The sequence below is a fragment of the Brienomyrus brachyistius genome, chromosome 16, assembly GCF_023856365.1.
Source record: "Brienomyrus brachyistius isolate T26 chromosome 16, BBRACH_0.4, whole genome shotgun sequence".
Classification (NCBI taxonomy): Eukaryota; Metazoa; Chordata; class Actinopteri; order Osteoglossiformes; family Mormyridae; genus Brienomyrus; species Brienomyrus brachyistius.
The window spans coordinates 13,290,115-13,866,830 of NC_064548.1; the positions used below are offsets into that span (position 1 = coordinate 13,290,115).

Here is a 576,716-nt window from a genome sequence, read left to right on the forward strand (position 1 = left end):
AATGGAACGTGCTCTCTGTATAATGCTGGATGTTGGACCTGACAGGTAACCCACGGACCGCGGGGAAGCGGAAACGTGAAAGTCAATAAGCTGTGTTTTAAGCTGGCTGCAGCAAAACACAGTGCTGGGCTAATTTGCTTAAAGATGGAAGATTGGCCATGATTCAAGGGTGTAGGTCTGTGAATGGACGGTAGGGAAATGGGCTGATTTGGTCCCACTGCTGAAGCCAAACCTACACCCTTTGCCAGAATCGTCCAAATGCAGATCAGAATCATCTCATATCTCATTGCTCCCTCTTTCCCCAGCTCACAGCTGGCTCAGGGTAGACAGAAGAACCTTCACATCTATCATGTAGTTGGAGACTTTTCTTGTCCTCCGGCTGGGTTTAGGGTCAAGTCAGGGCAGACATCTCCCTGGATGCACCGCAAGGGGCACGTGTGTCTCGGAACATCGTGACCGCGCCTTAGACCCTGAACGTGACCGACACCCTGTGGGAGGTGGGGACAGCGGGGATGAGAATGTAGGACGGAGCCTATGGCGCGAGTGTTCATGGGACTTTCCCGGCCCCAGGACGGATCGGGCCCCGCTGGAGCCCAGATCAAAGTGCGCCTCAGGCAGCCGAGCCACTGCGGCCCCTAAATATTCAAATGCAGCTTCCTGGAAGGAGCAGGAGCCACAGAAAACCTTCACCATGGCAACAGAGCTGGAAGCCGAGAGGGAACCTGATCAATCCCAGAAGGTCACCGTCAGCCTTCCAAGATCGGCTTTTCTACTTCTCAAGGTTTTTGGATTTACTGTCATGCTGATGCAAGGATCCGTTGTCAGAATTTGTCACACGTTGTTGTTCTGAAAATATATCCTGAGGAATGGGAATAAACTAGGATGGACTGATAAAAATCTCAGGTGAAAGGGGTTTAAGACCAAAAGGATGCCGGCTTTTGTCTTGTGTAGTAAAAGCCTCTTTTCATGCCGTTGCAGTGATGGGAGAAACATGACTTTGAAGTCCACAGTTGGTAGAATTACTTTACAATGTGACTCAATGCCTGGTTTTACTCAATGGGGACTGAGTCAACCAGTGAGAAGCCGGATGATTCAATCAGTGATTGGCTGCGGCAGAATAATCCCGCCTCCGGCTGCCTTGTTATTCTGATCGTTGCTTCTTGCCGTAAGCCAATAGCATGTGTCGAATACTTTCAAACACCAGCAGTTCACATTTCTATATTTTTGAACGAAAAGAACCTTGAGATTATATGAATGATTAAGGTAGTTGTAGAATGATAAAATGGATGGAGGGATGGAGGTAAAGCTGTGTGTGTTTGGAGTTCCCCAGTTCCCCTGGCATTCCTAGGGTTTCCTCCCATGATTCAAAGACAGTTATTTAGCAGGTTAATGTGATAAAAAACAATTATTTTGACATTGTGGGGACTACTTTTTTGGTCACTGCAAGGATTAACCCAATTTTATAAAAATCTGTGACAGCGATAAAAAAAAAATAAAAAATTACAATTTCTTTAGCGATGTAACATTATGGTTAGGGCTGCGTAGGGGTTAAGGTTGTTGCTATTGGAATAAGGCCATAGAAATTAATAGAGAGACCCCCCAAAGATATGGAAAGCTAATCCGTGTGTGTGTGTGTGTTCAGCTGTGGTGACTGAGCACCCTATTCAGATACACCTCTGGCCCCGTAGGCCTACAAGCAGCTGGAACTTGGGTAGATGGTAATAAAGGCAACAGTTCCATGCAGTACAGATCAGTCTGTCATCAAATAAGCTAAATAATTTAAAAGAATTGTTTGGTTAATGAGCACTGTTGCCTCACGCCTGCCAGGTTGGGGGTTCGAATCTCGCCTCTGCTCTGTGTGTGGAGTTTGCATGTGCCCTTGGGTCCTACAGACTTCCTCATTCCATCAAAAGATGTGCAATTAATGGAAAAGTGGTTGGTGAAAATGGATGGATGAGTTATTTAAGCTAATTGTAAACTCAAAATTGCCTAGAGCTTATGACTGGGCGTGTGCCCTGTGATGGACTGACACCCCAGCCAGGGTCCAGCCTTAAGCCCTGTGTTTCCTGGGACATCAGCACCTCCCCCCAACCTTGACCAGAGTTTAGAGGTTGGATGGATGTCCTGCTGAGATGTTATCGCCTGATTTTAATACCTTCTTAAACAGTTGCTCTTTCAGGCCCCCTCTACATCAGCTGCTGGGCTCTTCTCTGTATTATTTACATGTCTTTGCGCCTCCTCCCCCTCTCCTCCTCAGCTCTGCCCCTCTGCCTCACTGCCCCTACATTCCTGCAGTGACACCTGCAGTGACAGTAGACACGCCCCCCCCCCCCCCTCCCCACCTCTGTGTATATTACTATGCATATCGCTATGTTAATATGATCCATCACCCCGGGCAAAAGCACAAAGCGAATGTGACACATCAGACCGCACACGTTTTCGTACCGGCACTATGGTGCGGGCCACCCAGGGTGTCCCAGGCTGTGTGTTTTTAATGACAGGCCGGGGGAAGATGGGGATCAGGACTCTGAGTCACTGGTGCCACATTAAGACACCATCAGGGGTGTGGAAAACCACCTATTCCAGGAGATCAATGAGTCCTCAGCGGCCTTGAAGAGAAGCCCGCGATAAATGATTAAATCATCATGCGGAATGTTTTTCAGTGGGATTCCCTTCTTTACGCGGTGGCGTTTCCTGTAATTACTCATCTCATCCCATCTCTGTATGTTTTCTCTTTGCATGTACGGGTCCAGATGCACCACCCCCCCTGACCCCCCCCAGTCACATCTCCATGGCAATTATCTTTAAACCCCATTTTGTCTGACAGTCGAGGGCAAACGACTGCAGGTAAACGCTTCTGGCAGCACAGTGTAGCACCACTGAGCTCATGCGAGGCACAGTCAAAGGGGAATGACATTATTAATAGTTCACATTCAGTCACTGACACTACGGAGCATATAGATTCTTAGGTATCTTCTCCGTATTGGTGCAGCTCTCGAGGAGAAGATGCCAACACATACACACATCCTCTCATTTTCAATTTTTATCTGCGGATAAAAAAGGGGGCTATAGGAAAATATTAATCTGCTTAAAAATTTTAAGTACATCCACCAAAGGATTTGGCTTTCTCTCTTTTTTTTTAATCTTACATATGCTCTGCAGAGTTCCTGGCAGAAAAACTGTACGTTTTCTTCATTTCATCCTTTCAACATCAAATGGCGGGCAGCAAAAATTGGATCAGACTTCAAAGGCGGCGATGTGCTCCAAGTCACTGAGTGACTTTCTATTCCACATATTGAATTCGAGCAGGATATCAAAGTGCTACCAAAGAACCTGAGGTCTTTACTTTTAAAAAAGGGGGGGGGGGTACTAACATCTGTAGAAAGGGACACGCAGAGACAAATCACCTCAGGGACCTGTGGGCATTTATCCTGGGCCGCAGATTTTCGGCTTTTTCATTGCCCCCATGCGGAGTGCCATCCCGTTGTCTGCGGAACCGCGGCTCGGGGCAACCGGGGGCTGTTCTCTCACGGTGCTTTACACACCAGCGTCTGTTCCCATTGTGACCTCAGAAAAGGTGGCCGGCTCGCGTGGAGTCAAGTTCTAAGCTGCATCAGTAGCCAGGATCTCCTCTCCGCAAGTTTCATTGGGAAACATTATCAGGAGGTCCTGAGTGACACAAGACACGAAACAGTCTAACATATAAAGTAAACTCCAGTTACATAAGGAAGACTCGATTTATATAAAGAAAACTCTAAATATGTAAAGAAAACTCCATTTATATAAGGAAGACTCAAGTTATATAAAGAAAACTCTAAATATGTAAAGAAAACTCCAGTTATATAAGGAAGACTCAAGTTATATAAAGAAGATTCCAGTAACAAATACAGACTGTTAAACTTTTTTGCAGAAAGACAGGAACAATAGTCATAAGCTGGGATGTCCTGCCATACAAAGGCAAAACACTGCAACTGCATATTTTATCAAAATGTTACGCTATGACAGATATGTTGGTCTCTGTTTTACCATATCAAAATATCTTACTTCAGCTGTGCTTGGATTTGTAGAAAACACTCATTTACCAACCTACATCACATTTGGGTGGATCGTCGACAAGCCTTTGACGCCCTATTTCTCAGGCTGTCAGCATAGTGACTGTTTTGCTTTCATAGGGCAGTATGTTGGAGCAGCATTATGGCTCTGGGACTAGCCTCTGTGGTTGTGATCAGAAGGTTGTTGGTTCAAAGCTCACTGAAATGCTCCAGGATTGCTGGATAAATGACTCACTCTCTTAAAGGAGAAACAGAAGAATTCAAATGAATTAGTGCAAATTACGCATTTAATTTTCCAGGGTGACCTCTACCTTGTTCCCTTCCTCCAGGCTCTCCAAATCCCTGTTTTGGATGACTGGATACAGAAGATGCACGGATGGAGTGTATTACATACGAAAAGTTTGCCTGTTTCTACATAAATTAAGGTACACAGACAGAAAGGATGACGAATCCAGAGTTCCCAGGCCTTCAGTTGACTCTCACAGGACTAAAGCTAATCTAAGTCAATACCGACCCCTGAGCCCTTCCAAATAATAACATAAAAACATAACAAGGAATTTTTCAAAGTCATCTTGTGTGTGGAAATCTGTTTTGCATTGTTGGTTTTCCAAATGGAATTATATTACCCAAGTCAGCAGAAGTAGCACTACATAAAATCATCTGTGTACTTCTGCCAACAGGAAGCCTCTTTGTTTTTCCATCAGATGTCCCAGTTTCTATATTTAATTTCAAAGTCCTGAAAGATGAGGAGAACAGATCTCCATGCCAAGAAATAGATTTTTACCATGGATCCAAAGGTAGGCTGCTTTCAAAGCTACAATCCTCCTTCTCAGATATACCCAGGAACCACGACACGATAACTTACTTGCATAGGAATGCATAGGAATGTGTGCCAACAGACTGGAGTGTGAGCAGTGTGTCACTGGGGCAGGACCTTTAGCCCCCACGTCACCATAAGGCCTCTGTTTCCAGCACACGTCAGTCAACAGTCTGGGGCTTGTAGCAGCGATCGGACAGTCACAGGAAAGTTTTAAATGTGTTTTATCTGAAATGACGTACAAGTGAGAAAGCACGACCAGGCAATCAGTTAACGGTTAAGGGTCTTGCTCAGTGTCTCACACCGCGATCTGTGATTGGGCAGTGGGGTGAATGACTGTCTAATACAGGGGTGCCCAAACAGTCGATCGCAATCGACCAGTCGATCTCGGAATAATTCTCAATCGATCGTGAAATGCGTTGCAACTTGCAAGCATCCATGCAATGGCATGTGCCCATTTTTCAGTGTGCAGCTAATCGTGTACTGTAAACATTTAGCACGTTAACATGTCAGAAGACCAAAAACGTATCATTTTCATTCAGAGTGGGAAGAGGATAATTTTTTTTGTTTATTCAAATTCAAAGTCCGTATGTCTTGTATGCAATGTGAGCGTGGCTTTACCGGAGAAGGGCGATTTGGAGCGGCATTTCAGAACGATGCACGAAAGCTACGAGACCGAGTTCCCTGCTAAAACAGCCACACGCAGCCGAAAAGTGCCAGAACTGAAAAGTCAGTCAGCAGCACAGCAGTCAGTTTTTACAAAGCTGCATCTTCCCAGTGCCAGCGGTTCCACTAAGGTAGAGAAAGACATTTATTTACACTTCTTCAATTTGGAGAATTACCTGGATTTGCTGTATGCATGTTAACTATGTAGAAAGGCAATAGCTGGAGTAAAAATAGAGTAAAAGAGTAATAGCTATGGCTCCCTATTTGAACGGGTAGATCTCGGCACACTGGCCACTTGAAAAACAGATCTTCAGTTAAAAAAGGTTGGGCATCCTTGGTCTAATATGACAACGTAGGGAAAATGTAAGAATAAGCCAACAATGGCAACCCCCACCCCCAAGAACACCAATCCTAGAATTTGGTTTATGTGGGTTATTAGTTTCAGTAACACACACACACACACACACACACACAACAATGATTTTCAGCAATTGTGCCAATTAACCATCATAGTCAAAATGTTTTCATGTGACACTTTCATTTTTATTAAACACGCACATTTTACAAAACTGAATGCATTTTTTTCAGAGATAAGTACTTCAGTTTATGACTACAACAATCTTCAACATTACAATTGTGCTTCTTTGTAGAATTTAAATTATTAGATTGTAAACAGTACTATTATTTTCCTAAATCCTTCTAAGCTTTGATAATACAATGACATAATTATATTAACTTCATTGTTTTTAAGAAATGGAAATGTTCAATGGAAAAGCAAATGGAAGCTGGGAAATTAACGCTATGAACCTGAAACAAATGTAAACATGGAATAGATGACTTATGCATTAAGCCACAAGAAAGCACATTAATGTGTGGCTGAGAGTAATAGGAGAGGCTGTCCACTCGCCCAGAGCTCTCTGTCTCTGCCTGGTAACGTTAGACACAGGGAGATGGAACGCGGCACCCTTTCACATGCTCTAATCTGACCGATCGTTACCGCTGTCCCCAGGCCCCACTGAGACGCGACCGACCGGGGGTCCTGTCTTCAAAGGCGAATTGCCCGCCTTGGAAGGTGCTTCCTGATCCAGATGTGTGGTGGATAAGACCCCGTGGGGGCTGGAAGAGGTGCGGGGATATGGGATACTTAACGAGAGGGGGACTCTCCAAGACAACAACACTGCTGCCCCCCCCAACTTCTGGCACGCACTATACCCTGTCTCCAGGAAAACATGCCTGTTAAACCTGCCCCCCCCCCCCCCACCCAAAATCCAGCAGTACTTACAAGGGATTTAATGGAGGTCAGGCTTCTGGAGAGGAGCCACTGACAACAATGCAAGGCCCCCAGCTCCACCCTACTACCCCCAAAAGCCCCCCCCCCCCACACACACTCATCCCAGCCCCCCCGGAGCGGCTCAGAGGAGGAGTAGGGGTATGGCCCATAAAGGTTAATGTGCCCACTTTGATCTCTCCGAAGGCACAACGGCTAAGAATTCATTTACATGGCAGATGAAAAGGTTGACAGTATAAAAAGGCATCTTGTTTCGGGTATGATAGTGCGCCGTAATGGGCTGGGAATGTGAGAGAGGAAGTGGTGGGGAGGGCAGAAGGACTGAGCCCCTCCGCTGCTTTTACTGGGATCGAGATGAAAGGGATGGAGGGGATCTCGATATGCACCATTCTCCTCAAACATGGAGACCAAATGCTGCCCCGACTTTCAAAAGCCCCTCTTCATGCATTATTAATTAATTATTAGTGTTTCATGGGAGGTTTATTGAGATCAAAAAGGCATTACATCAAACCTTATAGTCTACAGGCCTCAATGACTTTCCCTTTTTATACTGGTCACAAAAGAAAAAAAAAACTTAGGTCTTCTTGGAAAGAACCGACATTCCAGGATGTAAATCCACTCCTTAGATTTTTATTTTTATTATATACTATTTTCGTAGTGCTGTGTGGCGTTTCCTGAGAACAGCACCTTGCAGCCCGTTTACCTGATTGGATGGTAGGCTCTACCCTCCCTGCTTCTGATTGGTCAACCTTTCTGACGTGTGTGGTGTTTCCCTCCCCGTGGGCACCGGAGAGAGGGAGAGAGGGAGACGGTAAAAACTTGCAGTCGGTTGCAGGAACTCAACCAGCGGCATGCAAGCTGCACAGAGGCTGGTCTTATTAAAACCAGAGCAAAGCCAGATGACCACATCCATCTTCTTTAACACTAACTGCTGTCCCAGACTGACAGTCTCTCCATTGATCCCAGTGTCTTTGCTCACTGAGGCCTTGAAATTATGAACATACATGTACTCAGCATGGCATTCTTTTTACATTGTGCTACGTTCTCATTCTGGAATATTCTGCCTCGCCCTACACTACGCTTTCCAGCACAAGCTTCAGATCGAAATAACTTAGCAGGGCAGCTGATTGTTAAGCACAGATGGATGGACAGATGCTGGAATGGAGGTCTTGAGTGATATTCCACCACTGGATTCCACGTAGGTGGAATATAAGAGGCCAGCGAGGCCCAGCTGAGCGGGCGATGACGCTTAAAGGGTCACGCTTCTGGTAAATGGCCACTGTCAGCCTGAACAGCTGCGTGTTTCTCTGCACCAGGTGGTTGCAAGTTCGGAGCAGCAGCCAAAAATTCCCTCAGCCTCTTCTAAACAATAACAAATTAAAACAATAGGAATTCACCCCTAATAATATGAAGGGAAGCCCCTTTTCGAATATGAACATCTATCCTTATTGAGTAATAAAAATCCCAGCATTCAGGTTCATGATATTCATTTATGTGGTATATAAATGGCAAGAAACATTTATTTTTCTAGGCATAAGTTGTTGATCCACCAGTCCATCTATCTATCCATTTTCCAGCTATTTATCTAGTATGAAGTAATGGTGTATGACGTCACACAGGAAGGGAAACACCATGAATGGAAATCCAGTCCATTTAAGGCACTAAATAGTGGAGGGACTGTCAATTCATTTACAAGGTGCAAACTGTCTTATCTGATACTGAAAAATAACTAGCAACAACTGGTAGAGAAAAGGACTAAATGACAAACAGGGGGGGCTGAGAACCAGTTTGGGAAGCACTACTTCAGCCCTCCCAACATTTCACTCGTACTCAGCCCGGTAAACCGTACGTTATAAGCTGCCAACTACAGCAGGGAAAACTGAAGGAAAGAGAAACTAAATATGTCTCCCATACAAAGAATCCAAGCAAAAAATAGCAACCATAAAAGCAAATAACATCTAGAACAAACAACCATTAATGATTCCATCCCAAATTATATTTAATGACACTCCCAGGGCCCCCGAAGCACACGACTCAGTTTTGCTTTGATTTGATTTATCATCCTGGGAATCAAGAAAGTAGCCAATTTTGCTACCGATGAAGAGTACATATACAAAAACAGTACATACAATTATGAGTTTAATAACCTTAAAATAACATAATTGTTTTTTACTGTTACAATATATTTACTAAAATAATTTTTAAGATGCACAATAAATAACACAATTATGAATGTCAACCTGCCCTTTTCCTGAAAACACAAAAACGGAGTAAGCCATTCTGAGCACACCAGTCACGGTCATCACAATGAAAGCGAAGTATCGACAAGATACGTTGGGAGGCATCTAATGTTTAATTGAGTGTCACTGTCGTTGTCACTGTCCTCGAGAAGGACGGCCAGAGCGAATGAACAAGGAGAAGCAAAGTCATGAGAGCAAAAAAGGACAGAAAGGTCCGCTGTTAGTATAGCAGTTAAGGACATGTACTTACATCCGGTAGGTTGTCAGTTTGAGTCCCCCAAGGGGCTCTGGTCTGGTGCCTTTGGGCAGGATGCTGTACAGTTTCAATAATGCAAAATTGGCATCTCCTTTTCATATGAGCACAACTAACAGGAATCGTCCTCTACAACGTAAGTGGTGACGGCAAAAGTGACCAAGAGATTCTGTGCTCTTGACACCTGTATTTATCGTGTACAGTGTGGTACATCATGTTACAGTATGGCACACAATGAAAGGAACTCATATACTTACTGATGTGAGGGGAACCTAAATTCACCAGCAGATGTTCACCACAAAAACATTATGGTAATTGTGGCTCTGAGTTGGATACAGACATTCATAATCAGCAGTTTAGGAACATTTAGGCTTCCCAGTGAAGTACATTCTAACTGGATAGAGAGTACTAGATAAGACCAGGTCTGTCTGTGGAAATACATTCAACATACTATCTCATTTGAGACGACATCAGCTGAGTGTGTGTTCCACCAAAGCCAGGCAGAGACAGCTGCTGTAAAGTCTCCCTGCAGCATTTAAGTTAATCTTGCTAGGGAATTCAGGCTGGTCTGAAAAATAACTACAGGCAATAGGGCTATTTATCACTACAGATATGCAGCCAGACTCAATAGTAGAGAACACGCAGTTTAGTTTGTTATGATTGTTATAATATTGTACTTATTTATTTTACATAAATGCTTTTACAGTGTGCAAATAAGCATCTCTTAGATTCAGACACGCTGAATGACACGTATTCAGACATGCATTGCTTTAGAATGCAGATCTTCCAAATTGTGCTTGTATTTGCAGTCTTAATGATAGTTTGAAGACAAGTTCTGTTTTCCCTGCTGTACCAAAAAGGCACTGAACAGCGAACCCCAAGCTGAAGTTTGTACCGAACCGTGAATAATGTTACACTGCAAATAAGTACGGACTGGAAATACCTTTAATCTAAATACTATCCTGGGCATGTGATCACATAGCCTAGGCTAACATAACCAGAACAGCCATGCTGCATTTGGTGATAGCTAGTCCAGAGAGTCCAGAGAGTCCAGAGAGTCCAGAGAGCCCAGAGAGCCCAGAAAGGCCACATTGTTCCCCATCGGTGATTGGTGAATTGTTACTCTTCATTATAGTTGTTACTATTCATTATTGCACTCAGTTATCAATAAATAACCTGCAACCATATTGTATCTATATGAGTAAAACACTGTTGATGCAAAGTGCGGCAGTAGCACCAGAAAATAAAAATGACAGTCAGACCACAGCGGCATTCAGTGTTAAAGGGGGTGGGATGTGTGTGTGTGTGTGGGGGGGGGGGGGGGGGGGGGGGTGGTGGGGGTGCGGTAGGGATGGCAGGTGGAGTTCAACATGACAACAGCTCCGGGCTACATATGTAATCGGTATGTAACTGAACGAGTGGGTCACACACAAACGGTTGAGAAGCTATTGCCTGGATTATACTGAGTTCTGAGTTCCAAAGACTTGTGTGACGAGGTGTAAAGCCTCCATTGATTCATTTTTCACATACTGGCTGCTTTTCCAAAGTGTGACATGAGTTTCAGTCGCATTTCATCACAAAGCTAAACAAAACAAGTACATGTCACACCGACGTGACACAAAGCCACCGGATGGCATGGTGTCCGACTGGAAGCTTGTGCCGGCAGCAGTCGCCGTTATAATTATTGCTGTTTTCTAAATAAAATAAAAGTGCTTCACAGAATTCAGCTTTCAATTTTAGACTCCAGAAAAAGTCTGTGATATTCTTGTTTGTAATCTGACTATTGCTAGAATCGCAGAGGTACAGAGAGGCAGGGAAATTTAACATTAATCATCCAAAAAGTCTCTCTGTGATTTGGAAATGGCAGCTAAGGTGAGCGGCATGCAAGGCTAAGATAGACTGGAGATGTTTGACAGGTACTACGGCACTCGATAGACACGGATGTCCATAAAAGGAGCCATTTAAGGGCTCGTTGCATGTCGGCCTTGTAAAGCCGATGTAGACATTAACCCTAATGATACCCAACGCAGTACTGCGTCGGTGCTGTGTGGCTGGTTTTAGAAAAAATTGCTTTCCCTGATCACCAGTTTTAAGCTCAGTTCTAGGAGAAGTCTACTTAATTAGAACATTTGATACGATTTTAGAAACGATTATGATACATTTTGTCAGATATTTCTGCATATACTGCCTTGCTCTCACATGAAACACTCAGACACATACAGGTGAAAGTGGAGCTTGGCATCAAAGCGTAGGGTCACACATTTCTTCAGCACCCCTGGAGCAGTTTTTGGGGAGAAGGGCCATGCACAAGGGACCAACAGTAATACGATTAGTCTGCTGGCCACGGGATTCAAACCAGCAACCTTCTGGACACATGCCCCACAGGGATCACACAGTGGCCCCATGTGTCAATACTTAGCTATGCTCCAAAAAAAAAATCAATTGTCAAGGGTCCTTGAAATAAACAAATATGGTTTTCTACATGAAGCAATGTGTAAATTGGGTAGCATCTAGGTGCCAGGCAGACACCAGGACACCCCCCCCCCCCCCCCCCACACACACACAGGATGGTCACATCCAACCTGCTATGCTTCTTTCCCGCAGACGATGACGGACACCTCTGAGACGTCCCATCTACTCTCTGCCTTGTTTATCCTCCACTGTCAGGGATGCCTGCATCCTTCACACCCCCCCAGTGAGGTCTGCCAAACACAGGAGTTCTGCAGAGCAGATAAGGTCGCTTCCCAGCAGCAAAAAGGCTGCAAAACCTGCTACTACATCTCTCATGTTTAGTTATTCAAAGAACGGAATGGCAAAAAATGAAAAAAAAAAATGCTTGTGATAGCCTTAGAATTAAGTGCCTTTTATACTAATTCCTGCTGGCACCTGTTGTGCTTTGATGGTGAACACAAAGAGAAACCCTCCCCCGGCGTCAGACGTGCCTTTGATATGAAATTTTATACATTTTAATTAGTTAGCAGCCAGTCAGCTGCTGCACCACAGCACCTATGACATGATGTCCCATAACTTAGGTGCAATAATTGAAAGAAATACAGAAATGGAAATATTAATAATGTGCTGATATCACTGCCGTATGTTGTGCTAAAGAGATGACAGATTAAAACAACACGGCCCCAGTGCAATCATGTAATGACTGTTATCATCACGACTGTTAAAACCATGCTAATTGGTTGTAACTCTACAAGACAATGAGAATTTATTCAGTCCATCCATCCATCCATCCATCCATCCATCCATCCATCCATTTTCCATATCCACTTAGCTTATACAGCTGGCCGGGGTCCAGCACCTATCCCAAAGGCAATGGGTCCAAGGCAGTGAATAATCCATAAAAGTGGACCAAAGAGAAATTATTGTAAGAAATGACGAAGTACGAGTTCCTCAGTGTGACATGGTAAGTCAGGTTTACCAAGAAGGCTCTGAAAAGCATTTTTGGGAAGATCTACATTTATAGATATTATAACAATGATCGTTATCATTATTGTTGTTATAACAACAGTCGTTGTTTTTTCTAGCCCACGTTCTTCAGAAGGTTAGAAGCCCTTCCATGAGGTGGCCTCGTTTGCCATTTTTCAAGCGACAATGTTAACCTTCAGATGGCCTCTAATCGCAAGCCCTCTAGGTGAAGCAGCACTCAGAGAAACTGAGTTTCTATATAACCACCTTCATGCCCGGAAACCGGGAAACTCGCTTTCAGAATCGTCAAGGAAAAGTTGCCTTCCGGCGGCGTGACTAAACGAGCTCCTGCCCGTTTTCCGTGTGGTCCCTGTGCACCGGCTAATTAAATTCGAAAACATCTTAAAGCTGCGGCATAGAAAACATCAGGAATGCATCCTGCACCTTGACTGATCAAACGTAGACAATACTCCCCAAGGAGACAGACCCACATCCGAGGAATCTTGTGTTTTTGCCCTTCAGAGAACTGATTCTCAATCAGGGGTTCGTTTTCAAGTTCCTCGGCAGGGTTCATGTCCTGAGTCAGCGTCTGATGGTCGGCTGTGTATTCACATCTTTCTAAACATTTGCTACCTCTGAGGGTGCTGAAGAACATCTCCCATACCGCACCCTCCCCTAACATACATTCTCAGAGGCAGATGGTTCATGATCATCCTACACCAACTGTCCTTCTCCTAAAACTTTCTCAGCAACAAACAATCCCAACCTGAAGGGAACATGATGAAAACCAATTAGCATATTAGTCAGGGATGTGGAAAACATGTTGGGAACCTGATTAAAAAGAGATGGAAAAAAATCAAAGTGAATCCACATTTTTATCAGTAAAGTACAATCATGACTGCATGTTTAAATAGGGTACAATGACTATTGTACCTCATTGCCAGCTTAGGACTTCATGTATTCATTTTCATTGCCATTTTCAAACTAAGTTCTTCTCGTATTCAGAGCAGAACCTACGAGTTTTTGAAAGGAAGGCAACCTCGAGTAACATCAACATCCTGCACCTCACTGTAGTTAAGGGTCGTGTTTTTTGCAGGGTATATTCCACAGTTCTCTTCCAGGATGATGCGATATGTTGTTGGAGAGCTCGGCCAAGTGCCTGCCAGATGTGCATCGTCCCCAGACCCTTCCAGGTAGATGTTTCAGGGTGGGAGACGCATGACATCACTGGTGTTTTTCGCAGCATGGAGATGATGCTGCCTCCCCACCGTGCAAATTTGCTGGAGAGGATTGAAGAAGACCATGGAATTATAAGGGGTTTAGACAAGCAAGGAACCTTCAAAGTAGCTAATGTGAGAAGACTTCACGTCTTTAAAGAGAATGAAATTACTCCATATCTCGATGTTTTTAACTATGATGATATATATTTGGGGTTGTAATGATGGCTTTTGATGATGCAGTGATGGTTTACAAGCTGCTTCCTTCTGAGTGGTTTTCTCAGGGTTCTCTGCAAACGAGAAACAAATATATACGCTAAGGAACTTCACTAGCGGCTATGAAGCTAAACTTCAGGAAGGAGCTCCACCCAGCACTAGCTAGTCAGTAACGCGGGCAGACTTGTGTGACCAATTAGAGAAGAAATCATTTCGCAGGAGGGAAAGAAAAGTAGGGCGACGCTATTTCAGTTTTGTGGAGATTATCCAGATGCTCGAATTACTGATGTCACAAGAAGTGGCTAAGCGTGAGGAAACAGTTCTTCACATTGAAAAGGTATTTTACCATCCTCAACACCAGCATCTCCTACTACTTACAGATGAGCAGAACTTGACTATCATCAACTCCATTGCTTTGTATGTATATCATTTCCTTGCCCCCAAATATGTTTGCCATTTAAAGGGGTGGACTGATTCCTGTAAATGAGTTTCATAAAAATTCTATCTGCTTCTGCGTGGCAGTAGTGTAAGCAATAGGAAGTTATAGCAATGTTCTGTCTTATTTACGTCGCCAAAGTCCTGGGACAGTCCTCCTCAAAATCCGCCCATTCTGCGTAAAGTTTATGTTTGGATTTTAGCTAATTCTTGAGCAGCAGTTAGCAATGGGGATCCGTTCTGAGAAATGCATGGTTAGTTGAATTTGTTGTGTGAATATCAGAGAGCGCGAACCAGGGCAGACGCTAGACATCCCGGGGCCCCCTGCGCTGGGTACAAAGTGTGGGGCCCCCTGAATTTGTTATGGTATTCATGCCCCCCTCCGGCACCCTTGGTACTTACACAAACCTAGATGGTATAGCCGACTACACACCCAGGCTATATGGTATAGCCTATATAATGATGGAAATACAGATTAATGAATACATTAACCAGTAACATAGTTGTTTATTATCATTACCAATTATTGTGTACTGTACATAATTGCATGTACTATACTTTTATATGACAAGCAATAGGCTTGTTTATACCAGAATCACCGCAAACACATGAGTTATGCATTGTGCAATGACATTACAATGGCTATGATGAATTAATTCGTTCCCTTATTTTAGTTACATTGTGGTCACATTTTATTAGTTAGTGCCCACAATGTATTAGGATGTGGACATGGTTTACTACATATCCAGTCTGTAGCCTAGTGGATCACTTTCACTTAGGTCACTGGACATCTGCAGCTGCTGGTATGGACAGAGATTTTAGTTTTAAGGTTGGAATAGAGTGGCGACCCGACTGTTATTTCGTGCAGTATTCCAAAAAAAAAATGCTGTGTCCCATTTGGAATCAATACCAGGCACAATTCATCCTGTGTTTTCCATCTGACGCTCCCCCCCGCCGACAATTTTTATTGTGCGTCTCTCAGCATACTTTATTGTGAGGGAAGTTGCGTGCAAATTTCTCCAGATTGCCCCACATTGGAATGATCTTGGAATGATCACTCTTAATTCTCCTCACATTGCAGGGACTTGTTATTAGCGAAAGGCACTTAGTACGGAGCTCCTCACCTACGTAGAGTCAGGGTGCTTTACCAAACTAATTAGTTCCCTCGTTCTAGTTAAATTGTGGCCACATTTTATCAATTCATTCCCACGATATATTAAAATGTGACACATATACTTTTTACCATTATGTCATGAGGGTCCGTAGAGTAGATGCTAACTGCAAACTGTATGATTGAACATTTTATACCACATAGTCACAGATTTAGTTCTAAAATGTATTTCTAAAGCATTACAAATGATAACTGTTTACACATTTTTTTGCCATCTGGCTGCTGAAACACAACCTATCACCCTGAATTTTCCTTTTTTATTCCTCCGATGGTCATTATTATATGCGTGGTCTTATCATCTGAGTCGTCAAACACTATAAACACTTAATGTCAACAGTCTTGGCAGAAATGAGCAGAAACATTTAGGGTTATGTGGAAACGGGAATTCTACTCTATATAATGAGACTCTCCTTCCTAAACTGGGATTTGTCCTCAATAGCTTATTAAAGAGGACACAATATTAGCATTCTAATGGTCCTCCCTGCTCATGACTTCATCAAATTTAATGAAGCAATAAATTTTTCATAGTGAGTCTATACAGCAAAGTGCATATCTTAATATTTTATTTCATCAAGTTGGGACAGACAGAGGGACGTATGTCCAGTGTTCCGACATCGACTGATGTTCGCACAGATGGACGTTTTGAAGCTCATACTGACGCTCACTGCTGTTAGATACCGGCACCTTAATCTTTCTGCTCAAGGGTTTTGATGAAATAATGGCTCTCCTATAACTTATAGCTATAAGTCCTCTTTACAGAAGGCTGTTGTTAAGCATTTACAAAACTAAAAAGGGAGGATTTAAATAAGACCTAAAAATTACTGGCTTCCTGAGTTCTAAATATGTAACACTAATTATTCATAAGAAGTAGATCAAAATTAGTCATTTTTTTGTGTCTTGCAATAACATGTTCTCAGGACGGCCACTTGGATGTAATAATGCGTGCTCTTGGTCCCTGAAAAGCTCGATCTGAATGACCCAGATGCACTTCAAGTTCATCATCTCTTTCAAATCCATCAAAGTCTCTGCCTCTCCATTTGAGTCACCAAATAACTCTTTCATGTCATCCATCAATGCCCCCAGAACTTCAGGGTCATTTCAGATGAAAACTTCAACCTCTCCGACAACACTGGATCTGGTTCTGGCACCAGAATAATCCACAGGATGGGTCCCACGACAGCTGCACCTCTGACTCGTCACCCTCCAGAGATACTTTTCGCACCAACTTTGAGAGATGTTATTAAACCTCTTCTCTGTGCCCATGTCTCTTAGAGTTGATGTCCTTCACTATTTGAGTCTGATATCTAGAAGGTAAAAAAATGACCCTTGCCTATTATTTTCTTGTAATTTATTTTAGCAGATGCTTGTATCCAAAACAACATACATTTTTGAGAAGACAGGGTCAGACAATCCCTTGAGCAGTTGGGGGTTAAGGGCCCAACAGTGAAATCACTTTGCTGACCATGGGATTTAAACTGATGACCTTCTGGTCACAGACACAATGTCCCAACCTACTGAGCCACAGGCCACCCCATCAGTTACTGATATATATAAATTATCCTTTTGCAAGATGATTTACAAAATTATTTGACACATAACAAATGGGTACCAGGCAGTATTACTGTTGAGACCAAAATGCCTAATAACAGTGAATTAATTTGTAACACATGACCCTGTTTGCTGTCAGATTTTGTCTTTGTTAAAATTCCTGTGAATTTTATTGGTGGAACATCACTGTATCTCTGATAAAAACCGACATGCAATTCACTGCCAGGATTTGTTTATGCTAATAACTCTGATCAATTGGCTGTGTTTTTCAATTCTATATTGTACCTGAAACTGACTTACATATGAAGCGAACAAACAGCAAGTAGGGATTCAATTAAAATAGTGATATACTGGAAACTGCATATAGTGATCACATCTGTCTGTCTGAAATTGATCACTATAAGTGGATGATCATTATAACTGATTTTTTCATATCGTTTGTCTCACGCAGATACCCATCTAATGGACATTTGTATATTTATTACATTAATATAAGGTAATATAATGGACAGCCTCGCTGTTTACCAAATTTTATAGACTCACAATTTTGTACTCAATCAAAAATACAGGCCAGCTGTTTGAAATGCTTTTCAAATTACAGTGCCGTACAAATTAAATCACTGAACTGTATAACAAATACAGACGCTCCTCTACTCACGAATGAGATACTAGGATAAAATAGGATGCGGAGAGTATGCAAGATACGCTGCTGCACAGTGGGAGTAGCTGCCAGAAGTCGTACTACCCGGAATTCTCGCACCGGGAAAAAAAAATTGATGTTGCAGACAGGAAATGGGAACCCAATGAACACAATTTGGACTTCCAGTCCTCTTCATTCGTATGTCTGAAAGTTCGTAAGTTGAAAGTTCATAAGTAGTGGAGCATCTGTACACTATAATACAGTACTCAATATAAAATATAGCTTATTGTGGTTTTATCTTGTTGGCTCATTTTTGGCAGTTTATCATAAGCTTTGAGTCTATATTTGTCATTGAGAGAAAATGTCTTCCTTTTTCCCGTCATGTTCTCTGTGGACGGAGCATTATCCTCAGGTAACTAGCCAGAAGCAGATGGATTACCGCAAGGCAAAGTAGGACAATGAAAGTAATGTAAAAAAATTTATAAACTAAACTAGCGTAATTACATTTTTCTATGTGTTGTATAAATGTATAAAAACCCCAAAATGAACACTGTAAGTGGACTACTTAATTACTATAAGCAAATTATTTAAACAGTATTTCTACATTAATGATTCTGTCTCTCTGTAGGTGTTGTCCAACCAGGAGGAGGCCTCGGGGCAGACCCAGGATACGCTGCAAAGATTATATCTCTCAGCTGACCTGGGAACGCCTTGGTATTCCTCTGGGGGAGCTGGAGAAGGTGACTGGTGAGAGGGAGTTCTGAGTGTCCCTGCTTAGACTGCTGCCCCCCGACCCAACCCTGGATAAGTTGTGGAAAATGGATGGATGGACGGATGATAGATGAATGGATGATTCTGTCCCAAGCTTTTTGATCCAAATAAGCGCTTCATGACTATAACCTGATCACTACAAGCGGTTTCCACTGTCATGCTGTTATTAAATCCTGTTAAGCAAAGTAAATTTTTGGCAACATCAATATGGAAATGGGTGCTGTTAAATGGTGCTCGAGTCACAAGTACAATGGCTCTGGTTCTTATCTTCGGCAGGCATGTGGGATCCAACGAAATACCAAATTCCGTGGGAAAAAACTGGGTATGAAGTGTTCAGTATTAAGCTCTTTGATTATAAAGCACTGTTTCACAGCCCAGAACATTTCCCAGCGAACAGGGAATATTCCCAGAACCTTAGTCAGTGTTGTCTGAATGTCTTCTCAAAGTTAGCCCGGGAATGTTCTTACTTTAACGTTAATCAAACGGTATTTCCACATTTTACATTTTAATAAAGGTTCTGTCAATGTTAGCACCTGAACATCCCTTTAACGCAGTTAATGCTGAAAAATAGTCTTGCAATAAAAAATTGTTTTATGAAAGTACTATATGGGTACGCCGCTCTCAGCCTCAAACGTTTGACCTTAGCAGTGCAAAGCCACAGTGTTACCCACTGCCCTGCTACGCCCTTCATTCACATCTGCATTAGTCTTAATTGCAGTAGTAGTGGGATAATGTTCTGGATACATCATGTAAACTGGACATTTTGAATGTTTCCATACCTTAAATGCAACCCTTGGTAAATGTTCCAAAAACCAAAATGTGTTTATGGGGTTAATTTCTTATTAACTGCATCGCAATACTGACGGTGACTCCTTATTTGACAGGGACAGAATCGCCATTGGCTCATCTACTGAAGTGACACCTCACCTTTGAAGCCTGGGATGACATCAGTGGAAAACCTCTCCTGTGGGTTTGCCATTGATATAACTTGACACACAATTTAGCCCCATAGAAATTGTTGGCTATGAGAGCAGTTTGCCCATTAGCACCAATTTAAAGCATGACTATAAACACATTTTAAAGGGGAATAAATCACCCACAGCTCTGAGAATTAGTACCAGTCCCACCTCTCAGGCCAGGTTTACGGCAGTGAATTTTTACTTGGTCAATAAATTATGGGTGGAAGAGAATAACAATCATATCGAGATTTTTATGTGTATTATTTGTAAGTGAGGCATGTCTACGAAAAGGAATTCTCTTTAAACATACATAAGTCATGTCTCAAGTTATGAGGCATGATGACAGGTACTGTTGGACATGTGAGCGGTGGGAAGTCATGCCGGCTGACGTCTGCTGATGGTTTATATGACTGGAACAAAGAGCTGAGCCCTGCATGGCCCATCGACCCCCTGAAAAGAATCTGTTTCCCGGGACTGCAGCACCCGGCTGTAATCCGGCATCAAACTCGAAGGGCCCTGGATGAGGATTAAAGAGGCAACTTCAGGGCAGTCAGTTTTATGTTATTTCTTTTTGGTTGTGGGGGGGGCAGCTGGGTGCTGGCTGTGTGCTGCATACTGGGCAGTGTAAATAGCCTTTGTTTCAAAGTTCTTCGCAGATGACGCAGTGAGCCAGCTAGCACCATGCAGATACGATGCGATGGACTGGACAGTGGGGAGGGGGCCAGCGGAACACGCAAAGTGGCTGGAATGGCAGGTAGAAATGCGGGTGGGTGGACTTGTTCCCGACGACTGAACTATGGACATCCGGCAACAGAATTCTGTTGTGGGATGAGTTTGGACTTTGGGGCTCTGGGGGTCTTTGATTCTGCCATGCTAGGATTTTCCAAGAACTACAAGATACACAACATTCAGCTTTAAGAGGAAGAATCCGAGTAGAAAGGGGAGTAAGTCCATAGACTTGCACAGAAATTGTTTAATACTACATAAATTATTCCATGACTCTGTAGAATAGAACAGAATAGAATAGAATAACTTTATTATCATTGCACATATTCTTGCACAACAGAATTTGCAATGACTGCATCATCTAGCATTGTAATGTTTGTCCTGCAAGGAATATTTCACTGTTTGTTCAGGAGGAGTCACTTTGTATTGTACAGTACATGGCTGAGCTGACAGTGAAGCTTTACTTAACCTGTCTTCGAAAAAAAGGCAAGTGACCTAATCATGCTCTAAGTACTGTAACTGGTTACAAGTTTTAGCAAGCATTGCCAATAGTGGTATATAGGAAGAACTTCGAGAGGACTAGGAGTCCAGTTAATTTTTTAAATTAAAATTAATAAGGATAAGTATAGTTAGTGACAGTTGTGGGAACAAGAAAGAGAACCTCCAGGCAGGCAGAGAGCAGAAGGCTTTTAAATTAGCGCTTGGTTCATCTGTATTAAGTGAACACTGGGGTGTTCCAAAGGGCCAGTGTGGGGTCCCCAGCCTGAAGGAGGCTCGGGGCTCTGGGGGCAGATCCGCGGACATGAGCCGGCCCCTACACGCGCAGCAGTGAGCGCCTCTTCGCGTTTTCAGGCAAGCTGATCACAAGATGTCCAAATGTTTTCCCTGGCTGTATCTTCAGAGGCTAAACTGTGATTAATAGCACAGAAAGAAGCCTTTGAAGCCGGATTGGTGACATCAAAGTCCTAATCCATGGGTGGCAGGGTTTCCATAATGAGTGGGAAGCATTTTAACACATTTCAAAGAGCTTATGCCATGAATAAACAATGGACTGGCGCAGATGTGCCACACACCTTTACAAACATACGCACCCAGGGAGCCCTGCGGACACCCCCCAGTTTCCGATGGCGTTAAGGGACGGGACTGTCACCTGGGCTGAAGAATATGCCATTTTAATGGCCAAAGTTATGGAGTAATAAAGAGGAAAAGGATTACTCCTGGGCTGTCCTCATTTCCGTGCGGCTGGTTGCAAGGCTGGTCAGAGGGAGCGACGCCTCGCAAGACAGATCCGAGGCGTAGCTGGGAAATGAGTCAAGCATCTGCGGCAAATCAAGCAAGATGATCAGGAACACTTAACACCTTTTCCATCGATTCCCTTCCCCGTCGCATAAGTCGGAGGATTACCCCTCAGATATCAAAGCGTCAGTCGGCAGATTTTTGTTTCTTTTATTTCCAGCAGATTAATGAATCTGGGTCCAGGTTTGGCTCTGTACTGGCATACGGCTCCGGTTGAATTAATGCGCGGTCACTTCACAAACGCGGTGGAGACACATTCCATACAGCAGCCTTGCACACATGCCTGTGTCTTTGTGTGGGGGACGTTCGCTTTTATCGATTCTGATGATTTTACAGCTGAATCACATTTCACGATGTATTGTAGGGGACTGAGTACACATGCAAAAAATACACAAGCATACATCTCAAAGATTTCTCATTTTCTGTTTGCGGCACAACTGTCTCGTCTTCTTGTGATCGATCCATCCATCCATCCATCCATCCATCCATCCATCCATCCATCCAGCCATCTATTTTCTGAAACCACTGGTCCTATTCAGGGTTGCATGGAGTTCCGAGCCAATCCCAAAGGGTAAGAGCTCGCTTGTAATTAGAAAACTGATTTTGTCACTTGATATTAGAAAGCTAATATTATTCACTTATATATGGATTCCTTACGACCAGGCTATTATTTAATGTTGTTCATCTTGTCTTGGTTTTATTGCTCTTTTTGCACAACTGCCATCTGTTCTGCTGCTGTATATTGCATACGGTGTTTTGTTATCATACGTTGTTTAGTCTTGTTGTTTTTATTTGTTTTAAATTCTTGCCGAATCCCTCATACACGCAAATGTATTTGCCAAGAATAAAACTGATTCTGTAGTTGAAGGATGTTTGGGAAGACTTTGTGTCACAGTACCACTGTAGTCGTACTCTGTTTTACGTCATGTGAACATATGCAGAGATGTGGGGCCTCTCAGAGACAGAGAGACGGAGACAGAGGAAGACAGATCATGTGCAAGCAGGAAGGAAACGTTCTCAAGTGTCCATAAAATTTGTTTCATTTTTATTGCCTGCTGTGTTTGAGTTTGAAAAGAAGAAGGCAGGCTCTTGCAGTGCGGACATCACCATCCCACTGCGTTTCTCGTCTGTTGTTCACATATCTTCCTAAGAAGGGAAAACTACAGAGCGCCAGGAACTGCACGCAAAACGCCCCACACCCCACCAACCGTGACCCAAAGAAGTCCTAAGTCAGTGTTTCTCAACCCAGTCCTCAGGTTCTCCCAGAAAGACCACATTTTCGCTCCCTCCCAGGTCCCACCACACCCATTACTAGGTATTCAGTATTTTTGATTGGGTAGGAGCTGGGATGGAGCAAGAATGTGGACCGTCTGGGGTCCCCCGAGGACAAGATTGAGAAACACCGCCCTAAGTGATGGGAAAGAGCAGACTGTGCATTGTTTAGCTGTCAAGCCGATTTGGACAACCGAAGTGCGAAGCTGCATCACCCAAAGTGAACCTCTTTAAATCCAAATGACCAGTCCAGCATAACCAGTTTCACCAGCACCTTACTTTGGCTGCTGTGATTCTTCAGCTATTCAAATTCTGCCTGGAGACACTAAGCATATGGCACTGGACTCCAAGCTCCAGTTCAGTTCCCTCCCTGCCATTGCTGCTGCATCTTTGAACAATTTCTTTTACTGAAAACTTGGCCTCGCTGGATCAGGCCTGCTGGATGCCTGCCAGCATGCTTAGCTCTCCTCTTTTAGTACGGAGGGCCAGGCGCTGCTAATTAGGGCAAGGAATGTAAAATATTTTGTAAAGAGCTCTTTTACTATCCAATGGGCACTAATAAAAACGACTGAATTGTTAAGTCGCGCTTTGGTTTTGAAACAGCCCGTGGAAGACGGTTAATTAATGGCCGATGGGATCATCACAGTCGCAAGAGAAAATACTTTAATGGGATTGGTGCATGTGTCTTCCATAACCACATAAGGGATGCAATGAGTCTGGATTCTATCCTGGAAGCACTGGCCACAGGGTTGCAAACATCCAGGGTGCGGTACCAGCCAATCACAGGCATGCATTTCTGTGCGAACCACCCGCATATGCGCATCGTCCAGCATTAATAATGATGCAACTGGGGAAACCATGCAAGTGAGAGGAGGGACTCAGTAAATGAAGCAGGAAAGGGGTTCAAAACAGGAAGCCAGTCTAAACGGAACTAATATCAGCTTGTCAGCATTATCACACAGGTCACATGATGCATACAGCCTCATAAAAGGATGGCAGGCTCCTGTAGCTGATCCACATGCATTTACGGCAATTAAAGATTATAAATATTATTTTACGTAAATGTCGATAATAATTTCCTTACCACAGTTTTCTACAGATAGATAGCATTCTGAAATAATGAAAAAAAAAAAAATTGTGGCATGATGAAATTCCAGTCTTGGGCAAGGCCCCTAACTCCAACTGCTCAATAGAATGGCTGACCCTGCTGCCTAAATTGTATGTTGCTTTGTATAAACGTATCTGTCAAGGACATGCAGTCTTCATAGTCAGTACATGATTGTTGAGCAGCATGTGACTGTGGTGGTTAAGGTGACGTGGTCATGATCTGAACAGTCAGCAAAGTAAAGTCACGTTAACCTTCATAGTATGTGGCTTTGGATAAAAGCATCACCTTAATAAGATGTTGCATGATCTGACATATAAAATCATGGCTGAAATCACTTCTCTATAGGGTTTCCCTGTGTGCTACAACAGCGATATTGTTCATCTTGTTGTGGGTCACTGGGCCTGAGGTCAAATTCGCACGTCACTAATTCCTCCAAACACCAAACAAACACACAAATAAATAAATCTTTAGTGCATTATTTTAAAAACAGAAACACACCGAACGAGGGCTGACCTCTCTGAGCCCATATTACAAAAACAACACCAATAGGCACAAACACATCAACACCCACCCGAAACAAGCATTTAATAATTTACCGATTACCAGCTAAAAACAAATAATTCTTGCATTTCAAAAGAATAGTAACATTCTTAGGATCCCATTGAAATCAAGCCAATTATAGGGCCCAGCGCAAAACATCATGCAAAATTAAATAAAAACAAAAATAAAATACATCAGCCCTCATTAAAAAGTATAAAAAGTGAAAAAAAAACAAAAAAAAACTTTAAGAAGTTTCCATAAAAAAAATAAAATAAAAATGATTGATATTATTGTGATGGTACAATTTTTGACTGTGACACTTGGCATCCCCATGACTGGGGTGGGAGGGGGGGGGTGCTCACCATCTCACAGTCTCAGCATCTCCTTAAAGAGCAGCCCCCAAGCAAATGGGATTAGCATGGCCTGTAATCGCACTCTGCTTTCGCCCAGAGATGCGGCGGGTCCAGGGGCCGTAGCTTTAAATGTCGCCCGTTATTGTCTGTGCGGCTCCGTCACCAAACAGCCGTGGTGTAATTGGCTTTGGGCGGCTCGCTGCGGTCGCGCGTTATCATGGAAAGCTCTTCCAGTGCCTGGCGCAGCGGCGAAGGCCGGAGAATCCGGCCAACTGCTGACTCAAAGAGATTAGCGTTAGTCGGGGATGTGCTAAGCTGGGACCCACGGCATCTGTGAGAGATTCTGTTATGCACCTTGACAACAACAACAGCGACAACAACAAATGAAAAACCACTAAAATTCTGGAGCCACTGCAATTATACATCAGATCAAGAGGATACACGGGTTGTTTGCTTGTATTCTAACCTGATGGACTGTTTCTTGCATTGGATAAAGCTCAGCAATAACGTGTGGCAGTAGTTTGCCCACTATTCATACTGAAACAGTTGTCCGATAATCAGTTTTTTGCATGTATTTCGCATGAATGAAACTGCTTCAGTACAAACCACAGCGTTGGTTACGTGGTTGCTTTCTTTAGACCATAAAACATACTTTGCATGGGTCCACTTCCATGGCCTCATCCGGAATCAGATGTCTGAGGGAGGTTTTCTCCCAATAAGGGAGCCGGAATGGTTAATCTTGCTCTACCAGGCCAAATTACATCCCCTCCCCCTTGAAGTGAGTGTCCAAGCAGGCCGACAAGACCTGAGACGGAGAAATCTTTTCCCGTTATAAGTGAGGATGGGATGACCTTTGTCAAAGATGGAATCACATACTGGCATGGATTTCAGGGCGAGCAGCACGTGCTGCCTGAATGCAGATCACCTGAATCACTCTCCTGCCTGCTTCCCTTCTTCTAGCCTCTCAGATCGTCAAGAAGCACTGGCTTCTGATGTCACTGCGCTAAGCGAACCGGGCAGGGTGTGTGGACTGGGGCACGGGAAAGTACATTTCATGGCGGTTCCTCCTACTTCAGGGTTTAGGTGACCCATGTGGAGATGGAGATTGTATTACAGACTGGGAAATACAAAACTCATAATTACCATTTAGGTGAGAAATAATACTAGTTATATTCAATGTGGAGGAGCACAACTGGATGTGGGAGACAGTATGAATCCAGTCAGGTTTCCTGGGGACCAGAACTAACAGGACGTATCATTTTATACCTTGAGTCATGAATCAAGTCACCTGACTCACCCTGCCAATACAGCCACTCCCCCTCCCATCTCAGTCTGTGTGTGACACTTTTCAGGGGCAGGTTGGTTGTTTCCGGGGCCAGACTCAAAAAGATGCCTCACCTTTAGGTGTTTATTTAATATATCGTGCAGGCTTCCCACCAGGTGTACCCCTTAGATTTAGAAAAGGGTCATACAGTGAAACCCAAAATCATCATCACTAGGCAACCACGTGCTTTAGGATATCAACAAGATTTGGATTAACTAGCTCCCGCATTAACCAAGTGACTACAGTTAGGTGGTCAGTCAGATACCTGGTTGAAGGTGAGATGTTGTGAACACCAACTGCATTACATAAATGAAAATACAAAATAGCACACAATTGCAGCACTTAGAGGTTTATTACCAATAGGGGGGCAGAGGGGGTGAGTAAGAGAGCTGACAGAAGATGGAGAGCCGGCCTTCTCATTCCCCTTTGTGGGACCTGTTATACCTGTCGCATACATTGCAGAATGTGTGCTTTTCGTTTTCGCACATAGCTCTGCCGTCTTCAGCTCAGCTTTGCTGACCCCATCCTCCTCAGGTACCTTTCTGGACATGAATGACGGCAAACTCACACTGTTTTTCTGCCCCTCTAGGGTGCGTTACGCTTCGCTGATTTATCCTGTTGGGGTAACATCACTTTTCCCACCATGACCTACACTAAAATCAATGCGACAATGTTTACAAATGTTTACGAAAAGCACGGTCCTGATCCACGCAGCTCTAATTAGCCGAAATCGCGTAAGCCCCGTCCCCTGCGAGAAGTTCCTGCACAAATACTTACCCTTTTTGGCAGTTACCCCCCCATTCCTGTCTCCATCCATTGTCCTACATTCTGCCACCTGTTTTACTGGCGGGGGATTGTAGTAAGAACAACAGAGACTGATTAGTCCGGTTATGTGTGCCTGACATTTCAAAAGGTTAATAATATGGATGCTTTACAGAAAAATATTTAAACAGATGGACAATTGGAAAGAAGGTTAAAATACGTGAAGAACCTGGGAAAAATGGGAGGGTTGCCAAGTATGATTTAGTGTAGTGGCAGTTTGCGACCAACAGGAGACCCTATGCAAATATGTGGTTTGAGTGGTGGTAACCACTGTGGCTGACACCAGTGTACCAATACAGCCCACTCATGGGCATCAATGAGCCCAGTTACTCACAAGAAGAATCCATTAAAGTTACAGTCCAGGTCCAGAAAGCACAAATCCAGACCAAGGTTTTGTTTCAACCAACCAGCTGCATATAAAGAATCAACAACAACAACAACAACAAATTTATTTTTAAATAGCGCATTATCACAACATTACATTGTCTCAAAGCGCTTTACAGTATCCTCACCCAAAGCCCCCAGTGAGTAAGCCATAGGCGACAGTGGCAAGGAAAAACTCCCTAGAAGGAAGAAACCTTGAGAGGGACCAGACTCAAAGGGGGAGCCCATCCTCCAGGGGCCGGCAGGGATAGTCAAATAGAGAGAGGAGAGCAAGGAAGATGATAAGCCAATGCCGAAGCCGAGTCTTCTTCCAATTGCCAGGCAACCAGAGGTAAGGCAGCGGGTCATACATGGAAGATCAGAACGGCGAGCTGGATGCAGGGACATCACTGGTGGTGGCGACGTCACATGTGGCCAGGTGTGCTGGATATCTTGATAGATTGAGGTCTCCAGGCATCACCCCCCAGGAGGAGTAGGGGAAATAAAATGTACAATTAGGCATAGTAGAGGAGGCTATTGGCAGTGCTAAAAGCTAGGTGAGTACAATATGAAGTGCAATCTGCAAGCTCCGGCAGATATGGCTATGGCAGCATCAGTAGGAGGGAGAGGCAAGTGGGAATGCCGGCATGGGGAGTCCCTGAAATGTCAGCACTCCAGTTCCACAAGAGATTGCAAAGCTAGAGTGACAGCACTGACAATCCAGTTCATCCAAAGCCAATGGCACCGACCCCCACCCAGCTCTATACCTCACACTATAGGTCTGACTGGGAGTGAAGAGTTAGCTAGGGCTAGAACTAGTGTCCCTATACGCTAAACTAAACAGGTGTGTTTTTAGTCTGGACTTGAATATTGAGAGTGAACCTGAAACCCGCACATCCGGTGGAAGACCATTCCACAGCTGACGAGCTTTGTAGGAGAAAGCTCTGCAGCCTGCCGTAGCTCTTTCTACCCTAGGCACTAACAGATATCCCATGGCTTGAGAGCGAAGCAAGCGTGGAGGGTTGTATGTGGTCAGCAGTTCACTAAGGTGTTCTGGTGCAAGGCCATTTAGTGCTTTATAAGTTAATAGCAGTATTTTATAGTCAATCACAGTCACTCTCAACTGGTTGGTTGTAATGGATTACTTTTGTGAATAACTTCCGCAACACTGTAAATGAGAAGGATTTTTCCTGGTCAAAAAGCAAAATCAAATAGTAAAAAAAATTGCTAAAAAATAATAAAAAAATCAAAAGGAACCCAGTTATAAAACCAAAAAATTCAGTTCTACACACGAAATGAAAGCCAATCTTTCCTGTCTATCAGGAAAGTCCTTTGCAGAAAATGTCATAAGAAATTGTCGTATATATATATATATTGTTTTACAGTTATGCATAACATATCACCCTTCCAAATGAACTAATATATATTCTGTTTTACAGCAATAACATTGAAAAAAAAGTGTTGAAAAACAGTTATTACAAAATCACCGCTGAACACAGTTGTATACAGTGACACACTGGTCTGTGATTGGCCACAGAGGCGCAAAAGTTTATTGGTAGCATACAGGCCAGTGCAGTCAGACATGCATATCCAGTGCAGGCATCAGAATCCCCCCGTCAAGCTGAGCCAGACTCAGCCAACACAAACACGCTCATCTGATCTGGGAGGTCTTACAGCCCTGGAGGAATTCGTCTGCATAAATACGTCCTGTTTCCTCTGGTAAAATGGCAACATGTTGAACAATTTCTGCCCCTTAGTGGTTCAGTGATGAACATTTACTGCCTTTGCTGTGTGTGATTTCAGTTTTACTTTTCCAGTGACATTAAGACACCACAAGTACCAATTTGGGGCTTACTCTGTTGGCATGGCAACGGAAGATTGCAATCTACATTCGCGCAGACGTACACACCTTCCATAGTCATGAATGTTATATCTAGCCTGCTTCTCTGTGATGTAGTACAACTTCAAAAGTCATCTGAACAATGATCATGTCCTGTTTTCCTGAAAATATTTAACAGTCAAATTCATATCAAAGAATAACACCCGTAGGCTACCTAGCTATAAGCTCTCAGCACCGTCAACAATTTAACGATAATGACGTGGATAATACTCAGCTGCTTAAGAGTTTAAATCATGTTTAATTAGCTCAGGATCACACTGTGATTTTGAACAGACTGTAAACTCTCCCTGAGACACTTATGAATAAGAACTGCCTGAGTTTACGTTTATAAGACCGCCACCTAGTGACCAAAAGGACCCCGCGGGTGAAAAGGCAGGATAAACCACAGGGGATGATTACACTATTATCCCGCTTGGAGACAGCAGTCATTCCGCAAAGCAGCATATTCATAGCATTAAATCATTGTCATTCCCTAATACTGTACAATCCTTGATGTTTCATGGGTTAGACTGGCACTTATTCCATAATGGTGATTAGCGATCAGATACAGTCCGGCACACAGCCATGTAGTAAAATTAGGGGGTTTTCCTGCCGTTTTTCTGAAAGTGGTCAAAGCAGGAAAACATTCTGTTCTGTGAGGCGCTGTGTTTGGTGAGACTCATGATTCGTAGAGTTGGGAATCAGGAAAGATGGGACAGAAGAGGCTGACCGCCAGTGCTGCAAGCTCAGCAGGCAAGCGTGTGCCAGTCCAATAAAGGGAACGCTAATGTGAGCAATCTCACTGCCATTAATGGGCTGCATCTGCTCCACATGATGCTACTTCAGGCCCCATGGACACCATGGCAACAGTACCGTTTTATAGAACATTCTAACAAGCTCTAAAAATGGCAGCACATCCTCCACTGCGCTTAATACACTGTATTTTCCGGAATCAAAATCAAGGCAACCAGAAAATCAACTTAGTGCTCTGAGATTCAGTGGAGATGATGGTAAAATGCAAGGAGGCCTGATCAGGGCACCTATTTAGGGAGAGTTACATCTACAGGTTATGCATCAAGTCCTGAGGCAAACAATTTGGTGTTAAACTATCCATCCATCCATCCATCCATCCATCCATCCATCCGTCTGTACATACATCCATCTGTCTATCATTCTTCATTAGAAAAGCTTTGGACAGGCCAAAATAATTAATGATTTTAGAGCAATTTGCCATCAAGTGATAATGGCTTTGCTAATGAAGAGCTTTTCTTTTTGTAAAAATTATGTAAGAGGGGTTTTTGTTTCTGTAATAAAAAAAGGAGTTGTTCTTAATCTCTTCTGCACTTGGGATGCAATTACCATCAGTCTGGTAATGAGAACTTGCAGTGAGGAACCTAATTCCAGTAGTTTCATTCCTCATAGAGGAGGTCATCCCATCATGTGGAAGTACAGTGAAAGGTCATGACCACAGTGCAGATACTGATGAGTCTTTGGTCTGTTTGCGTACTTCAGATTCACTGCACTGGACTGCAGGCGGCACGTTCCACTTACCTTCTACGTCCTTAGAACCATAACAACATTCTCAGAACCATAGTAATATTCTCAGAACCATAGTAATATCCTCAGAACCATAATAACCAATATTCTCAGAACCATAACGATATTCCCTGAGCCAAAAAGAACCATAACAATATTCTTAGACTCACCACAGTGCTCTCAGAGCCATAACAATATCCTCAGTCCTGAAACAAATGTCCTCCATCAGAATGTTAATTTTCCTCTCCAGAAAGCACGTTTAGCAGCACCAGTGGGAAATTGCCTAAAGACACCATATAACAACACCAAAGACTGATGCTGAATAACTGCAAAGGTTTCTGCACACGTGTGTGCAAAAGACACTGCTGTAATGCGAGGGATTCCACGAAAGGCCATTCAGGTTGATACCTGACATTACATGTCAAAAGTGAATGTTTACACTGCGAGAAAATCGTGGAAGGTAAAACAGATTTTTTAAAAATGACGTGAAACACAGCAACACAAATCTGGAGTCAACAAAAATGCATGTATTTTTTAGAAAAGGGCTTGCTACAATTAACATTCTGTACTGTATATATCATGTCATGACCCCTTAGTTCAAGTTTTTAATTATGTCCTTGAGTGATTATATTATGCAAAAAATGTTCTTCCAGATTACTAACAGAACCACTTGCTAATTTATAATTAATTGCCATGTGCAAATAACCCAGCCTCGTCTTATCTTCTCTTCTTTCAAAAAAAGGAGAAAAACGCAACCAAGAGATTTTGAAAGTGCTGCATGTCACTGGAAATCAGCCCAGTCCTCGGCTGCCTGGCCATCCACTGCCTGCCCCAGAACGTCAGTGCTGAACTCTTGTCATCCTGAGTCAGCTCCACGTTCCTCTCCACGTTCCCGTGCTCCATGACGTTCGTGCCGTGCTTTGATGCGGCAGCTCAGGATAACACAAGCTATGGCAGGGTTTACATGTAGCAGGCACCATTGGTGAAGAATTACAGAGTAATCCCCTGGGTAAACAAAGAACTTTACCTCTTCCCACATCACCCTATAATTCTAATCTGAATGGGAAAATCATGATCTATATTTTGAAATTTGTTTTTCCTACTAATCCTATTAACAAAGGTAACGATTGTGCTTTTATTTTGTGGATTGCAGTTGGAGGTAGAGAAATGATTTTGTGTCTGGGGGAGGGGAGGTAGCAAACATACTGAGCCATAACTCATCCATCCAGTTAAGATACGAATCGATGATTATATTTTAGTATGTTTGGAACACTTGATACTCACATGTTCTTCCTTTAGCTCAGGGAATGTGACAGAACATCCAGAGGACCTCAAAGGGTGAAGAAACAATCGGAAATGTAACAGATGTTTGTTGTTAATAGAGGTGCAAGATAAACAGCATTTATTTATGATTCAAGGTAATATTCTGTTTATATTTGTGATTCACCACTATCAGTAACACTAGTGTTTAATGAAACACATAATCTAATCATTTTACTGCGTGTTTTTTACGAGATGACTAACATCAGTAATATACTATCAGGTTCTTGCTGTAGTTGAGATGACCAACAGAAAAATATCACAATGTTTCCAGGAGATAAAATGGAGATTTTTATTTTTTTTTGGGGGGGGGGGGGGGGGTGTATAGTAAATAAAATGGAGCTGGGAAATGAAAATAAAGGCCAATTTGTTCTGTTTCGGCAGAAGGGAAACTCAGGAAATGACGTCATGGTGTGTGGTCCAGGGGGGCTGAAGCAGAAGCCTGTATTGTATTACTGGGAATTAAAAAATCGGGGAACTACGGTGGCTCAGTGGGACATATTTTAGTCTCACTTGTCCCCCTGGATCTGTGTGTATGTGTGTCTGTGTGTGGATGTGTGTCTCAGTGTGTGTGTGTGTATTTTCCCCATGTTCCCATAGCTTTTCTCCAGACACTCGGACATCCTCCCTCAGACCAAACACACAGCTTAAAGCAGTGTTTCCCAGTCCGATCCTTGGTGACCGACAGATTGGGACTGGGAGCTCGGAGGGAGCAAAAACATGGACTGTCTGTGGGTCCCTGAAGACCGGATTGGGAATTTCTCTGTAAGGGACTGATATCCCATTCGCAGTGTCTCCTGAATCATGCCCTTTGCTTCCTGGGACGTGCTCCAGGCTCCCCATGATGCAGCAATTACAGAAAAAGGAGGAATAATTAAACAGGATTGACGCATAACTTCACCCCACAATGGGGAGTCTAACCAACCAATCTTTCAGGGCAAATTAAGCTGGTTTTGTTATTAGTCAGTCACTTTGGGTGGGGGGACCTATCCCAGGCTGCATAAGTCACAAGCCTGAGGTGCCAGCTGGACAGGATGACAGCGCATTGCAGGACAGGATGACAGCGCATTGCTGGACAGGATGACAGCGCATTGCAGGACAGGATGACAGCGCATTACAGAACAGGATGACAGCGCATTGCAGGACAGGATGACAGCGCATTACAGGACAGGATGACAGCGCATTGCAGGACAGGATGACAGCGCATTGCTGGACAGGATGACAGCGCATTGCAGGACAGGATGCCAGCGCATTGCTGGAGAGGATGACAGCGCATTGCTGGACAGGATGACAGCGCATTGCAGGACAGGATGACAGCACATTGCTGGACACTTACAGGCACATAACCTTATCTGCATGTCTTCAGTCTGCAAAATGAAACATGAACAAACATGATATGGGGAGAAACATTGATTATATTACAGAACAAAAATATATTATATGATTATATGATCAACAGCTTCAGTCATGCCAATGAAAATTATGGAGGGGGGGGGAGAGACCAAAAAGATTAATTTGTAAAAAATTCATCCGTCCATCCATCCATCCGTCTATCTACCTTTTTTTGTGCCAACTTATCCTATGCATAGTTGTGGGGGTCCAGAGTTTATCCTGGCAGCTATGGGTACAAGGTAGAGAATAAACCAGGACAGAACAACAGCCCATCGCTGGGTTTAAACATTCCCATGATAGGGTATAATTCCCCATGTTTTATCATTAAATATCTCTACACAAACTTTCTTCACAAACTTCTCCTTTGCTGATGCGTAGATTAATAATAATAATAACAGTAATAAAATCCGTATTTGATCATTTGATCTAGTAGTGGTGGTACTCCAGCAAGGGACTTTAGTCCATTTGGTTTATCCTACAGCATGCTTGAGGTTACAAAACCTACAGGTGTTGTCTCTCAGGTACAAGCTGTTTGTAATTATCCATACTGTAATCTGTTCTCTTTACAACTGCTTCAGCACAAGCATCACCGCCTCCTCTGCCCTCGGCACATCAGGCATCTTGTGAGGAAGAGAAACCCTGCCACCCGATGGCCAGTAGGGACATTACACAAAGCGAACTCCTGCTGGCTTTAAGGCAGGGGCGTCCAACTTCGGACCTTGGACCCAGTCCAATCTCAACTAGGCCGGAACAAGAAAATCTATGTGTAGTAGGCTAATAACACCTTAACATCATCGTTAGCCTTTGTTTTTTGTCATTTGTGTAATTTGTGTAAGAAGTAAGCAGTGTTTCCCCTAGGTTTATGGGGGGTGGCAGACGGACACCGACAGGATTCATGGTGTTCATGTGTTTCTTTTAATGACAGCAGTCAATATAACAACTGAACTAAACATCAGAACATTTCGGATACTCGCGGGAGAACGACTGTTGCCATTTTCACCACCCTGGGAGCGTCGATATTTTTGTCTGCTTTTCAGGTGGTTGACGTGACATATTTTCCGATGCACGCTCTCTGTCCGCCGGTAGGAACGCGCACACCTCTGTGTACGCGCACGAGTCTGTCGGTGGCACGAGGTTCCTCGCTGATTGGGGCGGAACTCCGCCATGCGCGATACAGAGAGCAAAGGAGAACTGTAAACGCGCGACCGTGTACAGACAAAAATGGCAAGCTGCTGTGTTAAAGAAGATACATAAAATGAGGCTATTTAGCTATTTAGTTTGTTAAATAAAAGGACAATGTATAGATCTGCTCTATAGGAAAGGTAACCTGACGCTATATAGAAAAGAAAGTTAAATAAAATTAACTTGACCTTCAAAGGGGGGGCGGGAGGTACCGTTGGGGGGGGGGGGGGGGGCAAAACACTGGTAAGGTACATTCTGAATAAACAGTTAGGTAAGTCTTATAGTGGCAAAGAATTTTATGTTCCTTCAGCACTGTAGTTCATCCCCCCCTGCCACCCCCTGTTAAAAGATTAGAGGGTTTTTTTTGTTTTTAAAATTGTAAAGCGGGACTTCGCAAATCAAAGTGCCTGTATTCTAAAATCATCTTGCGAGCCGGATTAGAACCTTTATCAATATTGTTTTTAATAAGTTCACGCAGGCTGCATGAAATGAGGCAGCAGGGCGTATCTGGCCCAAAGGTGCCATCTGACATCTGTGATCGAAGGTTATTGCAGTCTCCATGAGGAGAACCAAGGTTCCCCGTCACAGAGCCAAAGATCTTCAGAGGCACCGTTATCTGATTGGATGTGGTTTTGGGGCTCTCTGCTAGTCACTACTGAACCTGGGGGGGGGGGGGGGGGGGGGCGCTTCAAAACAATACTGGCTATAAATTTATAAACTTCATATTTCACCAGCCTGTCACTTATCTGTACAATGCAGATTTCTCTTCATATCTGTATAAGATGTAAAGAAAATATATACATATTTATACATTTGGTTAACAAGCTCAACAAATTGACCAAAATACTTGGCATTACATGGTGACATGTCTGGTTGGGGTTCAAACCCATAATCGTACTACATGGCCACGTGCCCATGGTTGACTGCCAAGGCTGTACATGTGTAAGCTGCACTGTCTGCAGAGATCAAGCTAGTTTTATCCTTATTCTGTATTCCAGTTCAACTCATTAATGCCATGCAGCAAACATGCTGTCATACTCAAATTGTCTAGCAATCATGGAGGGGCACACAGGACAAACTGAGCTTGTACGAACTCCCTCGTGGTCCCTATCAGGACTGGATATGGTGGATGGGACAAACAATATCCCCAACATCAGGTACGACATGGCGTAACTTCACCGGAATGGTGGGCAGCTCAACATTAACAGAAATAGAAGCAGATCACACTTCAACCTTCACAAAAAAAATGAAATGCAAGATAAAACCGCAAAGGTGCGTTGAACTAATAAACGTAAGCCCAACTGAGCGGCATTGCAGGTGCTGCGAATCACGCTGGAAGGTTTTACCCAAACAATTTATCGCGGGGACACCCCGGTGGGCAAAATTCATCGTGGCGGACCTCAAAGTCCAGAGCCGATCGATTTTTATCCCTGTACTTGCACCATTATATCTATACAAAGCGTGATTACTGCACAGTTTTTACAGAAGTAATTAAGTTAAGTAATAAAGTAAAATCCCCTTAAAACGGACTTCAAGGGACCTGGCAAAACAGTCCAAAGTTCGTTATATCCAGAATTTCTGTATGCCCAGAACACAACTACAGGACACTATAGATTATTATATTGTCCATGTAGTAATCCAACTTTACCTGAGGAGATGCGTGACTATTAATAATCCCGATTACGTATCTGCACTGGCACGCCACGAGCCAGGTTGCCGGAGCCTGCATGTCCGTTATAGCGAACAAAACTACTGCTAAAAACGTTTGTCCATTATAAGCGAAATTTCGTTATATGCAAGTCCGCTATAACGGGATTTTACTGTATCTGAATGTACACGTCTATATAAAAGCATGTTTTGGGACCCTCCGGCATCGTTTTTTTTACTAATTGCTAAAAAGATATCTTTCAAATGATACCCAAACCTAATGGAAAGCATAGGCATTCAACGAAGAAAGACACAGGGCACGTTTCTAACCACAGAGGACAAATAAGCAGCTCTGCCATAACAGCAACCATAAGAGAAGGCGGATATCCAGGAACGTCCTGACAAAAAACGGATTTTAACGACTGAATATGTGTCTTCTAAATACCGGCGAAAGCGTGATCTCTTCCCGAAACGTCGGCCCTCACCGGTAGCATATTCCCGCAATGGAAATTCATTAGTGTCAGAACATTAAGCAGAGGTCGCGGCTATTAACGCGGTCACGTGGCTCTGGATCCTAAACACCAGGGCCACTTTGTCACGAGGGATTGCAATCTGGTGGCGCAATTACGGGCACTGATGATGCATTATTATCATGAATGACGGCAGGCTGCCTCACGCCTGCCCGACAGCAGGAGCCAGAGGACCTGCTTCGATAACACTGTCTGCCCAGTATTTCGATTTTAACAGCACACTGTCCGTTCAGATAACACAGGACCAGTGTTCCGAGCACCACCCTCCAGTCAAACACTCACTGCTACTGAGCAAACCCATCATAAACCCTTATGCAGCATAATGTAATTTGCATACGTGCAAAACAAATCCTAACATGTACATTATCACAATTTCAACTGGGCACTTGGTGTAGTAAGAAGGTTAATCTCTTTTCATTATAAACATTTATTAATGTGTTAATTATTATGTTTAACATTCCCTGGTATACAGGCTAAGTTTCGCTGCGCTCAGAATTGAGATGCAGTATTTCCGTCGTTTAAATCAGTACTGCGCTGGGCGTTTTACAGGCTGTTCATCTACATTACTGTTTGCATCTCTCCATCCAGATTGATAAGTCGACTTAAATAGATACTTTACAATATCCTTTAACATAATTTTGCTTCTGGCAGAAAACTACATGCAGCAGAATAAGAACTTATAATACGTAGCACATAGGCTAAAAGGGGCAAAGGAACGCAGGGAAGTCTGCATTGTGGATTCTTGGTGATACCACACTGACACCAAGAAACGAAAACGCCACCCGTTGTAAAAGGATGATGCATAACACCGTAAAACAACGAATTATAATGCGCCAGGCAAGTCACGGAGGGAAAAAAATGAAAATAAGGTCACAGATAATGAATATTACATATTATGGATTTCATACTGCGACTGCGTTTAATTTATCACTGGCAGCCAGACAGGGCCCGGGAACTGACAAATGCACAGCAAAGACAAATAAATGAGTCAATTACTTCAGTGTTGGCTCTGCAGCTGTAAGCTCTGATGTGTTCATTATAAATAAAGAAATAATAAGCCCAGCCTTTCAATCTGGCCAAGCACTTATAATAGCTGAGGAAACAGGGCAAAACACAAAAATTATTACTCACGAACAGACCCAGCAGAAATAGATTTTTTCCCCCATTATTCTGCTTTTGCTGCTGCCGTTAGCATTCCGCGTAGCCGAGACGCTCTGAATGCCTGTTTGCGGAAAACGTTTTGTGTCCTTATTTGACCTTGTTGGCTACATTACTGGGTTTGACCAAATGATGGCTCGTAGACAAAAACGTCTTGCTTATATTTGCGTGTGCGTGAGGGTAATAATAATAACATTAACAATAATAATAATATAATAATAATGATGATGATGATTATGAGCCACAATGCTAACCATGACGGTGTTAATCAGTGACTCCGCGTTGCTTTCGCTACACATCCTGCCCCTGATCTCCACCCACCGGTACTCTTTCTTACTCAGAATCCAACAACATGAAACTCCTTTGACTTCCAGGGGCCAAAATGTTTCCGCGATCTCTCTCTCTAGTGCTGAGCCACAATGAGTCACTTCAATAGACTCAAAGCAAAAGTCTGTGGAAGAGGGGGGTTACGTCATGTGGTTCGCTGAGAGGGGAAGGAGCCCTGTGGATAATCCATGGTAATGGGGGCTGCTGACAGCCGTTTCATTTGCTTCCGCCCCGCATGCCTCTGTGAGTGGGCTCACTGGCTGCTCATGTTGCTGCGTCCAGGGACCTTAGCGAGTCTAAGAGCATAACAGTAAAGCATCATTCTCCTTGCATAGAGGTATAAATACTAATACAAATGAGTTAAATCAGAGGTTCCTTTTTGTTCAGAAATAAGTAATGAATATAAGTTGTATCCATCCATCCATCCATCCATCCATCCATAACTTCCTATCCAGTAGAGGGTAGCAGTGAGCCTGAATCCCACACAAACCACAGGTAACGAGATAAATCAGAGGGTCTAATTTAGTTTTCACTCATTTTCATTAATTCATTATAATGCCTAAAAGCAAAATTACCAAGTAATTATGTCCATAATCTGAATTACAAATTCAAACCAAACTTCTAAAACTGGCTTTAATTTTGACGGATCCAATCTTGGTAATTATTGCTACTTATGAACAATTTAAATGATTATTTCTTAATGTTTGTCCTGTAATATTACAATGTATAGAAAGCCATTCAGCAGCGCTGGAGCTCCCTGTCAGTAATATTACTCTATTTAAACCAGAAATATGTCAGATCATGCAGATCATACGTCTGAAGAAAACCTCATTGTGGCCACAGGGCCTCTTTCCATAATGATTATTCCTGGCAGCTTCTAGCATTAACCCTTAGAGGTGAGTGAGCAGTTTATGTTAATGGGCTTATTGAGCGTCTAACCCCAACCCTGTGGTCAATCTCCCAGGGGAGCGATAAGACTGAATGTTCACTGCGGATGGTGTTATGTAACAGAAAACAGAGATAAGAAACAAGCGAGCTGATTGGCTTGATGGGAAGCGTCAGGAGAAATCTACAAGAAAAACTTTGAATGACCTGAAATTGAACCAGCAGTACTTTTTAAAGGCATCTGAGGAGCTGGATAAATATCACAATGATTCGATGAAAAAGCACTCTACTGTTCATCAGTGCAGAGTTTTATTACTTGTAATATATAGCCACGTTGAAAATAATGATTTTTTTCTGCTGGATGCCTCGAAGAATGCTTGGTGTCGTACTTGCACATTTTTTAATATCATGTTAACTTTTTTTTTTATAATTCTGGCAGTTTAAACTGTATTTTATACTCATCAGCATTTTCCATTAGTGCCATCTGTCATCTACCATGCCTGCTTGTCCAGTATCAGGTCACGGTGACCTAGGAGTCCAGCCTGGGAGACATAAGGAACAGGGCAGGGGACACCCTGATTGGGATGCCAGTCTGTTACGGAGCACACAGTCCTGGCAGTGAGAATGGAACCCACAACCCTCTGTTGAGAGCAGTGGTGGTCCAAGCCCATATAGCACCCCAGACAAACTTTACCAATTCAGGGGAGAGGTCACCTGCAGTTTGTTGAGTCGGCGCCCCCTCAATAGAAACCCCCCCTGGGCAATTGCCCATCTTGCCCAAGCCAAGATCTGGCACCGGTTGTAAGACTATAGTACCACCTAGTACTGCAAAGCGATCTGCTTCATAGTCTGTTGCTCAATGGGTTAGGGTACCATGCTTGTGTTCAGGAGATCATTGGTTCAGATCCCAGTACTGGCAGAGTGATTTCAGTGTTAGATTCTTGAAAAAGACTCTTAACCCCCAACTGCTCTAAACATTGTCTGACTCTGCTTTCTCCCAAAAGTATGTCGCGAAATATTTATACAATTAAGTAATAAACAAAAAAAAAAATTTATCCATTCACTCAACTTCCAGCCACTTATCCTGGTCTGGGATGAAAGAGTACCTATGAATGTACTATTCAAATTATTTGACCGTGACAAATACACACATTTGACACCGGTGTAAACACCACATGTGTCTTTTCACAGCCAGGAGCCCCCATGCTGTAATGCTCCCCCTTCCAATCCAAGCGGCAGGTGCTGAAAGTGATGTGTGAACCTCAGGGTTTCAGGGGTAAAGTGAGTGATGGTGAAAGATCAGCATCATCTGCCAAAGGGAGGCCATGATGTCAGCAGGTAATTCTTCTGTGGACAGCAGTTTGAAGGGACAACGGGTCCTGAGGAAAGTGCTTCCACTGGTCGGGGTCAGATCACTGTGCATCTAGGCGGGAAGGCATGGAGCAGCCAAGCCGACAAGATCATACACCTCACATTTACGTAGCGGATGCTATCCAAAGCGATGCACTTTTTCTTGCGAGAAAGCAAGGTCCTGCAGTCCCTGGAGTAACTGGGGGGTCAAGGGCCTTTCTCGGGGGGGGGGGGGGGGGGGGGGCAACAATGAACCTACTCCCAATTAAATCAAATTTCCAGTGAACTAATCACATTGCAAACTAGTTCTAAAGTTGTATTTGTGGTTTGTAGTAAACAGATCATATATCTTTTCTCCTACAGAGTTTATATTGAAGTTTATTTGACATTTATTCAATAATTATATTTTATTTTTGTTTGTGATATATTACCTTTTTTCATTTTTGTTATGTAGTGTTCATCATGTCTACTTGGGTCTCTGTCTATCTGGGCAGTTGTAGCAGAAGTAATTTCCCTCTGAAATCAATCAATTTTTTTGCCTGATTCTGAAGGCCCGCGGATGCAAACCAGCAACCTTCTGATCACAGGCACGCCACCGCCAATAGTGCATGGTGTCTGTCAGGCTGTATGAATATGGACGATGACCAGGAGGTCGAAATCACTGACTGATGTATAATTGTCTCAAAAATTCTGAAGAATATTTATATGTTTCCTTGCGATCCCCGAGTCGGTCTCTAATGGATCATTTGTGATTCATTCAATACTGATGCCTGCTTTATTTAAAAAGTAGCAGAAATATGCATCATAATAAGCTGTCAGTGGCAAACGGTGGTAGCGGAAGGTGCAGAGCTCAAGGCTTTTGAATATCAACACTCAGCTGAGCTTTAAAGGGGCAGCCGGTCGTGAAATTCATTCAAAGACCTATGACAACATAGCCACTTAATTTGGCGTCCAGTCATCCCGGCTTTTGTCGGTGTTCTAATCCCGTGGACCTTGAAGGTGCGTGAGTGGGTGTGGGGGGGGGGGGGGGGGGGTGCAGCATAGCCAGGGGGCTGATAAAGGGCAGGGAAGCAGGAGTTGTGGAGATATGTGCCGAGCACTACCTTATTTTGTGCTCCATCTGCTGTAAATTCAGCTCATCCATCACTGAAGAGAAGCCTTGGTCCTTGTCCTCAGGGAGTTCATGCGAGTCACTGAGGGGGACCGTATCGCTCCTGCTGCAGACTTGCGACATATCCGTAGGCAGCCGTGCCCGCGGTGCAGTGACATGAGGGGACAAATGTACTGGCGCCCTCAAGTGTCAGTCCTTTGCTCTGTGAAGTTCCAGTTTGTTTCAAGATAAATGACTTGGCAAAGAGCAGGGAAAATTAGGCTACGTTCACACTGCAGGCCTCAATGCTCAATTCTGATTTTCTGCTCAGATCAGATTTTTTGTTCGCCTGTTCACATTGTTTAGTATGGGCAACATCAGATTTCAGTGTGAACGGTTCACTGTACTGAACTGGCCCACGTGCGACAAAACAACAAAAACGCAGTGACGCGCAAAAACAAAGACGCAGTGACACACAAAAACAAAGATGCAGTGATGCGCAAAAACAAAGATGCAGTGACGCGCAAAGACACAGTGACGCGCAAAAACAAAGACACAGTGACGCGCAAAAACAAAGATGCAGTGACGCGCAAAGACGCAGTGACGCGCAAAAACAAAGACGCAGTGACGCGCAAAAACAAAGATGCAGTGACGCGCAAAGACGCAGTGACGCGCAAAAACAAAGACGTCACTTTATTGATTCGAAAACCGCCCGGTTACGATATGAGCCTTCCGGTTTTGCCTGAACAGATTTATCTCCCCAAATACTTATTTAATCCAGCACCTCACTGACCCTCCACTGGCTAACTTCTGTGCTCTCCTCTATGTTTGGCACTCTGACAGAGATATATGGTGACTTCCGCCTGCGCAGGATTGTGACGGACGTCGATCGAGAGTGACGTAAAAGTCGCATGAAATCCGATTTCGCATTGCAAAAAAATCAGATCTGTATCCGATTTATGACCACATACTGAAGTGGCCTGAATCGGAATTGAAAAAATCGGATTCCTTGTGACTCGTCCTGTTCACATTGTCATGAAAAAAAAGAGATCTGACTCACATATAAGCAAAAAATCGGATTGGGGCCATATTTGTCCTGCAGTGTGAACGCAGCCTTAGAGTCTCCGTCCAGTGGCTGTATTTACCATCACACAAACCACACATTTGTGTGGCCCCCCCTGAGGCTTGGGGGCCCCCTGTTGGCCACAAACAGTGACGACACTATGGGGCGGGGGTAGGGTGCAGCAGACATTTTCAGTGGAACTCCAGAAACTACAAACCCATTTTACCACAATAACTATGTACCTGGAACCCTATCACTTGCCCTCTATGTTGGTGGAACGTAACTTGGGTTAAACTTGACAAATCCAGAACATTTCTGATAACTCTCGGAGATGTATGAAAGTGAACTCGGGCCAAGGACGAGCTCTCAAAGTGAAATAGGAGTGAAACAAGGAACTGGCAAGGAGAACCATTTTAGTACTGTGCCCTCCTTCAAAATCGAGGCAAACATTATGCGATGAAAGGGCCACAAGTTAGAGTGATTAATTGTCCTTGTTGACACAACACAGCAATGAAATCACAAGGCTGCCTCCCTAACCATTAGGCCACCACTGCCACAGCAATAAGAAATGATGCAAGAAAATGGCTAGAACCTCACTTAACAGGAGAACCTCCTACACTGCAGGGGTACGCATGGCAGACGGAACTGCTGACATTTATTCAATACTAATCGGCCACGTACGAAAGACTCAGAAGTTTCTTTATGGATGGCTTTACAGTTCCATGATTTAAATGATGGCGGGGGATCAGACATTATTGGACCGCTGCCGTGGGGTGAAATAGATGAAGAGCCAACACAGTCACCCAGTGCGGAGCTGATTCAGATGAACTTCCTGGAAAGCCAAGCAGGATACCGGCTATTTTATTCTGAGAAAGGAAGATGGATTTTCTTTTCCCCAGAAGGACACAGTTCATCTTTCTTCACAGTTTTTAGCTGCCTGATATTTCTGCTTATCCCAGGAATTCAGACCCTAAACCTGGAGCAACAAAACGCCCACGCTTCATTCATTTAAGTTTGTATATTAATTGTCCCGATTACTGAATCAAGTCTTTAATAGACCAATAATAGATCTGGCCATTTCAATTGTTTATCAGATCAGGGTCAATAGGATCCAGCATCTGTCCCTGGAAGTGTCATGTTAAAGAGATTTAGGGACTCCGGAGAGATTAGAGGGTTACACTGGCAAATCACTCAGAGCCGATACGCACTAAAACCCATTTATAACAATCGCTGCCTATTTATTTGTCTTTTTTCTCGTGCAATATTTTATCAGCAAAATTATTGCATTTTTTCCTCACAATACTGTACCTATTTTCATATTCACCCACTTCCCATCTCCATATACTTATTTTCATATAGAAATGCATGCATGCGACACTGTGTACAGCCTATTTTTGCTTTTTTATGAGGCTGTGGACTATGCGGCTCGCAGTTACGAGCATTATGTCCTCCGGCATGATATAAGTATTTAGATTCTAAAGTTCTCCTGAGCTGAATGTCTTTGCAGCTGGAAATGAGCAGGATCATGGGGAGAACATGCACACCCCACATGCACATATTTGGTCTTGTGGGCCGGAGGGTCAGTTCCGCTACCGGATGCACAGCCATGTTCCATAGATAGGCTCGGTCTTAGACGGCAAAGACTGTTCTGTCGAGAGACCCAAGGCGGCGAAAAGTAGGGAGCTGAAATTTCTGGGTATAATTACCTGAACGGACCAGCCAGGAGCTGCAGTGTTTACTTCATCCATCACAGGCGCCCGTAACTTTAAGAACAGCACAGTCTGCAGGCCGGCAGTGAACCCCGAACACCCAGGCCGCTGTTCTGCTCCACAGACTTTACATTATCTCAGGATTTTGTCTGGAGTGGCGGCTCTGAACAGGCCACTGATTCTGGAGACCACTCTCCTACCTAATGATTTCATTAGCCTTTTCGGGGCTCGCCGAGGTGTCATCTGCCTGTTCCGAGGAAGCCGTGCGCGTCCAGCCGGGCACAGAGCAGGCGTGGCTGGCTGATCCAGGTGGATAAACACTCCTCTGGATTTTGCCAATTACCCACGTTCCTTAGAGCACTTCTCCTCTGGCGTTACTCAAGGGTTTTAAACTTCAGGTGGCAGACCAGAGGACTCCCCTCCATAATCTCCTATCCGTTTGCCCCCCCCCTACAATGTACATTTAGAGTGACCACCTAATCCATATCAGGGGGGGTCACTATGAGCTACTTCAGGTTTCACAAACTACTTTAACACCAAAGAGCTCCACCACTAATTTTCCGGCTGTATCCCTTTGATACTCACTCCATTAGTAACGTCTATAATTCTACACACAAACGCATTATATTAAACATGCAAACCCGGACTCTGAACTTCACATGAAACTACATGTTTATGCACGTTTCTGAGATTCTGCTTACGCTGATGTTTGTTATACTTTACAGAGATGTTGAGGTAATTCCTGAGAAAGCCATGAAATAAAGTGTCGGATTTCTCAGCAAAGAAGGACGCTGTAACAGATCGATGGCCGCTGCTGAGCTCTCACCTCTTGGTCCTCACTTAACTTCTCCTCCCACTGCTGTGTAAGCCGTCACCAGACCTTTAGAAAGAATTACTTTAGGTGTGACCTTCAAGCTTCTTCTGACTGTCAGGTTTTGCCAAACTATGGATAGCTACCTTTAACACCCTGCACTGTATAACTGGCTAAAGGACGGATGCGTGTTAGATTAATATACCTACATTGATTTGTGGAAATGTGAGGGGGGGGGACTTTATGAGGTCCTAAATTATTTGCATCAAAGTTCTAGAAAAGTCACAAGAATGATTCAGGATAAAAGTTTCAGGCCATTTTTTTTTTTAAAGTCAGGTGTCACTCATGCAAATATTTGGCTCCAAAAACCAAGAGGGGGGGTCAAAAGGGGCTCTTTTTCTGCTGGGGCCGCCTCTTCCCCCACACTGAGTTGGCGTGGTGGGGCACCATCTGCACGGCTCAGCATGCGCTGCTTCTGCTCCGCACGCCCCCCCAGTCAGTGAGCCGGCCCTGTGGCCTGTGAGGAATCGGCACCACCGACCTGCCTACGGGCTTGCGGGCTGCTCCATCTGCCGACTGAGGTGTGGGGGGGGAAATGGTCCTTCAGAACCCAGCCAGAACACCCACAGCGGGTCAAACACTAGATCCACGGGGCTGATGGTCAGGACGTCTCTCTGTAAAGTCCCTCCCTCTGAAATGAGGCAAACTTGTGCCTCCATCCATTTTCCAAGTCTGCTTATTCAGTTCTGGGTCTTGGGGGGGTCGCATATCCCAGCCAACATAGGCGATAAAGCAAGATTTCCTGGATGGGATGGGTCAACTTAATGACCACAAAACCTAGAGGGTCACTAAGAAAATACACACTCATGCTGATTACTTCATCTGTTAAGTTATCAGATGCCTCATATGTTTCCAACACCCAGAGGACTGCATTGCCTCAACTTCACACTGGGGCAAAGGCTGAGTTTTTTGGTAGGAGAATATCGATGCAGTAAAAACTCCCTTCCCCATCTTAAGGACAGAACCGATACAGAAAGTGAAAATGAGTAGAAGAGCCTAAACAGAGTACATCAGATTAAAATAGTAATGGATCAGTTTTCCCCCAGGTAAGGCATGGTGGTCTCCCTCTGCGACCCTTATTTCTTTCACCCAAAGCCCTGGCAACTGAGCTATCACTCTATCTAGGGAAAGAATTAATTTCCACAGCAGAGAGGTGCATTTCCTCTGACAAAGTGTCAATACAAGGACAAATAAAGAAAGCCTGAGCTCTGTACTCTGTCCGCAACGTGCCATTAGACCCCAGCATCGATGGGCCGTGACAGGAAGTGCCCTATGTGACGTCTAGGGAGGCAGTAAAAATCGGCCAATCAGAAACCAGCTGGTAAAAGAGGGATAGGGGCATGGACCTGCCTGTCACGTGGGAGGCGGGAACAAGAGAAGCAAGGGGCCGAAAGAAGTGTGGCCGTGGTTGCCGTGCATGACATCACCGTCTCGCGCTGCTTCTGATTCTGATTGGCGCTATGAATCAAAGACGCATCCTCGGCGGTGTTCACACAGGGGAAAATATAATTACCTGACAGAGGTCACGGGGGCCATATCAGGAGAGCCCGAATCCTGCAGCACCCAATCAAACAGACACCTGGGTCACAGTCTGCCCAGAGGATTGGTTTATATAAATGAAACATCTGTATGAGGAGATGGTAGCAGGGTCGACGCTGCTGGAGCGTGTAGGGAACGTGTAGGGAATATGCCAGGTGACATCTGCCAGGTTCTCCTTGGATCAAGCAGCCTGGCACTGCAGGGATCCCTAGGCAGAGAGCAGCCTCCACCTCCGACAGCCGAAAGCTGCAGCAGATGGCCCAGGGTCCAAGTGCGAAATCTTACATTCCCAGAGACAGTCTGGCGACTTTTGTTACATCACAGCACATCTGAATTCTAACAGGAAAAGGCACTGTGGACAGTGACTGCGGTGATGAGACGGTGTCGCAGTGAGGGGTGCTCATGACACAGGGCTTATCCTGCGACTGTGTCAGATGTCCTTCTCTTTACAGTTTATGAACCAGGGCTAAAAAAGATCTATTCAGATCAAATGAAGAACATTCACTTAGCAGACACTTTAATCCAAAATGAGTTTAGGTTTAGGTTTAAACCCAGTTTAGGTTAAGGGCCTTTCCTCAAGGGCTCAACAGTGACATCAGTCTGTAGACTCTGGAAGCTGAACCTGGCACCATCCAATCACAACCACGGTGTGCCAACATGCTAAATCACACATCGGCCCCAAAAACAAACCACGAAACCGAAAAACAGCACGGACTGAGTCCTGCACCTGGGACCTGTTTCAGAAAGCAGGAATTCTTGCTTAGCCGGACAACTTGTTGGATTTAAGGTAGTCTGGGCTAAATGTAAGTCAATGAAAATTAAGTCCATTTAAAATGGGATATCTTAAAGTTAACCGGCTAAGTAGAGAATCCTGTTTTCTGAAACAGGGCCCTGCTCCATCAGTAATTTCCATTTCAAGTTCTCTTGAATATTCATAACATACAGCAGGAACTCACATGAAATTGAATAGATCCTGCAACTTCAATTGGCCTGAACCATGGTTGTTGTGAGGAGGACAGCAGCTGAACAATTTAAAATTCTGCCATGATGTAAAAGGCATCGTACTCTAACATCCATAAGGGTCTCCCCCCCCCCCTAGATTTGGTGACCCACTGATTGTCCCAGCTGACTTTGCACGTCAGGGCAAACTTTCAAGGTGGCCTATAATTTCCATGACACACTGGAACAGTCCTCTCCCAAGGCAGGACTATGGGTGACAGCTTAATCTCAATATGAATAGAGCTAATCGCAAATGCAAATTGCAATCAGAACGGTGAGATCTGGAGAAGGGGGGGGGGACAGCAGGGGGGGACAGAAGGAGGAAAAAAAAACAGAAAACTAGTTGTGATAATTGCACAACGGTGCAGCAGATAACAAAAGAGGTGGAAGGCGGATTTTTATCTAAGCTCTCCGGCGATCAGAAGCCCGAGTGAACAGCAATGAGGAGGAAAGGTTGACTCCTGATAAGACATCGCAGCATGGAAGCCAGGTGAACATCACCTATGCAGAAAAAAAGGAATAAACGATTTTCTGGATTTTATGCGTTTATCATTCAAAGATGCGGCTGAGGTCATTTTATCCGCATTAGAAGGGAATCTTGTTTTTAAGCTTTGAGGCAGAGATAATGGGATGCATCACATATATTCTAGGATACATACACAATAAGGGGCGTGACAAGCATGAATATACTCCTGTAATTACTATAATGCCTTCTGTTGACTTCTAATTTGACCTTACTAGGCACTGGGGTAAATTAGCATGTTTTATGAGCCGTTTGCAGCGTGATGATTGGTGGAGCCTCTGGTCTCCTGCCACTAGAGACACGTGTCCACAAGAATTTGGGATCTTCGTAGGGAAGATCAAGGGCCCTCATTTGAACACCATGTATGTAACCCATAACACGTTTATTACATACATTCATCGTCAGGTCTTCATACAGTCATGGCTGTGTCATTTAAAGGAATCTCCTGAAACAACATATTTTCACCTGTGAAATTTCACAAATTCAGGGACGGAATATAAATGCAATATGTATGAGACACTTCTTATAAAATCCTTTGTGGTTTTTCTCTCCCTCCAGAAAGAGGTGATCACCCCCAACCCCCAACAAGATTGTTTTCAAATGCTTTTCCGATACCATCAAAAGCAATTTTAAGCAATTCATTAAGAAGAGTGCGGCCAAACTGCAAGCTGACCTTGAATCTTGTATATGATTTCAGGCAATGAGGCAGCATGACCTTGAAAATTTACTTCAGGAGGCAGTTTGAAGTGAAACACAGAGGAAGGAAGATAATGTTGAAGGCCCAGAACTACTGAAAGCAGAGAACTTGGAACTGCTGAATTTTCCAAACTGAGAACTTCCGAAATCCTTAAATTCAGAAGTTCCCAAAGCCCAGAACTCGTCAAATCCCAGAATTCAGAACTGGCCAAAGTCCAAAACTCAGAATTATCCAAATCCCAGGACTCAAAACTGCCCAAAGCCTAGACTGTGCACGCACACCTCCCGCCCACGGTTTACATAAACAGCACTGACCTGGTTCATACTCCGTTTTAAAGGTCACAGCGATGCCCTAAACACCAAACAGCGTGTGCATCCAGAAGGCTGCATCTCCCCCCTGGTTAACAGCCCAGCGTTAAACACTGAGCCGCAGAGCGAACTCGACATTTCTCAATTCATGACAGCAAAAACTGCTGACCTCAGAATCCACCGGCAAAGCACTTTCTATCAATATGTTTCACCATAAACGAGAACTTGAAAGTTAACTAAAAGCTCCAAGATAAAGCGCAGAAAATATTACATAAGAGGAATGAGATCATTTACCAATTACCTTACAAACACACTCCACTGTCTGCTACCATTAATACAGCTGTACTGCACACAAACCAATTTCAGGCCAACAGTGACTTAAATAACAATAACGTGACATAAATTTGAAAACAGAAAGCCTAAGGAATAGCACAGGGTCTGGAACAGTAACTGTCCGCACATCGCTTTAAACTGGCAATAATGATTTGAGATTAAGTGGGGCAGCCCTTTATATCAGCGGGGGACCACTTCATAATTTCAAACAGAGGAAATTAATATGCCCAGGGCTGGTCAAGTCGTTTGCCAGACATCTATGCTTTAATAAGAAGAAAAGGACCAAGTGATGAACTATTAATTAGAAAAATATTAGACATAAATATATTATTCGGGATAAGGATCTGAGATGTTGGTTGCGTCAATAAAAAGTCTGAAATTATATATATTTATCGGAAAAAAAAAGATACGAAAATCACTCCGTATCGTGGGGCTAAGCAGAAACAAAAGGCATTCGCTGTCAGCAGCGTCCCATCTGTTACATGGGAGGCTCCTAAGAGGGCTGACAGGAAGGCGGCGAAGCACCGCAGGACTACGAAAATACTTCTGTCCGCAAACAGGCGATAAATTGCCGCCTTCAGCTATTCCGCCTCACGCAGCGAAAACAAATGGCCAGCCGTCACCATCACCATCGGCTCGACTCCTCCTTATGTTGTCAGGTAGAAGGTTCCCCTGTGACGTCATGGGGGCTGACCTCGCCGTCATGCGCAAAAACGGCGGACCCCAGCTTATAAAAGTGTCACGCGGGGAGCTGGTGTGACAGGGAGCTAATTTAGAATCGATGACCCCCCCTGTTATTACAGCTAGTGCAATTAGTGTCAGCGGTAGTGCTGTCAAGGAGCATGGTCGAGGGTGGCGTACTCCGGAGGGCAGCCCATTAGCCCCCCCATCGCCAGAAGTCCATTACGTGTTAAATATAAAAGGAGAAACAGCGCCCTCTGCTGCCATGAAGCGACCAGCGGAGATTGACGTCTCTTTCCGTGGCTGCCCATCGTCTGCGGCGTAGGAGGTGACGATTCGCTACAGGAGAGAGAGAAGAGGGCGGGAGGCGTTTTACAGCTGTGAAGGGGTGTTGAGGCTCGAATGATCGTGCCATTACTCACAGCTTGTTTGGGAAGCAGTGTAAGATCTCAGCAAAGCCGCTCTGGGCAGCGTCTGTGTGCTCAGTCGCTTTTTCCATCCTGATCATTACGTTTGTATTAGATGATATATTATATCAGTTATGGGGGTGTTGTGTCTCAGTGGATTGGTGTCTCTCAGTGGATTAGCATGTTGCACCTGTGATTGGAAGGTTGCTGGTTCAAATCCCAGCATCAGCAGAGTGATTTCACTGTTAGGCCCTTGAATAAGACCCTTGTCACTTCAGGTCTGACCCTGATTTTTCAATTGGATAAAAAAAAAGTCTGCCAGATAAAATAAAATGTAAGTGATCCTGGTATCATTCAGGCCTGTTGCATTTCAGGAAAGTCCTTGATAACTGTGCTACCACACATATCTCACAGAGGACACTGGATCTGTGAGACTGCAAGATGCAACAGATATGATCAGGGATGGGAGGGGGTGCACGATCCCACGACATCACGCACAACAGGCAGCAAATAGAGTGTTTTAGCTTATGCTCACCCAGGCTACATATTTCAGACACTCCGTGGGAGATGACAGCCATAATTCTGGCTGGATGAGTGGCACTGTCGTTCAGAATGAAGGCCTCTAATGGTCACATGCACGTCTGCTTGCAAATCACACACCAGTAATGGAGTGCCATGAATCAGCACCGCAGATAAAAATGGGGGGAGGACAGGCCTTCAGACGTATGATCCAGAGTCACTTCATTGTGTTTACAACCCTGTCGTATTTAGGGTTTATATCCTAAAGTATCTCACTGCTCCCCGTGTAGAAGAATAAAACGTCTCTTCATACTGTATCTCACGCTCTTCTCGTCCTCCTTGAAGTACTGAACGTTATCTGCTTGCCAGAGCTAGATCACATGCAGCAGTCAGCTTTGGGAAGTTAATTCAGTCCACGGGATGGTTGTTCTCACCCATTCTGAAAACCTAGTTACGAGCGGAGCCCCGTGTTACTGTCCGTGTCTGTTAGCGTAGCGGCTCACTCCCCTGCCAAGTGGAGATTACCCTCTAGTGGAAACAGAATTCCACTGACCTGGAAACAGCTTCCTTTATGAAGCCTGGCTCTGAGCTGATAGGAGAAGGAGACCTGCAGAGTGTTCGGACAGTGAGGCAGAAAGGGGACGGACATTAGTGGACACCTCTAACCTTCAAAGCCTCGTAAAAACGAATCTAAAACAGAACAAACTACAGCTGAAGAGTTAGAGAAAAAGGACAGTATTACACTTTATGTCCAGAACTTAGGGGATATTTCGTAAGATTGTTAACCTATGGAAATGAGGCACAGAACCATAAAATTTTTTATACTCATATGCATGAGTGAGTTATAGCTCCACGCATATAGCTACACACTTATTTTCTTGTGTATGTATAAGGAAGAATAAAAACACTACTTGCAATTTCAGGATCTTCATCAAATGGTTGCTCCATTTGATAGTTACTTGATATTAATTCAGTCTATCTTCAGACCTTTTTTGTAGCACAAAGACCTCGTTTCAAACTGACCTGCCGTTCAGTAATGACGCTGGACCGTAAACCCTGACAATACTTGAACATTTCAGGAACGCTGGGGTAATTATAATATTGTATTCTGTCATGCGATATACAGTCACATGCAAAAGTCTTAGGCAGTCAAAGAAAATGATGTTTAAATGATCTTCATGTTGGTGTAAAACTATGCTATTGTGCTATTGTGCCTGTCAGAGTGTGTTAGATTAGCCATCTCAAATTGTCCGCTAAAATCGCCCCAGTATTTGCAGCAACCATACAACACACCTATGTATTTTTTTAATGCAACCACTAGCACACATCATATAGCTAATTAATATCTTATGAACTTTTTTTAACTAATTAAATTAATTAATTAAGTGAGCTGGTAATGAAACTGAATAAATACAGAGAACGGCTGAGGTGCCCCTGAGGAGGCTTGGGAACTGAAGCGGTGTTCATCTCGCCATCCAACTAGATACCAGTGACGTTCTGGAGAACAGAAGAAGTTCTTATTCATCTTTATTGTTACTATTATTTGCACATGTTCTAATGCTAAAGTGTTTTTGTTATGTGCAAAAGTGCACTTATTAGATAAATAGCCTTAAATGTTTCTTTAGACTGCAGGGGTGGTTTGATGGTTAGGGAAGCGCACTTGTAATTGAGAGATTGCGGGTTTGAATCCCTAACCAGCGAGGCACCCTGAGCAAAATAATCCCCTCCCCCCCAAGCACTGCTCCCCGGGCACTGAATTAGCTGCCCCTTGTTGCATATGGGTTAAATGCAGAGAACACATTTTATTGTTGTGTGCTGTGGTGTGTCAACAATGACAACTGATGTCTAAATAAGACTTTTACATAGTACTGTATATTCATAATATACCAAGCTAAATTTAGCAACCGATGAATACAGTACAGAAAAAATAATAGGAGAGCGTTCAGAAACATATTCAAGTAAAAACAATATAACTGAGCTGGAATCAGTTCAATTTGTCATTATTTGTGTGTGGTTATATGTTGTAGTCATAGAGATAGACTGTTTATTCTGTGTGTGTGTGTGTGTGTGTGTGTGTGTGTGTATGTTGTGTTGTGTGGTGACCAAATGTTCCCCACAAAGAAATAAAAATCAGTTTTTTTATGTTGTAGGGACCATTTTTCAGGTCCCCACAAAGAATGCAATCTAAAAACTAAAAATGCCAAATGTCTCGCATTAAGTTTGGTTACTTATGGTGAAGGTTAGGGCTGGGTAGGGGTTAAGGTCGTCCTGTTGGGGTTAGAATTTTCCCCATAAAAATTAAAATCCCCATAAAGTCCCCACAAACATATAATTATAAACCTGTGTGTGTGTGTGTGTGTGTGTGTGTGTGTGTGTGTGCATATCCCAGGAGCTCGTGACAGGAATAATCTCAGGCAGACCTCCTGGGAATGATGTGGAGGGCGGTGCAATCAAAGACAGACAGGGGTACCGGGCTCTGGAGCACTGACATAACAAGACAGACACTCCTGCTCAGATGGGGGGTCCAGTGGCTACTGAAGTGATCATGGACCCCAAAACACAGAGCAGAATTCTGGGATAGCTGAGAGGGGCAATACAGCAGGCTGCTAGACAGGGACTGTTTCTATTGGTTACATTCACACTGAACTGTGGAAGAAAAACGTCAAAACATATACACCATCCATTTTATCTAAAGCCTTTACATTTATCATTGCTGCTGTTCTGCCTTCTGAGTTCTATATTATTACCATGACGACAACTGTGAGGCGTAGTGGGATCCCCAGGTACATAAATGTGAAATCTCACGGGCTTCTGGGAAACAGAACACTTGCTGCATCAGCACCAGCTGCTGTAAATTTTACTTTACAACCTAGTGCATTATTGGCAATTACCAACACAGATCCTTTTAGGGATCAAAAAGTACGTCAGTTAGTTTCAGTATCCATACTCTGCCACGACATGGTCACCTGGCTGGGCAGCTGAGCACCAGCATGTGACATCATGTGACATCATGTGACATCATGTGACATCATGACTTAGACTCCGCCCTGGAAAAAATGGACATAAAGCCACCCAGACAACTTTAGTGATCTAGTCATGAACTGAAAGAATTAGAATCAGCCCTATTGAGAAATTATACAGGCAGGAACAATGAAGCTTCTTGTGTTCCAGACAGGTGTTGTGTAAAAATAATTAGCTTTTACTACCGATAAATTGATAAAGGACCGTGATACAGGAGCTTGTATCGGGAAGCGTAGGAAAAAGGGCAGGGGGGGCCTCAATGTTATGCTGTTCCACGGCAGGGCACAAATGTAGCACTCTGAAATGTATTATTGAGATGTTTGTGCACTGTCTTTGTTAGCTAGAGCTCAAAAACTTGTAGTGTTATTTGATAGGCGTACTGTTCTCATGCACCCATTTTATGTCATCTTCCATTGTTTGAAGACGAATTCCAGTGCTCAAGAACAGAAGAAAAGAGGACAGTAAAACGCCCTAGATGTCATTTTTCCCTGCCCCAAAATATCAAGGACATGTTGGCTGCATCCTTGCCGAATGAGACCAATCCCATGATTCATTGCTCTCCAAGTTCATTCTCGGAAGGTGAGTTAGCAAGACCGGTCTCGTCAAGGCCACAAGTGCAATCTTTGTGTTCTTGGTATTGACAAACCATATGGCCTTTTTGTCAACCAGAATTTTAAATGTGTAGATGTGTCTCTAGGGGCCAGTAACACATGCCATATCGCTTCATAACCTAAGGTGCCGCCCATTGCTGCCAAAAGGGGCGTGACTGTGATTCTTGTCTATCATTGGGCCGCTCAGGTAGCATACCAAGGGCCACCACATGTACGTTCTCGCGTTTGTCAGGTGACCTTGGAGGGAGGGAAAACAAGCTTGGGTCCTAATTTGCATATTTACACATTTCGACTTGGGGTGTAGGTAAATATTACAGGCACTCATATAACAGAAGTGTAGGGAGGTTCTGCACAGGCTGACAACTGACACGCGAGACTGACACCTACAGGACAAGGGTGGCATGTCACTCTTCGGCACACTTGATAGATTTATAAATCGCCACTCAGCCAGACGGACGGGGTGTCACAACAGATCGATGTTCTTTTAGCATCATTTATTTGCTTTGCTGCACCATAATGTCCTTCTAAAATGACCCGCCCGTCAAAGAGGTAGGCTTTCTATTTTAAAAACAGATTGGATTTTAGTGGCAGCTCTCTCCAAAAAAAAATTAACCACTTCATCTCGGGCAAATAATTATAAGGGAATGTGATGGTAAAATATAAGACATACAACCCACAGGACTCAATATCAACTCGGAAATTACCCAAAGGTCTAGTTGGAGAGACACTGTCATTATGGCTACATTTTATTTCATACTAATAATCAAGGAGGCAGTGACTTGATATTAAGAAAATGGCTGGTGTAATGGCTCCATTTCTCGTAGTAATCTCTAAGACATTATCCTTCTTGCAGTGATCCAGGGCAGTCGCCCATGTGAAATTGCACACAGTTGTAAAGCACTATTTTTAAAGGCTGTGAAGCACTTCGTCTGTTTGTGTACACTGTGTACAACATCTGCAGTGTTTATCACAGAGAAAAGTCTCATGTTCCTCTATAACAGAATATTTACACCACTTGACAAGAAGTGTATTCTGTATCCTGGTTGGAAAATGACTAATTTGCAGTCTTATGTTGAGGAGTCAACACAATCCAGGATGAATATGCAGCCTCTCCCCTGGTTCCGATAATCCAATTGTAAAGCAAAAATATCGTAACACGGACTATCGCGACCCGGGAAGCGTCTGTATAGGTTTCAGTTTAAGTTCAAGTTCAAGTCCCAGAAAAAATGCCGGGCAAGGCTGAACCTCCAAGGAGCCTTTGGGATAGTGACCGGGTGAATCTCAATGCCAAGAATGCAAAGACCGTACTTGTGGTCTTGCAGACTTGCCTTACTTCTATGAACGACCCTGGGGACAAAGAAGGCACCAAATGTGGATTGTGCCAGATGTGTACTTGTGTAACCTGCTTGCTCTTTCATTATGCACGCCCAGCTGATTAGCCCAGCCGTAATTTTATCGTAGTACTTAATAAATGACACATAATCGAAATGTCCAGTCTAAATGACTAATTATTCCTGGGGTGATTAATTGTGATTTTTTTTTCACAAATAAAGTTTACACTTAAAATACTGGTATTTATTTCAACTCTGTATAAACGCTATAGGCAAGTATTAACCATTCCAGTTTAGCAGTCTCACGAGCCAAAAAAGTGAAAAACAGCGGAAAAATACTATCCGACGGAATCCGTTACTCCAGTTAAGGTAGTACAGTTATGGTTCGCCCCATCTTCCTCTGCCATCGCAACGGCACGCAGTGTATCATGGGATTGTTCTCATTTGGGAAGGATGCACCTGATGCATGCTTGACATGTGGGGCGGAGCAAAACCAACATCCTGCATTTAAGCCATCCTCTGATCTTGTGATCAGTATTGGAACTGGTCTTCGGCAATGGAAGATGATGTAAGACGGGTACATGAGAACGCAGGTATGCCCAAGTACGCATATTGAGGTTCAGTCAATGAATCTGGACTTACTGACAGCAGATCAGAACATATGAAGGGATTGAGGGTATCCACAGGTCCACTGTGTCCGTTGGGAGTAGCAGTGAAAACTGGAAGTTCAAAATATCTCTCTAGTCAGAGGTTTATCTCAGGTTTCAGGTGGTTGCATCAGCTCCAGAATTCAGTGGCATATGAATAACCAATTGCACGTATCCATGTGTAAACAATTCAGGCAGACCGGAGCTGTCATAAACTTTCAGATACCGTGCACGCCAGGCTTCGCGGTTGTATTCGAGCAGAAGTTTTATTCCACACAATTAACTGATGAATCTTTTTTTTTGATGAATAATTTCTGGTCAATTCACTTAAAACTACAACAGCGGAACTTCTAATTCACTCCATCTCCACTCCTTAAAATCGGTGATCAGGTTTCAGAACTGGGTGCAAGGTTAACAGGCGAGTTAGAAATGCATGTTTGTGTTTTCCATTTTCAAGTGGTTGAAATGTCAGGGTGGGCGACACATGATTGAGTTATACCACTGCGCTGGAAGGACAGTGCAGATTGTGGGTCTGTTATATTACATTGCCCTGTTTCTTTGGGCTTCTGTCTGACCAAAAATAAGTCCAGGAGTCCACTGAAGACCTTCTCATGTCACTGTAAGCATCGACAACATGGCCTTGTTTCCAGCACAAGCAGGAAGCACTGTGAAAGCAGGTGCCCGTCACCACATGGCAGATTAAACCTCATTTCTGCTCATTGGCCTGAGCACCAGAACCTCAGCAGTACTAATGCAGATATTTTCTGCTCATTAAAATCTCACTGTATTCATGGTAACCTCTGTTTGAGGATGTCTTTCGCAATCGGAACTCCATAGATGTTTCCTAGAAGAACGTCGTGGAGACATTTCTGCTGTGCTCTTAGGTCAGAGGTCATGTCTTTCTGAGTGGTAAGAGTGGCGGACGACTTTGGGGGTCACTGGTGAGGTTAGGGTTACCAACCCCTTGGAATTATGCCGGATTGTCTCCTAAAATGTGATCCAGCAGTTCGATTTAACAAATAGAATTTTGAATTGCCCCATTAATTAGAAAAAAAAACTTCAAGCATTCAGGGCCATTGATGGAAAAAAGCATGTGAACTTCTGGAATAATGGCCACTTGAAAAGAGGGTAATTGGAGTCTGGCATGCCGATCAATTGAGGTGTAAGTTTTACCGACCCTGCTGTGTGTGTGTGTGTGTGTGTGTGTGTATGTATATGTATATGTATATATTTGGTGCATTTGTATATATATATATTATAAAAACAAATGAAAAACATGTTACCTGCTTATCACAACTAAATTGTGTCGATGGACAGATGACTCAGGGTAGCATAAGGCTTGTGCCGGAATCAACATCAGACCATAATTTGCACCATCAGTCCCCATGCCAATAATGCATCCTGCAAGATGAACGAACATACAAAAAATAAATAAATAAAAAAACTCTATGATTCTTACTGTTTGGTAAAGCTGTGTGCAATCTGCACCCACCTTTCACAAGCTGCACCACCCACACAGACACAGAGCACTGCTCTCGTGTTGTCTTTCCTTCTGCTGTGGACAGAATAATGGGTGGTTGTAAAAACGGGGCAGGAGATGTGCGGGGTACAGCAAAGAGCTTCCTGACAGGTTGGGGGCAACGCAAGAAGAATCTCTTAAAGGGCCAGTGCAGGCAGATCGGGCATCATCACATGGCTCATCTGCAGTCAATTTTGTGCCATTAAGTGCTCAGCACAGTGCGCATGGCCAGGAATCTGTAACACAATGAAGAATAATGAGATTTGGAACAGAGCGTCAGTGTATCAAAGCGTGGCGTTCGGTGGGTTCAGTATTCTGCCGTTTACCTTCAGCTGGGGTTTGAGTTTGCAGCGTTACACGGGCCGGGCGTGTGCATACTTTCACGGATGGAATCACTAATTAATGCAAATGAAAACAGAAAGATGCGGTTATCTGTAGGCGAACGCCATCATTCTACTCTATCATTGTGTCATACCTCCCTTCATTGCATGAAGGTTTAGCACAAGAAGGAATATATTTCACAGAAAAGCTGAAATGAGGCATTTTCGCTGCATGTCTATAAACCCGGAGCTGCCTAATTCCTTAATTTGGGTTAGTGCAGAAATAATAATAATTACAGAGGCAAGAAATCTTGAGTCAATCATTCTTGTATATTGATAAGTACTCTGATTACTCTAAGTACTCTGATTACTGTGCATTCAATGGATTCTATTGCTAGGTGATATATTATTTCTTAGAAACACAGAGGTAGGAGATATTTTTCAGTCCTTCTGGATTATTATGGAGCGTTTGATTTTATAGTTTTTTTTTTTTTACCCCAAAGCACATGCGAATTAAATCTTGAAATAAAGAAACAGGACTGTCTTGTCAGACAAGCCTCCATTAAGGTGATGGGTGCAGTAGAATTCATGGCCTTTAATCAACACAGATAAGTATGATTTCACGTTAACGACCATAGCTTCTATATTATATTGACTGCACTGAGCAAAGAGGCCACGGTGGAGCAGAAGTGAACTCCTAGAGAAGATGAACATGCAGCTCCTGTAAACATAAAGGACACACAAATATCAATGTAAACCTACTGAGGATGACTTCTGCTGCAGCAAATGCAAGCAGGGAGAACTGGTGAGGTTGGAGATGTTGGTGATGATGATGATGATGATGATATATGAAGGTGCAATAACGTTGCTCTTGGAAGACCTACTGGGGAGTGGAACAGCAGATGAAGAGGATAGTCTCCTCCCTGAGGTCTGTATAAATGCTCTGAAGTGCCACCTCAACATTAAATAACATTTCAATTGAAGCAGAAGCAGGGAGGGTTTATGGAGGAGGGGGTGATAACTAATACTGAGGTTTCTCTGAGGATAGTTTCATATTGACACAACAAAACTGCCCACAGTGCATATTTCGGAAGTGGCAATGCTGGTGCTATATGGCTCCTTTGTAACACCGGGTGGTTTATGTAATGCAGTGGTGATGCAGTGTGGGCACTGGAGGTCAGGGCTGCTCATTTCGTAACCTCTGAATCCTAAAAAAAGATCATACTTCAACTACATGAAGTCTGAACTTCAGAAATTCTGCAAAGTTTTTAAAGGTTTGGGTATAACAGAAATTGTAGAATTTTACCACGGTAGATATGGGGTTCTGGAGACTGTGAAGGAGGGGAGCAATGAAGGTCATCGTCACAGGCCTTCTGTGGCTGAAGGTACCGCAGTGTAGGTACTAGTTTGTGACAGTATTAATAGTTTTATATTTTCTGCAAGAATTGTCTTACATCTTTTGTATTTTTGGGGTTAAACTTATTCATTGGTCCTTAAGAACCCAGATCGTTAAACACGGACCTATGTGTGGTTATTTGTCACCTCACAGTAGCACATTTACACTCAAAAAATGCACAGCAAGTGGTTTTGATGTGTCTGCCAGTGCCAGTTCTGAACAATGTGCTCTTGCCAAAACAGCTTAAATCTGCATTAAACATACAGACAGAGGCCATTATAGTCAGATTACAGCTGTGACTTCCTGTTTTTGGCTGGTGGGGGGGAGGTGGAGGGGCTGTTTTAAGCACCAAAGTGGCCTGAAACATTAGATGTCAGAAGGAAAATGAACACACTTACTGCAAAATGTTGTTAATAATAATAATAATAATAATAATAATAATAATAATAATAGGGGTGGCATGGTGATACAGTGGTTAGCACTGTTGCCTCACACCTCTGGGTCCCCACAGTTCAAAAACATGCTGAGGCTAATTGGAGTTGCTAAATTGCCCGTAGGTGTGCATGTGTGAGTGAATGGTGTGTGAGTGTGCCCTGCGATGGGCTGGCCCCCCCATCCTGGGTTGTTCCCTGCCTCGTGCCCATTGCTTCCGGGATAGGCTCCGGACCCCCCGCGACCCAGTAGGATAAGCGGTTTGGAAAATGGATGGATGGATAATAATAATAATAATAAAAGAAGAAAACTTCTCAAGAACTATTTTCAAGCCTCCATACACAGTGCACTGACATCCCATTTCCCTTTGGACCCTGTGCTGCTTCACATGCAAATATAATAAATAAATGTGTGACATTCACAACACAATATATATATATATATATATATATATATATATATACAGTATAACAATAATATATAGTTAATGGTGGCTTGCAAACCAATTTAAAAGTGTATGGAGCTACCTGTTGTACAGGAGTGTGAGCTGCGAAAGCCACACAAATCTGTCCATTCGAGCCAAGAATGACTGCTGTTCTAAAACTTCTCATTCAAAAGAACATTACAGCTGTCATGTATGGCACAAAAAGGGCATCTCATGCGTAATATACATCAGAGGGGCTATCTGGGTATTCTTGACCTTGTGGACACAATGTAGGTCACACTAACAGATACGGACAGCAGTGTCACAGTCCAGAACACTCAAGATGCGTTGGTTGCACAAGGCCACTGACTTGATCTAATGCAGCCCTTACTGAGATTCTTTTTCCAAAATAAAACATTTACCATTGATAAGAGCTGCATCGTAACAGACCATGTGTTCAGATACGATCCCACCGATTTGACTAATATCTCATGCGGGGTAAAAACGGCCGACATAAATGAAGTTGACGTGTAACAGATATAAAGCTGCAGCCTCCTCCTCTGTCTTGACGTTGCCTGCAACATATTCTGTATTTATGGTACAGAAATTCGAAGTCACTTTGTTTTTAAAGCCACGCTCTGCTCCATTAAGAATATGGGTCTTTTAATCCAGTACATTTTGAGCACAAAAAGTGCTTTTTGAAAAAGTGGGGAAAAAAACGGTTTCAAAATAGATGAGAAAACCCCAGAGGAAACATTTAGCTTCTTAATGGTGTGTTTGCCCACGGTTCAATTTTTATTCCAGAAGACCGCTAATGTCTCTTTAATAGCCCCACAATAAAGAGCTCACGCAAAATTTCCAGCGATTGAGGAAAGGACAAAAAATATGGATAATGATGATGGATGTTTTTTGTAAAACAACTTCCCAAAAGAGCAATAAATACCGGAGTTTGCCAGTTGTCATCTGGTTTAATTGTGATTAGATTAATGTGGCACAGAATTTGTAAAGCTTTATAAAATCTAGATCACGAATAAGCCAGGAAACTGAAAAGGTAACAGTTACGATCCAAATGCAAGCATGTCACTGCAGCTTCCAGACAGAGGAGGAGCCATGCGGGACTGCATGCGATGACAAGATGTGGTGATTGATCCTGCTTTTTCAAAAGCAAATGGCTAATGCTTTCAATCAAGTTAACTGTAAAATGAATTTGCATGGATCACTGCCAGGCAGTGAGGCCCTCCTCTCTTTCCACCACTGTCCTTGTTGGTGTTCCAGGATGTCCACAAAGCAGATCTTTGTCCTACAGCATGGGCTGCATTTCCACAGCCATACAGGGGTCGTATCAGTCTGTCTGATAGAGTGATAGAACCACAGCAACATGCAAACAGGTCATGTATGTCACTTTATCTTATCACTATCTAAACCTGAATCATGTACAAATCATCACTGCATAGTGTGGAACACAGGTGATTCTAGGACTTGACCCTTAGGGGGCCACAGTCCCCAGAAAAAATATAGTAAGCCACCCTCCCTTCCCCACATGATAACATTTCCGGGGGGGGGGGGGTTCCTGACTATTTAATTTAACAAGCAAGGGATATAAAATGTATACAAAAATACAGGACAAATCACTACCAGTTTTAGAACAATTATTTTTTAGGGTGACTGAGACCCCCTCCCCCCTCCCCCCTCCACCCCCAAAAAGGTAAAACCGCCTATGGTCTGGAACTGTAATGAACTGTGAGCTGTTTCTCATGGTGAATAGTGGTAAGAGGACCTGCTGCACTCTCTCCATCGTTACAGAGCCTGTTACAGCTGTGTGGCTGCCTCTTCTGTACAAAAAAAGCATTCAGAGCAAATGCTCTAAGTGCTGCTTTAACTGCACGTTGACCTTAAGTAATAAATTACTCACAGGGTGAAGCAGGAGTCTCCTTTACACGGCTCAACTCCTCCGTGCATCATTCACATTTAGCAGAAGATTATTTTTAACTCCTGATCTGCCCCGATCAATCAGAGCCTGCTGACGTGTCAGCCATGCCTAACCCATATAATGGCTTTCTTTGTTTGCTAATAAAATCCATTTTTGAGCTTGACCTTAATGATCAGTGGACTGGAAAGACACCATTTCCTCAGAATTGCTGCCTTGAACCAAATTGGCTTTATTTATAGGCTGAAATCATTCATATCAAATTTTTCAAAACAGTAACCTGTTGGATTCATACATACAATAATCTGTTCCTTTGCCCATGGCTGCGCAGTGTCACCACACGGTGGGCGTGCTACAGGAGCATGCCTGGTGTGGGACATGCACCCCCCCCCATTCCGACTAGTCTTGTGTGACTGCACACACCCCCACCGTCTTCTCCCACAATGATTGCCACAATTTCAGCCACTGCTCGACACAGCAAAATGCCCCCCCTGGAGAGTTCAGCTGCCGCTTGAAGAAAGATCAAGATACCAGCAACCATCCCCCCCCCCCCCCCTTGAAATCTCACCCTACACCCTCTCATCGCCACCTGCACTCAGCTCATGTGAATGTCGTTCCAAGGACGTGATGGGAAAGCGGGGCCCTATCCACGCTGCGTCGGTCCACCACGAAAGATTCAGAGAGAAAAAGGCCTTGGATGACACCCCCCCCCCCCCCCCAGGCAGCGCGGAGAGCAGATTCCTGCAGATAAGCACCAGTAGCTCTGGGCCGAAAACACTACGACTGGCGGTCAATTCCCAGACAAAAGGAACCACCTCTGACCCCCAAAGCCTTAAAAGATGACCGATTATCACAGTGGCCATTCAAACAGAACTGAGGCCTTTTAACCACATAAATAATCGACATGGTCAATCGCATAGAGAAAAAAACTGCGAAATGAACCCCCCCGAGCCCTGTGGACATATTTATTTCAGACCTATGCACAGCAACCCAGTGTTCCTCTGTGTAGATCCTGAACATTTTACTTATTTAAGCAGATGATTCCAAAGCAATACACATCAGCATGGTTGCATTTAAAAGGTTGCTGGTTCGAATCTGTGACCAGTAAGCTACCACTGAGGTAACCTGAGCAAGGTACTGCTCTCTCGGCACTAAACAACAGCTGTCCAGTGCTATGTCACATATGGGTTAAATTTGCATTTTCTTGTGGTGTGTCAACGATGACAATCATTTCACTTTACTTTTTTCACAAAGAAGGATCAAACAATGACTGTAGCAACGGAAGGTTAAGGGCCTCACCAGGGGCTCAAGGGCAAAATTATTCAGCTGATCATGGGATTTGAACCAACAACCATCCGATCAGAAGCACAGGTTCCAAACTTGCTGGGGCACACCCCAGGCCCAGCACCATGCATTTGCAGATGGACACCACAGGCTATTTGGCATGGCTCCCTAGGGTCTGTGGTGATGTTGCTCTAGCTCCCTGCTATTGACTTGCTTTGGCCCCTGCGGTTTCTAACAGCTGTATTTCAGCAGTGCTTTGAGCAGCCACTGGAAAGAGACAGTGAAGTGTTTCATGGGTTGATAAAGGTTCAGAGAGAATTTTCCCCCATACTACGCTGAAAAAAACTTATTAAAAGTACTTTTTATTACTAATTTTCTCAGCTTCGCCTGGTGGACAAAGTAGATCATTTGTTTTGTTAATTTTCTGCATCTCTGCTGCTATTGATTGTCCTCTGCTAAAAAAAGAGGTGCGTATGCACTGCAACCCCCCCCCCCCCCGCCCCCCCAGTGAGATTTGTAAGGGGAGGGATTCTGCACTCGGCGCTAAATGCTCTATCATTTGCCAGATGCAGCAATCATCTGTATCTATGGCAACAGTCCATTTTCTTTCTATTTGGCTCTGCACCATTTTTTAAAGAAGCAAAGCTGATTTTTTTTTTTGAGCGTAGGGGATGATGCATAGGGGGTGGGGTGGAGAGGGAGGGGTGAGAGCGGGTTTGGAGCTGAGGGCTGGATCACGGGGGACAGTGTGAGCGGAGGTGTTTGTACAGGACGTGTCGGTCATCTTCAAGTGACACCCCCGGGACGGATGCGCAATATCAGGCTGGAGAGGGACATGAAAAGGACCCCAGGCACCCCCATGATCTCCTTGACATTTTTCCAGGTGGGGGTGGTGAAAGGGGACAAGGTGACAAGGCTCCAGTTATAGATACCGACTCCATGCCATTCTGCTGTTTCATCTGCAGGTGGCCAGTACATTGGGGATCTCGCCTCTTCAGCACACATGCAGCAACGCCTGCTAAGACCCAAATAATCCACGTGCACCAGATCACTCTCTGCGCTGGGATCAGGAGTCCCAACACGTCTCAGTTTGTGAATCGGACTCATCACTCTACGGGAAACATTTTGCATCCTCGAACGAATATTGCCGCAAGAATCTGAATTTCAAATGACTCCTTCACATTTTCTTAGCGCAGCTGACATAATAAGATTAACGCCACATGGGTCTAGAAGATATTTCACCAATTCTCCAGCAACGGTGAATCAGAACAAATATGTTTAGTATAATCGCTGAATTAAATGGCTGAATGAATATTTCATCAAGAGATAAAAGTGGCAGAAAACCACAAATATCAGAAGTTGGCCATTTAGATATGGCTTACAATTTAAAGTCACAGAAAATGTCTTGGTTTCCCTCCGGTAAACTCTGCCTAAATAGGGACGGTCCTCCCCAAACAGCCACACTCACTGGCAGTTTTCGTTGTGGCCAGTTCTTCAGAGGAACCTCGTTCAGAGACACGGAGTTGGTGTGACCCAGAGACTATTCAACAAACAGCTTGTGAGGACAGTAAACAAAATGCCTGTAGGGATGCCCCGGTCATCTCTCCCCCCTCCCGTAACAAACAACAGACACAAGATGACTTCCTTCCTGTGTGTAAAAGTCCTCTGGTGACATCTGCTCACCTCCTGAGGGACACTGCGGAAGACAGAAGACCTCAGCAGTTCGGAGTGACTTCAGCTGATATTTTTAAATGACATACAGGACAACGTCAGCCATTTTTGGGCCAGTCTGTCCCTTAAATCTCATAAAAGCCTCATTAACCTACTTTTGCACAGTGTGACCTGAATTAAACGGTGTCACAATATCTCTCCACCAAACAGGCTGGATTAATGTTCAATAAAAATTGTGAAAATGATCATTTTCTTATTATATTGTTCAGTTGTAAATGGAATTCGTAAATCTACCCTGAAATATATACAGCGGTTATGCCACTAACAGTGCACATGTAGTGTTAACAATAAAAGATGGGACTGCATTGTGACCAGGTGTTTACTACATAAATGGCGAGAACATCCTGGTCCGCCTGCGTCCACTAACCTACCCATCTATCCCAACCAACCGTGGGCTAAAAAACTGTTTAAATGGCACCTTTCTAGCTTGTCTGGCTACCTTGCAAGGCTGGCATATGCAGAGGGCATCACTGCAGAGGCTATGAGAAAGATATGCCACAGACTGACTTCTATGCTGGTGCAACACTGCCCTCTAGAGGCAGAGCGCTGTAAAATCAGACGGTCCCAATTTTCAGGGCAAGAGCGTGTATCTGTCACAGGAGACAGTGACGTGTCAGAATAGAACAGGGAGCTCCGTCAGCAGCTGCTCACTCGGTAACTCTGGGTGACTTTGAAGGAAAAGTGAGCGTGAGATGATTGCTGGGTGGTGATGAGCACACAGGTGTGGAGAGGACTGGCTGACTCAGTGAGAAGCGGCTCTAGGTACACGAGCGTCACGCATCCTCCAAGTGGTGGGTCCAGGAAGGAGACAGCTCCGCCTTAAGGCCCCCCCACTGACTGATCAGTGGTTTTACCGCCCCCCCCCCCAGCCCCCACCAAAGGAGACAGCATGAATGCAGAATGTTCTCTTGCTTATTGCTTATTTCACAGCCCCCTTCCGAGTTCTTGAATCGTGATTGCTGCCTCATTGGTGGAGAGTTTGGAGGGATATTATACAACTGAATTGGAACCTGGGTGCCTTTTTTGGGGGGGGGGGGGGGGGGTCTCTCTCAAATCGCCCCTGGACGCAGGATCAGGTACTTCATACGTGGTCCAACCTCGGCGCTGAAGATGAAATCACGGCCAGGATTGAGGACTTCAGAACTTACCACACCTATGTTAAAAGGTTCCTGTGTCCTTGGAAGGAACTGGCTGCCCCCCCCCCCCCCCCCCAACAATGGTGCTGTCCACAGAGGTGCCTCCTCACCCCAATTGAGTTTGCTCTGCTACTATCGTAGCTATTAGTGCCTTCCGTGGCCTCCCTCACTGTCCGTGCCTCGCCCCAGAGATAGATGTGTGATGGCCGAGCTGACGAGTCCGCTACACTTTCCACCCCCCCTGGCTGCCAGCTGAACTCTATCAGCATTTCATACTTTTCCTCACTTCTTCCCCTTATTTTCCCTCATGAGGCAGGTTATCAAATTCCCCCCAGGCTGCGACGTCCGTTGCCACGTGTTCAAACGTTCCTGTGCAGATACAGCGAGGCGATTTTCCCCCAAGAACCACACTGTTCATCTCTGTGCATCACGATGCCGCCTGAAGGAAAATAGTTCAACCAGCTCTCCACCTATCTATCAGCTCGATGACATCGTGGCCTCTGGGAAATTGGTCTTCACTTCATCTGATCCCAGAACAGTTGGCCAAGCTTCACTGGGCTCCTCTCGCTTGAGGTGGTCTTTCCCCACAATCCTTTCATCCCCCATCGCTGCTGCGACCTCAGTGTCCCTCAGAAGACACTAATCCTCTGATATGACGCCTTATCATTGTATCGCCGCCATTTCTCATCTGCTCTGGGATTAATCACCAGAAGAGAGCAGCAGAGAAAACTCCACCTTTGTTATAAGACATTTGCTACTTTTAACTTCACTTCAAGGATAAGCAGCTCCACAAAGTGAAACATTTACGAAAGACATTCCAGAAATCAATACAGAAGAATGATAATCTATCCAACACTTAGCAGATAACATTGTAACTTTATCAATTAACAGTCGTATATGATTTGAATCGAAGAATGCCGTTTGTAAATATCTGTTCAGCATCTGAAAGTTTATTAAACACTTCTATCGTTACACCAAACACAAATGTCTGACACCATAAGTCTAGACACCTAAAATATATCCCTTCACTTTAGCTAAAGGGTGCAGTTTCAGATGCCAGGTCCACAGCAATGAAAGGTCCATCAATCATGTATAATGTCCTCTGCTTCCAGGGAGCCTCTCACCACATAATATACTAAAACAGCACTTGACCCATTTGTTCCCTTCATCTCACCTGACGGGACACGAACGGCCCGCCTGAGACTCCCCCTCCCGCTCCTTGCCGTCTCTAATCGACACATTTTGCAATTTGTGCTCTGAGCACTGGTCTGCTGCTCTCCAGTCTCACTCAAAGGCACCTCGTTACTCGCACCCTGGTGGGGCCCGGCGCGGCTCTTACTCACAATCTCCTCAGTCGACACTTTGAAGCTGGTTCGGTTCAGACAGGGAAAGACGGTCAGACGCAAATCTAGACATTCAGGCTTTCATGCACTGAGACACATTCTGTGGATCTGCTGATTGTTTACTGTAATGGTCCATCAACTCCGATACAACTTGAGGTAAAAGACAAAACATTTGGCTGTAATAATTTTTCTCTCGATAGTCTGTGAACGTTTGTGTGGGATTCGACAACACAAGGGCAAGCGTAATGGAAATAGAATACTTAGTAAAGTAGGGTGTGAACTGGAGACAAGATGAGGTGTAAGAGTAGGGGATGTGTGAGGTGCGTTCAAGAGGTCAAGCACCGATAGCACTGTGACTCAGCCAGTCTGTCCATTATGAAAGCAGGGGGACCGACAACGTTGGCGGGATCTGCCAGCGATGACGCCCAGCTGGCTCTAACTGAACTGATCTGTTTTTCAGAGATAAAAACAGTCAGTTAGGCTTTAAAGAACAGAGTAGATAAGAAGGAGGGAAAAGATTTCCGTGACCTTTTGGCAACCTTGTGAAGTGACTCTCGTCCTTCCTCTTGATTCAGTTTAATTAGTGCTGATTTCTGTTCCCTATGTGTGTGTGTGTGTGGGGGGGGGGGGGGGTCAGCTCTCTTAAAGGGCCAGGCCCCTATTTTTTTTCCAGATAATTAAAAACTTACTCTTTCTCTAGATGACTACCATATCTGTCAACATTTTCTGCCCACAAAAGTGGCAGCAGAAGTGTTAATGTTCCTAAGACTGACAACCTGAAAGGTTAACAGATCAGACACCAGACAGAAGGTGTCAACTTAAGGGCCCAGCTTTCTTCAATCAATTCTATTGGTGTTCCTATGGCGCAAATGCCGAGAAGCTAAAACCGACAGCGTTTTATTCAGGCACATGTGACACAGCAGTGCCATAAAGCTGTACCACTGTCAGGCTCTCGATATGACCACATAGGCTGCGATAAACCAATGACAGGCCAAAACGTTCTCTAGAATCTTATGCATCGTCTCCAGCATATTTCAGCACCACGGTTTTTGAGAAGAAATTTTTCTGGTCCTGCTTTCGTCTGAGTTGATTAAAATAACACGTTTCCTAAAATAAGACCAAAGGGGGGGCTGCCATTATCCCAAAGTTACAGGCTTGCCCCATAGGGCCGGGGAAGCAGAGGCTAATCCTCTCTCCTCCCAGGAGAAAAAGCAGTTTTGCATTGATAATGCGCCTGCGTCAGGCTCCATCTGCCTGCCGCTGATAAGAGAGCGGCGGCGACAGAGGAATTTTCCACTCCTCCGACAATTCAGACCCGCTCACCGCGTACAAGCAGCCCAACGAGAGCGTCAGAGACGCGGAATTCACACGGCAGGAGAGGGGCTATAGGGGGGCTGCAGGGAGGCATGCTGAGAGGCGATGACGAGGGACCCTTCGGAAAGCTGTCACGAGATACACGCTTCCGTGACGACGGCAAGCGGCCGCGATGTTGACGGAGCACCTCCCCCCCCCCCCCCCCCCCGACATGAGTTTGGGTCTTTAAAGACGTCAGAGTGACCAACCGAGGAGAAAAAAAAGACAACACAGAAACAAATAAAAGGCGGAACACAGAAAATCCATGCAAGGGGAGCTGATGGAGAGACGCAAGCAGACGTGGATGGAGAAGCACCTGCACCCTTTAGAGTGGCTCGTCTGGTGCTGAGGTGGCGTCGGCACCCAGGCGCGGGTTTGTTGTTCCTGGGGCCCCACTGCAAAATTCACTGCAGGGGCGCTCAACCTCCTCAAGTGTAGTAACTGCTTGTGACCAGCAGGGGGCTCCCAAACTTCAGGGGGCCCACGCAAACACCGCCGCTGTGAACCTGTGAAGAAGAAGAGTAATGCATGACCGTGGCCCATTTGGAGAATTCACACTCCAGTCAGTAAAATCACTGATCAGATGAATATGAATGCAGGAGAGCAGAAATATTATGCATATAATAAATACTAGAAATGCAGCGACCCTTAGAAAGGGGGGGTAGATATTGCAGATCCCCCGCAGATGGCACCACAGGGGCAGTAAGTGCACTGTCAGCACTGCAGCATTAAAGAATGATCACGACGTGGAGTCTGGTTAGGAAGAGGTGAGCGGCTTGTTGCGTGCTGTCAACGAAGGGGGGGCACAGTGCGACAACGACAGGTCTGTCAGTGCATATTGTCGCATTATTTAGCATATTGGTGGTGGGGGGGCGGGGGTGGCTGAGCCCCACCCCTAACACATACTGCTATTAGTGGAAAGGGGAACACATCCTTGGCCCACAGCATTTGGTTTATAATGATTCTCAGTAGAAGACCCAGAAACCCAGAAGTATGATCCAAAAATCTTAATTCATACAGTTCACAGACCACATGTCCATCATAGCAACGGATTTTGGAGCTGCTGATTCACGTTTAATTCTGAAGCCTGCATACCACCCATCCCCCAATAGCTCTATAGCCTGGAAATGACCCATTGTTCCATGAGCTAACCGAATCTTTATATTCGCCGAATCCGATCAACAACCATATACGAGAGCAGACACATTTCTACCTCGAATCACTTCTGAGCAAATTTATTCCCCAATGAAATTAATTTAAGAAAAAGACACTTGATGCGATTTTTAAGCAATATTTTAATACATCAAATAAATAGATTAATACTTTAATTTGTTAGTACATTATTTTCTGTGTCACCATGAAAAAAATCTATATGAGCAGACTATAAAAAATAAATATAAAACCTCCTTTAAGGAAGACGGAGAGGTCACAGGTCAGAGGGACCAAATGTGAGATAACGTCTGTGTGAGCAGCACCACCTGGTCCAGCAGGTCCTCCACCTCTTTGCGGAGCGCTGTCCCTACCTCAGCATCCCAGCCTCTGCCCGGGAAGCAAGTATTTGGACAACAGAGGTGGGTGTACAGATCCCTATCCCCCTCCCCTGGCACTAGAGGGGTAAAATCTGATATTAGCACAAACAGCCACATGTTCAGCCAAGCAATTAACTGCAAATAATGAGATTTTCTTCCAGTCGTACGTTCCCACCTCAGGATTGATGTGAGAGGCATTTTTCAATCAATAACCTGAAATCTGCCTCTTTGACAGATGGAATGATAATAATCCAACTTGTGACAGCACTTTGCGTCCTTCTGCAAAGCCAGACCAGTTTTATCGTATTAGCTGACGTCCTGCTGAAGTTTTCAAGGTCACCCTGAAGTCGTGAAATTAATTCTCGGTCAAGTTCAATTGGCAGAGAATGTTAGTGATCTTCAGCTATCACTGGAGGCTGTTATTCCCTGTGCTACAAAAGCACTGAGGAAACGGCAGTGAAAGGCTGACGTAAATGGTGTCGTCGGCGCGTGATATGAAACCCCCCCATCATTAAGACTGCAGGCACCATTAGCAGCACTAACAGTGGGAGACATAGAATGATCTGGAATGAAAGCTCAATCTTAGGGAATCTCTCTGCGTGTTCCGGGCGACCTCGGCTGACGCAGGCCGGGAAAAAGCTGAGAGGGATTAGCATGATGGCGGGACAGAAAAGGAACGAAGAAAAATCCAGTGAAGTCACATCTTATTCCTGGATTATGTAAATATACAGAGATAAGAAATGTAGCTTTAAGCAGATGGGCACAGTCACTTCAAACTGCAATCTTGGCATAACAGTGTTCAAGGCCGGATCACATTCAAGTTCCAGTTGAATTCCAGGTTTGGAAAACAGAGAAGTGTTTTTATGATGCTCGTTCGCCGTTATGTAACACGACCCAAAAAGAGAACGAACAACAGAGCATAAATAGAAAAGGACCTCTGAGATCAGGGAACCTGCAGGGGGAGCAGCGGTTGTGGCTGCATTCTGTCACGCTGTGACGACAAGCCCCAGGCTGCCAGAGTGGAGACTGATGCCCTCTGGCACCCAGGGGGGGGGGTGGGTCTCGTGAGGCGTGGGGGCCCGGTCAGCCATGGAGACACTGATTCCAACTGACTGCAGCAGGGGGGGGGAGAAAACAAAAAACAGGAAAAACAGGCCCTGTCTGTCCTGGGGGCAGCATTTGCAGTGTAACGGGGGCTTCACACCTCATCTGCCTTGTCACATGGTGTGGAATCACATGGTGGCACAGTGGACCAATCAGCAGCAATACCTGGGTACATGCTCACTAGCAAGGGCAGGGAGGGTGACGGATGGGTGAGGTAGCCCCCCCCCCCCCAACACGTCCGCTGGGCAGGTGTTTTTGCTCCCCCTGCCCGGCCTCCCGCCTCTGGCACCATGGGGCTGAAACATATTAGGTACACGGGAAGCCCTCAGCGAGAGAAATTAATATGCTAATGACTTATCAACAGCTCTAATTACAGCCTGGTGTGCTATTTGCATAAGGTGCAGGAGAACGGTGGCAGTGGCGGAAATATGCGGCATATTCAATCCCGAGCGGAGACTGTCCATGGAAGGCCTTCACTTCTCAGCAGCATGGAGGCCGATCATCAGTAGATCAAAAACCGACAGCTTAAATGAGCTCAATTTACCATAAGGACATTAGCAAACTTGCAGCATTGTACAACAAAAAGCATAAAGCATCCCCGAGAATAATTTGACTTTCTGACACACTCTTCATTGCATCCACCATCTTAACAAAATGTCCACGTTTTTCTGCCTCACGTTTTAAATTTTTTTTTATTTTTCACCAATCAGGAAAGTTCAATAAAACAGGAATTCTCTACTAGTCCAATGATCGAAAACAGTAAAACTTCGTAAACAAATGCAGTTTTACCTAAGAAACATCCCAGAATCCACAAACACACCATTACAATGACCTAATTTCCTCATGCCATGTATGAAAATTAGTCCAGGGAAAATGTAAATGATAAATTAGGCCATTAAACTGCACCGCCAGCCTGTCCATTATGGGGACCCAGTTAAGGCACTGGAGGTCTGCAGTGAATAACTGGTTTGGTTTAACAGACAGGGCCACGCAGTAGAGGAAACAGGCTCTGTCACTCTCCGTACTGGGACCCACACTGGCCACAGGCACTTAGTTTACATTTGGGTCACCAAGGTGACATTGAAACCAGCAGGAAAAATTGGGTGGGGGTGGGGGGGGGCAATCTCTATATAGAAAATCCCAAACAGAGGTGGGTTTACAGTCAACACATGTCCATTTATTTATATATAACCTCTGTATTATCTTGTGTTAATCAGGACATAGAAACACTTCAGGCCAGTAGCAAGATCAACTCATGAAGAGGAACCCTAATTTTACATCAAGGTTAAGTTTTTTGGCTATTATTGTCACAGGGTGCTTAAAAGCAGCACTGCTTCGGGAAATCTAAATCCTAGCTATACGGAAGTACGGTTTTTATCTGAAAATGGTGATGTGCGTCCAGATGTGCGGAGAGCAGCAGCCTCGCAGCTACGTCGACATGAGCGAGACAGCAGCTCCGGCAGACAGCAGCAGACAGGCTGACAGAACCGTCCGCAGCCCTGAAGCGGGACTGACAACAGCGGAGCAAAACTAACGCTCCGGAGGAGAAAGGCTGCCGTTTTCCGCTTATGAAAGTCACCACTCTCATGCATGATTTTAAAATTCATTTTCAAACAGAATACGACAAGCAATTTCACAATAGAACAATACAGACAACAGGAAATGTTTAATCTTCACACGAGGAGTAATTCATCCGTATTTGGAAAGAATCACAAAGAGAGACAACAACATAATGGTGAAATAAACACTAAAAACAGGCATTCCATAAATCGCAGTTGCATAACTTAACCGTGTCATATAATCAAAATCCAATTTTCTTATTTCTCACTCGGCTGTAAATTAACAAGAGATCAACAGGAACGTGGAAGAGCGGGGTTTACTGAGAGCCTTATTAAAAAGGACAGTTAGGGGTTGGGGGTCGTGGGGGGGAGGGGTGCTCAAATCCCGGGATGGAAAGAAAAACATCTCTCTGGCCGGGTTAATCACCGTGACCATCGTCAGCTGAGGGTGACCGAAAGTTTTCCCCGGGTTCAGCCATTTCCGCCGTCGTTGTAAAGCACTTAAACTGGGTGGCATTGAGAAAGGAGTACTGAGGACTGTAGCAGGGCAAAGCTGTCCTGAGCACCAGGTAAGTGAGCGATACGGTGCTGTGTGCAGGCTGGGGAAGCCTGCCATCACACAGACCTCACTATGGAATCGCCTCCCAGCATCATCAATATAAAACTTACCATCTTTAAACTTAAAATAAATGAATATTTAAATTACAATGGCAATTAAAAAGGTTAAAAAAATGAAACAGAAATCATTTGTGCAGATCAAAGGTTATTAAAAGTCTGTTAGCTGCACTGCATCCCGTAATGGCATCTTCTTATCCGAATTTATCTGTAATTTGCTTTTTATTTTCATGTTTATTTTTTTCTCTTTTTGTTCTGTGTTTTTCTTATGTGTTGAGCACTTTTAATGACCACAGTGTATGGAAGGCAATTATAAACTCGCTTTGCGTAGATTACGCACTTAAATATTATAGATACTTGAAAGGGCGTGTGAGGTCAGATGGGCCAATCAGAATGGATGTCGAGAGAACAGTGGACAAAACAGCCAATCAGATTTGTTTAGCCCAAGAACAGCCAATGGTGAAGAGTTTCAAAATGTGCTCTGCAGCAAGTGGTCACCGGCTTGTGAATGCTTATTTCCTGCACCGAGTAAGTGTGACGTCACCAAGGACAATCTGAGGACAGCATCCCTCCTCCTTCAGCTTTACTCTATATCCAAGCGCCTTCTGTGGAGAGACTGCAATGCTTTATATAACTTTCCATTTCTTTTAATACTCTTCCGATTTACCACAAAGTCCTCAGAGGTGATTGAGTCTTTCTGACAAACTCTCAGCTGTACATCGTCATGGAAACTGCAGTTCCAGGAATCAAGCTGTCCTCTGACACTCATTTCATGAGAACATCTTGACCACCATGACAGCACCCTGCTTTACTCCTTTACATGTGCAGTGTTGGGGGCATGGGTCCCCCTCACTCATAACACTGAAGGGTCAGTGAGTTGAGGTGGGTTAGGGTTAGATGGCAGCCAGTAAACATGGTAAACAGCCACTTCTCTGGGCCAGTAGCACCACAATAAGAGCTCTGGCAGAGAGATGTGAGACTGAGGGTAGGTTCTCTCATGCTTTGGGGCTCAGCAACGTTAAACCCCGCAAGTCCTAATAAACCAGCACCCTTACAAATGGGAAAATGCACAAGGACTCCCAGGGCGTGGAAAAGGGCTCCAGCAGAATCCATCTAACTGTCCTCCAGCGTACAGCCATTACAGAGTTATGGAGAGTCTGGTGTTTATCCCTGGGACACCATGGATGGGATGTCAATCCATCACTCACACGATAACACATTAAGGGCAATTCAGAGCCAGAAAGTCACCCGACTGCATGTCTTTGGACCACAGGAATGGAAAACCTGCACAATATAGACAGAACATACGAACTACATAAGGGGAGGAGGGGTAGGAGTTAAACCCACAACCCAGGAGATATGCTGAGCTGTCATTCTGCATCAGAATGCAACACAAAACAATCATTTTTATGGCAACAGCATTCCTGTCTAGGGCTGTGAAAAGCGTTTCAGTTCAGTTTGCTGCGGAAACCACGGCAACGACTCCGCTGTGATCGATGCGGAACTGGGAATTAATTACTTTTGTGAAATTTGTTTTAAATGTTAAAAAACTTGTTCAATTTTCGAGTAAATGTTGGGAAGAAATGTCAGCAGGCGTGGGGGCTGATTTATGGCTTAAGGTCACACACAGTCTCGGGGGAGGTCACCTCCTGTTCAGGGGCGACGGAAACCATCCTGGCAGGAAACTCACCGTACCCAGTCCTGCCCTGCGGCGCTAAGCGAAATGTACACCACCTGAACAGAGAGCGGCGTAGGAGGAAAGAAGAGGCTAACAGTAAAGCAAGCTTGTTTTGGTGAATATTACCTTATGCACTGGGTGTTATTGCTGGATGTGAATGGACAAAACAGCCAAAAAGGAACTTCAATAATCTAACAACTAGACGTCATAAAAATGCATATTAGACACACACCTATTTTAGTGACTACGGACTCCCCCGATTTAAAATCTACATGACTAACGGCGAGTCACACATACGACCAAGATTTTTTTTTTGTTCAAACGTATGTAAGTGCTACCCTATCTAGTTCCTGTACTTTATTTTTTGCTCTGTGATATCGTCCTTCTCAGAGAAAGGCTGTCTGTCAGTTGTCTGCATTAAATCGTTTCTTTCTATAAATAGGCAAAGTGGGATCATTAAAAAGCAGTTATCTTCCATTCAGCAGCGTTCCTCTGCAAATCCGTCCAGCTTTCTCCTCCACAGCCCACGAATTATGAATTTCTCATAACAGAACGAGACGCCGGTCCGTACACTGAGAATCAGATACGCCACTGAGACATATAATTACCCTTTTTAATGGGGCAGCACTTCATTTGAATAAGGTTCCCTGTACACAGAGACAAAAGGCAAGCTGGAGAGGCTTAAACTCAAATTATTCATTACCATGCAAATTCATGATAAAAAATTTGCCTACATTTGCTGGATTTACTTAGTATAAAGTACATGGCAATGACAGCTTGAACAGATTCCTAGCTTGTCCTTTAGAAAATTTAATGCATAAACGAATACGGATCATGTAGAAAGAAGCAAAAAATGCCAAGGAGATGAGAGAGCATGTATGTCAACAGTAACCCTAACATTATTATGTTATTAAGAATATTTATATTCTGTTATGCACCCTTACGTGATGCCCTGTACTGTCTGGGACAGGATTCAAGCCACTGCAACCCTGGTCAGGAAAAGAGTTTGGAGGATGGATGGATGGAAGAAAAAATGTATATCTGGAGAAAGCTAATCGGTAAAAACAAACATTTTCCTTCAGAATATCATTAGATTTAAACTCAGTTTAACTGAAGTTTGGCAGCAAAGTGCTAGAATCTATGTAACTGAAGCCGACTGACTGATTTCCATGAGTGGAACCCCAGATACAGAGAAGAGAGCATAATTCTCATAGAGCACCACACAGAAACACTTAGACATTTTTCATCCGCTAACCACGCCGTGTCAGGGCGGTCCCTGTGAGTCGACGCAGCTATTAACGGTGATATACGTTATGCCCCGAACCAGCGGCGCTGCTCCCGGAAGACGGTTCCCGACTAATTTTCACGCGTAACTGGACCGCCGGGATGAAGGGAGGGCAAAGGGTTGCGTCGCTGGGGTTTAAAGGATAAAAAACGAACGGCGGAAATTTTTCAGTTGTGCTTACAGCTCACTTCGGCTTAGGTCTGTTCTGGGGAGTTACAATCACTTTAGATCAGCTCTGTCCTGGTGAGGTACATGAATGTGGACGTGTGCCGGTTTTTTTCCTTGCATTTCCTTCGTAAGCTCCGTTCACCGTTGTGGACCAGAACTTTGATTGGTCAAGTTCAGTACCGCCTTACAAACCCACCTGGAGCTTCTGGAAAGCTCTACTGCTTTACGAGCTGTCAGTCGGACTATTGCCCAAAATAGGCTTGAAGAATGAAGCCAAGACGGCAGAGCTGTGACTCTGAACAAAATGGACTCCCTGCAACATTGTTTAGTGTTTTGGGTCACCGTTTGTTCAGCCAAAGGCTTTGTTCCTGTCCCCACTTTCAAAACAAGTCACAATGTACCAGGAGTACTGTAACAAGCAAATAAACAAGTGTCTGGAATACTTAACCGTTCTCCTGTGCAATTAGCACCATATGTAAACAGGTAACTGACAGATTTTCCTTAAGTGCCTGGGTTTACATTACAAGCTATTGTCCTAACAATCACCTTCTGGAAACCAAAACCAGCTCTGTTCATCGAGAATAGAGGGGCACAAAATGAGTTAGTTTACTATCTCAAATCTGATATATTCAGATATTCATGGAAATTTTCTAATTGTAATTACAGAATAAATAAATTGGTGTAACTATTGTGGTCCAATTCCTCTAAGTTTGGATGTCCTCTCTGCATTCATGCGGTTTTCCTCAAGATTTGACAGTTTCCTCCCACAGTCCGATACATGTGACTGGGTGAACTGGCATGTCTAAATTGCGTGTGAGTGTGTGTGAGCCCTGCTATTGACAGACGTGCTATGGACAGACGTGCTATGGACAGACATGCTAAGGATCGACGTGCTAAGGACAGACATGCTAAGGACAGATGTGCTATGCACAGACTATGGACATGCTATTTACAGCAGTCATTCTATCCAGGATGTCTCCTGCCTCATGTCAAGTTCACTGTGGCTCTGAGATGACAAAGCAGTTGTGGAAGATGGATGATTGATGCTATTACATCCTCATAAAAAAGATAAAATATATGCATTTGTACTGTTCACAGTCCATGACAGGTAAATAAAGCACTTTTGTCAAAAGGCATGTAGACCAGTTGCAATAATGCTTTGTCTTGCTCTGTTTCTATGTACCCTTCTAAATTACATCAAAATTCTACAGCAAACCTACCAAACATAAAAATCAGACCAAAATTGAGAAAGTGGGTTAAATCCAGACTAATAAAACAAAAAAAAACTAATAAAAACTTCTCAGTGAACCACACAAGTTAAGGAAGTCCAAATTTACAACCAACAAACGTGGTTATGAAATCATACAGAAGAAAAGATCAGCACTATGTTATATGACTTCATGAAAAAAATGTCTAAGTGATATCGACATCTGCCTTAGAGATTTAAAAATAAAAGAAGGGTTAGATTTCCTTATCGAACAAGAAGCGTGAAAAGGAGTGTCCTTTATAGGCTGAAGCCGAAAATACACAGACAAATGCAAAAATTCATATGGCAAATGTTCCTAATTTGAAGCTATTTCAGATAACAGTTTCAATAGTCATTATAATGGCTGTGATTTTAAAGCCTGCTGTTATACTACACTTCAATTATAGGATTACTAATAACATTTATGTAACTCAGAAACAAAAAATAATGATTGTAATGATTGTCAGGTTTCACTTGTCAGGTTTCACTTAGCAAAATATTTGACAGACGTAGTTTCTTCTCCTCCAGGTCAACTCACAATACAAATGTCGCAGAGTCCAGTCCAGAAAATCACCACCGTCCTTCAAATGAGACGCTTGAGTTAACCCGCCCATTCATCCCCATGGCAACAAAGCCGTGGGTGACAGAAACCAATAGGGCGAAGGGGGAGCGGCAGCTTTTACAGAGACCGTCATTTCAGTCTGTTAAGGACAGAATGTCTTGTGCCTTCTGGGGCGAGGCAATTACCCAGCATCCTTCACTTCCATTCATCTTACATACAACGGTTTTCCAGACTTACCATTGCTTTTGTACGTCAAAGAGAGAAAAAGGGCTGGGCATTCTGGGATACAGCTGTGTGAGACATTAACTACTATGTTTCTCTAAAACGTAACTGTCAGTTAGTTTGCGGTTCTTGGGCTGGAAGGTAGGAAGGTAGGAAGGAAGGAAGGAAGGCACTTTGGCCCTTTTGTTCTGTAAGCTCTACCCCCTCCTTCCCTCCCGTTCTGGAGCCTGCGGCATCCCCATGGTCTGACTGTGGATAAAGACCCGTGATACAACGACATAAACAAATGCTGACAGGAGCGCCACAGCTCAGCGCCTCCCGCTGACAGCTCCAGGGGAAATGGCATGAGCCCCCAAGATACGCGAGGCCCCCGTTTTTGCTCGCTGTCTCCTGCACGCTCGTCGCCGCAGCGAGCTCCCGTCCGGCAGGTGAGATGCCACCTTTCGTCCGTGGGTTAAGACGGCCCAGAAATAGGTCATCATTGGGTGCTTATAGTCTGCTCCATCTTCATTTGCGCCTACTGAAGGCTGGGAAACAGGAATGGGAGAGAAGGTGAGAGATGAGGACAAAACAGACGGCATTCCTCCTCCAGACCACATTCATCTTCATTTCAGATGCTGTCAGGAGGACCCTGCCTCTTGTTACCAGAATATAAAATTTCATTTCTCATATAGCCTAAACTCCGTGTTATAGAAATGATTAATGGCCAAGTTTAATGCACCTTTAAATGATATACCCTTCTGTATTTATTGTTTTGAGATAACCAAGTATTTTTTTCTCTCTTCGTTCCATCAGGTTACAATATAGTTCATGGGAGTTATTAGTCGGCTGACATTCAGAGGCAGATGACGCCAGGATTTCGCGCAGTTTTGATTGCGAAAACAGCTGCAATATCCAGTGCCATAGATCAAATATTTGACAGTTTTCCAGAGAAGTGGCCTCGGACACAGATGTAGCATTTAGCTAGGGCATTGTGGGTGTGAAATTACCCAGGCCCAGTGCTACTGGGATGTTAGTCACCCATGAAAAGAAAGAGCGAACCCACGCACTCGTCCATGTCCAAAGGTTGCTCCTTTTTAGTCTCTCTCATAGGTATTGTCCCTGTGTCATGTGACAGAGGCATCAGCGGTCAGGGACAAAGAAGCTGTGTGACTGTGGTGGGTGAGACCAATGTCGGGCTATCCTGGGAGCTCCTGGAAAACTCACACTGGGCCAGTGGACTTTTTGCCTGGTGTATCCAGGATCTTAGCGAGGATGGTGGGGAAGAATCATACTCAGGGCTTTTTGGGTCCCTCCTGGCTTCCTAGCAAGCAAGATCTCTGGCTTCTGCTTCCATGGTGTATAACAGCACCTCCTGCTGGACGACCTTCACAATTTAGGCTCCGCTTCTTGTAATCAAATGGACCTGCCTAATAGTGTCTTTGTTCTTATTATAGATGGCTATTCAAAATGCTTGTTGCCTTTTGGCACGTTGTTGTCTCGAGAGTATTCTGTGAATTTTCCATGCAGGTGTCACGTTCGATCACCGTCGTGCGCATCATATCCAGCCATGACGTAAACTCAGCCCACTGCATAACAATAACACCGGCATTAGGATCTCAGGACACACAGACGCATAGCCAAGCACGAGGAGTTATAGTGCAACTCCTGTGTTTCTGACAAAATGATTAAAATGGAGAAAAACTCAGGATAGCGGAAGGCATTACAAGCCAAAGGCAAAGGTTGACATTGTTCATGTATGTTCTTTCCACTGACCAAATGACAAAGAAATTGCAGCTTGCCTACAGGCTCTAGAACAAAAATCAGCTTTTAGAAGAAAACAGTTACATAACAAACGACTCCTGCTTCAACGGAATTACAAGGCTATTTCTTAAAGGGTCAGAGAAAATGGGGAAGGATAGAAAATAAACTGTGCTGATTACAGAAACCTTTAAACAAAACCGGTCAATCAAGTTGTATTTAGTGTGACAAATATGCACCAGCAAATTTGAAAACTAAAAAAAAATTATAAAATAAATAGAATTCAAATTAATACTTGACCTCTTCAGAGCAAATGATCAAGTTGTTGATAGATACAGTATTAATCCCAAAGGAAACTGCAATTGTAATTTTACACTTTTTTTTCTTTTTTTTTTTACTCAATTTTACGCTATAATCTTTTAGGACAACTACACACAGAAATGCAGCTGTAAACAGTTTATAAAGACTGTTTGATCCTGGAAGCAGGTAACCAGGGGTGATTGACCATGGTTTGCCAATCCCACAGTTGGGGTCACATGACTGAGCCCGAGCTTATATACACAGTACCGTCAGTACACTGTGTCATGCAATACGGTGGGGATGTTTGTCATTCGTGTTAGAAACCCAGATAAAAGTTTAGATAAAACAAACACCATACGTTTGAGATCATTTACGATACCTATGCTCTGAACCAGACTTGGGCAACTATTTGACTGAGTGTCAAACTTGAACTTCACCCTGTCGGAAGGGATGCCATTTTTTCATGATTAATTTCATCTTGTGAAAAGAACAATAATATACTTTATATATTTTACTATACATTTTTTTTTCAGAGAAAGATTTCTGTTCATATTCATAAATTCGAACATAAATCTTTACGTTTTTTATTTTAATGATGGTAAAAATGTGTCCCACGCGCTAGCCTTCTTTCCAGGTCTCCTCTAAAGACTTAAATATGTACGACGAAATACAGAGAAGGTAAAATTCTATGCCATACTGCAATAATGCGGAAGAGGGTACCGTAGATCACGCTGCAGTGAGTGTTGAGGCTTGGGGAGGGCGACTTGTACTCTGCCTGCTTCACCTTGCATGACCTCCAGAAGCTGTCAGCAGAGGAGCACATCGAGCCGAGCAGCGTCACCGATCAGCCCCCACCCCGGGCCATCTCAGGTCCCCATCTGCTGCCTGACGGACGGACCTTTGATTCCCAAAGTGAAGGAACGTTTTCCCTTCCTCATAGGGAACCGTAGGAAAATTCCCTCTTAGAGTATGGAAATGAAGCAAGATGTGCGGTAAAATCTCAAGAACAGGACCCAGTATGTGGGACACATTAACTACAAAAAAGCGTCATACTTCGTATTATTTCGTCATTGCTACTCGTTTCAGTCCGCTTGTCAGGGCTGCCAACTCTCACGCATCTGGCGTGACTCCCACGGCTTCGGACATTCACGCTCACGCAAGAAATCTTACGCCAAATCTATATTATTCCATTATAAACCTGAGATTTGCTACATCAAAAGCGCTGGAGTTGGGGTTTCAAACCCTACAGACCCTTTAATAATAATAACATGGTTGTATACATGTAAATGTGTGTGCAGACTTGTCTCGAATTGAAAATCTCAGCCCACCTAGCTGACCAAAGGTGGCAACATTGCCACTTATATTCAATGCATTTTGTCCAAATCGCATATGACTATAGGTTTTCAGTGACCGAAATACAGGCTCTCCCTCTTTCTATCAGCATGTGGAAATTCGTCAGTAAGCCATCAGGAACAGGCTTTTTAACACTTTTCATTGAAAACCCATTTGGAACCAAACAGGGTCTTTTAAACCCCTCTTCCTTCACATCCATCAGGGGTTTTGACGTCTCACTGATCTGCCGCAATATACTCAGCTTCAGACCAATTAAGTCTCGCTGTCAATTCACCGTCTGAATAAAAACTTGCCCATCAAAGCGGCGAATAACGGAAACCCCACAATGAGGCGGCTGAGTAACGTAGCCAGAGATTAAACATCTAATGATGAAAATAAGTGTCTGTTTTCTTGATACAAATGAAAAATGGCTGCTTTATTAATCTCTTAATTAAATCTTTTTGTCGGGAAGCCATTCGCCCCTTTAGTGATTAGCGGATAATGATAATGTAACATCTTGTCGACTTGACAAGAGATCAGTCATTCTCTAGCAGTATGAAAATACACGTCTGCAGAATCAGACTTCAAAGAAAACTGAAAAACAAGGACCTTCCTGCCACGTCGTTATGGACAATGATGATACCTTGAACGACAACATAATGAGGGCTTCTGGCTTCGCTGTCGATTACAAATTTCCGATACTGATGCACACAAATCTTTACGTGCAAACAACAATGATTCCTTGAGGCATAATGTCAATTAAAAATAGACGCATTTAAGCCTAAAAATAATTTTAATTAAAACAAGGCAATGCATAAAGATGGCAAGACATATTTGCCCTGAAGGTCCATCTTCTACTTAAATGAGGCAGTCTAACTGATTTTGGTGTTATTTTTATAGAAATATTAACCGATCGTTAATCTGTCTTGCCATCCAGAACAAACATTAACACATGCCTCCAGACTGTTGGTCTATAGGAGCAAACTTGACAGAGTTTGACAATAATGTAAGTTAACCACACGTCTACCATTTCAGCATACCTTTAAGTATAATAATAAATTATTGCTGGGAACGCAAAACAAATTGCTGCACGAAGAGATTGCTGCCCCCATTACTATGAAGCAGAATGTACGCTATGTTAAATTTGCATTGCATATTTTCTGCACAGTCATGCATGGGGCATATAGTGCAATGAAGACACGGTGGTTGTCACTGAGGCGCTGCAAGTTATAGAGGAAGAAGAGTCAGTCATTCATATTGAAAGCGGCAGCACCGGCAGCCCTGAGAATGAAGGTAAAATGGTTTACCAGGCCGCAAATCTCTGGTTTTAAGTTTTTCTCCAAAACCGCAGCTGAAAAATAAATGGGAAATACAAACACAGATAGAGTAACACTGAAAAGCAAAAACTAATATCCGTAAGGAAGGCAGCGTCCGCGTAGCTCAAGAACGTCCTCACATTACAATGCTTTGTGCAATTTTATACAAAATAAACTTTTTATCTTTTTTAATTGTTAATGAAAATATTCACAATTAATTACGCTTTAAATATAACAGTAACCACGTATTGTAATGTCCCTTGAGACAGTGAGACAATAAATGCTTGTAAACGGCTTACAATTCAAATAAATACATTTGGAATTGTATCCTGCAAATGAACATCATTTACACCACGTTGCAAATACAAATATTTCAGGAATTTGCGCCTCAAATTACAGCAAAACGTTTGGAGATTAAGAGTGCTACATCATGTAGACTTCCAAGGGCAGCGAGAATGAGCGGTGCTCAGAACAAGAATTGAACGACTATGCAGCGTTAAAAATTGCAGCGGTACTGTGGAGCAGTAGCACCATCTAATGACCCTAAAATGCAATTGAACGGATTATATGACGCTTATATGACAAAAAAAGCTAGCATATAGTTTTACCGGAGCCGGAAAAAGAAGACGAATTTTTGGGGCATAAGTCTCTGATGTCTGCAATTGTCCAATCACAGAATATCTAATAGTTACATTAAGTTTTGTTATTCCATTAGTTATCAAACACTGCTCTCCAAACTAGCGTGGAAGCTTACATGTTTTGCTGAGTACTGCACACTAGTAGGCCTGCCACATACAAAGCAGAGGCAGGACTCAAGTTCCAAGTATTACTGTCACATGTTCCTAATAACAGAGTGAAATTCTTATGCCACAGTTACAGGGTGAAGGACAGGTGCATTGGGCAGTGCAAGACAAGCAAATAGCCCTAGTGCAATGCAGGACCAGACATTGCAAGATAAAAGAGTGTAATATAAGATTGAGTAAGCAATAAGTGGATAATATTAATAAAGTGCATAACTTCAATATTAACAATGTGTAATATATAGTGACCTTATGGCCCGTGCAAAGAAACTGCCAACAGTCCACATAAAAGTACTGGGAGGCACCTCTTAATCATTGAATTCAGGTGTTTCATTCACACCCATTACCAGGGATCAGGCTAGGCCCCTTCTAGTGAAGGGAACTCTTAATGCTTCAGCAGACCAAGACATTGTGGACAATTTTATGCTTGCAACTTTGTGGAAACAGTTTGGGGAAGGAAGGCTCTTCTCTGTTCCAACATGGCTGTGCCCCAGTACACAGACACACTCCAAACTCTTGTGCAAAGCCTTCCCAGAAGAGTGGCAGCTGTTATAGCTGCAAAGCGGAGACCATAGTGATGCCTATGGATGTAGAATGGGATTTCATAAAAGTTCCTGTGGGTGTAATGGCCAGGTGTCCCAGTACTTCTGTCCATATAGGAATCTTTGAATTGATGTGCCATATAAATACTTATAAAACACGTAATTTTCCACTCAATCTGAACTTTTCAGTTACATAAAACCAATGAATATACTGCATTTCTGCAACCCAGTAGAACTTAGCAGTTAGCCAATGTGTCATTGCAGACTTGTCTTGAAACTTACATACTGGCATGGTGATTACAATACATGCACTTATCACACTCCCCTTCTTCTAAGAAGTTGGTTTCTGTGCAAAATAAACTGCAAAAAAACTGCTAAATAAACAAATTATACGTAGCGCTTCCATGTAACCTAATTATAGTAACATATGTCGTATTTATAGAATTGACTGAAATCCGTGTTTTTTGGGTTACGGACTATTGTTTCTGCCTAGGAACCATATATCTTATGCTTGTTTCCTATCGAACTATTTTCTTTGAGACATAACAATGAGTACATCCGTGCCGCTTTCACATGCTGTATAGTAGGGAACTGTACGTCGATTTGACTTTATTCAGTCTGTAAAAGACACTGCATTAATTAAGATAACTTCAGTCCCTTCGCAACTGCAGGTAATAGCGTTTGATTTTTATTTTAATTTCATTTTACCCTTAGCCAGAAATATGTGAAACTAACTACGTATACTGAGCGTTTAAATGACGGGTCTTGTATAATGGATCTTTTAGATTTGTAGTTTAAGAACGTGGTCTAGAAAGTTATATGCACATTTTTACATACAGTGGAACCTTGGAACTCAAACGCCTCTGAACACTACCAGTTCGGACATCTGTTCGGTCTGTCGAGAAAAATCTAACTGCAACTCGACCTACTGGGATGCTGATGCCTATGAATCGCTGTCAGTGTCCCTGTGTTCGGTGTGATTTTTTGGTGCTTTTTTCTACAGTATAGTTAGTGATGCAGTAATCATGACCCTTAAGAAAGTGAGCAGTGATAGCAATAAGCCAAAGAGGAAAGTAGCTAGAGTAACTGTAGACATTAAATAGGAAATTATAGCGAGACTTGAAGGTAATGCACGTGTGTCTGCTCTCTCTCACTGCGGAGTATGGGATTTTCATTTATTTAATGTTTATTGCTTTTGTAGGTGTGTTTTTCTTGTGTATTACCTTTATATTGATTGTCAGTGGTTCTTATCATTAGTCAGATAAGTAGATAAGTTTAAATAGGCATCATTTGGGAGTCTTCAGCGGATTAAATTCATTTACATTATTTCTTGTGATAAAATGCGACTTGGACCTCGACCAAATCGATACTCGACCAGCCTTCTGGAACGAATTAAGTGTCTTTCAAGGTACCATCGTGCATAAAGTTCGATTCGGAACACGAGTACCTTGCTAACTAGAAAAGCAAAATTACGTGTTTTTTCCAACAGAGAAAATCAGCGTGCGTGTATATACTTGAGAAATTTGCAGTATATTACAAACGATTCTGTTTTTTTTTTTTTTTTTTTTTTTTTTTTTTGCAGAGGAATCGACTATTACTGTTCATTTATTTGGTTAGTTGCTGGAAAAAAAAAACAATGAAACTGAAAGAACTAGAATCTTGCCTTCAGCATGTGGATGTTTTTGAGGACCCAAAGATACTTCTTGAACAGTACCCTACGAGTCCCCACATTGCAGGTGAGAGATTCATTAATTGCATCGTATTATACCCGCTCGTGAGCAAAAATATAATACAACCGGTCAACTGTCCCTGTTAAGACATATAATCGTTTGAATGTTTAAACCTATGGCTAAGGTAGTTTGTTCTACTTGGGAATTTTCAGCCCGTATGCTGTACACTATACACAACACGTTCGATGACATTGAGAACAAACTGGTAGCGGACCTGGGTTGCGGATGTGGTATCCTCAGCATAGGATCTGCAGTGCTAAATGCCGGGTACGTAGCATTTGGAAGCTAAAAAAAGAGTTTGCCTCTCTGATTTGGTTTAGATTAACTTTTTTCTTTTTTCCATTTACAGATTGTGTGTTGGATTTGATATTGACCAAGAGGCATTGGGAATATTTAAAAAGAATATGGAGGAATTCGAACTTACAAATATTGACATGGTTCAGTCTGACGTCTGCTCCTTAGAACTGGATTCTTACACCAAGAGATATGACACTGTTATCATGAACCCTCCTTTTGGTACTAAACACAACAAAGGTAAGCTAGCAAAGCTCGATCAGTGGCCTGTACTACGAAGCGGGGTTACTGGCTTATCGGGGTAACTTGTCAGATTTAAGGTACCACTGTTTAAATGGACTTAATATTCGTTCACTTACATTTTGCCCAGACTACCTTAAATCCGACAAGTTCCCCCAACAGGCCCCAGGTATGAAATTTGCATGCTCTCAGTGTCTTTGTGGGCTTAACTCCATACCCCCCCCAATCCAAAGAAAACATGCTACGGTTAACTTCAGGGATCAGCTCTGGAGCCCAATACCCCTACAAAGAACAAGCTGGCATAAAGAAAAATGAATGAATGAATGAAACTGGACAAGGTTAAACTAATTGCCATTTTCATCTACAAGGTATGGACATGCAGTTCCTGAAAACAGCACTAAATATGGCACAATCATCAGTGTACTCTCTTCACAAAACTTCCACACGAGAGGTATGTGGTCTGTAGAATCTTTAATGTCACCTTCCTCAAGCAATACAGTTGAGTAAAGAAATGAATTTTTATCGTTTAGCATGTGCAGAAGAAAGCAAATGACTGGAAAGTAAAGATGGAAGTAATCGCAGGTATGCAACGATGCTTTACCAACATTTCACTAGGTTCGTGTCATCTTTTTAAAAGTCCATTTTTGCCCTCTCTTTACAGAACTAAGATATGACTTGCCGGCATCGTACAAGTTTCACAAAAAGAAATCGGTAAGATTCTACGTCCTATAGATCAGGAAAATCTGGATTTAGGGTTGGTCACACGTAAAAAGGAGTTCTACAGAATCAGTTTTTTTTTTTAAAAGCATTTATACAAAAAAAGGAATCAATGGCACAATTTGAAAAGCAGCAACTACAGAAATATACCACTAATGTAATGGGTAGATTGCTTTAAGAAAAAAAAAATCTGCACCGGTAAGAGTCAATTAAGGGTGCAGACACACTCAGGCTTAACTCTGCACTTGTTCATGAGGTTTATGAATGTTATGTGCATGAAGTCTCCTTAGTGGCCATTCTGGACAGAAAAGAAACAAGCCTCTTTTATAATCCCCTTGAACTGCAGGTTGACATCGAAGTCGACTTTATACGATTCTGCGTAACGTAAAGCCATCACAGGAATGGACTCAAGACGCACTCCGTTCATCGGCATTTCGAATAAAGGCTGAGAGGGACTCTGGTTTCAGTTCTCCGAGCCGTTTTCCGTCTTCCCTTGTTTTGCGGCAGGTGCCTCTGCATCTCCCTCGTCAAGAGGCCTCTTCTTTGGGCTTTGAGGTGCAGCTAGAAGCATCAGAAACAATTAGCCATAAGGCACATCCAACCGTATGACAATGCATGAGAAATCAAGCTTGTTTTGTACGAAGTATTGAGTAAATAAAATACAGAAGAGGAAGGCAACTGAGCAGCATTACAGTGATGTAACATTCTTACCATCATCTTCATCACCACTGTCAAATTTAGTCTTCTTGCCCTGGTATTTCACTTGATCCCTTCCTCCCCTATCCCTTCTGCCTCCTCTTCCTCCTCTACCTCCAGATCTACGGCCACCTTTAATAAAAGGAAAGGTTAGCACAAGGCACCGCCATTTCTCATTTAGGTAGGCACACTGGCCAAACCAGGCACATACCTTTGCCCCTTCGCTTGTTGAGGGACTCCTGCTGGTCCTCCATGATCTTCTTTAGTGTCTCCTTCTCCACATCTCCCTCCAGCACTTCCCACGTTACGCTTTTGTTCTTTACTTCCAGTTTGCCCCCATGAGCTTCAGTGGCTTTTTCTAGTGCCTCTCTGGCATTTGATTTAAAAAGAATGGTACCCTGGGAAAAAAAAAAAGAGCACATGCAATCAAAACGACTGCTAGCAGACTTGTTATAGCATTAATGACCTAAGCAGCTGCTGTAATGAGTGAGCTGCCTCACTTTACATTTATGTGAAAAGCAGAATCTTACTTCCTTGGCTCCTCTAGTGAAGTCAATCCATTTGATCTGACCGTGCCCCGAAAACAACTCGTGAAAATCTTCCCTCGACGTCTGCTCCAGATCACCGGAGAACTTCAGCAAGCAGCCTGCCTGTTCATCTAAAGATTTCTGCAAAAGAACATGTACATTTGCTGCGCAAGATCTGCAAATGTTTTAATTTAAATCATGACGCATTCCTCAGCTTTGGAACAGCTGCATGCATTCCACCACATTAATGCTTTCAAGCAGACTCTTTTCTCCAAAGTTACGTACGAGTGAGGCAAATGGCACACTGCAAACATTCATGCTGTCAAAGCATCAACTAGTCACAAGTGCAGCTAGGCTGAGCTTCCTGTGAACGCCCAGGTACGAGTGTAAGCAGTATGGGAGCAGGAGCTACACAGCTTCTCACAAAAGCAAGAACCTAATGAGACTATTCAATGGCCAGAAGAGCAACATACCTATTTTTGTTCCTTGAATGTTATCAGGCTAGTACAGGAATTCCTGGAACTGATGGGTTTTGAGGAGTGTGAGGACCCCCCCCCCCTCTATCAACCATAGTTCCATGCATTTCCTTAGGAATCCATTATAAGCTTTCCTTTAAATCACACCCACACATAAATCACACAGCTTACCATCTCCTCCTCCTCTGCTTGCTTCTGTTTTTCTTCCTTCTCACTTTAATAAAAGAAACCCAAACAGCAATTACCAAAGAGCAGAACCAAACCAGGAAAACAGCATTAAATAACTGATCTGTTCTTGCCACTTCATGGCCTCTTCAGACCGATAGCGGCTTTAGCTAAGGCCAGGTGAGCCGAGGGAGACGGTGCTTACAGTTTGGCTTTAGCCTTCGCCTGTACTCTGTGTTGTTTTCTTTCCTCTGTCTTCTTTGCATAATAGTCATCCCTGAAAACACACACACCAGTAAACAAAAGCCACAGCACACATGAAGCAGGGTTGCAGGGCATCACAGCGAGATCGTATGGCACCTGCGCAATGATCACCAAGCCTTCCGATAGACGTAAACATGGCCTTTTCTGAACTATATGGACGTTCACTTACGGCGACAATATAAGCAGATTAGTAGCCTAAAAGATTGAGGCGTATTATGACGTCAAAAGTTAGTAATCTGTATAAATTCAGCGTATCCTTATGTTTAATGAACGTCTGATTTTAAACTGCAAAAAGTACCGCCACACCACCAATTTTTTTTTTTTTTTAAAACCTTGTCTATCCACAATATCTCCTCTTAAAAAATGTGTGAGCTGTCCCAGTCTTCACCACAACTTCAGTGCTTATTGCTTCCATGATTTAGCAAAACGGTAGCATGTGGCATGCTCTGCTAAGAATGTAATAAACATAAGGATATGCCGAATTTCTACAGAAAACTTTTGGGCATCGCAATACTCATTCAGCAGCCACACCACCTGCAGTTCAGTCTCAGTAATCCAGCTGAAGCTAAGTAGGTTTAGGCCTGGCCAGTAGGTCGATGGGAGACCAACAAGGAAAGCTGGGTTGCTCCTAGAAGAGGTGTTGGTGTGGCCAGCAGGTTAGCCCATCCTGTGGTCAGTGTGGATCCCCACACCCCAACGCAGTGATGAGGACACCGTTATAAAAATGGTGCCGTCCTTCGGATAAGACGTAAAACCGATGTCCTGCTTCTCTGAGGTCATAAAAGATCGCTGGGCATCTTTCCTAAGCGCAAGGGTGGTACCTCGATGACCCACTGTGGCCCTATCAAACCAGGCCTCCTAATCGTTCAATTCTCTCCTGTCCCTTCACCACAACAGCTACCGTGTGGGTGAGCGTACTGGCGCAGGATGGCTGCTGTTGCATCACCCAGGTGGGGGCTACAGAGTAGCGGTAGTTGAAGTGGCTCCCCATTGCTTCTGTAAAGTGCTTTGGGTGTTTGAAAAAGCACTTTATAAATGTAACTTTCATCTCACTCGTATTTTAGATGTACCGCTAAACTGTTCACCAAACTGTGGGTGTGAGAAAATGTCTATAGTACCAAAAAGCCAGCATCTGAACACATCTCACATGTCTGATCTAAGCCCTAGTGACTACCGTGCATGCACCATATAATCACCATTACATCAAAGTGATACTGGGCAGCCCAAACAAGGCGGCAAAAGAACTACATGTGCACGTACTTTAAGAGGACAATCATTTCGTTGTCTTTAAAATTCTTTACATCTGGACGAGCTGTAAACTGCTTGGCTGATTCTTCGGAGTCCAGAACCAGGAAAACTGAGCCCTGGAGAGAGAGAAGCATTTATGACTGATGTCATTCCAATCTGACAGTGGCGAGGGAAGTGGTTTCAGGATCTTACTTTAAACTGACGCTGTAAATTTCGTCGCATCTGTATATTTTCAATATTTCCTTTTCCGGCAAGCCATTCCTGGACTTCATCCAGGGTAGTTTTCAAAGGAAAGCCTTTCTGAAGGAAAGATAATGTTTCGTTATGAGTAATGAGACCAAACACTGCAGAAGGGTGAAAAGCGATTTCAATTCATACTCACAATGTAGACGGATTTGTGTTTCACAGCATCTCTGTATTCGTCGTTGACCTCTGGAAGAGGCTTGTCTGGGGACCTTCTGATCTTGGTCTTGTCCTCACTGATTTCCATGAGACCCGTCTTTGACTTCCTTAGGGACTCAAGTATTACACTGAAATCTGTGGTTAAACGGTTCAGCCTGCGAGAGACAAAAAGACAATTACAATCTGGCAGAACATTTCCAAAGCAGCCTGTACAGACAAATAATGATTATAATTATCATATAAATAATACATCACCTAAAAACTAAATCTTGTGTTTTAACGTTTCTGTATGTGCCTTTGCTAAATGTTGAATATCCTTTGTGATGTCCTCTTTTGTAACGTCAGATAAAAGCACCACCAAGGCGAATTCCTTGTATGGAAACATACTTGACTAATAAAAAGGATTCCGATTCTGCTATAAGCCCACAGGCCACTGGTGGCTCCTGGAGGCCAGTGTGGCAGTACGTGACCAAATAAAAAATACGCAAATTATCCTGAGCATGAGATTTATTGTTTTAAATCTAGACACAATACAACTTCCCCAATAATGTGCAACTATGTAGTTAAATGAAGTGAAGCATCATCAAGATTACTTCCGGCTAGCCAGGTTTTAAAAAGTAAATGGTGGCCCCCAACCCCCCTCCGCACTGGTAAGCGTGGCCCTCGTTCAGTGAAGAACACTGAGCTACACTGAAACTTTCAGGTGGCGCTACATCATTACACCAGTAGGTGGCAAAGAACCGCATCTCTCTGGTTCATAGATCTCCACGGTGAATGCAGTTTTTTTTTTAAAGTGCCTTAAGAGATCATTTTTATTTTCGTTGGTTTGGGTCAATCACGAGCTCACCAAATCAAATTCACGGTGGTGCTATTGTGACAGTTGGACTGTACATGCTAAGTTCTAGGGCATCTTTCAGCCCATTAGAGGAAGGGACAATTTGCTTACCTGTTGAACTTAATCATGGTTTCAAGTGGAACCCACCCATCATCAACTTGCAGCTGCTCTTTCAGGAACTTGTCTCTTGGAAGATTATGGTCGCCAAAGTAATACTTGGGAGAAAAGCAGGCATTTAATTTCCCACCTTACAGGACACTACAGTGAATTATTCTGACGGCTGTTATACCGGCATTTACCTCGATCTGTTCAGACACTTTCTTTTCAAGGGGGGTTAAAGCCTCGTTTTCAGCCATTTTGTAATCTAAAATGGGAGAAATTATACAACAAAAAAATCATTAACAAAACAGAATTCTAATAGTTTTCTTATACGTACTGCAAGTATAATGTGACAAAACGCGCTTTCGCCGAATCACACTGCTAACTAGCTGTGTTTAAATAATGAAGGAGCGCGTTTTCGGCTCCAGGCTCAGTAAATCCCGCTCTTGCCCTTTCCTATTAAATCTAATTCGCGTCGTTTAGCTCGTTTTAAATCACGTAACCGTGTGTTTTTTTCCGACCTGAACCTTCCATTCAAACGCACCCCAAGTTCAGCCGGAGCACATGAGGCTTCCGGGGACCCACGCTGTCTCTGCGATTAACAGCCTCCCTCTCAGAAAAGCACCCATGGGAACCATTGAGTCAGGCCCCAAATCAAATACAGACGTCGATGCGATGTCCTTCATGAGCAAACGAATACATTTATACCAAACGTTAGTTAACTGTGCATTAAAACGCGTTTACTTAAATACACCCCGCAGGCTCACAATAACCAAGTAACCCTTGGCCAAATAACAATACACTGAAATAATAGCATACACATGGTTCTTTAAATGTGTTTAAAACAGTACACGGTACGAAATTCGAGAAAATAAGGAGAATTAATCGTACTTGGTACCTGAGCACGGATCCAGAACCTCTTCTCGGTAAAACGATGTCAGTCACTGTCCCAGAATTCAGCGCGCTTATACGGAGCACGCCGTAGGCCAAAAAATTATAAACCGCGCCCCTCGTGGTCGTATTATAAACTGCAGCAGGAGGTGCCTATGAAGTCCTGTAGGGAAGACGAGATAATTAATATATCTAAATCTTCACGAACTGAGTGTGCATGCTGTTCACAGGGCTGTGACTATTCATTTAGGACTTTGAACTGCACTGCATGCATGACACAATGCTTGTTAGGAAAAGTTACCGGTGTTCTTATGCTGAGTTGCAGGAATGTAATATTTTGAAGATCCTTAAGAGTTTCCACAAATTGTACAGTTACAGTAACAAAGAAAAGATAGTACCTAGCACTGGGGACCCATATCGTGGAAGACCTGTCATGGTCTCATGCTCCAACAACATCAGCGCGCTGACTAACAAATCAAAACAGAGGCTGCACTTCCTGTGCACACTAAAGGAGATCAGCTTGGAATAGCGGCTATTAGTGTCCATTTACCATTGCTTTATCACGAGCTCACCTAACCTTAACCTATAACATCACCACCTGGTTTGGACATTTCTCTGCAACAGGCAAAACTGCTCTACAGTGAATCATCAAGAAAGTAGAGAAGATCACTGGCACATTTTTTCCTTCCCAACAGGACATCTACAACTCACATTGTTTTTGCAGAGCCACAAACATACTCAGTGACTCATCGCACCCTGGACACCATTTGTTTGAACTGTTGCCAACTAGGAGAAAGTACAGGGCAGTCAGAGCTCGCACTACCAGACTTAAGAACAGCCTTTACCCCAATGCAGTGACCAGGCTGAACCAGGCACTAAAAAGGGCTGCACTCCTCGCTTTGCACTACTATATACTTTACCTATCCATTTGCACTTTGCACATATTTATTGCTTTGTACGTATTGTTAAATATCATTAAAGATATTGGCTAGATCTCTAATTCAACGACAGTAGTTACCCTGTTAATATTCACACTTCCCATGCAGTGCCGGCAGTAGCCCATCTATTAAATGGGAATAACCGAAATGACCGAGCTGATTTAAGCTGCAAGAATATACCAATGCATCTGACAAGAAAAGGCAGGGATTGAAGCCACATTCTTAATGGACATACATTTCATGAATATACTTTCAAAAAGCATGAATACAATTTATTGGTAAAACAGAAAGGGGATACATTTTATATACTACTTTTAAATCTTATTGCTATGCAAAACTTACTAATTCTGGAACAGTTTGTCATTCACAATATACATCCTGGTTAAACAATATTAACATAATGGAAAACCCAAATCCAAGTTTAAACGCCATATAACAAAGGCACATGTAGAAATGATCAGGCCTGGAGCGAAATCTGCACCCACCACAAAGACTTCTTTGCGAATGAATAGTGTCCACAGTACAATGTTGTGACACAGTCTTGTCCACTAAGAATGGGCTAAGATCCTCTCCGGAACCACTGTTGCCAAGCAGCCTTTGGAGAAAATAATACTAATGATAATGACATTTCTTAAACGTTCTCCTTAAATGTATTGCATATTAACGTATTAGATAGCTTTTCATCAGCTCTCCTTTGCCTGGTGACACCAGTCTTCCCAATTAAGCTGTCTGGTTGACAATAAGTGTGGGCCTTGGGACACATGCAGAAACTGTCAGTCGATGGTAAAAGTTTGATTGTCTGGCATCTCTCTAAATGGACTGTTGAAGTTACATCTTTGCAGAGTATATAACATTGACACAGTTACAAGCTAATTTTTATCTTGCGTCATCAAGCATAAAATTGCTATGGTTAATGTTTTCTACCCAAATCTGCTAATGACAACGGCCGTGAGGAGCCAGCACAAAAAACGAACCGCAACAAGAAAGAACAATATATGTTTTAACAGTCTACAGTCTGAGACTTTAAATCAAATTCATACCCTTACCTGTCAAAGTAATAAGATAGTGTGGGGAACTACTGCACCAACAAACTAAAATGATCACTCACAGAAAATCTTTTTGAATGTTTACAAACCAATGCTGCAAAAATCAATGACACATAATCAACTGATTAAAATTTCTTAAATGACACAAAATAATGAGGCATTAAAAATACTTGCTGTAGCTGAATATGCCAGGTGACCTTAGTAACTTCATCCTACTATACAGTGCATAATTTATGGAAATATTTCCCTAATATACATGTACCACCATCACAGCCCCGAAATTAATCCTTTAGAATGATTCAAGTCTAACTACCCAACTTAAATTCTGCATTAAGGAATTCACAGTAAGGGCTGATACAAATTCACCTGTGGTACATAGGGTTTTATTGTAATACTCACCTTCACAATCTAAGGAATCTTATTTGTTTACACCGTAAAGCTTGAAATTCTCATTCACAGGAGGATCAGGGGGTAGGGGCCTACATGTGTAGCTGTAATACACTGGGGGGGGGGGTGCGCAGTCCAAAACAGGAGAGAGGCATATTTACACATCTTCTCTATATCATTTAGCATGTAAGATATGGAATATTTAGCAAGAATTCACAAATTCACTGACTTAGCAGATAGGGTTGACAGTTTCTTGGAGGAGAGGAGGGAAGCCATTTCAGTTTATTCTGTACACTCAGTTTGGGGCATTCATCTGCAACATCTCCTCATGCCAGGTACCCAACTTAAGAATTTACAGATAAAAAAAGTATCAGCGTACAATGAAAAAGGGAGACATCTAAATCAACCCAGCTGAAGCAAAACAAGTACTGACAAAAATCAGGTGAATTGACATTTCTTTCCAAAGAACAAGTAAAAATAGAATCATTCTGAGGTCATACAATCCAACATCATCACTGATTTATCCTCTTACAGTATTTTAACAAAAGGACCTTTAACAGGCAGATAAACACTCTTACCACTGGTGCGCATGGTAAGCGCCTATTGACTGTTTACTTTACCACTGACTTCAACAGCTCAGACGTATCTGAACCAGCATCAGAAATACACAGCCGATGCATCAAACTAATCTGGCATTAACATCATTGAAAATCTGTTGTAGGAAACAAAAAGAAGGTCCATTTAGCCATGTGTCGTTGACAGAAATCAATTCTTTTTTTACAGTTGTACACATTAAGGGGAGGGTTGTTGGAAGGAACGTGAGAGAAGAAAGCCATGGGAAACAGAACAGCAACTAAGATCCACTCTATAACAAATATTACCATGGAGGCAAGTCAGTCACTTTAAAGGGGCCACTTTGTACTCAAGTGACTGTTGTACAGCATTCACACTGGTCATCCCATGTTGGTAGAAGATGGAACTTCACTCAAATCAATACAAAAATAACTCCAATCTCAAGAGTCACACCCAAAAACAACAAAACCAGCTCCTAAAGTTTTAATAAAACTTCAGTATTATAAATATCCCAGACTGCCAATTCCTCCAACAGTCAACTGAAGTTATTTAAAAAGATCTCCAACCTGTCTGTAGCTGTATGAACCACTGTTTTTTTTTTTGTCCAGAAAGAAATGCTTCAAAGTGTCAGGAAAACTGCAAGCAACATTAATCGCTTTCATCTGAACTTGGGCTGGAATTGTACTTCTTTTTGTGATCGCTCTCTTTTTCCTGGCTCTTTGACTTCTGGTCTTGCTCCTCATCAGCCTTCTTCTTGTCCTCCTTAGCCTTGGGAGGCGGCTCCGTTTGTCGGCCGCCCTCTCTCTTCTTAGAGCTGGGGCTCTTACTCCCTGAGCTCCTTCGATCCTTGTTTCTGCCCCTCTTTGCTGCGTCACTCTCAGAGCTGCTGCTGCTCTCGCGGCTCCTCGACCGCTTCCTCCTGCGGGCCTCCTCACGCTCCCTACTCCTTGACTGACGAGAGGAGCCGTCTTTGTTTTGGCTGCGGTCCTTGTCAGCACTTCTGCTCCTGGAGCGCCTGCTCTTCCTGGAGTCCTTGCTGTTGGTCTGTTCAGGGCTCCTCTTTCGGTCACGGCTCCTGGATCTACCTCGCCTCCGGTCCTCTCTGTCTCTGTTGCGCTGGCGGTCTCGGCTCCTGCTGCGCTGCCGGTCCCGTCCCCTGTCCCGCTCTCTGTCACGGGACGACGCTCGTCTGCCCCTCTCCCTACTCCTGCTGCTGGACCTCTGGTGCCGCTCCTTGCTCCTAGACTTTGCCCTAAACTTCTCCCCATTCCTGCCTCTCCTCTCCTCCTTTTCCTTGCTGTCAGCCTCAGTTGCAGGCCTGGTCCCTTCTTTACTCTTCTCTTGTTCCTTTGCTCCCGGTTCCGCTGGTTTCTCCTTCCCTTTGGTGTCATTTCGCTCTTTGCTCTTTGATCTGCCCCTTCTCTCACCAGCTTTCCCTCGCTTGTGATCCCTCTCTCTGCTCCTTGACCTGCCACCCTTCTCCTTACTCTTACTCTGGCTTCGAGATCTGCCCTTCTTCTTGGCCTTGTGCTTGTTATGCTTATCATCCTTGTCGTCCTTGTCTGTGTTTTTTTGGGCCTCCTTGTCTTTGCTTCCAGACCTGTGTGAGTGACCCCTCTTCTCCTCCTTCTTCTCTTTGTTCCTTCCAGGACTATCTGAAGCATCGTGTTTGTTCTCCGAGGTCTTTCTCTCCCTCCCTCTTACTGGGGGCTTCACGGCTTCATTCTTGTTCTCCACCAAATCACTCCTTTGAAATAAATAAAATTAATGTATAAATTACAATTTTAATTAATTACATGACCACTAAACTCAAGATGACCCACCCCCCAAAAAAAACCTACATAAGACAAACGGGTGCTAATTATAAAAGAATTCAGGTTCAATCCCACACGAGGGATATCAGTTATAATCTTTAACAAAGAACTTCCTGAACCACTTTAGGATCCAGATACAGCATGAATAGAGTCTACACATGTCTGTGTGTCACTTAATCCCTATTGAACATGCCCTTTGTGCAGATAGAGTGTACTTAAGACTTTTCTGCAATGATAAACACAGCAACATGTAGAGGATGTGCGAGTGTCAAACACAACCCAGAGGACTCACTTGTCCCCCTTGATCCAGCGCTCTCCACTAGGTGCCCTCATTCTCTGGGCTCGTTGCATCTCCTGGCGCCAGTGCGGTGGGGTCTCGCTGCGCCGGAATCTGTCTCTCGACCTGGACCTGGAGCGCGAGGGTGTTCGGTAACGCTGAGGAGAGACGGAAAAAGCAAGGCGTGTCACAATTCATAGGACTTGTTTTCCTGATGTAGTCAATGAGCATCAGCTGTATGGTGAAATACTTACCCTCGGCCCCCTTCCTTTAATCTTCCTGCCAGATCTTGTTACCAGCATCCTCCGATACGACGATGGATGAGAATTTAGCAACAAGCTGAAAAAATGGCAAACACACTAAAATCACTTGCATACATATAGCACAATGACCACCACAAGTCTCAAGCCAAGAACATACCAAGGCGATTTTCAGTCGTTGGGCTGTCAGTGAGTCAGTGCATGCCTATTAGGCCGGTGTGTACAGAATGGTCGGACATGGTTGGTCCCTGTCAGCACTCTTTTGGCCAATTTAGCATGCTGAAGTTAGCCCGTGAAAACGAACTCTCTGATCGGACCGTGTTCCAAAGCAATGGTTGGCGCTAGTTTTTTTTTGCTGTCGACTCGGTGTGCAAACAGGTTTAGAATCACAAAACATACCTTTCCCTGGGTTTTTCCTTCCTTTTTTCCTTCACCTCATCCTCTTTCGGCTGCGGCAGGGGACTCCTCCGCATAAGGAACTTGTTTTCTGGGATAGGGGGAATCTCTTCAGGCCTCACAGTGGAGATGGGCTGGACCTCGGGCTTCTCCTCAGCGCTCTCCTCATTATTACTGCTGACATCACAAAGGACACTGAGGTCAGGCCAACTGCTGCTCACAGCACGCAGGGATGTACGACTCTCACTAAGCTTATGCTTCACTGCAAATCTCAGAGCCTCCACCAACCCTTTTGTTGGCTGTTTCTTTTCTTTCTTTTCCTTCTTCCTCTTCTTGGACTCTTTCTTGTGCTTCTTCTTCCGCTTCTTCGACTCCTTCTCGGAATCTCCTGACTCGGAGGAAGAATCCTCCGAGGACTCGGACTCACTCGAGCTGTCGCTGTCGCTAGAGGCGCTAGACTTCTGCCTCTTCTTCTCCTCTTTTTTCGCTGCGGAAATATTTCTGGTTTGATTTCCATGGCACCATAAGTAAAGAAACCGTGCATTCAAATTTTGGCTGAGTTCACCTAAAATTAGACCAACAGGCTCAAATAAAATACTCAAGTCTACTTTCAGTTAAACTGGAATAGCAGCAGGACACACAAACCTTTTGATTTGGGAATGAGTTCCCCGCAGTTCAGAACTTTCACTTCTGCATAAGGTCTGCTGCTGGCATCCGTCTTCTGACTTTCAATGGTCTTAATCACATCTTGACCTGCGATTACCTGACCGAAGACCACGTGGACACTAAAATATGAACATATGGAATATAAATTATTATACAACCTGCTGGGAAAAACGTTCAGCGTTACCAATACAAAAGTTGAATATCTGCAAGTCGCATTAAAAAAAAAAAAAAAAAAACATCTGAAACAACGTAATTATTCTCTGGAAAGTTAATAATGGTATTTATGCTACATCAATAAAATATGTAACATACAGTAACCTACCCATCTAGGTGCGGTGTGGGCTTTGTTGTTCTGATGACCATAATTCATTGTTGGGGAAAGGAATGAACACAAACAAAATAAAACAAAAAACAAAACACAAACTGCTATTACTTAAATCAGAATATGCAACTTTGTTTCATTCACAGTAAGAAAAGACAAACGTTTATACTGTTAAACACATACTTACATGAAGAACTGTGACCCATTGGTATCTTTGCCTCTGTTTGCCATAGACAAAAGATACTCCTTATTGTGTTTGACAGAAAAGCTTTCATCTACAGAAATAAAAATTCAGAAAGATTTATCCCCTGAAGCTGATGGTGCATCACTGTTCAAAACCAAACATTTTTCTTAAATCATCATTCCTACCTTCAAAGAATCCTCCGTAGATTGACTCCCCACCTCTACCATTGCCTGCGACGACAGCCCGAGCACGCCCAAATGATACAGAGCCAACAGCCAAATCCGCAAAAGACACACAGGTACATTGTACGCAAGATCCTACCTTCGCTGAAGTCTCCACCTTGAATCATAAAATCCTTCACGACTCTATGAAACACACATCCTTTATAATGCAGCGGTTTCTGTGTGCCCTTCCCCAATCCTTTTTCACCTAGAGAACACGTGAAGAGAGTTAAGAGCAACGAAATCTCTGCTAATCACACCCCCGTATGCAAAACATCCATCATCACATGCATAACTGAAGTATCAGCTTTTTAAAGTAAACTTTTAAGTAGACTTTCCCATTCAGATACAATCATATTGTCACTTAAATGAGCAGGAACAGTAAGACAGAGGTTTGAATCCAACAAAAACAAAGGGTATACAGAGAATTGATCATATCAAATAATGGTCAGCATATCTTTACACTATCTGCGAACACACCATGCACAATAGCATGAGCAAAGAATTTTATACATGTTTGGCAGTTACAACTGAAAACTCGATATAGTCGGTAGGTAGATCGGGACCTTGTTACCTGTGCAGAGGCAGCGGAAGTTCTCACACGTTTTAGGACACACGTCAGAGAAAAGTTCAACGATAACTCTTCCCACTGAAGAAAGACAGAGAGGCATGACAAGGTGACCTGCACATACGGATGAACGTGGGAGGGAAAAAAATGTACGTGATCGGCTCACCCAACACGTTGCTGATGCCGATGTCAAAAAAGCACCGAGGACGCTGCACCTTCACCCCCATGGTCTCCCTCGGTCGATTGCTCGCTGAAACACATCACAGCGAAAAAAAGCAATGCAGATGATAGCGTATCTACCGCGAACCAAACCCGAGTTATTCATTGATGGTTTCTGTAACTGTGCAGACGTATTACGATTAATCATGCATGTACGCATCCCGTAATTTCACAATAGCTAACGGCGTAGAACATCAGTGCAGCTTTTCAAAGAAGCAAATGAAATACACTTAATACTCAAACAGTCAAATCACCGCCTGGGACTAAAGCGATCAGGGAAACGGGACTAATCTGATCGGTTTTATAAAACCAAGCAGTTCTGTCACTAAAAAGGCATCCGAGAAAACATGGACATCAGCGAGTCGTTTGCAATATTACGCAGGTGATGGACAGATTCAACACCCCAGGTATAGCCACGCTCACCACCGGCCCTCGTTACCGGCTTGCTAACACGACATGCATGACTTCCAAGCAGAGGAAGATAGTAGAAACGTAATTTGAGTGCAAACTGGGTGCCCGGACGGTATAAAGCCGGATCCCTTATGTGGATTTTCAGATGAACAGCAGCCCAGTCGTTCGGTCTTTAGCCGGGCTCATTCAAACAAGTGTGTCACATCGATCGCGCCCTTCGCGGTCCGGCGGACAGAATGCGGGCGGCGCGCCGGGGGAACCGGTAACAAGGAGAAGCACACGGGCTCCCTATGAGAAAATCACCGCCTAAACACGATAGTTCAGCCACAGCATGGTCGTTAACGGTTTAACAGAGCGCTTGTCGCTGCTTCGTGTCTGGACTGTGGCCTGCATCTTAACCAGCTAGCTACCACATACAACCCAAAACGCTTCTTACACTGAGGGAGTTAAAAAAACCGCCATACCTATATATTTCAGCTGAGAAAACGCAGCAATACGTTACAATTACAACTGCGTGAAGACGGCTGTAAGGTTTACCTAAGCACGGCTTAAAACTCTCTACAAAAAAAACGAGGAAGACTACTAGGCTCTTCCCCCCTGAGTGTTTTCTAAAGATGGCGCTGTGAGGCGCGCTGGTGCATTTCGGGTAAAATCCGCCAGTCGACGCGCCCGTGCTCATCTTCCCGATCTCGCGGGCTCGTGCGCAGCTCGCCCCCTCTGGCGCGAGGGGACAGTTGCAGAAATGCAGTAGAATTATGGCAAATTTCGTTAATTTCTTTATTTTTATTATGTATATTTTACCAGTTTAAACAGAATATATTAAAACCACTGCAGATTGTTTATGTATATACATATACACAAATGTATGCACATTCATACACACACACGTACACAAACATGATACTGTAAGTCTGTTACAAAGTATATGAATACAGCATAATCCAGGAGTGATGCAATCTAAAACTCAAGTAAATTGTACTTTTTAATACAATCAATGCGTGTAACACAGTTTTTGCTTCTCGTACATTTTAAAGTTTTAATTGCGTTGTTAATTCGTTAAGCTTTAACTGTGCATGACATCCAGATATACTAACATGGTGTTTTATAGCTAGGTTGAATTCCGCTCTTCCTCTGAAGTTTGCAGCGAGTTTTATCGAATTTTATTCTAACAAACCGAGTTTCAGCTATCGAATTTTAAAGGTCGAATTCAGATTTATACTAAAATATTTCTTTAATAGTTTTCTATAATTGGGTTTCATCTGGAGTGTTTCCAACAATTTTGCAACGTAAGTTTGGGGTTTCCAGACATTTTTGAAAACTTTAATTGAAATGTTGTGGATTGTTGCGAGAACTTAAGCAAAATTTTCTAGACTGAAATACCTTTCGTCTCAGATGAACGCAATGCAGGCCTAGGTGAAACCGTAAACCTAACCCAATATATCACAATATGTTTCTTACCGTAATTTGTTCTTGGATGTAAATACTTGGCAGCTTTCACTCAGATTTTTATTTTCCTCAGTATATAACCACTAAGGAGTCTTCATCACAATGTATACTACAGTAAAAAAAATCAATCACAGGCACACAGGTAACAAATATTTATTGTATCCAAAAAGTACGCACATACCGATTATGTTAGATAATTAGCCGACAGTTGAAACCGGAATACAACGGAATAATTGCCCACAGTTAATTTGGATTATAGCTGGGGCATCCTGGCCACGTTCAGGCGCATGGACACGCAGGATGATCTGGAGGCGTAGCGCATTTCCTGCAGCATCCCACCCCACTCTTTCTTTTCTTCATCATACCTGGCGGAAGCACAACAGAAGCAGTAAGTTACAATTGTCCAGCGGATAAGGAGAAGTTTAATAACAACTGCAGGCAGGGGTGCTGAAAGGCAGGGGGAAGTTAGGACGATTCCAAGGGCCCCTGAGTGACAGGGAGCCTAGAAAATTAGGAAAATAGCTGGACTAAGGGGGCCCAATATGATATGCCTGCATGGGGCCCGGTCTGTAGCAAGGACATAACTTTGGGTTATTGGGTTATTGGCTGGTTTTGATCGTTTCAATTGTTGTAATTTCCACCCATGCTTTGTAGTATAAATAGTTGTAACCAAAATAAAGACTTCCAGTGTTTTTCAGTGATTTCTCTTTACCAGCAGAAGAATTATTATACAATGACAGGCCTGGAAAGATCTAGCATTGATAATTTTTTTAAAAAAAGGCCGTTAAGCTTACTGCCAGACGTCGGTGACTTCTGTGGGGGTGCACTCTTTGTTCTCGCCCTCAACCATGGTGAACCCCCCCACTGCATACAGACTCCCTGCGTTGCTCACTAGATTGACGGAGCTCCTTTCCTGTGGGAACTCTGTGAAGGTTTCCCATCTGAAATGGAACGAGCACACAGGACTCACATGAACAAATCTCACGAATTGGCTTACAACTTTATAAAAAAATAAGATTTATCGCTACTTATGTAACATCCTCCCATTCATTGTCAATTAAAAGGTAAACTGTGAACTTTTAAATCTTAGGGATTAAAATGCAGAATTTTCGTATCGTTTAATTCCAGCTATAGACACAACAGCAAATGATAACCGAATACATATGACAGAATCAGACATACTTGTTGGTTCCAAAGTCATAGATTTCGGATGAAGCTAAAAGACCTTCTTCATTGGCTCCTCCAGTAACTATGATTTTTCCTTTGTGCAAGACAGCTCCAAACATCGCTCTTGCCGTTTTCATACCAGCCACCTCACTCCATTCTGACTTCTTGTGGTTGTAAACGAACATCTTGTTGATGAATTTGCTGTGTCACAGATGATATTTATGATGTTTTTTGTCCATAGTTAAATCACACCTATTTGTGAACCTAAACATATTCAGATTAATAGTATATAGCTGTCATATAAAATGTACGGGTTTGCATGTGCAGTGAATGAGAAGACGGAGGTCACACCTATCTTCAGTCTGTCCTCCAATGCAGTATACCAGGTCATTGTAGGACACCACAGCGTGGCCAAAGATGCATAATGGCAACCTCTTGGATGCATGCCACTTCATTTTCCTGAGGGATTTACCAAAGACGGAAAAAGAAAATTTATCACCCTCTCAAAACCTCTCAGAAGCATAAGGCTTCACATCTGTGACCTCAGCCATACTCGATATCGTAACACATCACTGAGTCGAGAGCATCGTTGGTCTGGAGGTCTCTCCCGGCCACAGCGAAAAGGAGGGCTCCACACTCTCCTATGCCGAACAGACATCGGGGAGATGGCATTGCAGGAAGGGGAATCCATTCAGTACTCAGACTGTCCAACTGAAACAAAAACAGAACTTTCACATAACAGGTTCTTGCTTTGTGAGAAGCCGTGTAGCTCCTGCTCCAGTACTGCTTACACTCGTACCTGGGCGTTCATGGGCAGCTCAGCCTGGCTGACCTCATGCCCAGTGGACTCCTTGATGGCATGTATGTTTGCAATGTGCTATTGGCCTCAATTCTATGTCGCTTTTACAAAAGCACCTTCTGAATACGGAAACGTACATAATACAGATGATAAACATCTAATAACATGAAAGATGGCATCCAATATGGCAATGTTTTCCAACCCGGTCTTGGGGACCAGGAGGAAGCAAAAATGTAGAATATCTGGCAGGGAGCTGGGAGGGAGCAAAATCATGGACTGTCTGGGGGTCCCTGACAGTCCATGAATACTGCAGTAGGGGATTAAAAAGTAATTTTTGGCATAAATAATCATAGCAGATAACATTTCAAATGTCTATCCTGAGTTTAAGAATGATGTAATGATGATGCAATAGACAAAGATGGTGGATTACCTGGTAGAAGTAGCACTGCAGGGGAACATCCTTGTTCTCCTCATCCACAAACAGGCCCCCAATGACATAGAGCTGGTTGTTCTTGGTGGTGAAACTGACATGGTTGCGTGGTATCTGCTCCGCCATGCTGGCCAGGAAGCACTCATTCTCATTGGCGTCATACGCCACGGCGGCTGTGTCGTTGATCATCAGGATCAGGTCCCGGACGTACATGCCGACCCTGCGGACGTCATTCAGGTAGCCTGGCAGCTTGCTGTCCTGCTGTTCCCCTTCCCCATTCTCCGTCCCCTCCGCAGACTCTCCCTTTTTTTCATTCTCAGGAAGTTTCCCGGCAAAGGCATCTTTGATGACCTGGATTTTCTTCAAAAGTTCCGCGTCTGCCTTAATGATGTCATCCTTCTCCACTTTCTCGCTGAAATACTTTTCCGGCAGGAGTCGGAAGCGGATGTGTTCGAAGGCGTCGTTCAAGGTTTTGGCCCGTGTCTCCCTCTTGCTCCTCACCCACCTCATCAGCGCCTCGAACACCACCTCCTCTTTCTCAACGTTCAGAACATCTCCACCGATGATCGCAAAGAGCTCATGGGGCGCCAGCTGGAGGAATTCCTCGTCCTTAGCGACGATCTCGAAACGGTCTGCGATGTAGTCTCGGGCAGCCATCGCCAGTCGAGGGCAGCTGGTGACCAGGCCCAGTCTGAAGATGGCCAGACAGTTAGCCAGGGACAGCTTCCTCTGCAAGTAATTCACACATGCTGTGAACACAGAGGGAATCTGGAAGCGGCTTGCCACAGCAAAAATGTCCTGCACGTTGTCATCCGTGAGTTCCAACTCTGCTGAATAGAGGTAGTTAATAATTACGTCCATGATTGTTGGGTCCATGTCCTCAATAACTACTTCCTTGTTGCTCTCCAGTTCTTTGCCATCCTCCGTGAAGAAAAGGTCACGGAAATAGGGGCTGCAGGCAGCCATGATAACTCTGTGGCATGGTAAGCTGCGGTCTCCTATTTTAAGAGTACAATCCACCAGCCTGTTCTGGTGTAGTAGGTCCTTCAGGCCTTCCTGCAGGAGAGTGCTCTGGAACATGCGCAGATCTTCCTTCATGCTTTCTGGGTCCATTTTGCACGAAACGTGTCCTTTGCTATAAAGTCAAGGAGCGTTAGAGGCCAGAGGTCTTCTCAGCACACTGTTCCGGATGCGAAAGGCTGAGTAACATACGAAGCCTGGTGTGAAGCCCCTGCAATTTAATCCCATTTCTCTAAATTTAGACCCCCACCCCAGCCTATAGGAATTCAGACAAGCCAAATGGGAAAGCTGTCCCAACTCACGCAGCTGTCACAGACTGAAAGAAGCAACTGTAGGTCTTACTATGGAAGCTCAGCTTCAACACTACAACAACATTGGTGGCCTATGCAATCATACAGAGCATTTTCTCCTTTTGCACCATCTAGCAGCTAAGCTAACACAGCACAGTGACTTTAAAACCTTGAATTATGCCTGTGATGATATTGGATTTGGCCGTTTCCACCATTTTCACTGACTCGGTCGCATCGCTATAGCATCAAAATAGGACGCGCCAGATTTAAAGCAAACGGCAAAGCTAATATCCGAGAACTCTAAGCAGCAGTTAAGTGTTTGGCTAAAGGAATTACTGAGAAAGACAGGAAGTGCGTGTGCGAGCCTGAGGGTGGGTAAGAGAGCCATGTGTTAGTGAAACCATCATGCATCTTAAAATAGCAATGACAAATGAGGAACAATTTACCTCCCCCAGCCAAAAAACAATCGAAATAATCACCGTCTATCTTTACACTATTTACTAATATACACTCCTGGGCAAAAAATGGGCCAAACTCAAACTGCACATCATTAAGCCCCTCCCCATTTTTTGCCAGGGAGTGTGTATAATTTACACATCAGGTAAGTTGACCCTAATGTGCAATATCATTATTATTTAGGAAATAAGGTACAATAAGGACTGATATACATTCAACTTTATTTTTAGGCATCTGCGTAATTTTAGTTGATTCTTGAAGTTCATAAAATTAATTTTACAGAAAAAGTTCACTGAATAAGAGAAAGCTAAATATTTAATTCATTATTTGCCAGTGAGAGCAAATCTAATGATTGTGAACATGGTAACTGTTTTTCCTAAAACCAACAAACTTACATCTTCAGCCAACAAAGCCAATTTTTTATACCACTGCAGAGAATATTACTATCATTGCTGTTTGTGTAATAAACACTTTGTCCAAAGTGACATAAAAGTTGAGAGCACAGCCCGGCAGCACTATTGGAGCAGCTGGGCTGAAGTGCCTTTCTCAGAGCCCCAACTGTGATGGTAGTCCTTTTCTAGTCACGGGATTTGAATCCACAACCTTCCATATATGGGCATAGATGACTAACTCACAGAGGTACCAAGCACCGTCAGACTAAACATAGGGTGTCTAAGATGGGGCATGATAGGCTAGCCAATGATGAGCTTAGTTTTGCAATCAAATTAATTTTAGGCAGGTGTCTGGTTATAAACCAGGTAGCTGAAATTAAGCAGAAATCATTATTTTGTTTGATCAGAAAAGACACAAGTTCCTTGGCCAAAAACATATTTAAAGACCTTTATTGGAAGATTAATATTGTGGTTTTCAATACCACAACTAACTAATGACAAATGACTTACAAAATGACTCTGTATAATAAATGACTGTGTATAATTCATTAACATAGATAAAATAATTTATATTATGTATTATATTACAAACAAACATGGGATGATTCAAGGCATGACAATGCCAATCCTTTTTTTGCCTGAAATGTCTCCTGTTTCTATTAAACATGACACGAATTTTATCTAACTAATTAACTTATTACTTCCCAAAGACCTTGAAGTGTAAATCCCTCCTTCAGTTTCTCCACAGCTAAGCCAAGCTCTTCAGAAAAAACAGGCTCCCGGTCTTGTGGCTTTTGAACAAAATCCAGAAAGTGATTAATTTACTGTTAAATCCTTATAAACGAAGCCATGTGTGTCCAAGGACTCAAAAATGAAATAAAAACATTACCTTATCACCATCTGCTAAGTATGCCTAAGGAAAGGAAAATGCCACTATTAAAACAAGTGGGAATCTAATATTTTATTTTTATTAATTATGTTCAGAATGTTCAAATAATTCAATGGTATAAAACTGAGGTTGAAACAACTGTAGATTTCTATGTGTATAAATTTATTCTACTGCAGTTGCAAGTTAATGAGAAGTTTCCTATATAAGTAAATTGTCAATAATGCGAGATTCCCCAATTAATACCGTAATGTTGTGCGATAGAAAGATAGCATGAAGTACGTAACACGTGGCTCAAATAGTGCCTGAACAGTGCCCTCTTGTGGCTTACAAAATGACGATGACGCAACGCATACTCACCGTAAATGCATCCGTCTGCAGATCAGGCTCAATCTCTATATCATCTGGAGGCTGCTCCACAGTCAGTTCCTCCAGTGGCTGGGGCTGGTAGTGCAAAGGCAAAATAAAAAATGAAATTAAGCGGCGATGGGGGTTTCATTCCTGAAGATACAGCATCACCTGCAAACAGTCACACACCTTCTCCTCCATCTCATAGTGCACCCCAAAGATAGGGCATGCAGAGTAAACCTTGTGTAAGGAGTTGACCTCCTTCACTGTACTCTGCAGTTTCTCCACAGGGTCGATCTTGAAGCCCAGAACATACCCTCCTGTCTGGGAAAATAGCCACACATACACGTGATGCAACTATATAGCTGGCTTCCTTCCAGTCCTGTGAATTCTAGTGTTCAGCCTAGATTTTCAACATACCACATGGTATTTCTGGGCCATCAATGCATTGGTTCATGTACTTATGTCTCAGAACCCTGACTAGAGATTTCCGATTTAGTGTTGAAGAACCTTTTGTGTTATTTAAACTGATTATTCATATGATGGTGCCCTGCGATGGGCTGGCCCCCCATCCTGGGTTGCTCCCTGACTCGTGCCCATTGCTTCTGGGATAGGCTCCGGACCCCCCGCGACCCAGTAGGATAAGCGGTTTGGAAAATGGATGGATGGATGGATTCATATGATGAGAAAGACAAACAATCAAATTTACCTGCTGAGAGCTCTCTATCACTAATGCTAGTCCAAACTTTGAGTCTCTTATCTTGATGGAGCGCTTTGGGGATTAAAAAGGAACAAATTTGTCAAACAATGCATGTAGCGTATATATTGTTTGTTGTTCTGTGTAGTGGCATTATTCAGTTATAAAAGCTGACATCAAAACAGACAATTCAAGGATAGTAGTGGAGGTCAGTTAATTACACAAATGATATCAGATCACCTCAGTAAGGGTATTTTTACATTACTCAAAATGAGGGCTCATGGGAGTTTGACTTACACAACATTGTTCTGAGGACAAGAATAAATTATTGGCTCAGAGAGATAACCAACCAGATTGCAGAGCAGGTGTGTCCAAGCAATTAGAGGAGGAGGGACCGACCAATCAGATGTCTCGGTGTCACCTCCTCTAATTGCTTGGATCCACCTCCTCCACAATCTGATTGGTTATCTCTCTGAATCAACCATTCTTCTGCCCTCAGAACACATGTAAGTAAAACTCCCACGAGCAAAAGGATGGTGTTTCGAGAAGATCGTTCATACGTACTATCTGCAGATATGGGATACTGACGTTGAAGGTCTCATTCATGTTTGCGTGCCACACAATTCGCACGTTTGTGACAAAGAGCGTCCCCAAGTTACCCTACGAGAGACAAGCTTTAAAGCATTCCTGCTGAATCACCGCGATTCAAGCCGGGTAGCTTTACTGGCTATTAAAAATGGATGGATAGCGTGTGTTGGCTTAACATTCTCTGCCTTTAAGCCTCATCAAGGTTGACAGTATTTGGCAACACCAACCTGTCTTCCAAGAAACATCCTACAAGTTATTACTCTTTGAGAGACAAGATATAAACCCTTAAAATAAACCTTTTTTTCCCCCCAAACACCAGCTGTGGTAAGGACTTCCCAGCGGTCACACCAATGGTCAAGTGACCCCTATTCAATGAATCTGCAGGTTGCCTCAAAAGTCAAATGCATGCTTTCATGATCATTTAAGGTTTCTACAGAACTTTTAAAACCACACAGTTATAATGCACCCATTTGGAGGTGTGGGGCTCAGTGGGTTAGTACAGTGTATCTGTGATTGAAAAGTCCCTGGGTCGGGTAAGCTGAGTGATTTCACTGTAAGGCCCTTAACCCCCAACTGCTCCAAGGACTGTTTGCTAAATAATAATAATAAGAATTTAAAAAGTAAAATTTATCTATGATTGGTAAAGGAAAAAAGGATTTCACTAGTGGCTCATGCCTACTTTGTATCGCTCTTTTTGGCATCCTCTGCGAGAAAACAGACATACCTGGTCACTGGATAAATTCCACACCCCGTTAATTTGGTCACACATCTGTTCTTGTGGGAGGAGTTTCAGCTGCTTGTTCTGAATAAGAGCCCCTCTTAGTTTTAGCTCACGGTACATTTTAGTGGTCTCATAAGCCCTCAACAAACAAACAAACAAACAAAAAAAAAACGATAAATCACCCCTAAAGGAATGTGAACAGAATCTGTACAACTAAAATTAATTCATTTTTAATGAAATTTTTCATTTTAATGAAATAAATTAATTCAGTTTATTTCTGGCATGATCACCTCCCAGTTGTTCGACACTAAACAACAAGAAATATAAGCACACATTTAACAGAATACCTGTGAACTGCGATAACAGACGTGAACAGCCTTGGGCTTCCAGGAACAACGTTAGTGAAAATGAACTCAAATCTGGTATCATTGCATTTTGTCAGGATGTAAAGAGCTTCCGTGGTCCCTCTGAGTTTCTGAAATAAAGTATCCGATCTTATAGGCACAACGGACAGAAAAAAAATGTTAACGAAAAGACATGCTAATTGACAATTATTTTAGTCTGAAAAACATGTACTCACAGAGTTGGCAGTCCTTGTTGTGATGTTTATGACAGAATTGTATCCAACAGCTTAAAAATATCACAACAATGTTCATAATTTCACTTCAGACAATAGAATGAGTACAATGAAATATCCAATACGTCCAGCAGAGGGTAACCGTACTCCGCAAACCTTCTGGTCCAGGGCGCGTAATAGGCTGCTTGGAATGAGCAACACAAGAAACTGACGTATTCAAAACTGTACAAAACCAACTTACACAGGTTCACCCTCGGCGAAGTCAGGGAATGCCAGATAATTCGCAGATTGGTGACCAGCAGCCTACCTAGAAAGGATAACAGTAAAATATAGCCTATATAGGCCTAAGTACAATGATTAGTTATTGCATTATACACGAACCAAAAGTTTTGTGATATGTTTTTTCCCCCCGTTTATTTTTCTGTGCTAAAGATATTGTGGGTTAGTTAGCTTAACTGTTCGGTTCAAGTTCCAATCTTACTGTTGTGATTACTTAATCTAAAATACAAAGATACAAACATACAGACGTCGATTTAAAAAAATCATACATTCTATAGTTAGTAATATAGATAGAAGATTTTTTTTAGTATTTAAAGTTAAGTGATGACGGTCTTTGGTTCCATGTCCGCTATGTTATAGCTGTGTGTTACTGTTGTGCGTGCAGGTAATAAAGTAGCTAAGTAGGCTGTGATGGCCCGTTAGATCCGCGGAATGTGCAGAACGGCTCGCGCCTCCGCAGGTACCCCGGTCTCCGTTGTTCCCTTTGGTGTCCTCAATGTTATCCAGGCAGTCTATCAGGACTTCACCGGGTCTCGTTTTCATGCGCCTAAAAATCGAAATGGCAATGCAAACATCCAACACCCTGAACGTGTATTATACGCATGCATGCATGCATCACGGAAACAATGCCAACGGCATGACACCTGTTTTTACTGCCAACCGAACACAACGTAAAATCAACCAACATTTAGAACGATGCGCATACAGAAACAAGCTGACGCCTGGCAGTATGACATGAAAAGCAAAGCTTACTGTGCTGTGATGTCAAACCTAACATCCCTGTCTTCCCAAATAGTGTCCAGCACAGAAGGCATGATTATCCGCGAGCGTCAGCTCCTCGCCCGGTATGGGGATGCAGGTCTGCGTGTTTGTCTCTGGGTCACCGCGGTAACGTGCATGTTATGTAACACCGATGAAGAAATATAGGTGTAAGGTGAGGTAACCGTATCTACACTCACCCCCTGTTCAACCCTACGATGCCGTCCTCTGAGTGGGCACTAACTTAGCAAAGCTTCACCTCCGGCACCCACTTCGAGTATAAGATGTGAAATTAGGCGTGCCGGCGTTTGGGTTCGGCACTGGCTGTGGCTGTTGGTCAATAGGCGGCGCTAGCACCGGACCACTAGTGGGTTTAATTAATCAATTAACGACACATTACAAAAAGGTTGTCAGTATTCTTATTTATTAAAAAATTCAAACTATAAACATTATCACGTTTACAAATACAAAATTAACATTTGTTTTAGCATATTGCGTTCATTAAAAAATGGATAGAAAACACTTGTCGGAAAGATTATGAAGACATCAAATTTAGTGGTTAATCTGGTACCAAATGACGAACATGTGAAAGGCAATATCTACACCATTTTTTCACTACTTTGGCATATTAAAAATGTGCTTTTCAGACACATTTTAAAAAGCTTCATATCGATTCATAGCACAATTTGCTATACAATATTACCCTTATCAGGCAACAAAGAGTATTGAATATAAATAACTGCACGTTATCTTAACTGTGGCGTCTTGGATACAACACGGTCACACTGTTATATCTCATATAATCAAAATTGAACGGTAAACTAGAATGGAAATGCAATTCTCCTTGGAAAACAACAAGACTAATCTTGTGTTAAGCACAAAAATATTCAGCATGTAAAAAACTTGTAAATTACGTCAACTAAATCTGATTCAGGAGACGGTACGCAGGAGTCTGCCTGGCTCTTGTTTAATGATACAAAGAAAAAAATTTTAACTGAGCATATTTTATGCGTACACACCCTTAAACATGTGTCCATATAGTTGTATTATGTTTATACGTCAATTCGGTATTAAACTGAATTATCTGTTTTGCTATAACAGAAATGTAATTTTAGAGTAAATTGCGATAAACTGCATTCTTCTGAACGGATCTCCCTACTGTCAGCTATATCAGTAATTAGTGTAATTAACATGTTACTGTATAATTAGAATGTGACACACCTGAACTGTTGACCCTCAATTTAAGCCTTATCAAAAGTATGCTTAACATATTAAACATTTCTTCCATGAAAATATACCCTGAGAATTGCCTATTTTCTTGAAGGCAAATAAATCAATCTAGCAATTTGTTTGTCATACACAGATGTACAAATTAAAGAACACTTTAATTTAACGTGGCACGAATGTTCTACGAAGCGTCTTTTTTTCTTGTACAGCTCTTCGAGTAATACGCTAAATAATACATCTTGCGGTGCTGAAACAATGATGTGTCACGTCTTCTTTATTAATCGCTTCAGATCCAGAGATACGAAGAACGCTTCTTCCTCAACATTATTTTAACTTCCTGTTGAAACAACAACACAAAGTTGAAAGTGGAAAAAAAGGCATTAAGCCTTGTCAGGAAAATTAGCATCGTTTGCCAGCATCTCTCCGGGTCTCACCTGTTCTGAACTGTACACACGTGCTCTTGCACTCGGTTTCGGTGTCAAAGCGATTGCCGTTCCCGCCGCAGCCTCCGTACCAGAACTGAGCACAGGCATTAGCCTGCTTGTCGTAGTACCAGCTGATGACATATTCGCGGCAGGCACCCTGGTCTAGAGTCAGGCTGCAGCGGGGGTCTAGAGGGGCTGGTTCTGTTGGGAAAAATAGAATGTGAATCTGACGCATTTACCAACACTGATCAGTAAGCTGAATTAGCTGCCCCCTGCTATGTCACATGGTCACATATGGGTTAAATGCAGAGGACACATTTCGTTGTTGTGCACTGTGTGCTGTGATGTGTCAATAATGTCAATTGATCACTGAATAAAAAAAATAAATAAGCAATAAGGCTACACATCAACGCTCATCATTCATAATAATTATTGCCAATTGCATTAAAATATGTCATAATGCAATACTGCATATATGCAGCTTCTTGGTAGTAATCAGTAGTCTGAATGGACATGATTCTTTGACAATGATGAATAAATATGAATTCATCGGTAAGGTCCACAGAGGGTTTGGAGCTTATCCCAGGCAGAAGAGGGTACAAGGGAAGGGAACAGCCAGGCCAGGATGCCAGTCCATCGCAGGTCGGGGGTGGGGGGGGGTGGAGTTAGGATCATGAGTGATTGAATTGGTCTGAGGGCCTAACATGATGTGCTTTCATGAGGCCTAAAATATCTAGCGGTTCCCCTGGTCACACACATGATGTGGCATTTTAGATGTGTACGGATTGCAGGAGAAAACCTACAAACAAAAGTCATGCTGAGCTACTGACACCCTTAAAGGGTTTGACTGTAAACAGTGTTCACCTTGAGGACGGACTGGTGGTGGCGCAGGTCTGAACTGGATTGAGGTAGAGGATGAAGATGACGCTGATGATGAACCTTCACCGCTGGCCACTGAGGTTTTCCTGATGGGAATGCCAAGTGAAGGACGTTCTACTGGCGTATCCAACACAGTCACACCGCCGGCTCCCCTTGCTAACGTGTCTGTATCTGTTACCTTTCTCTCTTCAACCTGTATAAGAACATTTACTCAGTCAGATGCTTGGTGTGAAAAAAATGGTGTAACAATAAGACCCCATTTCACTTGACTTGACTTTATTTGCTTATCATCTTATTTCAAGACGATATGGGTCATTAAACATGATTTCATCTTTGAGCAGTATGTATATTATGGGCAGACCTGAACACTGGACAGGTTGGGTCTGACGGACGATGGATTGTCTCCCCTCTCATGGTTCTGGGTTAGTCCCCCTCCTTGGACTTGGTGCTTGAAGGGATTCGTATGTCCATTGTTCACATTTTTATTGCTCCCGTGGTGGTGGATGCCATAGCCATTGTTGCCAAAGCCATTGTTGCCATAGCCATTGTTACCGTAGCCATTGTTGCCGTAGCCATTGTTGCCATAGAGGCCGTTTCCATAGCCGTTCATGACACGGTTATAGACCAGAGCACCATTTTCATCCTCGCAGAACTGGCTGACAAGCTTTGACTCCAGAGCTGAGACAAAGGATTCATGAGAACAATTTGTTATTTTTAGTGACAGTCAAGCAAAAGCCTAACCCTACTACATATTCATACATCTTAGCTTTGCCTGGTTATTTAGATAAAGCAAAACCCGCAAACAAGTAATACAATATTGATGAGCTTGAATATCACCTGGCAGGGTGTTGAAGTCATCAATAAGGTACATGTGCTCGCTGTCGGGGTCGGAGGCGATCAGGTTGAGTTCTCGTAAGAATTCCGTCTGCGTGGGGTCGGTGCTGTTGACAATCCCCAGCGCGTACATCTCAATGTTGGCAGCGTGGGCTTCTCTCACAGCGATGTCCAGCTTGACTGGCTCCCGCTTGTCCGTCTGTCCATCTGTGATGACGATGGCCACCTTCCTGACGCCGGTGCGGGCGCTGTAGAAGGCTTCCTGCGTGGCCCTGCGGATGGCGGTGCCCGTGTACGTGCCCTCGCCCATGTAAGGCATCTTCCTGATGGCTTGTTTAACATCCTGCTTGGTCATGTAGCGAGCCAGGTTGAACTCCAGGTGAATGTCCAGGCTGTACAGCACCAGTCCGATCCGGGTGGCGTTGCGACCCACAGTGACGCGATCCACCAGGGCCGTGACGAAGTCTTTGACGATCTCGAAGTTCTCTGGTCCCACGCTCTCTGAGCTGTCGATGACGAATACCAGCTCCATTGGCCTCTCTTTGCATCTAATGCCACAACCTGGACACATTAAGGAAACCATGAATTCAGTTCCGTTTTAAGACAACTACATTCAGGTTACTGCGAATACTGTGAATACTTTTTCCATCGTGAATATCAAGAAAGAAAAAACTCACCGCAGATCTCTTTTATCATCTTAATGATGTCTTCTCTCTGTCAATAAATTTGGCAACAAGAATTAGACAGGATACTGGTGTGGTGCTTCATAAAGTAAATGCCGACTATGCCTGAACTTACCGTGAGCCCGGTCTCTCCTTTCACTCCAGGGTTTCCCTGAAATGAAAAGCTGTAGTTATTATTTTGTCTTTTATAAGTAACAAGGAAGGAGTAGAATATGTCAGCTCAGTGGAAATAATTCTATGCAACAATGCCATATTATGTAATAACTCAACAATAACAATAAACACATTTTCATTAGAAATATGTAGGTTAATTTTCAGGTTTCCCGAAAGCTTGTCTCACACTTAAGATCATTCGTTGATTAATGAGTGTTTCTCAAAACCCTTTGCAACTGAAGAAGTTTGTAACCGCATTCATGATCACTTGTTATTTTGTGTCATTCTTTATTTGAACTTTTGCCACAGAATCACACAATTTTTTTTGGGAAATGTAACAATAATGACGATAATACTAATCATAATGATGCTAATGATGATGATAATAATAACAATAATAATAATGTTAATGTTGCAATATACGATTATAATGTAGGCAATAAATTTGTTACATTTTGTCGAGTTATTACATAATGCGGTGACAATACACAATGTGTTGTTACAAACCTAAATAAAAAAGGGAGATTTATTCATAACCCCCATCCATTTTTACTCTATCAGTATAAATAAAATGGGTTGCCATTGTACATCATATGATTTTGAGCACAGTATGAATGGAAAAACAGCTTACTGGTGCACCAGGTACTCCAGGGTCTCCAAGATCACCTTTTACACCCTTTAGTCCTCTTTCTCCCTGCAAGCCACGGTCACCCTGCGGAGATCAGGCATAGGCTGGTGTAACGTACCGGGTCACTGTGTCGCTGTCCTCAGAGCCAAAAAGAACATGGAGGCAGCTGTAATATGTGGACACTGTCTGACCTTGACCCCTGGAAGTCCTTCTCCTGAAGGTCCCCTGGGTCCTGTCATACCCTGAGACCCCTGTTCACCCTGAAATTTTCAGGAAGATAAGAGGCTGAGTGCATCGGTTATCCAACGACACCACATCTGAAGATGACGTCTGTGTATAGGACAAGCCTAACCTACCTTGGGTCCCTGCAGACCCTCCCCTGGTGGTCCCAATGGTCCGGGAGATCCTTGCCTTCCCATAATACCCTGGAGCGGAAAGGCAGCATTTTTAATAGGGAAAGCAGTTACATTGTGTTTACACGCTAGAATTATGTAGTTCCTTATTCTGCCAGCAGACCTGGTTTGGTGTAGAGAGTTACCTTCATGCCAGATACTAAGAAGGTATTTACAACATACTATAGTCTGGATACAATAGGAGAAGGAGTTTGTCTTTATTATTATATATTATTTATTTATATATATATATAAGTATTTGTATTTAGACCTGTCAGGTTCTGCCAGCCCGCGACCCAGTAGGATAAGCGGTTTGGAAAATGGATGGATGGATGGAGGTTCTGCCAGTGAAAGTTGAAATCCATCATAGATGTCTTTTAGAATGAAAGGCTTATTCTGGCACATTCCTGGCATCACTGGATGGTTTAACTGCTCAGTGCGGAACACAGAATGCTAGTGGCTGTCATTACGGAGCCGAATGACGACTTTGAGGCTAACAGGCTGCCGGTGGGTGTGCTGCTGCCGCATGCGGGTGCCAGCCTACCGCCGGGCCTGGTAGCCCTTCTCCTGGGGGACCGGGTGGCCCTGGAGGGCCCCGGAAGCCAATGTCTCCCTGTGCAGGAGAAAAGACACAGAGATGTAATGACCAGATGGCCTCTGAAATAAATGCAATGATTCATTCCATCCTTCTTATAACTGTTTATGCTGATTCAAGGGGAGACGTGGAGACTATCCCAAGAAAGATGGGATGCCAGGTTGTCCCAGGGAACAGACACACACAGAGACAATTTAGGGATGCCGATTAGCCAAACTGCATGAGGACAGTGGCACAGCACAGCAATGACATGCAAACTCCACAAACACAGAGCAGGGACAGGATTAAAGCACATGACCCTGGAGGTGTGAGACGACTGGGCTACCCACTGAACCACAATACCTGCACATAAATACCAGATGATGAAAATTACAGATTTATAATATTATAATCGAATACAAACAGGTGGAACCAAAGATCTTAAAGAGCAGTTTTTGAATGTCCTGTATAGCTTCCTACCTTCGGACCTGGAAGTCCTATTCCTTCTGGTCCTTGCTCTCCTGTAAGACCTGGAAGGCCTGGTGAACCCTAAAAAAGGACAGTCTTTGTGATAGATCCCGTGATATGTGTCACATATTCAGTATACTTTATTTTTGGAGTGCCCAAACTAACACAGCTGTCCCAGAACACTGCATACATACAGGTATCCATCTGCTTATTATTATTAGTATTATTTCCAAACCTGGTCCTCGTAGACCCCAGATAGTCCATGATTTTACTCCCTCTCAGCTCCTACTGTTTGCTGCCACGCAGTTTTTCATTTCAAGGAGCAATTTGCCCTTTATTTCCTCCAGGTACTCCGGTTTCCCCCCACAGTCCAAAGACATGCTGAGGCTATTTGGAGTTGCTAAATTGCCCATAGGAGTGCATGTGTGAGTGAATGGTGTGTGAGTGTGCACTGCGATGGGCTGCCCCCCATCCTGGGTTGTTTCCTGTCCCGTGCCCATTTGCTTCCGGGATAGGCTTGCAATTTGACTTGCATCCGGTAGTCCCGGGCCCAATCGCAAGCGCGAATTAACAGATACCTGTATATATATATAAACACTCACAGTATGCTGTGCCGGAGTGAATCAGATATCCCATTGGCTGGACTAGTTTTGGGGAAAAATCTATGGGGAGGGAGTCAAAGGTCAACTGACTGACCAGTCCTCATGCTAACCATACAAGGTCAATCAGAGGGTTAGCTCCCAATATCAGCAGGTAAGTGGTTGGTGTTCAGCTGGGCCAATTCCGGTCCACTGTGATCGGCTGCTTTGGCCTACCTAGCTTGCCATCATGATATGGTAGGTATCACTGGTGAATATGGGAAAACTCTAATCATGAAACATATGTAAGAACCTATGGAGTCACGTCAGTAGTGTTACTCACTATGGGACCTGGGAAGCCTTCGCCTTTGGGCCCATATGGACCAGGTGGACCAGGACTCCCACGGTCGCCCTGGAAACACGCACAAGTCATTAGTAGGTAATGATGTCATAATTCAAAATCACTCTCGTCGCACTTTGAATCTCTGTTACCTTAGGACCAGGGAGTCCGTAGCCTGTCTCTCCTATCGGCCCAGTTGGGCCAGCTGGACCAGCGTCGCCCTTGGAGAGACACAGATGTCAGCATGGCGATGCTGTGGGGAAGGGTTGTAGTGAGAGCTTACAGGCAGGGCTCACCTTAGGTCCTGAAATGGCACGTCCTGGAGGCCCCGGCAAACCCAGTCTGCCCGGGACACCGGGCTCCCCCTAAAAAAGGCAAGTGATGTAATCGCTTGCAAGCATTCAACCAAGCGCACAGTTCAAGTAAACATATCTTTATCGGGGCTTCTCCATTCATTTCTATGGGAAAAACTATAATCTCAACAAAGACAACCCTAACCCTAACCCAGGCTTAACCTTAAGCATAACAAACCAAACAAAATACAAAACTTTTGGCTTTTTTAGTTTTTTGGTTGTATAAAATAAAATAAACATACAAGGTACTTTTTTTAAACATACTATGGGGAAATCTGGTCCCAGTAATGTAGTGATTACATAACTGCAAAAAAATGTGCCAAAAAACAACAGCTTCAAGTCAATTTCATTGCCTTCGCTCAAAGACGTGTGACTAATCATGGCTGAAAAGACATCCTACAGAGCTTTAGCTAAGACTTTAAACGGTAAAGATATACTTAAACAACATATTTATCCTCTGAAAAGCACAACTTCAACACGTTTTATTTACATATTAGGCCAGACAGAAAATAAAAGACAATGTAGTTAAAAAATGAGCTAATTATATTCAATTCCTGGTGGAAAAACTGAAACTACATTTAATACCATGAGTCTCCACTGACAGCCTTCACAATATGTACTAAAATAGAACAGCTCCTTCCTTTGATTCCCAAGAAAAATGTCACACACACACAGATTTTGTCAGTTTCTATGCTGCTTCTAACAGAACAGTCCTGAAAATCTTCTTAAAGGTCAGTTTCACCAGTCAGTGACATCACAGTGACATCACAGTGACATCACAGCCTTCACCTTAGCTCCCGAATGCCCGGAGATTCCTGGAGGTCCTGGCAATCCACGGACCCCTCTTTGGCCCTGGTCCCCCTGAGAGAGATTTGGAGCATAAGTCATCAGCATGGATGAATCCTGGAGGATGGAAGAGAAAACGTATCCCCCCTTACCTTCTCGCCCTGGATGCCAATCCCAGGACCCCCCTCGGGTCCCCGCAGCCCAGGTACACCTGGCTCTCCCTGCACAAGAGCAGGGAAGACAGTTAAACACACACTTAGATGAATACATACACCATACAGTGTCTCAGGCCCAGGAAATCCAATATAGGGAAAATAAACCACATAACCGAAGCCTAATGATTTTGAAAATAGAACCAATCACTTTATAATCCTATGACACACCTACCTTTTGTCCAGGGGCGCCGTCTTCTCCTGGAATACCTGGAACGCCAGCCAGACCTGTTGATCCCGGTTCTCCCTGCAAGCGCGATTATTTTCCTTTTATCTGATCCTGAATCTCTCAGGTCATTTCAGGATTAACATGGCCTTTTGATATTCAATTCATAAACAAAATGGTCACTTACTATGACTGAATTTTTGAAGACACAACAGTACAGTCATATTAAGTCTAAGTTGTGTCATGAGATGTTTTTGCAGGAGCGTTACCTTTGGTCCAGGTTCTCCTGCTCCTCTTTCCCCTGGGGAACCAGTTTCTCCTGGTAAACCCTGATCTCCCTACAGAAGAAAGCAATGCCAGAAAATATTATGAGAGTGGAGAATTGGAGGACAGTTGGAGGATCGTATGGTAATGAACATGCAAACTCCACACACAAACACACACACACACAGCAGTGGTGGAGTTCATGCCCTCAACCCTGGAAGTGTGAGACGGTCCCACCTGCACACAGTGTAATGTCTTTAAAGTGGGCAGGATGGTTTATGTAGGATATTCAAACCTTGGTTCCTGGGAAGCCCTCTCCTGGTGGTCCTCTGCCCCCTGGTGGCCCACGGGGACCTTCCACACCCTGTAGTAATGAGGCACCAAGTATTCATAATGAGAACCTGATCAAAGTGTGACTGAACACGACCCCCAACTGGAAGGTTGGTTCTTTCTGAAATAAACACTGAAATATTGAAACGAGGAGGAGGTCAGTCTACCTTCTCCCCCTGAATGCCCAACCCAGGAAGACCAGTTGGTCCTGGAAAACCTGGTGGCCCAAATTCTCCCTAATGGAAAGACAGAAAGTGAAGACTTAGATCTGTAAGAAAACATTTTTTTGTAAAAAAAAATGACAAGGAGTAAGAATAAGAACAATAATAATAAGAACATTCTTAAACAGTGCCTCCTAGTGGACAAGGCATGGAATGTAGATAAACATGCATGGTCATGCATCGCATAACGTTTTGGTTAATGGCGGACCGCATATAAACCGGTTGCCCCATAAGATTATACTTTAATGGTGCTGCAAAATTCCTACAGCCTGATTGTAGCCATCATAGCAAAACACATTATACTCATGTGTGGTAATGCTGGTGTAAACAAACCTACTGCACTGCCAGGCATATAAAAGTATAGCACATAGGACTATGTACAGTATATAATAATTGATAATGATAATAAACAACTTTGTTACTGGTTTATGTATTTACTATACTGTACTTTCATTGTTATTTAGGACATAGGCATGTAGTATGCCATCCATCCAGGTTTGTGAATGTACGCTCTATGATGTTCGCACAATGGCAGAATAACCTAATGTTATTCACGTTTCTCAGAATGCGACCTCATCACAAAGTGACGCATGACTGTACGTTGCAATGATCGATTAAAGTACATTTTTGAGGTTTAATGCATGGCACTCTTCAATGTAGATGTTATGAAATTTCATTCTGATGACGCCGATAGATCCTACGCTGCAGAAAAAAGGACTGATTGTACTACATCCGCATATATAATTTGGTGAGTCAGCATTTAGGACGAGCTAAGGCCTTGCTGCAGCTTCCCGGGTTCCCACCATGTAATAACCTTTCTGCCTATCCAGGCGGTTTATTGCTCAGAGGACACAATCGCTTGTAACAAAGACATGTCAAAGAAATGCATTCAGAGTTCACCCTCTCCCTCTTTGTGCCTTAGAGGTCAGCCTGTTCGCATGTGGTGCGTTTGCCAGCTGCTGCATTTACAACCCACCTTTTCTCCTTTGATTCCCATTCCAGACTGTCCTCTGGGTCCCTTTGGTCCCTCCACTCCCCGGTCACCCTGCGGTACAAGGGCCACCCTTCAATAAATCTGCTTGACAATGGACTAAGGAGTAACACTGACTACAATCGTGATGAAAAGCTGACAGTGTGATTTGCTTTTACAATACAGCATGGACTTGATGCAAAATATATGTATATACATGGTAATGATTTCCTTCCTCGCTCATACATTTCAAATTAGCCTAACTGCTACTTTACCATACATTAGGGAGAATGTATTTTCAGCTTGTCAGGAGGTAGCTGAAATCGGTCGATCATAAATGATCTGAATTGACAGGAAATGCATTGACCATATCATCCAGAAAGCATAACAGAGAATCAGCTTCCTGCAGAGGCTGAAGATGTTCAACCTTCTGCGGAGTGAAAGGCGCGGCTGTTCAGGCCCATCGCTGAGTCTATCATCACGTCATCATTGACAGTGTGGGATGGGTCTGCCATGACATGGGGGCAAAGCAGACTCCAGATTCCAGGGCATCGTCTGCCCAGAAGATCACTAGCTGTGATCCGCCCTCCCTCCAGGAGGATTACAACTCCAGGGCCAAGAAACGGGCAAGCAGGATCATTGCTGACCCCCCCCCCACCCTGCCCACTGCGCCTCCCGGACTCCCTCCCTTCTGGATTGAGGGTCTGTTCACCAGAACTTCAGGACACGGAAAAACATCTCATACCACTGAGCTATGGCTCACCTGACATCTATTTTTAACTATTAAATATTTAATGTTACTGCAAGCCTGATTGTTGTCTGTCAGATGTCTCATGTATTACCGTTCACCTAACTGTACTTTGTTGTTATATACTACAGCAAGAACCACGCCAAGACAAATTCCTTGCAAGTGTGAACATATATATACCTCATTCTTTACCTTATTTAAGCCAGAGCTCGGCAAAGCCGTGGAGTTACTCTGTGACATGACAGCCAAATGAACGAACTAGACAGCGGCCTCGAATCCGAGGCGGACAGTCACGACGGAACAATCCGCAGAGCAAGTCGCGGCGTGCATTGGAAACGCATGCTTCAGAAGGCGGACGTGCAGCGGTGAGAATAGTGCTTCGAGCAAATGGAGATATATTGGGACAGACTGGAAGTCTATCCTAGGCAGACGCAGCACACACTGGTATGAAAAACAGGCCAAAAGTGCAGCAAGGCAGAGAGACAAGACAAAGAGGTTCTCGCCTGCATCTGCCTCCTGTGAGATCAATGCAGAAGGTCAGTTTGGTCTGTAAGCCACTGATCTGTGCAGTCTAAGCAATGAACAGTTTCTCTAATAAAAAATGCATGTTTTGTTATGTTACCATGTAATTAAATAGCAGGGGAGATGCAGGGAAGACTGTCTGCCTAAAATAATATAATGTAATATAATGTAACCCAACGTAACACAATGTAACATATCATTACTAACTATTCATGTTACATTACAGTACGTTAGATAAAGTACTAGTATTCTTTCTGTCCCTCCCCCTTAAATTATTAAAAATTGTACAGGATTTTTTTGCATTATGTAAATCATTCCATAATTCTGTCCCTAACACTGTAATGTCTTCCCCGTCGTGACTGTTACACCGTTTGTACGGGAGGAACGTTACTTTGTTTCTCTGCATGCTGTACATGGCTGAGACAACAATAACTTGAATGAGATGACATGGCTTGCATGAGGCAACAATGAGAGAATCACAGAACAATAGATTATTTCATCAAACGTATGATAAGGCCTGTTGTGTTACTTGTGTCTGTACCATACCTTTGCTCCGGGGAGTCCCTCCCCTAGAGGTCCCTTTTCCCCTTGAATGCCCTGTGGCCCTTGAGGCCCCTGAAGAAAGTAATTTGAATCTCAGTAAATACCACCCATAAGACACAGGCATCAAGGTTCGTCCTATCACAGGTCATCAAGGCAACAGGTATGTGAGGGTTAATGCACGACAAGTCATGCATTATATGTTATTATACGGACGGCTGCAGGGGTAAAGATCTACCCGATGTGCAGCGGGGTGCATCAAGCCGCTTATACCTCCGTTATCGCATGTTTGATTGACGTGTTTCTACCTAAAAACATCGTTTTTGTTTTTTACAAGCCAAAAACGTGATTATTAGTACAAGTGCTTTCATCCGCCAATGATTAAGCATTTTGCTTCTGTTAATTTGAAACTGTGTTATCAGTCTGGACTTTTAAGTAACGTTAAAATTAAAGATTATAATTGATTTACTACTCTGGTTCACCTGGCTGGCTTAACGTGTTCAGTTCTATAAATTTAATTAACACCCTCCTGAACCAATCATATTCGAGAATTCAGCAGCATCAAGGTATGAGCTGTTTTAACTTACAGGTGGGCCGGGTTCACCCACTCCTGGGAGTCCCGGAGGCCCGGGCCGCCCCTGGTGTCCAACATCGCCCTGTAGGCGGCACATATAGATGCAGTGAGATGCAGCTGGTGACAACATGGCCCACAACAATATCACCAAATAATGAGAAATTCGGGTTACCTTTGACCCGGGAAGACCGATTCCCATTTCCCCTTGGATTCCAGGAAGGCCAACCGGGCCGCGTTCTCCCTAGAGAAGAACAAGAAGAACAACCTACCATGAAACTAATGTTCCTTAGACTGGGGGGTTCCAACCTTTTTGGGGAGTTGGATGGGGGGGAGGTACAGGTCATTAAACTTGTCCACCCAGTGCTCTGTGGCCTGGTGGAATACTGGCCGAAGACCAGTAAACTGGTCCGCGGACATCAAAATCCCTACTGAAGATCTTTCTCCCCGGTGCAGCTCTGATTCAGCCCTGCAATAGCCTTAAAAATCATTAGGGATAAGAGACTGTTAATGCTGCATGAAGACTGTATATATTGGGGCCTATGAAAGCCACATCAATTACTTGGTGATATAGGTACACAAAAAGACTCCTAAGACTTAACAAAACCCTGGCAGCATGTAATTATTCTGTACTGTTTGGAAATGCCCACAGCTCTTGGCAACCGCAGCATATGTTTTAAAGGTATTTATTTTTTTCTTTTATCTAGACCCTCCCTACATGTAATGCCATTTATATACGTTTTGGCTAGGAAAAGAAAATCTTGACACTCTTTTTGAATATAATTGCAGTTAAAACACACTAGTTCTTCTTTTCATACATTTTTCACTGGAAGGGAAAAAGTCCTGCCTAGACCTGTCCTTTAATAAGACAAATATAACAAAGATGAAAAATAAACATACATTGGTTAATCTGATGCTTTTGAATAAGGGTGTATTGAGAGGGTTAATGTCACATTAAATATGCTGCCTGTTGGTGAAAACCATGCTTTAATGTTTAAGTATGTGAACGATCCTGTATGTAAATTCCAAAGAAGAGATCCTGGCAATAGCCATGCAAGTGAACTGCAGTGAGTGTGTGCGTGTATGTGTGTGTATGTGTGTGCGGTGTGTGCATGTATGTGTATGCATGTGTATGTGAGTGTGTATGGTGTGTGCATGTGTGTGTGTGTGGTTGTGGTGTGTGTGTATGTGTGTGTGTGGTGTGTGCATGTATGTGTATGCATGTGTGTGTGAGTGTGTGTGGTGTGTGTGTGTGTGTGTGTGTAGTTGTGGTGTGTGCGTGTGTGTATGTGTGCATGTGTGTGTGTGGTGTGTGCATGTATGTGTATGCATGTGTGTGTGGTGTGTGTGTGTAGTTGTGGTGTGTGCGTGTGTATGTGTGTGGTGTGTGTGTGTGTGTATGTGTATGTGTGATGTGTGTGTGTATAGTTGTGGTGTGTGCGTGTGTGTATGTGTGTGTGTGTGGTGTGTATGTGTATGTGTGTGTGTGTGTGTGTATAGTTGTGGTGTGTGCGTGTGTGTATGTGTGTGTGTGGTGTGTATGTGTATGTGTGTGTGTGTGTGTTTGTGTGTCTGTGTGTGTACGTGGTGAGAACAGGTCTCCATTTGTCACACAAACACAACATTTACGTCTAAACCTGGAAAAGTCTAAATCTAAGTTATTGTACAATGATTCTAAAAAAAAGAAGTGCATTTTTAGTTTCCTATTCAGAAAAAAAATGTTTGCTCATGTTTTACTGGAGAAGTTAAATATTCAGGGAAAGTATTACAATTTCCACAGAATTATTTCAAGAGGTAATTTGTATCGGGTGCTTGTTAGCTGGGTCTGTGTCTGTTAAGGGAGGTTGGTACAATGTGAGCATCACAATATGTTCCAATCAAGGATAATTCTAAGATTTTTTGAGGTGCGGGTCATAACAGGGGCCATAATTCATACTGAGGGGGTTACCCTTATTATTAGCCAATGATATGTTTTGAATCAGTGAGAGACAGGGGAGGGGGCACCCCGGGGACCAATCAGCTGTCAGTGTCCTAGTGGCCTCGCCCCTGTACTTGCCCCAGTTAAAACATAATAGAGAAGGAGACAGAGGCCAAGCTGCTGCTTAAGTGTCCACCTGGGGTGTTCAGCAGAAGCTCACAGTAGCTCAGCGTCAGTCACCCAAACAGTGTGTCTACAGGAGAGATACTCGTGTGTCACTGGGGTTGGGTGGTATGTGCAGACACTCACTTTCATTCCCTGGGGGCCCTCCATTCCAAGGTCACCCGGTGGCCCCTGGACTCCCTGTGCAAAATCAACAGAAATACAAACTTACAGGGATGCAGACCTCTGCTACATGTACTTATTATGCAGGCACATGTCTGAAGTGAAATACAAGTGGGACTGAAGGGCAGAGTCAGCCGGAATCCCTGGAGCGATTGCGGTTCAAAGCCTTGGACCAGGGCTCAGCACTGATATGATTATGTTACAGACCAGAGGCTATGAACTCACAACCTTCTGAGCATGGACACAGATCATAAACCATTGAGCTGCACATAGTAATACCATTTTTCGGGCTATGACACAAACTTGTCAGTGGTCCTTACTGTTTCTGAGCACATACAGTTAGAAACATTCAGTATCTCGGATTCTACCACTGAGAAATGTCTAGTTAGCAGTTTCACTTTTTTGTACCCTTACCTGTAATCCTCTGGCTCCTCTTATTCCGACAGAACCTTCCGGGCCCTTTAGATAAACATAAATTTATATTCTTTCAAGCATTATATTATACACTTGATACCAAGCTAATTGGTAATCATCCCTTCAACAAATTCTTGTTTTCATCCATCCATCCATCCATTTTCTGAAACCGCTTGGCATAGATAAATTTGGAGTTCACTATTTACGTTACATCCACATTCATTCAGGTGGCTGGTGATTTTATTGTTTGCAAAGTGCCTTCAAGGCATTTCTATGACAGAAAATTCTAGAGACATCATACCTAAAAGGTTAACCAATATGGAGGTGGCTGTATGTAATACATTAAAAAAAAATAATGTAAGCAAACGTTTGAGAAAGTGAACATACCCTGTCTCCCTTAATTCCTGGAATCCCACATTCTCCTCTCTCACCCTTCAGGGGAAGCAGAGAGACAGGCTCAGTATCTTGTCTTTAAAACATGGTCGCATGTCACATTACAGCCAAACAAGAAGGGCACTGAGCCCAGGATCTTCTACCTTATCTCCTTTGTAGCCAGGTATACCCTGAAAAAGGAACAAAGATGCTGACTGTGAAATACGCAGAACTTCCACAAATCCACAAATATTGATTTGAATGGCAGCAGCTGACTGTAGTTACGAAGGTGTTGGTGTCTCGTCAGCGACCTCTGCGGTACTTACCGGTGACCCTTCTCGGCCCGGAAGTCCGCTCAATCCACTTTCTCCCTGTCAAGAAAAAAATATCAAACGTTCCATTCTACTTTCCTCCACCTACACTGTCTTACACTCCAAATCAGTCTTTAATTACTCATTTAACATAAATTTCATGGCATGTTTTGTTTGTCGATGACTTGGCCGTATGAAACCCCGAGGAATGTAGCGATATCAGCTATTTAGCGATTAGCGCAACAACACAGGCAGGCTCGACTGCCCATATATTACACCAGGGCATGAACTGTGCACACACACTAACATAAATTCACACACAAAAGAAGCACAGGGGACCGTTACAAAGGGAAGGACAAAAGAGTGGAGACCTTATGTCCTTTCGGACCCGGAGTGCCGTCGTCTCCCGGGCGACCCTTCTTTCCCTATGGGAACGAGAGCAGAGTTAGAGTGAGACAACGGACATTATGGGATTCAAATACCTTTCAGTCATTTGTGTCTAATCTGCCATGTTTGGAGTTTGAACACGACTAGGATGTTCCATTATGAGGAGGGCGGGGTTAGGTAGGTATCCAAGAACATCATGCATGAAGAGACCTGTCCCCCTAATCCAACATACCGATGGAGCTGGTCAGTCAGAAGACCAGGCAAAGGAGAACCAACAGTGCCCCTTCTCAGTGTGTCACGTAATGAGAACACCCTATAGCCCAGAAGGGGGGCAGAGGTCAGGAGGGAGGTGGGAAAGGTGTCGGGGGGTTATGGGGTGGTCAGCAGAGGTCAGGGCCTTCGAGGGCAAGCTGGAGCCTGATGGCGCAGCGAAAGGGCGCAACACCTGGGCAACACGCAGCAATGTTCCCTAAACAGATAATCCCCACTCTGCGTCCATTAAACTAATGAGAGCAATTATACCGGCCCCTAAATGCCGGACCTGGGAATGCCAGGAATCCCACCGCCGAGAAAAGACACCTGGATTGCAGGTTAAGCAGGTGTCTGTCAGAACAGACCTGGCAGCAGGAAATGAAGACGGCAGTAATGAGGCCGTCCCTTAAACAGGACACCCTGTTAGCGAGGCATAGAAGCACGGGCAGACCTGTAAAACGCATTTCTGCCATGCGGCACAGTTTGCAGAGAATCGCCCGCGTCAGACGCTTCGAACGCGAACTGCTTTCTTGGGGGTGTGATGTTCAGCCATTGTTAGTATATGCTAACGCTGAAGCCTGGAGTGCCAGCAGCACTGGGGCTGATTATAATCGCTCAGACCGCCCCATGATCCCCCAGCCCCAAGGCTACCCGCATAGCTGTAATTTATAGTGGGAACAAAGCCCTGATTTATTGAGTGCCGGTGAGCAGGCTGGAGAAGGAACACCCCGCCGCTGTTTCCAGGGGGGATTTCCAAAAAAGCGCGAGTAAAAGTGCACCCTCTCACGCAGATGGTTACCGCGGCAGCGGCAGCTAGAGCCCGGTACCCCTTAAACAAAAAATGTGAAGTGCTCTGCAGCCCGTATCTGTTTTAGCTTGCCAATAACAAATCGCTGCTGGAATGTGGTGCATCTTACAACCTGTGCCGGGGGCACCGGGGGGCAGCGGGGGGCAGCGGGGGAGGGAGGCGGGGAATCAGAGAGTCTCCAGAAAACCACACCACTATCCTGCCTTACACCAAACAATGAGTCACTTCTGCCCCTGCAGGTCATCTGCAGGTGTGCAGGCTTCACGGGGACAGGTCAATCTGCAGGTGTGCAGGCTTTACGGGGACAGGTCAATCTGCAGGTGTGCAGGCTTTACGGGGACAGGTCAATCTGCAGGTGTGCAGGCTTTACGGGGACAGGTCAATCTGCAGGTGTGCAGGCTTTACGGGGACAGGTCAATCTGCAGGTGTGCAGGCTTTACGGGGACAGGTCAATCTGCAGGTGTGCAGGCTTTACGGGGACAGGTCAATCTGCAGGTGTGCAGGCTTTACGGGGACTGGTCAATCTGCAGGTGTGCAGGCTTTACGGGGACAGGTCAATCTGCAGGTGTGCAGGCTTTACGGGGACAGGTCAATCTGCATAGGCTGCGTTGACTTTGCCGGAGAGAGTCAATTGACAATTCCACAATAGCTTGTGTGTGAATACTTACAGCTGGGCCGCTTGGTCCCCTTTCTCCCTTTTCACAGGAACATCTCTGGGCCAGAGGACACTTAAAGCACAGAAACAGAATGTCTACCATAGGCGTCCAAAGTCTCAATGTCATATGATGTCACGCAGGTGATGCTATTAGGCTAATGTGCATTGTAGGCAACATTGAATGGAGGACAACTAAATGAAAGTAGGGCTTACCCCTTCGTCAGCGACCTCTGCCTGCAAAATGGAGAAATGAAGAAACATTTTACTGTAAAAGCAAACTGTAAAACTGTTTCAGCTGAAAGTAGCCACTGAGTGAATAGTAATATCTATAAAGAATCAAGGAGTGAAATCAGAGCAGAGCTATTATAGATAATGATGACCGGTGGAGCAATGAGTGCATTGAGATGAAAGCGCAGATCAGCTATCAAAGCTTTGCGGTCCTCAGTCTTTATTTCCTGCCCTGGGTATGTGAGCCCGAGACATAAATCCAGCAGGCTATCTTGCTAGCTGAACTGCGATGGCCTCACATGTGGATCCTGCATAGTCCTCATGTGGTGTTTTAGCCTTAGGCTGTTCAGGAAATTTGTACATTTCCAAATAGAAAAAAGATAAGAAGGACGAATGGGAAGAACCGTAAGAAATTGTGCAACAAATAAATATCAAGGACACTAAATGTCACACCTCAAAGAGCAGCTGAAATCATAACAATCTCATTTCATTTGGTATTTCAATACTTAATTTTTGCAAACGAAATTTAAGACAGTTTCTTAACTCTTAAACTAGTAAAATATCTGGCTCATCTTCTAAACTTTGCAACCATACGTTTCTGTTTAAATAACAGAACATTTTTGCAAGGTTCTGATTAAACAGTTCTTATACTAAGAATCAGCGATTATGACATTTGATATACAGTTTTGGCTCAAACTCCAACCTGTCATTGGTAGCAGCTGAAGTATGACCTGTGGTGTGAGACAACGGTCTATGTCTACATAGGGGGTTTATCCAGATTTATGCTTTCAGGCTAAATCAGCGATTACTGCATTTGATAAACACATCTTGGCTCAATCTCTGCCCTGTCACTGGCAGCTGAGGTATGACCAGAGATGTAAGATGAATGACGATGACTATGCAAGAGCTGTTCATGTTTATGCTTAAAAGCTGAATTTATGCTCCTGAGCTCTACCCCTAAACTTCCTTTGTTCAATCTATGAATCAATAGAATATAAACAAGCAAAATCATTGGTATTTGTAATGCTGAAACACATCATGGATTTCAGGCAGTACACCGATGGTTCCCTTAAAAGGAGCTGAAGATGACTTCTAGCTAAATGCTTGTTTAAACTTGTGAAAAATGTAAAGGTATGAAGGACTCACAATTTCCTTGATGACCTTCTCCACGATGCCAGCATCCTGCAGGTTGTGGACGAAGCTGGTTGCCGGGGAGCTGGCCAGCAGGCGCAGCTTGGCAAGGTTAGTGGGCTCGTTGGCTGTGGGCGTGATGCCCACGGTGAATAGGCGTATGCCCTGGTTCTTGACGTCGGCGGTGGCCGAGAAAATGTCAGGGTTCCTGGGATGGGTCACGCCGTCCGTCATCAGCACAGCCACCCTGACTCCGCCCAGGTTCGACTCCTCCAGGTAGATCTGGGTCATGTTGGTGATGGCGTAGGTGGTGTAGGTACCGTGGCCAATGTAGGCGATGGGCATGATGTTGGCCTTGAAGTTCTCCGTGCCCCGCCACTGCTTGAAGGTCTGCTCGATGATCACATGACTGCTGTACTGTAGCAAGGACACCCTCCAGCTTAGGCTACGCCCAGTCTTGAGCCGGACGCCCGGAAGGCGGTCCACCACGTCCATGGCGAACCTCTTCTCCTGCTCATGGTAACCCTTGGCGTTCTCGGAGCTGTCCAGCAGGAAAGTCAGCTCCAGGCTGCAGTCTTCATCTAAAATGGCTGAAAGGATTGGGGTGGATCATGTGCAACGGAGGAACACGTCAGATTCACCAAACACAGGCAACAGAAGCCAATCTTTTCAAAGACTGTAAGATCTTAAACCTGACTGCTCAATCACCATAATTCATTCTTAAAGCTCATCTAAACATGGCTAAAAAATAAAAAAATATTAAATCACCTCTAAGCTCTTAAGTCTCATAATCACCTTAGCTGTTCCCTACCCTCATGTATAACAACCATCAGTCAGCAAATCACTAAGCCAAGCATGAGCGATAAGAGCATAGATCTCATAAACACCGTAAGAAAGCACTTAGGTGTCCACGGACATCTGGAAAACAGATAACATGAAAGACCGACGGACTGAGACACGTTTATTCACTTTAACCGGATTGCTTGTGTCTTAATAGTTACCATGTTTTACTTTTATAGCATCCACTTCAAAATTTATGATTGTTGGGTCTACAGCTTTGATGTTGCTTCGGGAAAGAAGCTCAAGTTGGAACCATCTTACCTTGTCCATCGTGCTTTTGTATGGTATTGCTGGTCAGTGGCCTGTTCTTAAATTTCCTTCCTGCTACTTTCTCCTCATAGAAGTCCTGAGCCCAGATGCTTTGAAGTCCTGTCAGCAAGAGGAGACAGACCAAAGAGGAGCCCATGGCTGCTCTTCCTACAGAGACAATGAGATAAGGTCTCAAGGCTTCTAATCCGACCCCTCAATCTATGCAGAAATGCCTGAATTGTCTTAGGAAGAATGGATAAGAGTTCAGTCACCATGAGGGTAGTGTTTCATCATGCCCCATATAAAAAAAAAAATGGCTAATAATACGTTTATGTGCACATTCGTATACAAGCAGCTGTTGACACATCTTATTCGCCAAATCAGCCCCAGGACGCATCACTTTGGATCAGATGTGAAGGACTCACCTCGGATAGCCCTCTGGAGTGTGCCAGGTATGGATCTCCTCAGGGTGAGTGCGAAGGGAAGGGTGCGTGGCAGGTAATGTGAGAGCAAAGAGGTGATGCGCTGTAGCTACCTGCCCACGTGTGCGCCGTCCATCCCCAGGCAGTGCGCCTCTCTGTGCACCCCACCGCTCCACCGGCCCCCTTTTAAAGAGAGGTGGGACCACCAAACCCCCCACCCCCGACACCTCGGACATGCCCACACTAAAAAAAATATATGTGTTAGATCTGTGATGAGTGGGGAGAGAGGGGTGGGAGGTGGCTGTGATTGTGATTCTGTTGTGAGATTTTGTCTGAAAACTGCGGAAAAGACTTCAGACGGTTTGTGAATTTCTGAGGAAGGTTATTCCTCGTGAGCACCGAACAAAAACAGACCCATAAAACCTACACTGTGGTGCCGATTTAATGAAGCAGGGAGGCTTTCTGCTCACTCTCTGCCCTCAGTGTCGTCAGCTGGCTTCTGCTGCGCCTCTTCTTTCCGAAGAAACGTTCGTCCGCGATGTGCCAGGGTTACTGTAGGAGTCACTGAGCAGGTTGATGTGAAGACAGGGCTTAGATTTTGGGACAACAAACCTTACTGATGCAAACGTAACATGTACTGCGATGCCTGTCTAAACAATTAAGCAATTGCTATACAAAGTAAAAAAATATATAATTAATGTAATGTATTCGTATTTACAGAGACGTGTTTTTTTAAATCAGATTCAGTGGGTTCCCCTGGCTGCCAGGAGAGGCATTCCAGCTCCCCATGGTTGAACGTCCTGTGTGCCAGACACCGGAGGGAAAAAAGAGCCTGGATTCCTGTTAAGACCCAGACGGATGTTGCCAAGCTTCATGGTCGTGTCAGCTCACGCTCGCTCATTGTCTGCCGGACAAATCCCTCGAGCCTCCCCGCACTGCTAAGCACGCTCCTCTTCGCTTAGCTCGTCGGGGCCTGTAAGGAGCCCCAGAAACAGATGCGCGGAAGTCACCGGCACATCTGGACTGAGCTCATGGGACTGAGGAGTGGGTGCTGAGGAACTCGAGGACACATACGAGTCTGCGGCACGGGAGGAGCCTGGTAATGTTCCCTCAACATGAAGTGACAGAAATGAATCTCCCATAATGCCATGCACCTTGGTCACTTCCTCTTCCAATATCTGCCTTCTCAGTGAAAGCTAAGAGCCGTTACAATAAGGACTAAACGGCCACCTAAACAGCTTCTTTCTGCAGGCTACCGTCCTCCTAAATTAGGACCCATGTGTAGCACACTGGCACCTACAGGACTGTTTCATATTTATTCATATTTCCAATATTCTTTTGCACACATCTCCAAGCTGTTTGCGCATGTTTGCTCTCACCAGTTTTTTAATCTGCATTTTTATAAAACATTTCGAACATCTTTATTTATATTCTAACTCTGTTTTCATGTTCCATGTATATCTGCCTTGTGTTTCTGTCCTGATTGTGTCATGGCACAGCATGCCTCAGGCAGAAAAATCCTTAAACAAAAAGGAATTATTAAGAAAACAAAACACAACAGGGAAGGCACAAAATAAAAGCCAAAAAGAACAGAATAACATCGCAAAAGAACAGAATAACTACACAGTAACATCAGACAGTGACTGACCAGAGAACAGAGCAGGTGCAGGCAATTAAATACAAACAAAACTAACGAGACAAAATGTAGAACAGGTGAGAATAAAAAACAAATTAACCACTCACAGAAAGCACAGGACAATGAGCAACAGGTGGAATCAAAAACACTAATTAACACTAACGTAACAGACACTAAAACTAGGAAACAAACCTCAAACTAAGAATACAATGCAAGGACAACTAAAGCAGAACCAGAACCAGAACCAGAACAGAACAAAACAGAACATAAGCAGGACAAACGTAGGACATTAAAACTAAGATCGAAAATAACAAATACTGGGGAACAAAAAACATGAGGCTGTTCTTTAGCTAGCCTCGACCCATGACCACAGCCTTAAAGACACACACTCAACCCATACAGCTATGCAGCATTCCAGGGAGTGTAGAAAACACAGTTGGGCTAAAAGACAGAGGGTGACAGGGAGAAAACAGGATGGACAGAGACACCTGCTGGCTAAACGGGGAAGAGACACCAAGGGCAGGGCTGGACGGTCACAATGTATTCCTTTAACTTTTTGTTCGTGGTGAATAAAATGATTGTGATTCTGTATGAATATGACAGTGTTCCTGGCGGAATTGTTTTCTAGTAGAAGGTGAACCAACAGACCATAGCCTATGACCTGAATGCTGGTATTTCGTGCACGGGGCCTCCTTGTCCTGTGTTGACTAGCTGAGGAACCGGGAAACCCGTCATCAGCTGTGCTCCAGGTGACGGGCTCACTTACCCAGAGCTCGTGGAGCTGTCTTACAAGAATGTCACCCTGACTTATGGCTCTGGGGTAAATGAGCATAAAGACCTCCCCCCCCCCCCCTTTTCAATGCCCAAAGGGGTTAGAAACAAACCTCGTGTACAAGCCGACTGATACACATTCCGGAAGTGGGAACGCCACAACTGGGCTTTCCTACAAAGTCCCACTGAGTGAGAATCCAGGTCTTGCCGATGGGGATGGGAATTGCTGCCTTTCTCCAACATTCTACGATAATTACAGCACAAAGAAACATACATTCACAGCAAACTCCTCAGCAGTTTAACAAATAAACCATTACTAAAACAGAATGTGGTTGCAAAGGCAATTTCTGCTTTAAATTTAAAGACGTAAAATATGACAAAACTTATTAAAGTGCACTATAATTTAACTAAAAACAGGGGTGTCAAACTTGGGGGGCTTCTGGCTTTGAGATCTTTGGAGACCTTTCATTTTTAGCTGAGATAATAGTAATAATACTTCTACTAAGAACAACATCAATAATAATAATAATAATAATAATGTTTTATTTATATAGCACATTTCTCACACTCAGTGATGTTTTACTGCTTTGCAATACATGCAATCAAACACGAAAAAACATGAGAAAATATAAAGCGATGTATGATTAACCCACTTGGTAAAACCCCATGGTAAAGTTTGCTGACAATGGGGTACGGGAGTGAACTGGCAGGGGGGGCATGCACTATTAGTAATATTTATTGCTGCTGATTAGGGGAATTACGTGACATTGTTTTTTACTCTCTGTGGGAAAACGATCAGTTAATCAGCAGGCCAAATTTAACAACAATTAAAAAACAGATTGAACCGGTACGAATATTGACACCGCTAATTAAAGAGTAAAATTAGACAAGGTTTCTGAATAGTCATTTTGTATTGGACTACAGGAACTTGAAGCTTATTACTATATATTTCATTAGATGTGATTAGAAAGAACATGGATCTATCTATCTATCTATCTATCTATCTATCTATCTATCTATCTATCTATCTATCTATCTATCTATCTATCTAACACTTAATAAAATGGTATTACTAATAAGCACTTTACCTAAAATCAAAATTTTCAGAAGTATCACCACAGTTACTGTACAAAACAAAGGTGACCACAAACGAATGTCAGAATGAATAGTTCAACACGTAGACTGAATAGGTGTAGTTGCTGGTTGTTTTTTGTTATGCGGCTGAGAATTTATACAACATAGTAAACCGTTGCCCCCCCCCAGCCCACCCCTACCTAAGTGGGGAGGGATCCCACCTGGATGTCGCTGTCTAGGACACACCTGCAAAGTCTGAGCCATGCTACTCCTGAAATTAGAAAACAATGGCTAGCAAAAGACCGGACCAGTTACAAAATGTACAGCTGAGACCCTCTGTGGCATCTGCTTCCTCTGTAAGGAAGTTTTTTAAGGTTAATTATGTGACTTTCTCAGGAATTTCCCCCAATATCTTTTATATACCCTGTTATTTTCCTGTTATTTTCCTGTCATTTCACTTTCTTTAGAATGACGTCTCATTTTTAGTAACAGTTGTTAGTCTTAGTTGTTTAAAGTTGCAAGGGGTTTTATTTGTGAGAGAACAAACAAAATGTAAAGCTGTGTTTCACTTTATTTTGTATTATCTAAATAAAGAGACCCGACTTCCAAAGAAATAGTTTCTGGCTCTTGTTTTTAAACATAATTTAACAATTTCATATTTATATTAATAAAGCATTAAGAACTTCCAACACATATGACTTCAGGATGAATAGAGATTGTTACTCAAATGCCAAATGATATTAGCCTCCTTCACATCTACACGTCGTTGCTACTCTCTACATGATGCTTAAAGGTTGTATCATTTACTGGCTGTGTGGTTTTTCTTTTTTTTATCTGGTGAAACCACAAATTATGAGTTTATAGGAGGCATTTTTCAAATAGCTAAATTCTGTGGAAAAATGTACATCATGCTTAATGACCCTCTGTGGCATTTCGAGCTTCTGGAGCCGTTATCAGCAGATCTGTTAGCTGCACGAAACACGTAAGCTCTGTGGTCTGCACTTGCTCTGCACCCCGTCTGTCATTATTATAATTGCATTCCTAGACTGAAAATGCCATCTATTCATTACGGACATGTCATTTTCCTTGACTGTTAACAGACCGAGGAATTTGTCAGAATTTTTATTGTACGAGTGCAAGTCGAAAATCAGAAACGTTAAAATCGTGTAATTACGATTGTTGATTTCAGTCATTACTGCATTCCTGGTCTTAGAATTCTGCATTCCTAAACAATCAGATCGTTTTCTCTTTTTTTCCCCAAATATGCAGCTTGATTTACATGCGTATCCATACAGGGTAAAAACTCGCTCCCCTACTTTGCTGTTATGACTTGTTATTGCAATCTGCAACACAATCAAGATGCACCCTTAAAGGTCAACCCTACCATACCAATTACAGTTGTACTGGTCAATGTTCCCCCTGAAGACAGCGTGTACCAACACGACGGAAACTGATCCTGACAAGTGTTTTAGCTCCATAAAAATTACATTTTAAGGGATTATAATTCACTAGTTGATTAATATTTGTGAGCTCTTAGTTTCAAAGGCAACGGTAAAGAGTTACAAGACTTTAGCTAATTCTTAACCTATAACCATCAGAGCAAACATCCTTTCAAGGACTGCTGAATGCTATCACATCACATAATACATAAAATGCTTGTTTGCATGTTGATCACAGGAGTCCAAATTTGATGTTTGTTGTCAATATGCTTATGTCATTATGTGGTACAAATTTACTTAACCTGACACTGGAACTTTTGCACTATTGCTAGAACAATATTTTTATGAATTAAATGTTTTATATTTAAATAAACAAACCATCCCTCTTCATGTAATTAGTGTCTTTATTTAGCGGTACAGTGCCCAGCGATGGGCTGGCCCCCCATCCTGGGTTATTCCCTGCCTCGTGCCCATTGCTTCCGGGATAGGCTCCGGACCCCCCGCGACCCAGTAGGATAAGCGGTTTGGAAAATGGATGGATGGATTTAGTGGTAAACAGAACACAGAGGGATCAGAATATGATATTCATAAAGAGACATTTTTAATGAGCGTGAATAAATTTAGATTCATCCGAAGATGAAAAGCTTGGAAAGGCAGCAATAGTTAAGCTGGAAAATCACATTCTCCAATGTTATTCTTGAATGACATAAATATAATAGGAATTTTCCAACTGATCTGCTCATGGCCACACCCAGTAAGACATCACTCTCATGAAAGCTGACACCTACCCAGAATGCAAAGCTGCCAAAGCCAGTATAATGCGCAGCATGTCCCCCAAACACAACCAACACAGGGTGATTTGTAAAAAGCCATGTAGTGTGATGCAGATAAGCGTGCTAGTCGTAAGTGTCAATGAAGGGCAGGCCGTAGATGCAGCAAACACCTATAGATCAGGCCCTGCCTGTGCACTCCCAGGTGTGCTCTGTAATAAACCTTCCCCTGACAGCTGGGGCTCTGACTGTGCTGGTGCACATATTTCAGCTACTTTAATTTCAGGATTCCGGAGCACTTTCACATGCAGCCCACTCCCCAAACCATAAAGCACTAGTGAAGATAATAATCAGCAGAGGTGCATGAATGAATGTCTGCTATCAAGCCACAGAGTATGTACCCCATTCACTCTACACTCTCACTTGCTTATCTATCTATCTATCTATCTATCTATCTATCTATCTATCTATCTATCTATCTATCTATCTATCTATCTATCTATCTCTATCTATCTATCTATCTATCTATCTATCTATCTATCTATCATCATCCATCCATCCTTCCATTTTCCATACCTGCTTGTTTTATGCAGGTGTAACAGGGCTGTATTTGATTCCACCTACCTGGAACCCCTAAGTGCAACATGCATTGTAGAGAGAGGACTGGCTGATACAATTGGTATACAATTGGGTAATATGTGGCAGGGTTTCGCCTGAATTTGTCTGATTTGGGACACGCCATATCAGCCTGTACAAGAGACAGAAATATTCTGTATAAATTATGATGAATATTGCGCTGCTGTTTCAGAATTAAAGACAGATTGGAGACTTGGATCATCCTTCGCACACAACACAAAGCAATTGCACGGGCAGTTGCTATTGTCCAAAATCTGCATTTCTACTCAAAGTTGTTATAACCCATTCTAGTGAAAAGCAGTTGTTGGGGGAAGAGTCTGATACTATACCTGTGATTTTGTGGCTTTCTCAGGAAAAAGACACACCAACCATATGAGTGAAATACTGCAGTGCCTTCCAGCGTGTACCCTAACTCTTTCATTTACTCACTATCCTACACTTCACATGTAAGCAATCCAGGCACCGAGAAGGCATTGCCTACAGGAATATACGACCAGTTTCCCAAGCCTAACAGAAGAATTTTTTTCTCAAATTACATTAATCCTGAAGGCAAGATTTGCACAGAAGGAAAACAGAGAACATTTCAAAGGAAGCCGGTGGGTATCATGCAGTGAAATATTTGATTACAATTAAACATTAGTGGTTTTTGTAAATATGCATTAAAACTGCCTTGTGCCCATAGCCACTGGGATAGGCTCCAGACCCCCTGCAATCCTGAATCGGATAAGCGGTTACAGAAAATGGATGGATGGATGGATGGGTGCATTAAAACCTTAACAAGTACATTTTTAGAAATGGCAGTTTCATTAACGCCTGAATGTTTACTGCTTTTCATGGGGTGTCAGCATTAGCCCACAACAAACCACAGGATGTGCTGCATTTCACTCTCACTCAGGTCCTAATTGCTTTATTGTACTGAATGGTTTGAGAGTCACCCCCCCCCTGCTCATATCCTGAAGGCTTTTCCTCCCTAAAGCACCAGAGCTGGACACCCCTGTTTCACACTGTTAAGTCACTGATTAAGGGTCTAGTCAAGACAATCAAGAGCCGCGGTTTTACATTTTTTCTCTAGTCATTTTAGTTGGACATGCAAATATTCTGTTAAAAAACTAAAAAGCTGTGTTTATAAACTTTGGTAACACACAAACCATTCCGTATCCGTGGAATCTAAATAGAACTATGCAACAAAAGATGCAATACCAGCTCTTTTCATCTTTTCACCAAAGAAACTGCTACACATGTTATCTCTGGTTATTCTGGTACAGCAGCACAAAGACATGAAATTAGGTGAATTCATTACTATATTGCCCATAGTGGGTGAGCCCTGTGATGGACAGGAATCTCAGTGGTTTTAGGGTTTTTTTCCTAACCCTCTGTGCCTGTGATCAGAAGGCTTTGGCAGAATAGTCATACGTCTGTGGGCCCTTATGCGAGGCCCTTAACCCCACGCTGTGGCCCCCACGCTGTGGCCCCCACGCTGTGGCCAAGCCTGCCCTCACCTACATATGTGTCACGAGCAGCAAGATGGGGTAGGCAAAAGGAGAATTTCCCTATGTGGGAATCACTAAAGTCTCAATATTATCATACTAATTCTGTTTAGTCATACTGACATACCACAACTGCCACAAAATTCCACCCTTAAAACACCACATTTACACCATATTCTAATATTACTTTCTTGTGCAGCCACTTGCTTCAAGTACTAAAATATGGCAAATAAACATAATAAGCAGTTCCTGTATTTCATTCAGGCATTTTAGTCACTAAATAAAAACTGACTGACTGGAGAAGTGATTGAGGATGGATGGACGGAAAAAATAAGTGGTACACTTTTGTGAGGAAATGCTGCCCCCTATGCAGCTTTCTTGGTGCTACGTCAGCTGCTGTTTGGTAGTTACCCATTCGTCCATCCTCACTGCTTATTCCGCGCAAGGTTGTGTGGGATCTTGGAGCCCAGCTCAGGCAGCATGCAAAGCGGGAAGTAACTGAGCAGATCATTCTTTCACAGCTGTCTATTCCCGGCCAATTCATTTTAAAAATCCAACATAACAAAACTATAATTTTAGCAATTAAAATATATTCTACTATCAGAATAAAAACTCACTTTATTGCTAGTATGAACATACGTGGTCCAGTGCGAAACATGAAATACATAATATAACAAGACATGAAGGGGAACACTTCATAGAACAAATCTGAATTACCTCTAACATAGATTATTTTTACATTATTTTTAAAGGTTCATAAAGATAACCTTTGTCTATTACAACAGTACCAAACATGAGTAGATTCAGGCTCGCAACTTCAAAACCCGGTACAAAACCCGCCCACAAACACCCCCACGTGGTACTAGAAGTCCGCGCATGCCCGATGGAGAAACGTGCGTGTTTACGTCTTGACGTTTACACGCAGGCATACGTCGCCAATTCGGAAAAGTTATAAATTGCTGAGAAGCTCCGTCCCCTTCCACCTTCAGCCATTTTAACCATGTTGGGAGCTGTGGGACGCTGCAGCGCGGGGGTTTTGCAGGCTTTTAAGCCTGTTGCCAGTCCACTGAAAGCCTTCAGTGGAGCCCCGGCAGCTCTTTATTCGCGTAAGTTGCGCAGTGGTATCTGCAGAGATGTCTTTATGGTGTTTATTCCCTTTTTAGAGCTTCTGGTTTGCTAGCTCGCTAAAATGGGAGAAATGTTGCCATGCCGGCCGGATGCGCTTTACTTGAAATTTTTCTTAGTGATTTTGAATTGGACACTTAAGTACACGCGTCCTGCTCATTTTTGTATATTATATTGTAGCTTTAAAACGTGATTGAACCCAATTCCCTTTTAAAAATACCGATGACCTTAGCCTTTGGGTCATTATAGGTTTCTCAGGAGCTAGCAGGCCAGTGCGTTAACTTAATACTGTCTGTAATGTGTGTCTCGTCTCTAGACTGGGTAACTGTCATTGCAGTTTTCGTAATATCACTTTGTGCATGTTACGGTTATTTATTACTGTGATAAGATATTTTCTTGTTTTGGGGTCGTGTCGAATGTACCGACTAACCTCCGGTTTGACATTGCACTGACTCGGAATCGTGCAGTGATATCGCATATTGCCGGTTGCAGTATTGTAGCAATGGCAACTTGAACTTCATGACAGTTTATCAGACTCCTTTATGACAATCGGAAGCCGTCATTTATTTTTTAATGTTAAAGGGGGAAAAAAACATCCCGACACAGCGAAGGAAGGCCATTCCATAAAAATCATGGTATCCACTACGGTGAATTAGTAGCTCTTTGTTGAATTGATGGGCTGTCTTCGTAATGTTTCGTGGTCAATGTTTTTATGATACTAATTAGCAATAATTATAAATGTGTAACCGTTATTTCTGCATGTTTCATACTTTGCAGGCAGGAACTATGCTGCTGCGGCTGCGCCAACAGCCAAAGCTGCCGCCGCCGCTGGCCGTATTGTGGCGGTCATCGGTGCCGTTGTCGATGTCCAGTTCGATGAGGGTCTTCCTCCTATTCTCAATGCGCTGGAAGTATCTGGTCGTGATACCAGGCTGGTGCTGGAGGTTGCACAGCATCTAGGTAAATGTCTCTTATACAGTGTATCCCAGTCGGTATTATATTTTATTAAAAGAATTTATAACGCATTAAAGTTTGGCTTGCCTTTTAGGGGAGAACACAGTGCGCACTATTGCCATGGATGGTACTGAAGGTCTCGTACGTGGACAGAAGGTTCTTGACACCGGGGCACCCATCAGAATCCCAGTGGGACCGGAGACCTTAGGCAGGATCATGAATGTCATTGGGGAGCCAATTGATGAGAGGGGGCCCATCACCACCAAGCAGTGAGTGAAGTAGCTTTCTTTGAATTTATCCACAGAAAGAAATGTGGTGTGCTTTTTTTTTTACCCAGTCAGGATAACTGGCTAAATTTTTGATTGGTTTATGAACCTGTCTTTGTTTTATCCTATGAGGGCACAAGGATTTATTTTGGACCAACTTTGCAGGAAAAATAGAGGTGGTCTGAGGTTACAGCGGTGTTGCTGTAAAAGCTTTGGGCCTTTCTTGCAGGACTGCTCCCATCCACGCAGAAGCCCCTGAATTCACAGACATGAGTGTGGAGCAGGAGATTCTGGTCACTGGCATTAAGGTGGTCGACCTGCTTGCTCCTTATGCCAAGGGTGGCAAGATTGGTATGTCAGGAGAAACTAGATGACATCATACCTTTAGTGACCTGATTTGCTGCAACTATCCTAGTCCAGTTAATACTGTTGTATTACTGTGTAAATGTATTACTTGTGTACAGTGTGTTACAATTTTGCATGCTCATACTTTGGCACTACTTATTTACTGCTGCTGTACCAGTATTCTTGTATCCTATATAATTATGTACATTTTGTTATTTCTGTACATTTTATTGCTGCTTTTGTTTGTATTTATGGTTACACCCTATACTTTTCGTCTTGTTCTAGACTTCCAGGGAAATTTGCTATTTTGTTCTCATTATCTTGTGTTTTGCAGAATGACAAGTCTTGTCTTAGATTATGCAGTCGCAGATCCTAATGCAGAATTAAATGTCTGGCTTAGGTCTCTTTGGTGGTGCTGGTGTGGGCAAGACTGTCCTTATCATGGAGCTGATCAACAATGTGGCCAAGGCCCACGGTGGCTACTCGGTGTTTGCTGGGGTTGGAGAGCGTACCCGCGAAGGAAATGACCTGTATCATGAAATGATCGAATCCGGTGTCATCAACCTGAAGGACACCACCTCAAAGGTAAATCTTAGGTCCTCAGTGTGACCTTTTGAGCCACTTGCGTTTTATGCTGTGTTGTAGAGACCAAGGTTATCTTGTTCTAGGTAGCATTGGTGTACGGGCAGATGAACGAGCCCCCCGGCGCCCGTGCCAGAGTTGCCCTGACTGGTCTTACTGTCGCCGAATACTTCCGTGATCAGGAGGGACAGGATGTGCTGCTCTTCATTGACAATATCTTCAGATTCACCCAGGCTGGATCAGAGGTCTGTGGATTAGCTTTCCTTAAGAGATGGTTCATTTCTGGAGATATCGCTAACTCTAGCAAATACTTGGAGATGCATGGACATAATCAGAGACCCTTCCAAAGAGTACTAGCATATCTTTCTACAGATATTCTAAAATGTTAATCTGTCGCAAAGTACATTAAGGTACAAAAGTTTCCTTTCTGGAATTAATTTTAATAGACCAAAATAAGTTAAATTCTGCAATAGCCCTCATTCCATAACGTTTCTGTCATTTAGGTATCTGCTCTGTTGGGTCGTATTCCTTCTGCTGTGGGTTATCAGCCCACTCTGGCCACTGATATGGGTACCATGCAGGAGAGGATCACGACCACCAAGAAGGGCTCCATCACTTCTGTTCAGGTGGGCAAGGCTGGCATCCCGGATGTAGCACTGCTTAACTCTGCAAGGCCATGCAAATTTTAATCTAGATATTTTCAAAATTCTTTTCCAGGCCATCTATGTGCCTGCTGACGATTTGACTGATCCTGCACCTGCCACCACCTTCGCCCACTTGGATGCCACAACTGTGCTGTCTCGTGCTATCGCTGAGCTGGGCATCTACCCTGCTGTTGACCCCCTTGACTCCACCTCCCGTATCATGGATCCAAACATAGTGGGAACTGAACACTATGATGTGGCCCGTGGTGTGCAGAAAATCCTGCAGGTATGTCCAATTTCTACATTTCCATTGACTTGGACCACTGCCGCTGTGTGGAATTTTAAATGATTGTTCCCAATTTTGGTTTCTTGCAGGACTACAAATCCCTCCAGGATATCATTGCTATTTTGGGTATGGATGAGTTGTCTGAAGAAGATAAGCTGACTGTTGCTCGTGCTCGCAAGATCCAGCGTTTCCTCTCTCAGCCTTTCCAAGTGGCTGAGGTCTTCACTGGCCATCTAGGCAAACTTGTGCCCCTCAAGGACACCATCAAAGGATTCAAGAGCATTCTGGGAGGTATGAACCTGTTAACTGATCCCTCTGTAAAGAACAGCTACTTGCATGAATTTTAGGCAGTGTTGGTTACTATATGATGTGTTTGCGCCGCTGAAAACCAATGTGTTTGACTTGTTACAGGTGAGTATGATGCCCTGCCTGAACAGGCGTTCTACATGGTTGGACCTATCGAAGAAGTCGTCCAGAAAGCCGAGAAACTCGCAGAAGAACATTCATAAGTCTCTCAAAGAATTGGGTCATGATGAAGCTGACTGTGGAGGAGCACTTTTGTGAAATGTAAAATTTAAGTATGATGTCCTGTCATCCTGAAAAGTTCTGATTTCATTTCCAGGAGAAAATGAAGCCATTAAAATCTGTCTTGTCGTAATAGTGTTTCTTCGTGGTCCATGACTTCTAATCTGATTTAAATCTTAGAAAAATATAAAAACATGATGTATTCTTGTTCTACCACCTCTGCAGAAACTATGGACACTTAACAAATGAAGGTTTATGTGAGCAGATCACAATGAACTTTATTCAGGCATATGGCACTGACATGCAACTACCTACTACATTGATTGGGGAATGTCAGTCTGGTATTAACCGATCATTTGACGTAGTTTAGCATTTAATTCTTTTTCCTTTGCGAGGAGCTCACTGCTGTGTTTTTTATAGGCGTCAAAATCCTAAAAAAAGAACAATTGGACATTGTTGAGCATTCGATTGTTGGAACAGCAGTGGCCCTTTACAACTGCCCCAAGAAACTGGGGCTGAACTTGGGATGGCGTGAAACCACTACTTCTGTCAACACACCTTCTTCATCTCGCTGCACGCTTGTTCGGATTGGTCAAGGGCTGCTTGAAGGTCTCTCACTTTCAAATCTGCATTCACAGCCTCCGCTTCTCTTTCAAACCTTCAAAGGAAACATTTTGATTACAAGTTTCCTCATTGCTGCAGTTCAAATGCCCATGAACTGGCTGCTTACCTCTGCTCTGCTGCTACTCTTGCCTGCTCTTCCTCTTGTCTCTCACCTTCCAGGAGCTTAATTTCTTCTTCTTTTTTCTGAAAGATGTTTCGATATTGACCTTAAATTGGTTTTAAATCAGTTTCATCTGCATAAAAGGAAATAATTCATTTGAAATGTGATAAAATGTGATTCTTTTTCATGCCTGTATTATTCTCCTCAGGGCTGACAGGTCCTGCAGCTCATCCTTCTTCGTTAAGACCTCCAGCTTCTCTTGCAGTTCAGTCGCTATCGTTGCATCCTTTTCTCTTGTGTGTCTGAGCTGTAGGTTCAGCTCTGAAGAATGAGTAGAAACAATGGGGTTATAATTCAGAAATTAAGATCAGAAGGGTTAGGAACAGCAGTTCGGTTAATGTGGCTGCATGACGCTCTATTAATGTCATCTTGTGTTTTTGTCTTGATAACGGCTTAAAATTGCAGCACTTTGTATGTCTTGAATACTCACCTGTGTACATGTCCACTGCGTCTTTGAGCTGCTTCTGGGTGCTGTGCAATTCATCTTGTAGGGAGGCTTCTTTAGATTTATGGAGACTCATGAGTTCTTTGAGTTTAGCCTGAAATCCAGTCGTTTTTTCCCTGTATAAATGAAAAAGGCTTGGTTATATCACCTTATAGTTAACAATTAGCATTTTGACAGTTCGTTGCTTTATTAAATTGTTTATGCTCACTGATACTCAGATTCTAGATGTTTGTGTTGCTCTGCTAGATCCTTCAATTCCTGGGTTAATTTTAGGATGATATCCTCTTTTTCTTTGACTTTTTCACTGTAACGGTTCTCGTTTTCTTCACGCAGTCTCTCGTTCTCCTCGGTCAGCTGCCCATTCTGCTTTTTATACTCGTCCTTGAAGTTAATTAACTCCTCGTGATTTGTTGCCAGATCCTTGAATCGCTGTTCCAGCTGTGAAGACCTCTCCTTCTCGTCTTCCAGCTCTTTTTGCACATCCTGACGCAGGTTCCCCAGCTCCTCGTTGATCCGCTCGAGAGCCTGGCACCGCAGAAGCATCTCATCCGCCCTGTGTTTCAGGATGCAAATCAAACCGGACTGCTCGTCTATTCTGGACCGCAGGACCTCCGTATCACTCACGTCGTCCTCGGACAGACTCCGGAGCTTTTCCAGTGCTACGTGAACATCATCCATGTCCTAAGCGACGGCAAACAAAAAAAGCAGCCATATCACAATACACAAAACAACTTTTAATGAGGAACCTCAGCCAGGAAGACTATTATCGCTGACAAAGCAATAGTTGCATTGGTTTAAAAGCACCATGCATAAATGCTTCGCTAACATTTCCAATCTTAGCAACTAGAAGAAAGTAAATGCGCTGCACATGTGGACCCTGGACTGCTTACTAGTGTCAAACCTGTCCAGTTGCATTACAATTATCGGAAAATCGTTTGCACGTCGACATTTTTCTGCTTTTTACAACCACGTCATGTTAAAGGTTTGTGTTTAAATGCGTTTGCCTGGAAATTTAAAATCTAACCCGCATTAGCGATCTCCAAGCTAGCCTGACTGTAGCTACATCGGGACATGCCAAACACACAATGCACTGCACCCAGACTGCAAACACCCGAAGCCCAGGGCGTGGATAACCAGGGCTATAAACTAGCAAAGCTCCCCAGTGTGTCACCTGCTTGGTGTCCGTGATCATCTTTTCGAGGTCCTTTGGGTTTTTGTGCGGTGATGCCATGCCTGAATCGCCCGTCAGTCTCCAGCTATAAGCAGCTTCAGAAAAACCATTGTTCTGCTTCGCTACGCCTCATTCGCAGTACAGTTTACCGATGGTGGGAATACAAAGTTTCAGCTGTTGCCAATAGCAACAGCCGTACGGAAGCCTCCTTGGGACAGGGTTAGTGGCCGCTCCAGTTGTTCGGCGTCATTCATCAAATTAATTAGTCCATACTTCTTCTGCTGGACTGAAACATCTCGATTTCGTTCCAGACCGTTGCAGTATTCTTACGTAATATAGCTGGTGCATTCTGAATATGTAGGACTGTTTACGAATAGGATTTGTGCTTTTATATATGTTTTATTTGTGTATGTTTTTAGCGGTCTGTTGTATTGCAGTGCTTCAGGTGCGTATACACAGTACAACGTAACGCTAACTTAGCAGTAACAAACGCAGCAACAACCACTGATAAGGCTTTTATTTATCAACAGCAAGGACAAACATGCTAAGTCTATGCATAGTTAGGCCATAAACATTTATTTAAATTTGATCATTCTTGCACCTGTTTTACAGACTTAAAATTGACCTTGACCTGACATAATCCTTCTGATAGAGCACAAATGATATAAAACATTAACTTTATATCCGTGCCTTTGTGGACAATCAACACAGCAGAATAATACATTTTCATATTCATTTTCTCTCTATATATAATAAACTTTTTTGCCACGGAAAAGTTGACTACCCCCTAATTTCAGATAATAGGATAATGGGAAAAAGATAATAAACAAATAAATAATATTCATCATAATCAGCATTACTATGCAGAAAGGGACAGGGAGCGCATCATTGCTGATTGTCAGGGTAACTGAGTTAGATATGCACAAATACGGGATTATGGGTTTGTAACATTCACCTGGTTTAGACAAGCCGTCCCGTCCTCTTTGGGTACGGGAAACAAAGCACAAACGATAAAGTCAGCCATGAAAGAGGGGAGGTAGGATATGGGGAGCCAGATAAGTCTGGCATCCCAGCCTGCGGCGTAACGGCTCCGGGGGTGTCGCGCCGTCAGGGCGTGCTGCATGCAGTGTGTCACTTTGGAGATGTCTTTACTACACAGGAGACTCATGGCAAAGCGTTGAGCTTTTATATCTGGGGACAAAGGGTAGCAGTATATGTGATGGCGCTCAAAAGACGTTCCATGCAAAAGTCCATTTGATCTCACATAACACGGAAATGCGATGTATCTCTAACACGTGAATTAATACGGTATATAATTTTTGAGGATTTGTCTATAGTCAGTCTTATAGGGTACATGAAAGGATATGCAAAATGACTCACTGATACTAAGCCATTCCATGCCCTGAGGTATTTTGTTTACCAATTTGAGTCTACATGTCACATTCATAGTACTGGAATTTCCTGTGACTATTAATTTTATTTTTATTTTTATTTTTTACAAAGTAGTGAGCAAATATTTGGTGATACTATTCGGAGATGACTCTTAAGAATCAGCTTCATTTCGAAATGTTGTGATATGAATTTCAAAAAAATATTCACATATCTAGTGGGGTTTATCTGACACCGGAATGACTCACAATTCTCCAAATACTTCTCCCCATAGGTTTCCTTGACGTCCATGGGAAGCTGCTCCCACAGTCTCCTCAGGTCAGCATCTATAAGGTTCACGTTTGTCACGGCTGTCTTGAAGAAGCCCGGCTCAATGACGCTGACTTTCACACCAAAGTGTCTCATGTCCCTTCTGAGTGCAGGAATGGACACATGAAAGTACCGGTTAGATGATACACCTTTCAGACGTGCTGCGTTTTAGCTAAAAGAGCAAGTCATTGCTATAACCCAGAAATCATCTCTGTGTCTGCAGGCACTTACAAAAGCCAAGAGGAACACACAAACTCCACACTCATAAAAGCAGGGTTTGAACCCCCAACCCTGTAAGTGCGAGGCGACAGGGCTATCCCTGGGTCATCGTACCATGTAACAAGTCTTGTTTGTAACGTTTTCAGCAATGAACATTATTACGTAGTGCAGGGTTCTCCAGTTCCCCTCCAGGAGGACCAGTCTGCAGACTTCCCTGCTTCAAACACACCTACTAAACCTGATAATTAGCTGGTGATCTGAATACAGTACGTTTGAAAAGGTAAATCTGCAAACTGTGTCGCAGGCTGGCTCTCCAGGACTGGGATTGGGGAGCCCTGATGTAGCGTAATGGTGGAAAAGTGTAATTGTGGGTATTTTCCATACCTCAGACTATCGGAGAATGACTCCACAGCCCACTTGGACACAGAGTAGCCACCCCCAGTCAGCACCAGCCTCCCCATCACACTGGAAACGTTGATGACTCTTCCCCGTGCCTTCTTCAGCAATGGGAGGAGCTTGAGAGTCAACTCAATTAGGCCAAATAGGTTGACATCTAGAACCTTCCTAAAATCCTCCACCTGCATCCACTCCGAGGGCCCAATTGGAATGGACCTGCCGGCGTTATTGACCAGACCCCACAGACCTGTGTGTGACAAAGTGTCAGACACAGGAATTCTATGTTCTATGTCAGAATGACACTGTGTTCATTTTTGACATCATTTTTTCTATTGTAATTAAATCATATGGTTATTTATATAATTCATCCATCCATTTTCCAAACCGCTTATCCTACTTAGTCGTGGGGGGTCCGGAGCCTATCCCGGAAGCAATGGGCATGAGGCAGGGAACAACCCAGGATGGGGGGCCAGCCCATCGCAGGGCACGCTCACACACCATTCACTCACACATGCACACCTATGGGCAATTTAGGAAGTTTGGACTGTGGGGGGGAAACCGGAATACCCGGAGGAAATCCCACGACGACATGGGGAGAGCATGCAAACTCCATTATTTTAAATATAATAGTAATACAAGTTATAAAAATACTTTAATAATTTTTTGTAATTATAATAGTATTTGACTTTGTTTTTTCAGCTACATCTAGAAATGTCCAACAGCATTTCATCCTTCGAAAGGTTTAATCTTCTTATCTGTGTTAATCTGCAGCCACCTTTAACCTCGTTAACACCTGAGGGACTGTTCCAATTGGTAAGCTGTTTAGAGATGCCTCATGGTAATTTGAAACTAACGACTGGAACCACTGCCCTGCAGGTTTGTCTGACTTACCACACTTCCCAGTTTCGTTGCGCACAAATCGCACTGCGCTGTCAATGCTTGCACTGTCCGCCACATTCAGCAGCACTGCCCTCACTCTCCACGAAGTCTCTGCCTTTAGATCCATGCATCCTTTCTCCGTCAGACAGGTCGCTATCACGTGGAAACCTTTTTGGTCCAGCTGATGGGCAAGCAAGTTCCCAAATCCGCTATCGCATCCCGTCACCAAGACAAATTTCTCATCGATACCGTCGACTTTCAATGAGTCTCTTATGTACCATGCAAGAGTGACGACTGCAAAAGAAGCCAGGATACATAACAACACAGGGTTTGACTGGATTGCCTGCAAAAGTAAAAGAGAAATGATGCTTACAGATCAAATTTCCGCTTTGACTGTTCTAGGATCAGCCTTGGATTGTCTGTTACTGCCTTGAAATGTTATCTGTCACTGACCCCACATTCTGTAGACCACCTGTGACTCACCTGAATAATACATTCTGGAATATATTCCACTTCATTTAACTGGATAATAGATAAAATAAATAAGAATTAAGTAAAGCGTGTAATTATACATTTATGTCTTTAATAGTAATATAACAAAAAGGTATAGAGATACCCAAAACGATATTAATGCTATTAGATATTTACTGTGGCACCTTCCTACTGTGGATTCCTGGATTTGCACTTTCTGACTGGGAACTATGACTACTAAGGAATGACTTACTTCTGAAGAGATTATATCTTCATCCATTAATCTTTAAAGGTCCGTGAAACGGAAAAGAAAAATCCTTTGTGATATAGTGATATAATCTTTTCTGTAGGAGAGCAAAAGTCTTTCTAATTTAATTCAAATTTGAAATGATCCTGAATGTTGCGTTCGCACAGGAAATGACACGTCTCTGTTCTCCGGCCCATGCAGTAATCCTGCTTTGTCTGTCACATTATGAGGATTATGCTAATATCTGATCAGTGCCACTGTACTTCCATTACATTATGTGCTATTGTACTTACGCTTTTATTATTGCACATATATCTTATATATTTACACATTTACTGAAGAACAACTTTCTGGTTATTAATCAATGATTAATAAATGAGACCACACACAAGACAGTCATGAATTAATGAAGTCAAAGCAGCTTTTAATGACACACTGTATGGCGTTAGGTGGGTGGAGCTACTGCCTCATCCCAGCCAATCCTCCCTTAACGAGTCTCGCCTGTGGCTCATCATGAGGAGAGAATTGGACTGCATGTAAGTGCCCCTCTCCCGCTAGGCATTCAGCCAGGGTGGGTCGCCCCCCGTCAAGTGGCACAGCAGGGGCAACCGCCAGGGATACATGTGGTGCTGGAGGGCTGGGGGGCAGAACAGGGACGCCCTCTGTGGCAGTAGGTGGCACACGGCAGGGTCTGGGGAAGCAGCAGGGACAGACTCTGGGCAGCAGGTGGTGCCAGAGGGTCAGACAGTGAAACAGAAGTGATCTGGGGGCCAGCAGGAAGCACCAGAGGGTCGGGAAGCACTGGGGAACAGCTTCTGGGGCACCGGGTGGTGTCGGAAGGCCAGGTGGTGCAGCAGGGACGGCCTCTGGGAAGCTGGTGGAGCTGATAGAGCAGGAAGAGAGGGAGGACACTCCAAGCACACAACGCCCTTGGGCTCCATCTACTCAAGCGGTTCACAGCAATAGCAGAGCTTTGGCCCCATGTGACTGCAGAGCTGGGGGCAAGTGCGTAACTTTGGCTGGAACATTGGGGGGGGGGGGGTGTGGTCTCCACCCATTACAGGAGAAACATGATTATTGGGGGGGGCTACAACCCCCAAATCCCCCCCTGTAATTTACACTCATGGCTGGGGGGCTTCTCTTCTGGCACCGGGCCGCACAGCAACTCAATCCATGCCTTTAAGTTAAGGGACGTGCCTCAAGTCCCTGCCTGCATCTGGGTCAGGCAGAGGAGGTCAAGCGGGTCGAAGAACCAGTGCGACGTCAGCTAGCTGCAGCACTATGCACTATGCAACAGTCCTCATAGTGGGACCCCTCTTCCTGGCGCTTCTCCACCCCAGGCATCAGTACCTTGTTATTCTTAGGTAGGAGTCAGACTTAAAACAAGCCGAAAACTGAAGCTGAAATGCAACCTCAACGCCAAACAGTCGACACCCGCAACCAGAACCAAGGCCCATCCCAAGTCCCATACAGTACCCGGCTGATTAGGTGGTCACATTCTCCACCAAAGTGGCTGCAGCTCAGGGACAGGGCTGGTCCACCCTAGGTGGAGTGTCTAGCAGGAACTTGGGAACGCTCACTCAAACACACGGAGCACAACTGGTGTTTATCTACATATTGAAGAAAGAAACCAAACCAGGTTTATAGTCCGTGTGGCAGAGTCAGATTCCTGTAACTTAGCAACACTCCAAACATGAACATCCAAATCTTATGTTTGCATATCCAGAGTAGGATATATAGGGTCCAAGAACTGACCATCTGAAGCAAAAAGAGAAAGACAAGGCCCAGCCTTAACAGAGAATGTGGCACTAAGTGTGTGAAAGAGTAAAGGCTGAGTGCATTTCGGCTCATATTACTGCCAAGCTCCGATTTGTGGCTCAGAAAGAGAAGTGAACAATCCCCACAGTGTTCTGTTAAAGACAGTAAGGAACTCTGCTCCATTCTACATTGTGTTCTGCCCCCATTCGCTCTGCTGCATACCTGTCCTATCTGCCTGAGATGCTACAAAGTATTTTCCAATAAATACACAACACACACACACACATATATATAATCACAGACTGCAGCATAGTCAGGATGCCATTTTATCCAGTTTTTAACTCTATCATTTTCTACGCCGGCTGGATCACGCCGCGTTCAGTGAACGTTTAAGATCTGCGACTGAGATGGAATCACTTTGCATTTCAAAGCCCTACTGAAGTAGTTTTATTTGTTCGAGGAATTACAAGGAAGTCTGTATCCTGTGATTAGATAGCATTTTGTTACTAGAATCTAATCCTGGAGAGCTATATCAGACAGATCCTGTATTAGGGGCTGTATTAAGCATGAGCAGCAATGAGTATCAAAGAAAAGAGACTCTTCCGAATATCAGTCTTGAGGGAGAATAAGGTTTGGGGATTTTATAATATGGGGTTTTTGTGTAAGATTAAAGAGGAAGATATTTATTAATATGGAAATGTGAAATGCAGTTATGTATTTATTTATGTAGGTTGATGTGTTGTGTACCCCAAATGCAGTGGAACAACACATTTATTTTCCATGCAGCTCTTCTTACAAGCACCTCACACGTCGAGCGTCTTAACTGCACAAAAAAAAAAAAAAAACCCTGCAATGTCACAGACTAAACCATTCTTCCACTCACAGGTAATTTCTTAAATTCCCCCCCCTTCCGCCATAGTACACAACACATCAACCTGCATAAATAAATATATAACTACATTTCACATTTTAATATTAATAAATATCTTCCTGTTTAATCTTACACAAAAACCCCATATTATAAAACCCAAAAACCCAGCACAAAAGATTCCCCACCCTCCCTTAAGCCGTGGTCTCTCCCGGAACCTTTAAATGGTGTCTGGACCCTAGGGAAATATTTGCCCAAACACCTTGGAGAGAACACAGGAAAGAAAGGTGAGTAACCACATCTTACAATCACTTCTTTGCACCCCCTTTAATTCCAGATCTTTCACCCCCACCCATCTGCATTAGTTGTCCTTACTGGTAAACCTTATTCTCCCTCAATCAAAACACTGCTTACAATACATATTGTTTTTCATTATTTATTAAACGAGAAAGAACAGAATTCTGAGCGAAGGAACTCAATTTAATAAGCATGAGCAGCAATTAGTGTCAAAGAACACTCCGTTCAAGTTAACTCTTCCGAGTATCAGGCTCTATATTTATTTACAGAGTCAAGTAAAAATCTGAATAGTCCAGTCATTAAGGCAGCTAGAAGCCAAACCACAGTAACCTATTAAGAGGAATGAAAATTAAACATCAGACAAACAAACACCTGGAGAAGCACAAGTATAACAACATTAAAACACTTACTATACTTTTAACATATTAAAATACACTAAACCAAAGTAAGACCCAAAGAACATCTGCTTAATATCACTTACTTGGACGAACTAAATTTTTATTTCTAATTCAGGCTTTGCAATGTTATTTCCCGATTATATGAGAGTCATAAAACTTTAAAAAACTACATAAAAATCTGAAACATCAATACTACTTTCAAATTAAAAGTTTAATTCATGTGATTAGCACACTCGGCAATGAATGTATGTATTATGTTAAGGTTCGCCTATGTTAGGTAGTGATAGATAAGTTCACCATAGCAATACGTTGTTCCCATACTAAGCAGAAATAGACTATATCACAGATTTTGCTGGTTTAGCTCCTTTTCTGACGAGCAGATAATCAGAGATAAAGGATGGCATGTAGGACAGAGGCAGCCACAGGAACTTGGAGTCCCAGCCGGCGGAGTAGCGGGTGCGCGGACACACAGCGCAGAGGGCGTGCTCCATGCAGGACACCACCTTCATCAGATCGTCATCTAGCATTTTTTCCAGAACCGGCTTTTGGCGGAACACTGCGGCACAGAGGCGATTCGGATCACTGCACTGATTTCTTTGAGGCTTTGAATTTGCGTACGAATCAGTCTAGAACTCTTTCTTAACCATGTTAAACAGCAATATTTAGCTTCTTAATGTCTTCTAAGCAGGAGTATCAGGAAACACATTGATTGAGGGTTGAAGGTATATCAGGATTAAACATAGGAACGTGTAACTATGTTTTTATACGCAATAAGCAAACATTGTTCTGAATTACAGAGAATTGTACAACTTCAGTCGATTCAATGGTAACACTTTATTTGAGGGGGCACAAATAACTTAGTAACTCAGTTACTACTCAGGTACAAATCATTAAATACAGTAACTGCATGAAATACATGAATCATTATGACTGATGAATGAACATGGGACTAGTACATTTAATAAATACATTTAGAGTTTGTACTAGTACATTATTTGGGCCACCACAAGTAATGTGTTGCCGACAAAACTTTAGTTGCAATTCAGGGATAATAATAAAAAAAACCTCTATGAACAAATCAGTTTTTTATGCAAATTACCTTTGTCAATGTAATCATTCCCATAATCCTCTCTGATTTCCTCAGGCAATTTGGCCCAAAGTTTTTCAAATTGCCTTTGAATAACATCACTGCTACTCATATTGGTTCTAAAAAACCCTGGTTCTATGCATATGACTTTGACTCCAAAATGAATCATCTCTCTCCTGGAAAATGAAGAAACGAGTTAGAAGAAGATAAGGTAAAGAAAACAAATACTTCCTTACGTTGTTTTTCTATGGTCTTACCTAATACTGTCATTGAAGGCCTCTACTCCAAATTTGGAAATGGAATACGGTCCACCCTGTAAACTAATCCGACCAAGCACACTGGCCACATTCACTATGCGCCCCCTCGCTTTCTTAATGAGGGGGAGCACGCTGAGGGTCACGGCGATCACTCCGTTCAAGTTAACGTCCAGCAGAGATTTGTAGTCTTCGATAGTCAGCCAGTCACAGGGTCCACAAGGCACGGACACCCCTGCATTGTTCACCAAACCCCACAAGCCTGCAGAAAACCCCACATTCACCAGTCAGGGTATTCCAGCTTCCACATGGTATCTCACGGAGAAGAGATGTTAATGTAGGGTGAGTATTGTTAATTTGGGACACTTCCTAAAAATTTGCTTTCTGGATTATTAAGTATTATTAACATATATTATCTGCAAAGTTTAACGGTATCATTTTGCCAGGAGTGCCATTTTAACAATACTCCCGCTACAAGTGAGAGTGGCTCGATTATGGCAAAAAACATTATCACGATTATTCTGACCAATATTGAGATCCTGATTATTTACCATAATCTTAACTGCAGAAACAATTTATTTATTGTATCTTAATAATGAAACATAAACACTTACACTGAAATTAAACTGAAACCAAAATAAAACTTTAAGAACATACGTTGAACAAATACATTTTTTAAATAAATAAATTATACTGAGATGAACTGTTCTGAGATTCAAAAATACTAAACTTGATTCCCCCCCCCCCCAACTATACATATTAGTCGACAGCACAGTCAAGTGATATAAAAAGTGCAACTTAAAGATTTTTAGCAAGAAAAACTAGTTTACATGATCTTTACTGCAGTGATAAACGATGGCAGAAGACAACATTTTCAGCTGTGCCGAAGACCATCTTTTAATATATTATGGCATCCTTTACATCGCGGTGTTTTTGGGAACTTGACGGATACGCGGTTGCATTATAGATGGTGTCCTTAACGGATAACTGCGTTGCAGTACGCGTTGATGAGCTTGCCTCACATTTCTGTTTTTGTTCACGTACTGTGTGATCATAGACCACTTTATAATTAAGCTTTAAGTGGTTAAGTAAACTGGTCGTGCTGCCTTGTGGTACAGACACAGCTTTGAAGCATATTCTGCAAATTATTTGTGTTGTTCTTGGTCCGATTCTTCGAAACCAAAATGATTCCAAATAACACATGTGCGTTTATCTCTTTTGTGAACGTGTTTTGACTGCCGTGCTCTAAGGAATTCGCCAACAGCCTTTAGGGAGGGACAAGGCGCACCGCTGAAAAACTAGTGCGACGATCAGGATTTATTACGCAAGATAAAGCAGGGGATCACTTCAATATGAGATACAAAGAATAAAGGGAAGCCATAATTAATTGTAATCGTGATTCAAATTTGATTAGTTGCACAGCTGTACCATATACGCTGGAAGGGGTGTGTAAAAACATCCAATAACACACCATCCTCTTACAGATTCCGCCAGCATCTCACCCTTAATGTTTGCGATGCAAACGGCACAATCACAGTTTAGCGGTAGCTCATCATAAGCTTAACTCCGTATATTTCAAAGTTAAATCCCTTAAATTTCATAGTTAATTTCTTAAGAAAATATAGTTTCAGTACTTGTGTAACCCATATCAATTCAAAATGCAATTTAGACTTTCACAAAAGGCCATTATAAAATTTAGATTGATAAATCATCAGCGTGGATGATCAGGGTAATGAAACGTTTTAATTAGGCTTGGGCGTATATGTTATCATGGTTATATAAAAGCATGCCATCACAATACGTACATGAACGCATATATGCCCGTTCAAACTCACCTTTTTCCCCAACTTTGGTTTTGATCAGTTCGGCCGCTTTAGTCACGCTATCAGTCTTGGTGACATCGAGGTGCACGGTGGTCAGTGTAGCTGAACAGTCTTTTTTTAGGTCCTCTTCGCCCTTTTCCGTTATGCAGGACGCGATCACACAGAAGCCGAGCGCGTCCAGGCGCCTGGCTAACAGTCTGCCGAAGCCGGAGTCGCAGCCCGTGATGTACACGTACTTCTCCCATTCATCTGACACTCTTTTCTTTTCCTTATACCAGCGATAGAGATAATAAAAGACCACCATCCCGAGCAGGAATTGATACATCTCTACAAAAAAGATTGGCATTAATAAAGAAAAGGTATGAATGTTAATAAAATTCGTTAATTTTCGATGCTGAAACGCGATGCTGCGGTGTGATAAACGCACACTCGCGAAAGACTCTGCATGCTATGCACCTACGTGATCTGGAAAAGCCAGAACTTCACATTAGTGATGTTATATTGCGGAATCACGTTAGATACACATGACAATTATGCTGTTACAATCGAGGCCTGCATGCTCACCTATTACTCACACTTTTAGCGATTCTTCAATCTCCCCAAAACTGCACTTCACGATAAACAGTAACTTACCTGTTCGCAGTCTGTCTGCTTTGGCATGAATAGATGAATGGGGTATTGATGACTTCCAACTTCCGGTTGTTGTTTTTTCCGGGACAGGACGTAACGAGCACAAAAAGTTTCAAACTAATAATCTTATTAAAATGTGGTCGTCTAATGATTTCTTGAGCACTCGTTGCGCCATAACAAGTATGTTGTTTATTTGCCTATTTTTAACTGGTAAGTAACGCCAGTCAGTAGCTTGCCGACACTGCAACCCATTTTAAAAGACAGAATACATGCAATCTGATATCAGGGAATCTGATGGGAAGCGGTTTTAAAGTGGGTAGTAGTTTACTGGTTTGCGTTACTGTAAGTTAAATAGTACGACGTGCATTTTTTTTTTCACACTACCCAGTCGACTGGTATTTTTTTTTGTATCCAGCCATCGTCAATATTACTCAGCTCAGGCGAGTGGGCGAGGTTAATTTCCAGCCCTATGTATGAGTAAAATAATTTTACATTTACTTCAAACAAAAAAAAAGGGTTGGATATTGAACAAAACATTAAGACAATTTTTAGTTTTGCATGAAGTACACATCTGCTAAATGATGTCTATCTCAACAGCACATACCTACCCTGCTTTACTTGTTTGATTTGACTCATATCAGCATCAGAGTAAACGAAAAAAACTCGATGATTGCAGATCCATATTAGTTATATTGTATTTGCATAACTATTTTGCATGCGTAGCAAATGACATTATTAGGGGAATTACAAGGCAAGCAGTATTGTTGGAGTGTGTGTGAGGGGGGTGTGGGGTCCTCCACAATGCTGGAGAGTGTGTGTGAGGGGCGTGGGGTCCTCCACAATACTGGAGAGTGTGTGTGAGGGGTGTGGGGTCCTCCACAATACTGGAGAGTGTGTGTGAGGGGTGTGTGGGGTCCTACACAATGCTGGAGAGTGTGTGTGAGGGGGGCGTGGGGTCCTACACAATGCTGGAGAGTGTGTGTGAGGGGGGCGTGGGGTCCTCCGCAATACTGGAGAGTGTGTGTGAGGGGTGTGGGGTCCTCCACAATGCTGGAGAGTGTGTGTGAGGGGCGTGGGGTCCTCCACAATACTGGAGAGTGTGTGTGAGGGGTGTGGGGTCCTCCACAATACTGGAGAGTGTGTGTGAGGGGTGTGTGGGGTCCTACACAATGCTGGAGAGTGTGTGTGAGGGGGGCGTGGGGTCCTCCGCAATACTGGAGAGTGTGTGTGAGGGGTGTGGGGTCCTCCACAATGCTGGAGAGTGTGTGTGAGGGGGGCGTGGGGTCCTCCACAATACTGGAGAGTGTGTGTGAGGGGTGTGGGGTCCTCCGCAATACTGGAGAGTGTGTGTGAGGGGGGCGTGGGGTCCTCCACAATACTGGAGAGTGTGTGTGAGGGGGGCGTGGGGTCCTCCGCAATGCTGGAGAGTGTGTGTGAGGGGGGCGTGGGGTCCTCCACAATGCTGGAGAGTGTGTGTGAGGGGGGTGTGGGGTCCTCCACAATGCTGGAGAGTGTGTGTGAGGGGGGTGTGGGGTCCTCCACAATGCTGGAGAGTGTGTGTGAGGGGGGTGTGGGGTCCTCCACAATGCTGGAGAGTGTGTGTGAGGGGGGTGTGGGGTCCTCCGCAATACTGGAGAGTGTGTGTGAGGGGTGTGGGGTCCTCCACAATGCTGGAGAGTGTGTGTGAGGGGGGGCGTGGGGTCCTCCACAATACTGGAGAGTGTGTGTGAGGGGGGGTGTGGGGTTTTCCACAATACTGGAGAGTGTGTGTGAGGGGTGTGGGGTCCTCCGCAATACTGGAGAGTGTGTGTGAGGGGGGCGTGGGGTCCTCCGCAATACTGGAGAGTGTGTGTGAGGGGGTGTGGGGTCCTCCACAATGCTGGAGAGTGTGTGTGAGGGGGGTGTGGGGTCCTCCGCAATACTGGAGAGTGTGTGTGAGGGGGGCGTGGGGTCCTCCACAATGCTGGAGAGTGTGTGTGAGGGGGGTGTGGGGTCCTCCACAATACTGGAGAGTGTGTGTGAGGGGGGTGTGGGGTCCTCCGCAATACTGGAGAGTGTGTGTGAGGGGGGGTGTGGGGTCCTCCGCAATACTGGAGAGTGTGTGTGAGGGGGGCGTGGGGTCCTCCACAATACTGGAGAGTGTGTGTGAGGGGGGTGTGGGGTCCTCCGCAATACTGGAGAGTGTGTGTGAGGGGGGTGTGGGGTCCTCCACAATACTGGAGAGTGTGTGTGAGGGGGGTGTGGGGTCCTCCACAATACTGGAGAGTGTGTGTGAGGGGGGCGTGGGGTCCTCCACAATGCTGGAGAGTGTGTGTGAGGGGGGTGTGGGGTCCTCCACAATACTGGAGAGTGTGTGTGAGGGGGGTGTGGGGTCCTCCACAATACTGGAGAGTGTGTGTGAGGGGGGTGTGGGGTCCTCCACAATGCTGGAGAGTGTGTGTGAGGGGGGTGTGGGGTCCTCCACAATACTGGAGAGTGTGTGTGAGGGGGGCGTGGGGTCCTCCACAATGCTGGAGAGTGTGTGTGAGGGGGGCGTGGGGTCCTCCACAATGCTGGAGAGTGTGTGTGAGGGGGGCGTGGGGTCCTCCGCAATACTGGAGAGTGTGTGTGAGGGGGGCGTGGGGTCCTCCGCAATACTGGAGAGTGTGTGTGAGGGGGGCGTGGGGTCCTCCACAATGCTGGAGAGTGTGTGTGAGGGGGGTGTGGGGTCCTCCACAATACTGGAGAGTGTGTGTGAGGGGGGGCGTGGGGTCCTCCGCAATACTGGAGAGTGTGTGTGAGGGGGGCGTGGGGTCCTCCACAATGCTGGAGAGTGTGTGTGAGGGGGGCGTGGGGTCCTCCACAATGCTGGAGAGTGTGTGTGAGGGGGGTGTGGGGTCCTCCACAATACTGGAGAGTGTGTGTGAGGGGGGCGTGGGGTCCTCCGCAATACTGGAGAGTGTGTGTGAGGGGTGTGGGGTCCTCCGCAATACTGGAGAGTGTGTGTGAGGGGGGCGTGGGGTCCTCCACAATACTGGAGAGTGTGTGTGAGGGGGGCGTGGGGTCCTCCACAATGCTGGAGAGTGTGTGTGAGGGGGGCGTGGGGTCCTCCACAATGCTGGAGAGTGTGTGTGAGGGGGGCGTGGGGTCCTCCACAATGCTGGAGAGTGTGTGTGAGGGGGGCGTGGGGTCCTCCACAATGCTGGAGAGTGTGTGTGAGGGGGGCGTGGGGTCCTCCGCAATACTGGAGAGTGTGTGTGAGGGGGGCGTGGGGTCCTCCGCAATACTGGAGAGTGTGTGTGAGGGGGGCGTGGGGTCCTCCACAATACTGGAGAGTGTGTGTGAGGGGTGTGGGGTCCTCCACAATACTGGAGAGTGTGTGTGAGGGGTGTGGGGTCCTCCACAATGCTGGAGAGTGTGTGTGAGGGGGGTGTGGGGTCCTCCACAATACTGGAGAGTGTGTGTGAGGGGGGTGTGGGGTCCTCCACAATGCTGGAGAGTGTGTGTGAGGGGGGTGTGGGGTCCTCCACAATGCTGGAGAGTGTGTGTGAGGGGGGTGTGGGGTCCTCCGCAATACTGGAGAGTGTGTGTGAGGGGGGCGTGGGGTCCTCCACAATGCTGGAGAGTGTGTGTGAGGGGGGCGTGGGGTCCTCCACAATACTGGAGAGTGTGTGTGAGGGGGGCGTGGGGTCCTCCACAATGCTGGAGAGTGTGTGTGAGGGGGGCGTGGGGTCCTCCACAATACTGGAGAGTGTGTGTGAGGGGGGCGTGGGGTCCTCCACAATGCTGGAGAGTGTGTGTGAGGGGGGCGTGGGGTCCTCCGCAATACTGGAGAGTGTGTGTGAGGGGGGCGTGGGGTCCTCCGCAATACTGGAGAGTGTGTGTGAGGGGGGCGTGGGGTCCTCCACAATACTGGAGAGTGTGTGTGAGGGGGGCGTGGGGTCCTCCGCAATACTGGAGAGTGTGTGTGAGGGGGGCGTGGGGTCCTCCACAATACTGGAGAGTGTGTGTGAGGGGTGTGGGGTCCTCCGCAATACTGGAGAGTGTGTGTGAGGGGGGCGTGGGGTCCTCCACAATACTGGAGAGTGTGTGTGAGGGGTGTGGGGTCCTCCACAATACTGGAGAGTGTGTGTGAGGGGTGTGGGGTCCTCCACAATGCTGGAGAGTGTGTGTGAGGGGGGCGTGGGGTCCTCCGCAATACTGGAGAGTGTGTGTGAGGGGTGTGGGGTCCTCCACAATACTGGAGAGTGTGTGTGAGGGGTGTGGGGTCCTCCACAATGCTGGAGAGTGTGTGTGAGGGGGGTGTGGGGTCCTCCACAATACTGGAGAGTGTGTGTGAGGGGTGTGGGGTCCTCCACAATGCTGGACAGTGTGTGTGAGAGGGGGTGTGGGGTCCTCCACAATACTGGAGAGTGTGTGTGAGGGGGTGTGGGGTCCTCCACAATGCTGGAGAGTGTGTGTGAGGGGGGCGTGGGGTCCTCCACAATACTGGAGAGTGTGTGAGGGGGGTGTGGGGTCCTCCACAATGCTGGAGAGTGTGTGTGAGGGGGGTGTGGGGTCCTCCACAATGCTGGAGAGTGTGTGTGAGGGGGGCGTGGGGTCCTCCACAATGCTGGAGAGTGTGTGTGAGGGGGGCGTGGAGTGGCAGTAGAGGCAGGGACGGATTATGGGTTGTGTGGGCCCCTGGGCAAAACGTTTGTGAGGGCCCCCCCCACCACCACCACCACCACCACCAGCACCACCACCACAACCACCACAATTCAAGGGCCCTTGGCAGCCAAACACCCTCCCTATAGGGTCAGGGGCCCTTGTAGGCAGATGATCAAAGAATGTAGGCCCTCTAAAATAGACAAACGAAAATACATTGTTGATAAGCGTTGCAAATTGTTTTGGGCTAGGGGCCCCACGGGCCCCCTGCACCCCAAGGGGCCCTGGGCAGCGGCCCCGCTGGCCCGGTCCGTATTCCGTCCCTGAGTTGAGGTCGTGTTTCTTTGTAACATTAGCGACGTCATGTAGCGCACTGCACCCAGTGATTCCAGAGAGTCCATTCAGATTGCAGTTAAGTTGTGTCCCCTTTTCTTTATATACTTCTTCCATCTTCTTTGGCTGTCAGTCACAAAACACTAAACTGTACAGTGATCACATTTTAAAAGTTTGGAAATTTCGATTGTTTTGCATTCCTCTGCCTGGCACTTTATTATTTTGTTTGCTTTTTTCTGCTTCCTGTAAGATCTCTTTTGGCCCATTTCCACAGTTAATAATTTGCGTAATTCTGCACTGGGAAGTATCGACAGTTTCTTGTAGTCCAAACAAAAAGCACTCAGACCAAACAGCGAGCATGCTCTATTTATAAACTATCCATTCTTAATCGGCGATGAATCTGGACAGAAAGTATCAGTCAGACAATGCAGCAAAATTCACACATGCTTAATAATTCATCTGTAGCATGCAATTCACTGCACATCCCTTTGGTGTACTACACTGGGCTCACAAAAAACAAAATGTAATCTGAAGTAGGGGTGGCATGGTGGTGCAGTGGTTAGTACTATTGCCTTACACCTCTGGGACCCGGGTTCGAGTCTCCGCCTGGGTCACATGTGTGTGGAGTTTGCATGTTCTCCCCATGTCGTCGTGGGGTTTCCTCCGGGTACTCCGGTTTCCCCCCACAGTCCAAAGACATGCTGAGGCTAATTGGCGTTGCTAAATTGCTCATAAGAGTGCATGTGTGAGTGAGTGGTGTGTGAGTGTGCCCTGCGATGGGCTGGCCCCCATCCTGGGTTGTTCCCTGCCTCGTGCCCATTGCTTCCGGGATAGGCTCCGGACCCCCCGCGACCCAGTAGGATAAGCGGTTTGGAAAATGGATGGATAATCTGAAGTACATAATATGTAAAATGAGTAATTAAGTTGTACATTTATTAAATATCTATACACTCATATACCTGCATGACTTTGGGAGGAATCCCACATAGCAGCGTTTAAGGTGATGCTGCTGATCAGCGAACCACCACACCTCCATAAATAAGAGCCTAATGTATCATAATTTATCAGAACATACTCAGAGATATAATTGCACACTCTGGCGAATTTAGGAACATCACTTCGCCCTAAGCCCCCTGGAACTCTGGTGCTGGTGAGAGATTGGGCGGTGGATGGATATTTTGGGACTATGGAAAGAAACCAGACTAGGGGCGAGAATTAATTGACGACGGGCTTAGCGGAATTGTGAGGAATTTAGAGTATAAATCTAATTTAACCAGTAGAGGTCGCTTTAACACATTATAATGTTGGTCAGTCTGCGCCAGATCGGCGTGAGTGGTTAAATAATGTCGCTGACACCAGACCCCTCAACTCCCCGTCTTACCACCCGCAATGTATGCAATCTTCTGTCATACTAAATGCCCTTGTTTACTAATAAGCCCCGGATATTACAAACGTAAGGTTTTCTTTCTAAAATATTAATCTAGTTCTGGAGCGCTATATCAGACAAATCCTGCATTAGGGGGAAGTGTGTGGCTCTGCTCTGCAACCATCAGCAGAAGGTCATCAGCTCAAATCCCAGTCGTATCACCACCCTGTGCCTGAGCAAGACCCTTATCTGCAGTGTCTCCAGGGAAAGGCTGACCCTGATTTGTGATCGCCATCAATATTTTAATTTTAACAAACGTTTCTTCATATATAATATATATGTTTGCATTCATGATGACTCCATTCCAGTGATGTGCACACTTTGAGGGGTGTGGTCAGTTGGTAGTATTTGCTGGCTGGGGGTGTCCCCCATGGTAAATTTTTGCCACCGTTGGTTATAGAAAAATGGCATTTAGAACATTGAGGGTGGGGGGAGGCACAGGTAGGTGCTGGTACTGGATCCAGATGGATGTTCTTATTTAAAACATAAGTCTTTGGGAAGATATGGCAACAATAAACTCTGAGTAATTAGAGAAAAAAATTTCAGTCATTTCACTGAAATAGTTAGGGCGGGGGGGGGGGGGGGGGGGGGCGTCGATATTGTGTCAAAACTGCTGTTTCTCCATTGCCTGCAGTATGTAGTGACACCTCCCAGTCTATTTGGACTGTAAGAGGCCCCCAGAGTAAGCAGAGAAAAACAAGGTAACGCCGGGGGGGGGGGGGGGGGGCAATAAAAGCAGAGCTCAATCAAAAGCACAGTATTAAGGCTATAACCTTACCCAACACGCCAGCACACTGCTTACAATACATATTGTTTTTCATTATTTATTAAACGAGAAAGAACAGAATTCTGAGCGAAGGAACTCAATTTAATAAGCATGAGCAGCAATGAGTGTCAAAGAACACTCCGTTCAAGTTAACTCTTCCGAGTATCAGGCTCTATATTTATTTACAGAGTCAAGTAAAAATCTGAATAGTCCAGTCATTAAGGCAGCTAGAAGCCAAACCACAGTAACCTATTAAGAGGAATGAAAATTAAACATCAGACAAACAAACACCTGGAGAAGCACAAGTATAACAACATTAAAACACTTACTATACTTTTAACATATAAAAATACACTAAACCAAAGTAAGACCCAAAGAATATCTGCTTAATATCACTTACTTGGACGAACTAAATTTTTATTTCTAATTCAGGCTTTGCAATGTTATTTCCCGATTATATGAGAGTCATAAAACTTTAAAAAACGACATAAAAATCTGAAACATCAATACTACTTTCAAATTAAAAGTTTAATTCATGTGATTAGCACACTCGGCAATGAATGTATGTATTATGTTAAGGTTCGCCTATGTTGGGTAGTGATAGATAAGTTCACCATAGCAATACGTTGTTCCCATACTAAGCAGAAATAGGTTATATCACAGATTTTGCTGGTTTAGCTCCTTTTCTGACGAGCAGATAATCAGTGACAAAGGATGGCATGTAGGACAGAGGCAGCCACAGGAACTTGGCGTCCCAGCCGGCGGAGTAGCGGGTGCGCGGACACACAGCGCAGAGGGCGTGCTCCATGCAGGACACCACCTTCATCAGATCGTCATCTGGCTTTTTTCCCAGAACCGGCTTTTGGCGGAACACTGCGGCACAGAGGCGATTCGGATCACTGCACTGATTTCTTTGAGACTTTGAATTTGCGTGCGAATCAGTCTAACTTTCTTAACCATGTTAAACAGCAATATTTAGCATTTTAAACAGCAATATTTAGCTTCTTAATTTCTTTTAAGCAGGAGTATCAGGAAACGCATTGATTGAGGGTTGAAGGTATATCAGGGTTAAACATAGGAACGTGTAACTATGTTTTTATACGCAATAAGCAAACATTGTTCTGAATTACAGAGAATTGTACAACTTCAGTCGATTCAATGGTAACACTTTATTTGAGGGGGCACAAGTAACTTAGTAACTCAGTTACTACTCAGGTACAAACCATTAAATACAGTAACTGCATGAAATACATGAACCATTATTACTGATGAATGAACATGGGATTAGTACATTTAATAAATACATTTAGAGTGTGTACTACTACATTATTTGGGCCCCCACAAGTAATGTGTTGCCGACAAAATGTTAGTTGCAATTCAGGGATAAATAATAAAGAAACCTCTATGAACAAATCAGTTTTTATATGCAAATTACCTTTGTCAATGTAATCATTCCCATAATCCTCTCTGATTTCCTCAGGCAATTTGGCCCAAAGTTTCTCAAATTGCCTTTGAATAACAATTCTAGTCATATTGGTTCTAAAATACCCAGGTTCTATGCATATGACTTTGACTCCAAAATGAATCATCTCTCTCCTGGAAAATGAAGAAACGAATTAGAAGAAGATAAGGTAAAGAAAACAAATACTTCCTTACGTTGTTTTTCTATGGTCTTACCTAATACTGTCATTGAAGGCCTCTACTCCAAATTTGGAAATGGAATACGGTCCACCCTGTAAACTAATCCGACCAAGCACACTGGCCACATTCACTATGCGCCCCCTCGCTTTCTTAATGAGGGGGAGCACGCTGAGGGTCACGGCGATCACTCCGTTCAAGTTAACGTCCAGCAGAGATTTGTAGTCTTCGATAGTCAGCCAGTCACAGGGTCCACAAGGCACGGACACCCCTGCATTGTTCACCAAACCCCACAAGCCTGCAGAAAACCCCACATTCACCAGTCAGGGTTTTCCAGCTTCCACATGGTATCTCACGGAGAAGAGATGTTAATGTAGGGTGAGTATTGTTAATTTGGGACACTTCCTAAAAATCTGCTTTCTGGAAAAATCATCTCAATAATAACAGAATCAGCTCAATGTCTTGAATTCCAACTTCATACCATTCAAGATACATTAATGCCCCTTGAACACTATAGGCTATATTGAAGACAAAAGTATTATTAACATATATTATCTGCAAAGCCCATTTTGCCAGGAGTGCCATTTTAACAATACTCACCCTAAACGAGAGCGGCTCGATTATGGCAAAAAACATTATCACGATTATTCTGACCAATATTGAGATCCTGATTATTTACCATAATCTTAACAGCAGAAACAATGTATTTATTGAATCTTAATAATAAAACGTAAACACTTACACTGAAATTAAACTGAAACCAAAATAAAACTTTAAGATTACATACGTTGAACAAATACATTTTTTAAATGAATAAATTATACTGAGATGAACTGTTCTGAGATTCAGAAACACTAAACTTGATTCCCCCCCCCCCCCCCCCCCCAACTATACATATTAGAGTCGACAGCTCAGTCAAGTGATATAAAAAGTGCAGCTTAAAGATTTTTAGCAAGAAAAAGAAGTTTACATGATCTTTACTGCAGTGATACGCGATGGCAGAAGACAACATTTTCAGCTGTGCCGAAGACCATCTTTTAATATATGATGACATCCGTTACATCGCGGTGTTTTTGGGAACTTGACGGATACGCGGTTGCATTATAGATGGTGTCCTTAACGGATAACTGCGTTGCAGTACGCGTTGATGAGCTTGCCTCACATTTCTCAGTTTTTGTTCACGTACTGTATGATCATAGACCACTTTATAATTAAGCTTTAAGTGGTTAAGTAAACTGGTCGTGCTGCCTTGTGGTACAACTTTGAAGCATATTCTGCAAATTATTTGTGTTGTTCTTGGTCCGATTCTTCGAAACCAAAATGATTCCAAATAACTCATGTGCGTTTACCTCTTGTGAACGCGTTTTGACTGCCGTGCTCTAAGGAATTCGCCAACAGCCTTTAGGGAGGGACAAGGCGCACCGCTGAAAACGTAGTGCGCCGATCAGGATTTATTACGCAAGATAAAGCAGGGGATCACTTCTATATGAGATACAAAGAATCAAGGGAAGCCATAATTGTAATCGTGATTCAAATTCGATTAGTTGCACAGCTGTACCCTATACGCTAGAAGGGGTGTGTAAAAACGTCCAATAACACACCATCCTCTTACAGATTCCGCCAGCATCTCATAACTCCGTATACTTCAAAGTTAAATCCCTTAAATTTCATAGTTAATTTCTTAAGAAAATATAGTTTCAGTACTTGTGTAACCCATATTAATTCAAAATGCAAATTAGACTTTCACAAAAGGCCATTATAAAATTTAGATTGATAAATCATCAGCGTGGATGATCAGGGTAATGAAACGTTTTAATTAGGCTTGGGCGTATATGTTATCATGGTTATATAAAAGCATGCCATCACAATACGTACATGAACGCATATATGCCCGTTCAAACTCACCTTTTTCCCCAACTTTGGTTTTGATCAGTTCGGCCGCTTTAGTCACGCTATCAGTCTTGGTGACATCGAGGTGCACGGTGGTCAGTGTAGCTGAACAGTCTTTTTTTAGGTCCTCTTCGCCCTTTTCCGTTAAGCAGGACGCGATCACACAGAAGCCGAGCGCGTCCAGGCGCCTGGCTAACAGTCTGCCGAAGCCGGAGTCGCAGCCCGTGATGTACACGTACTTCTCCCATTCCTCTGACACTCTTTTCTTTTCCCTATACCAGCGATAGAGATAATAAAAGACCACCATCCCAAGCAGGTATTGATACATCTCTACAAAAAAGACTGGCATTAATAAAGAAAAGGTATGAATGTAAATAAAATGCGTTAACTTCGATGCTGATACGCGACGCAGCGGTGTGATTTATAGCGAAAGACTCTGCATGCTATGCACCTACGTGATCTGGACAAGCCAGAACTTCACATTCGTGATGTTATGTTGCGAAATCACGTTAAATACAAATGACAATTATGCAGTTACAATCCAGGCCTGCATGCTCACCTATTACTCACACTTTTAGCGATTCTTCAATCTCCCCAAAACTGCACTTTACGATAAACAGTAACTCACCTATTCGCAGTCTGTCTGCTTTGGCGTGAATAGATGAATGGGGTATTGATGACTAACAACTTCCGGTTGTTGTTTTTTCCGGGACAGGGTGTAACGAGCACAAAAAGTTTCAAACTGTAACAAAATTAACTGTGGTTAATAATTTATTGAGCACTCGTTGCGCTATAACAAGTATGTTGTTTATTTGCCTATTTTTAACTGGTAAGTAACGCCAGTCAGTAGCTTGCCGACACTGCAACCCATTTTAAAAGACAGAATACATGCAATCTAATATCAGGGAATCTGATGGGAAGCGGTTTTAAAGTGGGTAGTAGTTGACTGGTTTGCGTTACTGTAAGTTAAATAGTACGACGTGCATTTTTTTTTCACACTACCCAGTCGACTGGTATTTTTTTTTTGTAACCAGGCATCGTCAATATTACTCAGCTCAGGCGAGTGGGCGAGGTTAATTTCCAGCCCTATGTATGAGTAAAATAATTTTACATTTACTTCAAACAAAAAAAAGTGTTGGATATTGAACAAAACATTAAGACAATTTTTAGTTTTGCATAACGTACACATCTGCTAAATGATGTCGATCTCAACAGCACATTCCTACCCTGCTTTGCTTGTTTGATTTGACTCGTATCAGCATCAGAGTAAATGAATAAAACTCGATGATTGCAGATCCATATTAGTTATATTGTATTTGCATAACTATTTTACATGGGTAGCACATTGCACTATGTGGAGAATTACAAGGTAAGACAAGGGTCCTCCACAATACTGGAGTGTGTGTGTGTGAGGGGGGTGTGGGGTCCTCCACAATACTGGAGTGTGTGTGAGGGGGGCGTGGGGTCCTCCACAATACTGGAGAGTGTGTGTGAGGGGGGTGTGGGGTCCTCCACAATACTGGAGAGTGTGTGTGAGGGGTGTGGGGTCCTACACAATGCTGGAGAGTGTGTGTGAGGGGTGTGGGGTCCTCCACAATGCTGGAGAGTGTGTGTGAGGGGGGTGTGGGGTCCTCCACAATGCTGGAGAGTGTGTGTGAGGGGTGTGGGGTCCTCCACAATGCTGGAGAGTGTGTGTGAGGGGGGTGTGGGGTCCTCCACAATGCTGGAGAGTGTGTGTGAGGGGTGTGGGGTCCTCCACAATGCTGGAGAGTGTGTGTGAGGGGGGTGTGGGGTCCTCCACAATGCTGGAGAGTGTGTGTGAGGGGGGCTTGGGATCCTCCACAATGCTGGTGGCTTTGCAGTAGGTGTCAGTGATAGAGGGCAGAGAGGCTCCAATGATATTCTCAGCTCTTCTCACTATCCGCTGTCGGGTCCTGCGATCTGATACGGGGCAGTTTCCATACCAGACAGTGATGCAGCTGCTCAGGTTGTTCTCGATAGTCCCTCTGTAGAAGGTGGTGAGAATGGGAGGTGAGAGGTGGGCTTTCCTGAGCTTTCGCAGAAAGTAGAGATGCTGCTGGGCTTTCCTGGTTATGGAGCTGGTGTTCAGGGAGCAAGAGAGTTTCTCCACCAGGTGAACACCAATGAACTTGCTGCTCTTGATGACCTCCACAGAGGATCCATTGATGTTCAGAGTCAGTAAGAGTCAGAGAGTTTTATTGTCAATTCCTTTACATGTACTAGCCATATAAAGATATCGAGATTACGTTTCCGACTGTCCCTTGCGTACATTAGATACAGGATGGGACGAACTATAAAGTGCACAGCAAATTCTAATGCTATTTCTAAACACTAAAAATACAGTGGACAGACAAGACAGGACAGACAAACAAGTGTCCAAGTACAGCACAACAGTACAAGTACAGCACAACAGTACAAGTACAGCACAACAGAAAACATGTATGTACAGTAAGCAGTGAGTAAACGGTAAACAGCATGTAAAGTGCATGGATTGTAGCAGTAAACAATATGTAGGTAGTAAACAGTATGTACTCAGTGAACAGCATGTAAAGTGCATGTGGATTGAACTTAAGAAAGACTTAAAGTCAGGAACTGGCAGCAATGAGTTTTCAGTGCAAAGTCAATAGCAGCATTGATAAATAAAAATAAAAATAGCAGCAGGTTGTGCCATTTCCATATATGAAGATAGTCTTTCTATTTTGTGAGTCAGAGGATACAGGGTCCGAATCGTTTACTCTGGGTCTGGAAAGAAGAGGAGTTCAACATCCTGACGGCTTGGTGGACAAAGCTGTTAGTGAGTCTGGTGGTACGGGAGCGGAGACTCCTGTACCTCCTTCTAGAGGGCAGGAGGTTGAACAGTCTGTGTGCAGGGTGACTGGCATCACTTGCGATTGTGGTTGCTTTCCGGAGCAGGCGAATGGTGTATATGTCTGTCAGGGAGGGGAGTGACGTGCCAATGACCTTCTCCGCTGTGTTCACTATGCGCTGTAGGGCCTTTCTGTTATAGTCAGTGCAGCTTCCGCCCCACACAGTGATACAGCTAGAGATGATGCTCTCAATGGTTCCTCTGTAGAATGTGGTCATGATGGGTGGTGGGGCTCCTGCTCGTTTGAGTTTCCGCAGAAAGTAGAGGCGCTGCTGAGCTTTCTTTGCCAGTGATGCAGTGTTGGTGGTCCAGGAGAGGTCCTCACAGATGTGCACCCCTAGGAATTTGGTGCTGCTCACTCTTTCCACAGCAGCACCCTCGGTGATCAGTGGCCGGTATTGGGTGTGGCCTCTCTGCAAGTTGATAACAATCTCCTTGGTCTTGCTGACATTCAGAAGGAGATTGTTGTTCTTGCACCACGTGGTCAGAAGATTGGCCTCTTCCCTGTAGTGAGTCTCGTCCCCCTTGGTGATGAGACCCACCAGGGTTGTGTCATCCGCAAACTTCACCAGATGATTGGAGCCGTAGGTTGGTGTGCAGTCGTGGGTCAATAAGGTGAAGAGCAGAGGACTGAGCACACATCCTTGTGGAACCCCGGTGCTCAGTGTGATGGTACTTGAGGTGTTATTTCCAACCCTTACTGCTTGTGGTCTCTGGCTTAGGAAGTCCAGCAGCCAGTTGCAGAGTGACCCTGTGAACCATTGAACCATCAATGTTGGTTGACGCAGCTTTGGGAAGTGTATCGCTTGCGACCTCGGTACGTCTCATACTTCAGTCAGGCCCAGCAGTTCTCAATGGGGGTTAAGTCTGGCAGGTCATAATTCAATCACCTTTTAAGCTTTTCTTAGCCAATATATGGAATACTTTGTTGCATGGGAAAGGACATTGGCCTGCATGAATATCATAACCTTTCGAATAACTGCTGCCTTCTTCGTGTACCACTGTTGTGAGAAGGCATATTCAGGAAATTGGCAGTAGATCTTGGGGTTAGTTTTTACATCATCTGCAGGTCAGAAAGGTCTTACAAGTTCATGACTGATAACTGTAGCCCACACCATCACTTCTCCACCACCTTGCCGGTGCCTGAAGGCGTCTATCCAGGCCCGTCCATCTGCTCCATCAAGAGTCATTCTCATCTCACCTGTCCACAAAACCTCGAGACGTGTCCATGCCCATTTGTGATGTTTTTGCTCGTGCGCCTTATTGAGTAGAGGCAGGGACGGATTATGGGTTGTGTAGGCCCCTGGGCAAAACGTTCGCGAGGGCGTGTTTCTTTGTAACCTTAGCGACGTCATGTAGCGCACTGTGCCCAGTGCTTCCAGAGAGTCCATTCAGATTGCAGTTAAGTTGTGTCCCCTTTTCTTTATATACTTCTTCCATCTTCTTTGGCTGTCGGTCACAAAACACTAAACTGTACAGTGATCACATTTTAAAAGTTTGGAAATTTCGATTGTTTTGCATCCCTCTGCCTGGCACTTTATTATTTTGTTTGCTTTTTTCTGCTTCCTGTAAGATCTCTCTTGGCCCATTTCCACAGTTAATAATTTGCGTAATTCTGCACTGGGAAGTATCGACAGTTTCTTGTAGTCCAAACAAAAAGCACTCAGACCAAACAGCGAGCATGCTCTATTTATAAACTATCCATTCTTAATCGGCGATGAATCTGGACAGAAAGTATCAGTCAGACAATGCAGCAAAATTCACACATGCTTAATAATTCATCTGTAGCATGCAATTCACTGCACATCCCTTTGGTGTACTACACTGGGCTCACAAAAAACAAAATGTAATCTGAAGTAGGGGTGGCATGGTGGTGCAGTGGTTAGTACTATTGCCTTACACCTCTGGGACCCGGGTTCGAGTCTCCGCCTGGGTCACATGTGTGTGGAGTTTGCATGTTCTCCCCATGTCGTCGTGGGGTTTCCTCCGGGTACTCCGGTTTCCCCCCACAGTCCAAAAACATGCTGAGGCTAATTGGCGTTGCTAAATTGCCCATAGGTGTGCATGTGTGAGTGAATGGTGTGTGAGTGTGTCCTGCGATGGGCTGGCCCCCCATCCTGGGTTGTTCCCTGCCTCGTGCCCATTGCTTCCGGGATAGGCTCCGGACCCCCCGCGACCCAGTAGGATAAGCGGTTTGGAAAATGGATGGATAATCTGAAGTACATAATATGTAAAATGAGTAATTAAGTTGTACATTTATTAAATATCTATACACTCATATACCTGCATGACTTTGGGAGGAATCCCACATAGCAGCGTTTAAGGTGATGCTGCTGATCAGCGAACCACCACACCTCCATAAATAAGAGCCTAATGTATCATAATTTATCAGAACATACTCAGAGATATAATTGCACACTCAGGCGAATTTAGGAACATCACTTCGCCCTAAGCCCCCTGGAACTCTGGTGCTGGTGAGAGATTGGGCGGTGGATGGATATTTTGGGACTATGGAAAGAAACTATGGGGCGAGAATTAATTGACGACGGGCTTAGCGGAATTGTGAGGAATTTAGAGTATAAATCTAATTTAACCAGTAGAGGTCGCTTTAACACATTATAATGTTGGTCAGTCTGCGCCAGATCGGCGTGAGTGGTTAAATAATGTCGCTGACACCAGACCCCTCAACTCCCCGTCTTACCACCCGCAGTGTATGCAATCTTTTGCAATCTTTTAAATGCCCTTGTTTACTAATAAGCCCCGGTTATTACAAAACGTAAGGTTTTGTTTCTAAAATATTACCTAACAAGGGAAAATAACAAAAAAACAGCTTTCTAAGATAACACGTCCACTAACACCATTTAACAGATCGTGTATGCATAAAGGTCACCTTCCTGATTAGAGGATTAGGTGGGGGACAGAGGCACAGCCTCCTGGGGCCCACTATGACGGGGGGACTACTGCAAAATTTACCCAGGGGGATCCCCGACTGCCCCCCACCCGCAACTCTAAATTGTGCAAGAAATTAAATGAAAGTTTGAAATGTTGCACCATCTCTAATTGCTCGTGTCGGCTTTGACTGTCTCTGCTGATTTACACCCCCCGCCCCGCCCACTAGGGTCATACGCAGCACTAACCTCCCAAAGGCAAAGTCCACCCACATTCCTGAAGAATACTGACCTGTCCATTCTTATTCATGGCGCAACTGTTCTTGCCTCCAAAACTGCCAGGAAAACTGGCCATCAGCTGCAACTCGCCCTTTCCTAGAATGTAACCATGGTTACCAGTACGAGCAGCTCATACTGCAGCTTTACGTTAATCACAGCATGCTACACGTATCTTCTGTCCTTGGACCCGTTTCTCTCTTCTGGACTATTCGAATCTCATTTCAGTACCTTCTAGAACCTTCTACATTAATGTTTCGATTCCCCCCCCCACCACCTCATCCCACCCCCTGGCAATATTTTCGTATTCCCCTGTCTGTCATTTGATAATCAAAAACCAATTTCGAATCTGTCTCTAACGTTAAAAACAGCAAAAGGCAGTGTGCCATTAGCCTTTTCAGCCCCATCAGACTGCTCTGTTCATCACAAGCTGCCTATTAAATAGCTCCTAACAGCTAACATCGCCCTTCCAAAGTTTGGCCATTCTTTACATCATCCAAAACTGACGCACTAAGTCCCAAACATATTTCAGAACTCAAACATTAATTACTATTTTCAAATGACATATAGACTCTAAGACCTTCTGTTAACATTACTGTTCAATTGTTTGATTTATCTTTCTGGTATGAAGTGTTCGAGAACTTTTGCTTTTACTGATAATGCAGTGCTCTGTCCTGGCTGGAAAACTCACACAGCAGTTCTTGAAACCCGACAAACGTATGAATCATATTGAATGAACGAATGAGGTTTATCTGCCATTTAAGTTCACACTTACTGTTTTGGCTACGTGCTTGCAGTGACATAACGAACAGTTCATTGTTTGTAAGATGACAAATAAAAACATCCAACAGTCCACATACAACATTAAGTATTAAATGTTATCAATAGTAAATAAATAACAATAGTAAGCTAATAAAGAACATGACAGTTCCAAACAATTATTTACCAGTTGACAAACTGATTGTTTATGTATTTAAATTTTTTGCTGTTGCTGTTGACCACAGTGATATTACTGGTCGTCACGCTGTGCTCATTAGATGTGGTAATTGTCCAGATGACTGGCAGCGGCACGAAGCTAGAGAAAGTTGCCCGAATGGTTCCAGTGTGTTACAGCTGCAGACGGACACAGACCTGAAGTAACCCTTATGATTTACCAGCTGTTAAATGTGAATTATATTAAACTAAAACAAATCTTAACCTCAGTCCTTGGAAAAAGTGCCAAAAACCTGTTTGTACTTAATATTAGTCACATAACCTTCAACCACAACAAAATGAATATACATTACATGTACATACAGAGCTATGCAAGTCTTCGGCAGTCAAAAGAAATGAATAAAGCTATTTATCTGGGTAGTAAGTGCATTTTTGCTCAGGACATAAACACAATATAGCATTACAACATATGCAATTTAAGAGTATGACAATAAAAACAAGTAAATTTCGGTTCTCCAAAAAGTTACTGATACAGTATCTGACAGAGAGTCTCGCAGATGTTCCAGCAAGATGAACACCGCTCCGGTTCCAAACCTCCTCAGGGACGCTCAGCCGTTCGGTGTAGTTATTCACCACCAGCTCACTTAATTGATTTCATTAGTTAAAAGTGTCAATGAGATATTAGCTATATGAGACGCGCTAGTGGTTACGACAAAATATCAATGCGTGTGTTGGATGGTTGCTGCTATTTCATCAAAGGTTTTGAAATGGAAATATTTGGCTGCCTAAAACTCGCACAGTACTGTATGTAGACAGATTATGAGACATGCAACGATGGTGACTGTTCCTTGAAAAGAAAGATGCAACAACTATGACTATACATTGAAAAGAAAGCAAAGTCAAACATATTTATGTCTTTACAAACATACTTGACAGAGTAGCTGTACTGCTTCCATTATGACATTTTTATTTCCACAAGCACTTATTACAAACCAAGAGTGTTGTGTGTTAGAATTTTGGAAACACTTGCACATACCTTCTTGGATTGTTTTCGGTATATTACCCTGAAGTCGTGCAGACCTTATGTAACAAGTTACATTCCATGTACAGAAAAATTTCTCCTCAATCCAAGTGAAACACTGAAGATAACATGAGGGCTTGTGTTCATTCCCCCCCAATTAATGACATAGCAGAGCTGGAAATTCGATATAAATTAACTTGATCAGCATGAACCTTAATTTTTGTGGTTAAACTGCTAGCTACCAGAATCATCCCAGACTTCTGCAGTTGCAGTTTTCCTCATGACTTGCTTTGCTTGTTTCTGCCCTCCGAGTGAGAAAGTTAGTCCCACCCAAATGACGAAAGCAGGGTGTGACATGCGCTGCCGCCATGCTCTGTGTGAAATGGAACTGAGGTCACATGTCTTCTAAGATCAAATCTGTGTTAGTTGGGGAACATCTGCGAGACTATGAAGTGCCACAGCTGTGTTTGTCCTACTAAGAGTTTCCTGTTATTAGGTTCTGCACAGTAGCAGCTCCAGGCTACTCGTGATACCATTCTGCCTAAGCAGTTCGAAGATCAATGGACGGATTCCTGAATGGAAGATACAGGAGAAAAGACAATTTCCAAACACCAGTATAATGCCATTATGACCATGAAGCTACTGTGGTGTCCTGAAAATTCTAGCATTTAGTGAAACAGAGGATCATTCTTCTCAAAAGCAAACAGAGGCCAGGCTTTTATTTTTTGAAGTTCTGCATTTATTACAAGTTACCAATAAATAAATCCTAAAGCAACCACATTCTGCTTTCCCAGTATATCACTTTACACTTGAAATCCATTTTCCTACAATTGCTCACACATAAAAAAAAAACAATATTCCCCATGTGTAAGTGTACCACTCTTTGCAGGAGCTGAAAACGGCGTGGTGCGGCGGCGAGAGCGAAGGGTTTCGCATCAGACGTTGCTGGTCCAAGGCAGAGCATTGCAGTTGTACCCTTAAGAGGTACAGAGTAGGCTCCGTTTGGTCAATTGCAGCCTTATGAACTGGATGCATGAAAAAAAAAAAAAACAAATATTCATCTTGCCACAGATACATGGAACTGAGAAATAACACATTGCAAGGAAAAGCAGAGCTTTCCAGGGGTACCATTTGGCGTCGGAATGCAAAGACATTGCCGCCCAAAGGAACGGACGTATCACAGCATTTTGTTCAAGACCTTTCTTCAATACAAAGCCACATTTTTTATTTGTACCTCCTCAAAACTTAAATTTGCGTGTCAAGCTAAGGAAACCAAGCAACCCACAATACTGACTCGTGCGGAATGCGCCGCTCGTACATGTAAACCGCGGGCGTATTTAAAAGTGAAGGCATTGTAGTTACTTCACTCAAACCTTTTGCTGGACATTGCATTTCTGTAAGTAACAGGATAAATCACAGACTCCATGGGGGGGGGGGGGGGGGGGGAACGTTAAGGCACCTGTATGTGCACCATTGAAAATGATCTGCTTTCAATGTTGACATCATATTATGGCTGCACAAATAATAATTAATAAAAAAATTTACGTAAAGATGAGGAGCAGCTGGAAATTTGAAGTTACCTTTTATTCTTAAAAGATATATAATGCCTTTGAGGGCTGTGTGGATATTTTAGTTGTAGATTTTGCTCATAGGCCTATAATCCCCACAACTTAAACCTAAAGTCGCCGTGACCCAAATACAACGTCTCTACACTGAAATTTTCATCATATCATTCAGATATTTGTCCCAGTGCTCCATCGCAGAAACTTAACTGCCGAGCACCGTACCTTTATTCACGGAGGTTTCTACGTTTCCCGTATGTGTGTCGACGACAATCTGAATTGCCTACATCCCACACGGCAACACCACCAAAAACAGCCTTAATCATGATCGCCTGTAACCTATGCATGCATTACTGCTGCATCTCAAACACTGGCAGTTTTCGGTAACTTTCAAAAACAATTTAATTATGAATTATCATTTAGCAGTTAATACTACTCTTATCATGTGGAAAAAAAGCCAGCCTAAATGTTTAACGATGTCAACTAAAGTCAATGAGACAATTTTATTTCTTAAGATGGCATTTCATGTCAGTTCCAGCTGGAAATGTTTGGTTAGTCCAGTTCATTGAATAAAACATGAACCAACTACAAGTGAAATTTGCATATACCCCCAATTACACCATGGCCAAACATTTGTACGCTGTTAAGTCGCCGACACGCACAATACAGGCACACATCATCTCGCTGGCATGGAGACGTATGTCGGAGGCATGTCAGAGAGCTGACATTACTGCCCGCGGACAGAACAGACATGATGGCAGGGCGATTAAAACGTGGATGAACAGCTCTGAAAGACGTCTGAAGCCAGCGACGACAGCAGCTGAATCACAACTTGGCAAATTAAACACTGATTACCTAATTCATTAAAAGGTAGCAAAAATCCCTTTGTCCACAACAGGTACACACACAAAAAAAAAAAAAAAAAGTACAAAGACTTGAACGTGGGGAAAAAAAAGTACTCCCTTTAAGATAAAACTACAAATACATGGCATGCTAAACAACAGAAGGTGAAATTTCCATTTACGTTCTTTCATTCATTCAATTTTTTTTTCCCATTTATGAAAAGAATGTTTTACCATTGTCAATACGGAATTGTCATTGACTGCCTTTTGCTGCAGATCTATATGAAAAGAAGTAAACCAATGGAATCAGTGTGGGGAAAAACCATAAATCCTATCAAGGACTTCCAGTATCAGACAGCCAATCAGATTCAGGTCTTACATACATGTATCTATAAATCGTGTCAGAGGCCGAAAAGTCCAGATCCGGCCTGGTCAGTGTTCGTCCCGACACGAGGGCCCCGACAGATAACCGTTGGTCCCGTTGGCCCCGCTGGTGCCGTTGGTGGCACTGTTATGGAGTTTTTGTGTCGGGGGGGGGCCTTCCTCCTCATCGGAGCTGGACTCTATGTCACTTCGGTCATCTTTGGACACCTGGGAAGACACGTTACAACAGTGAGAAGAGCGAAAGTCCACAACACTGGCATGGAGCTAGCAGGAAGGATGCTGATGATGCTGATGTGAGATCTTAATGGAGTTTTAACTGAAGAGAAAATTTCCAAAACTCACTCAGTCCTCATGTAACCCAATGAATTATAAAAATTTCTAAAATTCCACTCGGTCAAAAGAAATTCTCAAAAACATATTTCGGTGGACTGGATGAGTTTTAGAAATTCGCTGTTCAATTTGCATTCTGCTTTGGAAGACAAATGGAGTAACAATGGGAAATGATAGGTTTGCATGGAACCGCGTGCTACCAGCTACATGAATTTTACTTAAAGGTAGAAAACAAAATAAACCAATATCTGTGATGCCCCTAAAGTGTATATAAAAAGTGACACCCCTGTTAAAATGGCAGGTTTTTATGCTGTTAAAAATGAGATCAACGATAAATCATTTCATTCCCACCTTCAATGTGACCTGCAACCTGTAAAATTCCATTGAAAAACAAACAACCCAGTTAGGAGGAAGAATTAAAAAATATACCTACAACAAGCTGGCTGCATACGTCTGCACGCCTATAAACTAATACTTTGTTGAAGCACCTTTTGATTTAATTACAGCATTCAGACTTTTTGAGTACAAATCTGCCATCAATTAAAGTGACTGTGATTCACCCCAAATAAAGTTCAGCTGTCCTAGTAGGATGTTCCTGACATTCACTCAGTTGCGTCCTACAGCAAAAGTCATGGTTCTCAGAGAGCTTACAAAGCAACAAAAGGGATCTCATTGTTGAAAGGTATCAGTCAGGAGAAGGGAGCATTAGATATACCATGGAACACCATGAAGACAGTCGTCAAGAAGTGGAGAAAATATGGGACAGCAGTGATGTTACCGAGAACTGGACGTTCCTCCGAAACTGATGAAAAGACAAGACAAAACTGGTCAGGGAGGCTGCCAGGAGGCCTACAGCAACACTGGAGGAGCTGCTGGAATTTCTGGCAAGTACTGGTTGTGTACCTCGTGTGACAACAATCTCCCATGTTCTCCATATGTCTGTACTATGAGGTACGGTCGCAAGACTGAAGCCTTTTCTTACAAAGAAAAACATCCAAAAAAATTGCAAAAAATACACCAAAAGCATGTGGGAAAATGTGTTATGGTCTGATTAAACCAAGGTTGAATTTTTTGGCCACAATTCCAAAAGGTACGTTTGGCACAAAATCACTGCACATCAGCAAAAGACCACCACACCCAAGCATGGGGGGGCAGCTTCAGGCTTTGGGGTTGTTCTTCAGCTTGAACTGGGGCTTTAGTCAAGGTGGAAGGAATTATAGTAAATCTGCCTAGATCAAGCTGTCCTTGCAAACTGAGTGACCGTGCAAGAAGGAGACTAGTGAGAGACGCCACCAGGACACCTATCACTACTCTGAAGGAGTTACAAGCTTCAGCAGCTGAGATGGGAGAGACTCTGCATACAACAGTTGCCCCGGTTCTTCACCAGTCAAAGCTTTATGGGAGAGTGGCAATGAGAAAGTCACCGTTGAAGAAAACATATCAAATCTTGACTAGAGTTTGCCAAAATGCATGTTGGAGAGTCCATGGTCAAGTAGAAGAAAGTTCTTTGGTCTGATGATACCAAAATGGAGCATTTTGGCCATCAGACAAGACGCTATGTTTGGCGGACATAAAACACTGTACATCACCACAAACACACCATCCTCACTGTGAAGCATGGTGGTGGCAGCATCATGCTGCGGGGATGCTTCTCAGCAGAAGGTCCTGGAAGGCTTGTAAAGGTAGAAGGTAAATTGAATGCAGCAAAATAGAGGGAAATCCTGGAGGACAATTTGATTCCATTTGCAAGAGAACTACGGCTTGGTAGAAGATTTCTTTTCCAGCAAGACAATGATCTGAAGCATACAGCTAAAGCTACACAAAAATGGTTTGAAGACAACAAGGTGGATGTTCTGGAGTCAAAGCCCAGACCTCAATCCCACAGATAATTTGTGGCGGGACTTGAAAAGGGTTTTTCACACCCAATCCCCATGCAACCTGACAAAGCTTGAACAGTTTTGTAAGGAATAATGGAGTAAAAATTCCATATTAAAGCTCAGTTATGTCCAGATGTGCAAGCCTGATTGAGACCGATCCACACGGACACCGTGCTGTGATGGCAGTCAAAGGTGCATCTACTAAATACTGACTTGAAGCGGGTGAATATTTATGCCATCACTTATTTCATGTTACATATTTTTATTTAATTGTCATTATCTTGTAGAAATTAGTTTTCACTTTGACATTAAAGGAGGGTTTTTTGTATTTTTTTTTGTCAAAAAAGCAAAATTATGTTGATCATGATCGATTTATAAAAGCAATAAAAGGGAAAACATCCAAGGGGGTGAATACATTTTATAGGCACCGTAAATTAAAAGGTGATTCAACAAAGTGTTATGTGTGCAAGGTTATGCAACCAGCTTATTGTATGTTTTTTTTCTTCTCCCCCCTCCCAAAGAAATGTTTGTTTTTCAAGTGAAATGTACAGGTTATAGGTCACATTAAGGGTGGGGAAGTTTTTAAATGCTTTATCGTGGTCTCTCTTGCGTCACACAAACCTGGCATTTTAACAGGGGTGTGCACACTTTTTATTTTATCTACTGTATATGTGGGAGAAGAGAGAAAAAAAACAAATGTGAACAAATACTGGTGGGACAGAAACAGAAGTTTAACCCACATGAGTAAAAGCTGACAGCGGCATCTGGCATCATGATGACCAGGGGTTACATTTGACCCCCATGTCTCACCTCCCCACCCCACTTACATGCAAAGGGTTCCATTTTCCCGCCTTCGGAGGTTGCAAAAAGGAAGAGCAGGAAGAGGCAAGATGAGAAAGAAAAAAATATATACATATGTATATGGCAAGAAGGACCACAGACAGTGAAGTAAATAACCAACCCCCCCCCCCTCTGAAGAACCACTGTTTCTCAACTGGTGACCATTTTTTTGAGCGGCGAAGTGTGTGGCTAAAATATTTAGAAATTGTTTTCTGTTGGATTTTCTTTTTTTTGCGCATCAAGGCAAAGTGTTACTGTCACTCTACTACTGCTGCTATTACTACTGCACGGATTTTGTTACATGATCAAGGGAAAATGTGGCTCATGAGGCTAAACCATCTAAACCATCAAACATCTCTAGTCGTCCCCAGTGCTCACTTAAGAAACCAGCTTGATTGGAAAACTGCCGGTTCTAGGCCTGGAGTTGGAGGTGCGGTGAGAGAAGGCCGGTTCCCTCACCTTTCCCCTGGAGACGGCCCTGCAGGCGATCCTCACGATGAGGTAGGACCAGAATGAGTGCAGCACCAGCAGCAGGAACAGCAGCACATTGAAGACCCACCAGGATGGGAACGGGCCCACGATCTCCCAGCTTTCAAACAGTGTGCTGTTTAAAATCCTGCGTCACAAGAGGGAAGGAGACCGGGATCAACTAGGAAAACAAAGAATGGTATAAAGAGGCATTTAAGGTCACACAGAGATCTACTTTGTCAAAAAAAATGTTTCTTTACAAACTGACTTATCCATCCATTCAGCCATCAGCAATAAGTCTATTTCAGGAAGCAAGGGAAACACTTTAAGGCTAGTTACTCCATCCATCCATCCATCCATCCAGTGAGTCTATGACACACTTGATCCAGGAAATTTACAGGCACAAATTCCATGTTTCTGGACTATGGGACGAAACTCCATGCAAACTCCAACACATGCATAGCTGGATTCAGGAATCAAACCTACCACTTGTTGGTTGGTATAGCACACTACTATAAAGTGAGACTCCCCAACACTTCTCTCCATATAAAAAAGCCCCTTGACACAAAAACTCCCTGGATAATCGCAAATCGATAATGAAAATTAAAACATAGATCCAGAAAGGCAGTGAAGGTAACACTTCACAGGTCACTGGCTGTAACACTGGTAGTGGCTGGAAATTCCTCCGCAGTGAAATGCTCTTAGTTCCTCGTAGACGGTGCAGACATGTTAAACAATGCACAGGGCAGAAGTGAAACCAAACACAGGGCAGAGCAGTGGTGCCCCCTCCGTATCCAGCAAGCTGCCCCCATGGCCGCCTACAGCAGGGGCCATAATTCATAAAGAGGGCCAACCTTAGCCAATGATGAATGAATGTTCTGAATCTGTGTGTGAAGGGGAGGAAGCACTCTGGGGACCAATCAGCTTTCAGCTGAGGTCAATGCCCCATTGGCCCCACCCATTTAAACACCTCTGACTTACATGTCACCTACAATGTCTGTACCACTGCCTGCTACACCGCAGTGTTCATTCTCACAAACATGCATCATATATATTTGCACACATGATATGTTAAGGGCTCATTTGTAGCTACTCTCATCTCATCTGCTGAGAAAGTGTCAGGGAATCATTTTCAATTTACTCCCATTTAATAGCCCTTCAGTGTTTTTTGGTAATACTATAACATACTATCTGGTGGAAACGATATAAAATAAAATGGCTGACTGAAATAACTGAGCTTTAATTTAAATTCAACTCCTACATCCTCTTATCTGTTTCCAGGGGTGTAGGAACAGGGGGGGACATGTACTCCGCCATATTTAATTTTGATTCATTCATCCCACCCTATAAAAACACCTTTGTATTTAAATTAAGTTGTGCCCCCCCCCCCCCCTTCAATATCAAACTCTCTCCTACGCCATTGCCTGTTTGCTATTCATTACTTGCACACATAAGACTACAGCAAAATCTTCTGGTTCAGACAGCAATGTGCATCAAACTGCTAGCATTCCTTTAAACTCTGACTGAAATGCGAAGGCGTTAAAGTTCAGCAAGCGCGATGTGTCAGGCACGTTTTCGCACAAGCTGCCTGACAGCGGCATCTCTAGCAATTATTTAAAAACCTCCCGACCTCAAACGGTTCAGAGAGATACAAAGTAAAGCCTCCTGCTTTGTGATTCTATCACCAGAGAGAGTGAACGAGAGAGAGAGAAGAAAAATCTATTTCAGGACTAAAATAAGATTTTTTTTTTTTTTACATTATGCAAGAGTAGCGAGTCCTTAAGGGGAGGTCAGCACCATGGCAACCGGTTTACAGCAGTAGTGTGATGGTGGCTATTATGAAAAATATGAACCCAGGTGGAAGCAGAGTTTAGGCGTAAAGAACTGCAGATATCCTTAGAAATCTTACCATTTGACAATAAATGGATTGTATGACACTGCAGCTCCTGCCATCCCCGCGTTCAGACGATGGAGTTCAGGTCTGAACGCGACTTAACGCTACCATTTCATGACGCTCCTCTTAGCTACAGAACCACCGGCCCACCAGTCTCCAAAGGAGTCTGATAATCACATTCCTATAATCCAAACCCCATATTACCCCAGCTGTGCCATGACATCATCCCCGCTCAGAAGCGCACAAGCCGGAATTTAAGGAACAGAATCAGAGCGGTAGTAGGAACGTGGCGAGGAACACAAGGCCGCTCCCAGCAGCAGGAACCTGGAGCGGCTACCAGGAGCCCATCGGACACGAGAGGCTCCAGTATTCTCCTGCCTCTGACTCATAGCCTATTTTTACACGCCCCCCCCCTGCCAAACCCATCCCCTTTCCGGCGGCTACTCTGTACATTTGCCAGCACGACCAGCCTGTCAGAATTGGCCCCCGGAGGCTCCATGGCCCCAAACGTGGCTGACTGGACAGGTACGTCACTTTTCAGCGGCTCGGCTAACCAAAGCGCAGCCTGGCTACTTGCTGATGGGCCAGCAGGCTCGGTCTTGGGGAGCGTCCCCAAAGCGGCACTCCCGGCCGGGCCCCATGCCAAGCCTCTCTCCCTGGCCTCAGAGCCCAGCTCTGTCCTGGCGCTTGCTGCTGCACCGAAGTGCCAAAGCTGGACCCTCTGGTGCTTTGTAAGCAATTCTGATCACTGCTTGTCTGCAGTCTTGCAGCGAGGCTCAAAAAAAAAAAAAAAAAAAAAAAGCACAGGAACTGAAAAACAAACGAGGCTTCTGCAACCTGGACGCCTGCTTACATGAATATAGGAGCCCAAGATGACGACTCGTACCGTTACCACTCAGGCTGGTTTATCATCTTTCTCTCTGCTACGGCTCACATCTAACTTACCGACGTCCACTAGCCGCTATTAATCGCCTCTCGCAAACACCCAGGCTTTCTAAAACACTTTTTGCAAATGATACGGTTTAAATACGGATTAAATAAATAAAAACCACTGCTGTAGCTATGGTTACGATTACTGGGTGCTTTTCCACGACTGAAGGAAGTCGCTCATATAGCGAAATAAAAATAAACACGACTTTTCCACCTAAAACAGCAACGTATATAGAACAATTATACAAGTCCGATAGCAAGCAGATGTCAACGAGCTTCGACTGAGGGTGGAAATCGATTTTATCACTGTCAGATATATGAGACCACAAATGAAACAGAAATTCATACGATTAAAAGAAAAAAAAAAACTCTAGCGACAATCTGATGGAGACGGTGTGAAGACGGTGGGAATCTTGTAACAGACTTACCAAATAGGATAAACACCCAGCCTGGAACTGGTAAAGACCAGCGCAAACATGACGAAAATCACGTTGCACAGTCTCTGGCACTTCGCATAGTTGGCCATTTTAGCGGCCTGCAAAGAAATAAACACTACTACGTCATCGTAACGCATAAGTGAATATATCGAAAGCACGTAGGATAAAAACATGTAAATATTATTCATTATGAGCTGTTATTTTATAGAGGCTGCCAAATTTGTGCGCTTACTTGGTGCAAAATTTTGTGTATGTCTGAGTATCTGTGGCGGGGTCTTTCCGATTCGAGTTCCCTGTCAGACAGCTGGCAACCCTGTAAGCTACATTATGTATGTGTCGAGCACACGCCAGACTGTCTTTATTTTTAATAATTTTAATCTCTTTTTAATTTATTAATTAATTCAGTGACATCGTGGATGAACCTTCCAGAGAAATTAATCAAGAAAAGAGCATTATACTAGAAGGCCCGCAGGGGGTGTTGGGTCACACCCCCGCTCTCACCTCCATCAAGACGTCGGCTGCATCATGAAGGCACATGACCAGAGCCCCCACCCGAGCCATGTTGTTCACATAGGAGAAGGTGATGAGGGAGATGGTCACCAGGTGGTGCAGAAACATGATCAGGAAGTCCTGGGTACCAGAGGGGTGGGACAGTGACCAGGAGGCAGTGACAGGGCTGTTAAATTTAAATCGACATCTTATAGGACAGAGAACCCATCCCCCATTGTATATTTTGCTTTAGTACTTACAAAAACACTCACTTTTAAAGTTCTAACATCTTCAATTAATCAAAAAAGAATGTGGCATTGTTCATTTAAGGAAAATCTATGTTCAACATATCAGATTATTGTAAAATGTGCAAAAACGATTCATGCCACCAAGTAGTGAAAGTCCTGTATTATATTTAATATTATAAAAACAGCAAAACTGCAAGGAGCATGATGAATGCTGAGAGAGGATGCAGGGCTGCGAGGAAAGCTTCTGGGACAAACTGGCACTAACTGGGAGTTTGGGTCCTATCCCAGAGCCACCAGCAGAATCATACAACATCCTGTCAACCCCCACCACTATGCAACGCTGCTTAACCCCGGTCTGCATTACACACAGGGACACGTGCAGGTGCTGCATTGTTAGAGTAACAGCACTCCTGTGACCATTTTTTACATTATTCACTCACTTCATTTGACTCTGTTTATACCCTGGGGGGGCAACAATGAGACAGAGCTAATCCGGACCGGCATACGGCCCACGGCAGGATGGCACCCCACCCCCCCACTTTTCCGGGGGCTATTGACATCCGCTCGTTTTCCTGTGATCCCTCCCTAAGGTGGATTAGCGGATCTGCTATGTAATCCGTTCAAGCAGCCCTAATTGCCCGTTAAGACATATCATGAGCACCTAAGTTAGACGCTTCCCAAGGTAAATTCTGGAAAACACAGAATACATTCATGAGTCCTGCAGATACTAAGAAACAGCTCTGACAGACACTTTCTTCATTTGGGTCGTATGTCGCTTGTACAGGGAGGGATGAGACAAGAACACACACACACGCACACCACTAAGCTGGGGCATGTACAGGGGCGTGGCCTCAGGGGCACTGGCCCCACCTAAAAGTTGATTGGCCCCTGGACTGCCCCATCCTCTGTCACTCACCAATTCAAAACATATCATTGGCTAATAACAGAGTTGGCCCCTCAATGAATTACAGCTCTTCTTATGCCGCCCACCTTAAAAAAATTACTAGAATTGGTCCATGCCGCTGAAACTACAGCAACTTTAAACCTAGTGTGCATCAGGCTACACCAATACCCTAGAGGGCTCTGGGACACGGGTAGATTGTAGCAGTCGGCATACAGACAGCCGAGGGAGTGAGGCAGCAGAGGAGAAGGAAGAGGTGGTGTAAAACAGAACGGAAGGATGGCGAGAGAGCAGAGGACATACGGGACTCGAGCAGGGGATGAAGGAGCTCTCCTCAGTGCGTGGCTTTGTGCATGAAAAAACTGAAAGAAGAAGGGGAGAAAAAAACAGACAACATGCCGAAAGTCAACAAAGGTGATTAGGAGGGAAAAAAAGAGGGGAGAAAAAACATGGTGATATCTACTGAGAGCTGAGAAGTGAGTGATGGGGGAAGGATGAGTATGAAGAGAGCCGCTGTCGGAGGAGGACACAAAGGCTGCAGACCGCGAAGAGAAAAACGAAGCAGAGGAGGAGAATGGTAAAGTCTGGCATGACCTGTGGCTCCTGAAAGACCACACTGATCTGGGGTCAGCTCACATGATGCTTCAGTACGGGTCTGAAAACCCCGAAGAGATCGGGCCAGCAGACTGATAAAACTTGCAGCAAATGAAGATTTAAATAAGGCCTTTTATAATATTATACTACAAACACAAGATACTGGCCAAAGCTTTATATACTGTTGCATATTAAAATTCCTAGTGCATGTCCAGCTTTGTTTGTGGATTCGAATCATAAAATATAGATTTTAGACAGAAAAAACATTTTCTGTACTGTAATGTACGGAGATGCTTTTTTTACTGAGTATGTTTGACTTGCAAGGTGCTAATTTTCATGGATTCTGCTGACAGAGGAGTACGACTGTAAATTTACACCGCAGATACTTTCAAAGCAATGCAGGGTAGAAAAGAGAATAACTCCCACCCCCCAACCTTCAAACGTTACGAAACATTCGGGAAGCGTACGGTTTGATGTTGGGAGAGATGGGACTTCTATAAATCAATCTGAATGCCAGGAAGGGGGATGTGTGTGTGCCTGAGGGTGTGTATACGGGTGTGTGTGTGTCAGATATACATTACATTATAGTTAAGGTTAGGGCTGGGTAGGGGTTAAGGGTATCGTGATTTTGATTGGGATTAGGGTTTTGCCCATAGAAATGAATGGATGGTCCTCACAAATTTATGAGTACAGACCTGTGTGTGTGTGTATATACCTTCAATCCTAAGCAAGGAGGCTGTATGTGATACTTTACAAGCTTTCTTGAGCATGGAAGGCAGACAAGTTATTTCAGAGCCTGTATTCTACTCCAAATTGGGGATTTGACATGACTGGGTTCTGAACAGAAAATAATTCTGAAAGAGAAGTGAGATGACCATGCTAGGCGGGGAGGAGATCCGGGAATCGAGGACGCCGCGTCCTTGGAGGTTCGATGTCGAGAAGGGTGACATGTCAAGCGCTGATGAATGTGTGGTGTTTGTCCCTGACAGCGATACTATACCGAAAATATCTCATTAAACAGGAACGGATTGCATTTTGTTGGTTCAGGCCATGTCATTATCACTCTCTGCTGTTAATGTTTCACATTCGTGACAAAATGCTTCACACCGTTTCATCGGATGAAATATTTAAAAGCCGACGCTGGCACGAAGCTACGCTGCTCGGAACAGGAGCAGGGTGACGGTGAAAGTGCCCCCTCCTACTGAACATCGTTAATCAAAGCAATTTTCAGTATGACTTGGTGCATAACTAAACTATTTGTTGCAGTAACAAATCAGTTTTCTGCATTTTCCCTCCAAAATGCTTGCTAACCAATCACAGTGAGGTGCCACAGCCCGCCCACACCCCACCTTCCGATCCACTCCCCTCGACTCCTACCTTCCTCCTGATGTCCGTGAACTGGGAGAACAATAAGGAGAGGTAGAAGGACAGCTCCACTATGTAGTAGTAATGGATGTCCATGGTCAGTGGCTGTGGGGAGAGTGGACGGAGAGAGTGAGCAGAGGTGACTCAGGACTTTGACGGAGGTTGAGGTGGTTGTGACACCTTGGTGGACGGACGACCTGCTGGGCTGTCAGAGCGTGACGGCAGCTTCTACTCGAGGGGCAAAATAAACCCCCTGCAGAGTAGTAGTTAGAAATTGGGTCGCTGACGCAAATACTGCCCTGTATGCTTCATTTTCTCAAGGATTATGTACACAGAAGTACTGCTCTCCTCAGCCAGGGAGATTCCCGTTGCATTATTTAAGGCTAATATAACAGACATAGGCGAATTACTGTAACTGAAATATCCGTGCTTCTACTTTATCATACATATCATACATTATTTATACATTTTGATCTGGAAATGGTAGAATCCTTACCTGGTAAGGGTAGTTGTACCAACATTCTCTGGTGTTCCATTGCCAGGAGGTCTACATCATAAAGGTAGGGAGGGAGAGGAGGGAGATCACATGGACAGGAGTGGAAGCTCTTAGGATTTTCAGGATGCGATGAAACGAGTGCAAGAAGAACCCAGATGCAGCTATGTGCCGAAGAGACAGTTCAATGCACGGTGCCTAAAAGGCGAAGAGGTCCTTCTTCAGGCTCCCAATGGTGGGCTCACACAAATGTTAGTCTGCAGGCCTTTTAATGTAAAAGCTCCAGAGAGAGGAAGGCTGCAGGTAACGATGTGAGGAAACCTAAGCAAAACAATCCCCCAACCTAAATGCGTAGGTGATTAGCATAGTGATCTTGAGGTTTCTCCTACTTTGAAAGCTCATAAGAAATTCCAGGCCAAGCCTCCAATACAATTTAGGCCTACTGCCTGTATTCTGGGGGGGGGCAGGGGGGCTGTGCCAGCTGGTGTTGACCAAGAATAAATTATCCACCATTGCAAGAACAAACACCATGGTCCAGAAGCAACGCTCACACAGCGACGTCGACGTAACGTCATGCGGCTCACTGGTTAGAAGTAGCGTCAGATACGTGCTTGTAGCACACAGACACTAATTATCTGTTACGTTCCACCAAAATCCTATGATAAGCGGAATGGCAGCATGATTCTTTTGATTGTGATGGGAAAGACGTCAAACAGGCAGCTTAGGCGCGCATCTCAGCGGCAGAGTGGACAGCTTATCTGACAAGGTCGCGGGACGACAAGCCTCCGACACCCCTGGATAATGCCGAGCTGCCCCAGCCTCAGTAAGATTGTCCTTCACTTATTCTGCATCGCTCATACCGAGCAGCATAGGGAACAAGGCCTGTGAGCCAAACCACATGTCTTTGGAGTGCGGGATGGAACCAAAGACCCCACAAAGGGTCGAGGTAGGATGCGAACCAACACTGGAGGTACGAGGCACCGGTGCTACCAATTAACAACCATGTCACCCACTAATACTCCGTTGATTATTGTAAATACATTTTTTAAACTACAGATGCACCTCGATTTACCTTCCAGTAAACCTAAGTTGAAAATATAGTGTTTGATTTGAATTTGATATAGTGAATAAATAAGTACTGTAACTCGCTAAATACGAGATACGTGATTATTTGCTCGCCATTTGTGCATAAAACCAACATTCCAGGCACATTGGAATCCTTGTACGGAGTAAACACAACACGTATTTACAGAAAAAGATGGTAATATCTACACAAGGAAAGAAATTTAAATACAAGTATTAATGAAGAACAACTATGAAGGAACTTAAATACAATACGAGATGTAACACAAGGCTCTGTTTCAAGAGCTGTATAAACAGTTTTCTTACATACGTAGTATAGTTGGTTGTTTGTTTGTGTGTGTGTGTGCGCGAGATCGCTACAGAGACGGGAAGTGTGGCTGCATAGATGTTGCCGTCACCCAGCATCAGCAGAAGGCATCGTACAGCATACAATTAGCCCTGGGACAGATCAAAATTTGGAAACTACTGAACGTGCATCACCATCGCATCACCGCAGAGTCGAAGATATCGCAAGTCAAACCATCATTAAGCGAGAAGCAGCTGACAACTAATTCTAATTCTAACTTTGAGAGGATTTAAAAAAGGATTTTTGAGGGGACTGTCTGTTTATGTCTTTATTGGGTAGAACACCTTGGTCAGTGTAGGCTGTCAATGTGAGCAGATTCACTGATGAATAATAGATTAGGCTGCTCTTAGACAGATGAAGGTCTGGACTTTAAAGGTTCCAGCAAACACATTTATAGTCAGAGATCCATCAATTACAGCCCTCATCCAAATTTCCCCAAAATGTCATCTTTCATCTCAGGTTCTCACTACCATTTTTTTTAATGCACTCTTTTAGGTGACTCAACTCAGATGAGTATCTAGCTTCCTCTCCAATTGTTAGGGCCACAGATAACAGCATGTGGGGGGAAAAAAGAAAAATCTCCCAGACTTCTCTGAAATAATTTCTGCAAGCCGTTTAATTCGACGTCTAATCTGATCGCTTGAGAGGAGAAGCTTGGAGTTTTTCCAGCATCATCATCGGCACAAGATCTTCGAGTAATTTCATGTTCACATCAGAGATAACAACAATTTAAAAAAAAAAAAAAAAAAAAAAGCCCGACCCCTTACCTTCTTCAGGAAGCGCACTCCGTAGGTGAATATGTAGAGGTAAAATGTGAATCTCCACCTGCAAGAAGCAGAAATTGGGAGGTGGTGTCAGTCAGGGATATGTCTCGGTGAGATGAACCTGCATACGACTCACAGATGAAAGCAGGTCGAGCTGCCTGGCCCGGCCCCCCCTTCAGTGCTAGACAGATGAGGACACGGCGAAGGACGAACTTTCAGGCCACATTCTGTCTGCGCTCTGCCCAGACTCTCATTACAAATTCACAGCATCATTGAGAATACCTTGTGCTGCAAAGGCATGCAAGATAATTAAAATAGAGACACACGGGGAGGAGGGGGGGGGGGGAATTGTGGCTCAGTGGCCTAGGGGATCAGAAGGTCACCAGTTCAAATCCCATCCTCAGCAAAATACGCCACATTAACAGCTCAAACGCAAAACGTCCCTCTCACCTGTACATGTCTCAAAGGAGAGCAAGATGAGATACTGCATGTGAAAAAGGATTCGAATGCACTTGTAGAAATGGCAAATACAGCATCATTTCATGCTCTTTCCTTATTCTGAGTTTCAAGGCAATGAGAGAGAGAGAGCTGGACAACTTTCAGAAAGGAGCTTTGTGTAAATCTCATTTACTGCTCAGGGTTCTTTCTGCAGGAATGTCACTCCCAGCATGCACTGCACACGGCCCACACTCTCTGCTCCGTTTCCAAATTCTGGGGAGAGCATCTCCAATTCGACAAGCGACTCGGTGGACGGACGGGCTCCAGGGCTGAGACAAAACACCCATAAAAACAGATTAACGAGTCGCGCATCTGTTCTGCTGAAAGGTGGCAGATGGGTAGCCCTCTCCCGATCTAAATGGCCCGTCACAGGACAGACGCCCGCGAGCGACATGGAGCGCACTTCCTTGCCGCAGGTGACCACTTCATCCCTCATGCTTCCCCCCCAAGGCTAGAAGTGAAAGTGACAGTGGCCGTGCACGAGAGGCCCAGCCGTTACCTGAGCGCTGGGGAAAGGTTTCCGATTTCATTTTTCCGGCTATTGCTAAGTGACGGCCTTTATGCTTTTGGCTTCCTCAGCAGCCCTCTGCAGTCTCTCTCTTATTTCCCATAATATACCCATAACACTTCCACTTGTGGATCACAAATCTCAGGGGTGGGGGGACAAACAATCTAATCACAATAAAAAAAAAAAAAATTTTAATCACCAATTTGATTTAAACTGATAAAACTTCATTAATGAAAGACTGAATTACATCCATTTGTTATTTTTCCCCACAAGCAAAAATGTGATTTTTAGAAAAGGTAAACAATACTGGTTACTCTCAGAGCTGAGTGTTTTTAGATATCTAATGTTACATCATCAGCAGCATTAGCCAAATCTCAACATGCATCGCGATGGAAAAAAAAATGACAACCCCCCCTCCCCTCCCCTCCCCCCCCCCCCCCGTTCAGATGCGGTCTGCGGTCCAGCTTCATATTGAGCATCGGCCCCCCCTTCACTGTGCAGGAATATGGTGGCGTTACAGTAAGAGCTCGGCACAGGTTTCAGCCACAAGGACCCAGTCACACCAGGCCCCGGCTTACGTCACCCGGAATTCACAGCAGCCTGTTCTGCATTCATCGCCTCGTCGTGCAAACAAACTCTCGTATGCCCCCTTCCATTGGTTCCCTGCCTGCAAGGACGCCCGCAACCACCACAGGGGAGCACTAGGGGGCAGCCCTCACATCAAACTCACCCCTCTCTGTCTCCCTTCCCACACGTCAATAAACTGGCAATATCAATCTCAGGATACTTTAAGCTGCCTTACAGTAAACGTTTTAAGTTACTGCCTGGCCTTACAACTATTTATCAGAAGCTTTTATCCAAGGCTATGCAGAAAGCAGTGTCAGACAGTCCATGAAGCAACTGGATGTTCCTGAAGGGCCCGACGGTGAGATCACTCTGCTCGGCTAACCCTGGGATTTGAATTAGCAACCTTTCGATCACAGACACACTGTCCTAACCCGCAGTGGAAATTTTAATAGACACCCGCGTGTATTAAGTTCTGCAGCAGGAATTTTCAGCGTGTCATTTTCAGTGTTGCTATGAGGCCTCGAGAGACGACAGGCGTGGCCAACCAGTCTTGAGGCATGAAGGCCGGCCCTGACCCCCTGACCATCTCCAGGTCAAATGCCAGGAAGGGGAAAGTTCTGCCAGGCAAATAAACAAATATACAACATACACTGTGATGCAAAACAGTTAAAAATAGAAACAGGAAGTCACCTAAAGGAGGATCAACAGAACACTCTGGCATACAGCAAAAGCCAGAAATCTCAACCTTTTTTTAAAAAATTTTTTTTAAAAAGTGCCCTCTGAGATGTATCTAACAGCCCAAATGTCTTTAGATGAACCTCCAAATGGAAAACAGACCAAGAGCAAAATACCCCTGACACTGAACTGACATGCACACGTACTGGAACGTGGTAATGCTAAGCGAGAAAATCTCAATTCGGTATCCGTAAAACTTTGCATTAGTCTTTGTAGCTGAGAGTATGCGTGATAGGGACTGCAAGCCGGGCTAATGTGGGAAGAGGAAACACACACGAAACAAGAATATGAAAGAAAGACCTTATCACTGGCCATAAAAGGTCATAAATGATTCAGGGAAGCAGCATTTGAAGAAACACCTCTGCTCACGTCAGCTACAGCAGCCCCCCCCCCCCCCCCCCCCCAAGGCCTCCATAGGTATCAGGGGGTCCGTGAACTTGGATGGGACAAAACTGACCTCTCTATTTTCCACTAACCTCTAATTAAAATCTCAGCAAAGGGAGAAGTCGACTATAGGTTTCACCATGCAGCTAATTAGGTCCTTGACACCGAGGTTAATCTATAGAGCTCTGAACCAAGAATCGCCCTGGTCCCTCAAGGCTGGCGAGAAGCTGAACAGGAAGAAGCCTTCAAAGATCTATGGGTGGCACAAAGGTCTTACATGCTCTCGCAGAAGCGGGTCAGCGTACTGGGCTTCTCCTGGTTCCGCCGATGCCGGAACCAACGTTGGATGGTCCTCACATCCCAGTCTAGCTGCTTGGAGAGGCCTTCTAACCTCTTCTCGTCTGGGTGCTGAGCAAGAACGTGAGAGGTGAGCTTGTAACTGGGTACATCAGGAGGATTGTTTAAGGTGGCGGGCATTAGAGGGCTCATAATTCACACAGAGGGGACAACCTTATTAGCCAATGATATGTTTTGAATCTGTGAGTGACAGGGCAGGGGGTACTCCAGGGGCCAATCAGCTTTCAGCTGGGACCAGGGTCCCTGTGGCCCCGCCCCTGCATACACCCCCTGTAGTGACACAAGGGGCTGATGACGTGTCACCTGACCATGTGAGGGTCACACATCAGGTGGGACACAGACATCTCACCTTCCAACGTCATCAGCGAACGCGCAAATTCGCATACGTGAAAGTATGAAATTGTAAAGGCTGCGACCACACCCCCCGCATACACCCCTGGGGCCCATGTCACAGTTAGGGCCTGGGGGGCTACAACCGTAACCGACAGAGCCAGACAGCTGACTGCACTGCACTCCATCTCCAAATGCCCACGTTCAGGTAGCCGTTAATAATGCAGTGAAATCTGAAAAAGAATATTCAGCTGATGTATATCCTGAAAATGTCACACCTAAAAGTGCTGAACAGTTGAGCAGGATTAAGAAAACACCTCTTTGTCTGAATTACCTCAATGGCCTAAGTGATACTGATAGACGTACTTCCTCAGAAATGGGTAACTTTGCACATTTGATAGATCAGATAGAGATAGATCTCGAACGGCTACATCTTCTAATGCGGATAAAAACATTCAAAAGCACAATTTATGTCACTATTAAAATGCGACTACGTTTGTGAAGTGTAGCTCTGCCTCTTGCTAAGGAAATACGTCTTTGTGACACAATCGGGGCCATTACCTTCCCAGACAAGCTAACCCAGACGGTCTGCTGAGCCCTCGCGCATGAAAACCCAGGGACGTTTGTCAAGGAAACCTGCTTCTCCTTTGGGCTAAAAATATCCGTGGTGTTATCAGCACATGGAGCTGCAGATACAATCCAGCAGACCCTGGAAGCCGTCACACTCAGCCCTTAAAATGACCCGAGTCTCAGGCTTCGGGTTTCAATTAACAACGAGCAGCGGTAACTTGTCATACCTTTAGAACCTTAAAAGGATTCTTGTACCAAGGTACACATGTAGCTAACGTCCACCATTAAAACAAACATGCTTCCAGAAAAGTCCCCTCACCTTGGTAATAGAAGTAAAGACTTTCTCCAAAATAGCATTTGGCTGTGCTTTCTGGGGTCCGTTTGCTTGGATCTTCAAACCCAGGGCACATGGCCTTGCAATGAACCTGCAGGAAACAAACAAGCAAAAAAAGAAATACCTTAATTACTTACAACTTAAGGTATCCACACGTAAATGTACAATGTGTTACAGATCTCCAGTTAGGTGTATTATCCATCCATTTTCCAACCCGCTTATCCTATTCAGGGTCGTGGGGGGTCTGGAGCCTATAACGTGAGGCAGGGAACAACCCAGGATGGGGGGCCAGCCCATCGCAGGGCACACTCACACACCAGTCACTCACACATTCACACCTACGGGTAATTTAGCGACTCCAATTAGCCTCAGCAGGTTTTTTGACTGCGGGGCGAAACCGGAGTACCCGGAGGAAACCCCACGACGACATGGGGAGAACATGCAAACTCCACACACCCAGGCGGAGACTCGAACCCGGGTCCCAGAGGTGTGAGGCAACAGTGCTAACCACTGCACCTCCATGCCGCCCCCTAGGTATATTACAATTTACTCAAAGATGAAAGTCTCCATAAAAGCTCACAGAGCAGGGCAAAGGCGTCTCCATCCATTTAGGGGGAAACATGACTATTGGCGGGGTTGTATTACCAGGTTCTGTTTTATGGGGGGGGGGGGGGGGTTACAACCCCACCACACCTGTAATTTTTAACCATGCAGCAGGGGAGCTGGCCGGTGGACACAGATACTGGCCAATCAGCAAACACCCTTCGAGCCCAAAAACACCATACAGTAACTCCATCCAAATCCAACGACTGATGGGACTGAGAAAGCTACCCAAGTCTGCGGAATAAAACAAACCCATTATATAAACACTGCAGCAAGCTGAATAAAGCTGCTTCTCTGACAGCAAGTAATACTGAATACCATAGCATGTCGAGGGGTGTCTGGGTCTAGCGATTAGAACTCTGTGCCTGTGACTGGAAGGTTGCTGGTTCAAATCCCATGGCTGAGAGAGCGATTTCACCACTGCGCTCTAGAGCATTGCCTTAATCCCAATTGCTCCAGGGACACGTTCACCCTCCTCTCACACTAGTGTACTGCTTCAGATAAGAACGTGGTAAATACAATAGAATGCGACTCGCTTCCTCAGTCAAAGAGCAGGTGTTGAATCTTTTTAGAGGTTAATCTCCAGTTCCAGGGCCCCCTTTTGTCCACATGATTTTCCACTAATCAGTGGTTTTCTGTTAACTGGAGATAATTACTTAAAAATCCTTAAATTATGAGTGGAAATTGAACAAAGATGCACCCAACTGCTGGTGGACAACATGACTGTTTCAGCTGGATGCATCTGGTTCTGCATTTGTTCCAACTATGATGTTGGCTAATAACATCTGCGGAGGACACACTGTACCAAGTCATCGTAAAATTAATCACTTATTATTCAGAGTAATACATTAGCAAAAGACAACTAATTCATTTAATCTACAAGATTAAGCAATTAACACTTTGCGTAAACATGCAAAGATGATACTTACAACTTAAAAAAACACCTCTGTGTCAAAGCTTCAGATAAGCATTTAATTCAACAACAACAACTCATCCTCCTATAGGGCATCAGCGATCATAGAAGTTTATCTAGCAGATTGCAGAGGTGGAAATTTCAGGTCCAGAAAGTACAAATCCAGACCGTGATTTACTTTCAACCAACCAGTTGAGTATAAAGAGTCACAGAGTACTCAACTGGCTGGTAGAAACAAAATCCTGGTCTGGATTTGTACTGTCTGGACCTGAAACTTCCACCTCTGGCAGATTGAACTGAAGTGGGTGAAGCATGTCAGGTTCAGGAGCGTCAAAGGGGATCCCCAGGAATCAGAGACCCCCTGTGATCCTTTGCACTTGGGAATAAATCGAACGCTCTATGGCCATGACCGACAAATGACCAGGAACGGCCACGATGCCAGTTATTTAGAAGGGGAACGTAATGTTGGTAACACATGATAAATACAGACACATATCGTCCATTAACAAATTAGATTAAGTTCAAAGTCAATCTGGATATGAGCCTATATAATTTGCTATTGCTCTAAAAGCTGAGTGGCTGAGCCTTTCCAGCGACTTGGATGACCCTCCTCTGCTGGGACGCAGCCGTACACATAAGGGTTCCCTTTTCAAACTGATTGAATACTTTGCTGCCAGTTTTCCGCAGCCGAGCAGATTTCCTAGCGCACGCCGGACACGCCGGACACGCCGCACCCCAAGCACTGCGCAGACAGATACGACAGGCAGGCAGCTTCAATAACAGCATCTCTTCCAACCTGACATGGGCCAATACTTCCATTCGGTCCGTGTGTCCATTTCAGACATCTTCTCCGGGATTGTTTCACAGTCACAGTGAGCCTGTAGCCCAGGAAACGTCTGGGGGAGGACAGCAGTCCATCACAGGTCAAACACTCACATACTAATGGCGGTTAGGGATGCCGATAAACTTAAAGACGACCTCTGTGGTTTGGGGGGGGGGGCAAACTGGCATGCAAACCCAATACAACCAGAGAAGGACTCAAGCCCTCAATCTTGTGGGGTCATAATCCTATACACTGATCCTGGACGTTGGTTTTGGTTGCTACAGCACACAGTATTATAAGAAGGGTCAATTTGGACTTTGATCCCACCCAGGATGTACTGCTAGACCAAGGACCCTGTGCGTCCTGGTAGCCCAAGACCCCCTGCAAGATCCTGACCAGGGTAAGCAGTTACAAGATGGATGGATGGATGTAGCACGATCATATTTTGATTCAAATAAAATCAAAGACATCAAAAAACATGCATAATGACATTAATGACAAGAAATTAACAATTGCAATAACAAATAAGGGAAAAAATGTAAGTATACATTTTTAAGTTGGCATGAAACTTTTATACTATACAGTGGATGACGTCAGAGTCACCTTCGGTTAGCACCTTAAGTTTTATCAAATTTAGCTGCGCAAGTTCAAAAAGCATGAAAACTCCAGCGTTCCCTCCACACTCTGCCAAGCTGAGCTCACGAAGACGTAGCGGACACCGGTAGCGGGCACCAGCTCCGAGGCCGCAGACAGCCCCTCCCACTTACCACAGTATTACACCTGCTGCCCACCAACTTAGACCCATGCTTATTTATCTACTGCTTTTTAAAACTCAGATAGCAGATGCAAACTGGGGTGTCAAACAGCAAGAAGGCCCCATGGCCCTGGAGAGACCCGGATCCTGTCCATCGCCGTCTGGCATAGCTGGACTGATTAACAGCTTAGCACCATTCCTTACATCAAAACAAAATCAACTAAATATTCAATAAGTGCTTTTTTTCTGGTTTGGAGCATTAAGAACTTTAATTATCAGACATACAAAACAGTTCAATTACAGGTCTAGTCATAATATTTAGTTAATACGAGATTTGGATTAAAGTGATCAAAAACAAATGCATAAGCATCACCCTTTGCAGCTATATTTATATAACAAATTTCCAAGGGACACTTCAGTTGCACCCTTGAGAAGTATAACTGCTCTTTTTAAATTATTCAATGGTATAACTGATTACAAAGTTAATCTGGATGAAAGTGTCGGCAGGGAAACAGGAGAAAGACAGCTGTGTTCATCACCATGTTCCTTGAGTTTAGGCGTGCATCCTCTTAAGTAATGCAGTTATTATATAAGGAATTAATAACAAACCGTTAACACAAATGAACACCGTGAACAGGACCACATAATCGTGACTAATATAAACTTTTGTAGAGCTCAGTAATACCCCAAGAATTCATCATGAGTTCTCAGGCAGGGAATGTTGGATCAGATACATAATACATTCCGGCTCCTCGATGTCTTACAATCGCTATGATATGAGACATATTCAGACGCTGCAGCGGCAAAGAGATTTTAATTTACATAACTCTCTGAAAGTGAGCTTTTCCCTCAGAAAATGCAGCTCAAACATACTGTGCCATATCTAACTTGAAATTTTTACTGTTAGAAAATCAGAATGGAGGGAGCGCTGATCAGTCCTCAGGAACGGGGAGCGTAACAACGCCAAAGGCCGTCTTCCTACAGTTATATAACAGATCACAGGAATGAAAGGAAAGGTGCGTCGGTTTAGCTTGCAAGTGCCCCAGCTACACTAGCTACCAGAGAAAAGCCGACCATTCTCAGCAAAACTGCAACCTGTTTCTGGAAGCCTGCAGTTACGCTTCTCGGAAAGTAGCTTTCATAGAGGCATGACCCTAAATGAAAATAACGACAAAGGTAAAACAAGACTTTTTTTTTCTTTTAAATAAACTATTGATAGAAAACCAAAAACAACCACAGAAAGCAGGAAATAACAGACTCTTGTAAAACTGCAATGAAAACCGAAGTTGGACATATATTTGAAAATAAAAACAATTATTTGGCTTTTGAAAAGGTCGGAATGAAGTCATCTCCAGCCATTTCTATTTCTGAAAGCCCTTGAGAATTGACTTCATAATTAAATCGTGCCAGAAGCAACTGGAGAGCAACAGCTGCTGAGCGCAGGCGGACTGTAGTGACCGACAATGCCACATCACCAAGGTTTAGAATATACTTTGAAGAGAGGTTAAATATAAAGATGGGAATGCTCCATATTCATAGCTGTAATATGTATGGATATTTTGCACGTATAGGTTTGCAAAGGGTCCCACCACTTTTGGGGGAAAGAGCAAGTTTCATGTCTCATTAATGCCGGCGCACCTGCAAACAGATCCAGCATCGGAAGAGCTGGGAAACTAGATCGGTCCAGGCTGCTAGCTGATATGTTTTCATCTGAAACGCGGTTGTAAAATACTCTGGCCATTATTAGAAAAAGAAAAAATATCTGAGAGAGATTTTCAGGCCTAACACTGATTAACCACCCCAGTAACAATTGTGATGCATTAAGTCCTCAAAATGCAACGTACAGGTTCCAACGATGCAGAATCAGGAAGCTGCCAGCCTATCATCGGCTTTACTTTGAACCGAAAGAGGTGGAAAACTCATAATGTCACGTGTACTTTTAGCAGCATGATTTTCACGTCACTTAGAGTTATACATTTAAGATAACACTATAATTTGCGCGATTATTTTCGGTTATCAATGAGACCATGTTAATCTAGTTATTTAGCGGCCTGTTAGTCCTTACTTTAATGTTTCCTAACACTTACCAAAGTAATGGTACGATTACACTGACTGCAGATACACAGTCAAGAATAAAACAAACGGGATGCATTTGCAGATCGTTCGAATGGCTTTGCGACAGCACGATCAATGAAGCCTATTACAAAAAAGTTTCAAACGAAACCATAAAACACGAAAGCTGGCACGATTAACATCGCAACCCTTATATCTGCGACAGTGTTTATTTTAATGTGCAAGTCAAGGGGAACATGGAGATGCATCATGTATTAGAAAACAAAAAGAAGTGTACTGTGTAAAGCTACCCAGACGCTGAGGATGCCAGCGTTAACAAACGCTGAATTCCATTCAGAAGTACATCTTTACTTACATCTTTAGCAAATTATTATAATGAAAATCCTCTAAATGAAGTGCACAAAGAATCCCACACCGAAATGAAAACGCTCTCGCCTCCTAGCGACTAGTGCACCCCTATACTGGAAATAATGGGCTAGCTGGATCAATGGGATTGCACATAATTCCCCAAAACTATTAATAAACCGGGCACAGAAAACACCATATTTCTGCCGAATGATAGTAACAAGTTCTGCTTAAATGTGTCCGTTCCTCTGCGAGCGATCACATTGCCTAAATCGGTGGCGTTTTAATGTCATTGGTGGATCAGCAGTCCAATCTCAGACAGCACGTCACAGGTCTAGCTACTTCCATGCTTTTTTCCCCTACCGATCTCCACATTTTTACCCCCTCAGGTGAAACACAGTGCCGCAACACGCGATCGCAACAAGAAAGCAGCGGCTCAGAGCCACTGACCTCTCGAAAACCAGGCGTATCATGAAGATACCCAGTGCCAAGGGGAAAGCCAGATAGAGATCTTCGGCTTGCGGGAAGGTTGCTTCGTCTGTGTTTTTTAAGTCAGCCCAGGTTACATTATGTGGCAGCCAAAACCTCTCGTTCCAAAACCAAGCCAAGATCCCGGCCATGTCCCCTTGATTTCTCTCCCGCAACGGCAAGAATCGCCTGCGCCTTTGATGACGGATACCACGTTGCAATCGCTTCTGACGGATGATCTTTGCAGGTCCGTCTGTGTGATGGGATCAGCTTTTGCACCGCCCTTTGATTTTTTTTTCGCGTGTGTGCCTTTCTTGGGGAAGTAGAGTCTGCCATACGCCATCTACCCCTCCGCGAGTGATTGGTGCATCTAAACGTCACACACGCTTTGTGCCGCACACGCAGTAAAGGTGCACACACCACGAGGACGCACGCTAGGGTTCCCTTTGTCATACGTCCGCAAAGTAACACCCGACTTTCACTTAAACTTAATGTATTTACCCGAAATCAATTACCTTCTTTTTGCAATTTGCAACAAATTCAATACATTAAAAAATGAATCGCACATTATCACACTTTTTCATTATCGTAGTTTACAATTAGGACGGCATTTATATAAGCTACATATAATTCCAGTTACAGACTGTAAATGTGAAATAATTGGTTGGTCCATTGAGCTAATACACCATAAGCACAAAAATCTTCCATTACGTAGCTTAAAATACAGCTGCAGGTAAAAACGCAAGGTTTATAAGGATTAAACGCCCAAAATATTAATTTTCGTAATGCCAGTCCCTTCAAATCTATAAGCAAACAAGCCTTTAATTTGCTTAGGATTTTTATGCATTATTCATTTCAAAGTGCTAATTAACCCATCAAGTAAATTCTAAAACAGCTTAAACATTGTAAATGACAATTAATAAGAAAATATGAAACATAGTACGTATTTTACCGGGGTCCTTAAACTATAGACTAGACAGTAGTACACTAGCATGGATCTCATGCTGCCCTCTGTCCCATTTTAACGTGTAAAATGTAGTATGTACGCATAAAGTTAAGGTTTAACATAGATATATGTGATAGATATAGACGTCTTTATGTCATAACTTTATTACAGACAGACAGACAGACAGATAGATAGATAGATAGATAGATAGATAGATAGATAGATAGATAGATAGATTCTGAGTTCTGTGGCTGTATGTTGCTCTCTGCTGGTCAAAGTTGATAATTTCCTGCTATAGTCTATGAAATAGATCTATGTTTATACGAAATACATCACATACATTTTTCTTTTAAAACTCACATTTTGGATTTAAAAAAGAGTATTCAATTAAAAAAATGATGCTGAGCGCATTGAGAATGATTAAATAAAATGGTTTCTTTAACAAATATTAGGATTTATTAAAATTCCAATAGTGTTGACAGATTTAAAAGTAATGGAAAAACTAGTTCAAACTTTATTTTAATATAGAAGAATAAATTTTGATTTATTTAATCGCCTAATTCTGAAAATACTGTATTAAAACATGGGGTGGAAAGTTAGTTTTTCTCATATTCACATTACGTATTTTTTATAATTGTGCAAAAATAAATTGAAAGACCACATCTTTCAGCCTCGACAGGATTGTGTTTAAAGAACACATAATAATAAGAAATATTACATGAATAAAATAACGCACAATTGGTACTTTTTCGCGTGTATAAAAAAAATTTCAAATCGCACAAATTAAATGGAATGATAGGCTGTTTTACATGTCATGTGGTCTAAAACGTTTTAGTAAGAGAGTGCAATATTTGACAGAAATTGCGTGTCTTGTAGCCGTGCCCTGCTGTTTTGCGGATGTTTTCATCGCGGGCGGTAGTGATCCCTAACAGCCCCTGACACCACGCAGTCCGGGAGGTGAGAGGAAACTGTACAGACTGAGGTCGCTTAAGAAGCTGAGCGGCAGCATCATGGCGGAGCACATCGAGCCTCCGGTTCATACCCAGAGTCCGCAACCGGTGCCGGCGGCGACCTGGCCAATTACCCGAGAGTCCTATGAGCTGCAGGAGGTCATCGGTTAGTGTCAAACCGTCTGATCGCCGGTTGCGCCGTTTTTAATCGGTCCGACCGACGGTGATTATAGGGAAGCGGGGGCCTACCGGCTTTTTTTCCGATGCATGTCCTCTGTCATGTACAGCTTAGCAATGCGGATGTTTGCAATCGCAGTATTTCGCGTAGCTTCTGAGCTTATACCATGTTTCGGCGTACCATTCTATAAAAAGTGCTTGCATTCGTGTAGAAATGCGAAGGAATCAGATTGTCACTCGGGGAAAATATGTGTTTTTTTTTGGGGGGGGGGGGGGGTGAAACGAAAAAGGGGGATTTTTGCGAAATAATGTCACTTCAAAGGCAGGTGGAAGCTGCACGGGAGAAGAAAATTAATTTGCTGAAATTGTGATCGGCCCAGGGGGACCATGTCCGACTGGGCCACGAGGAGCCGGTACCTTTATGACGGTATACCGGTTTTGGGAGGCTGCTAATTCGCAGCACGGCGTCTGCGTAAACTGCCAGTTCACGGTGGAGTTCACAGACCCCCCTGTCATTACTGTATGATTCTTATTGCAGATTCTTGAAAATTATATCGCTTTCCACGTTCCGCGTCGCTATAATTAACTTAACGCCACAGTTAAAATAGCGATGATTTTTTAAATAACGGTCACTGTAACGCGCAACATTTTACATTTATTATGGAAAAGAGATATCGATGACACGAGAGGAGGAAAGAAAATTCTGCCATTATGTCATTTATAATATAGATCTTTTAAATCGGGTAGACCAGTTCACATCTTCCGTCCGTCGTCAGAATACCCTAATCTGTCACTAGCGCAGTAATATTGTCATGATTAGTGATGGCTGCAAGGAAGTGTCTGGCGGAAATGATGTATATGCTAACTGATTATGCCCACGGGTATTAAGCAATCTCGTAGGTCTTAGGCACTGTCACGGACAGGGACGTGGCTTTTGTGCTCTATGCTGTTATGTGTTCACTTGTTTCACAGTGTCCTCTTATGAAGTAGCCTTGCAGTGATGCTCATTACTTCCCCTGCTGGTGAACGCCCGCTTTGCACTTCTGTCAGTCGTACTGGCGCTGTTACGCGACGATCTTCACCAGCCTGCCCTTCCAAAAATGAAATGAAAATATGTTACGTAAACATATAATTTAAATATATGAATATAGTATATTTAGAACAAAACGTTCTGGCTACCTTAATGCATTTTCTATATAACTGTGCAGCTATGAAAAAATCATTCCCAGAGAGGTGTGAGGGATGTACATTGTAACTAGCCACGAAAATACGCCATATCGGCACTGATAAGGGTTAGCCGTCTTGTTTGTAGCAACGCACTAAGAATTCCATTATTTCACAGGTGTGTGAATATGTACTCCTGTACCCCAATACACTTTGTATAGGTCAGCTTCTGTTTCTACTGCTGCCACCATCTGTCTAAAATCTGTACGGTTTCTTTCACTGCGCAGAGACGCTACAGCCCCTCTGTAAGGAATCATGAAGTACCTGCATGTTAGCTGTTTGTGGGAGTTTTACTTAAACAAAAATGTTCTGCTAGCAGAATGAAAAATGATTGGTTCAGGGAGATAACCAATGAAATTGTAGGGGAGGTGGGTCCAAGCAACTACAGGAGGTGGGAGCACAACATCTGATTGGTTGGTCCCGGCTCAAGTTGTTTGGACCCACCTCCTCTACAATCTCATTGGTTAACTCTCTGAACCAGTCATTTTTCATTCTGCCCTCAGAACATATTTGTGTAAGTAAAACTCCCACAAGCATGTTAGCCAGAACCCAGGGTCCTCCACGTTGGTGTGATGGTGAATGATAGTGAGTGTTAGAATTAAAGTTGTCCGTGCTGCTGCCTGTTTTAAAACGCTGCTTGTTGGCTGTGGTTACAGGCAGTGGGGCCACAGCTGTTGTTCAGGCAGCTCTGTGCAAGCCCAGGCAGGAGCGAGTGGCCATAAAACGGATAAATCTGGAGAAGTGCCAGACCAGTATGGACGAGCTGCTGGTGAGCATCGTTCCCCAAGAGTCTGCTTGGCTTGCCTGTGCTAACCGGCGTCCCTGAGGTTCATTAACTCTAGTAACCTATCCGAAGAACCCACGTTCCCCTTGCAGAACCACAGTTTGCGTGGGAGATCCCACACGTTTCCTATTTAAATGAAGAAACAAGTGGGTTGTGTGAAATCCTCACCGTCTCACAACTGCCTGATATAAACCCAAGAAAATAATGACACCTATATTATTATTTGTATTAATAGCAAATTGCCTGGAACTAATAGTGTGAACAGTTGAAAAAAATGAAAAACTTAAAACAATCTTTGTCTCTTTAAACAGAAAGAGATTCAGGCAATGAGTCAGTGCAGCCACCCGAACGTGGTAACATATTACACTTCCTTTGTGGTAAAGGATGAACTTTGGCTGGTCATGAAGCTGTTAAGTGGAGGTAAGGTTTTTTTCTATTGTGGCTTCTTTCTGTGTTGGGAAGTTGGGCTCCATTTCTCTGTTCTCAAGCGAGTTACTGCAATAAAACATTTATGCACCATAGTAGTACTTTCTAGATGTGTGTCTGATGTTTATGGAGAGCTGATTTCATTTTAGCACGTTTTGTTGTTTAGCAGATGCTTTTTATCCATAGCAACTTACCATTGAGAATGTAGGATTAACCAGTCCCTAGAGCAACTAGGGTTAAGGGCCTTGCTGAAGGATCTAATGATGAAATCACTTAACCAGCCAATGGGATATGAACCGGCGACCTTCTGATCACAGCCAAAACTGCCTAACCTTCTCAACCATACACCATCCTGAGGGAAACAAGAAGTAATGGGTTTTCTTTGTTGTAGATTGGCATTCAGTCCTTGGTGTGTCTTACGCCTTTTCACACAGGGTCGATGCTGGACATGATAAAACACACGTTCAGCCGAGGGGAGCATAAGAACGGTGTTCTGGAAGAGTCCATCATAGCCACCATCTTGAAGGAGGTGCTGGAGGGCTTAGACTACCTGCACAGGAACGGACAGATCCACAGGTAAACCACACTTTGCCTTTCATCCTTTAACACTGCTTTCAAGGTCGATGCTTAATTTATTTTACTATAATTTACTATAAAAACTGAATTGGCCTGCTAACAGTTGCTCGCAGTGGCATATTTTTAGTGTAAGCAGAATAGTATGCTAACCATGACATTATATAAGCTTTATACCACATTGTTCTCACTCAATGAATAACACATGTACAGATTTTAAGCATACAGAAGTGTTAACTTTAATTCTTCGGTTCTCAGTTCTAAAAATGTATAACGTTATTATTACTATTAAGTTATTATGATGAAATGTAATTGAACAGGTGTCGCATTGAGCTGTATTATTTCCACGACTGATTAATATTCTATAATGAACTGTACAGTGTTTGACTGTACCTACTGTCTACCAGCTCTCTGCTGCTGTGAAGGGCATACAGTGCCAACCCCCCCCCCCCCCCATCCCCCCTCCACATACCCCCCTCCACCCACCCCCAAGGCTCTGTGCTGCTAACAATAGCCATCTAACTCAATGAGCAGCTACAATAGGAATCGATGACAGCACTCCAAAGTGGGCTGGAGACTCCGCATAACCTGTGTGTGTGTGTGTGTGTCTCATGAACATGCTCATAGGGACGTGAAAGCTGGGAACATTCTGCTGGGTGAAGATGGCTCCATCCAGATAGCAGGTAAGGAGGGGGGTGGGGAAGCCGTTTCACACTGTTCACGGTGGGGGCACTTGCCCTCTCTGTCCTGTGCTCTACGGCTGCTGCTGGCATCCGACCCCTGCCATTCCTCATCTTTACTCTAGGGGGCTCCAAATGCACTGAAATGCAGGTCAGCCATGGGTCAGTGTGAGGGCTGGTGTCACTTAACCAGTGTTTCCCTACCCTGTCCTCAGGGTCCATGTTTTTGCTACCAGGAGCTGTGAGGGAGCAGACTGTCTGGGGGTCCCTGAGGACCAGGTTGGGAAACGCTGCCCTGGGCAGTGGGATTTTATTTTAAATATTCTTGTAAATCCCAGTAACTTCCTGCAAAGCACTCCAAAAGGCATGCACATGGGCATTTTCCAAAAAGCTGTTTACGTCTGTCTCAAAATTTTCGTTTTCTCTAAACACGTCAGTTTTCTCATCCCTTTTATGAGGGCTTTCAGCAAGTGACGACTCACGGTACAGGCCCAGTGAACGCTGCTGTCAGACACACTTTACAGATGCTCTTAATGAACGTTTCTGCAAGCACATTGCTCACCCACTGCAAGGGGGTAGTGTGTGACTCAGCATGTTAGAACACTGTGCCTGTGATTGGAAGGTTGTTGGTTCAAATCCCTATTGTCAGCCGAGTAATTTCATCATTGGGACGCCACGATAGCTCCAGGGACTGACAGTCATTTGTATCCTGCTTTGGAGAAAAGTGTCTGCTGAACAAATAAATGATAATCATGCTATTTTCGGGTTTGTTTCCCTTATATTTATAGAACGGTTTTGTTTACTAATGCATCCTAACAACATTGTGACTGAGATTCCGTTTTTTTTCCCTAATCAAATGAAATAACAGAACATAATGTCATAAAGAGGTATAAAAACCTTTAAGGTCATAGCCAGAGGTTTTAAACATATTTACATGATAAATGTGCTGTATCTTAACCTCTCGTAGTTTATCATGCATAATATACACTGAATGAGTGGGATGCTTAAAACAAGGTGGCATAACTATTTGATTAAACTTGGCAATGTTAACAAGATCCAAAACAAACATGGAACATTTTGACTCTTTGTAGTCATTTGGGTGAAAGTAGAGTTTTGTACTGTAATATCTATATCGCCTTGCAGAATTATCCAGATTCACTAATATGGCATGCCTTTCTGAGAAGGTAAAATACTGAATATTTTAATCTTTAATTTTCTTGGCATTTACTGGGATGTAAATCAGAAAGGAATTGACACCATAATGATCAAGAGCCTGACGTTTGGTTCTTCTGGAGGCTGGAAGAGCTTCACGTCTTCATGATTAAGTCAGCCTCAGAGCATTCCGGAGCTTTCCTGGGCAGGTTTCTTCATGCTGTCTTGGGCTGCCATGAGTTTATTGACAGCAGTTTTCAAGCTGTTCCTCAGACACTCGCTAGGACCAGGGGGCAGAGCTTTGACTGAGCTGTTCAGTCTCGCTCGTAGACATATTTTAGCCATCCCATCGAGGTCTGCGCGTCGAAGTCTGTCCTTTTCCCTGCCAAATGTCCTGTTGTGGTACCAAGAACGGCAGATGCCACTGAGAACAATCACTCCCGAAGGTGCCACAAAATCCAAGGACGGAACACCTGGGCGATCCTGGGAAACATCGCCACAGGCCAAAGGTCTTTGTTCAGACGAGCCTGGTTGGGATCTTCTTGCTGTAATTTTCGGTTCCTCTGCTGCGAACGCTTTCTCAGATTTCGGAGTTAGTGCATTCCTAGCCACGGGCGGAGATGTCACTCGGAACAAGGTCCGCAAGACGTTTGTAGGGACGCCCTGCTGGATGGCGCCGGAGGTGATGGAGCAGGTGAGAACTCAACAGCGCCCCCCCCCCCCCCCTTTGAGAAGATACCGCCTGGTTCTGTGCCCCTGAAACCCCTGTTGGTGACCCTCTCAGGTGCGAGGCTACGACTTTAAGGCGGACATTTGGAGTTTTGGAATCACGGCTATTGAGCTGGCTACGGGCTCTGCGCCGTATCACAAGTACCCCCCCATGAAGGTGTGTGGGAGTGGAGCTGGGGGGTGGGGTCGGACGCAGCTGCTCCCCCTGTGCCTGTCTGCTCGTTTCATCTTTCTCCTATTTGCCCTCCAGGTCCTCATGCTGACATTACAGAATGACCCCCCCATGCTCGAGACAGGCGTGGAAGACAAGGACATGGTGAAAAAGTATGGCAAGTCCTTCAGGAAACTGATAGCTCTGTGCCTTCAGAAGGACCCCACTAAAAGGTTTGTGCCCCCGGCCCCCCCAAGACTGTTTGGCTAATGGGTTTCCTTTCATGGCCGAAAAGCGATGTGAGGCAGTTGCATGCATGAAAGCTAACAGCGGTAAGAGGCTGTGTAAGGGATGGTGTCAGGTTACATGCGAGTTCAGTCGCTTCACTTGTGAACGATAATATCCTTCCTGTTTTTTCTCTCACACACACACTTCATTCTGCATGCTGTAGTAGACATTTCACTTATATAGCAGATGCTTCTAGCTAAAGCAACATGCATTTTGAGATTTTGAGGAAAGAGTCCCTGAAGCCACTGGGGGTTAAGAACCTTGCTCTAGCACCCAATGATGAAATCACTCTGCTGATCCGGGGATTTGAGTCAGCAACCTTCCAGTCACAGACACAGGGTTCTAACGCAGAGCCTCACAGCACCCTGAACGTACCCCATTCTCATTCTGGTTCTTGGTGTTTCTCCTTGCACTGAGGCCAAACATCAGTCATTTGCTTTTTGGTCCTTTCCATCATTTTGGTTGAACCTGTCTGCAGTTCCATTCCGACTCTATCCTCACATCTCATCTGTAATCACACATACCTTCGAGTAGGTCATGCAGATGCAAGCTCTGAAAGAGACACTCCCATCATCTGACTGACTGTTTCTTCAAAATCTATCTAGTTAGTCTGTTGACTGGTGCTTTTAAGAGCAGCACCTTACAGTAATCATTTCGACAGCTCGCCCATTATTTTCACAGTATTCCCTTTCCAAAGTTAATCCGATCGCCTAAACTGCTCAAGTCAAGGCTCCGGGGGGTTCAGAGGACGCTTGCATAGATGCCAACTTCAGACCTGTCCTGACAACAATTCTTGAGGGGCTTCTGCCAGCACAATGCAGGAAGCTCTTTGTTGTCTTCTTGTTGATGCCCAGGGTCATATGAATCAGTGTATGGCAACTCAGTCGATTCTGTCAAAACTATCAACCCTTAGCCCCAGCCGTGGGTCTTATGGACTTTGATGGTTTTTGGCTTGATCTGGGCTTTGGAGAAGCCCGTAAAACCAGAAGAAAGCCATCGAGTACAGTCATCCATCATCTAACCTTCGACTGGAATATGTTTTCATTTCTCTACGTGTTTTTCTTTAGGCCTACAGCAGCCGAGCTCTTGAAGTGTAAATTTTTCCAGAAGGCTAAGGTATGCTTTGTTAATTTATTGATTGGTTTTTATTTGTCTTATTGCCGGTAGTGCTGAAGTACCGCGTGGAAAGTTTGGTTAAAAGTCTTGGTTGCCAATCGGGTACCGTTGATCGTTCCTGTGCCACCATCCTCACGCAGCCATTTCTCATTTCCCCTTTTGCAGAACAGAGAGTATCTGATCGAGAAACTGCTACAGAAAGCGCCGAACATCACCCAGAGGGCCAAGAGGGTAATGCTTCCTAACGAAATATTGCTTCCTAAGCCTTTTTGAGCGACCTGTGGCTAATCGTTTAGCGACTTTGGCTCCCGAGAGCTTAGTGTTCGGGGGTAGTGCTTAGCCTGCACATTTCCGGCCGCTCAGCATCCCTCACGGCCCTGTAGACCTCTCACAGGTGGAGAGGTAGCGGCAGCAGCTTACGCACCAGCTGCAGCAGAACTCAAGCATGACCTTTGTCGTTACGCCGATGCCGACAGCGGCTCGTCTCGTTGTGTGACATCTAGAACCTACACAAGATAAGGGACAGATTCAGCAGATGCTTCAGGAAAGCTGTAGCATGCTGTAGCTGTAGCATGTTGTAGCGGTAGCATGCTGGTTTTATTTGCATGATAACCCAGAACTGCTGGTCCAGAGTCTAATGTGCTCTGATGTGCTTGCAGCAGGCAAACCAAAGATGCATCCAAATCAAAAATATGACATTTCTGAGCTTGCTTGTACCCTCTTTCCAACATTTTTTTTAATAACCCCAAAGAATCAGTCCCAGAATTGAAATAATTATATATCTGCCAATTTGCCTTTGTCTTTCATAGCTATATAAGCACTTTTAATAATAATAATAAGGTGCTGTGTTTTTCAAGTCATTAAAGATATTCGGTAGCCAAATAGCATGATCTCACTTGTTCACTTTGTCAGGATTTGTCCGAGGCACGTCAAGCAGAATCATCACGTCAAGTATGAGCGATAACATTTGAGTTCTTGATGGTGTTTTGTGTCATTAATGATATTTTTTGAGATATTGTTGAGCTGCCATACATGAAGCCCGGGGTGTACGGATCCTGTCCCGTTATGTTTTGTCAGCATGCGGGCGGGATAGCGGGGCAGCTCAGAGTGACCTTCCTGATTCAGCACTACCTTGACCTTTAGAGATGGGAGTTAATCACGTTCCGGCTGGCGGAGGTTGACGTGATGGCTATTCGAAACGCAGAATTCAATCTGCAGCCTTTCACTCTGCAGATTCTCCAACTCTGGGGAGGGGGGGGGGGGGAGTTATATATCGTCAGTGTGACGTTGATTCATATGTGGAGCTTCCAGATGCCAAGCCTCCCCTCCGCCTTCTCCAATTCAGCTGTCACCTCTCTCCCTGTAGCCACCTTACTGAGGTCATACGGCTACATTCAGCTCCCCTGCCAAAGCCACCCTCCTGACTGATTTTAATGAAAGTGTCTCGCTGTGGCTGTATTCTCTGGAGTGGTGTGGGAGACAAGCGAACTATGATGCAGGAATGAAACATTGAGAGGGTTCATCTCGATCCTCTCTGACATTAGTCATGCGCCGACAGCGAGAACATGGCAGCTTGACTCTGTTAAACGTATGCATGTGATTTACAATCCGTAAAAAAGACTCTCAGGATTATCGGCCTTCTTCAGATACCTGTAGTAGACGTCATTTTCCATCTGGCCAGCAGAGGTCGCGATAGCTCCTGTATTGTGGTCCTATTAGAAATAGTTCTTTATTACGTCCACCAGAGTAAGTGATCAAAGATAATGATATTCCAAGTGGCATGAATGTGGGATGCTGTAGTGGCTCAACTTTTATGTGATTGAAAGGTAAGGGAAACGGCATAGATCAGGCAAATTATTTTTTGTGTTATTGAGTACAAGCTTCCGTTTTGATTATGCGGCGCATAGAGATAAAAGGTGCAAACCGAAGGCGCCGCGGTTTACAGGCTATTTTTTTTTTATCTTTATCGTATTTTGTTTTATTTTGTAGTCCGAGCCACTGATTGCCGAAACACGTCCTTATTAACATGTGCACGTGGAATTTCTGAATGGCTGATTATTGGATGGTGCAGAATAAAAAAAAAAATAAAAAAAAGACGTGAGAAAGACATCTCATCGGTTATGCCGCAGCCGATCCGTCCCCGTGGAATTAATGCATGAATATAATGCATGTTTTGTGGGAGATGATGGGGCTATTTTTGTCCATGAGTATGTGCACATGACCTAATTGCACTAAAAGTATCTGTGCAGACCATGTGTAATGAGAATCCACAGAGTGCCAACGGGACCGGGGGGCGATATACTCGATAGCTTGATTTGGGGGTGCATTTATGAATAAACAAATCATGGTATGTGCAAGTATTTTTAAGCAGCTTTTATTTCTAGTGTTACTATTCTTATATTATAGCCCCTTATCCTCAGGTGCGGAGGGTGCCGGGTTCGAGCGGGCACTTGCACAAGACGGAAGATGGCGACTGGGAGTGGAGCGACGACGAGCTGGACGAGCGCAGCGAGGAGGGCAAGGCGGCGGTGAACCAGGGCAGGGTGGGTCTGAAGAGCATGAGGTGGGGGTGGGTTGCGGCTTTGGGGGTGAGGTGAAGGAGAGAATCAGCCTTGAGCTGGGACACATGAGTACCCCTGACTTTCGATGATGTCGTCGTCAGACGCTTAGTCTTCGTTGTATCCTGATGACTGTAAAAAGGACGGAACATGTTTGCAATAGAGGGCAGAAGGACAGGAACGCACAGTCTCTTTATTTGGCCTGGGGAGAGGGGGTTGATAAGTCAGGTGACTTTTATCTGAAAACTGGTTTAAGAACAGAGGAACACAAATGGAAACCAGTTAGGGGCAAGTTTAAAGCAGGACAAAGCCGACATGCCTGCGCAGAGGCTGATGTGAATATGCACTGTACTGCAGTTCTTACATCATTATGAGTCAGTGCAGAATAAAAATTTAATGGAATGTTATTAAATTTCCTGATGAGGAATTCAGGCCTGCTCTCTGTGTTTCTTTGAGATTTTATGTGACTCTCAGTCTGTTGGGTATCATTCCGCAGGCCGAGCCTAACCGCTTTGTTTATTTGCCATTTCAGTCCCGGAGGCTCAGAGACGACAGAAAAGATGTAAGTGCTCCCTCTCTGTTAAACCGCTGATGCTGTAATGAATTTGGTCCATTCAGGAAAACTGCAGAAGCGAATGGCAGTCACGCGTCAGCAGTAGCTGTTGTGGGTAATTATTATTTGTAATTACGCATTGCGTTAGGGGTAATGGGTTTTTTTTTTGCACCAGTGTTTATACCTTCCGGGTAATTTGCATCTCGCCCGGATGGCTGTAGCAGAGTCGTGCCAGAGGCTTCGCTGGATGGAAATCCCCTGTTGGATTCTTCTAGAAGCCTTCTGACCTCGCATCGGAGTCTTTTTCACACCTGTCACTGGGCGTGAAGGAGGCTCGCCGGGGTCGATACGCGTCAATAAGGCAGTTAGCTCACAGAAGCTGTTTTTTTTTGCGGCCCCCGGCTTTGCAGGCGGACGAGGGCGGGGCTACTGTGTTGACGCGGATGCCCCTTCTGTGTCAGCTGAGCTGACGCGACGCCTTTCTCTCGGCTCTTTCAGGACGAGGTGAACGCCAACAATGTAGCGATGCAGGGACTTTCCATCCAGCATCCCCAGGTGAGACCATCGCAAGCCTTTTTTTTTGGGGGGGGGGGGGGGATGTTGTTCTAAGCTCTATTTTCTATGATGCTTTTAAAAGTACATTACTGTTATATAATTGGGGTCGTTATAAGTCACCGTAGCCCTGCAGTAACCATTTGCCTGCCCCTCCACTTCCCTGACTTGTGGGATCATCCCGCTAGACATAGACACCTTCGCGAAATACTGTCGGACCCCCCCATCCCTGAGAGACTTGCGACACGACATTCCAACTCATCGTAGCTGGAGGACAGAGAGATATTAAGCATCGGCATATATATTTCTTTTATGACGACTCCGCCGTTACGCACCATCCCGCTCTGTTCTTACCATTTAGTGCTTCTTCTATCATTTTTTGGGGGGGGGGGTGGTGGTAGCTGTTAGTTTTGTGGACAGCTTAATGGGTTTAATTCAACACTACCATAAGGAAGTTGCGTTTATAGTCATAAAAGGATCTAGAGATTCACCCTAAATAAAACCCTTGTGCCGATTTAACAGAGTATGTGATCAGATTAGCAATGGTGGCAGGACCTGAGCTGTCTTTTCTCTCCCTCCATCCCTCTTTCGTCAAGGTGCAGCCTTATGAGTGCCTGACGGACAAACAAGGCCAGGCATCCGTCAACATGGTCCTGCGCTTGAGGTAAGTCAGACCATCTGTGCTCCTTCTCTGCCACGATCGAGCGCCGATTCATTGACCGAACTCCGTGGTGCGGTCCTGGGTAAGGTAGCTGGGATGTGGGTGTGAATTGGGGGGGGGGGGTTCTTGGCCTGTTGCCCTGATTGATGGTGTCTGAGGGGTCCACACCGCCCCGGACACAGATCCGGCTGCTAAAACGCTGCCCAGTAATGCCACGGGACGTGAAACGGCAGCATCATCCATTAAACTTGCCATCATTTTTGAAGACATTAAGACCGCAGCCCTCGAAAGCACGTTACTCGACACATTATGGGTGTCATTAAAGGAATACACTATGCACTGTGTTCAGTGAGGATAGCCTGAGGAGAACTGTCCAGGTGATAAGAACGCACTAATGGACATTCCCCCGACCTGAAGGGGGCAGCATTCAGTCACACAGGGCATGTACGTCACTGTCAACTGTCTCTTGCAGTAGCCTAAGGATCCTGACAGACTGTATCTTTGCATTCTCTCACACACACACACACTAGCGTTCCAGCTGTCGTCTACCCTCATTTCCTCTACCTTAATTAAATTGATTTACCTCCAGAAGAAATTACAGAGCCTCGCTGCAGGTAGCAAGTAGAGAATGGCTCACAATAGGGTCTTAATTTTCATTAATGGTAAGAGTGTGTGAGAACGGCCACCCGTCGCACGATGCTGCACCTCTATAAAGCTAATTGTATGCTTAATTTGGGCGAGAGTGACATTCTGTGGCTTGCTCAGTCGCTGTGGAGAAAATCGCTGTGGAAGGTGTCTGGGTCCGGGCACAGGATTCCATGCCGGTTCTAATTGCATAGGATAGGAAGTGCATGCACATTCACCCTGAATTGGAGTTCTGCAACGCTGAGCTAGCGATTAATGGTCTCAGACTGCGTTTAAAACAGACCCTTCGTGCTCCCACATTTTCCCAAGTGGTTTAAACACACACACACACACACACACACACACACACACACACACACTGGAATGGGCTCTTGGCTTTCTTCCTTGGCATTTAATCAGGATGATTAAACAGAGTGTATAACCTTCCTCTGCTTCTGATTTGCATAGGGACTGATCTGTAAAACCGTTTCTTCTTTTACATTACAAGTGTCATAAACGATGGTAACCAGTGACTAAATAGTGGCGTGGCTTTCCTACTGAAAGTTTTTTTTTTAATAATTAATAATGCATTTTTTTAATAGCCATCAGCAGGGTGAGTCAGAAGGCTTAAATATTTATGTGCGTTCTGAGACCTAGAAACTTCTCTCCTGCTATTGGGGGAGTAGGGCATGTAACCCGAGGCTCATTTTCTGAGGGGGAGGGTGCAGTTGGCCTGGCCCCAGGCTATAAATGCCTTGGGGCTTGCAGAAATCGGTGGCGTCTCTGTTCATGAGGGGCCGCGGGTTCAGTTCGGGGTCAGCCCCGGCTCTGCAGGGAGGCCCCTGGCTGCCACATCTTGATCAGGCAGACGCGTGGAAGCAGGTGGCCGCAGTGTCGTCTCTGTGTCCTTCCAGGAGCATCTTAACACCCTGCTGTGACATCCTTAGAGGCATAAGGTCTGACACGGGGATTCTGAGTCATTATGGGGTCTCCACTGCAGTATCGCCAGTATGGACTCCCTGTCAAACGTTGCGTGTGCCTCATCGGCTTAGGCCTCTGTGTCTGACATTGGAAGGTTGCTGGTTCAGATCCTCTCCTTGGGAGAATTGTCACAAGTAGTGATGGCCGAATTACGCTTCATGAACCATTTGCTGTATTTTTAGCCCCACTAGATGGTGTTTTCTATTCAAAAAAGGGCTCAATACATGCGCCGATGCAAGCCAATAGCACCATCTAGTGGAGCTAGAAAATACAGCAAATGGTTCATGAAGCTTTATTTGGCTATCATTAGTCATAAGCCTACTGTTCCCTTAAAGAAGGTCCTTAATTTCCCCTCGAAAAGGTCCAGGGGCCCTCAAGAAATGGCCTAACCCTGTGTTTGGACTCCAAGCTTTGCTCTCGACTATGTATCTCTTGAAAGGAGAGCAAGATGGGATATGTGAAAAGGATCATTCCAGTGTGCTTGTGCAAGCAAAGCATCATTTCAGAATGATGAAAGTAAGCAGGAGCCAGAGAGCATAGGCAGTGATGTCAGGCATATAGAATTATTGGCTGTGTGAGTCAAATACCGGTCAAGCGTACAGTGACCCAGCAAGGTGTGAATTACACTCTATGAGTCGAAAGTCTGTGGAAAATATCATTCATCCATCCATACATTCATTCATTCGGGTATTAGTTATTTCATATTGTAAATGTTTGCAAACATGTTAAAAGATCTGTGTAAGACCAAGATGCCCCCTGCCCTGTCATGACCATCAGCATATTGTAGTCTGTTTGATGTAGACTGCATTGCATCATTTTTTCTCCACTGGCTTGATTTATAAATTCACTCAGCTCCTCCTACGCCTTTCTCTGTCCAGGTGGCCACTTTCATCTTTTTTGTTTTGGTGGTTATAGTGCGTGCAGCTGGGATGAGTAATGATCGATGAGTGATCGCTTTTACGCCGGGATGTGGAAATCCCAGGCCCTCGAAAACAACGCTCGATTGTGCTCACAGTGGCCCCAGGATGGAGAACACGTGAGCCTTAAAGGGTGAGGAGCTCAGCCTGAGCCAGGTCCAGATGTGGGGGTGTGGAGCCAGACCCCTGCCCTTCTGTCGCTCAGCCCGGCCCTCTTCCTGCTTCCTATTTCACCTTCACCTCGCACCAGCCGCTTTTAATTTAGCCAGATCTTTACCCTCACGGATGCCTGGTTTTATCTAAGGGAGCATTATCTCGTTTGGACGGTTGTTTATACACATTCTGATTTCGCACAGACATCTGATTCAGGGCAAAAAAATCCACGACCGCGCGTTTGTCTAGACTGTGGACAAATGGCGAGAAAACCGTTTCCTGTGCATGAAGACTGCTAATATTGACAGGGATGCAGATTTTCTAGCCATTTTTTTTTATTTTTGTGTCAATTTAGTGCATGTTTCTACTGTAAAAGTTACATTATGACAGTAAACACAGGAACACTGGTGCTGTTAAGATTTTTAATAGCAAATAACAAATAGACAAGAATAATAAAGATCTTAATACAATAAAGATCTTTAAATCCCTCCCCTTAAAATTACACCTTTGTCTGTAATCCAGACTTTCTCCATAAAGCAGGCATATTCAAATCACAATCCTTGAGGGCCGAGAACTGCTCATTTTCCAACCTTCCTTTACCTGTGAGCCAGGTGTGAAGCCTCTGGCCAATCAGAATCAGTGATTATGAAACTAATGACCTGAGAGAACTCAAAAGAAGGCCTGGATTTAGAATCGAGGGCCAGATTTGAAGAGCCTTGCCATAACGGGCATTGAGAAGTTGCAGAAGCCAAACCTAACTGGTTAACCATCTTCAATCACATGGTAATGTTGTATCCTTCCAGCCACAAAGCAGTAACCAGTGACAGTGACCTGGTCATTTTACTTCAGTCAAATGTAGTCGTTATCCGTTTAAAGTAGCACGTTTTTTGTGTGTATCCTTTTAAAGCACCCTCTTTGGTTTTGCAGATGACCCCCCCCCCCCCCCCACCTGGCACATACCTGATTAAACTCACAGAACTCCACTTTCACTAGTGCCGCAGAATCTGCCTCTTACGGCACGCCCAGCCTGGCTTGACTTAGAAAGCTGTTTATCCGGGCTTTAAGTTACACTGGAGAGTGTCTGAGTGTAATTTTTTTTTTTCATGAGCAAAAAAATTGTATTATTACAATATAAGAAATGGCTGTAGCTATTTCTGGTTAAGGAGCAGTTTATTGATAAGAACTGTATCTTATCAGGAGGCTACTTTTAAAAATGCTGCAATTCCCTGTTTGACAGGATAGAATTGGCTACTTGGTAAATTAAACGGAAATCAGATAAATATTCGGTATACCAATCCATGTTGAGATAAAAATACAATATACTTCTTAATCATTAAAAATAGAGCATATTCAGTAATAATTAAATGTACAGTGTGCTCATTAATCACGAGAATCAGTTATGAAATACAATCATTAATGTTGAGATTAGTCCATCTATCATCCAGAAGCGGGGGGGGGGGGGGGGGCAGGTGGCCATGGTACTGTAGGAGGCACAGAGCAGACCCTAAATGGGATGCCAGCCTGTCACCTGACACACACAGGCACCTATACAGGCACCTATACATAATAACACTCTATGGCAATTTAGAGACGGCGCCTCCTGCTGGTTAGCATGCTGCCGCTGTATTCAATAACATAGAGATAACTATAGGCTACTTCCTGAGTGACTGCATCATGCGCAGTCGCCTGGGAAAATCCCAGCTTCGGCGTGGAGCGTAGCTCTGGGGAACGGCGGCGCGCCAGTGATTAATGCCTCGGCTGGGGCCGTCAGTCGTAATCCTACACGCCTGGCTTCCCCATTACCGCGCCGCTGACATGTTTTCCTTCGGGCGTGACCTCCGGCACAGTCAGAGCATGCTAGCCGTGCCCCCAGGACAGGGAGTGCCCTCCTGGGAAGTCCCACTGAGCTCATGGGGACTCAGACCGGCTCACGGAAGAAGTTCATTGGCCTACAGAGAGCCCACTCCATCACTCACACGGGTGTCTTGCGATCTGCCCATCTGCACAAAATGGATTTCCTGAATTATCTGAGTCAGCAGTCTTTTTTTATTTATTTTTTTCTCCGCCTTGACGAGTAGCATACAGTATAAATTGCCAGTGTTACCTTTAAGGAGTTTATCCAATTACTCAGGCTTAGCACTTCACACGAATCTCCTGTAGGGTACAGCGGTGAGTCCCTTTCAGGGACCTGAACTAACTCACTGCCACAGATCTGCTTCTTTAAAAACTCACTCCTGTATTTGGGTTGTTGTTCTTCCTCTTCTGATTTGCCCTCGACGGAGTCAGACGCAGAGAAGTGTCACGTTATGTCTTATTACGGCTGCCCAAGTTCATTCCTTAAGTCTTACACGTTGCCCTTATCCTTTTCGGTTTTTTGAAACCCTTCTCCGTCCGGCAATCCACTTTCCTGTGGTTGCCCTCTGACGGATTTTCTAAGTGGCCACTGAAGACTGTTGGTGGAGCATTAAGCAGGGCTGGAGGACGGTGAATTTGCGGGCTGGAGCTCAGCCTCGGGGTGTGTGATTGCAGGGCTCTGACGGGCACTGGATCCACAGCCCCTGATTTCCCGGCTGGCCCGTGGTGCCGAGATCGCATCGGCCCTTGGCTTCCTGCTTGCGCTTTAGTAGCCCTCAGGGCCCCCAGAGTTACGCCGTTTATCCCCCATAAGAATTCGCCTGAGCTGCGAACTGACGTAATCCCCGCTAAGAAAGCTCACGTACATCGCAGTGGGAGCAGAACCTCCTCCGACTCAAACCCGTGTCTCAAACAGAGGCGCTCTGCCAGCCCCCATTCGCCGCCCCCAACCCCATTGACCCCATGTGTCTCTGCCAGGTTATTTACCCATGTCGGGAGTGAGGGAAGGGGTTGATTCAGTCCGCAACTCTCGTGGGATGCCTGGCGTATTCCCGGAGGTGTGTCACTATTCCATCAGGGCAGAGAGTGGGTCCAGGGAGCTGTAAAGTGTTTGTGCTTGATGAAAAGAAGCAAGACAGAAGTTTGGGCAGAGAAACACTTGGCAAAAGCACCAGCAATGATGGCTGAGAGATTCTGTTTTTATTGTCAAACAGTCACCTCCCCTATGCAATGAAAATCTCGGCACTGGTAAACGCGGATTAAACACAAATTACAAATCTCAAATACAATTTAAGGTGCTTACAGTAAGACAATATGATTACAAATTATAAGAATAAATCGGTAGACACGATGCAATGTAACATAGTAAAATGTAAATACAATGCAAATATTGCACAGGAGTGGACATTTTCTCGAATACAGATTAATTTCTGTGTGACATCTGTGCTTGTTTGCGGTAGCATTATGCCACACTGCCGGCATGGCTCTGCCGCATCATCCACAACTGTGACCCCTCCCCCTTGGCACCTCACTGGCATTCCGCCCATATCCAGCCTCCGTCTCTCTACTGGTCGACCAGCAGCTGCTGACTGTGACACCATGTCTGTGTCTTACAGTGTGCCAGCCCACTCAGACCTGCTTGGAGATCTGACTCTCTGATGGACTCCAACTATGATGAAAGTGTACGCCTTGCTTTTATTAAATTTACTCTTTTCAAGAGGTCTTGGGGTGACTTTTGGAAAGGCGCTATATTAAAATAAATTAACTGAGCCGTAGGGAGACTTTCTCACGTATTATCAGCCTGTATGTTTTCGTACTTTTGCGTATGCAAATGTGAGCGCTCATTGATGGCTCATTGATGACATTGGAAGGTGAGATGTCTGTATATCTGCTTATGTATGACCCTCACATGGCCAAGTGACACGTCACCAGCCCATTGTGTCACTACAGGGGCAGGGCTACAGGGACACTGGTCCCAGGTGAAAGCTGATTTGTCCCCGAGGGCCCCCTCGTATGTCACCCACTGCGATGGTGCTCCCTGTTCAAAAAAGGGGTCAATATGTGCCCCAAAGCAAACCAAGAGCACCATCTAGTGGGGTCAAAAAATACAGCAAATGGTTCATGAAATTTTATTTGGCCGTCACTGACTATAAGGTTGGTCTTTCACATGAATTATGCCTCTGCTTAGAATACCCACTGCGTCACTGACTACAGGGTGTAAATGCTCCTTCCTCCGTGATGGCCAATTGGCGATTTTGAAGCGGATGCTGGACGCCATTTCTCCCTGCCATTTTTGCATCTCCCAGAATCCTCTGTGTAGCATAGCACTGTGCTCGAGGGGTTTGACGCAGCTCCGAGGGACCTCACCACACTCGCTGGTACAAATTACCCCTATGCACCGTAGTCTGAATACACACAGTGAGGCAAACTCTGGCTATTCAGCCTGGGTAATGAATTACCTGTGTCTTGTTGCAGTCTAATCCTGCTCCCACTGCGTTTGCTGCCAGCAGTGGAGATGCTCCGATAGAAGCACTCCAAACACTTAGGAGAGAATAATGTCCTTATTGCTCGACTCTAACCTCATCAGCGGACGCGTCCCTGTGTGAAACGACGCTTGTTTTTGATGTTCAGCTCGCGGTGAGCTTGGATGGCCTGTGGTGAGGGAGGGGGGTGCAGTGACGGTGGTGGCGCACAGCAGTTATGGGCTTTTTCTACCCTCATCATAACACCCACATAAACACAGTAAACCTGGAGTCCTGTGGAGGGATTGCTGTCTATCATATATATGAGGCAGCTGAAAGGATGGGGGTGGGACCACAGGGACTTTGGGTCCAACTGAAAGCTGATTGGCCCCTGGAGTGCCCCTTCCCTGTCATTCACCGATTCAAAACGTAGCATTGGCTAATGGTATAGTTGGGCCCTCTTTATGAATTTCAGCCCCCAACCTTAAAAGAATCCTAGAATCTTGGGATAAATGTGGGAGACTCCCTTCTTTCCGCACAGTCAAGCAGGTGCCCGCAGCCCTGCCTGTTTAAAAGGTACATTCATTTGAAAACAAGGTCCTGGTCCTTACTCGACGTACTTACTTTGTCAGAGCCGTGACGACCAGCCTGAGGTATGTGCCATCTATAAATAACATTCATCTGTTATGTTCGACAGGCTGTATTTTACACCCCACACATAAAACAGCGGGCAACAGGCTGTGGGTGTTATTAATCAAAACTGCAGTATATCACCCTGAGCTGTTTGTCGCTTAACGCGCATCACTTCAACTTCTCCGCCGACGGGCTAAGTACATATGTAACATTTTCCTAACGTGCTACGGTTGTTATTCTCAAATCCTGGCTGGTTGCCTGCTTGCCCTCATAACCAGGATATCTGAACTTCACGGCTTTGTTGAGAAAGCTGAGTTTTAGGAAGACCAACCATCCATCTTATCTTGGTGATCTGGAGCTCATCCCGGCAGCGCAGGGCACCAGGTCGCGGTTCATCCTGAGCCAGGAAGCCCGTTTATTAACAATGTCTTTTTATTGTTTCGTTTGTCAGGAACTCCAGAAAGGAACTGAATGACATTCGATTCGAGTTCACCCCAGGCAGAGGTAAGACAGTGAAAACACGGAGGGTGTGTGTGTGCACGTGTGTGTGTGTGTGTGTGTGTGTGTGTGTGTGTGCGCGCGCTGCATGGTCCAGGTATGCATAACATTGTGGGGACCATTTTTTTAGTCCCCACAAGGGGAAATTCAATTTTATAAAAAACTGCAATTTTATAAATAACTGCGATAAAAACTAAAAATGCAAAAAATCTTGTATTTTTGTTTGGCTACCTGTGATTAAGGTTAGGGCTGGGGGGGGGGGCTTAAGGTTGTCATAGATGGGATTAGGGTTTTGTCCATAGAAAATAATGAACGGTCCCCTTAAAGATATTTGTGTGTGTGTGTGTGTGTGTGTCTACGAGTGCTAATCTCATGGCAGGGGTGAGTACATCCCGTCACCACGGAAACACAGCGTTGTTCCCCCTACCCTCCCATTTCCGTTACAGACACAGCGGACGGCGTCTCCCAGGAGCTGTACTCTGCTGGACTCGTCCAGGGCCACGATGTCGTCATAGGTAATGTCACCCTACCCCCGGCACCCCCCCCGCCCCCGAATCCCCCGATCTCTTTCCCGATCTTCACGGTTTGACGTGCTTCGGATCGATCCCAAAAGCGCACCGACGCCGGCTGACGGCAGAATCGTTGATCCCTCCAGTCATCGCGTGCCTCTCTGTCTGACCTTTCAGTCGCCGCTAACCTCCAGAAGATCGTGGACGACCCCGTTACCTACAAAGTGTTGACTTTTAAGTTGGTGAGTAGCCGTGTGTCGATTGTCACGCTCCTGATCCTCTAACTGTTTCTTTAAATAAGTCCCGGGTCGAGCATTATCCCTTATGCTTTCAGTAAGAATCTTCTGCAATGAAAGAATATCATTCTGGGGCTAAACATTTGTCACCTCACAAATTTCACTTGGCAGCACCTCAGCCAGCATTATAATTATATACATAGGCAAGGATGATAAATATAGATACACATATAGATAGATATAGACACACATAATATACGAAGTATTATACCAAAAAGGTGCATCTATCCATCCATTTTCTATACCTGCTTGTCCTTTGCAGAGATCAGTGACGTGTACAGTATTCGTGAAGCAGTACAGTTAAGCATGACTATGTCCTTCTTTGGAGTAGCTCTGTTATCTTCAGATGCATCTACACAACTATCTCACAGCAGGTCTGAGTCCTGGGAGCTTGTTAGAGGGCAGAGGTGTTGGTCTGATGAGGAAGCGCTTTGGTCCACTTCTCATCCTTAAAGCATGGCCGGTGATTTGCAGGAAACACAACTCACAGTGTTTAGGTCCCCACTTTGAAGGGAATCACTTATATCTGCCCAGCTACAGGGAACAAAAAATGGGAGTGGATTCAGGTCTGAGATTTCGCTGCATTTTGGTGTCAACATTATTTGCAGACGCACAGTTAGATGGGGAATAAGAGACTGGGATGACATCTGAAACTAACAATGCAAAATTCAATTCAGAAATCCCCATCAGATCTCCCTTGGCCAAAGCCAGCGACGATTGCATGACGGTGGCAGCAATCCAGGGGACCCACAATGCCCACAAAAACAAAACAGGAAGAATCAGGCGGCATACACAGGGGCAGACCGCAGAGGCACTGGCCCCAACCTAAAAGCCGATTGGCTGCCAGAATGGCCCCTCCCCTGTCACTCACCGATTCAATATATATCATTGGCTAATGATAAGGTTGGCCTCTGGTGTCACGTGACTGGCGCTGGCTGGACTGTCAGGGGACTCCCTGAAGCAACTTGGCCCCACCCCTGATGATGGAGAGATGAGGAGAAATGGAGAAGGCTGTCTCTGGGCACTGGTCCAGGCTGTCCGTCACCCCATCTCTCACAGTGGCGGGTTCAGAACCCCCCCCCCAGCACATGGACATGCTTGCCTGGCTGCCAAACCTAGGCCCCCACCCACTCCTCAATACGGGCCGTCTAGACCACCAGCGCTTGGGTGGGGGGGGGGGGGACCGACGTATTTTTCAGTGGCTGAGCACAAACAGCTATTTGAAGTGACACTGCGCCCCTCCAGGCAGGGCAGAGTTATCGACTTGCTTTCATAGCCCTCGCCCAGCACTCTTGAAGCCTGCCTATTTATTTCCCTGTAATATGTCCTCACTTAAGGCCAGTACAGCAGTATAATTAGTTCAGTTGTCATCCGCACTAAGCTTTCACCCTCCCAAATATAATAAAACCCCTATTTAATCTCGCTGGCTTTTTCGTCTTCCTCTGTCCTTTTAAAGTGGTGGAGGTTGTTGTTAGGTTTAAGATCAGTTTAAGCTCACCTCACCCTTTCCAGCCTCATGAAAATCCCCACCATCCCCCCCCCCCCCCCCGCATTATCCTGCTGCTCCAGTCCCTGATGCTCGTAAAAACACACACTATAGTCTTCCGAGCCTGTGAGTCCCCTCCCTCCCTGACACTCCCCTCTAGAGACTAGACACTGCAGGTTTGCATGCTGGGGGGCATCCATCACCCCCCCCATCCCCAAAATGCAATCTTCCGTGCATACAGCCAGCTGTTCTGCTCCCTACAGCCCGTTCATTCTCCTCCGTAAATACCAGCTTAATCTCCCCTGATTCCGCTAGCTCAGTGCCCCCCGTCATGCCCCGGAAGCAGCATTAGTCACCACTGTGTCTGAGGGGGAGTTAATTTTAGCTCACTCCTGTCACTCTGTCCCTCCACTGGTGGTCACTCTGTTGCGTTTTCTGAGGCCTGTAGCAGGAATTCCTGTCGTAACACCCCCCACCGGTGGGTCAGCAGTATCACCCAGGGTCTGTAATTCAATTTGCATGAAATGTTTTGTTTTTCCTTTAACAAAGTCAGTGTCATGCACTGAATAAAAGGAAAAGTAGCAAAATCGAAAGAAATATGTCACCTTTAATTAAATCCTTTCCTGTCTGTGAAAAGATCCCAAATTTCCACTGAAGTATCTTTATTATTATTACTTTGTAAATTTCCTTGTCTCTCTAAAGGTCTGATTACCACAATTAGAAAACAAGTGTGTAAATGTAAATCTGTGCGATGTTTAAATTTCCTTTGAGTCCATACTAAGCATGATTTTAATTGTCAAACTAACGTCTGCCCTTAAGCACACAGAAACCTCTAAAAAGGATCTGCATGCATTTTCTCATTCGACCAGGATTAACAGGCTATTTTTGTCAAGTTTTATATAAATAATTTTTTGCTGATTATATGACAATTTCGAGTAGGATTCCTCATGCTGTGATTTTCTTTTTTATTTTTCTCTTGACTTTGTTCCAAAAAGCGTTAGTGTGGGCGAAAGACCAAAAGGGACTGACTGAAGTTGGTAGTACTCGGGAGACGCCAAACTCCCCACGTTCACACACATGCTCTCTGTGTCACTGCCCCCCCCCCCCCCCCCCCACCCCCACCCCCAGGCCTCTGGCTGTGACGGCACAGAGATCCCGGACGAGGTGAAACTGGTGGGCTTCGCTCAGCTGAGTGTCAGCTGATGCCTTGGACTCCAACACCCTCCTCCCCACCCCCACCACCTTGCCCCCCGCCCTCACTTGCTCCAGGCAGGTGACGAGGAGGGGCAGCCTTCCAGCCCTCAGACTGAGCACAAGGAGGGATATGGAGAAGATGCACCTTTTCAGCCCAAAAACCCCTTCTGCGTTGTACCTCCGCCGATTGCCAGCAGAGCGGTCGCCATCCCCCTTGCCCCCCCCCCCTCACCAGCCTCCACCCTGCACTGTCACCCCCTTGCACCCCCCCCCCAAAAAAAAAACCAGGATCTGAAAGAGCAACCCTCCAAGGTTCTCAGGGGTTACTACTTATTTCAGCGAATTAGCGTAGAACTTTTAACACATTACCTCTGCTTACCATGTAGCACTCACTGTTATTTATTGAATTCCAGGCTGCCGTTCTTTGTTTTTGTTGCTTGTTTTTAAAATTTAAACTGAAACAAAAATCAGTCGCTTCTCAGACATGCGACTGACTGGTCAAAATTCCACACTGGGTCCGAAATGTACGATCCATTCTGTTCATGTTGACATATTCTATATTAGCCTTTCGCTCTGTTACAACTGTGATCACGAGTCAAGGAACCGTAATGGACGTAGAAGTCAAGGAATGAAGGGAGAGTGCAGATTTGTAGGCTGCTATTTCAGAAGTCAGTGTTAATGCTTCAAATGCTGAAGGTGCCTTGATTATTTTTAATGTGCCTAAGAATGTAGAATGCCTGCAGTGGATTTCGTAAATGCATTCGTTTCAGACCGCCACCGTGATGCCGCTGATGTCATTGCTTACGTCATTCAAAAGTAGTGTTTGCACCTCAGCAGCAACGAAATAAAATTGAAGCCTCTATTGCACTTTTTTTTGCGGACGGAGTATTTGCACCTGGCCAGTTTTTAGCCCTGGGACAGTCTGTGAATTTTAATTATTTTTACCTGTAGGCTTCGTCCTCACCAATATTACTCTGTTTTCGGTCACGTGGTCGCACATGTCACGCTGAAAGTCAGGGTCTGTGTTTCGCGTTTTGTCTTGTTTGCCGAAATAGCTACTTTGACCGAGAAATTAGCCCCAAAATGGATCATTATAAAGTCTCCGCAAATTAAACCCAATGACAACATTTGAACGGGACCCTTTTGCAAATACGCTGAAAAATTTCAGACGCAGCTGCTGTGTGATGTTAACGGATATAAACCCTTTTGTCGTGAGAGGTAAGCTACACTGTTTTCTATACATGGGACATGTATAGAGGCGTACTGTGTCCGCTAAGTAACCCATTCCATTTCTGTACGTGGCTAATCACAAATGTCTACAGAAGGGCAACAGATAATTGCTGTTAATAAACCTGTAAACAATGTGCCTGGTTATCGATTCGTTTTTTTTATTTTTTTTGTGAATTTGTTTGAATGTTTCCAGAGTTGCTTTTAATTGTCTGTCAGTGAACGTTTCCTTTTTCACTTTCTGTGCTGACACTGGTAACTCTGATCCTGCCCGGAAAATTCCTTTAGGAAAACATGGGTGTGTCTTAGTGGGGTACAGTGTGTTGTTAACCAGGACACTGTGCCTGTCATCAGAAGGTTGGTGGTTCAAATCCCCGTATTGGCAGTGCGAATTCACCTTTGAGCTCTTGCATAAGGTTAACTCCCGTTTCCCTCATGAACCATCTCCCCCTGCTTGCTCTCATGATTACTGTATACATCACTTCGAAAAAAAGTGAGCCATATATCAGCTAATGCTGCTTGGTCCTCAAATAATTTGACTCACATTCTCCTTAATACATTTACCTTGAACTGAAGAACACAGTGAATATTTTAGTGCAGAAATACCAGGGGGAAAAAAAAGATCTTTCTGAGATACCATGAACATGTTTCTATAGACCTGGAATGAGAAGTTGGCGGTGGGAGTTTCATGCATTTGATTGGCCGGGGAACTGAAGGAGTCAGTACAAAAGGTTTTGTCACCAAGAAGCTGCAGTGAAGGGCTCCTTTAGCCAAGCACTGGCAGAGGCAGATGGGGTCTGCCGGCATCCCCCCTCCCTCTCTGGGCTCCCAGAGCCGCCCTTTAGCTGAGCGCTTACAGAGGCGCATGGGGTCTGCCGGCATACCCTCCTGCCTGGGCTCCACCTTGTCTTAATCAGGCCTTGGTGACTGAATCCCACCCGATGCTGCCTTATCGTAACGGAGGTGTGTTGGCACCGATAACATGACTCGGAGGAAAGCCTCTTCATTTCATCTCCATTTTCCCTGCTCTTTTAAAATAAATCATCACGTCAAATGTAATTATGATCGATTATTTACTTGATTAGATCAATTAAATTCATAGCCCCCAAACAATTACTTTGTAACCAAATGAGTGATGATCCTTTAATCCAAGCTAATTTCAGTAGTAATTTAAGGTGCATAAATGAACCAAATGTAATTATGTTGACATATTTTAGTTTTATTTGCCCAAATGTGCTGGCAGCGATCTTTGTAAATGATCAGGAATTTGTAATGGTGCTTGAATATGACTGCTAATCGTTCCTTTTCCGTACAAGCTAGCGGTGAACCTGGATCACATGCTCCTTACTCATCCCCCATGCAGTTTACTGGAGCTGTGTTGCACATAATTTTTTTCAGGATAAGTTTGCTGTTCATTATTTATTACTAATTTATTACTAATTGGTGTTTTTTTTTAATCTGTTATTGCTTTCACTATTTTTTTATGGTGAAGGTGGGGCACCTTGCATTTCACTGCAAGTTATAGTGGAAGTGTACATCTTGCATGTGACAAATAAAACTCTATCACAGGAACTATAGTGCACAAGGTGGGGGGGTGGGATACCCCGGTCCATGACATGCTACGTTGAAAGGCAATTTAGAGACGTCACCTACCTGTATGATTTTGGACTGCGGGAGGAGACCAGATTACCTGGTTAAAACTTCTGCAAACTCCACCCAGACGGAGCCGGCTAGCAGGAATGAGTCCCACGGGCCTGCAGATGTGAGGCAATATCGTTGTGCGCTGAGCCAATGTGCCACCTTAAGAATGACTTCTATCATTATTTAATAAGAGCCCGGGAATGATTGCACACACTGAGATCCCACTGGGGCCAGGGATCAGAACCATTGTGCCAGGAAATCTGAAATGAATTAATCAGGAAATTGTAACCGCGTAGAGCAAACCAGCCCATGTTTTCGGTTGGTCCCACTCAAACCCAGTCACATGACTCGCGTGGTTTAAAAACACAGGTTATGCTTGTGAAACCGTGCATTTGGCTGCGTCTCACCTAGTCTCTCTTTAAGCCAGACTTTTTTACACAGTGTCACTTTTACAGCTTCAGGCTGAATCTGTGTAGATCCCCGAAGCCAAAGCTCAAAGCGGGGATCGGAGATGTTCCCTGTCTGTGTGTCAACCCTCCTGCATTTCACTCTGATTTTAAAAGCGAATCAGCGCCAACTGCGGCCTTTCTGACGACGAAGCTTTGACGTTCAGAGGTGGGATGCAGAGCGGCTGGTTCTGCTGATAAGCAGGCTGTCATAGAACTCCTTCACATTCGCACCTGCTCTAGCATGTGCAGATTCGGTATTGATCCAACACAATACTGTGTTGAGATGCCTTTTTTCCTCCTCCAAAACAAAATGCACGCTGATGCTGGTGCTGGAACACTTGATATGTCAACATTTCCTCTGATGTGCCAACAGATGCCAGCGCCACCAGCTTAGGAAAATGGAGGCTTGTCAGAGTAATTAGAGCCTCAATTATTTTGCAAGTCAAAACTACAGAATATGGAATAAAACAGTGCAATTGTGTTCGTGCCTTTAGGGAAGTGGTATTTTCTGGCTCTCCTTCAAACACACAGATGGGTGTGGAGTATGTTTTGTGCTTGAAGTGCAGGTTTGGCCCCTGTCTGGTGCCCATGGAGAAACTGGGGGCTAAAGTACTTGCCCAATGAGATTTGAACCAACAACCCTCTGAGCACAAGCACAGTATCCTAACCCACAGAACCACACACTACCCCCAAAACACATAATAAGTAGCCCAAAGTGAATGGGCTTCTGTTCTGAGACTGGTTCCTCCCAAGGTTTCTTCCGACTAGGGAGAAAATACGCTATACAAAATAAAATTGTATTTAAAAAAAAAATGAGCTGAAAGTATCATGAAAATCCATAAGCAGGTACATGGCAGAACCAGCCCTCAAAGCGGCATTTGAAGTCCACATACATTTATGTCTTGGTGTGACCTGCTCAGCAATGCAGAGAGCAAAGCACCCTAATCTTTAGAAGTTTATTGTGTTTGTGTAGTGAGGGAAACTTTGTGGCAAGTATAGAAAAGCTGGGGGGGGGGGAGTAAATTGATGGCTATACGACTGAGCTTAAGTGCTTATTGAATTAACTGTGCATTTGGTAGCCGCTGTTTTTGGTGGCCATGCTGACGATGATGGATGTGAAGCATCTATAGCACTGGTGTGTGCAAGATCAGATCAGATCTCAGCTGGATCCTCTACAGAGCCTCTGCTGGGGAAGTATTCCACCTCCTTTTGGGGGGAGGGGGGTGGTAATCCATACCGTAAGTTAGGGGTCTCCAACTCCAGTCCAGGAGACCCCCCAGCCCTGCACAGCTTAACTCTTTCCATGTTCCACCACACATGATTCAACTCAAGAAATGGGTGATAATTAGCAGAGAAGTAGAAGCAGGTGTGTAAAATGGGGGGAAACCCAACAATGTGCAGGACTGGGGCCCCCCCAGGACTGGAGCTGGCGACTCCTGTCCAAAGTTTTTCCATCTCATCTCGCATTGCGCTTTGGCTTGGGGGGTGACCAGAGTAAAGGGGATACAGACTTAACCATCTTCATCCATACATCCATGTATATAATGGTCTGGGTCATGTCATAAGGGTACCTGGAGTCCGTCCCAGAACAAGGCTGGGGTTCCCCCTAGATGGCACGTCAGTCCATCACAGGACACACATGCATATACAGGTATACACTATGCTACCCCCCCTCAAGCCCACATCAAAAAAAAGAAAAACTGTAACAGTTATATGTATCTCCCAAGCCAGGTTTCCAGAACTCTCAGGAACTATAGCAAGATATTAGAGATATTTAAGCATATTAATTATGCTGACCTGGCTCGGTGCGTATTGAGGGACTGGCTCCAACTTTATGAGGGATTCCAGAATTGGGAAGGCTGGTATTTTTTAATTGCCCGTGCTGGTGTGTGAAGTGTGTCTGCCTGCAATGGACCAGTATCCTGTCCAGGGTATCTCCTGCCTCATATCCCTTCCTGGACTCCAGGCTCCTTGTGACCAAGTACTGAGTAAGCACCATGGAAGATGGATGGGTGGATTACCACGTGCAGCATGGTTATATTGTTGAGTATGATTTATGGATGCGCATGTAGCTCAGTAATAGACTGGTGGCCCCTCCTTTATAAATCTACATATAACTTTGTAATAGACTGGTGGCCCCTCCTTTATAAATCTACATATAACTTTGTAATAGACTGGTGGCCCCTCCTTTATAAATCTACATATAACTTTGTAATAGGACTGGTGGCCCCTCCTTTATAAATCTACATATAACTTTGTAATAGACTGGTGGGGCCCCCTTTATAAAATCTACATATAACTTTGTAATAGACTGGTGGCCCCTCCTTTATAAATCTACATATAACTTTGTAATAGACTGGTGGGGGCCCCCTTTATAAACCTACATATAACTTTGTAATAGACTGGTGGGGGCCCCCTTTATAAATCTACATATAACTTTGTAATAGACTGGTGGCCCCTCCTTTATAAATCTACATATAACTTTGTAATAGACTGGTGGCCCCCTCCTTTATAAATCTACATATAACTTTGTAATAGACTGGTGGGGCCCCCTTTATAAATCTACATATAACTTTGTAATAGGACTGGTGGGGGCCCCCTTTATAAATCTACATATAACTTTGTAATAGACTGGTGGGGCCCCCCTTTATAAATCTACATATAACTTTGTAATAGACTGGTGGCCCCTCCTTTATAAATCTACATATAACTTTGTAATAGACTGGTGGCCCCTCCTTTATAAATCTACATATAACTTTGTAATAGACTGGTGGGGCCTCCCCTTTATAAATCTACATATAACTTTGTAATAGACTGGTGGGGCCCTCCCTTTTATAAAATCTACATATAACTTTGTAATAGACTGGTGGGGCCCCCACTTTGTGAAAATGTCCTCTACATTTTGAGGTTTATACTTTCTGAGGGACCCATATTCCACTGTGGGAACGAAGCACGAAAAATATGGAAAGATAAAATTGTCAAACATGGGCTGATCATGCCTCTGGTATCTCGGAGAGTCTCTGGGTGCAGGGTGGGCGACTGTGTGACAGAGCTAGGGGGTGGGGGGGGGGGGGGGGGTGCACAAAGACCCCACACAGGTTGACTGCCCGTTTGACATTATCACTAGGAAGGGAAGGTGCTGCAAGGCCGAAGGACTCATCGGCTTTAACACGTCGGTGTTTTGTACGGACATGAGGTTTAACCCTTATTTTACTCGACTTTTAAAGAAGATAATTTGATATACAAATGTGTGGGTTTTTATACACTGTTACTGATAATAATGTATCAGCATCTAAACATCCCTGTGCATATTTTATCCTCTTCTACCGATTAATGATGTAACAATAAATATAAATACATTTCTTATTAAAAATATATAAATAATCTATTACTGTATGTACCAGTGAATGCAGGAGCTTATATTTGTTGATCTGCTGATCATACACAAAGACTACAAAAAACAGGAATTAATTAATAGGTGTTCTGTTGGAAATAAAACTGCTTGGATGAGCTGACCGACCTTAATCCGAGAACTGGTGAGGGGAGATTTATTTTTACACTGAGACAGAAAAAAAACATGTAGAAAGGAACCGTGTGGGGGGGGTGTTAGGCGGGGACACGTGGGGTTAAAATAAATAATACAGATATCACAAAACATATGAAGGTTTCGGATACCAGAACTCATGCTTCACTAAAATTCCACGGCACGACGCGTGAGCCAATAGGCAGCGAGCTTTCCCGCGGGGGGCGGGGCCTGCCAGCCCGATGAGCGACCGCTGCAGATCACGCTGTCAGATGGCGAAGTAACGGGCCACTAAAGATGCGGGGCGGAGCAGCATGCCGCCCGAGGCACCTTAAGGAGAGAACCGCTTAATCAAAGACGAAGCGACGACGTATGAAAACGGCAGCGGTTACGGTGGAAGCGCCGCGCTCACGACTCGAAAAGCGCACATTAAAATCTGTCCGCGTTTCGTCCTGAAAGGTACCGCTACTAAGCCGTGGGCTATGGGCTTCTCCACGAATTTGTGCGAGACTTGTTACTCTGAGAATGTACGTTTGTCCGGGAGCAATGTAAATATAGACCCCCCCCCCCCCCCGGCCAAAAAAAAGCCCCCTCTGCGCCAGAGGTGATGTGCCTTGTCCACTTTATGAAACAACTACCGGGTCTATCGCTAACATGGACATACACAAAAGCGGAATTACTTTACAGAAGGGCAACTGCTACCATACCATGGTGTGGTTATGGGACAGAGTTTCTTTGTGGTTGAAAACAAGGTGTATCCTGTACAGATCCATTTATCTTCTAACCACTCCAACTGGTCAGCGTGACAAGGAGCCCTGGAGCCTAGGCCAGGCAGCACAGAGCAGAGGGGTGAGGTATACAACAGACAGGATGCCAGCCCATCACAGGACACACACACACACAGAGCAGAGGGGTGAGGTATACAACAGACAGGATGGCAGCCCATCACAGGACACACACACAGAGCAGAGGGGTGAGGTATACAACAGACAGGATGCCAGCCCATCACAGGACACACACACACACACAGAGCAGAGGGGTGAGGTATACAACAGACAGGATGCCAGCCCATCACAGGACACACACACACACACAGAGCAGAGGGGTGAGGTATACAACAGTCAGGATGCCAGCCCATCGCAGGACACACACACACACACAGAGCAGAGGGGTGAGGTATACAACAGACAGGATGCCAGCCCATCACAGGACACACACACACAGAGCAGAGGATTTAAACCCTCAGCCCTGGAGGTGTGAAGCAATATGCACTGACCTGTGCTGGTCATATTCTTTGCAGATATTATAAAAATTAAACGTATCCCATTGGAAGGCTCAGGATTATCTTCTTTCCAGGCCATTTATTACTGGCTCACAGTGTTGTTTACCACATCATCCATATAAATTCCAAAACTTGATGTATATTTTTAATGTAAAAAACAACATACTGTACATTACAACAGTCCATTTGAGGATAGTTTTCCTTTTTTAAATTAATGTTTACACATTAAAATATTACAACAGCTTTGAATACCAGAGAATTAGAAAAACACATGGTTGAACATATCTCACTCTATTCTAATGTCTCAATTAAGACCATCCTCTATCTGGCTCAAATTATACAAAATATATTTATTTTTTGCAATAATTTCTGAAGCGGTGACTGTGTACAGAATGATAGGTTACTATACACAATAATACATTCATTTGTGAATGTAAACAATTCCAGTTTACTCTATACAACGTAAAATTCCTTTTTTTGATATATACATATATATGTGGATATATAAACATATTTATGTATATATTACATAGACACAGCTTTGTACACAAAAGGTAGTACAAAGAGTAGGATCTGAAGCAAGAACAGAGAGTTCACTACCATTTACAGAAAAGTAAGAAAATAATTTGCATATTGAAAACAGTGCCTTATATCTAAAATGCAAATGATGCTTAATTTACAGGTTTCATATCTCTTCCCCAGAACACATTCACTCTATTGTTCCATCGACACAATTCATTGCCTCTACAGTGAATACATCAGGGCCTTTCATTTGAGTGAGTCACACACTGACAGCTTACAGATTTATAATTTCAGGACACGTACAGTAGGTCTGTAGGGGGTAGGGCCAGGTCGGCAGTGACGGACCACACAGGAAGTGAGCTTTTCAGGTACGTACGCTATTCAGGTTCCCACTCTGCTTTTACTGTGTTCTCTTTAACACAGAGTAATAAAGATCATCCTCATTACAATGTTACTAGAAGGCATGTACATAAACCCCAGTAACAAGCCTACACGAGTATAAAATCAATGAGCATGTGGGTGGCCATTGGTTTTTCCGTATTACTTGGCTAATCTGGCAATACATTAGCTGCTGTTTTATCGTATATGTATGGACTTGTGCCATATTCTGTTGGGAGTCTGCCTGTGCCTACAGCCTTAACATGGGCGTGTGTCCAGGATTCAGCTCCTCGTAGTGGTTGGTCGGCCGGCACCTCTGTGCAACACAATCAACACAAACCATAACCTGGTTGTGTGTTAATGCTCGATTGTACGTCATAGTTAAAATACGTGAGAACTCCACAAGCTTCACCGTGACCTCCAGTGCACTTCTGAATGGTTTAACTATACAACTAAATTAGAACAAAAGAAATCCACCTTCGACCCCTTCGGATATTGACAAATAAATAGAAAAAGAGGCAATAGTTTGCTTTTGTCCTGCCTGGAGCTGTTAACATCTGAGGTGCTTCTTGCTGGACATGTCGTTCCAGACCCTGTGCATTTCCTCGGGGGAGATCTGGTGCACTGTGACGACTCGGCGGTACCTACAGAGGCTGTAGGCCATCTTCCAGTGGTTGAAGCCGCTGTTCTGGAAGGGGTGGATGCCTAATTTGCGCAGACACAGCCCTACGTAGACGTCCTCAAGGTGCAGAAGACGCGTGTGGAGGGACGTCTTGTATATGAGCTCGGCCACGTCAGCCGAAAACACATAGCCAGTGCCCGAGCAGAAAGGAGGGTATTTGTTGTCGGGGTATAAGTCTCGGGGCATGTACCATTTGCTGCGCATATCCCGGATGGGCCCCCCGTTGATCACATATCCCGTGAAGTACCGTCTCCTGGGCTTAGTGGAAGGCTTCAGCAGCTTGTAGACCAGGTTGTCCATGTTGACAAAGATGTCGCTGTCCGTCTTCATAACATACTTGGCCTTGGGGCAGTAGGTGGCCACCCACCTCATGCCCATGAGGGTCTTAAGTGTGAGGTTGTGATAGGAGTCGATGAAGTCTTCCACCACGATGTCATGGAAGATCTGGCTCTCCTGCTCCACCATCTGGTTGAGGACAGCATCCGTGTTCTTGCCCAGCAGGAAGAGTGTGATGATTCGGATGTCGCTCAAGCCGCCTTCGTCCCCCCATGTTTCTCGGATGGCTTGCCGGGCGTCAAACTCCTTGTGCGTGGTGCTGATGAGGATGACGAGGAAGGGGGCTTCCGCCTCGCACTTCTTGGGTTCATTGATGATGAAGTCAAATGCGTGCGGGTTCAAGGGGCGCGTCCGGATGTTGGTGAATGTGATGTTGCTCTGTTTCGGGACCTTCCGAACGGGTATGGTCAGCTGCGTCACGTAGGAGGACGACGGCCGCGATATGCTCAGATACCAGAGAGCGCTTGCCCAGCAAACAACCGTCAGGATGTACAAGCAGGAGACCTTTGAAGGCATTATGCTGCATTTACGTGTGTTTCATGCACTCAGGTGTCTTTCTTTTCATTAGAGAGGATTTTTCCAGCAAGGCAGCATTGAGCTGCTCCCACGTCACCGTTGGCATTTATTGTTTATCACGGACAGCTCTATCAAAAAGTGATGCGTGCCATAGTTGAGAGTGGAGATTTTATTCTTCTTTAATATACTTTCTCAGTACATGACCGATCCGGAACCTTCACAAATCTCCGGCCTATCTTCCTCCTTCTTCTCCATTTAAATCTGCAAAACAAAGAAATGAAAGAACTGAACCGCTGAATGTCAGAAGCAACCACAGGCGAGGCTAGCAGCGCGTGCCAGAACTTCAGAAGGGCCGAAAAACACCGGCACCGAGCTACAGGAGTACAGAGGAAGTTTCATGAGTGCCTTACAGCTGCTTTAAATGTCTGAGTGAGTTACGCCCATTACATCAAAGTCGGCTTGAGTCACATGACATTTTGATGTCTCCAGCCCCGGAGCAACCCCCAAAAAAGCAGCCCGTCTGACGCATGGAGTTTCATTACAGCTGGCAATGCTATCCCAGTTAAGCCGCAGTCTCCGTGGCCCGACATTGAAGTCCTTGTCATTCCAGGGGAGTTTCAGGCGAGCGGGATAGCAAAGCACCACCTACCTGCTGCTCGGAAGGCAGCCGCCCAGGGAGGTGGGCCAGTTACGGATGGGGTTTTGGTTAGATGGCCCTAAATTTCCAGATACTCGATTAACGTGAACCTGAACGCTGTCAACTGCAAAGCGTCACATCTGAAAAGCCAAGTTGCAGGCCGGTTGAGGACGGAGAGGTGGAAACACTAAGTTGAACAGATCCCCAGATCATTCCAAACACACAGTATCACACCATCAATGGCACACATCCATCCATCCATCCATTATCCAAACCGCTTATCCTATTGGGTCGCGGGGGGTCCGGAGCCTATCCTGGAAGCAATGGGCACGAGGCAGGGAACAACCCAGGATGGGGGGCAGCCCATCGCAGGGCACACTCACACACCATTTACTCACACATGCACACCTATGGGCAATTTAGCGACTCCAATTAGCCTCAGCATGTCTTTGGACTGTGGGGGGAAACCGGAGTACCCGGAGGAAACCCCACGACGACATGGGGAGAACATGCAAACTCCGCACACATGTGACCCAGGCGGAGACTCGAACCCGGGTCCCAGAGGTGTGAGGCAACAGTGCCAACCACTGCACCACCATGCCGCCCCTTCAATGGCACACATTCATACTTAATTAATGAAAAACACCACACACAGCTGAAAACTGAGCGCGTTAATACACCTCGAAGAGATCCTCTGAATTCACTTCACCCAATCAACTCAATATGATGAATTATCACACTTTAACACTTTATCAGTTTACATGATTGTTTAGTCATAATCTAGGAATATTTGTTTTATAGATTGTCCCACCTTCAGTCTACAGATATTTTTAAGGCACTTTTAGTGTGAAGGTGAACTATGTAAATGTTCCCGTGGTCGTTCTGCCCCCATATAACCGTCCACGATGCAGCACTAGGATTGCACGTGTGACTTCTGCTGTTTATGGTTACAGTGAATGCGGAAATCTGCTGACATCAGAATTTGTATCATTTATATAACACCTACATACCCGACTGCATTTGATCGAACCTGTAAATTAACATTCTGCTATCTCCGTATTTTACTGTTGAGTAATAATCTCTAAAAGAGAGAAAAATGAAGGTGATTTACATTCTCCGTGGGCTGCGAGCCCTGGGCTTACAGTATTATGCACGGTATTTGTGACTCTCGTCGGGCCTCCTGCACGTTAACTTTAAAAATGAACCCGCAAGACGGAATGTTCTAACGCTTAGCTGGCACCTCACCATTAGAGTTCTCCCCTTTCACCTCACTGGCAAAGTACTCAGAAGGCGGCTATATTAAGTCATTTTCCGTGTTATTTCCCCCGTGTGCTGGAGGAGTCATCCGTCGTGGCCATGAGTACTGCGCGACCTTGCATAGGCCCTTCTAGTGATGCCGCTCGATGGTGACTTCCTGCTTGCTTTTTACTTTCGATTTTTACATTTTATTTATCTAGCGGATGTTTTTACCCAAAATAACGCACTTTTTTTTTTTAAATAAAGGAGGGTCACACAATCTCCCTGGAACCACTGGGGATTAAGACCCTTTGCTCGGGAGCCCGGCAGTGAAATCAGTCTGCTGATGCCGGGATTTGAACCAGTGACCTTCTAATCACAGGCACAGCATACTACCTTAATAAGCATCACCCTGCCCCCACACCCTGTCAACCCTCTTCCTTTGCATGTTACACCCACAACGGTGAGGTGGAGGTACGAGTCAACAGACATCTGCTTGCTCGATCCACCTTAGGATGCGATCCCCCACCCCTTGAACCAGCCGGGTCTCAATCCGCTGGTGAATTTCCCAGCACCTGCCGCTCTCTGCGGCTCAGAGGAACCCCAAGACTTGCAGGGGCCTCTCAGTGACAAGGTGATCTAGTAGTGGAAGCTACCGCTGCTGCTCAATAATGAGCCTCTCCCCGCCGTGGCACCTGCAGCATCCAGGGCCACGAGATGCCGCCACTATTACCCAGGCTGCGTAGCCTCATGGTGCCTCGATTCCCATCTCCGTACATCAGAAACAGCGCGGATTTTTGGGCGTGGACACTGAGCCAACGTCGCATGAACACCAAGGCCGGTGCAGCTACCAATTATGGGAGCAGGGTTTGCATGTCATCGTTGACATCTAGTTATTTTAATTAGATTTACTTTTTCTTTAATGGACAGCATATATTTGGAATAACTACCGTTTACCTCACATGCACAAAACAAGGCACGGAAAATTGCAGATGATTTAAGTTTAGATTGTTTTGTGATTGACTCAGTGTTTTGCTGTATTATTATATTTTTCCTGACTGATGCAGCAATCAAGCTTCCATCTGGTTCTTGCATTTACACTGGCCATTCGCACAGGGCCGACAGTGAGGCTTGGATGACCTGGACTCTGATTTCACCTCATCCAGGCTTGAGAGGGCTGAGCTTTTGCATGGGTTGGCATGAGTCTCCAGCAGTGACTGCCGCAGTGCAAAAGATCCACAGTTCACGTCAAGCAGTGACCCAACAATAGCGTGACCTTTGCGTGACCCTAGCATGATGCTATGAGGGGCAGGCATCCTATCCAGGAAGCATCCTTCTTTGCATGCTCAGTTTTTTGGGAAGAACTCCAGAATACCAATGCCTACAGAACAGAAAGATAAAGACAAAATGTACTAGATGGAGACTGCAATGTTTACATGGTACAGAGATGTAGAGAGCACTGGGCCGGGGGTGGGGGGGGGCAAATTTCAGAATAGAAGATGATTTTCTTGTAGTACAAGGTAACAATTATCTGAACGCTGGACTCCTGCTTCTTAGGAATAATGCTTCCCAGGATCAACCCTAGGCAAAGGCATGGACAGCATTCCAGACAGGTACACATCTGCAGCCAGACATTTCCCAGACATACCAGCGGAGCCAGGATCAGTCTCCTGTTGCCCCAGAAACGGAGGACGGCCCTCAGCATCACTAATCGCATCACTTATATTAATACATGAGCTCACTCGTCACCTGGCAGGGAGGGCAGGTAATTAAAAAAAAAAAAACCCTCAAATAAGACGAAAATCACAAGACCTCTCACTGAAGAGAAATAACAGCTAGCTCTCCGCGTTCGGTTGACTCAGAACATCTGAGTCCATGAAAGGACCTCCAAGAGACAGAGCAGATTTACAAGCTCCTGACACTAATGTATTCAGCCTTTATGAAATGCTGTCTTGGAAGGAGAGAGAGAAAAAAAAATCGACTCCAAGGGAAGGTTTACCTGTGTTTACCAATATGTGCAGAGGCTTGGAAATGCGTTAAGGTGCTTTCTGTGTCAACAGTGGGTACAGGGAGAAGAAAAACAGACAGCCAGTCTATGCTGGATTTCTGGGCCGAGGTTCCCCGATGGTGGAAGAAGATGCAGGAAACACCTCAAGACCCGTCTGTTCCAGGAATTCGTCTACCAGTCAGATGCCTGTGTTTCCCAAATGTTGTTAATTTTGCTCTTCTGGCCATTGAATAATCTTGTTAGGTTCCTGCTTTATTAGAAGCCGTGTAGCTCCTGCTCCCATACTGCTTACACTCGTACCTGAGCGTTCACAGGAAGCTCAGCCTAGCTGCACTGATGCCTAGTTGACTCCTTTACAGCATGCATGTTTGCAGTGTGTTATTCAGTTGCCTCAGTTGCACCTCTCTTTGGAAAAAAAGAGTCTGTGAAATATATAAAATAATACATATGTATATGGTAGTGGCATGGTAGTGCAGTGGTTAGCACTGTTGCCTCACACCTCTGGGACCGAGTCTCCGCCTGGGTCACATGTGTGTGGAGTTTGCATGTTCTCCCCATGTCGTCGTGGGGTTTCCTCCGGGTACTCCGGTTTCCCCCCACAGTCCAAAGACATACTGAGGCTAATTGGAGTTGCTACATTGCCCGTAGGAGTGCATGTGAGAGTGAATGGTGTGTGAGTGTGCCCTGCGATGGGCTGGCCCCCCATCCTGGGTTGTTCCCTGCCTTGCGTCCATTGCTTCCGGGATAGGCTCCGGACCCCCCCGCGACCCAGTGGGATAAGTGGTTTGGAAAATGGATGGATGGATATATATTGCTGGGAAGGAGTGCTGGATTGGATGAGGAATGTGTGTGAAGATACAAACACTCCCACTGTCACATGTGCGTTGTCGTTGTCGTCATGGTGATCTGCCAGCTTTCAGTAGGTAAACAGCAATCCTACAATCATGGGGAGCTACCAGTGAAACGGGGGGGGGGGCAAACAAAGAAAGCACCTTCAGGACAGCCCTGCGGGACGAGCAGGAGGCGAAGAGAGAGACCTATAAAGTTCAACAGCGGTTTCACTTCAGAATCGATCCACGCATCAAAACAAGAGCAGCAGAATGTAATGGAGACAAATTGAGAGGTACACAGGCTAATACTTTGACATTTTGCCATTGATATAAGTTTTTTTACAGAGTTATGATATTACACAGATGTCAGGTGCATGATTCAGGTCCAGAATGCCCATTAAGATCAGATTTACTATAGTCAAGTCATAAAAATCAATACTTCTGCATGGCAGCCTCACACCAGCGCTGACAGTACAGACGTATAAACAAAAATAAACAGCCGACAGGTGACAGACAGCATATAAAACTGTCTGCGGGTATTAAATTTATGGCGGGGTATTATCCAGCCTCACATGCAACCTTTTTAGGGCCAGTTATACATTATTTTCAGAGTTGTATTAATCTTAATATGTGTATTCATTTAGGAAAAAAAAAACTTTTTCAGAGCAAAAATGAGTGTCCTCAGGTGACCCCATTGATGGACATTCCGGGTGGTTCCAGGCTTTGCGCTCATCGCATTTCTCTGCCCGCAGGCTGGTCACCTGACTGCGAAGCTGGTCACATGACGGTGAGACTGGTCACATGACAGTTCGTTCATTGGAGTTTATTCACCTCGATCGGCGTAAGCGGCCGGATCTAAGACAGTGTCCCTCTCGGTAGGCCAGCGATTACTACGGTAGCTACGCCTGGAGTGAATACTTCAACCCTTGAGGGAAAATTTCGAAACCACATGGGCAAACAGACATACAGCTCCATGGCTGATAACTGTGCAAGGAGTAGCGTCCCAGATCGTTGAGGGACGCGATAGATCACTATGACTTATTTGCTCCTGGTGTAGTTTCTATAATTGACTCAAAGGAAGTCAGATTTTTCTGGCCACCATCCCCCCCCCCCCCCCCCCCACCCCTACCCTATAAATGTGGCGCTCTAGGGAGCGGCACTGCAGCAATGAATCTGCCGCGGAGCAGCCTGCTAATACCGGGATAACATATGATGTCTGTGGGGGGGGGGGATTGCCAGAGCTGCTACTGACATTTGTGGTGGGGGGGGGGGTGTTCCTGCATAGTGCAGCCCAACCCTGCAACTAATTAACACATCATTTCTTTAAACTGATGACCGTGCTTAATTGATTCCTGGTGCTTGCATCCCCATCAGTGGTTCCATAGACCAGATTTTCTGATCCCGGTCCTCGGGGATCCCCCAGACGGTCCACGTTTTCACTCCTGCCCAGCTCCCTGCCATACTGTATGTGGACTGTCTGGAGGTCCCCGGGGACTGGAGTGAGAAACACTGCCATTAATAATTACTGGCTGGTAGGGAGGTGATGTGAAGCACTTTTCCTGCATTCTGTTTGAACTCGGAATTTAGAATCTCCTAGCTGGAAATGTCAACTGGCACGCCCCCTGCAGTCAGAGTTCTGTCAGTCGGTTGAACCTCTGCAACCCTGACCACAGAATCCAAGATGGTTGCACCATTCATCTACAGAAGAAAATGATGCACTTATATACTGTGTATTAACACTTCTGTCTCATTAAATCTGCCGTACATACAGTACTTTCCAACAGCTATCTGTGGATACGTTGCTAGTGTTTCTTTTCGCAAAATACTGCGTAATGCAGTATCATCAACACATATTGCTAACAATGGATAATAATGACACTGGTGAGGACTGGTACTGCTAAATGGCTTTCCAACTTGTACTGCAACGCAGTGAACTGGTGACGCATCATTTCCAGCTCCGATTTCCGACCTCACGGGTAGATGGAATGCAGCATTTGTTGCTATGGAAGTGGGAAGCAGCGAGTGAGAAGGGGGTGAGAATCAGAGGTTGGGGTGTGGGGGTGTGGAGAGACTAAATCCTGTCGAATTCTAACATCCAGGCTGAATGGCTGTGAAAAGCTACCTGTGACTCACTTCAGCTCTCCTGCGGTGTAATTATGTTACGCAATTTTACACGCCACAGCACCTGTTCACTTCTCGGAAGCGTGACATCACTGTCACTGAGACCACCGTGATCTGATCTTCTGGTCATTTCCATAAAGACCAGCGCTGCTCCCCTATATCCCAAACTGAACGTTCTAGAAACTAGGAGCGGGTCCTACCTGAACCTCTAACTTGGAAACCTGGCTTTCAGTATTTCGGCGTGTCTGTTTTGTGGATAAGGAAAGCAATCACTTCTGGATCGAGATGTAGCTTTTAAATATGGGATATATAAATTTAGGAGTTTTATAGGGTACTTTGGGAACTAAAAGTACACAAGGATGGCTGTAAAGGGCAATATCAGTATTAGCTGATAAATCCCTGAAAGTAACGATAAGGGCTTAATGACAGATGATAAAATATACAGCAATCCTGGACAAGCCACCATCAGATTAATCTGCACTATATATCCGATGGAATGACCGGCTGGCTGCAGAGCACCGTTTGATTTATGGGGGCATCTGTGGAGGGAGACACCCACCACCCAGGCAGGACGCCAGCCCACTTCAGGGTCATTTCTGACATCCATCTCTCTGACAGAGAGTCCTGTTAGCTGCCACCTCTCACCATGACCAGGTTCAGCTGGATCAGGACACCAAAGTCAGCAAGGGCTCCTACCAGAAGGAGCCGGAAGACTGGTCACATTCATTCATTTAGCTGGTGCTTTTATTCAAAGCGACAAATGAGCAAGGATCAGAGAGCAGGGAGCAACTGGGGTTAAGGGCTTGACTCAAGAGCCTGAAGGTAACACTACTCTGCCAGCCATGGCATTTGACCCAACAACCTTCCGGTCGGGAGCACAGAGACCAAACCTGCTAAGCCATGCATTCAGACACTTTCAGCTGGGGTGGTCAGTGGTGGGTCACAGAAATCATTCCCTCACTGAAATCGTTCCGCTCCGTTGCTGCCAACATGTTACACTGGGCGTGTAACAAAAGGTATAACCAGTTTCACAGCCAGGAGCATCTTCAATACTTTTTCCATAACTGTTTATCCATAACAGGATCACGGATGGAGTTTATCCCAGGCAGCACGGAACACACGACAAAGGGCAGCTTGAATGGGGTTCCAGTCCATCACAAGACTTTAATATAGAGTCACACAATCTAGAGGTGAGGAATACAACAGAACATTAAGAAAAACCAGTGGAAATCATTGCAAAATCATTACAGTGAATATGACACATGATATTCCCATGGAAAAACACCTGATCCATGAGCAGTTTTCTGGGATTTTGACACAGGACACACTTATAAAGACGTCCCTGACGTGGCAATGTGAAATAAAATAACCTGCAAAAACAAAGGTCTAAAACAGCATAGGGATATAAAGTTACGCAGATAGATAGATAGCCTCTGTGCCTGTGATCGGAAGGTCACTGGTTTGAGCCCCGGCCTCAGCAGAATAGTCACATGTTCGTGGGCCCCTGAGCAAGGCCCTTAAGCCCTATGCTATCTGACCCTGTGCTCTGACCGCCCCCCCCCCCCCCAAGCTTACTCCCAACTGCCTGTGCAAAATGAGGTAGGCAAAAGAGAAATTTCCCAATGGGGATTAATAAAGTATCACTATTCTATTCTAGGCAGGCAGATAGTTAGCTTTTATTAATCCCTGGAGGTGAATTCAAGGAAATGAATGTGATGCAGGGATTTGCCTTGAAGTTATTAAAAGTTCAATTTCCGCAAATAAATCTGTCAGGATCGGCGCCTGTTGTTCTCCGTCCTACGTGTTCCTTTCCCATTGGACCAGCAGGTGTTGCCCGGCATCCTGCTTCCCCCATCCCTGTCTTGTTCCCATCAGCCCCAGTGTGTTTTCCCATTTCCCCGAGCCACTGCGTAGCTCTACAGGCTGAATGTGTGACTCTGAGGATGAACCGCTCAAGTCATGAGTTTGAGGCTGGCTGTACATCAGCTTCACCTTATGTTCCGTGTTTATTGGTTCTCCGTTCCCCTAGTGTCTGTTCTTTACCTGTTTCTGGTTTACCCTGCTTCTGCCGTGTTTTAGTGTGTCCTGCATATTCTTACGTCCGAGTCTTTCCTAGTGTTGCTACCCTAGTGTTTGCTATGTTTCCTAGTTTATGTGCTTGTGATGTTTTCCAGTTTTTGCGCTCATGAAGTATTACTGATCCCACCTGTCGCTCGTTGTCCTGCGCTTTCATCGATTGGTTGTTTTTGTTATGATTCTCACCTGTTCCTTGTTACCCTGTTTTCTGTGTGGTTTTCAGTACCTGCCCTCACTTTGTTCTTCAAGGAGTCATTGCTGATGTTACTGCATGTTGTTGTTCTGCTTGGATTTTCTAATTCTGTGTTGTCCAGTTTCCCTACTATTTTTATTTATGTTTCTTTTTACATGTTATTTCATCTATTTAGTTCTGACTTCACACGGTTCTTTTATTTTCTCGCCTTTTCTGTTAATTTGTGTCAATAAGCCCCTTGTTACCTGGAGCCTTCCGTGGGTCGTCCCTCTTTCCCCGCCTTCAGCATGCCCTGCTGTAAGTATTTACACAAAAAGCCTGCTTCGCGGCTTTTGAATTTCATTTGTATTAATAATTAGGGCATGTTAGGGAGGTTCAAATGCATCTTGTGCGTATACCAAATATCTGATGCTCATACTTCCTCGGGGCAGTTGTCTAAATCTAACATATAACTCATGGTTAAATGAGTTATAATCATTTTAGACGCGTCATAAAATGCATCCCTTAATGACCCATACTGTCTCTGTTTATGAACATACATATTTAATCATGTCATTATTAAAAACATCATTTGTGGCATCAATAATGCATACATTTTTATACACAGATGACTGCACACTTTGAGTAAAACATATTATGTGGGAGGTAGAAACAGATGCTTTCTGTATAATGTGTCTCGATACGTAAATCGTTTGTTTTGCTTTATGTAAATCTAGAAAACGGTCAAAGAGAAAGCGGTAAAGGCAGAGGTGAGGGGTGTGAGCGGTCTGTAAGTGCGCTGTTCTGTTCTGAGCCTCCCTCAAGACTCCTGTCCGGTCCGCCTGTCGTCCTGCATTTACATTCACGCATTGAAGCACATGACACTTTCCTTACCCCAACTGACACAGACACAGGGCTGAATCTCTTTTCAGAATTCCATCTCGAAGCCAGACTCGCCACAACGTGAGACTTTCTGTATCATACGACAACTAGATGGCCCAGCCACTTGGCAGTGCACATGCTTGCATAAGAGCAATGTCACAGCAGAACTGCAGCGTTAAAAGATGGACACAAGAGATGGGGACCGGAAATAGCAATACCCTATAAGCAAAGAGACTAGATTTTAGCTTCAGATTGTAAGGTTCCTTACGAGGGGGGAGTCACTTTTGTAGCAGGAACAGATCATCACCCTGGATGCTTCCATCTACAGGCAGCACTGTTCTCGGTGAGGCGGGGGAGCTGTCGAGCACGGAGGAGAAGGAGAGGTTTGATGCCAAGCATGCGCGTGGCGGGCGGCGGCAGTGAAACCCCAAAACCTCACCGCAGGTTATGCGGCAAACCTTGAAATGGGGAAAAATGACAGCTTGGCTGACGCACAAGACACCTTTACACGTCGTGTCCGAGTAACATGTCCGTCACTGTGGGACGCGGAGTGTTCGGAGCCCTGCTTTTAGTCGCTCGCCGGGCAGACAGGTGGCGTCCGCCGCGGCCATTTCTGCCGGTATTTTCCCCTTAATAAGCACGGACTATGTCTAGTTAAAACCAGATAGGGACACGGTGTCTAACCGGCTTTCTGAATAATGTATAAGAGCGGCTTAGCTATGGATTAAGTTTCCCTCTGCTGACTTACATTTAAAAGTCCTCGGTAATACTGGCTTGTCTTTCTCACCCACAGGAATGCTTGGGGAGAGAGGGGGGGGGGAGAGGCGGAACACCGTTACCTGCGGAAAAAATCAATGAACTTCCACGTTCAAAAGTCAGATTCCTTCCCCCATGTGTACAAAACTAATGGTGAAACATTACAGCCTGGGCTATGCTTGGCGTTTCGCGCTTTGTAACATGCCGCTGTGTTTACAGCATCGACACAACAGGGGGAGGGAGAAGAAATCATCCCAGCAGTCAAGCAAATGAAGTTATAGTGGGCTGAAGAGAAAGTTGTGATGGATTTTAGAATAACAAAAAAAAACAGGATATTGAGGAATACAGTGAGCTTCACCAGCCAGGCCATGAAGAGTCTTTTTCTCACTTTTGCGGAAGGCTGATTGCCATTTTATAAGCCCGGCTCAAATCCTCTGTCTAGTGTCACACCGTAAATACACTTTCTGAGGCGCCAAAATAGATTCTCATCCCTGTCGTGCAGCGCCTCAAAGTGCCTCCTAACTGTCACATTAATTCATTCTAGAGACATAATTCATCATGAAATTAAACATTGCAACAGCTGTGAAGCAGAAACTGATGATGGAAGGACAAAACACATTTTTCTAACCTCAGCAAATCCTTCGCTTTCCACTCTCTGATCTCCTCCATTTGTGCCGGCCTTAAATGGCAGCAGTTAGCCACGATGCCAGGGCAAGCCTGGCCCGCAAGGAGCAAATAGCCGGGCGGCCCCAAGTGAGGCGGCAGGCAAATCTCGATTCCCAGGAACCTTCCAGAAGGGTGACGTGCCACACACGGGTTCTGCGGCCATCCGTTCCGGGCTTATAGGCGCATCCAGCGCGGACCTTGGCGAGGCTGCGAAGGTCACGACCCCAGCAGCATCCGGATCGGGAAGCTGGCGACTCAGATGACCGTAGGTCCAATCCTGTTACTTGAGACTCACTCCGGCACAGATTTAAGATGGAGAAGCCTGCCAGGCACGCTCCACACATTTCTGCGAGAGGCCACGTTCGCTCAGATAAGGGCAGGCAGCTTAACAGGATGCTGTCTGGTGGAACAGTCCAGAATACTCCACCACACGCCTTCAAGCCAAATACGCAGAAAGAGCGCAAATGTGTTCCAGGACAGAACATTAAGGTCACTCGAGCAAATCCTGCATCATTTATTTCACTCTGGTTGGGAAACAAACGCTCGCCGGGTCCAGAGAGGCCGCGTCTGAGCGAGACGTGGCCGCCAGGCCAGGGGAGGTTACTGCCGCTAATTCGGCATAGCTGTCGAGTAAGTAATTAAACATGTCAGAACCAATAAGGGTCATTCCTCAAGGAGGGGAGGGAGAGACAGCAGAGGGGAGCAGGGCAGCAGCGGGGGCTGGAGGTCGGTGTGCACTACAGTCTGGCCAAACTCCTCACCGCCGCCAGCTCCTTAATGGCATGCTCCACCCACATTTCGTTTTCATTATGATAAAATTTAACCATTCATTATTATGATGCAGTTGTTTAAAATTGTACCTTGCTATTATGTCATTGGTTCCCAGTGTCAGTACTAGCTGCCCGCTGTTCCAAAAAAGTCACTCAAAGATGCTAAAAAGATTAATCTATTAGCCAGGGGTGTGGTCAATACCTCCACTCAGCATTTACTGTCTCCACCCCACTGTTTGATAGCTGGCCATTGGTGGGTCCCCCCAGGCCTTAATGCTATCCTCTCATGCTATCCCTTGGGTCCGGCAGTGAAATATGTTCTGTCACCAACACTGATATTTCCGTTTTACACACTGTTCTATTCTGTTCCGTTCTATACACTGTTCTATTCTGTTCCGTTCTACACACTGTTCTATTCTGTTCCGTTCTACACACTGTTCTATTCCACATCGCAAGAGAGCAAACTTGGTCTCATTAGCAAACACCTAGAGATTAATGACATGCAGAGAAAGAATGGATCATCTGGCCACCCAGTGGTTCAACCCCCCCCCCCCCCCCCAGCCTACAACTTTTACCGTCATCAGCCCCCTATCGACAGCCATTAACCACGGGAGCCCCCCAAGATCTCTAACACATTTTCAACACTGGTGCCAATCCAACGAACCCAAATACCTGCCCCAGGAGGGTGTCCGGGTTACGCCACTGACCCACGGTTCGATGACGTCACAGAAGCGCCCGTGTGCGCCAGTACGAGACTGTTCAGCTCTCTGTGGACGCAGATCTTGAAGCGCCACACGTTCCTGCACACTATGGTTCCGTGTAGTCAGTCCAACAAACACGGCAGCTTTTGACTCCAGAACTTTCTCTAATTACAGCATTGTGATGACAGATGGTTGGACCGAAAATGTAGAGAAGTCCGACGATTATTTATAAGAACAAATGAGCAGAAATATGCTTGTAATTACACACATTCATAGCAAATAAGCAACAAGGCTCCATGCTCACTTTGTCCAGTGTATAACTACACTCCTGCTGCGTGCTGTTATGCTGTGACTCTGAATACAAACATATTCAGTGTTACAACCAACGAAACATCTACAATTCAGGCAGAAAAATCAATAGAATTTCATCTGGAAAGATGAATATACATTATCTGTGGTTAATGAGTCCTACTAAACTGGACTGATGCATCCAGAGGCATCAGAACATTTTAATGTGCAGAAACGACTTGACCAACAATAATAAATCCGAAGCTCCTTCTTTAATGGCAAACTTACGTCAATCTCATTTAACTAAAAGGCTGAATAGAGATGGTAAGGTCTAATAATCTCTCAGACATAAATGTGCGACATTTATGTTACCGTGTCCCTCCCCCGTGGGGAGCCACTGAGTAACAGACCATTGAGACGAGTCTGAATCACAGTTCCCTCTTTCCACGGATCGACGGGTGCAGGATAAAGAAGAGCATCTCTGCAGGAGACAGGTGCTGCGACGTGCCATTGTTGCAAAGGTTACCATCCTGAGATCTACTGCAGGGCATTCAGAAACACAACAGAGTCGGAGGGCTTGTCAATACGCCTGCCTCATGGGAAATAATGATCGTTCTGGAACATTTTTCAATATCAATACCGGACTCCTCTTGAAATTTACGTCTAAACTTACTGGGGATTATGTTTTTCGGTCGGTTTTACTACATGCTCTCGTACACCAACTTTGAGTTGCTTAACACGTTAAAATGAGATTAAAGTTAATGAGTTAAACTTGGAGAAACCAAGTTTATGAGTCACAGCGTCAACATTGTCTTTGATGGTGCCACGTGCATTTGTCGTTCAGGTTTAGGAGAACATGCGCTGGTTGACATGCTCCCTAAATCATGATGCACAGCAAAGCCGTACTGAATTAGTATGTCAGACAAGGACACCTTGAAAATAATGCCCAGGTAATTCAGACAAGATCGTTTCTCTGGGCGTTATCTAGACACAAGTACATCTGCTAAGTACATCTACTGAGGAAGACCGAGGAATCATGTCTCGTTACGTTTTAATGACTTTAAAATGTTGCTACCCTCCATTCAGGTAAAGCTCCGCACAAACAGATAGTAAATCATAAGTAAGTCAGGTTATAAAGTTTTGAAACTTATACTGAGACAACCAGCCAGACATCGCTAGTAGGTTACACGGCAGTATTATATAAAACGCTGTATTGTATTTCCCCGGAAGACACTTTCCCAGCTTCTGTAAACTCTATGACCTTCCAAACTACCAGTTATATAATCTAGATGCACTCTAGAACATTCTGGTAATACGAACTGCATCCCTCCAATCAACAAAACTTACAGCCTAATTGATTTGCATAGGATCACGTGACCCAAGATCTAAACGTGCCCCTAAGATGACGTCCATGTTTACATGAATGAAGCTGTTTCTGCTTCCACACCAGAAAGATACCACCAGTTAAAATGACCGTAGAATAAATGAAATAAACAGACTGAACAAAGACCATAAACAGACATACGGAACCCTGATGGTCATAGGTGACATTTCCGGGATCATTTGTAATTGCCAGTTCCATGTCTATAGCGACTGCCCACCTCTTCACTCTTTACAGCAGGGGTCTCAAAGTACCGTCCCTCAAGACGGTTATATCCAGCCTGCAATGCATTATTATTTTTTTTTTAATCATTATTAAATTTGGCCAGCAGATCCATCGATCATTCTCCAGAGAAAATGAAAAACAATGTAATGTCATTCAGCTCATCAGGGGCGGTCGATAGATTTTGCCATCGCCCCCCCACAAAAAAGACAAAATTCTACTGCCAAGTGTTTAGTGAATCATACATGTCATTTTATTTCTCTTTCACTTAAAAAAAGCTTATGTAGCCCACATGAGTGGCGAGTTGCCTGGGCTTAATTGGAGTCCGAGACCCTAGTCCGTGATTGCTGGGACTCGGACCTGTGACAAGCGGTGCCAGGACACACGTTTCACTGTGGACTCCAGCGATGGTTCCACTGGTCAATAAATAAATCAAATTAAATCAAATCAATAAAACTGACCAACTCCTGCTAGCGATGCGGCCTCACAGACCCAAGACCTGGGCAGATCTGCTCAGAAATGAGGGTAATTTGCTCCCTCTCTGCCACATGCCCGGCAAATAGTAGGCCTGTCTGGGACTGACAGCTTTGAAAAGGAGCAGAAAATAGACCCTCCATCCCCCTACCATCAAGACCCCCGATCGTTAGCTCCCGAGACGCCACCGCCCAGCTGGAACTAAACCCATTATGCATATACTTTAATGAGAGAATCTCTTTCAAAGGCAGATTATCTGTGCTGGATATGAACGTCTGTGTTTCTAAGCTGCAAATTCCGAGCGGTTTTGTAGCTCTGGTTCTGTTCGCGATAGCTACCGACAAGCACCAGTCATGAAAGAATGATTTAAATAACCGGGAAAGCCGTTTAATTAAGAAGAGGAGAATTAAAAGAGCAAGAGACACACTTCATACACAGCGTTGCCAAATTTGGTCAGTTGGCTGGAGTGAGATTTTCAATTTGACAAGGGTCTGCATGCACATTTACATGTATGTAAGAGTTTTATTGCCTTGGAAAATCACCAAACCACCCTAAAGCTTTTGATGTAGCTAATTTTAGGTTTAAAATATGCCGTAAGATTTCTTAGCAGAATGTGAGAATTTGAAAGCGTGAATGTCACAAGCAGAAACACTGCTTAAACGAAAAAATGACATTAGAGAATAAGAATGGATTTGATCGGTTAATATTTAGTGTGGGGCGGCATGGTGGTGTGGTCGCCTCACACCTCTGGGACCTGGGTTCGAGTCTCCGCCTGGGTCACAGGTGTGTGGGGTTTGCATGTTCTCCCCATGTCGTCGTGGGGTTTCCTCCGGGTACTCCGGTTTCCCCCCACAGTCCAAAAACATGCTGAGGCTAATTGGACTTGCTAAATTGCCCATAGGTGTGCATGTGTGAATGAATGGTGTGTGAGTGTGCCCTGCGATGGGCTGGCCCCCCATCCTGGGTTGTTCCCTGCCTCGTGCCCATTGCTTCCAGGATAGGCTCTGGACCCCCCGCAACCCAGTAGGGTAAGAGGTTTGGAAAATGGATGGATGGATGGATGGAATATTTAGTGTCTGTGTTTATCCATGCAGAAAATGATCTGTTGTTATTGCAAGATTACATTACACTCCTTTGTTATAATGATCCGATCATGATGCATATATATGCTGCATTTACACTGGAAATTGGTCTTCCTTGAACCCCTTCCACCCTCACAACAGGCTCAATTCACCAGGATATGGACTCGGCAAGGTGTGGAGAGCTTTCCTTGGGCATGTTGGTCCATGCTGACATAAATACCTCCCAGAACGACATTCAGCAGGCTGGTTGTCTTTTGGGCGCCGGGGCTGTTCCAGAAAATCAAGAGATGCTGCCAAGTTTGCAGAAGCCAGCAGTGCTGCAGTTCCTGACACACTCAAAGTCCAACAGCTGCTTCCACACCCTGATCAAAGGCGCTCGAGTCTTTTCTCTTGCCCATTTTGCCTCGTGTAAACAATCCATGTCCGAATCGCATCAAGCATTGAAAACCACATTCTGTCTCCTCCCCTTCGTCTACATGGACTGAAATGGACTCAACAAGTGAAATCAATTCAGGATCATAACATTCTCCCAGATTCACCTGGACAGTATATTTCAGATGAGAGCAGGCATTGCTGACATTTCTTATATGAATTGGGTGAAATCCCCACAATCTGATAAGCGTGTGAGCCTTAAGGTATACTTCAGTCAATCTGTTAGACACATCTGTCTGTTTTCTCTTCACAGATGTGCAGTTTCCTTGTGCATAATTCAAGCGTGTTTACAGCAGTTGCCAGAAAAGGTGAAGACCGCAGCGAATTCCCAACTGCTGCAGATATTCCCTTTATCAGCGCCGCAGTTATATTGCGATTCTGCATCTGCTCGCCCCTAAAAAGTGGATGTACCGCAGCAAACGACCGAAACTTAATCTGGGCAAATATCACCCTCTCAGGAAGGCCATGTCTCGACAGAGAAATCGAAAGCCTTCCTCGGCAGAGCGGTCACCTTAGCCAGGGAGCTACGGCAGCAAAACAGTTTGCTAAGTCCATAGCCAGGCTTCCATCCATCACCGCCAGGGGAATAAGCTCTGTAGAGCTGTCTCACTCAAAATTATAAAAGCAGCTCGGCCAGCGTGTTCTTGGCTTCTTAAGGAGTTTTTACAAGCTGAAAACGATAATCTAGAACTCTGCACTCCTCCTTTGTAAGGGCCTCTCATTGTTTGTGAGAAGCCTGGATGTCTTCTGCCCACCTTCATCTCAATACAAAGAAACAATAATAAAAGATGAATGAACTTTATCCCACTAAGAGATCATGGATCTTGTCCAATGTTAGTCACTCCTGTGTAGTTACAAGTGGAAAGATACAGCAAAGGGCTGTAGAAGAACAAGCCATGAGTTGCTGGAGGCTTTGATCTCTCCCTGTCTGTTACACGCACACACACACACACACACACACACACATACACACACACACTACTGCATATGGGTGTGGCAGACGCTTCACAGAGGAGCAGACCAATCAGAGCGCAGAACCAGAACCTCTTCTGCCGTCATCTGATCTCAGCATAATCGTCCAGAAACACAAGAACAAGAAAGACAAAAAGACAAAATATGTCAACTGTCAGAGGTCTCTTTATCGCCACGGAAGACGTCCGGAGGAAGAATGTATCGATGTGTGTGAACTGGAGCTGATTATTCATCAGCGTCGTGTTTCCACGGATTCAGTCGGAAGGGGGCCGTCTTGACGGCACGTTCATAAATCAGACATAAGCGGAAACATGAACGGAACCTTAAACTAAGCATGTAAATACATGCTGATGCCTGCTTAGATATGTAAGGTGGCATATAAATGCACATCCATTTAACCAAATTGCATAAATGATCAAAGGAGGAGATTCAGGGGCTTGTGTAAGGGGAGGGCGGCTAAGGATCCCGAGAAGCTCGCGTGCCTTAGCAGTCATTAGAAAGCAGATAGTGCTGTTGATTCGCTTTTCTCCCAACCCCTATAGTGAAGCATTTTTTAGCCCTGTTCTTTAATAGATATAGACAGAGAAAGAGGACAGAAACCGATATTAATAAAAAAATTCCTCAGAATCCCCAGTGGAGTCACAGGACACTGACGCCTCAGTTTGGCATGAAGTGTTTCTGCTGCAAAAAAACCTTAGGGAGTCCCACATCACCCTGAGCCCTCCGCCACCATTAAATGGCAACTAACAAACTGTTATCGCTAATTTTTCACGTGTCGGTTATCAACACATAGTCATCCAATCAGATGCCAGCACACCATGCATAATCATGTGATTCCTCAGTCAATCACAGCATACCCTTACAGGTCAATTACATCTACCCAGGCGATTACTCTCTCACTTATGCAAAACCACATTTAATCGCACCCATCCCTTATCCTCTGTTTTACACGTAATAAATCAATTATTCTAAAGACCGAGTGCAGTTATTTAAACACCCTCAATAACCAATCAATAACTTCAATCACACTAATTAACTCAATCAATCAGTCAGTTAATTACATTAAATAACTTAACTGATGTAAACCGACTGTCCTATTCTACAGTATTAATTGCTCAAGAGTATAATTTAGTGGGTGCATAGTGGACTCAATACTGAACGTTATGGAAGGTAATGAAAGAGCTCAATCAGCCTTTCCTAAGATGCTGGTCGCTGTGGTACATCTACAGGTTAGCTTCTGCCATCTTTAATCTGGGAGTAACCAAGGTTACAGGAATCACTCTTGAGCGGGAAATGGACAGAAGGTACCTGATCAATAGTGAATTACCCACCACCTTAATTAGCAAACACCGTCTCCCGACGATCAATCAACGGAAAGTCAAGAAAGGGGCCGTAAATGAAACCTCACAGCCATTCTCTTGGCCTGTTTCCAGCTGTGAATTACTGGGAACGCAGCTCCTCATTCTAAGCTTATGGGAATCCTGCAATTGCTCTTTTTAACACATTGTTTGGAAAAGATATGAATCGCTAATGCTGTTTATTATTCATTACGGATGTTGTAATTATTATGCGCTATTATCATTATTATATAGACATTAAATAAAAGACAGTTGGGAAAACAGATACAAAAAAAGGGAAAAATAAAGGAATTAATACAAATCAGCCAGTGGAAAGCTGAAGGGTAAGTATGCAGCACAGAGCTGTCCAAGCGTCTGTCACGAAGGTTTCTATTCAGCTATACAGATGCATGTTTAAAGCTCTATGAAAGTCATGTTCAGTAACTGTCAAAAGGTGGTCCTTTTAGTAGACTTGGCATTATTTCATACGAGACTTTATGGCACAAACGCAGACATGGAATTAAAATGAAACTGCAGCAAATTACTCTGCTCTTCTGTACCTGGGTGAGTTTGATTTCATTCCCTAGGACACTTCAGTCATTATCTATTTATTTATAAATAATTATTTTCCTCATTTTCACCCAATTAATGCCATTGCATCTCTCTAATGCAACTCCTGTGTCACGTTGAGGGGGGGGGGGGGTAAAGACCGCCGCCCCCTTGCTTTCACACCTTGGACAGCAGCCTTAATTGCACAAGTAACATTCATGGAGAAAGCAATAGGAAAATAAGCTTTCATTCCCATTTGTACAAGACCAGGTACATTGGAATGCTTCATTTCGCATATCCCATCATGCTCTCCTTTGAGACTGAAACACACACACACACACACACACACACACACAGCTGAGAAATTGCATGATGGATCTATAGGTGCCATGTTGTCTCTGAGATACATGCTTGTGTTTCTTTCCAGTTTTTTGCAACAGCTAGCATCAGTCAGTTCCTGATTTTATTTTGGGGATATTATGAGAAAACAATCCAATGGACAGAACCATGATGCTTAGAAAAGTTAGAAGCTAATGAAAGGTGAAGGAGGAGGAAGACGACGAAAAACAAGCTAGATAGATTCAGCCATCAATGAACCTGTCACCAGGAATCCTGTAATTCTGAAATTTCCATAGTTACTATTTTCTTTCATCAGCAAGCTTAAAAATATGATATTGCACTGCGTCCTCATTAGTAATCTCACAAGAAATAGATGTTATCTGATCACGACCTCATCAAACATGCTGTTCTGCAGCAAAACTAAAAGTCATCTTCACAAGCAAATGGTTAGGAACCAGCTTACTTGCAGTAAGGTCGTACGAACTACTATACTGTAATCTTGTTCCTTATTAAGTACCATCAATCAGTGTAAAACTGTGGAATTTACTAAATCATATGATTAAGGATGCATAAGGAACTATGAATAATAACTATGATTTTATTTGCTTTAACCATCCATCCATCCATCCATTTTCCAAACCGCTTATCCTACTGGGTCGCGGGGGGTCCGGAGCCTATCCCGGAAACAATGGGCACGAGGCAGAGAACAACCCATTATGGGGGGCCAGCCCATCTTGCTTTAATCATGCACAGATTAAATTAATCACAGATTAAATTAACACACACACACGTCTTCATTTTTAGGTTATTTATTCTTTTTGCTTATATATAGTGACGGTTTATTTACATATATTATTGATTTCCTCCCACTTTTCTATGCAACATGTACAACTTTCTGCTGGTTTTGCAAGGATTATCCTTAACGGTTTTCCGCACAGCCTCCCGGCCTGTGACGTTCTGATTGGGTCGGCACATCACTGAGTTTTGCATAATCAGTTTGTAGCCAATAAAAGAGCTTTCATTTATTTTAATTGAATAGGCTTACATGAGTGGAACCCTAGGAAGATGGCTTTTTGTGAAAAAGGTAATGTAATGCACTGAGATTCTTCTCACCAGTACGAATTGGCCTTCCAGAACTGATGCAGGCACTTGCTTGCCCCTCACCTCTGAGCCTAAGAAAAGATTGCAGCGTTCCTGTCCGTCACCCCTGTGCTAACTACAAAATCTATCAGAAGTGGATAATTATATGAAAAGTACAGCAACACCCCGGTATCCGAGTCAAGCTGCGTCCAATCTGTGTGGTTCCCTGCATGAACATACAGTACATACCGGGACAGCTATTTTCCTTACATATTATGCGGAAAATTTAATTTTGCTCCATCTAAAACACCACAGTTTGTCTCCCCAAAATATCCCTTCACTGAAACATGCAGACTTCAGCATGATGAACACCACCTTTAAAGAACAATTACCTAAATACTAAATGGTAAATGAGGAAGGGAAGAATGTGGGAGATTGCAACATGGGGCAGTTGCATCATGGCTTATTCCTAATGAGCTACGGTGATGATGTCACTGCTGCACATGCTCAGTAATCCCCCCCATCCCCGGAAGAAGGCAGTGACATATGAGAATTCGTTTCTACCTGCAAAAAATACTTTTCAAGGTGAAAAAGTATTTTTTTAGTGATCATAGTTTTTGCTTGGCAATGGTCTAAATTGTGTGAAGCATTGTAAAGTCACATTATTTTAATCAGTGATTTCTTAGCTTCAAACAGGCATCGCTAGCGTGTGTCAAAGCTATTGTGTCAAGCTAGTATAGCAAGTTCTATGGTGCCTGTCAGTGTAAAGAACTGAAGGAAATGCAAAAAGTGCTGCAACTGTCCCTACTCTCCCCTAACAACATGGGCCTTTGTGTTTATTTACAATCATTTCCGCTGTATAATTAATTATGTTTATTATGTAATACTAATAGCAGTAGACCTTTAATAGTCACATTCATATAAAAAATAAGAAATTTGTATCAAAATTAGAAAAAAACGTACATACTCTGAGGAGCTGTCGCTGAAATGTTTTTTTTTTTATAAAAAAAATTCATAATCACATAATTTTTTATATGTCCTTGCCAAGATTAGGCTCAAGTAATCTTGACTTAGCCCCTGATCTTTTCACTAGCTAGAGATGTCCCTGACCTGGACGTCGTCGCTTGGATAACCAATATGAATATTAATATTTGTGGATAATGTAGGGGGAAAGTTATAAACTAGGATGTGGAATTCCCATGATGTATAGTAGCACAGTTCCTATAGCTTTAAATACTGCCAAGATAAACATTCTTCTTAGCTAGAAAACCAGAGAGCGTCTCTCCATCACGCAATCAAGTGTCAATCTCCGTCACTCAGAAATCATAATGGACAATTTCTTAAAACATTTACTACCACTCAAAAAATCCTTAAAAATGACCATTAATACAGCCCTATACTTTAAAGATTCACATAGACACGTTATTCCTCATTCATACACGAAAACCAAGATGTAAAAGGCCTATGGAATTTTATTAATATATATGTATATATTTCTTCAGCAATTAAACTTTTTTTTTCATTTGTTTATATGTCTGTACATTCCAGTCTGTTTTTATTTTCATTTTATTTGTTTAATTAATAAACAAACCCCTATGATGAAACTTTTATTTATGTAGTTATTATAGCTATTAAATAAAAACATAATATATTTTAGAGGATTACTGTACAAAATTAGCCTCAAATAATATCGGGAGACCATTTTTTTCACACTTACAGCATTAAGTATTTCATAGCTAACACTCTGAGAAATGTTTCATAACATCAGTACTACAGAGTCACACTGAACCTTAATGACCACGGAGCAAAAAAAATGTGTGGGGGGGGGGGGGCATTGTATTGTCTCAGCACAAATCTAATAGTTGTAATTTATTTCCGATAAGGGATGATTTATGATCAAATCAGATGCTGAAAGCCTTACCTGGAATGCCCCACACTGAAAAGTAGGCTGTAAGATTGGTTGGGAATGTAACGTTCTTTGTCTAAACTCTTTCTCCTGCACACCGTTGTGGACAATGGTATAGGAGCTGAGTAAAGGACATGGGCTCGGCACTGTGGGCAAGGGGTTTTAACGCTGGATCGCGTTTAACTAATGCAAAGAAAAAGCTATTTAGTTGATCGGTCCTACGGTCGGTGCATGCCTGTGAGAAAGATTTCAGACTGAGAAAACATGGGTGATTCATTCTGCATTCGCGTCAGGAATCAGCCGTAGTTTCCTGGACTTCCCGCAGTCATAATCGCTTTAATCTCCCTCTCGGAGAAGCCCGGGACTGTTCAGATGAGAGCTGAGAGCCGTTTTGAGAGCATCAGGCTGCCCCGTACCGAGGTCACACTGAGATACTGGATGGCAATGTTTATGGTGGCTCACATTTTGCTGGAGGATACCGGAGTCTTCTCCGCATATGCACTTTATGGAATACAAATTTAAGCAAGAGAAAAAATTGGGACGCAATTGTTTCCATTCAGAAATTAATCACGCTGATGAAAAGCGATTTCCTAAAAGGATCTGCAGGTGAACGAATTTTGCCTGCCTGTATCTAATGTGGGGTAATAGCAACACAGGGCACGTATACTATCCCCGAAGCAGACGGACTCTTTTTGTGTTGAATAAAAAGAAGAAATGCTTGTTCGCACCAAACAGGACCCTCTCGATGCTCCGCCGGTCTCACTGTTTCCCTGATTTCCCAAACCGCAAATGTTTTTCCGAGGACCGCACACCTCGGCTATTTTTCAGTCCTTTGACTTTTGTCTGGGGAACTAGTGATAAATTAATGTATTAGAGGGCTCTGCTTTTGAAATCCCTCATAAATATGATATGCACTTAAGCTGATTCAAAGCACAGGGCATTAAAAATCACATCGATCTGTACAAGATTTAACTCTCTCAGTTTCATAAGGTGGTTAATTGGTCAGTATTCTTATTTCTCTTTATTTCAGATTTCTTCCAGCTGGCAGAAATGCTGGTTGTATTAAATATTAGGCCTACTGGTTGTCGAAAAGTGGAAATGCACTCGCAGCAACCCGCGAATTCAATTAAAATATAATTGATTTACATCTGTAACATCTACCAGAGTGTGTGGAGCCATCAAGTGAGAAAATGTTTATTTTAAAGTGCTTGGGGGGGGGGGGGGGGGGGTGAAGGCTCCTGCATTAGACATGGGAATTACGGAAGCCATTATCCGAGATGTTAAAATGAACTGAAAGATGAACATAATCAAAGACAGCACATCACGAAACCCGGAGACCATAATCAGCACCGAATAGGACATCTTCAGCTTTTCCCAAAGGGAACTGTGACAGAAGAACTATTTAGATTGACATCATCTTCTTCTTTGATCGCTTACCCTTCACAAGAGATGCTGCGAAAAGCATCGACAAAAAACTGTTGGAGAAACACCTCCCAGTCTTCAAACACCTGGCCCAACCACTCCGAGATCTGAAGCCTGATCCACCACACTGTATGACATCTTATTATCATTCAGAAATCTGAAATGACACTTTAGATAACAATCAATTAAAGGCATTACACAAATTTGCACTGTCTCCAACCCCCAGCCCCGCAGGATATTTTAATGACCCATTTTAATGTTTTCACATGTATGAAACCGGGGGGTTAAGCTTGCTTGGGGTGCCGCATGGGCTCCGACCGACACTGATATTTATCACACCTGAATGTTACATATTGAAGTAATGATGGTAGGGGCGGACGCTGACTCATCAGCACACTGCAATTAGGACGTTACATAGTAGGATCTATGCGGGAAAAACAGCACAGCCCCCCCAGAGGAGACCCACTACACTGCAGAATGCTCAGGTTGGTCACTCGGATCTCACAGATGGGGTGTTATTTGTGTACCGAGCAAAGTACAGTAAGAGCGCATTCCGGACCACCGAACAGCTTTACGTCTCAGAGAAGGCAGTCACGCATTTATTAAAGGTATCCATTTTGGTATTCCGCAGGTATTCATTTTGGGATCTTGAAAAACCAATCGCTGATTCCAACTAGACAGAGAGCCTTCATTAAAGAAAGTTCATATTTATGAAGTCAACTGGAGGCCTTGAGTAAGACCTTGGTGCTGGGTAGCGAGGTTAATGTACTGTAATTCAGTTACATTACTAACCGGGCTGATGTGACTGTAGTTATCTTTTGTAAGCTTTCCTATCTCATAAGCAGACGGTTAGCTACTGACACAACAAATAACAACTACATAACAAGCTATGACCTCACAAGCATTTACTGCAGATAGGATATTCGGCCGGATAGTTTATTTAGCTATACAGTCTGTCAGCCTTAACTGACTTTCTCTATGCCCATCTTGCGTATAGATTCCAAGGCCTCATTTATATATAAGCTATGCGCGACCTTTCGCTTCATTAACGAAGCTGCAGATTCCTCCGCACTCTGTCGAAGACACCTGTTGGATGTAAACAGAAACACAAACATGCCTTTCCTGATCTTCACACTCCATTTTCCCAGATTTTTTTTTATTTATTTTTGTGTCTCTTGCACGAACAAATCACATTCATTTAGCTTCCTAAAAGTCAGTTTTTCTTAAACCCATTAAAGTAGCTTTCTCTCTCTTTTTTTTTCCATCGCTTGACAAAGCAGTCATTTATTCAGCTGAAAAAAGACCCACATTCCCTGCATCCAAACACGCAGTCAACTTTTTTAAAGCCCCCTTATGGTTTTTCAGCACATGGCAAATGGCAGAACGAACCAGAGACGTCTTTTTCCATGAGAAGCTGCAGTATCACTCTGCAGCACCCTTTAGGAGAGTTGACACTGTCAGGGGGGCTGGCTTGTGATGGGGGTGGGGGTGGCTTTGGAGTGCGTGGGAAGGCTGTTCTGATGGTGGTGGTGGGGGGTGTTTCTGGGGAGTATTTTGAGTCGAACTCCAGATAATTATTCTGCCACAAACCAGCTCACCACGCATTAATTCAAAGTGTAGGGCAGGCTGAAACACTGCTATTACTTAACTGCAATGTGTTTTCAAGCTTAAAATGAGAGAAGCAGCCATCTTCCAGTCCTTCAGATGGAGGACTAATGAGCTTCTCACCAGAAAACAGACATATGCTGCAAGCATAAATTTTAACTGATATGTTGAACCCTTACACATACAACGAAGGAAATTCTTCTTATCTGCAATGCAGGGTCTGCAATACCTAAAATACGGAAAGTACAACCATTACGCATTTACTGAGCACTTGTAAAACAGCACAGAATACTTCCACTCTTTAACCAGTTCACAAACACCATACTCCAGTGCACTGTACAAACAGCACACAATACAAGTGGTAAACTATGCTTTATAGTACACAAACACCATATTCCAGGGCACTACACAAACAGCAAACAATACAGGTGGTAAACTATGCTTTATACTGTAGTAAACTATGCTTTATACTGTAGTACACAAAGACCATATTCCATGGCACTACACAAACAGCATACATTACAGGTGGTAAACTATGCTATATAGTATGCAAATGCCATACTCCAGTGCAGTATAAAAACCACATACAAGTGTTAACCTATACCGCATAGTATGCAAATGCCATACTCCAGTGCAGTATAAAAACCACATACAAGTGTTAACCTATACTGTATAGTATGTTAATGCGATACTGCAGTGCACTATAAAAAACACATACAAGTGTTAACCTATACTGTATAGTATGCAAATGTCATACTCTAGTACAGTTTAAAATTTGTATACTATACAAACACCATACACCAGGGCACTATACAAATAACATCCAATACAAGTTTTACACTATACTATATGTAACTGTTGCAGCATGCGGACAGGTAACTGGAGCCTAACTGGGATTTTGTCAGACGCCTCATGCTTGGCTGTATGGATGATAAACCCAAGAACCCCGGACACTCCATAACAGACGTGCGTGGCTCTGTCTGACTGGCACGTAGATGCGCCCTCTGACTAAGAGTTGCTGTGGGGGGCAGAATGGGAGGGGGGATAATTAAGCCTCCATTATCCCCAGTTCCGAGGACACGTGCACTCTTAAGGGTTTACAAGATCTTTCAGTGCATGCTTTAAATCCACTGTCTTCATCAAGGCAAACAGCGGAGCGTGGCGGCGCTATGCTCCAGCTGCCGCAACCGTCCCTGCAGCGACAAGATCAGCCTTAATGACGGATCATTATGCGGGAGATCTCCCTGTCTCACTCTCGTTAGCTGCCAATTCGCAGCAGTACGTCTGTGCGGCCAACGAAAACCACTCTATTTTTGCTCAGGGGGAGCAGGAGGGGGAAATGTCCCAATGGGCCAAAGTCCTCCTGAGTGAAATGCTGCAGGAAGAGCTGATACGAGAGTCATATGAGGTTATAGGACAGGCTTGAAATCAGACGGCATTTAAACATGCCAGATAAATCATGCAATCAACAGTACACATCTTTAGAGTCTCACTAGACACATTTTACACCTCACCCACCAGCAGCTTGGTGGCGATGATAAACAGACGTCTTACAACCTTCAACGAATGGCTGTGTTATTGGAACAGACTGTAAATAGAGTACTACTCATTAGCAGATGCAGTAATACTCATTAACAGACACTTGGATTTTTTACTTTTCTTATTTCTATATATCTACATTTCTGTTAGACACTCCTACAATCCACAGGCAAAACAAGATCGCGGAATTCATCAAGGAACCCCTTCATCTAGGAGTCAAACTGATGTCTTATGGAAATGCTGCAAAATTTCATACTGAAAAATGGCCCTGATTAAAAACTGCAGTTGTCTGCAAATGCAGTTTATTTTCTGCAGTAAAACAGTGAACTCAGGCTGCACACTAAGCACAGGCAGCCAAAAAAACTGGTAATGTTACTGATTAATGGGCAATAAAACAAGGAAGAAATTTGCTTTGACGGATATTTCATGGCAAGTCGACAGATTTTTTTTCTGCATTTTAAATTGCGCCCGACCGCATGTGCAGCATACACTTTCTGTATTATAATGATCTTAAGCCACTTAATGCATTTTATAAACCCAAGAACTGTTGCAGTTCTTCTGCTCATTGTGTGTTTTCTCCATAACAAACTTCTACACTCAGCATAACTCAGTGGAATCATTGCATACTGAAAAATAAAAAGGTATGTTTTTAACCAATAGGGGGCACAATTTGTCCCATTTTTCTTAAACCCCCCCCTCCCCCCCCCGATATTCCTTCAGACTGAAAGTGGCAACTCCAGGCGACTGCCCCGTATTCCGTCTTCAATCAATCATAAGGCTAAAAAGGCTAATGGCTTCTTGGTTTTCACAGCTCAATTTTAGCCATCCTTCGTACGTAGTCAGAATAGTCACCTTGAGCTTACAAATTCAACATAAGTCATCAAATTAATGCAGCATGTGACCAGAAAGATGGGCCAACAAACTCCACTTCTGAATTCAAATTATAGTTGCAAAGCAGCATAAGTACATAGTAAATTCGATCAGATCCATATCTTCACTTATACAATCCATCAGCAAAGACCCCTCAGATACTTTATGAGCAATGGGATGAAGTATCAGACACTTCCATTCTTTTTGCTATCACTGCTACAGGTTTGGTGTGATCTGTCTCAAAATTTGACCTGTTTCAGATATTCACCAATGTAACATGTCTGCAAAGTTTGAAAAAGAAACATCAAATAGTATTTGAGTTATTGTGCAAAGGAGATAAGTCTGTGGTGGCGACAGCTGACTGGTCCCAAAATTATATGCAATCCTTGTCCAGGGAAGACAAATAATATGCCATATCTGTTTACTGAATTCACAGTCCAGAATCTACTGTAACTTCATACTTCATACTGCATCTGAATCCACTGCATAACAAAGAAAAACAAATTAACTGAAAAGGCTAAATCTATGTGCAGAAGGACCTTAAAGGACCTTTGTTTACAGTCACGCTTATTTTGTGAGTTTATGGGCCATTGCAGAGCTGTAATTTGCTTTAGAAAAAATTAATTGCACTCGGTGGGAATTCCATCTGTACTAAACTGTGTTATGGCAAAGAATAAAAATCCATGTTATAAAGTGTGTTCTAAAATCAATTTAATGATTATTTACCTACTTTTCAGTCCAAATATAAGTAGCTTATGATTTCATGCTATACGTTTTACACCAAGACACTCTACTGTAGATACAGTAAGTATGTGGCTCACAGATGTCACCACAGGCTGTTGAACTTTGCTCTCCAGATCAGTATTTTAACTTCTTTTTTGCCATGAAAAGCCAGAGCACATCACAGCATATCTCAATGTTAACAACTGTTACCCATTATTATCTATTAACGCATTAGCACAACATTCTCTATGTCGTGGATTTGCAAACAGTCTTAGCTAGAAAGCTTGGCTCCGGCATCTTTCTGAGGCAATTACACTTTTGGTATCACCGGCTACAGCAAAATCCCCTTGGAAACTGTATAGAAACAGATATAGATTGATTTTCAGGGTCAGGAATGCCCTTATGAGGTCTAGAACCTTCTAATTACTTGTTGGGTTTCTGAATCTCCCCAGTCAGCCTAGCCTCTTGTGTGTCTCCATGACATTAAGACATCTTCTCCACTGCAGTCCCAAGGAAGGAACCGGCAGCAACATGAAGGAAAATGATTAAATAAAAATGGTAATGTGATGTGAATCTCCGAGAGAATAGCCAAACATAACCAGATTATTCAGCAGTGTCTGAGGTGCCCTATCAGGAGCTGTTGTCCGTTCTCGGGATGTGAGAGGTTCCTCGCGTGCATCTCTTAGAGACAGGTCAGGTCTCGCTCCTTCCTGGCATGCCCTCGCCAAGACCACGGTAAAATAATAACAGACTTAATATGCCGATAACAGAATTTGCAGCCAGAGTAGCCAAAAATGGCTCCCAACCTGGCAGAAATGGCTCATCTGTGAACTATTTTCCTGCTCCTTTCTGTAGCATCTCATATTCATCTTGTACATTATTAATTCAGGGCTGGGCTGCAAATCAGATGAAAGACCTGTATGTGAAGTCTGTCACTCTGACCTCTGGATGGAATCACGTTCGTGCTTCCTGCTCAGCTATCAAGGGTGAAGACCCCCATAAGGCCTCCATTTCTCTAGGGCTGGGTTCTGGCCTGGTGCTCTTTAATTCACATTTTCAGGTTTTACAGAAGGCTTTATGGCTTTCCTCCTCTGAGACCAAATGTACAGTACAATGAAGCCTGATACTTTGAACCGCAGAATGGTTAATCCTGAAGTCTCTCTTGCCCATGGTTTTTCCATAACATTCTGTAAAATGTATAATATACGGAGACATCCAGGTGAAAATGAAGCTTAGCAACGCAAACTCCTTACCCTCAGACTACTGCATTTCATTTGCAGTTTCTCCTCCTCTTCCTCCTATCACATTCTTTTAGCTCCTCTACATCTTTCTCTTCCCATCATATTCATTCCCCTCCTCCTCTTCTTCACATTACCTTCATTCAGTTCTGGCACCTCCTCCTCTCCCTCATGTCACCTTCATTCAGCTCCCGTACCTCCTCCTCTTCCTCTCATCACCTTCATTCAGCTCCCGTACCTCCTCCTCTCCCTCACGTCACCTTCATTCAGCCGCTGCACCTCCTCCTCTTCCTCTCACCACCCTCATTTGAACTTCATCGGACCCTTCATCTCACACCCCCCGCCCACGCATACTAACCTACTTCAGCGCCTCCACGTTGCGCTGTCCTCATTCAGCTCCTGCTCCTTTAACTCCCCTCATTCAGGTCACACTCCCCCAGCAGACCTGTGTCAGACGGTAGCGTTCCGCTGTGAAGGCAGATGGAGTTGCACCCAGCATCAGTCGACTGCGTAAATACGCTAACCTTAATAAAGCAGTAAAACATGGAAGACCCATGCAGTTCTTTTTACAGTCAACATAGCCGCACTTAACTCTGCTCCAGTGAACACAAGTCAGCCTGGTAGCCTGTTACCTGACCCTGGATAACACAGTATTCCACCACCCCCCCACCCCCCGTCAAGTTTGACCACAGAAAACTCTGGTAATACAACACTTCAGTCTTCAATTTGCCTCTATATGTGGTTTATTCAAAACACCCCCCCCCCCCCCCCAAACAATAATGACAGGCAAGGGCTGTTTTTTTCTGTTTTTGATTGATAAGACCCCCTTCTGCAAACAGATGGCATTGCCAACTGTGCCACTGCAGCTATTGCAGGGCCTGGCATGTACCGAATCAGCTTCCGGGGACAGTGATGAGTTTTCCCCAGGGAAATGCAGGGCTGTGATGCTCGCATTAGTGATCTGAGTCTGTTGGGGTGGCCAGGGCATAAAGTGACACACTTATAGCTATGCTGGGGATAAGCAGGTGGAGTGTGAAAAAAAAAATCAGGTGTCAGGGAGGGGTTAGTTATTCTAAGAATTATAAATATAGCAGCGATTTCCTTCAGTTAATTAGCAGATTTGATGTTTCGGCTGACGGCTGTATCTAAAGCGGCATAGGATTTTATCCGTTAAAAACTGCAAATGAATCACCAGGTTATGTGACACCAGAACTATCTGGGATTGGAACAAACAACCCGGCGGGACCAAGCCTGCACCTTAGCCACCATACACCACATCATCTGCTTCTGTACTTTGCTTGATGAAACAGTTGCCATTCAGCTCTTGACGCTGCAAAGCAATGTCATCCTTGTACTGTGTCTATCTGCACTTTGTGTTAGATCCCTCAAAATATCAGTAACAGAAAAAGTAAAACGTCAATCTGGATTTGAAACCTTTCCACGACCATCAGCATCCCTTTCACTTCACACAGGTGTCATTTATGTGGAAATCTTTATTTTGGGAGTCAGTGCAGAGGGTTTGCAGTCCATTGACCACTTGCAGCATGCAGAGGAGAAATAGCTGTACTCCAGCCTGTCAGTTCAGTGGACAAGAGGCACAAGATGATAAATGCAGTCGATGTTGAAATGGGACACGTGATAAATATCGTGCCAGAACTCGAGCTTCGGAGACCATTTTCACTCTGATGGAGCATCAAAACAAACCCTGAGCATCGCTTCAGGACTGTGACACTGAGCAGAACCGGGTCTGAGGCAGCGAGATGCTAGAAATTGAGCCATCGACAGCATTTTCCTAGTTTCCCTCTTATTATCTCCACCTCCCCAGAAGTCCGCATGGGTTCGTCCCTCGGTTCTTGTCGTCCATAATGAACAACCGGCCCCCGAAGCTATGGTGTGGAACGCAGCTCAAGGTCGGACAGCGCAGGACAAATAGGGTCATGGAACAACCTTCGGCAGAGTTTCTGGTTGTTCGCAAACGCAGGCAAAGTCAAAATTAGCAAACGGGATGGCCTGCGTGGTGAAAGGAGTCCACAGCCCCAGACCTGGGTCAAGAAATGCGTGTTTGAGAGACCAGATGCTGATACAGGTGGCATCACAATACAATGAAAACCGCTATTTGACTATTGCGACTTTTTACTATTGATGGAATGCAGCCATTTTAATCTGTCTACTGCCTACACACAGACAAAGGTGTCTGCTGTAAAATACTTTGTTTGAAAGAAGATCTATGTAGGCTACAAATAACATGTCCATGGTAAAAAGTGCATTTTGATCAAAATGTCTGCCATTTCTCAGTGGTGTTGATCCCTGCATTTGGCATGTAGAAGCGCTTTCACACCATCAGAACTTTATTTCTGCAACAAGAACCTTTTTACGGAAGCAGGGTCTATTGTCAAGTTCACACCGCAGGAACTTGGCCTGACTGTAGTTCCTCAGAGGACGATCTGGAACCCTTTGAAGCACCTACTCCAGACTAGGTACTTATTGCTTGAACACTATTAGGAGACCTTACAGCAATAAACTTCTTGACCACAAGCACCGGCGCTAAATTGGAAGTTACACGGAAGTGTAGGAAAAGTTGTAGTGGAGCAATTGAGCAGGTGGAAGTATTTTTATACCATAATTACATTTAATGCATCGATTAATAATTTTTTTTGCTCGCCTCTTCATATTTCTGTACCAGAAAATTCGACGGCTATCAAATATACTTTTGTCTAATGTCACCGGTGCTGCTGGTGAAACTGGCCGACGCTTATTAGTGTGGTAACGTGACATTATTTGTAGCTATGCGGAAAATGAAAGATCAATCTACTGCCTAGATTTAAGAAGAATCATAAACATTGTGCGGATCAGTTGAGTAAAATATTTGTGCTCCCATTGTTTGGGCGTGGTGGTGTAATTTAATTTGAAATTATATGAGAAGTTTAACTTATTACGTTTTTGTGCCTTTCTTGCTTATTTAGCATTAAGGTCCCAGTGGTTGCAGAAATTCCAGGTCAGGAGCCCAGGGCCTCGTAAACCGGAACCAGGTTCCGCAATTTTGGTGTGAAGGAGCCTTATTTGATTGGTAAAAAGATGTTTTAGGAAGTCATCTATGTTACTATTTATGTTTGTAGTAGTTAACATTTGTATTTATTTGTATGGATGACTTTATTTGGCTAATGATCACAACTTAACTTTCATATCACTGCGAATTGCAAATATAAAGTGAGATTAGTTTGTATCCTGCTGACCATTTAAAACATTTAACCGTTCACTGATGGTTGTGTTAAGCTAAGTTTCTATTTGTGATGCTAAGGGTGTATCATTATGTTATTCCACGTGTAATTTGTAAAGTGTTTTCTAAGAGAATACGGTTTTTATACTCCTGAAATGATGGATCATTGGAGGTACGTGTTTTTCATTGGACGGAGATGATCTGCAGTGAGGCTGACCTCCGGTTAAACTCACATCAATGGTTCCGTTTCATGATCATTTTAATGGTGGGGCTGTTAAGAAATAGCCCAAATTTGGCTTGCCGTACAAGAAGAAGATCTGGATTCAGCTCTATAATTTATAGCTACCCTCTAAAGGATAACCATTCTATTCTTTTTTATTAAAATCCGAAAGCAATCTTGTGACAGATTTAAGCCGGCAATGTAATTGTGCAGAGTAGGAAAATAAGAATATTTTTACAGCAAAATGGCCCTTTGGCAGCCTGAAGTTTTTGTCTTGAAAGTTAGAGCTGTTACTTCCGTAGTGATATGTTATTGTTGTGTTGTGACGTGCAATTAAATTCCAGTTCCATGTGATCTACTAAACATCTGCTAACAAGTTCCCAGCCTGTGAGTGTCTGTCAGCCAGAGGGCTGGAGCTGGTCGCTGCCACTCTATATATGAGCAATACCATTAGATAAGGGCATCCCAGTGCTTCCCATTGCACTGTCGGCCTGGAATATAATAAAATTAATAGGCAGTTTATTTTTTTATTGGGGGAAATACAGCGTGGATTACAGGCAGTGTGTTTAATGTAGTCTTCCATTCAATTTTCACAAATGATTGAAGCTCAGAAGGTTATGAAATGTATCCATTCATGCATCCAGATCACCGCTAGCTTCATTAGGTATGTGTTGGCTGGATATTAAGTTGTTTTGTAGCTGTACATTTTTGTACGTTCTCAGGCTCAGGGGGAAAATGATACCCCAGCCATCCTTAAGAAAAGGCATGATGGATTTGCAGGTTTTCAAAGGAAAACACCAAAGCTCAGCGCTTAAAGTACAACCCAGCCGGCAAGGCTGAACAATTAAGGCTTAGGTTTACCCAGGTCACTACTACCCCTTTAGGCATATAGATTTTTCCTCAAAGGGGCAGAGTTTAAGGGGTATCTCTTTAATTACCTCTTGCGATTCCAGTCTGATGAATCAATGATATCGACTGATTAATTACAGGCTGGGGTTGCTGCGTGTTACGAGGTCATTCTTTCATTGACAGAAATGGCTCTGCTAGAATACGGCAGATGGTGTTCCTCGCACGTGGGGGGGGAGGGGGGGTGCCTTTTGTAGGCCTTATAGTACTTCTCCAACTCTCCGATCTCAGACGTTTTCCCGAAGAGGTCAGAGGATGGCAGCCCACAGAGTTGACAGAGAAATTAGTACGGAGGGCTTTTACTATTCAGAGTAGTTTAGACGTCAAACAGACAACTTCATTTGCAGTTTTAAAAGCATATATCAAAATAATACCATCCATCCACGCTCGTGGGAGTTTTACTTGCACAAAAATGTTCTGAGGGCAGAATGAAAAATGATTGGTTTAAAGAGATAATCACTCAGAATTTGGGGGAGGTGGGGCTAGGCAGCTAGAGGAGGTGGGAACGAGACATTTAACTAGTTGTTTGGACCCGCCTCTTCTACAGTCTTATTGGGTACCTCTCTGAACCAATCATTTTTCAATCTGTCTTCAGAACATTTTTATTTAAGTAAAACTCCCATAAGCTCCACCCATCCATCAATCTTTTACACCAGTCTGCCAATACAGGGTCACACTGTAAACCTGGTGTCAATCCCAGGCATTACAACACACAAAGGAAAGTCATGGACAGAATGCCACTCAATCTGTCACAGTGTAAGCAATGAATATTCACTGCCATTCATTCTGTGGACGATTGCATGAATTATATATAAATTTTAATCCATCAGGAAGCCTTGCAGACATAAAAGCCTGGCAAAACAAACAAATTGTTTGAAAAATAACCCAAAGAAGAAGCAGAGATGATAGCTGTGATGTTATCCTTGGCCTTGGACTACAAAGTACAAAGACCGTTCATTAGCATTCCGCGAATAAAACATCAGATCGCATCAGCATATGTCAGCTTCAGGCTTCGTTTTATTGAAACATCCATCCATTTGCCCATCTGCCACCTGTTTATCCTGGTCAGGGCTGCAGAGGGTGCTGGAGCTTAGCCCAGACAGGACAGTGCACAAGGTAGAGGCAACCCTGGACAAGATCACATAATCATATGGGCTAATCAGAGATGCCTATTAATCTAATCACCTGTCTTGGACTGTGGGGGGAAAATTATAGCTCTCAGAGGAAACCCAGGCAGCACAGGTAGAATATGCAAACCACCCACACACAGAGCAGGGGTGAGATTCAAAGCCCCAATGCTGCAGGTGTGAGGCATCCCACTGAGCCCCCCAAACACTGGTTCAGGCAAACCAAAAACCCCACCTCATCTCAGATGGAGCCACACTCCCTCTCAAATCAAGGGCATTTCTCACTCATACTGAATAGTAATTCCTAAACCTCACGAAGCCAGTCATTTCAAATTTACTAAATAAGTGTACATGTTAAATAGGGCAGTATATCTCACCCTCTCAGACAATCCAAAAAGCTTCTAGATACATGATCAACAGCTGAATACGAAATTACAGTTAGTGATTCAAAGCACTTTGATTCTGTTAGGATTTGACACAATGTGTATCCAATATAATATACGTCAGTCCAGCTCAGACTGGAAATGATTTCGATCGATTAAACATGTATTACGGGTTCTGAAGTGATGTGACCATGTCAGAGGCAGCATTTCTGTTGTGATTCATCTCTCTGTTACACCCCGGATCTTAAATTATGATCTAAATCCCCCACTGATGTATATAGCCATGAATTTATTTCACGGGTACTGCTGGTATTTTTAAATCTTCCAGACCCCTGGGACCCACAATATTCTTGCAGAGGAAATATATAAATTTTTCAGACCTTGAGGTCAGCGCAGAATCCAGGGTGATTAACACAGATGTTAAGTAAACTTAGCTTCCTAAAGAAGCCACTGTTAATGAACCCTGAATGAGCCAAAATAATGCAGGTCATAAGCCCAGTGCTTAAAGGAAACAAATACAGACTAAATATAAATTTACAATAATGCACCAAGTCTGACTCCACATAAGATTGCAGTGTGGTGTTTTGGCTTCAGTCACTGGCACAACCGACCCCCATGTGTATCTGAATTTGTCAAAACAATCTTAGTCAGAACTGGCAAGCGTCACCCACAGGGAAACCAAAGTGTGGCAGACATGTTTTGCACAACAATCTCTTGCAGAAGATGCTGCTTCTCTACAGCAGTCGGTCATTTATGGTTTTCCGCAAAACACGATCGATACGAGGCGGCATTAAATATACAGCATCAAACCTGAATGTCACAGTATTCAACAAGCATCCAGCGACAGCAGAGACAAAACAAATGTTGAAAAAAATAGACGAAAAAAATAATTACAGTCGAACTTGCATGAGTGTCCGAAATAGCACAAAATAAATTCAGTACAAGCCTTTTCTGAAAGCGTTTCCTAAACCCCTAACAGGCATCCAAAATGTGACGTCTGATGACCTGACAAGGTACCTGCTTATTTGTCCAAACTGGAATTAAAACAGAAGAGGTCAGTGTAGTACTTTGATGTTCAAAATTCAAATCGGCCCTCTGAGAAGTAACTGTTTTTAGTGTGCGATCCCATGTAGCAGAATCTAACATCCTTCCCACTGTTTTCTTATTATAAAATTCAAAGCAGCATTATAGCCTTTGCTATAATGAACACAATAATGTGGAATGATGTATAATTAATTATATTTATCACAGCTAAAAGAAAAATAATTAATTGACCATTATAAATTTATCATAGGAATCGTGGAAAATCTGTCCAGATTTCTAATTAATTTCCGTCTCCTCTTCCTAAACAGTAATGCCACATAGATTACGTATGGCTGGTAAACTCTCAGACTTGTGCCCCCCCCCTCCCCCCAGCCTAAATGATGTAACAATACCGAACCTGACACTATCTACAATTGGCTGTTTAATTTTCTCTAACACTAGCTGACCTGGTGACCTTTCTGCCCTGTGACAAGGAAACAATAAAAAGCATAATATGAAGGTCAGCTCAGTGTAAACACCTCCCCCCCCCTCCCCCCCCAACCCCCATATGCGGCTGGTCTTTATCAGCATGGGCCAGGCGTTGTCCGAGGGCACTCCCCATCACAGTGGTAAGTGCTGGCCTCAGATGCCTGGACCCTGCGCTGTGGCACCATCCATGGGGAGAGACCTGTACGGTGCTAGAAGCGGATCTAAGGACTGCTGGGGCCATCTGGCCAATGGGAGTGAATCCCCTCAGGGACAAAACAAACACTACATTTCTGTTTACTGATGTAATCGCACATACTATTATATTTTTGCTATTTTTCCATCTGCCCAGAGTAATGGTGAGTCTAGAGCCTATTCCAGGCAGGACTGAGCACAAGGCCGGGAAAACCCCGGGTAGGATACCAGGCAATCGCAAAACACACACCCACAATCTTATGGGCCATCTCAAGACGCTACCTGCGCTCTCAGAAGAAATGTGTACCTTTACTTGGTACTGGGGTTATACCCTTGTAATTGTACCTTTTAAGGTACAGAAATGGACTGTGAGTAACCTACAGCTGAAGGTACATTGGCAGAACCTCGGGGGTACAGCTTCGGGGACAGGCAAAGGTACACATTTTTGCCCTTATTTCTGAGAGTGTAATCCAGAGTAGAGGGTGGAAATCGAACCCACAGCACGCTGGAGGGGTAGCCAGGGCGTCCTGTAAAGAGGAAGCAAGGGGGCGAGGTTCAGGGGCCCAGACACTGGGGGGATGAAGGATTGTTGGAACTTTTCAGGGCCCCAGTCACGACTTTGTGCTGCCCTGGAGGGGCCACCACGGTTCCTTTAAAAAAAAAAAAACTAACTACTTTAAATACATAATAAACATGAGAGAAAAAGTCTGAAGTCCCATTATGAACCGCTCAGTGTTCTCCAGACCATGGAGGGCTAACAGGCTGCCATTAACAGTGCGAAAGGTCAAGCCCACTGACAGCGTTTTTGTGGGAAATTATCATTCATGGCCAAGGGAAGAATCCACGTGGAAAGCTTACTAATATATCTCCATTCACTCTGATGCTACAAATATTACCCAGGCCACCCGACGAACATCACACATTCAGAGAACAGGTCGGGGGTATTAAGGAAAACGGCAATAAAACTGCGCGTGAACTCCAGCTCCCCAAAGCACTTTTAAAATGTTATCTCTGCAAAGAAACATTGCGGTTTTTAGGTTTGCGAGGGGACCGGCTCTTTTAGTCATATAAAGAGGCAGTAGGAGCAAAATATTAGCAAAAAGTAAGTATGGCATGAATAAAATCGCGATCGACATTTACGCAAGAATTACTCATAAATTTGATTTTAAGTCCCTATGAGATGTTTGTCGTTTTCTTTGGTAAAGCACTTCTGTCATATCATATAATAAATAAAATATATTAAATCAGGACAACATGACATGCACTTCTTTATAGCTGAAATTATGTTTTTTTATGGGGATACTCAACCTAACAAACACAAAAAACACTGATTCACCACGATCCGTCACGATGCGACGCTTTTCCAGAGACTCAGGCAGTTCGTGTTCGATTCACCCGATTACAGCTCGAATTTCTGATCGGCAACCTGATTTCTGTAATTTGTAACGGTGGTCGGTAGCGAAAAATTACTTTAGTTTCTGCATATCGGTGAATACTGCATTATTCTCCAGTTAAACCTTATTTATCGCAGTCAGCCCATTATAGCCGTGAGAGCCTCAGAGCTGCTTTAAAAATCCATTACCTACTATTTATTTATTTATTTATTCATTCTCTTTTTTAACAACATGAAAGCCAGATAATTTCGCAGTTGACGAGAACGACCAAGAGTTACGTAGGAGAGAGACGGAAAAGATGAATTTGAAACTTCTTATTTGTTTCCAACTTGCTGTATTGACATAGATATTCATCAGGAGGAGCGTACACAGTAAGCTATGGGGCGCCGTTTGTAAAGATAGCAAACATTTTTGTACTTGCCACTTTTTCAACATTTAGTGCAATTTTCTGACATTTAGCTAGAAGTCAATGGTGTTGTGGATCATCAGGTTTTTTTGCTGTGTAAATTATGTTCAAAATTGTTCAACATATGTAAATATAAATGGCTTGTCTATATATAAATATTAAATGTAAATGTTAAATATAAATGTTAAATGTAAATATAAATATAAATGTTAAATATAAAACTTAAATGTAAATGTAAATATAAATGTTAAATATAAAACTTAAATGTAAATGTAAATATAAATGTTAAATATAAATGTTAAATGTAAATATAAATATAAATGTTAAATATAAAACTTAAATATAAATCTAAATGTTAAATGTTAAATCTAAATGTTAAATGTTAAATCTAAATGTTAAATGTAGACTCTAAATGTTGAGAACGTATGCAAATTAGCCACGCCCATTTGCGTAAAATGGGCGGTACCGACGAGAGCGCAGGTTAGGGCTGATGCAGGACAATATGGCGAATTCCGCTCACTTAGAGGCCATAGAATGTGCAGTTTTGGCAGTTGTTCGCGCTGCGTTACATGGTATTGCTACACAGCCGGGAGCAACATCATGTACACCTTCCACTGTGACATCTGAAAGCTATGAATGTATTTTGGGGCGGGAGGGGGATCGTGGTTATCGGTCACATTTCAATAACGGCAGTGCACTCATGCACATCCAGTATTAATGCCCCTACATCACCGATATCAGTAAGTTCTGACTTTAGTGACAGCTAACAGATAGGTAGCAACATCAGTCTGCAGAGTATTTTTGTAAAATGTAACGAATACATATAGGTATACATATATTTTTTATTTATGTGTATGGTAGCTTCCTGTTGGCTAGACAATATGATTTTTCATTTGCACATGAAGACTGTTGCATTAATGTTTCCCCTTCATTCCATTATTATTACTGCATACTTTTTCTGTTTGTCAGATGAAAATCACTAAACACATCACATGAAAGATAGCACGTTCGCGTGTCAGTATTGACCAATATGCATCAGCCCTAACCTGCGCTCTCGTCGGTACCGCCCATTTTACGCAAATGGGCGTGGCTAATTTGCATACGTTCTCAACATTTAGAGTCTACATTTAACATTTAGATTTAACATTTAACATTTAGATTTAACATTTAACATTTAGATTTATATTTAAGTTTTATATTTAACATTTATATTTATATTTACATTTAACATTTATATTTAACATTTATATTTACATTTACATTTAAGTTTTATATTTAACATTTATATTTACATTTACATTTAAGTTTTATATTTAACATTTATATTTATATTTACATTTAACATTTATATTTAACATTTACATTTAATATTTATATATAGACAAGCCATTTATATTTACATATGTTGAACAATTTTGAACATAATTTACACAGCAAAAAAACCTGATGATCCACAACACCATTGACTTCTAGCTAAATGTCAGAAAATTGCACTAAATGTTGAAAAAGTGGCAAGTACAAAAATGTTTGCTATCTTTACAAACGGCGCCCCATAGTAAGCCACTAGCGCATATTGCATGCGGAAGGAATGATTTATTTAAAGTACGTTTTCGGAAGAATATTATCATATTTACAAGAATATTACTAACCACATCACGTACCTGCAGCAATTTTCATACGGCCAGACAACTAAAGCATGAAATCTGTGGCTATAGTTAAATTACTCCCGAAAGTTATTACAAAGGGTTTAATTTATCTACGGCTGAACCGGTTGCAGGTCCACTTCCCCGCTACTGAAGGTCTGGTCAAACGCATTGCAATGTTATCGCGGATACCGCAAACACTATGTATACGCCGCTAAATTGCAGGTGTGACAGGCAGATACTGGCAAGCAGACAACTGCATGACTTTATTGAGGAATTATGAGAAAAAAGATTATTAATTGTGTACAAGCCAGGGGATTACTGTTACAAGTATGCCGGGATTTACAACTGGCCAATGTTGTAAAGGTCGTTAGTGGTTAGTTAGTCGTTACCCACCCAAAATGAGCCGAGCTGACAGCTGCTGACACTCACACAAACTTGGGTCTGATGCAACATGTGGACATCGATCTTGTTTTTGCTCTAGGATGACAGAATTCAAGTAGGCCACACTTACCAGACTGAAACACTAATATCATGGCATCTTCAGGGGACAGGCCTACTCTGTACCGCTGAGTTAGCATTGTTTAGAAAAGGTTTTCAACTAGTGCTTGGAGACACCCTGCAGGTCTGCAAAACCATTTTTAAACTTAACAAAATGCATTGCTGCATGTTATAAGCCACCAGCACCATTCCCAAGTGAATAATACTGAATACCCCCCCTCAGCCATTAAGGCTGATAAGGTTGGTCCCTCGGCATGAATTATGGCCCCTCTAATGCCACCCCCCCCCCCCCCCACCACCTTAAAAAAAATCTTAGAATTGCCCCTGGTGGAAGCGGATCTCAAGCTCAGGGTATGTTTTTATCTGCAGGGCCGTTTCTTAAGGAAGGTTGAAGATATCTGGTCTTGAGGAACACAGCCCTACGAGATGCCTAGCTTCTGCAGTCATTATCACGGTCATGTTTCTGCGCTAAAGGTCCTGTTTCATTCAGGGAGGTAAATATATCCACACAGCAATGGGAGGACGGCATAAGGACTCTAACGGCGCTTTGAGAACAAATGAAGGGCTAGAATGAGAACAAACGATTTAATTTCAATCTCTCCCCTCTCCTAGAACAGCTATCCCCCAACACATAGCGTACCATAGACAATAATGAAATAAAACGTAGGCCCACCCATCGGTCTTTCTGTAAATAACATTGATTTGTAGCTTACGGCTCAATACTCTGGATGGATTTTGTGTTTTATGTGGTCAATTTAGCTAGCTAATTTACTCGGGAGAGGTAATCAAATCCCACCTTCCACATCTGCCGGAATGTGTTGGACATCCAGGATTTTGTTTCGCTTTACAGACAGACAGCTAATCGCCCTGCATGAAAACTAAAATCCAAGCAAACTATCCTGGAACTTAAGCAGCATGTCTGTGTTTATTCCAGCAGTAGGTTGGCTTTGTTTCATTATATAAACTTTTTATATAATACATTTCCAAAAGGCAGCTGCTGGCATTAGAGTCAACCTCATAACATCTTTGAAGTACATGACCTACGGGTCAGCTGACACGCCAGTCCCTTCCTGATTGGCTGCACCGATGCGGCTTTAATTAGCACTGCTGTCTTTGCTACTCTTGTTGAGTGACTGATTTGCCGGAGGTCGCTCCATCCTTTCACACTATATCTAGTATCATTGATATTGGTGACCAGCTGACCGTTGAACTGCTTGCCGATGGGGGGCTGGGGGTGGGTTGGCAGTCTGGCAGAGGAACTTCCTGAGATTGCCGGATTAGTGGAATGACAGTTCATATGGTACAGGCCAGTACTTTGACGCCTCATCTACAGTATATGAATCAGCCAATAGAGACCTTTGTCCTCCACTATGGAAAAAGGCTGATCACCCAATGCAGTTGTCTCATTTCAGTAGTTGTGTCTTTAGCATTGGAACTACAAACTTTGAATAACAATTAAGTTTAAATACTGGCCAGTAATATATGCCAAAACTGACACTTTGGATCTTGATTTTTTTAATAAATATCAGCTGATACTGATATATTAACTGATATATTGTGCATCTTTGGATCACACATATTTGATGCTGGATAGTACTTTAAAACTGGTGTCTGACAGCCTGCTGCCTGACGGCCTGCTGCCTGACAGCCTGTTGTTTTTCTGTCTTTCAGCTCTCCAATAACCATTTTACACCCATTAATTTTTTCCCCCAATAGCTTTATCCTCAGGGCACAAAAATCCCTGCCCAGGGCTCCCTGCATTTATTTACTGCGTCACTCATTATTTACTGAAGGGTGCCTCTGTTATTTGAATTCCTCTTTTCCTTTGGGTGGTTTTCACATCTCCTGCTAAACTTCAGTGTGTTGTTTGTTCTTCTCAGTACCTTGGGCAGCATCAGAGGTGACCACACCTGAGGTTACTTGGCTCCTGATTCATACCATGTGACCAGGCACTGCAGGGGGGGGGGCATTCTGGCCGCCTGCTCAGCTCGCCCCCATACACGTCTGGCAAGCTTGCGGCCTTGCTAATTGCCAATCAGCACTTTGACTTACACTCAGCTGTGCCTTCGACTCCATCATCAGCAGGGGAATAAAACTCCCTGAGCTTTTACTGAACTATATTCCCCGCGAAAAGGCCAAGGCCTTCCTGCCGATGGCCAGCGGACCTTCAGAAGTGCCACAGACTGTGAGGTTTTGTTGGGTACTGGCCCCTAAAAGCCACCTATCAGGCTCTGCGCTTTTGGGGCCATGTGTGTCTCAGTGGGTTCGGCCTCGGTGTCTGTGCTCAGAAGGTCGCCACTTTGAATCCTGTTTTAGTAGAATAGCCTCAATTCTGTCGGTCCCTGGGGCGAGACCCTTAAGCACCAAGAAATGCTCCAAGGGTGCTAGATGGATAGGGGACTTTGTGCTCAGACTCCAAGCTTTGCTCTCATTTCATTATGTATGACTTTAAAAATGAGAGCAAGATGCAGCATTTGAAAAAGCACATTCCTACGTACCTGTCCTTGTGCAAAATAAAGCTTTATTTAATTGATGCAATGCATTTAACTGATTTATAAAAGCACATTTAAATAAAACCAGCTTTTGATTTTTTGCTGGATGTGTTCCTTGTTTGTTATACCACTGTCTCTGCACCCAGTCCTTAGTAAGCCCCCAGACAGTCCACATTTTTGCTCGCTCCCAGCACCCAGTGCACATGTACCAGGTATTCGGTGTTCTTGATTGGCTGGGAACTGGGAGGGAGTAAAAACATGGCCTGGCCGGGGGTCCCAGAGGACTAGATTGAGAATTTCTGTTATACGTCTAATTGCAGGTACTGTAGTCTGATCCGGGCAGGATTTCTGTTTTGATCCAGCTGTCTGCTGACTAGCAGTGACTGAGCAGACGTTCCAGCTTCCTCTGAGCCTGGCAGGGCTCGGCCCACTACGGCCATCAGTCAACCTGCTGTTGGTGTTTTAATGTTACTTTCAATGGAAAGGTCACTTTGGCGAAAGAGCCTAGCCTTTAACGACATTCCAGGTCTTGATTCGGGGCAAACGTGACAGTCAGCAGTGCCTTTCGAGAGGTGAGGCCAAGCCGGGATATTCAGCCAGATGAACCCTTTCTGTCTCGCTGACATTCAGAGGTACCGTCCAGGTCCCCTGACACGATCTCTGAATCTCATCACCCTGGAGATGATGGCTGACTCACCCTGAGGTCAGCTCACAGAGGACTCTGATCTTTTAGCAAATTTGCCAGCTCCATACAGAGGCCAAATGACCTGATCACTCACCAGTAATGAGTTTCAGGCCGAACTTACGCTTTTATAATGGTTGTACCAGCGAATCCATGCCACGACCCGGCCCTTCATTGCTCCGTGGCCTGTAAGGAGTCAAGCGCGTCTTGTTTAATGGCTCACAGAGAGCGCTCCTCAACCTAAGGAGGACAAGACGGCAGTATGGGCCCATATTTTGCTACCCTGCGTGCAGGTATTCAATCCCGCCCTCAGATTCAGCCTCCACATCAGCGGAGTGGAAAAAAAAAACACAACTTATTTAGCATAAAACCTAACTTCAAATTTGTCGAGCAACAGTCATCTCTGGTCTCCTCATGTTTTCCTCTATGTTGCAATCTTAATCGCTTTTTGCTGTTGAACCGTTCAAATGAATGCAGCTCTTAACAGTAAAGTCAAGATTGTCCCCAAGAGAAACTAATCCTTCTCCCTTCCACCATTCGGGTATGAGAGCATCTCTGGTTAAGATGCCTGCTCCACAAATTCTCTACAGATTCGGAACCCTGTACCACCTGCCCCGCGTCCTAAGCTGCACTGTCGCCCCCCACAAAGAGAATTTGACCTTCCTGGCAAATTTACTGTGCTTTCACATCCTATCTTTCAGAGTAAAGACAGAGTGACAGCGAATTAAGTATAAAGGAGCCCTCTTCAATCAATAATCAACACCAGTTCTAATTACAGTCCTTCAAATCCATCTTCTAAGTGGATTTACTTTGTTTTTATGCTGATGGCGTGATCCCGGAGTCCTGAATACCCCATCTCCCTACCTGCCTTTCACCACAGCTCAGGAGCGTTCAAACTATCATGCATCACACCCACTAATGATTACCCCAATGATCCCACAGCAGGGAGAGCGCCTGACAGGGCTTTTATTACATAGCTGATGGTATATTAAATTAATAATCTATATATCACCATGTGCCGAATAAGCAACAGATATTACCGGTGAATTATTGGCACTTAACACAGTCCTGTTGATTGAAATGGAGGCTATTTGTTCAGATTTACGACAATCATGTTATTTTTTCTCAAACTCTAGCATCGTGGGAGAGACCCCAAGGGCCTCCTTCACTTCCCTCCTTCCCCAACACGTCCGGTAAAATGGCCGACAGCCGGATCTGTTTTATCATTCAGGCGCTGGTTCCTCTGGGAAGGCTACCATCTGACGGTCGACAGAGCACCAGGACACGGAGCGATTAACTTTCAACCCAAGGTGTCCTCACTTGCACCCCCTTCAGGATGAATTGAGCAAGTTTACCTTAAGGTTAGCATCCCTGTGAGGTGGATTCATTACCTTTGTTGACGGGTCGCTTAAAGTGATCTACTCGAAATATAGCAAGAGCTTTTCAACACAGGCTCACAAGAGCCCCTGAAACAATCCGTTTAGTCCGGGCTTTTCTGTCAGTGGCAGCGAGAGTGACAGGAAGCTGTGTGTAAAAATCTGCGTGACCCTGAGGCTGCGTGCACCGTACCTTCCAACTGGTTCCTCCCCTGAACATTAAAAGGAAGCTCAGCTAATATCAACACACCACTATGATCAAAACGTGAAACCCCCCAGTGGTCCTGTCGGAGAGCGCGGCTTCACACTCGTAATGAGGGTGCCAGGCCAGCAGGAGGCGATCACAACCACCCGCCATGGCAGGGCTTTGTGAATGCGCTCACTGCTGACCTTCACCACCGCAAAAGAACATCATGTCAGGATGCTTAAGAGGGCATGGCTGTCTCTCTCTCTCTCTCTCTCTCTCTCTCTTTCTCTCTCTCTCTTTCACTCTCATTCATTGTTCAGTTCAAGGAGTTCAACCATTTTGCATGCAATCCAAATCAGATAAAGAGAAATGTTTATATAAAAGGGAGAAATGTCAACATAACAACATTCTACATACACATACTCTAACACACCATTACACTTGTTGTTCTCTCTACTTCGAAAACGCCATGAAATTACATTTCTTTCCTACTGAAGGAATTTGACTGACGGACAGACTTTCAGGTTTGGCTCACGGCTTCACTGTGCACATAGACACACTTAAAAAAAAAAATCAACCGAAAGCTTATTTGCTAAACTCTCACACAGAATTCATTTACATATATTGATATATTTCACTTTGAAGGTCACTGTCCCCAGAGTTAACAGTTATGATGTTTTTTTTATACGCCCCATCCTCAATATATTAAAATGGCAGAAAAGGGGGCAGTCATTTGAATGGAAATCATTTCATTTCATCATTTATTTCATTTGCATCTCGAGCAGCTCCTAGGAGTCTAAGCACCGGCCGGTTTACACGCTTGGACTGCAGCACAAGCCAGGTCCATCTCGTCTGATAAACCGTCGGGACGCTGCAATCATATTTAACGAATGGATGGACTCAGAGGCATCATTACCAATCTAAGGGGGCATGATGTGTGCAGCCAGTGCCGACCGGCCTCAGATTGCCCTTTAAGCCACCTCAGACGCTTCCGAAGCCTCTCAGGAAGCCTAGTAGGGTTAGGGCATCCATCAGCTTCGATTTCGAGGTCCGAGCCCATCCGCCTGCCAGGCCACATGACTTGTGTCAACACCAACGAGCACAGGCTGGATTAACCATGTCTTTCTTCTGTCAATTTGGTGACTCGCGCCTTCGTTGCTGGGAAGAACCTGAGTGATGCGATGATGGATATTTAGGACAAGGAGATTTTGGAGGATGAGGCAACTGCATTTAGTGTCCTAATGGTATGAGCGGGTGGACAGAATGAATAATCTTTGCCGTTTTGCTTAAGCAACCTGCAGACTCCCAAAAACCATACCATTGCTCCTGCGCCCCCACTTCATACAGAAAGATAACTTTATTTATATGGCTTAGCAAATGCTTTTATGCAAAGCAATATATACACCAACGAGCCAAATCATTATGACAACCCTCATGTGATTAACGCAAACAATGCAGACTATGTCCGGCGAACGGTGCATGTCAAGGCCTGGCATATATTACACGGTAAGCTAACATTTGGTACGCGTAGTCGGTACGTTAAATGTAGAAGAAACGGGAAGGTATGTGAGTGACTCTGACAAAGGCTATCTACCTAGCAAACAGGGTCAACTAGTCCTGGGTTATAGTTTATAGGTCTTGCTCAAGGGACATTGGGATTTGATCTGACAACCTTCTGATCACAGACACATGTCCCAACCCACCAAACTACATACCACTTTCCGTTTTGTTTGTACAACACCTGACTATATTACTCCCCCTCAAAAAATACACACAGCCTCCCACATCTCAGCAGTGCCTGTTTATTGACAACCCCATAATAAAATTTCCTCCCCAACACTGGTGAGTACGATCCCTGCGCTGTGCACTCAGTTAGATAGCTGTGGTCTCAGGATATCCATTCCTGCTTTTATATTATGGGTCATTCATTAACCACAAGTTAAGCAAGGATCCTGAATAAACATGATTAACACGAATGGGGGCAGAATGGATGAAAAGCAGATCTAGATGTTTTGTGCCTAAAAATGCCAATAAACAGGCACTGCGACAGTTGCTTTATTGGCATACAGTAATTACTACCGCTGCCGGACCCCCTGCGACCCAGTAGGAGAAGCGGTTTGGAAAATGGATGGATGGATGTTGGTGCAAGGGGCGGCATGGTGGTGCAGTGGTTAGCACTGTTGCCTCACACCTCTGGGACCCGGGTTCGAGTCTCCGCCTGGGTCACATGTGTGTGGAGTTTGCATGTTCTCCCCATGTCGTCGTGGGGTTTCCTCCGGGTACTCCGGTTTCCCCCCACAGTCCAAAAACATGCTGAGGCTAATTGGAGTCGCTAAATTGCCCATGGGTGTGCATGTGTGAGTGCCTGGTGTGTGAGTGTGCCCTGTGATGGGCTGGCCCCCCATCCTGGGTTGTTCCCTGCCTCGTGCCCATTGCTTCCGGGATAGGCTCCGGACCCCCCGCGACCCAGTAGGAGAAGCGGTTTGGAAAATGGATGGATGGATGGATGTTGGTGCAGTGGTTAGCACTGTTGCCTCTGGGACCCGGGTTCGAGGCTCCGCCTGGGTTACATGTGTGTGGAGTTTGCATGTTCTCCCCATGTCGTCGTGGGGTTTTCCTCCGGGTACTCCGGTTTCCCCCCACAGTCCAAAAAACATGCTGAGGCTAATTGGAGTTCCTAAATTTCCCGAAGGTGTGCATGTGAGAGTGAATGGTGTGTGAGTGTGTCCTGCGATGGGCTGCCCCTCATCCTGGGTTGTTCCCTGCCTTGTGCCCATTGCTTCTAGGATAGGCTCCGGACCCCCCGCGACCCAATAGGATAAGCGGTTTGGAAAATGGATGGATGGATGGATGGATATATATATATATATATACACACACACACTAAATCGGTACAAGAATTGTCATCCTTTATTATTTAATTTTTTATTTTTTTTGCTTTTCGATTTTCACCCGCTATATTTCAGATTGAATCAATACCAATTCCAAGCACCACGTAATTCTAATAAAGGCTCACTTCATCGAACTAGTCCAGCTGGAGTGACATTTACTTTCGTGGTCTGACAGGAGAGACCAATGCCACCATCTCTGATTTCTCCAGCTTTCAGTCACTGACCAAGCATTGCCAAGATCTTGAGAGTTAGTGCTTTCCAGAAATTTCCCCAGACTTGGCAAACCTGCGTCGTACCGCCACCATGCTATCCTGCTGTGAATAATCATTCCTTCAATCTTCTGCCTAATTACTCTTAAGCCCGTTTGAGCAAGAAAACAATAAAACTGTTCAAGTGAAATTGTTTTAATTATTTAAACACCTATACTGGCACTTTAAATTCATTTAATAAAAGCTGCGCATGAGAGGCCAAAGTGCAGGACTCCCGGTCCGCTGGGTGGAGTGAAGTGTTCTGAAGCAAGAATGTCAGAGGTGGATGCTGAGCCAGTAGCCGATTGGCTGAGGCATTGCCCTCTGCTGCTAGGTTGTTGGTTCGAGTCCCATCTAGGTCAAGAACATCACTGCTTACTTGCGGTGGCATGCGGTTCTGCAGAATAAGTGGCCAAATCCAGAAAGATGCCACTTTGGATCTTGCGGCTGGTAGAACAATTATGTCTTCCTACATTTCCTTCAGGAAAAACAGAGTATCTACTGACTTCCCATCCTGCAATTGTGAATGCAGTTGATTGGCTAGAGCAGAAGTAAAAACAGGCATGTGTTTGAAGAGGGTTAAACTTCAATTACGCCAGATTAAAACTCACTAGTTTTTTTTTTTCAAAGCAGGGAGAACAACAAAGCCACAGTCGACGGGGTCGTTTTTGGGGGGTGGGGGGGGTTGCCGGAACTGAGACGAGCAGCAGGGAGACACAACTCTGAAAGCAAGAATAATGAGTAACAGGACAACTAGGGGGCTTCAGTTATTAGGAGTGAACGTCTGCCGTTGAAAAAAGCAGCAAAACACAGCGACCGAAACACATAACTATACATGTCCATGTACGATATTAATTCTACTGCTGCACAGGTTATTGGAAAGATACCAGAGACCCCTTTCTGGTCATGAATACAATGCTGTGACCAAAACGAACATGGACGCCGCCATTGAACAAGCACAATTCTCACAGGCAACAAGGCACTGCAACCCTGTGAAGAAGTTTTCCTTCACACCGGGATGAAAGGAACAGAAAATAAAGATTCCTTCAGTGGTTCGGTGTGGAGAGAGAGAGAAAAATAAATATTTAGCTTAGTTTGACAAATATCAAAGTCCCAGAATGTAATTTTATTATTTTTTATTATTTTTTCCAACCCAGAGGTCTCTGAGAAGCTGTGCCGGTTTATGTCATTATCCGCACATCATCGGGACTGTTTGATGTGGGGGGGGGGGGGGGGCGGGAGGCATTATCACCTTTGCTGAAGCTCAGCCATCTCAGAGCTCTGTAGGAGCGTGACACCTTCTATATAATTACTTTAATTACAGTTGACTCCTCTGCATCACGACTTTCCCTCTCGCAGTTACAATATATCGCATAAGAAATTTAACAGGAGTTCTTGGGAGTTTTACAAAAGCCGTAGAAGGTCAGCGTACAAAAAGTTTCATAACATATAAATGTATAAAATACATGTACAGTTCTGGTCTGGAGGCCACCACGGCTGTTTACGGCAGCCTGTCAAGTGATACCTCGCAGGGATGTTTGTATCGCGTGTCACTTTGCTCACTAAGGTGACTTTGAAGGTTTTTCCAGACTGCAGGAGGTTTGGGTCTCTAACCACCATTATGATAAAAGGTTGACTGTATACAGTTAGTACAACTAGAGTTGTTTTTTCAACCAGAGTGGAGTCATATATTATATACAGGTAGGCAATTCTTTCTTTATTTCTTCTAACTATATCACTATTGTAACCCTCCCCCTTCCAGATGCTCGTATGAATATCCATTCAAAAATCCACATTCTCATTCATCCATTGATTTTGGTTAATCTAGCCCAGCGGCGGTGAACCTGACCCATGGAGAGCCACTGTGGGTGTGGCTTTTTGGGATGACCTCACAATCAGCCAATAAGCCAGGTTTGCCACCGATGATCTTGATAAGTAGAGCTTAAGCCCCTGTGGTGTCCTGGAGCATAGCTGAACACAGGTGGGTCTTTAAGTCTTATGCAAAAAAATTTACAACAAAAAAAATAACAGAGACGGAGAAAACAGCAGACTGGAGGACAGCAGACTGCAGGGCAGCAGACTGAAGGACAGCAGACTGGAGGACAGCAGACTGCAAGGCAGCAGACTGTGGGGCAGCAGACAGCATTGTGACTAGACTTGGGCTCATGGCCAATGGGCAGCCCTGGCTGAAGTCAAAGAACATATGACAAGCCTATTTTTGAGAGTGATCGCCACTTCAAAATATTCAGTAAATCAATGAGCAATTAATAGTATCACCCAATCACGGACTACTAATTCATCTGCAAATGCAAATTATACTTAATTTCAAAGTAATACAAAATGGGCAACTGATATTCCAGAAGTGCCACTCCATTAAACAAAGCCACAACAAGTGTATAACATTAGGTCCACTTTAAATTAACATAGACTGTGGTCTAATTGAGTATTCTGTACATAGGCGTAGTTCGATGTCTTCACTTGGGGGCAAAAACCCTGGATCCCGCTTACCTTATGTGTTAATGCATGTATCTGATGCACACATAACCTATAACTTTGTCTGGCTATATGGTACCAGACAAACTGCTTATGCAAAAGTGCAAAGTGCCAGCACTGAACAAGGGCAATGAACAACTGGTCTTGCCAACTGATTGCAATTTCACCCTCCCCCCACTCAAACTCTGTGTATAATTCTGTAGTATTTTATTGTATATTACTTCTGCACTGCATCTACCACTGTTTGCTGTACTGTTGTGCATTTGATGAATAAACTCTGATTTGATTTGATATGCGGTTAGGGGCAGAATTAAGCAATATAGATACATATTACACTTTCACATCGCATAGATAATACCAAAGGTGCTTTTGTTGTGAAAAGGGGATTCCTCTTTTAGAGATGGTATCTTTGATCCATCGCCTTGGTTACATTCACATGCCAACCAGACGTCCAGAGCTGCTCTGGACAGAATTTGAGGACTAACAGGCATCAAAAGAAAAAAAGCAAACACACAGGATGACAGGCTATACAAAAAAACCCAATGAATATTCCGAAACCCAAATAAAGCCAGTGAGCATTTATCGAACTTGTAATTGGGTTTGCTGCAAAGATACCATTAATGGGATATTGATTTGTAGCATGTACCAAAATTATGACCTTTTCTGGGTACAATAAAACAAACTGTGCTGTCTACTATTTTCACTGTGTAGCCTGGCTGCTATGTAACCCAGGGGTCCCAAACTCTCTGTTCACATAGCACATCCCAGTAACTGCCCCTCCCCCAGTTAATTAGTCAAATTAGTAGTTAATTATGCATTACATTTGCATAATGCACTTCCCCCTAAACATGTAATAAAATGCCATTTGCGCATTGGGACAAGATGGCCTGAAAACTGGAGGCAAATCCTTATTGGCTCCCACACGCCCATGGCGAAGCAGGGATTGGTTGATGCCCATGGCACAAACAGACAACATCTTTTTCACATTCTGCAGGAAAACTAACTAAAAAAGTAACAAAGGGTTCAAGGATGTGCAGAAGCCGAACATAAGCAGCCATGGTGGCAGTGGTGCCTGAAGATCCATATTCACAGATACCAAGGACACATTTTCAAACGACTGCTTTGTTCGCGCTCCAACCCTGACATCCACCACCAGACTGATACGGATACTGAGACATGAGGAACCACAGCTGGAAAACTATTAGAAAAAGGCCAATTATTTCCTCCTTCTCCTTCTCTGCAGGAAAGAAGCTAAGTGTCGATCATTAGTCACACACGTAGCTGGAAAATGATCGTATGGCATGTGGCCTCTTTGCTTAGTCAGATGATGCTGGGTTGCTAGGAGATAAGGAATCAGTGTTGGTGCCACAGGATGGTACATGGAGGGGGGGGGGGCGTACACAGGGGCTCCCCCCCCAAATAACTGTCTGGAGCCTCCCAAAAGATGCTAAAAAAAGAACCATTAAGACATATTGTGCAGATACAGGTAAGACAACTTTACTCTTCCCACCCCCCTCGCTCAACAACCTTTAGACTTGACCTGCTGCTCACACTGAAAAAAAACAAAAATACCCCCCTCCCCCCTTCCCCCGATCACTCATATCCAGTCTGAGCAGGTCTCAGAAGAAGAACATCTCATGCTGGACTGGTTCACCTTATCTCCTGGGCTTACAGGGTCTCTATGGAGCCACACAGACAACACCGGCCGGCTGCAATTACAGCCTTGTCACCCTTCATTTTAAACTGATTTAATCAGACGCTATACACAGGCTGCCATACAGATGAGGTGAGGGATCAGGGTGCCAAACTGGACGTCCTTGGCATTAGCGAATGGGTGCGAGCACAGCCTGAGCACCCACAGCTCAGTGAATAACCTGACAGCTTCTAGTCTGAGAAAGGAGCCACACACATGTAAAGATGGACACAATCACGGTGCAAATTCTTCTAAAGACGCTACTGTTGCATTTATTCCAGGAAGTGGCACTAGAGAAGCTTATGGGGACAAGTAGAAAAACTGTTATTGGTAATTTATCTTCACAATTGAAAATGTTTTCTCCTTTGTGCTCACAAGTGTGTATTCCGGTTTGTAGAGCATGGCTGGCTTGTAATAGAAAAGCTTATGACCAATGTCAAGCTATTTATGGACTTCCTTCAGCACGGCGGGAAAGGAGATACGAGGGGTGGCATGCGGTGTGGCTGCGGAGTCTGCGGTGTGGCTGCGGAGTCTGCGGTGTGGCTGCGGAGTCTGTGGTTTGGCTGCGGAGTCTGTGCTGTGGCTGCGGAATCTGTGGTGTGGCTGCGGAGTCTGCAGTGTGGCTGCGGAGACTGCGATTTGGCTGCGGAGTCTGCGGTGTGGCTGCGGAGTCTGCTGTGTGGCTGCGGAATCTACGGTGTGGCTGCGGAGTCTGCGGTGTGGCTGCGGAGTCTGCGGTGTGGCTGCGGAGACTGCGGTTTGGCTGCGGAATCTGCGGTGTGGCTTCGGAGTCTGCTGTGTGGCTTCGGAGTCTGCTGTGTGGCTGCGGAGACTGCGGTGTGGCTGCGGATTCTGCGGTGTGGCTGCGGAGTCTGCAAAGCCGTAATGTGTGGTTTCCCAACGGCTGGGAGTCACAAACTGCAGTCCCACTTGCCTCAGACCGCAGACGGCATCGCAAACCAAATACAAGATGCAGCTACTTCATTGGTCAAAATGAACACAAAACACATGATGGAGAAAGACCTTTATCAATGTTTTTTTTTTCCTTTTTCACAGAAAAACTCAGGCCTGGGTCTCAGAGGTGTGAGGCAACAGTGCTAACCACTGTACCACCATGCCACCCCTCTGCTCCAGTTTCGAAATTTAAAATATAAAGTTGTAAGTGTTCCGATGTTACTACCAGAGTGACTCACTCACACTTCCATCCTTGGTCACCGTTAATATATGGCAGTATTGAGGGCACTTTCACAGGCCTCGGCCACATGACTGTTCGGTTTAGCGACGTCGTATAAGATTTTTAGCTGTAAAAGTCCAAGAATTCTGTTATGAGAAATAAAAGGTAACGCTCTACATTTAGTGCACCAATGTCTCTATATTTCAACATGTATTAAAGTATTGTATTCATTACACTTTCAATGAACAGGACATGACAGCCTTAAGAACAGAACATTTGGAGCACCTTCATATTAAGGGATACATACTGGCTGCTTAGTAACGTTCTATGAATGCATTATAAAGGCATTATGAAGGTGCACTTAATGTATCGCGCTACCAAAAAACGTTTCGCTTGCTTCATTCCAATTTACAATAATCACCACAAAATTGATGAATGGTGGCATGTGCCCAGGGTTGGGATTCAGTCAAGCTTGTGATTAGGTGAGTCCAAAAAGCCCCATATCCGAACAATCATCACTCATCATTGTGCAAATGAAAGGATGAGCAATTATCATAATGGCACATTAAAGAAATTACACAGTCATTTCTACACTAGTACTCGATCTTATGCATTTCAGTAAATTAATCTGCTTAGTATCATGGAAACACCTGGAAGATATTCATGAAGATGGAATTAATTTCACTACCTGACAGAAGGTTCTCAGTTACTTCTAATTCTGCTGTTAAGCACCACTGGGAGGGACTCTTATCACCTGTTTCCCAGAATACCATGGTACAACGTGGACTTAACACAAAATATACATCCCTTTTACACTGAGATTCTCACTGTACATTGTAACATGCACTAAAATTTACTCCAGACATTCAATCTGAAGTGCGGTGCAGATCCAATTTGGCACACATAAACGTTTAATTTTTTTTTCCCTCTTGCAATCTGAATCATAATGAGGGGAGAAAGTTCTGGTTGCCGTGAGAACGGAACATGGGGTCAAGCACGTCGGTCCAATTTAAGCCATGGCGATGCAGCGACACACAGCAACGAGCGGGAAATCAGACCAAACCTCCCTTAGTTACATGTAAATGTGCGGTTGTGGGGTGGGGGACCAGAAGAGGTCAGCTGCTGGTGTCTGAGACACCGAAAAAGCAGGACCTGTGGCAGTGGTACAGGGAATGTACAGGCAGTGTTAATTCGAGGGGGGGATAAGTGGGGGAGGGGATTAATATTGACTGGGATTCTTTTGTTGGCGATAATGGAGTTCTGATCCTGACAGTGACTGAGCATCCATACTTCTGCGTGAAAGGGCTCGGCTGTGGTGAACAAAAGACCGACACTCTCTGTCTGACAGACAGCCATTACCGATTCCTTAACAGGCAAAAGCAATTATCCCCGGTGCCTAATTTCCTGTTACCTATAGCAGCTGATGAACACACTGAGGCGTTTGCCTGACAGCATTATTAATGGAGTCCAGAAGGAGTTAATAATAAAGTGAATGATCTTACTGAGGCTACTTAATCTGAATATATTTATTCAGATTTTACCGCAAAATGGGCATTTAGAGATTTAAACAGACCTCCATCTAAAAACGCCTCTGTAGCTTCAGGTGACTGCCTTTGTGACTGTTGGGATTTTGATTTCGGCCATCGTACGCCATTTTCTGTTAGCTTTTATTTGGGTTGTATTCCTGCATGCTGAATTTAAACTGTGAAATGTTTCAGGACGCCGTCAAACAGATTACATTTTCACATAAACAGAGCCGCGGTTCATGCCACCCGTAAATGCCTTCCCAGCGCCATCGACACTCAACACTGTCCAAAGTGAATTCTAGGTTCTCCTCTCCAGCGAGTGAAGTGTGTTTTAAGCACAAGTGTCACGGGTGGCGGAGTCATGGGCGGTAAAGCGCCATAAAAGGAGGGAAATGAACAGATGAAATCCAAGCGGCATCTGGGCGAGTGCATGATTCCGGTCGATACAAACATATGACATTACATGTGAAAGATGAAAACCATTCGTATCTGCGGGGTTTGTTACATCTGGGGCCCCAAACCTTGGAGACTCCAAGCAAATGCATGAATTGAATGCTTACCTGCCAATAGTCACAGACAACCCGTACTCTCACTCACAATTAGGTCAAGTTTTAGCGGGACCCAGGGCCTGCTGTATCGCCATTAAATTCATATGCAGTTTAACGACAAGCCATTTGTCACCTTAAATAAAACATGAGATGGCCGCAGCACGAATGTAAGAAGCAGTAAGACGCATAACTTACACAACCCGGGAAACTCAGCTGTATTAGCATATTTTGAGGTCAGCAATGTTCAGCCCTTTGAGGATAATCAGTGTTGTAGAGGAAGGCTTTCAGGTTTGATTGCTGACTGTAATTCAGCTAGAATTCATGTGGGTTTCCTTAGCTTTTCCTCCCATGTTCTAAAGACACGTAATATGGATGGAGTAGTATGTATAAATTGACAGGAACGTGTGTGGGTGCCTGTATGCATGTGCCCTGTGGTGAACTGGCATTGTACCCTTGAGCCCAGTGCATTCTGGGATATGCTCCAGGTTCACTGGCACCCTGCACTGAATAAGAGGTCCTGGAAGATGGAGGGTGACCAAAAAGCTGGAGTCACTGCTTTCAAATTTCTGTAAAATTTAAATATGCAAATAATTCATAGACAGAATGTCTTTTATTCAGCAAAATCTGTCAGTTCATGCACTGTATTAGAGTCTCTGAAAGTAAGAATTAATGTGCTTGTGAACCACTCACTTCAGTAGAATGCATCCTAATCTTCCTTTCTGGGAAATCCAGTAAATGTTCATGTTTTTAACATAATAAAATGGCACATTTTCCTTCTCTGCATGTTTTGCTGGGCTCCGTTACCTGGACATGACTTTCTTTCCCGGCTCTAACGCAAACCGTTGCTTATCTGAATGCACAAACAGTCCATTTGTCTTTGGATGAATGAACCATCCCGGATAGTCAAACATTTATCAATGTGCCACAGACGGTCTCAAAGGAAGCGGTTACCCGCATATTTCTGACACGTACATTTCTCTCCTCACAGACCGGCTGGATGGAGCCGCACTTTAAGACTCCGTAATGAAATTTTAATAAAAGCCGAGGCATTCGGTATGCGGTGGCGGCGTTCGCCTGCGAGTCGGGATCTTTTTCACCTGTGGCGTTGAGGCCTCAAGGAGAGCCTCCAACAAACGGACAGCTGAGAGATCCTGGGACACGCTGATCCCAAGGCTGGAACTGCAACATGTCAATACGGACGGATCAAATGGACTCGGTATTAATAACACTGCTGTCCATCTATTACATCACAGGCCTCATGGAACAACAGAGACCTTAAAGCTTGCTAGGAGGGAGCACCTATAAAAGGGATCTCCTTGGGCTTTAAAGGCACAGAACGGCGGCTCGGGCTGCCAAACACTGCGAGGCAGCTCAGTGAGCTGGAAAATGTCCAATTTACATGGACAGATTTGGTTTCTATGGATCCATCTCAATTCTTTCACCATGTAGAGCAGCACGCCGTTGGGGCTGACTAATCACTGCAGATCCTGAACTGCGTCTTTAAATATTTTCACCCAAAGTGATACAGATCCATTTGCGGGGTGAAACGGGCACTGATAAAACTAGCATGACATTAAAACTCACCAGCTTCTAATGACAGGCCAAATGTTAATTCCAGCAGTGATATTTATTAAATCAAACAGACATTTCTAAAGGGACCGGGAGCAGGAAACCATAATCATTGTCAGGGGACAATGTAAATTTTTGTTTTAAAAAACAAGGGAATCCCATGCAAAGAGAAATATGCAGTAATACTGCCTCTGTATGTCGTCCCCTTTATGCAGTTCTGCTCAGGATTTGAACGCATGCATGCATTTCACATATTTAACAAGTCACTAAAACTATTTGACCAGAAGCGAATATCATGGAAATCTAAAGATATGCTACCAGCCTATTGAATTTTTCAACAGCCAACGTAGTTTGTGAATTAACCAGATTTTTTTTCTGTCGAAACATGCTATTTGTCTTTTTTCTAAGGATGTATAAATTTCCTCTCTCTGATGGCTACCAAAGTCTGCATCTACGCAGTGTACGCTACGGTCTGTGAAATCATCCTCATATCATGTTTTGTGTCACACAGGCACAAAACCACTAGCTTAAGTGACATTTCTTTACATAAACATAATAATACAATGTCTATAGACAGTCTGTAGTACAGTGATCATCTGCAGGTGTTAATAAATGTCAACATAAATCACAGCCAACTCACGTACTTCCTGCATTCAAGGGCAATGTTTAATAAGAGATTATATATTTAAACTAATGAGATTGAGGTTTCAGTGCTTTTGCATACCGAGCAAGAAGTTAATTAAACTAAATAACTGGCTACCTATTTAATTCTCACATCCACAATGAGGTCCGATTTTCTATGACATCTGTTGCGTGTCTTCATTTAGCCAGCTCGTACAATTACAACGGTCCGCTAAAAAGCAAAGCTCTAAGGCAAAGATCTCACATAAGAAATGCAGGTATTTCTGACTATTAATTTCCAGCCATATCTGTGCAGCTGTATTGATTAACGCATTCAGGGTGTGTAGGTGTTCTGAGCGACACAATGCTGACACCATCCAGGGCTCCCCTGGATTGCACCACACAAGTCGTTGTGAGGCTTGGCTTCTGGGTAATACGTTGCCTGGTGATTCTCCCACTTTGAAGCCCAAAAGGTCATTGGTTTAAAAAAGTACAGTAAGTGTAGGAGGCAGGGTAGCACTGTTGCCACACACCTGTAGGGTTGTGGGGTTGAATCCCCCTGCCAGAGTGTGTGTGGAGAGATTCAGTTTCTGTGGATCCATACTGTAGATCCATTCCTGATTCAATTTTATAAAAATTTGAAACTGTAATCAATAAAATTAAAATTGCCAAAAGACTTGCATTTTGTTTGGTTACTTATGGTTAAGGTTAGGGCTGGGTAGAGGTTAAGGTTGTTATGTTGGGATTAGAGTTTTCCCCATAGAAATGAAAGGAGAATCCCCACAAAGATATAATTTCAGACCTGTGTGTGTGTGTGTGTGTGTGTGTGTGCATGCTCTCCCACAGTACAAACACATGCAGCTAGGGTTATTTTCATGAGCAAATAATTGTGGACAGACTCCCTGTTTACAGAACCAACCAAAAGTTGTGTCTTACATTTCCAGCCCATGCCCACCCACTCCCCGAAAGAGCGTGTAGTCAAACAGCCAAATTCAGGATCACCATACACTGGCCATGAAAAACCCCCCAGGTCAAACACTGAACTGTCAGCAGGCCCCCGCAGACACAGGCCTCCCCTGTTAACAGACCTGCTTTTGTTGGTATAGATTTTTGTATTGACCATCCTGAACCCAGAGCTGGGGGAGAGGCTTGGGCTGGGGGGTGGGGGGCAAGGACACCAGTGATGGGTACAGGGACTCATTAACTCAAGGGGGTGTTCGGGCCAGACCACCAGCCTCAAGTGCCGATACTGTCAACGTCTCGCTGTACTGTTGGGGGGGTGGGCACCCAATGAACAGGCTTGTTTCGCTCTCCAGGAAAATGACTTTGCCTAAATGCCACGGTATTTAAATTCCCCCAGATTTACATTCCAAAAGTGCTCCAAACATCTCCAGGGTGAAGCAGACCTCTCTGATGATGCAGCTAAATTGCCTCCCGGAGACTGCACCTCGTACAGCAGCCTGTGCCCCTCTGACCCATTTTTCACAGCAGAACAGCTTCCCTCAACTCTGATCACATCACTAACCCCATTCCCTTTGCTGTATCCCTCCTAATTTCATTAACAGATGAAGAACATTTACCACACACAAAGTGTATTAAAAACTTTTTTATGCATGAATGCAAATTATTTCTATGCAGAAGCACTCGAGATGGTGTTCTTTAACACTACAGCAAGTAATGATACTGGGCCTCGGAAAAATGCATAAATGACACAAGTCTGACACTGTGTAAATGTTTATTAGTGTTAAGGGGGGGGGGGGTTAGTGACGGTTTATGTGGCCTTTAGATGTGGGGGGTGACACTGTAAATGTGTGAAAAACTGACAGGCACTTTGAATGAAGCGGCCAGCTCTGCAGTTGAATAAATGAATAAACCAGCACAAACAAACGCTAAATCTAAGCCTTTAAGTGTATTGGATCACATGGCATTCGATTGTAGCAAATCGGCAACCTTTAAACAATTGCACCCACTCTGCACTTCTCTAAGTCTCGTACCCTGGTACACTGGGGGGGGGGGGGGGGGTTCCTCCCTGGTCTGCGCTGACTGTAAGTATACTTTTGAGTTTAGGCGGCATTGCAGTATGTGTAACGTGTGTCAGTACTGTGTGATGTCAGTGCTGTGTGATGTCAGTGCTGTGTGATGTCAGTATTGTGTGATGTCAGTAATGTGTGATGTCAGTAATGTGTGATGTCAGTGCCGTGTGATGTCAGTAATGTGTGATGTCAGTAATGTGTGATGTCAGTACTGTGTGATGTCAGTAATGTGTGATGTCAGTGCCGTGTGATGTCAGTAATGTGTGATGTCAGTACTGTGTGATGTCAGTAATGTGTGATGTCAGTAATGTGTGATGTCAGTGCCGTGTGATGTCAGTACTGTGTGATGTCAATAATGTGTGATGTCAGTGCTGTGTGATGCCAGTAATGTGTGATATCAGTACTGTGTGATGTCAGTGCTGTGTGATGCCAGTAATGTGTGATGTCAGTGCTGTGTGATGCCAGTAATGTGTGATGTCAGTACTGTGTGATGTCAGTAGTATCATGAATCTATGAAGGGTGTTTCATTTAGCAGTACAGTATGACACTGGTGAGGACTCTCCCCCACATATTTTATGTATAATTTTATATATTCAAAAGCCCCTGTAAAGTGCTGGGCCCCCTGAATCTGCCAGGGTATCCATGCCCCTACTGTGCCCCCTGTAAAGTGCTGGGCCCCCTGAATCTGCCAGGGTATCCATGCCCCTACTGTGCCCCTGTAAAGTGCTGGGCCCCCTGAATCTGCCAGGGTATCCATGCCCCTACTGTGCCCCCTGTAAAGTGCTGGGCCCCCTGTATCTGCCATGGTATCCATGCCCCTACTGTGCCCCTGGTGCCAAGACAGTCATACTTGCGGTGATCATTTTATTTACTGGCGTTTGAAAAATTCGTAAAGTTCCTGGGATTATGAGATTTATTTGGGTGTTGGTTGTCCCCCAGTAGCCCCCTGGTCATGGCCGTGTAGCTGAGATGGACTGAGCAGCAGGCCCTTGCATTAAACCAGCAGATGCCGGTGCAATTTAAGTGGGTAACAGAAGCATAATCCAACAATGACATTTGAAATTCATTTAATTTCTTTTCTTTATTTTCATTTCTTCACATTATCCTTAGAACTCACATTAGCACTGCCGATTCTTTCAGTAAATTACAAAGTAAGGCACTAAAATGAAAAAATACTGGGGAAGAATTCAAAAGTCAGGCTTGTTAGAGAAAGCTTTATTAAAGAGCTTAGGAGGGATTTAATCAAAAAAGTAATAAGCTGAACAGAAGAAAAAACAGTTACCAATACAAAGAAATGATTCTCATTCAGTCAGCTACTTAACTGAGGCAGAGATCTGGCAGGAGCAGTTACTTATGGGTTATTACCGACATGTTCTCATTAAGATTACATTAAATAACACCGAGGCACAGACAGCCTCCTGACGGAGCTAACGTTAAGCAAAGCAACTCGGACAACAAAAGTACCAAGATCGCCATTGTCTTGTTTGATGGTGAAACAAACTCCCATACCCAGATCATATTTTATAAGAATGGCAGGAGGACTGGCTGAGTTGCCATTGGTCTGTGGGGGAAGCATTGTGTGAGGCTCTGTATTTGCAGGTCGACGTAGAGGTTCCTCCCCTGACTGTGAGGCATTCTGAGTAGAAAAACACATAGCAAAGTCTGAAGGCTGACTGTGATATGCAACTTATGCAGTCTCAGCCTGGGAAACATCCCGGGTGAATCTCAATATGCATACTTGGTCGTACTTGGGTTCTTGTCTACCAGTTTTACGCCATCTTCCATTGCCGAAGACCAGTTCCAGTTCCAACACTAAGAACACAAGTACATGAGGATGGTAAAAATCACTGGATGTCGGACTTGCTCCGCCCCAAATTTTCATAGATACTTCAGATGCATTATCACTGAACGAGATCAATCCCATGATTCATTGCACCTCAAATTTGTTCTTGGGAGGCAAGTCTGCACGGCTGGTCTTGTTAAGACTGCAAGTACAGTCCTTTCCTTTTCGGCATGGATTTCTGTTGTCATTTACAATCCCAAATCAGAGAGAAAAGCTCCTCTCAGTGAATGGTTCACCCATACAGTATGTTGACTAATATGGTGGCATCTACATCCTCAACATGGCCTAATGTCTTCCAAATTCTTCTTTGAGTGCACTTACAGTAGATGCTACATCTTATGGTTATCAGCCAAACTGCTCATTAAATCTTCGGGTATACTGGTGCAGATATGATATTCTGGAAAACCACATCAGATGTATGTTTACTATTTGTCTATAACTGTCGCAAGGGAAGATACAATCAAAAAGAAAATCCATCCATCATACCAGCTTATGCTAATCAGGGTTGGCGGGGGTGCGAGGGGGGGGTCCAGTGCCACAGGCACAAGGCAGGAAATGACCACCAACCCATCGCAGGGCTCACACACATACCCTTCGCAATCTGGTAACTCTGATTCCCCTTAGCATGTTTTCAGACAAAGCAGAGCACTCAGAGGGATCCCCATGACAAAACGGGGGGGATGTACCGACCCCACACACATGGAGCCCGGGCAGAGACTCGAATCCCGGTCCCAGAGGCGTGAGGCAACAGAGGCGTGAGGCAACAGCCAGCAACAAAGAAAATGTCAAAGATAATTGCAAATTAAAATTTGAAGGTAGATTTAATCTGTCAATCAATTCATGAAAAATTTAAAAATGACTTTAAAGGAGTTCTATATTAAATTTACCAGTGTTGCTGCCACACAGGTTAACATAATAATGCATTTTGTAAATTATTAAACTGCTTCAGATGGTAAAAATTACACCATTATATTAAATCTTTCAGTGCATTACAAAGAAGGCTTCAGGCTGCACGAAACACAATTGTGTGAATTCCAGACAAGAAGAAGGGACGATAACAGTTTGGCCATTTACTACAGACAAGGAGGACAGTATCGGAATCTATTTGTAGCTACCCTGGAGAGAAACGCAGACAGATTGCCTGTCACAAACCTTTGGTTCTTAACGACAGGTACATTACAGAGGACATCTTACCAGGAAGCAGCGAAAACACCAAGGACCCTTCAGTGCCTTTAACGTTCGACTCATTTTATTTTTTTATCAATCGGCAGAAAATCGGGGCATAAAATAGCCAGTGAGGTTGACTGCGTCGTAACCCCTAAATGCCACAACAATGAAGCACTCGACATTCACTTTTAACATCAGCATATAACCGCTCTGATGATTCCCTCCTTTAAAGATAAACAGAATTCCCAAAGAACGTTGTGTCTGCAGGTAAGTAGTACGCATTTATGCACCATTCACATGCTGACACCAACAACAGACCAGCTAGGACTGGTGCAAGCAAACAGTTTTCAAATGTGTGACTTGCAGGCTAAGGAGTAACCGGCGCAGATTTCAGCCGACGTGCGATCAGAGTTTTCTTTATGGGACGATACAAAGATTCAACATAAACAATAGCTTGCAATCAAAAAGCTACTTCCAGTTTAAGACCAACCAACTAACCCATAGGAGAAAAAGCCACAAGGTTCATATAAGATATTTTTTGTATATAAATTATATATATATGTATATTATATATACAATGCATGATGTTTTTTATTTGTTTTTTATTTTATTTTTATTTGTTTTTTACTTGTGTAAGTGTTTTTTAAATAGAGTTATGGCCACATTCATACCAAAAATCACACTTGACATGTAAGGTACGCAAGAGAAAAGGCTATAGGAAAAATATACTTTTACATGAACTTTACATTTTACTCTATATGATAACATATGACTTGAGTATGAAATACAAGGTTATTGCTTGTTTTTTTCTTTAAAAAAGTTTCATATTGCTTTATATTATTCTAATGAAAGGCGTGTATGATCTCTCCACATTCAGCTGGTTTAATTAGACATTAGAAAATTCAGCACGATTGTTATGTTCTCAGAAAGCAAAGTGAATGCATCAAAGAAAACGAATGTTTCCTTTTCAAAACTCTCAGTCTAGTTCTGTGGAACCACTGTCCACGATGGCACTGAGTTTGTTGAAAGAATTATGCCTAAAAACTAATACTGACAAAACATTAATTTAACAATCATCAATGTAGAACTTTCATGTTTGACAAAACAATGTAATATGCGTATATTAATACACATTGTTCAGTGCCGCCCAAAATTATTGCCATCCCTGGAAATGATGGTGGACACAATGTAACTGAAGCATGTTGTCCATGTGAATCTTTGAGTTGACTGGAGTGCGCAGGACCATTCAAGCTGTAATCCATGACTTCCTGATTAACTGGGGTACAAACATGAGGTGACACAGAGCCCAAATTCCCTTAGTCATCCATCAACATGGGAAAGATAACAGAACACACAGACCAAATGAGGGAGAAGTGTACTGAACTTCATAAGTCAGGGAATGGATATTGAAAATTAGCTACTCGCATGAAAATGCCCATTTCTACTGCTAGGGCAATAATAAAAAAGTGGACAACAACTGGAACTGTTACAAACCTGCCTGGAAGAGGACCAAGTTTATTTTCTCGACATGTACAATGCGGAGGATCGTAAAAGAGGCAAAAAAATCCCCAAGGATCATGGTTGGTGAAATACAAGACAAAATAAAATCTTGGGGTGACCACGTCTCAAAAAACATCCGACTCCACTTTCATGTTAACAGATTATTTGGAAGGTGTGCCCGAAAGAAGCCTTTTCTCTCAGTTAACCACAAACATTAGTACCTGGAGTTTGTGAAACACTACTACAATTTTAACAGGAACCAAATTCAATGGTCTGATGAAACAAAAGTGGAACTTTTTGACCATAAATATTCATGGTAGGTTTGGCGTAAAAAGAAGGATGGTTATAATGAAATGAACCTTGTCCCAAATGTAGAATATGTTGGAGGTTCTGTGATGTTCTGGGGCTGTTTTTCCTCCAAAGGCCCTGAAAACCTCGTTATGGTACATGGCATTATGGACTCCATGAAATACCAGGACATTTTAAATCAAAATTTGGCTGCTGCTGCCAGGAAACAAAAACTGGGCCTTCATTGGATCTTCCAGCAGGACAGTGATCCTAAGCACATGTCCAACTCAACACAAAAACGGTTAGCTGACTGCAGAATCAAGCTTCTGCCATGGCCATCTCAGTCCCCTGACCTGAACCCCACTGAAAACCTGTGGGCTGAGCTGAAGAGGAGAGTGCTGAAGAGATGCCCTCGAACCCTGGAAGACTGGGAGAGATTCTGTAAAGAAGAATGGTCTCAGATGCCCTGTTCTGTATTCTCCAACCGACTCAGTGCTGTTATACTGGCAAAGGGATGTTGTACAAAATATTATATCCTGGGGTGCCAAAAATTGGGGCGCATGTGTTTTTGTAGAAAATAATTATTTCTTGATGAAGGATTTGTTTTTCTTTCTATAAATTTATCTTAATGAAAGGTTGGATGTTTGTCATTTTTTTCAGTGTAATATAAAACTACTTCACCAAAAGGTGGGTTTTTTTCTAAGCCTTTTTATAAATCTTTACAAGAGGCGCCAATAATTGTGGAGGGACTGTATATTTATTTCGAGTGTCATATAAAGAGGTTATATGATTTGGGTAAAACGCTATCAGATGTTATTTTTAAAAAACCTTTCCGTATGGGAAGGCTGACTGTCATCAAGTTCTTCAACAAATTAAGGAACACCGTGCATGAACTTTGAGTCGAAACATGTTGATGTCTGTATCCTTACTGCACTTTTCCTATACGCATACTGGCAATATGCATCTGACTTAAAAACACAGATCAGAGGAAAATTACCTCTGTAGCGTGAGATATATGAATTCAGAGTAGGTATGATGGGCTGACATCTTGCGAAATCAGGTCGTTGAATGAACCCCTCCATGAAGAACCAGCACAACAGTCACTGACCCCTCCCACATGGGGCACCACCTGTTCCAGAAAACATCCTAGAAAACATGCATAAACCCCCAAACGGCTACCATACTTCTGGCTACATCATGAGAGCAGCCTTCAAGGTTAAAGAGTGACTGTGGCTGAATGAACCTCCACCCCCCTCCCTCGCACACACACATACACCCACCACCCACACGATCATTAGCAAGCTGGAACAGGACAGGATCTATTGTTGTTTCAGTACAAGTTATGTATATTTATGCACTCGTTTGCAGTAATTTGCAAGCCGATAAGCTGATAGTGTAGTTTTTCCGGAGTTTGCATGTCTTCCTTTGTGCGTGTGCTTCAGTTTCCTTCAGTCCAAAAACACGAGGTGCCCTCGACTGGCATCCAGGTGGTCCCTTGTCTCATGCCCTGAGCTTCTTGGGATAAATCCAGACTCCGTGAGACCCTGTACTGAATGATGATGTGAAAATCAGATGGATGCCATCACACGCCTCTGAAAGTTTACCCTCTTTGTCCTTGATTGGAAGGGCGTTGGTTCAAATCCTGTGATCGGCAGAGGGATGTCACTGTTGAGCCCTTGAGGAAGAGACTTAACCCCATTGTTACTTGCTCTCTGACACTTGTACGCACCCTGCTTTGGATGTCTGCTGGATGGATTGTATTACACGATCCATTGTATTCGCAGCATTTTGTTTACATCTGCTACTCGTGTACTGTGTGTGATGTCAGGACCAGGAAATGCAGCGGGGGAATTACACAATTACGTGTACACAATCATGTGGTTGTTGAATAAAGTTCTAACATCTGGTTGGAATCTAACAGAAATTCAGTCCTTCTGCTGTATTCTGTAAATTTTTTATTTTTTTTACCAGACACTCATTCACAAAATTTCTAATGAGATTACTCAGCTTATCCAGCTCAGATAGAAGCAGCCAATCAGGAATCAGCATGAAGTGTCTGTCACACTCACACGGGTCGCCGCTTCAGCCGTTCAGTATCTGTTTGAAAAAAAAAAAAAAAAACACATGCAGGGGTCCAGGTCCGACCCCCCCATCCTCAGAATGCAGAGACAACCAGCACTGTCCCTGCCGAGCTGCCCCATCCTGTGTGCCCTTTTTAAAAAACTGGAAATACAAAGCTCGCTACACCTCATTAACCTTACCTCATTACAATGTGGAAATTGCCAGTTATGTAACATAAACATTTCTATTTGTCCTGCATTTTTCCCCGCAGATAAGTAAATTCAGTTAGTAAATGTCATTAATGTAATTCTGTCTGTTTCTGTACGTGCTTTAGTGATATTTTCCAGCAGGATCATTTGTCACCTTTGTACATACATAAGCTTTCATATCATGAAATTTAAATTGAAGTGAACATCCATCCATTCATAAATTTTCCAAACGCTTATCCAGCACAGGGTCACATGGAATCAGGTGTCACAGAGCGTAATGCAGAGATCACTTCGGGCAGGATGCCAGTGACTTGCTAGACACACATATGCACACACTGTGGAGAATTTATAGACGCATATCTGAATATTTTTTTGAACAGATGGAAGAAACTGGAGCGTACAGAGGAAAGCCCATGTGTTTGTGTAGGAGAACATGCAAACTGGGGGGTGGGGGTGGGGGGCAACAGTGCCACCCACTGAACCAATATGTCGCCCTTAACCCTGAATATCTATGACCTGTTATGGAATATTAATAAATGACGAGAATCTCCTACCTTCACCTGGTCATATATGTCAGATGTATGGTTACAGTAATTTTCCCAAATATTGGTAGTAGAATAATGAACATAATTAATCAATAGATTAAATACTATTTTTACATTAAATATTGTGTTACATTGCATTTTTACATTTATGCCGTTGACAAATATACATTGAGAGAATAAGCAGACGTATTTGGTAATCTATTTTCAAGGTATATTGAGGTACTTTGAGAACCAAACGGAAGTGATAAAGTCTGCAGGTTCCTGAAGAGATTTACTGTTTACATCTAGTTGAGCTTCAATTACTGTTAACAGAAAAGCCTGACAGAAGAAGTGATACAATTGCTGTGTTGGTTTGTATCCAGGAAAAATACTAAATTCTCCTAGAAGCTCATTCTTGAGAAGCTCATTAATGTTGATATATTACTGTTCTTTTCCTCTGGTTGCACACAATATATACATCAAATTTTAGGGTGTGATGTCTGGAAGGGTTGTACAGTACTTACACCGGCTTTTGCACATAAGCACATAGATAATTCTTTATTTCCTAATTTTCACCACACTCTCGTACAAGTACCTACACTTTAAAGGAGCTAATCTAATCATGCTTGATGGCATGCTGTAATGATGTGTTTCCAGTTGTTAAAAACTAATGAGATTTTATTACATGCTCGCATCTAAATCTTGTTAAAATTATGACCTGCATTACAATATACTGGAAACTATTCACGGATTCACTTCTGGGACATTCCCAAACATCCCAGCGATGGGAGACGATCTCAGAGTCATTAATCTGCCCAGGACTTACCGTACCTGCCCCCTTATCCCCCACCCCCAATGCCACTCAGGCTGACCATAGCTACTAGATGACTGTGCTAAAGGCCCAACTCATCACCACTCATCATTCCTACCTTCAAAGGCACCATGTACCCTGTCCATATGAAAGCATTTCTATTGCTTTATTGATTACTTAATATCCACAAAAGTGACAAGAGTGAAGGAAAAAAAATATTGTCACAGATACTAGAGAGTTCAACTCCCTCAAATGCTAAGGAGTGATTACTATACTAATCTTTCGCCACAGATTTCGACAGGGGGTAGAAATCTGAGGATTTCACGGAATCAGCTACCAAATACGGCGTACGACAATGAATAGCAAACTCAGTGCTGCTAAAGCCAACGCCATTTGATGGGTATTAAATAAACTGGGGTTTGAGCTCAACACAGAGAAGAACATCCGGTACAAGCCACATGTACAAAAACTGAGTGGTGTTTAAGCCAGAGAGTTCAGGTCCAATGGCAGGTTTGAACACCAAAGCAACTTGGGAATTTAGCCATCAATGTCAATACTGCATGGAGTGTCAAGCGATGCCATTACTGCAAAACAGTGAGCAGCATATGTGAAAACAGTAGGCGACTGAAGCTTCTCTTCAATTTGTCCGTGACGCGACTCTTGGCACCAGAACCTCTCTTAATCCGTAACACCCAGTACGAGAGAGGAAGCAGACTGAGCCACACGACTCACAGCGTGTGAAACGTGCAAATCCCACACTTCCCATGCTGGTATTCGTCACACAGGAATTACAGTGGTTCCCCAAGAAAATAAATAAGTGTGTGCCGTCCCCATATCTCCATGCGACGGAGCCGTAACATCTCCGCGACCGCTTCACAAAAGCCCCCTTTGTCACCCAGCGGTTTCCCAACACAGAACAATCACAGAAACCTCACTGCTATTCACTTTTATCTTTTCATACCTATTCCGCCTATCGGCTCCGTATAAAACATGCAGACAAAGTCTGTACTGTTTACTGAGCGCTCCACAAGACAATTTGAACCGGTCGCCGTGGGGAAATCTTTTAAAAAAACAAACTGTTCAAGGTCCTGGGTTCCATTTATTCCTGTGGCAGTCGATTGGGTACGGTGACGAGGAAATATCCCTTGAGGGGATTCTGTGCAGCTGGAAGTGTTTAAAATGGCCATGACAAGATTATAAGGTTTTCTATAAATGTGGTGTATTGCAGAGCAAAAGAAAATTCGACTTAATTTGAAATCTGCCGAGTGTTCAATGATAGATGAGACAGACGCAGGGTAGAGTGGCTAACTAGCTACAAACCAATACCCCTGTTAAACGACTTGAGAATTCCCACAAATAAAAGGTAACTCTTACGACATGTACTTTTCCAGAGCTATTTCCCCAGGTCGTTTTTCAATAACTTACTCCACAAATGAGTGCAACTACTGCAATAAAGCAACGTGAGGTGCTGTATGTGGTTCTACTTATTATGTAGCCTAATCTGGGAAATGGGGTGAGCAGTAATACAGCCCTTATGCGTTTAGAATGAGGTTTCGTTTAATGGAGGCAGTATCTGAAGCATGCAGTCAGTTTGAGTAATGATGACGGTTTGGGCAGGAACGCTCGGCTCTCGGCATCCTGCACACGGGCATAGAGCAGCGAGTGCGCGAGGCTAATAACATACGCTAATAACACGCCAAGTCCTCCCAAGCACGATTTGCAGCTCTCGCCCAAGACATGCCTTTGAAAGATCGCTCCAGAACAGCAGAGTCAGATCTGAGGCTCTTATAGTCATATGCAGCAGGACCCGTGGGCTTAAGGCACAGGCCCTGAAACACCAGCGGACGCTCCTTTGCTTTGTATCATTTTCAAAGAGATGGGGAGTTGAGATATAACCAGAGAGTAGAGTCTCGCTCGAAAGCAGGGATGTCTCTCCGGAGCGGGTTCAGTCGCGTCCCTGAATCTCCAGGGTTATTGTTTTATATTTTACTCCACATTTCACCCCCTATTCATCACCGTGTCCAATTCTGTGTCAGAAAAAAACACAACCACTGATAGAGACTTTGTTTTGGTGCTAAAGGTCTTGAAGAAACTGGGTATTTTGAAAAAATAACATTTGTGCTGTTTTACCGATTACTTAATATTCACGAAAATGACAAAGAGCGAAGGAAAAAAAATGCAACATTCACACAGACACAGAATTCAACTAACTCCAGTGCTAAGGAGTGATTACTATGCTCATCTTTCAGCACAGATTTAGATAGGGGCTAGGAAGGAGCTTGAGGGAGTAACTGAAGCGGATAGTCAGCAATTAAGCAGAAAAACCCCAAAAGCGGTATAGCTACAAGTGACTACTTCTGAACGCTGTTCATCTGAAGCCTCCCTGCTCTAAATAGCATCGGCACGTGTCAGGCCCAGAAGCTCATTCCGGGTTTTGAATGTGTGCGACACAAGCCTCGGAGATAGCGTCAGATAAACAGGAAATCACTTAAATCACGAAGGACAAAGAAGCCAAGTGCGGACGCTCCCCACCGGCAGGGTGAAGCAATTTTACAGAAAGTACTAACGACTGCGAAGAGATCTCAAAGCTCGTGTAACTGTAGGACTATGGTCGATGCTTACGACTAAAACAGCCAGTAAAAGAGCCAAATAATCTGTTATGTAAGTGAAAATGGATGAGGATATCTGCACAACTAGGAGCCGTCCATGAATATCGCTCATGCACAGCAGAACATCCATTCAACTTCCAACGATGTACCCTGGTCAAGCTGTGGAAGAGACTGGAATCTTTAACAGGCAAATAGGGCAAAAGGTGCCCCCAGAATGGGATGCCAGTCGACTGCAGGGCAAACACATTCACAAACTAGAGGGTATGAACGGGCAGAACATGCAAAGGCCACAGAGAGTGCAGAGGATGTCAAGCCACCAATCCTGAGCCACCATGTCACCTCGAGCAAAACATATTTGTGGGATTATTCGCTAAACGATAAAGGAACATGTCACAGAACTATATATGACAAACAACCTATTAAGTACACAAAATAACATCTTCCCCCATTTGTTAAACACACTGTTTCAAATTGGTTATCAGATTACCCGTTACAGCTTCTCACTTTCTGGGTCATATGCGGAAAGTGCTTTTTTTTCCCTCTCTTTTGTTTGTTTGTTTCATTTTCCACAATCCAATAAATCATCATTGTATTAAAGATAAAAAGGATTTGCTGCGTAGATCTGATCAACTTTTGGACTCGAGGGGCAAACAAGAAGTACTTTTCTGAGACAGTAATCCTTCTCTGGCAGAAAACGAAGATGGCGGGGGTGTTACGAGGGTGTAAGAGAAGTGCATATTCCTACACAAAGCTGGAGAACAAAAAAATACTAAACCACGTTAATCTATTCACTCCCAGCCATAAACCATAATGTTGGAGTAATACTGTATGAGAAATTTTATGAAAAAGTATTAAACAATGGGTAGAAAACTATGCTAATTATTGTCATTGGATCACCAACAGCTGGTACTGTAAGCCTGAAAGAACAAATCATCTGCTAACTAAGAAAAGAGTTAATGGCCAGATTTCATTATTAATTAATTTTTGAATATTGGTATGTGCACATCACATTCACTTACAGTCAGGTTGCCTGAAAGGCCTGAGCATCCATTCATGCTACAAAGGGTGTAATAACTGTTATAATAACTCTAAGACAACATGACACAGAGACGTCTAGTAAAGTTTGCTTTGAATTGGTGACTGTGGGGGACAATGCACACCCCTTTTATTTTCAGATTATGTATTTCTATATATTTTTACAGTACTGTATTACTAATTACACTCTGTGCATTCGAAGTGCATCAGCAATGAGGATCCCGCGAGCCGTTTCACTCTCAGAGAAACGTGCCACATGGCCGTAGTGCCGTAACTGATGCTCCCTCCCAATGCAGGCAATGTGCCTCATTCGGGACTCCTCTAGCAACCGCGCATTCGACACAAAGTCAAACCAGCGGTACGCAAGGATTTTCCAAACATACATATTACTAAAGGAGTCCAGTCTTCGTCACAGTTCACTGGATAGAGTTCATGTCTCACAGCCATACAGCAAGACAGGGAGCACCAGGACTGGATCTGGATCTTCGTTCATCCACAGCATAAATTCATTTAAGACAAAAAAGAAACCCAAACAGAACATCCATTCAACTTCCAACAATGTACCCTCTTACAAAGATACCAGGAGCGCCACACACCCCTTTCCAGCGACCTCATGGTCATGCATGCTGTCTCAGTCCATCTACTGACTTCATAGGAAGAGTCACCAGGGACATGAATGTCGCTGCCGAGGTTAGTGAACTTCTTGATGTGCTCGACATTCTTTCCACAGACAGACACACTGCTGATGGCTGTGCCCAAGAGGTCATCAAAGGCCTGGATCTTGGTTTTTATCCAGGACACTCGCAAGCCCAGACACTCAGACTCCTCGCTCTGTCTCTCGAGAGCCCCGATCAGAGCCTCCATTGACTCCGCGAAGATCACAGCATTGTCGGCAAAGTCAAGATCAGTTAATCTTTCTTTACCAACAGATGCCCCACAGCCGCTGGACCCCACGACCCTGCCCAGCACCAAGTCCATGCAAATACTGAACAGAGTAGCAGCAAGAACACACCCCCGGCGAAGCCCAGAATCGACTGTGAAGAATGCAGAGGTTCTCCCTTTAATATGCACAGCACTCACGGGACCAATGTACTTTACAGGCCGGCCATGACGTCCAGCAACTTTGGGGGGGGGGGGAGTCTGTGAAGTTTCAGAATGTCCCACAGGGCAGCACGATCAACTGAGCTTTTACAAAAATCAAAAACTCAGAGAAACTCTGCCAATACTCGCGTTAGCTGGTTGAAACAAAATCTTGGTCTGGATTTTTGCTTTCTGGACCTGAACTATCCACCTCTGATGATAATGAAAGTGAAACTAAAAACAAATAAAGCAAAGCACACAGTCCTATAAGCCTAATCTCTGGCCTTGATTGGTTCCCTACTAACATTGTCACTTTAGTTAAAACAAACAGACTTCATAGTAACACAGAGCCATTTATTTATATGATTATTCGCTGGGAGTAAAGCTGAGGCGGACGGCTTGATTCTCCCTGTTGATGACACCTGATGACAGTCCTCTGTCACAATAAGTTGGCAGAAATAAATGGATCCCGAGTAGCCGTGTGTCAAAGAAAGGGAAGAGTGCCGTCACTGTTCAGTTTGGGACTTTAATCCTACATGAGAAGCTGTCACCCAGATATTGTTGAACAAGAGCTTAACAATGGCTAACGCTTGGTACTGGGAAATGGTGCTACCTTCGTATGGCAAAAACCAGGACAGAAACTCAACAGACAAAAGAATTACCCAAACTGTACCCTTCACCCTGGGTCCCCCTCCACAGCGATGTTTCCCAACCCAGTCCTCAGGGACCCACAGGCAATCTACGTTGGAGTAGAAATATGGACTGTCTGGCAGGGCGGGAGAAAAAGCACTGGACCATCTGTGAGTTCATGAGCACCTGGTTTGGAAACACTGCTAAACAGTCATAACACTTTTGGGAAAACCCATAAGCTCTTTAGTTCAAAGGCTCAATTTATGAAATGAATAAAGTCTGCTCAACAACAACATCTTGAACATTTAACTTTCCGCCTCAGAAAAACACATCTGCCAACATATTAACACCTGACCTTCCATGCATGTGGAAACAGAGCAGAAAAGTGAAAGCTGTACTTGTACTGACCGTCTGTAATTCCAAAGCCACACTTCATCCGCTACGAGCTGCTCATTCTATTCTCATCCTTTTATGCACACTGTGACAATGGCCATGACAGTCACACACACCAACAATACCTGTAGCCTTGGTGAGTTCAGAATACCGGGAGAGAAAACAGAGCCTGTACATGCATTCATGCCACCATCTTCCATTCAAGAGTCAAAATGTCCACACTGTTAGCAAGGCATACAAAAAAGATATGCTGTCATGTCTTTCCAGTACCATACTGTAAGTAGAACATTTTTGTAAATATTATTAGCATGGCTGGATAATAGAATATGTCCCTTAATACTACATCTAAGGTGTAGATTTGGGTCTGCAGGGTAGGGACATACCCCTACCAATAATATGAGGGTACCGTGTATGTTTAGGGGGGGGGATTCGGGGCTGATTTGGTTCCTACCAGTGTAGAAACTAAATGTATGTTCTTGCTGATTCCAGATATTTATCCCCATCTTTTGTAAACATTACCGAGTTATTAACACGTCCCATCCAGGGCTACGCCTCATGCCCTCATATCCTAGGATAAGCTGTCTGTGGTTATGGAGTCCAGAGAGATGCTATTATCATCCTTGACAGGAATGATTCCCAGGCCTGAAACGTCAACACTGCACGCGTGATGACTTTCTGATAGCTAAGTGGATGCACCATTTCCCAAAAGTAAGTAAACATCCCCTGACTAACAGTGATGTAGACTGTAGCGCGCCCCCCCCCCTCGTAATCTTCCATCTTGGTCTCCGATTGCCTGCCAGTGACTATGCGACCCAGCTGTGTGGCACTGCAAGCGGATCTGCATTTAATACAGTATAATATGAGTGCTGCCCACTGCTTTGCCCCGACCCTGAACATGCACAGTAAATGCCCCCACGCCCCCATGCCATGGGTGTTCCCTTTTATGTGTAAGCCCACCCTGATTATTAAAAATGAAAGCATGAAATATCTATGCTAAGCAAAAAACTGCGAAAAAGCGAGCAGGCCCTGTGTGCAGTGACAAATCATCTCTACCCCACTGCAAGCCCTATATATGTTTGTCGCAACAACTATGCTGATACCAACAGAATAGCGTTGATCAGTGATATAACATAAACTCTTCCTGCAATCCTGATTTTTACCTTTTTCCCTCCAAAAAGACTCTTCTTATTCCTCTCATAAGAGGTACAGCATAATGTACAGCAAAACTTGATGTGTGGTGACAGTTTCCAGGTTGGTCAACTGACTGCTTTTTTTAAGAGCCTATGAGTGATCAGAGTAACTCACACAGCGCCCCCAGCATATGAGGACAATGTCAAATGGAAAAAAATGGAGGACACACCGATACATTTCTAAAGCTGATTAGTTTGCAGCACGAAAAGGTATCGCATTTCCTGCTTCGCTGGAGGTGAAAAGCGATTTCCTTTTGCTCTGCTGCCCCGGGAGGCCATTTTCCACCAGCTCACCGACGTGAAGGACAGGAAGTCAAATGTAGCAGAGCAGGAGACGGGGCTCCGCCTCGCAGACGAGAGTTCTCAACACGCCGGGGCTGCCATCTTGGGCCATGACACGTTTTCTCACTGGAACCTTCGCTCATGTCGAGGTACCGATGACATAAATCGATGGCAGGAAAGGCTTCAGGAATTCACCTGGGGGGGGGTCTAACAAATCTATAGTGATTCGTCTCGCATGACTCAGGTATATCTTTTTAGTGTCTACCACTTTATTTCTGGGAGACGCCAGCTGCAGATTCACTCATCAAACTGCTAGGGAGCCCCATGGGGAAGCACTTAAGAACAGGCAAAAGGTGCCCTAGCATAAGGTTAATGTCCTGAAAAAAAATACATTATAATTAATTTAAATCTCAAGATCCCTTTTTTGCCTGGTTCCTAATACAAATTTACCAGGATCAGGCTCCCCAGTTTAATTACTAGGAGTGATATGAGCAGCAGCCTGCCAGCACAGTGGCTTGGTGGGTAAAACTGCAGTGTCACGCCAGTAGGGGTTGGGGCTCAAATCCCACCCCTGCTCTTTCTGTGAGTAGTTCGTGCATAGCAATTTCTAACCCACAGTATGAAGATGTGATCATGTGAAGTGATGAGTCAAAATTATGAGTATGAACCCTACAAAGGATTAACATCCTGTTCAAGGTATACCCTTCGTGTGATAGGTTCAATGTGACCTGTACTACATAGGTATCAATGGAAGTTTGTGGTAGAGGCACTAGACATCTTTAGTGCTATTCTCTGTAGTATTTCTGGCTGTCAGTGTCACAACTCTGCTGATGTGACTCCCACTTAATCCCGTCTAGCCTTCTCTGGTGTGAACACAGAAGACGGTTCAAAGACGGTGAAATATAATTAACGGTCCATAAAGGTTGGCACTGCAACCTCGGTTCAGCAGGCCGCATGTAGAAGGTTGATAGAGGCCAGCGAGAGCGATTTTGGAGTGAAAAGAGATGCTATCATCTCACCACCTGTGGGGGCAACGCGGAGCATTAACTTCACATGGAGATGGAACAGAACACGATGAACTGCAGGCCAAGAAACACAAAGGAAAAGAAAAGATGCTGATTATAGAAAGTGAAACTCACAAATCCATAGCAACTTGAAAAAAGCTCAATGACCCAAATTGGCAGAAGGGCTCGAAAATCATTAGACAGAAAGCAGTCTGTGAGACGCGAAATCACTTCCTTGAAGTTACTACAGAAGGTTGGCTTAGATACATTCAGCACTGTTGTAATGGCTGTTACGATATATGGTCTGCTTCCAGCAATGGAGTACAATGTACTGTATGTTATGCTCCCAGAGTGAGGTCACGGCAGATTTGGGAAAAGGGCGGAGCCTTAAAATTTGATTTTTGCAAACATACAGTCAAAAGTCTGGACACACCTAGCCACGTCAAGTCAGATTTATTCATAGAGCGCATTCAAAAAGCAACACTTTTGCTGTATAATGCATATGGACAAATTCACATGACAAAAGTAAAAGGTTAGAAAGAAAAAATAAAATGTAAACAGACAGTTCTTCAGCGACATTGCATCAGGGTGTTTCAAAAGCCAAAGAATAAAAGTCTTTAGAAAAGGATTTAATGGAAATATCGGAGGATGACCTATTGTAAAACGGAAGCGTGTTCCGTTACTGAAGAAACCTGATCGCCTTTACATTTTAAGCAGGATAAAAGCAACTGATCAGAGGATCTAGGAGTACATGGTGTGGAGTGATGGTTTAGAAGTTCAATGATGTGTTGTGGGACCAAACCGTGCAGTCAGACTTTTCTATGGGTAGCCAGACCTTATGGGTAGAGAGTTCAAGGCGGATGTCTTTTCTTGGTTCCTGTTAGAAACCTGGCTGTAGCATCGAGGGCAAATTGCAAGTGACACAAGAGGGCCTGTTGTATTCCAACATAAAGGAACAACAAGAGAACGACTCTAAGCACACCTCAAGGTTATGTAGTAAGTATTATCTTGTGAACAAGGAAAGAGATGGAGTGCTGTGACAGGTGACCTGGCCCCCACAATCCCCCGACCGAAACCCCACAGAGCTGGTTGGGGATGAGTTGTATTGAAGCGTAGGTGAATTGTAGCCCAGAACTTGTGGAAACTCCTTCAGGACTGTCGGAGGCGCGTTCCAGGTGGCTACATCTGGAAGATTGTTGGAAAGGAGCTATTTTAAAGAGTCTAAAATGTGAGAAAAAATTGATATGTTCAACCTTCTTCTTGGTTGTTGTGATGTTTGATATGTATTTCATCATTGCTTGCATCATTGCTTCAATGTCTTTTACTAAGAGCTTAATAATATTGCTAAAATAGAGACAAATGCATTAAATGCATGTGTGTCCAGACTTTTTACTAGTACTGTATAAGTAATGAGTTACGTGAAAAATACACATCCACCTCCGAACCACTTACCCAGAACGGGGTTGTCGTCAGCCTGATGCCTGTCGTAGGCAGCACAAGGCACAAGGCAAGGGACACCGTTTTCCCCAACTGCACAACATCATAATCATGAACATTTACACAGATATTCTCGGGGGTATAATTGGTGGAATTGGTGGGATGCTGATAAATTTGTGAAACCTCAATATCGGCTGATTTTATGGGGTCAAGGCACGGCACTCTACATGTACACAGGACAGTCTGTGTATATTCGCAAACCTTGATGTGACTCTCTCATTCCTGGGAGTCATGACTAGCAAAAATGGAATGCGATTGCAGGTCCCATCATTTTGAATTCTTTGATTCCTTTGCTGGTGAGGGAACTTAGCAATAAGCAGCAGATTAGTCCTTTTGTTTCCAGCGTGTGGGTGATCATCCATCTGCGCACTTTCCTGTCTTCTAGCCTCTCCTTAATCTCACCATTTTCACAAAAATGAAGTTGCCTGTTTGGGCAGAAGTAAAAAAAAAAATTGCAGCATACAGATGTTGGTTTCACATCCTACAAGTGAAAAAAGAGACATTTTGCAGAGAGTATAAACTCAACTCTCCACAGAAATTTCTAGCGCATATGTTCAGCAGCCATTTTATTAGGTAACCCTGTGCAGTATCAAATAAGACCCCCTTTTATCTCCAGAATGATTTCAAGGGTTGACCAGTTTGAAGATGCCTCTCTTTTCACTGCTGTTGTGCTGATCTATTTTAGCACTTGTGGACTTCCTGTTAACTTTAACAAACCTGGTCATTCTCCTGTCTCAATTACGAGACGTTTTCAGCAATGGAACTGTTATTTTGTTCATGATACCATACCCTATAAAGTCTAGACACTGTAGTCAGGGACAGTTCAAAGATTGCTCTTTCAAAAGTGGGTGGTACAAGAATTTTTGTAATTCATACAGAGGGGTCAACCTTACCATTAGCCAATCATATGTTTTGAATCGGTGTGTGACGGGGGGGGCACTCTGGGATCCAATCAGCATTCAGCTGGGACCAGTGCCCTTGTAGCCCCGCCCCTGTATATGCTCCTGACATTGTTGTGCAAAAATCTCTTAATGGTGGCCGTCTCTGAGATCGGGGAACAATAAGATCTGGCGCCAACAATCACACCACATTCAGAATCACTCAGATCAAGTGTCTAAGCTGTTCAATCGCAGCAAGTGACCCTTCTGAATCGGTGTCAATGCTGTATGTATTCAGTTGGAGCCACATGATTCACTATTTGTATCTAATATAGTAAGCAGGCCCCTGCTCCACATATTACAGCGTCCTTGTATTGTGATGAAAGGATCCATCATTAGAGGAAATCAAACTACTCAGACATTCAAAGTTGTTTGTTTCAGGATTCTCTGGGTAATCTCCTGCATAACAGCAGTTCCTAAACACACTGGAAAATTAAACCAAGCAGACAAAGCTGATTCTTAAACGGCACATCCACGGTATTTTAGACACACGACGGATGGAATAAGGAATAAGCAGGTGTGTTATTTTAGGGGGATTGGGTGAAAGAAATCTGTGATTTACCGTAAAGATTCCGTATTATTCCTGACCTTTCAATCAGAGGTGATGCTGATTCCCCGGTAACAATGTGGCAAATCTGCCACACAACAAGCATAAGACTCCGTAATTCTCAGTATCAGCAGTCTGTACAATGCAACATAAATATCTCTCCTAAAATCATTACTATTCTTAAGGCATGTCCATGCAAGAATAAGGAACAGCGCGTAAAAATGATAAAAAAACATGAGGTACAAAACTCACTTAATGACCTTAACTTGACACCTCAAAATAAAGGACTACAAAGACTGTTTCAGAGATACTGGATTCAGAGAGAGAAATTTGTTCAAGTCATAATGTAGAAGGACGGAGGTTCGTGGTGAAAATAGCAAATGTCTTTAAGTATATAGTTTGAAGAAAGAATAGAGAAGTTATCTAAAGAACCAAAATGTGCTCAGTAGAGTTGCTGAAATCCTCTTACAGTGCAACTGCGAAAACAGATAATATTGTAAAGATACCAAGAAGATATCCCAGCATGGAACAAGGAAAGCCTCCCAAAATGCTTTCAGCTCAACACCACTAAATGGGACAGTTTCCAAGCTAACAAAGGAAGCATGGTCTTTACGTGTAATAGTTATGACCGGCAACATAACATACATTTTTATAAACACACACATCAAACAATGGAATAGTACTATTTTTTTGCAGCTGAATATTTTAAGAGCAGTTCAGATGAAGCACATTTGATAACTGTAACGAGCAACTGTCATGATACAAGTCAGAGTCCTCAACCACTAAGCCCCCTGCTGTTGGAAACGCGAGCATTCACTGCCAGTATCAAACAAACACTGCAGCCTGAATAATAGACAGGACAACTGTGTAACGCACACAACAGTTACCTAAAATTTGTTTGTCGGAAGCCTAAAGATAATTTGAACAAGAAAGCATGTCAATATAGCTGCATAATTAGTGTAGGAGTTTGTGATAACAGGATGTATGTGTAATTATGCAAATCAAAACTAAAAGCTAAATTAAAAACAGAACTCTGATGTTATTAAAACAACATATTATACCTTTTACTAATCATGTCACTCATATGGGAGGCAGATCTGGAAAACGGAATTGCAGTAACGTCATTACAGAGCATTCAACACACCTGCTACGGGCTCTTTTCATAGCACAACTCAACCCGAAGGTCACCGTCACATTAATTCCTGACTCCAGTGTGCTGGCTGTGTTACTCATAAATAAATGTTTGCAGAGGTAATTACTGTAACTGTCTGGAGAGTCTTTAGGGTTGCATTTGTGACATTGTGGGGAAACATGCATACAGCTGTTTAAGAAGAGGTCTTTTAACCAGTCTTATATGTCAAGCGCAATCGCACTGTCAGTGACACATGATGGACAGCGTGTCGTCAGCCACCCCGGAATGAAGGGGAAATATTCACAGCAGGGAGAGACTTTAGATATTCCCATCAAGGCACTGCAAGTGCTCCAGTGACGAGACCTGGAGAGGAATAATGGCTTCGTGCTGCCACTGGAGAGGTAACAGCACTGTGCTGTTGGATGGGATTACAGCTCAGTCCCCAGGAGCTCGAGACAAGGAGGAAGGTGTGCTGTTCCTGGATTTTCGCACGCTTAAGGAGGCAGACTACATCTCAGGATCAGGCAGCTACAGCAGCTGAGGATGAGAATCTTCCACACACTGTTGGCACATGACCCTTGACCCTTACTGTAGCTAATATGCATTGCATCTGGACAAATTCTGCCAGTAGATATAAATGAACATCCCCCTCATGTTCCATAAACGCTTATCCAGTACAGGGAACAGGAAACGTTGGGCACACTGCCAGAGGACACTCTGGATGGCCGGCCACACCAGCACACACAAAATCACATGCTATGGGCAGTATTGTGGGGGACACTCATACAAACAATGGGAGAATACGCCATACACAGAGCCAATAGAAGACATCAAAAAAGAACAGCACATGTAAATACTAACCCTCTTTTGTCATCCTGGAGGCGAATGGGTGACCATCATCACCCAACGTGCTGCACGGCCCTCCTATGTAACAAAGTTCTTCCTCCTTTACTGTTGCTTTAGTAATGCACCACACATCGGAGAAACACGCTTTTCAATGCAAAATCTCACCAAACAATGTCTTTCTCGATTTAGCAGACAAAAAAAGCCTTCAAGAACTTTGTAATAGATCTTATCAGGGCAGTGAAAATGAGAGAGAGAGAGAGAGAGAGAGAGAGAAACTCGAATCAAAATGGTAAGAGCACCTACTATTGTAAAGTCATCTTATGCAAAACTGACAAGCATATTATTTGCCAAAAAAAAAAATCAGTCTCACAGAAAACTGAAATGAAAGTTAGTTGCCTCAGAAAAAACGATGCAAAGAGACAGTTGGGAATCAATTCCCTGGTGACTCACGCAGGTCAGACCCAGGAATATGTTTACACGAATAATTTCCATCACAAAACATAAGTACAAGCCTCACGTCGTGTTGAACATTGCAGTATCCCCCTCCCCAAACTGTACCAAAATATGGAAAAAGACAACAATTCCTTCCATTTCCATTTCCATAATAGCGGAGAACGTCACTTCGTGTTACTCACCCAGGCTGAAACAGTGATCGGTGTAGCGAGAATAATGACACCAAGCCCAAAGGGCGCAGACTTCCAGGGGACTCCAACATACTTTGGACTTGCACTCATGGTAAACAGAGTTGCCAAAACCTTAATAAGAGCCAGAGTTTGCTCTAGAGATACCCAAAGATGCCAAAAAGGAGCGGTAATCAGCGAAGGTGCCGCACATGTTCATATCCTCACGACCGAAAACACTGGAGCAGCAAAGGGAAAATGATGCCGCTTCGCATATAAACACCCTCAGTGAAATTCCGTCTGTAAAAATAAATCCCCAAAGAAGACAGCGGGCATATCAAAATATCCCATATTTATATGGAGTGGGTGACTTTAGTGCGCTTTATTTTTAGCATAAAATGAACATCTATATGAAAAACAAGGAAGCGGAGTTTTGAGAATGAGGACAAAAGCTGTTTACCTCAAAAATATTTTAAGAGTAAAAGCATATCTCAGACACCATTTCAGTGCATTTAAAAATTTCAATTATGTATGTAATTCCATCAAATTAAATCAAATGTATTTACAATATGAAATCTTTAAATATTAATATCATATTTGCAGGCTGTATCCTGCAACACTGGGGTTTAAATATTTAGTTAGGATTTGGTCTTAGTAAAATCACAGCTGTGTAACTAAGGTGGACCAGTGGTTTTTACCTTCTCATTGTCCGGGGGTTTCTGGCTGGATTCAGGGGCACCTTATATACCACCACGAATTATACTGGTATGGACGAAGGCTTTGGTCTGGAAAGCTTTTCTCAAGTCAAACCTAAAACCTTCTTTGAACAGTTTAGAAGGACTCATTCTGCATTGCACCGAAATATCACTAAAAACAAGTGCTTAGGCCATCAAAAGCCACCAGTAAATTCAAAACTTAATCACTCCCAAGTCATATAGTATATGTGCTGTAATTAATGTGAATATAATGCTGCGAGTTGTTGTAATCATTTTCCCCTAAGAGAGGGCCCATTAACAGCTCCGCAATAATACCTTTTCAACAATCATGGCATCTGCTTTCAGTCAATTATTGATTTTACACATATGCTATTCGAGATTAACAGGACACATTTCTGCTCAGGCACATTCTGTCCCTGCCTAAGCTGAGGACCTCATTACCCTACCTGTACGGACATGTACCTCACTAAGAATTTAGCAACGGTATTTTTTATGGTGTGAAAAATTCTGATATTCACCTATGGCTTTTCTGTCTTTACAATGCTACAGCATTTATTCGGGAAAACTGAAAACTCTGCGAAGATCGTTGCCTTTCTGTGGACGTAACGTTATATCGTTTCATTTTAGAAGATGAACTTGTGCGATAGCAGAGATAGCAGAACAAAAATGCTGCATTGATCTCCCACATGAGGAAATAAAGCTTTTGTTTCTCTCTTTGCCTTTTCTTTTGAAGTTAATTTCCATCATGTCCAAGTTGGGAAAAGTATCCACCACTACCACCACCCCCCCCCCCCCCCCCCCCAACGTTGGTAGGGGCCAAATCTGCCCGGAAGGCCTAACCCCCCCCCCCCCCAAAAAAAAAAAAAAAAACATAAATAAAATAACACACACACACCACTCCCACAATATTAGCTGAGACTTGGGACATGAACCTGCCATCCACGCCCAAATCTACGCTCTTGAAACAAATTCCATTGTTTTGCATATTTCAGAATGTAATTATATTTGAAGTATATATGCATATTGAATTATCAACATCAAATACACTGTACAAGTGAAAGCACCCATTAGGTATGTTGCAAACTGCTTTGAAAACTGAGTAAAACTGGCATTTTCATAATTTTTTTTCATCATATCCCTGCTATTTTTATTTGTACAGTGCCTGTGTGACATGTGTACAGTGCACTGAATAAGCTTATGCGTGACTGTTTGTACAAACAGCATTCTCAGGGATCCACTTCATATGGACACTCTAAACATGCATTATTTACAGCTATGTTTACTTATTTAGCCAGTAAAATGTGCCGCTTTCAGTGGAAAAACAAGCATAACATTCACTCGTTTCACACAATAATAACCAATAAACCATGCTTACACCTCCTTAAGTACAGTGATCCCCTGCAGAGTCCACGCAGCTAAAACACCCTTCGTCTGATCATGGATCTTTGTCTCTGTCCGCTTTATAAACCTCTCTTAAATATATATATCATTCGATCCCACTACGCCGTCGCCACCAGAGCCTATTATACACAAACGGTCAGAGATGACATTTGGCTGTACTGTATCACTCTTCTTACGCGCGCAGTGTGTCTGAAAGCGCGAGCAGACGCTCCTCCACAGCGCTCCCATGCACAGCGTATTAAACAAAGGTCTTCCAGTGCTTGCATGGCACACGCAACTTCACAGACTGCTTCTTCGACTGCTTTATTGCCAATTCCAATCACTGAACCACCAAACGTTAAGCCAGTCCTTATCTTTTATGGTGACTTGGGCTATTTGTACACGATGCTGGTCGCTTGTTAGAAACGAAGTACCTAAGCTACAGAACAAAAAGATGGCATTATTGCAGAGTATCTATAATAGAGGGTAGTTACTTTACAGTTGCATAGACAAGCAACAGATGATTTGGACCTATTTTAATACTACGCAGCCATTAATTACTAAATAATAAACTAAAATACCCCTATCAGTCGGAAGCCAGCTCCACTAGGTCGTTTATAAGGTTAAATACTTGCCAAAAACATGCAATATTCAGGTGAACAGTATCGTGAGTCCTCCACTGAGAAGAGAATCTGGGCTGTTTAATAACATCGGTCTTTATGTGTGATTTGGGGCAGCTACAAATATCTGAAAGTTATGATCGGCAAAACATTACACAATAGTAGCCGCCGTTACACGAATGCACAGCAGACTACAACTACTAGTAGTTAATATTTTAATTGAAAATTAATTATGCATATGTTTACTTAGGCTGGGCGTTTTCTTTACCTAGAAATATAATTCACTGGATTATTACACATCACACGTTCCGGCTGCTACTATCATCATTATTCTACAATAGGTTCCATAATACTCGCATAATCATCGCTATTTACATTCCTAATTTTATAATAAAGTAATCATCCGCCTGCTTCAATAAAACAGTTTCTCTGTTTCACACTGACTATGTAACCAACGGCCAACAATAATAGGCTATATACGATCAAAATGAGCCTAACATCTCGAAGGGATGTGTAATGCATCGCAAACGGCACCTTCAAATACTACGATCGCAGGAAAATGAGCGCAATAAATAAAAAGGGGAAAACTTTTCTATCAGGAAACGCCGAACCTTTTGCGCTGCGGAGCCCTATTATTACGCTACACGCATTTAAATTTGGCAATAAGTGGAGAAGGTGCTGGTCGGCGATGTACTACGTTCATCTCACATTTACTTAATGGCAACGCTATTTCACTAAGCAATACTGATTACTGCGATCAGAGTATTTTTTTTTAATGCTTTAAATACCGAAGTCTTTTACGTCTGATCTGCATGTTGCTTTGCTTTCGGTATGTAATTTTAATATCTGTGCATCTCGTCTCCGTTTTATGCACTTTGAAAACACAACACGTGTGATCGCCTTTCTCCGGTAAACGCTAAGAATAATGCGCCTCTCGCTCGAGCCATAAAATGCAAGATAAGGACCACTAGGTTAAATATTTAAAAAATACGAACGACACAACCCGCCGTAAAAGCGGGTTGTGAGACACAAAGGCTTAATGAAAGAATACACTGTAGCCCGGGATGATGACAAACGCGGCTGCCGCAAAGTCCTACGCTGGAAGTATGACTCTAATAGAGGACACGTATAAGGCTTGGGGAAAAGGATCAGATCGGAGTGGTTCAAACATTAAGAACCTGCTAATGGGGAACAATAAATGCTCTGCTCACCTGAGAAGAAATTAAGTAATTAAATACAGAAGAGACCTTTAACCAGAATCTTCCATGGCAAGTGCTTTAAATGTTTGCAAGCATTTCGCTTTACCCACATACCCGCTGCGCCACGAAATAAATGATATATTAATAGGAAGATAAATATACTTGCAAGTCCCGATGTCTCCATCCCGCTGCTGATGTTACAGCAGATCCCCAATCGGCATCTGCGGCCAGGAGGCTATCTGTCTCTAGTAAAGGCGAAAGCGGAGCGGACGGCGGCGGCTTTAGTCTGACAAGATACCCGCCCAATCGGAGGCTCAGAGAACGGAGTTGCGGCCAATCCTCCCGACAGAAAGCGAGCCTGTGCAGCAGGGTAGATTGTCCTTTAAAACGTGTCATTTTTTTTCCTCTCACCTAGTTCACTTGCAGAAATTCTGCGCTCCACACTTCAGATACTTCAGCACATTCAAAGTGATGAGAGGTTCAATCGGGGCTATTTTTATACGTCTTGTGTGCTTTTCTTCAACTAGGTTACACGTGTGATAATAATAATATTAACGACAACAACAATAATATAGTTAGAAATATTTAAGGGTTACATATGTTATAGAAATCTAAACCAAACGTTATCTAATCTGTGTCTATAAAATGATATTTAGCAATCAAACAACCCTTTGTTGTAAATATACTACAGAATGTAACTGAATACCAATATTTTAGTATTTATTAAATGTAACATCGCAACACAATCCAAAATGATCTGTTCACGTTTGAAATGCCGAGTAAATTGCATTCCGTTCCTCTTGTCTTAGACTCGTATGGGTGCGCAGTTCAGAATAATGTTTCCATTTGAAGCTTTATAGACTGTGGTATAGATGTGATATGAATGATATGTGCTTTTATAACCCATTGATTTTCACTGATTGTCATTGAAAGTTGTTCTGATGTTTAGTACAGTAGCGCGAAGGGGGAGACAACGGGGATACATTCGCATTTTATGGATTTCGATTTATCTTCCGACCTGTTAGCCTTAATATTTGTTTAACATATTTTTCGCAAACGAATGCAAGAGTGACAGCAAATACGGCGATAAGAGAAGAAGAGACCGCAGCTCCCCGTTGTTCTATTTAAAATAAGTGAGTTCTATTGGAATTACGCTGTGACATAATTTTTGTATTTGAACGTTTAGAGGATACGGAATCCCGTCCAAAGGGATGTGTATGAACGCATGTATACAGTCACTGGCCATCTTATTAGGTACACCTTGCTAGTATGGGTTGAACCCCCTTTTGCTTTCAGAACTGCTTTAAATTAATTATTCTTGCCATAGACAAGAATATGCCTTGTCTTCAACAAGGTGATTTGTTGGCTGTACCTTAGCGATGCAAATCTTCCATTTCACTACATCCCATAGGTGCTCTATGGCTGAGATCTGGTGACTGTGGAAGCCAGTTGAATATAGGAAACTCATGTGAGGTTTCAATATATAATATATGTATAAAAACTGTGTACTGTTAACTCATATGAGGTTTGTGACATGGAGCGTTATACTGCTGGAAGTAGCCATTAGAAGCTGGATAGACTGTACTCATAAAGGGATGGACATGGTCAGCAACAATACTCAGGTGGGCTGTGGCATTTAAACGATGCTCAGTTCGTGCTAAGGGGACCAAAGTGTGCCAAGGAAATAGCCCCCACACACTTACACCAACAGCAGTGGCCTGAATTGTTGATGCAAGACTGGTGCCAAATTCCACCCCTGCCTTCTGAATATCGCAGCAGAAACCAAGACTCATATGACCAGGCAACGTTTTTTCCCATTTCTTACATTGTCCAGTTTTGATGAACCCATGTCCGCTGTAGCCTCAGTTTCATGATCCTGGTTGACAAGAGTAGCACCTGGTGTGGTTTGTTACAGCTGTATCCCATCTGCTCTAAGGCTTGATGCGTTGTGCATTCAGAGATACTCTTCTGCATATCTTGGTTGTAGCAAGTTGGTCTTTGAAATATTGTTGTCTTTCTATCAGTTTGAACAAGTCTGGCCATTCTTTGCTATGACAGGGTGAAGGAAAGAGGAACTATCCATGGATTGGTCCACCACAAACAAAAGACTATTAAACTTAAAATAGAACACAAAGGGGACATTGGAAAGTAAAAGAACCCTGAGGGATTGTATTAGGATGAATTTGCGAACGATTACATCGCCCACGTGGCATAGAATTAATCCTTCTACTGTAATATTCTGCGAAGTTGTGATTGTGGATTAATTCTGATCATGTATGGACTAATCATCCTAAAATTCAGATAAATCGTCCATGATTCACCCAAAATACTATTGAACTGCCCAAACATGTTATTTTTTACCGATCACTTGTAAAACCTATTTTGTCATAAATACCTTGTGTCTCATAAAAAGAAGCCAGGATGCTTATCTGGTGCATTAGATCAGCATACAGGATGCTTATCTGGTGCATTAGATCAGCATACAGGATGCTTATCCTGGTTTCGGGAGACAGGGGAGGGTCGTTATACAGCACCTTATGTTGCCTTCAGTCACCGCTCGTGATAATAATTCACATTTTCTATATTTTATTGTTTCTTTTCTATACATACTTGTTCGTATGATACATGCTATTCTATATTCTTGTAGTACAAGGTTATTTTGCATTACTTTCGATACAATAGCTTGGTATTGATGTCAATGCGAGGTTATTTTGTCTTACTTATTAAAGTGTTTTTGAGTGAACCTAAACGTGCCTGTTTGTTCCTTCAACAGCCCGATATACCTCACACATCCATTTTAATACAGGCATCAAAACCAGAACAGAGTACAAGAGTATAAATTAATCACAATGGAAACAAACACTTATCAGGGAACCAGAGCGGAACTGGGAGCAGAACTGGGAGAAACACACACTGTAACAACTACTGTACAGCTACTAACACACAGTAACTTCTACAATGACAGACTAAAGGACAGAAGGAGGACAGACACTTAAATCTACACGGGTAATAAGGGCTAACGATGGGCAGGGTGACACCAAACTGCTGGTTAAATAAGTCACAACTAACAAGCACTGAAACTAGGAAACATTAACAAACACTGAGAGCTACTGTAACAACATTAGGAGGGAACTGGAACAAAAGTACAAAGAGAACAATAATAAAACAAAGCACAAGCAGCATAGAACAAAAACAGGGGCACAAAGCCAAGACACAGAAAAATACCGAACATTAAGGATAAAATAAAACCAATATACATTAAACAAAAGGTGAGGCTGGCCAGCTTGAACTCATGACTGGAGAGTTTCAGCCTCTGAACCACACACTGTACTCGACCCACTGAGCTACGCAGCAGCCGAGGGAGTGGGGAAACACACTAGGGACCGAGGGGCTACAAAGTAGAGAGGGAGTAGAAGGATGGACAGTGACACCTTTTGGCCAAATGGGGACAGAGTCAGATGGGCACCACCCTGCAAATTCTTCTCCAGTCTTTGCCATAAAACATCCAGAGAACCGTCGCTCACTGGACATTTTTTCTTATTCAGCCCATTCTCTGTAAACCCTAGAGATGGTTGCGTGTGAAAATCCCAGTAGATCAGCAGTTCCTGAAATACTCACACCAGCCCGTCTGGCACCAACAACCCTGCCACACTCAAAGTCACATAAGTCACCTTTCACTCCCATTCTGATGTTTGATGTGTATCTCCTGACATATGATTGGTTGATCAGATATTTGCTTCAACAAGCAATTGAATGGATGTACCTAATAAAGTGGCCAGTGATCAGTGATCAGGTCAGTGGTATAGGAGCTTAAGGCGAGATAAGAACAATATTCCTATTTTAACTGCACCACATGTTAACTGTTGTGTTTGCATTTAGTGGGGGGCAGGGGGGGTGCTACAGTATATTGAAGTTAGGTGCATTAACAGTTTCCATGAGTGTCTCTTCTGCGGTGTGTCGGCACCTGCCCAAGATTGGTTCCTGCCTGCGCCCATTGTTCCCAGGATAGACTCCAGTCGCCCCCCCCGCCACTGCAGTTGAGAATAAGCAGTTTCAGAAAATGGATGGATGGATGGGTGGTATCTTTCACTGCAACACAACTTGGCTGTACTGCAGTCATAGTAATAGGCAGAAGAAATTGCTGTTATGTGTCAACTTCACATATACATATTTTAGAATTCATTAGCACCAAGTTGCCACATTTAAGAACAGAGCATTTAAATGTTTCTGTGCACTAATAATTGTATGTCTTTATTTTCTTTTCTGGTACTGTATCATGTTTTAACACCCACCAGGCGCAGACTGGCGATTGGGAAGTTCTTGAGTGTTCCTGGTGGACTGGTCTTGTGAGGGCCAGTCTAGCCAGAGGCACCCAGAGGTCAATCTTGGTGTGTTTCCAAGGCGATTGCAGGAGATGATTAAAGGATAACAGAAAACCTATTTCATCGGTGGCCAACTGGTTGATCGCAAATGGCAAAATATACCAAGGGGGACTCCGCTGGCCAGCAGCAAATTCCCAGGCTGCTTCTGTTGCCAGTTGCACCAATGCAATATATTGATCCCCAGAGGGAAGTTATGAATGTGAGTCATCCTGGAAGGTAGTCCAGCTTACAGTATACACACTGTTTCTGGTTTGTAGAAGGATATTAGGAGCCAATTCACTAGCCAAAAGCAGATATCTACACATTTATTTAGACTGATGTCAGAAGCAGGGCTGACTGTACCATTTCAGCGGTTCTGGGGGGGGGCTTTACCTGGTAGCTCCCCCACAAGAAAACTAAGGATCATTCCTTACTCCGGCCACGGCAGAGTAATCCAGGGGGCCCTAGGTGACCCTTTACCCTGCATGTTGCTAGAGCCCCCTGTCAGTAGCCTACATTCCCGTCCAAGAAAAATGGGTCTTTAAAAAACGTAAAGCATTTTCACTCACTGTATACTCTATAAGTCATCAGGAGACAATTTCTATAGAAGTAACAGCATTATTAAGTTTAATCTCCTATGAAGAAAGTAGGGAGAGGACTAAGAATGAATCTGTATTTTATATGCATTTCCTTTGTAGTAATATTAGCAAGAGCATTTAGCATGGAGACGCTAGACATTAAAATATGGAGACATTCATTCATTCATTCATTCATTCATTCATTACCTCCTGAAAAACCCAGTAGCTGGTGATCAAAATTTCTGCCTTACTCCCCCCAGCTGGGGGACACTTAGTGCAAATTGTGCTCTCCCCCCCCCCCCCTCTGTGTACACTGGTTTCATCTGTAGCTCCAAGCTTGAGTGTCCCAGTATTGTATTAATCACGATAACCTTGTCCGGATTTGTACAGGGTAACTCATGTACAGAAATGTGCACCAAGCTTCACATGCATGCTAAATCTGGATTTTTTTTTCTCCTCTGCGGGCTCTCAGCCTGTCGGGGCTGAATGAACGTTATTCAAATGTTAATATTTCTGCGAAAATCTAGGAAATGGAAGAATAATACTGGTCATATAATCTTGGTTGCAGGACACCCATAATTTGAATTGCCTGTGGGTGGAATATCGCTAATGGGTTAATAGGAAAGGTTAAGTTATTGTCGAGCACAGCCTTCAGTTAGCAAAACTGAAGTCATTAAAAACCTGCAATAATTAGATAACCTGTACTCTGCAGAGACACCAGGTGGCAAAATCTTAGAAAATGAGATAAGATTACATAGTTATTCTTGAACGTTATCGGTGCTACTTAAAAGCAACTAGCTGGAAGACAAAGTTGTGCCAACTCAAAATTTTAATTTCCCTTCACTCCGCGGATCAGCTATGTATGAATCTTTTTCACACCACTAGGCAAAGCGAAGGCATCAAACTGTCTCTATAAAAGGCCGTGGTTAATCGGGAGTCAGGCGTCTTTGAAAAGTACAGACACTCCTCTACTTACAAACTCTCAACTTACGAACTTTCAGACATACAAACGAAGAGGACTGTAAGTCCAAATTGTGTTCCTTGGGCTCCCGTTTCCTGTCCTCAACATCAATTTTTTTTTCCTGCGCGCCAATTCCGCCCAGTACGACGTCTGGCCGCTATTCCCGCCGTGCAGCAGTGTAGCGTGCATACTCCCAGCATCCTAGTTCTTTGTACTTGCGTATACCCTTAAAATGATGCTGAATAATTACTTAAAAATATTTCAAGTTACGGACGGCTGTTCGGAACGTAACTCATTCGTAAGTAGAGGAGCGTCTGTATAACAAAATAAAGTTTTAAATGTCAAAACTATAGTAATAAAATTTGGTATTGAAAAGACAGCATTTTATATTTGAAATCCTATAATATTCTGCATTTTCGAGTGGGAATGTAATAATATTATATAATATTACATTCTGTTTTAATAAGAAGAAGACTAAGAAGATAATAATATTAAGTAGACCCCACCACATATTGTCAGACTCCACAGGCTACATTACAGTTTCAAAATTAATAAATCCTATTTTATAAAATCAATCTCAGTAATTGCCCGTGTCATGTCAATGTAGTATATTTTAAACATCTACTAAAACATGGACCATTAAAAGTTGTGAGCACTTATTTCAAGGTAAACTTTAGAGGGGCACCAAAGCCATGCTTAATGATCCTCAGCACATTCAGATCCCCACAACAGAGGATGAGCCCTTGACCTCTTCACAAGACTGAGTAAACCAGGTGCGCTGAGGTGTAGGTTACAGTGCCCTTCAGAATTACCGCGACCTTTGATAAAAATAGCTGAACGAGGCTATGGGAAAAGAAGTCTTCTTTGTTCACTAACTCAACCTCAAACTATGAGAGAAATCTAACCTTTCGCTGAGATACATTTATTCAATAAAATCCTCACAAATAAAAGTTGTCACAAGTACTGGCACCCTTAACAAAAACTAATTACCATGTATTCACATTCCTATTTTACTTTTTACAAACACACACAAAAATTTAGGAACCTTTAATTTGTGATGCGTGATTTCCTGTTCCACCGGGGAATGAATATGAGGTAACACACAGGCCAACCCCTCTAGTCATCCATCAACATGGGTAAGACCAGAGAATACGCTAATGCAACAAGAAAGCAAGCTCTTGACCTAAATAAATAGATATTAAATAGGTGCACGTTTGAAAAGCTCCATTTCCACTATTAGAACAATAATTAAGAAGTTTGTCACGGAGCTGCGATGAATCTGCCCGGAAATGGATGCAATCCCATTTTGCCTCCACATACTGTAAAGAAGGTAATTGGAGAATCTCCTCCAAGGATCACAGTTTGACAACTGCTGCAGTGGCACCTAAAATGATGTCACCTCCAGCCAATAACATATTTGGCAAACCTGGCAGAAGAAAGTCCCTGCTGATGTTAAACCACTCGCACAAAGCGCCCAGAGTTTCTAAACATTACTGCAATGTTGACGGGTGGTTTTGCTGACAACACAGGCGAACAACATGAAGAACTGAACTGAATCCCCTCCGCATATCAAGGTGGGGGATCTGTGATGCTGTTCGTCTTCCAGCAACCCTGGGAATCTTTTCCGGATGTAATCAAAGACCCAAGCAAGTATCAGACTTTGGCTGCCTCTTAACCAGGAGGGTAGGACTGGGTTGGGCTGTGTTAAGATCCTCCAGCAACACAGTGGTCAAAAGTTTGTCTCCAAATCCACACAAAAATGGTTCATGGACCATCCTAGTCCTAGTCCTAGTCCAATGAGCTAAACCCTGCTGAAGACCTTTGGAAAATGCTGAAGAGAAGAATCTACAAAGACTCTGAAGGACATGGAGAGCATTATATGAAGGAATGAGCTCAGATAGTTTCAAATGTGTGACATTACAAACCTCAGTGTTTTGATCACGGCTAAGGCAGAGTTTGCGAAAATAAAACGAAATCCAGGAATACCAGTAATCACGACATATTATTTTTGAGAAAAAAATATGTTTTACGTGAGGATGTCTTTTCTTTGGATAAATTTTCCTCAGTAAAAACTGAGAATTTTCTCATAATTTGATCAGAAGCTCAAGCTAATGAAGAGTAAAGACTTCCTTTCATAGCCTTTTCTCATAAATCTTCACAAGTATGCGATAATTTTGGGTGGCACAATAATCTTTTCATACAAACAAATAATACACGATAATTTGAATCATACCTGTATTCCCCTGTATTGTTAAAAGTGATTTGTAATAAAAAGTAAACATATGAGAGAAGACACATGCAAACATATCAAAAAAAAAGATATTGCTTTATTGTGTATTTATCAATTAACAGTAAAATATTTATAGACTTGCTCCAGAGGAGAAAATGACAAATCTGTCAAATGAATAAAGCCAGAAAAATATTCAGGTATTTGCTGCTCAGAAGAAAATGAAATCATCCAAAACAAACACAGTTTTATTAATTTGGTAGTATTTGAATCACTACGCCATTTTTAAAATGCACACTGGGTGCTTAAAATCAAAAAGTTTAATAGCAAAGACATTCAGAAGTTAAGATCTGGAAAACAGCATGTCATGAGAAAGCAATACAAATGAACTGGAGAACATTATGATGGATCATTCAATTAATCTAAGTGTTTCTCCATGGACGTGTGTGTCATATGAGTAGATGCTGATATAAGTAAATCATTTATGTGACGTGATATTAAGAAATTTGCATACAGAACTCTTAATCAAACATAACTCAGTGTTCAGTCATCATCACTGTCATCGTAATACCGATTTCGTTTGATTTGTTCTTCCACAGACAGCATCTCTTCTTCATTCTCCCCCATTTCCAAGTCTTTTTCCAAAATGCTTCCAATATTTGCATCAAAGAAGTCTGGTTTTTCGTCCTTTTTCCATGCTCCTGTTGTACCGCCTGCATTTTCACTTGGCATAATTCCAAAATGCAGAAGGTCATCTAACAAAGAAACAATGGGCTTCTCAGTAGAGGGATCACTGAACATGTCTTCCTTGAAATCAGATGGCAGACTGGAACTGTCACATTCCACACACATGTCTCCCTGCACAGATGTAGCATTCAAGTGGAGCATTTTCCCAGAGGAGGCATTTTCAAATTCAGTCCCATCTGTGAATATGTCTTTGGTAAACCAACCCTTTTCTGCATTCACACATTTGGCACCGGATGGGACAAAGGCATCTTGTTTTCTAGCTATCTGTAAACCATCGTAGTTTTGGGTGCATTTCAAGTCATTTATGGATTCCTCTGAATGATCGCATGCATCTTTTCTGAGATATTTTGTGGCAGAGAACTGAGGCCTTGGAAAGATTCCATTGTCATCAACTTCTGGGCAGAGTATTCCTTTATCAAATAGCAGGTTGTTGCTGTTGTTATTGTTGTTGTTGGAATTTGCATTTATTTCCTCTTCTTGTGGCACATGATTATCAATTACTGTGACCTGCACAGTATTTTCTCCTTCTGCATAACCCCCATGTTCTTTCATTTCTCTCTCTTCTGACTGTCCCCTAACACCATCTACACTTTCTTTACCATCTTGTAGTCCTGCAGGTTCATTGCCGCCATTTACAACTCCATCCATCTCGCTTGCTTCTAACTTCTCAGCAACATCTGCACGGCCTGTGGCCTCCACAGAAGAAGGTATGACCTCCACAGTGGGCAGCATCGTCTCCTGCTTCACCGGATTTTGCCCGTCTTTGTTCCCATGAGCCGCTTGCTTTTTCACTTCTTGTGAGGTCTTTAAGGATGACATCTTGGACCGTCTTTTATCTGTTGACGTGTCAGTGAAGGTCTGTACAGAGCTCTCTTCTGGAGGCCAGCTTGGCTTCACCAGCTTAACGTCTTCTTCAATGTTGAATGCTTTCTTTGGGGATTCAGTCTGTGGAGGCCATACAATGGACATTTTGTTGGTCGCTTTTTTGCTCTCCTCAGAAGATTTATCCACATCCTTTTCCTTTGTGTCTGTCATCTCCTTCTCTGATATACTTATACTGCTCTGTGCTATAAAGTCCCTTGACCCGTCTTTCTCGGGGGAGGTATTTATTGTGGCTTTTTCATTTGAATTATTTTGTTTTTTTGAGTTCCATAACTCCTTATGGGGTTTCTGTCCAAATCCTTCATCGTAATTTCCTTTGGACTTGAAAAGTTGTTTGTAATGTGGTGTACAGAACATATGTCCATGGAGAGAGGCATAGTTTCCCAGACTGGAAAAGACCACAGAATTACTATAGTATGAACATAATTAACACACATCAAAATGCAATTCGGTATCTTTCTGGAGTTTTAACCACGCATGCCTGCCCAGGATTACCTTAGCTTACTGCCACAGTGCTCACAGCGGAAGCAGGTCTTATGGAAGTTCTGCTTGTCCGCGATCAGAGACTCCATCGGGTAAACCCTCTTGCGACACACAGAGCACAGCTCTGACTCCGGAACTCGAATCTTCTAAAAATGAGACAAGGCATAGGAATTTTCAGAAGCAAACACAAGATGCATTAATATTAATCATAATCATAATAAACATAATGCAACATTTCAGCATAAGTTAATTCACTCTGTTAATGAAAATAATTACTCAGTGATTAAATACATAGGTAACACTTTTCAAATTTATATGTATGCAAGCAGCGGCCAGGAAAAGTGGAAAAGATGAAATAACCAAACCAAGACAAAATCAATGAAATTGCAAGGCTTATGGAAAAAGATGCCCAGTGAATGAAATGTTAGTTTGTAAGTATAGATGTAGGATGCTAATGTATTTGAACTCTTTTTAGTATTGTGCAAATTCTAGTATTTAATTCACTGTTTTGGTGTTTTCAAAAAATACAAAGCACACACATAAAGTATTCACACTATTTTTTATATATTTTCTGCTGTTGTGGTATCAGGAGAAGGATGGATGGATGAATGTATGGATGGATGGATGGATGAATGGATGGATGGATGGATGGATGTATGGATGGATGGATGTATGTATGGATGTATGTATGTATGGATGGATGGATGGATGTATGTATGTATGTATGGATGGATTTATGTATGTATGGATGGATGTATGGATGTATGGATGGATGTATGGATGGATGTATGTATGGATGGATGGATGGATGGATGGATAGCCATTGTCTTGGACATTCATAGTAAAAACAGTTTCAGTTGTATTGCACAAACCACAAACAGTTAACAAATGATCATTCTGCAAAAAAACCCAAAAAGCAGCATCTCTTGAAAACATTTCCACAGACTGTAATTCTGCAGTGTGGCATGCTGTAAGTTACAAACACACCCTTTTCTCATTTCCAGGGAGACACAAAGATGCATTGTTGAGCCATTAGAGTGGAACGTAATTTAATAAAAAAAAAATTAATTTGACACATCACGGTCTATTTCAAAGTGAATAAAATTAGAAGTGGTTTTAATGTACTTTTAATACCTAGACCTATTTTTCTCTTCATAAAGAGTGCTTTGATTTATTCTCAAATGTATTACCTTTAGTTTTCTGGGCCTGTTGCAGATGGTTGGCGCAAATTCTGTATAACCTACATATTTATCAACAAAATATTTCTGCTCTCCCTTCTGCCTCCTGTTCGGTGCCATCTGGCCCAAACTCAATGTTCATGCAAAGGGCTCAGACATTCGGCTTATATCAGCGTCTGAAGAATGGATTCACATGTTGGCCTGATCCAGCGTAAAGACACAGTCGTCTGGACCTGCCTTGGTTCAAGCACCTACATCATTCCGCCACGATATGATCATGCTGGTTTCCAGTGACTTGATCACACAGGATCAAGAACTCTTTAGTATGCAAGCTAATTTTATGTTTTATTTTTACCTTGACAGTATAAATACATTGTTTTAGGAAGCTCATTTTTTCAAAGGGTTCAGGGAAAATGTTTCAGTTCTTCCAATACTAGCAATTTGTTTCTTTGTCTGTTCTGTGTTTGATTCACTCTGGAAAAAATTGCTATGCTGCCCAACATCTCTCTGGAGAAAAAAATGTGTTACACTGAATTATGTCCTGCTGTATCATCTGATGCAAATGAAATGTCACTCTGCGTTTCTTATTGAGCTGAACAGCCAGCTCCTGCCTCACGCTGAAACTCGTAGCTGGCGATATTTACATAATCCTACCATACAGAACTTGGTTTTACTATAATGTGTACATGAATGAAAATCCTGCATGGTCTCAATGCAGAAAAATATGTCTTCCTTTTCCGTCACTGATAAGAAAACACCGTGAGTTTATTGCACAACACCCATGGAAGCTGAACATATTGCCAGTTATATTTAGAACCTGTGCCGAGAGATCACTGTGGTGGGTCGAAAAGAAGGAAGTAAGAAAAGAAAATGTATATAGGGGACAATTCAGACAATGAGCAGCATAGCAGCTGTAGGGGGGGAACTCTGGCCTTTACAATTAGGTGTTGTAAGTATTACATTGTGATGACCAGATTTTTCCACAGTGTGATAAAAATCAGTAACTTTTTACCTTTTTACAAAAGTTCTGTATTTTGTTTGGTTACATATGATTAAGGTTAGGGCTGAGTAGGGGTTATCATAGTTAGGGTTAGGGTTCTGCTCATATAAATGAATGAAGAGTGCCCATAAAGATATGAATATGTTGACTGTGTGTGTGTATGGATTAGGTTTATATTACATTGTGGGGACTGAATGTCCCCCACAATATAATAAAAGCCTGCTTTTTTGATGTTGTGGGGAGTATTTTTCAGGTCCCCGCAAAGATCTCTGAATGCTATCTAAAAAGTAAAAATGCCTTAATAAAAAACGTAAAAAGTCTTAATATTTGGTTACTTATGGTTAAGGTGAGGGCTGGGTGGGAGTTCAGGTCGTCATGTTGTGATTAGAGTTTTTCCCATAGAAATGAATGAAGAGTCCCCACAAATGTATAATTACAAGCCTGTGTGTGTGTGTGTACACCCTGCAATGAGTAGGAATCCCAACCATGCTGATTCATATCTTTGTGCCTTAGGCTTTCTGGCATCAACCTCAGGCTTATCATAACCCTGCACTGCCTAAGTTCTTACAGAAAGTGAATGGATGGGAATTTAAGACAGACATATAGGAAATGTTAGTTAGGATTGAACTGACATGTATACAAAATGCAAAAAAAAAACACCCACACACACACACACACCATGTTGGTTTTCAATGTCCTTCATGCTGCACAGCACAGATTACCAGTCACAATTGTTCCCTCCTGTGAATGATGTGACACAATCTGTGAGGTGATCTCCTGTATGACACCACAGCTAACTCCTTCGAAGATGCCCTCACTCTCTGTCGATGTAGAGACGATGTTCTCGTGGGAGGAACCTTCTGAGGGTTCTAACACAGCTGTCTTACGTTTCACAACATTAGCGTTTGAGAGAAGGGGGTAGCAGGCTGGCAAGCCCTCTGAATGCTGGGAGACGGTTTCGCTCTTGAAACCGTCGTCGCCAAGATCATCAGCGCTTAAGAACTGCTCCCTGACAGTCTCTGTAAAATCAGCTGGTTGAGCTTGATCCTCCAGCCCACGGTCCTCCATAAGAAATGAAGGTTGTGTCTCCATGACACTGTCTTTCATGGCTTCATTCAGGTCCACTTTATCCACTCTTGTTTTTTCGTAATTTGTACATGAAGTTTCCTCAGTTATTTCAAAAAGACCTTCAATAGCTGTGATATTAACAACTGGCATTTCTTCCACGTCAAGGATCCTCTTGTCCTCTTCAGTAATTATGTCTTCAGTATTACTTTCCAGTCCTTCCACTATAACAACAGCTTCTTTTCTAATGTGAACATTTTCTCCTGGAGTTTCAAATCTGTGGACAAGCTCTGACAGGTCAACCCAGGGGACCTCCTCCTTCTCTATGTCCATGCCATCTAGCTTGAGATCCTCCACGTAAGAGGCATGGATGGAATCCTCATGTGAATAGTTCCTTTTCACCTCTACCCTTGGACCTTCTCCAAAGAGCCCTTGATTTTCATTCACTGACACGAGCTTCAGCAATGATTCTGACATTTCTGAGAGCTCTGCAGCAATGGCTTTCACTTCAGTATAGTGATGGGGAGATGGTGGAGACTCCACGCTTTCAGAGTTCTTTTCAAGTATTTGTGCAGGCTTCTGCTCCTCTAATGGAGGTGCTCCGTCGGTCAGATTGACAGTGGGGTCCTTCATTTGGGACTGGTCTTCAAACTTATCGAAGGTCGGAGTTGATGTGGCCCTGTTCTTTTGAGTTATGGGTGATTCACATTTGTCTACTGAAGGGCTTGGGGGAATAGGGGACTTGTTGATTACTGGAGAGGAGAGTGTCTGGGTGGTGTCAGTTATCTGAGTGGATGCAGTGTTAATGTTAGCAGGTGATGGCGAATGCAAGGGTGAAGGTCTGCCCCTACACTCAGGTTTTACTTGACTCTCTTCAGTATTTCTGTTGTCATGTGATGTCTTTTTCTCTTTTGTAACGTTCTTCTGAACTTCAGTGTTTGAGGACCTGGTGTTTATTTTAGATCCATTTGATGTAGCTTCAGAAGAAATAGTCTTGTCAGTTATGGATTTACTGGTATGTTGCTCAATCTTAGCAACAGTTTCCTCTGAATGTGTAAGCTTCGCTTCAACTAGATTTCTCACATAGGTGATGATCTCTTTTACATTTTGCATATTATTCTCGACTGCAATTTCCTTAAACTGTCTCTTTTTCTCAGAGCCAAGCATGCATTCAGGGAATTTAGCAAGTAACTCCTGGACCATTTTGGGATCAACTTTAGCTGATGCTTCCTGAAGATCTTCAATATCAAGCAAAATCTTCTGAATTTCTCCATGGATTTCTATGCCTCCCCTGCTAGCTGCTGAAATTATAGACTCCTCTTGTAATGACATGCCGGCTGTTTTTACTTGAATACTGCAACATCCTTGCCCTGCTTGTTCCTTCACTTGTTGTTTACTTGCCTTTTCTTTTTGTTTTTGAGACTTGACCTTATTCTGTAGCTGAACTGTCCCCTGCTGTTGGAAACCGGGCTGAAGGTTATTTCCAGTGATGAGTACTTCTTGTTGGACTTCAGTGTGCATCCGTTGGACAGTATGGTGTGTCTGCACCACTCTGATTTCTTCCTGGTCTGGAACTGTTTTCAAGCAATCCGTCATCTTCTCCTCCCTCACAGTGGTTTTTTCCTTCTTTGATTTATGTTTTTTCGTCTTCTGTATTTCTGCTCTGCTGTCATTCCCAGTAGAAATCCTTTCAGATTCTCTCTGTTTGGCCGTGTTCTGTTCACTTTCTGTGTTTGTCTGTTCACTGCTTATTTTCACTATGCCAGTTTCACACACATCATGTGCTAGTAAACTATCATCTTTCGTACTCTGATTTGTTTCTTCTTGTTTCGTCTGACTTTCTCCCTTTACTGCGGTTTGGTGATCTCCACTAACAACCCGTTCACATTCTGTGTTTGTCTGTTCACTGTTTATTTTCACTGCGTTCGTTTCACACACATCACATTGAAGTACACTGTCATCTTTTGTGCTCTGATTTGTTTCTTCTTGTTTCGTCTGACTTTCTCCCTTTACTTCAGTTTGTTGATCTCCACTGACAACCTGTTCACTTTCTGTGTTTGTCTGTTCACTGTTTGTTTTCACTACACCTGTTTCATGCACATCACATGCTAGTAAACTATCATCTTTCATACTCTGATTTGTTTCTTCTTGTTTTGCCTGACTTTTCCCCTTCACTGCAGTTTGTTGATCTCCACTGACAACCTGTTCACTTTCTGTGTTTGTCTGCTCACTGCTTGTTTTCACTGTGTTCGTTTCACACACATCACATGCTAGTAAACTGTCATCTTTTGTGCTCTGATTTGTTTCTTCTTGTTTCGTCTGACTTTCTCCCTTTACTTCAGTTTGTTGATCTCCACTGACAACCTGTTTACTTTCTGTATTTGTCTGTTCACTGCTTGTTTTCACTATGCCAGTTTCATGCACATCACGTGCTAGTAAACTATCACCTTTCTTACTCTCATTTGTTTCTTCTTGTTTTGCCTGACTTTTCCTCCTCACTTTAGTTTGTTGATCTCCACTGACAACCTCTTCACTTTCTGTGTTAGTCTGTTCACTGCTTGTTTTCACTGCGTTCGTTTCACACAATGTTTTCAAGCAATCCGTCATCTTCTCCTCCCTCACAGTGGTTTTTTCCTTCTTTGATTTATGTTTTTTCTTCTTCTGTATTTCTGCTCTGCTGTCATTCCCAGTAGAAATCCTTTCAGATTCTCTCTGTTTGGCCGTGTTCTGTTCACTTTCCGTGTTTGTCTGTTCACTGCTTATTTTCACTATGCCAGTTTCACACACATCATGTGCTAGTAAACTATCACCTTTTTTACTTTGAATTGTTTCTTCATGTTTCACCTGACTTTTCCCCTTGACTGCAGTTTGGTGATAACCTTTGGCAAACTGTTCACTTTCTATGTTTGTCTGTTCACTGCTTGTTTTCACTGTACTAGTTTCATGCACATCAAAGGCTAGTAAACTATCACCTTTTTTACTTTGAATTGTTTCTTCTTGTGTCGCCTGACTTTTCCTCTTTACTGCAGATTGCTGATCTCTTTTCTTAGCTTTATTTTGCTGTTGAATTTCTATTTCTTCAACATTGGAAACCAAGGAAATTTTAGGCTTTAAATTCTGAGTTACTTTTGGAATCATATTTCTCTGAGGCTGCTGCAGTACCTGCCCCAGGTCGTGTGAGGCAGGCCAATCATTTTCAGCCTTAATAGAAATCCTGCCTTCATTTGTAATGCTTTTCAAGCTGTGGACAACATTTTCTTTAACAATAACACTTTCTGAGCTGGTATTCAACACACTAGCAAGTTTCCCAACAGCAGTGGACATCATCATCTTGTTTGAAGGCTGCAGTGCTTCAGGGGTAGAGTGGAATTTAACAGAAGAAACTGATGCAGTCTGTTCTTTTAGGGAAGACGTTTCAGGCCTTGTAGGACACGTGGGTATAGTTTGATACAGAACAGAAGCAGAGACACATTTGTTTTTAGAATAACTGTCACATTTCAAAGATTCGAAAGGATTTTGTTTAACTGCAGAATTTGGATTCTTTGCTAAAGGGATCTTTGGCTGTGTTGACTGAACAGATGGATCAGGTGATGCAGTGTCCAATGTGCCTTTGGTCACAGTCTCTTCCCCATTCCGCAGAAAGCCCTCTGATTTCATTATCTCCCCCAATTGCTTTGAATTTTTGTTATCAGCGATGACCCCTTCAAATGCACCACTGGAATTCTCATTAATACCGGAAGACAAAATGAAGGAAGAGACTCCTGTCTTCTTCTCAGTTTCTTCTTTCTGTTTTCTGTACTTTTCCTCAGCAATCATCAGTGGAGTTTTAAATTTTCTCATATAAGGTTTTTGTTTTGTGGATTGGGGCTCGGGATCAGGTGTGGGTAGTTTTACTGGTGGAATGAACGTCTTCTGTGGTAGACAAGGTAATTCCTGCATTGAGTTTTGCAACGAGATTCCGGCAGACTTTGGCAGGTCAGGCCTGGCACTTTTGAACATAGAGGATGCTTTCATTGGTTCCTCCGTGATTTTTCTGGTCTTTGCAGGGAAATCACAAACAGGCATAAATGCGAGTTCTCCCTGTGAAGGTGGGGGTGGCAAATAGTCATATCTTGTCATTGCTGCTGGAGGAGGAGATGGAGGAGGTGGGAAGTGGTCAGCTTCAAACTTCAATGGCTCCATAGGTGGAGGTGGGGGTGGGGGTGGAGGAAGATCACTGTCTTGCCTCATGAGAGGCAGACAAGGAGCGGCAGATACCTGACTGTCACATTCTGGAGGTGGAGGTGGAAACTCCGGGTCAGATAATGGAGCAGAGGCTGACAGTTGGAGGCATAATTTTGGTTTGGCCTTATTTTCTGTTTTTCTGCTGTTCTTATGAAGATCTGTCCTAAGAGATTTAACCTCAAGGTTCTGGGTGACTGCTGTTTGTTCTGATGTTTGTTTGACAGTCCCAATCTCCTGTGTCTGTTTTGCAGTCATCTTCATTTGTGATGAACCTCTGTTGATTCCTAACGCCACTGTGCTTTTTGTTGTATGGGAATGGTCCATCTGAGTTGAAAAACTGCTCTTCACTGGTTTAATGAGCTTTTTCGTGTTTTTATGGGATTCCACACTTAGGGATAAATTCTTAACAGCGTGAACTGGTTTTACAATGGTATGCTGCTCTGTCTTCAGTATGCTTTTTACTGCACTTTTAGCATCTCCTTTGATCATATCCTCTCGTTCCATTTTAGTTTGCTCCTGTATGTCATATAGAGACTTTACAGACACTTTCATGTATCTGTCTTTGATGGGTTTATGCTGTTTAGTTGCAGTTTCCAGTAAGAGCTGTATGGTGTCTTTAACATTGCCCTGTTCACTCGCTTGCTGCTGGCAGACCATCCTCTCATTAGAAGCCTCTCGTAAGCTATGCTTTGCAGATTGAATATCCCCTTTAAGAATCTCCTCTTTCTCAATCTCTTTCACGGCATGCTTAGCCATCTCCAATGACTTAATGGCACCTTTGATATCACCAGGTACTAAGTCTTCAATGACACTATCAACATTTGTGGACATTGACTCTTCGAGAGATCGAAGTGCTCCCTTGATGTCACCTGGGACAATCTCTGGCCGTTCAACTACCTTCTGTTGATTCTGGAACTCTTTGAGTGACCTCAGTGTGGTGTTGATGTCACCTTTCACCAATTCCTCCTTCTCAATCACAACCGTCTGCTCCATGGCCTGTTTTAGAGAGTCCAAGGCTGATCTCACGTCCCCCTTCTCGATCTCCTTCTTCTGCACAGTGGCGCTCGACGTGTCCGGCTGAGTCATGAAAACCTGAGCAGTGTTGTGGACGTCACCCGGGACGATGTCATCCTCAGCTATGGTGCGTTCAATTTGCAGCTGACTCCTTCTCAGGACAAGCTTTATCTCTTCTACATCGCCACCTACAATTTGTTCTTTCTCTTCCTTACCATTGGGAACCTCATCTGGTTCAGCCTGGAGCTGTTTGAGGTAGTCTAATGCACCAGACTCTATACAGGTAGAGTAAAAACTAACATTTCCCCTTTCTGTTTCACCTACTTTTATTCGCACAAGTTGCTCTGGATTATCAGGGTTAGAAAGGAGCCTATGTAGAGTCCCTCTAACATTACCTTCAACGATGTGCTCTTTATCAACAGTAGTACTTCTATTATTATTGAGAAGAGAATACATAGTCATCTTTATATCTCCTTTCTCATCCTCCTGAATAAGTATACCCTGTCTTTCAGATCCTTCCTTCGTCAGTAGGCTGTTAATGGCCTCCTGGATATCTCCTCTGATGATTTCCTCTTTACTTACGTTGAGGCGTGTCTCCTGGTTGAACAGCCGTTTCACTGTTGTATCGATATCACCCCTTTCTTCCTCATTTATTGTAACTGCGCTTTTAGATACTTCCTCATGCTTCAGCAAATTCATTACTATATTTTTCAGGTCCACACCGATGACTTTTTCCTTTTGGATTTCTGGAACGTCCCGATTCATGAGCTTGAACTTTGCCATTCTGACGTCGCCAACTTCATCCGCCTCTATTATTATTCCGTGTGAGCTGGCTGCTTTCTGACAGTTCAGCTTTTCAAGGGTCTCTCTGACGCTTTTGCCCACTATTTCAACTTTCTCCGCCCTGTTTTCATTAAACTTGTGGAAAGGTGTTGTTTCAAATAGCCACATTGTCGTTTTCACATCCCCTTGTGGAATCTCCTCCAGGTTCATGCCAGCGTTGGTTGTGTCGACGTCTTTAAGCGTGTCAAGAGGCTGTTTTTCAAAAAGCCATACCGACTGCTTGACATCCCCCTTTAACATCTCATCTTTTCCTACTCTTTCCATTTCTCTGCATTCTTTATCATGGATTTCATCAATTGTATTTGTCTCAAACATCCACGCAGCACTTTTGACATCCCCCTTTTGTATTTCACTCGTGCTGACCATCCTCGCAAAATTCTGAGACGTGTCACTGTTCTCGAAGCGCTGCTTGCTACTCCTAACATCTCCCCCTTGAATATCATCCACAGTCCTAACAAAAACTTTTGCGTCTTCAGAAATCTCATCAAGAGGCTGTGTCTCGAACCTCCACCTGGCTGAGGTGACATCTCCTTTCTGAACATTCTCCTCCGTGACAGCTTTGATAACATAAACCTCATTTGTGTCCTTTATGGAATCAAGAGGTTTAGTTTCAAACAGCCATCTTGTTCCCAATACATCACCTTTTGTCACATCCTCCTTGGTGACAGTAGTGACCTCATGGTAATTGCCCTCTTGATCTCTGATGGCATATAATGGCTGAGTTTCGAACATTATGGTGTGATTTTTCACATAACCCTTCTCAATCTCTGTGTGGATAGATTGAATATCTGTGGTTTCTGATTTGGAGGAATCCTCCTGGATTTTATCCAAAGACAACGTCTCAAAAATAAAACGACTTCTATTGACATCGCCTCCTAGTACATCATTTACAGTGTGAGTGTCCTTAGCTTCTTCAGAATTTCCATGGATGTTGTCTATAGGCTGATTTTCAAACAGCCATGTGCAGTTAATCACATTTCCTTTCTGAAGATCTTCCGGCGTAATATATTTTAGCTTTTGCATAGTCTCCTTTGAGCTTGAGGTCATTATATCAGAGGACTGGTTTTCAAATATATACTTCATCTTAGATACATCACCAGACTGAATATCAATATCTGTGACCTTCTTAAAAGCAGCAACCTCTTCTCCTGTGATATTTTCCAGGTTCTCAGTCTCAAAAAGAAAACGTGTCATCTGGACATCATTCCCTTTGACATCATCCAGTTTGATGGTGTACGTCTTTATGTCCGATTGGGAACTGTCTCCGATTGTGTCAAGGTCTTGTGTTTCAAAAAGCCAAGTACACGTTTTCACATCCCCTTTTTGGACGTTTTCCGTTTCTCTTTCACCTTTCCCCTCCATTTTCTCATAAAGAACATCCATGGGTTGAGTTTCAAACAGCCATCTGCATTTATTCACATCCCCTTTCACTATGTCATTTTCAGAGTTATTGTCCTCAACTTCCTCATCCTTGGCGATGCTGAAATATTTGATAGAGTCCAGTGGCTGCGTCTCAAAAAGCCACTTAGTCGTTTTAACATTGCCTGATTCAATCTCCTCTTTGGATATTCCTTTTATAAGCTGGAACTTGTTCATACTCTCATAAAACTGATCAATAGGACATGTTTCAAACATCCACTTGAAACTTTGGACATTCCCTTGCACTATCTCCTCCCGTCGTACTGCTTTCACCTCATGGTAACCGCCTGAATTATCCTGCATGGCATAAATGGGTGTAGATTCAAAATAGACTTTGTTTGCCTTCACATAGCCACTGGTTATACCCTCTACTTCCATTTTTTGAATTTGGTCATGTCTGCCTAAATTGGTAGTTTCAAATATTTCCTTGCAGTTTGAGACATCTCCCTTGTCATTTTCTTCAAGTTTCACAGTACGCATTATCTCCCTTTTCTCCTCTCTGATGTTCTCAAGTGGTTGGCTCTCAAAGAGCCATTTCTGATGACTAACATCGCCTCTCTCCTCTTGTAATGCTACAGCTTTTTGAAGTTTGCCTACCTCAGACATGTCCTTGAAATGCTCCCCTGGAGCACCTTCAAAAAACTGTCTGGTTGATTGGACATCACCTCCTATAATTTCATCTGTATACCAGGGTTTATCATTGGAATGATCTTTCAAAGCATCCAAAGGCTGCATCTCAAACATCCTGCAATGCTTGCGGACATCAGATCCAATTATTTCCTCTGTTTGGAGCCTAGAGTTCTCCCCATCCTCAAATTGAACGGAGTCTAAAGTTTTCATCTCAAAAAGCCATCTGCCCTTGTTCAACCCACCCTGATAGTTATTCTCCATAGACACTCCGCAAACAAGTTTCACCTGAGCAGGGTCCTGGTTGATCATGTCTAAAGGCTGGGTTTCAAAGAGCCAACGGGATGTCTTGACATCTCCTCTCTCAGTTTCCTCTCTGCGAACGGTTGTAATTTCTAGCATCTCACCAGCTTCCCCCCTGATGACACACATAGGCTGGGTTTCAAACATGCTGGTTGTTTTCTTGACTCCTCCCTTAATCTCCTCAAGTTCTGATTTTAGTTGCAGGAAATGACTTTCATCAATGGTCTCTGTATGACCCAGAGAGTCAAGGTGTTCATTTTCAAACAAATACCTGCCATATTGCACGTCCCCTCCAATCACATCATTTGTGCTGATAGTTGTGATTGGCTCCTCCTCCTGATAGATTGTATTAAGTGTGTCTAATGGCTGTGTTTCAAAGAGCCAGGTAGCAGTGCGGACATCTCCTCTTGCCCAGTCAGTTATTTTGCCCCGGTATTCAGCTGAATCTGGGGAGCTTGTGCCCAGTGCATCCATTGGTTGGGTCTCAAACATCCATGCCGTGTACTTGACATCATTCCCTGCAATGATCTCCTTTTGGGCAATGTTCTTTATGTTGTCATTATCAGGGGAGTATTCTCTTATTGAGTCCAGGGGTTTGTTTTCAAATATCCAGCGCATGGACTGTACTTCTCCTTTGAGGATCTCATCCCACTCCATGTACTCTCTTTCTGGGCTTAAACACTTGCTTGGACTGCTTCCAGAATTCTCAAACATAAATCTGGCCTGCTGGTAATCATCTGCGGTTCCACCATGACTCTCCAACTCATTGAAAAAGTCACTCTCGAGACTCTTACGGACCTCTGGATTAATGTGCTTGTACAAGCGCTTGAACTCATACAGATTTCTCTGCTTAGAATATTGTTCCTTTGTGACTATGGGTTTAAAGTTCAGTTCTACTGGCTCAGGTGAGTAGGGACGTTCAGGAACCTGCAGTAGATCTGAAGGTGGAGGAGGGAAGTTCTCCATGCTCCCATAGGCCGAGGTTCTCCCCTCCACTTCCCTAATTATGGATGATGTTTCATACATTCGCTCTGTTGAAGTTTCAGATGATAGATTTACATCTTGGCCCCACTGAAACTGGCTGAAATCAACATCAGTCTTTTGGAGAAAAAAATTATTGTACCAATCAGCATTCATTAATATTAAACATATTTTTTATAGTACAAACCATATGTGTTTACATTCATGTGTATGATTTTTCAGTAGCTATAAATACTGAATAGGACTGATCTGACTCAGAACGTCTGGTACTAACAAAAGAGGGAGAAAGAGGAAAATGAATGCAGAAATATATGTTTTATAGCGTATTGTGATTCTCTAAATTAATTCGTAACATCCAATATAATTGCCCGGAAAATTGGTCCATCATTGATCCATCATTGTCTATTCAGCCAGAGGACAGAAAAATCTTATTAATTGTCCCACAATATAAGCCAAGAAAACACAACTGGAGTTTGGAGTGTGCCCAGCTATTTGCTGAAAAATTTTATTTAGGACTTGTTTTGCTTAGATATCATGTTTTTTTCTTGTGATTTTGCAATAAACTTTATGAATATCTACACCAAAAACAAAAAGCTATTATTTTACAAGATGCTGACTGATACCATATGACCTGAGTTTAACACGTAGCATGTTTACCTTATGTAACACGTAGCATGTTTACCTTACGTAACGCGTAGCATGTTTACCTTACGTAACGCGTAGCATGTTTACCTTACGTAACACGTAGCATGTTTACCTTAATTGGTTTGCTTGGTGATGCCTGTTCAATGGTTTTTTCATACTGCTGCTTCAAAGCCCTGGTGGAAAGTTTTGGTAGATCCTCTCCTTCTGATGCCCTCACTGAAAAAAAGGCCAGACCGCTTATCAGCACTTGTGCTCTCTGCTCTGAAGCACACTTAAAACCAAAAGCTTATCTTGGTGGCCCATCTTTGTAATTGTATGCTAACAGTCGATGTTTCAATGAAGTAGATTAAATAGTTTGTGTCTGTTTGTAGGGAAGATGCATGACATGTGGCAGTATTGTACTGTACCTGTTTCATCATCATGGTTTTCATAATGGGCAGCTATGTTGCTCTGGTGAAAATTTTGATCATGTGAGACCTGCAAAAAAAAAGAAATGAAAAAAAATCACTACCTATGCATAATATGATTACATTCAGTGCTTGAAGTGAGGAAAAACAGGGGCTGATACTTTCCTTGTTACTCAGCACCAAGTGCCGGTACTCCCCTTGTTACTCAGCACCAGGTCGCGGTACTCCCCTTGTTACATAGTACAAGGTGCCTTTGTTCCCCTTATTACTCAGTACCAAGTGCCGGTACTCCCCTTGTTACTCAGCACCAGGTGCCGGTACTCCCCTTGTTACTCAGCACCAAGTGCCGGTACTCCCCTTGTTACTCAGCACCAGGTCGCGGTACTCCCCTTGTTACATAGTACAAGGTGCCTTTGCTCCCCTTGTTACATAGTACAAGGTGCCTTTGCTCCCCTTATTACTCAGTACCAGGTGCCGGTACTCCCCTTGTTACTCAGCACCAGGTCGCGGTACTCCCCTTGTTACATAATACAAGGTGCCTTTGCTCCCCTTGTTACTCAGTACCAGGTGCCGGTACTCCCCTTGTTACTCAGCACCAGGTCGCGGTACTCCCCTTGTTACATAGTACAAGGTGCCTTTGCTCCCCTTATTACTCAGTACCAGGTGCCAGTACTCCCCTTGTTACATAGTACAAGGTGCCTTTACTCCCCTTATTACTCAGTACCAGGTGCCAGTACTCCCCTTGTTACTCAGTACAAGGGGCCAGTACTCCCCTCCCTACTCAGGACCAAGTGGCGGTACTCCCCCTGTTGGTCAGTACTAGGTTCCCATACTCCCCTTGTTACACAGTACCAGGTGCCGGTACTCCCCTTGTCATTCAGTACGAGGGGCCAGTACTCCCCTCGCTATTCAGGACCAGGTGGCGGTACTCCCCCTGTTGCTCAGTACTAGGTTCCCATATTCCCCTTGTACACAGTACCAGGTGCCGGTACTCCCCTTCTTTTTCAGTAGCAGCAGATGCTGAGAAGTGTCAGTACTCCGAAGAGAAAAACAAAGAAGTGCTGGTACTGCATACCAGTGAGTATCGGCCAACTTCAACCACTGATTACATACATATGTAGCAAAACACAATGGCAAGTATTTGCTGAACTTTACACTAAGAATTGCTTTCAGCTCTTCTGACATGACGACCTATACTTTTTACATAAAAAGTACTACTATAAATGAAGCTTCCATTGTACTGGTCTGTTACTGGCAAAAACGATGAATTATGGCAGTTAGTTTCCAGGACTGAACCAGAGGTTTAAGTCTTTATAATTTTACACCAATTTGGGTTTCAATAGAACTTCTTCGTCTCTCATTACCAAAATTGTAACAGCAAACTACCCAGCAGCATATCACCCCTTTTGACTCTGAACCTTTCTGTCTTCTCAAATAAAATGGTGTTTTGTGTAATTCACTCATAATCTGCTTTGCAAGGTGATTCAATTTGCCCTGATGCCTGCAGCAACAGTAACACGAGCAGAAAAAAAATCAGGCAGCATTTTATTCAGGCCTTCATTCATATTTATGGTTGACAAAAATGAAAAGCTCCAGAAGATTAGTTATGAACTAGTGTAATTTATTGTATTTGTACAGTTACAGCTATGGATTTTGTAGCAAATTAAATGTGATGCCAAACAGGAAATTATAAAGCATTCTGAAGTATTTCAGATTTCAGGACTCGTACCGGATTATGACTTGGGCCAAAATTCATTTCTGAATTCCTCCTAAGGATGTCCTCCCAAGGGAAGCGAATTCGAACGGGTGGCAAGATCTATTACCAGGAATAGTCTTCAGTTGCCATGAAAAGTGGTTAATTGCCATAGGTTAAAAAAAATGACCTCATAATAATTCAATACTAAGACAGACAGACAGACAGACAGACAGATAGATAGATAGATAGATAGATAGATAGATAGATAGATAGATAGATAGATAGATAGATAGATAGATAATATCTGATGAAAATGTATGTGAATTTTTAATATGCAAAATTCATACCAAATTTGCAGCTTTCACTGCATTGCCTATCCAGAGATTCAGATAAGACTATTGACCTGCAGGCAGAAGGGCTCACATAGCTTAAGGGTTTATTCTGTGTGCAAACGGTGGACATGCAGGCACCCAGCTGCAGACCGGGACCCGTGCAAATGGCCTGACCCGTCAGCCGTGATTAGCCGTGATGCAGCTGTTCTGCCTGCAGGGTGCGCCCTCGCTCCCCCGCCTGTCCGGCCTAATCTTCCGCATACAGCTTTACCTCTCGCTATTGTGCAAACGAGACCTGTGGAGAGGAAGGACCAGCTGCCCTGGAACTTTTCCAGAATGTCACCGTGGTGGTGGTGTGACAGTGAGGGGGGGGGAGACAGTCGGTGACGCACACGGATGCTCATGGACACGCAAGGACACGCACATATGCTCACGGTGGGGAAGCATCTCGCTCCTCACAGTCACCGCTGCTCGCAGCTCCAGAGGGACCAATTAATGTTCACGCAGAAGCAGATTAATAAGAAAAAATATGGCTTCAGGAGGGATGATAAAATCACAGATAATCTTGCCGGAATGACAGTAATGCAACACTTGTGCATAGCTTTGAGACAGTTTACCTAGAACCCGTGTTACTGCACAGCGGGGGAACCAGCAGATAGTCACATTGATGGTATTTAATGGTTGACGCCCCCCCTGTGTGTCTGGTTTTCTCTAACGGATCTTTTTATTAGAACGGGAGGCAGGCATACGGATGCGGTGCCTCCAGCCAGCATGACCCACGGATCTTTTATTGTTCTGGATCGTACAGCATAAACGGAAGGAAAAATAGTATGAAGAGGTTAAGCTGTAGCCCCGTGAAAATGGGACATTTTGGCACAGCAGAAATGTCAGTGTTTCATTCCGAATCTGGGGCAGATCCTGGTGATGGTGACATGGGCAGTAGCCCGGCGTGGCATCTTCTGAAGGGGGTCTGACTTAAGCCACCCGCCGGTTCCACCATCTCCACGTAAAGGTTTTGTGCTGTCTACTTTCACTGCAGCTAGGTTTACATGTGCGCGTCCAAGATGATGTAAAATTAGGCACTGAAATTTTTATGGGGGTGTGAAGTTTGTCTAGAGCACCACATGGGCGTCGACTGGCACTGGTCTGATTGCCCCCTCCTCCTCACTCGGGTCATTGCAGATCTTGCACTCTTCTGCTTAAATTCGATATGTTAGTGAGAGTGAGGGGCATGAAATCCCTGCGGGGAGGCTGTCTGTGCGGCTGCCAGGTTGGGGGACTGGGCGGGGCTAAAAGGACCACACTGCTGGTGTCTTATTTCCCCCGCTGCCCCCTCTCACCCCGGCGTGGCCCAGGATGCCCTTCTGCCCGTTAATTACCTGCGCAGGTCGCTGCTGGAGCTGCGCCTGGGTGGTGCCGCTCTGAGATGAGGCGATTTCCTGGCTCTCAAATTGCTTCTTGACGCTGGCGAGCCCCCCAGGTAAGGAGCATGGTTCGGACTCCCCCAGGACCTAATGAGCCAGGAGACACACTGTGAACACCATCGCTCTACATAACCTGCAAACCTCACAGGCAACTTTAACTGTGCCACTGCTATATATGGCTCGCTCATCCATCCATCCATCCGTCCATCCATCTGTTCATCTAGTACCTTAATAATTCAACCTTGCCCTGGTGCTACTTGTGAGAAACAGTCCTCTGGCTTATCATTTGATTTATGTTGGTCTTTACTACCTAATCCAAGTGCATTACAGCCTTTCAGTGTAATTCCGCTTCTGGGTATTGGTATGAGTGAGGGTTTTCCAGGACTGCCCTGTAGGGGGCGCAAGAAGGCTTCACTAAGTTATGCTGACCCCTCGTACTTTGACTGTTGGATTCACTTCACCCCCATTCTTGCGAAATGAAGAGTAATTGAGAACGGCCCATTTGGCAGCACTCTGTTTCCCTGACAACCCAGCAGCGGCCCATTAAGCAAAAAGAGCCCAGACTTGAACATGTCCCTCTACATGACATATAATTGGGCTTAATTTTATGTGCTTTGACATGTTCTCCTGGCCACAGGTGTCTGCTCGAAAAATAAAACAATAAACAAAAAAATCATTATGTGCAAAAAATAGAAATAACAATATATTTTTGCAAAATGGTCTGCAGACCAAAAACATACCATTCCAGACTTTTCTATGATCCATAGACTGTATTCTTGCACACACACACACACACACACACACACACACACACATACATGCATAAACTACTAAGGCTGACGCCTGGATTTTTTCCTGCCCGTGCCTGTAGCTTCTGGGATAGGCCCCGGACCCCCACGTTCCTGCTCAGGGCAAGCAGGTATGGAAAAAGGATGGATGGATTGATGGATGGATGAAACTAGTAATAAACATAATAAATTTAACTGTATTTGACTCATTCATTTACATAAACCATTCTAAAAGCCTGCATTCTCCTCACCAGTTTCATTTTCAATTATTTATGATTTATTTATAATTACTTAAAGTTTCATAGCAATTAAAAAGAATCAAGTCCAGCTAATTCATTTTACTTTGGAAATACTGAACTCCTATATATGTGTCTGTGTGTGTGTGTGTGTGTGTGTGTGTGTGTACATGAATGTTTATTCCTTATACATTTAGTATGCAATCTTTATATTCTTTTTTTTTTACCTTCACATTTAGACTGTCCAGGGGCCACATTTAAGGTTGCGTCATGCACAAATTTATTATTTATCAGAGTATCTGTGTGTGCATGTGCTTTTTCATTCAGCTGGCTGACAAACGCAAAGGCCGTCACATGCGACGACATCATGCACACCAAGCCACATCACGCCGTGCCACATCACGCCACATCACGCCACATCACGCCGTGCCACATCACGGCACATCACACCGTGCCACATCACGGCACATCACACCGTGCCACATCACGCCGCGCCACATCACGCCGTGCCACATCACGCCACATCACGCCGTGCCACATCACGCCGTGCCTCCAGATCTCGTCTCTCACCACACTGGAGGCACCGCTGGCATCCCTCTTGGAGACTGCAGCCTGGTACAGAGCCATGCGCTCCTTCACCGACACAGCCTCTGCCTCTGCTGGCTCGCCGTTGTCGCTTTGGCTCATGTCTTCCCTGGAACGTTTCTGCCGCCTGCTTCCGCTCACGCTGTCCGCAGCTGCAAGGAACGGCGTCGTTAATTATTCACATACCTCTCACGGCACTTACACATTACTACCTGTAGGAGGCGACGAGGTGACTCTTTCGTAATAGAATATGATGTGACCCCCACACACTGGCTGGATCACAGCATGTACAGAGATGGGAGTGAGTTTAAAAATAATAAACAAGGACACATCCAGGTGCCCACAATGTGTTGAGAATTAATGAATCACCTGACCTTTAAAATACCATCTGCCGATACTCTTTTAATGGTAGATGTGGCCTCCATTGTAATTTCATATGAAATGTAGAATAGAAATATATGAAATGTAGAAATACATGTAGACGGTTCTGTGAAAACATTTTTTCAATGCAGATGGCTGCCTGAGCTCTGACTCTTGATGACATTGCCGATTTCTCACTTTGGATAGGAGCAAGAGCAAGAAGATAAAGGGGAATCACAGAACATGACAGAAAATTATATATATATATATATACATATAATCTCTAAGCTTACCCTGCCGATGGAGGATCTCTAATCCTACCCTGCCGATGGAGGATCTCTACTCTTATCCTGCCGATGGAGGATCTCTACTCTTACCCTGCCGATGGAGGATCTCTAAGGTTACCCTGCCAATGGAGGATCTCTAATCCTACCCTGCCGATGGAGGATCTCTAATCCTACCCTGCCGATGGAGGATCTCTAAGGTTACCCTGTCGATGGAGGATCTCGAATCCTACCCTGCCGATGGAGGATCTCTAAGCTTACCCTGCTGATGGAGGATCTCTAAGGTTACCCTGTCGATGGAGGATCTCGAATCCTACCCTGCCGATGGAGGATCTCTAAGCTTACCCTGTCGATGGAGGATCTCGAATCCTACCCTACCCTAATTTACAAACTTCTACCTACTGAAACCATTATCATCCACACATTTTCAATTAGACCACAGGAACAAACTTCTCTCATCTAACTCCCTCTAACAAAGTGACGTCACCCTATACCGGTTTCCTATCTATATCCATTCTGAAACGAGGGATTTAGTATATTGACGTTCTGGTTTCCTGGCAACTGAGAGCAACATCATCTCTCTCCAATACAGAAACAAAAAGACTCCCCAATAAATCTACCTCTGACATGAATTAATACCCACATACTGCGTAATTCAAGCTGAACATTAAAAATGTGCCAAAAACTTAAAAAGATGTTACGTGATTCACGACATCTTTGAAGGAATTTAAGACCTCCCTACATACGTGAACATTACGCCATTCACTGTGTAAATATGTACACTTTCTGGCAGCGGTTAACCTTGGGGACAGAGCTTTTCATTTTCACTGACTGCACATGCAGGAAGAAACTTGTACCTCCCAGCAACAGGCCAGTAAAAAAGACAGTCACCACGTTTTCTGCTGTGAATTCATTAATTGGACCTCATATGACAGCATTAATTTATATGGGTAGGTAGTGAGGTAAGCTTATGCAAAGATATTTCCTTCAATGTCTTCGCACCCCAATGCTGGATTACCCCACCGAATCCCCTGTAGCCTGCCAGGAATATATTTCCATGAAGCTACAGCAAAGACTGGGACCAATAAAGTGTTTTTTTTTAAATAAAGGGTGATTTATTTTTTAAAGAAATTGCTTAAATCCCATTTCAGGCAAGTTGGAAAAATGAAGACATTGAGTTAATCCTTTCCGATAATTTCGTTTTCCCCACAGCTTTCCAAGCACGTCCCCGCTGCAGTTTTACACGTCAACGTGTCCTTGGATGCGGTAAAGCGATGCATTTCCTGCAACCCCCACCGCCATGCACTTTTGGTACATTTCCGACAGTAGCTGCTTCCTTTCGTGCCACGTAATGCGTTCATTTTGCTCACCAGTTTTAGATTCTTAGCTATGGTGAACATGTGCAAATCTATCAGCCCCCCAGGAGCGAGGGAACTGCCCAGCTCAGCAAACTCCTTAAATAGCTGCGGTTTTCAGCCACTCTGTCCAGCAGATACTGGCCAGACTCATGCCTTGGAAGGTACAGTTATGGGTTCTTTAGAAGAAAGAAAAATATATATGAATTATCATGTAATTTAGTGTATCTTCAAGTGCTGGACCATACAGTATGCTGAGAGAGAAATGAAGCATCATCACTAAAACCGCCCTTCCTCATGCTGAGAGATGAGATGAAAAAAATAGACAACGGACTGAAATACATCAAGTCAAGGGTCAGTAGCTTGTGTAACCAAAAAGTTAAGCAACCCGGTGATAATTCCGCCTAAAAAGTAAATAAAGATTTCTCTGAAATTCGGGGTTGATTTAGCCTGGGCTAAAAGTCCCTCCCACTTGCATGACTGTTGAGAAACAGAGGCGCCAAACATCAAACACGTTATGCAAAACACTGCCATCTGCACGCCTGCTTCTGTACAGTAACTTGATTCTTTTTATTTCTGCCACTGGGACGTCTGCTCAGCCATCAAGTTTAGATTCAGGCTAAACCGGTTTGCCGTTATAGAAATTTATTAAACTGCTTTGGTCTTTGGAATACAGAGCTAGCCTGGTTCATACTGCAACAGGTTAGCCTGGTTCATACTGCAACCATTCTAACCGAACTTCTTGGTTGATTTATCAATGGCAGTCGTGAGTTTAAATAAAGCATAAACATATTTCTTAATGTAGAGCATCTGTCCAAAACAGATAATTCATGACATTCAATTGTTTGGACAAGAACAGCTATCATGCATTTAGAGCATGAGGTCAAAATTAGTTTTGGTTCACTTATCGCGAAGTACTTAGTGAACCGTTTAATGACAGTCAAATAAATCATGAAGTACTTGCAGCATCATCTTAATTTTTGTCTCCTGCCTTGTGCTCCACACTGCCTGGAATAAGCTCAAGCATGGATGTGTATTCTGATAGTAATATTTTTTGCACTTCATTCAAAGAACATCAATTGTCTTCATAAAAATTCTCAGTTCACCTCATAATTTCAGAATGAAAATTGTCCACATTCTCGTTACTTAACGATCATGTTGTGCCAGCTGCCATAAATGAACCACAAACTATTAATGGATTATCTCCTACTTACACTTAAGTTTTTTTTACGCAAATTGTTATATCGCACCATTTACTCTCATCTGCATTGGCACAAATTATTCGCCGCAATTGTTGATCCAAAACGTCACCATGCTTCCTAAATCATCGGTGTCCAGGCAGGTGAGCGAGAGCAGCAAGTAGCAAGATGGAAATCAGAGGTGACAGACTGCAGTCTTACCTACTGAGCTCTGGCTTTCACCAGTGCTGTCCGAGAATAAGATCCCCCAAAGGAAAAGCTTTCAAATCCCCTGCCTGCAGGGCGTCTCTCTTCCTGCACGTGGCGGAGACCAGCTACAGTGACCTGAGACCTCCTCTGTGCTGGAGGACCTCAGTGACAGCTGGTTTTATTTTAGACCCCCCCTCGCAAAGTCTTGGACCCTGAGAGGTTTTTTTTAGCAGGTGAAGTCGTTGTGCCCTTAATTTTTAAGTCACTTGCTTCCTCATTGACGGCCACTGTACAGTACTTCCTCATCCAACTGTCATCTGCCAATTAACTGTAAATAGAAGTTCTTCTGCCTAGTGTGACTTCTGAGCACGACCGGCTCTTTCCACATCAAATATCTATCAACACTGACAAGTGACATTTCAACTCCGAGGCATCATTTGAGAGAGAGCGAGGCCATAAATTTTTAGTATATATTCATTTCCACACATTTAATTTTCAAAAAAAGACTGCATTGAGTCGAAGGAATGTAACATTGCACAGCCAGCGATAGATGAATGTAATATCAAGAAGTCATTACAAAGTTCCTCGAGGTCATGTGCTTGTGCTCTGGGCTTAATTATACGGAGCGATGAAGGAACCTGAGGGGCATTTGTCGTGCAGACGGTGGGCGTTTACTGAGCCACCAGCAGCCCACGCCGCACTCACGCACCACAGGCTCCGTGCTGCTTTTCTTCTTAAAAGAAAATAAGAGGAACTTCTCCCATTATTGCATCATAATCATCTGGTTCAGATGCAGCATGGTTTATAAAGTCTCAAGTAATCGTGCACATGTACGCTTCCTCTGATAGGAAAAAAACTCTCATTCTGATGTCGTGTAGCAAATACAATTTTACAACTAGGATAAAAGAGCATAAAAATTTAACTGGCCTTCTGTATTAATACATTCTTGTAATGTTAAAGCTGTAGAAATAAGTTTAATTTACATGCTAAATATCCTATGAATTCTACTACACAACGGAGAGGTAATTAATGCAGGCCATATGAAGAAGCTAATTCAGACATGGGTCTCTCTCTCCGAGAGAAATGCAAAGAATCCCTTCCATCAAATGGTCATGGGCCTCTGCATACGACCGAGCGCATGCCACAGTGTGAGGTAATGCCAGAACAGCCACCCACCAAAGTCATAGACGGGGAAGGAAACTGACCCTTGGATTTAGAGATCGCGAACTTGTGGTCTCCCCACATGGGCTGAAGGCCAGATTAGGGTTATTAAGGGCTCCTGACCCACCCCCCCTAACCTACAGTAGATGTGGCTTAGTTGGTAGAACATCTGAGCGTCACATTTTGCATGGTAAGCGTATTTCTTCACTCCTGTCCTTTTTTTGTGTTTTCTTTTTGCCCACCCGCTAAGTTGCTAACGCCTGTTGATATTGATTTGCGCTAACCAACTAACATTAAAACTAACTAGCAGCACACTAACTGACCCTGTGCATGATGTCCTGTCTGAAAGAGGTGGGGGAGGGGGGAGTTTATGGGGGGTTGCTCTGCATGGTGCTCTCTGAGGATGAGGATCCCCTGGGCACGTGCCCAAATGTCCATATCGTCAGTCCGGGGCATTTAAGGCCCAGCTGAGGCTGCAATTACATCAGCCGTGGGGATGACTGAAGTTGTGGCCCGTCGTCCCTCAGAAACCCCCTCCGAATGCCGCAGAACCCCCACCCATCAAGGCACAAGGGGATACAGACTCGTCAAACACAATTTTGCAAACCTGAAATGTACATTTTAGTGCGGCATGTCACACCAATGTTAACACTGGGACTTAGTCAACCTACATTTAGTGTAATATCTGTTATTTTTTTCTCAGAGTAATCAGAGATATCTTCAGTAAAGGCGTAACTTTGGGGGGGGGGGGGGGGGGGGGCGTGGCTAAGAACTCCACCCATTTAGGGGAGTCCAGGGGGTTGTATTAGCTGGTTTTGTTTAATTTACGCCCTTGATCTGCAGAGAAATAACAAAATAAAATGACCATGTCTATTACCCTACTGTGAATGTGAGGAATTCATTTTCAGGCGTCATGCTCTCGCGCCGCATCGAATGTGACACTAAATAAAGACGGTACGAATTGTGAGGCTCATTCAGATTGGCCGTGATATCCGCGTGTTCAGTTTGAGGCATTCCTACCATGTACCAGCCGCATTAATTATTCTCTGTCAGGCATTACAAACAGGCAGAAGCACGGGAGCGACGCTTATTACTGTTATTAATGTTGACAGATATTTTCAGGAGCCTTGCATCTCCAGGGACGACGTGCTTATAAAGCTTTTGTTAAGAGAGAGGGGTATAAACTAGGAGATCCATGTCTCTGCCTCTGTGTTATAGAAGAATAATTTAAAAACAGGCAGATCATGCGAATGCTAAATGGGAGTTCTCACATGAATTTAACTATGTAAGAATACTTATTATCATCTATCTATCTATCCATCCATCCATCCATCCATCCATCCATCCATCAATTCATCCAATGCTTCCCATTACCAGTTCCTAGGCAAGTCGGAATACATCCCGGAAATAACAGGCTACAAAGCAGTGTCCAACCTGGATGGTTTACCAGTCTAACATGACGGGGCACCGGTAGAGATTTTGGGCCCCATGAAAGGAATGATCCTGACTTTTCCCCCCTTTCATGTTACTGGCCCATTAGGGACAACAATTCACCTAAGTGCTCATGTTTGGACTGTGAGTGGAAACTGAAATACCTGCAAGAAACCCAGAAGCATGGGGAGTGCATGCAAGGGAGGGGGGGCATCTCCCCCACCCTGGGGAATAAGAAGACAGTGCTAATCACCGCCTCACCGCGCCGCCCAAACCAAGTTAATCCGCATATTAAAATATCTTTTGACTAAAGCCGGCTCTCCTCCCTTACAGCAGATCACTCATAACGTCTCAGGACCTTAATGTATTTTTGATGAACCGGTATCCGAAGACATGATGCAATCTTATGGCAAATAAACATTTTCCCAGAAAACAGTGCTGTTCCCTGAAAGCGTTTTATTTGCCTGTGTAAATATAAAATGTTTCATTTGCTTATGCATAAGTCTGCATGCATAAAAAAATTATCCGTTGTGAGAAACAGCAACGGTGTTTGTTCTTCATTAATTTTGCAAGCAAAGTGTGCATAAGAGAAAATGATACACATAATTTTCTGTACTAATGATTCTGGTTTGATAGTGAAAATTAATTGGATTGGATATGTTTCTTGTTAACGTGTGTGTACCGTTATATGTTGTTAAATCGTTAGTGCTAATGGTTCCCTGACATGTAAAACTTCGCTTTCGGGGTCTTTTTAGTCAAGAATCTCATCTCTGGTTTGCAAGAAGTGCCCACAGTGAGTCCCTATGCTCCTTTAGCAGGAACACAATTCTGCACAGTTAATGTCACTGTGCTTCTCTTTTTTTAACAGCATCTGGAACAAATACTGATTATCTAAAGGCTGCAAACCTGCACGCAGCTGATAATTTTACAGGAACTGAACACAGAATTCCTGGACTGGGACTTAAATCGGCTTCTCCAAAACCTGGCCTCACAGATAAGACCATCTGCCGGTCTGCGACTCTTTCCCATGCCAGAACTCAGGAGCTTCATCTCCAAGACTTTTGGTTCTAACGAATTTAGCAAATTTATTTCATTTTCCAGGGGACGGTGCTGTTCGGCTCTGGCCCCTGTCCCTGTGCGAATGGCATTTAGATGTTGCTGCAGGTTCCCAAACATTCAGGTGAAGCACAAGTTGCAGATACGGCATTCAGACGCCGAAACAGGTGGAAGAACTTCACAGGCATCGCACCACCAATTTTATGACTCACAAGACACTCGTGGGTCATGGGATTGAGGTATAATTAGCAAGAACTTATACAGAGGCCCCAACTTTATTTGACGTGCTGAAAGAGGATACAGTTCACAAAAAAAACACTGTTATAATACCAGGGACGGATTACGGACCGGGCCAGCGGGGCCGCTGCCCAAGGGCCCTTGGGGTGCAGGGGGCCCGTGGGGCCCCTAGCCCAAAACAATTTGCAATGCTTATCAACAATGTATTTTCGTTTGTCTATTTTAGAGGGCCTACATTCTTTGATCCTCTGCCTACAAGGGCCCCTGACCCTATAGGGAGGGCGTTTGGCTGCCAAGGGCCCTTGAATTGTGGTGGTTGTGGTGGTGGTGCTGGTGGTGGTGGGGGGGCCCTGGGGGGGGGGGCCCTCGCGAACGTTTTGCCCAGGGGCCCACACAACCCATAATCCGTCTCTGTATAATACATTGGAAAACCCTCCCCTCAGTTTCACTCAGCAACAGAACCAACGTCAGCCATAAATACTATAACAAGTTTAGAAATATTTTGTGGTTTTTTCAGCAGGGGCTGTTGAGGAGGTACTGTATGTGTGTATGGTACAGCAGATGTGTGTATGGGAGGGGTTGGGTTACACTCAGAGTGAGAGCCAGCAGGTAACTATTGGCTTCAGGAGAGCTTGCAAAAAGGCAGAATCACTTTAAGTATAGTGATGATCTATATGTCAGACATCTGAAGCCTTCATTTCTCGGACTGTCTCCGCAAATACTTGAGCGACTAAAGCTCTCGCTTGATAACTGTGTGCCACTCATCTGCAAAGCCTTCTTCAAGACTCATAATTTTCTCAAACAAAGAAGTGGATTTTCCACAGGACTACGGCAGCACCACAAACCAGCCATCACTTCCACCGCGGTCAAGAAAAGGCGCCTTGAAGGTTTCACCGTAGCTTCACATTAAAACGTAGCAGAGGGGGTGACGACCTGCTAACAGTGGAACGAGAACGGCATCTATCCGCTGTGTTAGTGTTAGCCGTACACACGCCCCCTCAGCTGAGTAAACACAAGCTGGTAGGGGCAGGCGCTCTCCCTTACAGGACCGCAGATCATCAACCAGCTACCCACAGAGCTCACTGTCACACCTGAAGGTCAGCAGCCTCATCCGTCACAATCACACGGCGCATACACGCTCGATCACAGCTTTATACATAGAAATACATTCACCTTTTTTCTTTACTCTGTAAACTACAACAGCAAGAAAAAAAACATTTACTATGTCAAGGCTGACCAGCAGAAAGGAAGCGCAAACATTATATAAAGGGACCTGTGCTGTGTTCTAGACTTAAAGCCGGAAAATGCTGTATACAGCGCATGAATATTGAGGACAAGACATTGGAATGGAAATGTGCTATCATTCATTTTTAATCAAAACATTGCCAGTGAATGAAGGCTTCTGTTGCTGACACACTTTCATGTTCACAGAAATACAAGGTGATAGTCCTGCTAAAACCAACAACACAAAATGACTTGGCTTGTAGCTGTGGGTTTTCCATTGACCAGAAATGCAGTTACCGACCTTTGGATGAAATTTAACATCAGGTCATTTAAGGAAAATACTAGGGAGCAACACATGTTCTTATTCTACCAGCATTTGTCCAGCTTCACAAGAAACATCTCAGGAAAGTGTTTCCCAATCAGTTAATACATTAGGAAATGAGAGATCCTCACCTTGACTGGATCCCTGGCTGGGATTAGAGGAGGTCCTTTTCTGTTCTAAGGACGTGTTGCTCGTTGGCCCCGCAGTGGATCTCCTGGGTGTTGGGCTGTGCGCTATTCTGTCAGCTCCTACTTCCTGGTGATCAGAGAAGGAGTTCGCAGTTATTGTAGGACATTCTTGGGAATTTCCCGAGCAAGGAAATTCTTCATGTCGACCCCTTCCCCCTCACAAGCACTCAACTTGCCCCCGATGGGGGCACGCAAAGGCCGCGATGAGGTGGCGGTACACAGCAGTGGACGTTGTGGCACACTGCGAGGCTGAATTCTCAGGACGTTTAGCGTGACAGCTCAATAACAAGCCAACTGTGACCTTACTGTACAAACAGAGGTGACCGTAAGTGCAATGAGCAAAGAAGGAAGTGAACTATCTGCCAAGTCAGTGATATTACCATTCGCAATTTCAGGCACACCAGAGCCATTTATGCTTTCAAAAATGCAAAATGTTCAGCTTAATGGAGGAACTCCTAAGATCCATAATGAGTAGCGAGTATAGCCACTGGATGGCGGCGTGTTTGCAAAACTTCTGTCTCGTGTGTGAGAACTTCTGAGAACCCAAAAGAAGAAGTGTCAGTTTTATCTTCCCGGATTGGCCCTCTTGGTCATCCGCAAACCTTCCACTTTTTCAATCAGGGAGCATCTTACCACTCAACCATGTTTTGCAGTGTGGTGTCAGGGATTATTGGGGGTGCGGGGGGTGGGGGTTTGTCAGACGCCTGGAAGAAACACGCACATCAAGGTTCAGTGACCTGATGCCTCTGCTTTAATTAACTGTGACTGGAAGGTTGCCAGTTCAAATCCCATGGTTATGGAAGCAGCCACATCTCCACAAGGTCCTTTACCCCCGAACAAATGGTCCAGGGGCCCCAGAAGAATGGCTGCCCCCAGCTTCAGACCCCAAGCTTCACTCTCACCCATGTGTGTGTGTCTTAAAAAATGTGGGATGTTTGAAAACTAACAAATTCCAAAAGAACCTTTACAGATAGCAAATACAGCACCGATTAATTCATTCCTATTTACGATAATCAAAGAAAATCTGTTAATAGTTGGCATTTGCCCAGTCTTGGAGAGGGCCAAGCATACCTCCACCGCCCCCCACCCCCCGTAGGCCCAGTTTCTTCGACAGAGTCTAATAACATGGAGGCTGGAGAGAGATCGTTTCAGCAAATTACTCTTTCATGTAGCTTTACCCAAAAAGCCTCATTTAAATACAAATCAGGACTCTGCCATTCTGCCAGGATGAGTCTTTCTCCCCTCTCAGCCCCCTCAGGCCTCCCAGTTTGGGTTCCTCAGGCTTCTAGCTAAATCTATATTAGCATTAGCATATTAGCTCAGTTTGCCCAGTTACCATAATCTGTAGTAATACCATGAAAAGAGAAGTACTCCCTACGCTACCTAGCTACTTTTAGTACGTTTGTGATGACCTACATCACCTTAGGTTTAGCTATACCTCTAAATGCAGCATTATCTTATATTTCCTTCAAAACAATATTATCGACTGCTGTTTTCTGTAGACTTAACTTTCATATCAACACCTTCTCGGTAACAGTGTGTGATTGGCATCTAACAGAACAAAAGCAAATATGCCAAGTTAAAGTTAAGTTACAGTGTCATTCATTTTATAACCAAACTTATTTTGGCTTAACTGAGGTCTTAAACCATAAATGTGGAACATATTGCGCTTATGGATAAATTTCAGAGCAGCCTGGTCGTGTCTTTTGAGACTGAGCTATTTTCACACACTCATTATTGGATACAATCAGATGCTCACACAGGTGGGATACTCATGCTGTTTGGGGCACTGCGGATAGAGTCCCTGCTTGAAGAGCAGATTCAAAGGGAAAGTCACGAGGCATTTCACATGCATGACGCAACAGGAAATTCTGAGTAGAGATATGTCTAGATTGAGACGCGCTCCCGCTGATCCAGACACTTTAGCTCCCCTGCGATTATGAAGGGATTTGTGTGACCAGCTCTATCTTTCCTCTCCAGCTTGGTGCGATGAGCCTCAGGTAGAGATTTGAATGTGTAGACCTGGGGAGACACCTCTCGCAAGCCCCCCCCCACCCCACCCCCCCGCTTAGATTGCAGGTTTCTCTCCAGACACCTTCGATCGGCGAACAAAGACCTTGAGCGATCGCTCCCAGGGCCACAGCACAGCCAGGCGATCATTATCGGGTTTCACGTAGCTTTCGCCGTAGAACACCGAGCTGAGGTTTTGAATTTGAGGAAGCGTTGCTGCGCTGATAAGTTAACAGGAAGGGGGAAAAAATACAGCAAGAAATGGAACGTTTGCAGAGGAAATTGGCACAAAACGCCGCATCACAAGGACATATTTGTCAAAACCCTGCTCTTCTTAATGTCACCACGGTAACCTTCCCTCTGAATAATTGATAAGTGTCTCTGCCAACTAAGCAGCTTTATTCGAGAGAGCCATTGATAGCGCCTTGTGCAGGACAGAAAATGTTTAAACGAACTTCCAGGTAGAGGGAGGATGTTGAACTCTGAGAAGGACAGTGTTCTAATGATATATCATGTCTTCGTATCTCCATAGCTGGCTCTGATCTCCTTCTCCTATGACTGGAAAAGTCCTTCGTCCTCCTTGTCCTAATTATCATTTTAGAGAATGCAGACTTTCTTTGTGTTGGAAAGTTCCCCTCCCCTTTCTCTCCTTTGTTGGTTGCTTCTCTGCATGTGCTGGTCCGTTGGAGGCTGTGTATCTGAGGCTGGTTCAGGTGTGTATCTCTCCTCTGCATCTTTCGCCGTGGGGCCTCGCGAGTCACTGCACCCTTTCACCTGCCGCTGCAGTCGTGAACCTTGGGGAGGTGCTCATCACCGTGTTTTAGCACCACACCCTGCTCTCCCTCTCCTGACATGTGTGTGATATACCCCCCCCCCCCCACTCAGCACAGCCAATTCCTGCATCAGCACAACAAATCACACATCCCTACATTTTCCATTCCTAGTTGTCTTGTGCAAGGTCATGGAGGTCTGTCCCAGAAGCTACGGGTGCAAGGCAGGGAATAATCCAGGATGGGGCACCAACCCAACGCAGGGCATGCACACCATTTGCAGCTACAGACGTTTTTCGTAACTCCGATTTACTTTAAGTTTTTGTGCTGTGGGGAGGACCTAGAGGAAACCCCACAATGCCGTGGGGAAGGTATGCAAATTACACAAACACAGAGCCGGGGATTGGGGAATTGAACCCTGCTCAAAAACCCTGATGTGAGGCAACAACACTGAATCGGTAGACTGTCTGCTATCATATTCCTTAACCGCTTGTCTAATACTGAGTCATGGTGAGTATGGAGCCTATTCCAAGACCCAACCCAGCAAGCACCCTGTATGGGATGCCTGTCCATGCAGGCAAGACAAACATTATGGGTGATTTAGAACCAGCAATCGGCTGTCCGCGTTATACCACCGATGTACAGGTCTGCCTGACGTGCTCAGAAGGGGCTCTTACTGTATTAGGCTTTTGATTTTGATGTCAAACATCATACATTTCTCAGTCCTCTGTTCATAGTCATGTATGTGTCCCCACTGTGTAATAAGTCATAGGGAAGATATCTCATGCACAGGCACAGAATTCAGAGGTCACACTGTGTTATCTTTCTGGATGCCAAGCTGCACCTTGATGAAGCATCTGGGGACAAGAAGATATGAAGGAACAGGTTGCCATGGCAAAGCACGTTTGAACCGAACCAGTGACGACCTACACTTCGGACCACACGACAGTCTTAAATAAGGCTTTGCGGCCATTGTCACATGACCTGTGTGACACCGCAACATACAGTGGACAAGAAGCTTGCCAGTGAATGAGAGCTGAAAAGATTACTTTCGTTGAGACAAACACATGAGACCCACGAGAGAGGGCAAACCCAACATCCAAGGTGGCCGACCTGGCAAAAACAAACTGACAGGAAATCTGCAAGAGTCAGAATGTCGCTTCCAGTCTCTCTTACAGTCTCTCATGAAAAAGCATCACTTTATATTGCCAACAGATAATAATCGCTTACCAGTGCGTGAATCGATTACCAGTGTGCTTCTCCCCTAAGCTCATCCCTTCCCCAGAGCACCCATGCCCTACTTCATCTCACCAGAGTTTATTGGGGACAGCCAGTTACAGCAGACTCATGACATTTAGCACCAAGCATCCCACAATATTCATATTTTACAGCATAAAGACCAGATTATACTCGCAGCATGCATACAGTTTCATTTAACTCTCACACCTACCCTGGAGTCAAATGGACCCCAAAGGCACATGTCAGGTGATTTCTCATAGTGACAATAATAGTAGGAGCATGTAAGAGTTAAATGTGCGGGGTGACAATCGCAGGGCATGTTTATGGATATTGCTGACAGCCGAGCTCATTTTCTCGTTGGCCACCTGCGTGGACAGCCCCAGACTGTTTTTGCGAACCCGTTCTAAGGTAAACCGAGTTAATCATTCGGAGGGTCAGCGGTCAGAGCGAAATCACCTTGACACGTGCCCAGGGGCGCCTGCCACCTCCGTGCCACTAATGCTTAACCAGCCCCCCCGCTGGCTCCTGTCTCTGTTAAGATAATCCACTTCCCGATTGTTGGTTTCTTTGTCGGTTTAAATTTGTCATGGCAACCAGAATTGTTCCTATTTTCTGTCAACTGAGTTCTTGAGAAAAAGAAACGTATTAATCAAGAAATAAACTTACCCCAAACAACCAAATTAAGCTCTCAGTTCTACCTTTTCCTCCAATTTGTAAGCTATTACTAAGCGCAGATTCTGTGACTGTTTTTACTCAGTTCTCAGTTTTAAAATGAGTAAAGCCCCCCCCCCCCCACCCCATTCCAAAGGCAAATCGTGCATTTACACAAAAGACAACTTTGTTAAATGCTCCCATACGTGGATGAAACCATAAAACCCCATTCTGTAAATATGGGGAGGAGCTTGTGTCATTTTCGCCCTGAACATAACACTTAGAGAAAATGACCCTCTTTTGCTTTGGCTCTGTTGCTTTCTGAGGCTTTAATGTATCGTTGATAAACAAAAGGCACAAAATCCATTGATTGTCCACAGTGCAATCTGACATGAGGCGGGAGGCTTTGCAGGTCAGCCTCACTCTGACTCCCTGAGTCCCTGACATCTTTTGCTGAACTGGGGAGATTACAGAGTCTACGCATGAGAGGAGAGTCATTTTTCTCTCCCCAAGGATCAGCTGAGAGACGGTTCCCAGTTTAATTAGCTCTCATTGGACACACTCAGATGGATTTCACAGCATTAAAATTTAAATAGTCAACTTTTTAAAAGATTACTACTCAAAGGGATTAAAATGTCACGTCCCGTACGTCAGTATTTTCAGGTTCTGGTTAAGTTCTCCCTGCCACATCTTTTAGCAGGTGGATGGTATTTTACTCGAGCTGCTGGGTCGGTCATCCATCATGATAAGGTTTCCCAACACTCATTCCTCATTCGCAAATCATTTGCTAATGGCACTAAGGGAGAAGTGTGGGGTTTTTTCAGGTGAGGACAAGTCTGATTTAAAGGAAACTGGAGGACGTCATGCTGGAAAAGCAGAACCAGCCTTGCGGGAAAGTCGGAGAACCAGAGGATGGAACCTGTGGAATACAGATGGAACAAATTGACATTTCGCTCTCTAACCAAAAACAATCAAACCACAGGCCAAACCACTTTCTCTCACAGAAAGTGAAAGCTTATTTAATATCAGGGATTTTCAGCCTTCCTTAAACCAGGGACCCCCCCAACCCCCACATAAATACAAAACAGCAGTAGGGATCCCCCACCAATAATTACACTCATCTAATTAACTAAAAATTAAGGAGCTCTGATCAACCAAATGGGTGTCACACTGCATAAACCGCATGATAATATCCGCATTTCTGCGATTTATGTAACATCATTGTGGAGCCCCCCGCAGCTGGGTTATAGACCCCCCAGGGGATCATGGGGCCCAGGTTGAGAAGGGCGGCTTTATATCCCCAACAGCTGATTAAGGGCCCCGTCCCTCCTACCCAGACTCCCAAGCCGCTCATAAGTTTCACAGCCCTATAAAGGGATTTCCTCATCTGAAGTCCGCAGCGGCTCGTGTTCTGCATGCACGGCCCCCTTTCTGTGCAGGGAAATGGGAATAGGCTTGATCCAGCGGGTGGCTTAAATGGCTACCCAGCCGCCTCATCTCCAAACCTACCATCATCCACAGTTACTCACTCATAGGCTCCTACCCCCCCCACCCCCATGTGTCTGGGCCCCTGAAAGACTTCCCCTTTCTCCTTGTGGGCGGCCCCCACACTGTCAGAGTGACTCTAACGGGGCTGTTGGGGAGCTTGAGTAAACAGAACCCTCCCCCAAGTTGATGTTGATGCCGATGATGAAGATGATGATGATGATGACCAGCTGGTACCACGAAGTCTCACAAGAGATGAAATAATTAGCCATTCTTCAGAAAAGAAGTGATTAAAAACTGTCTGGATCCCATTTGGGTACTTCAGATCTCTCAGAATAGCACATCAGTTTGAATAGACTGCTGCCAATTTGCATTTGTTTGGCAGCTCTATCTAAACCGACACTTAGCCGATCTTTTGTGTGTGTGGTTGTAAATGAAAGAAAGCTGAGATTCTCCTGCAACCCTCACCGGCCGCAATCCAAGGCTGGAGCTGTCTTTAGTGATGCTGGAAGGAGCCACTGAGTTCCATCAGGAGGAGCTTCTGGGGTGTATACAGGGGCGGGGCCACAGGGGCACTGGCCTCAGCTGAAAGCTGATTGGCCCCCAGAGTGCCTCTCCCCTGCCACTCAGCAATTCAAAACATATCATTGGCTAAAGATAAGGTTGGTCCCTCTGTATGAATTATAACTAATCTTCATGTCCTCTCACTGCTCAGGACAGTCACGCCAAGCGTCTGGGCCACCCTTACGATCCCAAACTGTGAGCAGAGTATGCGTAGCATGTAACAATGAGCATCGCGTGACCCCGAACATAGACTGCACAAAGAGTAAAAAGGAGAACCACAGGTACAACAGACAAAATGAGAACTTGGACTATTGATAACTCGATAAACTATGAGGATTATGCTAAGATGGCTGTGAAAAAAAAATCAAATCAATAATCAAATAATCAATAATCTAATAATCAAATTAGCTACAAGGTTTATGTCTCTCGGTCAAGGAAGAGGCGCCTGTATATTTGGCTGCTGCCATGAACAGTCAAGCAGACACTTAATATCTGGAATAGAGACGGACAGACATCTAAAAATGGCCAAAGAGCTAAATCAGGGAGTCTAGCAATGATAGCCTTCACACAGGTGGGAATGCATTACTTAATAATATGGAAAGAGTGCAATAATTACACTAGAGAGTTATTTAAGATTAATGCAGGTATTTACAGCAGAAGCCACTGGGAAAAACTCAAAATACTACACTTCTGTTACACATTTTTCATTTAAAAATGCTGGAACTGCATATTTGTGTTCTTCCAAATTTTGCTTTGCTTTACAATGTTACTTAAAGTTTAATGGCGTATTAAAAGTAAAACAAATAAATTACTGACTGAAAATTGTTACAGAGCATTTAAGTGGAGTAGAGTACAGCGGCATATTTATAAAATAAAACCACTTTATTCCTGGATCACTTACACCATGCTCGCATCTTTTCTTAAAACCAGCTATCTGGTTTAAGGAGACCGTTACTGTCCTGAGCAGACATGTGAGTGCCACCTAGTGGTGAAGTTTACACTTATCTTTGTGTCTGAATAAATCGGACTCACTGGTTTGATCGGAATGAAAATGAGATTCCAAGAAAAACCACCCAAAAACTCTACCGACCAAACTCTGCGGAGTACAATAGGAAGGTCAGACAATTACTGAAGTCCCCTTGGTCTGTTGTAATTTGAGCTGGCGGGCCGCAGGCATAATTGGCTGGACAGATATAGTGGAGATTCACCTGTGCTACCCTGTTGGAAAAAAAGAGTACCAGTTTGTACCTTGTCACTAGGGCTGTTCCCTGAAGGGTCTGCCACTTATACCCTAGTTATAGGTAAATGTACCTTTTAACATACAGAACTGGACTCTGAGGCACATCCCCAAGGTACAAACAACATCAATTTACCCCAAAAGATACAATAATGTCCCTCAGAGTCCATTATAAAAAAGTACATTTAGCTACAGTTATAGGGTACAATTGGCAGACCATTGAGGGTACAGACCCTGTGACAAGCAAAGATATAAACTGGAATTCTTTTTTTCTGACATGCAAAAATTCAGACTGAAAATACTGTATTAAACATTTACAAAAACAAAAAGAACTTCTGCCAGAAAGCATAGTAAAGACAAGGACAGAAACTATACAGTTTACACTGCACTACACATCCACCGTTTGTACAAACGTTGCTATTTTCTGATACAAGCACAAATATTCAAAATTTTGAGCAAAAAATGCAGAGAAAGGTAACAGAATGATAACGGAAGGACAGCAAGAGCCATCGTGATACGACAAATCTAAATTCTTCAAATGATAATACATTAAGACGGATTGGCCTTCATGAAGCCATCTCCTTTTACAAGAATGGAGTTTGTGTTAACTACCGCTTCCATTTGCCTAGAGACTATCTCAGATGGTCTAGTTTGACCAGAATCATAAAAAATACAACAAAGCGAAACACAAAACTTAGTTAAATATTTACGTCAGCCTGTGAGCCAAATATCTGGTCATTCATGCTGTAGTTGGAAACTGGCACCATAGATAAAGTGTGTCGTCGAAGGAGAGGAGCTCTCTGAGAAGAGAGAGCAACTGGTTTTGCAACTTGAGAGTAAATGTGAGAGCCATTTTATTTTAGGATCAAGGATTTTATCATCCTCATGCAAGTGTGGTTTAGCTTGTACGATGAATTCAGATTCCATTAGTATGCAAATAGAACATGCATATGGGTAAAGAGAGGCAAGGGAAAATACACATAGTTACACAGCATTCAATAATTACATTCAATTGCTTCTGTTTTCTGTATTGCTTTTGAGGATGTCATTTAAACATGCTGCAAATAATATCTGACATGAATGCTACCATTATTATGATTATTATCATGTAACTATTTGTCTACTTAAAATTTTTTGTTTAGAAGACAGGATAGATGAGACCCATATTCACTTCTGCTGTCTTCGCTTCAAAAAGACAGCAGCAAATTATCGTATCCAAGAATGAAAACTCTGCATAAAACAACTGATGTAGAACATCTCACAGTACAAAGCAGATGGCAGGACAGGCCAAGTTTAACTCACGTCTGTCGGAGGTCCGACAGCATGGAGTAGAGTGGGGCATGTTCCTTAACTTGAAACAACAGCACTCAAAACGTCGACTGCGTATCTTCGGCAGATAAGGAGCCGGTTCTTTTGATGTCGATAATATTTAATGCTGCTCTTTGAACATCGTCGGCCGCAAGATGTTGCGGTAACCGACTCAACAACTTGGATATCCTGAGAGAGTCTCTTTGAACGAGAGAACTGGGATGTACTCGTGCTGCGCGAGTAAGACGATAGCAGGCTGGGGAGTGCAGGCTACTTGTAATTTGGATTGGCTTGCAGCGGTTCAAGTTCCCCTGATTCAACTCCTAATCCAAGTGATAGAGAAATGGGGACTCTGGTAATCCCTTCACAGCCGCGTCTTCACAGTCGGCCAGTAATTACACTCTCCTGGGAGGCGCCGTTCCATGAGAATGACTTCGGCCTTGAACTCCCGGATGCCTGAAAAGTTACATTCCAAGACACCTCTTAATCGCTCTCTCTTTTGTTGGTCTTTGCCTGTATAGATGTGTGAGTATCTGTTCCCGTTTTAGCATTGCACTACATATTGTAAATTATGGGGGTACTTCTGTGTCCAGTTGTAAGACCTCAACTATTAGTCACATTATTGTATTGCATGCAATGGCATAAGACAGAATTTGAGACTGGGGGGCAGACAATAATTTAAATACAACAGTCTGTTTATTGGGGGGATGAATGAAGCCAAATTAAATATTAGGTGGATATGTCGTCCTACCCCCCCATGCCACTCTTTGAATGTTATTAAAACAGAGAGCCATGTCTTCATTATAAACTATGGTCCATCTTCTCTTTTTTATCTCATAAATATAATTACACTTTGAGCATATCGCTCCAATGCCAACCTCTGTGTTTCAGTTCATGCTCGTTTTTGCCTAATGCACTGGCTATTTGCACTGACCTCAGAACCACTTTGGAGGAAAGTGTCTGTCAAACAAATGGGCGGAAAGGTAGTGTATGGCTTCCCCGGTCTCCGCTCTGCCGGCTGTGTCTGGGGAGGTGGGACCACCCAAATTACGATAAGCTTTTAGGTTGCTAAACAGACTGAGGAGCACTTCAGAAGAGTACGAGGAGGGGGTCACGGAGCTAGACAAATTACAAGATTAGAGTGTTTCAAAAGCACACTGACAATTGACCGTAAGTATTAAATGCTAAATGTTAAGGCTGCTGTTGTTACCTTTCAGTTCTTGAATTTCTACCTATACAAAACTGAGGCACTTAGCATACATGACCGATGTTCAGCGTGTGCCATTGCTTTTCCATGTAGTGTCTGCATGATATCTGGAAATGGTGAAATTTTCGAGCCGGTTAACGTGAAATCTCTTTCTGTAATGCGTCCCTGGAAGATAATTCCAGACCCACACTGAGCACAAACGTATTTTGAGCTCAGGGACAACTATGTGAGATTACATCTAACAGACATTTTCCCTCACTGCTATAAGTTGTCAGCTATAGTGAGAAATGCTTTATTGACTGTCTGTGTGACCTTTAGTGAGAATTTTCTCTGCGTCTGTCATGCAGTAGCGTAGGACTAGCAAATCCTGCTAAGAGTTTGGTTCTTCTGATACTCTCACATTGAAATGAGCATCACACTGCTTCACACCTGCATTGAGTGACATCTCAGTTCAGACTCTACCAGTCTGGCAAAATTCAACCACAACAGAACATTAACACACTCATGAGCTCCAGAGCTGGTTCTTCCACCAGACCATCAAAATGTTGACCTCTGGTCAATGAATCCATTCACTCCCATCCATATCCTCCGCATCCTTGCTTGTATTTATACTGTCATTCATTCAGTACTGGGGGGGGGGGGGGGCACGGTGATGCAGTGGTTAATATGGTTCCCTCACACTTCTGGGACCAGAGTTCCCTTCTCTGCTATGACCACATGTGTGGGTTGGCGCCCCATCCTGGGTTGTTCCCTGCCTTGTGCCCTGTGATGGGTTGGCGCCCCATCCTGGGTTGTTCCCTGCCTTGTGCCCTGTGATGGGCTGGTGCCCCATCCTGGGTTGTTCCCTGCCTTGCGCCTGCAGCCTCTGGGATAGTCACCTCTTTGTCCAGTGCTTACAGAAAATGAATGAACTTTGCATACAATTAATTTTATAAATTTTTATAATTTTTTTGTTTGTTTGTGTGTGCTTCCTATTTGCACTGGTTGTTTTGTTACACTTTTGTTTTATTTACTTCGTCACTGCTGTTAGGACTTAGTACGCAAGTGTTTCACTCACCTGTTCTCTACCAAATGTAAAGTGATGTGACAAAGTGATTTGATTTGGATGTTTATATTAGCGCTTTTCAGTTCAGTTACCTCATTGTGTCATGTTGCATGTTCCAGCTGAATCGCTACTATCTGTCCTTTTGTATCACTCTTGCATAATTTTTGCTTTTGTCTCACCTTTTGGTATTGGATTCATTATCCAAGTTGCCTGCTCCTGGAAATGAAGCTTGCCCACTTGCCTGAGGTGAGTAATTTTGATGAAGGGTGAATACAAAAATCTGATGGTAGCCCACTAGCTAGTAAAAAAAGCATCAGACGATAATTTTTACTGAGGTTGCCCTGTTGGCTAGTAGCAAAAATCTGAAGCTCTGCCCCAGTGTATGACCAAAAGTCCATGTTGTGACTACGGTTTTCGGATGGTGACTTGGATCCTGTTTTTGGCTTGTTACACCTGGCTGTCGATTCACTGCCTGTGTTTGGGCCGCAGTGGTTTTTGGGAAAATAAACCTATAATTTACAAACTTGGATCATCTCCCACAGTTTTGTGACACAGACTCATAACACCACTGTACACATGCAGGCAGATGGCTGCTAACACTCTCAGCGTTTGTTTTTGTACCGTTTGTTTGCCACGGTGCGATCTGTATGCATGCCAACTACATCAGCTCTGAAATTCGATTTGACTTCATAAATTATTGACATATCCAATTAAGATATGCAAATTTTAATTGAATATCTGTATTTTGCTATTTAACTTATTTAAACCGAGTCATATTTCCTAGAAAGGTATAGAACCTGACTTGAGGAAGGATTTCACACATTTTTGAAAGATTTTCTTCATTTTCTTCTTGCCATCCTGGGAAAATGTTTATATGTCAGTCTCTTGACATTCTGCCACAATCAGAGGCACATTTTAAAGAATGATTGCTATTAGTATTTTACCTGTTATTACGCCACATCTTCTATGTCTCCTGTGCCTTGTGTCATCTTGTGATATTGAGGCCTCTTTAAGTTTCCTAAATGTTCTTATGTTGCTATTCTGGCCATAGAATAGTCTTACTAGGCTCTTCCTTTCTTAGACGCTGTGTAGCTCCGGCGTCAAATGCCGCTTACGCCCGTAACTCAGCCTAGCTGCACTTACATTTAGTCGACTCCTTGACATCATGTACGTTTGTTACCTGCTATTTGCTTCACTTGTATGTCACTGTTGGACAGAAGCATCTGCTAAATATGTAAATTTAAATGTACATGATCTTCTATGCATTTCTAGAACGATCTGCAGGAAGGGCACCAGACAAGCCACACATGTGAGGCAAGCAAACCGACTCTGCCTTCTCGTTTACAGATTCCCATCATGTATCCTGCGTTACAGCCTGTCAGTATCTCTCCTCCGTCTTCCAATCCACTTCATAATGAACAGCTGAACAGCAATGACCATGCTGATTGGCCGATCACTTCATTGCCAGGCCCAATGAACATTCCTTCAGACTCTGCACCCGGTAGCTCATGTGTGGATTTGAGGGCATAACTTCCATGTGTCAGGCATTGTTTAAAATTACTGACCTAATCAAGTCAACCGACAGAGGTTGGCTAAAAACAAGAAGCACGTCCCTTCCAGTGGGATTCGTGGGCCAGGGTTCGGACAGCATACAGGGAAACTAACAGCCATGGGCTTTTTAATTGGTTCATATTCTGACTTGGCTTGAATGTAAGGTCCTGGATCTGTGACAGGAACCGCAGGTCCATTACATGGTAAAGGTTAAGGATGTATCTAGGTTACTAATACAACCTGTAAGCAGTGTGCTGAGCCGCTTAAACAAGGAGACCATTTTTTCTTAGCAGCTGTTTAATCTCTTCGGGGAGTGAGAGATCTGAGGCGGAAGATAATGATGCTGAGGTCAGATATCTCGTGGTTTTTCGCCTGTATGTTTGTTGTGCGGCAGTCAAGCGATGACAAAGCTAATTGGTTTGTTTTTTTTTTGTTTGTGTTGAATCTAAATGTCTGGAAAAATGTACCATATGGCCTTGACAAGATAAAGGAATGGATTTACATTTTTGGGGAAAAAATACAAACATTTCTAACTGTATTAAACAATTTCCAGACCATTGTTCATAAATCTAGCAAATGTGTCACGGAAAAAAAAACAATATAAATCGATTTATTTGTATTTGGCCAAAAGTAAAAATATATAAAATAACGAAAACACAGGCTAAGTAAACAATTAAAACAAAGTTAAAATGAAAGTCCTATGGTACATTAAAAATCAAACTCAATTAAACTAAAAACTCCAGCTGATACCAAGGGACCTTTCCGAGAGTCGAGTTTCTAATCACAATTAGAAGAAAACAGACAGGCTGGAGGGGCGACAGTCACACGGGGTTCCAGTGACAGTTACGTTACGGTATTACACAGATCACAGGTCAGTCCGAGTGCTGCTTAATTATAAGTATGTGATACTTCTTAACATAGCACATTTATAAAACACCCCCTGCCACAAATCCAAAAGTATGTAGACATTCCTTTTAATTAGAGGAATTGGCTAATTAAGCCTAACCCACTGCTGACTCATATTTAAGCACTCGGGCGTGGAATCCCCTGTCTAAACGTTGGCCGCAGAATAGCTAGCCATCCAGATAAAGTAGTGATCATACGGCGCAGTCTTCGCAACAAGATTTCGCCAAATTTCTGCCCAGCTAAAGCAGCTCTGGTCAGCAGCAAGTGAGGGGATTGCGAAGTGGAAAAGACTGGGGGGGGTAAGTTTAGGCGCAAAGTGGTGGGGCCACCCGAACTCACAGAAAGGGACCTGATCACCCAACGTCAATACTGAGTGGCAACAGATCCCACCAGCATTGTTCCAACGTCTAACGGAAAGCCTTCCCAGAAGAGTAGAGGCTATTACAGTACATCAACAAAGTGGACCAGTGACATCTTAATACTCTTACGACATGTAGGTCAAGCTGGTGTCCACTTATTTTTAGCTATATAGTCTTCAAACATGCATAAACGAACATAGTAACCATGGTGCTCTTAGAAATTCTTTCTCAATGCGTAACACTAAAAATAGGTTTTAGTCATCCATCCACAAGAGGTTACAGTAGGTGGACGGTTACAGTCGTCGTAAAACGTCCTTTTAGAAGCAGCCATCGCTGGCGTGGAGTGCGGTCATGGAGCCAGAGTGCTGTAACACGACCCTGCGCGATACCCTGAGCTGCATTTCTTTACAACCTTCCTGGATCCATTAGCCCGGCCAAAGAAAAGCCCTTATCTGCTCAAGCCGTTCCCTCCACACAAGCTTTATGTCCATCCAGCAGCGAGTGACACGGCGATGGAGAACCTCCGCATGTCGACAGAGGGGACAAGGTGCCTTTTCACCAAAATTGACGAGTGGAAATAGCGCCACAGGGTTGATTCGTGTTTTTGGGCCCTTCAGGAAAACTTCCCACGATCCGGGGAAATCCGCAGGATCGTTGAATTTCAGCAAAGTCCAGGTGGAATAAGTCTCCCATTGCAAGCCTAACACCGGAACTAATGAACGGGATCTAAATCCCACTCCAGTCCCTGTTCTGAAAAGCCCAGCCAGTACTCTGTCATGCACAGTTCATTCGCCCTGGGAATTACTGCCACCATCTCCTACAATTTGCAGTTGTCATTTTGTTTCAAAGGGGAAGGAGAAGTGACCTTGGAGAAAGGCTTCCTGCGGCATTCGATATTTTACCATTTTATTGAATGTTTCTTTAATGCCTTAATAAATCCCAGTCTCTCTCTTCTTTACACCTCTGGGCCGGCAGGCTATCCGGTTCAGGCCGTAAAGCTGAAATATCCCTCGCTTTCCAGAGACAAACGCTGACACCCATGGCTGGGAGGTGGACCGGATTCGCGGAATCCCGATGGGAACACAAAACGACCGTGCTTGCCGATACTCAGGCCTGAAGGTAACAAAGTACGTCCTTATTTATAAGCACCCCCTGCCCTCCTGCCCCGGCCTGGTGTACATTTTCACTCACACTCGCTGAGTAGCAATCAGCTCCAGCGTTATTACAGGAAACCTTATCTCCACATGGCCAACTTGGCATCCCATGTCTGTCACATTCAAATTAAACTTTACTACAATCTTTACTACAGAAGAATGCAGTAAAACGATTGGTGGAGTAGCACCATACTGCTGAATTTCTCGGCTCATATTTGTCACACTCAATGAAGACTAGAAATCAGGATCTAGGTGACATTTACAGCACACGTAAATATGCTGACGTACTAAAACTATCGGCTACAATATACAACACACTGCTAACAGCAGGTTTTATGGGTAATTGCTTTATATCACTTTGAATGCAAAATCAGTAAACAATGTTATCTTGACTTATGAAGGTTAATAGACTATTTCAATGGTACTTACTGTGCAATTCTCAAAGACCATTTTTAGACTGTCCAGCGGGATGTCAAACCTCTCTATCTTCTTGTTGGCTTCTAGGTCCTCTTTAGCCACCTCGGTGCTGGCATTGTCACCCTGGGGTCTGGGGATAGATGGGGACGGTTCACCCTGGGGTTTATTTACTGACTGAAGTTCCATCACTCAAGGTATAGAGGGTAAAAGTCTGCTCTCGCTACAGGATTCAAGAAGCGGGGAGAGAGAAAAAGAGCGAGGAGCGGTACGAGCAGCTGTGGTGAAGGCTGTACTTTCCGTAATTTCTGTGGGGCTGCCTTTCGCGCAGCAGGCGGACAGATGTACTGACTGGCTAGCCTCGAGTGAACCTCTGAGAAAGGAAAATGAAAACAATGAGAATTCCTGCTCAACCCGGGAAGAGCCGTATAAAATGAGGACTCAGAGAGAATGTCGGGGGGGGGGAGATTTCAGTGCCCAGCCAGCCCAGAGTGGCTACGTAGCCATTCGTCTCCACTCCCACCGACATTTCAGGGGGAGCCGAACCTCCCTGAGCTGGGCCTATAGCCAGGCTCTGTGCTCCACACTCATCATCTTTTCCTTTACCCCCGTTTCTCCAGCTGGCCACAGAGAGAAGGAGAGAGAGAGAGTGACGGGGAGCAGGGGCGAGTGTGTGAGGAAGGGACAAAGACAGAATGTGTGTGAACGAGAGACAAGCAGAGAAAAGGGAACATGTTGTGTGAGACAGACCCTCTTGGGCTGGAAGACCCTCTTCTGTCTCCACAACACATGTACTGTATATAAATAATAAAGCCATGATTACTCTCAGGGTGGCATGGTGGTGCAGTGGTTAGCACTGTTGCCTCACACCTCTGGGACCCGGGTTCGGGTCTCCGCCTGGGTCACATGTGTGTGGAGTTTGCATGTTAGGCTCCGGAAGCACCGTAACCCAGCAGGATAAGCGGTTTGGAAAATGGATGATTACTCTTTGCACATGATTCATAGAACAATAAATGGGCTATCCCAGTCATAGCCCCCCCCCACCCCCCAACAATGTCACTATAGTCTTGTAGATGCTTGGGAACAGGCCCCAGGCAATCAGGGAAAATGCAGAGCAAGAATTCAGACCTCCTATCACATCCATCTGAGCGCCCGAGGGTGATGAGATTGTGGAAAGTCTGTTATTCCTTAACAAATGATGCAAATGCCCTAAACACTTAATCTGTCATGTCACTTGCTGGTTTAATTGTCACTTTTTATTTTAAAGCAGCACATTTTCTTAGAGCCTGTGTCTTTGAACAAGCATATTTCACTCATGATTAATGCTGCATTACGCTCAACAGTTCAGCATGACTTTTTCCCGAAACACATTGGCTTCAAACTGATTTCTGAGACACTAAAGACAGTCATATGAAACTATAAGTATCTAAGAATCAGAAATTTCCTTTAAATCTTTTTGGAATGACGGCTTATTGACTCCCATTGACGCCTTGCTGCAGACAAACATAAACACTGCATAAGACTGAAACAGTTTTTGTGGAGTCGAGCCGTTTTGTCAACATGCTGTGGGGGGGACACAGTTCATCAAACTGTCTCCTCTACGAACCCATTGCTACTCCCTGCAACCTGTAGCCGAGTCCAAAGTTCTCATCTAGAACTTTCTCCTGCATCGCCCGACTTGCTCAGGTACTGAAAACAAGGGGCTTCCAAAAATAAAAACTGCACCTGAAGAAAATGCGCTTAGGAAGTGTCCCGCAGAAGGATTGTGTAACGTCAGCCATCACACCAGCGGCTGAGATCATGTGATCATCCATGCCGTCGACGACAGACACGACCTGCGGCTTCGTTCGTCTTACCTCTCTGCTTCGGAGGCTCCCTTCATCCGGCTTGGAGCAGGGAGAGGATGAAAGTGGAATTAAAAGCTTGGAGTGATCGAGAGGGAATGATCTAGCTGTCCCAGTGAGCGGCCACGCCGGATAGCATCCGAGAGCGAGTCGCGGATATGGAATAGCCTACATCCACCTAAGCGGGATGCATTATTAAACAAACCCCACAGCGACTAGTGCCACTTTCTGTTGTATCCTATGTCTGCACACAGTGCTCATCTTACATGTTTCTTTTTTGCTTTTGCAGGAACATGATTGGTGCTCAGCTCACTCTGGCTTCCTGTTCCTGCCGCCTTTGAAATGATGCCACATTTCATAATCTTACCATGTGACCAAAAATCTACACACATGAAGAGTGTCAGTGACTATCTGATGCCTTAATATGTATTACGTTTACATGTCATGCGTATTGATATCCTTTTTGCTATTTTTATTGCACTCTGAGCAATGAGGAATGATATTTCATCAAGCGCATTAAGGTGGTCGGGGGGGCCCTTATACTTTTTGAGCTGTCAGAGGCCCCCCTATTATTTCTTACGATGGTGTAATTGTTGATCAGGTGGAAGGAGGAGCTTCAAATTTTATTAATCACGGTTAATTGAGGCCCCCTTGTATCAGTTACCCCTGGACTTCAGTCCGGCAAACCCCTACATTAAAGCACCCCTGAATCTGAATGACCAAAGAATCACTGAACTGAGATATTTTGACAGGACATTAACCTGCAGTTTTATCCACTTATACATTTCTGTGAGATCTAAAAGCCGTCCGGACCACAGCACATGAAAGAATATTACCAACGTGCATCATTGATTGCCAAGACAAACTGCATCACATCCAGAGCCCTTTCTACAGGCAAACTGTCAAAGCTATTAACAATAGAGGCTAAATTTTTGAGAAAAAAAATAAGTTTTGAGAAAGAGTGTTAGTAAAAATGTGCAAAAGTTGTTTTATTGTGAATTATAATGATTATCAATTATTAAACCAATTTTCACTTCAATATCAAGAGCAAACAAATGCTGGTAATTTTGGTTTTTGTCAAAAAAGTAAGAAAGGATTTCAAGCTGTGCCCCCAAAACAGCACATATAACATCTAAAGGCATAAAGACCGGATTCCCGGGAAATAGTAATGCAGTGTCCAATTTTCCGAAAGGTGTATGAATTTGAAGGCACGCAGAGTATAAGTGACTCAGAGGGGCTGCCTCTATTGAGCAGATGACATTTAAATAGATCAGAGACCCTGCAACTCCTTTCATGAAGTCCACACTCCAGCTGTGAGTCGTTTAAGCAGCACGACGGGGAGCTGACAGGGATGGTTTGTGTTCCCTCACAAAGTTGGGGCTAATTGTTTACATTCAGAGCTGTTTACAGTGTTCCTGTCTTCCCTACACGCGGGCCGTGATAGATTATAACGGCCCGACGCTGCCGAACAAGCAGGCAACGTGATGGAAATTAACGTTAACGCTACGTAGACCGCTGACATTCCGATGTGGTAACTGCTAATCTTTCGAGACTGTGTTGACAGGGGTAATTGTTTCCGAGTTGTTACCAGTCAACACCTGAATACTTTGAAAAATAACCTTGAATATATAAAAAAAATCCTGTATGTAACAGGAAGATGTAATAAAATATTGTACATTGCTTCAAGGAAAAGCAAGAAGCAACCAAACAAACATTAACCACAGAATTGTCACAGAGACTATTGAGGAAAACTTTTTTATACTTTTTGGCAGTTTCTAAATATCGTAAACAGGGGAGGCCAGAGGCAGCTGATGATTCATTTTTATGAAATGTAGAAAAATGACACAAAGGAAAAAAAACATTCATTTTCCTTTCTATGTAAAGCTGCACTAGTTTTCTAATCAACATTCTGGGGGAATTTAAGTTATGCAGTAAGAATGACAGTTGTGCCCGTACCCCCTTCCTAATAAAAATGTAATTTTTAGTCCGTGTGTGTGTATGCATATGTGTATGTATGTATGTGTGTGTGTGTGTGTGTGTGTGTGTGTGGGGGGGGGGGTGTTCCTGGGCAGGTGGGTCAGGTGACCCAGTAGGGGAGTCATGCCTCTTTCACTTTCCTTTCATTCCCAATTGATCCTTGGTGCCCCCCCCAATGTGCTGATATTCCTCCCCAGCAGGGACTGCTGGCCAAGCTCCCCGCTACAGCCCTTATTCTTCCAGCACCCCTTTCAATTTCTCTCTTTCCGTCTCTTCCCCCGTTTGTATTCGATCCTCCCTATCGCTCTTGTCTCAACCATCTCTGCTCCCAAGCGCAAAGTAAATCCCTGCTCCCCCTCTCACCCCCCGCCCACCCCACCGGGAGCAAGACTTCAGAGCATAACACACCGGAGAGACAAAAATCAGTCTCGAAATCACATGCAAGAGTTGCATTGGGTGAGCTGGGATTTGTGGGAGGAAATCTGCAGCTCCAGTGCTTGACAAACAAGGAGCAGAGAAGGAACCTCATTTCCAGCTCAGACGGTGACCACTGCAGGTCCCGAGGGCGCACCCAACTCATGTGACAGAAGAGCAGCACAATCTACCAGTTCCCACACCATGTCAGAGAACTAATTTTACAATGAAAACCATTCTCTCAGGTCCTGCTCTGTGGGCACGTTCTTATTCAGTAAAATTACGGAGACTTTATAAATAAAGTGTTGGTCAAAGTTCTTGACGCTCTTGCAATTTCAGTCTTCTTTCAAAATAAATAGATTAGATAGTTTCATTTACGCCCCCAAAAAAATAGTTAAATGTTGTAAAATGTAATATTTTGTTGGAAAGACCTTTTAACCCTGATAAGAAGAATGGATGGATGGCCTTGGAGCAAACGTTCAATATCCAATAACACAAAACAGCTACTAAAGGAAATTGCTTATCTGGGTTATGCCCTTGGGCTTATTAAACTTGCCTCTGCCATCCTTCCTCCGCTGTTGTGATTTTTAAGCCGGGATCTGGCTGATTGAGGGCCATCGACGTACTGTCAGGGATTCTCGCGGTGATATTTGCGATGCGTTTGGCAGCAAATCCTCAGAGGCGGAATTAGCAGGGAGAAGCCTTCGGTCCTGCCAGTGCGGAGGAGCCGATTGCTCTGGGGACGGTCTCTTCAGGCCGGGTGAGGCTGAGCGAGGAGGGAGTTGGGGGCTGATTGAGGCATGCGGGGAGCCTGGCTGACGGAATCAGCGGATCAGGGGAGGCGCGAGACCACTGGCTGTCTAGACTTCGTGCTCCCTGGGTCAGGGAGAAGGTTTGGGTCATCTGACAGACAGAGAAGTTCTGGAAACCCCAGGGTGAGGCTTAAATAAGTGAAACTTTATGTTTGGCTTGATTGGATGGCTTTTTCCAAAGGGCTTGACCAGGGGTCACCACCGCGAATAACAAATAAAGAATCAGCTTTAACACAGGAGCCGCGTGTTTTGTTCAATATTCCTACTTTTTTTTTCTTTCGTAACATACACAGCAGTCCATCAATCTTAGGATCGAACAAAAAATAAACAAACGTCTTCAATGAGGTTTCAAAAGAATACCACTGCCTCAAACAAAAGTAAATATCAACATGTTTTTATAAAGAGTCACATCAACTGTAAAACATGAACAATCCATTGCTATGTATATTTTTTTTTGCTGTGTGTATTATTTTTTTCTTTGATAAATCTACTTTTGATTAAGGTTTTATTACTTAATTTTAGTCTGCATTGCCAAATGAATATTTAAGCCACATATTTCACATATAACGCCGTACTCATGCAACTGAGGCGGAGACTCGAACCCGGGTCCCAGAGGTGTGAGGCAACAGTGCTAACCACTGCACCACCATGCCACCCCTTTAATGCAACACAAACCCAGTAACATTTTTCTATTCCAATGACAAAAAATGGACGCAACCCCTGCCCCTTGACCCCTTCCCCTAATACATCTTGAGGTAACGCCCAGGCTGACAGTGACCATGTACTGGTTAAACGGTTATAGGGAATGGATGGATGGAAAGGAAAAGGGTTCAATTCATTGCACATGTGTTATTCTGTGTTTCGTTCAGAATAAGGACTATGCAATAAGTAAAGACTGTTCATGAACAGAAGCAGTTAGTGATTGCAAACAACAGCTGATTTTAATCTTCGGGTAGCGGACTGGAGATTGTTAAAGTTTTGGGGTGGGTGTAATACCCTAAATATGCTTGACAAAATCGTTCCAGAGCTATCTCCAGCTGGACAAATAGAGGAACACTGGTACTGTACAGCTCTTCGGACTGAAGGGTCAGTTAGGCCAGCTGTTTTAAGCCAGTGTGCTGCTGCAGATAAACTGGCTGGGAAACGTAGAGTTAAACAGTGACATGCAGTGCGACTCGAGAAGCCAATGGTACGTCAAGAATATAAAGTGATACTGAAAACAGGGGCACGGAGGATGTTGCTTAGAAACCATCAGTTTTTTGTTTTGTTTTTTTTTAGTAAATTGCAGTCACTTTGACGTCAAGGAGTGTGCAGTCCATGACAAATGTTTATTATCGCGTCAACAGTCAGGGAGTATGACTGATTACTCATAAACTGGCCCTTAAATGGTTTGCACTGGCATTGTATTGGTATTATCCATTAGAAACAAAATGACATACTGTCACTGACATGTAACATGCAGTCATTGGTGCCTCCTTTAAAATATTTTGTTTTCGACGATTCAGTATTGATGCAATAACAACTCTGAAAGATAAATTATTAGTGCGTTGTCTGTCAAACTACGTGCAGCCTTAGTGACCTTGTGTTTTAGGCTTTGTGAGATTTTTATCTTCTATGTTTTATCTGCCTTAGGTATTTTTTAAATGTATGCCTCTGCACTCACTCAGATCCTGGTTTCTCAGCATTCATGGAAAAATACAGAAATTCTTTTTTATTTTTTCTTGCTTTGCAGTGACTCACTGTCTCTTTAAGGGTATTTTCCCTGCTGTGCGTCCTGTATATCCTTGGATAGGTTCCTGCCCCCTTTGTGATCCAATACGGAAAGCGTGGATGGATGGATATAAGGAAACCATGAAAGGTCACAGTGATGGGTAATCCCACGGCTAGATAATGAAAACATTGCCAAGCAAAAATCCCTTCCTGAAGATCATTTCAAATCCGTCCACAACCAAAAGTGAGGGAATTCAGGCTCATCTTCAGATATTTATGCACGTTATATGTAAGAAAGGGATTCCAAGAGACAGTCTCACCATTACCTGTTTCCTCCTGAAAATAAGCATAGATAGAATTCTAAAGAAAGCCACATAGACAGTGGTTCCAGAACACATCGTGATGTAAGCTCAGTTGTGAAAATTGTCGTGAAAATTGTATAAATCCATGTAAATATTCACATGACTTGGGAACCAACAGAGCACAGTGCTGTCAAGCAGCTGACAGTGACCTTGATGTCTCTTACACCTGTTAAAAACACCTAAGGACACAGATATGTAATGTGAAAATGTGAAATATAACATACATCCTTTTTTTTTTTGGTTACAGTTCACACCCCTAAGTAAAATCAAGTCGAAATAAATTATAAAGTTACAAAGTCTGGAAACTGAATCACGATCTCCCTTGATATTCAGTTACCCCACAGTATAAGGGAAGAGAAACCTTTGCAAATGCTCTGTCAGTAGCAGAGATGATGAAAGCGTAGCGGCACATGAAAGGTTACCGAATGAAGAAATCATAAAAGGCGGGAGGCAGATCTTCACAATCCTCTGTCAACCGCTAGAACCTTCAAGGCTGTGGGAACACCGGCTACAATGCCAGGTCGCACGCGCGGGTTCTCGGCAGCCCATCGTGCCCCGGCGCAAACGGTCTGACACCAAATCTTCAAGCAACAGCTGGAATTCCTGGCTGGACTTGGGGGGGTGGGGGAGGGGGATTCACTTTAACATGATGTCACCTCCATGAAAATGGTCTTCATGGCATGGGATCAGCAAACAAGATCTGTAGTCGTCTGGAGAGGTGAGTGGAGAAGCTCACCAGTTTGATTAATTGTGGACAGTGTCCTACATGGCCAGACACTGTGTCATTGCTCTGACAAAAGCCTTGAGATGAATTCAATGGCCACTTTATTAGACATCCATATGTAGTATTTCATATTTCGACGGTTATTTATTTAAGAGACACCTTAATCCGAAGCAGACTGCCTTTTTTTGAGGAAATAGAGTCAGCCAATCCCTGCGACTATTAGGTCATAACCACACTGCTAAGCCTGGGATTCAAACTGGCAACCTTCCAATCACAGGCACAGCACCCCAAGCTGCTGAACCACAAGTACCAAACAGGGTTACATTTTGTTTCCAGAACCCACTTCAAGGGTGAACAAACTGTGCATTCGCCTATGCCTTCCTACACACCACTGTTGTAGTGAGTGGCTTTTATGCACTTGTTAGCTCTAACACATCTGCTCATTCTTCTTTGACGTCTCTCGTTAATATACTGTTTCCTGGCCCTGAATGGACGTGTTTGTTTATCGCGTCATGCTCTGCAAACTCTACACACTGTAGTGCATGGAAATCCAGGCAGGTTGGCTTTTTCTCCTCGATTTCCTGGAAGCACCATGTCTGGCACCAATCACACCATATTCAAAATCGCTTAGATGAGGTATCTTGGAGGATATGACGCTAAGCCCAGAAAGTCTGCAGTAACTAGCAAGTGTACCTAACAAAGTGGCCATTCTGTCTCTCTCTTTCTCTCATACACACACACACACACACACACACACATATATATATATATATATATATATATATATATATATATATATAATTTAACTCGATATGATTTCTGCAGACTTGGCTGGTTTACCATAATACAGGTTTTTAAATCCACCTCAGGACTCCAGACTTGGGCTATTCTGGCCTATCAGGCATATTGCAGGTTATTAAACAGCTCTCCCTGCTGACAGCAATGAGTAATCCTTCCTGGAAGGGGGCATATCTTGCTCAGGAAGAAAATGTTGGTCCTTGCAGAAATTATAGAGGCAGAAATGATTTGAGGTGCAAGCTTAGGAGCACGACACGACCCGACTGGAATGATATTATGAGGAGCTCAAAGGAGCAGAATGGATGGAACAGAAGAGGAGAGAAGACTGACAGTTAGGATGGTGCAGCTTGTCTGATCTTAGTAGAGAGCAGCTTTGATGTCAAAAGGAGCAGGGCAAGTGGTTTATGAGGACAGGAAAATGAGCATGCATCTCCACTCCATTCTTCTTCCAGAATCGATTATCCAGAGCAGGTCGCAGTGACCAGTGCTATTACAGTACTGATTTCTTCTTTTTTATTTTTTACTTTTATATTATTTTCAGTTTTCATTTGAAATCCAGATTAGTTTTACTTAGTCCATAGTGTGGGTTTATTAGTTTTTATTTTAAAAATATATTTATTTTAAAACATGTTCCAGGTATTATTAATGATCTAAAGAAAATATAATGGATTGTATTTCCTCGGATGATGTCCATCAAGGAGGAATTGTTACTGTAGCTAAACAGTGTTAAAACTATAATTGAAAGAATTTGATGTTTGTGTTTGGTTTTAGGGAAATGTTTTGTTGTATTCCTAGTTAACGGCAGTAACCATGGTGCTGACCCTGGAGCACATGGCAGGAGCCCAGGTTACGAGGCAGGGAATTGAAAGAATGGGATGCCAGCCCTTCACAGACAACCACAGACAGGCTTAGACACAAATTGCACAAAATGGGCAATTTGAAGACAAGGAAAATCTACTGACACACCTTTGGACAAGAGAGCACAGATATTGTGTGTGTGTGTGTGTGTGTGTGTGTGTGTATATATATATTGTGTGTGTATATATATATATATATATATATATATATATATATATATATATATATATATATATATATATATACACACACACAATTATTGACACCCCTTGTACACATTTGTAAAAAGGGTTAGAAAAAAATCCACCTTTTGGTGAAGTAGGTTCATCTCACACTGAAAAAAATAGAAAATTTGAAATAAATCTGTTCAAAGAAAAAGAAACCCTTCATAAAGAAATATTTATTTTCAATTTTTTTCAGTGCGAGTTGAAGCTACTTCACAAAAAGCTGTTTTTTTTTCCTCAACCCTTTTTACAAATCTTTACAAGAGGTGCCAATAATTGTGTGTGTGTGTGTGTGTGTGCATGTGTGTGTGTGTGTGTGTGTGTGTGCGCGTGTGTGTGCGTGTGTGTGTGTGTGTGGTCCAGGTATACCTTACCTTGTTGGGACCAAATGTTCCCACAACATGATGAATATACGTTTTTTTTACCTTATGGAGACCAGTTTTCCCATAGAGTTTTCCCATATGGGAAAACTATATTTTTTAAAAATCCATGACTGCAATGAAAAAAACTAAAAATGTAAAAACTCTTGTATTTTGCCTGGTTACTTATGGTTATGGTTAGGGCAGGGTGGGGGTTAAGGTTGTCATAGTTAGCGTTAGCATTTTTCCCATAGAAGTGAATAAGCAGGTCCCAAAAAGATACAATTACACGACTGTGTGTGTGTGTGTGTGTGTGTGTGTGTGTGTGTGTGTGTGTGTGTGTGTGTGTGTGTGTGTGTGTGTAACAGTTTGAAATTAGAAAATAAACTAAATAATATTAGATGATTTGGACACACTGGAGCAAGCAACAGGCACAGAAAGACTTAGGGTTACTGGGAGAACTGGGGCAAGATGTGAAATTGAGCAGGACCTTTCCAGAATCCCATCATAAGATGAGCTGGGGGGATGTTAGTTCTGGATGGGAAGTTTAGATTAGGGATTAGGTCGAGTTTTAGAGGAGCCTCGAATTTGGGGCCGAACAGTAAAACCCCAAGCAGGTTAAATTCCAAGAGGTTCAGATGGATGTTTTTAAATATCTTCCCCGAAAAATCCTACTATATACCCAAGTGAAGTGTATAACTCACACTGTGCAAATTATTCCGGATTGACCAACCATATCACATAATAGTGTAAAGTGAGCGTTGTTATTAGAGAGGAGAAACTGCTCACCTGGGCTTCACAGCTTCTGTCTGGCTGATGGAGAGACTAATGCCACAGCAGGCAGCATCCTTGGCTTGCCTTATTCCAGTGCCAATTCCAGTGCTTATTCCAGGGACAATTTGTAATCAAATGACCAGGGGAAGATTACCAATCAGCCTGGTACTCCGGGAATGTGCTGCTCTCCGAAGCAGAGGTGTGACAGTGGCCTGGAAACCAATAAACATCGACAGGGAGGCTACGATTTACAGAATTTTAATTATACTTAATTTTCCAATGTCATTACTGGAGACCGCAGTAAGACAGGGAGATGGACAACAGGACTAGGATTTTAAACAAAATATTAAACTTTATTGAAAGCAGCCAACTCTGGCAACTGCAATTGAGGGATGAAAACTAAAAAATGAGGAAAGAAGAGGTAAAAAAGAATAGCAGTGAAAATCTGTGTGTGTAACATTAACATCAGGCTAGTGGGTGTAAAAGAAAGGGGCGGAGCTTATGCCCAGACTCCATGCATTGCCTCTGCACTTTCACCACAAGGCCACATGGGGGCACAGGGGTGTACAGGCTAATCAGACTTAAAAAGCGATTTGCAAAGTGCAGGACATTTGCCTTGTACCTTGTGGCTTTCAAAGGCAGAAGAGTCATTACCTTTTGGAATTAAACAGCTGGATTTAATCAGCCTATCGGTCTTTTATCAGACCTGCAAGGAGGTAGCGTTTCAGCGGCTTGGCCTCGGTGCTGTGATATTCTGTGAAAAAAAAAAAACCTGAATGCTGGACTATCTAGTGGCCGACGGTTCGAAGCCAGGACTGAAGAGGAATCTTGATATATGGAGGGAACAGAGTTTGAGTCAGTTTTATGCTGAGAATATGTCTGAAAGGCTTTTGACCTCTGATGGATGAGGTCACACATGGACTTAAGTGGTTGAGTGGTTCTGCTATTTCACAGGGCAGCAACTAAGAGGGAAAAATCAGAGCATTTAAAATCTCTGCACAGCTAAAGGGTAGAAGCTGAGAGGCTTGTCTTCACATATTTATGCACCTGTTATGTAAGGAGTGGATTCCGAGAGGTAGTTGTGACGCAAGCTGCATTATTGAAATTATATAAATCAATATAATTATTCACCTGGCTAGAGTAGCGTCACGGCACATCTCTGTCACGGCCTGTGTCGTCCACCATCCGCACCCGTGACAAGCATTAGCAAAAGGGGCTGTTAAACAGAAAATCAAACTATCTCCCCCACCCCAAATGAAATGTGAACAGCTGAGAACACGGGGGTGTGGAGGATGCGGAGGATTCTGTTCAGCTAAGCGCAGCCTTACTTTCACGTAGCTGCGCAGAGACACCAGCATGACGGTGACTGTAATGCGGTCCAGGTACATTCAGTTCCTCTTGGATGTGAAAGTCTTCAGTGCAACATAATGAACTCGTGCGAGGATATAAATCTAATGGATTCCTACCACTGGTGCCCTGTGGGTCCGGCGAGGACTGTGAAGCCACTGTTAAGGCTTTCGGTCAGACTTTTGAAGGCTTAAGTCGGGTGGCTTGTGGTAATAAAGCTGTTATGAATCACGCTAATTGACCTCTCGATTCTGCTTGTCATTTTCCCACTACTACAGCGCTAAAGCCCGATCATCCCTTCAACACATCTGACGGATCAATCTCATGGATGAATGCGATGCAAAGTGGCGTGTCCGTAAGTCAAATAATAGCACCCCTTCTGGCTGCGAGTCTGGCTCCGTGACCCGGGGAGAGGATCATGTCTGAACTATGCCAGCCGAGATGGGGAACATGGTGTTTGCTGTGCTGCATGGTTGCCGTGATCCTCTTCCTCCTGCTGGTTTCCTACACACTCTCCTTCAAGCCTTAATGGAATTTGCAGCACTGCATACTGGAAGCTTTGGTAGCTTTAAAGCACGTTTTGCAGAGCCGACATAGTTCTCCCTCTCTGTAATTTTAAATAGAGGAAAATTCCAGTATTCTATGCCAATGATCATTATTAATGCGTATTATCCACTTATTGACATGTATTCCTTTTCACTGACAACTGAATACGACTCATACGTGGCTAAACCAGCAAAGCTACCCCAGAAATTCCTGCGCTTTTCCATCATTAAGGAAAACACGAGGAGAAATATTGGCTGGTTGAATTTAAATGCTAATTATCGTAATTCGGTAATTTATACATGAAAGGCGGCGCCGGGATGTTTTACAGGGAGACGTAGGACGTGCCTGGCATCCAATCTGTGCACATTACTACGGTTTGTGGACCACGGCGGTTACGTACACATGAGCTGAAATGAAGAATGCATGCATTACACAGGGATCATGTACAAGAAGTTACCGGTGACCAGAAAGGCAGTATGATAAATGACATAGCATGAATAACTTGTATTATATCGCTAATTACGGTGCAGGTAGCAATTAATTAAGGTTTCGGCCCCTTATTACCTTCGTCTCCCAAAGTACCCACACCCAAAAATGCACTTTGAAACTTGGATAGATGTTTATAAAAATAATTAAAGCCATCAACATTATTCTGCCTATTCAACTAAATTTGTGTACTGTATTGAATTTAGTTTAGCAGCTCTTAGTTGTACTGCTCGTTTTAAAATAAGGAAATTGGAAATATAAATAAAAAGCTTGCTTTCGATACAATACTATTAGTTAGACTAATTATCCAATCAGTTAATTATTGATCGGCCCGTAGATTCCGGGATAGGCTTCGGACCCATGCGATGGATATTAGTAGTGGGTCTGTTTCGGAAACGATACATTAACTGAAGGTATTTATGGAATGTGTTTTAGAGCATTTAAGAGGTTTTACAGCCATTGCTACTTTTACATAAAATCGTTCAAATGCGACAAAATCAGTCTTTGGTAGTATACTTCGGCAGCGTCTTTATTCGTAATATTAGCAAAAACAAACGTACTCGGAGAAAAAAAAGGTTAAACTAAACCATAAGCAATTCACTGCTAAACCAGAGCATCTAGTAGCTGTAAATGCTCTGGCTAAACTTTCAGTGCTGAAATAATTACAGGAATACCAGAAAGCCATACAACTTCCCAAAACACCAGTTGATAATACGACGAGACTGCTAACTGTAGCATTAGATTGTTGAAAAAAGCAGCAAAATATCTTTGAAAGCCTGAAAACTCAGTTAGCTTGTTTGGTTTGGCCCATTTCCCAGACATTCATTTAAATAGGCGCACAGATGGTCAAAGTAGATTTTTTGGCACTTTTAATGGCTGGAAAGAGTGACTTGATTTGATGTTTTTCATATTACTCACAGATGTCAACATTCATTTACAACTCCGGTAATAATCTGACACCAGCTGTATATGAAAATGAATCTGGGGTCATAGACACTGTTGAGAAGAGAGTGAACAGCATGAAAGAAAAAGCTGGAGAAGTTCCCGCTTGGTACAGGTACAGGTGAAGGTATCTATTGTTCATGGAACATGTGCGCCCCCTGTCGGCGAGGCATCTTTTCCCATCTGAAGTCAAATATGTTTTCTTAGCACCCTCTGCTGTTCGTTGCTCACATTTTCATCTTTTGCTTAAATTGGCAATGATAGTCTTTAGGAGACCAGGGAAGACATTCCTCATCTTGCATCGATGGGATATTACACATGAAAATATTTACCTGATTTACACACAAAAAAACTTCTGATCTATTTCAAAATGTCTATTTTAATGTTTAGATGATTTATGACGACACAACTATACGCGTTTCTTCTTAAATGCTATTAAGTTTTACGTGGGTGAAAAAAATCGCAGTAGCAGAGTACCACGTTCGCCTAATGTACCACCAGGGGGCACTGCGGCAGTTTGAAAACCACTGTTCTCACTGTTCTAGCCGCAGGGAACCTATCTGGTGGCCTTTAGCATTTAAATAGCGTCAGACAAACACTCCAAACCTTCATGAAAAACAATATTCTTTGAGTGTATGCTTTTCACTTTGAATGGCAAGACTTTATAAGAAGAAAAAACAACAAGACAAAATTTTTATATAAAAAATTACGAAAGTAGGGACTTATGCAGTACAATGGTAAGCAAGGAAAGGTCATGGTGCCTTTAAAAGTCACCTTTACCTGAAGGTATTTTGTCTTTGCGGTTTACTTAATTTTATATAGACGCCACTAGATGTCAGCATTTCTGTGTCTTAACCGAATATAGATAACGTTCACACAGCATGCTTGACTTTCAATTCGCCCATTGATCCATCCATCCATACGTCAATCTTCTGACAGCTTATCCGGGCAGAGTTTGGGAAATACAGCCTCTTCCCGGCAGCCCAGGCCACAGGAATACACCCCAGATGAGATGCCAGTTCAATGCATCTGGATTTTAGCGAATTTTCCATGGGCAAAGAATTAAAATTCTCATATTATCACCATTTTTGTCAAATATGTCTCTTTTTGTTAACCTAACCCCACACATTAATAATTATGGTTAACGCATTAATGCCCTTGGGTGGATTACAAAAGAAAGTAACCCTACCTTTTCAAATCTTTCACAAATCTGAGCCTTACCCTTGTCAACTTGGCATTCCACAGCTCCAGATGCAACATGGCGGCCTTCTGCTCCAGACAGATCATGGTGATCCAGGGCTCCTAATGAAGCATGCAGTTCCATACTTCCAGAAGCAGTACATAAGCTTCAGATGAACCATGGTAACCCGGAGTAACACCATAATGACCCCGAGGTCAGAAGGCCCATGATCTCAATAAGGTCCTTTGGGATGACATACCAGCTAAGGTCACGATACACATCCCACATCCACTTTCTGTTGATTATCTACTCAGGGATTGAATTCTCAGCAAGTGCTTTTACTCCATATTGGTTGTATAATATCGCCTTAAACAATCGACATACTATCAGACTCATCACAGAAATAAATAACCGCAATGAAACGGGCAACAACTGAAAAGATATTTGGCACTATGCATTAAATGAACTGTTTTCTGTTTTAAAAATATTGAATGCATGTCGCCCCATGCTAGGATGTTCCCTGCCTTGTGCTCATAGCTTCAGGGGGAGGCTCCAGACCCCCCCATGACCCTGAATAAGCAGAAGATAAGCAGTTACAGAAAATGGATAGATGGATGGATGGATGGATGGATGGATGGATGGATGGATGTTTTAAAGCACAATTAAAGTTTAAGAAGCCACATATCATTTTAGTGAATTATTTTAGGCCATTTGGCAAGGTTTTAAAATATATATTTTTGTTTCATTTGAATGTTTCAGTGAATGAATGCAGTTGTTGAAGGATGGACTTCCCCAATAAATGCTATGGTGTCCCATGAATGGAAATGATTATACCCACAGGAGAACATTTACACCTAACATCACATCCACCCATCTTCCATATCCTTTCATATAATGCAGGTGGTGGAGATCAAAGGGAGATGCACACACAGACCTGCATGCACACACACACAGGCCTGCATGCACACACACACACACACAGGCCTGCATGCACACACACACAGGCCTGCACACGCACACACACACACACACACACAGGCCTGCATGCACATACACACAGGCCTGCACGCGCACGCACACACAGGCCTGCATGCACACACACACAGGCCTGCATGCACATACACACACACACAGGCCTGCGCACACGCACACACACACACAGGCCTGCACACAGGCCTGCACACACACGCACACACAAAGGGCAATTTAGCGACACTGATCCACTTAAGCTGTATGTCCAGTGCTATTGGAATAACCTACAGCCCACAGAGGAAATCCATGCAAAGCCATAACCCTGCAGGTGTGAGAACCCAGCACTAACCAGCCAAACCACTAATTTAGGCTCTTGTTCACTTATTGAATGTGACACACTTCCTAAGTAAATGTAAATGTAACATTTACCTTTACTTAAATTGGTACAATGTTATTATTATGACGAACTTTTGAGTTGCACACCATATAAATACAAGATCATTCCTCTTCAAAAATGTTCCATATAATTATATATATAAATATAATATGTTACCTTGTGGGGACATTTTTACACAAAGGAAAACTCAATTTTATAAGTATCTCTGAATGCAATCGAAAAAAAAAGTCTTGCATTTTGTTTGGTTACTTATGGGTAAGGTTAGGGCTGGGTAGGGGTTAGGGTCTTCATAGCATGGATTAGGCTTATGTCCATATACATTAATGGAGTCCCCACAGAGATATAGATATCCAATCTCTTTGTGTGTGTGTGTGTGTGTGTGTGTGTGTGTGTGGGTGTGTGTCCCCACAATGTAATTAAAAACCTTTTATTTTTACATTGTGGGGACCACTTTTTTTGGGGGAAACTCATTTTAATAAAAATCAATGACTGCAATCAAAAAACTAAAATAGCCAAAAGTCTTGTATTTTGTTTGATTTGTTTGTTACTTACGGTAAAGGTTAGGGTTGGGTAGGGATTCAGCTAGTCATAGTTAGGATATGGGTTTTTCCCATAGAAATAAATGGAGAGTCCCTACAAAGATACGAATACAAAGCCGTGTGTGTGTGTGTGTGTGTGTGTGTGTGTGTGTGTGTGTGTGTGTGTGTGTGATAGGTCCGTGTATAGAAAGACGCCTCTTTCTCAGATGTGCACGCCAACCAGCTCCCACTGCTCACTGCAGCTCGTCCGCTTCCTCACGCCTCCCTGGACGGCTCCATATTTTTAATCCGTCTGGGGAGGGTTGGCCAGCCGGAGTCACGTTGCTGGTGTAACTCTGTCAGCCCGATCCCGCACCATTGTTTCTCCTAAGAGCCGGAAGAGCTCTCCTGGCTGCGGCTCCAGCGTGTGGAGCAGTCAGGCGGCTGCCGGCCACTGAGCCCGATTTCACAGGCGTTATTCCGCGTCTCAGTTTTGTTCCGTCGTCTGGTGTGTAGATAAAACATTTAACCACCTTACCAATTTAACTAATTCCGGACGATGTGTTTAAATACCTTAAAATACGCTCTCTTTGATATGCAGTCCTGCGTGAAGATTTGACAAGATGAATGGTAAGTTGCATATTGATTTTTGCCATATTCATTCTCGGGTATCTAAGTTTTTCATTTGTGGGGAATTGCGTTTGCGTGATTTTTTTACAGCGTGCACTGCGTGATTTGCACCAGTTTTCCCATATTATGAGACAGTGAAACAAAAGCCGTTGCGAAGCAGGGTGCCTTGTCAGCGATCTATCTGTTAAGATTGTGTGTTTTAATAATTAAGTAACAGTGATGGGAAATGTAGTGCATCATCGCATATACAAAGCGATAATGTCCTTAAGCTCCTCTGTATTTCCAGTGTCTTGTGAAGCTTTATTTTAGCCAATTTCTTTATTAAAAGACTCTTAATAACCACTGATTAGTACACTGAATTGATATTCTTCCGGATGTGTTTATGTTCACTGAAGATTGGATAAAGCAATATTTTATTGATAGTATTCCTACTATAAAGAGTCATAACAGATATGTGCATATACATATTATTATCTTCGTAAGTCGTAAGTCTGTTCTGTAAATACTAAAAAAGAGAGACAGAAATAAAGAAATGTAATATAAATCCAAGACAACTGTTAATGTGTTCATATCTCATTATGAATACATGCAGTTGAAATCATTTTTTTAAATGTGGTGCCATAATATTAATAATATCAAATTCTATGGTGAACGCAGAGGAGAATATTTTCAGTAAAATAAATATTATGAATGAATTAATTAATTATCAATGTGTAGATCTGTTATATTTATATATTATATTTAAATGTATTTATACATTTTTGTTTATTTTAATTTTACTCTTCAATAATATATTCAGGTATTGCTCTAGTGTTTGGGATGTATCATTTTAAACTTAATGGTTACATAATTATTATGCACAATTTGTAAATGTTTGCCTAAAGGGTTCAGTGGTATACAGTGGTGCACTATTGAACTCGTCAGTAATTGTGAATTGCAATGCAGTCCCTTTACTGAATATATAAGGCAGGATTTTTTCCTCATTTGCATGTGTGATGCACATGTATTGCATGCATGTGTTTGCCATGTCCTCCAGGACAAAGGCCAGCATGGCATTGTCAAACTCTGTCTCCTCCACAGTCTTTATTTTACTCTCTTGACGAAAGGAGCTCCAATGTGAATGAAATAAACAACGAAACAAACACACCTCTCGCCGATTGTAACAGTCATGCAGACAAAAGCTCTGATTCCCAGGGATTCCAAGGGAAATCCAACCTGCTCCAGCAGCAATGCTGTTTATCTGAAGATCGCACTGACGTCGGACAGTGAATCAAGCGTGAAACGTGGTGAGAGGCCGGTGACGTTAGTGGTCGAGTGGAGGTTGGACTTTCGTTTGCTGGGCTAGTTTGGTTGTTGCAGTGATGCCTCCTCCTTGCCCTTGGCGCGGGGTCTCCTACACACCACAGGGTCACGTCTCACTACTTCGCCGATTCACAAGCACGTCGACACAGAACAAGCTTGTGTTTCATGCCCGAGTCGTATGTGGTCACCCTGCCATGGCTGATGGTGGTAATTCTGTCACAGACGGAGGTCAATTCACACATCTCTCTTCATTTCCTTGTAGGGCCCAGACATTGGAGAAGGTCATAACTCCATCCATCGCTCATCTGAGGTAGGAGAATTCCTCTACAGGAGCATTTTGTTTTGGGCGGGCTTGCTGCTGTGCACCGATACTCCCCATGATTTTGTGCTGAGCGGTGGGATGTGGGATGCTGGTGTCGTGGCGTTATGTCACACGAGTGTATTGGATGCAAATAACAAAGAATCAAAGCACTTCAACCATGAACCCAGAAAGTTCTCGGCTGATCTCAATTTAGTTATCCGGGTTTCTGGAAGATTCTCAGAGCAATGTTGGTGGTTCATCAAAGAGCACAGAAGTTGAGCGGATGGTCGTGATCTCCTGGGGTTTCAGGCTGCCTGGATGCTCTTCTGTCCTTTTTCATTGAGAATGGATTCAGAGTAAGGGATGATTCCGGAAAGGCATCCATCCCACCTGATTTTCAGAGCATCACAGAAGAAGGAAGCCAAAGCCTTTGTTTTCATGTGGGAGGACCGAGGGTGTTAACGCCCAGCATGTCACCACCAGTGATGTGAAGCATATTATCAGTTTTACCGCGTCATGCTTCCGTGTGGGCAGTAATCAGTCCATCCCTGACCAGCGTCTCTGTGATCACAATCCATTTATTACTGCACTCCAACAACAGTTCAGCAGGCAGCAAGCCTAGCATAATTGAAATTACCTGCAAGGATTAATTACTTTTCCGAATGTCTAATAAATATCCAAGTGACCATCCCCCCCCCCCCCCCCCCTCCCTCCACGTGTTCTTGTGTTTAAGCGGCTAATAAAGGCAAGTTATCACAGGAGATGAATCTGCAGATATGGATGAGACCAGCTGGGTCTGGCTGGTTCTGGCGATTTTGTACCGGTGCCGGCTGCTGCCGTCTGGTCCTTCTGACAGGAAGCGTGTCTGTTGTACCTCTGCTTTTTCTAACTGCTTTCAATTGATACGAGCTCGGGAGGCGGAGCGAAAGTTGTGTCATGACAGAGGTGAAAGGTCATCATGCAAAGGGTAGAGGTTTGCGGCATAGCCTGCTAGCTTAACATTCAGCAGCACGTGTGAGAAATGCCCCCCCCCCACGCAAACACGGGATCATGTGTGCAGTCCAATGAACCCGGGTTTGTTTTGTTGAAGAAGGGATATGTTTCATCCATGGTCGTGACTTCAAGATGGTGCTGCCTTCAGGCGTCGTGGGGAAACAATGGAAAATGATTGGTTTACAGATTCCCAGCCGGAAATGAGAAGGGGAGGAGAGGGAGCAGAGCTGTGTGCTTTGGTTCGGGTGGATCTAAAACATAACTGCCTTTTGGGCAAAAACAACCCAAAGTTTGGGACTAATCTGATTTTAATTAAAGATATAAGGAACACATTGAACTCAATGAATTTGACTTTGGAGCACGAGTCTGGTTTTATATGTTGGTACCATTTTTATTTACTTTTGTGTTTTACATTTTTTAAGCATGATATTACGCTTTCTAACTGAAACCATTCCAGTAGGAGTCCCAGATGAAGAGCAGGCTGAAACGTGAGCGGCCTTGTTTTAAAGAGGAAGGTCCTTCTTCAGTTCTTTCCTGTAGCCTCAAGCAGCACGTGAACGTATAAGCAGGCCAGCCCGTTTCAGGCTACAGACACAGATCCTTAAGAAGCCCATGTCCTCCCCAGGAGCTGTAATATTACACTGGAGGGCCCGGGTTGCTCTTTTGGCTTATTCCTCCCTCCCTCTCTCTCTCTCTCTCTCTCTCTCTCTCTCTCTCTCTCTCTCTCTCTCTCTCTCTGTCAGTCTCTGCCCCCCACCCCCCCCCCCCCCCCCCACATCCCTGCCCCCTTCTCGGCACGTTGCCATGGCGGCTGCGAGGAATGTTCTGTCTGTCTCCAGCTTATTACATGTTCGCCCCAAGGAGGAAACATGCTTCTCTTTATAAGCGATTGATAGGCTGGACGTGTATAAAGTCCCTATAGGCCAGGTGGGCAAGACCAATACAGGCCATTACCTGTTTTGAACAGTTTTTTTTCTATATATTTGATGCTAAAATAACCTTTTTCAAGGACAAATACTATGGTCTTTAGCATTTCTTCTCCCACTATGCCCCGTGAAATTCTCAAATCTTTGTTACTGTATTGATACAGTAAGTGACAGCTAATTTTCCGATAAATTAAGAATTTGTAGGACCGCGGAAACTATACCACAATGTAGCATGAATGCAGTATTGTGACATGAAGGAAGTAACATAACGAGAGTAATGCATTCATATGGATATTGAGAGCGGGATTCCGGAGTATCCGTTGCTATAGTGCATATTTAGATTAGAAGACAATGTGCATAAACCTCCCAGCAGATTCCTTAGTTAAATGAATGACTTTACTTTCTGGCTCCCATTGAAAGTAAAAAAAAAAAAAAAGCACTGCAGTGAAATTTGTTCCAGCTGCTGGAGGTGGGATCAGTGCTAATTTAGTGTCCATTTATCTTAAGAAAGTGGGCCGTTAGAGGAATCTGGCTTTAAAAAAACGCAGGCGTGCCTCAGATATCTAGGCAGCGTCCATGAATGAACACAAGCTTTTCATATGGGGGTGTGGCTGATTTTTTTCACTGTTTTTCGTGTCATACGCCCTTTTCACTGCAATACACTGTGCTTTGATGTTCCGCAAACTAACCCTGAAAAAAAGAGAGATCACAAATGAAATGGCACTCAAGGTGTAGAGCCTATGTGCAGAGTGCATGACTCATTAATAATAAAAAAGATATTGCTGATTGCCTGTATACATCCTGAAAGTGCGCAAAGAAAAAATGTGTTTCATCACTGTGAGACTTGTGTCTCTACTCTGGCCTACTTTATTCCAATAATACACCATAAAGTATTACATAATTTAATGCTTTAAAATTTCATCAGCAGTATACCTAATAATACTTGGAGGTGTGTACCCGTTGTTGATGAGAAGTAAATTGAGCAGAACAAGTAAAAGTTTTATGGAGAAAACATAAAATAAAACGTTACCTTTAATGCGAAATTTAAATGAATTGTCACTCTTTTACTGTTTTCTTTTTTACTGGGGGGGGGGGGGGCAAAATTACAAGCGGTTATAAATATTCTGATTAGTGAGAAATGACGTGTCCCAAGCACAGGGTGCATGGTTGGTCTGAAAAGGGAGCATGCTGCAAATGTGAAGTCAGGCCTGGTGCATTTTGCAAGGCAGTGCTTTAGCCTGCAGTGAATGGAGAATCACGGAGTTAGCATGGCTAACGCTAAACAAAAACTAAAACTCAATGGACGTCTGTCCCGAAAACCAGTCAAATTCACCACACCTGTTAAAAGCAAACAGAAACCGGAGTGATACTAAAATGGAAAAGGGAACCGAATGAATATAAAAATAATAAATAATGTGAGTAGCTGCCACGTTTGTCGGGCATTTGAAGGACGGAGAGAATCGCACCCGAGGATTTGGCCTTTCTTAACCTAAAGGTTGTAAGTTTGCATCCCATGTGGAAAAGGCTCTTGCATTTTCAGCTGGGAACTTTCTACAAGCTAATGTCCACCAGGAGGAAACTCACCCAAATGAAACTGAAGCCGAGTAACTGTTACCAAACTAAACCAAGTACACAATATGATTTATGATACGTATTCTTGGCCCGGGCCTTTACATAGAGCAAAAAGTGTTTGACATTCAGAGCTTTATTTATGGAATTGTAACACGTAAATAGTATAAGAATTGACCTGTGCTTATTACAGAAAATGTCATTTTTTAATTTTTAGCTGGCAGACTCAAAAGGTTAGAACACATTTATATTGTAAGACAATACGTGCAGATCTTTTTAAAAGCTGTTTTACAGTGTACACGCTGACTTTTATTGAGGAAACATAAATGGTGATTGTGAAGAAACTATTCCTTTAACAAAGAATGATTCAAGTACAATGGTTTGAAAGGTCATTATTTAATCTGAAGACATTCATAGATGTGCTGTGCTTTGCAGACAAACGTACGGACCTCACCCCAACAAAAGTATTAAAGTCAGTATTAAAGGGTGTGGATATGAATCGTCTTATAAACAAACAATTAAAACAATTGGTTACTCATCAGGAAAAAATACAGGGACGGAAAAGGCTTTAAAATTTGAGGTAGGTGACCGTATGACCAGTCTCTATATACCTGGTTTAAACTAGTACAGACCGAAAAAAAAAAAACTTTAGCTGAAGGTAAGTTAATTACATTGATGGATTCAGTTTATTGTCGGTTCCACTGTGTAATGAAAACCTTACAGTGCACTGTGATTTGGATCGCTACTAGACATTGGAAACCATCAATGAATTACTGGTAATAAAAGTATTTAAATACAATTACAGGTAAAACAGGTAAGCGGGCGAAATGCTCTTGTTATAAATTAGGGAAAAGGCAGTTAAAATGTAATCCAGTGGCAATATATTTTCTTCCCTTTTGCGAAGATTATTTCAAATCTTCTTTTTCTTCTTATTGTATTAATTATTATAGTGACTATTATTAATAACAATGGCAACATTGTTATATATTATTATTATTGATGGTGATGATCTTATCTTATGTCTACTTCTTGTGTGTCATGTTCAGCTGTTCAGCAGTTATTTTCCACGGGAAAAAATTTCCTAACGATCTTTCGCGTCACTGCTTTTTTTTTTATTCCCGTCATCTCTATGGCAACCGTTTTTTAAAATGTGGGAAAGCTGTTTGGTGAGGGATCACCAGTGGCTAATTATATTTCAGCCTGTTTAACAGCCAAACAGTAGACACCACGTCAAATAAAACCCCATTTATTCTAATGCGCCGGGGTAATTTGACGGTCACGTTTACGACACTAAGCTGTGTACAGGTCTGTTTAGGGATACCCTGTGCCGGATTCTCCGCAAGGTTACCGTGAATTACAGTGTTAAAAGTACTGAGAAGTTTATGCATCATTTAAGAAAATCACCAAATCTTCTCCCAGAAGACTAAGGCAAAAACTGGTGATGGTTGTGTAACTCAAATGCATTCGTTATTGCGGCATTCTCATCACATGTAATTGTCTACAGTCGCCCTTAGTGCGATGTCCTGACTTCATGCACCCCTGTCGTTGCGGCTGTTTCGCCCTGATGGATGATAAAGCCGCACCTCCATGCGGGCTTCGTGCGGGACGCCCCCCCTCGGCGAGATACGGGATCGCCGGCAAACGCGCTGCTGGCGAGTCAGTCCGGCTGTTGAGTCATTTTCTGTGGCGTGTGCTGGTTCTCCGCGTCTAATTTTAGTCCCTTAACGTCCCTCCGCTGTGACTTGGATTTAACTTCAGCGCTGTCTGCCTCAGTGACTGTCCCCTGCCTGCGCTTATTGTCGCATGTGTAGGGCGAGCAACACCGGCGTGAACTCCATTTAAACCTCTACGTCTATCCCCATATATACATATCGAGTTATATTTTTTCTGTTACGAAAGTATGTTTTCTATTTGCTTGATGAAGCAAAGCTATCAAGGTTTATATTTTGCATAAAATGCGCCAGGATTTCTCCATGACGACGTGTTCATAATGAGAGTCCCAGAGACCATTGAAAAAGCTTCTGCCTTTGCAACTGGGTTTGGCAGCTCTGTTACTGCTGGAGTGGAGATTTTTTTTTCTTTTTATAACTTTTTTTTTTTGGAAGCCCGGGAACATGCAGTCATAAATAAAATATACTTTTATGAATAATTCAGGTAATCATTGTGATTGACACCTAGGTGAAAAAAAACGTGATTATGGCACTCCGTGACTGGAATCAGCCAGAGTGCTGGAGAGCCAGACACAGTCTGGCTTTGGTTTTCTGCAACTGATTCTTTGCTGATATGAGATTATAGTTCTGTAATTAAACCTAAAAAAACACAGATAATGTTGTCAGTGTCTTTCTGGTTTATGTGGTGCACAAGTGCGTAAGTGTATGTTACGTAAAAGTGGTTTTGCTATGTGTGTGTGTATATATACACACACACACCATATCTTGGAGAACATTCTAGATTCCATCTGCATTATTTCCAGTGATCCTGTTTTTCCTGTTCAGCAGTGGCTCCTCTTATTACATATATAGCATCGCCTACAGAGATTTCTGTATCATCTTTCTGTGTCTTCACACATGTGGCTTCATTTAGAGTCTGCTTGGTGAAGGACGAAAAGGCAGGAGACCCTAAAAGCCGAGTCCACGCCACGGTCAGCTCGGACCTGAGAGAGCAGGCAGGAGGCGGCAGCACCGAGCTCCAGGCTCGTTTCCACTCCTCCTCTCCTGGTTGTCGTTGGGCCTGGCATCCACCGCATTTTTTTTTTGTCTGTGGGGAATATCGATACATTTGTGCTTTGCGCAGAGCACCCATGCACGGCGGGAGCGGGTTCGAACGGGCCGACAGCCTCACACGCTGTCCACACGCATGCCGATGAAGGTGACAGGAAGCCTCATCTGCAGAGATCCCTTTAAAAAAAAAAACAAAAGAATACACCCTGCTTTAAGTTGTTTTATTGTGCACTGCGTCTTCAATGTGCGTCTCAGACAGAATGGAACTAGAGTTACGGCCATTCTCTCTGTCACGCCATCTGGAGAGGTTAGCTTGTGTTGCATAGAAGAAATGGTTAGACGGGGGATTTAAAAGATGGTTTGATGTCTGTCCTTTTTTCCTTCTGGTCTCTGTCTCTCAAAGACTTGGGATGTTGTGAGCTGTGGCTCACAGCATGACATGAAGCAGTTTGCTCCAATATGAAACTTTATTCAAATAAGGCTTATTGGAAATAACTGTTGGATTTGGTCCATTGGGGTGAATAAAAATATCACGGAGGCGTCAGGAAAATAAAGTTTAAGCCACTGTTGGAGTGGACTTTAAAAATGGACCCAAGTGACGTACCTGTTGTGGTATTATACACGTGAAACAGCCGTCAGTCATGAGGTGTAACTGAATGTCATTCCTTTTGGAAACGATGTCATAATGATACACTAATGTAATTGATAGACAACGTGAGCCCCATGATGTCAGGTTGAATCAGAAGAGTAAAATTAAATGAAATTTTCTTCAGAAGTCATCTCCTGCACCTGTAACACATGCACATGTAAAATTACATTTAAACTGTCATCCAATCTCCACTATAATGAAGAATGAAATTTGAGACTTTGTGTTATGTTCCGATATTTATCATCGTGCAACATTTCCAGCTATTAGGAAACTAGTGAATATAGTAGTTTGTGTTGCCATTCTGCAAGTTATGAAAGTAAAGATATCTAGCCTTAGGTTTATAGGTCAGCAGATGGAAACTGTTCTGTTATGTGCTGAAAGTTGGGTTAAAACATCATAATATTTAATGTTATGGGGTCTAGGGTGGCCCCAGGGACACTGAAATGGAAAGCGTCTTGCAAATCATGTCGCTACAGATACTGCCTACGATGATGAAACAAGAGACTAAGCTGAAGAGGCTGACCCTTGACCCCAGTGACAAATTCCAATTTGGCATTATTCTTGTGTAATTTAGGACAGTAGAAATAATGCAATGAATACTTGTTCAGTCAGCCTTTCGTTTGGCTGCATTGATCCTTGGGCGCCCTCTGATGCACATTTATGAAGCCCTCCGCCCCTCTCTGGGGAACCCCAGCCGGCTGCCATGCTTTCAAGCTCTGACTAGAGCCGTTTGTCTGGTTTAGTGAAGCGTCTGACAGCTACATCTTTCTAGCTGAAGGATTTTTTTTTTTGAGGCTCCCGATTTCCCACGATTCCGTCGTCTTTCTGCCGCTCCTTCCAGCCGGAGTTCGACCGCATGACGCCCTGCCAGGAGGAACGTCCTCTCACCTGAGATCCTGGAAGGCTGATGTCATCTCTGACAGTGATGTTGCTATGGGTTGCAGTGCGCTTAGCTGCTCTCAGCCCTGCTTGGGTTTGGCAAGGCCGCTATGGATCATGGGAGTCTCCTCCTCCTTCCTGACACACCTACTCCTCACCTTTGACCAATGGGTGTCCTCAGCTGCTCAGATTCATGAGGCACACCTGGTTGTGCTTCTTCTGCTATCTACTGCACACCAAAAAACCTTACATATCAGCAGGTGAATAAGATTTACTTATTTCTGAATAAAATGGAAGAATTCTGACTTTTATCTGGCTGCAAATGACCATCCCATGCTACTCATAGAGCACGGCATTCAATAACTCCAGCAAGACTTTCAAATCATTCATTTGAAATCAATTATTGAAAGGGCATTCAGTAATCCTTGATAAGTATATAAAATGCCTGGATACTGTCTACATTTCCCAATCATTTTCATTTTAAATTGTAGGATTCAGCAAAAATGGTACTCCTGGTCCCTTTTTGGCGGAATCCAGCCTGTTCCTTCTTTGGCTGTATGCAGGGGGCCTGTACATGGCATGCTTCCTGAGTGGCACATCCTGCTTCCTGGCCTTGGGGCAAATTGGAGATTAGGCCATTGTTAATTAAACCCAGGCTACCTGGAGGCAGGGGTGGGGGAAGGGGGCTGTCAACTGGTGAAGGGTGCATGGGACTGAAATTCCTGGGTTTCTCGCCTGTGTTGTAAGTGCAGAACCTTTAACCCAGATAGTGATTGCGGAAGGAAAGGAGTCCGGGGTCTCCTGAGGTCAAGGTTAACAGCTGGTCTGACCTCCCCCAGACGGTTTCGAAAGTGGCCACAGCCTGGCGGACAGAGAGATGCTGGCTATCCACTATTGTTTTCTGGTTTGGCTTCGTAGTAGAGTTGAGGTTATTTCAAAGGTCTGAGTAAACATTTTTGTAACATGGATTTTTTAGGGGGATATTACTCATGCTGTTTGTGTGATGTTCTCCTTCAGATAGTCATCACCTTACACTAAGGGGATCTGTTTAATGCCTTGGGTGAATGTTAAAACATAGAGCAGATTTGAGACCATATGGGTGTAGATCTTTAAGTGGAAACTATTCAGCCTTTGGATTGAACAGCTTCCCTGGTATTTAATGCACAAATTTAAATTGGATTTGTCTAAAAGTTTGTCTCTGAATATTGGTACTGCCTTCAAAGTGCATTCAATCTTACAAGGCACCACCTTTTAAAGATTTTTGCTTTTGCTAATTTGCAAAACACATAGTCTGGTTTGTAGTATGCACAGTGTATAGAGAATTTAAGCAGGGGTTGAATTTAATTCGGAGGAGCTGGGAGCACATTTGAAAACGTAAATTATAGTTGTGAGCTTTAATCTTACTGTGAATATTTATGTTTTGGATTTTTGATTAAGTGGTTAAACAAAGACAGGTACAGTTGTGTGGTTCGACGGAGCGGCGTGAGACGCAGGCAGCGTGACCCCGTGGGGACAACGCCACGTTCCCTTCCCTCGCAGGCCCCACTGCGATTCTGCACTGCGCAGTGAGAGGGAGCAGACCTGCGTGCGGCAGATGTCCATGCGATAGTCCTGGAGCTTTGGCGTTGGCAATGGTGGCCTTTACGTGTGTTACATTGCGGAGAGACTGGGCTCCAGAGAGGAAGACTAGATTGAATTTAACTTCTGCCAGGAAAGTGGAGTGACCGAGAATCAGTGTTGCGCTGATTCAGATCCAGACCAAAATACAATTACAATTAGAATCAAATACAATTTAATGTGAACCATGTGACCCAGAGGGTGGTTATTTTTTCAAATTAAATGTGGGGTGCCCGTTTAGATGTGACGCTAATGCCAATTAGCGCTCAGCAATCGTGATATATTTTAAATTAAATGAACTAATTAAATAAACCTTCACCAATGTCAAGCACATATAGAACTTCATTTCAGTATGGTACACCATTCACTGAAAACGGGGTCTCCACGATGATTAGCATCGCTCCGACACGCTGTTTCGCGAATGCCTCGATACATAAAGTGTTTTTCTACAGGGGTCGATTATGCGCAAATACACTTCTGCGTCGCTGCGTAACTTGAGCTCCCCGTTGCCCCAAAGTACGCCTGAGCGGAGGTGATTAATCCTGCTGCAAACAGCCGGTGTGCTGGGCCAGCGGAAACGTCGTCTCGTGACGCTCTCGAGCCGAGCAGGAAACGCGCTGGGCGGCGGCGCGGGAGACGGACCGATAGTCGTCGATTAGCATTTCTGCACGACAGGTTATTGCTGATGACAGATAAGGGGCCAGTGTTGAAGGCCGTATCACAAACGTAGACAGGCAGGTGGCCTTCCATCTTCATTCCCGATATTCGATCTATGTAGCATTACATAAGTATGCACCGCATGAATACTAGCACAACTTGGTGCACTTTCAAAGATTCAGTAAGCTGACACCCGGGTCATGATGGTACTACAGGATAATATCTACTACTGAACTGGTGGTGCATCATAGATCCTGAGGATGAAAATAAACGAGTATGAAGGCTTGTGTTGAAGATGTACATGATGTATCTTGTTGTAAGGCTACACAGGGACCTACAAGGGGTTCTCTCTTGCAAGTGTTGTGTTCCAGAAATATTCTTATGTTTCAAACTGTTGCATATATGAAGCCATTTTTATTGGAAAAATAAAAGTCCGCAGTTATTTTCTTTTATTAACATATATAGATACTTGAGTATAAATGGTGTTATTAAACTTTTAAATTGCATATAAAAACATACCTGAAATGCGAAGCTGTTGTATTTATATTTGTAAATTAATTATATATACATTTATATGTTCTTAATGCGCATCCCATCTCTCAGCCTTTGAATGTCAGCATGACTGAGAGCAGACGTGAAATCTCAGGCCTCGGCTGAGCTGAACGACCCCCACAAGCACGATTCTGCTGCATCCGGCATTAATGCGTGTGTACCCAGGGGTCCCCCCCCCCCGGCCCTGTTGACCGCTATAAATCGCTGTGACGATGTTGTCCTGTCTTCTAACCAGGCGTGAGGATGATGTCACTGTCCTGTAGTATATCAGCTATGACTCTTGGCCTTCGTCGGAAGGCTTTTCTGCACGGGAAAGAGCCTGGACAATAATCAATGACTTATGTGATTCTTGATTCTTATACGGAGGGATCCATCCCACTTACACTGACCTGGGCCCGTACTCTGCTTGACTGTTAAATTAACTTAAATACTCTGAACTCTGAAACACTCTAAAGAGCAGTTTACGCACATAACACAGCATTACAGAAAATGATATCTGCATCCTTGGTTTTTACAGTACGGGCATTTATATGGAGAGCTGAGAAGTTTGGGAGTGGAATGAGGTAGTAAAAGGTCTTGCATTCAGGCCCGTCATCTATTCATTCATAACGTAACAGGAAATGGGCTCATTCACTAAGACAAAGGGGAACCTAAAAGGAGTGGAAACCAACCTACACACTGCCAGTTGTTCTGTAAGCCCCCACCCCCTCCTCCACGCTGGTTACCTGGACTGGCTGTGGCACCAGGTCTGCTAGTGACATCCATCCCAGCCCCCCCCCCCCCCACACTTCTGGCTCCAGCTGGTATAAATATCTGGAGACAGAAGCAGCAGGACTCCTAGCTCCCTCTGACATGGCGCCCATGTGATCTCGCAGGATGCCTCCTTCGCCCGTCAGACTCCAGCATTGCCTGATGATTCTTTGTGTGTGTGCGTGTGTGGGGAGGGAGGGGGGGTAGAGAGAGAGAGAGGGAGAGAGTGAGCGAGCGAGCGAGAGAGAGAGAGAGAGAGACCACCTCCCGTTATTAAACTGTAAAGCATATGGTCCCGGCAGTGGAGTGGTGGCTGGGAAAATTCAGGTCTCTCTCTCTGTCTCCGGTGCCGTACTGCGGGTCAGCGCACACCAGCGGGCCGAAGATGGGAGCGGCTCGGCTCGGTTAGTCCGCTCGCTCTAATTAGAGCCTCACGCCGGGTGTTTGATCAGCCGGTGGAGGAGGGCTGGGGTGTCAGAGGCTGGCGGCAGAGGCAGGTGAGTGAGAATGTGCCTGCCGGGCCCCCGGGGGAGGGGCTGGCTATGGTGCGGTGCGGTGGGGGTGCCGGTTCAATCGGGGCGAGGCTTACGTGTCCACTTCCCCCCACCCCACTGGCTAAATCTTCCGGTCAGAGAGTCGGGCATCCATGGGATTGTTTGTTACAGCAGGTTACAGGGAGGGGCCACTTTCTAACTGCACCCCACCCCCCGCCACACCTTAGTCAGGTTAGGCAGGAGCTGGCAGGTAGAAGAGGAGTGAGTAGTAGTCCTCCGGGGGGGGACTGTGGACATGGTGGCGTTTGCTGTCCACACACACTGTGCCTCTGTATGACTCCATGCTAAGGCTGGCAGCACTCTGTCTCCCTGGGCTGGGGGGTGGGGGGTGGGGGGTGGGGGACTGCAGGAGAGAGTGCGGCTAGATGAAGCCAGACCATATATGCCACAACAAGCTAAAGTAGATTCGATCCCCTGGAAATGAGCTTGATGCAGAAATGAAGGTCATTTATCCTTACGGATGGCAAACAGGGTTACGGCAGCATTCCTGGGTGCCTGGATCATGAATTATCCCAGCGGCTCTGGTGACTCCTCCATGGAGGGAAGTCCATCTCTCTGCGAGAGTCTGTCATCGCTGCTGCTTCACATGTGGCCGCTGGGAGCTTTGTGCAGGGCTGTGCAGATTTTCTTTATTTTGCCATTTTATTTTGTATTATTAATACAAACAAAAAACACAGTTTTTTTAATTGATATTGAACTCAGATTTGTTGAACGTAGAGGCCACAATATTGAGCTGCTTCATATATTTAACACTGCAATTTATTAATTTTCTGCGGTGCAATTACTATCAGATGTAAAATCACCAATCATGTAGGTATAGTAGCATCTCCATGGAAACCGCTAGCTGTGGGAGATGGTAGTCGATTTTGTCGGGAAACACGAAGATCGTGAATGGATCTCCAGCACGGGGGAGATAATTACGATGATCTGAAAGTAATGGATACAGGCTGCATCGGAAGGAGGAGTCAAGCCGTTTTCTGTTTATTTTAGGCCATTTCTGTCCTTAAATTATGACCGGGGCAAGGAGCTACGTGTCAGTTTTATCCGTTTTAAAGATCACGAGGTCAAAGGTCACTTATTGAATGGAAAACACACACACACAAGCTCACTATAGCACTACTCGGTAAGTGGGATGCCTATGAGCTGCATATCTCCATTAATGATAATAATTATTGTTGTTGTTGTAATTATTGAGTATTTTGGGGTAAATAAATAGTGAAATTGTTGATTAATAGTTATAATAAATATTCAAATAAAATTAAAAATCAGTTTTAGTATTTAAATACCAACACTACACTTGTGGGGATTGTTAGTCTAGTTTCATCAGGTGGTCTTTCAGAAGGTCTAGCAAAATCATGTTAAGTGAGGATACAGTAGAATGTGTTTTACTTTGCCCTTTGTGTCTTGGCTGCTATTGCGTGAGAGCAGGGCTGCATGCCGACTCACAGTGACCCGACAGGCAGGGGACCTCTTCTGCCCGGGGGCACCGAGAACGGACCCTAGAGCTTGGTTGAGGGTGCCCTCCTGGCAGGGACCAGAGTGTCTCAGCATCAGAATGAACTAGGAGCACCCACCCACCCACACACACACACACACACACACACACACACACACTCCTTCCACCCATGGATTAGACCGAGTGACTACATACGAGTCAGTCCCCCCCCCCCCCCCCACTCATCAAGTTACCTCTCCTGCCTCCTCCATTTCAGCCATCCCTGCTTTCCTTCATCTGCACACCTTTGTCTCTCTCGCTTTACCTATACAGCAGCGCCTCTGTGTAAATGTAAAGGCACATTTAGTCAGTATATGGGTAATGCCTCTAATGAATTACCCATTCATGTTCCAGCTGTTTATCCTATACAGGGTTATGGAGTATTTATGTTTACATTTGAAACATAACATGTTAAAAGCTCAGTGTTAGGCTGCATCAGTGTAAAAATAACAAGTTGCTCTGAGAAATTAGCTTTGGGCTGTGTTTTAATTAGCCGCGTGCTAATTATTTATGAAATCATAGTTTGCATCCTATTAAATATATACGCCGAATGCTTCTGGTGTTTTGAGGCCACGCCAGAGACATCTGATGGTTTTGGTGACAGCTGTGACCAAATATTACAAATTGCATTATCAGATTACACACACAGGCCAGAAGCCTCCCCAGTGAGGCAGCATCAGCAATAACCGAGCTGGTGCACGACCTTCACGATAAACTGATAACCTTTGTAGTATTTAAGTGTAGCATTTAAACTCTGTCATTTTGTTTGATCTTGTGCTCGCTGTGTAACGATATTCTCCCCGATGGACTGAGCGAAGTTTTAAAGGAACGGTCCCAGTGAATCTCAGACCGGGTAACCACGGGGGGCTTCGTGCCCTAAATCTGTAACGTCTTTAATGAAGCTGTGCCGCTCATGGGGGGGGGGCCTGAGAGGCCTCTCTCGGGCATCCCGGCACACCCGCCATTCCAGATTGGCGCTTTTCCACTTGACAGCAGGCCTCGGAGCGGCCTGCTGCTCATGGTTGAGGAAAGGGCAGGTCATCTGATACGGTCTGTGCGACTCAACGGGTCGAAACCTCCGTCGATCTTCTAACCGCTTCTTCCCATCAGGGTTGTGGGGGTTGTGGGGGCTGAAGTCCATCCCAGGCAGCACAGAGTCCAAAGCTGTGGTACACCTGGATATAATACCGGTGATAGATGCATACACACACACTGTGGTACCGCTGCAGCACATTCAGAGGCACTCATTACCCTGACTGCATGTTTTTGGATGGATGGATGCCCAGATGTGCTCAGATGATACCTTGTGATACATTCAGTCTTAGCCCATCTCCCTTGGCCAGGTTCGGACTCTGCATCATTGTCTGTAGTTGCGTCTACAACAATAGTTAAAAATAATAAAATAAAACACACAGCGCACACACACTGGTGGCATGTAAATTTCAATTGAAATTCATAGCTACCATATTGTTAGGCAACTCTAATTTCCCATAAGAAGCAAATTAATTAACTCTGCAGCCAGTGGGTATTTTCAATCACGAGTCGCACCGCCTGCACCGCTATTTCAGCTGTGACGGCAATTACATTTCATGCTGCCACCTCAGACGAACGCTGATGCTTCATATTCTGTGTTCAGGCTTCACAATCCACCTGGAGGGGCTCACACCCCACCCTCAATTTTACCGTGTTTTTACGACGTACGTTGTTATTTTTCGAGATGTGCAAATGGAACATGGTGTCAGAATATTAAACGGATCGTTTTGGAATCCTAATCGAAGACTCAAAAACTGGACTGCTGTCTGAAAATGAAGTTAATTTATGGAATTGCAATAAGAAGTTGTTCTTCCTTTTACTGTCGGGTTGTCTTCAGCCGGCCAATCAGCTGCCCCGGACTGAGGAGTTGGGGTGGGGGGCTTTAACTGAGAGCATAGACGATTCCAGGAGCCTCCAACGTGGAACGCAGTGTTGCCTGTGGTTACGTAACAGGTGCAGAGCGTGGCCATGAGCGGAATACTGAAGAGGAAGTTGGACGAAGTGGATGGCTCCTCGCCATGCTCGTCCCTCCGCGAGTCCGAAGATGACGTCTCCAGCAGCGAGAGCGGCGACAGCAGCGACAGCGCCAACCCCTCGGCTGCCAGCCACTTCGCGCGTAAGTCACCAGCTGCACGCTGTGCGCGCTCTCTCTCTCTCTCTCTCCCCCTCCCTCCCTCCTGGCTAAGGAGCCGTCCATCACGAGCTGTCAACCTGTATGCCCACACCGTGTCTGTATTGATGCTGGCAGTAATCCTGAAGCAAGTTATCAGTTACAGTTAGGGATGTAACAGGTAAGACAGACGGCAGACACACGAGGAAACGCTCCCTTCAGATCGATAATGTTGAGTTATGTAGAGATTTAAGCCTGTACACTTAATGAGGTAGGGCTATGTAGAGATCAGCCCATTAATGAAGTAGAGTTTTGTAGAAATTAGCCCATTAATGAAGTAGAGTTAGGTAGAGATCAGCCCATTGATGAAGTAGAGTTTTGTAGCGATTAGCCCATTAATGAAGTACAGTTAGGTAGAGATCAGCCCATTGATGAAGTAGCGATTAGCCCATTAATGAAGCAGAGTTAGGTAGAGATCTGCCCATTAATGAAGTAGGGTTAGGTGGAGATCTGCCCATTAATGAAGCAGAGTTAGGTAGAGATCTGCCCATTAATGAAGTAGAGTTAGGTGGAGATCCGCCCATTAATGAAGTAGGGTTAGGTGGAGATCCGCCCATTAATGAAGCAGGGTTAGGTAGAGATCCGCCCATTGATGAAGTAGAGATATGTAGAGATCAGCCTCTTCACATTTAATGAAGCAGAGTTATGCAGGGATCTGCCCCTTACATTTAATGAAATAGAGTATTGCAGAAATCTGTCATTAGACGTTGCTTGGGTAGGCGAAACTCTGAATGAGTATTGTACAGAGAGTGGTGCTCTTGAGAACCTGCCATGCTTTACAATGAAGCCCGAGTTTAGTTCAATTAAGGGAATGTTCTCTGACTGCCCTTGAAAGCAGAGTTTATCAGGCGAGCCTCAGCGTACAAGAACTGCAGGGATGAGATGAGTCCCTGTGAACAAAATCACCAGGCATTTTTCCTTCTTTTGCTCCTTTCCCGGAGCCCTCGATTGGTGTCCCTCCCCAGCTCACATGAGGAGGGCGACGTCTCCAGAGACACTGTGCTCCCCCTCACTCTCTACTTGCCATGTCTGATGCTGGAATGGGTGTGGGGTGTGGTAGCTAGATTTTTTTTTTCTGAACTCTGCAGTTGGATTTTATTGCCTTTTACTGCATATTCAGGGGTGTCACATGGGGATGCTCCTCTCCAGTTGTCACCAGTGTGACAGCATCTACTGTAAATGTCCCCTCTATGACCACCACACCTCTCCTGCAGTCCTTCACAGAAAATGTCATGTAGCTCATGCTTCTCGGTGGCTAACAGTTCAAGAATAATGCGAGACAGCCTTCTCCTGGGTGATGCAGCACTTAAAGATCTCTGCGTAGGTGGATGGTCTCATGGAGGTGGAATTTCCTTTGAAGCTGAGGACACTTGCAAGAAAACGGTCACATCTCCTCCATCATATCACTGTTGGTAGTTATTTAAGGAAAGTATTATGAAAGTTGCGTTATGTTTATTAAGTAAGTAATTGAAAAATTGTAAAAATGATTTAATCCCAGATCTTATTTTTCATATTTAATAGAACATAAGGAAGTACCCAGTACTAAAATAGTACCTTATCAGATTAAAGCAGATACATAGAGTTATGATAATCATTCAAAAAATAAACCTTTAGACATAATATCGGTCAGTGTTATACAGTATTAAATGTGGTTGATTAAGAGAGGCTCATCGAGTCTTCATCCCTTAGCTTCCAAAGCTTTCCTGAGGGATATCTACATGAGCATCTCCCCTAGCAGTCAGGCTCCTGCCTCCGCATCCTGACTCCCAGTCTGTAGATCAGCAGAATTGCCCTCCAGTGGTTATGCTGTGCTGCTCTAAGTGGCACGTTTCAGTTACAACAATAAGCGATGCATTTAGGCTGCCCCTGGAGATCGTAACATCCTGTGAATTCCGTCTAAAGGACTGCCGTTTATCGGCGTCGGGATCCACGCGGAAGAGTTTCTAACCTCCTGCGGATGCAGTTACACGTGGACGGCAAGCTGAACTCATCTTGGATGCCTTCATAGATATGAAGTGAGGTGCCACAACCGTGTGATTATAGCACATGATGTTACTGTTTTCTGGCTTATGCCCTTCGGTAATAAGCAGGGCAGGCTCTAGCTGTTAGCTGGATGTGCAGTCACCTCGGGCCCCTGAAGTACCTGCAATGCGGAGGAAGTGAAATGATCATTTTCTCGAAAGAGGGCCTCCCAAGTAAGGCTTTGTCTAGGGGCCCCTAGGGGCCCCTGAAGAGGCAGCGCCACCTCTGGTTATGTGCGGTACAGGTCTGCTGTTGTGCCCCACACAAGACTCCTATTGGTATTGATGGATAAACTGTTACTGAGTAGAGTTCGATGCACAGATTGTTAGTCCTTTTGCGGATTACCAGAATTGCTGAAAAGATTCATCTGAACTACCCATTCAGTTATACAGACACTCCCCGGATTACAATGGTCCATGTTACAATATTTTGACTTTATGGTGGGTATTCCAATTCCATTCTGTTTTTCACCTTCAGAACATTATTCAACAAATCACATGAGATATTCCACACTTTAATACAAAGCCTATTTTATAATAATGGTTTTGCCCAAATGTAGGGTAAGTGTTCTACGCCATGTTTAAAGTAGGCTAGGCTGTGATGTTTGTTGGGTTAGGTGTAATGTATTAAAACTAATTTTCTCCTTACGATATTTTCGCCTTACGATATTTTCGCCTTACAATAGGTTTATGGGAACGTAACCCCATCATAACCGGGGGAGTGGCTGTACTTGTAGCTGGGTTCCTGTTCAGATGAGATTCTGCAGACATCAAGTGCTCAACCACCAACTAACCTCCTGCCCTCAAAGAACCCCGCAGTCTGACTGCACGGTGCCAAGAAAATGAGGAAGGGAGGGAGGGCCAGCACAGCATAGCAGAGCCGCTTCTGTACAGGAGATGGCGCTGTGTCCTCTAGTCTACCACAGCGTTTGTAGATCTGTGCCTGGGAAAGGTGACCAAGTTAATCACGCGTCTATTGTAATGCACAGAGTCATACAAGTCCAGTATTTCACAGTCGGTATTCCGTATTCGAGAGAAGCGGGTGATGTTTTCTGTTTGTCTGTTTTTTTTGCCCAACTCCACCAATTTGCTACTCGTAATATAATTTTTGACGCAGATCAGCCAGAATTAACAGGAAATGCAAATACAACAAATACAACGAGTCATGCAATTTCAATACAATCTTCTATGTTTGATATTTCATTTTTTTGTTCTGCAGCATTCAGTTATCGCTTTTCTTTTATATTTGTGCAACCCCCGCCCCCACCCCCGTGACGTTGGTATGGTAGCGCTGTCTCCGCACAGCATGTAATGAAAAGCATTGTCCTCAAGGCGCCAGCGAAGAGTCAGCCGCTAGTACCAGATGGTCCCGGTTCACGCTGACATCACGTATGTCTGGCAGCAGAGCGACTGGGGAAGCCATACAGAATGTCACATCGGAACTGGGACGGCAGGGGGGTTAGGTGTTAGCCATGCCGCCCCCCCCCTCCCCAACATTACAGGAGCCAACTGGGCATGATCAGCAATAAACGAGACGGTTCCTGGAAATACAGCATAATATGGTACTAAGACTGCACATGAAGTCAGCGATGGACATCCTGCACGATGCGTAATAGACAGGAGGTCGTTAATGTGGTCAGATTAAAGTCGAAATGCAAGCACATTAGCAGTGAGGCTTAGACTAAGATTACATTGATCAGCCCTTGCGGGAAATAAGCTACCTTTCCTTTCGGAAGTACCGTGCGTGCTGTCAGATGACTGAAAGGGAATTTGCGCTTACGTGTCAGTATCAGAGGCTGAGTCCCTATGAGGAATGCTGTATGACTAAGAAGTGATGTCGGAGACTCGTAACCTTGCAGTTTCATGTGGAGAAGCACGCAATTGGATCAGGGAGTTAGCTGTCAGATTTACCCTTATTGGCGAAATTGGATTTTCATGTGTATATTTTTAATGGTCTTTGACATAACTCGCTTCATTACACAGCTAGTGCAAACGCTGTATATGAAATAGAAATTGTCTGAAAAAAACAGCTTCGAAACATCCATCAGTAATAAATCAGGTTAAGCGTTCCTAAGGGTGATGGACTGCCCTCGCTCCGTAATCAGTTTACACTTTGGGTCCTACGTTTACGTTTTTTTTTTATTTATTTAGCAGATGCTGTTTTCCATATAAAGCGGGCTCTGGGCGAACCATTTATCCAAGTAGCGCCATGTGCTTTTAAGTAAAAAAAAAAAACGGTTTGTAGCATCAAAAAACAAAGAATTCTCTCAACGAATTTCAGTAAAACATTATTCCTGTTCTAAAAAAAGTGCTGACATTTGAGCCGTTTAAAATTTCTATTAAATTCATAAGTCAGTTAATAATTATGCTTTATACATTTATACAGAAGAGGGCACTAATCAGCCAGTTAATTTGAAGAAAAAAATAAGCAGAAAGGATGCCTGCTCTGATTAATACCTGCTCACAAACACTACATACAGATACTCTATATGGACAGAAGTACTGGGTCACCTGGCCATTACACCTACAGGAACTTTTATGAAATCCCATTCTACATCCATAGGCATCAATATGGTCTCCTCTTTGCAACTATAACAGCTGCTACTCCAGAAGAACATTTGTGAGGTCAGGCACTGAAGTTGGATGTGAAGGCCTCGCTCGCAATCTCTTCTAGTTCATCCAAAAGGTGTTTTGATGAGGTTGAGGTCAGGGCCAGTCAAGTTCTTCCACATCAAACTCACCCAACCCGGTCTTTATGGACCTTGCTTTGTGCACTGGAGCACAGTCATGCTGGAACAGAAAAGGGCCTTAACCCAAACTGTTATCACAAAGCTGGAAGCATAGAATTGTCCAAAATGCCGAAGCATTAAGAGTTCCTCTTACTGGAACTAAGGGGCCCAACCCCTGAAAAACAGCCCCATACCATTATCCCTCCTCCACCAAACTCTACAGGTGGCACAGTGCAGTCAGAAAGGTAACTTTCTCCAGACATTTGCCAAACTGAGACTCATCCATCAGACTGCCAGACAGAGTAGCGCGATTCCTCACTGTACAGAACACGTTTCCACTGCTCCAGAGTCCAGTGGCGGGGTGCTTGGAATTGCGTTTGGTAACGTGAGGCTTGCCATAGAAGCCCAGTCCATGAAGTTCCCAGCTCAGTTTTTGTGTTGTGTTTAATGCCAGGAGAAGTTTGGAACTCTCCAGTTACTGAATCAGCATAGTGTTGGCACCTTTTACACACTATGCACCTCGGCACTCGGCGACCCCGCTCTGTTACTATGGTCTTCCACTTCGTGGCTGAGTTTCTGTTGTTCCTAAATGCTTCCACTTTGCAATAATACCACTTATAGTTGACCATGGAATATCTAAAAAAAAAAGTGACTTATTGCAAAGGTGGCATCCTATGACAGCACCACGCTTGAATTCACTGAGTTCTTCAGAACGACCCATTCATTCACAAATGTTTGTAAACATGACATGTTTGTAAACGGCTAAGTGCTGGATTTTATACATCTGTGGCAATGGGTCTGAACGAAACACCTGAATTCAGTGACTGAGAGGTGTGTCCCAGTACTTTTTTCTATATAATGTATATGCATGCGCACACACACTCGCTCACTAATACCCAGTTACTTTGGTTTTAACACTCAGTAGTGGGTCGTTACGTAGTTTGATGCTTGCTTGGGAATACCGGTTTTAACCTGTCATTCTTCACTTGAGTATAGCTCTCCAAAAAGATCTGTGGGCAGTGGTGCAGTCATTGAATATTCACTTCCCCAGTCAGGGAATATTTTTTGTAATTCGCACACATTGAATTTTAGTTGGATATGGAACGAAAATGTCACACTATAGAGGCCTGCATATGAGTGAGGAAAGTTTAGGGTCAGAGAGTAGGGTAGGCCTGCATCCGGCACTCTTGGAGCTGTCGGGTTTAGTTTGAACCCACAACCTTCTGGGCACGGGCAGGGAGTTCTAAAGCTCACTGAGCTCTACACTTCTTCTGATGGAGTGCTGGTGAGTCCGTGGGGGGGGGGGGCACACTGTCAAACTCAACCATCCCTCACCTTATCCATCCAGCTGCCTCCATACTGAAGCGAGAGAAGAGGATGAGGACGAGGAAGGTGCACTTCGAGAAGGTGACTGTGTACTACTTCAGCCGGCGGCAGGGCTTCACCAGCGTGCCCAGCCAGGGCGGCAGCACCCTGGGCATGTCCAGCCAGCACTGCGGCGTGCGCCAGTACACCCTGGGCGAGTTCGCTCTGGAGCAGGAGCGCAACCATCGCGACATGCTGCGTGACCACCTGAAAGAGGAGAAGCTGAATGGCATTAAGCTCAAGGTACAGAAAGGCCGCACCGAGAAAGAGGACTGGGCACCTATTACACATGCTACGGTACTCTCGCCTCCTCACCTGTTTGTTGATGAAGAATTCACAGCATGGATGATACTGAAATTTATGCTTTATTTGCCATTTGTAATGCATTTGTTAAACCGACAACCTTCTGACCCCGAGTGGCTGAGCCACACAGTTGCAACACACTTAAAAATATAAGCTCAAAATAACTGGGATTTCCACCATTAAAGTCTATTTGAACAGGATTATTCATGACCTGTGGTGTTATTCCCGGCATTAATATTATTTATGGTCGAAACAGCAGCGTGACATCAGTGTGATAAAGAAACATGTAACATCTCAATCGGCCCAGACTGTAATAACATTACAGGGATTTTAAAGATATTGGACAGCCAATTCCCAGACACCTTACAAATTCATTAGGGTGAATATTAGGTTAAATATAAGTAGTTATAATAAGTAGGCGCTAAATGTTAGCCTACATAAGCTTACATTTTGCATAAGTGCAGTCCAGTTGAATGTTATTGCCACATTGAAAATTTCCCTTTCTTGCTACAGAAATAATGATGCTAAGTTATAAAGCCACTAGAGCACCCCCCCCCCAGTTCCACCACATTCCCAGTTCATGTCATCCTGTCCCCAGCTAACAAAAAACGGCACGGTGGACTCCAAGGAGGCCAGCGGGCTTACAGTGGAGGATATCTCCGACGACGACATCGACCTGGACAACACGGAGGTGGACGAGTACTTCTTCCTGCAGCCGCTAACCACTAAGAAGCGCCGGGCCCTGCTGAGGGCCTCGGGCGTCAAGAGGATCGACGTGGAGGAGAAGCACGAGCTGCGGGCCATCCGCGTCTCCAGGGAGGACTGCGGCTGCGACTGCAGGATCTTCTGCGACCCGGAGACTTGTGCCTGCAGTATGGCGGGGATCAAGTGTCAGGTGCATGTCATTTTCTGTCTTGTCCGCTTCCCTGCAGGCCTGCATGAAACAGGCCGTTTCCTGTTCGAGCAACATGTCAAAGCACTGTGGTTTAGCAGAGCTCTGCATGCACGCTGCATTGTGCCTATATCTCCTCTGGTCCCTGTAGGTGGATCGCATGTCATTCCCATGTGGCTGCAGTAAGGAAGGGTGCACCAACACGGCTGGCAGGATAGAGTTCAATCCCATCCGGGTCCGGACTCACTTCCTGCACACCATCATGAAGCTGGAGCAGGAGAAGAGCAGGGAGCAGCAGCCGCCCTCTATGGCGGATGGTTACCATGGCGAGGTCAACGTGCATGGAAACGCACTGGTCCAGGGGCAGCACGGCCTGGAGTACACGCTGACTGACGGCGTCCCCCAGGCTGCGATCATGCACCTTCAGGCGGCCAACGAGATGGACGAGGCTGTGGAGGAGGAGGACGAGGAAGAGGAGGAGGAAGAGGAGGACAATGAGGAGGAGGAGGACGAGGAAGATGAAGATGACGGCAGCAGCCTGTGCAGCGGGCTCACCGACTCCAGCACGCACAGCCTTGCCGGAAGTGACTCCGAAGAGGAGGACAGCGGCAAAGAGAAGCCGAACGAGAGTGTGGATGGGGTGTCTACAGCACATGTGTCTCACAGCGAAGTGGTACCGCTCTCCTCCGAGTTATGCTACCCGGAGGGGCCATCGGTGCAAGACAACCATAGCAATGGTAGCCCATACTTCTCGGCCTCCCCGGCTGAGTATTATCAGATGAAGAACTCAAGCATCATAACTGACGTTTCTATGGGTAACCGTGGTAGCGATTCCTTTGGCGAAGCCCCGCGGTTTCAGGACGGACTCGTGTCTCTGGACTCTTTCAGCGTGGGCCCCGATCCGTACCACGATTACTCCCAGCAGGCCGAGGGCCAGTACGCCAACCAGTGTTTCTCTGTGAGCAACGGAGCCTCGTCTGTCGTCGTCTGCTGCTCTCCCGACCAGAACGACGACGACGACGTGCAACCCGGACAGGCCTACTGCAGCCCACCAGAAGGCCATCTCCAGCTTCAGAACTTCTTGAAGGAAAATGGTCAGGAGCTGTACGTCAGGAAAGACGGCTGTTTCAGGGCCGAGCCACAGGAAATTTCGGACGGACTTGCGGAGACCCCAGCCCGCGCTGACGGCATGCAGGTCGCCCCCTCCGTAGAGTGCTTACCCCAAGTCTCCTTTGTCTAAGTCCTTCAGTTAGTCCCATGAGGTTTGAACGGTTCAGTTTTTAAATCCAATTCTTGGCTGATTTGGTTAATGTTTCAATGTGAGAAGTGGATGTAAACAGTGTACAAACAAAGTTGGGGGTTTAATTACCTGCAATTACTATAGATACAAAAAGAGTAAATAACCCGCAGATGAATTAATTTTATGCCGAAGGGTCCAGACTCTAAGTGTATGGAATATAATTCATGTAAAATAATGCTGAAGTGCAAAATTAAAAGCAGAAAAAATGTAGGCTTGTGCAATGTACTGTAATTATCTTGTAAAAGTTCTAGTTTTCAGCCAATTCTGTGAAGACCTTTTATACGTCTGTGTGTCCATTGCCGAAAAAGGAAAGTATATTGTGCAGTTTATTTATGGAGTCAAAGTGGATGTAAAATAACATTTTGATAATGAAAAGCATGTTATTTTTGAGGTGCGGACGGCCTCTCTCTGACCAATGGATGAAGGTGGGTCTAAACTTCTGTATCAATGTACTGTATGGGATGGTATTTTAAAGTCGTCATCTGTGCTTTTTATAGTTTGTAAAAGCATGTGGCTTTTTTGTGGTCCTTCGCTTTTGGTGAAAAGTCCAAAGGCACAGATCTGACCTTATGGAAGGTAAGGTGTTGAAAATGTATTTGCACTTTTTTAAAGACAATTCTGAGGACAGACGCCATGGAATGACTAATACTTGAAACACGATATAAAAATGAGTATTCAGTGGTCTTGTTTCTCCCCCTCATTCAGTTAACTGTTCATTACCGGTGTGTTCTTTACATTTGCTGATACTTAGAGCGATTGTTCTTATTTGGAAAATCACATTGTTTTTTTAAAACAAAAACTGAACGAAAGCCAAGCGGGAAGTGATTATAAAAAGGTTTATAATGTTGGGGAGGCATACTTAAGACACAAATTCATTCTCAGCTTTGTACAATTTCAAATACCACACTTATACCTCATCAAAACCACATGTCTGCAAATAATTCCGCTGTGAAAAACTTCTGCGGGTCGTTTTTACAAACCTGACGTTGCAACTAGCTCCATAAAGAACATCAGCCTGCATGTTGGCGTCAGGGCATACAGGAATGCAGTGGTGTAATTACAATCACGGCTGGTCTGTTTTAAGGTGTGAGTGCTGCTTTTCTTTATGTTGACGTAACCCTGTTCCACATTCTGCTCATCACTCAGATTGTAGCCTAAATTTTCTATTATTAACATGTGACTTTCAGGGTTTAAGGGCAAGTCAAATTCATGGAGGGGGCAGTCTTTTTATTAGCCAATGATACTTTTTGAATTGGTGAGTGACAGGGGATGGCACTCTGGGGGCCAATCAGCTTTCAGCTGGGGCCAGTGCAGCCACTGTGGCCCCACCCCTGTGTACAGGAGCTACCAATATGAATAAAGTTTTTGGTCATTCCAGTGGAGAGACAGTGAGGAAACTGAAATTCTCAGTGCTCTAAACTAACAGAAAAGCATTCTGGGAGTGCTTGTAGCATCATAACATCCCGTTATTGAAATGCTCTGAGTGCAGGAATCACTGGCAGACAGTTACTGCAGTGGGGTAACACATAACACATGGCTCTGACTAGACCACCAATCAATGGTCCCCCTTCTGCTCTAAGCCGGGGTGTCACTGGTTCCTGCTGTGGCCCAAGCCTCTGACACCTTGGCCAGTGGGACACCGTGGACCCGTGTTCAGCACTGTGTTCAGCACTGTGTTCAGCACACGCACTGTTTCTGCTGGACCCTCCTTAGATGTGTGCTTGGCACTTTGTTAATCTATATTGATTTTTTTTTTTATTAATCTTGCCATGACATCATTCCATGACACTAGATCGCATTGTTTTTTTGTTTCGCGTATAGATTTGGATTTTTTTTAATTAGTGACATTTATTTATACTTGGTATATGGGTTTATGTTAAGGGTGGTTTTTAATCACCTTTCAAGGATGACAGCCACTCCCCCCCCCCTCCCCCAGAAACATCAGTTTGAAATAAATAAAAAGTGAATGAACCTGCCGCTTCCCTACTGTCATTGTGTGGGTATTACAGTGTCTGAAGGCTACATGTAAACAAGTACAGTGAAGAAAAAAAAGAACTTCAAATATTTTCTAAATTACAAACTTGCAAAAATTGTTTGCTCCCAGTGAAATATTGACTTATGCACTTTACACAAGGGTCCTTGCAGACTATAAGAATTAGAAAAGAGAGTCCGCCACCTAGTGGTGGAATTGTATACCGCACACCCTTCAAAAAGCTAGAGGCTCACTGTGCAGGCCATTATTAACGAGAGGAAAAAAATAACCACAGTTTGACCCTCTGTTACCCGCAGGGTTAAAAAAAATAAATAAAAAATTACAGAGTATATGAATGTAGAAGTAAAAATGGGGTTAGAAAGAGAGACCTGAAAAAAGCGTGGGTATTGTCCCTATGATCCAGCGTATCCTATGGACACACATTTAGAGCCTGTCAAATTAAACACATACAAATAACACAACAAAACGTAAAAAATCTGGTACCATTTTGAATTCAGTTAGATTTTCAGTCTGTTTTCGTGACAATGCAGTGAGTCATAGACAACTGCCCTCAAAATTCTTTGGTACTCACCACTATTGAGGAAAACTAATTGTTTACATATAAAAACATTATTGCCACATACTTTGTTGCAAGAGAGAAAATTCTAGAAGGCATCTTTTCCATACACATTTTGCGAACACATTTACGTGTCCAGGGACCCTGATATGTTGGATTGATTCTCAAGTTATAAAACCAAATAAGCAAACTCAAATTTAGGTAAAATTATAAAAAAAAATAATAAAAAAATCACCCACTTCCACCCTGGAAACTACACATTTTGGCCTTTCCACATCTAAAACCATATAATGACTAAGGGTGCAATTCATACGCGCAGTACACATCTCTATGGCAAAGTGAAAACTGCTCACGCATCGGTTTCCAGAAACCACCAATATGTAGAAACCTGGCCTGTTCTATTGGAGGAATGCAAGGTTAAAACCTACAGGGGGCAGGACTGACACCAGTTTTCAATTGCCGCCTGGTTCAAATGAACGAAGTCCAATAAAGTAACAGTATTTTGACTGACAGCTCAAATTAGTCCCACCATCTTATGATTTAAAGGCTCCATTTCTGTTAGCTACATGCTAACAATGAGGGGCAAAATGAAATTGCACAAAATATCAGTACTAGAACCTGCCTTTGTGTCACATCTGGGTCACCCCTCCAAGGAATTCAAGACTGTCCAAAAATATTCACATTGCACATAAAAATAAATTAACATGCAAATCTCTTTATAAAAAAAATGTAAAAAACAAACTTGTGGGGTCTGTTTTCATTGGCTGGTGTGCAAGGCCACGCCCTCAGCTGAAGACCCACAGCTGGTACCTGTCGGAGGGGTCACATGGGACCAGGGATGGGTGCTCGTGCCGGGCAGTGAGGCAAAGCTTCAGCCCTGGATTCCAGAGCAACTGACTCTGCAAGGAAGTCAGACACAGAAAGTTATCATTCCTCCAGAGCGTATATTGATGGGTTAACTGTAGCACCCATATAGAAGTCACTTAGATCCTCTCCTTAGCCATTAATTGACCAATTAGTGCCTAATTGTCCAGAGAGAATCTCAGAAGTGTTTGCCTGTATTTGTTATATGAACTACATCATATTTTATTTATTTAGCAAATGTTTTTCTCCAAAGTGATGCCCATAGCTTCCGGGATAGGCTCCGGACTCCCCCGCGACCCAGACGGATAAGTGGTTGGGAAAATGGATGGATGGTGATGCTCAGACAATCCCTGGAGCAAATTGGGGTTAAGGGTTTTGTTCAAGGGATCTAATGCTATAACAGCTCTGCCCAGTCAGGGTTTGAACCAGAGCCACTCACCGCCCCGCTACCAGCTAACGGAAGAGCAAGGTTACCCAGGAAAGAATCTCCATCTCACACGCATAAAGCACCAGCCCTACCTCTTTAAGGTCCCACTTCTGCTCGGCTCCGACGAAGGAGCTCCTCCCCTTGTACTGACACTCCTCCAGTTTCACGGCCTCCTCCTTCCCGTGGAGGCACAGCTCCTTCTGAATGTTGTGACGGATCTCACGGTGCGTGGAATACTCAAAATACTGGCCAATGAAATTAAAGAGGGGTTTCTAACCAATGCTACCACATGCCAGGGGTGACAGAAAATTAGCCAACTAGCAAATCTGGCTTGAGGACAGTGTATAAAACATACATGAACATCTTGTTACACCAAATCAGATCAGCCATCTTAAAGATGTCGGCCGAGGTGCACCTGATTTCCTCCAAGTCCATGGCATGGGTACATGATCAACTCTTTTCCACCCTCGTTGTTCTCCCCAGCATCCAGACAAGAGTCTTTACCTATGTTCATCACCTAGGGAGAGGGCGGGAACACAGCATAACAGAGATGTCCAGGCCTGGGTGAGCCTGTACTGTGGAGGAACCTTGGCGATAAGTGGGGAAGTTTTACCGCGCCGAAGTGAAGAGGGTTGAGGTCGGGCATGAAGACCTCAGGATACACGTTCTTCAAGTACCAAGCAAAGCTCTTGCATTGCAGGCGCTGCCGGAGCTCCAAGCGCTTGGAGATGTCACCAAAAGCCCTCTGTAGGAACATGATTCCAGGGATTGGTTTGAAGATGAAGCACTTTCAGAAGTGACCCTCTTTCTCATAGAGGATGAAAACCTGAGACACGATTCCACCAGGACTTCAAAAACCTCAGCAGGACAGCTTTGAAGATTTATATTTCAGTTTATATTGCACCCCACATTCTTCTCTAATGTCTGATCTGATCCTTAGTACCATCTCAGCTAGCTAACCTGGGGGGGAAACCTGTCTTTGGACTGTGGGGGGGAAACTGGAGTACCCGGAGGAAACCCCACGACGACATGGGGAGAACATGCAAACTCCGCACACGTGACCCAGGCAGAGACTTGAACCTGGGACCCAGAGGTGTGAGGCAACAGTGCTAACTACTGCACCACCATGCTGCCCCACCTGATCAAACCGCTGAACTATGAGAATGACACTGCAGAGACTGGCAACTAAATCACATTTTAGTCAGATGTATGAATATTTAATTTCTTATTAAGATGAAAGTACAGTCTATATAGGCACCGTGCAGTAAAATGAGCAGAAATGCCAGGTTCTCAGAGATGATGTGCATGGCGAGGAGGAGTAATCCCTCACACACGCTTCTCAAAAGCCCCCAAATTAAACCATTTGTAGAGGATAGTCCACGGTTTCTTCGTTCAATAAGGAACACTTAGGCAAAACAGCAACAGGCGCACATTACGGACCTCAACATGCCAGTGCTGTCAATGCTGTGTTGAAGAATGAGTTTCCTGCTGCTGTAATTGACTCAACAATAATGCACCTACTGTCTCTACGGTGGAGGGAGGCATGTTAGAATGAGACAATTAAACTGCAGCCGTGTTTAGCTTAGGGTTTTTAGTGCTGAAACCTTTTTTCAAAATCTGTTCAAGCCAGTCTAACCACTGATGGGGGGGGGATTCATTCCAGCATGTGGCTGCCCAAACAAGACAAACACAGGAGAGGTGACTGACCCACAGAACCCCCCCCCCCCCCCCCCATGCTTGGAAAAATAGGAGCATTTTTATCCCTGCTTGCAGCTGAAAAAACATTCCAAAGCTGCACTGGATAAGCCCCCCCTTGGCAATTTGCAGTGCACCATGCTCTTGGAGGTCTTAGAGGCTCCTACTTCTCTGGCCATTTGCGAGGCTTGCTGGTTCCTGCGGTAGAAGATCTCCTTGTAGCCGTCCATCCAGACCTCGGCCAGCCGCACCTGGTTGCGAGCGATCACCTGCGTGCCCTTGGGAAAAGTGTGGGGGCTTTTGGTGCGGAAGACATGGCCCACGACAGAGCAGGGGATGATCTCCAGCTGCCCCCCACACTGCCACACCTGGGGGGTGGGGGAGGGACACGGTACGTCAGTGAAGGCCCATCCTTCCTCATCCGAGCAGACAACATGGCAGCCATGAGCTACGCCAATGTGAGGCACACAGAGTTAAGTCAAATCAAACCTGTTACCATCGCAGCTACAAGACGATGGCTGGAATGAGCAGAACACAAAGTTCTCAAATTACACGTCACTCCAAAGTGCCACAAATAAACATAAACAAAAGACTAGTTAGTGGGCATTCAAACAAAAACAATACATACAAAATACAGAATTTTGTGGTTTGAACTTTGTTTTCCATGTCGACTTACCCTAAATGACATTTCGATATTCTCCCCTCCCCATATTTCCATTTCCTCATCGTAACTTCCTATGTAGTAGAAGTACTCTTTTGAGATCGAAAACAGCCCCCCTGCAAATGTCGGAGTTCTGTAAAGTATATGGGTAAATATTTATGTGGCTTGGAGGATCTGCAGTGTGGGAATCATTCCCAGAACACAACGACATAACAATGACAGTGACAAAGGCGACCATGAACACACATGTTTGGGTAGACAGTTAACATATAGATACGCGTGTTGTGTTTGGATATGTACAGATATGTATGGACGTGTTATAGATGCTACATTTTAACATCTTTTTATTTTTTGCCCTGCATTCTCATCAGTCAATATCATATAACTAAAATGTCTCTCGGCACACTTAGATGCACGTTACATGACAATGAAGCCCCAAGGCGTTGCCCTCACTTGATGGGATAAGTTTCGTCCCTCCGCCGCTGTTTCTCATGGTCAGGAAGACTCTCCCAGCCAAAGGACAAGCCCCAGTCGAAATTTCCCCGGTTGTGGTTCTGTCCGTATGGGGACGGCTTCACAAACTCAAAGGTGCCGAGGTCGATGGTGGTGATGTCGGGGCTCACCACGGTCGTGCGGTTTTCGGCTATCCGGGACAGCAGCGGTTCCAGCCAGCCGTGGAAACACTCGCCTGAGTGACACAACGCCCGTGTCAAAGGACAGGCCTCACCCTGCAGCTATGCACAGATGTGCAAGAGCCTCTTCACTAGATATTATAAATATTTCCACAAGACTTACTAACGAAACGGAAAGAGAATGCGCGGGACAGACTTAAACATCGGCAGCCTCTTCGTTCCGCTAGTTAACTACGAGAGAAAAGTCTTCATTTTCTCTACCGACAACCAATCTCATCAATTAGGAATGGGGAGGGGGTTGGAGGTTTGAGATAAGAGCTCGACGCTGGCCGCAAGCACTCACAGTGAGCATCCAGGAACGTGAGCACGTCTCCGGCGGCGACGGACGCGCCCAACAGCCGGGCGGTAATGAGCCCCTTCCTCTCGCGCTGACGGACCACTCGCACAACGTGCAGCCGTTTCAGATACTCGTCCAGCTCATCCTTCAGGACCTCTGTCGGACGCAAGACAGCCGAGACGACGGAGGCTAGCACACATGCCGTTACCATCAGTGACCAGATGTGACAATCCAATGCTTTTCATGCAACCGCTTCGAACTCATAAAAATCCCCACAGTTACAGCCGTGTCTAGGAAACAGCAATAAACAAATCATACGGTCAGAATCGGCACGGCATCTCAGTGGGTTACCTCGCACCTCCAGGGCTGACGGTTTGAGTCACATCCCCACGGACCGCACGGATTTTCACCACAGCAGAAAGACATGCAGTAAAGTAAACTGGCATCTGTGAATTTCCCATTGCGTACATGAGTGCGAGTCCAGCAATGGACTGGCATCCTGCCCAGAATGTACCACCTGCCGCTTTCACCGTGAATCCTGGAATAGACTCCAGACCCCCTGTGACCCTGTACTATTTAAGAGGCTACAATATTGATGGATGTTACATTGTTACAGAATCTGCTTAAATGGCTAAAGATTTTATTTAATTAACCAAGTTTCATATCATAACCTATGGCTAGAGGTGGAGAGTTCAGGTCCAGAAAGTAAAAATCTAGACCAAGATTACAACCAGTTGATTACAAAGGATCAGGGTCACAGAGAACTCAACTGGTTGGCTGAAACAAAATCCTGGTCTGGTTTTTTATTTTCTGGACTTAAACTATCCACCGATGCCTGTGATCCTGCCTTTAAGAGACCAAATGCCCTGTACAAGATTAGTCAGAATTTATCAGTCAGATTTAAGATACTAGTTTTCATCTACATTTACATACAGTACCTGTGTAAAAGTCTTAGGCAGGCAAAGAAAATGATGTTTAGATTATCCTCGTGTTGGTGTAAAACTATGATATGATGCCTGTCAAAGTGTGTCAGCTTCGCCATTTCAGAACCTCTGCTAAAATCATCCTAGTATTTGCAGCGACCGTCCAGTGCAGCCATGTATTTTTTGACTTGGCCACTAGCACACCTCATACAGCTGGTCAATCTGTCAGTGACTTTTTAAACCGATATATTTTATTATTTAAATTGAGCTGTTGGTGTAATTTAACATAATCATGGAACGGCTGAGGTGCCCCTGAGGAGAAGTTTGGGAACTGAAGCGGTGTTCATCTAGCCATCCAACTAGATATCAGTAACTTTTTAGAAAACAGAAGAAATAACTACTAGTTTTTTATTGCGTTACTCGTAAGCTGCACATGTTCTAATGTTAAATTGTGATTTTTGTTCTAAACTGAAGTACACTTGCTACCCAGATAAACAGCTTTAAACATTTCTTTGGACTGCCTAAGACTATTGCACGGAATTGTATCCATCTGCCGCTTCTATCCAAAGTGACTTGCAGTAGAGAGAAGAGTCAGAATACTTTGTCTGTGCTCCCTGGGGCTAGAACCAACAACCTTTGTGTTGCTAGAATAATGCTCTACTTGCTGAGCTACTGACCCGGTGATCACCATTGTCATTACAGCAAACTGAGATTCATGTGACCCCCCCACCCCCAACTGTAACCCCGACAGTAACCCAACAAGCTGCAGCTATGGATTGCAGGACCTCACAGCGAGCAGGGTGGTGGGGAGGAGCTGTCCGGTGTCCTCCTGTTTACCGTCTGAGCTGGCATCGTCCACCAAGATGATCTCCTTCAGCAGGATGGCGGGGGATGTGTGAAGGACACTATACACAGTCCTAAGCAGGGTGCTCCAGGCCTCGTTATGGAACACGATGATCACGCTGGTCGTCGGCAAGGCGGGGCACCGCTTGAAGGTCTGCTCGATGCATCTGCCGGGGTAAGAGATGGGGGGCGGGGCACGAGCACATCAGGTCAACGCCATACATCTCCAGAACTGATGCATTCCCAAAGGGTGTAAACAAGACATCCATTGTGTAAATTGCCTCATTTAAAAACTGAAGAACAGCTTGTTAATTGCAGCATGTTAATTGCCTGACTAGACAGATGTGCTTAGAAGTACTGGAAGCAGCTAGTGAAATTCTAATCTCCCACAGCTGAGCTTTTACAGGAACTAGATCATGTTGAATCTCAACATTTCTTTTAGTTAAACTGCACATTTCTGTTAGCACTCCTCTCTTGTACTCTTACTGTACTCAACCTGTGGGAAAATTTATTAAGTTACACTGAAGCTGAGCTTCAGAAAAGCTTCTTTATATATAGATTTGTGCATGTAAGGCTACAGCCACAAGGGGGTGCTGCTACCAACACCGGAGAAATGTCATTTCAATACTCTGCGCAATAACGCCGGCACATGCCCATCGTCGACCTACAGGTTTACAGCTGTCAGGTGACTTAATGCCCAGCACAAAGCCCATCATCTTTACACGTATTTAAATATTACGGGACCGCATGCGTGAGGATTGCTCTGCAGCTTTCTGAATACACACTCCGGTGGTCTCGTATCAGGCCCCAGGTCCCGGCTGAGCGAGATGCGGTCACTGGCGAAGAGGTTGAAGCAATGCTTCTCCTCCCCGGCCTGCTTCTCCTTCTCCTCGGAAGGGCTCAGGCTGCCCATGCGGAAGGGCTTCCCAGAGGCCCCCGGTGAGCTGGGATTCTGAGGGGGTCGCTCCAGGGAAGGCCGAAGCTCGGCGGCAGTGTAATGCCCGGGCAGACAGGAGGGGTTCCCGGCCCTCTCAGGCTGGCGCACGGGGGCTTTGATCTGCATTTTTGGCACGGCGCCTCGGAAGTTATTGACGGCCCCCATCACTATTCCCAGCACGCCGTCCTGCTTGCCCACAGCACCCCCCAGCCAGGCCTCCTCTCTGGGCCTCTGGCTCGCCACCTCACGCTGGATGAGGAACAGGAACGTGAGGAACAGGAGAGCCAAAATCACCAGTCTCCAAGGGTACAAGCGTCTCCTGAAGAACCTAGAGAAGGCAGTCATGATGTCCGTCAGACGAACTGACCAGTATCTTTGAGGTAAAGCTTCTCCAAGACACAAAGGCTGTTGGGAACATCAGCGGGTAATGCTGAAAAGTCAGAAAGATGGTAAAGTTAGATCTATTACATTTTGCAACCATTATAAAGAAAGCAGAGAATGCATCCCCATTATGAACAAAACTACTTCATAAATAAAAAGAACAAATACAGAAAAAAAACATTCTACAGTCACAATCACACCAAACATTGTTATTTAAGCTATAATCTAATAACTTTGCTCGACTAAAGGCCGCGATTTTAAAACTTTAAGTTATTAGAACTGCATTCTTCTAATAAACCCATTTCTCATTAAAAACAAAAGAACAAACTCTGATTGTTACTCGGTTGCACGAATTAAACATTTTCATGGATGGAATACAAGCGTCTACAAGTTATGCCTCTGTAATTATCATAACGTGATTTACATGCAATAATACACAAGTTAATCATTCCACATGCTGACTTAAAAGGCGTTTATAGATATATATAAGCTCGAGAACATGACGTGCATAAAAGGCATCTTAAACAACGAAAACTCCAAAGCTGCATATTAACTTTTACTCCCGTTCTGTTAAACTAACATACTTACTTTCTGTACAAGACGAAGTATGCAAATAAGTACAGTTAATAAATTTGTTCCCGAATGTTATGGTGAGTAATCCGCAATGGAAAAGCACTTCCGTCTCGCCGAGATCCAGGTGCGCAGCTTCAGGTGGAGGGAGGGGTCTGATGTGGGCCTGCGTGAGCCGGCACCCCTGCAAGGCAAATCCAAAGTGATCTGCATAGGTGCTTCTCAAAGGTGATCCCTCCCTGTTTTTCCACGTTTCTAAACTTCGTGTAAATTTACTGACTTTGCAATCTGCAAACCGTTTAAAAGCCAGTGTACACCGAAAGCTTTATTGACTACATGTAACTGAACAGCAAAACAACGTTTAGAGATGTTTTATCAACCCTGGGTTTCACCAACATCGTCGACTCACGATCGCAACTTTTAAGTCTCCTGCATTTCAGAACGAGAAGCAAAATGTATCATTTACTTGCTTTTTCCCAACGAAAATGCACAAGAGTCACTTTTACCCATCGGAGCGTTATGAATAGTCTCACCCTAGTAGAATATTACTAATCTGGCGTCACTGATTTATTAAACAGGTTTAGCCAAGTTACCCATATTCATTTAAAGTGTTGCCGGGTTACCAACGCTCAAGAACGTAAGGTCTGCTGAATACAGCCCAACCAACTGCCCCCAAAAGATAAAAAATAGTTCTGATACCCAAAGAAGCCAGTCAATTAAACATACTTGCATTTATTTCAAATACCTGTTATGCAAAAGAAATATGTACATATCAGTGTGATGTTTTGATACTTAGTATCAATCTTCGGTATTATTGGAATAAAAAAGAAACGTGCATGCGAAATATATCAGATTTGCACTGGTCACTTGATACAGAAAGCGGATATCTAAAGACCGCTCTGCCAAAAACTAAAGTTTCGTTTTTAATTCCAGCCGAAAGTGCGTTAAATTACGTGAGATCCGCTTTGATCGCCAGGTATTAATTGCAACTCCGCAGATTTATTTCGCAACTTACCCTACGGAGCGCTCCGATGCATGCCTGTGGACCGCAGTATCCCCCTTCTCATGTCCCCACAGATGATGTTTATAAAAGGGTCGTTTAATAATAAGAAGCCGAGCCAGCGGTGAGTCGGCTGGAAGTGGGTACGAGCGACTGCAGAACCTGGAACAAAGTTAAAGAAACAGCATATCGCTGTAATCCGCCGCTCTCCCCTGGCACGCAACATTAAACACCGCTCAAGTATTATATTAATTTAATTGGGACATTACTTGAACGGTACAGGAGAAGCGGAGAGAAGTGTGCCCCTGCTTCTATTTGGCATAAATACCGTTTGTTTTCTTCTGATTTTGATCAATAACAGATAGCGCAGTGTTTGGAGCCAAAAGTCGGAACAATGAAGAAATTGTGCTCACAGGGGTAAAGTCATGCTTTAGCGGTTGAGCAGAAAGAACTATCTCCAGTCGGTTTTATTAGCATATTACATCCAATTTGAACAACTTTTCGAAATGGCCATAAAGAATGAGTGTCTGGACGCTGGCTGTCGTTGGTTTGTATTCGTTTATTACTCATTGTAAAACAAATGACTAATTAGATTTACGACGTTTGTAATTTGCGTTATTAAAAGAATAACCGAATCGCCTCTAAAAATGTCTGAGTACGTTGCCAGTGATTTTATGACTTAGACGATACGTTTGTCCGATGCAACTAACGTTTTTATGCACTTGGTGTTTTGCAGGAGCAAGTCAAATGAAGTATTGTTTTCCCCCTCAAAGGTATTAAATTAAACCCTCCTGGGATATGAGTCAGCATAAGAGAACCAAGCACTGTGTCACCTGCAGTAACTGACTGATTTAAGTGGTAAAATGGAGTATAGAATTGTTGACCTTGGATGACGGATGAAGGAGTTGTAAACAATGTGGTTCTTTTAGAGAGACAGAATTTTTTTTGATAAGGAAACCAAATTTAACTGTACTACAAGACGGGCTGTGGTAACTATATCCTACTAAGCAAGCTTCAAAGCAGGACAGGTTTGACTTATATTAAACCCTAGTACCCGCTAGGTGACCCTAGTAACCTTTCCTTCCCAGACTTCCCAGTCTCCATGCCATGTTCCTACTCCTGAGCTCCAGTCGTCACCTTCTGGGAATCTCTGTGAATCTCATTTGTCCTGCGTTAGGCACGGCTTCTCTTCATCCAGTCTGTGGTAAGGGATGGAAATTCTACGGGCTGTGAGAAAGTCTTAGATGGAGTAGGTCCCAGCAGCGTCCCGAGAGAGCACACTGCCTGAGCGATATCACCATGCAGAAGCACACTAGCAGACTGCAGACTGCACACACAAACACAATGAGGGAGAACGTGGGTAATGAAAACATTCACAAAAATAAGAGCTACAACCCCCCTCCACCCCCGGACATGTCCCCAGTTAATATGTCTGAGACATGTGGGATGTCTGGTTGGGCTTTAATAAGACCCCCCCCACACACACACACACACACACACATACACACACACATATACAACTATGATCCTCCACTACTTTAGAAAATGAGGTGATCGTGCTGTAAGAGTTAATTAAGCCTTGTTCAGCCTTTAGTCAAGTTCTTAATTAATTTACTCATTATCGCTATACATATTTAAAGCATGTAACATTGGCTTGCAAAAGCAAAAATGTTGAATACTGATGGCAAGAATAAGAAATAAATGTAAAGAAACAATTGCAAACATGCAGCTTGGCTATAGCGAAATTATGAAACTATCACAAAGTCAGATTTCTTGCTTTGCAGAATAAGGCGTCGGATTGAAGGCTTCCCCGTGTAAATGGACTTCATCTTCATTCACTTACATTTAGCGCAGACTACCTTAAATCCAACAAGTTATCCAGCTAAGCAAGAAATTCTAGTTTGTGTTACAGCCCCCTGGTGGAGGGAAAAACAAAAGCTGTCAGACGGTACTGGAGAGACACTTCAGTTTATTAAAAATCTGATAGTTTCATAAATATTTACTGCACATTTCTCTTGGAAGCAGGAGACTGATAACCCACAGGTCATATTGTGAAATTTCAGTTTATTACATGCCAGCCTCAGAGTGACATTTAAGGTTCAGCCATGGTATGACATATGATTAAGGTAGTTTAATACAGCCTGTATGGCAAACAGCCTCAACGGTTATACTTCTTATCTTTGAAGGACTGACATCTATACATTAAATGTAAGTCCCTGGAAATGTAGACTGTTGACATCAAACGCAAAGACGGTGCAGAAGAGGTGAGTGAAGTACATGATACATGGTAAGTGTAAATCCAAAACTAGCTAAATATTAAGCGTCACCTTCCTGTAAACCTACTTATCTGTAATTTAACCCATGCAACCATATGTTTTATAGCCAGAACAAAACACGTTTGTAAAATTTAACATCAAAGCACAGGAAATGTTTCTAACTTAAAATATCCATAGATTTTTTTTTACTTTCTTATTTGATTTCTGCAATGAGGGGCAGCATGGTGGTGCAGTAGTTAGCACTGTTGCCTCACACCTCTGGGACCCTGGTTCGAGTCTCCGCCTGGGTTGCATGTGTGTGGAGTTTGCATGTTCTCCCCATGTCGTCGTGGGGTTTCCTCCAGGTACTCCGGTTTCCCCCCACAGTCCAAAAACATGCTGAGGCTAATTGGAGTTGCTAATTTGCCCATAGGAGTGCATGTGTGAGTGAATGGTGTGTGAGAGTGAATGGTGTGTGAGTGTGTCCTGCGATGGGCTGGCCCCCCATCCTGGGTTGTTCCCTGCCTCGTGCCCAATGCTTCCGGGATAGGCTCCGGACCCCCCGCGACCCAGTAGGATAAGCGGTTTGGAAAATGGGTGGATGGATGGATTTCTGCAATGGCTAATAATTATTTGCCAATAAGAAATTTCTTGAAAATGCTTTTTACATATATATATAAAAAGTAGATCAGCTACTTTTTGTTGTGAAAAGCTGCTTTGTAAATCTATATTCTCCTGCCTAGATATTTACATTGACCCTGGGAAAGAAGCTCTTTCCTGCCTTATTAATTTCTAATTGATCCCAGTTCATTTTGACTATAAATGAAGGTGCAACACCACTTATGTGCAGGTGTGGGTTTGAATGTCCTCCCTGTGTCTTATGGGTTTTTCCAAGTTACTGCATTCTTCTCATAGTAAAACACTCATTGCCAGCTGAATTGCATGTCCATCGTGCATTTTGGGTCTTGTGCTGCCTGCAACCCAGTACTTCAGGATGGGTGGATGGTTGGTGCAAGTTACAGTGCAGATCAGTATTATACATAAAGGCTTTATTACAATTATTTTTGTTTATTGTACAAACATTAACTTTTACAATGAGTTCAAATAAATTACATATTTCTAAGTCACCAAAGTTTTTCCTTTTAACTTTTAAATACATTATAAGGTATGCATTCATTCTGAAATAGAACAATACTTTGATAGTAGTTCATACACTTGTATTGTTTGATAAACAGCTTACATAAATATATACCATTTAATTATTATAATACTTTTAGATTAATGCTACTTCCCTGAGTGAAAAGGCAAACGTACAGTAACTTCACAATGGCTTACACAGTAATATGCATCAAGCGCGAAAGATAAGTTTGGTTTAGCGACGTGTGCAGTAACTCCCACCCACATCCAGCTGCACGCCAGTAAACAGTAAGATATATTCTAGTCTGTTTCTGTTACAGAATGCTGTCAGCTATCTTTGGCCTGACAGAAACTCAAGATGTCTGGAGGTCCTCTTCTACCAGCGACTACTACCTGTTTTGTCTACTTGTGTAGGAAATACAAATAGAAATGATTAATTATAGTGTTTTTTTTCACATAAAACAAAATGGCAACTAATTGCACTTTAGGTTGAATTTATAACTAGACACATGCCTTTCATTTCAATGCAAAACTTCTGCAGTGGAAATAAAAAATCACAAGATGTATTTAAATGGTAGTTGGATAGTGGTAATCGTGAATAACTGTTTTACCATCTCCCGTGGTGTTACACTGTTTGTTAAACAGACAGTCATACTCCTAACTAAGTACATGCAGTACATACTATAGTTATACAGTAATTAATCTAATAGTGGAGTACGAGAGCAAAAAGTGAAACTGTAAATAGCATTGTGTTTCATACAGCTACTTATTGCCAAGTAAAACAATGCAACCATTAATGTGAGTAACCCTTGTTACAATTTAAACAAATAGGCCTTCTGTGAATTTTGAGATTCTGTGAAGTTCAGTGATACGTCTTCACATTAAGGAGAAAACATAAGGGTATCGTCCAAAATCTAGAATTTTCCCCACAGTTTTGTTTGTGTGTTTTAATGGTTTCACATGAAAGTCTGGAGGAAACCACGACCCTGCTGAAGGGTGGAGCCGGACTCGAGTTTGGGGTGTCGTTTCAGAAACACCAGGTACATCATCTTCTTGAAGGACACACCAGCGCATCGCCAATGCTGGTGCTTGGAGACCTGAGTAGCACCGAAGGTGCATCGACTTAAGCTAGACCTGCATCTCCTGGTCACAAATGAAAGGTTTCACGGTTCATTCGCAGCTTGCTTACAGACACTGCTGAACAATGGGGCCTTTTCATGTTTCTGTGTTTTGTGTATGTAGAGATGGCTTTAAAATGAAAGCTGAAGATAAATGGGCTGCATTCATCTTAATATTTTTACCCAACAGCTCTCTTTGTAAACACAAACACATCCCACTCTGTGTGTTCAGTGAAAGCGGTGGAGATGCATCCGGCTCAATGGTTAGCAAAGACTCGGGTGTCCACAGCAAACCGGGGGGACCATTCTTTGGTAAGGGGAGGGCCTCTTCTGCAGCTGCAACAGGCTCACAGGGCATTCCGTCTGCCAGGAGCTGAACCAACTACACTGTCCCTCTCCCAGTTAACAAGTGTGCCTTCATGGAGACGCCTTTGTCTCTGCTACTCCCACCTGGAGCTGCCAGTAACTGGATCATGGATCACTTTGAACAAGCGATCGCCCTTCCCGGGTATGTCCTGTTGGGGGCAACTTGGTTACTAGATATTTTAGAGCACTGCTTCACCGAACAAAACCTAGCATATCTTCGGGGAAGATTCAATTTCAGTTCAGGGATCGTTTCAAAAGAGGTAAATAGCTTCAATAATTTGTGAATTGGGTGTGTTGCCATTCTTTCACAAGTTAGGGGCAAAATGTGTAAGTTAGGGGCAAACTGTGTTGGTGTTTTTCTCAGTTATGTGGATCTTGGTGAGTAAGATTAAGTAACACTAAATAGGTGTAAAATTCTGAAGCATCAGTGAGAAATACGAATTGGGAAATTCTTACTGCTCTTCTGAGAGTCCAGAATTTGAAGGATGAACCAAACACAAATGCAGGGTTTCGTGATATTATAGAATCCAAATGATTGACTTAATACGGAACACAATATGTGTTGTTTATGGAATGTATTATTTTTTACTAATCAGTAGAAAAAAATGTCAATTGTCAAAACAAGAACTTTAGGACAACAATTTATTTAATACAAATAATTCAGAAAAAGTAGCGTATTATCTAGAAACTGTGACATCACCTGGGGAAAAAACACTGGATTTCTGGAGATTTTAGAGCAGTGGTTCCCAGCCCAGTCCTTGTGAACCCCCAGACAATCCGTGTTTTTGCTCCCTTCCGGCTCCCAGCACAGCTGTACCAAACAATCAGCACTGTATACCTGGTACAGGTGTGTTGGGAACCAGGAGGAAGCAAAAACATGAACTGTCTCGAGGTCCCTGAGGACTGGATTGAGGAACCCTGTTTTAGAGAAAACAGAAACCACGCAAGCAAATCTGCTTTACAGCATTTAATATCCATGTTTGATTTCCACACACAAAGGTCAATTTGGAGGCACGGATTCCAGTGAAACTGCATGTCTGTGATGAGGAAATCTCAGAACTGGTGCAAGACCTAATCTCTGAGGCTACGATGTAGGTGTTTCGACCTGACTTAAAAATCCCCCCATTTGGCAGGATATTTTCAAAATGTTTGTCTATGTCCCACACTGAAATAATACCTGGTGTTTTCATGTAGATCTCCTAGAGTGAAAAAAAATAGCCTGTGGAAACTAAAGAGCCTTATGGTCTTTAAGGAAAACACTCACACCCCATATCTTTCACTGTGTCATATGACAACACAAAGCTGGAGTGGCTTTGGGTTTTCCTCGCGCTAATTCCCTGTTAGCAGCTGTTCCCGGCAGCACAGTCCTGTCAACACATGCACAAAAGATAACAGGCCCGCTGGCTAAGCACCGACACCGAGACGCAGCCCGTCCACTGGCTGGGCACCGGAGGCAGAGACACACATTACAGTCATATCGCTTCAGTGGTCAAAGCCGAAGTTTGCACTCAACTCCGGAATGTGACCCCGGGCAAAATACATCAGTGCATCCAATGCATAACCTGCTGCTGTTACTCAACATGCCAGTGGCATACAGTATGTCCATCCATCTGCTCTCTCTGGACTGGACACTGAAAGCAGTGGGAAATTAGTGGGAATGATTCAGCTTAGTTCTCAAGCTTGTGATCCAGGCACCACATGACCACTGGTGAATCTGACCGGCCAGACTTCGGGCTGCACCCTGATGACTCTTAGTCTGTTGAAGAACATCAATCCTCAGCAAGGCCCACAATCCCCATTAAAGGACCGAAACTTAAATCTATTTCATTTATTCATTGAACATCGCTGATGATTCAGTTCCATTTCCCATTTGCACAACGTTTCCCCACCTAATCAGATGTTCAACTGCATTTATTTTGACTTATGTCTTGTGTCCATTTCGTAATGTCATATTTACATGTCTTACATATCTATATTCTATTTATTACACGGTTTTTTTTGCACTACAATCAGCGAGAATGATATTCAGGCACGGGGGGCTGGGGGTGCATGAGCACTTGCCCCTTTTGACTGAGTACCCCCCCCCCCCCCCCCCCTTTGATGTTCCAGGTGCCCTGTTTTGTTAACTGACAATCGTGAAAATTTAGGGGACCCAGCAAAACGTACCAGTTGTGTCACTGATGATACCACATGTATGATATATGTGAAAATGACAATGACTTTGAACTCACCACAAGACAGCAAATGTAAGGCATGGGAATGCCCTGTACAGGATGCCAGTGCATCGCAGGGCACACATTGGCTCACTATGGGAAATCTGTAGACACCCATTCATCTAACAGTTTTAAAAAACCTTTTTTTTGGGCTGAGCGAGGAAACCCCATTGAGCTACCCACTGAGCCCCCCTTGCCACCCTACTGAGAGCATGGTATACGTAAGTACAACCCGTGGCAGCCCAGTTGCGATTAGGACTACCAAATACATTAATACATATCCCAGAATCCCAGATTAATGGGGATTATGGGCATTGCTAAGGATTGATGTACCTCAACATGCTAAGAATCAGCATGGTGCCACACGAAGTCTGTGGCTGGTTGGATATACCAATGGCGACGTGTCTGCCAGCATCACAAGCTCGAAAGCAAACTAAGCTGAATCATTCTCACACTTGAGAGAGTTTTACTTACACAAAAATGTTCTGAGGGCAGAACAAAAAATGATTAGTTCAGAAAAATAACCAATCACATTGTAGAGGAGGCAGGTCCAAGGAACTAAAGGAGGTGGGACCAAGACATTTGATTGGTTGTTCTGACATCTGACCAAGATCTGATTGGTTATCTCCGTGAACCAATCATTTTTTGTTCTGCTCTCAAAACATTTTTGTGTAAGTAAAACTCCCATAAGCCATTCACAGTAAAATAGATAATGTCATGCTGTCCAAGGTCCCATTCTCACCCCTTTTCCAGCAAGTGAGCCAGATCCAAGCACATAGACACATGATATTCAGAACTTTGGTTCCCCCTGCTCAGGGACATGGTATGCCCCTCCACTTCCCACATTGATGGCTGGCACACGTCAGCTTCCAGACACCGTCTGGCTTCCTGGCCTTGTTGATGTTCTTCTGGACCAGGAAAGAGTGCTGCATATCTTGGATTTTTTGTAACTAACACTTATTGTGGGCTGGTCTGTTGGCTCTGTGCCTCCAGTCTCAAACATCTAGAGTTGTGATCTTGGGTTCAGTTCCCACAGCTCTTTGTGTGTTTACAAGGGTATCTTCTGATAGTTAAAAGACATGTGAGTTGAAGAATCTAATTTGCTTGCATTGTGTGTCCTGCCCTGGCCTGGTACCCTGTGCTTCCTAGGTTAAGTAACAGGTTCCCCAGGAGCCTGTACTGAATAATCAATTTCAGAAGATGAGTGGAATCTTGGATGTATGGATACATCAGACACGTCATACACTGTTTGGGCCATTGTTCTACACATATGTGACATACTACAGTTCTTGAATTACAAAAACCCCAAAACAATTACTAAAAGAAAAAAGACCCTTAAAATATCAATGTTTTGCCTAGAGTTAGCATAGCTAAAACATGAGTGATGGACTGAGAATGCTCTTTGCAGCAATTTGGGCAATCTGACATCGATTTGAGAAGAAAAGTGTAATTCCCACGAAAGGAGCGCACACATAAAAGTGTTTCAGATACAGACAAGAACCATTAACTATGTCATCTGTAAGTCATAGATTTGGGTTTACCAGGTCTACCCATCTACTCTTGCTTGAGAACTACTAATTTTGTCACTTATTTCAATATATAATACAAAGATATGCATTGTAATTTGCTCTTACAACCAGATGGAATACATCACAAATGTGCTTGGAAATGTGTAAGATGTTACAAGTTAATATGCTGTAGTGTAGCGTTAAGATGTGAATTCCCATTGTTAATGCATATTTACTAACAGATACATATAATGTGAATTGGGGGGTGGCTTGGTCGTAACCCGAGAGAGCGTACGGCATGTGAAACCTGACCAACATGTGGATCACATTTGCTGCAGCCTGCTGTCCAGACATCCTCTACGAATGGACATAGCAGCCAAAACGTTGATTATTACCACCCTCAAGCTACTTATCTGCATCCACCCCGACGAGTTCTGTTTCAAAGAGACTGGGAGAGCACAGGCAGAGTAAAGGTTGTGAGACCCATCTGTGACTCTCCCCTTTGATGTGCCTGTGATATGTTCCAATTGAAAATATGTGGCGTAGATGGCCAGCGATGCAAGATGCTACATAACCTTTCTTCAGAACAAGGGATCCCTGCTTGAGTTCCACATCTTCCCCGACACCTCAAGGACGACTGATTAAACAGAACTATTAATAGCTATAGGAACAAAATTTTAAATGATTATGCTAATTACATTATATAATATGTTTTAATGTACATATACAGCTCTGAAAAAAAATGAAGGGACCACTCTATATTTTCAAAAAATCTGCATTTTTTTTATCCTGGTGTAATCCTGGTTCTGCTGGCAGAAGGCTGCACTGAGAGACAGGCTGCTTCCAGGGTCAGAATTTCTAAAAGAGCAGTACACAAGGTACAAGGTGAAGCAGGAGATACTGGCAATAACTAAAAACCAGCCAGGTGGAAGGCAGAAGCGACTTTATAATGCCAGAGATGACCGTTAACTTATCCGGCAGTGCCTCATAAATCAGAGGATGACCTCAAGTGACCTTCAGAAAGAATGGGAAACATTAAGTGGAGTGAAGTGAACTGCTAGGACAATTCATGACAGGCTCCTATAGGCAGGACTGACGACCCAAAATGCAAGGAAGAAGCACTTCATGAATGAGAAGCAGGGAAGAGCTAGGCAGGAATTTGCAAATAGTGTATTTTACACAGACGCACACCCATAAATTGAGTGAAACAGAAAATATCGCTGTGCTCTTATTTTTTTTCCGAAGCAGTATATGGTAACATTTTATTGACAAACTACGCACAATAAGACATTACCAACATTAAACAGTAATAATAAAATACATTGTACATTACTATACATAGCGGTGCCAACTTTGGTCAGCTGGCTGGCATGAGATTTTCAATTTGAGGCAAATCTGCACACACATTTACACGTAAGTAACCGTTTTATTACCTTGTAAATAGTTTGTAGGGTTTGCAAACTAACACATTGCTTTTTATTTAGCTAATTTTAGGCTTATACTGGAATAATACAGATTTGCTGTAAGAAAGCGTGAGTGTCATGCCAGATGCATGACAGTTGGCAGCCCTGTACTCAGTGGTGTAACTCTCTCACACTTGAATGAAAGGGATTCTGGCGTTGTAGCCTAATTCTCAAGAGATGATAGAGAAACCCTGCAAACTATTTACAAGGTTATAAAACAGTTACATACATATAAATGTGTGTGCAGATTTGTCTCAAATTGAAAATCTATACAATATAACATACCAAGGGATGATTGAGGAAAAAAAAAGTGTTTTCTTTTACCCTTCAAAGGACAAAAGAACAACGAAAAACATACTGTTACCCATTTTACAATGAAACCTATTATGTCATGTACTTGTACACAACCTATAATGAGAAAAGTGTATTTGTTCAAAAATCTGAGCCTATTGGGGGCACTCACTGGCTGTACTGGGTACAACTGGGGTGGTGGATTTCATTATGTTACTGCCTGTACTCATTTGGCACACAGTTTGAAACTTATGAACCATTTATTTCTGTAATTCTTAATTTGTTTTTCATACTGCAGTAAACCACGGATAACAGACTGCGGATGCAGGAGGCCCACTGTAATAGGTGCTAAAGAACACATATGACATAAATGAAAAGATAATGTGCAAATTTACTTACGCGTCACCTTTTTTTGTACTAGCGCAACCATAAATTATGTCTTGGATATTTTTACATAAGTGTGGATTTACTTTATTTGGTGTTACGCAAGTCAGGAGCCGCCTGTATTCGTTATAGAAATTATCTTGCAACTAAAATGCGATCTGAAATATCTTTTATACACTAAGTGTTGCTGAGGAGACTCAATTGGGACGCTGCTGAACACCACTGCCAGTCTTGTTCAGAGTCCACGGGCTGTCATGAGGAGCATTAAGAAAGAATACTGCTATCTGCCTCTAAGACTGCTTGAATCGCAAGCTCAGATGCAGGTATGGGAGCACGACCACCACAGACCTGTGACTCTCACTTGGAGCTGTTACATAACAGTGCAGGTCAGAGCCAATCCCAGCGGCTGAGTCACTGGCGGGCAGAAAAAGCTCAGAAATTCGAGAAACAAAGGGAGGTGCCGTTCTATTCCAGAGCTGTGCAGCATCCATAGCAACCTCATCGTATCAAGTCTCCACAGCCCCGGGTGGCTGACCTCTGACCTACGAACTTTGAACCCTGGGTGCAGGAGCTACACAGAGCTTCAGAGCAAGAGCAGTGATATTTATAAAGCCGTCAGAAATGATTTATAATACGGAGTGTGTAAAACAGTGAAAGACTAACAGCCCATGCCACGTGTATCTGAAACCAACCACAAGCTGCCCTTAATCTCAACACTGTCACTCTGTCATTTGTCACAGTGCCAAAAAACTGAAAAGGGATTTCAGATTTAGTAGTTCTCTGTTGCTCCTCTCTTTTCGCAGGCCATCAGTTGAAGAGAGATTTTTATTTTGTTGTTGATCGAACATGCTAAGCTAATCTGTACTTTAGCTATGCAAGAATATAGCTATCCATCTATAGCCTGACCAAAGAATATTACACGCTCAGCGGCAGACATGACATACTGAGAGCAGTCACAAATCCTATTGCAGCTTAGCTCCTACGGCGAGATCTTTTCAATCTCCTGTCTCTGGAGGGGATACATTTGAGAGAAAACTGTCAGCCATATCTCCTCCTAAGAGCAGGGAAATCCTAATCCATCATCCTTCCCTGATACTCCCAGAAATCAGTCTGACATGATCTATCACCACACTGTCTCTCTTCAGACCTTCTGTTTCAGGATCTCTAGTATAATCCGCGTAAAAATTTCCCTACTATATCTTTCCATTGTACAACCAAATCAGAGATTCTGCTCACGGAACTGAAACATTTAGCTTGAATTCACAGGCCCTGCATTGCACCATACAAAATTTCTGTCTGGAGGTTGGAGTCCTTTCTAGTTGGCAGAGGGCAGAAGGCCGGACTAGGTGCTGTAAGGGGATCCGGGGATCCATTTTTCTACAGCCTATGTTACACATTATTTGCAATGGCTTCAGAAATGATTAGTGCTTTCAGTCTGTATGTAGCAACTACCCTGGGGGGAGAAAGTGAGTAATGAGCCTTTGTTGCAAATTCCTTTCTTTGCATGCTGAAAATCCTATTTGAATGATTATTACAAGGGACAGAAGAACACCTGGTCTTAATATTGACAGCAGGGGACATTAGCAATAGAGAATGAATGGAAAGTAGACATGAGACTCTACACATAAGCTGAGGCACCTCTGGGAAGGAGAGATGGTGTGTGTCTGTATTTGTACAGGGTGAGGTCTTTACATGACCCCTTAATCTGAACCCACTGCTCCGGATCTCCCTACATCTTGACACTCCACCTCACAGACACACTATGGGTGTTATGCACCTTCCATAGTATCTCCAGAGGAGGTTTCCGTGATTCCCCAGCGCTGGCTGGAAGCCATGCTACAAAAGGAATCAGCAGAAATACAATAACTGTCACAACATACTGGACTTCCAGGACGTATCTTGATGCAGGTCGAAATCTGGGCTGTTTCTGAAGAGACGTGTCCTCAATGACCTCAGATCACATCGCTGGATTTTAATAGCTTTGGCATTAACATCATTCATCATTTCAACATCTTCTAAGATCTTTAGTTGAGTATGACAACAAACACAGAATGACGTCCGCATGTCCAGTAGCACTCACCATTACAAAGAGAAAAGTAAACCACTGCTGTTCCAGTGAATTTCAACAACAAATAATACCTTTAAAAGCACATTATTTGTATTTTGTTCTATATTAATGCACATGAAGCTAACATTCAGAAATGTGTCCTTAAGAGATATTTGCGCTGTGGATCTTTTGAGTTCTGCGGACCAATGGTGTGCATTTCACTTCAATAAAACAGGAGACAGGAATAAAGAGAAGAGCAACTTGAGTAATATTCTTTTATTTTTCCCATTTATGTTATGTAATAAATATTGTCTTCCTATGCATTGAACACAGAAAAAAATCTGACATTACTGACATTACATTGTGTGTGTGTGTGTGTGTGTGTGTGTGTGTGTGTGAAAGTACACAACATAAATTATGAGACAAAACTATTCCTTTATTACGAATTGCTCAGATTTAACCTGAGGGAGAGATATATTAGTTCCATTGTGAGTCATCTAAATAGGTATGAATTTTTAAAATGAAATAAATTATTTCAAGTAATTTCACGTCCGTTTCAAAAACATTCCTGATTTCAGCTGTAACCATAGAAACCGTGCGAACCCCGGCCGCGTGCATATCGGACTCAAGCTGCTAGGCGTTTTTTTCGGACATGTTTACTCCGGATTATGGGTTAGACACTTCATCATGCAATGACTGCCACATAAACACATTTAAAACTGTATTTAATAAAGCAAAGAATAACCCTGCAGCGCACACCAGCTGCAAGTAAAACTTGTAGGGCAACTGCAGACGTACGATTAACGAACACCCCGGTGAACACGGTCCATAAATGATTTAAAATAAATATGACATTATCGCGTATTGTCATTTTTAGTGTTGTTAGGTTGCGCTGGATTATAAAGTGATTGTAGAGTCACGGTCGCTTTTTGCAATACCCTTTAGGTTTATATGAAACGATGTAACGTGTATGTAAATATATTGTGCAATCTAGCACGAAATTGTCCGATCACTTTGCACTTGTTTCTGTTGTTTACTACAATTAACTTTTCGCAGTGATCGACTTTTTTTTATAAAGAAATCTAGTCTGTGATTAACGTCATGCGATCGCTAACTTGCCTTTCCCCGTTCTCTTCTCGCCATCTTGATCATTTCTGAGGTCTCCGGACCTGAGCGGCCGCCGCCATTTTCGCACGGCGGCCGGGGGAGAGAGGCGGCTCCGGCGCCGCGGGAATCTGACTGATCCCTCGCACGGTGGCGCACCAGCCATTGCCGAGCGCCAGTGATTTGCTGAGCGAGGAAATGGTGGCAGTGTGTACCTGCCCATTATATTTCGCGAGGTTTACTGCAACTGCTTTTCACATTGCATTTTAGTTGCAATGAGAACTGTATTTCTGATGCCAGGCAAATCCGAAAAATTTTTTCTTGAAGAATGTATTTATTTCCATGTAATTTTAATATTGTAGCGCTTGTATGGCAGACCGATAAATGAATGTAAGGAAAATAGACAAGTTCGACAGGGTACGTACTGCATACTGAAAAATAAATTTGTAAGTGATCGAGCTGCATATAAAAATAAACTATGCCTTGTTGTGTCTTGCAATTTGCAGGATTCAAGGGGAGTAATTACGTCATTCTGCCACTTATAGCCAAGAATTCTTTTTTAAGGTTCCAAATTATACTGGTACAGAACAGCCATTAACCCGACTGAGAAGAATCAATGAGGGTTGCTGCCACAAAATTATATTTATAGCTGGCCAACAGATACACGTACCATTCATTAACGAAACATGTCCACCTCCACAGCTGATGCTGTTGACAATTGTCTGCACTGCTTCCGGGGAATTCCATCAAGATGTGGCTAAATGCTGAGCGCACTGGATTTCCCCCCAACGCACATATGAACAATACATCAGAAATCCAGTTGTAGGATTCAGATGAAGCCACTGCATTCAGTGATGCTGGATTGGCTAAGCAGCAGGCCTGTGCTGAAACATGCTTATCTAATGTGACAAGTAGGAGATGTGCAATGGGGGCAGTGCTGCAATGAGGATTCTTTTGTGTCCTTGTGACCCCCCCAACCCCCGTCCTCTCGAATGACCTGCTTGTGAAGCACAACACACAGCTGGGGCGCCTGCACAGCCGAAGGTGTGGGTCTGGTTTTAGTGTGAGGTGCCGTTTTTCACTAAGTCCATTTCATGATGACGTTGGTCATGTGGTAGATGTGTGCACACAACACCTGTCATCAATCTGGATGAACGCTCTTGAAAACAGCTATAGTCTTCCTACACGCATATGGAAACACATACTGCTATCAGACGAAAAAATGGAGACTTTTCAAAGGGAAACGGAACCTTAGAAATGTCTGTATTTAACTTCCTTGGTAGGTGACTTGAATTTTCCAATATTGAGGGTGGAGTGAAGGTCAGGCTATCAGCCATAGTATTAGCCAACGTATTTTGGTAAACACACAGTCATTTAACCTCTCCTTTAGGGGGTGCTGTGTAGTACCACAGCAAAGATAATCCTCTGAACAATACGTGTAAGACAAAGCTCTTTGTGTTTAGGAACACTTGTCCAAATAAATAGTGATTGTTATACAAAAAATGGGGAAACACTATCCTGTCCAAATTTGGATAGGATAGTGTTTCCCCATTTTTTAATATAACAATCACTATTTACATGTTCATCTAGATGAATTTGCGTGATAAAAAAAAAATAATAATCATCGAGAAAGAGGCTGTGGGTAGATCTTTATGGTACCTGCTTTAAGCATGTGTTTTACTTCATATAGTTAATTTAATCTGAAAGGAATCCAGGTGTGGTATGGATTTCACATTTACTGTAGTTAAAGTGTGTTTTAATATTATATTTGACCATCATGTTCGCAATAAAACAGCTTTGTTAGGATTGTTTACTTAACAATGGATTTTTATTGACTGAAGCATTTGTTTAAAATTCCATATTAGTAAAACTCCTTTACTTTCTCATTTAAGATGAAAGGATAAAAATACAAAACAAACAAACCACGGCCAGGAGGCCTTTTAAAACTGTTAAGAAGAAATGGATTGAACAAGTTAAAATACAAATAAGCAACCATAATTCATTAAAGACCATTTATACCCTCCTGGCCGTAAGACGTGGACCACAGATCGTGTCCTAAAATATTTCTCATTTGCTAATTGCTTATTTTGTCGCATAATGTTTATTTATGTTTCAGATGGTTTCAGAGGTGTCTTATTTTATCCCTGTAACAATTAGTCAGCTGCTGCTTAATTATTGTCCTGTAAAGGATGGGATTGTGATAATGACAAAGATGGCGGCGACCGCTCAGGTCCGGCTGACCTCATACCTCTCATGCAGGGTGGGTGTCTGAGGGGGCTAAGCCTCCATGCCTGTGATCACAAGGTCAGTGGTTTAAGTCTCAGCACAACTGTCACATGTCTAAGGACCCTTAGGCCCCAGCTCTGGGGGTGTCTCATGCTGGCTGACCCTGTGCTGGGCTTCTCCCCTACATGTGTGTCTCATGGAGAGCAGTGTACAGAGACGTTTGCAATGTATCTGTAATTTTGTGATGGATCATTTTCTTATTGTTCCATTTTATGCTAACTGACTAACGGGGGTACAGTAAGGGGATGAATATCCTGGGAGATTCAGGGGGCCTGGCACTTTACATATAAATACATACATTTATATGTACAATTTGGTGGGGGGCAATCAAGGTGACATTTTTTTCAGGGGGGCAGAATTTCTAGCAACTGTATGCCTCTGCTGACTACACAGCAACGCACCCACCTCCTCATCTCTGGCCAGGACAGTCTGACTAAGCTGTGCAGAATGCAGGGCCAGCTGGTAGAGGGTAAACAGCAGGTGAATGGCTCTCATCTACACGCTGTCTATGTGCCGCTGGTGATTTCTGCGGCACATCCAGAGTGCACTGAGGCCACTGATTTCAGGTCACTAGTTCAAAGTTTTTGGGAAGGTTGTCGTTAGCCAAAATGCAATGTGATTATCATGTTTCACTATCGATGCTCTGTAGGGCGGTAACTGTCGGGAGAATGTATTGTAACGGACACGCAAGAATGAGGATCTGAGCGTCGCCCCAATGTAGGAGTGTGTCACCACGTTCAGGGAGCCCCAGGGCAGCAGCAGCATAGCCCCGCCCCTTCATGGATCACATGGTCAGTGGGACTTAGTTTAATTCTATTTACTGGTTTAGTACGCTACATATTTTATTTGAACTAACCATAATCTTGTTTTTCCAAATCATATACATGTATTTTTTTCAAATAAATGAAATTAAACTGTCAATTAATACATATAATACTCATTAATTATAGGGAATTGATGCTAAGAAGGTTCAGGCAGAAAATCAAACTTTTCGTTACAAGGCAGGTTAGAGTGTGTCAGATATGGGAAACGTACTTCATTCTCTGCCCCCACCATGTCGTTTGGATTCGCCGAGTCCGTAATCACTGAACCGGAATGAGTCAGAGCACAAGGGTCCGGCCATCTGCTGCTAAAAGCATAATGACTTAGAGTTATTAGTGTTGGGAATTGCATTACACTGAGAATTCAATATATATACTTTCACATAAATCTGTGCCTATGTGAAATATTTAAACGAACACGTCAATCAAACTCCCAGCTTTTAAATGCTTTATTTGGGGAATATCCTTTGAATCGTGGCACAAGTATATTAAAAGCATAGACGGCGATTTTAAATGTTCAGCGCTGTTTTCTGCTAAATGCAGTTATTCGAAGCGGTGATATTGTACAGCATTATATAAGAGCGGCGCGCAAGGTGGCGGTAGGAGGGCGACTGGAGCAGTTGGCAGCGACTTGCTTTCCCTGCTGTACCAAGGGAGACCCGTCAGTTACCGTCTCCCATGAGATTTGGCGAGCAATCGCTACCTTCTGCTTTTATCAATGGGAGAAAAGACTGGTCAAAATAACCCCGGACACGGCCGCCAGTGTCAGACAGATTCGAGTTCAAATCACTTCACATCAGGATGCTGGTGAATCGTATATGAGTAGTGCGCGGACATTAATCCGAATCTGCTCCGGTTTGAAATAGATCCAGAAATTTGCGTAACTATACTTTACAAACACCGAAATACATTTTTTTCTAACGTGGATACTGATATTGTTTTAGGGGGTCACATCTGCGTGCCATAGTAAGTCACTGCACAATATCACACATGAATTGTTTTGTTCCAAAAAAAGTTACATATAACTTAGTAATTCTCACAAGCAATCCGACTTTCTGAGAAAAAATAAGTTGCGAAAGACGCCACCTGATTTCTGGCGTGAATGAGCATCATTAACTTCTGGCTGCTTCCATCGTGGCACAATTTCAACATACTTAATGATCAGAGGAAAGACTCCCATCCCATTTGTGTGGAGGTCAGATTCCTGCGATTTTCGAACGTGACTTATTGTTTGCTATATATCAAATATACAGGCCTATGCATTCATTTGTATTTTCTCTGTGAGCATTCCGCCTACATTGTAGGCTGAGAGCCGTGTTCTCTGCCTTTTGCTTTAAAGCTGAGTAGTCCATGTTTCAATGATATATTTAATCGGAGTAAATAAAGCAGTAACTGGCCTGGCTCCCTCTGTAGGACATAATTAAAGCTTATTCCATCCGCTTGATTACAGAGGGTCTTCCAGCCAACCTGGCATGAGTAATTGGTGAGAACACCAGTCATCTTCCTATTTTATATGTATGTATGAGTGTGTTTCGCGAGGAGGGCTTAATTACCATGGCGATGGGTATTTTAGCAGTAGCCATTCCTCACTGGTGCTCCCCTCCCCAGGCTGTGTTATGAGCCGGTGTCTGTTTGCAGACAGTCCCTGAGGCACGTGGAGCTGCAGTGTCCCTCATAATCAGGATGTGGACCAAGCAATGTTAGCTCCTTTATTTTTAAAACAACTTAAAGCTAAGCACTTACAAATTTGAGACAGGGGGATGAGCAATGGAGCTATTGGCCAGATTTTTTGCTTGTCTCTCTATTTCAATAGAATTACGTTATTTTTAGTATATGACTCACTCCTTTTGCTTTGTATTTGTATCCATCGGCATAGTGTTATATCTGTGATGGTTTAGGAAAGGAGTTGGAGTATGTAGACATGTGGGGGTATCTAGGACCCCGGGGGTCATTCCCTGGTGGATTCCCAGCTCAATCAGAAGGTAGATCTGCTCGCTCAGCTTGATAGCTAATCAGCTCCTTTGCAGTCAGTCGTCGTCATGCTCTGGCTGCATCCCGCAGGCAGCCAATCAAGCCGGTTGCTAGGTTTCCGAAGGCGCAGACACCAATTCCAGTGCAGACGTCAGCCATGTCTCATGCCATCGTACAACCCTTAACCTCAGTTTTCAGACGGGAGCCTTTTTTTTTTGCTTATCCACGAGGAGAAGGCCTGGTGGTGAATCGTGGGGAGGTAGGGTTTGCTTCAGCATTAGCAGAAAGCCCTCAGAGACCTGGGTGAGGGAGGCACAGCTGATCAGCCACAGAAGGGAGTGCTGTGATGTCAGGTTGCCAGGCAACAGGCAAAGAAAATGTGCAGCGTCACTCGTCGCTTCAGAAAAAAAAAAAAAATCTCACTGTGGTCTGGATCAGCCATTGTTCCCATTGTGCTGAAAGCCCCTAGATATCAGAAGGAACATTTATGCTTATTTAATATCAGCTGATTGGTTACATTGTTCGCCTCTGGTGCACACTATATACCATCATGGCTGAATTCATTAATTTGTAATACAATCATCAAGCCTCTCCCCAATAGAAAAAAATATCCACAAATAAATTGCGGGGGATGGAATGAGAATGTAGACTGGTGATGAGCAGGGGCTGCAGCACGTGTGAAAGATCCGTTTACATGACACAGCTGATTTTCACTCATCTCTCATTAAGGCTGGATCACAAGAAAGTTCAGTGAAAATTCAGTGTTTATAGTAGCATCGTGAGCCAAGAAAGACACAAGTAACTGGTAGCTGGTTGGTCCACATTGGTGTTTAATGCTACATTTTCTGTTAATTACAGGCAGTCCACAGATTAAGAATGGCTGACTTATGGACATCTTGTACTTACAAACTGCCATAAAGCTTGTTATATTAAAAACTCAGGTTAAATACAATGGTCCATAATAAGAAACACACGCACTCCATTGTCACGCCCATGAAAATGCTGCGTGGTTGAAATGGTGTGTTGACTTGAGGTACCATATGTGCTTTTAGTATTACTGTACCATTATTATTGTTGTTATGTACTGCGTTATTTTTCCAACTTGCCTATGAATTCCACCATAGGTGTCCCGTCCTGCCCCTGACCCTCTTGTCTCCTCCCTGGTCTGGCCATAACAAGCCACGCCTGTTACTCGGTTATCTTACCTCTTTTCCTAGCAGATTCATGGTTACTTGCCTTGCGTCTCTGTATTGACTTTATTATTTTCACAGTTGGGTATCTGTTTTAGGGTTTGGGTTTTTATCAGCGGTAAAGCAACACTGGAATAAAAGGAAATAAAACTGGTGTTGGTAGCATGGTACAGCTGGCAGGTGAAGTATTCAGTCATCACCATTGGCGCACCACTCCAAGGTGAAGCATGACTGCCCGTGGCCAGCAGCTCTGTGGTCTGGTGATTAACTACAGGGTATGGCTGGTGCACCTGGGCACAAAACTCAGCTCCCGCTGATGTCATTTTTATGGTGGTCTTTCTGCTCTGCTTCAAAATTGAGTGTATTTGAACTAAAGGAAGAAAGGCTGGAAATAAACAGGATCATGAGGGACCAAAACGGGGAACTGGAACAAGGTAGGACACACGCAACAAGAAGGCACGACGTAAGTGACTGGACTGGGGAACATAGGACTGAGAACCACCTATATACTATGTAAATACTATAACGAGGGAGCTGACAAGAGGCATCTGGGAGTGACCCACATGAGGATTAAGGAAATTAAATGTATGCATTAACAATGGATGAAGAGCCCTTCTTAACACGTGAAGTGTCGTTGAGTTTGGAAGGATGCCTGTGCTGATAGCATTCCCTGTGCCTGACACTCATGGAAGTTTAACATACACAGAACAAAAAAATTATTGGTTCAAAGACATAACCAATCATATTGTAGAGGATGCGGGTCCAAGCAACTAGAGAAGGTGGGACCAACCAATAAGATGTCTTGGTCCTGCTTGGTCCCGTTGCAATCTGATTGGTTATCTCTATGAAACAATCATTTTTCATTCTGCCCTCAGAACATTTTTGTGTATGTAAACCCCCCACGAGTTATACCGGACATGGTACCCAGCAATTCAACCTCTTACTTAGTCCATACATTACTCTAACACAGGAATGGCCAATCTTATCCACAAAGGGCAGGTGTGTATGCAGGTTTTTGGGGTAACCTTTAGGTCAGCTGTTCAAACCCAGGTGTGAGGACTCTTCAGCCAATCAGTCCTCTAATTAGTAATCTAATTAGGGAGTTGCAGTGAAAACCTGGATACACACCGGCCCTCTGCGGATAAGATTGGCCACCCCTGCTCTACAACAATGGTTCTCAAATTTTTTGGACCAAGTACAAGTTTGGCTCAAACCAAAGCATGAAAAAAAAATCACAATAACCTGAATCATAACAAATGACAATGGGCTTTTTGAGTAACAGTGGCCTGAAAAAATGTGTGAACATAACTGGCTTGGTCTTGGTCGGGGGCCAAATACAATATGGTTTCATGGGGTCCAAAATCCAAAATAGGGATTCATCTTAACAGTCTTTTTCAACATCACGGCCCAACCACCCAGCCACCTTGGCCCTCTCTCCTCCAGGGAAAGGTCTGTTTTGCCCTGGACACTTAAACGTATGACCAAAACCACCTTATTCAAAAATATCTCATTCAGCATGCAGTTCAGAGCCTGCTAGATCGACCAATCCTGGGGACTGAGATTCTACTACTACGTCCTGACTATTTCAGGATGATAGAAACTGCAGGTTGTCGCTGTATGCAAATATGACACATAACACCGGAACAGTGCTGAGCCTCTCCTCCCTGGAGTGCAGCAGTGCTGGTCGACCTAAGGAATCTGCTTCAAACGCAGCAACGCACGAATTTATGGCAGGGCTTTTCAATCTTCCGTATTCCGGGCCCCCTCAAATGAAAATGGACCAGACCGCTACTACCAATGTGTGCCCATACGAATAAGAACGAATGACTGGAGGGATGTCTTTTGTAATATATGCTGGATAGATCAGATGATAACATCGGCGTTTAGTCAATTTATGAAACGTCTCTGCAGACCCCCTGCAGCTGCTCTTCAGACTCCAGGCTAAAAAAACCTCCTGGTTTAAGGCATGACTTCAGTGCTCTCATTTCTCAATCAGGCCTAAAGGCCCATGCCGAGCTGCTGTGATATCTGCGTCATTGCAATCACCTGCTTTCAGATGACAGCATGTAACTGGCAGGGGTTAAACCATGTCAGCCAATCACAGATCCCCAATGACATTAAGGTCAAGCCATCTCACAATCCAATAGCGGTTAAGACCAAAGTAGACAAAGGTTCCTCTGGTTAACGAAACTGAAGCTGGCCAACGAAACCAAGGACAACCAAGCAAAGTCACATGACAAGAGTTCATGTCAAAAAAGGGAATAAAACATACCACAACACCAGCACACAGATAAAACAAAGATAAAAAGGGAACACAAATTCTTTAAAATATCTTTATGTTTTTCTTTCAAGAACAGTACATTGTGCAAGTAAGGAGGAATTACGGCACATACAGGGGCAAAATTGCAACGAATCTGACTGGCCAACACCAGCAAGACGACAGACTCTGGTATTCCTCAGAATGCACAGTATCCAGCATTTGAATAATTCAATTAGAAACTGCATTGCACAATGACATACAGAAAATTCACATTATTTTGTACAATTCGTCGAGAGAGTCTCTCAGTTCTATAAAATGTGTTTATCATTTCCAAATTATGCTTTTACCTAAGCTTGCTATTTATGGTTGTGAAGCCAGAGCTGAGAGCAATGAAAGTAAAGGACACAGAAAACACACTAATATAAAGTTTGATACTATTGTAAATGAAAGAAAAAATAAATAAAATGAAAAAAAACGTCCAGGACAGATACGCACTGCAGGTAGACAGATGTAAGCAAGTGTGAACAGAGCAAAGAAACACAAAATGCAGGTGCATAAATAATAAAAAAAAAAACATACATATAACACGTACAATTTAGCCGCACGTGACCCCTGTGTTCTGCTGAAATCCTCAGTAGATTACAATACAGTTTGAGAAAGAACTTCTTTTGACCACTGATCTTCATATGACTCATGTAGGGAAACGCCTTGGGGTTAATGTTTAATTGGAAGCGCAATACTTTTCAGGCTTTGCTATCCAACATGTACATTCAGCCAAATTGGGACATTCTTGCTATATATATTAAAACGGTAATTTGGAATGCTTGGGACCAATGGTGTTAATTAATACTAGAGGTTAAAGAACAGCATTTCTCAAAGAATATCCATTTGTTGGATCTTAGAACCACAGGGAGGTGTTAAGTTAACGGAAACGTTGAAATATGACCTTCTGAAACAATAATATATGTGTATAGATATGATGTATGCATTCTACATTTGTAGAGGTTGGGTAGTGTTTCATGGAATTAGCTGAATACATGTTATTTACATACTTTTATGTAGTTGCACATTTACGTTTATTAAATATGTATATATTTTGATAAAAGCTCTCTTCCTAAAAAACAGTCATACATATTCTTTTTTCCCCCATTTGAAAGAATTTCAGTTTACTTAAATTTACTTTGACGCAACGTATTCCTTCCATAGTAAGACACAAAAATGTCTACGTCCATTAAAAAACTGATAAAGCAATTTTGGAAAGTAGTACTACGCACCTCATCTCCATCCATAAATATATGAGAGTTTGTCACTAACTAGACATCTCTAACATTCACACATTTCAATGTAAAATGCACTCAGATCCACTGAAATGCTTAAAAAAATATCGAAAGTGTATGTTATGCAAGTAATTATCTCCTCGATAGAAATAGCACAAACCACTGCAAAAAGAATATTTGCTACATTGAACAGTGACTTGAAGTCGTTGAGTATGATTTACAGTCAGCGGACAGTGTTCAAACCACCACAGCCACTATATAATGACATTTTACAGACATACCTGAGGTACGATAAAAATGCAGTCTTCATTCTTTTGTATTGTTTTGGCTTTTTAATGAGATTTATGGGCTAACAGCAATATCCTGCATGCAGTCTACTGATACACTACAAGCATATTAAATATGGTATCTATTGAACGTAATGTAAAGCATCATGTACATACAGGTATACATGTATATGTATATATACCCTATATATATACATACACATTAGAGTTCTTTACAGACACACATTATCCTCTTACTGTACTCTGCTGTGTACCATTGTGCAAAATTAAGCCTTTCAAAATGGAGTAAACATAAGCAATGGTAAACAGCTGCAGGAACACAAAAGACCCAAGGGGGGGGTAAAGACACGTAACCTTCCAGCACAACTGCGATCAAGCAGCAAGTCCGGGTTATACCATTTCAACCCCCCCCCCCCCCTTCCCTTTTTTTAATTGCTGCAGCCCAATCTACAAAAAAGAAAAAAAAAACTGTACAGTAATCAAAGGTGAAATCCACTTCTTCATAGTTTACTGTGGATTACTAAAGGACAACTGTGCAGTGGATCCTAATTAACAAAGTGGCAGTGTTGCAGTGCAGTTGTGATTTACAGCATATTATTTACAAAAAAAAAAAACACACGCACACATATTGATATTTTACAACATTTCTATGGACACAGAGTGACATCAAATCAGTTAAATTCTCACAGCTGGTGTGGAAGGCGTCAAATTTACTTACAGAAGACGACATTGAACGGTGTCTCAGTAATGATCATGATGGTGGGAAAACATAAGAGGACAAATACAAAGAAAGATGAAGTATATGAATAGCGTAGAGGATAAATTTTAAACAAAAAAAAATTGAAAAGTGGTTTTTCTCAACGGCACCCTTTAGCCCACACACACGGGCATGTGGCGTCATCCTAGAGGAGGGCCTTTACAGGCAGATGGAGGACAGAGCAGGACACAGGTCACGGAAATGCGCATCAGAGAGTGCCACCACGTGGGACGCTGAGAGCAGGGTCTTCCTTGACGCAGCAGCCTGTACCTGATGTGGTTACACTGATCCAATGTTGACTTTTTGCTCACGTGAAAGATGGTGGGGGACAGCTACCGTATTTACAGCGTGGAAAGGTCTCTACGCCTCACATCTGCACCTCTGCGTCTCGAGGTGACTGCCAGACCCTGGTGGCTAAAGAATACTGAATTTAGAGCAAACGGATAAATCGTTAAATAGTGACCCACTGAATCTACCATGTCCTGTACAATGATTCTGAAGAATAAGACGGTAAGGATCTCATTTCCTGGGGTGGAGGGAACTCAGCGGAAACAGCTCTCAGACTAAAGGTCTGTTTTGGTCTAAGGTTGCTTGTAAGCAAAATGTAACGTCAGACTGACTTGGGATAAAAGTAGGCACAAGAAAACGTCTAAATTCACCAAAAGGAATGTATCATAGGGCCCCGCAAATGTTGAGGGCTTCCCGGAAACACTGACGACAAAAAGAAACTCGTCTCTGCCAATGACCCTTCATGCATGATGATGAGCGCACATGCTTCCATGCAAAAATAAAGAAAAAAATTAAATAAGCACATCTCCGTACAAATGTCAGCAAAAGACACTGTGCAGCTGCTGTGCTGATGGCTGTTTCCAGTCCTCTAACATCTGAAATGGTACAGTAACCCCCTCCCAGTTTACAGAAGAAACCCTTTCACAAAATTTGCACAATCAACATATGGTTTAAAAAAAAAAAACTAAACATTAAAAACAAAATCTTTTAACAAAAATAAGTAAATAATATGGCAATTGGTATGTAAGACACTGGATGTAGCCGTAGCAGTGTTAACTGCAAAATAAGTATAATATACTACAGTGTTTTACATTGTAACTCAAAGCAAAAAGAGGTCGTCTGTTTCGATACAGGCTCTGTAAGGGTCGCCATTTTGACTGGTTTCTTGCTGTGCGGCTGATAGAAAAAATGCCGACCCCTCTGCCTAAGACTGTGACTCCCCTTTTCTGTTTCACTTCAAAGTCTTTCAACAAGGGTCACTGCCTGATTTTAGGCACTGACCTTAAATTTAGACTTATAAGCATTGTCAGTTTGGCATAGCTGTCCACATCAGAAAAGGAGTCCCATTGACACAAAGAGGTCACCTTCCAAAGCTGTAAACAATTTGTCGCTAAAATGTAATGTCTGGATCTTTGCCCATCCTTTCTCACCCTCCCTCATTCTACTTCCTGTTCTCTCTGACATCTTTGTCTTTGTCTTCTTTCTCACGCTTGTCCTTCTCATATTTGTTTTTGTCAGGTTTCGTGACACTGTTATATGAAGGCGGGGAAGCCGTTGAAGGAGTCATGTCAGTTTTGTCTGAGGTGGAATTTTCATTCAGTTTGTCTATGACTAGGACCTCCTTATCCAACAGCTTCCCTCCTTCTGTGAGCTTCTCCTTGTACATGGTGGAGGCTTTCTTAACAGTTCTCCTGATGAGATAACGTCGGAAAGCTCTCTGGATGACGATGGCGGACATTTCTTCTTGCTTACGGCGCAGTGTTGTGGTGATGGGCTCGTAGGACACCTTGGAGGGGTTGGACGCCATGAAGCGCTCCTCCATCTGTCCTCGGAGAATGTCCATCTCGCCGCCCTCACCCAACACGCGCTTGGTGAAGGCAAAGAGGATGTCCAGGCAGTGGATGCGCTCTCCACTCACCATGGGCAAGTCCATGGCAATCAGTGAGATCTTGTTGGGCTTTGGTATGCGCAGAGGGGGGTCCAGGGCGTCAGCAAAGTCAGACAGCTTATCATATTCCATGAACTGGGTGGCGTTGGGGTCAAACTTCTCCCAGACCTCATAGAACATCTCAAAGTCATCCTCACTCAGGGGTTCGGCACTCTCCTCTGTAGCCACACTGAAGTTCTCCAGGATAACAGCAATGTACATGTTGACCACAATCAAGAAACAAATGATGATGTAGCTGACGAAAAAGAAGATCCCCACTGATGGGTTCCCACAGTTGCCCTTGTAGGAGCTACCAGGGTGCTCCACCTGACTGTCACAGTCGGGCTCTCCTTTGTTGAGGATAGGTGCTAGCAGGCCATCCCATCCCGCTGATGTTGTGATCTGAAACAGGCAGATCATACTGTTGCCGAAAGTCTCAAAGTTGAACATGTCATCAATGCCAGACTCCCTCTTGACGTAGGCAAAGTTGGACATGCCGAATATGGCATAGATAAACATGACTAAGAAGAGCAGAAGCCCGATGTTGAACAAGGCAGGAAGTGACATCATCAAGGCAAACAAAAGTGTACGGATGCCCTTAGCGCCCTTAATGAGGCGCAGGATGCGGCCGATTCTGGCCAGTCGGATGACTCGAAATAAGGTCGGAGACACGAAATACTTCTCAATCATCTCAGAAAGAAACATCCCTGCAAGAAAGAAGATCAATCAGACATCCATGTGTAATCACCACCTTCCACTGTCACATATTATACATAACAGATGATAATACATATTATACATTTCCTATAAATTGGCAATAACAATAAATAGCTCCAAGGTTCTTACCAACTATTGAAAGGATGACAACGACAAAATCAAATACATTCCAGCCAATGGTGAAGTAATAATGGCGCAGAGATATCATCTTGAGGACACATTCTCCAGTGAAGAGTACAATGAAGACAAGATTAATCCGTTGAAGGATTTTATCCATTTTTTCTGTCTGGTCATCTGTCTCTACCATCATGGTGACCATGTTAAGGCAAATAAGAATCATGATGACAATATCAAAGGCTTGCTTTGTGATTATGTCGAAGACACACCCTTGGAATTTGTTCTGTCAAAAGAAGAAATTATGATCAATTAACTGGTGTTAGAAGTAAGTAACACTGAGTTATATGATGCTTAATGAAACATGTATTGTTATTGCTGTAATTATAACTTCACAATTAATTTATCCTCAAACTGCGTATCCTGACCAGGGTCATGGAGGGGCCTGTAGCCTGTCCCAGGCAGCATTCTGGAGGGGTGCCAGTCTACTGCAGGGCAAAAGCTATGGACCATTTACAGACACTAATTAACCTAATGGCATATCGCTGGACTGTAGAAGGAATCCTATGCAGTATGGGGAACACATGCAAACTCTACACAAGTAGAGCAGAGGCAGGATTTGAGCTCCCAATCTTTAGGCTGTGAGGTGCACTACCATTACTGACCACTAAGCCTCCTTTAAAGTAGCTCAGGCATGTAATTTTCCCTTAGGTCAACTGCATTTGCGTACCACGGGCCGTGGGATAGGCTTCTGGGGCTTCTTGGATCCGAGTTTTTTCATGGCATTGTAGTACTTCTTTTGTTCCTCAGTCATGAAGATGTCCTGACCTCCAAAGTAAAGGGGGGAGACGAAACTGATCACAATCTTGCACCTCTGGTTAAAGCTCTTGCTTTTGAAATGCTCTTTGGACAATATCACTATGGAGAGACCTTGTGTTTGAGAAAGTTCTCCTTCAAGGGGCCCAGTGAACGCTCCCCTATATCTCATGCAGAAGGTGATTGTGCATTTGCCATTCTGCATTATAAATTAGCCAAGCAGCTACTATGCAAACAATCGGTATAGATAACAGACAGGTATGTAACATTCCATGTGGGGTCATGATCTCATTGACTCAAAAAACTCAATATGTGATACTGGAATCAAATTAAGAGTCAGAGCAGAATTTACATACAATGTATGTTGTTTCGTATATCCAACCATCCATTGTAAGAATTTACATATTATTGCCAATATTGTGACATAAAGTCAACAAGATACCTCAAATTCAGGTTGAAAGTTAATAAGAGACATCTGCACGAATGAATACTTATCTTCTTCTTTTGCTGATTGAAGTTGTCAATTATGACACCAATGAAGAGGTTGAGAGTGAAGAAGGATCCGAATATGATGAAGATGACGAAGTACAGGTACATGTAGAGGTTCTCTTCATAAACCGGCTGATCTTCTAACTGTGAAACAGACGGACGTAGATAATAAGTGCGCATTCAAATGAAATGGTGCGACAGAACCAGCCCTAGTGTCTGACTCCGGCGACCTGCACAAGACACACTCACATTTCGAGAGTCCACAGCGGCGTACATGATATCCATCCAGCCTTTAAATGTCGCCTGTGGGAATGAGAACATGAGAGAATTCAGCTACACCCCAGCTGCCTGTGTCAATCAGGTCACCTTCTTGAAATCAGAATTTTGTACGCTCCCCCCCCCCCCCCCCCGCCCCCCTGAAAGGGCTCTTCTGAAACGAGAAAAAAGCTACATTTTCACACTTCAGTCACATGTCATGGATTTGCATACAAAGCACTTAAAATCTGAGAGCCTAAGCCTGCAATGTGTCTTTAATCCGCTGCCTGCCATGAATAGGAAAAAAATTTTCCCTCAATCTACAATGTCACATTAAAATAAATGACATGTTAAATTCATGTAATAGCTTCCCGGTATCTACTCGCGACTCTCCAAGTCAGCCAGTAAAAGATCCAATCATGCATGAGGACAATTCTGAATGGCTGGTTTTCTCAATAAATAAACAAACAAACAAGTACATAAATTTCAAAAATCAATGCTGCTCATTTGGATTAGCAGAACATCAACTGCATAATATAATACATTTTTGGACAGTGTTTTCAGTATGTAGTCTGAATCTAGACAGCTTTGACTGAAGAACACTTAATACTCCGTCCACTTTCCAAACCGCTTATCCTACTGGGTCGCGGGGTCCCTAGCCTATCCCGGAAGCAATGGGCATGAGGCAGGGAACAACCCAGGATGGGGGGCCAGCCCATCGCAGGGCACACTCACACACCATTCACTCACATATGCGCACCTATGGGCAATTTAGCAACTCCAATTACCCTCAGCATGTTTTTGGACTGTGGGGGGGAAAACGGAGTACCCGGAGGAAACCCCACGACGACATGGGGAGAACATGCAAACTCCACACACATGTGACCCAGGCGGAGACTCGAACCCGGGACCCAGAGGTGTGAGGCAACAGTGCTAACCACTGCACCACCATGCCACCCCAAGACTTAATACTGATTAACAAAATAAACTTCTCTCAACAATTAAGTGTGGTGACTGAGTCGTGTTGAGGTCTGTTTTTCTGTCTAAGGACCATAGGTGGGGAATTTAGGTCCAGATAATAAAGGTCCAGGCAAATATCTTATTTCAGCCAACCAGCTGAGTATAAAGAGTCACAGTCACAGAGGACTCAACTGGTTGGTTGAAACCTTGATTGAAGTCTTGGTCTGGACTTCTGTTCTCTGGGCCTGAATTTCCCTCCTCTACCGTGAACTGGGATGATCCTGCACTACTGAATCATACAAAACCTTCTGAAGGAGAATGGCAGACCTTCTCTCCGTAAATTGAAGTTAAAAATCTGTTTTGTGTACATCGTTCATGCTCTTATCATAAACTTTAAGCTTATGTTGAAATATGAAGGCTCCACACACTTCCAAGCAGCACTGTAAATTAAAAACTGAAATGAACACGAAAAAACCTTCCGTTCCTGTCCTCAGAGAAAAGACAAAAATAATACTTTGGTGATTCCTTTATACTAAAAATAATTTCCCTGTGTCCCTGCTTTCAATCAGGTCAAAATCACACTACTGGTGAGAGACTCTATCGCTATTTTTAGGCTGCATCAGTTCAGATTAAACATCTGGATTTATCCTGTCATGCTGTTGGCAGGTCACCTGGATAACCCCGGATATACCTACTGTCATACCCGGCTGGTCCAGTCCTCCCGTGTGCCACACCCCCTCATCTACCCCGTGTGGATTCCCCATGTTCACCAGGTTTCCTGTCGCTGTCATTAGTTCAGTGTATTTCGTTTCAGTTTGTTTCCCCAGTCCGGTCATTGTAACGTTACTGTGTTGTTCTGCCTGCTCTCTGTTCTCAATTAAACCCCGTGTTTCCCGATCGCTTCAGTCCTTTCCCTGCTAACCCGGTCCCAGCTCGGCAGATCGTGACACCTACGGCTGGCTGCGCATCGCCTACACAAAAAATATATTCTTTTTTATTGCCAAATGTTTGCTCCTGTGAAGTCAATGGCACCAAAGCACTTAATTGTATTAACCATTCAACTGTAAGAGGAAATGTATTTGCATAACAATGATTACAATTCCAATACTGCACTGTACTTTGTCTTGCATTGTCTGCTGTTTGTCCTACTGTTCCCCACATGTTTCGGTCCCATACTCTGCAACTGCAGCACAAGAATTTCACATTTGACAATAAAATTTTGAAACTTTAAACAGTAATAGTAGTTTCTCTGCAAACTGTGATTCAGGTTGAAATGTTTAAGAATGCAGAATTACCAACATGTAGCCAACATTAATGCCCACATCCATTGTCATATGGGGGATGATCATAACTCTAGCATGTTAGTTTGAGGTTACACAGCTAAACTTCACCTAGCCTGCCAGCTAACCGTGCACACTTTGACAAACGCCCGCCACGCACCACTTGTAACAAAGCCAGGTATCCAGCTCCCACGTTGTCGAAGTTGATCTTGACATTCTTCCAGCGCGCCTTATCCTCTAAGGCCATGCACTGTGATTTATTGTCAACGACATCTATGGAGAACATCTCGTCGTTGGTGGTGTTGACACAGTGGTAGAACTTTCCGGCAAACAGGTTGACACCCATGATGCTGAAGATTAGCCAAAAAATGAGGCAGACCAGGAGCACATTCATGATGGAGGGTATCGCTCCGAGCAGGGCGTTGACGACAACCTGCACAGAGGAGAGAAAAGAGCTGTGATATATGAAAAAAAAAAACAGATGCGAGTGAATTGAGGAGGTTTACACGATGTATTGGAATATTGTGGCTAGTTTACAAAGAGGAAATGGACAGCACAACCACAAGTAGCAAATTCTCAGCACAAGCATGAGTAAATTATGCTTGCGGGAGTTTTAGTTACACAAAAATGTTTTGAGGGCAGAAGGGAAAATTATTGGTTCAAAGAGAAAACCAATTAGATTATAAAGGAGGCGAGTCCAAGCAAATGGTTTTCTCTCTGAACAAATAATTTTTTAAGTTTTTGTCTAAGTAAAACTCCCATGAGCATCAATTACTATCACCACACATCCTTAAGGGGAGAAAGAGAAGGAGTTGAACAAGAAAAGGGAACAAGGAAGGAAAGCTATTTCACAGGTGCCATATCAGGTCAAGGGGTAGACGGCAATGTAGAAACGAAACAGAAAAAACCTTGTAGAAGCAACGATGACGTCACAAAATGTGTTTACTGCAAATGAAAAAAAAAACACATAACAAAGAAAAAATATACGTTAAAGGCAGCCATGAAGCAACATCAAAATGCAATCCGGCATCACAGCACAAGAATGTAGAATCAGCAGAAGAATGACGAATCCGCTGTGCAGACAGGAGAGTAAAGAAATTCAGAGATTGTTGTACAGCGCTGCCTCAGAACTCAAACTCAATCCGTCCAGAACTCGGGTTAGAAGTCTCAGTTCTGATCGAATTTTCCCCATAAGAAATAATGGAAAACCAATTAATTGGTTCCCGGCCCCAAAAAAATGATACCTAAATATGTGGTTTTTTTGCATTTAATCACAAAATGAACAGGATAAAACAAGAAGAGCATTTTTCTTCTTAATGGCTTCCAAAACGATAACGACCCAACCCCAACCCTACCCCTGTCCTGTTCCGATCGTCCGCTCCTTCCGTGTGCCACGCCCCCTCGTTAACCTCATGTGGAATCCCCATGTCATCAGCTGTTTCAGATTCCTGTCATTAGTCCTCTGTATTTAGTCCACGTTTCAGTTTGTTCCCCCAGTCCGCTCATTGTAACATCACTGTGTTGTTCTGCCTGTTCTCAATTAAATCCCATGTTTCCCGATCGCTTGAGTCCCGTTCCTGCTTCCCCGGTCCTGGCTCGGCAGATCGTGACAACCCCAAGCCATGCCCCAACACTGCGCCAACACTAGACTATGCCATGCGGTCCATTGTTTATTTTTATTATTACTCTGTATTCGTTAATTTGTTCGTAAATCGCAAACTTTTAGGTTGCAACATTTGTACAACTATTGCGTAACTTTTTGGTGAGCAATGGCTGCCAAAATGATATAAAGTACAGTGTATTACCTGATATTTTCAATAAAAAAAAGCACTATCACCAACAAACGATGCTATCACAGCGCATGCAAGGCTGAGACTGAAGCGTTACCCTTTGTTTCCGCTGAGAGATGTGCTGCGTGACTCATTTCCCGAGCGTACATATTATCTTAGGTCGGCATTCACGGTTCGACTTCTGAGATTCAGATCGAGTTCTAGGTCATTTTTTTTTAACTGTTTGGTTCGACTTTTAAGAAATTCGAGTTCTAATGAGTTCGAGAACTGAGTGGTGCATAACGGCACCACTGGAAATGTTGGGCTGGTTCAACAACACAAAAAGCAACTGTGAATCTAAAAGCTAACATCAGCCTCTATTCACTGGGTAAGTCTAGATAAGAGTCACAGTCCCAGATCCATTACTCAGTCATTTAGCATTATAGCTATAAGGACATCTGAAAGGTGGTCTCCAGTTCTGTTAGATAGTCCCAATAGCTAATCAATCTATGTACGACACACCTCAACCTATGTATGGCAGAGCCCAAGACACAAACAGTGGGTGGTGGGGAGATGCAAGTGAGGTTGTTCGGTGGCGCTGCTGAGATTTGTGCAGCTCATCCGGGGGTGGGACTGTTGGCGGGCAGGGGTAGTCTATCTCTTTGCTAAGGTAAAGCAGAAGAAGATGAAGCCATGAATTCAGAGGGTGACCCTGGTGTGACTCAGCAGGTACTCCATGTCAAAGTAGGGAGCTCCTTGACCCAGTGGCTAATGGTGACCTGGAAGAGCTGTGAGGGCTGTTGCTCTCTTTGGTGGTGCTGGTGTGTGTGTGAAGGGGGGGGGGATCAGTCAGTCTGCCACTTCCATCACTTACCCTCATCCCCTCAAACCGTGACAGCGCTCTAAGCGGCCTCAGAGCGCGAAGCGTCCTCAGAGATTTTATGGCGCTCAGCTCAGAGTAGCCTAGGGCATTGGCTACCAGGCTGACCAGAGAAACCTGAAAGGACAAATACAAGCTTTACTGACCCCGGAGAACAAAGGGAACATGTCTGAATATAACTATTATACGCCAGTTGAGGTAAACTAGTAATTTACCTCCACATTATAAAGCTTTTAATGTGAACTTATAATAACATTTTGAGTGATTCGGCAAATTCTGCCAACATCATGTGGGGGGGGGGGGGTCCTCAGTAAATTTTGCTGACTAGGGTGGGGAGGGGAGTTATGGGCCAAACTCTGTTTATGTAGTATAGATCCACGGTCCTCCTACGGGCCCTTGGAGAGTAGCTAGACATCCTGGAACCCAAAAGAAAATGTCAACATTCTGCTGAATGGGGGGGGGGGGGGTGGTTTTGGGGTCCCAACAGAATGGTTAGCCCCCTGAATTTGTCATGGTTTTCATGCCCCTCCAACAATCCCAAGTGGATCAATGGTTGAGAAACCCAGTCCTACATTCTGAAACCCTTAGATTTGCTGACTTTTTGTGTTTCTGAGAGACAAATAAAGATGCCTGCGTACATACATCTACAATTAAGAAGTCCAGCCAGCACCAGGCGTTGGTGAAATATTTCACAAATCCATAGGCCACCCATTTAAGCAACATCTCGAGGATGAAGATATAGGTGAAGACTTTGTCTGAATACTCCAGAATGGTTTTGATGGTTTTTCTCTGCTCAATGTAGATGTCTTCAAAAGCCTTTAAAGAGACAAACGAATCGCTTGAGTCTTTCATTGCCAAAAAAAAATTTCAATTAAATAAACAGCAAACAGAATTTTGACCACAGTCAGCATCGAAACGTCTCAGCCTTGCCTTAGATGTATGAGTCCATAGTTACCAAACTTACCAGAGCACCACTACTCAGCAGAATCATGAAGATGATGAAAGACTCAAACCAGTTGTGTTCCACGATCCTGAAGCATGTCTTCCTCAGGGTCCACCACATTTTCCCTTTACCTTCGTCTATGTTCACGCTACAACACGGGAATCTGCGCACGCAACCTGATATTAACCGGATACAGAAAGGACGTGTGAATGTTCTGGACACAAAGGACATTTTCAAAAATTCACTTGGGTCTTGGGATGGTATGGAGGCTCAGTGGGCAGCTTAATTGCTTCATACTTCTATGGTTGAGGGTTCAAACGTGGAGTACGTGGAGTTTGAATGCAGATGGTGTCTGGTTCTTTGGGCAGGGACTTTGTGTCTCTGACTGGAGGTTTACAGGTTAAATCCTTTGGCTAACAATGTGACCTTCACCGTTGAGTATTTGAGCAAGACTGTTAACCCCAACAGTCTCAAAGACTCACTGACCCTATTTTCCTCAGCTGTGAAATGAAATGCTATGAATAAAAGCATCTGCTAAATAAAGTAAAAAAATGAAATGTCCTCTAGCATGCAGTGAGGCTAACAGTGGGGTATAGTATGAAGTGGGTTTAATGGCTTAGCAAGGTTTCTAGACTCTTCCGAATTTTGCGTATTACAAATTGTAGCGCACTTTTAAGCAGAGATTATTGTCATGGTAATTCACACTGCATGCCTAACCTGAGCAGATTTAAGTGCAGTCTTTTACCTTAAAACTGCCCTAAGTCACACCCTTTTATGATAAACCAATATACGAACCATCCTTTCACCAAAAAATGTAGCCCGTATTTGGGATGGGCAATACCACTGATATTCTTTTCAATCCAATACAAATGAAATGAAATGTTTCTATCCCCTTTTACCTTGGCAGGGGCAGATTAAATTTGCCCTGGGTGCTGACGACAAAGTTTGCCAAAAGGGGCAGGTACTGCAGATCTGATACCTATCACCCCATTTATGAGCATGTGCACAGACAAACCCTGAGTTAACTTACTAAGCTGATAATCACCATTGTTAATTAACCCAATTCTAGCAAGTTAACTCCAGTGATGAGCTGGTGTGTATGCCATGCTGCTAGACAGGCATGGGTGGTATTGCGATAATAATAAACACTGTGGTGTTTCAGGTAGACCAGTGGTATTTTTGATTTACTGTGGTATTTTGAAAATTATCCATTCACCGAAAAGTATCATTTGAAGAGGTTTTAAGACTGATATGTATCGTTTGACGATTTCAAAATACATGGACAGTATTGCCTAATGAAAATACTGTAAAAAAAAATCCATATACCACGATATAATGTTTGGATGTTATGATGGCATGAAAAATGAGATACCGCCCAAGTCTAGGTAGGTAGAGTGTCCCGATCCCTTGTCCCTTGATCACAATATATGGTTAGAAGACGGGTGGATTTTGTTTTTATTTTCGTATAACTACTCTTTTTTCTGTTACAAACATTTTCTGTAGCTTCTGAAGAAGTCATGCATCACCATGGAGACACACTCCCCACAGTGGATAAATTGGTGTAGGAGCGAGTGTGAATTTTTTCCGATCAAAAAACTACAGTCAAGTGGTTGGTTTATTTATGGTGATAACTCTATCTACAGCTGAGGATGCAAGAAAATGGCGTCCTCCACAGACTGGAGCCCTGATTAGAAGCCCCAAAATAACAGAAAGAAACTGCAGCTCATAATTATTAATGAATAAATGGGTTACATGGATGCTTGCTCATCACACCAACTGTTCTTTATGTGGGTATCTGATCCGTTATGTCATTCGAAGCAAACTACTGTTTGAACCACTCAGATTTTGGTAGTCTAGGATGGCCCCTTGAACATAGCTCCACCGAGATGGTGAGGGCACCCCTTGGAATTCAGGTTAGAGGTCGATTTGCTAGGGAATCGGTGCTTAGTTGAGTAGATTGCTCCGCTAGCCTCAAACGTTATGGTGATGATGTCACAGGTTTGCTAGACGTTGTGCGAAAATGATTTTTCACAAAGTTTTCATAACTTCCCTCATATTTCACTAGAAAAACTTGGTCTCAGATATTTTGGGACAGATAAGAAGATATTTGTGCCAAAAATTGTGACTAGAATAAAGCAACCTTTGCCTGAAAGCTTATAGTCTGTGCCTTTTATGATACAGCTTTGATCTTACACATTTCCTTACAGAGAGATCCTAACATAAAAGCTGAAAAATACTCTGCTGTTAATTGTAAAAGGGCATTAAAGTAATTTTCTTAATAAGCCCCTAACAAAGTAAGCGATTTCCTTATTAAGGACTTAAACCCAAATATTTGCATAATCCTAAACCCTAAAGTAGCCATACCCCACTGTGTCTGTGGTATTCCTTTCCCGATCAGTCTTTCATAAAAGACTTGTGACACACAAGTTTATTATATCTGCCATACTGTGTTGGGTTGGTAGGTTGACTAAGTTAAAAGGATTACACCAAGATAACACAAGCTCTTCTTAAACTCAGCTGGGTCACCCTAAAGAATGTTAACGACACATATAGGCTAAGGAGAGAGAGAGAGAGAGAGAGAGAGAGAGAGAATGATTTGCTGTAAAATGTATATATTTCTCATGAGAGAGCAAAATGGGCTGCGTCAAAAACGAAACAACTCCAATGTACCTGTACTTGTACAAAGACTGCCTCACTTTTCGTTCGTTTTCATTTCATTGCCCACCTTCAGTGAAGCAGGGCTCCGGGTCCAGCGACTCCTCGAGCTCCATCTCCACCGACTCTCCGCCCTCTCCTGGGGGCCGGATGTCCACGGTGCTGCCCTCCGAGGAGCTGAGCTGTGGGTCGGCCAGTTTCTGCGGGGACAGCAGCAGCGTGACACGGTCACTCGTGCTGGCAGATGCCAGAGTGCTCGCGTCCTCGAGGGGAGCCAACACACTGAGTCCTCATGTTCATTGCATGGGGGGGGGGGTAATGCAAGTTTGCTACATGTCAGTCGACAGGATTGGACTCCCCTTTAGAGTCGGATCTTTTCATGCACAATCAATCAAAAGTACCCACAGACTTCAGGGACAAGAGACGCTGGCATAGTCTGATACTGGAATATCTGGGCGCTTTGAACCAAATGTCAAGTTCTGCCAGACGTGGGTGGTGCTAACCAACTAGGAGCTGTAGGTAACATTGATTTCACGTTGGTCGCAGGGCATGCAGTAGTACAGTGCATTCTTCATCCAAGCCTGCGGTCTAGCTACCAAGAAACATGTGCTGAGGTATTTTCATGTCCAATGCTCAATGCACCCCAGGATCCCAAATTGTCTTACTCACCGCAGAAGTTCCTGAATAACGGAGGACCCCCCCCCCCCCCCACCCCACCCAAGCATATCACATCACCTTTGTTGACATGAAAACACATACGTCCATTCTTTTAAGCATAATACAAGCTTTGGTTGTTTTGAGTAAAAGGGGTTGGGGGCAGGGCAAACCACATTAGCTTGACAGCGAAGGACGGCTCTGTGCACTTAGCCTAAGAAGGCATGGATGAAGCGGCGTGTTAAACCAGTGCTCGTACATATCTGAGGAACACTGTAGCAAATATAAACTCTTTGGCTCTAAAGGGACTTCAGGTTTTCGTGTTGGCCAGAGGGATTAGTCGTCCAGGGCTTTCGCACTTGGATACTCATTTTTGTGAAGATGCCGGCAGTTCCCCCGAGGCCGACAATACCTTGGGGAGCCGGATGATGAGCTCACCATGGAGACAGCTCTATAGAAGATAAACAGCTGCAGGACTAATCAACTTCAGATTCAACGGTCCTGGAGCACTCGTCCTTTTTGGATAAGAAAGAAAGCCTGGTGCATCCGCGCATGGAGTGTGCTCCATGCAGGATGGGGAGTAAGCTATAAATTACAGCCCACATATTAAATCCTTTGTTTCTCTCTTCTGAGCAATACAGAAGGACTGAGTCTGAGATTGGCTTCTCTGGTGGGGAGGCTACAAGGGCAGAAAAAGGACAGGACTTGCCAGGTTTTGCAGTTTGCCTCCACCAAGCAGGTGCAAGCATCTCTAGCTAGAGTGCGACCACCTTAAAACACGCCATCTTAGGAAGTGCAACAGTCATTGCTGCCATGGGACACAGCTAATGCAGACTGGGGAATGATGTAAGCATGCTGCACGGAGATGTTCCCTGCCTTGTGTTTTTTTTCTCCCATAATTCTCATAGGCTTATGAAGACTTACAGCTGCAGCTACCAGGGAATGGCCAATTTGTGCCTGATACTATGATGTAAATTTCTAATCATACAGCAAATACACAAGAGATCAGTAAAGTTTATCACACATTCAAAGGTCTACATTTTCAGACTTAAATACACTTGCACTCTTTAAAGGAATAATATACAGCATTTGCAATTTATACTTGAAACCAAACTGATTCCAAGCTGAATTTAATTTTTTTACAGTCTGATTTATGATGCCACCAAGTTTGATTTATTATACTGTATTAATTTGCTTTTCCTGTATCATCATCTTGAAACTACAAATGCAAATGAGCAAATTGGCCCCTTGATTCTGAAAATCATCGAGTCCCACCCTTAACCTATGAACGACCTGCTTCCATCATTCCTTTAAGGATTGTATTTGTAAAATAAATGCCATGATCAATGTTCAAGGTATGAACCAGTCCTCAAATGAATTTTGACAAACTGAAGCAAAATCCATTCCTGTGCATCAATCAAGTTTGTTTAGACTCCGGCTGTTCAGAATCAGCTCAACGGCAAAAAGAAAAAAAAAATAAAAACAAAAGATAAAGACAAAATATGCGAAAACCAAATGATTAAATCAAAGTATGGAGTAGAAATGGTGATGGGAGAGGTACTGCTGCAAAGTATTTCCAGTGTTGCAAAGACGTGTCAAAGAAAAGAACGAAACCAAAAAGAGTAACTTTACAGCCTCTGATCTGCAGGTAGACATGAGCAGTGGAGGGGGAGGGATATGACCAAGCATTAGAAATTAATGAGCAATCAATAAAAACACTTTTGTTTTTGCTTAAATGGCATAGGCAGTCTCCATGGTTAGTGTTATGTACAATAAACAGGTCTTACAAGTCTCCTCTCACTGAAAACCTTGAGATCGTCTGTAAAACAGCTGCAATAACAATCAAACGTGGTTAAGAGTCACCGAACCATAAAATAAAATCTGAGTTACACAACAAGCACACACTCGATAAAAGAATGAAAATACGTAGACAAAATAATTATGCATATAAACGATACAACATTTTAAGGACAGCAGATAAACTGAGACCACGGTAACTGCATTCTAGACGATGTATACACAACAAATGATGTAGCGGCATCTGAAAACAAAAGCAATGACACGATTGCATATAATACACATATGATGTCACATTTTTGGTCGTATACTTTAGGGTTTAGGGTGTGGTATACATGTATTGAGAACATCCTTGCATACGTGCATACGTACACTGAGAACATCCTCACCCCATAAACTTCTAGAAAGATCTCCCTACAGCAGACATTAGGTGTCATAAATCCCCTACGCAGTCGCTGTATGTTCGCAATGTCATTACCGAAACACCGATGAAAATAACTGGAGCCAAAGCATAAGATTCAGCAGCTGGTCGGCAGTGGCCATGGAAATACGGCAAACGCCTGCCGTGTCTGACACCAGGAGCTCTCCTTCATCTCGCTGAGAATGGGGCAGGTCACGGATGTCACCGGCTAGCTTTTCTCCATGACATTTCTATCTAAGTGGGCAGCCAGCACCCAGCTCCTGTGCTGTGCGACTGCTTAAACGGCGATACGTTTCAAGAGGACGTGTCACTACGTGGCCTTGCTGCTGGCCTGGGAGTCTGTCACTTGTCACAGCTGCTCTGGCCCAAATGGGGTTTCCACAGCATGGTGTAGCTTCGATATTCCACCATAACATATTTATTGTTACACAAACACTCATCCCCAAAGCATGTTGTTAACATGCTCAAATAATTTCTACATCGAGTTCTCTCTACCTCCTAGATGAATAGGCCCCACACGTCACCTACAAAGTGTCCTCAAACATTGTCTCCTTCTTGTCCTAACCCTTGACCTGCTGTGCTTTACAGACAAGTTATTTCTCCCCAAAACTTAGCACTCATCGGGAAAATGGATAGTTGTTTAAGTGAACTGAGAAATCGTACAAAATGGATAAACTGTAAACAAAAGCCATTTGGAAGTGCGAGAAGATCTATCAAGACGACTGTGATATTCTGTGACATCAAACATACCCTATATCCGGTGAATGTTAATCACAACCAAGACCATTCCATACTGAAGGCCATACTTAGTTGAGAGCCCAGCTTAACCAAGGAAACGCAATACATGACTGGTTTACAGAGGCTGACTGGCTCATGTCTCACAAGCATTATTTACTCATTAGAATCATGGGTCCTTCCTGTGTCCATACGTATGAAAGCCTGAGGTGACCTCACAGCAGAAAGCTGCAGAAGCATCAAAATGATCTTCACGCTATACATCCTCCCCACACTATAGTGCTCACAATAAATCAGCCACAATCTGTCTTACCTCTTTGCTGCCTTCAATGTCTGACGACTCGCTACTGAAGTCTTCGGTATTTAGGTTCTCAAAGTCAGACTCGCCCACGGCAATGGGGACCGTCACAGTGAGGCTTGGATTGTGGATGAAGGACATGTAGTCACTGTTGTCAATGATGTATTTCCCCATGTCGCTGCCCAGTCCACTGGCGGTGCCATTGCCCTCCTTTAGGTACTCGGGCTCCCGAGTGAGATCCACAGCAGTGTGGTTGGAGATGCAGTTTTCGACCTTACTGTGTAGCTCCTCCAGGGCCTTAACCTCGTCCAGTGTCCTAGGACCTTTCCCCATGCACAGCCTCAGAAAGAACTGCCGCACCATAGACTTGATGAACTTGATGCCGCGATGGATGCGGCCCACAGCGATCTGCAGGTTGTTCATCTCACTGTCCTCGTCTGTTGCCGCCAGATTGTCAGCGCTGAACGAGCTGAGCAGCAAGGCCAGGAACAGATTCAGAACCTGCACCAGACAGGGATAATATTGAGAACTGTGATGCACCGCATGGGAAAATGCACTGTGACAAATTCCATTGGTCACATGCTCGTGACTTCATTTTAGACAAGTCTGCACTCCATCAATCAGACATCAGACATAAAAGCGTATTAACCACTGAAGATGTTTGGAGGAACAATCTCAGCCTACAGCACTTCGACCGTTGCTTGCAATGCTAGGAGTACTTCTGATAAAGTAACCCTACACTTCAATTCCAAAATTTATGAACGGATCATCAAATCATGACTTCAGCTATGCCCATGAGTTCATTTTCTAAACTTCGTAGAATACTGAAGCAATTACGGACTAAAGCTGGAGATCTTGTTACTGCGTAATACAGTCATAGGTAATGTTGCACCATTTAGTAAATGGCTAGATGCTGAGATGTCCTGCAGCTTGTAGAGCTACAATAACTAGATCACAATTCCCTTAATTACCCAGCCTGTAGCACCCGTGAAGGCATCTTGACACGTACCACCAGGTTTCCTATAACCATGACCATCATGAAGACGATAAGACACAGAGCCTGGCCGGCCACCTCCATGCAGTCCCACATGGTCTCGATCCACTCGCCGCACAGCACCCGGAACACGATGAGGAAGGAGTGGAAGAAGTCGTACATGTGCCATCGTGGAAGTGTGCAGTCATCCGATATCTTGCACACACAATCACGGTAGCTCTTGCCGAACAGCTGCATTCCCACCACGGCAAAGATGAAGACGATGATAGCCAACACAAGGGTCAGGTTTCCCAGGGCGCCCACGGAATTGCCGATGATCTTGATAAGCATGTTTAGGGTAGGCCAGGACTTGGCAAGTTTAAAGACCCTCAGCTGAAAGACATGATCAAGGTGTGATGAAAATGGTCACCTCTTGACTGCTCTGCGTATCATATGTGAATAAAGCAAGCGCAATGAAAGGGCCATGGGTGAACTTACCAATCGGAAGGATCTCAAGACAGACAGTCCTTCCACATTGGCTAGACCCAGCTCCATCAAACTCAGGCTAACTATAATTCCATCAAATATATTCCAACCTTCTTGAAAATAGTAGTAAGGATCTAAGGCAATGATTTTGAAACACATCTCAGCTGTGAAGATTCCCGTGAACACCTACAAATGAAACCGGGAAAACAGTCAAAACCAAATCCCACATACCCAGGCCACGATATCCCCAATATTAACAGACAAAAAAGAACTTGGGAGTTGTATGCAACTGTAGCAGGAGTCCAGAGGTGAAAAGCAAAATGCTTACCAAATTACCCACGGAGAGCACATTGTCGAATTCAGTAGTCATAGGATAGTGCTCCATGGCCATAAACAGGGTATTTAAGACAATACAGATGGTGATGGTAAGATCGACGAAGGGATCCATCACAATCAGGTTGACAACCTGCTTGATCTTAAGCCACAGAGGGCAGCAGTCCCAGATGAGGAAGATGTTAGCGAATTTGTACCAGCATGGTGGACATTTCTGTCTGGATTCCTCAAGCTCTGCAGAAGCAGAAGAGCAACATTAAATAAGCTCAGCATTTGAACTTAGACATGAATTTTACTTACTCATCAGATTTATAAGTTAGGGTTTCTCGGTTCTGGTTCCGCAGCCCATTACGTATCCTTGGTTTTGGTTTTGACTTTGATGATGTGTAAGATATTAATATAACACATCACACAACGTAAATCACATTACATGATGTCAGCAGAAGACTTGCTGCAGTTTTTAATTGTTAGCAATTGTTGAAACAACGTCTTTAGCTGAAAAAGAAAATATGAGCCGATTGAAACGTGCACACATTTTACCATTTCAGGGAAGAGCGTAGGTTTCGTGATAATTTTAATCACAAACCACTCTGTTCATTTTAACAATCAAGACCAAAGTTATGTGGAGACATCTAGTCAGCATTACTCTTCTGGCAAAAGATCAGTTTAACAAAGCTGGAAAGCAAATGGAAGTCAATGCAACTGGATTCATGCAATTTTAACTATGCGATTTGTTCAACCAAATGCTTGATCGAGCCTCATTAATGAAGAACTCAGCTGGACGAAACCAGCATAGAAAGTGATGCAGGGACCACAGAGCATGGAGCATGATGTTTAACAGGAGCTACATGCCTGGAATAATTGAATGAGATGTCTATCCAACCATGGTTTGTCTGGGTTAGATATGTGAAGAGGAACCATTCCTTTGTCCTTGTTACTACATGCAGAAGTCAAGAAAAACCTACCCTCCATTGTGTTTGTTAAAATACTGGCAACGCTCAAGGCTCTCTGTCTAGCAGCCGGGTCCTCCAAGAACTCCATGGAGGTCTGGTGAGTGCCAGACCTCTTCTTCTTCTGAACATCCGTCTCTGTTGTCGTACCCTGAGGGGAGAGAAGCGCAGTTCCAAAGGTCAGCTGTCGGAGCCAGCGTTACCACATGGCATTCCAAGTGCATGCTCAGGCAGTCGGAAAAGGGAGGCTGCGGAGGATTCGCGAAGGAGAGAGAAAGGTCTCAGAAACTCAGTGCATCTCAGCATGCGTCGATAGGTGGGGAGCATACTACGGCTTGTATGCCATAGCAGAAAAAGGAAAGGAGAAGAGAGGCATGGCAAAAGCACACAGAAGTAAGTAAAGAACTAGCACGGCAGGCAGCAAGGTGCAAGAGTAGCTACAACATCACAAGCAGGCCATCGGCGCCGACCCGCTCTTCCCTTACATTGTCATCGGTAGTGGGCTTATCTACAGTCACCTCGGGCAGCAGGAGTCCAGCAGGCGACGTGGGAACTGAAGCTCCGCCCACCAGTGACACCACACCGTTGCAGTCCACGGTGCAATGCATCTTGCCGTTGGCCGGCAGCAGAACGCGTGAGGACACGCTGCTCTGGCTGATGTTGCTGCTGCGTCGCTCGATACGCCGCGGCACGAACAGCGAGCCGCGGCGGCTCTCACTATCCTCGAACGTGCTGTGCTCATCGTCGGCGAAGTCGTTCTCCGAGCCCACATCACGGCCGCGGCGGAAGCTGAATAAACTGGTGCGGCTGTTCCGGCGCGGTGAGAACAGGGAACCACGGACGCTGAGGAGAGACTAGGAAAGGAACACAGCTATGTTAGCGCTTATGCCTCCAAAGTGAGTGTCTCGCTAATACCGTCTTCAGTGCTGAGTGCCAAGCGCCGATTCTCCAGTCAGCATGTATCGCTTTGTCTAAACGGAGCACCGGAAACTTGCCCTCACTGGAGTGACTGCAGTTGGTGTGTGCAGTGAAATCCAGTGTACTCAAGAACCCCAATCATGGGAACTGTTCTTGATTATTGTTTAGCTCACTTGTACTAGGAACAAAATCATGGACCGTCTGTGGGTTTCTAAGCACGGGGCTGAGAAACACTAAACTATCCACCGATTTCTCTTTTATTCTATCCATCATCAAATGTTTATTGTCGTCTTTTAACAAAAAAATAATACATTTATGGAATGGTACAATAACCTTAAATTTAAAGCAACGACCATAGCTAGTTGTGGCTACAGAGTATAAAAAAATGTACAACAGTTCTGTATTGTAGCATAGTGTTACTCTTCTGAATAAAAACATAAAACTGTGTGCATATCGGATCTGCTTTCTTTGCTTTGCAATCTAGATTTTTACCAAGTTCATTCTATGTGATTTCTCCTTTTTTGCTCAAAAAAACAATACAAGCAATATTTCCCCCAACACTCACAATAGCATTGCTCAAAAATTAGATTTGCGATAAATATAGACTTTATGAATGCCCTGCGGAGCCTCTTCCAAGGATTGCACTGGCAATAAAAATCCACTTTGGTCGTTTACATAAATTGACACCATCAGCTAATCGCTGTCCTGATAAGGATGAGGTGGCGAAAGCATGTGTTGCAGATGTTGATGGTTACTGTCACAGAACATGTGGGGAAGAGCATAAGGCAACAGAAGGTGCACAGATTTGTATGAATGATCCAAGAAATATTATACGTTTGACCCAGACCCAATGCATTATCAATGGGGAACAGATTACATAAATTAGTGCCAAGTAATCCAACCCAGTGTGGCATTTTCACATTACATCTATAACAAAAATCCCCAAGTCCACATATAAACACTACAAAGAGCAGAAAAAGGCAAGGTGAAGACATATGATTTGCATGCCTAGTGTGCTTTGCAATTTAACTTGCCAGGATGCTGCTTTACATACTCTGCCCAGAAACTATGGAAAGAATATTAGTATAATGCATACAAATGTATACATGAGAAAAAAATCATGCTACTGCACGTGAAATAGCTAAACAGCTGTGATTAGATATTAATAGTGTTAAGATGGTGTTAAGATGACAGTCGAAGGGTATCATGCACACTGGATTGACATGAATGGCTGTGTTCTCTTGCTAACTGGGGTTCACCTGGTGTGGGGACGAGTGCCTCTTCTCATATGACAGCCTGTTGCCGTCGATGGAGAAGCGGAAACCCGTCCTTTTGATGCTGTCCTCCGACTCCGACTTGTGAAACTTCTCATCGTCTGCCTTCTCCTCCTCTCCCTCCTCCTTCTGCCTCCGCTTCTTGCGCCGGTTCCGCCTCTCCTTGGCGCTCTTGGAGCTCAGCTTGGATGCCTCGGAGGAGGACTCCGTGAGGCCCGCCCTCCCGCTGTACTCCCCGCTCCCGTTGGCTGCTTCCATAGCGGCCTGCTGTGGGAACAACCAACCAGTAGACGGTAATGGTTACCATGGCAACACTGGGGACTATTCCTGAACATAGCAGCGATGTGCAAACGGGTTTCTTCAGGGAGCAAAATCCACAGCTTCATAGGACTGTTCCTCAAACATATCGTGTGGCTGAGAATAGTTTATAAAATATTTCAGGAAAAACTATTTTTAAAAGACCTCTCAAGAATGATGGAAATTGAGATGCAGAATTTTCTATGGCTTGGGAATGGTCTTGTAATAGCTTGTACATGAATGCTACATTTCTGCATCCCTCTGAATAAAAATCAAATTCTCACTTCATAGTTGCTTATTTTTCACTTTCATGGTTTAAAATGTGACACATTGGTGAAATAGATTGGAACAAAATATAAGAATGCAACCAGTTACATAAACAATTGCAAACATCCTCTCATGAATAAAATGGAGCAACTTGCTTTCTCTTAAATGCATTCATTCTGTCCAGTCTCCCAGTGTTCTTATACCTAAAGATCCACTTTCAATAGGTTACATTCACTGCACAAAAAAGGTCACTGAACCTTCTTCACACAGGGTTGTCTTAACCACACTGTACCCTGGAATTAATTGGACTCTATTGTCACATGGGCTTTTGGATGAAGTGCAGGAATGCCTTTCAGTTCCATGAGCCAACATAGGGCCAACTGGAGCCCAACGGGGGCAGCATACTTGAGCTTCTTCCTGCTGTCTTTTGAGCTGCTCCAGCATCGCCTGGAACTCCTCCTCCTTCTGTTGGGCCTCTTCCATCGTAGCCTGGTTCTGCTCATCATAAGCCATGGCCACCACGGCCAGGATCAGGTTCACCAGGTAGAAGGAGCCCAGGAAGATGACCAGGACGAAGAAGATCATGTAGGTTTTCCCTGCGGCTCTCAAGGTCTGAAACACAAATGGAGACTTCAGACGACCTCCCATCTGTTACAGTCATCAGACAGGACTTTTTTTTTTTAATGTGAACTTCTAGTATCGACAGAAATCAAATCCACTAAAACAACACATTCGTAAAGAAATTACGAAAAAAAGCATCTATTGTTGTGGAAAATCATGCCAACTCTGTGAGAAAGTAAACATTTCGCAGCAATAAATTCAATGTAAAAGAGAGGTTATTCAATTTATTTGGTTTATATAGTAAAGCCATGTAACACCAGAAGTTGGTCATTTTTATTTCCTTAAAATCTTTTATTTTTTATATTTAACTTTATAGACACCAATCACATGGTGCCATTTTAATAAAACACTGGACACCATCTGAGAGAGACGACACAAAGCAGGAGTAAAACGAACTTTCATTTAAAAAGCAGCACCTTCCCAAAAGCACCATTTAAACAACACTAATGGGAGAAGGACAATATAAATATTAGCATAAATGACACGACACGATTCAAAATTAAAATTCTTCACTGGAATTATGTAAACCGATGAACTGTTGATTGTGAATGAAGAGCAGGACTAAGCAAACACTGCACGCTCTGGCCAAACACTGCGGTAGATCATAATGAAAGTACAATGACAGCAGAAATGAAGTCGACCTCCTAACGAAGCAAATGGACGTACAAGCGCAAACTCATAATGATATTTCGCCTGCAGGAATTAAAAAAACAAACAAAGATTTAAAGGACTCATATATCTAATACTCTACATGAAGTTTGATCGTAAACCATGGAATGTAGGGGTGGGGGGTTGCTCAGGTACGTTTTAGAACATTCACAAAGAAAATACCTACAAATACTTTAACGATTCAATGCAAACTAATGAAACCCGAGTTATATCTGTGTTTTTAATAATGATATTTAATAAATGATCTATTTTAGAAATATATCTTGTTGCTTGTTTATGCTCGACTGACAAGCTACGATGACGCATTTAGGTATCAGCTTTCACTGATGCTATACGATCAAAAGCTGCGAACAATAAAATGCAATAGACCTCACTGATATTTACCCTTTAATTAAAACATTAAGGGATGACTTAATCGACATACAAATTCTCAGGTAAAATTGCTTGATGTATCACTTGATGCATCACGAACGCAATGAAATCTAATAACGATCCCCTGGTCTTTGCTACAGACCTGCTGGTAGAGATTCTCCCAAAAGTCCTGAGTCATGAGTCGGAAGAGGGACAGGAAGGCCCAGCTGAAGGTGTCGAAGCTGGTGTATCCATAATCTGGGTTGCGGCCGCCTTTCTGGCATGAGAAACCCTCTGGACATTGCCTGACACACAGGGAACCACACAGCCCCTTTCATTTCACTCATTCACTTTTTTATATTCATTTTAATTACAATTTAGAGGAGACCGGGGACATTGTAGAACGGGGTCAGTTGTTTTAAGTAATTTCCTAACATAGATTCTTCCCTTAAATGCCCCCAAACACCATGCTTAGCAAACCTGTAAAACCTTACTTAGAAAGGAAACAAAATCCTGTATTGATTTAAGTTTTATAAAGATGGAAATGAAAAAAAAACCAAATCAACAATTATCCACAGTCTCCCCTTTGCGACTGCAAATATGCGGCCCGGATATAATCGGTGATGCAGAAAGTCTGCAATCTTACCCAGCATCACTTGCATTTCCGCACAGAAGAGCATCTCTTCGATTTGGTAAGAAATAATAGTTACCTTGATGAAGAATGAAAATAAGAATAAGAATTAGGTGTGAACCATCAGCGATAACCGAACGTGCATTATAAAATTACCAAGGACGAAAACTGCATCAGTTACAGCAGGAGCATGAGACAGAACACATGCAGACTAGCTGCACTGTCGTGAGCCTCCAGCACCAGGAGCAGGTAATTGATTTGATGTAAACTTGAAAGCGAGACCCTCGCTGAGGGGTACAGCTGCCTAATGGCAATATGACTCCCCGACACCCTGGTCATGACTGTACAGCCTTCAGCGGTGGAATCGTTGTGTCCAGCTCATTTGCTCTGAATCGGTGAGTCAGGCTTCTCTTCCTAAGGACACAAGGAGCTTACCCCCCCCCCCCCCCCTTCCATCAAGCAGAGCCAGACCATCCCCCCCCCCCCCCCCTCCCCATTTGCCATGTGTGCCATTTCGTATCACGATTCACTGCAAGGACACTCCCCCTTTTCTCGCTTATCGCCTTATATATGACTTAAACATTCTGATTCTGTGGTGACCTGCTAGAAAGCCCCCCCCCCCTCCCCCCCCCCCCCCCACAAGAAAAGGGAAAAGCCAAAGTGCTTACTTTCGTCATTGAGATAACTGGTCCAGTTAAACGACTCTGTCAGGTTTGAGGTCGTCACATTGTCCATGGTGTCATTCCCCAGAGGAATCTTTACACACTTCTGCCTCAAATTACCCATAAATAGCTGCAGCCCTATTAGTGCAAACACACTCAGACAGAAGACCGTGAGAATCATCACGTCCGACAGTTTCTTCACCGATTGGATCAGGGCCCCTACGATGGTCTTCAGACCTGCAAAAGATGAAAGAAACCCTTTCCTGTTATCTGAAGGGGACCCACGCGGCGCGGAAAGAATGAGCAAAGATTCTATGAGCTTCTGAATGTCATGGGGATGTGGGACAAAGGTGCTGCTGTAAGCTGATGCGCTCAGATTGCTTGTTAGAAAGAAACAGCATAAATAACAACTTATAAAAAGAGACCTGGCCCCCATTTAATTGTGAATCAGGGGTCTAGTGATGGCAGACGAGGTGTTTTTTAACCAATTGGATCACCTCAGATGTGATTACATTTTCCTCAATTAACATGTGGGCCACGTCATGCAGGCTATCTTTTCTGAAGGTGCATCTCCAAGCAGATAAACCAGCCTCCAGCTTATATCACGTGCATTTAGTCTCCAGACCAGCTGAATCTGAGGGTCGCGGCCAGCAACCTGTGCCAGCCCCTCAAGCCCTTATTCTCGTCCCCTTGTTGGCAATTTATATATTTTCAACCCACACGACGGGGGAAAACATTCCAAGTTCACACAGACAGGTGATATTCAAACCCCCGATCCTGGAGGTGTGAGGTAACGGTGCTATTCACTGAGACACTGCGCTATCTTGTTAACTGTTTATACATATAATACTGCAGCATTATCTTAGGGCTGTCCAATTAAAGCTAGTTCCGAAGAAGCACGTGTTATTTACCACCATAAATGCTTGGAGCAGAAAAGAGTGCTATCGGCAATACAGGAACATGCAGTGTTTGTGAGTGTGTATCAGATTAGGCGTGATACACACACACACAGGCCATCGAACGAGCACCATCCAGGTCAAACAGTCAGGGGAAAACCGTAACAAACACCAAAAGAAAATAAAGGATAGCCAGGCATCAACACAAATGCAACAGAACAGGCTGGATTTTGCAATGTCTCATGCAAAAAAAAAAATAAATAAAATAAAATAAAATAAAATAAAAATCTATAGAATTCCCAAGGCTGCTCTTAGAAAAAAAATAGAAAAAAAAAAAGCAAAAAAATCTAAAAGCAGAGAATCCATTCCATAGTGATGGAGTTGCTGAAGATTCCTGCTTTTACTAGCTGCTTTGCTCTATGAGAGGCAAGCGGTCGAACCTTGAGAAGTAAAAGTGTAAGGCGAGGTGACCCTTTTGTTTTGTCTGGATGGAGTGAACACCAGCCTTCACCCTTTTGACCTTTGACCTTTAACCTGGCTCTCACCTGGGATGACTGATATAGTTTTCAGGGCTCGGAGAACCCTGAACGTTCTCAGTGCCGAGACATTGCCCAGGTCCACAAACTCTGTCACATATCTGTAATAGGGGAGGTCACACACAAGACGCCATGACAGGACACCAAGGAACAGTCGGAGGAAGCATTGCACAAGGGCTGTCTGACACCTAACAGTGAGCACTCCTTACCTGGAATTACTGAAATAGTTTTCAAAGCTCTCAGTACTCTGAAAGTGCGCAGAGCTGAAACATTGCCTAGGCTTACAAACTCTGTTACATACCTGCAGGATTAAATGCACAGTTACAATAGGACTATTCACAATGTTCAAGCTCCACACACAGTCGGGGGCTTATAGCCTTGCATCCTTTATTATTTTCCTGCATGTGCTGCGCTAGCAGACACGCAGGTCTCTATGGCAATAAGAAGGGTCAGATGTTTTCACACTTTGCTCTCATTAATCCACTGTGGATGCACATGGTAACACCTTTCAGTGAAGGAGCGTGCATTCCTTCTCATCTTTGTGTCACTGCAGACACACTGGCAATATGCAGTGCAAAATGAGCAAATAACACTCCTGCTAATCTATAGACTAAATATCACAAAAACATGAATAAAAGAGACCGGTTCATATTTTCCTTTCCCCCACTGTGGCTTTGAGGAAAGACAGATAGGATTAAGTAAAAATATCCAAAAGTATTGTGGCGAATAAAATATAGTGGCCACTGGGCCACACTGTGTCATAATGAGTGAAAATATTTAAGCAACGGTTTTAAATTATTAAGTAGTTTTAATATAGCAGTAAAGTTCAGGGTTTTAATGTTTGTGAAAGCATAGACAGCTGTGAGTTTAGCAGGGCTGTGAGCTTTGTTACACTGTCACTGGCCAAGCGGTAACAGTAACAGCATGAGTGGATGAAGCAGGATACTTACGCCATGAGTATAACACTGAAATCCAGCCAGTTCCAGGGATCCCGCAGGAAGGTAAATTTCCCGACACAGAAGCCTCTCGCAAGGATTTTTATCAGACATTCAAAAGTGTAAATTCCAGTGAACGTGTACCTGCAAATGAAAGGCCTCATGTTACGCTACATTAGCACTTTCACAGCGGAAATAAACATTTCTGAAGTTTTTCGTTTCTGACAGCAGCAACTCCCAACATGAAAACAACAACAACAAACAACAACAACAAACAACAATAATAATAATAATTTTGACAGTGACTTACTCTACATTCTTTGCCCACTCTGGGGGGTTACTCAAAGTCATGAATGCACAGTTGGTCAGGATAGTGCACATGATTAAAAAGCTGAACAACATGGAAATAGCCGTCAAGGAAATGCTACACAGGTTATGTAACTTTGCCCAGTTAGAATTAACAAAGAGTTCATTTCCAAAACCATGGGATATGTGGATGGGATAAGCTCATAAGTACCATTCATGTGGATTTACTGAGTGAGCTTTGGTTCCCAGTTTTGTTACATCTGATGGCCATTGCCAGTCTCATTTCAATAACAACAAAAATGGACTTTGGTCGTTTGCTCTTCAATTTATATATCAAAGATTCATGCATGTCACTCATGCATACACCCATACATACAGGTCCATTCTTGCACAATTCTACATGGCAAAGGATATGAATGTACCAAAACCATAATTGCTAATCTTCTAATGGGGTTGAAGGAGCTTAAGAAGTACAAGGCAGGAGTGGCGTTAAACCGGAAGATTGCCTTCCCGCGGTTCAATACTATAAAGGTCTAAAAAGAGAGACAGAGAGAAGAGGGTTAGGGTGGAGATTTTTTGTTTTCGCATGAGACCGCATTCAGAGCAAAGCTTTCCGACGCTCAGTGGCATCCAGTTCAGATCCCCACACTGCAATTCAATTTGTTTAAGCAACATCCCTTGAGCGATGTAACTTAATCTATGATGCGGTCCGCATCGTAAAAGCTACAAGCCCTGGGAGAACAGGAGGTTTTCTGGATGAGTGAACAAAGTGGCGATCGAATTTTGTGCGATGAGACGCTCGGACACCTACCTCAGCCACGGGGATGGTACGGCTTAGCAGATATATATGGAATAGAACATCATTACTGCAGAAATGTCTTCAGCAGCCTGCAATATAAGGCTGCGCAGATGTGGGTGTGTTATGGTGTATCTCACCAGGGTCACTGCTGTCTTAGTTATATGAGCCTTGCTTTTCGACCCAGACATTTAATCGCCTCTACGCTGTCACCTATGAGCCGCAGCATGCTGTCCTGTCACCTAAGCTACCGTGACGTCTCAGAGAGGATCACATCATGCTCCAGCAGCCAGGACACAAACAACAGGCATCAGAGCTAGTAAAAAACAGGCCTGTCAGTGGGCCTGGCCTACAATGTGAGACCAAACAAGAGCGGACTGACAGCCAATCGAAAAGCCGCAGGAGAGTCTCTAGAAAGAACCGATTTATCTGCAAAGTTCAAAATAAAATCTGCGATTAATACTTCTTCCTTATATTTTTTTTTCAATACCGAAACCTCTGAAATGTATGCAAAATGTAGTTAATCCACCACAAAATAACAAAAGAAGTATTTAGAAATTTCCATCCAATCACATTAAACCAACAGATGACTATGCATACATGCATCATCAGCAGTAACAGCTAACAGAAGAGCGAGCCAATAAAAATGACTCTGAAATGTGCAGGACACAGATTTATCCAATCGGTTGCTGCTCCTTATCTGACCGCATCCATAGCCCGCCTACATGGGAGGCTTAGCAGGACTCACTTGCTGATTGCTGTAATAAGGGTCCAGATCTTCCAGGGGGGTGGAAACCATTCCCTTCGGTGTGTCCCCATAAATAAATGGCAGGGACTTCCCCGCCTCCAGGTCACTGTTGGGCTTGGGGCCGTTTTCGTCGTCCTCATCTCGCCGCTCCCCTCTGGGCCTCTTGGACTTCTCTTCGGCGATCCGCTTCTCGATGGCATCGAGAGACTCGCGGCAGAACAAGCGGAAGCTGTCTGGTCCCGGCGGTACAAGCAGCTGTGCCATCTTTTCATCCTGCACCTTCAGAATGAACGGTTAACCTCCTGCATAAGAAAGTGCTAGAACAACAAGAGGGAGAGTGGAAGACCACGTTAGCCACTGAGATTAGCTGCTGAAATTAGCCGACAAATGCGTGCCTGCTTTCAGTCCACAGCGTACATCCTACGTGGGCTGGAACATTTAACTTATTGGTCTAGACAAATGAACATCCCTCACTAATTTCCCTTAGACAACTGTTACAATTAGGGCTAACATCAGGGAAAAGAAACAGCTAATTTTATACTGAAATGTCATGTCACACTCTGCACCAATGAGTAGCAGATATTAGCAACAACGAGGAGAGTATCAACACTCGAATGGGATCAAGACACAAAACTTAGAGGAACATCATCTTCCCTAACTGCTGCCTCAGGACCCAGCCAGGATATCGCCATTTCTCAGAGCACATTACCACTACCAAAGAAAATAAAAGTTCTCACAAATTGTTGTATTTGCTGGCTAATCTCTGAGTCACTGCAGCTCCCTTAATACAGTGGGCAAGCACTTGTAACATGAAGTGCATTTAAACTAAAAATTGACTGTAAAACCAAATTAAGACTTTGGAACAATAATCTCTTCACACATAGATACATAAATCCCAGATGACAGGCCTCAGGCATAGCTAACAAAGCAGAAATTCCAGAGTTAAATGAGGCAACGTTGACCTGACACGGGTGGGACAAGGTTAGTAGATTAGAGATGTAATGTTGCACTAAACATCAGAGAATGATAGCCAGGCAGACTAGAAAGTGGCTTGAACCAATGTCTCATCAGATTCAGGATTTCTTTTCATTCAAGACCTAAGAAGTCCTAACTTCCTTGAGCTCCTGATGAAATCATACAGGGCACTGCATTTGGTCACAGGAAGCGAGAATATAGAGAACCAGACACCCTTCTGCCACACACATCTAACCAGGAAGCCCTACTTAATTGAATTTGGCCACATCATGTACTTTCTGGGTGTCTGCGTTATTCTATGTGCGAAACTACTTTCCAGTGATGAAGAAGTGACGAGCATCGCTGATTTTTTTTTCCCTTTGATGACTCAGCCTTGCATCCAGACAAACACGTCAGCTCACGATGACATCTGTGGTGCGTGAGCTCACAACTGGCTTTATACGGTTCTGAAACATGAGTGTGCATGATAATCTGGACAGCCGTTAGCTGCTTAGCCGTTACAATCGCCATTACAGGTATCAACTCTCCCTTTGTGGTAAAAGGATAATACACACTTTGGGGCAGAGCTCTCCTGACCGTGGTCTCTACAGATGATCTTCCAAGGTGTCCTGTCCTATGAAGCTCCTGCCTTCGTTTCTCTGAAGACCTCAATTCAACGTGCCCTTTCAGCAAGACTCAGACTGACAGATGATAGGTCCACCTTCGCAACAATTTTATGGTGCTTAGTTAAAGTGACATCCTACTGAGTACATTAACCACTTTCCCTACTCAAAGTTCTCACCTTGTCTGCAGGGGACACGAGAGCTATTCAAATAAGGCCAACAGATTCTTTGAAGCAGTTACAGTATAGAGTTTTGGTATCACTTCAGTTTAAGGAGCTTTATGTTGACATACATGGTTCACCGTCCCTGCAGATACATGGCACAAGTAAGAATGGGTGCATTTAAATGGACATTTACAAAGACCCTCACAGGCCCTCACATGTTTGTCTGTCATGTTCAATTGGGATTACATCGTCTTCGATTAACTTTTTTGTTGTTATGCTTTGCTACTATCCATAAGAACTTAAGCAAACAATCTTGATTCTTTCAACCCGAATTCATTATCATTCATAAACATCCTCAGCCAAATATTTCGATTGACTAGAAGCCAAAATGTTTTTACGATTAATGTCAGTGCTGAAAACGATGCTGGCTGTCATAAATTGCAGCTGTTTAAGAACGAATATGGAAGCCATTTCTCAAAATACTGAATGATAATGAATAGTCAGAAATACCATATTGTAAAACTGCACAATTTATAATACATTATGTACGTCAACATAGAACGCCCACATCACAAAGTGATGCCAACTATTGTTTTTTTTGAGAAGTGTAAAGGACCAGGAGGACTCAGGTGCACCTAGAATAATCCATTCTAGTTTGCAGTAACATGCACATTCTGTCTTCATGCACTCAAGGAACATTCTATCACATGCAGCTAGCAGCAACCATGGAGTTGGCAGAGTGACACATGAGAAAGCTGGTCTTCCCTATTCTGAATAATGCACCACACTATCCAGAATGGGACCTCCGAGCAGAGGAGCAGGCGGAGGGTCGTCGTGCTTCGTATGCAAAAAAAAAATACTTTTTTTTGAGTTTTTTTTTTTTTTTTTTTTTTTTTTTGCCATGTCGTTCATAATTTGCCTCAAAGTCCCAGACTACCATGGTCATGCACTCCCAGTGAGCTAAGCTTTAACACGGCAAGCATTTGGGCCCAACAAATGGCCACTGAGCAACAGCGTAGGTGACTAATTTCATTTGAGTAGACAAGGCCTTGAGGTCAATTCTGATTGGTTGGGGAGAAACTCAGAAAAAAAGATGGATGAAATGTCATATGTTGTGATTCTCCTATTGGTCTCTGCTGGATCCTCATTTTGTAATCACTGCATTATTTATGCATACATATTATAATGTTCAACCAGTGCACTGCATTCTGATATGAAATGTATGAAATGCTTTATGGTTGAAAAGCAATTCTATAAGATTTTACAAAATCTGTTTGTAGACTATAATGGAATTCAGAAGCAACCCCCAACTTAGGATGTAGTCAATGAATTGCCAGGGTGGAGTCATGCCAAGTCCCTGGTACCAACCTTTGTCTAAGCCCAAGGGCGGAGGCCCCTCCATTAATACATGTTTTTTTGCCATCCATTTATTTTAGAATGCTTCTATCAGAGCATAGGGTCCAGGCTGGAAGACAAAAACACTCACACAATAATGCAGTTCTCTTGGCAACAACAGCAATTGTCACAAACTACAGTACTTGGACTACATCAGTCTTTCTCAACCCGACTCTCAGGGACCCCCAGACAGTCCATGTTTTTGCTCCCTCCCAGCGCCGGGGCTGGCAGGGAGCTGAGAGGGAGCAGAAATGTGGACCATCTGGGGGTCCCTGAGGACCGGGTTGAGAAACACTGTTCTACATCCAGGTGCAGATAATTTCCTCGCTGCTGGTGTGCAGACGTCCATAAACAGCGCAGATGCATGACAAAGAAACAGAATCAGGGTGTGTCTGTCACCAAAGCACATTGACAATTTGGTTTAAAATAAGGCAAGATGCATCATTTCTTTGGTAAGTAACATGAATGAATAAGAAAACCAGCCAATTTGTCTGAAGGGGATGTCGGACAGACAGTAACAATTTCTAGCATCAAAAAGTATTAAGAAGTTAAACTTGTGTTGCTTGTAGTTAACAAAAGGTAAAATTGTTTCATAATTAAATTTTGGGTAGCACTTGTGGGGGCACAAATAATGTAGTAATATACTCTTACTTAATGTATTTATTAACCAGAAACTACATGTTAGTTAAGTACTGACTGAGTTACTAAGTTATTTGTGTCCCCTCAAGTAAAGTGTTACCAATTTTTTTTGATGAATTAATTTTAAGCAGTATTTACTAGAAAGAAAATTTATAAATCTGGTCATATTTGATATAAGAATGGGTTTGAATATTGCATTTAAAAATCTCGGTTGTACTGTTTAAGTCTGCAAAGGGTGGATAATTGAAAAAAGAAGAATATATCTGGTCAAAACAAATAGTGAAACATGTAAAGCATGTATTGAAAATCTCCCACGAGCCACAGAAATAATATATTTCAAGACGGGCAAAGGAAACTGTTTGTGGCTCTGTTGGGTCTCGGCCAAAGTAACGGTCAGCAAATCGCGGCCTCGCGCTTCTGTCCCCTGAAGCACGTGCCGCCATTGGGAATGCTAGCTGGCTAGGTGACTGACAGCGACGGCCATTTAACGTGCGGCAAAATACACAGCGAAGTCCTCTGCCCTCACCCTCACGCCCGACACCTTACTGGGGGGGACAGCCTGTGGTTTATTCATCTCCAGGGTACACAGTTCATTAGTCATCTGTAGCCTCCCTTACAGTGGGGACCATTTTAATTGTACCACGACACACGCGGGGCTCCCTGAATTTTAAAACAGGAATACATTCTTGTTATTTCAAAGAAGGGCCGCTAACAATGCGAGGCGACAGTGGTCAGAGACTCAAAATGGCATGACATTTCGTTTCTGTGTCTCCGTAATTGGCTAGAAAGTTTGGCGCCATCATTTACATTGGAAGAGATGAGAGTGGCATTATACATTTACTCATCTATCTGAAGCTTTTATCCAAAGTGATTTACAGTAGAGGGAAGGGCTACGATTGATGCATGCTCCCTGGGATTTGAACCCATGACCTTTGCATTGACGGTGCTGACTTGCCGAGCTAAACTTTGGCGCGAATTGAAATGACACAGGGAAGCTGTCCGAATGGACAGAGGGACTCCTGGATGGGGCCACCTGCCGGCATTTTCGCATGTTTGCTTAGCGCTTAGCTGGTCCTGCCTCTCCCACTTTTTGCTTTGTTCCCTAAATCCATCCCAAAGACCCACTTTGTTCCCTCTAGAGGCTTGAAGAGCAGCGCAAACAAGCCCATCCTGAAAACCCAGGTGTGCAATTCGCTCTAACCCCCACTGTCCTCCTTGCCAGGCCCTCAAATGATCTCACCTTCTCCGGAAGCACATCCCACAGGAAACAGTACATATCCCCTATAGCATCACAGCCATTCCCAGAAATAAATATATCTATACCCTATTACACAGTGAGAAAGTAAGTGCTCTGCTAAATTTTAATAACAATACCAAGGGTAATGTTTACATTTCAGTAATCTTGAGGGCCTTATATTGCACATCAACCAAACAGCCAGCTTTTCCCTTTACTGTCCCGTGATTTCAAACGATGGTATTGTCAGACTGAATATCTGGCAAGTATAAAAAGTTATTACAGTATAAATAATATAAGGCACTTGCCTGAAACAGATGAGACAAGGCTTCTGACTGTGAGAAATTCATAATAAAATGACATATAATATTAGTATATAAAATAATATAGTCATGCTTTTTTGACAAACTTCGGATGACAGCATGAAGTGGCGAGAGGTGAATAACGCTTTAAATAGGTGTACACATGAAAAAAATGCTTATTACATATAAAATGACTATCTGCAAATCTCTGCCATTGGTCATGGTTTATCCTGTTTTATATTTAAGGTATAAAACTGGGGCGTAGGCGACTGCTGCTGTCCACGGTGCTGAAAGACGTTTTCGGTTTGTTTTCGTAAATGTATTGACCGGTATTGTCACGTGAATGCAAATGTATATTATACATATAGTTTCCCCGAAATATAAGTCGACAAAAATGTGCATCGTAACAACACGAATGCAATCAAAGCTTCGGCACCACGCAACGATCTCAAAGCTATTGTAAATCTAAGTATGTATATGTTAATCTCAGAATTATTCTAAGGTTTCCCAGTTTGATCGCAGCAGTCCAGCAATAGGCTACAGAATGTCGCCCAAGACTTTTCTTAAAGGGTACATATGATGTACATATTCATAGGCTTTATTCGAATGCCATAACCTCACTGCGATCGCCAATTTCTAACGCTGTCTTGATATTTCCATGCAACCAAAAGACGCTATGAAAGTGTATGCAAGCATATGTGATGCAAGAAAACATATATGACCAAGAAAATCGCCAATAGCCATTCTACATTACATCCAATAGCGATCCCATTTTGCAGCACAGCACAGCTTTGGGTGGTAGCACTAGAAACTTCGAGGGGCGGTCCGTCAGTTTCTCTGACTATTAGTAGAAAAATTATATTTTAAAGAGACTTTATGGTGCAACTGATAAATCATCGGGAGCATCAAAGTCTAGAACAACATAGATGACGCAAACGTAACTGGAAGGTATAACACAATCTTTTTATAGGCGAATGCAATTGTTGAACATTGTGAGTAGAAAATGGACCGTTTTACTAAGAGGAGCCGAAATACAATGCTTGCACGGAGTCGTAAATCCTAACTATTGCATATGCTACAACAGACACATAGATCCGTCAAAGCTTACTCCAAACCAGTTGCAATCAAGATCACGTCATGCGCAGACCTTTTCCCCCCAAACAGCAAATATAGCTCCTGTTACAAAATAAACGACCAAATAGTGTTTGAAATATTATATTTTACAGGCAATATGGCATTATGATGCCAAATAATTATCTTGGAATGACCCTGTTTATTTTCTCCGCACACCCGCATAATAATAATTTATACATTTCTAAAATTAATGATTTCTATCTACTCCAACATCCGTCGACTAGTATTTCTTCATCTGTGCGACACGATTAATCGAAACGAATCAAAAAAGCAAAACGCGAAAGAATTGCATAAACAATTAGACACGACGCACAACTAAGAATGAATGAACTATTGTTTTTTTTTTTAATGAAATCAAACTTTATACGATAATTAATCCTAAGAGAAGATATGTAATTGAAAATGATACCTTGGCTGTGGAAGATTTTCGACTAGGAGAGCAAGCAGTAGCTGTCGCCATATTGAAGGTTTCATTTATTTCCATAGAGAAGCCTCCAACGCCTCTTTAGCTGCAACATCTCCACCCTGCCTTTGGAGAGTCCGGAGGATAACCAGACCCCCAAACGCCCTGCCCATTCACACTTCGTAAAGCGGCGGCTCAAAGCCACTCCTTATTCCAAATCTATTTCGAGAATATGTCAAGGCTATGTCGAAAAAAATGATTTCAATAATAATATCAACAACAACAATCAAACGCCATTCCCGTTTTATTTAACAGGTCGTTTCTGGAATACCAAGCTACGATCACAAGGAGAACAAATCTTAAAATGTAGAATGTTTTGTTGACAATCTTCTGCGTTTGTGTATCTATGTAAGTGTCTACATGCTTTTGGGTGTGAGAATTGGGCATGCATTAAATTACAGGGTATATTTGCGAATAGCCTAAATGATAGGGTGTGTTTTGGTAAAGGTCTACGTCAGTTTCATGCTGATATTTTTGAGGGCCAGGAAAACATTGAGCAAAATATCCCATGTTTCACAAAGCAATTGGATTTTCCTTTGGTTTACGGTGGCTTTCTTAGCCCTAAACCCAGATTTAATGCGATAGTGCTTTACCTGTTGATGCCATGAACGTTTTATGAAATGTAAATTCCGGTGATTTTTTTTTTTTTTTTTACCACAAACCGACTGTAGGTTAGCCTACCAACTACCATGTATAGTGGACTGCCTGTTATATTTATAGCAGATAAAATATTTGTACGATTGGCAGTCAACGTGCTTGAAATAATTGCATAATTTCCTTGGTCGTGAAAGCTCATTAACCCCAGAAGCTACCGGTTATTCTGAGCCGAAGTGAAAAATTCAGCCCAAGATGTCAGCTTCCTACAAATGAGAAATGTCCAGCCAACAGGCAGGGAAGGTCATCTTCGTGCACAGACAGGTGAAATAATTGAATGTATGTTGCAGATTCATACTGATTCTGGCATTAATATCTTTTTTTTCGTACTCGGTCACTGTAATGCATGGACTGACAAAATGATGGACCTAATGAACGATCACAACCTCAGCGACCAAATTCAACCGACTTCAAATAAACGATTTATTAGTAAATAAAATGGGATGCTACACTGTTAAACGCACGACGTACAAGCACGACCCAAAGCCTGGTACATTTATTCGCGGGTTACCACGGCATTGACGATCACAGAGGCAATAGCTGACGCCTTTCACTGTCGCTCAGTATAAAAATTATTATACACGAGGCCATCGATTTCACTTGTAAACGGCTTGCAATACGCCTTGAGATTATTTTTGTGTGTTTTATGTGCAATTTAAATAGACCTGTGTCTTATTTTGTAAATCTTTTCGAAATGCCAACGATTACACATTAATCTTCATGATGACTGTTTTAACATGATGACGTTTTAAGACATCTAATGATAACACCAACAACCAAATACAGGTTATTTGTAAATATTTTCCATACATTAAAACCATCTTGTAATAAAGGGAAACAGTCGTGATTATTTTACCAAAGGGCTACAACATTTTATAGTTCACAATTGTATTTTGGGTGCAGCATATATAAAAAGCATTCGTGCATATTGTTCTGCACGTCTAATGATGTCGAAACGCAGGTTTTTCTTCTAAATACTCACCATTATGGTCCAAGGCAGGGGGATCTAAGAACGCCTGGCCGATCCTGTCATGTCTGCTTGACTTTTTTTTTTAGTTTGTTGTTTTTCTCCTCCAGCCAAATATCGTTGATGCCTTCTTAAGAGTAAATAAAACGGTAGTTATCCTTTGGGTGAATAAATCCCAGGTAGCGGAGAATAAACAATCACGTAAGAGAACTATCAATCGCTGCCAGTGTCGCCTCGCACCGCCGATCGACGCTTCCGGTCATTCATTACAGGGTTGGGAATGACGCCAAAGCCGCTCCGAGGAATTCATGCCTCAGCTGGAAAATTCAAGAAGGAGATGCTGCGTGATGCACCTATAATATCTGGAAAGGTGGATCGCGGAAAAAATGAACTAATTGTGTTTAGCTCAGACACGCAGTGTTTTCCACCAGCTTTTCCCCAGTCTTCAATGCGCGTACGATCGATAGGATGCCAAGGTCGCCCAATGCAAAATCCGGCAGGAGGAACCCGATTCGCAATGCATTTATATGGAGCGCTGATTAGACGTTATATATATATATTGCGGGAAAATGCTAATTGAATAGGTTTGCCTTTCATCGTGCGCTCATACCTTTAATTTTTTTACAGATACTTCTTAGTAATAACGATTGCCTTTAAATCCAGCACCGATAAACCGGATTTGTTTCGTGAGTGTTTTACTTTTAAAAAAATTGTCGTTCACGCGGAGTCGTGCAAACACACGTACACTCACGCTCGCACGTAGCTATGCTCATCGTATCTGTCCTCTGTTGTAAGTTTATGTGTTTTCATAAAGGACATAAAGAGCGATATTGATATCTTGGTTTTAAACCAGGCCGAAATGTATCGATCAGAATGAAAAATTAGGGAAGTAATGCCACCTAGTGACAGGTATTCCATTTAGAGGAACAGCAGAGAAAAGGTGCTCGACCTGTAGATATCAGAAACGGCCTTATAAGTTATATGAAAACACAGTAAGTACAGGAATCCTGCCGGCATGACGTGCCACACTGTCAGTAAGAGCACGCAGGTCTTAAAGGGGCTGTCCAACAAATATACATAAAACATTTTACATCCAATGCGATCTTCCCGAACGATGCGCAGTTTTTATTAAATAAATAATGGTTCCTGTGATTATGCATATTGATTGGTCACCGAAAGCCACCCCCGGTGTGTGACACATTTTTGCTGCGCCGTGTGTACCACCCCTGTGACGAATTTCTCATAAATGTCTGGTAAATCGGTCAAAAGCTCCGTCGTAGTGCAATGAACTGTTTATGTAACGATTTCATCAAAATTAATAATTTATTAAAATTACAGCTAAAATCTTTAAATGGCCATTTTTATTTTATTAATTATTTTTAACACAGCGTCGATAGCTTGCAACAGAACCAGATGATTGTCATCATAAATATTTAAATTTCCATCCATCTGTTTAAATAGAATGAAGGAACCCCTCTATAAAGACCATTCTGTTGTATGTGTTCTTTTTCCCAAACACCAGGTCTGACACACGCAGGCCAGACACTGGCTGACATTTCCCGGGCTTCTCATTAAACAGTTTCCCCGATATCGCCTCTCTTCGGAGCACATGATCCGGTTGTGTCGCAGATGTCCATTTGGCTGGTATTTGTTCTGACCCACTTCTCTGAGAGTAACCCCACTTGCGGTTTCTAGGACAAGGCAAAACACATGGAGGGTTTGCAGCAAAAACAATGTCCACTGTGTAGATGAGTAGGCACGCCTGGGTTGCTTCAATACGTCGGACTGGCCGACTTCGCTTTCCGTTAAATTTTTTGCACAGTTTCTCCCTGGTTTGAGCTGGCATAAGGAAAATAGCGCATGACAGTATTTCATTCTGAAATGCACACGTATATGACTTCTGGGCCAAAGGAATGAGGACATGCAAAGTTATGCATTTCTTTCAGTCAAAGGAGAGAAATCAATGCGAGGCTGAGGCTCTTATTTCATTGGACATGCAGTTACATGACCTCAGAGTGACCTCAGACACTACTGTCATTTTTCACTAAGCTTTCTTGTATTGATTATTTCAAGCCTGGGGTTCATTGGTTTTCACTCTTTACACCGTGTTCAACCTATACCATCCTTTTGGCTCTTTAAGTGTCCTGGAAAAGAATGGCATCTCAAATGCTTCTATTAAATGGACGGGTTTAAGCGCCAACTTGAACATGCAGTTGCTAAAATTGGGAGTTCTGTACTTGTCAAGTCAAAATGTCACAGAAAACATTGGGGGTATTTTTTTAGAAGCCAATCTGTTTGATTGGAAGGTGAATTGTGGCCTCTTTTGTCCACCCCCACCATCTCCTACGTCGGTAATTTTCTTTAACGCTTCACTTTCACTCTGGTACTAGTTTGGCCAGTGCTACATCACCTGATCACACTGCAAAGAGAGTCAAACATCAATGATTCTTCATTATTAAAACAAGAAGACAACGCAGGTTCTTTTCACCGTAGTGGATGTTTTGTGGTTTCTGGGCATCTGTATAACTCATGCATGTGTCAGTGTTCTGTAAGTGTTTATCTAATGTGGGGGTATGTGATTCAGCAAGTTAGACCTCTATGGTCGGAAGGTCATTGGTTTGAATCCCACACTATCCAGATTAACAAAATCTCTGTTGAGGCCTTCATTAAGGTGTTAAACTCCTGAAGAACCAGATGAATGGCTGACCACTGTGTTCAGACCTCAGGTTTCACCATCATTTCTGCATGTATCTAAAGAGGGGAAAATAACACACTCAATTTTTTGTAAAAATGGCAAAAAAAAACATTTACAGCTTATTGAAGAATGTACAGGGTTCGAAAGCTAGGGGAACTTCCTTGGATAAGATGCAAGTCTGTTGCATAACAATCACACACACATGCCATATTATGGGCAATTTAGAGACAGGACACATTTTTGGTCTCATGTTTTCTTTAGCTTGACGGTGTCATACCTGTTTCTGACTGTTAATCCGATAATTAAGCCTCGTCTGTGATCTTGTTCGGTCGGGCTGGCATCCCTGTCTCGTGTGCATCCTGAAACAAGCTGTAGGCTCACTGATAATCCTTACTACACACTAAAACTGCTCGTAAATTAATCAATAATTTATCTTAAAATAAAAGCTCACAAGAGAAATAATCAGTTAGCAATACAATCAAAACCCCATTCATTGTTTCCTGGACATATCAAATTTAATACGGTAACAAACATGCCCGCACTTTTCCACAGCGCAGCTCAGCTCCCATGAAGTGAGATACATCATGCAGAAACGTGTACAATTTCTGCCACAGGGTGGCGCGTCTATGTCAAATAATGCATTTGGGTTTAGTGCAGGAACTCGCTAGAAGTACACGTTCACAGGCAAGCGACTTCTACTCTAAGGGTTAAATAGACGAGCAAAACTTGTTAAAACACATTGATGCTTATTAGCCTAGTCGTTTTAGATAGGCCATTTTATATAGGCCATATATATATATCAAGCACTTTGATTTAGTTGATCTGTTTAACAGTATCAAAACATTTTTAGCTTAATTTTTCCAGGAGCGAAAATATTTGCATATATATCAGCAGAGGTGAAAGACACGTGCCGCGTCATCGCGACAGTATCGGCGATAGCAGTATGATCACGCTGTGAGTTATTTTCTGCCAGCTTTCCGCGGAATGCCGGATTTCCAATGTCAGAAACCCCCCACCCATTTTGGGATATTAGCTGCTAAATGTAAAATGGAAAAAAAGCGATCTGGCACAGGGGTGAATCATGTCATAACTTGAAAATGTATCAGTTTAGTAAAAACAGACCGAGCCGCCGAAACAGAGGAACGAGTGTGTTGTGGAGCCGGTCTGCGGAAAGCGAGGCGGGACCTTCGGCGTTTCCCTGTCAAACTGAAAATATATCTTTAGCAAATCAAAGAGAAACTCATTTGAGTAGGAAATAAGTTCATATGCTCTGAAGAAGACAGTGGGGCGCTCCAGGTCGACGTTAATGAATAAGGTAGAGGCGAATGTTTAAATTATCACTTTAAATTATCTGTAAAATTTTAATTTATACCACCAGCTATACATTGCTCTGTTAATTTAACTTAAATTTGGTGACTGGTCAACCGATTTAATCAGATGAGGATTTACAGAAAATTGGAACAAAAGGTATGGTTAAAAAAAAAAACTTTGTAACTAGTTCAAATATGAAAAACCTTATATAGATCCACGTATTCCTATTTCATATATTCAGATTGTGCATTCATAGTTTTGCTTTGTTTCTTTTAAATAGACAGAAGGATTGACTTCCTCTTTTAAATTCGGAAAGTCGCAGCAATGGATGAGCATCCGTTCAGAAGCACACCTGACCCCCACTCCAGCTTCAGGTACGTCTCCTCATCTGGAGGTCCTGGTGAAAACATTATGACTCTCCAAGTTTGTGTGCGCTGAGATGACATGCTGGGATGCCCTGCATCGGATTTACACGACACCTTTTAGTGAATAGAGAGCATGCATGTGAGAGGGTTTGGCAGAACGGGATATTATGGGGAAATGGAAAATAACTAATGAATAGAACTAAATGTCATCTACTTGGGTGAAATACATGTCCCAAAACTTTAATATAGGTGAGTTTGCAGTTAACAGTGTCGCGATTGCGGCTTACTTGGAAAAATAGTCAGCTGACACAAATTTGATCTTGGAATTAAAAAAATAGAAAGAAGAATATTTCAGTGTTGCTATGTCACTGTTAGTAAATAAATACAGACAAAGGAAACCGGGAACCCTGACCGCGGGTTTATGGACGCATGTAGTTCTTTCAAATCCTTGGAGCTGAGTTGTAGTAGTTTAGTCCTTATACGGCAAACCTGAATTACCAGAATATGTAAAATATGCATATTCAGATATATAGAAGATTTTAAAAAATGTAAATCCCGAGTCACCTTGCATTCCCGTATAGTCTAAGCAGCTGGAATGTAAATCCGCCTGTACACTATTGTATTTTTTGTCACTCTGGCTCGCTGATACGACTAGGCTGTTGATTTGAATAGCGCTTTATTGTTTTTAATTCCTTTTACTGTACCAAAAAAAAAACACTTTATTGAAGTCATACTACGATTTGTTGGGAAAAGGGATAATGACATGATTCTGCAAGTCTGCAGATATGGGTGTAACTAATTTAATTTCCATGCAACTAAAGTAAACGAGTGAAAAATGCACCGTTTCTTCATTTTGTCACCAGTATTGCTTTCTGACAGCTGCCATTAGCAGTGGGATTTTAGATGCTGTTGCCCTGTTAAGGCACTGGAATAGAGAGTTTCTTGATGGCGCTGTGTCTTATTGTTTTGATCTAAAATGCAGCCGTCCGCCGTTTTCGGTCACACTACCAGGGCTGAGAGTCCTGCCCCCACCTGCGTGTGTGGAGGTTTGCCTGATCTCCCCGCGGTTGTGTGAGCTTCCCCAGGTACAGTTTTCTCCTGTAATGCAGGTCCTTGCTGTTCAGCTGAATTGGTGATTCCCGGTTGCTCATAGTGTCTGTTTATGTGTGTGACCTATGATTGCCTGGAATCTCATTCAGGAGTCCCTGCCCTCATGTCCTGGGAGTCCCCGCCCTCATGTCCTGGGAGTCCCCGCCCTCATGTCCTGGGAGTCCCCGCCCTCATGTCCTGCCAGTCCCCGCCCTCATGTCCTGGGAGTCCCCGCCCTCCTGTCCTGGGAGTCCCCGCCCTCATGTCCTGGGAGTCCCCGCCCTCCTGTCCTGGGAGTCCCCGCCCTCATGTCCTGGGAGTCCCCGCCCTCATGTCCTGGGATCGCCTTCAGCTTGTGGAATATGGATTTTGTTCAGTTGTACTAACTGTCGTTTCTCCATTAACGTCCAGGCATCACAGCAGCATTGGGGCTGGTGTTTGACTTCTGCATTTAGTTCAGTCCAGACGAAGGTTCAGGTTACCGTCACATTACACGTATGGGGGTGTTTTAAGCAAGTGCAGTGACTTATAACAGGATCATGCAGAAATGGAGCTGTATCCAAGCAGGGCTGGGGTGGGATTCAAAATCTGCCCTGGACTTATGCTCATATTGGCCCCTCTCACATACTTAACTACAATTCAGTGCAATTTATTTTTATACAACGCCTTAACCTAACAGAGTCTAGTTGTCATAACAACAATGGGGAGTGGGGGGAGGAGGGTCCCCACAATGAATTTTGTCAATCTGGTTGGGGAAATTGTGGGTTGTGAATGTGACAGGGCATTTTGAATTTAGTTTTCATTGTTGACACACAACGAAATCTGTTCTCTGCAGCCCATATGTGACAACGTGACATAGCAGGGGGTAGCTAATTCAGTGCCTGGGGAGCAGTGCTTGGGGGGGGGGTACCTTGCTTGGGGAACCTCAGTACCTGGTCAGGGATTTGAACCAGCACTCTTTCAATTATGAGTGCACATCCCTAACCATTAAGCCACCACTGCCCACAGATTTTCTGTCTGCATGTCCTTCTGCTCCATCCCCAGTGCTGGTCAAGCCATTATGCGATATAGGAGACCGTCTATGCGCTAACAGCTGAGGGGGCAATGATTTAGCAAGACAATTTCACTTTGTCTCAGGTGGTGCGCTGTTCATGGCTCTGACACTGGGTTTAGGGGATGTGGCTATCCCATAGCTCCGCAAGGCTCTGACACTGGGTTTAGGGGATGTGGCTATCCCATAGCTCCGCAAGGCTCTGACACTGGGGTTAGGGGATGTGGCTATCCCATAGCTCCGCAAGGCTCTGACACTGGGGTTAGGGGATGTGGCTATCCCGTAGCTCCGCAAGGCTTTGACACTGGGTTTAGGGGATGTGGCTATCCCATAGGTCTGCATGACTCTGACACTGGGGTTAGGGGATGTGGCTATCCCATAGGTCCGCATGGCTCTGACACTGGGGTTAGGGGATGTGGCTATCCCGTAGCTCCGCATGGCTCTGACACTGGGGTTAGGGGATGTGGCTATCCCATAGCTCCGCATGGCTCTGACACTGGGTTTAGGGGATGTGGCTATCCCATAGCTCCGCATGGCTCTGACACTGGGGTTAGGGGATGTGGCTATCCATAGCTCCGCATGGCTCTGACACTGGGGATAGGGGATGTGGCTATCCCATAGTTCAGCATGGCTCTGACACTGGGGTTAGGGGATGTGGCTATCCAATAGCTCTGCATGGCTCTGACACTGGGGTTAGGGGATGTGGCTATCCCATAGCTCCGCATGGGTCTGACACTGGGGTTAGGGGATGTGGCTATCCCATAGCTCTGCATGTCTCTGACACTGGGGTTAGGGGATGTGGCTATCCCATAACTCCACATGGTACTACCACTGGGGTTAGGGGATGTGGCTATCCCATAGCTCTGCATGGGTCTGACACTGGGGTTAGGGGATGTGGCTATCCCATAGCTCCGCATGGTACTGACACTGGGGTTAGGGGATGTGGCTATCCCATAGCTCCGCATGGTACTGACACTGGGGTTAGGGGATGTGGCTATCCCGTAGCTCCGCATGGCTTTGAGTGACACTCCTCACCACTGTCATCCTTGTGTGGGGTATTGTGCCACCGTGGAAGAACTGTGCACTGCGTTCTTCTAGCATGCTCCCTACCCAGGGAGTGAGACTTGTCAAACTCACTCTTCTTCGCGAGCGAATCACGTCAGTCAGCGGGAGATGCAGTGCCGAAGGCGGTGTGCGCTTGTGTGTTGGAAACTCGCCGCATCGGCAGAAAGCCATCGCTGGCTGTCTTGGCAGTGATCTCTCGACATGTAACGAAGCACACGAGGCAAGATGAGGGATGGGGGGGGGTTACTAAAAAAACTGCACATGTGTACGGGGGGGATGCATGTTCACGTCTGCTGACTCCGCGCTCTCGTTTTGGCACTCTCACACCACCCCAGTGGAGAAAACAGAGTCTGCCAACACTCTGTCCTCGGGCCCCCGACTCTGAGCGTGGTAGAGCTGTGGAAACTCACTGGAAAGATCCCAGTGTCGGTGTGTGTGTTGGGCTCTGTTGTACAAGGGAAAGTTAATTATGACTGAGGTGAACATACTGACGTGAAGGAAATAGATGGGAGGGAAAAAAATAGCGTTTATGGGTGAATGGCACAGAGAATGCCCGCCAGTGGGCTGCCTTTGGTCTGACACACTGCACCAGCTGTTAGCTGGCGAGCTTTGGCAGAAGTTGTTTAACAGTTAAACCATATGGAATATAGTGTGTGTCTCAGTGGGTTAAGATGCTGTGTCTGTGATTAGATGGTCATTGGTTCAAGGCCCAAAGCAGCAGAATGGTTTCACCATTGGGTCCCCAAGCAAGGCCCTTAACCCCAAGGACTGTCTGACCCCGGCCTCAGTAGTACATCCCTTTGGATAAAGGCATCTGCTAAACAAAGAAATGGTAAATGTACAAGCCCGTAAGAATGCCTCTTGCATGCTCTACCATGTTTGTGAAGCGTGACAGATTAGCATGTTGAAATTCAGACCCTAACCGCGTGCCATGCTCTGGTGGAGTCTTTGGGCTAACATCCAGCACTCACTGTACGCTGCAATAAATATTTGTTCGGGTGGAAAAGCGGCAAGGCATTCCAAGATCCGCCCTCCCTTTAAATGGGGCGGCTGATGGCTGGTCGAGGTCGGGGGAGAGCGACATTTCACAGGAACAAAAATATCATTGAAACTCATGACTGGCCTCTACAAAAAAAAAAAGTTGAATTCTGAATACTGGGCCTTTTATATTTGATGGAAGATGGAAAGTAGACTTTAGGCACCGGCATGGTGTAATAGTCACTTTCCTTCGTAAATGTGAATAATGGACATGCTTTGTTGTGCTTTTTAAGCGCATTCCAGAGAAGACAGCAGCACATGCTAGCGAACACTTATTGTGACTCTAGCAAGAGTATGTAGAGATTAGCAGGGTGTTTTATGAGCTGTTATTAAGCTGTTTGTTTGTGAGAGACCACCAGAGAGAAACCCACAGTCTGTAACCAATCAGATCGACTGTTTGTGAAGGCACACAACTGGCACGCGGCTTCACTGTCTCACCCTCACTGCGCCTCTGGTGACACACTAATCCAGCATTTAACAATGACAAGTTTATTTTCCTTCAAATAGCACAGAGGTGTAGCTTCTTGCAGAGGGAGCTTCAGTGTGTTAATGGTGTGTGCGCATGACTGTCATTGCTGGATTGTGGATTAAAACTACAAAGGTTAGGTCAAATTATGGGAACTTGCTACGAAGGAAGCACTATATCTTTGATGTAATTCTGCAACAATTCTGCTACGAAAGTGACGTATGCCGAGTTGAATGCCGCGAAACAGTAAGCGTCAGCGATGTGTCAGCGCTTTGGTACGTGAGGGGCGACCAGCAGGCTTCCAAAGAGGTTAACTCACCCGAAAGGTGCACTGAGAACAAACACTGCAAAATAGCTTCATACATCAAGGGAAACTGTTTCAAAAATTAGGGCAGCATATGCCAAACGTAGACAAACTGCATCAAAAATAAACAGTGGCCACAAGTGGGAGATCGCTGAGAGGCATCGATAAACGCTTAATGGGACAGTTTCCTTCAATGCACAATATCTGTTGGTATGGGCAGCTGCTTCATGGAAGGAATTATGTCCAGTGATGACTCTGTACATAGATGTGGGGAGACTCGGGGTGCTGAATGACAGAATGACCGATAGACTGTACTGAAGTTCTTCTGTATCATCGGTAGCTATTGACAGCTAACAGCAGTAGTCTTCTTGGAGACATAATCATATAGTTACCTCTGAGCCATTGCGAGATAATTAATATAACACTTTGTTTTTAATTGACGAAAATTATAGGCTTTGGGATGTTGCCCTATGGTATTCTGATACTGCATTTCCACCAACATTCGGGGGGGGGGCGGGGGGGGCGGTGCTACAGCAACCTCAGCAACCCTACTTGCAGTGCTATTGGCTCTGTATGGTCAAAACAGGGCTAATGAATATACCTCGTATAGCCATCTTACTGGATTTCTGTAATAGGATCAGGTATACTCAGTAAGGAGACCCCCATGGCTTTCCCAGTCACCACATCTAAACATCGTAAAGCCCATTTGAGAATATGTCTTTCATCTCTCAGAAAACTGGGGGCTTTGCTGGTTCACAATAAACGCAGTTCATGACCTCTACGAGAACATGACATTCCTAGAATAACTGAAGCTGTTCTACAGGCGAAGGGTCATACTGCTTGTTGGGTCAATGGTAATAATGCATTATTAGATGTCTTGTGCCTCATTAGAGAGACCAGGAAGATGGATGCTCGGAAGATATCCCAGGCCCGTTGAAAGACACTCCTTCTGCCTTATCTCCTCCCTTGGTTCTCAGTGATGTACAGGGGTTGGACAATGAAACTGAAGCAACTAGTCAATAATGTGTGAGGTTTCATGACTTTTATCTGTCATCCCCAAGACAGATTGATACTGTATTGGCCGCAAAAGGTTTTTCAGTTTCATAATTCAACCTCTATATGTCTAGTGGGGGCCGCCAGCTTCTGCCTGTCCCGACCAGCTTCACGTGGCGCCCTCTGTCAGGCGGAGTGAAGGATCTCTTCATCATGATGCTTCTACTGCGGTTAATGCCCCGGAGTGGCAAAGCAATGGATCACATGGTTAAAAAAAAAAAAAGTATGTGGTTCACAGCAGTAAGCTGAGAACAGAGTCAGACTAAAGTGCTGTGATACAGGAAGCCTCCACAGAAACAGGTCTTTATTACATGAATAGGAAGTGATCATCTTCATTTATCATGGTGCCAGCCATGGGGCTGTTTACTCAAATTCAACTGGAATTTCACACGCATAATCCGCTTCCCTGAAATCCATTTTCTCGTATGTGGGCAGCACTTCTTTCTAAGTACCAATAGCTAAAATGCTATTTATACACAAGCCAAGTACATTGATTTCTGCTTTAACCAGCATCCATCCAGTTTATATCTTGGATCACTGGTCCATTGTGTAATCCAGTTTGGCGGGGGGGGGGGGGGGGGGGGTGTTTGCGCAGATGACAGCACTTGGGCGACCTGGGGATTGAGGGCGCCGTATGTTAGGAAAGCAGACATGTTAGCTTGCATGAGAACTCAGGAGAAATAGCAGCAGATTTCCCACGCAAGACACGGCTTGGAGTGAAGAGGGAAGCTCTGGGAAAGCAGCCTGTTCAAGGACTTAAGGCACATTCGACCGTGATCTTAAACCTAGAACAAAGACTGTTCATTTTAAAACTAAACTGCATGGAAGGTGCTTTAAACCTGCACAACAGAACTCAAAAACCCTGAGAGAGAAAGAGAAAGAGAGAGAGAGAAAGAGAGATTTCCAAAGTCTTTGTTGGCTTATACCAGGTAGTAGCCAAACAGGTTTCTGTGTTTAACAGTCACCCTCCTAGACCATGCAGAAATATTTGTTTAATGTTAAGATTTATATACAGGTACTATATCAGACTGTGATCCTGTGTATGCTGTGCTGCGCGTAACCTGAAACTGCCCCAAAAGCAGATAAGAATGGAATTATTCATGCAATCAAATGTACATTTTTTGTGCAATATATACTGTGTATGTGTATGTTTGCAGTGGTTGGTTCATAAGCAGGGGCACCGTAAAGGGGCTAGGGGTTAGGATGACTTCAAAATTTGGAACATTATTGTATTGGTCTGCCTTGGGGGCCCAATATGAGCTGCTTTTTAGTGGCCCAAAATCTCTAGAGATGCCCCTGTCATGGAGATAGTGTGAGAATTGTTCCACTCAAGAGTGTCACACGTTGGTGTTACAGCAGAAACTACTAGTTAGGAGGCCGTGTCTTTAACCAGCATGACCCCTGCTGTCCGGGATGTGAATTGCTACCTGTCAGGGAGTCGATGAGATGTTTGCAGCACTGTCTGGAACCTGAAATCTGACAAAGTGCCTTTGTGTGGAGGGGATCCGAAGCAATCGGCATAATTATGACTCAAGGGTAAATCCTCCAACAGTTGTTTCACTGTTGCCCTTAATGTATGCAGTGTGTTTGCTTTCCACACATTCCGAATCCTCTGCAAGGCCCTAATGCCCCTTTGCTGGTCTAACCCCTGGAAACACAGTTACAGCTGCCGTCAAGCGTGTTACACCCACAGTGCTTCTGCAGCAGTAAACCTCCATTCATTACCGGTGGTGTCGTGCATTTCATCATGCCTGCTGCAGGAGGCATAGGCCCGGCATTTACAGCAAAGAGGAACCAGCTTAGTCTGCGGAGGTGAAGCGCACCGTGTTCCTGCCGCAGGCAGCGTTTATCGCGGCTGTAGCATGTTTTATGTGGGGCTGCACAGAGGTCAGGTTGTAGCCACCCCAAGGGAATTCCTTGCTCTTGCGGGTGGGTACCTGCTTCTTAGGTTCTATGCAAGTTCAAAACCAGAGACTGCAACCAGATGTCTATTACTACAATGCATGTAGCCCATATATTAGTAGACGTTGTACATAACTATTGCTGCGCTATTTTCCTTTTCTCTTCTAGGACATTTTGGCAAAACTGGACGGGATACTCATGTCTGCCTGTATCTGTATCCTAAGGTTCTCAACATACCCTGTTGATCCAGATAATTGTCTGCACATTGCAATCCAACTCAGCCTGAGTATTACTGATATGGAACTAATTCCCAGCTGGGACGGCGGCTCTGCATTTGCTCTCGCCCTGCACTCCCAAAATGTAAAACTCCACCCTTAGCAACATCCAATCATGGTCCAGCCCTGAATCATGCGGCACCTTAAATTGCAGATGAAGAAGAGCTCATACTAATGGGAGGTCCCGAGGGATCGCTTTATGTGTGCTGGTTTTTCTAGCAGCTCAGCTTGCATTTAATGGGCCTGATCAGGGTGTTCACTGAATCCATACAGAAGAAGATATTTATTTTATACTGGGAGCTCTTTAGCGGTTTTGCTTTATCATTGTAATTCAAGTACATTGAGTTGAGTGACCATGTTTTGCCATGTTTTACATTCAAGATAGCACAAAGGTGACTGTAATTTTCACCTTGTAATCTGTTAGGTCAGGGTACTTTATGGATTTGATCCACCCTAATTAAGAGCTTGGGTGAAAAGAAAATAATCTGCATGCACACTAGGAATATGACTGGGGAAATATACACTATCCACCCATTTTCCAACTGCTTATCCTGGAGAGAGTCACGAGAGTGCCCAGTCACCATTGGGCACAAGGAAGGGGAGAGTCTGCATGGGACGCAACTCCATCGCTGGGCACAGACACACACACACACAGACACACACAGACACACACACACACACAGTTCATGGGCAATTCAGAGATGAAATTTCACCCACTTCTATGTTGCTGGACTGAGAGAGGAAACCAGAAAACCTGGAGGATGGAGAACATGCAAAATCCCCACACACACAGAGCAGAGAGTTTCAAGCAGCCCAGCCCAGTGTGTGTAACGTAGCAGTGCCACCCAATGAGGAATCCACCTCTGTACTCATAATGCAGAAAATCATACTGATGATTGTATACTTCTCTTTTTTTCTCTCTCTCTCTCTCTCTCTCTCTCTCACACACACACACACACACACACACTCTGTCTTACATGTATTGTTGTACGCACTTCACTTAATGTAATTATATGTGAGAACTTTTCATCTTTTCACATAAAAGATATTGAACATGAGATATTCTGAGATGTTTTATATGGAACTTACTGTGTGGCCAAACTTCCATTGAGCCTACTCCCAGGTGAAATCGCATTCATTGAGCACAGGGGTGGGGGGGTGGGGGGGTGGGGGGGGCTGAGGGGCCCGGTGACATCAGAAAAGCTTTGTCGGGCCGCAGCCTGCTTGCTGGACCCGCCAGGCATAGGAAACTCGAATGAGTCATTGTCTAAAGGTCACTGTTTCCCTGTTTCAGGTATCAAACTGACCTTTTGTGTGAATGATGCAGGATAAATAATGGTTTAAATACAGGAAAGCAGGGCAAAATAAGATTACAGCGTAGGCCTTTCGCAAGTGCCATTCTGCATAAAACTATACTTTTATGAATGACTGGTCAAGAGGAGATCAAGACTTTGTAAAACAAATTCATATATTTCTCCTGAGTAAGTATACAATATAATACAGGGTATCCATACCTCTTACTAAATAGCTTATTCAGTATAAGGTCATTGAAAGTCTGAAGCCTGCACTCGGAAGCACAGGACACAGGGACAGAGGCGATTGTAGGATTTTATTAAGGTGGGGAGGATAAGAGGGATCATGAGATCATACAGGGATTCATACAGAAGGACCAAACTTCTTAGCCAATGAAATGGTTTGAATTGATGAGAGGGCCAATCAACTTTCAGCTGGGGTCAGTGCCCCTGTGTCCCCCATACAGCCCAAGGCAGGGGAAACCCTGGATGGGATGGCAGTCCATCATAAGACAAATACAGGATTTTATTTGGTAATGAAAAGGAATTGTTCTTTTGTTACTCACTGAATTCAGGCAAACAAAAGACATTTTATGCCTCCCATGGGGAACCCTTAGGGTTCCATAGTCTGGGGATATGCGCTTTCACACTTATGAGGGGTTTCCCAACATGTCCGTGGAGGCAAACAAAAACCCCCGCTTGCACTGGAGAGTGACATGTTCACTGCGTTTGCAAAAAAGTGTCTTGTCAGTCATCGAGTGGATTATGTGATGGGGGGGGGGGGGGGGGTTATGCAATCTGCAGCATGTCTGAACTGGCTTCATGAAATGGGCTCTGCTGGGAGATTTTATATTAATGAGCACAGTCACTGCTGCCTCATTTATTCAACTCCAATTTGAATGAATCAATAATAGATGCCTGTGATTGAAAAAGGATTTGGTTATTTGGTCATATTACATAAGCACTGTACTTCAGGTTATGTAATGACTAAATATTCAGCTGCATAATGACTTTTAGGAGAATATGAACTATATGTAGAATTCGTATTTGTTTAATAATGATAATGTTACATTATACAGGAAGCAGACTGTAGGAGATTTACTTGGGGGTTTACTTAAATCTCTGACTAACCCAATCACAATTCATTTATTTTTCTGACACTTTTATCCAAAATAACTTACACTAAAGGAAAATATTACAATTTGTGAGCTTTAAACCCATGATCTTATCATGGCAGTGCAATGCTCTACTAGTTAGGCTAAAGGAGACATTCCCATTGATGTTTCGAGAAGCTCTTGGACTTGCTGAACATCCGGACATTCTTGACTGGAGTGGCAGAAATTTTCACAAAAGGGGGCGGGGGCAGAGTATAGAGTGGGCCACCTGTTCAGAGCATAAACCGGCTTGACAACACATTCCTACCAAAGCATAGCTCACCGGTTTCCACTGACAGGCCCAGACCCACATGTGACGCACGGCAACACAAAAGCCATAATATTTAGAAGGAAGTGCAAATGCTGTTTACAGAGCGAGCGGGAAACGCTGCAGGCTTGTGCAGTTCAGCGGGCACGCGGACTCCTCGCCCGCAGAAGCGTGAGCCCACTTTGTGGCGTGAACTGTGAGAAATAAGTTTACTCACCTAAACACGGAGACACAAATGCACCAGTCAGAAAGACCCGAGGCCCTGAGACCGAGCTCGTGACGCAGAGTGTATTCGCTCAGCTTGTTCTTCCTATCAGTCAGCGAACGCATCATGAACCTTCAGGATTTCTCCTAACTTCCATCCATCTGCTAACCTCTTATCCGGCACAGATTTGCAGTGAGCCTGGAGTCGATCCCAGGAATCTCAAAGCACATGGCAGGGTTACTCCCCGGACAGGATGCCAGCCCATTGCAGGGCACAAACATGCATACATCTTCACACTATGGGCAATTTAGAGAAGCCTGCATGTCATACAGAAAACTGTATGTCTTTTGACTCCTGGCGGAAACAAGTGAGCTCTGCTAAAACCCATATAGCACAGGAAGGACACAAAGGTGATTTGAACCCACAGTCCTAAGGGTGCAAGGCCGAGATGGATGTATGTATCATTTTGTCTCACTGAATACATACTGATTAATATCACCCTTGTGGCCATAAATGGGCAGTTTGTGGGGGCGTGTCCTAAGAAACATCTTTGTAAATTGTGGGCAACACTAAATCTTGAGTCGTGATTTGAATGAAACATCCTGCCTGATTTGACAGCATAAATTCAACAGTTTCAATGCATGTGCAATGAATGCCATTTACTAATAACAGGTGAGCCACCCTCCACCCAACAACGATCACAAAGTCTCACTAGATGAACATTCTCCGGAGCATGCCATGCTGCTCCTTCACATCCATTCAGAGCGCAAGGCTGTGATTTGGGAGATGGAGCGGGACACCATCTGTAGCCTCTATCAGATAGTGATGCCAAGCAAATCACTCCTACAAAAGGTAGAGAAAGGTGACTGGGTAAACAACAACCAGGAGACACGCTGAGTGTAAGTTTGCCACAGATACTGTAGCATGTTTATCTTGCACGGAAAGAACAACTAACACCATTATCAACCAAAGGCCGGAATGCTAAGATTAGAAACCGCACCAAATGTTGCAGCCTCACCCCTAGAAGGGCCTAATTGGAGGGAAAACAATCTTGCTGAGGCATGCATGCACAAACCAGTCTTTGTTATGACATGCTTCATTGTTTGTTACACACAATTCACAACATAGTGATCTCCCGGGAAGTATATCCGTGACTCATCCTTTAACAGGCACTATGGCAATTACACCCAACAATCTGATAAGAAGCAAATGTATACATGCGATGGGACCCTGTGTAAAACAGAGACTATCCCTTATTCTGAGAACTCAGGAGACAAACATTTAGGTAACATTTCCACAGAAGAGGCAAAAACCTGAAGTAACACCCACTACAACAATATCTGACTTGTTGCTGAAATCGTCTGCCTGTCCTATGTGCCGGGGCTGTTTACACTGAAAGCTAATCTACCTGTGCTGCCAGTCTACAAGCTTAATATAAGCCATAATTAATGTCACCTAGTAACAACTTCAGGGTTTGTGACAATGTGTCACAAAGTATCGTTTTTTACCAAAAGCATTTTATTGAATCTTTTTACAGAATAAGACTGAGTTTTAAATGATATGAAACTATGTCTTCATATTTTATCATGTACATAACCTTAACGCATGCCTTCGTTAAATGGAAACATTTCCTTAGTATCTTTTGTTGTCATACGCCAAATTACTCATTATAATTAAATGTTATTACGACAGACTTTTTACGAGTTTTTTTTTATAGTGTTTCAGGAGATGTACTGATTCGAAAAAATAGCATTTAAAAATACAAATGCATGCGTTTTCTATCACAAAAGGCCCAGGGGACTCCTGTGGGGTTACTTTTCTTTAGCTATGTAAGTGTACGCCCAGGCAGATGCCTCTCAGCACGTGTATAATCCCTATAAGGCGTGACGGACTGAGAGCACCGGCCCACACGGCGCTCGATGTGATATACAGCTGCTAGAGTATGCTTGACCGATCCCTGTTTAAAATACACAGGGTGTTGCCTTTTCGTGGAGGAAGGTGCCTTTGCATATTTGTTTCGGACTTCTGAGCCCGCTATTTCCCCAAGGACTGCAGGGTGGCAGCTGGATACTTCCAAAGTGCATTCTAGGCGAGACTATTAATGAAGCTCGATCGTAGTGTGAGTGTTTCAAATTTGGTTCTTTATTCGTTTTCATATGTGTAGCACGGTAATGCAGCCCATTACGTTGCAGCGTAGAAAACGAAAAGCCTAATTACTGCCGTAATGTCGATTTAACATTATTTGGTTAAATGCTTCAAGCTTAAGTTTTTTTTTTAAAAGACCCACTAAACTACGCGCGCCACAGTACGAAAAAGCGCCAGAATACGATGAGTCTCTTAAAAAGTCCTATTTCTACACATAAGCGTTATTCTGTGCGGTTCATTGACATTAGTCATTATATGGGCAAATAAAACTGAACATGTAATTACCTGTATATCTACTCCAGCAATTACACGGTTTCCACTGCTACCTTACAGATTTCGGGGGCTGTCCTGCAAACGCTCCCCCAGGAGGAAGGGCGGCGCAGATTTTTAGCTTGATTGACTTACCGCAGGTTCCCAATTTTAGTGCTTTAAGTGTAGAAGAGCGAAGGTAGTGCGACAAGGTAAGACTGTGCGAAAGTTTATGGTTTTCTTTTTTGGTGGGGCTGTTCGGATTTACTTATAGGGTTTAATACAGCTGCTACCTTGTTATGTTTACTTAAAAGTATATGTGCTTTTTTTTGCATTTTAAACCACGATACCACAACTTTGGACGCTGGGGTAGCGGTATAATAGTTTTAATCCGTCGGAAAAAGACGCGATTGTGTAGACGTCCGGACAAATGTGTCGTAACCGGTTATGTTTTCGGGCCTGATAGTTCGGTCTTGTTCTTAGATCCGTAAAGTTTACCTGGAATTAAACACACACACACACACCATGCAGCACAATTCAGTTTAGTTTTACTTCGATGCTTTGAACAAAACCCAGAGAGTAAGAAAAGTGCCAAGTGGACAGTCCACGTTACAGTGATCACGGCATTTGTCCTGTGAAGCAGGTGCGGCTGATACATCTTTGTAAGAAAGTTTGAATACCAAACCAGGGAGGGCAATGAGGACATTAGTAATGAGGTGTTTATGACATTATCACAGTCTATCTCCTCTTAAATTTTGATAAACACGTTTATATACTTACAATAGACTGATGTTTTATCGATAGGGATGCAATTTCAGTGTACATTTTATGTTAGCCTACTGTACATAGGAGCATATACTGGTGGGTTTCTTATGGGAAAAGAGTATATTTCATATGTTTAGGCTGTGAATACATCTGGGGGTCAAAGCTATGTGCTATTTGACAACAGAGCATCACATTTAGCTGTTTCTGGAGGGTAAATTACGGTTAGGATTCCGGCATACCTTTGCGGGTGTTGGCCTTTTTGGGGGCGAAGAACACGGTGAAGTGCGTGCTGTGTATTCGGGCAAGCGGCAGATCGGGACCCCTTCGTCTTATTTCTAGCGCCGCTGATCCGTAGATTTACGTTCAGTAGTGTATCAAAGCAGTTTGTGGGTGTGGAAAAGCAGTTGCGGGGCGCTTGCCAGTTAGTCCTTTGAGAGCGCCTTTGCCGGTAGGAACCTGCGGAGCCGGGCCTGCCAGGACCCGCTCCCGCTCCCGCCCGGACCCGCTCCCGCTCCGCTGCGACGGGTCATCCCAGAAAAACACGGGAAAGAGCCATTGCTTTCGTTCTGCCATTCACACTCCCGCTGTGTGTTTCTCCGGAGACTGAGATGATAACCATATATCAATGGAGACTGTGTGTGTGTATGTGTATATAATATTAAAAAAAAAGTATATGTGTTTATATCGCTTAAGGATCCAAGCATCTGTGTATTCACTACTTTTTGGTACTTGCTTGCAATTATTATGTCACATACATTGCGTTTGCATTATGACCAGTGAGGGAAGACATTCAGTGTATGACCCATGTGTGAAGCTGAGACGCCAATGGAAATGCTGTCACTATTCTTAAATGAACGTTCACTAACGGTATAGGTCTGTACGGTTGATGTGACGTAAAGAGAGAAGATAGAAGGGGGTAATGTCAGTATTTAAACTGGAGAACTTCATGTAAACTTGCACAACCTTGAATATTGGACTTCACTCCCATGTGCTGGTAACATGGTGTCTGCAGTGTGTTGTCTTTAGATATTTGCAAATGTTTGTTTGCTGGATGTCTGCAGCTGAAATGCACGGATGCTCAGTAGTATGGCTTAAGGGGCCATGTTTTGTCTTGGGGCTAGACTTTGGGGTGAAAGCATATATGTGAGTGGCAGTAATTTACTGTTTCTGTCAGGTGAGTCGTTTTCCTCTCCCTCCAAAGCCTGACATGGTTCACTGGAATCTCAGAAACTGCAACTGAAATCTTCTCGGGAGGGTTTAATCGCTGTCACCCCCTCCCCCACCACCGATTACCAGACTATTAACGTTACACTTTTTTTTTAAATTCTCACTTGGATTGGCTAAAAAAAGAAGCTCAAGTGGCCCCCAGGTTATTTAAGTTTGAGGCCCTGGCAGCAGACTACAGGGTAGCTATTGCATTGCAGCAAGTAATTTTATTTATCTAAAATGAGATGCAATATGTGTTAAATTCCTGAACGGTATGTTTTATTGACAACTTTGAGGAGCCCAACTTCACAGGCAATTTTGGTTTTAGTCTCTCCAACCCTGTGGTGTCAAGGAGCTTATCCAGTGGGTGAATTTCTCAAATTCCACTGAGAAGTTCTTACTTCACGATTTCACCTTAAATTTACACACTAAAATTTACACACTTAAATTTACACACTTAAAGCACTGCTGGAGCTTTAAGTTAACGAAAGCTAGCTTTATCTCTTAAAGCTGACTTTTTTTTTTTTTAAATTTTCAACATTTGATGAGAAGATAAAATCCCATTTTTTTCTTCTTAAAAACAAGTTTCTGTAGTAAATAGAGAGAGATTGTCGTGCTCAACCCCAGGCAGCCTCAGTTTTAACAGCTGTTTGTAGTCAAACTTAAACAGGTCCTTCGGTGAGAGGAATCCCTTCTGAAATGCACTCCTTCCTTTTATATGTAACCATAAACGTTTGGAATAATCTTAAGCCCATAAATGATTAAAAGCAAAAATTTACGGTGGACATTCATAATTTCCATTTCAGTGCCCTAGCGTTTCCAAGAAGTGGTATTTTATTTGGTGTGCTTAACATTGGGCATCAGAGTATTTTTCAAGTTTGTGTTTCGTAATATCTAGTAAACACATCATGCTGTTAGAGTATTGGTATGAGTAATATCCATTACCCACAGCCATGTACTGTATTGCATGTGAAACCCTGTCATCATACACCCTGCTGACCGGCTGTATGCCTGGTTATGGACTTCAGGGCTGTATCAGCTTCAGTAGTTATTTTCTTCAGCTTTGGATTTTGTCGTAATCCACTGCTGGAGCTCTTGGATAAAAACTTTACATTTATATCGTTTGTTACTTAGCCAGGTTACATTTTTGTAATAAAGAATTGCCTGTGTTAGCATGTTTTCGTTGTATTTGCATGGAGGCTCATGGAGTAATGGGTAAAATCTGACTGACAACCATTCTGTGAATGTTGTAGACCCCTTACAGCTTTGTAAACAAAATTTAAGCATAATATGGTATTTTGGGGGGGGGGGGGGGGTGTGACTTATTTTTTCATAGTATAGACATTGATAAACACTCCCAATGCCCTAGCCCAGCTTTTCCATCCAACTCATGGGTGTCAAACTCCAGTCCTGGGGGGCCGGAGCCCTGCACATTTTTGGGTTTCCCCTCATTTAACACACTTGGTTCGACTCCTTGTGCTAATTACCACACAGCTCTTGAGCTGAATTATTTACGGTGGAACGGGGAAAGAGCTAAGTTACACAGGACTGGAGCGAGACCCCTGATCTAAATAATCAGGGAAATCATTCAAAAGGACAAATTTCCGAGTTGGGGTGGCTGATCCAGCAAGAATAATCATATCATATGATTTTTTTTCCAAGCAGGATCACGATCAATAATGTTATTCTTTTTCATGACTAATTTGCAAGTTACTGAACAGTACAACTAAACTACTTCCCCTATTAAAAAAAAAAAATAGCCCTATAAGGTAACGAAACCTAAACGAAACCCTTGGCGCACACTCGGGGGTTTTCTTTCGGGCTGGTGAATAAGGTTCTTCGTGCCGCCATCCAACTTGCGAACCTTATTTTTGCGAATTGTGCAGCTAACGTGTTTGTGGCATGTCGGGTTTGGAAAATCCAAGCAAGTTCCATATTGCTGATATTGAATTCTTTTTACATACCAACTCGTGTCATCTTAGCTCTACCTTGCGAATGTGCTGCACGCTGGGACGAGAGAAAGGGAGAGAGGAAGTCATCCAAAGCACTACCTACTGTTTGCTATTGCCAGTTTATTGGTGCTTCGAAACAGATTTGGCCAACAAAACAACTTTTAGATGTGTGTACGAGCCGTAGAACTCAGACAGAATGTGCACTGTAGTGTGAAACGAATGACCTCTGCAAAGGCAGAACATGGAGATATTTTAATCGTTCATGATCTAATATCGCCAAATCGCACACCCATACTTCTAACTGCATTCTGATCTCTTTACACCAGGGTATGAAGGATGTTAATCTCCTTGTTTAATCTCTTCCCTCTTAAATAAACAAGCGATTGTGCCCGTTGCTGTGTCCTGTGACTGGTTGTAAAGTCATCCACGGCGCTCCCACTTAATACTCGCTGTCCCTTAAATTGGAATGATGTAATTCCTCTCTTATTTAAGGTATTTTCTGAGGTGCTAAAAATCGTGAGAGAGTTTGAGGCAAGCCGAAGGTGTTTAAAGTATTATCAGTAAGGCGTGCTTCAAAAACATAATTTCCAGAAAACTTAATGTGACAAACTAATCATGAGATGTTTAGACCTTTTTCTTCTCGATAATCATCCGTGTTGAGGGAATTATGCTAGTGGTAGTTTGTGAGGGACACCTTTCAAAGAAACTTCTTTTGCTTGTTTGCCTTGCGACTTGCAGTACAATGCAAATATCAGACACGGTAAACAGTGTCTATGAACATGATCTAGCATCCTACATTATCTTATTTATTTTGTATAAATCACGTGCTCCCCTGGCGAGCTGTCAAGTGAATTCTACTTTTTGTAAATTACCATAACCGATGCCCTATGCCTTGCATTGAGGCTCTTAAGGCTGGAACAGTGCCCTTGTAGTACAGTTTCCCTATGTTGTGTTTCCACCCTCCCCCTCCCGTAGGACATTGTTGCGTGACAGAAATCCCTGACAGTGCAGATTAATGCTCTGTCACCGAGGTGTGTGTCTGTATGACGCATGTGCTGAGACAGTCACTTACCAAATTAATACCCTCAAGAAGAATGCCCTGCAGCTCCATGACTTCCACATATTTTTCAGCGGCCTCTGCCCCTCCCCCCCCCACTCCTTCCTCTCCCCTTTCTGAAGATCATCCAAAAGGAGAGCCCCCCCCGTGCCACCTGCGACCAAGAGCTCGGATGTTCGGCGGCCCCCCCAGGGATCGCTAGGGTTTCCGCAAGCAGCCATGGACCAGAAGGAGAACCTGGTCAACAGGGAGCTGAAGCTGGCTGTGGTTCTGCCAGGAGGGGCGGAGAAGACGGCCATCATCAATGGCAGGTGAGGGACATTTCCTCTGTTTGTTTCTTAAAGCATACAGGAAGTGATGCGTGTGCTGGGGCTGCTCTTCCGGGCTGGATGTTGGAAGGAAACGGTGTACTGAGATGCATGGGAACATGCATAAGGAAAATGCACAACAATTACCTAGCTCTTTGTATTTCTAACTGTTGGAGGAGTAAGGTCATAATGGGCCTTTGAGGTCATCACAAAGAGCTTTATTTGTGGACTCGGTAAATCACTGCCAATTTTTATCTGCTGTGGATTTCTCTCGTATCTCTTTCTGCTACTGGCAGATTGGCTATGCCGATCATTGTTGTTGTATTGCTGCAGTGCTTAAGGCAGTTTTATTAGTTCCTGTTGCCCAGACCTGCATCTGGCTTATGAAAGACTGGCAGTGACACTTGTTCTAACTGGGACGAAGGTCACATGTAATTCCCGCACTTTAAGTATATGTTTAATTTTATATTTGGTTTTTATGAGTTCTTTTCTTTTATGCATGTAAAGTCATATGCAATAATTTACTTAAGTTTAGGGAAGTTGAGTTTCCTTGAAATAGTTGTATTCACCCTTGGTACCTATGAAGTTTGTCATGTTTTCTGGCAATAGAGTGGTGCAGTGTGATCCTATGTAACTCCCCTTGCCCGCTTTTGCACCATTAACATTGTGAATCGCAGCACCGTGGTGGTGCTTAAACACACCGCAATCTTGCCAGGCAGTCCACATTTTTGCTCCCTCCCAGGGTGCAAAAATGTGAACTGTTTTGTGGGTCCCTGAGGACTGGATTGGAAAAAGCCGATCTAGCCTACCTGAAACTAAAATCGGAAACACTCCTTGGTGAAATTTTCTACCTCGGCTCCTTCCCCCCCCCCCCCCCCCCCCCCCCGCCCCCTTGCTGGAGCACCACAGATCATAAGTGCACAGTAATAACAGGGATCCACTCACTGTTTCATGTGTTGAAAATCTGTCTCCTAAAACCTGGTTTCTAGTGCTCCTTGGGACCTGTGTGCTGACATCCCGTAATGGAGTCTAAAGGAATTTATTGTGGATTTTCTTTATCTTCTGTTCTCGCAATTCTATAAACTTTCAGGCTGCATGTTTCATACCCTCAGAGTGAAATGGTGAAATGCATTCATTACTTCTGTATCTGTAGAAGTGCATTTCAAGAATTAAGTATTTTGTTAAATCAGTTTCTAAGTTGTGTAATAGTGTGTAGACTGGATGGGGATCTTTTATATTGCCTAAGTGCTGCTAACAAAACTTAAATTGACCTAGAACACTGAGCAAATGTTTAGTTTAATGCCTGTAGTCTGGCATGTGTTGCTTCCATTTTGGTTGTTATGACGTTTCGAATAGCCCATCATCCTTTACCATGATATCGGACCCTCTGGTGTCACTTAAGCTGTGGCTGTGATCCTTCCTGCTGCTTTGAGAGCTGGTGTCCCGAGACGGACCCGAGCAGCCGAGGTACGCTTGGTTCTGTAAAGTCGCTGAAATCAACCCAGTAAGGCAGCGTTTCTCAGAGCCGCCTTTTCGACTTCCAGAATATGACAGATGACTCGCTAAGTTAGCTAACCAGTAATTTGGTGCTTTATTCACTGGTTCAAATGCAGGGAGACTTGCTAACAGTACTAAACATTGATGTTGAAAAATTAGATTCAGTAACTAGTACTCTTCTGTGCAGAATATACGTTTTTTTTTTCATTGAATTTAATACTGATCTCTGGTGTCTGTTATTGTAATTGTTTATTTTGCTTGTTCACTTTGGAAACGTACGTGAAATCTCAAAGGGGTGAAATGAAAACGTATGTCAAGTGGTTTTTATATCATGGTGTGGGTTTCGTTTTGCATTAAGAACCTCTGTGACCTTCTGTGTGTGTTTTCCAGCGAGCCTGTGATGGACCTGTTGGTGACACTGTGCGCACAGTACCGCCTGAACCCCTCCAGCCACACCATCGAGCTCATCTCTGCTAACAGGAACGACATCAAGTTCAAGCCCAACTCTCTGATAGGCTCCTTGGAGGCAGAGAAGATCCTAATAAAACCCAAAGGCGCGGAAGACAGGAACAAAAAGACAGGCCCTCATTTGCCAGAGGTAAAATTTAATATAATTTTTTTCCCTCTTTTTGTTGTCATGTTTTTAAGTCGACACCCAAACTTACTGTTCCTGTTCACATCTCTGAAATTCCAGTGGCTGTAACACGCCTTCATTCATAGTTCGCCATTGAGTTGTATGTGCAGTCTTGTTTGAGCTTAGCTCGTATGCAATTTATTGCCTTGCTGGAACTTAGCTCACGTACCGTTCCTAAGTGCCCTTTCAGCTTTGCTTTTTTGACTTTGTGTTTAATGTCCCGCTAGGCTACCGTCCGCCTGATAATAAACCACAAGAAGACACAGAAGACCATTCTGAGGGTCAGTCCCCAAGCTCCTCTAGAGAGCCTCGTACCAGCCATTTGTGAAAAATGTGAATTTAACCCGAAGACCACACTTTTATTGAGAGACGTGAATTCCGAGGAGCCTCTGGACCTGACAAAGTCTCTAAATGACTATGGCTTGCGGGAACTTTATGCCAGGGACATTAAAGGTAAGAGGAATCAGGCTGAATGTGCTTTGCTCTTGTGCGAGGAAGCTGGCTGTAATCTCCAAGGCCTGTATACAAATGTAATACATATGCAACCACAATAAATGGTGACACAAGAATAACAGAAGTCTTCACACCCCTGTTTTGAAACCAGGCGTGCTCTGTTGTCATCTGCACTAACGATTTCATTCAACCTGATGAACTGCACACGAATTGGGTGGTACTAAACAAAAGCAAAAAAATGTAGCACTGTTTTACAGTGACGGGTGCGTACAGTACATGTGTCCTTTTTGATGTGGAGTAGAGTACTAACTGAATAGCATAAATATCTGAGAATGCAAGTAAGCATATGCTTTATGGAGGTGGGACATTTTTAACAGCAGGGATGATGGTTTTTACGTCACCATTACAAACGTCTTTCCAAGTTACAAGATTTTTCCTACAATTACATTGACTCTCTATTCCCAGATTCTCCCTCTGTGTCTCTTGTGTGTGTGTGTGTATTTGCTGAGTGTTTGTCTGCAATTGTGCGATTCGTTGTTTGTTGTTGTTGTTGTTGTTGTATGAATTGGGGCTGATGCAGTTGGGAACACTGTTGCCTTGCACCTCCAAAGCTGGAGGTTCTGCATGGCATTAATAATCTGAAGGTACCACACAAGTATTGTTGCTGTCATATTTCAAGGTGCTGTGTTAAGTACTGCTCCCTCTCTAACAGGTGGGGTGAATGCATATCACCCGGCTTCCTTCGTCCATCAGGGTAAGGTTTTGAAATGCGATCCCGCAAGCTATTTGCATTCACTGCAAACGTTGCAATGCGAACAGTGCGGATGAGCTGTGCTCTGATTATCTCTGTATCTGCTCTGCAGAAGAGACAGATGGACCTGCAAAGGGGAGGGTTCTGAAGGACAAAGAGAACAGAGGGCTGTTCGGCAGCTTGTTCAGAAAGAGTAAAAAAAAGACTGAGCAGGTAGGTGAAGCCTTTCCACTCGCGTGCGGCTGGAGCGTTTCCATCTCTAAGCTCCATAGGAGAGCGTGTTTCTTACCGGAGGACCGGCTGCATCACTGAACATTCTACCTCGAATCATTTTTCAGGCTGTACCCATGAGTGCTTCTACCTCCCCCATCCTGGCCAGGAAGAGGCCGGAGAGCATGGCCATAGCCCCCTCCAGCACCAACGTGTCCATGAAGAGGCGTGCTCCAGCGCCTCCCGTCACACCTGCCCTCCATCCCCCGTCAGATCTCAGCCAGCAGGAGAGCCCTGTCAAACTCGGGCTGCACCCCGAAGGCCGTCAGGTCTGCTGGACGTCGCTCCCTCAGCTCTGATGACATCACAGCACGGGGATGGTCGAGCTTTGGTCATGTGACTTTTGGGAAACATTCGTGTCCATTGAGTAAAAGGCTGCGCTTAAGCGGTTTCTCAGCCTGCCGTAGCCTCAGGAACCACATTTTTCCTTGGTCATTAAGTGACCCAAATTTGTTGTTATGCGCAGTTACTGAAAGCAAATTTCTACTTTTTTTTTCCCCCACCCACTGTGCAACCCAGTGAAAATGGTCCCAAGACCTACCAGTTGAGAAAGTGGTTTAAGCAGTGTTTTTATTGTTTGAATATTAATACTCCGTAAGAGCTATAAGATGCCCCAGTGGCTCACTGGGTGTGAGCTAAACTCAGGAATATTGTTTGTGTCTCGTGTTTAGGAAAGAGGCCGGCTCATGCGGGGATTCTCCGAGACTTCCCTGAAAAGCACCAAGAGGAGGGCGCCCCCACCCCCTCGTGCCGTCACTATAGATGAAACGTCACTGGACGAGAGTGTTAAAGGTCTGTTGAGACTTGTCTAAATTGCATGGGTGTGCGTTGTCTCTCTCTGCGTAAACACCGAGTGTGTGATTAGTGACATCATCCCATATGATGCCTGTTAAGCGCTCATATATTTTTTTTTTTTAAAATTAATCGCCAGTCATTTAATTTAGCTTAGAACTTTCCAAAGCGCTCTGCTCTGTACTCTGCTGAAATGGTTGAATATGGGAGCCTTTATTTCTCTTGGTATATCGGTGGTGATATAATGCAGCGTTTGTAACTAGGCTGCTGGGTGGTGGCTGTCACATGATCCCTGGGGAGGAGCCGCTTTTAAGATCATTCTCCAAGGCCAGAGGTCTGGCGTCTGTCCTGATTTGCCTTGTGGGGGTTTTCAGAAGCTCGTGCTGATTTGCCGTGTCTGTGAGCACAGGGGAGAGTCTCTCAGTGGGCCTTCATTTTGGTTATGGGCTTAACCGTATAGCGCTCAGTGTGGCCTGGAGCTCAGATGGAGCGGAGGTGAGTGGAGCAGAGGATCAGAGAGGGGCTCAGACTTCTCCCATGGTGTGTGTGTGTGTGTGTGTGTGTGTGTGTGTGTGTGTGTGGAACTGAGCAATATCCCAGTATATCACGTATTTAATCTGGCCAGGTCCTGCTTTGCCTGCTCCATTGTTGCCTGGCCTGAAGGAGGGGGGGGGGGGGGGGGGTCGTCGTGACCTCGTCGGACTGGTGATCTGAAAGGGCGCCCCCATCAGTCATTCTTTCATAATTACCATGTACAGTCTGCATGACATCAAACAGCAGGGCTGGAGTGGCTGCAGACTGCGTATGTGGACCAGCAAACATTTTTATAGCCGGAGCTAACTTTACTGCTTGTCCCATGGGGGGGGGTACACTCAGCAAAATTCATTGTTGGGAACCACCTCCCTCCTGGTTGGCAAAATGTATCATGGGGAGGCCAATTCCAGTCTGGCCCCACTGATGGTCTGCTGCTTGTGTGAAGGAGAAACTTGCTCCAGAGAGACCTGATCACACTTCCATACTCTGGAGAGCTCAGTGCAGCTCCTCTGTCTGCCAGAAGGGGCAGCCTCATGTAAAATGGCTGTCCATGAACCCACCGGCTGAGTTGCAGTGTCTGCCTGTAGGGGGAACCCTTATACATTTCCATACCATGTGGATTGGCTCATTTTAGGAAGGCTGACATTCATCTAGGTTAGTCTTGCCTATCGTCCAACTGCTTGTCCTATTCAGGGTCTTTGAGTCGTGTGGAGGAATTGTACTTCCTTTGTCAGAGGTTCTTCCATGGCTCCTGTCAGAGGTGGTCTTCTGGTGGTTTCTGGGCTCCAGGAGTGCAGTTCACCTTCCCCCAGCTTAAGCTAATATTAGTGTCCCTGTCTGCCACAGTCCCATATTCCCTATCAGGCATTTTCACCAAGTAGGAAGGATTGCTTTACTGCCCTGAACTGGTTTCCCTGAGCAATGAATGGACGTCCATGTATCTCCGTTGCTAGGTAACCAGCATGCGGATGTGGCCAGGATTTCCCATGTCTGGCATTCTGTTCTTTTAGGGAAGCTGGTTTAACAGTTTGTTTTGCCATCTAGTGGTTGCTATGAAACAGTGTTCAGCAGTTTTTGCTGAGAAAGCAATTCTTCCCTCGGATTTTCGTGTCCATTTCTGCTTTTTCTGTTAAAATTTAATAAATTCTCCGACACAAGTGGGCTTCCTGGTGATCCGCTGTTTGGGTTTGATTTAGTATTTTATTTTATTTTTTCCTCTTCCGGGCAGCCCCAGCTACTCTGGTACCAGCCTAAAAGCTGTAGTACAAAGAGCTACAGACCACTAATGGCGTCTGTCTCCGCTTTTAATACGAAAACTTCTATAGGAAGACTGCAGGTGTGAGGTTTCGGTCAGTGTCCCAGTGAAGGCTGCCTATTTCTACAGCTGCTCTGTCGGGTGGTCATCATCTAGTCAGGAAATGACTGGCTGTTATGTGACCGGCAGCACCTGTCTGCCTCCAGCATAACCAGAGTGGGAGATCCGGGAAGCCGCACTCTCACAGGCCTCTAAATGCAGAGAAGCTCATCCGGCTGGTCAGGTCTGCCTGCAGCACTGGCTCTCAGCTGCCAAGCTCTCAGGAGCCACGTGTCCCCTTGGTCATTAAGGCACGGCGCAAATTATTTACATTTTGGACCATATTTATTTCCCACAGAAATAATGCAGTACTGGTTAATGGATCATAGTGCAGGAATAGTAACACAATTCTTTATGCACTGCAAAGTCCAACATTTAGAAATGATTTTCAGTTTTTCCCCAATGGTCCTGGGACCCCCTCTTGGGTCGGGAAGCAGTGGCTTGTCACACTTGTGCCGTCCTCGTTATTCATCAGGCTTTGCTTAAATCGTGCTTCTCTTCCTGCCTGCAGATTCGCTGGACCAAAGTGCCTGACTCTCCCCAAAGGCCTTCTGTGCCCTGCTCTGCTCTACGTCCCTGCCCCCCCCTCTCCAAAGGCTCCCCCTCTTCACCTGCTGCCCTTCCACTGCTTGGTGCTCTCTCCTTTAAGACCCCCCCCATTTGATGTGTCCTATTCCCCTTCTTTGTGATACTAGCTTGTTTTCTTTTCGATCAGCTACTAATGTTTGTCATACTTTCTGTGTCATTCCCAGAACCCAAGTGTGTGTTTGTATCCGGAAGTCATCAATTATGTGGTAATCAGTTTTAATACGTGCAACTCTACTGATTTTATTTAAGGAGAAAACAGATATTGCCATGTCCTTTTAGCCCTTATATTACTTCTTTAACTGGAGAAAAGTAACCTTCAAAAAACTCCTCAAACTGTCCCTCTATATTGGATAAGTTGACGATGAATGGGTGGGTTTCTATATCCATTCACAGATCGGTCCATCTTTCGATTGTTCATCCTAGTTTTATTTCCTTATACCTTTTAACTTGGAGCATTTGAGTGGATTGTGTTGAATTTGGGCGTGCATGACAAACCCTGTCAGGAACAAGTGTGTGTTTGAGCACAAGGCCTATCATTGGCACTCAGTACAGCGTGAAAAAGCGGACTGGAGAGAGCGAGGATTAGCTCTTACAGAAGAGGCCAATTTCAGCACCTCCATAGTAACGCCCACAACTTTGGAGCTGATTTGGTCGTCTGCATCCATAGAATTTGCTTCCTGTCCTCAGAATCCATGTGCCAAAGCCAGGTGTGCTGTGATTGGCTTAATTTAGAGACTAGTATCATACATGTGCAGTTAACAGCCCTGTACTGTGTCTTTTCTAAGATTATCTGCCTTTCTTTTCAAATTCAGTTTTTATCTTCTGTTTCTTTTTCTCCTCTTTCTTATTCTCTACTGTTTTTCTCTTCTGTTGCTTTGTATTTTCCATGTTGATAGTTTAACCTTTTTAGATGTATACAAATAGTTTGTGATACTTTTTATTAAGGTTAGTCTCTGTAGCAAATGGGTTTTCTCCAGCATTTTAATAATTAAATGGTGACCTATAAACCCTGGTTTCTGTCTGCTTGCGTCTCTCCCTGTGAATGTTCAGCCCCCTCTGGCCCTGAAAGGCAGCCAGCTGACTGGTTTGTTGATGTGCTCCCTCACACATTTGCCTTCCCTAATGGTGCCGCTTCGCTCGATGGCTGTGGAGCTCGGTTTTATCTCCTCGGCTGCAGAGGAGATCGAAGGATGCGAGGCTGCTAGTGGATCTCACTCTGTGTAACAGTCACAGCTGCTGCTTTCACACTGAGAGCAGGAGCGAAGCTTTTGCTTTTTGAAGCGTGTCGTCTTGTGCACTTAAGTGCTCGGGCGAGTACATCACACGCCGGCTGACCCTGCGCTGTGGCCCCCAAGCTATTGAAAGCAGGATGTATCTGTTCTTGGGCAAATGGCAAATAAAGCATGTATCATGGCCATTCAGATGACCCACCAAGAAGGATAGTGGGGGGGTGCCATGATGGGGGTGACCTAAACCCAGCAGTGATGGATAGGGAGGAGTTTGACCAGAGAGTGTAAGGAAAGCAGCCGATGAGTGAGTGCTCAGCATGTATGTGGACAGCTGGAAGAGGATCCGGGGAGGCCATCACAGGGGACAGAGAGGAGTCTGTAGGGTCAGCCATTCCCTGGAACAGTTGTGGGTAAGGGCCTTGCTCAAGGGCCCAGTGGTGGGATCCCTCTACCAACCTCCAGAACCACCGCATCTCACCCCTCCCCCCAACCAGCAAATGTTTTTCTTCTTCATTTAACACTTTCTTTGCTTAATGCATAGTTCCATTTGTTATTTCATAGTCTTGATGTCTTTATAATTATACTAAAATGTAGGGAAAAGCGCTAAGAATACTTTCCATGAGTAAGTGTGCCCAGATTTCTAGCTGGTACTGTAAGAATATGGCAGCATCCAACGTCCTCTGAACGTTTGCAAGATGAATCTCGTGACTGGTGGCAGTGATGGTGGTTTTTGTTTCCTATCCCCTTTCTAAGAGAACCCACTTTCTTAAATGTACCTCCCCCTTTTACTGACATGACGTCCTTTTCATCTTTTTGTTGTTTTTGGCTCCTGATTTCTGCCGCTGCCTTGGCAGGAGCGGCCATCTCCGAGGCCTCTGCCTGCGCGTCCTCCACCGGTCCCGGCGTCGTCGGCGAGATCCACCATGGTGACCACCGCCCCAGAGAGCCCACCGGCATCGTGGAGAAATCCGCCCCTGATACCATGTACATCGAGATGCAGGGCTCCACCCCACTGGAAGGGGCGACGGTGAATGGGCCCGTTGGGCCGTCCTCAGATGGCAAGTACGAAATATTGAGAAGGACGTCCGGGATTTCTGCCATGAGGGCATTGGGGGGGGTTGCATGGTTACTAAAACGTAAATGGACTTTTTTGTTTGAATAACTTTTAATCAATTCAATAAAACGTACTGGGGGAATGCCTTTGGGATCTTTGGCTTACCGCGTTACTGCCACACCCCCTTCCCAAACCATCTCGCATTTTGATTTTGACAGGGAAGCTGGGATTCCTATGAACCATAAAGAGAGCTTCGAAAAAGCACTGGATGTCGATGAAGCCATTCATCCAGAACACAAAGTCGTAGGTAAATCAACACTTGATGCATCCACTTTTATGGAATAAAACACTGACACTCTATGCTTGTAGTGTGTGTGTGCGATTCTGTCTTGTAAAATGGGTTGCATACAGACTTATAGTTAGAATAATCAATTTCTTGCATCACAAAATTTTGGTAACATTTAAGGTAGTCATAGGAATGCATTATACATACATTCATACTGCATTATGATGCATTCATAAAGTAAATTTAAATGGCTGTAAAGATTTTAAAAAGGCATAATACGTTATAGCCATGATTATGATGCATTATGAATGTTCTATGAAGCTCTCATCTATAATGCCCTATGAATACCTTCATAGTGCATTATAATGGTTAGTATAAGAATTAAGGATGCTTTGTACTGCATTATGCTTTAAGGGTTACTAAAATTTACACCCAGTTCTGTAAAGGGAGCTGGGGAAATGTTATGCTGGTGGCTGATTGAAAGGGTATTTCGTCTTTGTTTATTCCCAGGTGATGAAAAGAATGAGCAGGAGAAAGTGCCCTGTGGAAAAATCCCGGAATTGGTTGGCGATGAAAATAAGAGCGTCACTGGAGAACCTATGAACCTGCCCCCCCTCGCACATGAGAGCCCCACACCGCCCTGCACTAAGCTCCAGCCCACAAGCCAGGAGGTAGGAGTACAGGCTTTGGATCCATTGAGCACAGGTACTTTGGAGACTGACCATCCAGGAAGTGTGAAGGCACCGACTTCCTCTTCTCCGGACACACCACCTTCGCTACCGAAAACTCCACCCTCACCTGGCTTCTCACTTGACCGGCCCCAGCTGAAGAGGGACATGTCCACATCTACAGAGGAAGGTGGTCCTGATCCGGTTCTGTCAGGAGCGCCCTGTGAGGCCCAAACTATCACTGTGACCAAACAGCCCCTCGTTCACATCAAGGACTCGCAGCCCAAACCGAAGCCCTCGATTGAGCTGACGAGGGACTACACGCCCAAGGTGGGCCTCACCAGTTACACCATCGTGCCCTCGAAATCAGTGGACAAGCTCCGGTTCTTCGAAGTGGAACTGACTCTAGAGGCTCCTGCTCCAGATGTACCTCCAGAGGCCTCAAAGAGTTCATCTGAACATGTAGTCCCTTCCTCAAAGACTAGCCAACCTCAAAACTTGGGTGACAAGGCTGAACTGTACAGCCTCTCTCTCAGGGATAATTTGCAATTGCACAATGGCACTCATAACAATACTGCTAGTAGCCCAACGTCAACCCCAGAACGGGATGAACCTTTTCCGGGACCACCTCTTCCTCATGTTGAGGGTACGGCGGACGCGCCACAACTAGGCAAGAAGAATAAAGTGCCCCCCCCTGTCAGACCGAAGCCGGCTTCTTCCCGCTGGTCGCTGCCGAAACGTACGCCAGGGTACTATGTAACCTCCGCGGCGGATAAGGACGTGATCGGCAGCTCTCACTGCAGCGCTGACGAAAGGGAGCATCCTGAGAAGGTGGTCTGTGACGATGGCTTCCCCCCTCCTCCACCTCCAGTGTTTTGGGAAGAGGAGGCAGGAGGAGATCCTCAGCAAAAGGCCCCGCGGACATCGGTGCCCAAATTCTCTCGCCAGCCGTCGGCCGAGCTGAGCTTGGAGAAACTGAGGTCCTTCGCTGCACCGAAGCCGTTCATCCCGGCTGCCCCCTCCCCCTTTGCGCGGGCCGTGGCCATGGCGGTAAAGAGATCAAACTCCCTTAACCAAGGCTCCCTCTCTCCAACCCCATCATCCCCCACAGACCTGACCTTCGTGGTAGAGCAGAAGGAGTCCTCGGAGAACGTGGTAAGTTGGTCTTTGTGGGTTTGGCATGTCTCGGCGGTCCGTGTGAAGGTTTGCCCGTGCAAGGTGCTCTGACCTAAAATACAGTGATGGCTTTGTGTCCCTGTGCCGTAGGAATGTAGACGTGGGGCATTTTTAGAAGCATTGACTGTAAAGTAAAGCAGGAAATGAGGCCCGGCTCCAACAATGTGTCCCATGTACAGTATGTTCTCTTAGAGAAACCAGTATTTAATGCTTGTGGCATTTTTCACAGTATTGACCTTTGTTCAGCTGAGTATGCGACTGTCAGCGGTGTGTGTGTGTGTGTGTGTGTGTGTGTTTTATTTGCTTTATTTGGCACTTTGGATAGAGGTTTGGCATTTCAGCATTAATGCAGGCCTTTGTGAATCAGACGCGTAGTCATGCATGTTTCCATGCAACATTATTCCTCTGAGACGGATTTTTTTAATGTCCTTAACAACCTCTCTAGTTCTTGTCTATGGTTTTACCCTTTGCCTTTCTGCAAACACTTCAAACCATTAATTCCCTTGAAGGGGAGCACCCCTCTGTGGCCAAGCACTGAACATGCAATGGAGCCTCGGGAAGCAGAAATTTCCAGGCCTGGCTGGAATGGTGAGCCAGCAAATCATCCTGAAATGGCGACGGGTGCTGAGGAAGCATCGGAAAGCCCACTGCAGTTGTGACTCCGTCGTGCCTTGTGATCTGCCAGCAGTGAGTAGCTGCTCGTTTTGCTTTGTCACTGCTCTATACACTGACACATCATTGCCTGTCGCACAAGGACGATTTTCACAGGAATTCTGGGCACTTCTGGGATCTTTTGCACAAGAGCTCTGTGTATGTCATGTTCTAAACGTGTTCTTTGCATGTTTACAGGTGCCTGAAACTTCTTAATGGAAATTCTACAAATACCGAGCCAATGCGAATTGCTTACAGGAATTGAGCATGTAACTGTTTAACCTTGAGCTGACCTTTTGTAAGGAGGCTGTGTAAGTACTCATTCAGGTAGGGCAGACTTCAAGGTTAAAGCGCAAGATGAATTCTCATCTCCAGATAATATATGGATACTGTTTTCTTATTGATTTATGTATTTTGCGTTGTCTATTTATATTATTTCTTTGTAAAATGCTGGTTTTATCTGATTCGAATTTCAAATATCAAAGGTTAATTCTGCAATTTAACATTTTTCGTTTAATTTATTAGCATAAAAATAAGTTGTAATTTTTATAAACAAAAAAGATGAATATTTAGAAATCAGTCACTGGAGTGACTTGAAGAATCTTTTTGATCAGATATATATTTTTTTCCTTATTTTACCTTTTGTCTTGTGTCATTGCGACAGCCAATGGCAGTGAGGTGTGTGTGTGTGTGTGAGAGAGAGAATTTCTGCATAGCTGGGCAGATTCGTTTATAGCTCCTTTCTATATGTGTTGTAAATAAATTCTTGTTCTCTGGTTTAGATTCCCTGCTTGTACTGTTCACACGAAACCAGCAGAATAAACTGAAACTGGAACCATGAAACAGAGCTGCTCTTATTTTCTATATAATAAAAAATATTGATTTTCAAATCTTCCTATTTTAAGTTTACTCTTCACAACACAGGCAGTCCCCACGTTACCAACGAGGTTCATTCCAGAAGTCTATCTTTAAGTTGAATATACACAGACAGGCACTGGGACCAGCTGTATATTGTAGACTTTTGTAGACTTTTAGTAGTTGAGAGAAAACGCCAGTCTGCTTGTGGCATCCATGTATAAGCTTATGTAAGAGTGAAATCCAATTAAATCTTTTAACCATTTCAGAAAGACAATTATGGACTGTCTTGGAGCATATATTTTTGATTACATAGGAGATTAAACTCACCAATACTATCAAAAATGTGAAACGCTTGTTAAAATGTTCATCTCAACACGGTTACCTGAATTCAGATCACAAGGAGTCTCTGAATTCTTTGTTCTAGCGCCACCTGCTGCCCAAAGTGTTCGTTTTTCTTTATTTTCTCTGTTTCCATGTGCTGAAGTGGGCCAAGGCAGCAGCAGAAATCAGAAGTCAAAAACAAACAAAAAAAAGATGAAAAGGACGTCGTTTTGCTCATAATTCCTCCCTCAGGAATGATAAAACAAGCTCTGGTATTCCTTCTGTGTAGCTTCTAGCCACTTAACTTAGTCACCCAAGATTGGATGCCAACCTATGGCATAATACATATACACACACAATCCCTACGCCATGAGGAGATTTAGTGATGTCATTTAACCTAATGCTCACCTTAGCATCAACAGAGGAAACCCATGTAGCATGGAAAGAACATATTGATTCTGCATGGACAGATCAGAGACGGGAGTCGATCCGCCAACCTTGGCAGCGTAAAGCAACAGCTCTAACCTCTGAGCCATCATACCAGTTTTTCTTAGTTTTTTTTAATTGCATTTTTAGACGTCAAAAAGCACAAATCTTGTACAAATAGTTTTGCTCTAGATTGCGTGGTAATTCTTTCACACCCTGTAGGTGGCACTAGTGGCTTTCAGTTTTGTGGTTCATGACGCAAACCCATCCACTGCTTTTCACCAACCGTATGTGCAGTTAGTCGCTACAGTCTGCTCAGAAGGGCCCAGATGCCTACAGTACTATCGCTCCTCCAGCACCACTGTAAAGACCACTCATGGATGCACTCTTAAAGAACACATCTGATTGTTTCACACACTTCTTTGGGGGGTGGCTCTGGGTTACGTGAGAGTTTGCAGTATGCGGTGGCAATTTCCCACCAGTTGGTCACATGATCCCTCTCGTTACGTTAACCGTCACACTAAGGCGTCTATTTTACTCACGGGGTCTTAAATAACCTGGGGGTTGCTGATCTGGGGGTCTTGCGGTTTCCCCACTGCGTCTGGCACAAGTTTTCAAGGCTGTGTGCTGATTATCAACTGGGACATGCTGGTTATCCTCATACCGATTTTTATATATATATATATATATATATATATATATATATATATATCATGTTTTTACCTCACTTTGGTCTGCCCTGTTTGTATGGATCCTCTACATACGTGAAACTGTCTACATGCTTCTGCCTCTCCAGTGAGCTGCTGTGTGCTTAAGAGATGGATTGGGTTGGAAACTTAAATCTGCACTGGAGACCTTAAAGAGGGCTGGCTATTCTCCTACCTCACAGGGTCTGACCGACACTCATCAAGCAGCACGCAGCTTGGTTGTATTTAAATGTAACCTGTTGACACCTAACCAATAACTGATAGAGACTCTGGTAATGCTCTGCCTGTTGGGGGCTCATACCTTTAAGGATATGGATTTGAATGCCAGTTCTGACTTTGTAGAATTTGCATATTTTTCCCAAGGGACGTACTCAATGCTGGAAGTGGGCCGGTACTCATTGGTACGCAGTACAAGCACCACTTTGTTTTTCCCTTCAGAGTACTGGCACCTCTCGGTATCTGCTGGCACTGAATAACAAGGGGAGTTCCGGCCCCTGGTACTGAATAACAAGGGGAGTACCGGCACCTGGCTGGGAATTTGAGAAGGGGGCTCCGTTCTATACTTCCTACAACATATACCTTTTGAAGCCTCCTATAAACAGTACCTCTGAGCCAACATCTGTATTATATGTCAATTTAATATTAAATTGCATAACCATTAATTTTGCTGAATACACCCCTTTGCACCATAATCTATGATACAAAAATGCATTAAATGCACAAATTTATAGCGATATAGACACTGCATTCTATTATGTATGAGAATTTGCTTTTGCTCTCTTGCCAAGTTACGTAAAACCATTTTGTCATACGGTTGTGTGTGTTATTTTAACAGTATGGCATGTTTTGGTACGTAGGTCATGCATTCGGCAGTATATATGCAGGGGTGGAACTTAAGAATTTTTGCTGCTGGCTAACTGGGCTAGTTCAGCAACACATGTTCTCTCAAGCCCACAGTGTACAATATAATTTTCAAGCATAGAGCAACCAAAAACCATCACATCTTACAGTAATAAATTACCATGTAGAAAGTTACTTTCATTACATAATTTACTAATTTCAATAAATAACTTGGTCGGTACGTAGCCAATGTCCACTAGTCACCCAGCCATGCAGAAATGTTTGGGTTTTCGCATCCTCGTGTGCGTTATATCTGGTTAGCTTGTTGATTCCCTTTGAATGTTAGCGTGACCTGCTCGGGTCTTACCGGAGAGGGTGAAATGAATGGTTTGCTGAATAGATAACTATCGTCTATAACTCTGTGTTGCTTTGTCATACGGTCTTCTTAGAATAACACTTCTGATGTTTTCCGTTGCGGGGGCAGTTTCGGTAATCGAATGCACAAGTACTTACAGTACTTGTGGGATGGAAACTGGCAATTCCTGCACTGCGAACTCCAGTGTTAAGCCATATATGATGAAAATTTAAGGTTAGTTCCAATGGGTTCAGTCTCAGTTGTGAACCTCCTATGGCAGCATGGCACAAGGTCATCATCTTATGAAACAAGGGCTGATGCCACCTAACGTGAGACAAAGTAACATATTCACTATTCAACTGTAAACTGTTCAGTAATCTGTTCACTGTAGCTTAGCTATATACAGTTCAAGTTTGTAGCTGAAATGTGACTTTATCTGTTGCCTGCAGTAAAGTTGATGGGCAGTTTGATACTGATACGTGGGCTTTTCAGCAGAAGGAAGCTGGTTGCTTTCATTTCCTTAAAATCCAGGCAGATTATCGTATATTTTTCAGTGTCACCCCTATCGCAAAGATAACTGCAGTTTTATTTTCATAAATACACATTTCAGTCTAGCTCATAAATTCAGCTGTTGGGGAAATAGGTCTCAAAGAAGTGTAATATGTTTGACGACGCCTACAGATGTGCACACAGGTCTTGATGGAAGCCCCCAAAAACTGCTATGCAGATGTTAGCAGGGGTGACGCTCATCCCACTATAATCCTGCTGCATCACCAGCCGCCATTGTGGTTCGGCGGGGCAGGTAACTCCGACGCCAACCAACCCAGAAATAGCCCTCTTCTTAACTTTTCACTCCCATAATTAAAAAGTGCTTGCTTTGCCCAGAAGAATGTGCTCCAGCACTATGTTTGGATTCCTCCCCCCAACTAAGTTCTCACTTTTATTAGGATTCTTCGGACTGGGCCCGAAATGACCCCACCTATCCTGAGAGCTATACTAGCACCGGGCCCCATGAAGTTTAAGTCCATTCTACAGACTGACATGCCTCATGCAGCCAAGACCTCCATTAGTGTTTATTATAAGAACTGATTCGCTCCAATCAGATCACTGGATATCAAGCATGATACGGTCAGAGGTCAACCTGTATCAGCCACAGCAACGTATGCATGAATGAAAAGTGAAGATAAATGGAGTAGGTGTGTGGTCTCCACGTTCCCTGTTCTCAGTGTAAATATTTAAGAAGTCCAGCATCTCCGAAGAATGGCTGAACGCGTTCATCTCTGCGAGATGCTACCTGGCATCAAGGCCTGAGAAATGGTGTCTACTCGGGATGAGTTAACTGCAGGTAATATTTAAAAACACATGGAAGAAACTTGCAGTTGGGAAACTAAAGTCTGTCAAATAGCCAACATCACACAAATACTCACATTAAGCTTTGTGGTCTCATGGTCTAATAATAATGTATGATCTGATAATAATTATAGGATGTGAATGAGCTAATCCGTGACTTCACAGGGCCCACATTGGCCCTGAAAACTCATTCTGGTATTTCTGCTCGGGCTCTGGTCCAGTGCTCAAGTTTAAAGGGCTGTCACAGAGCTGAGTACGAAGTCCATGGCGAAAGGAGCAGTCGCTGTACAGTCTGGCCGCCCTCCAGCCTCGCCGCTAACGGCCAGTAGCCCTCTGTGTGGCAGCTTGTTACCAGGTACAGATTGATTTATTAAAAAAAAAAAAAAAAAAAAAAACACACAAAGGAAAACAAGGGTGTGAAGGAAATCCAGGAGGACTGAAATGCCGCGTGGCAGGGGAGGGAGCCCGTCACTGCCTTTCTGAGGACGTCAGGGCCGTGGTGAGTCGATCGGGGACAGGCGCCGGTACCCCGGCTGAGTAAGGGACGTGAGTTGGTGTGTGGGGGGATAGAGGAGCCTGGCGCGGCGTGGCAGTGCCGCATTGAGGCCTGTGCCAGTCGACGTGAGAGGAGCCCTAGAAGAGCGAGCGAGAGAGGGAGCGAGTGGCCTCACCGGGAAGGCAGGGGACACCTGGACAGGGCAGCCACCCGATTCCGTTCGTCCCCCTGGCTGCCGTCTCTCGCCAATGTCCCTGAACGGTCAGAGGAAGATCAGGTACGTCAATGTCTTGCTCACGTTCCACACCATTACTGCGGCAGACGTGTCAGGCTGGGTTACGGCGTGCTGAAGCATCACAGCGTAACGCATCAAGATCCCACACGTATACATGTGAACGCTGTGCCTTTACTTGCATGCACACATGTGCGCAGAGGGAAAGCGTTTCCCCACAGTGGTTCAGCGTATCTCTGCCTGTGCACATTTTATATCTCGGTCTGCAAGTTAACCTTTAACATCGGGGATGTTTAAGCGTGCTGCCAAAATTCTTCGCATTTTTATTGAAAAAGGGGTGTTTTGGTGCTTCGACAAATTGGCAAAGACTTTGCTTCTGCAAATACTTGGGGGGAAAAAAAAACATTTCATGACTGTCGTCCTTGAGCATTTTGACCAAATAAGAAGGGCTGCACCGTGTTTTGTTACCATGCTATGGTAAAATAAAATTGATGTTATCCTTATACATGTCTTTATTTCATAGTTTAAGTAGGAAATAAAGTATATACATTTGCGTATTAAAGTACAGTATACAAATACCACAATGTGGGGTTCTTAATAGGTTATTTAATGGAAAAAACTTTAAGCTGGCAGTGAATGTTAACAGTTCAGTAAGTGTAGTAGCCTTGAGAAAACTGCTTTGTGAAACCGCACACTGTGTGAGTTACATTAGATTAATGCGTGAGCTAAAGCACTAAAATAAACTAGAATAAAATGGTTGTGCTGAGCCAAGGTGACTCCGGTGAGTCCATGAGTTGCAGACGGGGGTCTGGATCTAGGCTGGATCCTTTTATGCTTCTTAACCAGCTGCTGTCAACGGAGAGGGAAGACATTAGTCATGCGTGCCTTTGTTTATCTGCCTCTATATCTAATTCTCCGTCTGCTGGGTCCATCTCAGCAGCCACGGTAAACAGCCACATTGGGCAGGTTCTCCACACTCTTCTCCCACCCTGTGCTTTGCACCTCTGTTAATTCTTCGAGAAATGCCTGGTACCCATTTTTGTGTAACTTCCTTTGCGTGGCTGTTTAACATAATTTGTGTCACAACAACAAGAAATATCATTGCCGTCAGAAACAGACTGATATAGCAAATAATTTCCACCCAGACTACAGAACATTACAATAAGGGATTGTGTATGGCCATAGTTTTATATAAAATACTTTTCATGAAGGCAAATATATAAAGTGATTGAAATGCTTTTTACTCACTTGTTGGCTAATTCAAGGTCAGCTGCAGAATGTTCGGGACTCAAGCTCTTTGAGCTAAACTTAATACTTAAAGATCAAAGGATCAAGACAAACCCACGAAATGAGACTGAGATGTCTGGTCACATGTTCTGAGAGGGACCCATCTCAGCAATCAAGATAACAGTCCTGCCAGGGTTGGCCTTGTCATAATAATGACATCACCTTTGCCCCCCTCCATTCGCCTCCTGCTAAAGTAAGACAGCTCACTGCTCACTGTAACGGCGTAACTCGCCAGTGGATTTCTTGCAGTGCTGGCCGTCACTGCATGCTTTATGACTGCAGAGAGAAGATTTCAGGTTCAGGTCTTCCCACCTCTTGCTATGGAGCAAAGACAAACGTGAGCAGGGTGAGCAGACTTGGGGGGGGGGGGGGGGGGGATTGGAAACATCCCACCTTAGGGGGGCAGATGAGGGGCAGCTGGGAGGATAAGGTTGCTAGCCAGTGTTTGGGTGGTATTACGTAACACTGTATGTGTGTGTGTTTCTGTGTGTGTGTGTGTGTGCGGGGGTGGGGGGGGGGCACCCCAGTTATAGTTATAAAAAAATAGCTGACTGGGGTGCAGGTGGGTAGGAGGGAAAAATATGCTGAGTGCGAATAGACAGTAGTGGTGAAATTTGGGGTACGCATCATCTGCGGGAGACTATCAGTCTGCGGGAGACTATCAGTCTGCGGGAGACTATCAGTCTGCGGGAGACTCCTGGTATTGTCTAATGCAATTCTACAGTTTTTTAAAGGTGGGTGGGGCATAAGAGGGGCATTAGTTTCTGAAGAAGGGTCAACCTTGTCTTTAGCCAATGTTGTGTTTTAAATCTTTGAGTGACAGGGGCCAGGGCACTCTGGGAACCAGTCAGCTTTTAACTGGGGCCAGTGCCCCTGTGGCCCCGCCCCTGTACAGTATATAGCTTAATGATTAACATGTTTCCATCAAGGGTTTCAGCAGAATTAACAATCAGAAGTGAGGTGGGGGGGTCTGTTGCTGTTTTGCGGGCCTCCATTTTATGATGCGCCACTATCGTGAAAATGGAAAAGGAGGGTGGGAACGACGCAGGAATGGAGAGGCATGCAACGTGAGGAGAGAGCCCTCTGGCCTGACAAGCACATAGGGGAGACCCCGTGACTTTGCACATGGACGGTTATCCCCAAAATGGCTGAAGTCTCAGTACGTATTGCTGATATGACCCAGAAAGACAATAGCACTAAATTCACTTGTCCTACTCCAGGTCACGGGGGGTCCTGAGCCTTTCCTGGTAGCTAAAGGCACAAGGCAGGGAACAACCCAGGATGGGGTGCCAACCCATCACAGGGCACAAGGCAGGGAACAACCCAGGATGGGGCACCAGCCCATCACAGGGTACAAGGCAGGGAACAACCCAGGATGGGGTGCCAACCCATCACAGGGCACAAGGCAGGGAACAACCCAGGATGGGGCGCCAACCCATCACAGGGCACAAGGCAGGGAACAACCCAGGATGGGGCACCAGCCCATCACAGGGTACAAGGCAGGGAACAACCCAGGATGGGGTGCCAACCCATCACAGGGCACAAGGCAGGGAACAACCCAGGATGGGGCACCAGCCCATCACAGGGTACAAGGCAGGGAACAACCCAGGATGGGGTGCCAACCCATCACAGGGCACAAGGCAGGGAACAACCCAGGATGGGGCGCCAACCCATCACAGGGCACAAGGCAGGGAACAACCCAGGATGGGGCACCAGCCCATCACAGGGTACAAGGCAGGGAACAACCCAGGATGGGGCACCAGCCCATCACAGGGTACAAGGCAGGGAACAATCCAGGATGGGGCACCAGTCCATCACAGGGCACAAGGCAGGGAACAACCCAGGATGGGGCACCAGCCCATCACAGGGTACAAGGCAGGGAACAACCCAGGATGGGGTGCCAACCCATCACAGGGCACAAGGCAGGGAACAACCCAGGATGGGGCGCCAACCCATCACAGGGCACAAGGCAGGGAACAACCCAGGATGGGGCACCAGCCCATCACAGGGTACAAGGCAGGGAACAACCCAGGATGGGGCACCAGCCCATCACAGGGTACAAGGCAGGGAACAACCCAGGATGGGGCACCAGCCCATCACAGGGTACAAGGCAGGGAACAACCCAGGATGGGGCACCAGCCCATCACAGGGTACAAGGCAGGGAACAATCCAGGATGGGGCACCAGTCCATCACAGGGCACAAGGCAGGGAACAACCCAGGATGGGGCGCCAACCCATAACAGGGCACAAGACAGGGAACAACACAGGACAAGTTTAAAACTTTCTGAATTACATTACATCATCATCACAACACTATAGGTGAGAATCCAAGCTGGTGATGGCATGTGTTGCATTATGGGTGAGTTCCAGCAGTAAACCTGGAATAGTATGAATAGTATTCATCTGTGTCTCCATATGTATCAAGCTACGCTGCATTTGCGGAACTACTCCCATCATCTTAAGGATTTACTCAAAAGATTAATTATATATATTTTTTATCGTCATTTGAACTGCTACCAGATAACTAAAGTGTTAACCGCGTATAGAGGAATCATTGGCAATAAGCATGGAACCTTTAATAATTTATGTGTTGTAGTGCTGTTGTTTATATAATGGAAAAATACACCAGGCATCCAACTGCAAGTTTCTTCTGGGTGAGTCAGTTTTTATTTTACTAGCTAGTTACAAATTGCTTGGAATTCACTGAGGCATGTCTTATGTTCCGTTTTATTACCTGGCCGCATTTCCATTCACACCTGAAAATATTTGTGTAGTGGGAAGTTAAGCATGTATACGGTCCCACGAGGGAGCAGACAAAATGCGGTTATAAATGAGAATTCAATCGACTATTTGAGATCGATTATTTAGAGCTCGCACATTGAGTTTGATGGGTAACTGACAGTTAATTTTAACAGTTGCTGGTATCATTTAAATGGTAATTTAAGCAATCATTTAAATACCAATTTAAATTATCATTTAAATAAACAATTTACATGACAATTTAACTATAATTTAAATAGTCATTTAAATAGCATTTATAAATAATCGATTATATTACAATTTAAAAAAATATTTAAATGACATTTATTTATCGAATATTGTCACGAAACACTCTACATATTTAAATGGTTTTTAATTGGGATTTTTAAGTTGCATCGGAGTCCATGTAGATGCAAATGTAACAGGAGACAAAACATCGGTGGTCATTATTTAAAACCGATTTGCAAATATAAGTAAAGTGCAAAACGGGAAGGTGAGTCGCTCCGGTCTGCGAACGCCGCCCGTCTAACTGTAGGCGCTTATTATAATCGACGTATGGGCGGGTGCCAGGGCAGACCCTGACTCATCTGCAGGGCTGAAATTACAGACGCACACGCCTAAGCCCAGACGAACGAGCAATGGCTAGTTTTGATGAAGTTTTTAATGAGTACCTTAGGACACGTGTTTAGCTCTTATGTGCTTATGGCGCGTGTTGTGTAGAAATTTCTAAAGGGACCGGTGCGGTGTTTATTCGTACCCCTGTAAAGGTCTAGGTCACCGGGGCATTTAATTTCGCTGTTATTGTGCGTTTTACATGGAGAGTTTTTTCTCTCTGTATGTACAGGCATTAGCGATCGAGTAAATATTTGCGTATGGTCAATAACGGAGAACACATTCTATATGCTCCTAGCCAAAAAGTGTACTTGTTCATGTGTAACAACATTTACATAAACAAACAATCCTCTTTAAAGAGCAGTGTTTTGTTCTCTCATGTTGCTATTATTGTGAGGCTTGTGCAGTTTCGCTCTTTTCTGACCGGCCGTCATTAATGTTACCGGCCTCTCAGCTGCCCTGATTTTAACTGACTCCCCCTGCTGTTTCAGAAGATCGCCGTGGACCTGAGGTGTTTTGATGGGCAGAAGTGAGACATATTACTGAGAAGTAAGAATGAACTACGGCTGACCTCAGGCGGTGAAATTGCATAGCTTCTTGTTGACTGGATTGTTCCACAGCACGCTGATGAATGTTGTATTTAAACTGATCATGCTGACAGCCCTTGACCTGAGGTACTGAGATGGACTGTTGCTTGTATGTTGCAATTCTAGGGGTCACAGCCCATCCAATCAGCAATTGGGAAATCTCTGACAGCAGAGCACCAGCCTCTTAGTACGTGTTGTAACAGTTCTGCTATCGCTAAAATAGACACAGTTTGACCTACGACTAGACTGGTATTATACCTGCAAATGTTAAAAACAGATTATTTGCTTCAGCTCTGTCTCTTTAAGTCGGAATACGATTAGGTCACCTCCTAACCGCTGCTGTAAATTTAAACTTAACTATATGATTATATCAGTTTTATTTATAACTTGCAATGTATAATTTGGCGTTCTTGACTGAATATACATTATGGTAACTGTGCCAGGCGAATCCCTCCCCCCCCCCCCCCCCCCCCCCCCCCTTGTGTGTTAAGAGTTTTCTCTCTGGGAAAAGATGTGGAAAAAAAAATAATCCCCATCCCTGTCTTGTGACCTTGTATAAAAAAAAATCTCGATGTAATATAATGCACTGGAAAAGTAAGCACATGAGTTGTAGTGCATTTGAATGCCAAGGATGTGGTTCGCCAGAGTGATTGTTACTGCTGTCAGAACAGAGTATATTCTGTTCAGGAAGACAAAGAGTAACCATTAGGGGTCTGAGGGGGCCTGATGGGATTTGTTTTTAGTAGCCTTCTGCTCAGACAATGGGGGGGGACTCAGTGGGACTCAAGTACTTAGGAGTGTAAAAATAACAAATCTTTGTTGTAGCAGGACAATTTGCTCAAATTCCACCAGCACACAAGTGAAATACGCTCTTGCTGCTTGTTATTAGCTAATGGAAAGAATCTCTGCCTGAAGGCTGGGTCGTGCTGTATGGGAAGGCCTGAAATCATCCGAGAGGCTTATGAGTGCAAGAAGGTAAGCGGGGAGCTGGGGTGACATGCCAGGTAAAGATGAAGATTGTGACAAGCTAGATAGACAAGGGTGCAGAAGTGAACACAGGATGACTAAATTACCAATATATTTTAAAGGATACTTTAGCCACTTTAGTCAGTTCTAGTTTTCGTCTGTTTTCTATATTGTATTGGCATCTTTAGTCAGCTCTAGTAGGCTCATTTTAATATACTCTATGCTGCATTGGTTTACTGTAGTCTGTTCTAGTGGTCTAATTTTAACTTTTCATACTATATTGTTTGATATATGTCTTATTTTAACTGCCTTTCAGGGCCGTTAGTAGGAAATGAGGTATTAGGAACTTTCTGGTGAGGTTATTTGTTTAGTTGTATGTACATTTAGATATGATCAAATCTGATAATGGTTTGAAGTGGAATAAATGTTTTGTTTGTATTGTGTCTATGTTTCTCTCTCTCTCTCTCTCTCTCTCCTCTCTCTCTCTCTCTCTCTCTGTGTATGTGTGTGAGATCCAGGTCTACATTACATTGTGGGGACCAAATGATAACCTGTTTATGTTTATATTGTGCGGATCATTTTTTCAGTCCCTACAAGGTGAAATTCAATTTTATAAAAATTTGATGCAATCAGTATACTATTGTCAAAAGTCTTGTATTTTGTTTGGTTACTTAAGGTTCAGGTTCAGGCTGGTTAGGGTTTCAGGGTGTCATTGTCGCGATTGGGATGTTTGAGTACAGGTCTGTGTCTGTGTGTTTCTGCGTGTGGCTGTGTGTGTGTCTCTGTGTTTCTGCGTGTGGCTGTGTGTGTGTGTCTGTGTTTCTGTGTGTGTCTCTGTTTCTGTGTGTGTGTGTGTCTCTGTGTTTCTGTGTGTGTGTGTGTCTCTGTGTTTCCGTGTGTGTGTGTGTGCGTGTCTCTGTTTCTGCGTGTGGCTGTGTGTGTGTCTCTGTGTTTCTGTGTGTGTCTCTGTTTCTGTGTGTGTCTCTGTGTTTCTGTGTGTGTGTGTGTGTGTCTCTGTGTTTCTGTGTGTGTGTGTGTGTGTGTGTCTCTGTTTCTGCGTGTGGCTGTGTGTGTGTGTGTGTGTCTCTGTGTTTCTGCGTGTGTGTGTGCGTCTCTGTTTCTGCGTGTGGCTGTGTGTGTCTGCTATCTCCGCTCCCTGGGAGGTATTCTGGCACTTTCTTGCATGCCTCACTGTGGATCCCACATGGCAGTGACCCAGGAAGCCTGCACAGACTCGGACATTTCCGTCAGCGTGCTAGAGTCCCACTTTCATGGCCGTCATGCTCTTCTGGCTCTGTTTAGCAGGAATTGCAGTGCATTTTAAGCCTGCGTGTCACTAATGTCCTGTTTGGGTTAAAGACAAAGGCTGTCAGAGTGAACAAGCATCTGCTTGTGAATTCTTGTTTAATAACTAAAATTTACCCATGTATGTATAATGACTACAGGTAAAAAGTTAAGCAGCTGACAGCCAGGTCTGTATTCTGTAATATTCCAACACTTTAGAAGGGGACCTATAATTCTTACAGAGAACCAGAAATATTATTAAAAGGAAAAATTAGGCATTCAGGCATTCACTCCATCCATCCATCCATCCATCCATCTTCTGTCTGCTTAGAAACACCAGGCAAATGCCTTCCTGCATAGGATTCTAGATCACTGCAGGATACTGACATACACACAGACACTCACATAATCATTCACTGCAATTAATTTCAAGGCACCAGTTAACCTAACTGCATGTCTTTGGACTGCAGCAGGGAATCCGTGTGTCATAAGGAGAGCATGCAACTCCAGACACACACAGCAGGACTGGAAATCCCTGAATGTTATGTAGCATTTCTGGTCCTTGATCGGTCTGAATAACTTCTTGCTTTTTTGGAAGTTGCGTACCTGGACATTCACTGGAAGCCCACCCTAGCTGCATTTATGTTTAGTCGACTCCTTGACCGTGTGTTTGTAATGTGCTATTTGCCTCACTTATATGTCGCTTTGAATGAAAGGTTCTGCTAAATATGTAAATTTAAGGAAACTCGTTACACAGGAAGTGTAGTGTGGCTGATCCAATGTGCCTTCCTAAGGCATGATTGTGAAACACTGGCAGGATGTTTTGAGAAGCCATCATCGCACGGCTGTCCCGGGCAGCCAGATACAGGCCCCGCCCCCGTATGGATCGGACCCACGGACTTGGCTCATATGGAGCTGGCCGTCCTGCCGCGCTGCAGAGAAGCTTATCAATCTGGCTCCGGCAATTCCGATTCACTTCGGTTCCAGAGATAACCGACAGCGTCTTGGAGTCTGCACTCCCTCAAGGAGATGTGCCCAGGCCTCAGATAAACCTTTCAGCTCTGTGGAGGGGTGGGCGGTGCATCAGTGGGGGGGAGGGGGGGAGTATTACTTGAAATTTAACCTCAACATCTATATCCACCTCAGTAGACTTTCCTGTGCTGTGTATATAGGGTTAAGGGCATTGTGTTTTAATATGTAAGATTAATATTAACTTTATTTCAGGGGGAAGTTCTGAAATATATCCAATTACCCTACATGACAAATGTATTTACTGTATGACATGATTTTAATGGAGAACAGACTAATGAACCAGACAGGTGAGTTTGTGGTCAGGTGATACCAATCTGTCTATGTTCGCGGGGGGTGACCAATGAAGACACTTTATTAACTGAAGACAAATGGTACATGCAGAACATCCAATACCATATCTATCAAAAGCATACTCTTAAGTAAAAAAATTAATGGCACAACAGGTCTTACACCTAGCTTATCACTCTGTCTGTGCCTTTATGTATATTTATACATTAAATGAAATATCCCATTTACAGGGCATTAGGCTGCCGTGCCTGTAAGCGGAAGGACATTGGTTCAAATGTCTGGGTCAGAAGCATAACTTCACGTTTGGGCCCTTGAGCGAGGCCCTTACTTGCTTCAGGGACTGTCTGACCCTCCTTTCTCCTACTGCAAGCTGGGAGGGAGCAAAAACACGGACTGTCTGTGGGTCCCTGAGGACCGGATTGGGAAACACTGAGTTCAAATCTGACAGCAGGACAGAGATATGAAAAGTGTACCTTATGGAAGCAGTCCTTTGTGTTTCCAAACTCAGAGTCCTGTTTGACATATGGCATGTAATTCAGCAACCAGTGTCTCTCCACAACTTTATCTCAGTCCCGCCCATACCGGCCTCTATGTCATCGACCAGCCTTTCCTTTGATGTAATCTACACAAGGGTTTTACACAAATAAATAAAACGGTAAAATGCACTCTAACCACACGGTCTGTGACACTCTTTGTTCAGGCCCCAAAATCATGTAGAGGATGCAAGCCTGATGTTTCTGTTCAGGCAGAATTTCAGTAAGAGAAAAGAAATATTTTCTGCCCAGTTGACTTCTGTATATTTACAAATATTTACAGTTTTGATTACAGTTTATTTACATGGAAATGCAAATGTAAACAGAGATCCTTCTCCCTGAGCTCCCGTAGCCTGCCGTCCTTGTCAGAGAAGCTATTTTTAATCATTGTTTTGCTTCTATTAGAATGAAGGGGTGACTCAGAGAGGGAGGCATTTCCAAGGCTGAAGGAGAGGCTCATCAGCCGGGAAGTGGGTCACCGTGCGCTCCAGCGGACATCGGCCTTCCCTTTGCGGGTGGCACCGCTTACCTCGCGGGGAGGACCGTGGAGTAAGCGACAGGGAGCTGCCAGGAGGTGACCGCGCCGTCACTGACGCCCTACGGACGCATCTCTGCTTTTCGAGCCAGAGCCATGAACTTCCATGCCAGGAGGGTCACCCTGCCTGTAATCACGCCAATCACCCTCCAGAAGCGGGTAAGGGCGTCCTCCTGTCCTCTCCGCTGCCTCTCGCCGTTTTTAATCATCAGCGTCTCATATCGCTCTGAAAGCACACAGGCAAACAGCACAATCAAAACTTTAGCAGTTTCCGGTAATCGCTCCTTACCTCTTCACACCGATTACCTAGATTTCTTCCATTGTTTAAATGGCAAATGAAAGACAAACATTTCTTCCTTGCTCTTTGATATTCGTGCTTTTCTTGGCACTAGAGTGTTGTGAATGAGTTAATATATTTTAAATATAAGCACATAAAGTCACAGTTATGGCCTGATGTAGTAAAGATATCACTGAGGTGTGTGGTATTGTTGCCTTTTTTAAAGATGCCCAGCTAGATATTTTGCCAGAGTAATTCAGGTTACCTTAACCTAGGGCATTATGGGAGGGAGGGGATCTGCCGTCCAACCGCGACCTGTATGGACAGAATTTAAAGCTAGTTTACTGTTAGCCAGAAGCCAGTAGCATGGGCCATCTGTATCTGTCCCACATACTTTCTCAGTATCATTATGCTAAGAGCCAAAAAGTGGACTCAGTTATGCTGTAGTCTTGGTGGAGAACAGATTTCAGGCTCCGGGCCAGTTTTTTTTTTTTTTTTTTTTAATTCTTACATGATGGCTGTTAAATGCTGATGCTTTTCATGGCTTAAGAATTCACTCTGTCAGCAGGTTTTACTGTCACTACTACAACGCAACCAAATAAACGGGGAAAAACCTTCCAAAAATCCACACTCATATCCCTAATGAACAACGCAAACTAGTTCATAGGATGAGCAGTTACTGTGACAGGATGGCAGTTATCATCTTTGAGATGAAGCACTTTGATGAATTAAAATTCTAAAAACCTTCTGTGATGAAAGATTAAAAACTGAGGAGCAGCTTTTCATGTTTTTGTGGGATGTTTTGCGGCCCAGCGGGTTCAGGCTGGGATTAGAAGGTTGTGATTTCACTGTTGGGCCTTCGAGCAAAGTCCTTCACCCTGATCTCTCCAGGCCCGGCTCGCTGTTGCTTCAGATAAATGTATCTGCTAAATGATAATATATGATTTTTTCAAACAAGAGAGTGATGCAATATATGTTGCAGCGATTGGATTTTAATTGACCCCAGTGTAAGGTACGGGATGGTGATGAGGTCGGAGAGTACAGGGGGACCTGGACAGGATGTAAGGCTGCTGAGGCGTCTGATACTGGGATCGTTGTGGATGTGGGGAGGATAACGTCTGGGGAACTAACCAATTTGAGTATAAACAGGGTAACTTATTCCGTGAATTAATCCTGGACATGAAGCACTGAATGGTAGTTAAGGGTACAGTATGTTATATGACTACTGTTCTGAAATAGACTGGATTTTAAGGTGCTGTTCCTGTAAGTACAGGAGTAGATTATCCTGAAGTCCATCTGCTGACAAGCTGTAGCTATGTGGAGCCTTATCTCATGGCATAATTATATCTCGTACTCAGTATATGAATTTCAAGCTGATAGCAACCAGTCAAACTCTATTAGCTTCGATGACTTCCTTATTGTTGCTCGGAGTGATGTAGGGATATTATTTTACATATTATTTCTGTTATTACCTCTTGGGCAGATACATGCTATGTACGCGGAGGAAACTCCCGTGAAAGGAAGAAAAATCAATAAACCAGCCTGGAGACATTTGTTGGGTGGATGAAAAGTGAGCTTCTTTTTAGCCTGCTACAGTAAATCTCTGGCACTGATTATGATTGAAATAGCTGCTCATTTACCTCGTTTCTGGATGATGTCACGGCCGGGCGCTCTCATTGGCCGGTGGCTCCTGAAGGGCGCTAACTTTGTCCGGGCTGGAGAGAGCCGTGACCTCATTTTCCGCCGCAAAGGCGAGCTGGCCCGTCCTGTCTGGTGGCTCAGCCTTCAGCTGCACGAGGAGCAAAAGATACAAAAGAAGAGAGAGAGAGAGAGAGAGAGCATGATAGGCAGTCAGACAGTTCATCTTTACGATGCCTGCCTCTCTTACCCCCCTGTCCCACCCCCGCAAACTCCAAGCAGGGCTGACCCCACCGGTGCTGCCTTTACCCCGCCACTTAGCGACCGATTGCAGACTCACGCTGGGCTTTCAGATCGCTGCTGGCCACTGCCGCTGTGAATGGCTGACATTTCTCACTCTTTCATTAGTACAAGTTTTTTTTTTTTTTTTTTAATCTTGCTTGGAGCAAAATCCCATCCTCTACCCTTCTGCTTGAGAAGAGCCGGCAGCTGATTGGCCGACAGCCCCGCGGTGACAGATATCTGCGGAGTCAGGAAATCGCGGGGCTAGAGGAGCACCTCTTCCTAAATACCTCATTTGAGCTGCGCTGCAGTGAGGCAGGCGGGCTGCCCGCCTCCCAGCGAACACGGCGCATGCAGCCTGATGCCTCGTGTGTGTCTGTGTGCAAATCGCCTGATAATGTTGCGCACTCAGCCCTATATGAGCTGCGAAACTAACGCAGATTCACGAGTCAGCAGATGGGTAAGTTACACGCCGCCCCTTGTGCTCCTCTGTCTCTCTCTCATCTGTCTCATCTGCCGGGGAAATCAAAGGGTCCACTGCTGTCTGTCTGTCTTTGGGTGCAAATTTCAAAGCAGCTGTTTCTGCCGCGGCTGAACCTTGGCGTTAGCTGACCCGCTCTGACATCTCGAAGAATGTTCTTCGACTCTGTGAGAACATCAAAGTGTTACTTTTTTCTAGCAAATTGAAATCACAGGGTAAGGGCTGTGTGACAGCCTGCGTGGCGTGAATGCAGATATTCTGCAACGAAGGGGAGGTTTCCTGCTTCCCTATTGTTAAAAATAAAACTGACTGGTTTATGCATGTATGATGCATGGATTACATGAAATGAGGAATTCTGTCCCATTCCATCCAAGTCCATACAAACTATAATCCATGCATTACATGTTACATATATCCATAAACACGCACATATATGTAAGTGGCATTAGACTGAGAGCAGGGACACAGGAGCTGTGGGGGACGGCGGGGGGTGTATCCCCCTTAACATTTGATTTGGCTTCATTCATTAGTTAATATATTTATATTATATATAATTTTGTTTTTTAATTATTACGTTACTCTCTATGCCATTGACTGGGAGAAAAATTTAGTCAAAACTAAAGCTAAATGTCCTTGTGTGCAAGGGCATAACTTTGGGCTAAAGTTAGACTTAAGGTTAGGCTAAGGGTTAGGCTTAGGCTTAGGGTTAGCCTACCCCCTCACCCCCTCCATAATTTATGTCCATGCTTGTGTGTATATGCTTGCAAATGTGTTGCAGGTAAGGGTGTAGGCTTTGTTTCAGCACCGGTAGAGACCAAATCCCCCCCCCCCCCCCCCCAAACACACCTGGTACTCCCATAATTTCGGCAGGGAGCTATTCCTGCTGTCCATACCCAAATATATGTCCTTGATTGTAGGTCATCAAAGTCTTCAGTGACGATAACACGAGTCGAGTGCTGGAGGTCCCCACTGATGTTACCGCCAGAGACGTCTGCCAGCTGTTTGTGCTGAAGAAGCAGTACGTCGATGACCACAGCTGGACGCTGTCTGAGCAGCTGGCTCACTTGGGCATAGGTAGGGAATGTAAGCCCGGCCTCCTCAGGCATGTGCATGACAGCTATGATGAGGAAAACAATCAGCAAACTCCTATGAAGAAACTCCTACTAAGGAAAGGTTGATCAAGGCTGATGAGGTGAATCTGAATCACTACTGAAAGCCTTTAGACCAGCAGCTCAAACCATTTACTAGGGTGGTCTGATCTGGAGGTAAACGAATGAGAACACAGTATTTAAACAAATTTGTGTTCATTTTTTTGTGGGGCAGAAGAACACTTTAAGGGGTCCTAAAGCCCCCCAAACCAGCGCTGTAACACCCCTGCGTTGGACTGTTTAGCATTACTAAATGTGTTTTTTTTAACCCTTTTGTGTGAGTGAATGGTGTGTGAGTGTGTGTGTGTGTGTGTGTGTGTGTGTGTGTGTGTGTGTGTGTGTGTGTGTGTGTGTGTGGACCCTGTGATGGGTTGGCGCCCCATCCTGGGTTGTTCTCTGCCTTCCACCTGTAGCCTCCAGTTTAGGCTCCGGACCCCCCGCCACCCTGAATAAGACAAGCGATTACAGAAAATGGATGTATGGATGGATGGATTTGCCTGGGAATATAACATTAGTAATGTCTGTAGCAGTGTAATTAGTACCAGTACTAAGGAAATGTAGTACCGAACAGCCTTCTAAAATACAGTATTGCAGTACCTTTTCAGTAACGATAGTTATGCTATCGTTGCTATAACACTAATCACAAGGTACGGGCAGGTTGGAAAGTGCAGATCCACTCCAGTATGTCCTCCCAGTTGAGGGACATTCTATCCACAGATAATGTTGGCTGTGCTGCGTAGCTTTAAAGCCGCAGGGAACTTATGTAGGAACACGCTAAAGAACGATTAAAATTAATGGTTTGAGGCCCATTATACGAGATTAGCAGAGACTGTTTGTAACAGCTTATCTTGTACACTCATCATGTATAAACAACAGATGGTTTATGGCTCTTTCAGACGTTTATTAATCTTTACAGAACTCGTGACAAGCTGAATAAACACGTAGGTTGTTTGCGCATGGTGTATCAGGTCATCTATATCACGATATCTTTTAATGGATGAGTATCAGTATTAATCGTGCCATTACTAATTACATGTTTTAAAATAATTGTAAGTAGTAGTTCACATTATTTGCAGTGCAGGACAATATTTGTAGTTCTGTTAAAGTTTAAAGTTTTTAAATCTTTCCTGAAGCACTCCTGTAACATACGATGGTAAACACCAGAGGTGGAGATTTCATGTTGAGAAAGTACAAATCCAGTCCAGGATTTTGTTTCAACCAACCAGTTGAGTACTATGTGACTTGTGACTCTTTAGGCACAACTGGTTGGTTGAAACAAAATCCTGATCTGGATTTGTACTCTCTGGACCTGAAATCTTCACCTCTGCTAAACATTGAGCCGAACACTATAGGTTTCTACTGCTTTTGTGACACATAACTAACAAATTAGTAGTCACATGTCTTGAACTAGACATACAGAATTCTCCAGCTACTTATAGCTAGGGCAAATGAGGGCTCCATGATTTTAGAGGAAGTTTTTGGTTGTACTTTCTCTGATTGCTAGATAGGCCTATCTACATTATATATGGGTCTTTAAATACATGTTTAAGATACTGTGACATGCACATTAATTATTGATGTATTTTATCATAATATTGTGTTTAAAGGTTGTCATGCAGCTGTACTCCGGACAGAGAGACGCTCGTGTTTTTGTTGATGCCCCAAGCTTTCGGCATTGTTTTTTTCCTCCAGAATTGTAGCATCTACAGTTTGAGTATTTTGACAATTCCAGAGATACCCTGGCTTTATATCGGCATTTCTCTGATCCCCAGAACGAATCATCGAGGACCATGAGTCAATGATGGAAGTCCAGTCCAGTTGGAGTGTGGATAGCAGCAGGTTTTGTTTCAGAAAGCATCATGCCAAGTATGAGTTTTTCAAGAAACCCCTGGTAAGAGCCAGATTCTTCTGTGAAGTACTGCGAGTCCTTAAATTTAAAGTTATGTAGAAACTGCCGTAACAAATAATGATCCAGGACAGGTATCTTGGATTGTATATTGGATTTTATATAATAAATATTAAATGACTGAATATTTATTAGCAATATCAATTCAGCACGTAGCCCTCGTTTACAGCTTGCATCCACGCTGAGATCTGCATATCCTGTTCGCTTCTTGCTATGCACTTTAGGCTAAAAAGCCCCCCCCCCGTTTATGAAGCAGTTGAGTGGGTATTTTTTGGTATTGTGATATTGTGTGCTTTCATTTCTGCTGGTACTGAAGCTGATGTCTACAGACTGATATATTTTATTTGGGAAGCCGTACTGTAACGAACAACCTAACTGTGAGTGTGATGCTTGTCACTTCAAACCCCATTAGGACTTTTTCCCAGAACACATGGTGTTTGTATCAAGTGAGACCAGTGACACAATGGCACATTCTCAGCTGATACAGGTAGCTGGTTTAGCTGACGTTATTCTCGTACGGTTCTTCCTTTTTCTTGCAATCTCATTCAAGCTTTCACTACCAATATGAATAGACTCTCTCCTTGAACAGATGTTCCTCAACTCCAGCATTTGCTCAGAGGTCTGTGGGTACCTCCATGCCAGAGAGCAAGGGAAGAAGTCTTGGAAGAAGTTCTACTTTGTTTTGCGGAGGTCTGGCTTGTACTTTTCCAGTAAAGGGATGTCAAAGGTATGCTGTCGTGATATTTGAGGAGCATCTTATGTTCAAGCTGTTTACCATTTACTACTTCTCGCTTTGGAGAGTCAGGGACCACCTAAGACAACTGAAGAGCAAATTTTCAAAAATAACTCAATTTTTGGTTGTTTTTGAAATGAGACTGCCAATGAAATAATGTCTTCATGTAATCCAGCAGAGAACTGTTGTTAAATTTCCAAAGTTCAATAAGTACACATAATCTTTCTCAGACACATATCCCATGGGCTGAGTCACATTTCTTCATGAACTGATGCTTCCAAAGAAGTAACAGTAAGATAAACTTTGACATTCTGATGCTGGGAAGATTGTTGGGTTGTTAGGTGCGTCGCTGCAGAACTGGTTGGGCTGCATGCTTCTCAGGTCTGTCGGCATGCCGGCATCGGAGCCCTTGACCGCGTTGACATGCACGGCTCATACCTGTGAGACGTGCTACCAGCATGTTCTCCTCACTGCCTTTTGTTGATCAGCCACCCCCCTGTCCTGTACTCCACACCTGCTCGGTAAGGAGAGCGTTGGTGGCGGGGGGATGCGACGATTGCAGCATTTACTGCGCGGTCGTCACGGCGACCCAACAATGGCTGCATTTATTTCCCTCCACTTATGACACACACTTGCCAGGGTCCCCGTTTGTTTGCTTAATCGACGTTCCCTTCATTGTGCTTTGTATCCAGCCCCAAATTTTCACGCTCACTGGTTGGCTCACAGCGTAGCGGATAAGAGATGTTTGAACTAGATACAGATTAGATAGGTGCTGGCCAAGGGTTTCGCAGCCATTCTGTCAGTGTCCGACCGCTGCAGGCTTTTTCCTCATTCCTTCTGCAGCGGCTCAGCTCTTCAGATCGTGTCCCTCTAGCGACTGGCCAGAGCGAGACTGTGGCCGCCAGCGTTATGACAAACCCTCTCCGAGCCTGGATCACCGTGCCGCGTGTGTCATGTTCCGCTGGGACCCGGTGGTCTGTAGCGCCTAACCAGGTGTCCCGGTACCTCGTCCGCGGCTTTACAGATTATCTCGCTCTCCCCCCAAGGAGCCACGGCATCTCCAGTTCGTGGCGGAGTTCGGAGACAGTGACGTGTACACCATGCTGTCGCCAACCAAGATGTACGGCACACCAACCGCCTTCGGGTTCTGCATAAAGGTATTCGAGCTTTATGACTGAGACCGGGATAGATAAACCTGGGATCCAGCCCTAGCCCTAAGGCATGGAGCAGGGGGATTCCCTAGATGGGATGCCAGGTCATAGCAAGACACATATACATGCAGTCATGCATTATGGGCAGTGTAGGGACTCTTAACTGCTTCTGTTTAGACTTCAGGAGGAAACCCCAATATCTGGTGTGATCCCCCTAATTAAGCAATGAACATAAACTTTGTACCATAAATTTACACTATCGTATCGGGGTTTGGGGAGGTGTGCTTAACCGGGTTCGACCTGTGACCATTGGTTTGATCCCCAGCCACAGCCGAATAGCCACATTTCCACTGCCCCCCCCCCCCCCGGAGCAAGGCCTGCAGTCCTTCCCAGAATGCTCTAGGGGTGCCCGATAATTGGCCTGCCCCTAAGCATAACTGTGTGTATGTCTAAAAAAGGAGGGCAGGGTGGGATATGTGAATAGAAGCATTCCAGTGTACTTTTGCAAACTGCAAATAATCATGTAGTTTCTATTTCTAAGAAAGGACTTCAAATTACTTGATAGTTTTGCGACTGCTGTTTGGTATTTATGACTTTATGGAGCCACAAGTGCAGCTGCCAGATGTGTTCATTAGTGATAAGGCCCGAGGCTTGTGAGATATCATGATCGAACCTAATTAGCCGTCGGCATTATCTACACCAACGGGCGCGGTTTTCCCATCATCAGTTTTCTGCTTGGCGTCTTATCATCAGAGGGCCAACACTGGGAAGAGTAAACAAGGAAAAGAAGTGAAAAGGGAGCAGACGGATTTAGCACAGTCGGAGCGTAAGAATGGCGGGAAATGAGATAAACAAAAATATACTCGAAGAATGACGTCATCGCAGTGGGCAGGCGGCATTTTACAGCAGTATGGCTGCATCTGTGCATTTCTCACAATCTGCACAAATGAGTCCTAACTTGCATGTACTGTCTTTCCAGCCTCACAAGTCGGACTCTCCCCGGGACCTGAAGATGCTCTGTGCTGATGACGAGCGCACTAGGACGTGCTGGGTCACAGCGATGCGTCTTTTTAAGGTACGCTGGCCCTCCTTACAGTGAAAGGCCCTTATGTATGCCTCCTGCTGTGCTGGGAATAACTGGGCTGTATCGTAGATTGTGGGTTGAATTCTGAATGCAATGTACATGACCCACCAGCAGAGGTCACTGTTTCCTACAAGTAAATAGGTAGTAAACCGATAAGGCCCAGTTAATGTATTTGATAGAAAGGGATTTGAATGTAAATTTTGCAAACTCACTGCAAACTCTAAACATTGAAATTAATATGAAAAAATGACAAACATTCTGGTTCTGCCACTGGAATGATACAAAATGCTAAAGGAATAGTACAAAATGCTAATTCTATGATTGGAATAAATTTTTGGAATAAATTTAGCATTAACATCAATGTCTGAAACATTTCAATAAACATCATACTTATAACTTTTAAAATATGGTTTGAAATATGCTTATTGATGCATTCCTGATTCCTGATTTCCTGTCAGCATGGGATGCAGCTGTACCAGAATTTCCTGCAGCCTCACCTGAAACAGAAGGCATCACCGGTGGTACGTTTTGCTACGTAAATCAATTGGTTTTTATCGTCATATCATCCATATACAACCTGAGTAGAAATTTTAATTACGGCAGTTAAATGCGCACATGACGAAGAGCACGGACCATTCATGATGAACTTTAATGCTCCCTGTGATTTTGTAGAATTTCATAAATATACATTGACATTTAATTGCTTAAATGATCTGTCCCACTTGTTTGGAATAATCTTGTTTACTTATACAGGTTATCTGCTGGTGTAGGGAGTGTTAGGAAAGTTACTCAGAAAAGTAATGCATTACAGACAGAGGTGGAAAGTTCAGGTCCAGAAAGTACAAATCCAGACCAAGGTTTTGATTCAACCTGCTAGCTGCGTATAAAGAGTCACAGTGACAGAGTACTCAACTGGTTGGTTGAAACTAAACTTTGGTCTGGATTTGAACCTGGTAATGGATTACTTTTGTGAGTAATTTCCCCAACACTGGGTGTAGGTTCATCATCTTGTTCAATGGTATAAAAGCAGGCCCTTACTGGGACAGTTCTCCCTGGTGCCCTCAGGGTTCCTGGGCCCCAGTACATTCAGTGTGCCTGTTTCTCCCAGAGGAGCATCTCGGAGAACTCGCTCGTGGCCATGGACTTCTCCGGACACCAGAGCCGTGTGATCGAGAACCCCTCAGAGGCGCTGTCTGTTGCTGTGGAAGAGGGTTTATCCTGGAAGGTGCACCATCCGTCATAACACCCGAGGTTCATCTCCAGCCAAGGCCATATACAGGGGCGGGGTCATAGGAGCACTGGCCCCAGCTGAAAGCTGATTGGTCCCCAGAGTGCCCCATTCCCCTGTCTCTCACCGATTCAAAACATATCATTGGCTAAAGATAGGATGGGCCTCTCTGTATAAATATCACCCCCTCTTATTCCCCCCCCCCCCATCTTAAAAAGATCCTGTAATTGCCCCTGCCTCTGTACATACCGGCAGAGATACACGGTGTGCGATCACCCAAGAGAGGGTAGGGAAATTCTCGACCAGTGGTCCTGTGAGACTTTTGGTAGCTTCTCTTGAAGTTCAGGTGCAGATGAAAGACTGTCATGGTGTGCACTGCAAATCCCACTACCTGCTCAGAACCTGAGTCTTGACTTTCTGTCACCCCCCCCCCCCCCCCAGAGGAAAAGCTACCACCGGTTGAGTTCCCAAGGAAGTCCCTCTGCTCTCCGCAGGCCTCTGTCCACCATAGGTCAGTAAAACATGTTCCCTCCCCACAGCTCCCAGTAAAGAGCGAGTGATGAAGCCGACATGCTTTTCACCCCAGTAGGCATCCACAGATCTCAGCCCTGGTTCCACAGCAAACTGTCCAGAGATGAGGCCACCCACCTGATTGCCCAGCAGGGTCTCAGTGATGGGTAGGCACAGCATTGTCTGTTGATTTGAACATTTATATTATTAGCTTCCTGCTATTTTTTAAGGCGTCGTGTCGCTCTTGTTCCTATACCTCTTACACTCGCACCTTACATTCACTGGAAGCTTGACTCCTCAACAGCTGTATGTTTGCAATGTGCCGTTCGCCTCACTTGTATGTCACTCTGCACAAATAAACGTAAATAGTAGCTTTATTGGACATTTTTATTGAGCTGTAAAGAACATTGTTTACATTGGGAGACAGCATGCATAACGGCACACAAAGAACACCTTTAACTTTTAATGGCTTCATTAAATTTATGGCAAAAGCAACTACAGAAGGCTGAAATATCAAAGTGTTGCATGCACAACAATTAAACAGTGTTTTTTTTTGTTGCCGTTGGGTTTTGTAATGTATGAATATATGGCACATATCAGATAACAGAAATTCACGATTCCTTTGTCATTCCATCATCCATCTGTCTTCCTGATTCCGTTTCTGGACTGGGTTACCGGGGTGGATTCGGCAATTGAAAAATGTAATAAAGCATGTTTTGGACAGTTTGCATTGTTCTCTTTTCTTTTCAGGGTTTTCCTGGTGAGAGACAGCCAGAGCAATCCCAAGGCATTCGTCCTGTCACTGTGTCACGCACAGCGAATCAAGCACTTTCAGATCCTGCCTGTAAGCACGTTTTTCCTCGCATTCTGTGTCTTTTTGGGCCCAGTACCCCATTACCTCACCCTTCTGTCAGTGTGATATTCACCCGGGCCTCACCATGCATGTTTGCGGCTTGCGGAGCAGGTGGAGAAAGAGGGAGACTCATTCTTCAGCCTGGACGACGGGCAGACTCGCTTCACCGACCTTATTCAGTTGGTAGAGTTCTATCAGCTCAACCGGGGTTCGCTGCCCTGTAAACTGAAGTACCAGTGTGCCAGAGTTGTCCTTTAAGCCAGGACACATGTGCCTTATCGTTCTGAGGGCCACGTTTCACCGGCGTGCTGCCGCTTCGGGCTGCATAAGCGCAAGACTGCACCCAAATAACGTAACCAAAGACCAACCAGCAGCAGGACTCATCAGTGAGTCTCAGTCCTGAAGCTATAGGCTTCTTGAGACCGAATTAACTCTTTGGGACGCGTGTTGAGCATTAGCCATCAGGTAACGTCCGTCCAAGGCCATGGTGAAACAGCTTGAAGAATTCGCTGGAGAAGACGCAGAAGGTTGGAAAGAGGGGTAGGTACACTGGACCAGGAACCTAGGAACTTTCAGCTGGTTCTCTGTAATGGATACAGTTTCGGGTGATTCTCTGCGTTGGTTGCAGCACGGAGGGATGCTAATGGCTGTTTGCACTAGACTCAGTTCCCATCTTGTGAGATGCTTTCCTAGGAACTTCAAACATCGCTGTATAAACAGAAAGTGTTTGCTCCAGCTAAGGGATAACCAGACCTACTGTGTCCAGACTGGCCATGTCTGTTATACCTGCTTGTTTGTTTTTTTGGGTAATCAGGCACTACAGAGGATCATTTCAGCATTAGGGATCATTTCTTTGTCTCCTAATACTTCATTATATATACAGACACTCCTCTACTTACGAATGAGTTGCATTCTGAATGGCTGTTCATAACTTGAAATGTTCGTAAGTCGTTATCCAACATCATTTTAAGGGTATACGCAAGTACAAAGAACTAGGATGCTGGGAGTACGCACGCTACGCTGCTGCGCGGTGGGAGTAGCGGCCGGAAGTCGTACTAGGCGGAATTGGCGCTCAGGAAAAAAAAAATTGATTTTGAGAACAGGAAACGGGAGCCAAAGGAACACAGTTTGAACTTACAGTCCTCTTCGTTCTTATGTCTGAATGTTCGTAAGTTGAAAGTTCGTAAGTAGAGGAGCGTCTGTAATGCATCGTTTAATTTTTCTTGTGCACTCTGATCAGCTCTGCGATGTTCCAGGACCTGGTCTCTGTCGCGTAATGTACATCTCGTGCTGTTCGGGTGTTTTATAAAAATGGCCGTGTCATTGTTTTTTTAGCCAGGGGTGATGAAGTTCAGAACCTGCTATAGAAGCTGTACTATACATGCGATGGAGGGGGGGGGGGGGGGGGGGGGGGGCGTTTAAAGAGGATACTGTGAGGATGATGTAATCAAGGGAGGGTGTTCATACGGCAGCTGAACTGATAACACTGTAAATGCAAAAAAGAACGATGAATGAAAGTCTTGGAAATTATGTAACTTGGGATCTTAGAAATATATATATGATTTTCAGTACTGGGAGGAATTACATTATTATTATTTTTATTATTATTATTTTCAGTAGTAGTAGTAGTAGTAGTAGTAGTAGTCCAGACATTTTAATGTGATATAATTTTTTAATAAATTAATTTTGAAAAGGCAGTGCACTTTTACAGAAATTGATGGGCAAATACTGGATGCAAATATATTTTAAATGTGGGCACTATGTGACAACCTGCAATGATTCCTAAAAATTAGTTTTGATTTGTAGTGTGTGTGTGTGTGTGTGTGTGTGTGTGTGTGTGTGTGTGTGTGTGTGTGTGTGTGTGTGTGTGTGTGTGTGTGTGTTTTGTTTGGTCTGTTTTTAAGTGAAACTATTTTATAAAATGTTTTGCACCCAAAATGTATAGCTCTTGTAGATTTTATAGCTTTTCAACAATTTACAAAGCAATTTTCATTGCACTGTAGTCAAACATTGGTAACAGTTGTTTCCAATGCTGATTTTTAGACATTGACTGTTAATGATTGTCGGGATACAAGATATTTGATGCTGGATTTGTGAAAATCTGATCATACATGCTTTCCTTTCATAATTTGGGAACTGAATATAATCTAAGTGTATGTGTCTGTAAATATAGTTTGTCTTTGTAAAGCTTTACCTGTGCTCTTTATTATCTAAATCTTCATATATTGATCAATACATAATTTTTGTGGTTTTCACAAAAACTTTCAATAAAGAAAAAAAAAATTCTTTCTTAAGAATCCAAAATTGTAGTTCATCTGTCAGATGTGTTGTTAAAATTTGCTTCCAAATATAGACAATAGTGTAAAAACAACTTCCGCTGAGTAATACTTTTTATTCTGTAATGTTTGTGGGAGGATTTCCGGTTAAGAGTACTTCAAAACAGCGGTATACCTCTCCTCCGTCTTCTGTTGGGTACATGCGGCCTCTTTGTACATATATTGATATTAAGCACATTTCTGAAGTGGAAATAGCCAGCGGTCCATTATTACAATCAAAGAAACTAAGGATTTGATACTGAAATAGTGATTCTTTTGATCAGAAATGTTTCATTTTGCAATCAGCACCCCCAAAAAAATTATATCAGTTTGTCTACTGGGGGGTTGAGGAAGCTTTCGTAACGTAGTTGCGATATCAACATGTGTGCGTCGGATCAAAAAGAAGATCTGTGGTATCGATTGGCATCTGTACTTCCCACATTGTAGCCCCTGGCGCTGGAATCATCATCAGCATTTTGTACATGGCTAAATGGGCGGCATTGCTTCCTCACCCTTCCAAGGTGTGAGGGCTGCGACCACCTACCCGCCTCCGCCCCGCGTTCTGCGTATGTGTGGAGTTTGTATGTCCTTCCATGCAGGTGTGACTTAATTAGTGGATGGTGTTAGTTGTTCTCCACTAGGTGGCAGTAAATCACAAGAAATTCACCCTCCCTTCTCTGAGCTGCAAAGGTATTTATTTAATCCATTATTTGTATTTCCAAATATGTATAAACCATTTTTTATAAACTTTTATAGTTTGAGGAAACGCAATTGAAATGTACATGGTTCAGAACAATATTTATAATTACATTTTATAACAATATACAAGACATATTTACCAAACACATATTGCGCGCATTACATTCATCAAGTATTCATGATCCAGTCATTATTTTTACTGTTACGTTTGCATTTAATTTACATCAATTCCTTCAGTTAAGTTTTAATTGAATACCCAATTCTTAATCTATTCGAAGCACAAGAAATTAATTCGGATGAAATTACTGAGAGTCACGATTTTTAAAGCTGCAAATCATTTGTGTGGCACTCGATGTAAATGACTACATGATACATGACTAACAATTGCAACGTGAAGGAGGCTGCAGCCCTTTTTTGGCAGCGTGGTTAAATGCTCCCTTTAGATTCCCAACGAAGCAGCGGTGGCTTTAGGGGAAGATGGCTGCACTTTGAGACGAACTCCCCCTTAATGAATCCTCTCGGCCAGGCAGGCAACAGCCCGTGGACCCCTGGCCGGGGGGAGGAGGGGGGCAGTGTCTGAGCCAACACCTGTTGCCTGGCAACAAGGAGGACGCAGCCGAGAGAGAGAGAGAGAGAGAGAGAGAGACTCTTGGTGGTGAGACTTTCGGTGAGAGTCGAGAGGCTTGGTTTAGGTTACAAGCACAGTCAGACAACCCCGCTGGGCAACAACAGAGGCTCCTGCTGGGCGGGCGGCTCTGCCCCGGGGGCGGCTGGACAGCCTCACTGCTGTCGTCGTGTCAAATGTCACTGCGGCCCCAAAGGGTGGGCTGCTACAGCGGTAAGGAAGGGATATATTACCCCCTCAGACACAGAAACCCCCCCCCCCCCCCAAAAAAAAGTGCATTCATACTACTCGGTACTTTAAGTCCACCCGTCTAACCCCAAAAATCGTAAAATCCAAACCTTCAGAAGCCGAATCACCCCCCAATGTCACTGGTACGGATTAAGCGGACAGTCACCAGACTGACACTGTTACTGACGACTCTTCGCACTGCGCGAACTCAAACTGCACTGAGGAGGCTGCCGCTGTATTTCTCTCCGGGGGTAACATGCCTGGCGTGCAAACGAAAGCCGTACTGTCACAGGTGATTACAGTGTGCCGAAGGAAAAAAATAGATGTCTTAAAAGTTAAGCATGTATAATTCAGTCATATCGTATAAATATATAACTACTGAATGTAAATGATAAAAATGGAATCGTTTAAGTCATAACCTAATTGTAGTCTTGTTTAAACGTTTCTCATCTCCTAAATGATCTATTTTTGAAGCATCCCTGTTGAAATCTGGCTACTTGGCCCGCCTCATTAATTACGAGGATAACATCCAGATCAAACAATCAATACGGCTCCCGAGTTTGAATTTTAATAATCAATTGCACAGAGCAATTCCTCATGAAGTCAGATGAGAATCATAGGAGGCTCAAACAATGCGCGTCCCTACATTGTCCTAAAATGCTGTTTCTTCCTTGGGAGAAACTGTCGTGCATTTCCTCCTGCTTTCCGGAGCTAGAAAATTCTTTTAGGGGAGGCAGTTAACTAAGTATTTGCCTAGATCATATCCATTAAAAGTCAATGGCAGTAAAATACTCGCAGGCCTGACCGTAAACGCCGCAGTTTAAAATGAGGGGGGTAGAATCAGAACGAGGAGAGGCTTTTAACTATAAAACATCGTGAGCTGAAGGGTACGTGTGTTTCAGTGGACGTCCCCAAACTCCTCGCCCCTTGAACGGACAATAAGGCGAGATAATCCCGTAATGTCTCCTAGATCCCCCCGGTACTCCTAAAGCCTCCGTTGCCTCCATTGTCATCAGATCACTGTATTACATGGGGGGGGGGTGACCTTGAGAAAGAAGCATAAAGTGAATGTCTCCTAAATCTCTTAAAAGTCATACAGAAAAACAAACAAAAAATCCTAAGAGATCAAATGTGTGCGTGTGCGCGCGCGCAGTGTGTATGTGTGTGCGCGCGTGTGTGTGTGTGCGCGCGTGTGTGTGTGTGGCGCTAACACCGGTCACGCATAGGTAAAAAGGCGCAAGCTGTAAATATGGATCAGGCGGATTCCGGTCCAACGATAAATCAAAGATGACAGTCTTCTCCATCGCAATGTTTGTAGTCAGAGATAATGTGAGGCGATAGCGCTGGTGTGTTTAGGGGTTACGATCAATAAGTTTTATGTATTTAAAGTTTATGCTTTTCTTCTCTTTGGAGACCCGTGAGTGTGGGGGATAGTAAGAATCGCTTCACACTCTGGTAAGAATGTCTGAACAAATGTTATAGGTAAGGGCAACGTTTATTTCTTTCCGAGTATTTTGAAGGTTACATTGTAAACTAAAATATCTAATGTTTAACGATTATCCTGTAGGTCATACTTCACGTATAAAATGGTCGAAACAAACTTTGTTTACCGCCGTTGCATACTATTCCCAGACACTCAAGTGATTGCACTGATTTAACAGGAACCGATTAAGCATTTACCCAGTCATTTGCATTCTGCATAAATTACCTGTAGGGAACCCAAGCCATTCTCGTAAACGGTGGTGCGATTATCAAAGCACGGAAACAATAAGTCAGCCTCACTAGCGATTAATTTATTCCCGACGAGCGAGAAATCGCCCAGACGTGCACTATAGAGAGCATCTTCGAAACGAGGTAACTTGTAATAATGCACACACATACAAACCCGAAAGCATACACCCGAAATCCCAGTTCCGATGAAGGACATGAGCAGCACTGCCCACACACCCCCCATGTGTACTGAATGCATTTACATGTGAATGCTCCTGTTAGATTTACATTGTGCGTGAGCATCTTTGGCACCCCGGAGAGGGGGTACGGGCTGGAGAATTTCTCCCGAGCAGCATATGCTGGGCTTTAAACACTCAATCGATGAATAACCCAGAGGGTTTTGTGTGTGTGTGTGTGTGTGTGTGTGCGTGCGTGCGTGCGCGCGTGTGTGTGTTTATTCTCCGTCTCTGGATGGGGCAGCGGTGCAGCGGACTGCGCTGGGAGGGTCTGGCTTCCCAGTAGTGAGAAAAAAGTAGTCAAAAATATTTGCAGGGCTAGAAGGCATTTACAAAATGAAAAAAAGCAAAATAATACATTTTGATGCAGATCTGACCTTTTACTGGGCATACGTTACCACTACCTCCGACTCTCACAGGAAATATCTGAACATTGCTCTTAGGTTGTCAGTACCATGCTTTGCTAAACGTACATATAGTAATTTAATCAAATGCTTGCAATCAAGTAATGTCCCGAAGTTTTGATATAAATCATCCATTATTTTTGAAATAACCACTGTTATTACGCCTTGTCCGTATCAATTACTTCCCGCCAAATGTGTTGTTTCTTGACTTGTTCACAGTAGCAGTCAGTAATGAGTTAAGAATTTGTTAAATTCTGGTGAAATATACCAAATGATAGCATACATCTGGTTATCACTTGATATTCAAGACACATGTAGTTTAGGTGAATTCTCTAAACTGCCGGAACTGTAGTGTGATAATGTGTGTGACTGACATCCCACCCTGGGTGTCCCCTGCCTTCTCTCCTGTACTTCCTGTAACAGGCCCCAGAATCACAGTGACACTGCGTTTAATGTTGCTCCTCTGGCCATTGAATAGTCTCATTAGGTTCTTGCTTTGTGAGAAGCTGTGTAGCTCCTGCTCCCATACTGCTTACACTCGTACCTGGGCGTTCACTGGAAGCTCAGCCTAGCTGCCATCATGGCCACTCAGCTCCTGTAATGTGCTGTTTGCCTCTCCTGTACATCGCTTTGGACAAAAGTGTCTGCTAAATATGTAAATGTAAGAAGTGGTTATGGACAGAATGATCATCATCTAAGGGTATCTAAGCACTAATTTGGACTTCTGAACAAATAGCACCGCAGAGACACTAAAGTATCATTATGAATTATGTATTATGAATATGCACCATTTTGTTTGAGACTCACAAAAGAGGCATACTACTCATTACAGTAACATGCCACACATAATCATAGAGAAATAGATGTAATTTATACAGTACTGTTGTGATGTTAATATAGGAGCCTAGATTATTTGTTTGGTGCATTATGGTATAGAATTGCTTGGTGTTCTTGCTTAAGAATATTTTTGTTATCTTTTGGAGCTGGTAAAAGAAGTGACAATGTTTCCCCTCCCAAAACTAAAAGATTTATGTAGACCATGTAGCTAGGAAACTCTGAGACTGCCTGAATCTTAGAGTAGGTTGTTATTTACCTGGGTTTTCTACATATTCTATATTTTCTGACCTATTTTCCCTTCATCCAAACTTGTAGGTAATCATATTGCCTTTATCGGATTTGCAAGTTAATATTCCAACATGAACTCTGAGGAAAAAAGAGATATTTAAAAGGGCTTTGGTTCGGCATGGGCTGTGGTAAATTAGGAAATTCAGAACTCCTTGCATTCTAGGCCCCTGTCCATGTCTCTTTCTCTTTACATGAAGCACACACCCTTCTTGGAAGAGGTGATTGGCTCCCATTACCACCAGCAAGGCCCCGCCCACCCACTCTGACTGGTCAATCCAAATAACTGCTGCCTGCTGCAGAGCTGCCCACCGAGTAGGCGGAGGGAGGATGATTACGGACAACCGGTGAATGTATTACACATCCCTGCTGATCGGCAGAAGTTTCCCTGGAACTACGAGAAGAGGGTTTGAACACCAGCAGGGCACTGCTATGTCAGAGCAGTGGGGGTGTCAGGGAATGTTTCACAGTGAGTGTGAAACTGCTGTCACTAACTGACTGAAGTCACACGTAAATCACAAACCAGTTTTATTTAAAAACTATATTTTAAAAATGGGTTTCAGAAATTGCACAAGCAGTAGAGTGGCTTGGTGTTTAGCACTATTACCTTGCTCCTCTTGGGTAATGGGTTGTTTTCTCATTGGCCGTATGTGTGGAGTTTCCATATTCCTCTCATGTTTTTTTGGGATTCCTCCTACAGCCCAAAAACATGCATCTTGGCCAGTGTTTTCCAACCCAGTCCTCGGGGACCCCCGGACAGTCCTCCCAGCTCCCTGGGTTGGGAGACACTAGTCTAGATCAATCGCGTTCCCCATAATCTGTGCTCTATGATGGATTGGCATCTTGTCAAATTTACCTCGTGTTTCCTTTTACCTTGTGTTTCCCGGGACAGATTCCAGGCTCACGATGACCCAGCAATGGATAAATGTCTTGGAAGATGGATTGATGGCACCTGAACTAAATATTTACGTTAAGTGGTGAAATTTACATACACATTTAAAGGAAGGTCATCGCACTGAGGGTGTACTCCTGCCTTCTGTCATGTGCTGCCTGGGATAGGATCCAGATACCCCACCTCCCCCACCCATGATCCTAACCAGGATAAGTGGTTAGGAGATGGATGGAAGAAGTGAAATTTACTCTGTGTACTGATTATGTTAAGATTGCACATATTCATACATCAACTTGGTTAGTTAGATATTAACCAGATTAGTTTGTATGGGAACATATCGTACTCATTCATTAAAAAAGTAAGAGCATTAAGTGAATGTAATGCTTTTAGTATGTATAATAGGAGTTTTGATGATATGCTCTCTTTATAATTATCCCAGTTTATGGGTTTTTTAAGTGCCTGTTTAAATTTATGTGTATGACCATTATGTGACTCATCGAGGGAATCATTCTGACTGATGTCATTCTCTCGCCTCAGGAAATGTCATTGTTTTTCATACTCATTACATCTTCATAATGGTGAATTGTTGTTTGAATCTTAACTCAAACTCAAAGAAAAAATATAATAATTATGATGCACATGGTATTTATCTCTTGTTTTAACCAGTAAAAGATACATACAGATACGTTCCAACACCTGCCGTGGGTAACCGAAACCGCGGAGGAATTACGCACAGTAAGACATTACCAACATTAAATACAGTAGCAATAAAGTACATCATACATTATTATACAGTAATGAAAGGGATTCTGACATTTTTAGCCTAATTCTTATAAGACAATAGAGCAATGAAAAAAATATCATTTATTAAGGGATACAATGAAAGCAATGAAAATCAGGCTTTTCCTTCCCGTCAAAAGACGAAGCAACAATGAAAAAACAAACTGCTACACGTCTTACAGTCTCTTCTGGGCCACGGTAAACCACGGATACTGAAACTGAAAATATGGGGGATTGCTATAGTAGCAAGAATACAGAAAGACATGGAGCTTCTAAGTGCGTAGAATCCATTTTCAAAACCCATCTCTGGTGTTAGTCTATGTTCTGTTGCTATTAGGTGACGTCAGGTTGACGTCGACTCCTGGCGACCATCACTGTGGCGTTTCTCCAGAACGTTGTCGCTTCTGTCTGGTTCTTGAGGCATGTCCATTGAGTCCATCCGTCTTGCTCATGGTTCTCTGTCACGCCATTAACATTTCCAAGTATTATTGTCTTCTTTAATGCACTAGGTATTTTTGATAATATACACGTAAAAAACTAGAAGAAAAATGACGGTATTTCAGCTGCATTGGTCCATGGAGTTAAAGCTGCTTTGTCGAGTTGAGGTTAATACCAATTACTACATAGTCAGAGAGGGAAACATTTTCACGCCTTGTACTAATCATATGACAAGGGTTCTGGACTCACCCTGGCAAATGGTGTCATTATGATTCCTTGCTATCTAAGAACAAAATGTTTTGCACATTAAAGGACAGGAAAATGCAATTCCACCCAGAGACAAAGAAGGAATTCTGTGTGAGCTCATCTATCCTTTACACGGTGTCTTAAATGAACACCAGTTATTTCCATTAAGTTTTATAAACCTACTATGGAAGCTAATTATCTCTACTGTACATATCACTACAACAATGAAAGACAAATTGGTACGATTTTCATTATGAATCCTATTTTCATCTTTCATGAAACCTCCTCAGTTTTCAGTGAGCTGTCATACAGGGATTAAAATGTGTAGGCTCTGTTTTATGAAATACAGCACAGATAGTGGAATAATAATCTTGGGAACGTAAACTGAGCTGAAGGTCCTACATTCATTCATCCTAAAGTCCTTGATATTATAAGAAACAGGAAACTCAGATCCAAGCTGAAGTTGACCTCCTTGGGCTGGTCATTGACAGACTCATTTAGTAACATAGAAACGTGACGTATGACAGATGTTTCAAGATTTCTTTAGAGCAAATCCTGGACTGCTGAAAGCAGGACACTGGTTTTTAGAACACATTACAGCCAGAATTTACCACTAGCACGTCATGCATAATTTTATATATTGATTATATAAGGTAGTCAAACACTGAATTAAACATTGCCTTAATTTGCTCACACTCCTTTAAATTGAACAATGATTTTTATTTTAACAAAAAATATATTGTACAGTCTGAGATCTTAAATAAAACGAATGGAGATACATTAAATCATTAAAATACTATAACCATTTAAGGACTGTTTACTACTTTGTCATGTCTGAACAGTGGGGCATTGTGGTAGCACATTAGCCTTACTGTATGTATCCAGAATGCATGCACAGAGTTTTATATTTCACTTTATTTGCAGTTAGACCAATTTGTGTCTTTTCCCTCAGTGTATGATTATTGCTGTGAGTGTGTAGGCCTATATGCCCAGCACTGGACTGGCATCCCGGCCATGGTGCACACCAGCCTTGCACCCTGTGCTGCCTAGGATAGTTTCCAGACCCTCCCCTGCACAATCCTCACCAGGATCAGTCTAAATGGTTGGAGTGGATGTATTATAATAATCAGCAGTTACCATTATGAGCAGTTATAAAAATTCAATACGGAGAAGAAACTTACAAACGCTATTTAAATAACGGCGCATTATATGTACGTCGAACAAACGCCAACAAATACATTAAACCGTGTAATTCACAACGGGAATACATCTTTTTGCTGTTCGTACTGCTTAGTTTACAATGTGCTGGTAGGATACAGAGCTGTGGGGACCGGTACAAACTCAGCATTATTGCACTGGATGTACTAATTAGACTTTCCGCTGACTCACAACAGGGTTCCGTCATATGACGCTCATAAAACGGAGTTACAGTGCTGCTTACGGAACACTGCGGCATAAGCAGAGATCCAGGAGGTAGCCGGGCATCTTACACCGCTTATTGCATTTTCCTGGACTGCTGTCCAAGCAACGCCGCGCTTAGTTTCACAAGATAAATCTGACAGCTGATTTAATTGTTGACAAAGCACAACGATCATCTTTCTTGTTTAGACAAGATCTCCGAAAGATTATCTCTAAATGCTCAGTGAAACACATGTCTGGCCAGAGACCCTAAATGGGGCTTCCTGACCTACTTAAAATTAAAAGCATTACTTAGACTGAGCTGCTGGGTGCCGTTTGGTCACCGAGGGACCTAAAACAGTAAGCTGACGTTTCTCCAAAAAAATAGCCATGCAGTTCGGCATTTAAAGTTTTATTTAAGCACTGTCATTAAAATAAATGTAACATTACACTGGCGGCGAAATATTCTAATTGAAATAAATTGATTTCAATTCTGATGTTTCGGTTTAGGGATTAGCTGGCGCCTTGACAATTAACGTTATAGTAATGGCATGTTTAAATGTTAGGTGACGTGAATATCCTCCGTTGCATTTGTATTCATTACAAACATAATGTGGCTGCAGGAGCTAATAGAGTATTGACTTGTGTGACATTATATTGACTTGCATTTTAATTAAATTTAAAAGACTTCGATACTTTTGTGTATGCAATGCACTCACAGTGTAGACAATCGATTGCAACGGGAACGTTAATGCTTCCATATTTTTTTTTCATATATCTCACCTTTCCATGTTCTTTTATTTTTATAATAGATTGCATTTTTAACGCGAATGCATTAATCTGAATTGCGTTTGATTGAATGTTTTCGGAGCGTCGGAGTGACGCCGTACTCGATGTGAGACAGTTTCATATCAGGGGTATAGGAGCTGTCTGTTTTCTTGATTGACAGCAGCCCACATTAAGGGCTTTGGGGGTGGGGATGCCGGTCCGCGGAGACCTCCCCACGGGCCGCTGGAGAGGGAGAGCTGATCTCCGGGAGGAGCCTTTTTAACCCCACTCATTGGTATTCTGATGTGTGGGCGACAAGCTGCTCTCTAAATGGCTGAGACCGGCATCCAGACTGGTATCCCCTTGACTCTCAGACACATTCAGTGGAGGGCCAACGATATGCAGCACAGAATACTCAAATGAGGACCATCCCCAAAACAGCGCGGCTCCTTCGCATTTCACGATTAAGTAACCGAAATGCTGGTCTTTTGTTCTCAGTTTTGGCTTAACTTCACAAACTTTTTTTTTGCCCGGGTAAGTTAGCGACATTAACTCGATGGCCATTAAAAATAAATCTAATACACAACTTGGTATGGATATGAGTGCCTGGATTCCCTTCCCTCTAACATGAACAATGGCAACAACAAAATGTAACGTACCTGAGAGGTAATACGTTCTCTCATTCTTATGCCTAAGTTTGTTATGTTGTAGGAAAACAACTTCTTTCAACTTTTTCCCAATGGTCCAAGTACTTCCTGCAAACCAATGCCTCTGATTTTAAACAATAGGATAAACTGCTATGCTTGTACATTACATTACAAATAATAAATAGCTGTATCTACTTTTTTTCAATCAGTCGTTCTACATTATCATAACAGAACAGTGTGTCTACAACTACTTTATGATAGTTATTTTCTGATTATTAAAAAATGCAAATAAATATGAGCCCGTAATAAAAATTGTGGTTATCTGAAAGTTGTGATGTGAGTATCCGTGTTCATTCACATGCTAGTTTATTGCTGCTAATTGATTTTGCCAAAACACACTCAAAACCTGAATGTGAAATGCAAGTAACATTTGGAAACACACTGACAAAACAGTACAGGCTGAAACCAAGTCAACAGGCTTCGATCCGAAGCATATTTCATGAGAAATGCACAAAATATAATCCCTTAAAATTTCACATCACTTTGTGTAACAAAATGACAAAATGGTTTCTTCCAGCAAGCTAAATGGGGTGGTGCTAACAATCTTGATCTTATTGTGAGGAAATGAAAAAAATTAATACCAAATATTTCTTTAATCAAAACTTAGGATGATGCTAATGTACACCTGTTATAACATCATTATAAAATGTTATAACACGATTAATACAACATGGAGAAAAGGATAGCTCACTAGTACTGGGTACAGCCCCTATACATTATTACCAATTCACTGATCGAGTTACCTGTCCAAATTTTAGAGGTCATGGATGTATAATTGCAAGGCGAAGATGTTCTGTTTGGAGCAAAAGGGACAAACTTGGCACAATGATTATGTTATTAGTAGCTTTGTTGACTGTAAATTAATGTTTGTGTAATTAATCGATGTCTTGGTCATTCAGCTCTTCCAATTAGCATTTTATCTCATTACAGGAGACAAAAAAAAAATGTACACTCCCCATAATTACTACAGGCCGTCGATAAGACCAAAAGAGAAAAGAAAAATCCAATTTATACATTAATATAGAAAAACGTTTTGACCTGATGATAATGTAGATGTTCTGCATTAAATTGTGCTGTAATGTTGGCATTTTTTATAACAATGCATGACAGTGATTCCAACTTCTCTGACATTAAAGTACATTATATGCATCCAAAACAGTTTTCCCTGGATTTCCATTTAATCTAATCTCATTAAATCATCCCGGCATGACAGCATCATTCACCATTAACACGTAATACTCCACTGAGTACTGATGAAAGTTACATCGGAAATGTTCGCAGTTACGTAACCTTTGTGCCACTGTTCAGCCATTTATCCTACAGTTTTATGTTGAAAAGGCTAACTAGCTGTCTTTTTTCCTTCAGAAATACATGACACATTCCACGTCTGTATTATGTAGCTTTCAATATTCATTTTGCGGTATGTGGATAATATTAGCCCATTGCACAACAATACATGTCCCCGCTTACCATGACAATAGTA

At 43.7% G+C, this 576,716-nt stretch overlaps 20 protein-coding genes and 2 long non-coding RNA genes across 67 annotated transcripts in view; 7 read left to right on the forward strand and 15 right to left on the reverse strand.

Annotated features, from left to right (window-relative positions):
* Nucleotides 1-4,428, forward strand: part of LOC125710186 (uncharacterized) — a 9,900-nt gene extending 5,472 nt beyond the window's left edge. Inside the window, exon 3 of the long non-coding RNA XR_007382928.1 lies at nucleotides 4,382-4,428. This is a non-coding gene — a long non-coding RNA (uncharacterized LOC125710186). The remainder of the gene's footprint in view (nucleotides 1-4,381) is intronic.
* An 82,018-nt stretch (nucleotides 4,429-86,446) lies between these two features.
* On the forward strand, nucleotides 86,447-89,575 carry mettl5 (methyltransferase 5, N6-adenosine). The gene is made up of 8 exons (XM_048979607.1): nucleotides 86,447-86,583; nucleotides 87,495-87,648; nucleotides 87,795-87,909; nucleotides 87,992-88,176; nucleotides 88,545-88,627; nucleotides 88,707-88,758; nucleotides 88,838-88,887; nucleotides 89,240-89,575. The coding sequence occupies exons 2-8, from the start codon at nucleotides 87,549-87,551 to the stop codon at nucleotides 89,279-89,281; spliced, it is 627 nt and encodes a 208-aa protein (XP_048835564.1). The 5' UTR covers nucleotides 86,447-86,583; nucleotides 87,495-87,548; the 3' UTR covers nucleotides 89,282-89,575.
* On the reverse strand, nucleotides 88,631-94,657 carry ssb (small RNA binding exonuclease protection factor La). Of its 2 annotated transcripts, none has more exons than XM_048979591.1 (12): nucleotides 94,504-94,657; nucleotides 93,806-93,870; nucleotides 93,618-93,721; nucleotides 92,652-92,826; nucleotides 92,462-92,569; nucleotides 92,282-92,385; nucleotides 90,963-91,034; nucleotides 90,764-90,806; nucleotides 90,120-90,257; nucleotides 89,801-89,987; nucleotides 89,605-89,721; nucleotides 88,631-89,454 (listed from the first exon to the last, which is right to left on the reverse strand). In XM_048979591.1, exons 2-12 carry the CDS (start codon nucleotides 93,860-93,862, stop codon nucleotides 89,357-89,359), a joined length of 1,203 nt encoding a protein of 400 aa, XP_048835548.1. In that variant the 5' UTR covers nucleotides 93,863-93,870; nucleotides 94,504-94,657; the 3' UTR covers nucleotides 88,631-89,356. The 2 variants fall into 2 exon arrangements, with proteins under 2 accessions (XP_048835548.1, XP_048835549.1); XM_048979592.1 differs by having other exon boundaries at nucleotides 94,497-94,637.
* A 1,024-nt stretch (nucleotides 94,658-95,681) lies between these two features.
* ppig (peptidylprolyl isomerase G (cyclophilin G)) lies at nucleotides 95,682-103,418 on the reverse strand. Of its 4 annotated transcripts, XR_007382927.1 has the most exons (14): nucleotides 103,316-103,417; nucleotides 102,315-102,398; nucleotides 102,155-102,229; nucleotides 101,681-101,788; nucleotides 101,545-101,589; nucleotides 101,363-101,450; nucleotides 101,176-101,205; nucleotides 100,833-100,972; nucleotides 100,476-100,674; nucleotides 100,191-100,364; nucleotides 99,786-99,870; nucleotides 99,547-99,689; nucleotides 96,880-99,187; nucleotides 95,682-96,029 (listed from the first exon to the last, which is right to left on the reverse strand). XR_007382927.1 is itself a non-coding variant. In XM_048979587.1 (13 exons), exons 2-13 carry the CDS (start codon nucleotides 102,373-102,375, stop codon nucleotides 98,089-98,091), a joined length of 2,244 nt encoding a protein of 747 aa, XP_048835544.1. In that variant the 5' UTR covers nucleotides 102,376-102,398; nucleotides 103,316-103,418; the 3' UTR covers nucleotides 95,682-98,088. The 4 variants fall into 4 exon arrangements, 3 of the variants coding, with proteins under 3 accessions (XP_048835544.1, XP_048835543.1, XP_048835542.1); XM_048979587.1 differs by having other exon boundaries at nucleotides 95,682-99,187; nucleotides 100,191-100,361; nucleotides 103,316-103,418; XM_048979586.1 differs by having other exon boundaries at nucleotides 95,682-99,187; nucleotides 103,316-103,418.
* Nucleotides 103,419-104,361: 943 nt separating this feature from the next.
* On the reverse strand, nucleotides 104,362-107,833 carry LOC125710175 (kelch-like protein 41b). The gene is made up of 6 exons (XM_048979588.1): nucleotides 106,621-107,833; nucleotides 105,945-106,102; nucleotides 105,743-105,850; nucleotides 105,407-105,592; nucleotides 105,019-105,165; nucleotides 104,362-104,589 (listed from the first exon to the last, which is right to left on the reverse strand). Exons 1-6 carry the CDS (start codon nucleotides 107,731-107,733, stop codon nucleotides 104,478-104,480), a joined length of 1,824 nt encoding a protein of 607 aa, XP_048835545.1. The 5' UTR covers nucleotides 107,734-107,833; the 3' UTR covers nucleotides 104,362-104,477.
* Nucleotides 107,834-109,212: 1,379 nt separating this feature from the next.
* On the reverse strand, nucleotides 109,213-113,791 carry LOC125710181 (Bardet-Biedl syndrome 5 protein homolog). 3 transcript variants are annotated; one of them, XM_048979595.1, is made up of 12 exons: nucleotides 113,628-113,785; nucleotides 113,339-113,421; nucleotides 112,837-112,929; nucleotides 112,599-112,648; nucleotides 112,366-112,493; nucleotides 112,022-112,157; nucleotides 111,274-111,369; nucleotides 110,722-110,784; nucleotides 110,202-110,336; nucleotides 110,025-110,108; nucleotides 109,668-109,691; nucleotides 109,213-109,569 (listed from the first exon to the last, which is right to left on the reverse strand). In XM_048979595.1, exons 1-12 carry the CDS (start codon nucleotides 113,687-113,689, stop codon nucleotides 109,468-109,470), a joined length of 1,056 nt encoding a protein of 351 aa, XP_048835552.1. In that variant the 5' UTR covers nucleotides 113,690-113,785; the 3' UTR covers nucleotides 109,213-109,467. The 3 variants fall into 3 exon arrangements, with proteins under 3 accessions (XP_048835552.1, XP_048835553.1, XP_048835554.1); XM_048979596.1 differs by having other exon boundaries at nucleotides 112,837-112,902; nucleotides 113,628-113,783; XM_048979597.1 differs by lacking the exon at nucleotides 111,274-111,369 and having other exon boundaries at nucleotides 113,628-113,791.
* A 249-nt stretch (nucleotides 113,792-114,040) lies between these two features.
* On the reverse strand, nucleotides 114,041-134,977 carry col28a2a (collagen, type XXVIII, alpha 2a). Of its 2 annotated transcripts, XM_048979583.1 has the most exons (36): nucleotides 134,833-134,977; nucleotides 134,420-134,575; nucleotides 133,334-133,908; nucleotides 132,173-132,193; nucleotides 131,973-132,032; nucleotides 130,229-130,282; nucleotides 129,873-129,917; nucleotides 129,711-129,737; nucleotides 129,562-129,606; nucleotides 129,175-129,219; nucleotides 128,725-128,778; nucleotides 126,673-126,741; nucleotides 126,514-126,582; nucleotides 125,933-126,001; nucleotides 124,123-124,191; nucleotides 123,093-123,161; nucleotides 122,891-122,959; nucleotides 122,601-122,669; nucleotides 122,341-122,412; nucleotides 122,106-122,174; nucleotides 121,957-122,028; nucleotides 121,111-121,179; nucleotides 120,967-121,035; nucleotides 120,818-120,886; nucleotides 119,909-119,977; nucleotides 119,399-119,467; nucleotides 118,819-118,887; nucleotides 118,654-118,722; nucleotides 118,466-118,546; nucleotides 117,797-117,832; nucleotides 117,676-117,712; nucleotides 117,002-117,559; nucleotides 116,526-116,842; nucleotides 116,150-116,357; nucleotides 115,295-115,486; nucleotides 114,041-115,197 (listed from the first exon to the last, which is right to left on the reverse strand). In XM_048979583.1, exons 2-36 carry the CDS (start codon nucleotides 134,562-134,564, stop codon nucleotides 115,190-115,192), a joined length of 3,687 nt encoding a protein of 1,228 aa, XP_048835540.1. In that variant the 5' UTR covers nucleotides 134,565-134,575; nucleotides 134,833-134,977; the 3' UTR covers nucleotides 114,041-115,189. The 2 variants fall into 2 exon arrangements, with proteins under 2 accessions (XP_048835540.1, XP_048835541.1); XM_048979584.1 differs by lacking the exon at nucleotides 134,833-134,977 and having other exon boundaries at nucleotides 134,420-134,688.
* Nucleotides 134,978-143,590: 8,613 nt separating this feature from the next.
* On the forward strand, nucleotides 143,591-147,502 carry LOC125710176 (ATP synthase subunit beta, mitochondrial). Its single transcript, XM_048979589.1, has 10 exons — nucleotides 143,591-143,748; nucleotides 144,545-144,727; nucleotides 144,816-144,990; nucleotides 145,217-145,338; nucleotides 145,733-145,917; nucleotides 146,001-146,159; nucleotides 146,418-146,540; nucleotides 146,632-146,844; nucleotides 146,934-147,135; nucleotides 147,256-147,502. The coding sequence occupies exons 1-10, from the start codon at nucleotides 143,643-143,645 to the stop codon at nucleotides 147,351-147,353; spliced, it is 1,566 nt and encodes a 521-aa protein (XP_048835546.1). The 5' UTR covers nucleotides 143,591-143,642; the 3' UTR covers nucleotides 147,354-147,502.
* Nucleotides 147,503-147,617: 115 nt separating this feature from the next.
* On the reverse strand, nucleotides 147,618-149,968 carry zgc:172182 (coiled-coil domain-containing protein 89). Its single transcript, XM_048979594.1, has 7 exons — nucleotides 149,770-149,968; nucleotides 148,807-149,279; nucleotides 148,584-148,714; nucleotides 148,284-148,414; nucleotides 148,100-148,176; nucleotides 147,928-148,027; nucleotides 147,618-147,800 (listed from the first exon to the last, which is right to left on the reverse strand). The coding sequence occupies exons 1-7, from the start codon at nucleotides 149,827-149,829 to the stop codon at nucleotides 147,714-147,716; spliced, it is 1,059 nt and encodes a 352-aa protein (XP_048835551.1). The 5' UTR covers nucleotides 149,830-149,968; the 3' UTR covers nucleotides 147,618-147,713.
* A 303-nt stretch (nucleotides 149,969-150,271) lies between these two features.
* On the reverse strand, nucleotides 150,272-156,056 carry LOC125710184 (retinol dehydrogenase 7-like). The gene is made up of 4 exons (XM_048979606.1): nucleotides 152,974-156,056; nucleotides 152,071-152,329; nucleotides 151,407-151,570; nucleotides 150,272-150,960 (listed from the first exon to the last, which is right to left on the reverse strand). The coding sequence occupies exons 1-4, from the start codon at nucleotides 153,086-153,088 to the stop codon at nucleotides 150,704-150,706; spliced, it is 795 nt and encodes a 264-aa protein (XP_048835563.1). The 5' UTR covers nucleotides 153,089-156,056; the 3' UTR covers nucleotides 150,272-150,703.
* Nucleotides 156,057-156,826: 770 nt separating this feature from the next.
* LOC125710182 (retinol dehydrogenase 7-like) lies at nucleotides 156,827-172,812 on the reverse strand. Of its 5 annotated transcripts, none has more exons than XM_048979598.1 (5): nucleotides 172,033-172,812; nucleotides 160,177-160,728; nucleotides 158,345-158,603; nucleotides 158,100-158,263; nucleotides 156,827-157,556 (listed from the first exon to the last, which is right to left on the reverse strand). In XM_048979598.1, exons 2-5 carry the CDS (start codon nucleotides 160,508-160,510, stop codon nucleotides 157,336-157,338), a joined length of 978 nt encoding a protein of 325 aa, XP_048835555.1. In that variant the 5' UTR covers nucleotides 160,511-160,728; nucleotides 172,033-172,812; the 3' UTR covers nucleotides 156,827-157,335. The 5 variants fall into 5 exon arrangements, with proteins under 5 accessions (XP_048835555.1, XP_048835560.1, XP_048835558.1 ...); XM_048979603.1 differs by having other exon boundaries at nucleotides 160,177-160,491; nucleotides 172,033-172,057; XM_048979601.1 differs by lacking the exon at nucleotides 172,033-172,812 and adding an exon at nucleotides 160,798-161,097 and having other exon boundaries at nucleotides 160,177-160,491.
* On the reverse strand, nucleotides 157,910-172,026 carry LOC125710183 (retinol dehydrogenase 7-like). 2 transcript variants are annotated; one of them, XM_048979605.1, is made up of 4 exons: nucleotides 171,489-172,026; nucleotides 169,623-169,881; nucleotides 169,346-169,541; nucleotides 157,910-158,065 (listed from the first exon to the last, which is right to left on the reverse strand). In XM_048979605.1, the coding sequence occupies exons 1-4, from the start codon at nucleotides 171,820-171,822 to the stop codon at nucleotides 157,925-157,927; spliced, it is 930 nt and encodes a 309-aa protein (XP_048835562.1). In that variant the 5' UTR covers nucleotides 171,823-172,026; the 3' UTR covers nucleotides 157,910-157,924. The 2 variants fall into 2 exon arrangements, with proteins under 2 accessions (XP_048835562.1, XP_048835561.1); XM_048979604.1 differs by lacking the exon at nucleotides 157,910-158,065 and adding an exon at nucleotides 167,978-168,818 and having other exon boundaries at nucleotides 169,381-169,541; nucleotides 171,489-172,024.
* Nucleotides 172,813-180,204: 7,392 nt separating the features above from the next.
* cers6 (ceramide synthase 6) lies at nucleotides 180,205-205,929 on the reverse strand. Of its 8 annotated transcripts, none has more exons than XM_048979223.1 (13): nucleotides 205,570-205,929; nucleotides 201,921-202,020; nucleotides 199,594-199,699; nucleotides 198,295-198,425; nucleotides 195,329-195,386; nucleotides 193,136-193,186; nucleotides 192,652-192,744; nucleotides 190,984-191,042; nucleotides 189,544-189,672; nucleotides 189,034-189,140; nucleotides 185,773-185,929; nucleotides 185,301-185,324; nucleotides 180,205-182,473 (listed from the first exon to the last, which is right to left on the reverse strand). In XM_048979223.1, the coding sequence occupies exons 1-13, from the start codon at nucleotides 205,737-205,739 to the stop codon at nucleotides 182,315-182,317; spliced, it is 1,344 nt and encodes a 447-aa protein (XP_048835180.1). In that variant the 5' UTR covers nucleotides 205,740-205,929; the 3' UTR covers nucleotides 180,205-182,314. The 8 variants fall into 8 exon arrangements, with proteins under 8 accessions (XP_048835180.1, XP_048835185.1, XP_048835182.1 ...); XM_048979228.1 differs by having other exon boundaries at nucleotides 189,544-189,718; nucleotides 205,570-205,707; XM_048979225.1 differs by lacking the exon at nucleotides 201,921-202,020 and having other exon boundaries at nucleotides 189,544-189,718.
* Nucleotides 205,930-207,411: 1,482 nt separating this feature from the next.
* On the forward strand, nucleotides 207,412-230,942 carry stk39 (serine threonine kinase 39). Of its 2 annotated transcripts, XM_048979221.1 has the most exons (18): nucleotides 207,412-207,649; nucleotides 209,541-209,653; nucleotides 209,980-210,088; nucleotides 210,529-210,670; nucleotides 211,295-211,350; nucleotides 213,084-213,193; nucleotides 213,284-213,385; nucleotides 213,479-213,612; nucleotides 214,735-214,783; nucleotides 214,949-215,014; nucleotides 217,204-217,326; nucleotides 217,874-217,903; nucleotides 218,393-218,449; nucleotides 219,043-219,110; nucleotides 227,183-227,235; nucleotides 227,676-227,744; nucleotides 227,916-227,980; nucleotides 230,649-230,941. In XM_048979221.1, the coding sequence occupies exons 1-18, from the start codon at nucleotides 207,544-207,546 to the stop codon at nucleotides 230,721-230,723; spliced, it is 1,527 nt and encodes a 508-aa protein (XP_048835178.1). In that variant the 5' UTR covers nucleotides 207,412-207,543; the 3' UTR covers nucleotides 230,724-230,941. The 2 variants fall into 2 exon arrangements, with proteins under 2 accessions (XP_048835178.1, XP_048835179.1); XM_048979222.1 differs by lacking the exon at nucleotides 209,541-209,653 and having other exon boundaries at nucleotides 207,471-207,649; nucleotides 230,649-230,942.
* An 8,092-nt stretch (nucleotides 230,943-239,034) lies between these two features.
* LOC125709623 (beta-1,3-galactosyltransferase 1) lies at nucleotides 239,035-329,053 on the reverse strand. Of its 7 annotated transcripts, none has more exons than XM_048978253.1 (3): nucleotides 328,902-329,053; nucleotides 271,943-272,052; nucleotides 239,035-241,531 (listed from the first exon to the last, which is right to left on the reverse strand). In XM_048978253.1, exon 3 carries the CDS (start codon nucleotides 241,268-241,270, stop codon nucleotides 240,287-240,289), a length of 984 nt encoding a protein of 327 aa, XP_048834210.1. In that variant the 5' UTR covers nucleotides 241,271-241,531; nucleotides 271,943-272,052; nucleotides 328,902-329,053; the 3' UTR covers nucleotides 239,035-240,286. The 7 variants fall into 7 exon arrangements, 6 of the variants coding, with proteins under 6 accessions (XP_048834210.1, XP_048834212.1, XP_048834213.1 ...); XM_048978255.1 differs by lacking the exon at nucleotides 328,902-329,053 and adding an exon at nucleotides 328,752-328,895; XM_048978256.1 differs by lacking the exon at nucleotides 328,902-329,053 and adding an exon at nucleotides 324,840-325,025.
* Nucleotides 329,054-336,946: 7,893 nt separating this feature from the next.
* Nucleotides 336,947-383,153, reverse strand: LOC125709620 (xin actin-binding repeat-containing protein 2-like). Of its 5 annotated transcripts, none has more exons than XM_048978243.1 (9): nucleotides 382,667-383,150; nucleotides 366,695-366,818; nucleotides 357,731-357,897; nucleotides 356,092-356,223; nucleotides 352,685-352,754; nucleotides 352,390-352,493; nucleotides 341,879-351,749; nucleotides 338,991-339,124; nucleotides 338,745-338,883 (listed from the first exon to the last, which is right to left on the reverse strand). In XM_048978243.1, exons 1-8 carry the CDS (start codon nucleotides 382,838-382,840, stop codon nucleotides 339,030-339,032), a joined length of 10,737 nt encoding a protein of 3,578 aa, XP_048834200.1. In that variant the 5' UTR covers nucleotides 382,841-383,150; the 3' UTR covers nucleotides 338,745-338,883; nucleotides 338,991-339,029. The 5 variants fall into 5 exon arrangements, with proteins under 5 accessions (XP_048834204.1, XP_048834200.1, XP_048834202.1 ...); XM_048978245.1 differs by lacking the exon at nucleotides 382,667-383,150 and adding an exon at nucleotides 376,010-376,234; XM_048978247.1 differs by lacking the exon at nucleotides 341,879-351,749 and having other exon boundaries at nucleotides 336,947-338,883; nucleotides 382,667-383,102.
* A 16,982-nt stretch (nucleotides 383,154-400,135) lies between these two features.
* On the forward strand, nucleotides 400,136-428,236 carry LOC125709622 (cysteine/serine-rich nuclear protein 3-like). Of its 3 annotated transcripts, XM_048978249.1 has the most exons (7): nucleotides 400,136-400,403; nucleotides 400,497-400,525; nucleotides 402,090-402,137; nucleotides 417,476-417,638; nucleotides 423,791-424,050; nucleotides 424,709-425,005; nucleotides 425,154-428,236. In XM_048978249.1, the coding sequence occupies exons 2-7, from the start codon at nucleotides 400,523-400,525 to the stop codon at nucleotides 426,240-426,242; spliced, it is 1,860 nt and encodes a 619-aa protein (XP_048834206.1). In that variant the 5' UTR covers nucleotides 400,136-400,403; nucleotides 400,497-400,522; the 3' UTR covers nucleotides 426,243-428,236. The 3 variants fall into 3 exon arrangements, with proteins under 3 accessions (XP_048834206.1, XP_048834207.1, XP_048834209.1); XM_048978250.1 differs by lacking the exons at nucleotides 400,136-400,403; nucleotides 400,497-400,525 and adding an exon at nucleotides 401,480-401,811; XM_048978252.1 differs by lacking the exons at nucleotides 400,136-400,403; nucleotides 400,497-400,525; nucleotides 402,090-402,137 and adding an exon at nucleotides 413,840-413,937.
* On the reverse strand, nucleotides 427,125-438,442 carry LOC125709621 (polypeptide N-acetylgalactosaminyltransferase 3-like). Its single transcript, XM_048978248.1, has 12 exons — nucleotides 438,137-438,442; nucleotides 437,140-437,305; nucleotides 436,019-436,600; nucleotides 435,228-435,400; nucleotides 433,474-433,623; nucleotides 432,952-433,186; nucleotides 432,514-432,631; nucleotides 432,005-432,205; nucleotides 430,756-430,887; nucleotides 430,558-430,659; nucleotides 430,235-430,387; nucleotides 427,125-429,750 (listed from the first exon to the last, which is right to left on the reverse strand). Exons 3-12 carry the CDS (start codon nucleotides 436,513-436,515, stop codon nucleotides 429,637-429,639), a joined length of 1,875 nt encoding a protein of 624 aa, XP_048834205.1. The 5' UTR covers nucleotides 436,516-436,600; nucleotides 437,140-437,305; nucleotides 438,137-438,442; the 3' UTR covers nucleotides 427,125-429,636.
* A 22,152-nt stretch (nucleotides 438,443-460,594) lies between these two features.
* On the reverse strand, nucleotides 460,595-501,730 carry scn1lab (sodium channel, voltage-gated, type I like, alpha b). 8 transcript variants are annotated; one of them, XM_048979150.1, is made up of 29 exons: nucleotides 500,769-501,730; nucleotides 492,225-492,541; nucleotides 491,095-491,213; nucleotides 490,685-490,774; nucleotides 490,390-490,518; nucleotides 489,449-489,540; nucleotides 488,014-488,244; nucleotides 487,361-487,424; nucleotides 486,878-487,019; nucleotides 485,479-485,685; nucleotides 484,495-484,776; nucleotides 482,803-483,171; nucleotides 482,333-482,468; nucleotides 481,363-481,601; nucleotides 481,047-481,220; nucleotides 480,585-480,941; nucleotides 479,591-480,076; nucleotides 478,126-478,154; nucleotides 476,964-476,991; nucleotides 475,741-475,852; nucleotides 473,037-473,191; nucleotides 472,715-472,888; nucleotides 472,067-472,189; nucleotides 469,584-469,856; nucleotides 467,178-467,231; nucleotides 466,935-467,072; nucleotides 466,354-466,458; nucleotides 465,639-465,909; nucleotides 460,595-465,499 (listed from the first exon to the last, which is right to left on the reverse strand). In XM_048979150.1, the coding sequence occupies exons 2-29, from the start codon at nucleotides 492,486-492,488 to the stop codon at nucleotides 464,307-464,309; spliced, it is 6,036 nt and encodes a 2,011-aa protein (XP_048835107.1). In that variant the 5' UTR covers nucleotides 492,489-492,541; nucleotides 500,769-501,730; the 3' UTR covers nucleotides 460,595-464,306. The 8 variants fall into 8 exon arrangements, with proteins under 8 accessions (XP_048835107.1, XP_048835101.1, XP_048835103.1 ...); XM_048979144.1 differs by lacking the exons at nucleotides 476,964-476,991; nucleotides 478,126-478,154 and adding an exon at nucleotides 495,334-495,430 and having other exon boundaries at nucleotides 475,741-475,870; nucleotides 500,769-501,728; XM_048979146.1 differs by lacking the exons at nucleotides 476,964-476,991; nucleotides 478,126-478,154; nucleotides 500,769-501,730 and adding exons at nucleotides 495,334-495,430; nucleotides 499,079-499,228 and having other exon boundaries at nucleotides 475,741-475,870.
* A 720-nt stretch (nucleotides 501,731-502,450) lies between these two features.
* LOC125709508 (uncharacterized) lies at nucleotides 502,451-519,965 on the reverse strand. The gene is made up of 3 exons (XR_007382737.1): nucleotides 519,685-519,965; nucleotides 503,726-503,807; nucleotides 502,451-503,504 (listed from the first exon to the last, which is right to left on the reverse strand). It is a non-coding gene; the product is annotated as an uncharacterized LOC125709508 (long non-coding RNA).
* On the forward strand, nucleotides 504,628-536,748 carry LOC125709507 (cordon-bleu protein-like 1). 3 transcript variants are annotated; one of them, XM_048978041.1, is made up of 14 exons: nucleotides 504,628-504,763; nucleotides 505,040-505,133; nucleotides 523,783-523,971; nucleotides 525,856-526,063; nucleotides 526,327-526,552; nucleotides 527,265-527,306; nucleotides 527,416-527,516; nucleotides 527,642-527,842; nucleotides 528,245-528,365; nucleotides 532,925-533,132; nucleotides 533,343-533,431; nucleotides 533,921-535,233; nucleotides 535,764-535,941; nucleotides 536,104-536,748. In XM_048978041.1, exons 2-13 carry the CDS (start codon nucleotides 505,084-505,086, stop codon nucleotides 535,911-535,913), a joined length of 2,898 nt encoding a protein of 965 aa, XP_048833998.1. In that variant the 5' UTR covers nucleotides 504,628-504,763; nucleotides 505,040-505,083; the 3' UTR covers nucleotides 535,914-535,941; nucleotides 536,104-536,748. The 3 variants fall into 3 exon arrangements, with proteins under 3 accessions (XP_048833998.1, XP_048833999.1, XP_048834000.1); XM_048978042.1 differs by lacking the exons at nucleotides 504,628-504,763; nucleotides 505,040-505,133 and adding exons at nucleotides 518,188-518,405; nucleotides 518,765-518,892; XM_048978043.1 differs by lacking the exons at nucleotides 504,628-504,763; nucleotides 505,040-505,133 and adding an exon at nucleotides 518,188-518,405.
* Nucleotides 536,749-538,254: 1,506 nt separating this feature from the next.
* On the forward strand, nucleotides 538,255-564,953 carry LOC125710106 (growth factor receptor-bound protein 14-like). Of its 5 annotated transcripts, none has more exons than XM_048979398.1 (16): nucleotides 538,255-541,535; nucleotides 546,641-546,698; nucleotides 547,626-547,711; nucleotides 551,245-551,533; nucleotides 554,970-555,126; nucleotides 556,973-557,091; nucleotides 557,519-557,593; nucleotides 557,696-557,833; nucleotides 558,886-558,996; nucleotides 559,970-560,065; nucleotides 560,533-560,595; nucleotides 561,183-561,299; nucleotides 561,744-561,813; nucleotides 561,889-561,979; nucleotides 562,563-562,656; nucleotides 562,777-564,953. In XM_048979398.1, the coding sequence occupies exons 4-16, from the start codon at nucleotides 551,471-551,473 to the stop codon at nucleotides 562,921-562,923; spliced, it is 1,341 nt and encodes a 446-aa protein (XP_048835355.1). In that variant the 5' UTR covers nucleotides 538,255-541,535; nucleotides 546,641-546,698; nucleotides 547,626-547,711; nucleotides 551,245-551,470; the 3' UTR covers nucleotides 562,924-564,953. The 5 variants fall into 5 exon arrangements, with proteins under 5 accessions (XP_048835355.1, XP_048835357.1, XP_048835356.1 ...); XM_048979400.1 differs by having other exon boundaries at nucleotides 561,892-561,979; XM_048979399.1 differs by lacking the exons at nucleotides 546,641-546,698; nucleotides 547,626-547,711.
* Nucleotides 564,954-576,716: the final 11,763 nt, after the last annotated feature.

What these genes read in the sequence shown, in the direction of transcription:
- mettl5 (XM_048979607.1), top strand. Translation starts at nt 87,549, where the DNA reads ATGAAACTGAAAGAACTAGAATCTTGCCTTCAGCATGTGGATGTTTTT. An exon ending in TACGAGTCCCCACATTGCAG is followed by an intron (nt 87,649 to 87,794) that starts GTGAGAGATTCA and finishes GGGAATTTTCAG; the next exon opens with CCCGTATGCTGTACACTATA. An exon ending in AAAGATGGAAGTAATCGCAG is followed by an intron (nt 88,759 to 88,837) that starts GTATGCAACGAT and finishes CTCTCTTTACAG; the next exon opens with AACTAAGATATGACTTGCCG.
- ssb (XM_048979591.1), bottom strand. Translation starts at nt 93,862, where the DNA reads ATGGCTGAAAACGAGGCTTTAACCCCCCTTGAAAAGAAAGTGTCTGAA. An exon ending in ACCATGATTAAGTTCAACAG is followed by an intron (nt 92,827 to 93,617) that starts GTAAGCAAATTG and finishes TGTCTCTCGCAG; the next exon opens with GCTGAACCGTTTAACCACAG. An exon ending in CAACAAGCGAAGGGGCAAAG is followed by an intron (nt 89,722 to 89,800) that starts GTATGTGCCTGG and finishes CTTTTATTAAAG; the next exon opens with GTGGCCGTAGATCTGGAGGT.
- ppig (XM_048979586.1), bottom strand. Translation starts at nt 102,375, where the DNA reads ATGGGGGTGAAGGTGCAGCGTCCTCGGTGCTTTTTTGACATCGGCATC. An exon ending in AAGGAAAAACCCAGGGAAAG is followed by an intron (nt 99,871 to 100,190) that starts GTATGTTTTGTG and finishes CCATTTTTTCAG; the next exon opens with CTTGTTGCTAAATTCTCATC. An exon ending in TTAAAGGAAGGGGGCCGAGG is followed by an intron (nt 99,690 to 99,785) that starts GTAAGTATTTCA and finishes GTCTCTCCTCAG; the next exon opens with CGTTACCGAACACCCTCGCG.
- LOC125710175 (XM_048979588.1), bottom strand. Translation starts at nt 107,733, where the DNA reads ATGGACCCAGAAAGCATGAAGGAAGATCTGCGCATGTTCCAGAGCACT. An exon ending in TGCAGTGCTACTTCTACCAG is followed by an intron (nt 106,103 to 106,620) that starts GTAATCCACCAT and finishes TTTTTGTTTCAG; the next exon opens with TTGGACAGTCTGAGTACTGA. An exon ending in GGAGGACAGACTGAAGATAG is followed by an intron (nt 105,593 to 105,742) that starts GTGTGACCTCCG and finishes TCTGTGACACAG; the next exon opens with CAAATTCATCAACAAGATGT.
- LOC125710181 (XM_048979595.1), bottom strand. Translation starts at nt 113,689, where the DNA reads ATGCCTTCTGTGCTGGACACTATTTGGGAAGACAGGGATGTTAGGTTT. An exon ending in CAACAAGGACTGCCAACTCT is followed by an intron (nt 112,494 to 112,598) that starts GTGAGTACATGT and finishes ACTTTATTTCAG; the next exon opens with AAACTCAGAGGGACCACGGA. An exon ending in TGCAGACGGATGCATTTACG is followed by an intron (nt 109,692 to 110,024) that starts GTGAGTATGCGT and finishes TCCTTTCCTTAG; the next exon opens with GCATACTTAGCAGATGGTGA.
- col28a2a (XM_048979583.1), bottom strand. Translation starts at nt 134,564, where the DNA reads ATGGGCTCCTCTTTGGTCTGTCTCCTCTTGCTGACAGGACTTCAAAGC. An exon ending in AGGGCTTCCCAGGAACCAAG is followed by an intron (nt 122,670 to 122,890) that starts GTTTGAATATCC and finishes TTTCTTCTGTAG; the next exon opens with GGAGATCAGGGTTTACCAGG. An exon ending in TGACTTCAACACCCTGCCAG is followed by an intron (nt 116,843 to 117,001) that starts GTGATATTCAAG and finishes CCTTTGTCTCAG; the next exon opens with CTCTGGAGTCAAAGCTTGTC.
- LOC125710176 (XM_048979589.1), top strand. Translation starts at nt 143,643, where the DNA reads ATGTTGGGAGCTGTGGGACGCTGCAGCGCGGGGGTTTTGCAGGCTTTT. An exon ending in CCCGGCAGCTCTTTATTCGC is followed by an intron (nt 143,749 to 144,544) that starts GTAAGTTGCGCA and finishes CATACTTTGCAG; the next exon opens with GCAGGAACTATGCTGCTGCG. An exon ending in GCTCCATCACTTCTGTTCAG is followed by an intron (nt 146,541 to 146,631) that starts GTGGGCAAGGCT and finishes ATTCTTTTCCAG; the next exon opens with GCCATCTATGTGCCTGCTGA.
- zgc:172182 (XM_048979594.1), bottom strand. Translation starts at nt 149,829, where the DNA reads ATGGCATCACCGCACAAAAACCCAAAGGACCTCGAAAAGATGATCACG. An exon ending in CGCAGTGGACATGTACACAG is followed by an intron (nt 148,415 to 148,583) that starts GTGAGTATTCAA and finishes CTCATTCTTCAG; the next exon opens with AGCTGAACCTACAGCTCAGA. An exon ending in CCCTGAGGAGAATAATACAG is followed by an intron (nt 148,177 to 148,283) that starts GCATGAAAAAGA and finishes AACATCTTTCAG; the next exon opens with AAAAAAGAAGAAGAAATTAA.
- LOC125710184 (XM_048979606.1), bottom strand. Translation starts at nt 153,088, where the DNA reads ATGGATCTAAAGGCAGAGACTTCGTGGAGAGTGAGGGCAGTGCTGCTG. An exon ending in TCATTCTCCGATAGTCTGAG is followed by an intron (nt 151,571 to 152,070) that starts GTATGGAAAATA and finishes TCCTGCACTCAG; the next exon opens with AAGGGACATGAGACACTTTG. An exon ending in GGAGAAGTATTTGGAGAATT is followed by an intron (nt 150,961 to 151,406) that starts GTGAGTCATTCC and finishes CTTTGTCCCCAG; the next exon opens with ATATAAAAGCTCAACGCTTT.
- LOC125710182 (XM_048979598.1), bottom strand. Translation starts at nt 160,510, where the DNA reads ATGCCAATCTTTTTTGTAGAGATGTATCAATTCCTGCTCGGGATGGTG. An exon ending in AACCAAAGTTGGGGAAAAAG is followed by an intron (nt 158,604 to 160,176) that starts GTGAGTTTGAAC and finishes GGTTTTCTGCAG; the next exon opens with GCTTGTGGGGTTTGGTGAAC. An exon ending in GCCTTCAATGACAGTATTAG is followed by an intron (nt 158,264 to 158,344) that starts GTAAGACCATAG and finishes TTCATTTTCCAG; the next exon opens with GAGAGAGATGATTCATTTTG.
- LOC125710183 (XM_048979604.1), bottom strand. Translation starts at nt 171,822, where the DNA reads ATGCCAGTCTTTTTTGTAGAGATGTATCAATACCTGCTTGGGATGGTG. An exon ending in GCCTTCAATGACAGTATTAG is followed by an intron (nt 169,542 to 169,622) that starts GTAAGACCATAG and finishes TTCATTTTCCAG; the next exon opens with GAGAGAGATGATTCATTTTG. An exon ending in GAATGATTACATTGACAAAG is followed by an intron (nt 168,819 to 169,380) that starts GTAATTTGCATA and finishes TCTGTGCCGCAG; the next exon opens with TGTTCCGCCAAAAGCCGGTT.
- cers6 (XM_048979223.1), bottom strand. Translation starts at nt 205,739, where the DNA reads ATGGCCGGGATCTTGGCTTGGTTTTGGAACGAGAGGTTTTGGCTGCCA. An exon ending in GAAGTATTGGCCCATGTCAG is followed by an intron (nt 199,700 to 201,920) that starts GTTGGAAGAGAT and finishes TGTTTCCTGCAG; the next exon opens with GTTCATTGCAAGGCCATGTG. An exon ending in GGGCCGTCTCCAGGGGAAAG is followed by an intron (nt 185,325 to 185,772) that starts GTGAGGGAACCG and finishes CAACCTCCGAAG; the next exon opens with GCGGGAAAATGGAACCCTTT.
- stk39 (XM_048979221.1), top strand. Translation starts at nt 207,544, where the DNA reads ATGGCGGAGCACATCGAGCCTCCGGTTCATACCCAGAGTCCGCAACCG. An exon ending in TGAGCTGCAGGAGGTCATCG is followed by an intron (nt 207,650 to 209,540) that starts GTTAGTGTCAAA and finishes CTGTGGTTACAG; the next exon opens with GCAGTGGGGCCACAGCTGTT. An exon ending in CGGCGGTGAACCAGGGCAGG is followed by an intron (nt 217,327 to 217,873) that starts GTGGGTCTGAAG and finishes TTGCCATTTCAG; the next exon opens with TCCCGGAGGCTCAGAGACGA.
- LOC125709623 (XM_048978254.1), bottom strand. Translation starts at nt 241,270, where the DNA reads ATGCCTTCAAAGGTCTCCTGCTTGTACATCCTGACGGTTGTTTGCTGG.
- LOC125709620 (XM_048978243.1), bottom strand. Translation starts at nt 382,840, where the DNA reads ATGGAACTTCAGTCAGTAAATAAACCCCAGGGTGAACCGTCCCCATCT. An exon ending in CCAGCGGTGCCTCCAGTGTG is followed by an intron (nt 356,224 to 357,730) that starts GTGAGAGACGAG and finishes CTGGCTCATTAG; the next exon opens with GTCCTGGGGGAGTCCGAACC. An exon ending in AAACCATGATGATGAAACAG is followed by an intron (nt 352,494 to 352,684) that starts GTACAGTACAAT and finishes CCTTTTTTTCAG; the next exon opens with TGAGGGCATCAGAAGGAGAG.
- LOC125709622 (XM_048978249.1), top strand. An exon ending in CCATCCATCGCTCATCTGAG is followed by an intron (nt 402,138 to 417,475) that starts GTAGGAGAATTC and finishes GTTACGTAACAG; the next exon opens with GTGCAGAGCGTGGCCATGAG. An exon ending in TGGCGGGGATCAAGTGTCAG is followed by an intron (nt 425,006 to 425,153) that starts GTGCATGTCATT and finishes TGGTCCCTGTAG; the next exon opens with GTGGATCGCATGTCATTCCC.
- LOC125709621 (XM_048978248.1), bottom strand. Translation starts at nt 436,515, where the DNA reads ATGACTGCCTTCTCTAGGTTCTTCAGGAGACGCTTGTACCCTTGGAGA. An exon ending in GGACGATGCCAGCTCAGACG is followed by an intron (nt 433,624 to 435,227) that starts GTAAACAGGAGG and finishes TGCGTCCGACAG; the next exon opens with AGGTCCTGAAGGATGAGCTG. An exon ending in ATATCGAAATGTCATTTAGG is followed by an intron (nt 432,206 to 432,513) that starts GTAAGTCGACAT and finishes CCCACCCCCCAG; the next exon opens with GTGTGGCAGTGTGGGGGGCA.
- scn1lab (XM_048979150.1), bottom strand. Translation starts at nt 492,488, where the DNA reads ATGGCACAGCTGCTTGTACCGCCGGGACCAGACAGCTTCCGCTTGTTC. An exon ending in TTCAGTGTTATACTCATGGC is followed by an intron (nt 489,541 to 490,389) that starts GTAAGTATCCTG and finishes CCCCTATTACAG; the next exon opens with ATATGTGACAGAGTTTGTGG. An exon ending in TTTAACAAACACAATGGAGG is followed by an intron (nt 481,602 to 482,332) that starts GTAGGTTTTTCT and finishes CTGCTTCTGCAG; the next exon opens with AGCTTGAGGAATCCAGACAG.
- LOC125709507 (XM_048978041.1), top strand. Translation starts at nt 505,084, where the DNA reads ATGGATGAGCATCCGTTCAGAAGCACACCTGACCCCCACTCCAGCTTC. An exon ending in TGCACCCCGAAGGCCGTCAG is followed by an intron (nt 527,843 to 528,244) that starts GTCTGCTGGACG and finishes TCTCGTGTTTAG; the next exon opens with GAAAGAGGCCGGCTCATGCG. An exon ending in GGGCCGTCCTCAGATGGCAA is followed by an intron (nt 533,133 to 533,342) that starts GTACGAAATATT and finishes TGATTTTGACAG; the next exon opens with GGAAGCTGGGATTCCTATGA.
- LOC125710106 (XM_048979396.1), top strand. Translation starts at nt 553,933, where the DNA reads ATGCCTCGTGTGTGTCTGTGTGCAAATCGCCTGATAATGTTGCGCACT. An exon ending in CCTTCGGGTTCTGCATAAAG is followed by an intron (nt 558,997 to 559,969) that starts GTATTCGAGCTT and finishes CTGTCTTTCCAG; the next exon opens with CCTCACAAGTCGGACTCTCC. An exon ending in AACAGAAGGCATCACCGGTG is followed by an intron (nt 560,596 to 561,182) that starts GTACGTTTTGCT and finishes TGTTTCTCCCAG; the next exon opens with AGGAGCATCTCGGAGAACTC.